The sequence below is a fragment of the Zonotrichia leucophrys genome, chromosome 1A (assembly GCF_028769735.1).
Source record: "Zonotrichia leucophrys gambelii isolate GWCS_2022_RI chromosome 1A, RI_Zleu_2.0, whole genome shotgun sequence".
NCBI classification, from domain to species: Eukaryota; Metazoa; Chordata; class Aves; order Passeriformes; family Passerellidae; genus Zonotrichia; species Zonotrichia leucophrys.
In genome coordinates this window covers 20,766,429-21,229,205 of record NC_088170.1, presented here as the reverse complement: position 1 = coordinate 21,229,205, position 462,777 = coordinate 20,766,429, and the positions used below count along the sequence as shown (strand labels likewise).

Sequence of the window (462,777 nt, the reverse complement as noted above, 5' to 3'; positions counted from 1 at the left end):
GGCAGTGGGTTGCCAGCAAGAGAATGAGAGCTGGGCATGTACCTACTCATTATATTTTGAAATATTGCATTGCAGCACAAGTGGTTCTCCTGCTTCCTGTTCCACCTCATGCTTAGTAGAAGAGCACTGAAAACATCTGTTCTAGTGCTACTGTGGTTTTAAAATGCTGCACCTGCCCCTTGTGTTATCCACTGAGCACAGTGGAGAGTGCAGAGAGCGGCAATGTGTTACTTTCTCTCACTCTTGCTTCACTACTCTTCCCTTAAGTCCTACAGTTTATTACTGCAGTCCGACCTCAGTGTCAAGTTTAAAATTGCTGTGCAAATAAAACTTCAGCACGGCTTTGCCTGGCATGCTGGTGTCAGCTGAATAATAAGTGCTGGTAGCATGCAGTGACAGGGAACTGTTGCACACCAACTGAACCTAAAGGACCTTATTCCACATCATTCTTTTGCATTTCCAACGCCATAAATTCTATAAGCTTGTAGATCAAGTAAGGCTTCTTATTTTAATTTTTTTTAGGTGATTCACACAACTCTTAAAATTTGGACATCGGTTTCCATAATTTATGTAGGCAATAAGTCAAGTGCTTTGCCAAATAATCCATTCATGTATTCTACTGAATGTTCCCAGTTAACTAAAGTGACATAAGGGAACAATCCCACTAATTTATTGCATTTTGTACAGTTTCTGTAAAACCAGTTTCTTCTTAATGTATCCTGATAGAGCAATGTACTTTCACAGAAAGTTGACTTCTTTATGCTTTTACACAGTGGCTTTTACTGATTTTGGACTTTCTCTCATGCTTTCCAGGAAGGCTTATATCAGTCAAGGTTTTTTCACATCCTGTTCTTGTTAAGAGGAAGGATGAAGTTTGTTTTAAAAAATCCTCCATTTTGCAAAACAAAGGATGCCATAACTTTTTGGGGATGTTAAAACAATTTCAGGGGAAATGGTGCTTTGAGGGTGAGATTGTTACAAAGGAGTTTGATGGAGGTAGACAAAATGTGTCTACAGGTAGATAAAGACACGTTAGTTGGACACTCTTAATAATTTAAGAATAATTAATCATAAATTTGAAGCTGTAGCAATAGTCCACTACGCTCTGTCACAAAATGTTAAGGGAAGAGGGAGGTGGCTGTAGCAGAAGAAATAATTAGATATTTACTGTAGCTAATTTAAGACTGATTACTTAGATGTGTAGATAGATAAGTTCTCTCAACCTTCATTAATTTGAGGCCATCCAATACTAGAATTATGTTCTTATGTGTTTTAGTGCATAATTTCTTGGGCTGTAAAGAGTCAAAGTATCCCTCATCTTGACCACAAGATTTATTCCCTCAAGCGACAGGAATCAGTCCCTCACAGTGTTCCTCTGTGAAGATGGCACCCAGCAGCTGCAATAGTGTTTTCTGGTGTTTTCTGTGAGCTTCTCAGTCATCCCTGGATTTACAAGTCTGTTGGTTCTGCTTGCCTGTGGTAATTCAAGGACTCTCTCAACAGACTGGACTCCAGCAGAGCATCTTCTGGGTTTATTTATGCTATGGGGTGGTATTTTTCTTTCCTTTACTCTCCTTACTGTGCCCCTCTTAGATTTAAAATATTTTGGAGTAGTTGACTGCTGTTTGAGATGAGCCACTGAGTCCCTGGCCATCCAGCTCCTCCCACCACTTGCTTCCTGCAGGTGCTGACAGCGAGAGCATCACCAGCAATGCAGGAATGCTGCTGCCTAAAGGGAAGACTCATAGAAGGGGAAATGGTTTCTTCATTATTCTAATATTGCTCATTACCTCTAAATTAGTGCTTACATGCCTATAATATTTTAATTTTCCAGTTTGAAAGGGGAAACTTTAATGGTCTTTTAAGTTGGTTTTAGAAGGCTCAACTTTTTGACCATTGTTACCCCAGTTCTTTGGCTCAGTTATTCTCCAGGAAAACTACTCCTCCTTGGCAAATGAAGGGCTGTCTGGAAAATCCAAAGGCTGTCATGCAAGCTCAGGTACAGCATTTAGCTTCTCATATGACAGTCATTGTGCATTTCTGTAATTGCTACAACTTTCTGGGGACTAAGCAAAGAAACCTGAAATTTTGCTATTTTTGCTTTAAAAGGGTAAGACTTAAGAATATGGAAAGTCTTCAAGATATCCATGAGTAAAACTACAAGGAAAGATCCTGCTTTCCCATGAGGGTTACTGTGGAAGACAAATGGCTAGGCAGTCACCTTATGAAATAGCACAAATTGTTCCTAAACAGAGACCATTTCTCTGCCCAGCATAATATTCAATAAAGCTCAAGGATGTAAAAGCAGCTGACAGCCCTGCAGTCATTTCAGTCTGTTCAGAATTTAGACTGACCCTGCCCATCCAGATCTCTTAAATGTGTATTAGTTTAATTTTTATTCCTGCAGCCCTTTGTGGCAGATGTGGGCTGAGGCAGCTGTTTGCAGTATCACAGCACATTCTGGGATGGGCAAGGGGAGACAGGGAGAAGCCAAACCCAGCTGCAATTACCCAGGATCTAGAAGCAGACAGATCAGTTATTTAAAGAGGGAATTGCCAAGGAATGTACAAAGAGCAGGGGATTCCTGGAGCCATGAGCTGTTTAGCTGAAAAATCCTCTTGTCCCCATGTTGTGCCTGTTTACTTTCATTCCTGGGTTGGTACCACAGCTAATTGCACCAAATGTCTTATTCCTTAACATCCGCCAGCTCTCCCTAGAGCTTTGTCTGCCAAATGCCAACTGCATCTCATCTAGCTGGGATCAAGGTACTCCATGAACAAGCTCCTAATACAAAATTCTTATGCTGTATTTTCTGAGGATTGTGTTCACTATGCTCCCAATTAAAAAAATAAATTTACTTTTTTGGTCTTTGCACCCTCTTTTAGACAGGACTCATGCAATTGAATTTTACATCTGGGAATTTCAAATATGTTAAAGGATCTGGAACATCATTCTTACCCCTTCTCTGCTTGAGCACCAGCATAAAGCAGTTTAAATGAACCACACAAGAATCAAAACACAACCTTCAAACTCAGTCTCATATCCAGACATATAAGTATTCTGTGAATGGGAAAAATATAAATCACAATGCTGAGATGGTAAATCCTACTGTGGTTACATTTTTTAAGAAGGGTGCTTTAGGGAACACTTGTTTAGTGCCAAAAAAAAAAACCCAAAAAAAAACCCAAAAAAAGGGAAAAAAGAAAAATATTTATTGTCATAAAAAATTTCCCAGTCATTCTTTTCTGCTACTGCTCCTGCAAGGTTTCCCTGGTGCTGGCTTCATTAGGAAAGCTGGTAGCCGAGGACTTGGGTACTCAGTCAGTAAGAAAATGGGAAAAAAACATCCAACAAACCTGGAGTCCTGAGCTATATGCCACAGACAGAATTCTAATAAATAAGCTTTTGTAGAATATAAAAAACTGAACATACATAATTATATATATGTAGTTATACCTATACACATACATATATGTACATATATGTATATGGAAATACAGGAAAAATCAATAACTAACTTTAAGCAGCAGCTAATAAGACACCCACTTCTCCAGGCACCTCACACTCAATGGAGACAAAACTGAGTTTTAAAAATTGAACAACTCAATTTTGTTTGTTCTTTGGAGGATTCCACAGCTATCTTGTACTGAAAAGCTGCATCTCTCCACACGTACTGGGAGTGCAGCAGACAATGGCTGTCAGACAGCTTGGGCCAGTGAAGAACCTGCACTGGACAACCAGCAGGCTTCTGGTAATTTATTGTATTTTGTACAGTTTTTGTAAAACCAAGGCCTGAAATTTTGTCTTCTTAATGTATCCTGGTAGAGCGAGCCTACTGGGTGATGAGTTGAGCCTATACCTCATGAGGATCTGCAAGGCTGAGCAATGGCTAAAGAGCAGATAAACACCTAAGGAAAGGGATAAATATCTCAGGCTATAACCTCCTTTCTTTTTTTTTTCCTTTTCCTTTCCTTTTCCTCTTCCTCTTCCTCTTCCTTTTCCTTTTCCTTTTCCTTTTTTTTTCGCTTTTCCTTTTTCCCTTTTCCCTTTTTTTTCTTTTCTTTTTCTGTTGAGCTAGGAAATGAATGCTTCCATTTGCACACCACCTAAAACAAGGCTCAAGAGCATGAACACCAACCCTTGTAAACCTCTCAGCAGAGTCACTGCTCCTCCACTCAGGAAAATGGAAAATAGAAGGATTCATCTCTCTTTCTGCGTTGGAAACAGGCAAAGAGACAAAAGCATGGTTTTACCTGCAGTCAAGAACTAGCACAGCTTCTGCTCTTCAGGTCAGGGTCTGCCTCACAAATAGAGCTTGGAAGAGAGACTCGAAGTTTTGAGGGTCTCCTCTTTGTTGTACTGGGCTATAGTTGGCACTTAACAATATTGCTTGTTGTCTTGCAACAGCTGAGGTGGATTGTGTTGCTATTCACCAATTGGGTGTTGCTCTTAAAAGCAAATGTGCTGAGGTTTCTGGAGAAATAGTTGTTTTTTTTTTTTAAAATGCATCTAGGGCCATAGTGTGACGATTGCCTGCCAGCCTTCCCCAGACACTCTCCCCTTGCTGCTGTGTGCAAAGAGCTGCTTGCTCCCAAGGAGGTGATTCATTTCCAGGAGGCATATTTGTAGGAGAAAAATGCTTTGAGGGTGTTGCTGTGGCTCTGTGTGACCTGCATTGGGGATGAAGTAGAAACCTCAACATTGCAGACACACCCAGGGTCATGTTCACAGGGGTAGCAGTGGGGGAAGGATGTGAGCAGAGCATGAGCAGCTCTGTTGCTTCATGTGAAAATAAACTCTAATAGCAATTAAGAGAAAGGAGTAGGACATTAATAAGGCAGTAAAGATTTTTCAAAATTGGTCACAAACCATTGGTTTATCCCTTGAAAAGCTTAGTTGACAAGGATACTCTCATCCCTTTGTCCCCCTATCTCTTTCAATAATCATCCTTCTTCATGCAAATATAGATGGAAAGGGGGGAACAGTGAAAGGTTAAAATGGAAGCAGGCTATCTTTCATCGACATGGTAATTTCCCTGCTTGGCTCAGTGCCAAGCGCTTACTGCAGCCACTAGCTGCCATTCCAACATGAGTGAAAGGATCTTTAATAAGAGTGTAAATAAAAGCCAGGCTGAGAAATGAGTTTTCCATCCCAGCAATCACTGGCCTAACCTCGGCTGTAAATAGTCTCTCAGAACAGCACAGATGGAGTACCAGCACCTGGGGATCAAGGCAATCTCTGCACAGTGCAATTTAAACAGCTGGGTACAATTGAAACACGAATTAGCAGGATAGACGGAGGGATTCCATTTTGTGTGCTAGGTAAAAACAAATAATTCAGTCCTTTTTCCCCTTTTAAAAAAAGGTGGTGTATGGGGGGAGAACTTTTGACATGATCTTGTGGGAGGTGCTCATTGCTGCAGCTGTTAGATTAATTTAACCATGAGAATTTCCCACAAGGTGCTGTAAAAACAGAGCCCTAATTTATGATCATTGATTTAACAGCTCGAAAGTGATTTATCTGACCTCAGTAAAGATAGTGAGGACACCAGAAGAATGATCGGTCATTCTGGGCTTTGTGTGGCTGTGATTGGCTTTATTAATTTAGAGCAGAAGGTCTGTTTCAATGTCTTATTGAGACAGTCAAAGGCAGTAGGCAACTGAACAATTTTAAAGACTTTTTTTTTAAGCATTACTAATGCTGCTAAGAACTAAGGATTTATTCCACATGGAAAAGATTCTCATTAGTTAAGAAATGGTAAGGCTTCATTTAGAACTGTGCAGAAACAGACGCCTGGTCCTGCATTTGCAAGTTGTTTTTTCTTAAGTAATTTTTTTTTCTGTTGTTGGGAATCTAAAGCACACTGTGAAATGGAATTGTTAAGCATAACAGTAAATGAGAAATAGCTTTGCAAGAGATAAAAGAGGTTGGCACAAGGGATTGCTAGCTCTTGCTCTTTTTAAGGGCAGATTTCAGAAACACCTCAACGCTTCATATATTTTATTATTTTTATAAATCAGTCCTCTTTATGGAAGTTATAGAGCATATCTGTTGACAAGTATATACATCTAGGTTTTATTTCAGAAGAATTTGCTTTCGGTTAAAATGGGTGTAGCATCCACTACTGAAATGTCACAACTGAGTGATAGAATTTCCTCATACAAATAAGAGGAGAAAGGATGAAAGGCAAAGGGAAAGGTGACTACTGTCTCTCCAGAAATAACAACTGTTTTAAAGAGGAGCATGAAAAGAAATTCAAGTGCTTTAAAAGTTTACCTGAACTAGAACATTTGAATACAGAATAAAGTGTGTTTGCACTAGTGTGTGCACCTGCACAGAGATCACACAGGAGGTGTGTGATTAGGAGTGCTAACCAGGAAAATGGGCTGGAAACAGTTCTAACCAATTTCTCTTGCCACCTGGACTGACGTGTGATGGGGTTAAATGTCACTGATTTATAGGGCTCTGCATTTCACTCACCACTGGATTATGCCTAGCTTTAAAGCCCATCTACAGAGATCTCAGTAATCATCTTTCCAAGGTGAGACAGAAATGCTTCAGGTTGGGATTTCATCCATGGGGGATAAATGCTTATAGTAATTTTGCTGTCCCAGGGACATGCTATCTGACCGGAAACTAAGTCCACTTAATCTCCATACAACAGGGGAAAAACCAGAAAACAATATTTCAGACCTTCAAAATATAAAATAACAGTAATTTTAAGAAGTGAAAAGACTTGGACAATAGAATAAATTATGATCTATGTAAAGCTTCCACAAAAATCTTATACATATTGTCAAGAGATGATTAAGAATGCATGCACAAACAGCTATAAATCTCACTAAAAGGTTTGAGGGACCAATGGTACCCATACAGCCAACCCTCAAATCCCATACAAATAAAACAAAGCCGAAGCCCATGATTGAAGAATACAGAAGGTTTTATGTCAGCTTGAGCATCTTCTTCCCATCTTGCATTGCCATCAATCTTGTGTTGTTCCCTATAGCACACTATAAATACTTCAGGAGAATTTTATAAATTATGTGCAGTATTACTTTACCTAAATTCAAATCTACAGGGGAAAAAAATTAATCAATGAGTAGCACAGTAAAATGTTTCCTCACACTGTTTTTACCCATGACAAAAGTCTCCTGAAAAATAAAATAAACCTCCTGAGTACTGACCTGCATCTTTGTCATCCCAAAATAATGTTATGTATTTCTTCCCACTTAAATCCCATTCTGGGTGAGTTCAAATTTTCTTCTGGAAAATTACAAATAACTATTCTCAACAGCACAGATGTCACAAACATTTTGGAAGAAAGGACTGCTTCTTAGCAAACAGTTTGTCTTCATTTTCCTATCCCTTAATTTACCACGGACTTATTCCAATCCTTGACACAATGGCACAAAAATGTAAATCAATGCTACAGGTTAGTTTAAAAGCACAATTATTTTTCATCACAAAAACAACAACCTAAAAGATATTCTCTCTTAGGGGCTAGAGTCCACATGATATTCTGGAGTACTGTTCATCACAGACTTGTCTTGTTTAAGGAAGGCTTAATTGGCATCTCAGGATCAAAACTATGATGTGACTTGTTTACTGCTGAAGCACTAGCAGCCCAGGACTAGAATCTAGAATATACAGATTCACTGGGGCTGTTGGATTTCTTGGTTAAGAAAAAATTTCAGTTACCACATTCACAAAAATACTTCTGCTTAACAAGAGACAGACAATGTGAGAGGACAGAACCTTTGGAAAAAATGCTAATAACTGATGAGCCCTACAAGGTGCTCTTTTACACATTGTCCTCCTTCATTTCTTTGAACTTTTAAGAACTGTTTTCATGAAAAGGTGTCTTTAATTACTGCAAGAGCGATCTGCAGACAAATGTGCTCAAGTGCCAATGTGTTTACCATTAAGACACTGAAAGAGACATTCCCTTCCTTTGATGCTACTTGACCTCCCCAGCTCTGGATCAACCCACTCCCACTCCTGCTTGTGATCCCAACAACAAAGACCAGAAGCAGACTTCTCTTGGAAATCACTAGAAGGAAATCTCTGACTGCCCAAGGCTGTGATTCAAGGCACTCTTATATAGTTGCAAACGACAACAAAAACTGCTGCTGCAAGTCTCTTGCAGGTACCCACAGGTTAAGGAAGGACACAGCGTGGGGTTTGCTGGGCTCAGATTATGTGGCATGACCAGGAAAAGCCTGGTTCTGCCTAAGGGGTGCACAGCATAAACAGGGTGGATTTCAGGGGCACCTCTCTGCAATGCTCCAGTCAAAACACCGCACACCTTACAGCCAAGTACTCTGCCCACAGAAATGCATAACCTACACGTGAGAATTAAAGTCATGAGCTAAGAGCACAGCACTGCATGTGGTGATGTGTGCAGGACCATGGGCACGAGGAAGGTTTAGGGCAAGGAAGCGTGTGCACGCTTGGTGACACCCTCACTGTGGGGACATGGGCCTGGCGTGAGCCCAGCCAACACTGCAGGGACACAGGCACGGGCAAATGCCACTGTGGGGCACCTGCCACCACCACAGCAGGCAGAGCACTGGCAGCAGAGGAGCCACAGAAACCCAAATCCAACCTGCCTGGGACAGCAGGCTGGAGTTGTGCTGCTCTGCGTACGAAGGGCTAGAGCTAACTCTGGCACCTGAAGTGAGCATTGTGTTCATACGTCCTTCCATGCTAAGAACATTGCTGGAAAGAAGCTCATGGAACTGAGTTAGGACAGCGGTGGTGTGGGGGGTTGTTTACCTGTGCAGAAGTTTTAACATGATTTGAGATCTCCTGGAGAAAGGATCAGGCCCAGAAATTTCCATCCTGATTTGGTCTTCGGAAAAAAAAAGCTGTTAATTATCAGTCAGGTGTACAGTATATTGCTTATAAATGCAGAGGTAAGAGAAAGCCTCCAAGTAGAGTTTTAAAGCTCCAGGACCGTAAGGAAAATCCTTTGTAAAGCTCCATTTTTACTCCCACACTGGCACCTTTGTTGCCATCCATAGACCTATGACAGGAGGGGCCACCAGGAGTTTTGCTAGGGAGAATACAAATCATCAGTTGCTTGTGTGCAAATGCATGATGCTGCAGTACACAACCGGCTGGGGATTAGCAAATGAGGGTTTGTGAGATCAAAGATGTATGATCACCCTTGCTTACCTTTAGGCTAAAGGTGCTGACTCCACCTCATATTCAAAGAACTATCTGTTGGATTACAGCTATTACTGACAGGTGTAAAAGTGGTATAGAATATATGTGGAGTTATGCATAAAAACAGTCTTGTAGATGAGGAGAAGGAAATGGAATGTATTTGTGTAACAGAAAAATGCTGAATGCTGTATTTCCTGCTTTCAGCTGCTTTCCAATGGAAAGGAACTAAATTGCTCATTATCATCAATGGTAAATACAGTCAGAGTTATTTAACTTGAATCTCAGCCTTTAGTGGAAACATGTTTCATCTGTACTGTTACTATTGCTACCATCATTGCATCCATAGGCATTTCTTGTGGCTGGTGTTGCATCACATTCTGTCATCTGCACTGATGGGCACAGGTAGACAAGCAGGCTTTCAAGAAATTACTCTGCAGAATAAAATTTGCAAAGTCATAACTTCAAAGTAATTACCCTATGTTCTTAAAAATTGTACTTCATAAAAGAACCGCCATGAAACAGTCTTGTTCTCAATACATTCTGTTTTCTCCTAACAGCAGAATTTTTATTTTTAAAAGAGCCTGTTTGAATATATGTTGATCCTGTGCCACTGCTGAGAAACCCTATGCTAGTTTTTAGCACACTTTCTGCAGATACTTAGCTGGGGATGATCAGTAGTCCTGGGACCAAGAATGATTCATGTGTGTAAGCCACTAGTTTTACAAAGTTCTAAAAGTCCTAGAGTTTCCTGTGTTTTTCTTACACTGCCATTTACTCTGGAGTTGGGCCTATAGGATGATTTCCTCATGTGGATTTTAATGTAACTGATGAGACTGAGCTCTTACAGCCTCCACTAGCAGGCTCTCTTCCTTATGAAGTTGTTTAGCTAAAGACATAATTTTATCAGAAACTTAACATTTCTAGTTTTTCTTCCTGTTGGTGAAATTTGGATAAAATAGGCCAATGAATTCAAGGTTCCTAAGGAGAGATTAGTGGATATTAGCACAGTCAGGTTAGAAGTGTTCAGCCATAGCACAGCAATTTGTAAAAAAAGCAAGTGAAATTACATTATAAAGCAGAACAAGCTTTTCAGTAAGAAAGAACAACAGAGGAGCATGTGGCTATGGATTTATTTTGCCCTTCTGTTTCAAGTGACATGGAGATTCTATTAGAACCCATTCCTACAACACACTTCTCTATGTAGTCTTTAATAACTGGGGGTTGGTGTAGGGAAAATGAGATTTTTACCAGCATTATTTGAAACATAAGAGAGTAAAAGTCTACTCACTATAGATTCATTACCATGTTGATAAAAAATCACAGAATTATCCAGGTTGGAAGAGACCTATAACATCATCACATCCAACCTTTGACAGATTACCATCCTGCCAATTAAAGCATAGCACTAAGTGCCATGTCCAGCCATTCCTTGAACACTCCAGGTGTGGTGACTCAGTCAGAGCTGGGCACACGCTGGTTCATGTTCAGGTGCTGCTGACCAGCAGCACCCCAAGGTTCTTTTCCACTGAGCAGCTTTCCAGCCACTCTGCCCCCAGCCTGTAGCACTGCCTGGGCTCATCTTTACAAAAGAAGTCACCATAAATAAACAAAACATCAGGGGATGTGAAGTCTTCTGATAGGAAGAAGTAAACAAATTCAGAAAAGGAGGAAGGGGTTAAATTATAAGAACATTGAATCAGCAGATACGTTTTATGTTCATTCCATGGTAAGGTTATATACTGTTCCAACAAAAATAAACACCATAAATTTTATGCAAGACAAATGAGGTCATTAGTTTATGTTTGAAACTGGTTTGATTTCAGTCACCTGCCTAGGATTCTCTCTAGTACAGTGTATTTTTGGGAAAAGCTAATGAAAATGGTCACATGGGAATGGTCAAAATAATTTTAAAAAAAAAGGAAAATAAGGTCTGTCAGGCAAAGGTGTGAAAAAGTGCCTCAATAGATGCATTCATTTTAAGAAAATTATTTTCCATGTGTATGTAAAGATCTGTCCTTTTTTCCAAACTGCTAAATCACTTGAGGGAGAATGGAAGTTTATTTTTAAATGCAGAAAGAAAAAACCAGCTAAAATGGAAACTCAATAAAGTGCAGTTATTGCTGGAGAAAATATCATACTTTCATCTTAAATTTGTGCAGCTCTTAAGGACCTGCTTATTTACACACTTCTTGATAAAAAAACATGTTCTTATGAAGCAGCAGTCACATCAAGGCAAAGAGTGTAAGAACTCCAGTTTCTTTCCATCATTTGCAAATATTGACATAAATACAATAATTCACCCATCCTGCAGTTTGTCAAATTCAGGTTAGAGTAGATAAAAAAAGGGAGGTGAGAGTGGGAGAAAATATAAATACATGTGTTGCTTTTCAAGCAGTTCCTTCTTTTCTTTTGTAGATACCACGAACAGACGTTTCTGATAACCTCAGCATGACAGTGAGATAGAGAAGATTGTTTGCTCCTTCACCTTTTTCCTGTAGCTTTTAAGACAAGCTGAGCTTTGCAGGCTCTTACTAGAAATAAAAAGATAGCTGAAAATGTTGTATTACACAGCAACACACCTGAACCACAAACAGGAAATTATGTTTTGGGTCAGGTTCAATACCAGGTTTCAGAATACCACCTAACAATGCAGTGAATGTGCCAGTCTGGGGTTTAGGTGACAATACCACAGCAGGTGGCTGCAGACTCCTCCTATGAGTACATCCAGGTTTCACAGAAAAGGTTAGTCATTTTTGGCATAGCTTCAGACTACTTCAAAAACATCAGACCCATTTCTGTAGCACTGTGTTTGAGTCCCTGTTCTCTCACTGCTTCAAGTTCACTTTGGGCAGCTGAAAAAATCTCAGTCTGTTTCCTGAAAAAATCTTTAAATGGCTCCTTTCAAGTATTGAAAAAGGCTGGGATTAGGTTTAGCTGGTTATCCTGTAGCAGAACACATAAGAGTGTCCTTGGAGAGGAAGAGCAATCTCAGCACTAGCTTAAGAGAAAAATCTGTTGGCACAAACACAGACACTTAAAATTAAATGTATCATTCCTGTAGAATCTAAGGAAATTAGCTTTTATCACAGATTTTCTGATTTTTTTTATTGACAAACAGACCATAATGTAGATTGATCTAATGGCCCACATTAAGTGATGGTTTCTTGCTGCAACAACTGCTCAGATGCTTCCATAAATAGAGCATAGGACCTGTATTAGTTCAAAGGAATACTGACCATACCAGCAGCGGATCCATCAGTTCCCCTGTTGCCTCCTATAGCAAAAAAGACTTAAGTGGAAGATCCACTGCTGAATGAAGATCTATATTTAATAATATAGAAAACAAAACCTGATTGAATTAAGATGAGACCAAAGAAAAGGGAAGTGTTTGAGAAGACTAATATTCCCGAAGCAGAGAACTTGAGTTTGTTTGAGGGGGGTTTTTTGCAGCTTTTGAATAAGCACCCCAAGAGAAGCAATGTCTATTCAGAACCAGCGCCAATGATGAGAGGAAAGGAAGAGAAGCTCCGGTGAAAGCAAAGGAAGCATTCTGTTACAGCCACACCAAGACACTAAAATGATTGTTGCCTGCTTGCCAACGCCCACTGACAACCTTTATCTCATAGCATAGAAATTCTCCATTTATAAGCGGCATTTTAAAATTGTAACCCCAGCAAGTATTTACTAGGTATTTGCCACTGATTGCTAAAGACCCCTCTCCCAAAAAACAAACAACCAAAAATCTCCAAATAACAACAAAACCAACCAACCAAACCAACAAAATCAACAACAAGAAGTTTCCTCCTACAGTGAAATCAGCAGTGCAGACTGTGACTTGTGGAGATTTTCTGATTAGCCCTTTTCATTTCAAGTGACAGCATAACACTTCCTGAGTCTGTTCACACTCCACATCTAACCTCCCACCCCTCCAACGCCCCCAGGAGGAAAAGAGAAAGGAAATCACTGACTTTGAATATTCAATTAATAGCCATAGGCATTCTGCAGATTTTTATACTGCAGGAAGAAGAGAAGAACCATTACCATAGTCATTGTCTCTTTTGGACTCAATGGAGCTGAGGACCTAAAGAACAGTAAGGATGGCAGGATTACTATCTCCTAAAAAAGAGAAGGCAGTCCGGGGCCCAGACTGCCAGGGTAAAAGGAGCTGACTGTTTTAAAGACCAGATTTAAAATCATTGAGAAGCTTATCTATTAAGTAGACATGGAGTCTGATGCTGCAGACAGTCCCAGGTGATGTTTTGGCCTAGCAGTACCACTGCTGTCACTTGCTCCATACAACAGCCATATGACTTTCTCAAATGTCAAACACCGAACATGGGCCAGTGTGTGTTGATTAAAGACACAGTTGTTAAGAGCTCTAGCATGCTTCAGTTCCACCACTTTTCCCAGTCAACTGTTCAAAGGTTTAAGCACTCCTACAATTCAAACTGTAGAAATTAATGGCATAAGATACATCTGCATCTTCTGTGACTACATATTACTAAAAGCTGCCCACAGTCTTTGGCATATGTAAGTGCTATATTACTTTCCATCCCATTATTTGATCTGCTGACTACATATATTGCATGTATCTTGACAGCTTTCCCCAAACACTTAATTTTTTGAATTCTCTCCAATAGATCCATTTTCTTTCTGAATTAAGAGGATCAGTTTATCAATATACAATAATCAAGTGTTGCATACTGGGAAGATCACTTTGTTCAGCTTAATAGCGTTCTTTCTATACAGGGACACTGTGTTATGTAAGTCCACTTCAAGAGGACCATGCCAGCCTCTTTCCTAAATCTTTGCCTAATGAGATACAACCCAGTGGTGACTACCTTGGTCATTGTATAGTGCCAAAATCAGTGCAAAGGAGTTAACAAAATGCTGCCTTGCCTTGTATGAAATGTCAAAGTTATGCACTCAGCACTTTCATCCTGCTTACTTCCATTGCAGACAACCATACTAGAAATATGCAGGCACTTTATAAAGAATGTGAGGGAGGCAGTACTAGTCCTACCCAGTTAAAGTATTTGAAGGGTAACCTAAATCTTCAGTTGTATCCCTTAGATATACAAAATATAGAACAGAAATAACACTCCTGTTTTCACAGTCTTGACAAACCAAAATGTTGGTAATAGTGCTCATGGTATTTTTAGGGATGGGAAACCAAATTGAAATAGCTTAGAGACTCACAGCATGAAGCCAAAAGGGATGTATAAACACAACTAGAGAGAGAGGGAGGAAAAAACCCTCAATACTAAAAAAGTAAGAAAGTGCCATTTGGTCTTACAAGGTTCTCCCATACCAGCCACTACTAATGAAAAGGTGTCACCTTGGTACCTCATCATAAGGTTGCAGAAGGCAAGTTTTTGGCTAATTAAATGAAACTTAATTAACATAAAGGAAAAAAATCAGAAGACTAGAAAAGAAAGAGGGAGAAACAAATGCACTAAAGAGGCAAAATGAGTGAAGTCTTTGGTATTTTGAAAAATGGTTGGGACTAGCTCAGTCAGTAAAGATGGTAAAATCACCTCAGTCCTTGCTACCTAGGCTTAGTCTGAGAACTTTGGGATTTCAAATATCATGATTGAACCCTGAAGTGTGGTAACCCACACTTGTGTTTACTTTGAAGGTAACTCTTCTTACCCAATCAACAAATTCGAAAGGAGATGAAGAGCGGGGAAGCCCTCCTCTTCTGCCATTCAGGCTTAATTTCAAAACACTGGGTCCACTGCAATAATTTTCCTGTCAAACACTCCTATTATCCATCAGATATAATCTCAATATGTTCTTTAAACCTGCAGGAATTTTTGACTGAATTAATTCTATTTTTATCTTTTTCCTGACGTTTACAAATAATTTTATATAACAGACCGAGAGTTGCCATCTGTTACCTTAAACTACTTTTAGGTCTCTGTACAGCACATCCTGCAAATGTAGCCTACTTTTTTTGCTAGTGTATATGGTACTTCATGGTTGACAGTGTTAAATATGTTGGACTGTGACTAAAGAAACAATTGGGATTGCTTTGTAACAGTAAATGCTCGACGTGTACAGTCCCATCAATCACTCTGTCATCTGCAGCTGTCATTATGGATGGTATTTTGCCTTCCTGAGCATTGGTAACTGGAATGAACAATACTGGCATCATATAGAGAAGTGCAAATTTTAGCCTTGAGTAAGCTGTGCCAGACTACGAGTGCCAGAGTAGAGGGGCCTTGGGAAGCAGCCTGTGCACAGCTCAGCTCCAGCAGTTTGGTCTCTGATGGGTGCTGACAATGGGTTGTGCTGCTCCACAGCTGCCTACAACCCCTCCTGCCACTCCACTCAGTAGGGGGCTGTGGGGGTACCACAAAGACCTCAGAATTACCATAAAGGATTTTCTGGGCAAATGCCAAGTCATCCTTGGCATGAGCTGACCACAGCCATCTGGGCAGCATTACACGTGATCATCACAACCAGCTGAGCCACCTGCATTAAGGATTTCTGACACCTAAGTCCTAATGGCACCTGAACTGTTCACACACCATCTCCAGATTCAGCTTCAGCTAGCTGCAGCTCATGTGGTGGCTGCTGGAAGTTGTCAGGAGCCATAAGATATCCTAAGAACTCGATCATCGTGCTGCTACAACAGCAGGGCCATAGGTAGTACAAGACTGGGAAAGGGAGAGGAGAACTTATTGCATAAATATTTCAGCAGCTCTGCTCCCACTAGACTTGGCACTGATAATTTTGTGCCTTGATTACCATCACTACTATTTATCTACTTTCTTTAAGTTCTGCACTTGTGTTATTAGAGCATTTTTACTTTTCAACTGCTAGAAAGGATTGGTAAACTTAAGCACTTGCTTCCTCTGCCACCTTTCCCCATTTTCTTTTCTACTCTAGCCTATAACCATGTACTAATGCAGCAAAGGCAGCAGCTGGGTACTGGATGCATGGCAGATCATGTATGACATCAGGGACTAACATGATCAGAAAGCAGTATTTCAGGTGCTGGAAAGAAGAAAGACTTTCATGAGGCTGGGGAGTAGTGGAAAAGTCAGTCACAAGAGAGGGAAGAAACCTGAGGGACCTGAAAAATACTGGCCTCTTAGCTGGAAGACTGGCACACCTATAAACACTTAATGTGTATATCACTGCTAGCTCTCACTTGATACCAGCTCAGACCCACCTTCCTCTAGGCATTCTAGCCAAACCTACATGAGATTACACAAGAGTAACCTACTGCATCCTTGCTGACAGAAGCATTTTTGAGTTCATATGCAGGCTTTGCAGCATGAAAGGCCACCAAGACACTGATGGCACCAGCAATGGGCCTAGCTCAAATGATTACTATTTCAACATTATACTGTATCTCTAGGCTGTCAAATTTCAGCACAACTGAAATCACTGCATAAATCAGACAGGATTATGGGAGACACAGAGCAGCAAAGACAAATCTGGACTGTGACAATGCATGTGTGCATCCTCATAGCACTTACAATTATCACCTTGGGAAAGAAGACCCCAGAAAGCACAGACACCTCATATTCAGTACAGCCCACTGTCAGTAGATACTGGCTCCTAATGAAGTAAGCAGGTGGGTAAGTCGAGGTAAGGAAGTGATTTATTTTCTACTTAGCCTGAGAACTGTAGAGAAAACATCATGCAGTAGGTTTTTGTATCATCATCCCAGTAGCAGACGAGGCATCAGATATACCCATTCTAAAGTAATTATTCACTCCACCAGCTGACCAGAACTGGGTGCAGCAAGGCTCACAGAATCATACAATATCTCGAGGTGGAAGGAGCCTATTAGGATCACTGAACCCAATTCCTGGGCCTGCACAGGACACCTCAAGAATGGCACCATGTGCCCGAGAGCATTGTCCAAATGCTTCTTGAGCTCTGTCAGGCTGGTGCTGTGACCACTGCCCTGGGGAGCCTGGTCCAGTGCCCAACCACCCTCTGGGGGAAGAACCTTTTACTGATCCCCAACCTAAATCTCCACACAATGCATGTCAGGTATCATTTTTCTCGACAAGACTGCTACAGCTTTCACTTATACCTACCTAAGGAAAAAAGGCACCACTTCATATTTCAAATACTGAAATGTAATTCACTATCATGAGAAAAGCTTGTAGTTATTAAAACTTAGTATTTTAAGCTTTGTTTTAATCTGGCACAAGCTTCATTCTGGAAACTTAATTGGACCAACCTCACCTTTAAGAACATGGTGCAGAAACCCTGGGGGTGAACAAGAAAAGTTTTTAGACTGAAAAGTTTTTAGACTGAAAACTAAATTTCAGCCTGAAACACAACACCTCAGCAAAAACCACACATACACAAACCATACTGATTTTTACCAGATAAACTAAAAACCAGATTTAAAAAAAAAAAAAAAAAGGTAGATTTCAAAGCAGCTGAAAATCTGTGCCATTTTTTTTTTAACTTTCCTTCACACCTCCTATTTCTCTTTGCAGGTGGCACACAACAGATGCTCTTGCCTTTCTGGTCAAAAGCCTTGGCACCACAGTAATGTTCTTTCTAGGAACATACACCTCAGGTAATACAAGGTCACTGGGATTTCACTTGGAGAGTTCCTCCCAATGTGGTACTTCAAAAGTTAACAGCAAAACTATCCCCTCTCCTCTTCCAATACACACCACCCTCCACAGAGAAGACAGGATAAACAGGACCTTGTCTCATTCAATGCTAGAATTTTCATACCAATTCCTTCTCGTTTTTGTGGAACAAGGCTGGTTAATTTTAAGTTAAAATCCTCTCTTCTTGCAAAGGGTGAATTGGGTGGTAAAGCATCCTTCAGAATGGGATGAGGCATACTCCAAATTCTCCTCATGGGAAAGGAGGAATTTGGCTATATCACACTAATTTAACAAGATGTTTAAACCTATTTTCTGTGAAGTCAGACGTACATAATTGTCTTTTAAAAAATCAACCTTCATTCAAGTGACTGAAAAGAGTTGTAGTTACTGTGGAGAGGGTAGTAAATAGGGATAAAGTGATCAGGGATCAGGAAGGGAACTGATAACCAGGTGCCATGGATGCTATCTTCTTAGCTGGCCTAGAATAAGAGACTTCCAGCATTTATGAAAGAATGTGCAAGACTAGATCTCTTTGCCACGTGTGTACTGACACATTGGCATCACTAAGTTCTGGATGTAGATAATCTCATGCATCAACACAGTTCTTTTTGCAGCCACTGCAAACCTTCGCCAAAAGGCTAAAACAGGCAGGCAAACTTCAAATGCTATTACCTGAGAAAATGCAGGCAGTTTTGCTTGGGTTGCAGAGACAAGCAGGCTAGACAAACTGGCAAAGCAATGGCAAGAACTTTAGGTACAAAGAAAACAGAATAACAGCAGAAATAACCAGACTTGGTAAGAGAAACCAAGCCCAAGTAAGAGAACCTTTTCTGCTTGTGAAGTCTTGGACAAGGAAAAGAAAGAGAAGCTCACTTTCAGTCTTCTGGCTTGCTTCTCACAGCAAACATGGCAGCTTTCACTGTGATGCAGCCCTTTCCTTGTCCAAGGAAACACTCCTGCCCCTTTCCATTAAATGCAAGCCTTTCACTTTCAGGGATTCGAGTAGATCTCCAGTGCAGATAACTTTTGCTGTTATATTTCTCCTCATGCCTAACACCTTCATCGGTAGGACGTGTTCATTTTGGGCAGAAGTTCACAAAGCCTATACATTAATGTAGCTGAGAGGCTAAAAGACTCAGATGAAAAGGCTGACTACTTTCTTAAAAATAAATGTATACATTTTAAAAATAGACCCAAAATGTATTAGAAGACCAATATTCAAGACGTTCCAGAGAAATGTAATGCATATGTAAGACCAGTTTTCCAAACATTCACACTTCTTTAGAGTGACACTTCCACTTCTGCTACAGAATCTCTCTAGAAGCACATACCATGTGTGGATATGTATATGTGGGTATATATACATACATACATATATATATATATATGTATGTGTATATATATAACAGATAATAAAACCTCCTCCAGAAGCAATGTTCTAGAACTAATTTCTCTGATTTCACTGAGTAATACTCAGGCACAGGATAGTGGAAGATGCACATAAACTATTTAAACACAAAGAATGTGGTCCACTTTCATTTGTGATTACTAGAGTAAACATATCCTTATGTTAATTTAGTACTCATTCTTATGGGGAAGTATCAAATGAAAAGCCACATATAATTTATCTAATGCACTGAAGCATTTTAAGTAAGTACTTAGGTATTTAGAGGTGTAATTCTCTAGAAACTGGCATTTCCTCTTGCTGTCTCAAGCTGTTGCCCAGTATAAAGCAGGAGGTCTCAGTCATTATTATGTGCATGGTCCAGGACCTAATAAAGTAAAAGGCCCAAGCCAGCCCCCAGTGAAGTCAAGTTCTCAAATATCAATTTTGCCAGCATGGGAACACAGCACTCTCCTTGGTGACAGAGAGGGCAACTGCACCCTGCAGGGAAGCAACTATCTTGGATCTAAGATTTTAGGTTGATGCATGCCAGTATCTTTAGAAGCAGAATTGACAGACAGTAGCTGGAGGGGCGAGCAGCTGGTGACTGCTCTCCACAAAATAGGTAAGACAATAGCACAAAAAGACATCAAACCGGGGAATAAGAGCATCCAAAGCTTAATTGACTATGCCGTGAATCTCTGCATTTTTATTATTCCACGAGTCAAAAGAAGTGCTCAGAAAAGCTACAGACGAACATTTCTTGCAGTGCTTTCTCACCCAGCACAGCAAACAATACACAATAGGGACACTATAAACTAAATAACTTTGCAGAGAAATTCCATCAAGTCAGCTATGTGCCTATTTTAATGTTTCTATAAAAAATTCATACAAAAAGTTTGACTGAGTGAAATCTCTGAAGAATAAAGGGGGAAAAGTCACAGAAAGAAACGATGCCACGACAATAATGTGCCAGCAGTACTGCTTTTTAATTGGCATGATGGAATTTTTCTCTCCAAACTAATTCATCTAATCACAATAAAGAATTACTAAATTTACAAGACACGAGCTACTCCTGCCATTTCAGGTTTTCACAGTATTTTTAGAGCCTTTACTTTTGCAACATCTCTAAGGTAAGGCTCTCCATTCCACCAAGAATTAATCTTTTTGCCTCAAAGCTTTATGCTGCAACCTTCATCATACAAGTACATTAGGGAAGGCAGACAGTTAAACAGTGGCTAAGACTATGACAAAACTAAGGATGAAATCTGACTGGATTAACTTCTGTATTTTGAATGCTACATCAAGTAGTGCTCTGAACCAAGAAATGTATGGAGAGCCCTAAAGCAAAGCTAAGCATCTTGTACGCAACTCCTCAAAGAAACAATTCACATGTACTTACCTAAAACCTGCTGAGGAATACACAACCAAGACCCATGTGGACATGGGGACAAAGCCCCTCATGCATTACAGAACATCTCAGTAGACCACTGCATGCATTATTTCAGTAGTATTGTCTCATTTTAGTACAGGTTCTTAACATTGTCCTTAAGCCATCCACAGTACAAAACCCTACCAGTTCAGGTGGCAAGTGAAGTTGAAGGGAGATACTTTACACAAGAGATAAAACAACTAAGTGCTTATTGGCAGCATGGTCAAGCATATTTTCTCTCATTGATTCTTTCCCTCAAACCCAAAAATCTACAACGGGAGCCAAGACCCATCCTACCCAAGTTGCCTGAGCATAAGGCAAAGCAACAGGGAGGACAATTTCACACAACCCACCTACAGGCACTTAGATCAGCTGAAGCACCTTCACCTCCTTTACAATCAACATACAGCGACAAGCTCCATGAAACGCTAATTCAGATCAACTAACACTAAGGCACTTGCCAGCATGGTTTGTATCAGGGATATTTCTCTGCCTTTTCCATTGAGGAGAAAGGGACTGGTGGATTAGCCAGGATGACTAAAGGTAGATGGGGAAAATATCACCCTAACTTCCAGATCAGACAAGCTCTGCTTAGTATGCGCTGTTTGTTAGGAGGTGAAAAGCAGACAGCTACAGCATCCTTTTTGACCCTTCAACTATGTAAGGAAAAAAACCCAAGGGTGTTTTAAATTTGGAAACAGTCAACAGCTAGGGCTGCTATTTTACTTCAGAGAAAAGCTACTAGTAACAACACTTATTGTGTTGGTTTATTAGTTTTTGAAAAGTTTAGTTCATTACAAAGGTTGAATTAGAGAATAATGCAGTGCACAGGGTCAAAATGAAGTACCTATCATCAGATTAAACTTTTTCTTTGTGACACGACATTTTACATTCAGCAGAGGTGCAAGAGCAACCTCTGCATGTCTTCTAAACACATAATGAGTTCAAACAATTCAAAAAGAGAGGCTGAGTTAAATATCTGCAAGTTTCTTCTCAATATTATAACACATTACAACTATGAACCAGAAGCACTACTAAGGCTTCGTCTTAATTTCAAGTGTTTAGCTACAGCTTTGATTTTCACTATAAAGTTAATAGACTCATAGTTAGGTCTTACAAAAATTCTGACTGAAAAATAAATTAATTTTTAAAAACATGAGACAGTTATGCATATTTATTGTAAAGGTTTTAATATGTAACAAGTTTAAGCCATTGTAATAAGCAATCAACACACTAAAATTTGTATCCAAAAGATACTCTTAGCCATCACTATAAATATACCAACGATTTTAATTAATTCACAACAGCAAATTCATGACTTTGCTTTTCACAATAAGTTAAAATACACAGGAAAGATATCTCAGAAGTTCACCTAAAATTGTGAGCACCAAGCAGTACAACTGGTCAACTATACTGTAAAAAGACTCTCTTATCTATATAAAGTGGTAATTACATATTTTTGCTTTTGTTAGAGAAATACTCAAGATTTTTTACCATTCAGACAAAAGCACTTAATAGTACACATACAAGTTTTGCATATTCAGAACACACAAAATACAAGTCTGTCACTGATCTCCATCTTCACAAAATAGAAAATCCACCTCTTTCAAGGACGCCAGGTGAATAATAAGGTCTAAGCAGAGAAGAAATGCAGGCACTTGCTCTTCAGCCCAAATTCAGGTACCCTCCGAGCAGCATGAAACTAGGGATTTTTCGTCCAGCTCTGCGAAAGAAGGAGCATCCTACTGATGGGGTCGAAGCCCACTACTTGTCTCGGTGGCCAAGGCTAGATTCCTCCTGCAGAACTAGGAGGAGAAGGAATTGTTGCCACCTCAGCAGCATGCAATCCCGGGAATACAAAGGGGATTCCCATTGTCATTGTCTTCATCTGCAGCTGATCATCACCAGCACTAGCAAGGCAGTAGCTTGCGCAGTTATCTCCACAGCGGGCAATGTCACAACCCGACCAACAGCACAAACTACTACCTCAGCCAGGGCCCTGGTGCTCCCGACCCCCTCTCCAGGGGGAAACAAGCAGGCAGACAACACAGCAGCGACAAATGAAATTAGAGGGAAAAACAGAAGAAAGATAAAAGGGTTCTGAGGTCTTTTGATGATCCTCGTCTCCTTTATCTGCTGCAGACATCAACCAGACTCCTCTCGCCTGACTGTGAAAAGCAAAGGGAAACCCCGCCCAGCTCCCTCCCCAGATTTGCCCTTTTCCTTGCATGACCTGAAACCGACGGGAAGAGCTTCATTTATCAGATACATTACAGACCCCAGCTGGTACAGTAAAGATCACGTTTAATTTCAAACAGCCACAGTTCCGCAAGCCTGTAACAGATGGGGCGGGGAGGGGAAGCAGGGAGGGAGGAAGAAAGGCGAGGAGCCGGGGGGGCAGAAGGGGGGAGAGAAACACAGTCGAAAGACAACCCCCCCCCCCCCCCTTCCAGCCGCCCTCCTTTCCCCCCCGCTGAACGGCGGCGGCACGGGACCTGCCCGCCGCCCCTCCCGGCAGCGCGGCCGCCCGCCGGCCCCGGGCAGCCCGCCGAGGAACGGGGTGCGGGGCGGAGAGGCGGCCGCCAGCCCGCCCTGACCTCCCGCCACCCCCGCCGGGCCTGCCCGCCCGCTCCCCGGAGAGGCGGCGATGGGCCGGGGCGCTCCGCACCCAGCCCCGCTCGCCCGAGGACGCGCCGTGTGGCCGGCCGGGGCGAAGGGGCCGCAGAAGGATCCCCGCCCCGGCCGCCCCAGCAGGGAGCCCCCGTCGCCTCTGCCGGCGGGAAGGAGGAAGCCGAGCCCTCTGGCGAGGGCGCCGGAGGGCCGGGGAGGGGAAAGCGCTCGCCTTGCCGAGGCCGCAGACAAAGGAGGCGCCGTGCGGGCGCCGCGGCTCCGTCCGCCCGGCCGTCCCTCGCCGCCGCCGCCCGTGTGTCCGGCTGAGCCATAGAGACCGCGCGGCGCGGGGGGAGCGCGGGGCGATCCGCGCCACGTGACCGGGCATGTCACTCACCCCGCCGCCGCCATCTTGCGGAGGGAGGGGGAGCGCTGCCCCCGACGAGCGCCCAAGATGGCGCGGGCGGCGCGGGGCGCGGCTCGCAGAGGAGGGCGCTGCGCTCGGCCGGGGTCCCGGGCACGGCCGCATCTCCCCCTCCCCACACGGGGCCCACGGGAGGGGCGGGCGGGAGCAGCAGATTCGGCCACGTCCCGGAGCGGCGCGCTACCGGCAGCGGCCGGCGGGGCAGCGGCCGCGCCTCCGGGCTGTCACCGCACGGGCCGCTCCGGGGCGGGATTTTCAGCGCCTCAGCCCGAGAGGCACAGCGGGCACCGGCTTTCAGGGTACACAGTACCTTCCTTGGCTCTGGACTTCTAATCTGGAAGCTCTTTTCTTTCTAAATGTAAACAGACTCTATGACGATTATTCCACAGAAACTGACCTCAAAGAAACCCACTGTGCACCTCATTACAGATTCACGAAAGTTATAAATACTAACACTCTTATTCTATCTGTCCTTCACCAGCAACACATCTATGAACAAATCTATTGAAAAAACAGCTACCGGCACACCAGAGGGATTAGACTGGAAGAGTTAAAAAATTAAAATGTGTTATTGTGTTTACAAAAACTGTATTAACACCAGAGGTGCAGAATATGGAAATAGGAATACGGACAATAGTCTTAAAGTTTCTAATGCAAACCTCTATCTACAACATGAGTTAAGAAGGAAATGCAATGCCTTTTATGACAACTTGCAACAAATTTGCAGTTGAGAAAGTCGCACTGGAAATGAGCCAAAACATTGCCACCTTAGAGACAAAGATAAAATACCTTACAATTAGGTAGTTCCCCCTTTTTGAAGTTGCTACACACATGAAGCATCAGGCACAATCAGATCACTAATCACTTGTTTAAAACACATTTAACCCACCGACATTCTGTGGGAGAAAACATGCTAAGAGATTGTGCATGATGAGGTGATCCTGAAGTTCATCGGTTTTGATAGAACGTGGCACATTAAAGAACATTCTACAGCTGAGAAAACAGAAGCATCCAGTAACTCTGAGTCCTTTACTTGTGGTTCTGACAGGTTTGATCTCCTCCAGACTGCTTTCTCTCAATTCCTGTTTTCCTCTGTAAATCCATATTTCTCACAGAGACAGTGAGACTTAACTGTTGTATTCTTTGAGGTCAGTTAAGGAGAGGCAAAGCATTACAAGTATGGATGCACTAGGGAAATGTATGCTCCGTTCCTACTCAGTTAAGTTGGTGTATACATAAAAACTCAGTTCTGAAAAAGAAATACAATTTAAAATTGGGACATTTAAGTGTTTATTAAAAAGCAAAAGTTAGATATTTTAATACTATTTTTCCTATTAAATAAGCAGATTTATTTTAAAGTATATTACAAAATATATTAGCAGTGGAAAAAATCCTGAAAACTTAGAATATTAAAGTTTTTATTTAATTCTGGGTTAATTTTTACCTTTAATGTGCTCCTTTCTATTCTAAGGCCACCTCAACTATATTGTAAAGCAACTTTTACACAAGACTATTAGTATTTCACATCTCAATGACTTAGTTTCCTGAATTAAGGTATCTTTTATATTTGTTCATTAACAGACTGAAATTCATCTTAATATCATCAGACTATTCAGAAAGTTTCTTAGATAAGGAGTTAGCAATTTTTATTTGAAGAAAATCAGCATTTCAAGGTGAATGTAAAATGTAAATTCAAACTACATCATTTGGATAAGTTCATTATAAGAAGGGGAGATAACTGCAGAATATTGTTTCTTTTTGGAGTTTGGTAAGTTAAATAATTGAAATATTTATCATGTCTAAACAGAAATTGTTTTTAAAATTGTAATTGGATATCAGTACAAACTACTGGCAGATACTCAGCATACATCACAGTTTATTATATGGCAAATCAAAAGACCTACCCATCTTTTTTGACTTGCATTTATCTAAAAAGTCCAAGATCTATTACAGTAGATTCTGGAAAGCAATGAAAAATTACCTAGGAAATATGCAAGGCTGCACCAATCCGCAAGCTTTCAATCCCTAATGTTTGTTGGAACCACCCACCTTGCTGCTTCATGCCATAATACAAAGCTCTGAAAGATTTTGAGGATGGGAGCCCTAGTTACTTTCAGTAATTCAAGTTTTGTTTACCAAGAGTGTAAATGTGCAGGGACTTTCAAAGAACTCATGTTTACTGCCAAGTATTTTCTCATTTTCCTAAGAGATGAGAAATTCAAATGCCAAAAATAAGAATTCAGGCACCCAAGTGGACGGTATGAAGTAACTGTAACCTTGCTGATCTGAAACACTTATGAAAAAAGCAGCAGTTAAATGTAATATGTAAAACAATCAGAAAAATTATCTGACGAGTGTACAAAAGTGTAGCAGTAATGGAAATGGTCACTTCTGTTTACTGAGCAGCAACATCATGCACTCACCCAAATTGGGAAACCAATGGAAAAGCAAGATGGATCAGTAGTGGGGAGAATTTAAGGCTCAAAAGAGCTCAGCTTTGTACACCAACAGTAACTGCAGATCTCTTAGCTCTTCATGTAATTATTTAGACTAATGCCATGACTACAAGGAATCACAGCATGTTGTCCCTTGCAGACACAGGGTACAACAGATAAATATTTGAACATTATCTTCACCCATGGAAAAAACAGACAAGCCTTAGAGCAAGCCCTTACAAAGGATATGTAAAAACCCAAAAGGCAAACAACCAAAAGCCACAAAGAAGATGCTCTTAGGGGAACTCAAAAAAACTGTAGCACCGTTGACACATTGCAACAGCAAAGTGAACTGCTTTTACTGTGGCTCTCTCATCTTCTCCATTTTGAGATGTCTAAAGTAAACTAAAAAAACACCATGAAACACCAGATGCCTAAGCCTAAGGAAGTTGTCCTATGCTCTGGTAGGAAGAACTGCCACTTTCACATAGCAAAGATGATCTTTTAGGATCATCTTCGGAATGACTTTACCTATTTTGGCTGCCTATTTTGTCCTCCCTGACTGCAAATGATAGCCAGGTTAGTTAATCTTGTGGTAGACCTCAAAATTTTAGTTACCTGAATCTCAGAAGAGAAATCTAACTTGTGCATCTCAAAGCAGAAATTCCATACTGCCTCTCCTAAGTTTATTATAGGAGGAATGATTTCTGTCAAAAGTAGCTTCTATTTAATAATGACTTAAATAAACAAGAAACGACATTTTAAGCCTGATTTTGCACCTACATACATCTCCTCTAAAATATTTTTATTTCATTAGCAATTACTTAAATGTTTGTTTGCAACTAAATATAGTCCCACTAAGTCTGGTAACTTTTTAAAACTAGGGAATTAATTTTACATGGCTAAGATTACATCGCTTGTTAGATGCTAAATGGTTACATTTTATTTGAAAACATATGAGTACATTTTTTGGTAATTTAACACTTCATTGGTTTGACAAGAGCTCTGTTTGGATTCAAAGTACAATATGAAAACTGGCATTCAAAATCATCCTTAGATTGATCTCTTTTAAAAGTACTGAATACATCCATGAAATACTTTTGTTAACAAAGAGCACAGAACTAATTGTTTCTGGTTGTCACTGCCTTCAGCTTTTACAGAAAGCAGATTTTTGTTTCACAGGTCTATCCTGTGTATGGAAGAGGGAAAAAAAGGCAGAAATTGTTTGAGTTCCTAACCCATTTCCAAGTTTGACCTAGTTGTTTGAATTAAAGTGGTTGAAGTGGTTAAAGTGATACTAAACTGCAAGAAGGAGCTACTACTATTAGACTGTAGTACTTCAAAAGTTTGCTTCCCACTCTATAAAAAGGGAAGGCTCATGCTACTCCATCAGTTCAGTGCATTCTCTTTGAGACTGTAACAACAAAAGTGCTTAAAATTTTAACAGTATAGTGCATATAGCTGTAACAGATATTATTAATTTTGTATTTTGAGAGGAAATATTTAATTTAAGTAAGTGTTCTAAGATAAATGTTTATCTTTCCTCATTTGTTCTAGGGCAGTGCTTTGTGTAGACTCTGGAGCTCATTTTAGTGGTGAGGTATATAATGCTTAACCAAGCATCCACCAGTGCTTCACCATATAATGCTTCACCAAGCCCAGAGGCATGAACAGGTGTTCAGTAAGTAGATCTGCAAGTAATGGTTGTGATGTACTCCAGAAACCCGTTCTTTGTACGTGTACATCCCAGCAGCACGATGCACTTAATAATTCTGTCCCTTTCCATGTTTTCTCATGACAGAGGTTGATCAAAACCAGACTGCTTTCTGTGCTCTCTCTGAATTGGTGGCAATCCAGTTTTGGCTGCCATTTTTCTATGGAGCCTCTCAGCCCCACCCCTCACAACCAGGCACTGGTCTTCGATGTGATGCGGGACAGAAGTGTGAGTCTTCTGGCAAAGAAGCCAGAAATGTAAGCAATTCCTTGGCAACTTTAATTGTTCTAAGTAAGAAATAGTTACCATTAAAAATATCAGACTGAGTGATATCAGGCTTCAAGTTTCCAGCCACCACAGCCTCATGAACTTCTGCAGTCTTCAAGCAGCTTCAGCTTCGGAGATACCACTGGAGACTGGTGTCAAGTCTTAGGCAGATATTTTGTGCACAGAGGGCAGCAGGAATGACTCCAGTTTGAAGATCAGGGTCTTCAGTAACAAAACTGTGAAGATGCCAGATACCTGACTTCCAAGGGCTTGCCCTTCTTACTTAAGTATTGATAATCTCTTCTGAAAACAAAACAGACAAAGGGGCCGATGCCTTCGAGTATGTTTCAACATCACAATATTTTTGATGCAAGAAAAATATGGTAGCTGTACTTAACTGATTCTTTCCATAAGGAATATATTTTAGGTGAAAAGAGAACTACACTGCTGATAAATGAGATTATTTATGAAGTAAGTTCTTAAGGCAGGCATCTGGATCACCAGTGGAAATAAATGTGTTAACACGGAGAAAAAAAAGCTTATCAAGCTGATCATAAAAATAAGCTTATCCGAGAGTTCCTCTAAACATAGATAATAAAGTAAATTCAAGCAATGAATAGTTTCATCTCTTGCTAGTGAAATCCTGTAGTTAGCACAGTAAACACAGAGGTAAATCTTACCCTTCTTATCAGTTGTTTCATAGTCAAGGCATAAATTCTTAAATAAGGAGCTTAGAAAAAGAGGGATCAATTTTTAGCATGTTACTCCCTGACAGACACAAGGACACCACAAAGATGATCTTAAAAATGCTGAGGTTACTCAGATTAGTTCTTTAAATCCCAGGAAGAAATTCTTCAGGCTCAGTCAATTTAACAATATGTCACCATTTTCTCTCCTGTTTCTCTTTTTCTAGGCAAGTAACGAAGGTAGTCTTTGTTACTCATATCAATTGCACAAACAATAGACTGGCAGTACATTTCTGATGTTTTTGATTAGCCATCACCATAACAAACCAAAAATTTCAATGCACAAATTGCATACAGAAACTGAGTAGCTAGCTGCAAATGTGAGGTGAAGAGCTAGTGAAGACACACAGAAATGAGCTGTACAGAAACAGATGAGTAGAAAATGTGCAAAATGTGCTTTCCTCCACCCTCCCCACAAGAACACTCATATCTTGAGCTTCTAAATGAGTTTCTGCAAAATACACTGATGACTAGTACTTGTGTTTGCCATTGTGAGGAAAAGAAAGGCGTTAGCCTCACTAAAAGTATCTTGCCTGAAGAGTTCAAGGCCGGCTATGAGAAGATTTGCTTTTTGGCAAGAAGAAACAACTCAACCTGGGGAAAAAAAAGAACTCCATCTGCAGAGTACAATGATAAACTACTCAAGTTTCACACACATATTCTTATTTGCTCATGTAATTAAATAAGTGACCATGTGTTTCATGTGGTTTAACGTCCAGTAACATTCCACAGTTCACCAATAAAGCAGGTGGAGAAGCAGGCTCATGTACAAGGGAACAAAACAGATGTCCACTTAGATAACCATCTCTGGTGATAAGCAAATAACTACTGTAGGTTACATCTGGGAATAAGACTTTCTGTAAGAACTTCCCAGCTTAAGATATCTGTTCTTTTTACATAACCAGTTACTATGCAGTCTTAAATCCTTATGTACATTAAAGCAGTGGTCACAGCACTGAGACATACAAGTTTCCCCAAGTAACGCAAAATCTTGATATGAACGTGCTAATAATCTTATTAAAAATTTTCTCTTTGGATTCCCATCCACATCTTTTTTTAAAGTTGTGAACAAGAAGGAAAAAGGTGAATATTGTGGTTACATTTAATAAGCAATTAATTCTTATTTTCTAACTTTCAGCTGACACATTTCTATACAGTCAGCTGTAGCACTTTTCTAGCTGACTTCAGCCACACACTGCAGACCCCATCCTCAAAATGTCCACAGATTTTAATTCTCATGACTAAGCAACCCTGCAGACTTGAAATGAACTTGGACACGGGCTTACTCAACAGGTAATGTTAAATTAATTCAATTTCTTCTGGAACAAGATTTATCTTGCTAGAAACATGTAAAAATGTGAAATTTAAATATTAAAAATGCTGCTTGCCTCAAAGAAGCCCTAAGAATGCTTAGCAAAAAGTACAAATAGAAAAAAGACATTGATATTTCAAGCTGGAAGAAATATTTGAGTGTGGGACAAGAAGGCACAGTAAAAGGAATAATTTTTGTTTACAAACAATATTAGTAAAAACATTTTCTAAGCTAAGGAGCTTTGTTTTTAGTTTTCAAACTATTTATACAAAATACAAAAAACCAATAATACGGTCAACCTCAGATTGCATGTCCAAAACATGCTTCAAATAGCACAGATATTATTCATTTTGTAATTAAGAGGAAAGGATGGTAAGTTAGCTGATTGGTAGTTTATTTCAAAATCTTTTGAAGATCAATTTTCATAGGTGTAAAGTAGTCTAAGGTCTAGAGTCAAGAAAGACTCATGCATCCCTTTTTGAATTACAGATAAAGATGAAGATTTGCCTCAATGAAAAATCACTGAAAAATCCATTCAAAACTAATTAGAAACAAATTCACCCATAGCTTGGATTGCACACCTAGATATTGTAAAACAAATTAATTTCCTTCTTTCCTGGCCTACGGTTTGTTTCTTTAATGATCTCAACTTATCTTCCACTAATTAGGAGAGCAGTTGCCAGGTTTTCACTTTCAGAGTATGGATGATGTCGCTACTTTTATATAAGATCCAGTTCTGCAATATCCTGGAACTGCTCCTCCAGAGAAGGTATTTTGACATAAATTCTATTAACAAGAAACATTTGTTTCCTTCATGTAAACTGTGTATTCTCTTACAACTATTCAGGTTTGACAATTATATCCCATACAACTTTGGTCACAGAAATGTGCAAGGTCTTGAAGCCTCTTTAATATTTACCATACTTTGAAACAGAAAGCTTTTAAAAAGGACCATAAACTGGAGACTTATGGGAGCAAGCTGTATAAAGAACTGCCTGGAGAACATTATTAGTGCAGGGTAACCCTGACCAGTTCGTCACACCTTCAGCTTGAAGCTTCTACAGCTTTTACACCTATTCACGTGTACCAATCAGTGTTCATTGAGCGAGGAAAGTGCAAAGCAAACAGATGTAATACCATTTCTTATGCATGACAATTTTTTAATATCTACAAAAGACTTGAAGAAATAAAATCCTAAAGGTAAGCTCAGAAATCCATAGAAAGGCACCTGTCTTTTTTTTTTTTTCACATTTGGCCTTTGTGCTTTCACATCACAGATTAAAAATGTGAATACAGGTGGGACATTATTAAAATCAAAATTCAATAAATAAGAGTTTAAATGCTAGATCACAAACTTTAAAAACAATACCATTAAAGGTGGTTTGCTTCAATTGTGTATTATGTTAAAATGAAACAAATTCACATTTATTTAACAGCAAATTTTACTGCATTTCTAACTGAGTTTCTATCTTCAAAAATACACTTCTCATGGTTTTTATCAGACACAGTTTATAATTAAAAGATTAGAACAATTTTTTTGGGTTGAAAAGACACTTAAAATTATTGAACAAAATATCATAGCCAAGTATTTTAGGTATTTGAACTTGCCTTTTCTGGGTCATGATTCAAAGACTGATACTTGCCAAGAAGGTCAAACAAGGCTAACAACCCTCAAATATGTTTGTTTTATTTTTAAAGCAAGGCTGTAACTGCAAAAATGGATAGAGTTAAGTAGAAGAAAAATCTTGAAACAAATTTATTATGAAGTGAGGTATGGTAGTGTTGAAGTGCTACAGTGGATTTGTGCATATTCAAACTTATTTCAGGTCAACTACTCTGAAGTTTGAGATCAGCAGACTGTGACTGCTTGCTTCAATCTTTTGTTATATGACCCTTTGCAGATGTCCAATGGCCACAAAGAAGATACATTCAATTAAGCAAAAACTAACATGATCAGATATGAATGAGCATATCTGGCAATTTAGAAGGCAAACTGTAAGTAAAAATGCAAGCATACAACTTATTCATAATAAATACATTTTCAAGCATTTGACATTATCAATATTTTTAAAAGAATTTAAATAATAAATGCAACTATTTTATACATAACTGTACCATTTATTATACACACAAGTATATCAGTTCCCTTTGTTTACAAAGGCTGGTTACAGATATATGGAATGTTACAGTACCATCTTGCATAAAATTTTAGTACAATTCGTACTTCAAAAAAGGGTGCAAAACACCAGCCTAATAAATCTGACTGAATTGAAATATTTTTAATTACATCATTAACACATACACAACAAGCTGTACATAAGCCCACTTTTCAATCACCACTTCAAGATACTGTAGCAAGTACATTAGATTATAAATGATTCCAACTAGTCAATTAAATTTATTAAAGGTTTGCACTGCTACTCACTCTGGAACCTTTGAGATAAAGCCTGTATTCACGACTTACTGAGCTCTTGTTAGTACAGTTAAGAGGCAGTCAGCACTGGTTGCCAAAGTACTAGTCACAAGAGATTTCCTCAGAGAAACTTCACCCAGGAGCAAACATTTTTGGATATTCCCTTCAAGAATAAAAAAGAAGTTTTATGGGGTCAAGACTCTCCATTCTGTACCTTGGCTGCTGGTGGATGCATGAAGTCCTTAAAGGGAACCAGTGCCTCCTTCAAAGCAGAGCACACTTCTGAGGATGAGCAGGTGATACATTCTACTAAAGTCGGGTACAAGGCAATAACTTGTGCCCATGTGCTAGAATCAACTGCAGGGAAGAAAGAACAGATTGAGTCACTTACCACTGTCCAAATACTGACAACAGATTTTTTCCAATACCTTCTAGGAAATGGCAGATTCACAGCGTGCCTAAACATAGGTACTTAATGCTATACTATGGCATCCACGCAGGGCACTCAGACATGGACCAGGATTTCTGCAGGAAAATGTTTCTTTTTTCAGCTGCAGCCAGAGGCCATTTGGGATAATATCCTTAAAGTAGTGCTACACACCTGTGTTTCTACACATGAGTCCTTCAGTGTGTCTTTGGGATGAAGAACTGACAAATTTAAGATAATACTTCAATCTGTAATACACGTGTTTTCTGCCTACTTTTCTCAGCTATTGACAGAAAATTGAACTGGATGCAGATTTCACTTTTGGAAAATTGTCAGCAGTGAGACTTTCTATTGACTTCAGATAATTTCAGAACACAAGAGCTACAGAAAGCAAAGGTAAAAACACTGAACAAAGACAAAAAATATCCATGGTAAAGTTTTGTTTGTCCAACAAGTAAAATTAAACATTGTAGTATGATTCTTATTATAATGTCACTTCCTTGGTTATTTCTGTTTTAGCTCTGCTTTCAAAAGAGAACAAACCCCAAATCAGACATTAATAATTATCTTAAATAAATAAAATTATTAAAAGGTAGAAGTGAGACTGAAGTGATTCTGCAATTTGTCCAGTAATTCTCTTTCTTAGAAAGTGTGGGAGGTTTGGCAAGCACTACTGCATATGGACCAGGGGAAGAATGTCTCTCATTGCAGGAAGAGAGATGTGGGGAACAGTCCAGCTGATTCAGCTTCTCTGCTTCTCTAAGAGGAAGACCCACCAGAGCAGCACTTCAGTGCTTCAGGGTTAGCCAAAAGGCTTTATGCATCCTGGCTTAGTTCTACCTGCACACTTTGGCCATGAAACCTTGGAAACCACATCATCATAACTCTGGCTGCTCAGTGATTATACAAATGAGGCACTGCCTCTTTCCAGAAACCCACCTGCCTGTGTTTTTCTGGAAAGGCTGGTTTGATTTGTTTGTTTGGGAATTATAAAGGTTGGGATTTTTCTGTTCCTCCTAATATCAAAAGCAGGGAGGTAGAGGGAAATGTTGTATACACAATTCTGTCAGAATTTGAGAGTCCAATACAATGGACTTAACCAAGACTCATGATTAAGTTTCCTTCCAAGAACTCTACACTAATACCACAGGTGCAGCTTACAGGAGGAACAGGATAGGTAATTATAAATTAAGTCTTTCATTTGACTCAGCCCTTTAAATAAATTTGTCAAACATTTACTCAGGCATCCATACCTAAGCTCAGTCCAGGAGACAGAAAATAATAGTGCAGGAAGAGAGGGAAAAGCAAGACCATGAGTGTAAGTATCTACCAGCCTGTCCATGCATTTAACTTGTATACCCCTTTAACTGCAGAGTGCACCTATATGTACATGATCCATAACAACCTAAAAAGGTATCATGAGAAGGAAAAAAGGATCTAGCCAGGCTTCATATTTTTAAGAATTCCATTAATATTTTATGGAACGGGTTTTTTTCTTTGTTTTCAGAAGACACTGAACTTTATCTAATAAAGGACACCATAAATTGATGCTTTCTCTTTTACTGAACATATACTTTTATGTCCTTATACTTTTAGTCATACTGGAAAAACTTTGTGGGGTTTCTTGCCATCTACCTGTCTCCTACATATACAAAGAATTACAGAATACTGACTCTTACAGAGTACACTTTTTTTTTCAAATTTCTGTGAACACTACTAAAAGAAATAATAAATCCATCTTTGGGGCAGATATAATGTTACCTTGTTTGGAACAATGTTATTTAACAATAACTTACCATTTTCAGGTTGAGTCTTTTTAAGTGAATCTATGAGAGTACTGACAGCTTTTAAAACAAATATGATTTCTGTTACTTGCTGCCTACAAATGAAAAAAATGCAAACAGTCAACTACTCATTTTTGTTTCAAGAATGTACATTTTATAGAAAAAGTTTCCCACTATCATTGCTGTTGTGTCATCTAGGACAGCTTTAACTTCGATACTGGAAACAGTAACACCATACAAATCTCGATCTGAAAATACTTGTTGGAATCCTGGATGCTGAGAATTTTAAAGTTTCTGTGCTTAAAGGCACAGACCCACAAGAGAACACTGCATTTGACCTGAGGCTGTGAAGAAGGCTTCCAGAATTGATTGACAGTACTAGGATTACGGGTATGTAGTTGATAAGAAGCATGTAATACCACAAGGTGGAAAATTTAAGAGTTTGGTATTTTAGAATATAGAAATAAATATGAAGCAAGATGGAAGGTTTTAGGGTGGAAGCAGGTTAATCTTCTTTACCTTCTTCTTCTTCTTCATGGGTTTGGGTGTAATTGGACAGAAAAGTCTGTATTGTGGGCTTCCAGGGATCAGTTATTGGGTTAAAAGGGAAAATAATCTAGATGTCAGTTCTTAATTGGATAGTTTAGCTTTAAAAGACCTTGCAACAAGAGATAGTTAGCAATTTTGTGCCTTGCTAATGAAACACTGCTCAATTCATGGTTGTGAGAGTGTTTCACTGACAAGAAATAATAAACACTTGAGTCTGAATGTGAACTACCGTCTCAAGTGCCTTCAATCCAGACCCAGAGAAATCAATAGACTCCTATCAAAATACATAAGGCTAACAAAGATAATCAATTTCCACACTCATGATCAAAACCTTCAGAAGTGAAGTGAATTTCAAGTAAATTCCCATTTTAAAGCATTTCCTAGTTTTCTGATCTAATTTTTCTATTTCAAGAACAATTACTTGAGTAATGATTCTCAATATTGTTGTTTGGATATTTCATTTTTGAGGAGATTCTACTCACCTCTTAATTCAGAAACTACATATAGCTCTAATGGGAATAAAAGGAAATCAGATTTCAGAAATATAATGCTAGAGATATCAGAAATATTGTTTCAGTAACTGAAACCCGTTTAACAGCACAGAATATGGCCATTGTTACTTGGTTTTTTTTTAAAAAAAACGGGGTACCAGCATCTTTTTTGAGATATCTTCCCCTAAACATTTCCCTGCCTTTTAAATTTTATTCTCTCCTCACCCCCTCATTTGTTTCATGACTAAGTGATATTTGAATGCAAATTTCTCCTCATAAAGTCCTGGTAATACCTTTATTTTCTAAAGACAATGCACATACCGTGGAAGAGGACATTTCCCACTCAATCTCTCATCTTCTATGTAGCGATGCAATACATCCTGTGACCTTTTCAAGAGCACAGAAAGTGCCATTCTAGAGATGTAGCCTTCTTGAGGAGTTGTGACTTTATTACTGAATGAAAACTGGAGCAGTGTTTCAAAACACACCTTAGAAAACTCTTCTCTCATTCGAATATCTATTTCGGCTTCTGTCAAAGTAAAATGATGCATTTCAATTGTGCACTGTGCATGATGCTGCATTTCAATCTGCTTATTACATGCTGAGATAAGGTTATCACACTCTAGTATTAAAAAATATTAACAGTGATAAGAACAAATATTAAGAATATATTCTAAGAAAAAAATGACTGTGCAAAAATCACAACAGTTCTGAACATAAGAGATGAATTATGATAAATTCTCAGTAACATATCACATACTTGACATTAATTAAAAATACATTAAATAATTTAAAAACAGCAAACAATCCTACATCATAAATACTTACATTTGGAACTGTACAATTTAAGTATTTTTCTATGTAATGGCTTATGTTCACTTTTTTCATCTTTCCAAAAACCCCTACAAATGTTTTTTTCTTAAAGGCAGAAAAGGTATCTGGCTAGGTACACCATATCGTTACACTGGGGTCATTTAGGTTTTAAGAACAGGACATCTGTCTTATAATTGTCTGAAATTATTATTCAAACTGGCACAAAGGAAAATAAACTATGTAGAAAGTAACACAATTTCAATATGATACTGTCCAAGCTGTAAGGAAGCAATTTTTTAAACACTGCAAGAAAAGCTTGGCAACTTCCACAAAATATAATTTATTTAAGAAGGTGGATATCAAACAGTCTGTACTGAATACATGCCAGGGAACTTCAAGTCTTTATCATAAGCACACTGAACATTTTAATTATTTTCTAATAGCTTTAAACGCTGTAATTTTGATTAATGGTCATTGAGGTACCATACCTGTAAAGGAGGATGACTGAGAATGTATTGAGCCTTTATTGAGCATAGTCATTATCTGACCAACAAATTCCTTAGGAATAAAATTAGCATATGGCAGTATCTCTGTGCTGATAAGCTGCACCACCTAAAATAAATTACATATATTTATATAGGTTTTCTAAATACTGTAAATCTAGTATGAAGAAACAGTTAACAGGAGAGAAAGGCCTAATTAGACTTCACAAAATGTTCTATTGCTAGCATTTAAAATTTGCAGATATGTCCTAAAGTGTGGTCTTGCATGGGACATTAAACTTGAAATAAAAGCCTTTCCCCTGCCACTTTGGCCAAAGTTTCTGATCAGATTTCAAATGACATTTGAAGTACATTCTTCAAGTCAAATGTATGGTTTTGAAAAGAGAAGATTTAACATTAGGAATCTCTCTCCCTCCACCCCACTTCAATATCCTCTCTATGACATTAACACACATACCCATCCCTGATAACGTGATATCTGCAAAGCAGAACAAGTGTGTTAATTATCTAAACCAGCTTAAGGCAGTACATGTGAACAGAAATGCTCTCTATCCTTGTCTTGGTGCTCCCATTCAGGAACAAAATAGGTTTAGATCTCCATAAATTAATGCATTAGATTTGAGAGTTCTGCTCACTGCAAGCAGAACCACTCTCACTTTTCATCCATATATTTTTGTGTCCCAGCCACCCCTCCGGAAAGATGATGGGTGATGAAACCACAGATACTGCCGTGTCTTCTCTGCAGCTCCTTTTGCTTTGTATCCCTAATCTCTGTTCTGCCACATATTTTGTCCTGGAGTGAAAGGAGAGAAATCCTTCCTAACTTCAGGTATCATCTTCTCCTAATTTTCTTCAGCCTTATACAACCAAACATACAGCAATCTCTGTGCTGTACAAACTACACGCAGCTTCTTCATTTATGCCAAAGGTTCTCAGTATAGAGAACACAATGTCTAAGAAAAAATGGCTTTTTGCTGACCACCCCCTCAACACAGAAGGCATTCATTTCAGGTTTAATTCTCAGCTTTCTCTGTGGTCTACAATTACCAGCATAAATGCTCAGCAATAACATAATAAATAAGGATACATAATAAGCTAGAGTCAGAAATGCATTTTGGTTTAGCCAGTCTATACTGTTTTGAAGTTGAGATGACAAATACTTTTTGGCATCCCACTTCCTACTTTTTGCATCACCCTGAAGCAGCTGAATTCTGGACCTATGAATTTCCTGTCTTGTTTTCAAAAATGAAAACAGTATCACAGGAAAAGTAATGAAATGGTAACTTTTCAAGAAATTATTTCAGAACAAAATGCAACTTGTAAATGTCACAAATTTGTTAATCTTAACAGTATTATTTGTTTTAGGCTCCTTACCTCAACATCAATACTCTCATTCTTCTGAAATTCTTGAATTGAGAGGTTATCAGGAGGTGTACTAAAAATAAACATACTACGTTACACTTTAAATTTACAACATAAGGAGATAAGTATGAGAAAGTGCATTACATTTACAGTTATTACATGCATCAAGTTGGTACTATTGTATGGTAATGATTAATGATCACAAGGTCAGGTTGGATGGGGGCTTTAAGCAACCTAGTCTTTTCACTCACTATGCCAAAAATACATTTGAGTTCCAATGGTACATCTTAAATTTTTTTAAAATTTTATATTTTCTTCTATATTAATGAAACATTTTTCATTAATGGGGTATTACCATGTCCTTTTCCTCTGCTAACTGAAATGATGCATTTGTTCTCATTTTAATGAATTTTATTAAAAGAAAAATCCATTTTATAAACAATTGTTTTGAAGAAATTTAGAACTTTTTTGAGTTCTTCCATTATATATATATATATATATGAATTTATTTTCAGATGAAATACCCAGAAGTGATTCAACAGACCCCTGTGATGAGTAGTTCAGAGCTAAGCAGAGGCCTCACAGGCAGGGCAGCTGCCCAGGATAGGACTGTGGACCTGTGAAAATCTTGTCCTCATAAGGGTATTCATCTGGGCCTGTCTCCTCTGTCCCACTGCCAATTTTAATGAAAGTTTAAGAACCCTGAAGGTTTTGAAATCTCAAAAATTCAAATCTGATTAGTTTTGCTGACAGATGTTTTGTTTTGCGTGATTTTTTCTACCAGTGCCCCTGTGCGTTGCTGACAAAGACAAAGAAGATTTTTCTAAGATAGGCTTTTTCCCCATCTTCTGAATACTCTGCATAACACACTGAAGATCAGTCTTCACATTTACAGCTGAATTTCAGTTTTGACAATTAGGAATGTTTTATCTATGCACCAATGTTTCTGCTTAAAAAATAAATATATCTCTGCTCTTCAAAGAGATTTTACGCAGATAAAGTCTAGATCACTTTATCTATGAAACGGACATGTGTTACATGTATGAATAAAAGAATAAAATATTAAATTATTGTATTTATTACTGGGTTGTGTATTAGGGAGTCAGGAAGTTTGGAATTTTATGTTGAAAACATAGAATAGAATAAAATATTAAGTAGCTGTACAATCAGTACCTTTTCTAATACACAAAGCCGTTAAGTATGCAAAACCTTTTGATAATAATTTAAGTTATTACAATGCATAGAAATGCAGGTCATGTTGAAATACATGGGAAGATTTCAGACTGACACTTTCCAATTTATGACTCATTCTCTGAGCTGAGGTTTACTTAAAGAGGTGTTCAGGCTTTTCTGCCCAGTCATCCATACCTGATCTACCTTACCTACTAAAGATTATGGTACATATTTGTTCATGTAGCAAATTATTTCCAAGTAAATAGATTTTTGTCTATGTGGATACACCTATTTGGGGGCCAAATGCTTTGCTGTTCTGGTGCAACATATCCAAACCATACTGGAGGGTCAGGAGCCAGAAAAGATATGAGTGTGATGCAGCAACTTTCCTCAGAGAGGAAAGAGCTCCCCGCCCCTCCCCACTGAACAGGGAGGGCTTCAGAGCCAAGAGCAAAGACCTAACAAGCACCCAGAGCCCTGCTGTGCACAGCACTCTGCTCAGAAGCATCTTTTGGGAAAGTATTGATTTAATTCCCTCATGTGAGCATAGACTTCTGCTCTAATAAATTATATATACACACACACACACATATTTGGTGAATTTTATTGTATATAATGGCATGGCATGCCTCTATGAAAGCCTCTGAGAAAAAAGAACAATATGAAGTAATAAACATACCAGCTTCTTACTGAAAGATAATTTTGTGTAAATTAAGTTACATGAAATGTATTAATTTTAAATGTCGTCTTGATTTATGACAAAAATCAAGATTATTGAGTCACCTCAGCTGTAGTTTGCTGTAATTTTTTTTTAAAAATTGAAACTTCTGGCTTAGAAAGCACTAATGCTGTGACAGTGACATTTTCCTTTTTCATTTACCTGGGCTGTCCTGGCTATATTTGAAATTTCTTGTTGTACAAAGCTGCAGAGAGAATTTCTGCTGTGCTTTGTACTTTTTAAACATCATTGAGTATCACCTCTCATTTAAGCTCCATAGCTGGCTTGAAATTCTGTTCCTATCCAAAAGAAAGAGGTGGGACACTATTTTAAATACAGCTATTCACAGAGCTTTAGGGGTTTAAGGGTTCAAACTACAGTGGCCTCTTGTCTAATCAATGCCAACTCAGTTTCAATGCCAGAAACAATATTAGGCTATCTACACATATGATTTCTAGGACCACAGTGACTAGATGAGTTACAAGTTGGATCAGAAAAATGTTTCAAATATTGGTCAAAAATTTAGAACATCAGTGAAATAATTTCATTTTCCTACCCAATGCTCAGCCAGGTAGAAACTTGGAGAACATGCATACAAAAATAAGGCAATGTGCACTGGCATATTTTAATGTAAGCTAAAGGAAAAAAACCTAATCAAATCTGTTATGCAGTGTTGCTAGGAAGACTGACTGCATTAAGGCTTTTGTGAGTCTTACAGAGATGCAGATGTTTCGTATTTAGAACCATCCCAGCAGTTCTAAGTCAGGCCTGGAGAATAAAGATTTAAAGATGAGGTACAAAAGGAAGCCATCTACCTAGCTTTGCATATAGCCTGGACAGACAACAGCACAGAACATCTAGAACATTTAATAGCGGAAAATGTGGAGTATGAAAATGTATCAAGACTGAAGGAAGAAAAGGAAGGGGGATTTTGTGACATAACATTCCAGTTTCATTGAAACAAAGAGCCTAGGAAAAATTACAGAATGCCAGCATATGAAAGTGGATTTTCAGTTCCAACCATATTCAGGTCTAACTGCATATATCTAACTATTCCTGTCACAAGGGGTGACATGTTAGAGGATGCTAAAAATCCAGATAATGCAGTAATGGGGTTACTCTGTCTCGCTGTCAGCCTCTTGGGGGGTCAACTGAACTTCATTTCCCAAATTCTTTGTGCTTTGCAACCTTTTCAATCCATGCTGGTCTTAGTGAGATTTGTACACTCCTGCACCTAACTTAATAACCTTTCTGTCCTGTGTGACACATTTGAAAGTTGGAAAGCCACCAGAGATGACCTGACTCACAGCTGCAGTAAAGCCATTTGACAGGTTCAGCATGGTTACTAAAACAAATTCAAATTTACAAGTCACAAATCTAACTAAAACTACTCTCCTCTTCTCAGCTGTGGCTCGATTAATTGGTGTTATGGACAAAAATCCAAGTAGTTCCAGAATAATAAAAAACACAACTCACTGTTAATATAAATAAATCAGGGAACACACCAAAACCAGTTCTATACCACCTAGCTGTCCTTAAACGAAGGATTAATATGGATAGTTGGAAAGTACATTCTCACTGCCTTCCCCTACAACCTGAAGGATGACATGCATATCAACTCAGCAATAGATTTTAGCTGTTATTTTCAAAACAGTGAATAGATTCTCTCAAATTACCCTGGAATAAGGCACCACTATGACTAGCGTATGTTTTCTATTAGAATTATCAAAAAAAAAAAAAAAAAGAAAAAGAAAGCATGCACTAAATTTGAAAATTCTGAATTCAATTTCCTTACAAGTGGAACAACTACAAATTTAAGAGACTAAGTAAACTGTATTTATAAAGCACTAGAAGACACAATTTAGCAAATTTCAAACCAAAAAGGACAGGTTCCTTACTTGCCAAGGGTAGTCTCATAGCATCTTGCACAGAGTGCAGAAAGATTTTAGCAGAGGAAATCAGAGGAGAATTACCTCAATGTGGGGAACTTCCACAGCTATCTCTAGAGCCCTCCTTGCATCACAGTGAGAGAGATATGCTTCAGTAGCAATATGGGGAGGAGGAGGAGAACGAGGAGGATGAAGAAAAGGAAAAATGACTGCTATTACTAATTGTCCTGACCAGTGGCATGAGGAAGATGTATTCCCTTTTCAGCTTTTATGTTTTTTAGGAGCACAAGGCTCAGGCTGATAGAAAGAACAGAAAATCTATCTATCTATCCTAAAGATACCAAGGGACAAGGCTCTAACTGCATGCAGGACAACCATACACTTGGAAGGTAAACCGCTGTTTAGAAAAAGATGAGCATTAGGGAGGTAAAAAAAAACCAACCCCAGACATTCAGTAGCCACATAAAATACAACTACATAAGCAAAATTAACCTACTCACAAGAAGCCTGGAAAGCATAATAATAGTGGCTATTAATTACACTAACAGGTCAAACTATCTTGCTGTAGCTATGTGGTTCTACAATATACCAGCCTATTTTTTAGTGCTTTAAATTAATTTAAACTTTAAAGTTTTTAAGTGAAAAAAAAAGTTTCCTACACTTTCCTAAAGACACCTTTAATTAGGATGAAAAAATTTTCTCTAAAACACATTTTGTGTTTTAAATTATAGTATACACTCTGGTTGCTAAAGAGGCAAAACCAGACTTAAGTCAAGACAGACATCATAAGGCATCATAAATATTAACACAAGTACTATTTTTTCTTCTAACTCCAGAGAGTATTTGTCCATACATGATAAATGACAAAAGGTATTAGAATTAACATAAAGAGTAATAGTTTCTAGCAAGCAACACATTAAGATGAAATTTCTACATTTGAAATAATATTCAACTAAAGTATAAATCGCTCACTGTAAATTAAACATATTTGTTATAGACAAACAGATTTGGCCAAAAAGTCATGCAGATGATCGTGGATTATCCTGAATTACACTAAAGAGCTGGAATAACTTTGCTTCCCTGAATTTATGACCAATTAATACCAGGAAGCTGTAGCAGTACTAGTCTTGTTCAGCTAAGAATATGCAAAACAGAAATGTTGAATTTGCTTTGCAAATATTTAGGAATAATTAAATTACAACAAATAGTAATATATATTTCCAAAGCAACTTTTAAGTGAACATATGCTCTTCTACAATAATGTGAAAAACCTTCATTTGAATTCTGATCACCCAACAGTGATATAGATTATAGAGTGTTAACTGATGTGGACTGCCTGTCTCAGAATGGAAGCAAGAATACTAACTGCAGCTGAAAAGAAAACCAAGCAAGATACTGCAAGGATTATTTTACATTAAAGAAGCAGTGAAGCATAAAATAAAAACTTGGATGATTGAAGTGCCTTTTATGCCATCATGGATGACCTTTTCTATTTTAAGGTCCTCCTACTTAATAGAATTTTTTTCAAGGAAATGCAAAAACAATAGGAAGGTTTTTCACCTGATTGCCTTCCTATTGATGGTAATCCTATTGATGATATTCCAAACACATTCATTATTATGCATTTCCACTAGCAACGCATGTGTCTCTAAAATAAATTTTCATTGGTATTTTTTTTGTTTGCTTGTTTGTTTTGGGCAAGCTGATATTTATCCATCATTAGTAAATACAGCTGTGTTTGGTTGCTGACTTTTGTGTGTTTCAAAACTAAACACATAGCATATCAGTGTAAGGCACTGAAGAACTGTACTGTTTTCTGTTCAAAAGAAAGATTTATTTGTTACTGAAAATATTTTTCATGTTCCACTTTGTTCTTTATTCTAAAACACTATTAGATATACTTAAACTACTCCTAAAAGATGCTTGTCCACGGATGTTTACAGAAGATGGAAATTCCATACCACTCCTAAGCAATTATCTAAAATACCTAACCTTCCTTAGAGTAAAAGATTTTCTTAGTGTCTAACCTAGAAAATCTTTGCCATACTGAAACAAGTTTTTACCCATTGCCAAAGGACAAAAAATTATTCTCTGAAGCAAGCTTTTATTATATTCTGAAAATTTACAATGTTTTGCTAATGTTGTAGTCTTTTATTTGAACAAATAGATCAAAGGCCAGGCTGGATGGGGATCTGAGCAACCTGGTCTAGTGGAGGGTGTCCTGCCCGTGGCAGGCTGTCTGGAACTAGATGATCTTTAAGAGCCTTTCCAACTCAAACCATTCTATGATTCTGTGATTAAACTGTCTGTCTCTGATCATTACTATTTTCACCTCTGGACTTTCTCAGCCTGCCCATTGTAGATTGAGACTGTGTTTCATTTTTGAGAGGAATCTGTCCATCTTTATAATCTTAAATATGACTATTTAACTACACTTTTCAAAGAGTATCATAAATAAAGTGTGGTTAACTATTAAGGTGCAGTCAATTTATCTTAGGTAGAAACAAATATAACTATGAGCTTCTAAGTGAACAGCAGTGTACTAAATAATTTTCAAAAATTCACAGTAAGTGGAGTATTTCAAGATGGAACTCAGGACAAATACATATAGTTAATGCTGTTAATTAGAAAAAAATACCATTGCAACTCTGTTCAAAGTGAAGAAAGGAACAAATTGTGTACATATCAGCAACTCTTTATCAAATCTAGAATAAACATCCTTGGAGTCCATACAGAGCTCCCTGTCCTGTTCAGAAAGACTATGCCATATATTGAGAGTTCAGCTGAGCTCTTTCTTGCTCTTAAACTTCACCTTTTGACTGAAGCTTTTTGTACTACTTTCTAAAAGTAGAGCTTTTTAAAGTAGAAAGATTGGTTACCTCTTCTTCATCATTCATTAAAATAATTTTCATATATCAAATAGCTCTACTGACATGTATAGTGAACAAATTACTTATGAGTATTTTCCTTTAAAAATAAAAAAGGAAGTTGTGTTTACCTTTTTGTAAATAAAAAGTCTTCAAAAGTATTTGCTAGCTCTGGCCACATACTGTCAAATTTTCCAGAAGATGCATGCTGCCTTGCAACAGGCAGTCCAATGGAGAGAACTTTGAGAAGAGAGGACACAGCTAGCTTCCATGTGCTTTCAGAAGGACATGAGTACTTCAGACTAAGAGGTATTCTAAGGGTCTGCAAAATGAAAGTCAAAACAAAATTTATAGTTGCTCAGACAAATCTGAGATTACAGCAAGTTTCTGCACAAGATCTTGGAGGACACTGTCATAGATGGCAATACACAATCCCTACCTTTTCTGCTAGTATATGAGATGGCCCTTTACAAATGCAATTCTGAAGATAATTTATCATATTTCTCATATATATGCTGGCTAAAGCACAGGTCTGTAGCCAAGTACAAGGTGAGAAGTCAGAATTGATCCATTATCATTTACACTACAAAATCACATACTGATTTTCTTTTTCTGTATTGCCATCCACCATTTCTGCTAAGTCTGACAAATGGGCTTTCCTAACACATAAGAGACTGCAGGCAGTCTGTTATCACAAATGTATTCTGGAGAATTCAGTCCCTACAAAGCCATCCCAAGTGCTTCCACAGTAAAGAAAAGGAGCCTCATTGCATTTAAATTTTTCCTAGTAAAGCTGAACTTTAAATACTGGAACATAAACACTGGAAGAAATCTGGTCACTATTGACTGTTAAACCACATGAAATTTGAAAGTAAGAACAGTTAGTGAAATTCTAAGATAAAGGCTACAGTACAACTCAAATGTACAGCAGATGAAAGTACAGCAAATTTTAAGTCTTTTAGACAGAAAGTCATCTTCAGTATCTATAAAACAAAGTCATTAATAATTTTTTTCAATTAGGCATATGAACTATTTACATGTATATGCATTCTTTTTTGTATTGTTAGTCAAACTTTAGAACCTGATAGTAAGTTTTTGGTTTTCTTGGAAAACCAATTATTTACTTGACACTTCAAATATGCAGTGACTAAATTCAGGTACTGTATGTATGCCCCCCATGCCTTCAGTGCAGTCTCCGAGTTGAGGAAAGCAAAAGGAGGAAATATTCACTCTGAGTCTCACAAGGGAGACAATTACAATTAACTCTCTATGGCAAAAAATGAGTCTATGACAGCTAGACTCTAACCCCAGAGATAAACAGAACTTTTTTTTTCTGCTGCTTTTCGTCATATGTGTCAAATCTAATTCCAAAATCAACATGGGCTTTAGAAACATGAAAAATAAATTTAAAGCATTTTCATATATCCCAATAGACCCTATTGTTATCAACTGCAAATGTTATAAAAAAGTGGTATTTCTATCAGTTCCACCAATCCCATTAAAACAGAAGTGGAAAACAACTATTTAACTTTGAAATACAAATATTTCATTCAAAACAGATTTCAAATAATATCACCTGTTTTAAACACATTCAGGTTTCTAAATTTCTATACAGGAAAATCCTGATGTCAGCCACGTCATTGCAAACAGGCCAGGTCAGACACATTCTTATTTTCCAGACTTCTGGAAAATATTACTTCTATTATTTACTAAAATTTTTTGCTGAAATTGAATGGTCAAAAAAAGTGAAGCATTTGACAATTTCACTTCAAAGGTATATTAGCTACATTTATTATGTATTATAAGGTGTATATAGGTATATGTAAGGTATATGTATTATTAGGTAACATTTCAGAGATGCATTGACACATGAAGTCACTCAAAGCAAATTGAAAGTAACAGAGCATACATCCCAAAGTTTTTATGCCAGTCTACAGAAACTGGGCTTTGGTCTTCAATGCCATATTTACTAAGGCACCTACTTACCACACTCAGGTGCATAACACTTTCAAAGATGAACATTTTGGGGCCTAACAAGTTTGTTAATTTTTATCATAATATTGAAATACTGATGCTGACATTAACCAGCTAAGAACAGTACAAATAGACTAATAAATAGCCTTTCAGCTTCAAAAGAAATTATTCCCTGCTGATCATCTTCATAAAATATCAATCTGTTTACTACAGCTTGAAGCTTCCCAGGAAGTGTTTGTCGACACTAGCTTGTGTAAACTAAAACTTGTGATTTTCAGTATAAGCTCATTAAATTCAGAGCACATGCAGGTAAAACTTTTACCTTAATAATGTTCTGAAGAACCTTCTCTGTTACCACAGCTTTGTGGCAAGCTGTCTTTTGGTATAAGTCCACCACAACTTCCAATGATCTCTCTGCAAATGGTACGTAATTCAATGCCACCCACTCCGCCTAGGAAAAGGAATTAGTAAATTATGTGTGAAAACATATTAATTAAGGAACAGAAAGTGTATGTTTTGCACTGAACTCTCCGTTTAATGCATGCAAGGTTTGCTAAGAATATGGTCCAAGCCACAGAACTGCAAATACAACATAGTCTGGCTATGAAAATGTACTCTACATTGAAGTAAAGTACATTTAAATAGGAGAAACGTTGCAGTCTAAGAAAGACAACTACATTAGGACAATCTTTAAGGAAATTTAACTCACCGGTGCAAATAGTTGTATCTAGTGTGATTCCATTGTGTTGCAGGACAAACAGAATAAGAAGAATTAATACATACATAATAGTTACCTCTTTGATTACACTGAATCAGATGCTCATGCTTAGTGAACAGCAGTGTACACATAATAAGAATTACTGAACACGTTCCATTTCTTTACAGCACGTGCAATTCAAAAATCTGAAGCTTGAGGGAATTTTCTCCATTCAAAATTATCATGCCTCTGTGTTAAATTTAGTATCTCTTGTAGGACAAATTATTTTAGATTAATTCATGTACAAATTCAGACACATTTGTCTGGTGTCCAAGCCAGACCTTTCCTACATGAAGGAATATGAAGTACAAAAGCAAAGAAAAATGCAAAGGGAGTAAAAGAAGATAACAAAAGCATTTAAAAAAAACTTATTACACAACATGCAGTTAAATTTTTACAGATTGAACAAATGCATCTTGCTGGACAACCTATATCTGAAGCTGAATTGGATTAACCAGCCAAGTGAAAAGAGTGGGATTTCTAATTAATTACCTGATTATACTTTGCATTTGCAATGTGCTTTGTTTCCAACTGTCCATACTGGGGAGGCTTGCAGGAAAATTCTACAAAGGCCAGTAGTTGGTCAAAGATTGCAGGATACATTATCTGCATACCTTCTGAGCCCACACATATAGCCTTTATCAAAAGAAAATAAAAGAAGTTTAATATATATTTCTTGAGTTTTTCTCTAACACGTGCATGAGGAACTCCTACAGAAAACTGCCCATATAAGACTATGCAAGAGTCATGCTGTATGAAAGACTGTGTGTAGTTCCAATTGTTCAAGGAAATTAAATTTTGTTACTTTACTGAAATAAAGTTGCAAGACACCTTGGCATATAAAGTTCAGTAAATACAGCTATCTCATCCAATAAAAGATAACTTTTCTTCACTCTGCTTTGATTTGTCAGTAAAATAAACTCTTATATAAGTCTTGTATCAGCCACATCTTCTTTAAGTTCTACTTCAACAAACATTTAAATCTCAGAAGTAAATGATAGAAGGCTTCAAAAAGTAGTTAAAAGAGTGTCTTATAGAGAGGAATAGAAACAAAATGAGAATTATATGGTTTGGCATAGCTAAAACTCATAATCTTGCTTTGAAATGGAAAACATTTCAGGAACAGTGTACTTACACTACCAAAAAACCTCAAACCCCCCTATACTACAGCAGTAAAAGACTAGAAGAAAAGTTCTAATGAGAAATAAAAAGAACAAAGAACAAACCAAAGGGTGTAAAATGGGCTCAGCATATGGAAGCCTGAAAAGAGATGCAAAGCTCCCTTCCATTCCCACGTTCTTGAGTTGCAATAGTGTCCTGTCCTTTGTTAGTGGAATAACATTATACAATATATTTATTAAACTAGTCAGAGTTCAGTCTGACAAATGTTAGGTTTTTTTCATGCTATTCAAACTGCAAAGGCGTTCCACAACTTCAGGAAAAATCAGAAGTAACCCAAGTTTTCCTGTATCAGCAAAGAACCTGATCCTACACACAAAAACAGAGAAAAGTTTTGTTTTAAAGATTGCAAATATTTACTTCTTTAATGCTTTCTGTGTGTGCTCCTGAGAGTATCAATTGATTTCAAGAGAGGAAGAAGGTACTGTGGCCTAAAGCAAAACCATCTGACTCATGGTCTTTGCTTCACATCAGCACGGGCTGGCTGCCCTGCCATGTGAACTGTACTGTGTTTATACAGCCAAGAGGAGCAATCACACAACTTCACAGAACTTACTGATATCAAAAAACACATTACTGTTTCTAGGAACTTCAGTGCTGTTGTGTTAGTAACATAACTATAGGTGGGAGAGGAGGTTTGAGGTAACATCTTATGGAAGTCTGTATTTGCAAAGGTTTGTTGTAACTGCCATGGTAACCCATGGAAACTGGGAGTGGGAAAGGGGAGATGTCTCACTTTCTCATGTAGAGTTATGGCTTTGGTTACTGTTTAGAAACCTTCAGCTAAAATATCTTGACAAGAACAAGAGTATAATTATGTGCAGTTTTTCCCCATGTTAAAAACTTTGGTAACCCCTTCTTTGAAAAGCCCTAATGCCTGCAGTCTTTGGAACCTAAGATCATCTGGATATGAACATTAAAAACCAGAAAAATCTGAAATAAATAAATGGACTGATCAAATGGGAAAAACTGGATTTGGGTTAGACTGACTTGCTGGAAAAGTGAGGGTAAAGGGGACTGACTGGAAAAGGCTGAAAATGTAGACATGACTGGTTTTAAAACTTCATGTTATTTACACACCCACATACAAAACTGAGATTCAATACCAACTTCTATCCAAGCAAACTGAATTGAAATTTAAACAAAATAATTCACTCCATAGCATTTTCATGGCAGGGATGGTTGGAACTATATGATTTTTAAGGTTCCTTCCAAGCCAAGCCTTTTCATGATGCTATTGTTATACCTCTGTTTTCAAAATACATGAACGAATATTTGTTAAAACCATCAGCTAAAGGGATGGCTGCAAGGTAATTATTCTACCTTGCTTGCATATGTTTGAGATTAATCACCTCACACTAAGCAAAAGAGAAAACAAAACACTAAATTGCTGCTCATTTTTCAGCCACCGTGTGTTTCATGTGCTAAATGGGGCAGGATCCTGACAGCAGCCAGGGGGATACATGGCCACATAGTTAAGCAAAGTAACATGAAATTCCAAAGGGAATGAAGTCAGTTCATGTGGACATTTTAATTCTGGCACTTCCCAAGTAAGTTTGTGGGGGCTCTTTTTTTTTGGGGGGGCGGGGAGGGGTGTTTATTTAAAGTAGTGCTTAATATAAATGCATTATTTAATTCATTATCAACTCTGCTTCTTTTGAATAAATAAGTTTTGTGAATGAGCACTGAATTTTGCAAGGAGATATGTTACAACTGCAAAAAGAAAGAAACAAGCAGCATTATTTTCTTTTTTTTTTTGGCTTTCAGAGAAAGAGCACCCTCATTTGTTGTTTATAGATTTACTTGCATGAAGGGTGCTTTTTGAGCATGAGTTCTATAGTAAGAATTTCTTAAGCAGAGATGCAGCATTTTCCTTAAATATCTAAATATCTGATTATTAAGAGTCCAGAATGTAGGTAATCTGCCAGAGAACCTTCTATATTTTATGCTTTGTGTAAACTGTAAGTTCTCATAATTGCTGTTCTTTCTAGCCTGTTCATGGCAGCACCTGGACATCACGTGGAAGGAACACTGTTTGTGGGACTGCTCCTCCATCTCCATGTACAGACCTTCAGTATCAACAGTACTTCAATGTTAGATGGACACATAAATGGCTACAAACACAGTACAACACTTAAGGTACTTCTGCAATCAAGCAAAAGCACATTTCATAAAGATTACACCATTCCTTTCAATGCAGAGCATCTATTCTGCAGCAGGAATGGAGATCTGACTGTTAAAATACAACACACTGTGCAATTATAAATAATTTTTTAAATCATGTTTAAATCACCCCACTATAGTTCTACAGAGTAGAAGTAGCACACACTGTAGTTTACCTTTCACACACTAGAAGTTGCATTATTACCTTTTGTAAAACATCTAAAGCTGTAAGCACTGCTTCCTGTAAACTTGTCAGAACTGCTTCAGTGTAAGATGGAAGGATGAAAGGGGAAGCATCTGAACTGATTGGAACTGAAACAGCGCCATGCAAAATGACACCGAGCTTTTGGAGATCATCCATGCTGAAACCAGTTTTGATGTGTTGGTAAAGAGCTGGGAATATTTGAATTAAAGCTGTAAGAAAAGGCTGGCTGGGAATGAAAGTCAATTTATCACAAGTAATTGGAGGCCTTGTACTTTCTGATCCAATCCTATACCAGCTGTTCCAGGCTGCCCACCAAAGATTCAAATCTTCAATCTCATCTGTTATTACAGGAGGTTCAGATCCATTATATCTTCCTATTCTTTCTCCTATGGAGTCAGTTCTCATGAATGATCTGCCAAGACTAGTGGCAGTAGTTGTCCCAACCACCAAAGGTACAGAAACATTGATGGCAGGTGGTGTCTCAGGCTTCTCAGAGTCTCGAACAGGAGAAACAATTTGCAGGATTTCCTGGAAGCTTTTCAGAGCAGCCAAGGAAACTTCATTATTTTTGCTAAGTGCTGCTGACTGGATGTGATCAAGAAGAACATCCCAGGCTTGGGAAAAGTCTCCTATTTAAAAAAAGAGAGAGGATGGAAAAAATCAATTTGGAACTTGCTTCCTATTCCCATTCCCACCCACCCTGCCCCTCTAAAAGGCTGCTCATGTACATGTTAGTCCAATACACAGAAATTTCAAGAGATTAGGTGGCCACTTGAATGACTTTTATACCAGTTCAACCATAAGCTGAAAGAATGAATGTGACAGAGAAACATATAAATATGAAGAATGAAACAATATACCTATGTTCATGCTAAATTTGCTAGCAAAAAATCACATACCACATCCCATACCAGTAAAATACATTTTATTCATTCAGTATAGTAAGCCAGATTTATTCTTAAATATACCAGATGCCTGTTGATTTCAAGAAGGGTTAAACCCACACAAGGAATTTAGGGTCAAATTAATGCAATTACTCATGCAATGCATTTATAAAGAATTGATTTTAAAATGCTCAAATAATTGTACTGTGGAAAGATTTCATTTGAGGCATTTGAGTTTTTCATTAAATTTAGCCTTAATCTTCAATTTTCTATATTACTAATTACAGGGTTTGAATAATTAAAGCAGTTCTAAATTTTTTTTATTCAGTTTTAGCTCAAGTTTAATATAGCCTAAATTCTACCACATTTCTGCAAATGACTGATACATTTACTAGCTATTAATATGTGGATACCTGTATCATAAATGACCAAAATGAAATACAACTTAAATCCATTTAATATACATTAACTGCATGCTATAGGATGCTGAAGGTAGAATAATCTAATGAGAACTTTTCTTTATAAGCTATACAGTCTCTATTCCTTTTGCACTTTTTCCTTGGAGAAATTACCAAGCTATTGTAAAATATTACTACATACAGCTGAACAATGAAAATGTTCAATACTCCACTGACTTTACAGGTAACTTCTCTTTATGTTCTCAGAGTACTGTTAAATTTGACACACTGATACCACAGAAGAGATCCAGGCAAGTGTTGCATTCCCTTAGACAGATAAAAGGAAAAGCATGTTCTGACAAGAACAAAGAAAAGACAAAGTATTACTGTTACCAGTCTACTATAATTTAAAGCTATTTAGCGCCCAGAACTGGGACTGAATTGTGACTACTGAGATTTAATCTCAAGTACCATGATACAGAAGAGGAAATCTGTAGTGACAATTTTTGGCTCTATGAAGCATGAATTAATAACTCCATAATTTTCATAACTTTTGAGGTGACACAGCAAAAAATATTTTTGAGCTAAGATTGAGCTAAGCACCTTGCCCAGTACATTAACTGAAAACAACATACAAAAGAAGAAAGTTTATCATTGTGTCTTTTAATATCTATAAATTTTACCTAGAGGCTGCAGTAAGTATCTCCTAGTGTTAAATATCCTTGCAACTCCAGCCAGTGTTAACACCCATGTCTCAGCCCACTGTTTCTCAGCTGTATCCCTTGAATGATGAATGAGAATGTTGCCTCCTCCTGATTCAATCTTCTCTTTGTCAGCTGTCGTAGAAGATTCTCGAACCCTATCCAACAGGTGAAATAAAACCTGTAACAGCCAGAAAAAAAGAGGAAAAATACAGCTTTTCAAATAACATGGCTGCATTCATAGTAAACCAAAAATTTCTTTCATTATCCTTTCTGTCACTATGTCACCCTGAAAATTCCCTTGTTCTAAATAGTCTCCACAGCAGTCAAGATTAACAATCAGTCGACTGACTTGAGAAAGGCTGGAAATAGGACACTCAAACCCACCAAGAACAGTGTCAGCACCAGGAGAACGCTAAAACCAGTGGATCTCAGATGCTTCACAAGTACAACAGGCAGGTTCAAATATAGCCCAAAGTTTCCATAAAGCACAACAAACACGACCATTACTTAGAACACAGCATTCTGATAGATCCAAACCAGAACGCAAAGCAAGGCTCTATCCAATACCGGATCAGCCCTGTCACATGACCTTCAAACATCTCCATTTTCACACAAAAGATAAGTCATTCTTGTAGGAAGGACACCATCTTTTTATCAAACTCCTGAGTAAAAAATAAATTATTAGGATATTAAAACTGTATTTTAGAAGAGGCTTTAAAGGCCAGAGAAGATAAAGTATAAAAAACATTCCCAAAACCCAAGAGATTAGATTTCTGCCATCTTATGTTATCTTTTAAAAGTCTTAAATTATCTAAATGATGCGGTTATTAAATGGTAAATAGTTATTGGTTAATAAAATGTAAATGCTCTTTACAAAACCTTCAGAGGAAGCTTACACATCATACCTTCCATATTACTGTGTGCCACGTGGAATGTTGCAGCAAAGTTCCATGAGCCCCAATGGTAGAAAACAACGTCTGCCCAGCGCTCTTTCTAACTGCAGGTCGGGGATCCACACACAGCTCTCCAAGTTTGGCATACAGGCATAACCAAAGACAGTCAAATGGTGAGGCAGGATGGAAAGGTCTGTTCAGCAACACCCCCTTTTCTTCTGCCTGTTTCTGCAACACTGCTTCTTCTTTGTTTAGCTCCTTTTCAATGATTTCACCTCTTTGGAAAAAATAATCTGAAATATTCCACTACAAAATAAATAAGACATAGGGTGTTGTACAATAAAAATAGGGTAATGCTTTAATGTTCATGAAATAAATTGTCTCTTATTTTTACAAAGTATTTTGCAAAGTACATCAAGATATTAACTTCCCTACACTGGTGAAATAAGATCAACAAATAAATTTTGCAAGGTCCAAAAATTACTCTTCTTTCTCAGCTTTTACGTTCCTGTTATGAAAAATGAACTCATCATTTTAATACATATTTTGTAAAAAAATGTATTAAAAATAAGATACTGATGAACATGCTTACAATGCAATGTTATTTCTTTTAGTAAGGCAGAAATCATGGAGATTAAAGGTAAGATGTGCTCACTCAATTTACCTACAATGACAGAATGGGAGTTCAGTAAGAACCCAAAAAGCTACTTTATGGTTTTCATTTGTATAACTGGCTACAGAAAAGCTTTCATTACAAAGGAAAGCAAAAATGAAAGCCTGAAGCAGCATCACTGTAGGTTAATAAAAAACTCACCAGTAAACCAATTGAAGTTAAGCTAATATTTAGCTCTTGATTGTGAAGTCCAAAGCTTCCTGCAACTTCAACAACTATCTGCAGACAAGTACATGGCATGGTAGGAAGGAAGTCGGTCACAACCAGCTGAAGACACTGGAATGCAGTCCGTATTAAGGACTCTCTTAAAAAAACAAAATGAAAACAAAGCACACACACATACTCATTTCACATTTCTTCAACAGCATGGAAATATTTTGAATACAATACCTCAGGAGACAGCATTATTAAATACAAAAAGAAAAAAATGAAACTAATGTTTTTGAGAAGAATTTGCACCACTTTAAATGGGGTTTTTGAGATATAATTTTAAGTTGAAGCTTAAAATTCTGATGAAGTAGTTTAGTCCACGTTAACTACCTAGTGCAGTTGGAAGTTTAGACTTTCCAGTGGTCCTTAGCTAACTTTACATAGTGAAGTCCCCTTCTCTGTTTTAGAGTTTTAAGGCTTGTTAGTTCAAATGTGTTAGCCAGAATATTAGAAAAAAGCCACAATGGACCAAAAAAAAAAAAAAAAGACAAGCTTAATTTAAGCATGATAATCTTCCAAAGAGTAAGCACAAATTACTTCAAGTATACCAAACAGGTGGGCAAAATTTGTTTTTATTTATTAGGAAAGATGCATACTAATATAATCATAGTCTTACTTGCTTCAATACCACATTATATCAGAAAAAAACTTTTCAAAATATCTACCCTTAAATAGATCCTTAATAATTACTTTGCCTTCAGAATTTGATTCTGAATACAAACATAAAAATATAGTACAGAAAAGGTTTGCAAGAAGGAGTTCTCAGAAGAGCAAGGCCATCTGCAACTAAAATCAGTGAGAGACAAAATGAAGGCATCAAAAGGAGTGGTGGAGTGTAGGTAACACAAATAGGGAAGCTGCATTTAAATTTCACTGCAGGGTTTTTTCAATGTTTAATGTAAAACAGAAATAACTTCAAAGCTTTGTAATACAGAAACTTGGTGTCCTTCAGGATATACATCCTGGGAAAAAATTTCAGACTATTGACATGTCAGTTACCTATTCCAAAATTACAAATGAATTTTTTTTATTAATCCTAAATCAAAATCAGATGTGGGTCATTTCCACTGTATTGTAACAGCCAACACGATATAGAAACCAGAGGAATATACAAGAAACTTCACATGGACAGTAATGGTTTAACTAATAGTTCTCTAATATGATGAATACTGCAGAGAAACATCCATCCTACCATGTAAGATCAAAGTATTTATCATTGCTATACTGATGGAGAATAGACTCACACAATACTTTCCCCCATACTCATTAGAGGAGTCTATAAAGTGAAACAGACCCAAAACTGCTGCAGTTCCCCCTGCAGTACACAGTTTCAGAGGTATGTGACCCTCAAGGACTATAAGAGAAAAGAGAAGGAGGCAGGAAATCAAAGTATAGTTCCACTACTCATTCTGAAGTACTGAGCTAATGCAAAAGTAACCTGTCTTTCTAAACTTCAAATGCAAGCCTACAAGAACAAATTCAGAACAGTTTTTCCAAATTAAGGTCCCACACTGCTATGTGCTTGAAGAAAGGTTTTAAAGTCTCTCATGCAAGTAGTAACAGTGATACAAGTCTTCAAATTGTGGAACTGTCCTTGGTGTTACAGGTGACCACGAAAAGGTAACTATAAATAGAAGAAACTTAAGCTCAGAGAGAAATCTTAAGATTGTGTAGGGCTTTATCTATGCTTAAAATAAACAGAGGCTTTCCACTGAAAGAGACTTCACAGACAGGCTTCCTTTTGTTTGGCAGGATATTACTGTACAATCCAGAAATGACCAAAGTATGGTTTTTGGTTATCAAAACAGAATTTTCTGTTTTTATAAAAGCCTGGAAAGCAGTTCTCCAGGAAGGTAAATGGACTCTGTCCTGGAATCCAGGATGTTCACTGATCAGAGAGAAGACAGTTGTGAATAAAGTCTTGTGCTCAGTAAGTTAATATTAAAAGTACAATCATAGCATCTGCATCTAGTACTCACAGCTGTAACTTAGGTAAGAAATTAAGTTTTTTTCCTCTCAAGGAAAAGAAGGCATGCTTTTTTTTCCCCCTACTCTATTTAATATGATGGGGACAAACAGTGCTATGTAGGTGAAGTAGATTATTCCATATACTTTGTGGAGGAGACTAAGATATAACACAAGATGTTAGTAATAGTAACATCTTGAGATATCAGCCAGTGAGATATGGGTTTGAGATTTAATGGGATCTGAAGACTGTCTTGAGAAGGAATTTGTGGTGGTTCTCATCCATCACTAAAACAGTGAAAATCAAAAGGCATGCAGGAACAGATTGCACCAAGTGTGGAAACAACAACTACCAAATGAAGCTTAATTACAAAAAAGAGGATGTTCACAATGAAGAATGCCAAAATCCTTGGGAATTTTGGTAGGTACTACTGACAACGCAAACAATACTGGTCCAAGAGCAAAATCCTTCAAGCATTTGAAGGGGCTTTAGGCTTTTATATGACTAGAAGACTAAAGCTAAGGTGAGACAAAAGGAGAGCTATGCCAAGGAGAATTCTACTGACACTAGAATTATGTGATGACCTATCCTGCTGCTAGTCTTGACTAGCACCTAAAAAACCAAGGTGGATTGGGTGTGTGGGTATAATTCTTGGTGCTTACAGTCACAAAGGCAGATGTTCAATTCATTGCTCATTTCAAAAATACTCATTGCAACTTCATCTCTCACTTTGCCTTGTGAGCAGAGAACCAAGTCCATCTCTGCTGGCAACAGAGTCAATTGTCTAAGTCAAGGGATTCGCCCACAGCCAGTAAATAATCTTCCATCCTTCTGCTACCAGCAACCATTTAGGTAGGAAGGCTTCAAGAAAAAGAGAGCGCTATCAGAAAAAAACACACACTAGAGACTACTAGAAGATTTAAGAAGAAAAAGAAACAATAGATTAACTGAGCAAGAGCTGATTCACACAGAAGTATCGGCAAGCATCAGAGAGATGTGTCCCCCAGATGGTCAAGATCAAATGAAATGGCACACCGAGTATATACTGCATGCTGACTACAGGAGAAGGTAGAGTGGAATAATATTCTGGTCATTTGGAAGATTAATTCAGTAAAATAAACAGTGCTTCAAGAAGAATTAAAAAGTGTACTTTTGTTGAGCAAATTTTTTCACAAGCCGAAAATCACATTGAAACTATGATTATTGAAGTGGCTATTAAAGTACAAAAATACAAGCAGAATTTTTTCTACTGTTCTTACCTTACATGAGTTTAAAATTTTATTTCCACCACTTACCCCTGATCACTTTGGATTGCCCCCATGACTCCAAGCACCAATGGCCAACCAGGTCCTAGGCTGTCACCCTGACTCTGTAAAATCTGTAGCACACACTCCAACTGCTTGATCCTGATATCAGGATGACTAATGTTTGACAGCTCCTTTAGTGGATTCAATAAAAGCAACTGCAGTCTCTAAAAGTAAACAGTAAAGCATATTAAGGATGCTAACATTTAACTGATTCTTAAGTATTTTTATGTATGAGTGAAAATCTCCAGTACAAATTAAAGATTCATTGAAATAACTCAGTAGCTCACTCACTAAATGCTCAAATTCAGACCATAAAGGGTCTTTGCAGAAAATCTACCTTCCTGACTCCTGTTCTCCAGGTTCCTCAGGAAGCAGCTACAGATGCTACTACAGTTGCATAAAAAGTGTCATGCAATTTTATGTTTACTCAGCAGGGCTACACTCAGCTTCCTCAAGAGACCATGGAAAAACATCCAATGACTATCAGTAAAAATATTAGAATATTTCATTAATCATGGATTGAACTGCTGTAATTGAGAAGGTTAGGCAAAACACACTTTCTACCTGCCACAGAATCACATATATACTACTAAACATTTTGTAATTGCTTTGCACTCATGGGGGTGACCCACAATTTGTTCTAAGAAATGGACATAATATACAAGCATCACTCTTAGGTATTTGAAAAATGAAAGAGAATAGTTCATTAGAATGCATGTGGTGGTCCACAATAGTTACATCTGAGTGTTACAGTCAATGACTTTATATACTCAATAGCAAAGCTGCTTTAAGAATGAAGGGGGAAAGCATCTGCTTTTAAACTTACTTTACCTGGTTTTGAGATAATGGAGGATCATGTCTGAATGTCAGTCCTGCTTTAATGAGAGAAGTTAAAGCCTCTGCTCCCCATTCTCTCATTCTGGAGTTGGGATGCTGACAGACCTGAAAACACACCAATGTTTTGTTTAAAGACACTTTATTTAACCAACATATATAATACATTAAAAACTGGTATTTTAATTATATTAGAATGTACATACAATAGTATAAGAATAATACAATAGATCTCTAAATGGTAAAATTTGGCTTCAGAGTAAAAAAAGAAATTTATCTTTTGGATAGACATACCTTCTGAATAAGGAAGCAATAGGAAGCAGTGAAAGACACAGAAGGAAACATAATGAAAATTACATATATAATTCAAGTAAATAAATTTTCCAAAATGAATAAACTAACTGCTAATTCTGATAATGATTCATTAAAAAGCACCAAACAACCCTTCAACAAATGCCTAAGAATCTCAGGTTTAACGTAACATAAAGCTACAAAATAGGAATTTTCACACACTGCTTAACATAATCAAGTGAGGAACATGACAGTAGCCAACAAAGAAAGAGTCTTCCATATTCTCAAATACAAAAAGTAACTACATATTGAAGATAAAATAAACCTCACACTCGCTTTATTTTAAAAACTTGACAAAGCAATAGTGAGCATCTTTAAACTTGAGTTTCAAATGCGTATTTTCATTTCTCTTTTTCTCTAAGTTCTCTAAACCTAAAAACTTTTCTAATTGCTTTTTTTGAATATAAAAATTACAAACATTGTGCATATTCATTTCTTAGATAGCTTGTATGAACTGTGCTGTATCTAATACATTACCCTCACACTAATATGGGAAGTGTACAGTTTCATTGACCACTCCATAATCATTCCCATCCCCCCTTCCAGCCCTAGCTCTGATGGTGTGAGAACCCAGTCAAGTCCAAGGCAGTCTCATAAAGAAGGCTGGTGCCTTTTATTGGTGGACCATTCTCCTCTCAACCACTAGCCAAACTGAAAAGATGAACAATGTAAAAGAGACAGCTTAACATTTAAAAATGTGGACAAGAAATAACCACTCTACTGATTAAATTATATTTTAAAAATTTTATATAAAATAAAAAGAGTAAATTAGAAGTACTTCATGCTCTGATTCTGTCCAGATGACCAGTTTCAGAACCAGGGAACAAGCTATTCCCTCAGGTTGTGTTTAATTGAATCATAGCTGATGTTTCCTCCTTCCTTACTGTACCTCAACAACTTAGGTTTAAAAGGAAATAAGGCAGTACACTTTGAAAGAAAATGGAAGACTCTGTATTTCCTACAGAACAGTGGCAGATTATCTGCACTGCAAAGGTAACAGACTGAAACAGACTGCTCCCTAGATGAAGAGAGTCTCAAGATGTGGATGGTGAACCTTATTGTTTTGCAGGGCAAAAAATAACCAAGAGAAAGAGATGCCTGTGCTTTAAGTCTTTAAACCCAGAAGTATCTATTTTTTTTCTTCTAGATAAAGCAAAACGTGGCTTCCATAAAAAGATATGGCCAATCCTTGATACTGGTTGAAACAATGCACTGGTGCTAAGGAAGTATCTGATACATTCTGAATTACAAGGAAGAAAAGCCTTCTCCTTTACCCACTCTAAAACAAACCCTTTTCTTACATTTCATTCTCCTATGTACTTGTGTGGAGAATTAAAACTACAGTTACATTCAATCACCTATTTTGAGTTTTCAATTCAAAATGTAAGGTTTTTTTCCTTCATAAAGTATATTTTTCATGTTGAAATTAAAATACTAAAAAAATTGCAACAGGATTGTGATATTTTTATACTTGAACAGTATTCTCTTAAAGAACACAATCAGAAGTTAGCTTAAATATTAAAAAAACAAACAAATAAACAACCCTTTCGAAATAAATCTCCTGGCTTCAATTCTAGGAAAATTCTGTCTCAGAATCATCCTAAATATTTGTAATGTGTGAAATAGTAAATTTGCGCTAAATAGTAAATTTGTGCTACCTTAATTAGAACAAATATGTGAAGTATAATTACTTGATCTTTTTAGACACTGCTGTGTCAAAAACATATAAAGAGCGACAGCACCATAAAGAGAAAGTTACCAAGAGATATAAAATATTGTAATTTAAATATAATAAATTCACTTTTAAATCCAAACCATAATGCATTCAAGTTGCAATAATAAAGTGCCTGAAGTAAAATATATAATTATAATTTAGATTTTTTTTTTTAAATTACACATTAACAACATATTTCCACGAGATTTTCATTAATACAAACTAAATTCTCGTACAAGTGATAAAAGCCATTAGTTACCTCCAGAAGATGACCGGTCAGAGGTCTCCAAAGAATCTCAATCCTGCGCATGTTAACCAGTCCCGTTTCCAGTAATTTAGCAACAGCAAAAAGTGATGGTTCCTTAACGAAAGGGAATGGGAGCAGGTGACTGAGGCAGCTGCCATAAGGCGTTTTGCTGGGCTCATTTCTAAGGCGCGGTGCCGCAGGGCGGCCACACGGGGGCAGCAGGCTGACAAAAACCAGCACGGACGCTCCCTACGGGCTCGCCTCGCACAGCCCGCCCTCCCTCCGGCCTTGTAACGTGACTGCCCAGCGCAACAGCCTCTCCCCATGCAACTCTTAAATTATATATATGTGAAAAAATCTGGAATATTTCATTTCATAATACCCTAATTATTTATCTTTCATTTGCTCTATAAATTCTTTGCAGGAGTATGATAAATTTCCCATTCATTAAACCTATCTGCAAATACTTGTCATAAGCTTCATTCAATTTTACTTTTTTTAAAGATCAACATATAGTCAAAATGACTGTTGCACTGAAATCATTATCTCTTCCCATTTCTGCTGATTTTTTACTCTAATTTTCAACTGCTTTTAAACACAAAGTTTGCTTATTAAATTAATTCTTTGTTGCTGTAATAGCAAAATATTATAAAACATGTTCTCTGCCTTAAATATCTCTAGTGTAACAGATAAAGGACAAGCTTTCAGAAACTCTCCTCTGGGATAAGATTATGATTAGGAGAATATATATTCAATCTTACCCAACCACAGGGTCTTCAACCTTTCTGGGATAAAGGTTGTTTACTGAAGCCGACATGATTACTAACTATGATTTCCCAAATAAATACGACTTATCAGGTTTTAAAATACCTAACTGTCAGGCTTTCTCTGAAGTACATTGTAAGAGAAAATTGAAATGAAAATGAGCATCTCACAGAACATACTGTGCTACTTAGCATCCCTAACCTCTGAAATTACATGGGCTTTTAAAAGTTTCATCCACCCACAACCTTATTAATGGAAACACATGACATTCCTTAAAAAGCACAGGAACGCAGTGAGGATGTTCAGAGAATGTAGTAATTGTATGAACCATTAAAAACAAGACTTCTCTGGTTCATATTTTATTTTTTAATCCAGAGTATCAAAGGTATTACTGGTTTTAGTATTAGGAATACGTAATTAAAGAATAAATGCAAGTCTTCTGCCTGTTTCATAAAAACATCTAAAAAAAATAAACAACTTTTTTATACCTTATTGTTTCCATAGGCCATATCCATGGCTTCCAGGGACAAGGAGCAAAGGGCATTTATTAAGTGATGTAAAGACACATCGTCAAGGTACCTGAAAAATAACTGCTATCAAAACACTGTCAAGTTTGATATACACATATTATTTTAATTACAAGATAAGGTTTCTTACTGTGAGTTTTCAAAAAGCTTTGAAATCATACTGGATATAGATGGCAGATCAGTCATAACCGCTGTAGTCAGAACCTTGAATAAAAGCCAGAAATATGTCTTACAGATTGCAACAGAAATATATATATATATATTATATATATATATATTATATATACATAATATATAATCATTAACTGCAAAACAAACAATCATGCTTACTGTGCTTGGCCCTTCCACAGCTCTCCCAGGTTTTAATGCACCCCCAACACTAGGCTTCAGTCCCAGAATCCACACAAGATGCTGAAAAATACAAAAGGATCATTTTTCAGGCAGAGAAGAAATTAGCATTGTACTCAAGCTAGCCACCAAAAAGAACTCAAGAGAAATGCTACAGTACTTATTCAAGGCAATTCACAGAACACCATGAGAAGACTGAAAGCTTCTTCTATTGCTCACTGAGCAATCGAAAACCAAATTACAGCAAAACACCAAGGCATAACAGCAAGGCATAAATATTTCCTCACAGGAAATATTACCTGAAGGGTAGCCAGGACAAGTTGCCATGATGTACCAAGAACAGCTCCATGGAAGTGAGCTAGGTTGAGTAATGTCCTCATACACTGGATATTTTTTGATGTCAGCTAAAAAAAAAAAAAAACAACCAAACAGCCATCCAATTTTTATTATTCATAATGATAGTGTTTCTAGCAAACTTCCAATTTTTACTGAAGTGCTTTAAAATTACATTTTGTTTGCACTACTGAAATATATTTTTTTAGAGAAGTAGTTCAGTATTTCTCCTTCTTCTCCCAGCCTTATCTTGGTGAAGCTGAACATGAGCACTTGAGTGCAGCATTCAGCTCTGCAGTCCCCAACACTGGAAGGACATTGATCTGTTGGAGGCCCACCAAGATGTTCAGAGGGGTAAAACACCCCTCCTGTGAGGAAAGGCTGGGAGAATCAGGATTGTTCAGCCTGGAGAAGAGAAGGCTTAGGGATGACCTAATTGCAGCCTTCCAGTACCTGAAAGAAACTTCCAGGAAAAACAGGACAAGACTATTTACAAGAGCATGTAGTGACAGGACAAGAGGGAATGGCTTCAAATTGAAAGAGAACAGGTTTCAGTATCAGGAAAGAAATCTCTGCTTTGAGGCTGGTGAGTCACTGGAACAGGTTGCCCAGGGAAATATTCGATTCCCCATCCCTGGCAGTGTTCAAGACCAGGCTGGATGGGGCTTTGAGCAAGCTGGTCTAGTGGAAGGTGTCCCTGCACATGGCAAGTGGGTCGGAACGAGATGATCTTTAAGATCCTTTCCATCCCAAACCATCCTGTGACTCTCTGATTTGATCACTGCCCTCTCCTCCCAGTTTCACATTGTTATCAGACACAAGTTCAAGTACTCCAGCTTAATTGCATCAACTCCACAAAAATCAGTCTATCTTAAATGAACTTTCACACACAGGCACATAAAATAGCTGAGATTAGAGTTTTCCAAGTGGAATGGATAAGAACTTCAGAGCTAGAAGTCAGAAAAAAACAAGAATAAGAATTCTTTGCAATTAGATAACTTTACTGCCCAGGACTGTTCCAAATGAAAGCATTAGGACAATAGACCAGCTCACCATTATTTGTAAGAATGCTGTGCATCTGTAGCCGGGTTTTGAGACACACTGAGATGCAGAAAGAAGTAGTTAAGCAAAGTAAGATCACTTACAAGTTGTACTTACCATAACTGTTCCCTGTGGCTGAAGAGCTAAGGGTTGCCCTACTGCTACAACTTGCTGGTGAGACTCACTTGAGGGACTAATCATTTGAACATTCTGTCCCTGAATGGAATATGCTGGAGGGAAATTGAAAAGAGAAGGAAAAAAAACCCCTAAATTTAAAATCCAGTATTTACTTGTAGTAAGAACTACCTTCTGGCAAACAGACTCCACAAAATTTCTTTACAGTGTTAGCTTTAGCATACCTCACTTTGAGACGTTTGGTTGTATTTAGATTACAGTGTCATTGCCCTAGAGATTTAAAGATCTTGCAATTACTCCCTGTTTCTAACTATTAGACATTGTTTGTGATACATTCATACATTTTATGTCAAGACTGAAATATTTATGCTTAAGATATGAGCATTAGACTGTCTCAACTCAGTTTTTTATGGTAATTGTGTGTAAATGGTATCACTGTGTGCTACCACTGTACCAGTACACTCAGAAAATGACATTGATGCTGTATCATGATATTTTTTCAATATGGGACTCCAGGCCACCCATTTTATAACTCAATTGTAAAAAGAAGAGCAACCTACACAAAATAACTGAGGTTTCCTTCTTTGTTTTTATAGGTATCCGCGTAGTTCAGTCACGTGTTCTTAAGTTCTTAACAGACTTACAACCTAATAATACACTTAGCTGGTACACTGGACTGAAGTAAAGGTGCTGGTCCTTGTTCCCAGTGTAAGATATTTTTGTTTTATTTTAGGAGCTCTAATGTTAGATGCATCTGTATATTTTTCAGGTAGTTGCTTTTCTCAGTAAGTAGTAATTCACTTTCAAAGTTAGAAACAGAGTACATCCTAAACCAGCATATATTATGAATTACAACATTCTCTCAAGATGTGGGATGCATCAATTCAGCTTTTTGTAGGCTATAGAGAGCCCAGAACTTAGATCTTCCATTTATGCATAAGCATTACCATCACCAGACAATTGTAGATAAGACTGTAGTACATCACAAATGCAGGATGTTCTAGCCAAAGCTTTAGAATCCAAGTTGCCCAGAGACCTCTTCAGATTTTGAATGCCTTAATTACACATCCTAGCAGATCTTTACAATGGTAGACAGATCTCAGAATTTGAACTTTTGACATATGTGAATCTTTCAAGAAATTTTAGGTTGATCAGAATGAGAGTAAGCAAATGCTGCAAAACTAACCAGTTCTGGAAAGCAGGTGATCTAGGTGCTGTCTGAGGATTCTAACTTACTTTAATATAGTCAAATACTACAGTTGCATATCTTTGGAACCACATCCCAAAAAAAATTTGGTTTAGAGGACAAAACAAAGAAACAGAATTAAGGAAAATGTATATATTTACATTTGCTGGACAAAGCTGCAGTTGTGCTGTTTAATACAGTAAGGGCATAGTGAGGAGGCAAAGATCCTTTGCAAATGGCAGTGATAAAGGCATCTCTTGATGTTACAAGGCCCAGTCTTCCACAAAGTGCAGCCATGGTCAATTCTGCTTTTAGAATATTTTCAGTGGCAGCTTCATCAGTGCTGAAAGAGTACACATTGTTCAGCAAGAATTAATACAGAACACAGAGGCAGGCAGCTAACCAAAACTGAAAGCCATAAGAACATATACTTTAAACCCATTAACAGTATAAATATTGAAGAACGAGCATAACCAATCAACAAAGGTCTTCAGAACCACTTCCTACAAAATTGAACTTTACTTTTCAGTGACTTGGTAATGATATTATGAGAAGATATTTTAAACTAATTTCAGAAAATGGTGTTTGATTACAAAAGGCCCTTTGAAAGAGTCAATTAATTTACCACAGTCATTTCCTGGTAAAAAGCTTTTCCACTTTAAAGATAAGATAGTACTAACAAGTACCAAGACATTACTTAGTCTCTTACTTGCAGTAATCAGGACCTGGAATCACTTCAACATGCAAGCAAAGTAAAAAGAAATAAAGATAATTGAAATAGTTTAAATGCAACGCTTTGAAAATGCAGTTAACTGTTCTGTATTGAAATACATTAAAGGTTTATGTTGGACTTCTGTGTCATTTAGCCACTCAGTCTAAGCCACAAACCTGACTGCTCAGATGCCATGAACAGCACTTATGCTCACAATTGTCAATTTGTCTAGTATCAAAAGTCAGTTCAAAATATAACTTGGAATATCAACTTAGAAAAATCAAGAGAAATGAAAGACCAGATACCTTGCATCAAGTAGAAGGGATAGAGCAGCCAGAAGACCACACCAACAAGCGTTCACCATTTCTTCCCAGACAGCTCTGCTGACTTAAAAGAAATATATAAACTTTTTAATAGCAGAAACACAGTGGTTTCCTTAATAACTTTCAACTGTATCATAAACAAAATGCTTACTACGGCTTTTTTTGAAGTATGTTTCTGTATGCATGTTTACACAGCCACATATATGTGCACACAGAAACACACTTACACCAGTATTATTCAAACAGCTTGCATTTAAGGTAACATTTCTGAGGTAAAAAAAAAAATCACCTGGTAATGCCTCTTCTAAATAGCATTAAAAACCCCATCAAAATCCAACTTACTATGGTATATATAACCATTTTCGATCTTTTTCTGTAAAAATAAACATTCAGAAATGCAAAATTATGGGATAAGAAACTCACTGAAATTTTGCAGTGAAGTAAAAATCCTCTCCCGTGGTATCTATAATTCTCCGTAACTTTTTTGTTTCTTTTATTTAAGAGGGAAAAAGGTACTGGCCCAGCCAAGGGGCAGCTGCCCAGCCCTGTGCACCTCCCTCCCTGCCCCACAGCACCACGGAGAGCGCCCCTCTCCCGAGGCAGTGCCTGGGATGAAACCCTCTGCTTCCCCCTGTGCATTTGGCACCCCCAGTGCCTTGGCTCACACTTCAGCTGTACTGCCTTGGCTTCCCGGGGCAAAACTCACTGCTCAAACACAAGTCTTTCTGTACATAGAGACACCCCTGTACAGACAATCCACACTTCACACCAGTTCTGCTTCTAAAGACGCCCTTCTCTATATAATGCATTCTTACTAAAAGTTTATCCATTAAAACATTCCTTTTATCTTGCTACTAGAAATATATTTTTCTTTCAACGTGGTCATAACTCCATTTCTGTCTCTTGTGACCTTAGATCTTGGTGTTCTGCTTTTGGCTTAATGCTAAGTCAAGTATTGTTTTAAATGGAATTGCTGTTCCATTAAAAAAAAAAAAATCACACTTCACAGAAAGTTTCTATATGTAAATAAGAAGCAATAAATTTAAGCAAAAAGCATTACATTTTAAAATCTGCTTTCGGTAAAACTGTTGCATTTCACATAGTGCTTGCATTTTCAAATACCTAGTTCTTTCTCTGATTGGTCAGAAACAGACTGCAAATCTTGCTCTGAAGACTGTGCTGGTAATGAAGCTGCCTCTGTTGTGGCTTGAATGACAGTTTCTGCCTCTCCCAACTCTCCTTCGATCATGGTAGTGATACCACGGACAAGATCCAGCAAACAGTGAAATGCCACTGACATTGCATAGCCCTCAGGAATTGTAGGTGGCTCAACTTTGTCCAGCATCTCCAAACTAAAAAAAATTGAAAACATGACAAGTGTGTAGCAATACCACTATTACTGTTTTTAAAAACACTAATAAAAAACAAGATTCCAAATGAATGCTAAGTACAAACAGGCCCCAAATACAATCATCCTTCAAGATTTGTTGCAACTCAAGAAAAAAAATCTTTAAACCTTTAAGTCATGAAGTAAAAGAGTAAATGAATAACTAAATAAGACAGCAACCAAAAGAGTACAAACACTTAGTACAGATCTACAAAAATTATTTCTAAAATTACACTAACACATATGAGCAAGCATCATGAATAATTCTACTTGTATTATTATTTTACTTAAAGCAACTGCAACAGAACTTATTCAGAAGAATATAAGTATCTAGGAACAACAGAGGAAATACATCAGGAAATCATGACAGTGTGAGCATAGTTATAACAATCTGAGGACAAGCCAGACATTCTATTATCATTATCTTTGAGTCCACATGACTAGAAAAGCCTGTCCATAGCTAGGTATTACATGGCCAAATACTCATCACCTACATGCACAGGTACACAATGGAAGTTATTTGTACAAAGAGGATATGTCTACATGATTCACTGCTGTAAAGCATGCAATTAAAACGTCACTGTGCTGGAACAGCAGTCTCATTGCCACTCCAGGTTTGGAAGTGCTTGCCCTTCGATGGTCATTACTGACATGAAAAAAAATTGCACTATGTAAAAAAGTAACGTAGTATTTGCAGCTTTAAACTGAGAACACCATCTCCATTGCACAAAGTCATGACAAAATAATTTGCCATTCTAAGGAGCATTCAGAATCTAGCCTTGGTATATAGGTCAATATATTGTTTGAAATGACAAGCAGACCAGTATCTACCACAATATCCTGCTCAATTAAAACTGTAAATACAGTAAAGCTGGTGTGAGAAAGACACTTTTCACTCCCACTGATGTCCTGTTTGCTTAATGCCCCTCACGTTTGCCACTAGAAAATGCAGCAACAGGTTTTCCAAAATTGTTCTATACTACAGGGAAGCCTAAAAGTGAAGAGTTAGTACAGGTAATATGGTAGGAAAACAAAATCCAACTGATGCTAAAACCATAGGGGACATTCCAATGAGAATCCAGGGCATGCAGAAAAAAACAGCAAAAAGACCAGAACACCTCATGGCACCAACAAAGAGAAAATTCCTAATAGACTTCAACACCAGTGAAACAAAAACCTCAATATTCACTAGTAAAAATCCTTACATCAAATTCAAAATAACCATACTTGTTACATACATTTTCAAAAAGCTAGAGGTACTCACTATGTAGCTTTGGCACTGCCTTGTACTGTTACATTCAGGATGGGTATCCAAGTGCCTCTGTACTCAAAGGCAGGTAATACAGTCGCACCTCCACCCATTCCAAGCACTCCTGGGTTTGTTTGTGCTGAGCCAGTATTCCCTGATGCATTGCTTCCTGTCACAAAAACAATGTGAGAAAATCAACCAATTTGTTGTGATCAACAAACATCCTTTTCCTTTTTCTACATTTAATTTTTGAGACACGAGGATTAATCTGAAGACACCCAGTTCAATAACAAAAATCTACAATAACATAAAAAACTATTTCTGAGCTCCCTCTGCTGTCTAAAACATAATCTTTTGTGCAGTTCATTGATGCCAACTGCCTAATGTCCAGTCAGAATGTAATGTTTCTGTGAAAGGTACAGAAACATTAATAACATTCTGGGAATGAATCAAACTTACACAGTCTTGATGAAACAATGTATTGTTTTAGTGAAGAGTTAGACAGATACTTGAAAGTTAAGGATTATTTACATAGTTGTATCAAGAACTCAGTAGCTAGAAAGTTTAATCATTTTAATAACAAGCTTCCAAGATTTCAGAAATGCAAAAACCACAAGAAGAAAATCTAAGAGAACGGCAACATTTGAATCTGTTCCATGCCAAGGCAAAATAAAACAAACCCCATCAGGGAAGAGGACACAATGTGCCAACCAACAGCTAGGAAGGGACAAATTTTGATTCCAGCTGAGGAAGCCAAAAAAAAAAGTAGCTAAAAGAACAAGGAAGTCTGTATATATACACTTCCTTCATAGAGAAGGACATCTCTACTTACTAAGAATAGGTCCCACAAGTTCAGATTCTCTCTGAAGAGACAACGGGGAGAGAGAGCAGAGTCCCCAGGACGGCAACTCACAGTGTAACTCACTGCCATTTTGGTGGGCTTGCTTTTAATATGTGAACAGAAAGCTACTAATTTAGGCAGCAAACTCCTAACTTAGGCAATATGAATACACAGAAGCTTATGTACACAGTAACTCTTAACAGACTGAAACAAAAAAATCATGCTGCTAAACACATGGTTAACCAAACACAGTTACACAGGTGTCATTTTCTATGATTCCATTGTGTAGTCAGACATATGCAACTATTTTTTTATTAATCTAAGTCATTAAAGTGGGTGGTAAACATTGCCCAGTATAATAAAAGTGACACAGAACTTCAGCAGATGCAGCTTCCAACTCCTATGAAACAGGTAGCCTGTTGCAAGACTGAGGCTCAAAAATCAAGTGTATAAGGAGTGTAAATGTCCAAAGCCAGGTTGGATAAGGCTTCGAACAACTTAGTCTGTTGGAAGGTATCCCTGCACATGGACAGGGGACTGGAACTAGATAACCCTGAAGGTCTCTTCCAACACAAGCTATTCTACGATTCCAAAACACAGCCTTCTATGAGAGGACTGTTGTTATAATCAAGAGACTCAGTTTGAGAATTACATTGCATTGATCTGCTCTTTGCATGTCAGATATGGCCACAGGAGGAAAAAAGGTAGAAAAAGAAATGAATGAGCAAGTGACATGAGAAGCATTCAGACAGAAAGAAGAAGTGAAAAAGAAAAGAGAAAACAAACTGGAAATAATTATCCTGAGAAATAGCAACAGCACTAGAGGCATGACCCTACTGCACTGCTGCTTCACTTGAGGCAAAATTCAGGTTTTCAGAATGAGTATTACAGAATGGCTTCTCATATCTGCATGTTACATGGTGAAAAGTGTTCCTCTGATTTACTTTAAGACAATTAAGCTAACCTAGAAATAATACTAATAGAAATACTCTATCAGCTGCTATATAGACAGCTACTGAACAATAGACACTGACACAAATTTTCTCATGCTATCACTGCTCCCTCCAGCATGGGATTCCAATTTCATGAGTGAACACTAAAAGGTGTGAGTCTAAACCCAAACTTTTCCAGTAGTAGTAGTAGATATGATAGACAATAATTACATTTATTATCTGGCTTTTATCTCTTTTAAGAAGGCATATCAAAAGACACCCTGACGAAATTTTTTTATGTTGCTTGTGGGTGAGGACTGCTTCCAAAACAACAAGAAGAAGCAAAGAGCCTTAACTTGGGACATAAACGCTTGCAAGGGCATTAACAGGATAATCATTTCTTCTTATTAAAATACAAATATACCTAGTGAAATGCCAAAAGCCTGACTGCAAGAAAAGACAATCAAGTCTTTTCAACATGTGTATGATTACAGCTTACAAAAAAGACAGAGATCATTTGTAAAATACACATCTTTCATGGTGCCTCTTGGCTCCCTCAACTCCAGTTCTGGCCTTGCACATCCAGAAGAATTAGTGATTGCCTCCCACACACACCTTCTTACTACTTAAATTGTGCACTGCCATAAATGACATCCCCACACAAGGAGACTGAAAGCAGACACATTTTTTACAGTCAGAAATCAGAACTAACTTCTTCGGAATCTCCCTCTGAAAAGTTGTGAAACAAGAAGCTGGGTCACTGCGGAAACAGGAATCAAGGCAGGAGCACTGCTCTGCTGACTGGGGTCTCTGCCTTCCCCACAAACCCCCCAGGTAGATAAAATCCTCTGTTGTACCAGAGCTGAGAACACTAGTTCATCTCAAGCTAGCTTTTCACAAAAATAAACACAGAAGTACAGAGCTGTACCAGAGCTGAATCAAAACAGAATTCATTATTACAAGAAAATGATGGGACAATAATGAAGTGACAATAAAGATTTACCAGTTTGGTTCGGTGTTGCTGATGTGTTCCCTGTGCTTGGTACAAGAAACAGAGACTGGATAAAGGACCCCAGTGCATTCACAATATCACGGAAAACTTTAGTGGAATGTTGCTTCATATCATACGACTGACAAAAAGACCTAGAAGGTATTTTACAAAACAGAAAGCATTTGACAAATCGGGGACTAAAATAATATTTTAACAGCAACTATTTAGGTAAACAATAATATTTTTTTTTAGGTAAATGCTCCTTTGACACTGCTAAGACACAGACATACTCAAATATGTCTGTGTAATTCAGCCCTTTCTGGATAATAAGCATTGCCTAATGCATTACACAAAATTATCATGAAAAGCTTATTGCATTTAAGTTTCTATACATTTGCAATGTTTTAGGAAGCATTTTCCATTAGAGAAAAATAATAAAAATATATCTTAAACTTTGTGTAAAAGCAAAAGCCAATATATTTAATACCTTAATAGCTGAGGCTGCACACAAAGCCTGTGAATAGATTCTACTGCAACAGCTCGTAGCCACTGTGGTTTGTCTGCATCCAGAAATTTAACCAGCAATGACAGAAAGATTTCACACTCTGTTACCTAAAATATATAAATTTATAATAATCAATAAAAATAAAAAGCTCCTACAAAATATTTTCTCAAAAGAACTTCCATCTCAGGAATCCTATCACAGCAAGTTTTGTACAGAACCTAAAAAAATCCCTGGAATGAGTATTTACTCAGAATTATATAAAAATATAACATTTTTGACAAGGTAAAATCACATATGCAATTGTACTGAAGGAGCTAAATTCCTCACAGACATTGCAATAAAGGTCATACATTTGCTACAGTAGACAAATGAAAAATATCTTTTTTAGCAAATACCCAAAACTCAGGATGTAAGAACAACTGAACATGTGTTTTTATCCACATTCTGTCAACAGCTTTAGCAACTCAAGTCAAAAGCCTCTTAGAAAGAATTAACAAGGCACAGTAATCATCATTATCTAAAGTGAGGCAGAACAATCGAAAGGTCCCCAGAACCTGAAAGGCAGTTAAATAGAGAAAAGATGACAAGTAATCCACTATGAAATTCATACAAGTCCATGTTTAACAAAAATGTACATTTAGAATGTACAGTTTACATGTAAAAATAAATAAACGTATGAGGAAAAGAGTATTTCGCCTTTTCTTCCCTCAGTAGACATCAACAGTTCCCAAGAACTAATCAATACTACTACTGATCACAGCACTGGTATATACATAGAAAAACAGAATTGCATGAAGAAAATTTGAGCATATTCTTACCAGCAAGCTGTAAAACTGTTTAATCAAAACAGAAACTACTCGCAGCAAACGCATACAGATGGGAAAGTATGGTTTTTCCACTGGTGCTGGGGAAGATGAGGTGGTGGAACCTTGCCTGAATTTGATATTTGGGGAGAAGAGCTTTATAACAAGAGGGCATACCCTCTCTTTAAGAAGAAAACTGAATTCCTGATGCTGAAAAAGAAAATAGAAAAAGTTATATGCAGATATTCCTTAATTGCTACCAGCAGCTCTGATTATGCATCTTATTTACATTTGTAGTTATGATCAAGCAGTCTGAAATCATGCAAATCTTGGTACAAACTACAATCAGGAAAAGAAAAGGCAGAACTGCAGACATCATTGTAAAGCTACAAAAACCCATGAAATGACAAGGTTCATGCCATGCACCCTTCTTGTATTTTGCGGGTTGAAATAGGCTGCTAATATATCACTTACAAATAGATAAATTTCTTTAATCTACCTATTGTCAGCTAGTAAAACACATTACTGCAGGATCATGGTGCATTTATATTCAGTAGATAGATGCAATTCACAGTCTTGACTCTTACTTTACAAGTGGAGTGAGGTTAATGTTTTTGTAGAAATAACAATTCCACAAATTTAGTTACAGAGCTGTCATAAATCAGGCAAGATAAGAAAATGCATTTTCAGAGGAGATATAAACAGCAAAACCAAAAGTGAAACAGAGTAAAACAAGCAGCATTACAAAATGAATAAACATAGATAAAGTGTTTGGGAATAGAAAAACATTCATAAAGCACAGGGAATTTTTCTGTTAATCCCCCCCCACACCAATATGTAAAAGCTACAAGTCCTTCAAGAAAACAATATTCTTGTTAAATTAAAGAGGATTTAATGAAGTGTATATTTTACTACCTATGTGAGTAAAAGTCTTCCTGTTTTCTGTCCAAAAACTACTCACTTGTAAAAACACTTGTGGAAAGTCGTTGAGGACCGACTCCAGAAGTTCAAGGCCAAATGTCCGTGTCATTTCTGTCATACCCACGAGCCAGTAGGGAGCATCAGCATTAACTAACTGACACAGATCCTTAGAAAGAAGCACAGTAACATTAACATTCTCTGTACAGTACTGTACCAAGAAAGTTTCCCCTTCATAATGGAACCTACATGCTCTCCTCTTCTGCAGGTAATTTTCTGATTTCAACATAATTTTTCTTTAAATACTTTTTTAACATAAATTATAAAGCATAGAAAAGACATTTCAAACTTTGCTGGTATCCTTGCAGTATATGTGTTCATTCCTACCCTCAAAAATATCCCAAGACGAGTGATTTTGCTAAGTCAAGAAGATTTTTATTGTTGTGATGAATGCAACTACTCCTTTTCATTACACACTTGCCTTCAATGTCCAATACCAACCACAAGACACAGGACTGAACTACAGTTACAGCATTTTGCTCTGTATTGGGTCTGGCTGAGAGGGAGTTAATTTTCTTCACAGCAGCCCTTACAGTGCAGAGCTTTGCATTGGTAGCTAGAAAGGTGCTGCTAACACCACTGCTTCAGCTACATCTGAATAGCAATGGCACAGCCTCAGTGCTGCCTCTCAAGATTTCCGCCCGCTACCACTAAGGGGCTGAGCAAGATCCTGTGAGAAGACAAAAAATGTCACCCCAAATTAACCGAAAAGATATTTCATACCTCAGTTATAGAACCTAAGAAATGGGAGAGAAAGGGAGGCAATCATTACAATGTTTGCCTTTTGGAGCAGCCACCATATATTCTGAAGCTCCCAGGAAGTGGCTGAACATTGCTTGCTTTGCTCATACACATGCAAACTTTTGCTTTTGCCTTAACAAACTTCCTTATCTCAACCTATTGTTTTCCATCTTATTTTCTCTCCCCATCCAGCTGGGACAGGGAGTGGTAGAGTAGCTTGGTGGGCATTTGAGAGTCCAGTCAGGGTAAACCCACCACAGGCTCAGAGAAATAAGAATCTTGAATTTAAGGCAGACATGTATGCTTAGCTATTGTTTAAGACTTATAGTAGAACATTTTCCAAGGCCACTTGGAATCATTTTTCCATCATTCCCCTGTGATAGAGCATATCATCACCAATTAGAATAAATAGCATAAGAAAGCCCAAGGCCCTGGTTAAGGACATTGTCAATATGCAAATCTGCAAAAACAGCAAATTCTTGAAATTTTTTAAAGAGACGTAGAAGTACCCAATCTTAACTGCAAATACATAAATATACTCCCCAACTACCTGGAAAAGCATATATGCATCCTTAGCACATGGCTTCAGTGTACTGACAGATCTTCTATTACTATTTCCTTGAACTGCAGCTGGCTGGTCAACAGCATCTGTGAAAAAAAAAAAAAAAACAAAAACAAAACAAAACAAAGTTTTGTGAACAAAGGAGCTGTTAAAAACCAAGAAGTATGCATTAAGTGTTCCTACAGGAATATCCTATAAGAATGGCCAGGCAATTCTTCTCCAACTTATCATGTCTATAGAAACAAACATTAGATTGACTACCAAAGATCATCAATACCAAGCACTGCTTTCTAATGCTCTCTTCAAAACTACTACTGCCATATATTTCCCACTCAGTAATCTATGGTACCTACACCATAAATGATGTCCTCACCTCAAATCCCTTTACAGTACTAACCTGAAGACCAGTTCTCACAGCTTGAAAAAAAAAAATCTAGGTTTTATATATTGCTGCACTGAATTGGACTGACAAATTGGTAAAAGATTTCATCTCCTTTAAATACAAATAAGTGTATAAAAGACAGTTAAAATTAATGATGTCTGTGACTTTTTCATAGCATCTATAGACATTTTATTACTTTGTTATCTGAAAGAGAAACATCTGATATGTGTCAAAAAAGCAGGTAAATAACAGCAAGCTGAGTAAGCAGCATGCCCACCTCTGTATCGCTCATCTTCAGCAACCACTCTCTCAAACACGACAGTCACCACCTGCCGCACTGTAGCTGCTGCAGTGTTATTTGTGATATTATCTTTTGTGAAGTGCAATCGAAAGCAAAGTACAATAGCCTGAAAGGAAAAAAAACAACAGAAACAACATCATGTTACAATAATACATTTCATCTTTCAGCTAAGAGTCAAGGCTGATGGATTGTGGAAGGCTTTCTGCTATAGTTTGTCAAAAGGTCGTCCAAAAAAAAAAAAAAAAAGAAAAAAATTAAACTTGAAGAACCAGAATACATTTTATGGATTACTCTAGCCAAAAAACTCTTTAGTAATCCTCCCCAAAGGCAATCAAAAAGTGGCATTTAACTGAACACATTACAATGTACCAATAAAATTGCTGTAATCATACAGAGAATACATAGTAATCATCACACAGAACAACTTGTATGAATATTATGTCAAAAGAACATTAGGATTGTAAGGTTAATCACAGAAAGGTCAGTCAAATCCAAAGCTAAAATGTCATTCCTCCTCCCACACTGAATCACAACACTTTCATAATCTTGTTGCCTTGACTGCTATTATTCCTAAGATGTGCAGTTCAACGTGTCATTGTGCTGGCAATGACCTGAATACCTTTTCCCACTGGATTTTGTAATTACCTCCAACTCATAGCTTAATACTTACCTGTTTTATAATGAATTTTGAAAATTAACATCTGCATATGTAGTGAAACCTGTGTTTCTTGTTCTTCTGTCCATATACTGTGTTCCGGCACTTTCAAGAACCTCAACCCTGCTGTAGTATTACATGCTGTGAGCCATACCAGATTCAGAATTTTCTTTTGCCTCTTCTTCATGTCTCTGATTTGTGGGCTCCACTCTGATGGTATCACCACATTAGTTTAAAATGTCAAGTTTACAGCAACTTGACTGAAACATGAATGTGCAAGAAGTGTCTGGCTGAAACAAATTTTGTACAATGTAATCTAGAAGAGAAACTTACAAAGAAGTTTCACAATTCACTGATGGTAAACAATGTTGCATCTTCAAAGAGAAGTATCTTAACATTTAAATTAAATGGACTGAGGCCTTATTTTTTGTCCTAATTGAGACCTAATATCCAAAATGTTTCATGTTTAAAACTATGACCTTAAGTTGGCAAAAAAAGAGCAATAACTGAACAGTTTTCAAGAGATTTAAGGCAGAGTGGAAAGTAGCTTCTTTTAACATTTTCTCTATTAGTGAGAGCGTACACTGTGCTATGTGCTCTGATTCCAATTCAAAACTACAACAAATTTAACACATGAGAAGGATAGGCATTAGCTCAGTGTTTTTATTTCAAATTTCAATCAAGTCCAAAATGCATTATTGTGGAGGAATTACAAAACACATGGAAAAGGAAGCTAAAAGAAATCCTGTTTTCAGAGTCTAGCCATAACGACAATAGGGACACAACAGAATCAAGGAAGTCCCCTCCTTGTTCATTGTTTTCATATGCTTCATATGTGAAAATTCTTCATCTTTCCTCTTGGATATTTCAAATTCAATAGCTGATATCACAAATTCTTACCTTGGACAGTGCTTCATCATGCACAACTGTATTGGTTGTTAAAAGTACAAGAACTGTTTGGAGTAATTTAAGTTCTTCAAGGCTGTTCTCCATCAACTGCCAAAGCATATTGATAATGTTTCCGGCTGCAGCCTACAAAGAAATATTTTTTTGTCACGTATTACAATATTCATGTACTGGTATATTGTGTACATATGTAAGAATATCACTGTCATAAAGACATATCACAACTGAATGTGCCTGTTTGTCTATACCACAGCACTAAAATGAGAATTCATTATAAAGCAAATTTCATTGTCATAAGCTTCCCAAAGTCACTTTGAAGAAGTGACAACAGAATTGTCTTAATATGTAGTACAAATTAAAACCTGTACTTAATTTTTTACTTGGAAATATGGAAGACATAGTAAAAATATATTTTAGCCTCAGAATTAACTAATGTAAAATTAGTGTAATTTTACATTATGCAAGCACAACTGAAGGTGTATTCTAACAACATTATTTTCATCAGCTTCCTAACACACTATCATGACATTTACTGCTGCAGAAAATGTGCATCCATTTTACCTTATTGTTAAAAATAAAATGTAACAAAAGCACAATAATGTTATTGCACAGAGTATATTTGTGGATGCACAAGGTTCATTACATGTTCAGTTACCGCAGTAGAACAATGTGAACTAAATGAGCTGGTTTCAATTTTCATGGATTTCCTTCTAGAGGTTACTAATATTGCCTCACCTTTTTATTTAGTAATGTAAAAGGTTTTCTTTTAAATTACTGAAAAATAGATATAAGTAAAATATTTTGTGGACTATGTTCATCATAATATAAAGAGCCTGCTAAAACAATTCATTCACCTTCCATTTGAGGTCTATATTTTTCACTCTGAAATATTTCTGGCTTTGTATAAAGATCGATCTTACCTCTGAAACAACTTCATGAGACATGAGCCTCTGTATGGCTGCTAGACACAGCTGAGTGATCTTTGGTTCTTTTGTTCCACAGCCCATCAGAAAAGGCTGAACCACCTCTGAACTGTTCTCTTTCAATGCTTTCAAAGAGAAATACGGAAGCAGTCAATGCTTAATACTTCGAAAAGTACAATGCAAAAGCTGTTAACCACACCCATTAATAAAAGCAATCTCTAGTTTCGGAAACTTGGGATTTACACATGGACCACAGGGAAAAGCCAAGTGAAGACAGACACTAGACTGACACAGCTCACTTCCACAATTACCCTGGCCAAGACTCAAATTCCAAGTACCTTCTCCCTTATACAGTCAAGTGACTTTCCAAATCCAAAACGTCCATTTAAGACCCCATGTGGTTAGCAAGAAGGTGCAAGGTTCTGCCAACCCCAGAGCTTTCCCTGGCCTTGCCCCAGGAACCAGGCCCGGGCAGGTAGCACTGTCCTTCTGCTCTGCTTCACCTCAGCACCTAAGGCAGGAGCAACCCAGTCTGGCACGGAGCAACATCCCACAGTACAGGGCAGGAAGGGGAAGGGCAAACCACCACTGACAAAACAGCAAGAGAGACACTAGGCTGTATCCTGGGTACGTTCACCTGGCTGTGAATTTGTCAAATGCTGTTTTAGTGATAAAGGGTAGCTTCTTAAAATGGACTTTTGCCAGGAGAAAACTAGTTCCCATAAACTTCTCTCTTTTCTTTTGGTTTGGTTTTTTGTTTTGTTTTGTTTTTTGTTAAGGAGAAAAAGCTTCATAATGAATACAACATTCTACACTGCATATAAAACAGGTCTTTTTTCCATAAAAGTAATTCAAGAAATCTGGCATAATAAAATTTTAGAATATGAAAATACCAAAAATATGAAAGGAAAGCATGGCTCTGACTGATGAGTGGTTTTCCATTTGCAGGTATGTTTGCTGATTCATGCAAACTTCTAAGATTTTAGCTGCTCATCACCATTTCAGATACTAAAAATTTCCTCACAGTTGAAAGTTCAATGTCTGTTCTTACACTGAATGTCATACACTGTGTTTTAGTCTATGTGTAATAAAAGAAATGTATTCATGAAAAGTTTCACACGCTTTTCAGAGGACAGCAGTTACCACAAACAAAAAATACATTCTCGCATAAAAAATGCAAACATGATCTACACTACTAAGCATCACTACAACTAATTTGGAAAAAAAATTAAACAAGTTAAAACTACAAAAAAATACTTCAGTGATATTCTCCAACTGAAACACTGACTCAGAAGTTTCTACAAAAAGGATAGGCTATTATAAATTATGGATGCCAATTTTCTATAAGATAATAGTTCTGACAGGGTGATATCAACACACAGTCCAGTTTCAACAGCCTCTTCAGAGCCAGTGCAGGCTCTATGTCCAGCTGACATTTCTGAACTACCACTAAAGTCTAACCATCAAGCAGAAAAACGCAAGCAAAAAAGATACCACAAAACATTTATCCTTAATATGAAACTTGAGATACAGCTCTGAATGGTTAAAATGGCATAAGTTAATAAATCACAAGACAAAGAACAAATTTAGTCTTTTACAATACATTCTTCTATAATCCATTAAAAGCAACAATCTCACAACAGAATCTATATAAGTATTTTTAGTTAATGAATCTGAAAAATCAATGTTTTGTAGATCTCCTTTGGTACCTATCTGGTTTTATAGCAACCAGGCAGAGTTGTTCCCCGTTCAGAGGATCTGGAGCTAAATGCTGATGATCCCTTCCAACTCAGAATATTCTGTGATCATGTGTTTCTGTGGCTGTATTAGCTTCAGTCTTAAAATGCACAATAAATTTGTTATTGTCAGGTCTGCCTCCATTTAGCTACCGATTTATGGCAGAATATATTAAAAAGAAATCTACCTTACTGAACCATAACAAATGAGAAGGTTTTGGGAAGTATAACTTACCTGTTCATTTCATCAACAAGATTATAATTCTGATTTTTTAGAAGAACTCCTAAACCATAAGTTTTTGCACATCTCAAAGCCACATGGAAATAATTTCTCAAATTTATCTCCTGTGATAAAAGGCTTTCTCCTCATCTGGAATTTCTCAAATTCTTATAAATAAATAATAAAGTATGTACACACTGCCAAGAATGAAGACTTTGAAACAGCTCAACTTAACTTCTCAAAGAGAAAGAGAGAAGTTAGATCAATGACCTCAAAGTTCTGGCAGGTTAAACATATCCCACCAAAAATAACAAAGATTTTAAGATTTTAATAAAGATTTTAAGCCTGCATCTATTTTCCTAAAAATTATAATCCTACACAATGAAATGCTTCAAGAAAGCACCAGATCAGCTTATTCAAAACAATCTGATACATTTGTTCTTATCTATGTTAGTGAAATGACAGTTTACATCAAGATATTAAAAAAATCATATCCTGATCAAAGTATTTATTTGTATTACTAGAATGTCTTGTAGATACTCCTAAATAATCTAGCAGTCAAAATGTATCCACTAGATTCCACAATTACATTGTAGCATTTTGCAGCTTTATTATTACAGAGTGATATACATAATTTTTCTTCAGAAGACTTTAAATATTAGATAGACAATCTCTTGACACTAGCTTATGTATAAGATTAGCTTTTAATTGATACCTCAAAAAACAGAAAAGTTCATAAAGAATTGAGTCTGTTTAGTGACATTAGGCTTTAACTGTGGAATGATACAATAATGTGCAGGCAAAGTACATTTTCCCAGCACAAAACTATGGAACAGAGGAAGCAAAAGTTGTTATCCTATTAGCAAAGATTAACTAATCAAAATAACTTCTAGGACCTGCTGGTTCCCAAACCTCTTAACAACAAATCTGTGCAGGTTTTTTGAATGAAATAAATACTAAGTACATTCCAGTTTGAACTTTCCAAGAGCAAATAATTTTAAAAATTTTACCAAGTAAGAGAAAGTGTTCCCTCAAAAAGATGAAAGCAAAGACTGCCCATCCATGGCTAAATTTAAAGATCTATCCTATCTCTTCCCTTTGAAAACTAAAAAACAGAGAACTTTGCAGGATTAGAAACTAGCTTTCTAAAATAAAAACTTCTTTATGCAGTAATATGTTGACAGCTTCCAAAATGGCTAAATACTGCTTTTCCTTTTTCATTTGTGTATTTTGATATAGCTGACATTACCTGGCAAACTTTTCCCACTTATGTCAGCATACATGACAGCAGTAAAAACAAAGAAAATAAACAAATAAAAAAGAGGCATTAAAGTGAAATACTGAGGAGTGGATCTGTTAATACAAATAATCCTAGAAAATGCCTCCTTAACAATACCTGATTTACATATCTCAAAAGTAGATATGGTTTTGCAGCTATTTCACTGGACTTGCCAACCAATCTAGCATTTCAAGGATTTTGACTACATCTGGGGTAGACACTCAAGTATTGATGCAGGGACACTCAAATCTGGCCAAGGGCTTTATCAGCAACTGACAAGAAGCCAACTTTATAAAGCTGAAGACAGTCAGGAGATATTGTTTAAGCACTTACAATCTGCATCTCACAAGGTATGTCCCATCTCTTAAGGCATTGGAACATCTTAAATTGAATGACCTTGTCTCAGATAAAGATGGATTTTTGCCTGCCAGTTACAAGTCCCAAAGGCTGGACTAATACATAGATGTGGATCACACTGCAGAACTCCACACAGAGCACTCAACCACAACAGCTAAAACACTGAGAATGTAGGGCCTGAGTATTTCATAGTACTTTTCTAAGTGGATGATTACTTTTGTAGAGCATCAACTGAAAATGGAGCCCTTCCTCAGCATCCTAATAGCACTAACAAGAAACAAGTAGTGTTAAAAAATTTCTACACTGGAATTTTTGCTAAGTGCCCAAAAGTAAAGCATCAACAATACAGCACACACTAAAAGACATGTAGCATTATTAGACATATCCAAGACATCTTTTTAACATTTTGATCTGTAACTCAGCTTTATTCTTCCTACTGCACAGCAAATAATTACCTGCCAAAATATCTGTGTTTCGTGCAGCTATTGTTTTCACTTTTATTATTCCTGATTCAGCAGCCTGGAAGAAAAGAAAACAAGTAGTTTAGATGCTATATCATTCATCAATATCTGTAAAGAAATAAAAAAATATTGTAGATAAATAAAAAGGTATAGTCTCAGATAAAGAAATGCATTTGCAGTGGTTTCTGCCAGCAGAGTTAATGCAGAAGTCAAATTTTTGTAGTTGCTGGAATTCCTTTCTAGAATTCCACAGGAAGGGTTATATTCAGAATTTTTAGGAATCATGATTCTCATTGTATTACTTTCCAGCCTTATGAATGAAAAAAAAAATCACTAGTAAGCATAAACACTGTTACAGTCTCTAGACAGTTTCAAATTACAAGTATAAAAATGAAACCCATCTTCCCCCTGGATTTTGGCTCCCAAACGTCCTATACAAATGACCCCGTGGCAATGCCGCAAAGGTGACTTTCTAACAACACTTTCTGCTCTTCCCAGCATGCCACACAGAGCACAGCACCAGCTCCTCTCTCCCTTTCCCCCAAGTATGACTTGGCAGAGCAGCAGCATCATCCTCTCGCTCTCCCACTCCGCCAGCAGGGCCAGGGCTGCCCAGCCCAGCCCAGCCCAGCCCGGGCATCACCCACGGCCCAAGGGAACAGCAACTCCCGCTCCAGAGCCCACAAACACTCCCCTGCAGAAATCACTCACGCCGTGCTCCCTAACAGAAATCAAGCCAAACTGGAAACACTGAACCTTTGCATTTCAAGACCATGACTTCTGAAAGCTTTGTGTACAAAACAAGAAAGATATATTATACATTGTGCTTTTCCAGTTTTTAAATTTCATTAATACACTATAAGACTCCAGAAAGAATTAAACAAATAAAAATAAATGCAACAGGTTTTCCCAAATGACTGGATGCAAATTGCTGGAAAATACTGTTCTGCAAATTTGAAAGCATACTTCCCCTTTTATTTTAGCTTTGCATTTCTGTGCACTTTCCACACTACACATTACTATTTTTCCTCTGATACTACTATTTAAAGATGCGTGCTGTCACCTCATAAAACAGATTAGAGAAGCAAAGAAACAGTGTCATCGGAAATATGAAAATGATAGTACATGAAGTTTTACCAAGTGTTAATATTCCCTCTCCATCAAAACATTATTCCAACAAGGTTTCACAGAAAGTCAGGCTAAGGTGACTGGATAAATTCACAATTAAATATTTAAATTAAGATTTGACATACATATTTCTCAAAATAGCTAAATGAGAAATGCAAAGCTGAGGGGTTTTCGTTTGGTTGTTTTTTTAAAAAATTTGATTTCCCAAAACAATATAGGAAGACTAAACACCTACCTGGAGTGTTCTGGAGATTTATTTAGATTTTTCTGAACACAGTTTTCTACTTTAAAAATGAAGTCAATAATATTCACAGTGCCTGATTAACAATACAACATGCTCAAATAAACACAAAGTAACATGAACATATATATTTTGCATAACTAAAATAAGGCATGTCAAATGCAGCTCTTATTTATTTTAATGATATTAACTAATGTGTTGAACTTCTTGTCATAACACTTTGTTTCTACTAATTAATATGAAGGATTTGTCACAGTCCAAATTCAATCATCTTTAAATGAAAACTAATCACAATTACTAATGGCAATTGATTTCTGTCTTGCGAGGAGTGACAAACTCATTCTGATTCCAAGAAATATTAAGCCTGCTCATAGTAGTGGCGTTCACAAACACCATGCACTTCGCACAAAAATTTTCCAATATAATGGCTCTCAGTTTTTTCCGTGCTGGCTTTATATAAAATACTATATATTTTAAAAAAAAGTAAAACAAAGAAACTGCTGAATATAAGCATTCTTCTCCATGAGATACAGAAATTTGTATGATCGTCTGCATGATGCTATGGTTTCTATTCTGAATCTCAGTTAAAAATATTTACAGTTAAAAACCAATTACACCACATGTACCCTACAAAATACTGTATTATATGTGTAAAAGAGACAACATATTAACACTATAAAAATATCCCTCAGTTGATCACAAATAGCCAATAGAAAACATGATAACTACAAACAGTTCTAATCTGTATACATTAATGCAAAAGTGTGCTGGGATTGCATCAGTTTATGTGGCAAATTAAAAGATATATTCATAGCTTTTAAAGTTTACAAATTTACATCAATTTCTATAGCAGTTTGCAGGACACTGTCACATAAGAACAGGATCTTATAAAGCACTAATCAAGGAGAGAGCATTATACTGTGTGTATTTATGGGTACAAATACGATTATTTACTTTCACATAAATATAAGACACAATGTTTTTAAATCAATACCAATTTTAGCTGTAACATTACCAGCTTCCCTTAGCACCACATTCATAGTAGCCTAACAAGCAAGTCAGTTCTCTCTTTATTTTGAACAGAAGAAAATATACATGAAATTCCTGAAACTTAACAAAGCTTAAATGTATTTAAAACCTTCAGCCAATTAGATTTCCAATTCTGCTGCTTTAATAATTGTGAAATGAAGTGATATAAAATGTCTCAAACACACACGTGCCATTATTGAGTTTTGGTTCATGTTTCTCCTGAAGCAACTGCAGCACCCAGTCTGGGAAGGTGAAATATTGACAAAGAAGAGAAATTGACTCTCAGGGATAGCACATATTCAAGTCAATCTCTTCCAGCACTTTGGTCTGGCTTTAATCAAACAGTCAATAACCCCCAGTAAAATTCAACAAGACCCTCTACACTCAAACACTTGCCCCATCATCTTTCTGCTTCCATGGAAATTACCAAGTATTTGCTAATTACATGGAAATCACCCTTCACAGAAATCAAAGTAAGGCAAAGAGACAACCTATGTGCAAGAAAAAAAAATTAACAAGATCAGGAGAGTGCAGTTTCAAGCAGACTGAAAAGGAGTCTATGCATAACATCTATGTTCTGGCCTCAAAGTTCCTCTCTGAATGCACAATCTGAAAACAACATTCACAGCTGCCTTACAGACAGAGGTTCTCTGCATGTGAGAGACCACAATGTGGAGATGCAGAGAGACTTCCAAACACAGCTTCAGCAGCTTCTCAGATCCAAAACTCTTACTCTCCTAACAGCCTTCTCAGTCTGCAGCTGAAACAGGGAAAACTTTCAGCCTTCCTGTCACAGATATGCTGTGAGCATCTTCCCAATTTTTGAAAACTTTTACTTTGTTTAGGATCTAAAGCACTTATTGTGTAACAGAGGCAGATAATATCCCCTCAGGCAACCAGGAAGGAAAGATTTAACACATCCTCAAGCAAAACCAACATTTACCAACATCCAGGTAACATTCATGAGCTAAATTTTTCCACATTACACATATTTAAAGATGTAACTCATAAATCACATATGAAGGTATTAGGATAACTGGGATATTCAATTCTACATGAATTCAACAGGACGTAAAGGCAAGCAATCCACACCATGAGTGGTAAGTGGATCTAGAAAGCAGCAGTTCTTCAAATCTGTCTTCTGGGACATTGTGGAAGCTCCTAAATCCAGCTGCAGTAGGCAATCTGCATTAACTAAAGATACCACTTGAGCTAACTCCATGATCACCATATCATTACCCTGCAGCCCAAGAACAGGACTTGTCTTGGCAGTACAAAGAATAATGGCATGGCATATGCTTGAACATTTAACATTAATGGAGGTACATCTTGGGCCTCTACTGCAATGCATACAGACAGACAAGTAAAGGACCAGAGGCATCAGCTGGGATGTGATCTGACAGTATATCAGGTGCTCTGCAGTAATCTCTATGGACTTGTCATTCTTTACTCTGGGGTAAACATGAAAGCACTACCCTTCTTTTACTGAAAAATAATAACATAGTTAAAAACTTTTCCTAAGGGAAAGATGACACAAAATTTGAATCTAAAGTGAGAAAAAGTAATTGTTGTCTCTGCCATAGCAATTGTTTCTTTAAAAGTTTCAAACGATTTTTAAAAAAAAGTTTAAAAAGGATAAACATGCTGATCTTCAAAGGAATTTGTATCTAATTAGGAACAAAGTCAACACCTTTTTGACTTTATTAACCAAAAAATATATATTCCCATAAGGATATTTAATGCAACAATCAAACATGTACTAATTTATACTAAGAACTGATCTAACATCAAGAATCTTTTTGTATGAATTTCTAAATGTGATAGCATTGTTACCAAAAGTTAATAAAACCAAGAATTTTCACTGCTAGTGCTTTTGAATGACCATTTGTGTTTTCATTGTACATTGGAGCAAGTTGCTGTCTCCAGAGACACTAAAATTGTTTTAACGTTTGAAGTCCTTACCACACAAGTCACTGATTTCTCTATTCTCAAAAGAAAAGCATTCAGAAAGAATAATTTTTATTGGTACTTACATTACATTGTTTGCCAACCTTTTATTAAGACTGGATGAGAGTAATATGTTATTTATAGTCACTTCCATATCTATTACATGAAATAAAAAGAGCAATTTTTTTTCTATCCATGACTGTCTGCCTTTCCAACTGGGACACTAACCCTATATCCAACAGTTGAAATAAGAGGTCCTCCTGTCCAAAGCAGAGTTTCACTTTATTGTTATTCTGGCTTGCTGTGCAAAAGCACATTTTGGACCATTACTATACTGCTAAGCTATTGCTTAAAAAGAACACACAAAAAACTCCTCACTAAATCAGTCTCATGAAAGCACTCAAGTGTACCACATTTGTGTGAAAAATCCCTGTACCTGCCTCCTGTATTTTTATCTTCCTCCCCCTGAGTACAACCCCTACTTTGACACTTCTCTTTTATGTATACTCATTTTACATGTAATTTAAACTGGCAAAATGCCAGTCTTGATCTGACATTGCTGTGCACTCACAGGGGTTTATTACACTGAACAATTTATCATTTTGTTACAAAATTATCATAAATTCGGAAAAAAAAAAGCTTTAACAGATTTTACCATACACTTTCTTCTCCAGCTGAAGATTTAAGATATTGCAGTTTATATTTTTTAAAAACACACAACCTTGTTCATTTCCAGCTTTAGTGCACCTATATTAGTTGCTCTCATATTCAGAGTGCTCATTCACACTTAACAGGAATGACTACTCCTCTGGCCAATTAATCTTCTGAAACTGTCAGTTTGCAGTACCAGTAGCCAATTCAGAATGCTGAAGGTTAACCATCAGTAATGCCAGGAGAATTGCCAGAGTTATCTGAAGTCTTCAGAGCTGCTGCCTCTGGAGCTGCCTCACTTGATTGACCACAGAGATATTCAAATACAAATACATACTACCACAAGTTTTCATTTGACGGTCAAAATACTACACCTCAGCTGGAAAGAGCATCACATACAAATTAACAGATCCAAACACAAGGCATAACATAAAACAACTCATTACCAAACTGCACTAATGTAGACAGAAAGGCAAAAAAGCTAACACCTGAAAGAGAAGAAACACAAGCCACATAGCAACAAATTTCTAAGTTCTTCTCTCTTCAACAGAGAGAGCAAGGATGTACCTCATATGTTGTACTGTATTCTGTATAAATTATATGGATACCTAAATAGTATGTATAATACATTATACATGGTATCTCTCAGGATAAGGATATCTCTTAGGATACCCTTACACTACATAGGTACCTAATGTATATAACACCTTATATACATGTATATATCTAATGCATATAATATATTAGATACCTATGTAGCATGAGGATGTTCTGAGAGAGCCCGTGTCCAGCATTAAGAGATTTCTGAGTGATCCATTCAAGTACCACACCACTGATTTTAAACCACTGAAACAGAGCACTTGCACTTGAAATGTAGTTACATACTTTTGATACAACAATTATCATTCTATGTTAAAAATAAAACAACACCCTGTTTCAGAGCTTCAGGAGACATACACTTGAAGTTCAAACTAATGTTGCCTTCAGCTTCTCGAGCACAACAGACAGGACCAGGCAACTTTTGAGGATTTGCCACAAGTACTATATTCAGTCAGCAATGTCCATTTGCCAGACACCTGGTAAAGGGAAACAACAGTTCACAGTTTAGGTGCTAGTTGAGAACTGGAGTCACCAAGGATTTCCAACTTCTGCTGCAAGTTTCCTGTCTAATATACAAAAAGCCATGGGAGGCAGATGAGAATTAAATCAGAGATTAGGATGCACAAATTTAAATATTTAGACTCCTGTTACAATGGAGATTGTCTCTCCTGAATGCCCCTTAATTCTTAAAGCCTCTCCTTAAGCTAATTCAGCTGACCCACTAGCAGGGGCTCAATGCAGAGGTCTAAGCTCAGGCCTCTGTATCCAAGACAACTACACGCAGACACCAGAAGACCCAAGCCCTTCTGGACCAGAGGCTGGAAGTCAAGGAGGAAACATTATTGAATCTCAAGTGGCAATGTAGAACACCCAGTGTGTAGGTGTTCTGCACAATCAGTGAAGCTCAGACACCCAACATCAGGCAACTTCATCTGCACTGAAAAGTGTAACTTGGAAAGCAGAAAGACAGACCAATATAGTGAAAGTTTTACCAATTTTCTTCATTCATTACATTTCAAGGCAGTACATGATGAAGAAACTTGACCTGTGTGCCTTACGTGAATCACTTCAGAACATGTGACATTTCTATTCACAGACTAAAATGATCACATGAAACTTATGATTTACAATTGACCACGAAGCTTAGAACACTTCTGAATAGATGTTTTCCCCTGTAAGACTTTACTTTTAAAAACATAATTTTGAAAAAATACTACTGTATAAAGGTCAATATTAAATAAAAATCACTGCAAAATTAATGGACTCCAAACATGAAGCTAGCAGATGCAGCAAATGGTAAAGACCAGAAATTATAAAAAAAACTAAAAGATATTAGGGATTACTGGTTTCAAGTTACCAGCTCAGCTGTGGGCTGGCAACTCAAGAATGCTACAGAGTAATCTCCAGTCACATGCACAAAACACATGCTTTAGTGCAAGCTGCCTAAGTATGACAACATACATTTTACAGAGCATTGTTTCTCTATTTTGAAAAAACCATTAAAACACAGTCAAGTGAATACCCACTAAAAAAACCAACAAACAAACAAAATCCTCTAGTTTTCATCCTTTTAATGTTGTGAAGACCTGAAAATAAACCTGGAAAGTTCAGACCTGAAAATAAACCTGGAAAGTTCAGTGTAGGTTGAATTCCCTGTGGGCTATAATGTCAGAATTACTTAAACCATTTTATTCAAAAAATAAAGCAGGAAACCCAAAAACTTGGTTACTCCCACAGAAAATGGTTTATGTCTTCTCTCCTAGGATCATTTGGCTCATCCTTTTACCACTAAAGTAGCATGAATGCAGAGCACTCAGAAACTATTCAATGCTAGAAGTACATCAAGTGACTCAGATGCACATATCACAAGACAGCTCAGCATGTAATTTCTTTCTTAGCCTTCTGCAGTATGTCTACTGCCCTATATTCAACAAAATTTCTGAAATATTATTACCATTACAGAACAAACAGCTAACAAATATTCACACGTTTTAACTGTTCCTTCCAGTTGCATTAGGAATCCTAATGATCACTTTGACACTATACACTAAATTAACTGATCTGTATCTTTTTAATGATTGTTTACCTTTTGCAATACATCCTCATGTTTAGTTTCACACAGCTACCCAATGACATCAGAGGTTCTCTAAAAAGAACAAGCTTCCCAATTACATTAGCTTTAAAATGTGTTTGGCATATCATTCCTAAACAAGAATGATGTAACCCAGGGGACTGAACTGTCATGTATGTCACTCAATGCAAACAAGACTGGACTCTAAAGGAAGAAATGTAGAATAATGCTCGTCTTCACACAACACAACATACAGCCTCTCAGTAAGGGCAAATCCTATCTCTTGCCTCAGGCTAGTCCACACCACATCTACTGTAATTAAATAATTTAAAGTTTGCTTTGTCCAGAAGTCACTCAAATCCTCCCTTTTTAACTTTTACCCTATGAGCTTTGTAAGGCTACTTGCCTGCAAGAAGAGTTACTTATAAAGGAAGAAAAAATAAGTCTGCAAAATTGGATTCTATTCTTTTTCCCAGATACAGCAAATTACAATACCGTTTCAAAAAGATATCTATGTGCCAAAGGTGCACAACTCAGTAAGTAGCTAAGTAAAAGCAATACTGCTCCTTCAAACAAGGATTGGGTAAAGAAACAGCACAGAGAGGCTACCAAAAGCTTTCTTCCAAGAGACTTAAGAGAGCACTTCTACTGATCAAAATATTCAAAGCTAATTCTGTGATGCCCTTCCAGTGGAGGCAAGTTAAACACAACCTCTTTCCCAGCCCCATTACAGCAACAAACACCTTAAAACATACAGGCACCTGCAACCCATTACACAACTGCCAAGAAAAGGGCATGCCCTGGCCCAGGCCAAGCTGATCCTGCAGTAGTCCCTGTCTGCCCCAGCACTGCCAGCCCTCTGCCTTCCCCTCTCCTACCAGCAGAGATGTGCCTGAAACTGTGCAGGGAGCTGGATAAGAGTTACTTTTGTTTGTTTGGTTGGTTGGGTTTTTTTGGTGGTATTTTTTAAACTCACTTTGCTTTTGCTGCTATTTAAAAGTCAAGAAAAGACCTGAGACAACACAGAGAATACAAGCCTCAAGAAAGTTGCAACTGCTTGATTGTATCTGTGTAAACAACAAGGATTTACATACCACTGGAATTCAGGCTGCAAGAAACTTCTGGGTATACTTATTTCTCATTTTAACTCCATTACTTCTGCCAATTATAAGTATTTTAAGTTTTTAATGCAGTAGAATTATCTAACCAAATCATATGCAGTTTACTGAGCAGTATTTTCATTGTGTAATAAGAAACAGCAGATAAACCTATTTAGGACAGTAAACCATCTTCAATTTGGTGATAAGAGAAAATTCTTACTCCAGTTCACTAAGGAGAGGACCACAAGCTTTCCCCAAATGCAGCACACAATAGCAAAACTCCAGTCACTAGCAGGTCAAAACAGTTTATAAAGCTCTGTGTGTGCAGCATGCAATTCAGCACAGCATAAGCAGCACTGCAATACTCTCTAGGACAGAGCAAATCTCAGAGCCCACTGTATTAAAAATTATGTGTTAAAGATGAAGTAGTATTGTTTTCCAGGAGAAACACCAGATTATTTGAGATAACATCAACAGGACTGATGCCTCTACCAAAGACTGTTTCACCCTCTGTAATTTCAATCTCCAAAAGACAGTGTTTTATTTGCATTTTCCCTGAGAGCTTCTATCCCATCCATGGCTGGCATCTACTTTTCTAATTGGGCAACAGAAATACATGATGAAAATACAAACATATTTTCCAGCAATGTCATTATTTGCATGTCTGCCAGTATAAACAGGTTTGGCATATCAGAGACATAGTCACCATATCCCTTCTTGGTCACAGTGTATAGCATTCATGCCTAGTACACTTCTGTAGTCACTGCTGATCTGAGGAAGTATCAAACATAAAAAACATCCAGCAACAAAGAGAAATGGACTTCAACTGTAATAGTAGCTGGTATTCTCCACACCCTTTAGAAAAATAAGTCTGTTATGTTATTTAAACCCCAAACTTTGTCAGCAATACAATTTCAGGTTCTTTCTCCAGCTCCTATTTATAAAGCCTTAAATGACATAACCTAGGAAAATCCTACTTTGGTATTATTTGTTAACATAGAGCACAGACAACATATGGATACTTTGGAGCCAACATCCTGTTATTTCTCAGTTAAAAGCTCTAAGGGGAAGGAAGTTGGCCATATTTGTGTCCAAGTTTAACAATGGGAGAAACTCACTAATTTCAACGTTTCTTAACAGATTATTGAAGTCAGCAAAAACCTCAGACTCTACAGCTGTAAGTTACTGGACTTACAACTACACAATTTTCACATTAACATGACCTACTAAGAAAACTTTAAAGACTCAGAGTAACAGAAAAAATGAAATTAAAGTCCTCAAAACATTGAAGAGTTCAAGTTACATTTTCAATAAGGTTTCATTAAGAACTCACTTCTGCTTTCTAACTGAGGATAAGATCTAGATCCCATGGTTCGTTGTCCCCTTCTCGTCTGCATACAAACCCCTCCCTCATCCTCCTCCTCCAAAATAACTCCACTAAACTTCTTCTGCTGTGTCATATACATGCCTGTTCAAAAAATCATTTAATATTGTTTTGGTGTCTCAGAACCTAAGAGATTCTGCACAATTTTGTAATAACATATGACTTAGAAAGGTGTTTAGAGAGTGAAAACTAAGCCCCTTTTAATAAAACAGGCTCTATTTTTCTGATCATACAACTGGTCTAAATCCTTACAGTACTGGTTAAAGAATTTACTCAGGTTAATCATTCGAGCAACAACCAGAACTGAGAAGTACATTACTACTTTTATCACAGCAAACCCATCATCTAAATTCACTTTGTAGAATTTTAACACTATTAATATAAAAATAAACCAACAAAACCAGAACAGACAATTCATTTTAGAAGTGGCTGAAGATAACAACTGTGAGCAAAATGTTTGACTATGTCAGACACTAGAAAGATGAGGAGAAACAGTTTACCTTTACAAAGTACCTATCAACTCTAACAACTTTGATATACATCTCATAACTATTAATTTGGGACTAGGAGTTTTTCAATAGTTTTATCCCAGTATGGTAAGCTTATTAAGTGACATGAAAGCATACACACCAACTGCAATACAAACTCATAAATTACAGTGCATGTGGGAGAGTTTAGTTACACTGCAAGTTAAAAAGTGAGCTGGTAAGAACCTGTTTTCAAAAGCCAGTATTTAAACATGGTTTTAAAAAGTGGTGCTGTTTCAAGTCAGTAAGAAGAATACGCCATTCCTCTGATCATTCTAGCCAAATCTAATCACGATCAGACCAAAAGCATGCAATTAAAATATCTCCTTAAGCAGCTGGGATTTGACAAAAAAAGGACACCCATTTTCTTTAAAACTAGAACAAAAAAGGGCTTCCAGAAGTGAGGAAGTAAGATCGTTTCCTGCAACTGTACCATACATCCTACTGTAAGACTGCTTTCGCCTCAGACTGTTTGTAAGAGCACACAACTCCCAGCAGAACTCCTCGCACCTCCTTATAAACATCTTCCTGTACTATTCCAATAAACCTATCCAAATCCCAAACAATTGTGGAAAAGTTTGTTAAGTGCTTTTAATGAAGAAAGCTATACAAATTGCTGTCAATTTAAAGTGAACAACACAAAGGTTGAGCTTACACAAGAATATGATAAACGTGCTGAACAAGTATGAAGTACACACAGTAGTTACTATAATATTCCACCATGGCAAACTTAATGAGGCATTACTAAAAATACTAGTTTATGAACGACACTGCCCAAGTCCTTTGGAGATCTCAAGGAAAATAAATGTTAACTCAGTGGGGAAACTTGTTCAGAGATGAAACAAGAGTCACACAGTAATACACAGAAGGGAGTGCAAGCAGCACTCCCAGCTCCCTTCAAACACACAGAAGTTTCTGTTCTACTGACTGCAGCTCTTTCTTATTTACATGTGACCACACACAATTCGTCAGGACTGATCGTAACTTTCTCTCGCTTTTCTGTGACCACACAAAATTTCACAAACGCACCAGCATTCCTCTGCCAACTAAAATAGTACACAACATTCTCTGCTACATTGTGTCACCTCATGTCTTTCAAAACAAGCACAGCCATTAGCTTCAATTCAGTTGTTAAAGTGTATATTACTTTGTACAACATTAAATGTGCTATCACTTAATTGGAACTTAAGTCACATAACACACGCAATGCCTTTCTCAGATGCTTCTGGGTCTGCATCTTAATCTGATCTAATTGTTTAATATTTTTCCTCCCGCTATTTCATAGAAAACTTTTTTAAATGGTAAGCAGCAAACTGCTGATAGGGAAAAAACTAAACTAACTGTATAAAAACAACGGAAAAACATATGGTTAAAAAGTATATTTTAAGTTAGCAAGAAAAATTCGGATTCCTCTTCAATTAAAATAATCCTGTTCACCGAGATTACTGAGGTCTCAGGCTGCACAGCATAAAGTCACGTTTCAAAACCAAAACACACAGTCCTACTGTAATGAGTATATTAAAGAGTTTCTTAAGAAGAGAGGAAAAAACAGTAACCCAAACTTCTGTGTCTCCCAAGCTTCCTCAGCTGTGCCCACACCGTTGGAAAGCCACACTGCCCCAGAACGACGCGGCAGCGATGACGAGCGACCGCCACAGCTGCCACCGGCAGTCACGGGTGTGCAATGCTGAGGAATAAGGCACCGGGCCGGGCACCACAGCCTTCCAGAGAGCGGCAAGGCACAGACCCGAGCGGAGACCTGCGGGGCCCCGGCTCCCCCGGCAGCCGCAGGGCCGGCCGGGGCTGAGCACGGCCCTCCTCGGCCGGAGCGCGCCCGGCGGGGCTCCCCGCTCGCCCGGGGCGGACAAGCCCCAGCGCCGAGCTCGCCTCCGGCGTGTTCCGCTCGCTCCGTGGCGCCGAGACAGCCGAGCCGAACTTTGGGTTTCCCCCCAGGGCGCCGAGGGGCCGCCCCCGCTTCGCCCGCCGACAGCCGGTCTGTCCGCTAGCCCCGAGGGGCACAGCCCGGCCCACGGCCCCCGCCTCGGCAGCGCACTGACAACAGCAGCCACAGAACACGCGACAGGCACGGCCACATCAGGGCACGGCCACAGCTGGACACAGCCCGCGGCGGTGGAGGTCGGAGCTCACCGGGAACGGCACCGGGCTGGGTACCAGAGCAGGGGCTCGCCGGCAGCACCGCTCCGGCCCGGCCCCGGGGCCATAGAGGCCCCTCCGGAACGACGTCCGCCGTCCGGCTCAGCCCAGCACAGCCCGGCCTGATTCGGCTCAGCGCCACTCACCTCCTTGACGGGGGGGAATTTTTTCCGGCACTCCAGGCTCAGGCCCCGCAGGTCCCCCTGCATGTTTTCCAGCAGCTTCTTCACGGCTTCGGGGCTGCTGGTCCCGGCCATGGCGCCGCCGGGCCGGCCCCGGGCCGGGCGCTGTTCCGAGCGGGCAGGGGCAGCGCCTGTCTCTCCGCGGCCCCGGCCGACACGTCTGCGCCCCGCACCGGAACCCTCCGGCCCGGCCGCGTCCCCTCCCCGCTCCGCGTCCCCCCCGCTCCCACAATCCCGGGCGCCGGCAGCTTCCGCACACACGGCCGGGGGCGGGGAGAGCGGCGGCCGCCGGCTGGGAGGGAGGAAGGCACGGAGGGAGGGACGGAGGCGGCACCCGGAGCCGTCCTGCCGGGCTGGACCGGGCGCTGCCCGGGGAACGGGGCTCTTTCCCCGGGGCCCTTTCCTCGGGGCCCTTTCCCCGGGGCCCTTTCCCCGCAGTGTCACTGGGTCGGCGTGAAGGGGCAGGAGAGGCTGTGGGACCTGGGCCGAGGGCGGGGAGCTGCCGAGGGGAGGGGACAAACTGCGGCGTTCGCGAAGGGTCACTGAGACAGGAGGTGGCGAAGCTCTCTGGGTTTCAGCAGCCGCCAGCCCCGCCGAGCTGCTTCAGGGATGTAGGGCTCAGTCCCCTCTGGCCAAGTCCGGCTCTTAGGAGCGTTTGATTTTAAAAAGCAAAAAGCGAGGTACACTGCTTTTCTTTAGAATCCTGAAGTTCTTGCTTTCTTTCCAATGCGAGTGAATGAGCTCCGAAACAGATTTCCCGGAGAGTTTGCGGAGTCTCCCTCGCTGGAGATTCAAGAACCGTCTGGATACAATTCTGTGCAATGTGCTCTGGGGTGACCCTGCTTGAGCACGGAGATCGGACGAGGTGACCCAAAGTGGTCCTTTCCAGCCTTGCCCGTCGTTCTGTGGTTCTTCAGCAGGAGTGAAGCTTTGTGCCCTCCTTGGCTCTGTGGTCTCCTCTAAGCAAAGTGAGGGTGAACCCTTCACTGAGAAGCTTTGAGATAAACACAGGCGGGGAAAAAACGAGGGCATGTGGAATGGTTGGGTCCCAGGTACCTTCCATGTCACCAGCAGTGTCCCTCGGAATTCCGTACCAGTAATTTTTAACCCATTTCTAAAGCTGGCTCCTGAACAACTCGAACACACTCTTCAGTATCTGTTACTTGTAATGCAGGGGAGCTTAGGCCTGATGGTTGCCTGGGAGCTTCCTTCTGGAGGATACCATTCATCATTCACCATAACAATGAACATTTCGCAAAGATTTTGGTCTCTGCAATAATAATTTTTCCATATTCTTGGTACTGCAAATGCTGTACTGTGCTGGCTGCCCACATGTTATGCAGCATGGTTCTGTTCTCCATCTATAAACTCAGGGAGCTGGGAAACATCCACGTGTTTTGACATGTTGTAGTTTTCCAACCTGAGAGTCTTGAAAGAAAAATTATGAAGAAGCCAAATGAAGGACAAATTTTAACTGCCATTTGATTTTAAAAAATTTAAGTAACAGCTTTTCTTTAGACTTTCCTGAAAGTCTTCAGTCTTACTCGGACAATGTTCTAATATATTGGACTTTTTGTCTTGTAATGAAAAAGTAAAAATGTTTCATTAATTTGAGCATCCCTACTTGTATGTTGAGTTCATTTACTGGGAGAACCATTGCAAATGATAGAGTAAACAGGCTCCCACTGGCACAGCATTGACTGTACCTGTATACATAAATCTTTAGGGGCGCTTTCTGAAGCAAAGAGTGCAGTCTTGTTTTCTGAGTAATTTGTTATTTTAAGATCTTTATTTTTGTATTGTTTTCAGTATACTGGCTGTTAGCTTGGCAGTACTGAATACATGGATGTGAGTTTTTAAAACTATGTGTAATGCTGCTGCAATTGAATTAGGTAGTTAAGCTTTATGTGCCTTCAGACAAGGAATTAGGGTTTCACCCCCTGTGTCCAGTAAAATCAAACATGATTCTATAACACTGTTATACTTTCAAAGTGCATTGGTTTGTTTATTCTCAAAAGCTTTGATGTTTCTATGCTTACTTAAAAAAAACCCCAGCAACTAAAGAGCAAGACTGTTGTCTTTAGTAGAATGATTTATGTCCTTAATCAATAAGCATTTTCCTAAGGATTTTCCCATCTTAATGCATCTGTTCTGGGCTTCAGGCCTGATGCAATTCACAGACCAGTCCAAATACCTTAATAAGAAACATGGATGATTAGCTAGGAGAATGAATAATTAATTATTGACTATGCACGTGTATTTCTTAGGTAAGCTTTAATGATTTACTTCCTTTTTGTTGTTCGGATTTTTCCACAGATTTACTGTATGGTAAGCCATGGACACATTGATATTCCCTGAATCTACTTGTCTGCTTGTTTGTACACTTGATATCACTTACATTGATCACACATATCTTTTCAACTACCAGCTTAGACACTCAGTCTGCTCAGCATTGCCAGCCAAATACTGCCAGATTGTTCATGAGTTTGGAAATGCATCTTACACTTTGTAGAATTCTTACAGTTGTAGAATTGAAAACTCCTCTGAATCTGCTCAATACAAGAACTGGGAACATGTGCCTGAATCTCAGACATGTCATAAGGTTATCTTTCTCACCGTTTTGATGTATGCTTTTTGTAAATGCAGAGATTTATCAGTTAATCTAAATCAGTGCAGGTAAACTGTTTAAACTAGCCAGGATCCTTTTAAGATACACTGACTTGATTGTGAATGTGACTTCTGCAGTTGCATTTCATTGCAATAGATTCTATTGCATGCAGTCCTAACCCTCAGCAGAAGTGCTTAACAGTCTTTTGTACACTGAAATACCCTGGTTACAGTTCAAGTTACTTTTGACTCAGAAGGTGGTGCAGTGTTTGTGGACATCTCTGAGGGCACATTTTTGACCAGCAAGTTAAGAATGCTCATTAGCTGTTAGGCTGACTTGATTGGGAATAGTACATTTGCCTGCATCTCAGGCTTATCTCTCAGCTTTTAAGCTAACTTTGTATTGCACTGCAATTATTATGTTGTGGTTTGCTTTGTTATTAAATTATATGTTATTTTCTGATGGGCAGTGGGTGATTGAAATAATTCCCTGTAGCTTTATGGCCCTAATTAGCAACAAAAATGCTCATGAGACTTATTGTGACTCATTAAGTTAGCTCATGTTCATTCCAAATGATGTGCATCAGTCCTTTTAATTGGATTAAACATTGGCTGTATTAATTTCAGGTGTTTAGTCCTAGTTATAGCCCATCCTGGCAGATGTATGCAGATGCAGGCTTTATATATGAGAACAGGGTTCTGTCATCATGCTGTACAGAGGCAAAATTATCAGATTTCATTCACTGTGGCAATGAATTGGTTTCATCATTATGGGAAGAGTTGTGATTTTCCTCTGAGTTCACTTTACCTACCCTCCTGTATACTTCTGTGAGTGATATGAATCTGTCAGTAGTTACAGTACTCAACTAACTTCAGGATATGAAAAAGCAATTGTGGAAAAGTAAAGGTGTTTGCAGATGTCTCTGGTGATTTTTTGTACTGCAGAGTTAAGAATCACAATGGAGAAAATTTTGTCTCAGATTGAGCATAGATACTGATATCAAAAGACAAAGTTAAATTTTAAATTAAAAGACAGTGAGAGATAGATTAATACTAAATATGTCCTGTAGCCTTTTATAAAAGCTATGCATTGTATTGGTCTGTGTAAGCATAAAGAAGGTCTTTAGTATGTGAACACTTCAGTAGCTCCTTAAATTACAGACCAAAGAAGTAGGCGAAGAGAGTACTTATTGTGACACAAATGGGTCAGAAGATGGGTTAAAAGAAGTAATAAACTTCCCCCTAGTATATAGTATTCTTCAGGGGTTTTTGTGGAATGGAAGTTAAGTCCTTGTTCCTTTAGGATGTGGCTGTGCAAAGAAGTTAGATCTACCAGCACACTGAAAAATATGTTTTCCTTTCTGCGTAGGCGTGAGCTTATGTTTACATGTTGGTACCCGTTTTGTTTGTATGTTTACAGCTAATACACATTTTATTTGGTCAATTGAAAAAGCAATCCCAGCTGCTCTCTGGAATCATCTTTTTTGCCATTAGCAAACTATTGGTAATGATGTCATGTTTTGTTTAAGGTCACTCACAGCACTGTTAAGCAACAATGCCCAAGATGTCAGACCTATGATGTGTACTAGGTACTCAGCAGTGATTTCCTGTTGAGTGCAGAACTCCAGAGCCTACACACAAATCTCTTGACCAGAGGCTTAGATGTTTCCAAGACTCTCATTTAACCAGCCAGCAAAGCTGTTTTTCCAATTTTTCCTGCTTGAATCTTGTCCAAACAGATTTTCAAAGCAGTGGAGTTTTTGTTGTTGTTCTTTTTTAATTGGCCTTTTGCATGCTGGTAATTGAATCAGCTGAACCTGGTAACACCTTTTGTGAGAAAGAACTGCTGTCCAGTGCTTGAATTAATTTATTGCTGTGTTTGAGCTGGCAATGTAACAACAGACCAATAGAGACACAATAATCACAAAATTTTATCAGCATCTCCCATGCCCTAGGACTTTCCAGCTCACACAGAAAGTATGTGGCTGGCCTGGGAAACAAGCGTTACTCTGTGCTTTAAATTGAATTTGTCTTTCATGCCCTTACACAAATAACAGAATTAATATCTGTTCATCTCTGATTTTTCCCTGTATGATGTGTAATGCAGCCCATTCATGACACAATTTTTTTCTGTCAAGTGTAGAAAAAAGAGAAATAGAGGTGGAGATGCTACTTGATTTACACAGAAAAGCCCAACACTGACCATCCTTACCACCTTAACAATCTGTCTCCTCACACCAGTGCATGGATGAGCTCTTGGCAACCTGCTGGCTAGAGCATAGGAAATTCCAGGTCTGAATACTCACTGTTCCACCTGAGAGCCAAGCCCTGGAGCTACTGAACAGGTCATTAAGTGGGATATAAAACTTGTTCAGCCAGTCTGAAACCTTATTTCCCTTTGACAGCATCGTCATCAGTAGATTCCTATGGCTGTTTATTTCTAAGGGCCTTGCTTCCCTGCTTCAGTCATAACTAACTAAACCATGCCATGATATAAGAACATTTGATAAACAACTGAATTATAAAATTAGAAGTTAATGTAGTAAGTATTGATAGATTCTTTACGTAATGGCTGTACTCCTGACACACTCAGCCACACTTTGTCATGGGTGATACAAATGTCTGGTGGGCTTGAATGTCTTAGTTTGTTGGAGGCAAGATGACAGAAAGCCAGAAACAGCCTTACCAACAGTAGAATTTCAAAGAAATTGACACTTCATTGTCCTGTGATGAGCAGCTGAGGGAGCTGGGGTTCCTTAGCCTGGAGGAGGCTCAGGGGTCACTCACTCTCTACAGCTACCTGAAAGGAAGCTTTAGCCAGGTGGGCGTCAGCCTCTTCTCCCAGCAGCTTGTGACAGGATGACAGGACATAGTCTTAAGCTGTGCCAGAGGAGGTTTAGTTGGACATCAGGAAGAATTTCTTCACAGAAAGGCTGATTAGGCATTGCAATGGGCTGCCCAAAGAGGTAATGCAGTCACTGTCCCTGATGGTGTTTAGGGAAAGACTGGACAAGGCATTTAATGCCATGATCCAGTTGATATGGTGCTGTTCAATTAGAGGTCTTTTCCAATCTAATTGAGTCTGTCATTCTTCCCCCCCCCCCCCCCCCTTCGGGACATTTCAAACCTTCCTTTATAAACTAGTCCCTAAAAATTATTAGAAACTCAGTTCCTGACCCTTATAATGTGCTGGAATCACTTCTGGACTCTTTCCTTTCTACTGTTTTACCATTATCTTTCACTAAGAAGTTAAATCCATTGCTAGAAACTGAATTTATTTTTGTTGTATCTCTGCAAGACAAACCACCACTATTGAAGATTTTAATTTCTGGTTGCCTGTTAATGACTTTTATAGTAGTTGCTTTTTTTAACCATAGGACACTGCTCCTTTTTGAAATCCTTTACCACCTCCTTACTACAGCTACTTTCTCATTACATTCCTCTTTTCTATTCATGCAGTATAGTCTTGTCCATACTCTTGGCTTGTCCTAGTGTGATTCATCATTTTTACATACACACAATTCTGCACTATTTCTTCCTCTCTGATATTACAGAAACAATGTGCATCATAAAAATGATCTTCCTAAATTACAATTTCTGACTGACAGTGACATAAACCAAAGAGAACTTCAAAGATTACACAGAGGATAACCTAATAGTTCCCATATTAAATAGTATTACAGCTGTCTTTGATTTATCTTTTAATCTGTGTTACCTTATCTCAAAAATATATAAATAGCTAAGGTGAAATTTTCTGAAGACATCTGCTAAGACATTATTTCCTATACCTAAAATCAATATGTTATTTGTATTTGCTTTTAACAGGTGTAGATGACACAGAGTCAGTAATTACTGTCTCGTGTGTTTGCAGACTTTCTTCTCAGGCAAAAGCCACAGTTATACAATACCCAGAGCATAATATGTATTTCAGAATGTTGACAGATGTTGAAAACAAGCATAGCTCATCTGAAGTCTTTCCAGACAGCATTCATTGTGTTCTGGAAAATGCCTTTATGCCTCCAGAGCTGGTTGCAGACCTCTTACCAATTGCACCATATATAGGTTTTAATTTTCATTTTTAAGGAATTACTAATTTTTCAACAGGGGCATGTCTGAATGGGTAATTGTGTTTTAACAGAAATTGTCCTGGAGAGGCAAGGATGCTCTTCCAGAATGGAAAAGAAAGAAGGAAAAGAGAGATGTATGTTTTGGTATAGGCTGTAATGGGGGGAAAGTGTTACTTGGAGGAAATGTTAATAAGTCAAAGGTCTTTTTCATGGTTTAAGCCCAGCTGGAAACTAAGCTCCACACAGGTGCTCCTCTTCCTCACCCCTCTAATGAGAGAGAAAAAAGAGATCCTGAGCTAAGAACAGCTTACTGGAAACAGCAATGAGATAAGAAAATGTATAACATCAGCAACACTATTAATTACAAAAGTATACAAAAAGGAGGGTGATTTACATACAAAAAATGTGTAACTGAGCTACCCAACTTGGTGTTGTGCAGCTCCAAGACAAAGAAAAAAATGTCCCTCCACCCCTCCTCAGGCCCCGTTTCCCCCCAGGCCCAAAACAATGGAAAACAATGGTAGAGAAATGTTCTGCTCAGGACAATTGTTACCCCACTTCTCCCTGGAAATAGGAATGCCTGCCCTGTCCCAGGAAACAAGAGCCCTCTCCCTGCCCCTGGCCATGCTGTAAGATAATATGGAATAGCACAATGACTTGGCCATGCCCACATGGCTCCAGGCTCCATCCCTCACGTCCTTGGCCAGAACCAGATCAGTCTAACAGAGAGAGTTTGGAGTGGCTTCAGGAGTTTAAGTTGGAAGCCATGGTGAAAGAAGGGAAGGAAAGTCATACCATTCGCCATGCTGAACAAGAGCATGGGTTTTATTCCCCGTTAATGAATTATAACACTAGTGAGTAAAGGCCTTCCCTCAAACCATGGTGAGCACGGAGCAAATACATATCTATTCAGACCTCCACTTAAAATTTCTAAGTGATTTTTAATGGGTACAGTTAGGTCTAAAGAGGGAGGAACATTCCTCTCAAAAGAACAGGATGTTTATGGATTCCAAGATCTCAAAGCTGGGGCAGGTGGCTCAGATGACTCAGACTAAGTTTCCATCCGGGAAGGGGAAGGGCCCTTGCACCTCTCAGCTGCCTCCCTCGGCAGCCCAGGGAAGGCATGTAGCCCAGAGTCAATAGAACAACCCACCACTTGCCTCTGCTGGTTGTTCTGCCAGTGTCTTCCTTCTCCTTTTTAAAAAGTTGCATAAAAGACTCCCACACTTACCTCTGTTTTTGGATTGTCCTGTTCCAGTTTTGAACCACTTTGAATGTTTCCCTACACTCCAAGACTCCCTGCATAGGGTTTAGTCCCCATCATAAGGTGTCCCATACAAATTGAGGCACCTAGGAGTAGCCTTTCTGAGAAAGTAACTCTTGTTCTCCCCATCTGTTAGTGCAAATGTATTTACTCTGGGGTTGTAACTTTTTTTTCTATAATGTGTCCCAGGTTACAATCCGAACTTTGAAATGTGAGTATTTTCACAGGCTCCTTACCGGAGACCCAGAAAGATTAAGCCAATTTCTCATTTCTGTTTATGTATCCAAGGACTAGTTCTTGTGCCACTGTTTCAGTGCTGAATGCTTGTTCACCAAGGCTACAGAGGATGTCGGGGTGTTTACTGCTTTCCACATGCTGTAGATATGATCTGAATATTTTGCACACTGAATAAAAACATTAAGACCAAGTGCCACCAACTTCTTCAACATCATCTCTATTCCACAATGACTTCCTAATGGAAATTATTTTGAGGTTGTTGGTAATTTCCTAAACTTTGTGTTGGATGATACTGTGTAACATTCATGTGTTGATGAGAGTATTGTGATACTTGAAGTGACAATTAAGTGCCAAGTACTATAATAATTTAGATGCATCTGTATTACCAACTATTTCAGTTACTTCCCTGACAAATAACAAAATTTACCTTTTATTAAACCACATAGACTGATATGAATTCTTTATCAATAGAGAGTCCTGTATTAACTGTTGCATAATTTGGCCCAGGATGACTGTTAACACTACCTGGCATATAGCACCTCAGTTCACTCCCTAAATAAATTTGTCACATTTAGACTATTCTGGCTTTCCATGTTATTCCAAGATGTAATTTCAGTACGACAGGTCTCTCTGCTTGCCTCAGGAGAACATGATGCCAGTAAAGCATGCAATCTTAGAACTAGACAACTGGAACTGTTTTCACAATGTTTACCCCCCAGGGAAAGAGAACTAAAAAAATCTGAAGAAAGCAATTTGCCTGCAGACTAAGAATATGCTTATTCTATCAGATATAGTTTTCCTATTGTTTCACTACATTTATGGTGATTTTGTCAAAGTAAGTAGTACTTAGAAACAATGAAAAACCATACCCTGCAACTACAACTCTGACATAAAGAAAGCAGCATAATTTTTTTAAAAAACCTAGTGGGTTTGCCAATTAATTTCTTTGTGTGCTGTACAGATTCCCCTCTAAAGATTTCAAATCTCTTGAAAAAATACACTGCACTCCATAACACAGGGCTAACTTCCTGGGAAACCTAGAAGGGGTTGTGGCCTTCCCATAGCAAGTAGCTGTAGATGCTGCAGATGTTTCCACATCATCTAACTATGGAACATCTGACAGTTTTCTCATCTCACCAGCTCCAAAGCAAGCTGCAAACTTCACCTCAGTGTGCCAGGAAGGCAGGTGGGACTTTAATTTAGGTGGACAAATCATGGAGCTATCTGTACCAAAACATGCAGAACACTGAAGCCAACTAGAACAAGAGGTCCTGGGCAGCGTTTCTTTATCTTTTCTTCCCTCCCAGCCTGGCTTTAAATGACATATTGCTGTCACAAAATCCACAGAGTAAGTGGGAATTGCAAGCTGTCTCTGGCTTCCTACTCTGTTTTGTTTCTGTGACCATCACATTAACAAAGTTAACTGAATCTTGTGATTTCAGAGTTTATGCTGATACTTACTGACAGCAAACTTTTGATGAAAAAAAGCATGGTAGATTTTTATCTGATGTGATTCTTAACAGGTGTTAGGGTTCTCTTCTCCATTTAAATGATGAGAATAACTTTTGATAAACACTGTCAAGAATAATATACTTTCTGTACTTTAAAGCATGTCCACACTGGAAGAACTGTATCTTACATGTGAATGTGTTTTATAAAATGACTGAATTCCCAGAAACCTTTGAGACACTCAAATAGAGATATTAATGATTTTTATCTCTGATTAGGAAGCTGATTTTACAAACTGTGTGTTTGTAATCTTGGAAGCTGAATTAACTAGAACAACAACAAAAAAAGAATCTGTGTACTTTTTTTCCTAATTAAATTTACTTTGATCAATATCCTTTTAAATTCTAGTTGGATGATCCAGTTATTAGTAGGTAAGTACATTCCTTCAAACATAACTTTCCATATGTGTTTATTTGCATTTTCAAAGGGAGAATGAATCTCTGAGTTATCAGATATTAAAGCTCCAATCTACAAACTCCTAAAGTACTCTGGTAAGTCAAATCAGATTCTTTGCTCTGTGTGGTTTTTCCAAACAAGTTTTAGGCTCACAAGATATGGACAAATGGGAGCATGAATATAGGGGGGCTCTTTGTATGTGTTATTCAAAGAGCTGATCACTTCTCTAGAATTGCTTCCAAAAGCCTGTATCATTTCCCCCCCACCAAACCCAGAGGTTTGTCTAATCTTAAATATATTCTCTCATTTCCCAGCCATCTCACAATTAGTATATTTGCATTTGATTATTGTTCCAGTATTACTTTCACAAACAAACAACATTATGACATTATTGTTTTTACAGTCTTATAAATGTTTGAGGGCCAATGACAAGAGAGAAACCTTTTTATATATACTATCTACTTGAAGTACTAATAATCTTGTTCTGTGTTGGTCATATTGCATAACCAGTTTGTAACTGAGAATATAAGTCTCAGACAAAGACTACCCATGACACAAACACCGTGGGAAGAGAATTTGTAACAAAATGGAACACTAAATAAGGCCTTGAATAGCTTTATTGAAATCTGTATAAATAAACATGCGCATTTCAAATGTAAACCCAAGTGAACTCAAGTGCAGACAAAATTTTAACCTCTGTCATGCAGGAGGTTAGTTTACATTTAAAAAAAAAACCTCAAAGCAGCTTTAAAATACCAGGATGAAACACCAGTTTAATATCAAGGTATAAAGCAAAGCCATGTCCAACATATCTCATTTATATCCTGGTCAAATGCAATTTTTTAAACTTTTTAATGCTAACATAAATAAATAATTTACCAAAATGTGCACTCACAGAGTGAACTTTTATTTACAATACACAATTTATAACCTATTGTATTTGATTAGTTCAAGTGAAGAACATCATACTTTTTGCTTTTTTCTTTTTTAAATTTTAAACAGTGGGACACAAAGCAATTCTCCAGGTAGTAGATATGTGACATGTGCCCCCACATTTAAGAGCCCCTCTCAAAGGCAGTATTGTATGCAAATCAACAATACATTCTTCCAACTAGATCAAAGGGAAAGCAGCAAATCAAAAAATATTTCAAACGGTCACACTTATTTTGGCATCCTGGACCCCTGAACACAGTTAACTGAAATTCAACTTGGAGTTTGTATGCCTTATATACTGTACAGGTTCTGACTTGAACATGCAAATGCCAATTCTCTTATGAGTTACCTTTTCAGATACACTGTAAGGCTATGGTGAATTCCATCCGGAACACACAAAGAAAATTAACAGCCCTACCTTTAAAGTGATTTTTGTCAATTTAAAGGCAGGTCATATTGAAAAAATTCTCAACTATGCCTGATACACAGTCATTACTATGGATACAGAATACTATTAACTCTGACTTTAATACAGAGTAGTTTGCAAGCTGTCAAACTACAAAAACTGGGGAGAGAGAACTTATAGCACAATTTAAATTTTGGACTGTTATCAGATAAAAAATTATGCATATCTTAGAAGCAAGATAACAGGAATTATGTCTGCAGAGTAGATTCCAACAAGCAACAATGGATACTTACATTTACTTGAAAACCCTTTCTCTTAATGCAGCATGAAATCTAGAACCTGTTCCACAGCAGAAGATAAACATAATACTCTGGACGTTCCACTACGTCACAAAAGGTTAAAACACCTTTTTCAAGCTATTTCTTCTATTCTGACCAAATTAAAAAAAAAAAGAATAGGGAGAAACAAAAACTTGTTGTTTCAAGAAAACTACTTTAGGTATTTATGACATTTTTACTTGTACTTTGTTGGCAGCCTAAGGAACATGTATATATTCATCCAGAAACTAGACTTGGCAGTAGTATTCTTGCAGTACTAGGAAAGTAAATGTCAGAAGTCCACAGATTTAATATTTTAGTTATTAATTCACATCCAAAACAAAAGAAAACATAATTCATCAAAACAGCAGCAGAAAACTTAAAAGGGGTTTATTTGTGATTTCCTATATATACCTTGTGAATATGAGACTGTAAATGCATTAGAGACAATTTCTGTTTAAGTTTTTATTGTTTCACTTCAAGTACTGCACATGTTAAAATGTAATAAAGATTTACATTCTATTATCTGAAACTCCCCATCTCAGATTTTTATTCTTAATTTGGTGGGCATTTTCACTCTTTCAATCCGTATCCCCAGTAAGAGAGTCTCTTTTATGGCTTCTAGTTCTTCCCATCAGTTAGTGTGCATACAATTTTCATTTTCTATATCATTATCATTTTCATTGCTGTCTTCATCACTTTCTAGTGGGATGCCTGTGGCAGCTGAAGCACCTTGTTTAGTTTCCCGGTCAAGTGGGAAAAAGCCAGTTCCACTGATTGTGTCCTGTCTCTGGTAGAAGAGCACATAGGCAGCTTTGGACTGTAAAAGAGGGCAGTACATTATGGTCATGAGGCCTCAAACAAAACATTTACAATCCAGGTTACTAACTCTTTTTCTTTGCTTCCAAGTATACAAGGTAAAATTACAAAGAAATGGAGACTGTTTATGTTAGTTATTTTTGCATGTTGTAGCAAAGCATTTTTGGTTTGTACTTGTCCTTTGAGAGAACACAAACTACTGCCTACAAATTTAACACAGGTTTCATGGTTTACTCTTCATTTTTCCAGCCCTGACACAAAAACATAAACAGTCCCAAATTTGGAAACATAAAAGATACTTGCCACTATCTGGTCCTCACTTGCAGTGGACACACTACTGTCATCAAAGTAGTACCATTTTCCATCATCCTTATTTTTTGCAAAAGCAGTATCTAGGACAGAAAAGTAAAATGTCTCAGGACTCTGTATATTCATAGATGTAATACAATCGGTTACTAGAGTGTGTTACTGTCTAACACTTAATATTTAACTAAACCCCATTATCACTATTAAATATTTTTAACACTTTATTTTTAGCAGAGTTCAATCACTAACATTTCCCTTCTAAAGACAATGAAAAGGACAGTCAAAATACAATCCCTCAGTCATTTATTCTCTCTGCTTTCAAGGAGAAGCACAATGAATAGAAGTACAGACAAGCAAGACAAAATCAGATGTAAGAGTACAACAGCTCTTATGTTTTCTCTTTTCACAATATGCATAGCTAGAAGCATAAAAGAACCTACAATTACCCTTGAAAGAGCTCATTGCATACAGATTTTTGTGTTGAAATACTTGTGAAAGCATTTCAAGGTAAAGGAAAAAAAATTGTTCCTCAAACATTAAAAAGCACCATTGATTCAAAGTGATCAGTACTTCAAAATCAACATAGAAATAAAAGCTGACATCTAGAATGATGTCACTTGAAATCAACTTACAGTGCCCTCCTCCCATTCCTCCATAGTGGTTGGAAACAGCAATCAAGTTGTAGCGGCAAGGCCCTGCATTGGGATTAATAAGGAACTCTGACATGTCCAAGTCACTGTTAAAAAACAAAACAAACCAAAATAAAGTAAAACAAGCAACAAAACCCAACCAAAATTCAGTCATGTTAACAGCATTTTTAACCACAGTTTGGTTGTCTCTGAGCCCTTTATTTCATATGTCCTAGAAAAATACACCAGACTACTCTGCCAGTGCATCTCTTTCACTCTGTGAGAAACAGAACAGGAACAAGCAATCTTTCATACTTTTACATTATAATTATTCTGCCAAGTTTATACTCTTAATCCAGAAGCATTTCGTCATTAGTTTACTGGATCCTCTCACGGAAACTGAGAACAAACCCATTTTATGTAATTGCTGTATTAAACACATGCCCTAGTCAAGATTTTATATTTCTAGCATCAAAATATTTGAATTTCTTACTTTATTGGAAAATCAACCAATGTATCCAACTTGTCCCTCATGTATCTGCTGTAGGAAAAGCGCTTCAGATGAACTACCAGTACGGGGGGCAGTGACCACAAGTCTAACTTCTTAGTAGCTTGCTGATGTTCTTTACAGTTTGGACAATACCTAAAAGGAAAAATCATAAATTTTAAGTAACTGTAGTCCATATGAATGTTAAAACACATTACCTAAGAGAAAGTCACATTCATGGGAGGAACTACATGAGCAAAAACCATACAGTCTTCATGTTCTGTTACTAATGCCATAGATATCCCTTCCAGCTTACAATGTGCAAGTGTGATCCCAGTGAAGCTCAACATCATTAACACAGAAGCAGCATCCCCCAATATTGGATTCTCATCTCCTACAACCCTTATCAGATCCCTGTATCCTTAGTTAAAAACACAGCATTCTCGTATTTTATGAAAAAGATATAAAGTGTTTAGAAACTAACCATTAAAAAAAAAAAAAAAAGCCAAAACCAACAAGCAACTGTGATTCTTTCAAGTTTCAGTTTCCAAATTCATCCATCCACCATCCTATCCCATCTGCCATCTAAAAACAGATTACAGTAATTCCTGGAACCTGGAAAAACTCATTACTAGAAATTTCCCTTCTTAGTAGGCAAGTATTAAACAGGCTGTGACTTTGAAATTTCTGTTCCCTGCAATGCATACTGGAACCGTTCAGCAACTAATGCTCAGGGAGAAAGATAGATAAGAATGAATGGAAGAAACTCTTCTTTGAAGTGGTCTATGCATATTCTAGACTTTAGCATCTAACAAGTAAAAATCTAGGGGAAAAAAAAAAGAAAAGAGATAAACTCTAATGAAAAGACTGCACAAATGTCTTTAAATAGCAACATCAGATAATGACAAAAAATTAGGAGAACTGTAAGGGCAGGCTGGAATTGAAAATCTGTTTTCCCAGTTGGTTAGAATATGCAGAATACAAACAGTGCTGGACTAAGGATGGTGAAGTCTTGTAGATTAGACTTGTGATAACCTAACAAATAAAGAAAAATGTGATTAATGACCTCCAGTGAGATGCATCTAGTAGCAGCTGCTTGACTTCTGCAGTTGTATTTAGTAGTTAAAATACTCTGCTTAAAATGTGCTGCCAAAATGGAAGTGCTGACATACCACACGTGAGTTATACAGTATCTCAAACAATTGATCCAGTTTTGTATCATCTAGCAAACCCCCCCCCAAAAAAAAAGAGAGATTTTCTAAGTTAGCTCCCTACCCTGCACAAACATAGGAGAAATTCTGGTGACAGTGTTGGGAGAGCTTCAAAACTTGTGGGTACCCACAGAAGAAAAATTAGCAGACTCTCTTTTCAAACTTAATTCTGAGCTTAAAGGTGTTGATGAAAGATTATCTCCTAGAAAATCCCTGGGAAAAAAGGATCTTATGGGAACATACTGTAATTATAAATATTCAGATGTGATTCCAAATTATAATTTGGAAGAACCATGAATAGCATAAAAGTCTCTGCCAAAAACCTAAAGGCTAGAACATGAATTTGGGGGGATTATTGACTACAGACATCCCCCATCCCATAAACCTGCTTTTTACGCACATTCCTATTTAATGTATCGATGCAAGGCAAGTTATGTATTTGCATAAAGAAAATACAGTATGCACCAACCTCTCTCATCTCAGAAAGGAGATATTTGTTTAAACCACTATATTGAATTTATCACAATATTATTCATTCACTGTCCATCGAAGTTCACAGACTAGAGCACTTGAAGTATCAACCCTTCCTCCTAACTGTGAACGCATTAAATGTCTTCCTCACAAATAAATCCTTCTTTTGGTAAAAACTTGGTACATGGTAAAATTTTTGATTAAGTAATGGACCACAACAAAAGGCATTTCGAGAATTTTCAACTATGTTTGAAATAACAATATTCAAAATGCCATTAATAAATCAGCTACTGATCTCCATGTTCTGGTGTGGTTTTGATTAATTTTGAGAAATAGATCACAGTACATAATTTTAATTTTTTGTGCTTACCATGGGTCTTCAGCACCTAGTTTTTCCTTTGTTGTGAACAGCTCAATGCAGTCTTTTAATTTCACAAAAGGCTTTTTGGGAGGCTTATATTCCACACTCTCATGTTTTTCAAAATCCTAAAGAGAAGTATTTCTTGAGTTAAGAGAACAAATGAAACAAAACTCATTTTAGTGATGTCGTCTTACTATAAACAGTAACTACAAAGCTCCTATATACGGAAAAACTGATCAGAAACCATTCAAGTAAAAAGCTTCCACAGCTTCAGATTTACTTCCCAGTTCCATAAGCCTCAGATTTGCTAATTACATGGATGCATATATGATGTTTATTTATAGCAACATATTTACTAAGAATAAAACGAGAAAAGGATATAGTTGCTGCTTCTTGCGAAGACTTACAATCTCGTATGTCACACACTGCATTTTTTATCTTTAGTTTTTATTTGTGCTGGGAAAGGGAGCAACATAAAAAGCCTACCTCTGCTGCACTATCATCAAAGTATCTCTTCTTCAATTCAGGATCCCAATCCAAAGCAAGGAAAGATCTTTCTAAGATTAAAAAAAATTGTTTTCTCTTAATATTATTTCCTGCTTTACATGAAATTGTATTAACTTTGGGCAAACACACTTCAAAATAAATTAAACAACAGTATAATGAATTAATTACAAAAAACGGAAGCATATAAAAATTATGTATTTCAAAAAGCCAACTGCAATAAAACTTTAGTTAATTATACCGAATTTACTATTTAAAAGAAAAATATATCAAACAGCACACAATGAAAATGAAACGTGACAGTCAGAAGAGAGTCTCAGAACCAAATATTGCCCACTCTGTTCCCTGTGACTTACCATCAAGCCTAGGTTGCCTGTCATCAAATCTAATATGCCTGGTATCATCTTTGATGTAGTTTATGTCAGTACTGCCTAAATTATTGAACTGGAATGTAAACAATCGCTTTTTGTGTCCCGTGAGTGGTTGACCTTTGCAAGTATCCTCAGTACACAATCCATTTTCAGAGTCATTGTCACCCCCAACTGAGTCTTCTGATTGGCTGTTTTCATTCTCTGAGGGAAGTTCCTGATCCTGGCTGGATTCATCATCTTGCTCATCTGTTTCCATTTCACCTTAAGCAATTGGAAGAATAAAGAAGAAGAAATGAGACAGAATGACAGTAATTGAAAAACACTAGAGAGTTAACTTCCATTTGAAATTCAACACCAAATACTAAATAAGTGTAGATATTCCAGTCTTACTTGGAGATCCTTCTTCATGTATTCCATTTGGGCCATTACCATTGATACCGTGGTCCTTACAGCAATGCAGGGAACCTTCAGTGTCTTCGCTTTCAGTACATGTTTTTACATACCGGCTAAATGTAACAAATGAAAGCAACAGTTAGAAGCAATGGACTGTTAAACAATTTTCATTGTTCAAACTGGTAATTAAACTGTTTTCACAAGTCCTTGCTACTGTACTGTATTTCTGCACTCCTTTCTGATTTACTCAGATTATCAGTTTTATTGCCAAATGTGTCTAGTGTTACAAGCACACAGGAAAACCTGCTCACATGTGACTGTATATTTTTGGCAGCTACTTGGTCTGAAACAGTTTGATTCTTAGTCTCACTCTCTGTTTGTCCACTATTCAGTTTTTTAAATTGCTCATTAACCATATTACAGAGAAAGTTACATCAACAGAGAAAGACGCATAAATTTAAATTAGAGGTTATATGATTTTAATTTCTTCTATATAATGACACTAATTTTAGTCTAGTTTCAGAAAGTGTCTATCATGTACTTCTACAATAAAAATTAGTGCTTGAACAGTAGCTACAGGAAGTATAACCATAGCATAATAACTGGAAAACATTTCCACTTTACCAAGACCTAACAGACAGCTAAGCATACAAGAGAATTATTTAACAATACAGACTGACTCTCTACTATTTGTCAAACTATTTGTCTTCTCAAATTCTTTTTGGATGAGGTAATGTTAACAAAAAAAAAAAGAAAATCCACATTAGTGGCTAAAATTTTATATTTAATATTCAACAGAAAGCAAATACAAGTACTGAAATCTAATCAGTATTTAGAAATGCACATGAATGTACATGCCTACTGACTCCAACTATTAGCATTATTCTTAACAACCTAATTTTTCTTTTAACAATAAACTCACCACATTCTTAGCAGCAGCATGTTATACAGTTTATCTTCAGTATTGTTTCTAGGCACTGCTATGAGAAAAGGTTGACCAAACAGTAAAGAACCACTATGGCTGTAGCTAGTGTGCCTGCACTTTTCCCTTAAACAAACAGGAATTATGACTTGTTCTGTATCTTCTGTTCTATTGATAGCAATTTCAAATCTAGAAGAAAAGCAATCAGAAATACAAAGAAAAATGGTCAAGGAAAAAGCTACAAAGGAGAAAAAGAAAAAATATCCCCTCCCAGTTTGATCTTTATCTGGTGTCTAAGTTTTAATCTTTCACAAATAACTCAAACTGCAAAGAGACATGATGTGTGTTATCTACACTTACACATAAATGTCATCACGCTCCATAATGCTACTTAGATTTTCATCCATGGCAAATATCCTGTGGAACCTGTGATTGTATATATCAGTAACAATCATCTGAAAAGAAAATGGAGTATACATTGTTAAACCAGGTTAATACACATTAAAATGCTATTTGTTGTGCTTTATTTAAGAGATCACTCTTACCTTATCTGCAGCAACACCAGACAAAGCTGACAGTGCTGTGCAAAGATCCAATATATTTCCAATTTTGGGAACAACTACTTTGTACTAAAAAGGAAAATATAATTTAAATTTATTAAGAGAACAAATATACAAATGCCCAAACAATACATGTCCAGCAAGCTTCACATATTTCTTCCATAGTTTTGAAACTTAAGGTGTAAAGTGTGCAGATCAACTAACATAAGGTGTAAAGTATGTAGATCAACTAACATAAATTCCAAAAGCTGCATAAAATATAGTAATTCTATGCACAACTTAACAAATACACATACACTGACTATAGATTCTCATTTCACATGCATAGAGAGAACTTGAATGAAGTCAAAGAAAACCTCTCTGTGGCTTCCCTTATGCAGTGCTCCTGAAGTCTGTAATAAAACTCCACTCAAAACTCTTACCTGTGATTTGCATAATAAAGATAGGATTAATTAGAAATAAGCTATTATTAACTCTGTAATTAATTGCTAAGCATTGCATGCTATATCCTTAAGTTTTATAATAATTTAGACTCACAAAAACTCTACTGAACTGGTACTCTTCCCAAACTATTAATTCCAGCTCAACCATCTCACATGAGTCACGTTCAACTACTTCAGTAGTTTTCAACTACTTTTTGTCCCCTGTGCAACTACTGTGCATCATCCCCTATTTTCACAATTAAATTTTTAGCAGGCTCATCTCCCATCAGTTAATACATCTCCCTTCACCTTCAAATTCCTCAACTCATACTGCCTTTGAGAACACTCTTTTCTCCCACTTTCCTTCTTATAGTACACATTTCAGGTGTCAGAGCCTTTTTGAATGCCTACATGACTGCCTGTGTTGTATTTTTTTCACTTATCCTCACTTACTGTATAAGGTACAGCTAGAACCATTTAATCATGACTTGGTTATGATAACCTTATGTACATTTTTTCATGACATTCTAAGGTGTATAATATCATCCCCTTCCTAAAAAACGGCAAAAGGGATATCACAAAGAAATCTCATCTGAAATGTTTTGACTGTGAGGTGAGAGACTACCCAATACATTTAGTCATGAGGGTTTTTTCCACCACTTATTACAAATATTTGCCTTTTGTGATTAAGAAACCAAGAAATTAAGTCTTACAGATTAAGTATAGATATTTTTATAAACATAAAAATTCATCACAGCAGCTCTCAAAAAATTTTGTCAGCACACATTTTAAAGATGAAGAAGCCCTATCAACACAACCATAAAGAAATTACCAATTCTTTCTTGAAACTATACAAGCTATCACAGTCTTCCTCAAGTAGGTATAGTCTTCTCCACTTTCCTAAGTGAGACTTCAGAACACATACCAGAAAAATAAAGCTTGTTGGATTTGCTTATAAATTTGCACTGTGTAAAGGAACTTGGGTTCACTGTTAATGCCTCATGAATCAAAGTGTTTGTATGTAAACTAAGCTGCTTACCTGCATAGGCTTTGCAAGTGGATCCATTCTAACTAAATAAACTTCCAAAGTACGTTCTTTTTTCATGGGTAATGGAAGTGTCAAGTAACAAAAGGGATCAAAGGTTACAGATATTTTAGCACATTCAGGACAAACTAGAGTAGATTTAAAAAGGCCATGAAATATATCTACAATGATGGAATCATTTCTCTTCAAATGGTTTTCCCAGGCTTCTTCAGCAACCACCTGTAAACAAAGCATGATCTGGGTTATGACAAAGAAGCAGAAAATGAATAGTGAGAATTATTAGTAAAAGTCCTTACAGAACATTTTCAGTAACCACCTAAACACAGAAATGTCACTCCAAAGGGCCCGTAAGGAATGTTACTACTCTCAGGTTTGCAGGTTAAAAGATGTATGCTTTTCCTAGGACAGAGATCCTGTCAGTCGTATTACACAGTCTGAGAGTGACTTTCAAGTAGCTTGGGGGAAGACAAAAAGCAGATAAACCTACAAATCCCATCTGAATTAACTCATACTCATAACAAAAGAAGAGTTTCCCTAAAGTAAGAGTACTGGAGAGAGACAGAATGCTGCATCCTGCAGGTATAAAAATAAAAGAACAACAGAAGAGGAATTGTTTTTTCAACTGAACTCAGAACTGAATTGAACAAGAACGATTATCTTAATGAAGTCTTAAAAAAGAACTTACCATCCTCCCATCCCTCCTCATTATCTTAAAAATAAATAGAAATTTACACAGTTTCTCAAGATGTCAATTTTAAAGTTCTGTCCTTTTTTCTGATATGTCTTTCAGAAAAAGCCCCACATAATCAGTTTCCCAACCTTCCAGTGCATAATCATGTAGAAGTATCTTACAGCATACAACTTTGACTAAAATGAAGATGATCAGCTCCAAAATCCCTACCTTGTCTGGTCTGCCATCTGCATCCTTTAATTGAATATAAGGCTTTTTCCTAATTCTATTCAAATCCTCATGTAAACCATCCAAGAGAAAAGCCAGTAGCTCTTGACAGTCTTGTTGCTGATAACCAGAAAATTGTGGTGCAAATCGTCCCACTTGTGTCTAAAAAAAAGAAATTCAAAACACTCCCGGTACATGAACTGTCAGAAAGAGTATATACTTCTGAGATGCTACTGCAGCACATTGAAAAGGTAAAACTTGTAGTTATAAAAGGTAAGCTTTTCAATGGAGACAGGAAGTCAAAACTATTTCTCAAAGACCAAAGCACAAGGACAGGTGATACCTACTGAAAAATACACCCAAGTGTTTTACCTTCAATGAATGAACTGCATACTGACAAACAGTACTTGAATTTTTTTTTTTTTTGCGTATTTCTCCAAGTTTTATTCATGTAAAAGTACAAAACTAAAACTGACATGTACATTTCATGTAATTTCCTTACTGACCTTAAATGCTCTTGGGGTAACATAGCTGTATTTTCCTGACCACATTTGCTTGATAAGCTCAGCATAAGATTTTGCTATTTCACCTCGCATTCCTAAAGGATTGTCAAAATTCAGCTCTTCTTGGTATTTATCATTGAGGAAGTACTCTGTAAGAGGAGGTGTGTTGCTCAGACACTGCAAAAAATAATACAGACTTTTTAGAACAGTGATTTGAATCAGTTCTACACAAACAATGTTTTAATTTTGTTAAAGCAGCCATGAATTGTAATGTCTAGTGCCTGGAAGGAAAAGAGAAAAAACCCTAAACAATCTTTTCCAGAAACAAATAATGGCTTTAATCCAACACTGGCTACAGCTGTCATTACAAGTTATGCAAAAATAATATCTATCAAGAGCTTTACCTCAAAATTTATAAAACAGAGTAGTCCAAACAACCCACAGCATGACAACATAATTTGTATCAAGATTTAAAACAAACAAAACAAGGTTTCTTGAGACATGAATGGCTTTATGAAACTTGTTGCTAGAGCTTGTAGTAGACGCACAAAGTGGAGAGTGCACACGTTCGGAAGAGAGAGGCAACAGGGCTTATTACTTCAAATTATAACATATTCAGAGCAATATCTGAAAAAAGATTTCTTTTATTATGGCAGGCGAGGGAAGGTGAGGATGCTTGGCCTTTTCCTTCTCTTTGTTCATATCAGGTTATGGATGCTGTTGGAGCCAGCAATCTGTGCTAGACTTCGAATCACAGTGCTGTAGCCCTTGCTATGTTCTTTTACATCTTGTGATGCAGTTTAGAGCTGAAATTAGTCCAAGGAAAGCAAGGACCTTGGTTTAGATTTACAGACAAACTATACCAGTTTGTCTCTTCTCTCAGCCTTTGGAGACAGCAGGATGTAATCACTGCAGTATGATTTACAATTTCACTTTCGATTTTTGTTTCTCTTCACACTCCTTTAAACAAACATTTCCATCACTCAGGAATAATCCCCATGCCATGCCTTAGCATATATTCTTAAGAGTTTGTTCATTAAATATTGTAAGCTTTTCTGCATTCTTTCCTTTATCAAAGGATTTGAGGAAAGGTCAAGTATTTCACCAGTCTCGTCTGCCTCTCTGTAAACAAGGGGAAGAGCTCCACATATGCTATTTGCGTAAGTTATAAGAATTAGACTGGAAGAATTGCAACTTTATTGAGTAGGGCAAAAAAAAAAATTCCTATGTCTGCCTATCATACCTGTGTAATATTACAAAGCAAAACCAGTCACATGCTGTAGAGAGCTGAGTTTCATGCCTATATCAAACTCCTTCCTTTCTCTTCCTCCTCACCTAAAGCTTTCAGGATCTGTCAACACTGCAAAAAAAAATTCCTGGTATTACAGACACTTTTGGACACTCGGGGTTGAAGCAATCTCATTTTTCTCTTGCTATATGGCAAAGAGTTTTTACTTCCAGTAGTGGTGATCCCAGCTCCCCCTACCTCGCTGATGTGTTGTCTTCTGGATTATTTTTGTGGTGGTTTAGGAAATGAAATCAGTTCAACTGTTCAATTTAGTGTGAGGAATGTCAAACACAAGGAACTAAATAATGAAAAAATAGTATATTTTTCTACAGGTCTTTCTGTCAAGCATTATACAATGTCCTGACAATGTAGAGTCCATTAAAAAATAATTCAACAGTTTCTAGTTTTCACCTAATAAACTGATTGTGTCACTTTCTCAGGATATTAATTAATATTTGTAGTACAAGTTAGGAAGATTACTACAGATAACTTCCTTTTTTCTTTTAACAATATTCACATTACAGCATAAGATGACACTAATGGTAGTACTGGAATGCACAAACGTCTATCTCAACACAGCAAGTTTTGAGGTACAGAGCTGATATATTTTTCTAAAATACCAGATACCAAAATTTTTAAAAGAGTAGCATCTAGAGGAGCTAATAAAGTTGGCCATATATGCATTGATCTTTTCAATAAGTGACAAAGCTAAATGATTACAAACATGTTTCCTCTTTTAAAAGGCTGTCAATGGAGAGTTATTTAAGATCATGATTAAAGTCAGAAGAAAAAAAGCATCCAGAAGCCAATTTGAAGGGAATCCCACATTCTTATTTTCTTATGTCATATGTTGTAGGTTATCAAGGAAGCCTTATGGAAAGTGTCTATTAAAACCAAGACAATCTTCTGGATAGTTAAGTTACCAGATTTATGTGTCCTGTTCAACCTAGTGATTTGGGGTTTTCTGTTTGTTTCAAAACACAGACAATAAGTAAACTAAAAGTAGACCAAAATGTGAGGAATAATAGCAGCCAAAATAGGCAAACAAATACAGTAAAACTATAGAAAACTGTCTGTGAACTAAAGAGGTAACAGAATGTCACTTTATTTCAGGTACTACTGTTTCTGCAAGTTTTCTTTAACTAACAGAATTTCTGTAAAGTTCTCTGAACCTGAACTGATCATTTGAAAAGATCATGGCAAGTATAGAACAGAAGGCAGAAACTCCAGGAGACAAACCACAGGAGAAAAGGTTAATCTTCAGCATGACAAAGGTTAACATTGAAATCATACTTCCATATTACTTATTAATAATCTGGAAAAAAGTTATTAAGATGCACAGGAAAATGAGAAAGAAATCATTATTTTTAGTGTTATGTACACATGCATATATATATACACACACACACTTCAATGCTGTAGCCTCACTGGAATACTCTGTACAATACCAGCCCATGATAATGATTCCAAGTCTACCTGTCCTATGAAACCTTCACAGAAGGGGGAAATATAATAATAAAAATAGTCAAGTCTTCTAAATCTCTGTAGTTTAAGTATGGAATAATTCTGATGTAAGAGTTTGCACAGACCTAATTGATAGAAAAGGAAAAAAAAAGAATGAAGAGGGCCACCAAGACTGAGTAGCCTAGAAGCACTTGCCCTGTGAGAAAAGAATGAAGCATCAGGGCTTGTCCAGGCTGCAGAAGAGAATGCCTGAGGGAGGCCCAAGAGCAGCCCTCCAGTATCTCTATGGAAATTTAGGGGAAGATGGAACCAGGCTCTTCACAGTGGCACATACTAGGAAGAAAAGAAACAATGGGCATCAGTTGAAATATGAGAGGTTAAGAATGTAAGGAAAAAAGTTTTCACTCTGAGAACAGTCAAGTAGTGGAACTAAGAGGCTCTACCTTCTTGGGAGGTTTTCAAGATCCAACTGGATAAAGCCCTGGGCAACCTGCTCTGACCTCAGAGCCAACCTTCCTTTGAGCAGGAGGTTGCACCAGAAACCTCCTGAAGTTCCACAAATCATTCTAGAATCCTAAGGGAACAAGGAAACATTTCTCCACATCCCATATGGAATATTGCACAAAAATAATGGTAAAAATAAACTTCCAAAACAAAGAAAACATCACTATCTATCATGTCAGTGAACTGGGGAAATGAGGAGACAGTAGAATCATTAATGGACATATTGAAAATTGAACAGTCCTCTAAGTGTCCTGGTTCTTCAGCTTCAGGTGCTACTTATCAAGAATTTTATGCAAATGACACTAAAGCTTCATGTTTCATCTTTCTAACAAAAGACTTAAGTGCTGACAGACTGAAAAGAAGATCCAAGGCACAGGAGAAAAAGTGATTTACTTTACACCTACTTGTGTTTATCCTACTTTTGTCTGTATGCTATCAAACATGGCAAAAAGCACTTAATTAATATGCTCCTTAATCCAAACTCAACATGCCTATGGCAACTGAAACAGGACTATAAAAACTTAGGAATTTCAGGTATTGGTGAAATGTGCTATCTTTTATCTAGATAAACTCACAGCCATAAGTAACTTCAGAGGGAATATTATTCAGCTTTCTGAAGAAAAAAACCTTCTGAAATATCCATTTCAAAGCTTATTCAGAAGTCAGGTGTATATAATCACACTAATGGAAAAAATGCATCAAAATAAAAATCTTGGAAAAAATGAATCTTTTTAGTGAAAATATTTTTTTCCCCTTCTCATATTTTTTAATCACAAAATGAAAATTCTGGAACTCTCATATTTTCACTGTAAAAGCAAAATAAAAAACCCAAACATTTCCACCGAGCTCTAATCTATAATATCCCATCAAAAGAGGAAAGTAATACTTGGGAAACATCCACAGGTGGCAGCACAGCAATGCTTAATGAGACTCATTTTTTCTAATTTATTTTCAGCTTAGAATATAGCTATGTACCTAAGTGAATGTGAATGAAACATCTGCTTGCCAAATATTTTTTATAATATGGGTTCAAGTAGTCATAATAATATCTATTTCATAAAATCTACACATCTTTTGTCTTTCCTGTTTTCTTTATGCAAAAATAGGTCTGCAAAGGCAGACATTTAGGCCTAATTAGAAAAAAATCCAGCCTTAGGTGTTTACACTGAAATAAAAAAAATACATGGAATACTCCCTTCAAAAGAATCTGAAAAAAACTATACAAAGATTCCAATACAACTAAAATAAGAATAACAAAATATTGCTTTTTTTAAAATTAAGGAACAGTGGTAAGAGAACAGCACTTGGAAGACAGACAATGGTATTTTAACCTTCCTGGCCTTACTCTAATTCAGCTTGCAGCTGTCTGTAATCCCACAGAGGATCTTATCTATCTCTTCATCATCTGTCCTCCAGTTGTCCTGAGCTTCTTAACATTGAAAACCCCTACTTGGAAGAGCAAAGGTCGCCACAATAATCACTTAGAGGGATGGATAAAGGGTCAAGCCTAACCCATAGGTTGAAGAACTACTAAAGAACTTGCAACAAAATTTAAGACATTGCCAGGATTTTCACATTTCTGCCTAGCATGTTTACAGGGCAAGAACCTTCAAACAAATTTGTGAGATTCAGGAGACAAAGGTGTGAAGGAACTGTTCCTCTTTGTCCAGGAACACTGATAACAGCTCTGATGCAAACTTCCTTCACTGTACATGAGACAGGAACAAAGAGAAGCTGTGTGATAAATGCAGCGGTTTTTGAAGCAGAAATGGCTCCTATGTGAACACTCAAGGGCCTCAATGTTCCCTGGAAAGCAAAGAGATCTGAGAGAAGTGGCCATCAGCTGGAAAATGGATTAACCAAACCCTGCTTTGGTTGAAGGAAGCTACACTGATCACACCCAGCATGAATGGAATGGAAGAGATCAAAGCAAAGCTTTTGGTACATTAATGGAAACAAAACCATTTCAGAGTCTAGTACTCTACATTAAACTATTTTGTTTAAAGAAAACACATTTATCCTGAAAACCAGCCCTGTGTTAGCACAATTGTGAAGGAATACACCTTAGGAGGATAGGTAAAATATAGTAGGTGACCAGAGCAGATCGGAGAATCACAGAATAGTGGAGATTAAAAGGCATCTCTGCAGATTCTCTGGTCCAACCCACTTGCTCAAAGACAGGTCACCTAGAGCAGGTTGCCTGGGACTTCAGTTAGGTTTTAAGCACCTTTAAGAATGGAGGCTTCACAGTTTCCCTGAGAACCATTTTCTACTTTTTGATAAATCCCATTTTAGAACAAAGTTTCCTATATTTAGGAATTGCATATGCTTCAGTTTGTGCCCATTGCCTCTTCTTCTTTCAGTGGGCACCACTGAGGAGAGTTTGGCTTAGTTTTCTTTACTCTTCTCCACCAAGTACTTCCAAAAAATGGTAAAATCACTCTGGAGTCTTCTCCATGCTGAATAGCCCCAGCTCTCTGTCTCTCCACACAGGTCAGATGCTGCAATCCTTGGTAACCTGTGTGGTCTCTCACCAGACTTGCTCCCTAAACTCTCTGGGGAGCCCAGAAGCGAACTCAGAACTTGGAGGGTGTCTCTCCAGTGCTTTCAACCTACTGGCAATACTCCTCTTTGTGCAGCCCAGGATGCTGTTGTCTGCCCTGGCCACAGGAGCACACTGCTGGCTTTTTGTCCAGCAGGATCCTGGGTTCTTCTCTGCCAAGCTGCCTTCCATCCAGTCGCTGACCCCTGCTGCAGTGTGTACTGGCTCCTGGGGCTGTTCTCCCCAGGCACAGGGCTCTGCATTTCCTGTGACTGAACTTCATGACGTTCCAGCCCACTGAAGTCCCTCTGAATGGCAGCACAGCCATATGATACAGCAAATCCTCATTGCAGATTTGTGTGATCTCTCATCTTGCTGAGGGTGTACACCATCACTCAGGTAAATGCCTAGAGCAGCCAAAATTCCCAAGCAGAATTCCCGGTTTTGCCATACACGTACTATTTGAGCCAATCTTTTTGTTGCTTCCAAGACTAAGACAGATCAAAACATATTCAGAGTGCTTCAGCTATGGGCCTAATAATCCAATGTTCCTTTGATAAAATATGAAATTATAGCAAATTAGCAAAGTGAAATGTATGCTTTCTGTGTAACTGAGAAAAGATGAAAGCAGTGGCAGAGAAGAGAAGACTGCAGCCTGTGACACCTCAGTGAAGAACATACACTTTCACTAAAATGCACTTCCATGGATTTCTTAGATGACATTAAACTCTGAATAGTACTTTCATTGAGACAGGCAGTAGGATGAACTGAAAGATACACTTTCTTGCTAAGAAAGCCACTAAATAATGCATTTGAAAAAACACATCTTCAAGGACATATTAAAGGTACCATGCCAAACTAAAAGCTACACTGCTCAATCAACACCTCATTTTTTTAACTAGAGCACCGTTTTGGTAATCAGCAAAGCTGTGTTTATTAATTCACACTACAGTTTCTCAGAATTATTTGAAAACTTAATTCCCTAGATGTAGCTGAAAAGCAATGAAGTCAAAGCTGATTTAATTTCTAATGGAGACCTCAGAATGAAATCTGTTTAACACAACGGGATAATGATGTGATGTGTAACAAGTCTGTTATGCTGCACAGGACTCCTGAAGGCAAAAACCCATGCTTCAGATTCTAACTTAAAGGTTACTTTTGAATGACATACATGCAAATCACATATACCAGCTCAATTAAAGTTTGAATGAGTAAATAAAATTATCCTTATTTAATCAGTATAGCTTGATGAACAAGGTAGAATCATAAAAAAAAACCTTAGCAAGAATATTCTTTGAATTCAAACCTAAAACATCATTCTGGTAGACGCACTAGACAAAACCACACGCTTTTCTTTCCAACAGCACAATGACGCAATTCAGTAATCATGAGAGGTTATGTGCAGCATCTTGAGTTAGAATGGACACTGCAAAATGTGTGTCCTTCCCCCTTTCAGTTTAGCCATCTTTCACATAGCAGGCTAAAAAATATTTAATTTCTGCACTGTTTAACTGCACTTCAAGTATCCTCATGAAAATATTTTTACAAACAAGTTTAGTTTTATGGATGCCTTGTATCAATAAGTATGGAATGAGCATGGAATTACCCTATATACCACTAACAGGTGAGGACTGACAGGCTAGAAAGCAATTTTGCATTATATGACCCAGCAGTCCTTTTCTGTGGAAATGTGATCCTGCTGTTCATCCCCATGGGGGAGGTATCCAGCTGCAAACTGGGCTGTATTAGCAACTGCAGTCAGAGGCAAAGGGGAGCAAATCTTCCCCTCCATTTGGAACTTGTGAGACTGCTGCAGGAGCACTGTCCTGTTCAGGGCTCCCCAGTGTAAGAAAGAGCAGAGAAAGGACACCAGTGTGGTCAAGGGATTGAACAACAATATACAAGGAAAGGCAGAGCTGTATGCATTAGCTCAATCTGAAGAAGACAAGACTAAGGGGAGAGCTTTTGGCTCTCTGCAGGTACCTAACAGGAAGCTACAGAAAACTAAGGCCAAATGATTCATTGATTGCCATCACAAAGAAGGGACTGAAGTATCTACACATACTATGCCAACTCTGGAACAGTGTGGATTTTCTTTTGAACAAAATTCAACAACTTCATACAAATGTACCCGAAATTCCTTTTTTTACTCCAACAGGCTAAAAAACGACTGCAACGTTTGGGTTTTATTTAATTTTATCCAAAGAAATCATAAACATAAGCCAAGAACTCTTGTAATGACCAAGGAGGAAAGGAGGATAACTATGCAGCATGCTTGGTTAAGATCCAATATGTTCATACTCAGCAGGAAAATACGTGAACAAGAACTTAAATACACAGAACAGTTTTGTGACAGAAGACTGCTCAACGACAAAAGGCGAATTCGAGAACTAAACATAATAAACAAAACTCCTAGTTCTGACTGTTAAATATTCAGCAACTGCAGCTTCCATTTAAAATTAGAACACTAAGGTTTCTTCATCTTGGTATGGGAATATTAGATATACCAGTACTTCTCTTGCATTCATAGCAAAGAACAAGCTAACACATTCCTGTAAGGTATCTCATCCATGAAATAGCTCTTCTGAGAGGAAAGGTCAAAGGAAAATATTTTCCAAGGTTCCTGCATGTTAACCTGTGCACTAAAAGTACATAATAAGTCAGAAATAAAGGCCCAGTAATCTCTCAGTCATCTACTTTTTGACACTTTTTTCAGTACAGCAATTGGTACTCAAGTGCATTTCAAAAGGAAAAGGCAGTTTTTGTAACATATAATATGAATGGCAATTACTACAAAAAGCAAAGAATCCAACTTCAAGAGTTCAACACTGGTCAAACCTCTTTCTGACACTGACCATTATGAATGCAGCTATGTAAATCAACTTTTAAAGTATACCAATAAAGATGTATTATTTCTTCACTTTTAATCTTATCCTGCTACTTATCAGATCTCTTCATATCAGTTTTGAAAATGACAAAATAAAACAAGATACTATTTTCAAGTAATAACACTAGCTGATTTTATTTTAAAGTACATACCTGAATTGCTGAATTCATGAAACATGTATTCCCCAAGTTACTGAGGCCACACAGGCCTGGCTGCTCATTGTGTCTTCCTGGCTCTGAATAATCATAATTCTTATAAGCAGTATATGATGGGAGACAATAGTTTGAATTTTTCACACTGTAAGAAAACAAGACATCTTTCACAATGTAAACATGTACTCTATAGTACTTTAAACCATACAAGTACTTTATAGACTTAAATTATTAAAAATGTTAAACTAACTTCTGCGAACAAGTAAAGATTTAAAACACTTAACTTTAATGTAATAACATTAATGTCAATATAAATGTCATCAACAACCAAAATCAAACATACTGCAGTAACTGCAATTATTACATCCCTACCCATTTTTTATAGGAGCAGCTTCACAGCTTACTCTATTCTTCATTGTTCTATCATATTTAAAACACTCAGACTTTAGACACCACCAGCAGCAATCAATCATTTACGTTCCTTTTGCATCCTGCTACTGCAAGAGTGAGGTCGGTGGGAATGGGAATGCAGAGTTACAGGTGAAAGCTGAGATTTCCAAGGCCACTGTGGCATAGCTGCCTCACTGCATCAGACAGTCTATTTATAGCTTCCCTGCTAGGACAGCACAATCCAGCATGCAAATGCAGAAAAGCCTTGAGAGGTAAAGGAATGCGCAAAATGCCTTGCAACAACTTCAGTATAAATCTATGCTGCATTTGTTTGCAGATAGAAGGAACTGCAGAGGACTGAAATAGGTAAAATGATGATATTTAAAACAATTTGTTTCCAGATGAAATACAAAAATATCGAATATAAACTAACCCTCAGAACAGTAAAGTGAGAATATCTGAGAACACTAGAAAGGCAAAGGAATCTTGTAAGGGAATGTTTTGCAATATGTTAGAAAAAACCAAGCAACCACAACCACTTTAACCATTTCAGGTGCTGATCATAATGAAAACTGTGTGACAGCAGCTTTGGCTAGAGTTCAGGAGTATTTCTGCAGCTGTTAAGCATCATTAATATTAGAACATGAACAAGAATTTGAAAGTCAGATGCTAAGAATGAAGGAAAAATATGTAGTGCAAAGAATCAATCCTAATAAAAAACTGAGATTTGTAATTAAAAAGTCTGGGGATGCAAGTGCCCAAAGGTAACTCTCCAGCCATTACTCCTGAACACAATCATGCCCTTTTACTGAATGCCAACCTTCTCCTCAGTGCACAATTACTCACTTTTCATAAATAACTATTGTTTTTTAATTAAGTTATCAAAACTTTCAAACAGACGGGGATGAAAATCTCTCCCTCTTTCAATGGTCTTAGAAATTTGTGTAGTTTATAGCTCCACTGTCCATAAAGCTGCTGTTATCACACTTTTACATCTGGTTATTTCTTTTCAATAGCTGACTTTCCCATTAGTCCTTCCTTTTTCTATAGATATGCATTTCCTCTGCTCTCTGGCTTGCCCCCAAACTAGCTAAGAGGTATTGTTTTCACTGGTCATTCTTGATGGAAAAAACCCTATGAAGTTAGTGTTCACCCACGTAATAGAGATCCCCAGGAAAAATTACCTTCAGTCTCCCAGTTGCAGCCCAGTTACTGCAGTGAACTCCAATTCCCTTAGGCTGGTAAGCCTTAGCTCCCCCAGGAATCAAAACCACAAGCCTGCCACTGGTGCCAATGCAACCCCACAATACAACCAACCCAGCAGTGCACAGCAGTAGCAGCAATGCACATGCACAGGGTACACAAGAAGCTTCTACTTTCAGCTTTGCTTCCTTCCTACTGCTGTCCTGATCTGACTTACAGATAACACTTTTCATATGCTTAACCAAAAAAACCCTCTTTGAATTTTAGATGTAGGGGTAATGAACAAATTGAATTTAATTCTTCTAGGGATTTTAATTTTCATTTCCTTCTCTGCAGCTTTCTCTCCTTCACAAATTGACAGCTTTGGAGGGACACTAGAAAGCTAAGGAAATGCAACTGGTATTTTGTGGCTGTAGCTTACTCATGTGGAAGATTTTCTCAAATTAACTGAGTACCATGACGATAATTTAGTTCAAGATAATTGCAGTGCAGATAGATGCAGTGTGTATTTACTCTAAGGGACAAACTGTCAGTTTACTTCTCAAAAGGGAAAGACATTTCGGAGCTCTTTTATCTTCTGCACTGGCCCACAGAAATATATTTGAGAGGTTAGAGATTAAGGTTACCACTCATCCTGTGAGTGAGGTCTATTAATATATTTTTATTTCATGGTTCTACGATATTTTATCAAAACACACTGCCTACTGTTTGCAGGATACTAGGAGATGTCTCTTTACAGCTCCATCAATTTGCAAACTGTTTTGTTGTGGAAAAATTATTTTTATATAAATTACATTGTTGCTTTGCTTTTCATGCTTTTAAGCTGGATGAAAAAGAAATTATTATTAACAGTCAATAATAAGTAGCTAACAATGGAAAGCAAATAAAGACGTAAGGTAAGTCTATGTTAATTTAATTCTAACAGAAATATCCTAGAAAAAGTAACTTGTGATAACTGTGTGTCCCCAAGCCTCCAGCTGCTTTTCCTGCAAAACTTTCCCAGGTTTAATGAAGGAACCATGCAGGGAAAAGCAGAGGGCTAGTATTAGGATAAGCTAGCCAAGTAAGAGCAGTAACAGAAAGAAAACACTAATAGTTCTTAGAAAAAAAAGCTTCACAAAAGTAAGGCAAGATCTGAAAACATGAAACCATCTTCAGACCCAAGAACAGAGCTCTTGAAACAGCAAAAATGGTAAAGGAGGTTTCCAAATGAGATTTTACTATCTGTAGATCTATAAATTTTGAATTTCATGTGCTAGATCTGAAATGACTTGTTTGTACCTTCTGTATGTGCCTTTAGACTTTAAAGCAGCTTTCAAACAGTGATGACAAACCCAGAGCACTGACTGTACAGCGACAGCTCTGCCAAGCATGGATGTTGAACAGAGAAGACTGGAAAAGCATCACTAGATTTGGAAAAGACATAATTTGACAGAGGAATGCCATGTACCAACAGGTACATACATAAAGGAATTTGAGTTGCAATAATGGGTACAGAAAATAAGAAGTTGGGAAGACTTACTTAGCTCTGTAATATTTCAACCATTTCAATGCACTGCCAATGTATTTTTGTGACCAGCCCCTTCAAGAAACCTATTATCAGGTTTCATCAGATTTTAGAGATACTTGAAGCAGCAGGAGAGGCCCATGTCACTACATAAAGATTACTATCTTTATTTTTTGCTCATTATCATTGTCTGGAAAGCAAAATATAACATAATATTTAAATTGTCTTTGTCATAATATTTGGTTATGTGTCAGGTACAACATGAAGAAACTGTTTTTAGACGTAATGTAATGTACTTTACACTTATACTTCTTAAAATAAGCATATTGAAATATACCAAGCATTTAAACAAAGCTGCCCTTGACAGGCTGACACCACCAAATGATGCAAACAAGTCATTTGAGGAGCCTAAAGCAATGGTTACAAATGAAGGAAACAGAACAATTTCCCACTTAATTCCCCAAGCAAAATCCCTGTTCAAGTGTTTTTAATCTCCATTCCACATAATTTAAAAAACACTGTATATGATATGTATTGCTTTATTAACAACAATAAACAGAAATTCCAGTAAGACCTAAAAGATGCATGTCTCTCCCTGCTCTTCTGAATCCATCAACACATATTATACCAATCCTCCTGAGTTATTCTTTCAGCAAGATCACCAGTAAAGGCAAAAGAACATCAATGATCAATTATTTGGAATCCTCCATTCCATCAAAGAAAAACTCACATTTACATAAATGAAGGCTTCAGACTGGATAAAATTTGCACAAGCTATTTCTGATATCTAATGTGTAACTACCTTAACACAAAATTAAGTATCTACCAATCTGAGGCTTACTCTTACATAGAACACCTGGATTAGAAAAACATTACAGAAATGTGTGCCATACAAAAAAAACATGAAACTTTCAGGTTTTTAACATAACTTGTATTCTGTAGGCGAGCTCTAGTAATTGCAAAAGCAGGCTTGCAATGACTACTATTTATGACCATTAATACACACAACCTGTTTCATTTTTTCTGCCTTATAAATCGTATTTGTCAGCTAAAACTATCTTCAAACCAAATGCTGGTATTTCCTTCAGAGTCACAGCATCTCATGCCCATATGGGGATGCCAACAGGTCCTAGAAAGCTACAAATGTATAATTTCACTAATGTACTAAGGACAATGTGCAATATAAAATAATAAGGCAGAAGCATAAAGCATGGAAATAAATTCAAGACAAAGCTGACATTAAGTAGTTAACTAAGAAAGTAACAATGATAGTATTAATTAATGAAAAAGAAGTACTTTCTTAGACAAGGAAATATTTGCAAGAAGAGTGGAACATTCTGAACTCACAATTATGTAACAGAATTAAACACAGAAATCTATCTTTCAATTTACTATTTGAAGCCAAAAATTCTTAATGCAAAAGTATGTATTTTAAAGTACAAAGTATATAATGGATATGACTTCATCACTGAACACAGACTCTGAGATAAGTGCTGCTAAAGATTCATTTGTATTACATCTTGTATTAAATTATTAATTTGTGATTGATAAAATATTTTTAAGTCATCATAATTGGATTACTGCATTGTAAGGAAAACCATATACTTCTGCACTAAATATCTGTCTCACATAATATCCAGATGTACTGTGTTTTTATATAGAAGAGAAAAATGACTGGTATTTCATAATACTACAGAGTACATGCACCTATTAACTGATTTACAAATGCTTAAGTTATAGTTAAATCACTCAAAAGGACGAATTCCTTACCAAATCTGAAACTTATATGACTTCCTTTTAAAAACATATTTCTGTTGAAAATTATAACTTGTAAAATAACAACAAACAAACACACCCCCAAACCTCAATTTTTTTTCTCAAGTTCTAAAAGCTCACATTTTGGCTCCAAAATAAACCAAGAAATAAAATTAAAATCAGGTAAATCATGTGAACAAACTATCTTTAAAAGCTGCAATATCTGGCAACAAGTTTCATAAGTGCCTCCTAAAAATAATTATATCACCAGCAAGAAGCTAACATTAAAAAAAAAAAAGAAAATAAGAAAGCCTTGATGGTTTGATTTAAAATCAAAGCTCCCTAACAAAAAGTCACTGTTAAGTGTCACGCTTGGCAATAGCACTGCCTTTTGCCTAAACACTGGGAGAAGAAGAAATTAATTCTCAGCTGGAGGCTCAGCTCTGATCAAGTAACTTTTTGCATAACCATATGTACGAAACTCTTCCTATTTACTACACATTCACACACAGAGTACAACAGACTGCAGTTAATTACACAGATTTCAACTTTCAACAGTGAGAGTTGGGGCTACTCACAATTGGTAGAGGCACAAGTGACACTTCACCCCTTAGGAAAAATCACTTCTGATAAGTGCAGTATTTAACTGGAAGATATTGTATATTTAATGTTTATGTCACCTTTTTAATATTTAACATCTTCAAATGTGATCACAAAATGCATGTTTAGAAAAATACTAAAAATTTTAATGAATTGTAAGATAAGGTTCTTCAACTTCCCCCAGCTTGCATTAAAGATGAGTGCTCTCTGGTTTCAAGCATTTCAAAGATGCTCCATTATCTGTTAAAGCGAAATAATTCCATGTTTTTCTATATTCACCAACTTTTTTTACAGTTGTGTACATAACAACAACAACAAAATTATACAAAAAGTTGGCCAATGCAATAGGAAAGCTCTTCTTTTAGAGTTTTATCACATTATTTATTTTAAAAACCTTCTAATTTGGAATATAAAGGGGAAATCATGTAAAAGTTATAAGTCTCTTACTAAGCCTTTGTTCACTGCAAAAGTCAAGTACACAGTCTGATCTCTCAAACTTCTAACACTAAGAAAGAGAAGTTAAGCTGCTGGCTACATTAGAGCTTACACAATTCAGCTGTCATGATTTGAAATCTAAGTGTAATGGTACATAGGCTGCTCTAATACCTTAGGAGCAATAAACAAGGGAAAACCTGATCATAAGGATAAATACTTTATACCTTTCTTGTTGTCCATTTAAATTCAGGCAGGATAATAATAGCATCAATGCATTTTCAGAATTATAAACTCTAAATGAAATCTATACTTTTCCTTACAACAGCCAAAATTCTTTTCAGTGTCTTCCCTGCTCAACAGTAAGAGTTACAAACATTTCTAATGTTGTTTCATTTCTTGGTGTCAGCATTACCTACACTATGAAATAGCAACCAGTAACAATTCACAAGCCAAATCTTGCAAATCAATTCAAAATCCTTAAGAGAGGAGTTATAATACATTGAACTTTGTTTATATTACATTGGGGTAATTAATTAAATAATGTTTTAAGGTATATTGCTTACTTTCTGTTGTTCATGTTGTTATAATTATTTGATAGAGATGGAGAGATCTTTGGTAAAGTTGAAAAATTGGATGCACCTGGGGACCTTTAAAAATATGAAAATGATAAATTAGACAAAAATGCTGAGATATTAAGAACTGTGAAAGAAAGATAACAAATGAATGAAGCAGATAAACAAGCATGGAAAAGAAATGCTTTTTTAAAAGTGGGCAAAGCACTAAAAATACCCAGGACATGCAGCCACCAGAATCTGCCTTTTAACACCTGAAATGTTTCACAGTACTTAAAACTTCCATAACTCGTTGCAGAAACAGAGATATTAAAAACCAAAAGAAAGCACTGGCCACTGTGCAAAAAAAAAAAAAAAAAAAAAAAAATTTTCAGCTTACAGGACAACTGTAGATATTCGGATGTTCTAGAACTTAAAATGTGAAGTTTCTAACGTGGGAATTTTATTAATTTTTAATTTCAAACTAAATGGATGTTGAGATGAGATAAGAAAATGATCAAGATAAATACTTCACATTAATTTAACAGCAGCATGGAACCATTTAGTTAAAACGGTCTCAGTAATTTTGTTAGAAAATTTCAGGATATTATGCACAACACTGGATTTTTAAAAACCTTTTTTTTTTTCCAAAAAGAGAAGCATTATCACTTATCCCCATGGTTTAGGACTACTTTAAAATAAAAGAATAGTGATTATTTTAATCACAAAGACTGCGGAATATAACAAACACAGTATTTACAACTATCCTGCAGTGTATTTTTCTTGAAGAAATCTTACAGGTGCACAAGGAAAAAACAGCATACTCAAAGGAGATCATGTAACTTCAAATGAATTGGAGTTCTGGCTGTCATTGAAAAGCTTTGAAGTACACATCGCTATATTAAGCGAAGTACTGAATGCTCAGGACTTTTTAAGCACTTGCCAAGAACTAAACTCCATAAGAAAATGAACATTTTTACACTGGGAATTTTCCCAAGTATATCTTCACATTTGTTTTCAACTTTCTGTTAAACCTTTTTGAAAAGAAAAGTTGCCAGGGAAGGGGAACCTCAATCCACATTACTCACACCAGCTGATGCCAGAGCAAGCAAGAGTTGCTGCCCAGAGCCTGGAAAGGGTCTGGAGTTTAGGAGTAATGAACCTGAAGTACAGCACAAAAGAACTCCAGCCACTGCAGCCAGCACCTCAGCTCTGTTGAGGGTCCCGCTTAAATGCCCCCATGCAAAAGCACAAGAAGAGGCAAAACACAAGAGGAGCTGGAGATGTGCATATGCCTGTGAGGGGTGTGATCCTATTGCCAGCACCAGCAAATAAATGATGGGATGGCTACTATTCCTGGTGTGCTGGAATGAAAAGATATAGACTCTTTAGGAAGGACAGGCAGAGGAACCTCTTGGGAGCTCCTCTTAGGGATCAATGACCCCTTATATGTAAGGAATAAAGAGTGGGCAGGGACAGACAACATTATAGTGGGGGTCTGCTACGGGCGATCCAACCAGGAAGACTGAGGAGGTGACTGGTGACAGCCAACATGTTGTCAACTAAGGGCAAATATTGTCAGACAAATCTGCTGGCCTTCTAAAACCAAATAGACAGGTGGTGAGGGAAGACTGACATCATCAGTCTGGACTTCTGCCAAGCATTAGACACTGTCTCTAAGCTGGGGAGACATAGATTTGACAGATGGACCACTTGATGGATAAGGAACTAGCTGGATGGTTGCACTCAAGGAGCTGTGGTCAATGACTAGGTGTCCAAGTGGAAACCAGTGGTGCTCCTCACAAATCCGTACTGGGATCAGTGCTGCTTAGCAGTGGCGTGGACAGAGGGATTGGTGCACGCTCACCAAGTTTGCTGTTGACACCAAGCTGTGTGGTGTGGTTGGGATGTTGGAGGGAATGGATGCCATCCAGAGTGACCTGGCTTGAGAGACGTGCTGATGCAAATTTCATGATTTTGACAGCAACAAATGCAAGATCCTGCACTTGGGTCAGGGCAATCCCAACCACAAGTACAGGCTGCACAAAGAATGAATCAAGATCAGCCCTAAAGAGAAAGAACTGGGTGTGCTGGTGAATAAGAAGCCCAACATAACCCAGCAATGTGAGCTCACAGCACAGAAAACCAACTATATCCTGGGCTACATCAAAAGCAGTGGGACCAGCAGGGTGAGGGAGGTGATTCTCCCCTCTGCTTTGCTCTTGTGACACCCCATGGAGTGCAGTGCTCATCTCCAGGACCACGACATAAAGACATGAACTTGCTGCAGTGAGACCAGGGCAGGGCCACAAGATGATCAGGGGTCTGGAGCACTTCTCCAATGAGGACAGATTGAGAGAGTTGGGGCTGTTCAGCCTGGGTTGGCTGAGAAGAGAAGGTTCTGGGGAAACTTCAGAGCAGCCTTTCAGTTCCTAAAGGGGGCTACGAAAGCTGGAGAGGGACTTTTTACAAGGGCATGTGATCACTGGACTAAGGAGGAGTGACTTTAAACTGAAAGAGAGTAGGTTTGGATTAGACATTAGGCAGAAATTCTTCTCAGTGAGGCTGGTAAGACTGGAACAGGCAGAGAAACTGGATGGCCCATCCCTCTAAGTATTTGAGGTCAGGTTGGATGGGGCTTTGCACAACTTGGCCCATTTGAAGGTGCCCTTACCCATGGTAGGGAGCAGAAATTAGATCAACTTTTAAGGTCCCTTCCAACCGAAATCATTCTATGAATCACCATATGAAGAACATGTTAGTTAATTTTTCAGGTATTCTGATCAACATTCACAAAGCTTTCCTGCAATTTCCTTTATTAATCTAAATCCTTCTCTTGGAATATTGTCTTCAAAGACAGACTGTCCACAAAAGATACCAAACTGAAGTCAGTTTAATCCCATTTAAATCCAGAACAGTATTTAATTATGACATGCATACATGTATTTATTTTAGAAGAAGCTATTTGATTTGAAAAATTTTGAACTGAAATTGAACTTCTCAAAACCAGTTTGAAGCTTTTATATAATTTAAACAAAATTCAAATGCAATATAGTTTTAAATTTTAAAACTCAATGTATAATTGCTGTATATAAAAACTGAAAGAAACCAGAGGAAACCAGTTAAGGTCTACTAAATCAGTAAATGGCTTGCTTCTCAAATGCAGGAGAAGAGTAAACTAAATTCTCAACATAGCTACAACAGCAGCAGAAACTAACAGGTAATTTTGAAAAGTAACTTTTTAATGATGTAACAAACAACCTCCCAAAATAATTATTATAATTTAGCATTTTAACAGCAAAAGATAGAAGATAGGTTAACAAAAACCACTTAACTGTAGTATGCCAAACACATGAGATACTCACTTTCCCACATACTTCATTAACACCATGATTAAACTGCACTAGAACTTCCCAACAGGGAGGGACCAACAGCAAGGAGATAAATATGGACATCAGCAAAACCAACTGCAGCTAGAAGTCTTTTTTCCTCTGGAGGCACCCAGACTGACTGGATCAGGATAAAGGAAGGTAGATAAGACTTTTTTGGATAAGCCATTCACAGGCCCTAGTCCTTACAGGGGACCTGCTGGTGGGACAACATAACAGGGCACAAAAATGCAGGAAAGATCTGGGATGCAATGAGGGCAACTACCTGATGCAGGTGACTGAGGAGGTAACAAGGAGAGCTTCTCAACTGTATCTGATACTTAAAACCAAGGAGGAAGAACTAGCTGGGAATGTGAGGCTGGGGCCTTGGCCAAAAAGACCTTAAGACGGTGAAATTTGAGATCCTGAGGGAGAGCATGGCAGAAAACAAGACTACAGCCCTGGATTACTGCAGAGCAGACTTTAGACTTTATAGGGATCAGCTTGGACAAGTGTCATGGGATACAGCCCTGGAGAGAAGAGGGGCCCCCAAGAGAGCTGGATGATATTCACAGAATCATTTACACTGGAGAAGACCCCTAAGATCATCAAGTTCCCTACGCTCAATAATGGTCCATTCAGAGAAGTAAAAAATTAAGCAAAGGCAGCAGGAAGGTTGAATGGATGGATGAACAGGGAGCTTCTGACCCAAGGTGGATGTGAAGAGAAAGCGTCTCAGTGAAAGCAGTAGTAGATATCTTGCTTGACCAGCCTGACAGTAATCTCTTCATAGAAGGCTATCTTGGCAGATGAGGGGGAAGCAATGGGTGTGGTTTATCTCAACTTCCTCAAGTCTTTGGACAGTGTCTCCTGCAACACGCTCATAGACAAGCAGATCAAACACGGGTTATGTAAGTGCACAGTGAGATGGACTGAAAACCATTCAATCCTACCCTTGGAGGGGCAGGTGGTGAATGGAAAGCAGCTTGGCAGGGAACCACCTGGGGTCCTGCTGGACAAAAAGCTGCACACGAGCCAGCAGTGTGTCCTTGGGCCAACCACCTTAGCCCAGTGTGCCACACTGGGAAAAGCACTGTCAGCAGCTCAAGGGAGGTGATCCTTCTCCTCCACTCAGAACTGGCTACAGACACCTGGAGTGCTGGGTTCACTTCTGGGCTCCCCAGTACCATAAAGACAGGGATATTCTGGAGCAAGACTCATGAGATACCACAAAGGTGCAGCATTTTACCTATGTGAAGAAGCTGCGAGAGCTGAGACCATGCAGCCTGAAGAAGAGAAGGCTCCAGAATGATCTTACCACTTGTATAAATACCCAATGGGAGAGAACGAAGAAGATGAAGCAAGAACCTTCTCAGTGGTGCCCACCAAAAGGACAAAAGTCTATGAGTATAAAACAAAATAAATAAAATTCCATCTGAACAGGGAATATGCCTGGATATGGTCTTAAGCAACGTGCTACAGCTTCCCATGCTTTGAGTAGGGGAACTATGTGATACTTTCTCAAGAGGTCCTTCCATTACTAAGGCCTCTATTCCTTAAAGCTGTAGCTCTGATTGGGCTAGTATACAATTTTATAGCAAGCTTAAGTTAGACTATTCTCTTCTTACAAACCCTAACTAATTCAGCTAATCACACTTTGGGGAATTTGCAGTAAAAAAGGTTGATATTTTAACATTCATCAATCAATCAAAAATAATGTTAAGGACATGCATTTATTAAGAGTTTTTCAATCCTCCATTACTTTGTATTAATGAACATGTTTGTTAGACTAACTTGAAAATGTCTGTTGAACATCACCAATGTTTGGTGTTTACCCTCAGGAGTTCAGACACATGGTTATCTCAGTTACTAGTTATCAGCAAATGGCAGTCCAACTCCTGGCTGACAAACAAGCTGACAGCTCTTGCTCATACAATTTAAGACATCACAGTAAGTCCCCAGTTAGCCCTACACACCACAATTCTTTCTTACAGAACAGTCAGTAGAAATGCACATCTGTCTGCATACAACTGCTCAAGGAAAAAACCAAACACACTTTTTCCTTTGAAGATTCATGGATATATTTCCCATAAAACTTAGATAAATGGGCATTACATTATTTTAAAAAGGACTTCTAAACATGTTTGATCCTTCTGTTCCCTCCTCTTAACAGACATTATGGGGTCCAACCCAGTAAAAGAAAAGAATTGAGAAATGGCCTTTAATGCTTTTCCAAGATAAAAAGGCCTATAGTTTGAGCCAGAAAAAAAATCTGAAAAAAACTAAGAAAATGTTCATTATAACAAGGAGAAAAAGTGTTAAGCTTTGAATGTGTGCAGACTCACCTTTCTGTAGGTCAAAAAATGCCCCAACTACCAACAATATATTCCCTTTCACATATGAGAAATGTTTCAAGTTAACAACAGGCCATCAGTAAATTATACTAAGTAGCCAGCTATTAGATTAGGATTACCTATTCCACAGTGATACCTAAATGAAACAAGTATCAGAATGAAATCCATTACTTTTAAAACACACAGAGAGATACAGATTGACACGTAATTAAAAAATCTTCGTTTTTTACTATATGGAAAGCACTTTTAAAGAATAGGATGGATCAATAGATTTAAAACTTGTTTTTAAGTTTTCTAGAAAAACCCAGCTACAACACTTTTTTAAAATTAGAAGGAAATAACCTACTAGTTTACAGCTTTTTTGTATGCTTCCCTAACTTGCTTTTATATTTGCACATGAACAGGTATATAAACAACTTCTTAAGAGAAAACGAAGAGAAACCTTGTCCAGGCTATTCAGTCGGTAACCCACGGAATGTCAAAACTTGAGTTCCTCACTTCTCCTCATCTTAAGTTTTAAAATCACAGATTGGCTGAAAGGTTTTAAGTTATGTACAGTTTTTCCTGAACATAAGTAACTTGATTTTGTAGTTCAGTTCTTCAAGTAACTTGAACCACAATTTAAATTTTTTAAATTTATATTTAGTTTTTAGCTTAAAACAGCATCTTGACAATAATAAACCATTCAAACAGGATTAGCTGTTTTTTCTGCATGTGGAATAATTTCTCATATAAGGACACAGATTAAAAAAAAGAAGTCTGCACAGAGATCTCAAATCTTCATTAAATACTGGGATCAGCAAGTAAGTTACAAAAACAACTGGGATCTGTACATTTGTATAAATTTGTCATGGGTATGACACTGAGAGACAGCTACTCATAGACATGTTAGTGTAACTAAATTTTCTCAAAAAATAATCTTTACTGCTAAGTAGCACCTCTTTTGGGAGCAGGTGATGTTTTAGACATTCCAGAATAAACAGAAAGTTTCATAGAAATCGACCTCCCAGAGCCAAAAACATCCCAGTAGCTGATATGAACAACCCCTGAGAAAGCAAAAAATCCAGCTATTCCTAAACCTGACTAACCCTGTGAACATCTGAAGAATGTACACTATATTCAGATACTTTCAGACTAAAAAACCCAAGCCTCACAAATATTTTAAGCAGCATTAAAATATGACACGATAGCAAATATCATTAAATCATGCAGGGTTTTTACAGTGGATATGGCAATTACTTCCAAAATTAAGTAAATTCATAAGTTAGAAGAACAGTACACATAAAACAAATGCAAACACTGGCAAGCTTGAACACAGTGCAGAACTTAAGCTGTATAGCATGGTCTCTGCTCCTTCATTAAAAGGATCTCAAAATCACTCTTTTCTAATTTCAGAAGAAGAGACAATTATGATGATAATTAATCTTTTTTTCTTGCACAAAGTCATTATACTCTTAAGAAAAACAGAATTATAATTTTCAAAAGTGTTCTTTCCTGTACTGAACTGAGGTCCCAACCTGGCCACTTTCAAAGTAAGTATGTTCTTTTCTTGCATAAGAAAAGATGCTCACACATTTAATAGAATTCTCATGAAAAACTGACAGCAATCATCATTTGTAGTAGGAGGAATACAGAAAAATTGCCAAAAGAAGCAATATAAAAATTGCTGTTAGGCTTTTAAGAGAAAGAGGCAGGGAAACCGTGCAGAACATCTTTCCATCTTACTGTTTCTCATTTTCAATCATCACAACAAAGATTCTGCTGTCATTCTGACAGACCTCAAAAGGTTGGAAAAATGAGTAAACAGGAACTTCCTGAAGTCCAGTCAAGGGAATGCAAAGGCCTGCACCTGGGGAGGAACAATGCCAGGAACCAATACACCGGGAAGAAGTGGGTGTGTGGGCAGGTGACAAATGGAAAGCAGCTTGGCAGGGAACCACCTGGGGTCCTGCTGGACAAAAAGCTGCACACGAGCCAGCAGTGTGTCCTTGGGCCAACCACCTTGGCCCAGTGTGCCACACTGGGAAAAGCACTGTCAGCAGCTGAAGGGGGGTGATCCTTCTCCACTCAGAACTGGCTACAGACACCTGGAGTGCTGGGCTCCCCAACACCAGAGAGACAGAGATATCCTGGACCAAGTCCAGTGAGACACCACAAAGGTGATCAAGCATCTGACCTCTATGGAAAGGCTGAAAGCTGGGACAGTTCAGCCTGGAAAAGAGAAGGTTCCACAGCAATTTTATCAACATGTATAAATAACCAGTGTGAGGGAATGAAGAAGATGGAGGAAGACCCTTCTGAGTTATGTTCATTGGAAAGAGAAGAGACAACAGGTATAAAACTGAAGCACTGGCAATTCTTTGTAAATATAAAAACTTTCAAAATAGGAGTTACCAAACAGTGGAACAGGTTTTCCAGGAAGGCAGTAGAGCCTCCATCCTTGGACATGCTCAGAACCTATGTGGATAAAATCCCAAGCAACCTGCTCTAGGTGACCTGTCTTTGAGCAAATGGTTTGGACCAGAGAATCTGCAGAGATGCCTTCCAACATCAACTATTCTGGGAATACGTAGAAAAGCTTAGCTCATGTTCTGAAATTATCCTGATTTTTTAAGCTTTATCATCCTTCGTGCTTTCCAGTATCCTATATTTTGACATTTCTAAATATGGCCTTTTATACCTTGATATCAGAATTTGTTTACAATTTGTACTCTTCAAAAAGAAGCACTACAAAGAGGTAATTTCAGCACTGAGCCAGCGTGTGACCAATGTCAGGGCTGTAGGAAGGTATGTGAATATATGCTACCTGTCTTGACAAACTAATACTTCTAATGGGTCTCACACAGAAAAACTGCGAAGTGAGTTTAATATTTCTATCCCTTTAAACATATATTAGGTTGTTCATGAAGTTTTAAACAGATGTAAAAACCTGTCCCATTACCTGTCCTGGCCTGTTCATAGCTGCTATTTGAATTCACAAAATTTTGCAAACTTTCCATTATTACAGTGTATTTGAATATCAAATTCCCAACTTTCTGACAGCTGCCAGATCTCAAAACCATACTAACCTCACAGTAATACTATTCATCCTCATTTGCTGGTTTACTTACAAGCTTCTCTGACAACAGCATTCGGAATTAGCATTTCACTTGTCCCCAGATCAAACATTTTTCAGGAGATATTCTTTACTTTATATACTGCTCCTGAATGCTTTCCATGAAATGAAAAAGAAGTTTGGCAGAAGAAAAGCAGATACCATCACCAGAGTATCTTCCAACCAAAACTTCCAAAATAATCCATGACATTGAGTTATGCAAGGTCTTTTAACATTTCAAAGATGCATCTAAAATTTGACTAAGAATTTAAACTTCTACTAGATGTTTTTTGAGGTCAGAGATGAAACTTCAAGTTTTTAGCATCCCATTCTTTCTACTGCTTCACGCTCTTTAAAGCCTTATGTTACAACATCTTGATAAGCAAGATTATACTGTTAATACTAATCTTAAATTGAACTCAGACTTCATTAAACAGCTTAATAGAAAATAGTGTTCCATATATAACTGCTTGAGATAAAACACCAAAGATAAAGAAACAGTGTCCTTCAAATGATAAGCAATGATACTATAAAAATGCTTTAGAGCAGTGACTTTTAACTACATGGATACATAATCTCAAAAGGAATAAAGAGAACTTAAAAGAACTTAAACTTTTTAATGAAAGATATGATCAAGAACCAGCCAACAAAGCCAAGAAACACAGTTAACTATTTGTAAGCCTGACATCATATTAATTAAATGGTTCCAACTGTTCTTCAAAATCAAGAGAAAATTGTTTAGATACTGGAAATATCATTAAAAATAGTTAAATGAATAAAACCACACAAGCCTTTCTATTCACTTGCCATTATGAAGGTGCTGTTCATAACAGCAGTAGGAAAAACAGAAAATAAAACCAACATCATTCTGCATTAACTGGTGACAGCCCCACAAAGAATAAAAGCCATATGATGGTAATTGCAGCCACATGAAGGCTGCAATTCAAATAAACTTGGTGGGTAAATATGCTCTGGAGACAAAAGGAACAAGCTGTCCATGAAAATATTTATGTGTAAGAAAAATACTGATAAAATCTGTGTTGACCTAACAGATACACTTTGAGACAGAAATCTAAATAAAACTATGCTGTTTTACAGTTTTCTACAATGGATTTTTTTTCCATTTTTCAGCAGGATAATGTATTGGTTGAAATCAACAAAGTTAAGCAGTGTATATGCAGGAATTCATTATTATGCTATGTTCTACAACACACGACACAGCAAATGTATTCAGGTGTACTTTCAATTAAATATCTGAAGGTTGATTTTCAAAATAAAATGCCACTTTTAAAAACTTTTTTCATAAAGCAAAATAATATGCAAACTAATCATGTGACTGGAATTCATAACTTACTTCGGAGCTGAAGGACCTCTTGGCCATGTTCCATCCTCATTCTTCTGTTCTATCACCAGGACCTACCACAAAAAGCGTAGTAAGAAAATGGAAATAAAAATATCAGTAGATTACTTTCTGTTCCATCTTTTTGGTGGATTTGCTGCCATGTCATTGAGGAAAGACTGATATTTAAGGTACTATTCACTGACATTCAAGAATATGCCATTACACTCTGTATTGCATCCATTGCACTGGTCCTTCCTCTCTACTTTTTTCACACCCATCATCTAAATTTGGGCAAGTCACTTAACAGTTCTATTCCTCTACAATCCATGGATGGCGAGCCACTTATCTCTCAAAGAGGGCAGAAAATGACCTGCAATGTTTAAGCAGCGCCTGTGAATCTACAGAAACCACATGTCTATACAACAGCCCTGTTAAGGAAGGGATAATTCCTGAAGGAATTCTGCCTTACACAGATGGATAAGAAAAAACCCAAAACACCCAAACAAAACTATTTTCTGCCTCAATAGCCTTAAAACCATATACCTGTATGGTTACTCCTGTATATTTTACCAAAGCATTTATCTAATATTATTTTTTCAACAGGACAGTTGGCTAATGAAATTAATTTCATTCTATTTGTTATTGGTAGGGAAAGCAGGACAGAACACTCAGTCCCAAACACAGGCATCAGGTGTCATCTGAAATTCCTTTGGGTATTTGAGATAGCTCCCCTACGCTGGCAGATATGACACAGGACCTACAAACAGCTCATGCCTTTTTCTGGATTGACAGCTGAGATAGCTGGATCCTTTGAAATGGCAACTAGACTCCAATGCTTAAACTGAATCCAACTCCCCACTTCCAATGCAACTAATTCTGCACAACTCTACACTGATGTTTCAGGACACTAATTAAACTACCATGCTGTGCCTGTATGCATCTACACTGTGACATAAATTCAGTTAAGTACTAATGCTCAAAACCTTGTGCATAAGCCACTTGGAAGGTACAGTCACATTTTCAGTCTGAACACACTTGAGCATGAGACTGAAAACAAGCCTTCTATCATGACCAGCTTTCTCTCAGGAACAGACTAGTCTGCTATCCTTGGTCATTGATGCTGAAAGACTGATTTTGCCATACTTCCTGGACTTACTCAGAGCTTACTAAATAGAAAGTAGATTTAGACTGAAGAGTTGAATGGAATCCCTAGAAGTGTACTTCACAAATCAACTGATAAATTCAAAGCATTACTTTACTCAATTGTGTACACTCTTATAACTATTAGGTTAGACAGACTGTAATAGTCAGAGTAACTATTATTAGATTAGGAAACTCAGCAAGAAAAATGTCAGCAAGTGGAACTGACCAAACACATATGGCCTACCACGACATTTCGCGTTTTTGGAAACAATGCTTAAACTCTGTTTTAAACAGTATTCATTTTGCTCTAAGTACAGATGTCACCTAGAGATCTTGTCATGGCTTTATTAGACTACGATTGCTTCATAGTTAATGTTTCACTGGGATAGAGATTAATTTGCAAGTTATATCTTTGATGTGATTCATTTATGGGAGATGTGATCTCTTCCAGTAGGACTTCTGCATTGTTAAAATTACCTGTGTGAGGGTTTAAGTGCATGCAGCATGAAGCTACAGGACACAATAGTTCAAGCAGCAATTCTGGTGCACTGATTACCTACCTTCCATGCCATTAAAAAACCTGAAAGCCTAAATACTGCGGGTAAGTAGGTAATAGTCAAATATTTCAAAGCAAAAGGAAATAATTTAAAATAATCTCGCCTAAAGTTACTGCCATCAAATTGCATCCATCCGCATTTATAACGTGACTGCATGAACTACAGCTGTTGAAAAAACATTCAACTCTATTTGAAGACTAAAGAATCAGTGTAATACTCTGAAGAATTATTCTACCAATGCAATTGCACAATCTGTTTACATTTCTATTTTGCAGTTTAACGTTCAATGCTTGTTCTTTGCATTCATCTGGAAAGGTAAAAAAGTTATCTTGCGAGGAATTCCTCTGTAAAGGAAGATTTTGAAGTGATGACATTGCCTGTCTCTGTTGTTCTTAGTAAAGTATTTTTACATTTTATTGTTATTTTGTTTGTGAAATCTAGACAGTGGAATCTGAGTAGAAGACATTATTCTTTTAGAATACCTAAAAAGTTCTTCAAATTTTGGGTTTCATTATAGGAACATATCCAAGATTCTAGGAATGATTATTTACTTCAGATTTTACCAAATTCATGTCAGCAATTTCATGATATTTAGTAAACATAAAATTAAAAATTTAGACATATATTAAAATTTTTAATTCATCAGAAGAGTTAAATCCTCTCTTTCATCTCTCTTTTCAATCTTTAATCCTGAAAATACACACAAAGACTACTTTAATTTCAACAAATTTGTTCACAAAATCTTATATCCCTAACAATCTACTGGAAAGTGATTTTCATTTAAAAAAAAGCAAAAATCATTGAGTACAGCTACATTTTTATGAGCAAAAAGAAAAAGAAAGAAAAGAAATAATATTTCACTGTACCTGTCCCTGGTATAAACCAGCATCTTGAATGGTACTGTCTGGTTTATTCAAAGGTTCAAAAGTATTACTCATGTACTTGTTCCACAATCTGGTCTCTTTTTCACCTGGAATATTGAAGATTTTTCTTATCTCCTTTTCAATTGTGTCTGTTTTGTGAAGGAAAGAAAACAAATTTAACATTTCAATACGCAAACAGTGTACAGTCAAATAAAGCACCAGAATTCATCTCCTCATATTCAAAATATGAATGAAATTGTATAAATTGCCATGCAACGACATCATTTTGTAGGACAAGCAGGAAGTTGCTAGCTAGCCTTCCTTTAAAATGGAAACAGTCAGATGACTGAATCCCTTAGCAAGGCATACCAATTAAAGAGAAGCTGATAAGTAACAGATGACAGGAGCCATCTACTAATTTCTGAGCATGATAATAGAAGAGTGTGGGGAGGTAGCAAATTATCAGAAGTGAGACTGATAGCAAAATCAAGTGCAGGAAGTCATTTTGTTCCCTAAATCAACCTTTTTTGGGTTTTACGCTTCTGCCCATATCTGAGTGCAATTGGCACTAACAACAGCATATAATATGTGTGCAAAGTTTAATCCACATGTCCACAGGGAAAAAATTACTTCTCTGTAAAACTGAAGCATATAAATTTATTGTAAAAGGAAAGTGAAAGATTTTATATCCCTGAAAGATTCAAAGAAGAAAGGTCTACCAGCTCCTAATTCACCTAACAGAAATATAACCAGTCTTACATAATTTTAAGGCAGCATAGCTTATTGTGAACAGAAATTTAAGTGAAGTTTTTAATTAACACTATTCTTCTTACACAAAAGTAGTTTACTAAAGATTTGGGTTTTTACACTACTATGTACAGTGCTGTATCATAGCAATCCCACTTAGCTGCATTTTTTAATTGGTGGATTCACAAAGGCCCATGGAAGCTATGTCTCATAACAGCTAACAGAACACAAAACAGGAGCAAAAAACATACACTTTATCCCTGATGATCACTGAAAGCACAATTATAAAAATGGGCTCTGCAAGCTCTTTGAAAGACATTCCTCCAAAGTCTATGGAGAAAACACTAGTGTGTCAGCTTCTCTTGCTCCCTTTTACTCAAGATTTTTTCCTCTTCCACTAGTTTAAACAGGAAAAGCTAAACTGAGACCCAAAACTTAAAAGTCCCTTGCAAATGTCCAGACATTGGCTTGTGAAATGTATGACAGCAGGCCAATATAATATTTGCAGATACTGTAGGCAACTGAATACAGTTTGTTTCTATACTACTTATCACACATTTCAGTCTCAAAGAAAGTGTTAGACTGGATCATCTGTTTTTGTAACAGAGATGATATATAGGCAAGGTAGGTGATATCAACAAAGCAAGACTTATTTGATTTGTTGGGTTTAAAAAAAACCCATCTACTGTCTGAATCAATTCTCAATCAGTGAATTCAAATAATTATATCTGAATAGAAGTATAAAACTAGTCAGCAACAGTCTTGAAAAAAAGTAGAAAATCTAGATTTTTCAGTGGCTTTCACTAAAAGAAGAATTTACAAAATATAATTTTTCATTCTATTAATACCATGGCAATTAATTATCTGAGCATTGCAGGTTGTTTTCTCCACAAGCACTAAGCTAACATTTATTAAGTTCCAGCTTTGCTAACAGAACTATTACAACACAGGAAGAATGAATCCCATTGCATGACTACACATTATGTCCAAGACTCTGGGAAGAGCATGTTCCACTTGACTACTATGCCAATTCTGAGACTGTGAAAATAAAGATTCTTTTATGTACTTCCATGAACATATAACCAATGCTCACTTTATAATCCTTCCTCCCATCACCAACTATTACTGGAGTGCTGGCTTATGAAGTAAAGTGGAAGTGCCTCTTCCAGCATAAATGAAAACTTATCAGATATTGTCTGAATCACATTGTGTATGGGGCTCTCCCCTAGCAGAATCATAGACTCATTCAAGTTGGAAATGACATTCAAGATGAGAGTCCAACTTTTCACCAAACACCAGCATACCAACTAAATCACAGCACTAAGGGTCACATGCAGTCAGTTCTAAAACACTTCCAGGGATGGTGACTCCAACACATCCCTGGGGAGTTTTAGTTATATACATCCAATGTAGGACATGACCAGTACTAGCATGATGTCTAAAAGGGACAGGAAGAACTGCCATTTAAAGATGCCTCTCACTCCATCAGCTGTATACCCACAATTTGAAAAAGTTCCATTTGAGAGTTAATAGTTACAGCTCCCATACAGATAATAGCCTACACTGTTAAATATCATACAGCTTATTCATAAAAACTGCATGCTTGAAGTACTATTTTGAAAGACTACCTGGAACAATCTTGATGAGATGCTGAAAAAGTTCAGGGAATCCTAATACAAACACATCCTGGCTCCTAAAGCTAGTGCAATCTCAAATGCTGGCTACAGGAAACTCTCAGAAGTTAGGCTAATGTTAAGATGTCAGTCTGAACTGACTTTGTACTAATTTATTGACACAGCTTAGCTTAGCTTCTATTTGAGTGGAAAAGCAAAGATATTCCAGGAATAACAAGTATCTGAAGACTGATCATACTTAGGATATTTCTCTGATTTTTTGAATTAAGAAAGGTCTTGTACTTACTTTTTGAGTGCAGTAAATAATATAATCAATGATGGTGGACAGAAAAATTAAAATTTCTTGAAAAGACCATATTACCCTGGGTCTACTTAGTTCCTTGGGGCTGTTACTGACTGTTTTGTACTACAAGTCTTCTGCAACTATAATAGAAATGCATCTCTTACTGGAATATACAAGAATAAGCAAAAAATAATCAAGATTCTGAAAGATCCTTCTTGCATATTATTTATTGATATAATAAGTATTTCTACTGTGTATTTGATGAATTCCAGAACTACCTTAAATATACTCAAGGTAATAAACAGGGAGAAAAAACCCACAATCTTAGAAATAAGAGGGATCAGTAACTATTTCACTCTTAAAGTGGGTTGTATTTTTCTAGCTCTTCTTCTAAGGTACAAACTCTTCTGGATGCCTTGCAAGGATGGCTCTGCTTTGTACTCTGCACAAGAAGCTTCAGCTTCAGGAAGGGCATGTTTTTAAAGGCTTCCAGGAGCATATCATGCACATTTCAGGAAAGCAAACAAGGCCAGGGTCTGGAAAGGGATTGTCAGTGAATTCTGACTGCTTCTCATTTTACAACAATTTATTCAAAATTTTAATTCTCTCTTTGCTAAGAAAAAATTAAATTACTTCAAGTAACTGTCATTCCAAAATGCCCTGCTTCTGATCAGAGAAAGAAAATTCATCCATTACCTATAATTTCAGTGATACAATTAAATTCAGTATAGCTGCAAAATAGCTTGCATTTGGTCCTATGGGAAGGACAATGTTAAATTGCCTTTTTCGAGTTTCTGGTTTCCTCAGAAGATAATGAAGTATAACTTCCCAAGTCAAAACAAATCTCAAAAAGCAAATTAACAACAAACCTTGTTTTAAGAAGAATTTTCAAAATTTTAAAGTTTTCGTTCTAGTACAAGAGGTGATGTGTTTTCTAACTTAAAATACTGAAATTTAACAAAGTAAAATAACTACTTCTAAAGCAAGTAATCTGCAAAGAATTAAAGGCTGGTAAGTATAAGTCATGTGAAGAGAAGAAAAAGTTAAAAAACATACACTGCTGTCAACAAATGTAAACAAAGTGATGGCTGGACATACATGCCAAGGGCATAAAGTACAATTCTGCATGAAGTAAAAAACTGCACAAATATAGACAACTGAAAGACTCTTATCTCAGATACACATGCACAAATACACCAAAAAATGAGAAGCAATATCTTTGAAAATGTTCTGATTGTTATTTTCAAAGTCAAATATCTTATCAAAATACTGTTTCAAACAATGATAGAATGCTCAATGAGGAGTCAAAATAAATACATATAAAGGTAACTTAAAGGCTTAATAGACAATTCAATTACTGTAAAAGATTGTGCCTGGCCTGCCACTTCACAACATGAAGAACATGTACCTAAAAGACCTACCGCCTTTGTAGGTCACCTTTAGGCATTAATTTATTAATTACATTCTGTTTTGTAATACATCTCTTTGTATATATGATTAGAATGTGTTGGTTAATGAAATATATAAAAAATACACTTCTTACACATCAAAAGCCAAGAAAAAGTACCATGAAATCCAATAAACAACATCACACTATTCACTTTCTTAAAAGCTCAAACCTCTAAAGTTAATGCAGATGCTTAGATAATAAAACATGCAATTTTATTGTTACAGTTGTATTAAACCGCCTCAACATTCCAATTTGTTAACTTTTAACTTTGACCCAAACAAAACTACTCCCATTTTTTTTAATGGTCAAAATAGCCATCTATCATTTTATCTAGACATTTATTCAGAACTTGCTACCATATACAATCACATATTTTTAGAAAATAATTGGGCATACCTATTGTATCAGCTTTACTAAATCTTCGTGTGACAACATTGTTCATATTTCCATTTTCACACAGTTTTAATTCTGTTAGATATACTTCTACTTTGCAGTGCTTTACAAACATACCCTGTTCAACGACCTGAAAAACAGAAGGAGATCACATATCAGTCTAATATGTTCTCATATACACACACAAGATATTTTTGAGAACTGTTCAAGAAACTGAAGTTCATGTAATATAAGACACCTAATAAATGCAAAAAATAAAATGAGACCTAAAATTCTCCTATAGCTTTTTAGAAATACAGTAAGCTAGAAAGTACATTTTTCCACAATGATGACTGTCTTACCTGTGTATAACATGGTGACTTTCAAAGTGTAGAAAGCAGAAATCACAAATATGCAACCTTAATCCAAAGATACGGGACCAAAAGGTAAAAACACCCAAAAGGTACTTTTATTTCCAAATACATTCATTGTATATCCATTCCTCAGAACATCGAGAACTAGTTTCCACAGTTAAAGAGTACTTATCAAAAATATAATACACACTAATAAAATCTGGATATCACATTTTTAAACAAAACCTACAAATATTTCACTTACCTTCTGATAATGAATATATTCATTTGGAATTTTAACTACTCATTACAGTTCTTTATTCTATATTCATTTTATAAACACAGATTATGGAATAGTTAAATATACAGGATTTGTTTTTTAATAAAAGTAAAATGTAGAAAAAATATTCAGGGTCACCTCTTAGAAGTTTTTCCTTTTGATCTTCCAAAGTGTAACTGCATAGTCATGTAGACTGCTCCAAAAATAACCATCAGCCTGATATGTGATCCATCTGACAAATACGGTTAAAATAAAGCCACCAGCTAACTGCTAGGAGAGATCTGCTATCTGCTGTACAAATATAACTTACATGTATGTGCCATAGGAAAAGAATGAAGAAATTAGTGAATTACTTAATTTCTTGCCATAGCTTTAATGACTGTCAATCATGGCATTTAAGCAAAAATGCATCTTAATTTGAGCAGCTTAATAGTTTGCAGCTACTAGAGTCACAACAAAATAGTGCCAGTAAACAAAACTATGCAGTGTGACTAACACATTTGTAAGAATAAAAACCAACACTCTAGTGGTAGGTACAACCTATTACAAGAAGTCTTACCATTATTTGATGTAGATTGAATACAAAATTTTATCAATTTCAAATTTGGATCCACATTTCAAAAATAGCTGATGTAACACAGGGAATGAAATAAAGTATAATACCATGTTTGTGAAGAAAAAAAAAAAAAGCACCTCATAATGGCAGACAGGAAAAATAACGATGAATGACAAAAGCATCAGAAACAAAAATGCTGAACTGGAATATGCTTTGCAGAGGATAACTGCTGTTCATACTGGCAGAAAATAACAAAGCTATGCCAGTTTACCTGGCCACTCATTATACTCCATGTATTTATTTTTCCAGTTAGCTACTCTGAAGTGGAATGGAAGTTACTCTAATTTCACTGCTCTCTCATTCCATTTTCCAAACTGAAAAAATTAGACTTTTTACTTTAACGTGATGATGGAAGATTATGCAGTTTACTGAAACCCATCCTCAGAAGAAACAATACCAAGTTGATAACAGATGTATTTTTAAAGAAAGAGAGTTATTCTAATGGATTTCAGCACTAACAGAACTAGACAAAATGACAGACATTTCAGGGATGTCTCTTTAAAACAAGACCAAAAACCAAACAACTACTTTATCATATTAGAGAAAACATAAAACCCTTTAACAAACTTCTGTTACTGACCAAATTTATTTTGAAGACCCAGAACTTCTTCTACAGCTATATCTACCATTTATTTTAAAAGTGGACTTTTAAGTAAGCAGCCAGTATACATGCAGTTAGACCATACTTATGTCATAAGAAGGAAACAAAAGTTGTATTGCACTAGAAATCATAAAACTAAATTCTAAGCCTAATATTTTTTTAGCAATTTAAAAAGAATTAAAATAAAGATCCCTGTAACTGAAAAAATGCAACCCAGTAGCCAATACAAAAAGAATAAATATACCAAAATATACTTTAAAAACTAAGTAATTCAGTCCAGCAAGGATACAACTGAAATCACTAATTCGAAAATCTTAGGAAACAAAAGAAGATTGTATGATCAGCAAACTGGTGAAATGTCCTCTCACCTTTAATAATAAGGGGATTATGAGATTTGAGCAAACAAAAAAAATTTAAAGATGTTAATTTTTCAGTATCTCACATTGATGGAGGGCCACATTATCCACCATACCATGGCCTACTACTTGTGTTGAGGTAAGCCTTTTGCTTAAAGAAATAATTCCCTTGGCAAGCAGCTGAGCAGAGTGTTTATCAGCAATTACTCCACCAATGTTAACATTATTAGAGCTAGACTTTTCACTAACATAGTCAATACAGTTTTAGAGTTATTTACCTAATTACAAAATCATTTGCATTAATAGCCATCCAAGCTTCTAAAGCAAAATCTTCTTGAGGTATTTGTTAAGACAACTTACTTCCAAAAAAAAGAAAGTATTATGTCCTTTGCATCCCCCTGCCTCAATATTACACATTTAAGCCTCAAAAGTTTGAATAAAAATTAGGTATCACTAAGCAACTAAAGCAGGAGTTCTTTATATGATTATCATAGGCCAGGAGTTAGAAGTCTGCTAATAAATTCCTGTGCAACTCCTGTGTACTTGCAGGAGTACATGTGAATCATACTAATCCCAGTAGGCAGTTAAAGAGTACCTTGCGTGCAATTGGCTCTTGACCTTCCATCAGTGTGTACCAGCTCACTAGCCTATTCCAGCCTTCAGTTGGCAAAAGGATGTAGTCCAGCTCATCAATGAGATGTTCCTTGAGAGACTGAGAATCACCATCTATAAGAGAAAGATTATTTTCATTTCAATACTGTAATTCTGTACTTGAGTTTTTAATATAACATTTTTCACAAACAGCAGACAAAATATTTTGAGTCACAATTATGTTACCAGTATTATGGTGTTCAAAGCAGGTCTTCTGAAACCATGTAGGCAAACTATCCAGTTTATGCTTAGCACACCTATTACAGGTGATATTCTTTACTGTATGAGTGACAACTTTATATTCCCATGCAATTATAAGCACCTAGTTTGTTATCATACACCATCCTAGCTTTCAGAGAAAGCAATTCATTTCTCCCACTCACTTCACACATATTCCCACATCATCATGGATACTTCCACAGCTGAAAACAAGAATGAGTAGTTAACTGTAGATTCAAGACAAAGTCTGAAGTAATTCTAAGTCAGACTAGGAAAGTGGCATAGTACAACCTCCTATTTCAAGGATCCTATGTGCTCTGTTAAGTCACTACAAAATTCTTTGCAGAGAAGGGGAGATGCTGCACTTGAGTAAAGCACAACTTGGAATCTCTTAAGGTAAGCAGCATGCTTTTGTCTTTCATTCAATCCTTATTACTAGCAGCTACCTTTTAGGTCTAAGAGGTGATTCCAGATGTGAGCTACTGTGAGCTTCAAACATTCAGGGCAGCTGTCCCTCTGTCTGGGAGCATCGCATTGCAGCTGGGAGCATAGTGAGGGGAGAAATCCACAAGCACTTCTTCAGGTCTACATAACTCTTCACAAGATTCACACTGTATTTCTGCACTGATCTTCTATGCTGAGAAGGCGTAATTTGGATTCTATTATCTCCTACAAATACCAACATTTCTTCTAATATAATTTTTTCCAGAACCATTACATAGATACCGTGATTCTGGCAATTCAGTCCCTCACATACAGCACTGTTTGCTATGATGAACAATCAGCTACTCTAAATACCTACTTCCTCGTGCCCGCTTTGGCGATGTATCTCTTCCTTTGAACATGACACGTGCATTACATCATATTCGATCATTTTTGCACATGTTGAGATTAACTGAAATCTCTACCTGTTACTTTTCATTGCTCTCACTTCATCCAAATGTTCTGGAAACAAGGGAGAAGCATTTAAATAATATAAGCACAATATACTGCTTCAGTTTCCTGGAATTAGTCTTTTGTGAATTCAATTACAGTTTTCCTTATCATTGCATTACACTGCAGAATATCTGAGAAAGCATGCCCATTTTAGATTATTTTATTCTTTATATCAGATGCACATTTTTAAAGAGAGCAGCATGACAGCAACTAGAGCATACTATGTGCCAAAGACAAGATTAAAACCCAAGCATTTTCAGGGCCAGTTTATGCTACATCTAAAACCTAGTACAGAAGATCGTTGCTTTGCAGAGGGTGAAAGAGAAAACTATTATTTGCTGGGCATTAATGCCCTTAATTTTAAAACTACCTTTACACAGGAACAGTAGATGTCACAAGGTAACTGGATGCATGGAATCATTGCCAATGTGGAGTGATTCCATTCCATGAATGAGCAACAAGTGAGTTCACAACCCCTGATGTTGTTTATTTTGAAAAGGGCACTGGTAGTGTCAAAACAACAGAATACAGGTTTTCAGAAGCTTTTAGGAAAATGGCTAACATGACTTCTAGTTTGGACCACTAACCCTACATTAGACTTTATAACAACAGTAATTTTAAGCTGAACAGGTATGCAGATTAAGTTATAAATGGTAGAGATGAACTAACAGTCTTTGACACAACTAGAAATCACCTATTTTTTTAAGGGGAAGACACAAAGCGAGAACAAGCTGACGCTACCTCAGCGAGGATAAAAAGATGTTGCTACATCTGATGTCAGCTGAGATGTATCACCTGAACATCCCTGCCTAAAGGCAAGATTTCCTACAAGAATGCACAAAACATCTAAATCCTCACATTTCAGAAAACAAAACACAACACTCACCTGAAGCAAAAACACCTTAAAGTTGCTGGATGGAAGAGAACATATAGATGTGTATGACAATACAGCACCTTCTACAAAGGCACTGGTCAGTGTCAGACATACTCATTCACACTGACAATTAGTAGAACATGGTACAACAAGTTTTATAAAAGGTGCAATCATCTGTAACATTCAATTTGTAAAATAATGAGATACTAATTACAGAAGTTTTGAATTAAGAAAGTCAAGAGTTCTTCATAAACCATGTGAAGTTGGCAAAACTGGTATTACTCTACGTGAACAAGCAGTATTATTACATTACCTGTAACTGCAAACAAGAAAACCAATTATCTGCTCAATTTTGTATCTGCTAGATTAAATATTAACATCTTTAATGGATATTAAATACAAAATTTGATGTGAAAATTAAAATATGTGGAAAAGTATTCTGAGACCTGTGTTCACAAATCAGCAGAAGTCAGTCGGACCTGAGTAATCACAGCAGTGACAGAGTTCAACATCCTTACAAGACCATAAAGAAAATAGGAAATGATCCTCTATCCTTTCACATAACTTAAGTCACTGAACTGAATAACAGCAGTTTTTCAATTGTTCTGGAACTCAAGTAAGGGTCTGGGCCTTATTTACAGAAGTAAGTTTTAGAGTTCAACTTAAAAATCTTATTTAAAATCAACCAATTTGGTTAAGCTACCAAAAAAAAGGGAAATCATAGCAAACTCAAGCCACCTTTTTGTCAACTTGACTCATTTTGAGTTCTCAAAACAGCCCAAAATCTCATCATAAACTAAGAATTTCTACATTGCCACATATTTTGTTACAATTACAAAGAATTCCAATAACTGTATATATAAAATTGTGATTTATTAGGGAAATCTATTCCAGTTCCCTTGTCAGAAAAGAAACCAAAATTTTTACCTTGATGTATGCTGAGGTTCATTTACACTGCCAACTTCAAAACATGCACAATTGCACACTTAATGTACTATAGGCTTATTTCACAGTGAGAGGCAGTTACCTTTGAGCAGTCCAGAGTTGTCAATAGGACCAGGGTACACATTCTGATCTCCCATCTGGTATTTGTCCCAGCTGTCAAAACCAACATATTTTTTCCACTGTTTGAACCAGCGACTATCCACTAGATACCTTAAAAGGAAGAAGACATACATATTAATTACTGGCATTCTACTACTTCCTACCTCACTCTTGATAATGCATCAGCATTCACCAGCCTTGTGAAACAACAATTCTTTTCTCTCTGTTCTGCTCACCATTATCAGCATCTGCTCCCAGTGAGGACTTTAACTGGGGTCAATTAAAGATCACACTGAAAGTGCCAGGTACAGTTTTGCAAAACTGCCAATAACCTGGATCAGAGGCTGAAAAATGGCAAGTTGAAAAAAACTATTTTCCTTTTTAGCATGAACGATTCTCATCTACAATTTATCTTCTTAATTTTCAAATTCAGGAGATTCAAGTTAAATCTCTATAATTAGACAGCCCTTTTAAAAAGTGAGAGAGAACTTTCAGTAAAGAATTGTCTACTGATGGAGTTTTATTTATAACATTCAAGTGCAACTTAAAAAACTTCAGGACTTTGATGCCTTGCCAAGAACCAGAGAGTGTGTTTTCTTCCTCTGAGTTAACATCAACACAAACAGTAAATGCCCTGCTTTTGACAGAGGACTAGATGTTCCTCCTACAAATTATTATCAACATCACACTTCATATAAAGAGATTATATCTCGAATCTCAGCTCTACAGTATTTTTATCCAGATTAAACTGTTGTCACAGTCTGGCTTCTACAAAGTCCAGTGATATCTACATTTTATACCTTTTTGTCCAGATTTCTTCAAGATCAAGATACCAAATTTTATCAGTGATACTCAGATTTGTATTTATTTTTTTAAGCTACCATATGCATTATTTCTCCTTCCTAAAAGTATTCATAATCTGCTGTCTTTCTGTTCCAAATCTTTTGCTACTATGGTAAGGTGAAACTGAATTTGAATAATCTGACATGCCCTTGCCTTTATACACTATGTTTTCATTCTCATGAATGTACTTAAGGCCAACAGCATTCTCCCTTTCTCTTCTGCTGTGGCCATCCAGCTCTATTCCATAAGAGCTATAACTGGTGTGGTTATGAATGCAGTCACCACCAAACCTGCCAGCCTTGTCCCATTGGTCTCTACTTTCTTGACCTAAATTTGAATGAACTATGAGTCTTAAGAAGCAAAGATATAATTTTTCACAGAAGAGAAACTATCATACAGGCAAACTGCCTTTAATCAATGCTTAAGAAATTATTGGTCCTGGAGAATCATTTTACTTTTCAAATGTTCTGTGTTAAAATGTTTTATCACACCCCAGTAACAGAGTGATTAATACAAATTTTTGATACTAAAATTTAACAGTGTGAGAAAGCTTGGGGTCCACTGTTCTAGATTTTAAATATTCAACCTTATCTATTTCAACACTTCATCAGCTTTCTTCTTCCATATCCAATTAATTTTGCCATCAACCAAAATTTGCTGTGCAGCATCTCTTTAGGGTCCTCCCTAACAGAGATGTTGCAACGTTGTTGTTTCCTAACACGAAGTGCAAAAAAATCTTTCATCACTTCCCTTCACGTTCAGGAATTTTGCATTTAGCAATCTTTTCAGGCTCAAATAAGAGCTTAATATTTCTTGTATAAAGAAAGCTGAAAGGCCATTTATAAACCATGCAACTCTAAGTATGATAAGAACTAAACAGTACAGTCAAGTTCCTTTATCACAAAGTAGAGGTAACATGCATTACATGGAAAAGTTCAGTAAATTTATTTTGCCAAGAAAAAAAAATTGCATGTAGGTATTTCAAAAAATGCTAGCAGACACTATAGATGTGGATTCTTATAGCAAATTACTGGCTACAGGCATGTATGTGCATGTTGCATGTATATCTATATTTTATACATATTAGGTGTTTTAATGAACATTCTGCTACTTCTGCTTCAATTGGAATCTGGTACAGGTGAGAAAAGCTATTCTGAGTTACTGTTGAACACAGCCACAGTAGCTGTAATCTTCTCCCTTATCCTGGTTTAAGAATGGTACTCCCCAGTTTAGCACTCTGAATTAAAAACCCCAAAACCATAAACTGCTCCCCTTCCCTCATCCCACAAAAAGCAGAGATCACAGGCTGAGATAATAATAATTTACTGGAAACATAAATGAGATAAGAAGCAGTAACAGCAACAATATGAATAACAGAATTGTAAAAAGAGGATGATCTACAAGGAAAATGCTCATCCTGGGGGACAATGACCAGTGGTGGATGGGTTTCCCCTCCTGCCATGCTTTTCCTCATGCTGAAGCCACACCTCTGTTCACCCAGGCAGGAGCCCTTGACTCCCCCCCTGGGGGTGGTAGAGCATAATAACCTGGACATGCCCAGGGCTGCCTTCCAGGCTCCATTCCCTCACTGTGGAAAAATTAACTCTATCCTGGCCAAAACCAGAACACCCCATTACAAGAACTTGTCCTTAATCAAGACATGAAATACTACTTTTCCAGTAGATTAGAGAAACCAGAAATTTGCATTCAAATGCCATACACTACCCTCATTTTATGCAAGAAGGATATGCCACATTAAAGATTATGCCGGGGAAGGGGGAAAAAAAAAAGCGCACAACTACACCATGCTCAGTTTAAGGCAAATCAATCAACCTGCTAAAGCACTTCTGTAGCTAAAATCCAGACTTCTTAGCATTAATGGGAAAAGTAATAATCAGAGATTTATAACTTACAGCTTTTGGCTCTAAAAGCACATTCAATATAGCATTCTCATCAAGATCAACAAGACTACTCATCTGCACAAGAGAAGGGAAACCACTAGAAGGCAACTTATCTTTTCATCAAACTTTATCTTTTCATCAGCGTTTTAAAATCCATGACACAATCAACCACCTGAAAACTAAGTATTACCCATGAGGGACATCCAGTAATTTAAGAGGAAGCTCAAGTAATCAGAACTACATCTGCTAAATCCTCATTTGTTAAATGATATTTGATCCCCTTTGAAGAAAAAAAATATTAAAAACTTGGGGTAAGCACTTGGACCAGATACATTACCCTGTAATGTGTGTTGTCCCAGACACAAAAATAGAATACCATGCATTGCTAAAATACAGACAAAAATATATGTATATTAAGCTTGGTATAATGTTTTGCCTTTATTTTTGTTACTATTACCTAATGCAGCAAGGAGTTCCAAATGAGTCTAATGCTGCAGTAGTTTTTTGAACTGTGGACCTGACCAAGAAGGAAACCCCAGAACTCCGCATCAAAGTTAAAATGTGTGGCCTATCTGTTTTTTAGAATTATGATTAAGAAATGTTTGTTATCTGATGGAACCAAGATTTCAGGAGACACAAATTTTGCTCTCTGGCATGTCATCAGTTTAGCTAGTGAGCAGGATAACCAACCCATCTTCTGAGGTAAAAGAAATCTGGAGGATTTGAATAAAGATTAAACTCAAGAACAGTCTCAAATTTCTAGATATTCTGCTTTGGGGGGCAAACCTTAAAAACTAAGACAACTGCACAGCCAAATAAACTGGTTAACTCTAAACCAGCAGATACCTGACATTTACAGGTAAGTATTTCAAATAAATCAGTAATTGTTTGAAGAAAATAGTACAATCAAGTCACTTAGAGCCAACCGGTCGATAACACAGAACACTGGAATAGACCCAAACCTTTACCTAAAAGTAAGCAAAAACTTGCATATACCACTTGCTGAAAATTACACTCAAATATTGAATTTTCAGCATTAACAATACTGGAAATATCTGTACAGTTTGTTTAACTTTATGAGGTTTTTCTTGGTTATATATGTATACTTAAAATTTTCTTTGAGCAAGTAGAATAAAAAACCACAGAACATGTGAATATGTTCTCAGGTCCAGTCTGGCCTACTTCATTACCCAGTATTTACTTCTGAGCACAGCTCCAGATTGCTTTATAAAATCTATCTGCTCTCTTCTATAAAATGTTTCTTGCCTGTCTGAAGTGGATTATCATATACAAGGGACAATTTACACTCCAGAGTCCTCTGGAATACCAGACAGTGGAATAAAGCATGAGGAAATGGAATGAAGATGCAACAGGGGAAGTTGGTACTCCTCATCATGAAAGGCCTGAGAGGGCACCTGGTCACCGGAACAGGCTCCCGAGGGAAGTGGTCACAGCACCAAGCTGCTCAGTTCAAGGATCACCTGGAAAACTCTCTCAGCCATATGGTTTAGCTTTAGGCAGCCCTGCAAAGAGCAGCAAGTTGGATTCAAAGTCCCTTCTGGGTCCCCTTCAAATTGGGCTATTGGCCTTGGCCAGTGGTCAGTCCATCTGGAGCCGGCTGGCACTGGCTCTGTAAGGGCTCTCTAAGGCACAGGGGAAGCTTCTGGCAGCTTCTCCTAAAAGCCACCCCTGGAGCAACCCTGCTACCAACACTGGCCATTCAAACCCAATAAAACTGGGTCACCCAATTAAATTTACCAGAAAACACCATATCCTTATGTATCACCAAATGATCAACTGTCGAGACTCAAGGCAGCTCAAAATAGGATTACCTTCAGTCTCTGCACATTAATTTACAAGTACAAAAATGTGAAGTTACTACAACACTTGAAATACACCTTTATTTCTTAAATAAAAACTCAACAAATAATAAAAATAAATTTTAAGTTTATGGAAGTTTTAAAATTTGCAGCTGCATGACTACACGGACATTGCTCACTGAATAAAAGAAAGTACTAGCAGGAAACTTACTAACTGATTTCTAAAATTCTCCCATGGTTTGAAACTTTGAATGTAATTCAAGTTCACAGGTGATTTACTGCATATTTTGACTTAATAAACCTAACTGACATAATAGAAACATTACACATCTACAACAGCTTTCATTCTTTACCTCAACATCCAAGTTGATAGAAAAATATCTCAACAGTATGACTAAGATCTTGGTATTTCCCACTGCTGTCAAAAGCTTCTGAATTCTTGTGACCATTATATATAGACAGAATTAAACAATGTGTAACCTAGATTTATTTATAATGACTTCAATGTTTTGAATCCAAAATTAAACCAGAAAACTTTAATATGCAATAAAGACATCTCACAGAGAGACACTCATTCTGCACTGTGTACTGCTGGGACATCATCTCTTCTGAACAAAAGCTATTTCACTTTTAACAGCAAAACTGTGCAAATTGTCCAGAGAGATAGGTGAAGATTTTTTTTTTACTCTCCTCACTGTGCATGAGTACAGATTAAGCAATAGAGAGGACAAAGTGGAACAACTGTTTTGCAGAAAGCAAATTAGGACTCCGGCTTAAAGGCATAACATCTGATTTTTGTTCTTGCACAACTGCAACTATAAAAATAAGAAATGGCTTGTATCTGTATTTCTACTTGATTAAAGTGACAAAAATTGCTTGACCAAATACATTCAAAATTAATAGATGCCTTTAAATTCAATTTTCTTCCAGAATTAACAAGTTTTTAAAGTTCAAAATGGTGATAATTATTCTACTCTATCAGACAAACCATACCATCTTTTTATTCAAAATGTAGGTAAATCCACAAGAAAAAAGTGCAGGGGTCAAGGACAAAATAAGATATAGTTTACCTCCCATTTTTAAGAAATCTGTCCAAGTATTCCAGATTCCTCTTCAGAAATAAGTGTTTAGCTCAACAAAATGCACCAAGATTTCAAATCAGCAAATAAAATTCTCACTACAGCTCATGATATGCCCCACTGCCATGATGTGCTACAGTAGCCCAAGAGGCACCTTCTTCATCCATAGACCAAAAGAGGCCTCTTCAACCAAGAGGTGAACCAAAAAGTACCTTTCAGCCAATATTAGTGGAGAGCAATTTCATGTTAAAATTTCAGTGTGAACATTATATTAACAACAATACAAGTGTTTTGTATACCTTTAGAAATTTTTCATTTAAGTAAAGACTTTTCATTAAAAAATAATCTAACAAATCAATTTTCAGGCAAAAGCCTGGAACAAACATGATTTTAACACGCTCTCACCTCATCTAATCAATTTAAAGAAGAAAAATACATCTACTCATCTCCACTGTAAGCATTGTCCAGAAAAATTAAAATCTTTGTAAACTACTGGTCACATGCAGCACCACTCCTTATGCAGTGAGAGAAACCTAACACCAAACTTCAACCACAAGGTTTAAAAGTCAAAATCAGCAACTTAAACCTCATTTGAAAATAAAACCCCATCCAAATCTTAATCTATCCTTGGGACCCTGACATGGTGTTCCTTGTTTCTCATTTTATGAAGTTATCAAATTAATTTAGAATGTAATTGCAAATATTATTGAAGTGCAGGTCCATAACATTTCATCATGCCCTCAGTGAAATCCAGTAAAACCTTCCATTAACATTCAGCCCAGGCTCTGTTCATGCACAAGACAATGATGGATGATGCAATGTGGAGAACACTGAGAGGACAGCACTGAGAAGAAGGTCCAGGGCCTGACTCCTGGGGATGTCCTGTGCAGGGCTGAGCTGGACTTGATCATCTTTGTGGGTCCCTTCCAGCTCAGCATGTGCTTTGAAGTCCACAGTGTAAAATGCTGTTAAAGCAAAGCACTGCAGCATCAAGGCTATCATCAATGATGGCACAGGATTATTAAGCACAGCTACAGATGGAGCCCTGTTCATCAAGCTTCATGAGTTTTTACTGCAGCCAGAATCAAAATGCTTTTATGTTCAGCAGGGAAATTCACTTCTGGAGGAAAAAATCCCTTAAGGTTGAACTTAGCATATCTACTGATCACTCACTGGGAAGGATTTTCACCCCACTTCTTTTTACCTACTCTCTTCAGTAACCAAGTATTACAATTGGAAAGGCAATGAAATTCCCACAGGTGAAGAAAAGAATATTTTTTTCACCATCCAAGAAATGTTCTGCATGGATAACAACAGTACACTACCTAGACTCAGCAGAATTTCAGAAGTGATGTGTATCAGACACATCTGAAAACTAAAAATACTTCGCTTCTGAGGTTTTACTAATTTGCACGCCTTAAAAGCCAAGAAGAGATGAAGAATCTTTCTCATCACTCTTGTGAAGTGATGACTGGCACCAAAATTCACTGGCTAACAGAGCTCAAAATCAGCATCTTCCTTCTGGCCTAAACCTGACTAGCTTCAGTGTACATAGTGTCTTAAATCTTTATCTGCTTGTCTAAAAATTCTTATCCTAGAAGACACCTTCCTCTTATGTAACTATTTCACAACTCAAAATTCAAGCAAAACAGACAAAGGTTCTCCAAGCACTTCTCTGAAAGACAAGGCTTCTGCTTTCCCTATTAGATTTTGAGATGTCTGAACTCATTCTAAATGAACACCTTCTGTCACATGTGGACACAAGAACTGGACAGTAGACTGGTTTCACTATTATATTCTGTATACAGTACATATTTGTACTGCTACTTGGTATTCCATATTCAAACATCCAATGATTGCATTTGTTCCCTTAGCCACTAAATAAACTCCATGTGATAGTTTTTGTCCACTGTAACTGCATAATTCTTATCCAAGTAACTTCTATATTCTCATCAGCTCACAACTTGCTATGGCAAGCAATAGATGAAAGAACAGCAGGGAAACTCTGGAAGGAAGAGAGAGAAAAAGTAGTAAAACTGATTGCTGAGCTGTTGGCTATTTTTAAGTCACTATCATGCACTTTTAGCAAAACATTCATTGGCAGGTGATACCTAAAGGTGAGAAAGGTGGTTAAATATCCTAGACCATGGAGGCACAATACACACAAGAGTGTGAAAGCATTTGTAATGTCATATCCAAGCCACTGTGACATTTCTGACTAAGCCACAAAAGAACAGGAACTACAGGGAAGCAAGGGCAGAAGGTGGTTTTAAAGGTAAACCCAAGAAATCACACTTTAACATGGGGAAAAAATTACAGAGAAATCACTCACGAAGTCACATACAAAAACTGACAGTCTCCCCCTCTATGACAAAATTGCTCCAAGATCAATAACTTTCAGTATTGAAAACTCTACTTCCGTGATATTGTAAAAACAGAAAAACTTGGCAAGGTTCTCAAGAATATCACTGCAGCTACAAAGACATTAAATTACATCATCAGACCAGTTGGTCACACAAATTATACTCTGCCTAAAATCTGATGAACATCAACAGCTCTTCAATTTGAGAGTAGAAGACACCGAGTGAGTTCAGATTTGCCTGCAGCTGTAACAACCAATAATTTTTGTCATTCTAAATGAGATGGTAAAATCTCCTCATACAATAAATTCTCATTATCAAGCACCAGTAGAATTTCAGAATACTGAGATGTAATTGTATCAGATACTAGAACTATGAGACATTCAATGAAATGCAGCATTTTTTCTTCTCCTATAGAGATAAGAACCACAGAACCTGAACATCCTTTGGACAATACTGCAAGAAGTAAAATTTTTATTAATTCAGGTTCTGTGGAACCAAAGTGTAGTTTTTATACTGACCTTACTAACAAAAGTAGATAACACGACTCAAAAGAACTGATGAACAAAGAAAGTTCATTCTTGGAAAAATCTCATTTTTATTTAACGCATGTCTGGAAAATTACGATAAATGGAGAAACAGAAGAATCCTCAATCTCTCAGAGTTTAATAATTTATTAACTGGTCATTAAGAATGCAAAAAAGACCACTGGGACAAACTAGCCCAAAATCTTGTCCCTGCAGCTGAAGCAGTTAAAAGACACTAACCTTGTCTGTCCACTGAAGCAAAACAGCCTCATGCATGCAATTCCCAAGCTATCCTTAAAAACATCTAATGGAACAAACTCTACAGCTTACTAAACCACCTGTTCAACCAGTCTCCAGTTCTAGCAATTCTTCTTCCAATACCTAACTCTAAAAATGCTGCATTTCAAGTCAATTTTATTTCTTTCTCTCTGCAGTGTACATGATGAACAAAGAAATTCATCAGCCACTTCATAGGTGCTTTTAAGACTTGCCTCTCTTTGCCCTACTCTTTAGTTGCTTTTTTCTTAGAGAAAACCCCCAAAGCTTTATACTTTCCATATGTAGCTTCTTGTTCTCTCCATTCTAAATTCTGAAGAGCACGGAAAAGACTTTTGATGTACAAGCCAGTATTTTTTAAAGGACTGCATTTGAGTGTTTGAAAGCTCACACAGAACAGGCTGGTATGGCACTCCTGAAACTTTTTTCAGCAGTATTTACTATTGAATCAATGCAATTTTGAATCATGGCTTACAGCACCTTAAGTGTTGTTTCCTTACTAATGTCCCAAAAGACCTAAAAGCCATTTACAAAATACCTCTACAAAAGCACTTGGACTAAACGTACCGTTCAATTTGTGAAGACAGCTGCACAGTCAAAACATAAATCCTATGAATGCACAAGCATACACATTTATGTAGCTCGATTTAACAGCTCACGAGTAAAACTTAATGGGACTTTGCTGTAGCTGATTCAGTTTTAAAACACTTGACTTATATCAGTATCAGCCACAGCTAGATATATTCTCACAGAACATTTAGAAGCTTTTCCCACATAACTGATTCTTCTGTATTAAAATATCGAGCGTACTAAAAAAAGGAAACAGCACAGTAAACTTACTGTTTCGGTCACGCCGTCAACTAGTCATAAAAGCACTATCACTTTGAACAATATTAACTGCCTGAAACATTGTTTTAGTAACTGGGAATTACCCAGCAAAACCATAAAAAAAATAGTCATGAAAGACATCTATCCTGAGCACGCTTTTACTACTGCTGGTCATTTTCAACACTAGCATGTGAATTATTTTTCTTTTTCTAGTTTCTTACACTTTTCCAGTTTCAAGAGCAGTCTGTTCGTATGCCAAAACGGAACATATACTCAGCAGTATTTGAATAATGCATCAGAATGTATGCTTCTGACACATGCTGCAGTATCAACACTGTTAAATATAGTCTTTTATAGAACTGGAACAGTGAGTGATGACAGCTGAAATGAGGTGGGCTAGTTCTACTTCTGTGTATTCATAGTTAATTTTCTGTAAGTTAATGCTTCAGCCTTTGTCTTTGGGTGACAGTTTCACACAGGAAGAGATGAAGAGGTTGAGTCGTGGAAAAAGTGTCAGTTCCTTATTTTTTCCCCTCCTAAAAAAAGGTCCCATTTCCTAGCCTCATAGCACTACAACTATAAAACCTCAATTACCAAATACACGCCAAAAAGAGGTGCTTATTAAACCGTGGATTATTCTGTTGGCAATTTGTATGACATACTAAGGAATATTTTACGACTGACCAGAAAAACATAATTATCAAACGTGTCATAAGGGTCCGTTCGCACCTTCAAGGACTCTTTCTTAGGAAACCAACACGTTTACGGTCACAATAAAATTTAAACTCGAGGCTTGTCACAGCCACGGACGGGTCTCAGGGCACCTAGGCCAGAGTAGAGATATCAATACTGATAACGCGAAGGTGACGCCGGGGCCATTTCAGCCTGGATAATGGAAGACACGCCAGCTAGCAGAGCTCTTCTTCCCCACCTCAACACTCGTCGCTCAGCCAAAACAAGCCCGGTGCGGGCTCCGGGCCCGCCATCCGGGGCTGCGGCCCGGCAGCGCGCCCCGGCAGCCGCGCCGCTCGCTCCGTGCCCTCCCCTCAGGGCGCTGACCTCGCTGCCTCCCCGCTCGCCGCCCGGGCCAGGCCGAGGCCCCGCCGCGCCCAGGCGGCCGCTCCCCGCCTGGCAGCAGCTGCGGGAACCGAGCGGCGGGCAGCGCGCGGAACAGCCCTGCCTCCCTGCCCGTGTCACCCGCCTCCACCTTCGCGGCAGCGGGAGAGACGTCGAGCCGCCCCCGGGAGCGGGTGGTGGGGGGGGCGAGGGGAAGGAGGTCGGTCCCTCCGGCAGCCAAGCGACCCCGGGGGCGGGAGGACGCCGCCCGCGCCGGTCCACCCGAGCCCCCCCCGCTCCTCCCTCACCAGGTGTCGCCCTTGCGGAGGGCGGTTTTGAGCAGCGCCGCGACGTCCGTGCGCTGGGTCTCCAGATCCGCCGCGCCTCCCTCCGCCATCTTCTCCGCCCGGCAGCGGCAGCGGCGGCAGGGGCAGGAGCGCGCCGCGCTGCATGCTGGGAGTGACGCCTGCAGGGGGCGGCAGCGGCCCCGCCCTTCCCACAAGCCGCGGGGCGGGGGCCGGAGCGGGGCCGGGCGGGGCAGCGCCCCCTCGCGGCCCGGAGGTCCCGTCCCCCGGTCCCGTCCCGTCCCGTTCCGCCCCCACAGCCGGGAGGGACGGGCGGGCGACATTTCCCTCGGTGCCTTAATTGGAGAGCGTGCGTAATTAGAGCCCTTACGCCTCGCTGCCGGATGAGTGGTTAGGATTACCATAATTGCTATGATGATACCCTCTGTGTTGTTGTGCAAATACCGTGGCGGGTTCAGATAGTCGGTGTGACTCGCATTAGCTTTTGCAGACCTTCGCAGAAACCAGCGGATGATTGGTTGAGTTTGTTTCAGTTGCTCTTGCCTAAACCTTGTACAAACAGTGCAACCTGTTGCTTGGCATGTCACACACACAAAGAAAAGAAAAAAAAAAAAAAAAGAAGGCCACATATCTACATATTACATTACATAACCAGGTTTCTCTTTGTCTTCACGTCTGTACAGAGATTTCAAAGAATCAGAATGGTTTGGGAATTTAGGGCTGGGGTGCTGGTTGCAAACACTTGAAAACAAGAGTTTGTTCTTGTGGATCTAGCTGGTGCTAGATCTGTAATGCCTGCAATTGTTCCCTCAGCCCCTTCCTGTGCCCAAGTCATTCCACCCGGCCCCATGGTGTGACTGACACCCGCAGTGCATCTCAGGCTGCCAGTTAGGTATTATAAGCTATTAGGCATTATTAGCTAATTAGCACTTAGAGTCTACTAGCATGTAGCTGTTACAAACAGCACTAAAAAGTGCTATTTAGATATGTGAACTGCAAAAAAAAAAAAAAAAAGAATGGAAGGAAGGCTGTTATGCAGACATGGTAGTACAAAGTATTTTGTCAGGCGCTGTCAGGATTTGTCAGTGAGGATGATGACATTGAAATAAAGGCAAAATTATGATACAAAAATAATATAGAGTATGTAAGAACACTCAAGAGCTCAGAGTGGCATGATGACATTCATGGCTTCTCTAGGAGCTGGAATGTGAAATTCCAGGAAGTAAAACATAAATGTTAGAGAGAGCTACATGGGTCTAATGGCTGCATTTAATGAGAGAAAACTTAACAACAAGAAGGTTTCCAGCCACTTCAGGAATAAATTTCTTCGTTAGGATCTCCAAGTTTCGAAAGAACTTTGACAAGTTCCCAGTCCACACACACCAGGGCTTAACAGATAAGAATAGTGTTTTACACTCTGAAAGTTATCTCTGTTCCAAAATTAAATTTATACAGAAGTTATATTTTCATGGAAATTTTGGGGAAAATATTTCTCAATCTGCAGTGCTGGAAAACTGCATTCACTGCTTATCAGGCTGGAGCAGGACCATCAACATCTAACTTTGCCAGAAGGTTCACCTGGAGCCACCCATGCCTCTGTGCTTTGGGTTGCATAACTGCAGTTACTCACTGAAAGATCTCCTATTCCTGGGTTCAGTCTATTTGTGGTACAGAAACGGATATTAGACAGGTATTAGGTGCTACAAGTAGAGACAGCAAAGCATACAATGTGCCATTTGAAGCAAAGCTTTAAGAATTTCCAATGAGAGACAAGAGTAAGACTCTAGAACTACCAGTGCCTCACATGAAACAGTTTTTCATAATGGAACAGTATCTGAAACTTAATTCACATTTTTGGAAAATGCATAGTGTTAAATCTGGGTTTTTTTCCCCACGCTTTATCAGTGGGCAAGGAATTATTTCCAAGTTCTAGAGAGTGCCTGAGAATCTTTACTTTTTAAATCCCTTGGTAAACAGAAACAGCACTGGAGGTAGTGATGAATGACCTACCTTCTCTAATAAACCCCAGGCATTTGTAATACAAATGTGATATGAGTGAATGCAAGATACTGTAAAGCTAGCCGAGGTGGCACACGTTCAGCTATCAGTGGGCCTTCAACCTTGCCTGATTTCATTGCTAATGGATGAATTTTTGTAAACATGTTTTTTGCTGATCTTAAAGAAGGATGCAATTAATAGAGTGTATAGCAGTACAGATTCAGCAAGGGGGCTGCAGATAAACAGTGTAAACTGATGATTCTATTGATTCCCAATACTACATAAAGTTTAAGCTCTCAGTTCTTGTTTTCAAGTCAATTAGTGGACTTGGCTAACAAATTTTAAAATACAACTTGTTTTTTTGGGATGTGAGAAGCTCTGCATCTCAGTAGTAGAAACTTCTGTATACAATAAATTCTGTAAAAATAACAGTTGCAAGTCTCACTCACAGGTAATACAGAATAATTCACCACTTTTTATTTTCTTTCAAGACCACTGCCACAGTTGAAGAGTGGTACTTCCAAATTTAGTGCTCCCACTGACACTCCAAACCACATGCTGCTCTCTTGCTCTCTTTTCCACACCCCATCTCTCCTGCAGCATGGCTGGTGAGAAGAATTGGAAGACCAAAAGGTGAAGATCAAGGTTGAGATAAGAACAATTTACTGGAAACAACAATGAGCTAGGGAAATGGACAGTGTCAGCAACAGTGTTAATAACAAGTGTTCAAACAGAGAGAGCGATTCACAGCAAAACTGCTCACCCATGAGCTCCTACTGGCCACAGCCGCACCACTGCTCAGCTCCACTCCCTCCAGCTCAGCACCAGGGCCACACCACTGCTCCCTCTGCCTCCCAAAGCTGGCCAGGAGGCACTCATTGTCCCAGGAGGAGGCTCCCCTTCCCCCAGCACTGGCAAGGATGTGCGGTGGCGCAGGACATGTCCTGCCCATGCCCCTTCCCAGCTACTGTAGGTTAACCCCATCCTGGTCGGAACCGGGAAAACCACCTACACCACATTTGGGAATTTGTGGAGGGGGAAAAGAGGGCACCAGATTCCCCTCCCCAGTGGTCAGTGGTGAGCTCACAGCCACTGGTGGCTGTGTGAGTTTCCTTTTCAGTATGAAGCTGCGTCAGACACAGAGTTTGACATACTAGAATGGATACGATGAGTGCATTTTCTATGTAGTGCTCACATATACTGTTAGGAAAACATAGATAATTTCACTTTTGGTTGAGAAATCTGATGGAAACCCTCATTTAATTAATTGAATTAGCTAATATTAGCTAACCCTAATTTAACTAGCTGGATATGTTTTCTGTGAATTCAAAGTGGAGCAAAATGTTAATTACTAGTGCCACCGCTGCTGGTTTTGTTCCCTATCCTTTTTTTTTACTGTATGGAAGTTGGTAATTTTTAAATAGTGATGGAATTTCAAGCCTCTTTTAAACAGTTTAGAAAGAGACCCAAGAAAGAAGAATTAATGTAGACTAATGTTAAACAAGACAAAGCAGGGCTTCTGTAGGGTAAACATGAGGGAAAGATACAGGAACGAAACTTCAGTAAAATTGGGGGAACCCAAGAAAGCATGAGTTGAATGATGGACAGAAGCAGATAAGAATATGAATTCTTTTAAAGAGAGAAAGAAAATGCAGGATAGATTTTACAGACTGAGAGACAGAGAAATAGTTTGTAATTAAGATACTCATTTCTGTCCCAGACATAAAACTATGACTGCACTGTAGATTTGAATCCTGTTCTGAATCCCGTCTGTGCCTCACCTACCTCATTCACAGAGGCTGAACATAGCCATGTTAAACTCTTGTTTCAGCTAGATGGAATTGACATTACTAGCTGCTATTGCAATAACACAATTTTGTTGGGATAAGAAAAAAGCCAACACTTAAAAATGTGTTTGTTTTCTATTCAGTCGATTTAATCAGATTGTTACATTTTTTCTACAATTTTAGCAATTAATGTTACCAAAATTGTCTTTCATATGAGAGAAAAAGACTTGAAAAAGGAATGGATAGTTTTTCAATATGTATAAAGCTACATGCACAGTTCTTCTTTTACCTTCTCTCCTTCATGGACTATGTCCAGGATCAGCCATCCTGGACAGATTATGTCAAAAAGATGATAGATGTAAATATAGGGAAATGATGATAAAAAAAGTTCAATGAAATTAACAAAGGGTGTCCCAGAAGTATTCCTAATTTAATGACAATGGAAGAAAAGCCAGTGTCTTCCATTTTCTCCAATTTTGAATTTTTAAAATATTGGAGAGCATTCCTTTTTGTTTTTAATTTTCTGAGGAATGACTTTGAATAACAAATGAAAGAATTAAATGAAATGTATTCTAAATAGAATATATTTAGAGTATTTATATAAAAATATTCTAATATTTATATAGGAATATTAAAATAATGTTTTACATTAACAAGTATAGTTAAAAATTGTATTCCTATTGATTAATCATGTGTTTAACATATGCTTAAAAATATGTTAAATTCTAATGGCGTAGGACTTGAAATAAGAATGTCTGAAAAATAAGTTTTTTAATGATCTGATCAGATACTAATGTAAGCAATAATTACCCATTTTTCACAAGATAAAATTACTTTCCTTTTCCTTAATTCAGTGCTTTTTCTACACAAAACCCCATCCTAGTTTAGATTGCTGTGAATTAGTTAGCATTTGTATGTGTGTTCAAAGATGTTCTTCCTTTAGGAATTTTAAACACAGAAACTAATTTCAAAGGTATGATGGTTTTAGCCATGGTTGTCTGATACGTCAAAACTGTTCCCAATTCCTGTATTTGATTTGCACATCAGAATGAATCCAGATTTTCTCCTGTGTGGTTGCAAAATGAGCTGGTTGGTTTTGAAGGCAGAGATAAAATTAAGTGCATTAATTGTGCCCAAAGCATATCAACAATGCAATTCAAGAGCCATGGTTTTAAAAGGATGATTCACAATATAGGCTTTAAGCACTAGATGTTGGAGATACATGAAATCTAAACACAATGTAGAAGTTAGGTTTTGTGAGATTTGCACATTGTGTGCTAAAAATAGACTGCTATTCAAGGAAAATAATTGGTGCTTAAGTGGAAGGAGATAATGGTGAAATTTATAGCAGGACCTAGTACAGCCAACTGACAAGTTGCAGAACTAAATGTTGTTGGCACAAGTAAAATTGTTTCAGCATATTTTTACTGTTTGGCTATCTAAACTATGAATAAATTCACATTCAATTCATTAACTAAGTATCACTGAAATCCAGAAGAAAATGCAGCAATATGCCAAATGCCTTAGAATAACTTCACATTTTACATGCACAAACATGTACATGTTGGAAGGACAACCATTAAGGGAATATCTCATTGAAGGTGTATTTTTTAAATACATGGCACACAGAATTACATACAGGTATATTTTATTACTGTACATTTAGATATGTGGTTTCTGCTTTCCTTTTCTAAATCTCCTTTAGAATAAAACATTTCTGTTACTATGGAATCTGGTTAGACTTATTGTAACCTGAAAATATATTCACACAATCTTGTAAAGCAAAGAAATTTCAAAGTAGAGTGTCAGTGCATTTGTAAAATGAAAAATAAAACATTTTGACTGAGAAATAAATATTTTGATCAAAATATCTCAGACACAGAGAAGTTTTAGAAATTGAAAAATTCTTGAGTTGCTGCTCTTGCATTCCATCAGAAGCTGTGGGAGCTTTTGGTGATTAGAGAATTTTTCACAGAATAAAAAAAAGTACATTTGTTTTTATGAATGTCAATGTTGTCCCTTGCTGTGTGCATGCAGGACTATAGTGAGAGGAAACAATGGCAAATTGTGGTACCTACATACAATCCAGTCATACTGGAACCTGTTGCACAAAGAGCCTCTTTCACCTTCTGCAATGGAACCAAAGTGCCTCTTGTGATAGTACATGGGAAAGTGATTTCCACTGAAGTACTTCAGGGGATGATCAGTCAGTATAGGTCAGACTCATGGCTCGTTCAGATATTGAAAAAATTATTTTACTGTTGACATTTGGAATAACCTTCAACCTATAATGTAATAAAAAAACATCACTGATTGACAGTCAACCCTGTAAAATGAAATTATTTCCTTTTGAATTTGCAAGGATCTCCAAACAAATACATAAAGCATCTTGTACGTTTTGTTCTTTTTCTCTTTTTTCCTGAGGTGATGACGAAGCAGAAGTGGTTTCAAAGAACTCTGGGTCAGAGCTGCCACGTGCCCCAGGCCCTGGTGTTGTCCCATGCCTCCCTGTCCTGGAGCACAGCTGCTGGAGAGGCCTGGCCTTTGCACCAGCAGCACGACCTGGTCTTGGAAGTGGACCAAAGTCAGAGTCACAACACACTGTTATCACTGTCCTGCAGCTTTTGTGCTCAAGCTTATGTTTTTGATTTTGCAGTTAGTATTTGCATATGAAGGGACACAGTTTTTTGCTTTTTAGAGAACTTCCCTTGATTGCATTGCAGTGCAGGGAGTTCTTTGTCTGAAGGGGTTGGCTGTGCACAAGGAAGGTGTGCTGTTCTTGCAGACTACAGGACCCACCAGTGTGAAAAAGGAGAGAGACCACTATGGTAAAATTTTCCTGCGTACATTTTTACCTTTTGAGATGTTATTTTTAGTGCATTATCCTTGTAGGCCTCACAGAAACTCTCCTAATCCTTTCTATTTGGGGTGAATATATAGGAAAATATATTCATAAATATAAAAAATATATCTGGTGTGAAAAGGTGCTTGAGGCTGGAAGCAATTAAACTGAGGATGAGGCTGTGTTTTCTTTAAAATAAATGTGTTCAGCCTTTTGTCATCCACACTTCTGCATCCTGGTCCTTTTGGTAGGATCCTGTATGACACCTGAGAAGATGGTGAATTTCCATCTCCCCAGCCATTTGCATATTTTATTGATTCAAGCAGGATTACTGGAGTACGATCCTCCATGATCTGCCCAGGATACATACACAAACTTCAATTAGATTCACCTGGATCCAACAGCCTATTACAGTAATTTGTTTGGCATAACTCAGTGTTGCTTTTATTCAAGAAAATGTCTGAAGGTCTGGATTTCCATACACTAGAAAACCACTGTACTTGTGTACTTTCAGTTTGGACTGGATGCGATAGCTTAACTTATTACACTCCTAGGAGCAAAACCATTTTTATTGACCATTTGCTCTTCCCTCCTGATCTGTGACAGCCCAAGAGTCTTCAGCTTCAGTTTGTTCTGGAAAGCCTCTTTTCATCATTTCTTGTCCACCTCTTTGTCTCTTTGAGGGCCTCTTTGAGGGCAACTGGGAAAGCTGCTTTTACACTCTAGAGACAATTCAAGTAAGCTGGTTTGAGTTTACCTTAGAATAAGCAGGATGTGCATTTGAAGACTAGTGTAAGTACTTTAAAAATATTGTCTCATGGTAAAACTATGACATTAAAATTTCATATATTCTGTCAGCGGTTCTGTTGATTCAGATATCTAAGTAAATGGACTCATTGGTTTAAAAAAGTGTGATGAGAGTATGTGTTGCCCTTGATCATACAGGGGAGGAGCAAAAATGAAGAGCAAGCTTACCATAACAGACAGAACTTGAACTGGGACAGGGATGTCAGAGTGGAGGTGAGCTGAGTAAGCATAAGCTGTGGAAAGGGGTGAAGAGAAGGCTTGTACTGTGTTGATATTGAATGATTTTTAAAAAGTCACTGAAACGCACAACCAACACACCCAAAACTAACTCTGGAAAATTAATAAGGTGTATGGACTTTGGTTTTGAGCAATTGTCATCATCATTCTCAAACTTGTTTATACTAAGGGTAGATTGGCTTGCACTTTCCTATATGTGCAATTTCCAGGTGTACCATTAAGGAATTTTGCTTGCTATAACTGCCACAACTGCATTAGTAATTGTACAATAATTGTACAGTTGTGTTACCAGACACTGAAATGGCTCTTAATCTATCTGCTGAGCATGATATTTTAAATGTGAGAATGATAAAACTTAACTTTTCAGTCTTGTCCAAGTGTGTTTAGCTACATCTTAAATTTTCATGGAACTCACCCATTTCTGTAAAAGTAGTTTAAAAGGGATCTTTATTATAGATGAACATAGATGAGTCCACATGACTATTATTCATGCTTCATAAAAACACTGTTTAATTTTTAAAATCTGATGCTGTATGTTTATGATGCTATATAATCTCAGGTCAGGAAGGATAAGTAACCATTATAATGCAACAAAAACCAACTTCACAAAACAAGGGTGTTTTGTGAATTTAAGGGTGTTAACTTCAACAATAGCTAATAAAATCAAACTAATTTTATGTACGTATTAAGAGGTAGACTAATCAAAGCTTAAAAATAGCATTCAAAACAAAGTTCATTGATTTGGCATTGTAAAAACACATATAATCAAAAGAGTTGGAATAAGCACAGGCTTTTGTTAAAAGTGCCAAGCATTTATTCTTGCTGAGATCATTATAGAAACTCAGAGTAATTTCAGCTGGAAGTCATAGGACACCAGTAGAAGGCAAATCTGCTCTCTCACTGTTATCAATGATGCCTGCTTGGATGTGCTGGAGGGACGTGGGAATGATGTAGAGGATGGCATTTCATGCTACCTACTCTCTGTTCTGGAAAGAAGGGAGAAACAAGGGAGAAGAGGTAACGTTCTAATGTGCAGTCACAGGAACAGGGTTTTAAAGCAAAGATTGATGACCAATCAGACACATTTATGTATATTCCATAAATTCATAATCTGGTAGGAAAATGAGGAATCATCAGAATACTTAATGGAACGTTTAAATTGTCAGTGAAATTTTAGGCATTTAAGTAATTCTAGCAGAGTTATACTATGAAATAAATGGCCTCATTAATCTGAGTCTGTAACAGATGAAGTTGTCCTTGCATTTTCTTTTGCTAGGTTTCCTATAGACAAAAGCCTTGTGCATTTTGGAGCCCCATGTGATTTCAACAAAATTTGAGAGATGGGTAGTAGTCTTAAATTTATTCAATTCCATTAGGAAAGGATGCCTGGGAGGAAACTAAAAAAGCCACAGAAAGATGCTTCAGCATCTCTCTGAAAATCTGTCCCTTGGGATCACCATTACACAAAAAAGCAAAGATTTGAAGTTTCACAGCATAGGAAAAACTTCAATAAACCATGAGATAAAATCCATAAAAAACAAGACTTCATTAGTTCCAGAGCTCACAGAACTTGTTATCATTCAGCTTGTTTAGCAACTTCAAATTTTAGACAACTTTTTTCCTTGTGTATGTGACATGAAGCTTAACAGGGTATTGAATCTTATGTATCTGTGCAGGGCTCCAATGAAAACAAAAAAAAAACCCAATAAAAAAAAAAAAAGTCAGTGTTCCCTTAATGATTTTTTTTCTGTATGGTTATGCATGTATGTGCCAGGCGAGAAGGACTGGAGAAGGCAGGCAAGGGAAGCATAAGAAGACCGAAATGTCATTTTGAGGATTTGGTGAGGCAGTGTGTTATCTACGTTCTGCCTTCTGACATCTGCTGGCAAAACCTCTCCACTGCAATTCTTGCTCTGAATTTTTCAGAAATCCCTCTCCCAGAACTCTATGGGCTTCTCAAACATTTTCGGGTGTTTGATGGCAGTGAAAACCAGGGCACTTATGGATAAGGATGTAACTCTGGTGGCTGTCAGGAGCAACAGATATGCCATGAAGCTTAAAGTGGGAGGAAAACAAAGAAGATTTATGTAGTGGGTTTATCGCCCTAGCAGCTGCATCTCTGCATCTTGGGCTATCCCTTCTGTGTAGAGCAGACATTTGAGTGTCTCTGAACTGCTTGGACAAACAAATGTTTCCACACCGAGCTCTAAGCACTGAACTTGCTTCTGGCTGCCAAGTGCCAGCACACCTGCCTGACACTGCAGCTACTATGGAACTCTCTGTCCCCCAACCACAAGTAAAAATGCTAATTATGCTTGTTGTGAATCCTGAATTTCAGGACCACAGTGCATACAGAAATGACTGGTCTGAAAACAAGTTTTTAGAAGAAAACTATACATGATTAATCATTGGTCAGAACGAAAATGTCAAAATTATTTTCATGACCATACAAGATATATGCCCAAGGATCTAGAACTCCCTAACTGCTTATCATCCTTACATTATATTTGGGCTGTGTTTTGGAAAATGAGAATTACACACATCCAAGATCAATCCAAGATGCTTATGCTATGTTTACCATGTTCTGTGGGTGAGAAAGAAATGGAAATTTGAACTGACTTGCTATGTGAGACAATCTGGCAGGTGGTGGAGTTCTGCAACTTGGCCAGAAGCGAGGCACTCAGTCTCTAGGGTAAATGTTTTGGCAGGATGATGAATGCCAGGCAGGGCATGCACGAGTCAGGTGGTGTCATTTATGCCCATCCACAAGTGACTGTTTAGCATGGGTAACAAGAAACTAATTTCACTTTGGTCAGGTGAGGGTGGAATTAATTCTAGCACTGGAGAGAGGCACACATGAAGACTTCTGAGCACCACCACAGCATCACAGTGCTCTGCTCTCATGTAGTCTAAGTTCTAAAAAGGCTGCCTACTACTTTTTCAAAGGAATCTGTCAATGAGAGCCATAAAAGCAGGAAAATTCAAAGGCACACATCCTTTAGCTTTTCCTGCCATGTATGTGATGAAGGAGGAAAGGCTTGAGAGAGAAGGCAAAACTCAGTCAGCCTGACCTCCTAATCCTGCACATCCTAAGATCTAAGAAGCCTTAATTCTCTTTAGGTATATATAATTTTCTGCCGTATTTACACAAGATAAATTACTTATATGCAGACTATTAACTATATAATCCATTAGCTCCACATTTGAAATCTGATTGAAAGGTATAGTAATTCTAAATAGATAATGTAATCTTTTATTTATGTGGACTGGGTGTATTTGATTCTGTATTAATCAGAGGCATTTTTTTTCATGCTGAATTGATAGTTGATTATCTTCAGTCAAGCTGAAATGCTCTTTAGTTCTCTCTCTCAAAAAAAGAAGTGCTTCCTTTTGGTCATGCATTTGAAAATATCTTGAAATCTGCAATTCAGAGCATTTAAAAATGATCGCTTTCTATTCATGTTTTGGTCCCATCCTGTTCTCCACTGCCCACTTCCCCCTCTCAGAGCAAGGCTGTTTTGGAATAAATATGGTAATATTCTAAATAATACTACTTCTTCTGCTCTTGACTTTTGAAAAGCTCCACATATCCTGTACTCAGTATGCAGAAAGATGATATAAAAATACATCTGCTTGCCTTACTATTAAAACATCATAAAATGCAAAGTCTTCAACAACCTTTAGGCCATCTTGTAAGGTTTTTTAATGCACATACACAAACCTGAGTGCATTTTTCCCCTCTTCCTTTATTAAAACATAGGTTAAAACTTAGAGAAAAAAAGATTTTAAATCAGAAAGAAATACTGGGGAACACTACAACTTATTCCTATTTAATTATTCAACATACTTTACCTTTCACTAAACTTACTTCCTGAAATATGGATGATACTGTAACTATTAAACAGGGGAAAAATAATCAGGGTGACCTCTTGTTTTTCAGCAAACAATCTGACCATGCCTTAATTTATCTCTAGCCTGGAAGGAACTGAGTTACTGGGCTAGTAAGTTTTGATACCTCTTTTACCAGAAAGTGCAATGCCTGTTTTTAAAACAACACTGTGCAGATTAAAAAATGCTGCATTATGAGATAAATAAATGGCACTATGAATGTTTACAGTGAAGCCTAATCCTTTTTGTAGATGAATTCACAAGTCTGCCAACACATGTTGCCCTTGGTAAAGACGTTTCAGACAAAAATAAGTATGATTTGTTTTGTTAAATCACATTGATCTTACTTACCTACTTACATTGGTCTGTCTAATCTTCTGTTTTCACAAGGTAACCTTGATGAAAATATATGCAATACATGTTTTTGAAAATAATTATATTTATTTCAAAATTGAATTTTGAAAATCATTAGGTAAGAAGGTCTGCTTTGTTTCCTATTTTGTCTATAATGTAATCTTTAATGTAAAATTGTAACAAAATCTACTTATAACCAAGGATAAAACATTGATTAATTTTGGAGTTCTTTGTAGCATAACTGCAAGAGTTGGTGCTTTTTGATACACAGGAAAATAGGAACTCTCATATGGTATCAAATTAAGAAAAATGTATGCACTAATGACCTCTGTAATAGAGTAACCCAAATTTAGAACACTTTTGGTACTGATTTCATTCTTTTACTTGTTTCTTTTTCTTTCTCTGGATGCCTGATTTAGTGATTGTTTCTATTTCCTGTTTCCAGTCCCACAGATGCAGGTGGAGGGATGTTTTAGAAGAAAACTTGTTGGTATCTAAAGAAAAAAGGAGGGAAAATGGCTGATATTGCCCTCTGGAATAGTTTGAGGCTTTTCCTAAACATGTGAATAATACTTACTCTATCTCAAATAAGAAGATGGTACTACACTTAATATTCTTGTCATTTACAACTTTGCTGTGCAATAAAGCCCCATAGGCACCCCCAAGTGTTTGGCCCATGGAGTCCTCCTTTAGATGTAAAAAAGCTCAGACCTGTTACTTATGAAATATATAATACAGCTAAGTCAATAACAGGTTAAAAAGAAAATTTAAGACTAAATGCAAAAGGTGAAGAGGCCAAATATTGTTCTACTTTTGAACTGAACTCTTCTGGTGTTTTTTTTTTTTTCCCTGCTTTTCACAGGGATTACAGTCTAGATTCCAAAAGAAATGTAGAAGCCATGGCATAAAATACTGCAACACCTAACATTTTTGTATGTGCTTCACCCAGAGCAAGATTCAGAAGCTATGCCTGGCAGCACAGGGTCTCAAATGCATAGAGAAAGTAAGGTGCCTCATGATGATAAAAGATCTAAAAAGCTCAGCAGTGACTTGTCAGGAGGTAGCAAATGAGAAATGAGGAGAGCAGGTTTTTAATTCTTTCCTCTTTAGGGAGCTTAGGTGCTTTAGTATAAGAAAGTATAAGGAAGAAGTATAAGTATAAAAGTATAAGGAAGAAGCACATTTATATTTCAAAATAGCTACAGTTCTCAGAGTCTGGGGGATTTTACTCTTTTTGATGAAATAGCATCAGACCTGATCATGTGATATTCCATGGGGTAAATCAGACAAACAGCATTCATCTGAGGGTTTCTTTGTGCGTTTGGGGGAGTAAAGCATTGCTCCTGATAGGCGATGATCAGTAGGCACCATCTAAGCAAAGCAGACAGACTGTGGGACTGTCTGTGGCACCAGGGGTGTCCAAATGCCCCAAGGGAGTGGGCTGATGTCATTATGAGACCACTCTCTAACATCTGCAAATGATCATGGTGACAAGAGAAGATCCCAAATAATTGGAAAAATAGTAAATATGTCCAATTTCAATAAGTCAAGATGGAGGATGTGGGAACCACAGGTTATTTTGCAGGAAGTTTATAGAGAAAATTCTCCTGGAAGTAATTTCCACATGCATGAAGGGCAAGGAGGTGATTTGGAATAGCCAGTGTGGATTTAGTAGAGGCAAATTCTGCCTGACCAATACAATTGCCTTCTACAAGGAAATGGCTGTCTGTCTGGGGAAGAGCAGTGGGTGTTTACCCTGACCAGTTAGGCTTTTGGCATTGCATACCACAACATCCTTATAGCCAAACTGGGCAGACCTAGGCTGGGTGGGTAGTTTAAAAAATGGGTGGAGATTGATGGAACTGCAAGGCTTGAAGAGCAGTGGCTGGTCACCAGTGGTATTTCCCCAAGAGCAGGACTGGAGCTGAACTGCTGACAGTCCTCACCAGCAACTTGGGTGACAGTGGCAAACTCTCCCAGCAGGTGATACTGAGATGCTGGGAGCTGTCAATACACTGGAGGACAAGGCTGCTGCTCAGAAGACTGAAAACAGGCTGGAGAATTGAGCTCAAAGAAACCTCATCATGTTGAAAGACAAATGCAAGTCCAGCACCTGGGACAGAATAACCCCAGGCAACAGTACAAGCCTCTAGCACTATCCAGCAAACATTCTTGCAGAAAAATGCCTGGAGATGCTGGTGAACAAGATGATCAGGTGTCCTAGCAGTGGTGAAGGCATGACATATGAGAAAACCGGTAGCTGTGTTTGCTCAGGCCCTTTAAAGAAGGAAAAGGAGAAATAAGTGCTGTACTCAACAGCATGTGGATGGTGACAGGGAAAATGGAGCCAGAGGCTTCTTGGAAGTGCATAGAAAGGGCTGAGGAAACTGACACAAAAGGCAAAAAGAGAAATTCAGAGAAATTTGTTTGGATGTAAGGAAGGAAAACCTTTCCAGTAAGGGAGGTCAAAGGCTGGAAAAGGGACAAAGAGAGTAGCAGCCACAATTCCTCCTTGGAGGTATCTGATACCATTGGACACAGCCCTAAGCAACCTGATTTAACTTTGAAGTTGGCCCATGCATGACTGAGCTGGAAAGACTTCCAGAAATCCCTTTCAACCCATTTTCTCCCTGATTCCCAGCATTCTCTCCTCTTGAATGAAAGCAATGAAGTCTTGCTCCCCAAATTACTTTGAATATACATGTATCTGTGGGTCGTTTTTCTTTCCTTTTTCTTTGTTATTGTTATTGTTTTTATTTTTCCCCATCCTGGAAGTTGTCATTACTCTGCAGCATTTATATTGGCATGCACAAGCAGCATTTATGTTAGCATGAACAAGCATACATGTGATTTATATCTTAGAAGAATTGTTTTAAATGGTACAAAACCCCCACAACATAGTGTTTATCTGTATAACTTAAATGTTGTAGAAAGAAAAAGACTGGTTACTTTCTGTAATTGTTTTGCAGTCAGGTTTTCCATTTTATGTGGAAGCTTTGAAAGATCAATGATCATTCCAGCATGCTAGTTAAAAACCTTTTTTTCTTCAAAATGCAATTCCCAGCATGATTTTAGTAAATGCCTATGGGAGACTTATTAGGGAACCCCAGAATAACTTTGCTCCATCATCTTTTCATTTCCATCAGCTTTTCAGGAGTCAATTACTTTTATTTTTGTATGTGAACATCTGGAATGTTGCAGAGCTTATAAAGAACTTAAATCTAGCGGAGCAGATTCTCACCTGTGATAAAAACATGGTTGTGTGTTTGGGTATCTGTACACACATTGTAAAGGGGACTTGTAGGCACTGTTGGACTGCCTCAGCTCACACAGTGTCAGGATGATAACCACAAATAGTTTACTGCAGCTGACATTGGAGATCCTTGCTTCCCCTTCCCCAGCTTTATGGGATGGCAATAAAGGAATACTGTAGGATGCTGCTGTACATCAGGCTCTACATCACTGTATATCTCCTTACACTGAGGCATTCCTGGTGAGCACTGTGGTCTGAGCTGCTAAAATGAAAAGCAGTGCCAAAACTGGCACTTTTAGCTAGTTTAGATTAGTAGCATGGTGAGTGGTGGGAGGGGAGGAGTGTCTTCAGAAAGATAAAGGAGCAAAACTATATAATTAACAGTACTGACAGTACTGACATTGGTGTAAATTCTTAGAGACTAATCTACATGTGGCTATCAAATATAGATTTCCCATTTTTTCTACTTAGCAGCTCAGAACATGCATGTTTCTGAGTAAAATTAGTGTTTAAAAGATATACACACCAGATCCACACATAACTAGTCAGAAACAAGTTTTTACTTTCCTGATTTTTATGCTGTGCTATTGACCTTGAAATGGAAATGCTGAAGTTGTTCCAAATACTACACCTGTTGCAAATGCCAGTGCCCATTTTCATATATTATGCTTGCCTTTTAGCATGTGGAAGACACCTACACATTGATGAAAAGTAAGAAAGTGACACTAACTCAAAAATGAAACTAGCTGAAGGAATAAAAAGAGAACATTCATGTAATAATTGTGTTCATAACTACATTGTGCCACAGTATTCAGCTGGGGATTTTTCAATCTGAAAAATATAAATACAGGCTGTGTAAGACAAAGAGTGCCAATCTGGTGTTTCCATAACATGGTGAATTTATCATATTGTGAATGTGCAGCGTGTACAAAGGCACCTTTGGAGATGAGTCAGGCTTACCAAGTAAGCATCTGTAAAACCAGCTGCACTCTGTAGGTGCAACAGATCGTTTCAGTTCTTCCCAGGAGTGTTGACCATACCATGAAAGCAAGCGGAGAAGCTTTCTGAAAGCATGTCTTTCAGGACATGCTTTCATCTGCATGGTGTCACACAAGCTGTGTGTGAGTACTGCAGATTTGTCCAGATATTCAGATGTTCTGCGAGGAGATTTGGAACTGCTCATGTGCAGCAGCATCATGACATAAACAAAACCCACATTTTTCAATACTTTCACTGACAAAATTCTTGGGTTTTAAACAGGTCAGCTTACTGCTTTGTCTGCTACTTCTTCTTTGGTTGTTTGCATAGGACTTGTTTGTTTCAACATGGTGATAAGAGTTCTGTGTCTACAGATGTATTTACCAGTTTTCTGCAACAGCAGGACACCAACATGAAACCACCAAGTTGCTCTGGTCTTACAACATGCAGTCAGCTTGAGTGTAATGGTACATGCAGGTAAAATAGACATATGTGCTCCTAAAGCAACAGGGTGTTCGCCACATCTCCACTGCACAGCTGCTGTAGTTGCATTTTTGCTGCTCTAGTTGTATTTTTGGTGTGCTTTCACTGCATTTCATGGAGTAGCAATACCTATGGTCCTACACTGAGGCAGGGAGCTGGAAAGATTACCCTTTCCACTATGTATTCAGGACCCCTGGTCATTTGGAATTGGTGGGGCATGAGCATCCAGTCCCTGTGGATCGACTTGAGTTTAGATCTATCTCTTATCCTGAAATTGTGGTGCCGATAGCAGCACAATCTTGGCTTTTTCCAGTTCCATCTAAATTATTTTTTAGCTGTCTGCAAATCTAGAAACATGGTTACCAAACAGGGAAATTCTAAAGTTATTGTATCAGCTTCCAATGAATGAGACAAGATCATATTTGCCTTTACAACCAGCAGCCTTTTAATTCAGCTGCAGTCAGCATCCGGCATGTGTGTGTACTGCAGTGCTTTCTGCAACTGTGCTTGTGACAGTCACATACCAGGCTACTTTTAACTTGCCCTTTCAATACCAGCCTCTTTGTATTTCATCCTACAGCTGCATCACTGCATGCAGAGTAGTCCACTTTAAGTCTTCATTTTGCCCCCCCACCTTTTTTTGTTTTTTTGACTGTATGGATCTTTAGGTCTGCTTTCGAAAAAAAAAATTCAAACAGTCTACAGATGCTTGCTTGCATGGAAGAACTCTAGCGTGGACAATAACAAGAAGAGAACCCTTCCCTCGTCTGTTTCTGACAGTTGATTTTGAACATCAGGTAAGATGTGGTAACAAAGGTAAAGGTTCTTTTCTGAAAACTGGCCATTACACTAGCTTGTAGAATTGCAAAAAAACCCCAACAGATGATCAGATATATCAGTACTTCTCAATGCTGCATGCATTCATCCCCATTTAATCTAGGAGTAGACCGGAATTACAGGACAAAACTGAGGACTGGACTGATGTCACTGTAACAAACAAGGTTTCTTTCTCACCTCTTTTAGCTCTCTCCTCCACTTCTCTGCACCACCTTTTGAACGGCAGAGAACACAGCAAAATAAACTGTAATACTCTGCTTTTAATTATCCTTGCTCAGCAAATTTCCCCTTATTATTCAATAGTCGTGGCAGACAACCACGACCCGCCACCCGTCTTTAAAGCTGTCTTAAGAGAAATAAGAGGTCTTTGGCACCTGGCCGTGTTACCTTTACTCACTACCTCTGGAGCGCAGGTACAGGGGCCAAGCTCGGCACCCCAGCGCCCAGGGAAGCGGGGCCCGGCCGAGTCCTCGGCTTTCCCGCCGCCGGAGCTGCCGTGCGTGTCTCCCTTCTCCCTCTGGAGGGAGACACAGTCCAGTTTTTGGCTGCCGCCGGCGCCGCCGCGTCCCTCCTGCCCCTGCTCCGGCGGCCGCGGTCCCCCTTCCCCGGGGCAGCTGCCCTGCCCGGCCCGGCCCCTCTGCTCCCTCCCGGCCCGCTGCCCCAGCCTCGCACCGCAGGGCCAGAGGGGTCCCGGGGAGCGCGGCGGGGCCGCCCCGGGTCCGCGGGGATCTCCCCGGCCACACGCGCCTGGGCGTCAACTTCGCACCCCCGCCCCGCCGCTCGGAGCGGAGCGGAGAGAAGGGAGGGCAGGGGAGGGGAAGGGAGAGCTGCGCTGCGGAGCGGAGCGGGCGGCGGAGGGAGGCGGCCCAAGCCCAAGCCCCAGCGTGCGGGGGCGGAGAGCGCTGCTCGGTCAGACAGAGCGGCGGCCGCTGGGACCCGCTCCCTCGCAAGGGCTGGGGAGGAGAGCCCCGAGTGGCCGGATAAATACGGGGGAGGAGAAGGGCGTCTCTCTCTCTCCCTCTCCCCACCTCCCTCCACCTCCTCCCTCCCCCCCGCCGCGGAGGGCGCGCTTGGAACTGCCTCTGTGTGTCCGGGCGCCCGGGGCGTCTCCGCGCCCTTCCGCGGTGCGGTGCGGTGCGCGCAGGCTGGGCGCGGGAGGCTGCTGCTGCTGCTGCTGAAGGTGAAGCTCTCGCTCTCCAATTACTTTTCCCAAGAGAGAGAAGGAGGCAGCTGGAGGGGGAAGTCGTGCTGTGTGTGGAAGGCACACCAATCAGAGATGCTCTAACGGAGGGACTGCTGCAGGACGCGCCGGCTTCTCCTCCTTCCTCTGCCGGCGGGGCTGAATCGGGACCACTCGCAGCTGGCGTAGGGGCCGGAGCCGTACTGGGCTGCAGGACTTACCCATCTCCGCTTTTCCATTAGCTCAACCATACTTCGTCCTCTCTATTTTTTTCTTTTTTTAATACTCTGAAATCGTGCACAAGAAGCACCCCAAGTCTCCTCTCCATTCCCAGTTACTTTACCGTTCCTCTAGCGTCTCTTAGCCGGATTCCTGGTGTATTCCCAGAGAGGCGGGGTGAGCGAGCCGGGCCCCGCGGACGGCTGCTGCCCCAGCCGAGCCGAGCGGAGCCGAGCGGAGCGCGGCGCCGCTCCATGCCCCGAGCGCTGGCGGGGCGCGGGGCGTGTGCCGGCGATGCCCGGGCGGTAAGGCTGGAGCTCCCCCCGGACGGGAGGCGGCCGATCGCTAGGCATTTCTAGCGAGAATCGGGACTGCAGGTAGGTGAGCGGAGCGCTTCTGGGTCGTGTGTCTGTCTGGGCGCTGGTGGGGCGATACCTGCGCGGCCGGCGGGGCCAGGTGTGGGGTGTGCGGGGCGGCTGCCGCGGGCTGCGCCCTCCCGCTGCCCTGAAGTCGGACGAAGCCGCATGTGGAGAAGAGCTGCTTTGCCGTCCTTCTGCTGGGCACCTGGAGCAGCCGGCTACAGCTTTTCGCTGGGTGATTCTCAAGGCTTTTGTTTTCCCTTTTATTTTTCTTTGATTTTACTTAAAATATTAGTTCAGCAGAGCGGAGAGGGGAGCAGGGGAATCCACCTGGTTTTCAACTTTTATGGAACGGGTGGTCGCTAACTCTCAGGACCTTCGGGCACTTGGGGGTTTCTGTGCCCGGACGCTTTATCAGCCGCCTGCAAGAGAACGGCTAGAAGAGCCGGTAGTTGCTTTATGCGTCCTCTAAAAACAAAACAAACAAGCAAAAAACGCGTTAAAGGGAAGATTCGTGGCTCCGTTTCTTTCTTTGGGTAGTGCTCTTCAAATTGTGCATATATAGTATGAGACATACCTTGTCTATCCACGTTGCTTTTGCAGAGAAAGTTTTAAAATAACCTGCTTTATTCCTGTGGAGCTGTAGGATCGGACACCAATGTATCAATGCAAAGAATAAAGAGCAAGAGCTTGCACTGCCCTGTTAGGGGTTGCCACGCGTGGCTTTTCTGTGTTTCGTTCCTATGGGAGTTAAAATGCTTAAAGCATCTTAAATTATATGTGTAGCTACAGTTCTCTCTTTCCAGCTTTTGCTTGGAGCTTATCAGTTGTTTTTTTTTTTTTTTAAGTACCTCAGTTCTACCACCCTGCTCCCAGCAGACACTGGCTCAGCATTTAAAGAAGCGTGCTTTGACTCCTGCAGAACTGTCAATTTAAATAATAAACATACTCAACTCCTTTCTCTAAAACCCCATAAAGGACTCCAGGTCATAGGGTCTTTGCACCACAGTGGATACATTTAAATTACTATTGACTAAATGATAATTGTTATCTGGTTTCTCTGTCTTACCAACTAGTTTCAGACTTTAGTGTTCAGCCTACCATATGTTTAACACTTTAAAGCTACTTTATGGGCTAATTTAAGTCAAATTGAGAAATTAAGATTCTTTCCTGTAGTGCTGGGTACACACTTGAAACATAGTTCAGTGATGCTAAGAGGATAGCTTAGCTGAAGTTGGAAAAGAGCACATACTCAGATATTTTTAACTGAGGTGGCAAAGGTGCAAGTTTCATTATACTTTTTCACATTAATTGGGCTGTCGTCTCATACTGATGCCTAAATTGTTTTGTGAATGTATAATTAACAGTAGTAAAGTAATTCTTATAAATTTCACTGTTAATATTTTATTTCAGAGAGCTGATGCTGCTGAGGCAGTATTGAAAACCATGTGGGTTTTGTTTCACATAGTCCCAATTTCCAGTAGTTGTTCTTATAAATGTAAACTATCTCAGTACTGTAATTTCAGTGGAAAGCTTTGCTCAGTTGATACAGCAAATCAGATTTACTACTCACTGGTTCTGTGTATCTTTTGGTATATAGAAGATCCCTCAAAAATGTGGTATTAGCTTTAGATACACTGATGGTAGTGGGTGACTGAGATAAAATCTTGATTCAGTCTTGCTGTTTTAATCAGAGAATGATGACTAAGCTGCCAGGACTTTTAATCACACTGGACACAGGGTAACTTTTTTACCTGCCTCATGATCTGAGGGATCTCAGCTTTACGTGTAGATGCCTGTAGTGCACTTGATTATTCTGGTGGGGAATGCATGAAAAACTTGTTCTGAATGAAAGTAAATAGATGTGTGTACAGATGGATATTGGAGATTGTTTTACCGGCAGGTTGCAAAGTGATGATTCATTGAGCCCTATCAGATTTACATAAAGCAAATAATACTTTATACTGAATTGTTATGGCAGAGAAAAATGTAGCAGCCAAGAAGTTTCATGATTTCATCAGAAGTGATGACAGACTTGATAAAGGACATCTTTACAAATACAGGCAGTATGTTTTTGGTAAGCAAAATATAACCATGAAGTTTTTCAGATCTGAGCATTTTCACACCAAGATCTATTGCTGTCTGTGTTGCTACTTACCAACCAGTGTAAAACCTAAATAATGTACTAGAAAGATGTTACATTTGTTATGTTGTATGTTTTGCTTACTATAAATAAGTAATGCTACAATGCTAACTAGTTATCTCACCAAAGGAAATCACTGACTTGGAAGACTGAAAATTACAATACCTAATACTCATCTACACAGAAATGTGATCACCATCTTGAAAAATTATTCTGAATGATACAACTATCAGTGAGCAAGTGGTTCTGTGCCTCTGTTTTATCTTCTGCAGGATTTTATTAGAAATGCTTCATTAAGTCACATTATTCTGCAGCTGTTTGCTCACTGAAAATTAAAATAAAAATCAGGAAATTTATCCAGCAGAGCAGTAATATTTCCTTTGTTAAGTACTGAAACTTCAAATAAAACAAAATCTTTTAGCTTCAGTGTGCCAGAAGCAGTGAGTACATCCTATTTTTGTGATGTATGGATGGCATTTACAGATGCAATTCATCAATGTATTTATTAGTCAAATGTCATCAAACAAAGAAGATAAATGGCAGTAAACAAAGACTGCATGGTAATACAGAGGCTAAAGCAACAGAAGACCCTACAATCTAATTAATTAATGTTCAGTTTCATATTTCCAGTCTGTATTTAAACATCTCCTTTAAATATCTTTCATAATTTTTCTATTGCATGTCCAAGTAATTCAGGTAGCAATAGCTTTTTATTAGAAAATATATTTTTCATTTACCTTTTGAAATGCTGAATTTTGAAGACATTGATCCAAAATTTGTGTAAGGACGAGTGTAACAGAAGGGTCCTTTGCCAGCAGAACTGAATATTGACCTGTCCCTGTTCATGACCATTTTTGTGTTGAGGGTTATTCCCAGCTGATGTAGACTTTCACTGCTCCCTTGGAGTAGTTGCAGCTCTGACATTTTAAACCAGCTGGAGTATTTGCTCCATTTTCCTTAGATCACTGAATTCAAGTGAATTACTTAGAAGGATTTTGTTTGTCCTTTGTTTTACTATTATTTTTTTTAGCATGGTAAAACAATTACATAGTATACTCAGCTTCAGAGAGTCCATTGTAAGCACACACTTTGACATTTGAAATATTTTTTAAAAACAGAAGTTCACTCTTAGGGCTATTTCAACAGGAAATTTGGCTCATTGATTTGGTTTTATAAACTGTTAATATTTACTTTGAAACACTTCTTCTCATGACTGAGTTCAGATATATAACATTCACCAGACATAGGAATGAATGTGGAAACATCAACAGTAATGTTGTTCATTTTTCCTGGTGACAGCTACAGAGCTATCTCCTTTTTCTCTTGTGGAACTTGGGAAAATAGTGAGGTTTATACTTTGTTTCTTTATATACCCAAGCCAGCCACTCTTGTTTACCATATGTAGTGAGCTATTTATCAAAAGATAACAAAACAATAATGGCCAACTAACGTACCTTTTCATATTACTGGTGCAGAACAGTCACATTTTTAAGATAAACAATTCAAGGCATGTTCATATAGCTTCTTTCATGTCATGTGTTTTGAAAAACAGTGGAGATAGAAAAGAGAAAGTAAAGACCTTGTGCTTTACTAGTTAAAGTAGTTAACATAACTACCAGGTATGGCACTATGTAGTTAGATAAAATGGGATGAAGTCACTGAAAAAAGCTTTCTTAGCTTTTTCTTCTGTCTGAATACATTGGTACAGTGATCTGTAGAATACTCTTCAAGCTGTTGTTTGAAGTAGCACTGGAAAATGCTTTTTATGGATTTGATCCTTAGTCCTTAACTAAACACTTATAGGAGAAGCTCCTATATGTTTTGTGGGCTGGAAGAATCATTTATTTATATAATTGCATGTGTAAAAGGTTAGAAAATGCTTTCCCCCTCATCTTTGAAGTTTATCAAACCCCCTAATCTGTGTTATGTTCATATCTTGCATTTTCTAGTTGCCTCACTTCACATCTTGCTGATCTTGTAATAGGAAACTTGAACACAGGTCTCTTGGCATCAGGACAGTGTTGTATACAGCCGCCTCAGCTGTGAGCATCCCTTTAACAATGCCAAGGGGACAGCCACGGTACAGGCTGGCATTCAGCTGAAAGAACACCTAGCTTTTTTTGGCTCCTGGGTGTTTGGTAATCTTCTATGCCTGTATCACAAATCAAAGCTAATGTGGCAGAAGGTGCTTTACACTGGCAAACTTCACAGGTAAATAACAAACAATCACAGTTCAACAAACCTAGTGGGTTGTATAAATAGCAAAATATTAATAAATGAGTCAGTAAATATCAAACACTTTTAAAATAGATAAATTTTTGGTCTTGGTTGTATGCTGGCCTCTCTCTCTGGGGAATATTCCTTGCCTCCTCTGCTGCTATATTAAGGTCCAGTACTTGAAGATGAGGTACTGGACTAGATGGACCACTGTCTTGATTCAATAAAGCGATTTCTTTCTTGGAATGCAAGGAGGCAGTATTGCAGTACTGCATATTTATTTTACTTACAAGAACCAAACTGCAATTGCTTAGTGTACTGCTTTTGCTTTTTTTCACTTTTAAAAGCAGGATATAAAACATTTCTAAAATAAATCTGTCAGTGACATGCAGTCTCACACCAGCTCTTTTAGAGACAGGAGCACAGACCTGACTAGTCTCTCACATTTGCAGTGATACTCTCGTATATTGGATTTCTTCTACTCCCTCACTGCATTTTCTGCATCACATATTGATAAGGCCGAGCTGTGGCCTCTGATCCATCCTGCCACAAAGCCATCAGTATGTAGCAGGTGTTCTCCCTCATCCCTGTCTGACAGGTTGTGTCATGGGCAGGGTACAGGGTGTGGCTCAGCCCCTGGGTTACCCAGTGGATTTTCATGCTCATCTGAGTGTCTTCATACAGAACAGTCTTCCTGGTTACAGGCTGTCCCTGCCTCACCCCTCAGCATGTGGAACTGTGTGTGAGAGAGCCTGTACCATGCAGTCAGGCACTCTTAGGGTGGGTGCTGCCTTTGGCCTTGTGACCCTGCGTTTGGGAGAGCTGTGAGCGCTACATCCAAACCATGTACTCTAGATCCCCTTTCAGCTGAGACTTTCAGTGTTTGTTCCCATTTAAGGCACCTGTTTGGCCTTTCACGTTCTAGGCTCAATGATATTTTCTCACTGGATATTGTATTACTGCATTTAATGACGCTGCAAAGTAACATAGAAAGGCTTGATGGCTCTCAGGAAAGCTAATGTCTTTCTGTGCTATTTGTATGTTGTAAAGTGTTTGAAATGTGGATCTTTTCCAGTAAGGGATGAAAGTGGGTACCATCTGAAGCTTGTCTCATGGTTTATCTAAGATGAATTAGTAGTCTTAGTTCTGTTTGACCTGTAGAATTGTCCAAGTCCCAAAAGTCATCTGGGAAAAATTAGGATGTGCAGAGAGGCAAAGCTTGAGGTCTTATCATGTGAGATATTTCAGCTGGTGTAGCTTCAGTGGGACCAATCAAATTAATTATGTGATTTAAGTCTTTTCTGAAGTGAGCCTAGATAAATATTTCTAACTGCTTAGGCTCATCTGTGCTGAAGGCATGTAGGTGGGGTGCTGTTTTGATAACTGTGTTTGTGTCTGTATCATGGCTATAAATTTAAGACTTGAGCTTTATTTCAGTGGTTTACCACTGAAACAAACACCTTTTATGAGGCTTCAATTCCATTATATTCAGAAGAGACACTATAGAACAGCAAGTCAAATTCAGAAAGTTTCTGCAGGTGTATGGGTACTCTGCATTATGAAGTTAGAGGCTACTATTACAATAATGTAAGTTTTCAAATATGGTATTGCTGGTGTGGCAACAAAGTAAAATAGCACTTTCTGACTAAGCATATCAGGCTCTGGTATTTGTGCAGAAAATTAGATCAGGTTTAGAGCCTAATTGCAGAAAAAATATCTATTTCAGCACCATTAAAAGTGAAGAATACCCTTACTGGGGTGTATTCTCTCTTCAGACTCTGTTACCTGTGTGAATTTTGGGAAAAAAAATCAATCTATGCATTGCAACAAATAAGCTATTATTAAAGAAGATGGGAAGTTTTATCTTAAGATCTGGTAACAGCAGCAAATACAGAGAGACAACTTCAGTTCTGTGGGCTTACTGGAATCAAGACACAAGAAATATTGTATTTATATGCAAACATAACATGCCATAAATTTAGATATGGTATTATCAGCCAGTACACTGACATTTCTCATTATTATGATCCTGCTTCTTTCTGTTCAGTCTAGATTCACAAGGGATAAACCTTGCATTGGAATTAAGGTAATATTTAAAATGCATTACTGCCAAAGTGTCCAAACCTTCATAAGGAAGGCCTTATGCTGGTATTTGTGCCAAGGATGTTCAAATAAAGAAGTGGCTGTGAATCCTGATTGAGCTTCTGATTGAGATTCTGAAATGTTGGGGTTTTTTTTCCCTAATGCAGATTCATTTTTCCTTTATGGCAGTGAGATTTTATTATTCTGGTTATGAACATTGTCATTGTGATTGTTCTGGTTTAACCCCAGTAGGCAGCTCAGCCCACTCAGCCACTTGCTCTCTCCCTCACAGTGAGATGGGGAAGAGAATTGGAACAGTAACAGTGAGAAAACTTGTGGGTTAAGGCAGTTTAATAGGTAAAGCAAAACCTGCACACACAAGCAAAGCAAAACAAGGAATTAATTCAGCACTTTGTGCTGGCAGGCAGGGTTGCAGCCATCTCCAGGGAAGCAGGGCTCCCTCACATGTAGCCGTGACTTGTTAAATGTGTGCAATTCCTGCTTCTTCCCTTCCTTGGCTTTGAGCATGACCTCATATGATAGGAAATATCACTTTGGCTATTTGGGGTCAGCAGTCCTGCACCTCCAATCTTTTCACTGGTGGAGCAATGTGAAGAAGAGACAAAAGGCCTTGATGCTGTTTAAGCATTGTGTAGCAGTAACTAAACATCTCTTTTATCAGCATTGTTTTGGTCACAAATCTAAACCAGCAACGTAAAAGCTACTATAAGAATATTAACTCTTTTCCAGCCAAACCCAGTACAATCTCTACCACTTATTCTTACAATTTGCATCACACTTCAGTCCCATATTGTCCAATATCCTCTTATTAACTACCCCTTTTCCCTTCTCACTCCCTAATATATGCTGGTATTATTCCTTTAGTCTGTGGCCCACCAGTGTATACTCCATAAAATACCAATTGAGTTCATCTAGTCCTTAACTTGGACTCTGTTATGGTGGTCACTCAGGAGAGGTGGTTGTTTTATGGAGTTGCTGAGCACAAAAGCCAGCTCAGGTTGGGTCACTACTGCACTTGCACTGGTTGCTGTAAGGCTTATCCTGAACTGGTTTGGGTGGTTCTTGCTGTAGAACTTACTGTAACATGCTACATAAGGGCTTATGGCAATTCAAATGTAAATCTATTGCAGTCTGCATTCCTGGTCCCTTTGGACCAGGCCATAGGGTTTTACATTGCAGTGAACTTCTCTGATTGCCACTGCTGCAGCACGGGTCTATCCATAGACCACAGCCTGTTCAGGGGTGTATCTGCTGCAGTGTGGAATAATCCACGTGGATTACCAATGTGGTCACTCTTGGGTGTGCTCCACTGCTCTGGTGTGGCCTTGTCCTCAGACCACAGCCCCTTCAGGGGGCGCTTGCTCTGATGTGGCCCTACCCATGGCTGGGTCACAAATCTGAAACACAATGAGCTTCTATTAAGAAAGGTAGCTCTATTCCAGCTAAAACCAGTATATTGTTAGAAGTATTTTTGGTGATCCTAGTCCAGATTTTGTTTTACCACATAGATCAGTTTGTAACCAAAGCCTAACAACACAAAAGAATGTAACTCTGAGTAACTTTCTTCCTTGTACACTGCTTTTGTATCAGATGTGATTCTGAGCCCTCAGCTTGCAGCTCTTTGTGCATTGCCTTGGGCCTTTAGATGACTCCGAGAGGTTTTAGGCAGCTTTAGCCCTCTTGTTTGCGCAGGCTGGCATGGCACAGCATGAACCTGTTGGTGTACACGAAAGTGCGTAGCTGCCTTCTCCCATTCTGCTGATCTCTGCATCCCCTTGTGTAATTGTTGGGGTCACTGCTTATGGAAAATGTACTAGGAGAAAGTTTAAGCCTAAATCAGCTGTTCTGTGCTTCTCTCCCTTTGAGGCTGTGTTATAATTCTTTAAGTTTAAGGATTTTTTGGCAGCTTAATTATTCTGGAGTATTTCGAGAAGTCTTTGGACTCGCTTTGTTTTGTTGCATTATTATGAAGATATATTTTACACTGAGTAAATACACACACTTGGTATGTTTTTTCATTGGAAGAAAAATGAAAAATTGCTAATTATTCCTCAAATAAACTTTTCATAAAACACATCTGTAAGAAAAATGTTGACTCAGCTATTGCTATAGCTGCTTGAATACTCAAAATCTCTTTAATATGACACCTTGTTCCCATTTCCAACATTTTCAGCTTGAAAAATTGAACACCCGGTAATGACACTCATATTCTCTCTTTCCTCATCATGTCTCAGCTGCTCATAACCTAAGTTTTTCTCCTCTAGTTCTCCTTGCCCTTCTTTTTCTCTTCACTGTTCACCTCATCTGCATTGGTGTCATATGATCTTTCCGAATGTCAAGTAAATGCAGACTGCAGTCAGCATTACCAAATTGCTTTCCTGCCAGAAAAGTCTCTTTTCATGTGCATGACCCATCATCTCACAGTTAGCTGCAAGTCATTCTGATTCCCAAATTTACAATGTATTTTCTCTTTAATGAGCTATTAGACATTATGCACTTTTTAACTTCATTTTTTCTAACTGCTTTCCCCCTGATAATTATAGCTTTTGAAAGAAACAATTAATTTGAAACCAATTCTGCAACAGAAGTGGCATTATTTAGATAGCATTCCTCCATCTACATGCACTAGGGATTATCTCATTAGGATTCATTTATATTTGGAAACTCCTGGAGACCACTATATCAGTCCAATAGCCACCATGGTGTCATCAATAACATAGACAAGGCTACTGCATATGCTGTTTTAATAAAACATAAAATGAAGGTGGATACATGGCTGGCTGGGTAGTTGGCTTTTGCTTTGTCTAAATGAAAAAAATTAGTTTATACACTTTCTTCACCCATGAGAATGCTTTGAGTAAACCTGAGCACAGACACAAATAATATTCCATGTGTATTGCAAAGATTTGGACATTTTTGAATTGGTATGTTATTCTCATATATTCTTTTGGTAAGGATAATATTCTGTTTGTTAGGATAATTCTTCAAATTAAGTGGTTGTCTAATAACCAGCTGGCAAAAATTGAAGCTGATTCAGTTACTATGAATGAGTGAGTTCAACATTTGTGGCTCATATGTAAGGTTCCTTTACATCCGTGTATTTATTAACTCTAATAATATGTACAAATGCAGGCTATATAATCCTGGTTTTGTCATTATGGTTGATTATACCTAGTTAATAGATACAAACTAAATGTATATGCAACCTGCCAAAGGATCACCTTGTGGTAAATCCTAATAATCTTTCCACAAATGCTAATATTTTTCTTTTGGCTACTTTGAGTTCCAGCTAAGCAAAATATGGAAATGATTAATGGAAGGAAAACTTATCCATCACTCTGCCATGGAAGTTGGTAGAAATGTCCCAAATGCTACTGTAAAACAGTCTCTGATAGACTCCCTTCATTGGTTGCATACTGGAGCTCATACCTTGTTCCCACAGTTACTTTGTGGGAGCAATATTGAAAATGTTCCTGCAAGAAAATTTCCTTTCTCTGAATCTGCACATGTAAAATGCAGATTCAAAATGAATACAAGATACATATAATTGAAAAATATGGTGAAAGTGTAGTATTATGTAGAATCCTTGTAACCTTTGTAGCTGAAGGGGATGTTGTTTATTCTCTTCTGTCTTGGATATGGTAGGATCACAATTTACCTGTGCCTTATGCACCTTTGCTCCCCTGTTTGAGAAAATAGCTTAGTGTAAAAGTGAGTAATTAGTCAAGCAGATAGCTTTATGTCTCCCCTCATTTCTCTGGAACTTTTTGGTTCAGCACTGCTTCAGTTCAGTTGCAATCTTTTCTGGTTTCTTATCATGACAGGCCTAGTTCTGTCAGCTGAAATAATAAAATATTTCTCACTAGTGAATGATTCAGGTGATTCAAAGCCAGATTTTTAAAGCAAAATGGTTTTTAGTCTCCCAAACTTCCTACCCATTAAACAAAGAGATAAAATAGTCTGCACATACCAAATCCTTCCAAGCTTTACTGTTTTACAGGAAAAGGTAAGAAGCTCTGATTTTGTGCTTTGTCCACAGCTACTCTGTGAGCTGCAGATTTCAGTCTCTGTGTCTTTTCAGTGTCCTAAGCAATTGTTGATATTTCATGGCTTCCTTCCTGGAGAGACAATTTATAGCTGTCTGATTCTTCTAATTTCTGTGTGTGTTCTGGTCTTGACCAGAAGATCTGTATAATTTTTATCTAATACCTGAAAATAACATTTTTCCATTTACTGACCTGGCCATTATGACTTTAAATTATTGCCCCTCCATAGATATAATTATTTTTCTTTTTATTTGCAGCATGCAGTTGCCTTTGCATGTAAAATATATCTACAACCCTGTAAGCATAACAGTCCTTAAAACATTATGCACTGACCATGTATGAATAGCTGTGTGACAGTCTAAATTATCAACTGAAGCCATAAGACAAACATACATGGTTTTGCTGTATATGCAATATGTTCCTAGATCAGGAGTGGGCTGTGGAGTTCAGACTCACAGTGATGATCATAATAGCTATGTGACATTGCAAAGATTTAAAGGTACAGCTTTCTCTGTTCTTCCACTTTTGGGGTTGTTCTTTGTTGGCTAATTAACCTTTTTTAAATTGGGCTTTGCCAAAGAGTGAATCAGACCTACTGTAATGTTTTAGATATTGGGCTACAGGTAGTTTTGGAGGCAGAGGGAAATGGATGATGGAGCTGTCTATATAATGATAAGTGGGTTCCCACAATATGGCTGTTTCTGGTAGAAGTTATTGTTTGAAAATCATCATTTGCTTTAGTTTCTCCTTTCCCCTCAGATCAGGAGAATTCTTGAACTTAATTCATTGTCATGAAATAAGTGATTGGAGCCCACTGGAAAAGGAAATAGAATAGTGGACAAACAATTTCTCTGCTTTGTTTTTATCAGCTGTTGCTGAAGTTCTCCAGTGAGTCTGATCTTAGTAAAGATTTTCAGTTTTAATCCATTAGATCTCTTTTGTGAAGGAGAAGAAAATTCTCTGTTAAGGTACTTCAGTAATGGCCAGAGTCAGAGAATGAGTGAGACTACAATCTAACAAAAGAAGGAACTGAGAAAGTAAGAAAAGTACTTCTTTGTACTTTGATGAATACTTTGTCAAATTCTTTCTGCTGGTCAGTGGCAGAGAGTGTTTCACATAGCACTGTTACAGGACAAATGCAAATATGTCCAGGCACTGAGTAGCTGTTTCCACTTTGGAGGAAAGAAACTGTACCTGGACTCTGCCTTCTGTTCTATTTTTGTTTTATGCTCTTTTCATATTTTTGGAAGACATTTCATTAGAGTTCCCCAGAAATGTCTAACCATGCATTGTAGAAAAGAATGTCTACCGATGATTTTCTATGGAACCTTGGTTTGTAAGGCCTTTCATTTCAACTATTGTAAATGCTTTTTAGCATTGAAGAAAACAAAATCATAATTGGGGAACAGGACGATGTCCATGTCCTTTCTTTTTTAAATTTAAACATTTTTAAACTTAGAACTTAGGCTTCTGCGCAAGAAATACTTCCTTTGAAAAATGAACCTGAATTTATTGTTCTACTACATTTTTTGGTATTTTTTTTCTTTTTTTAAAGAATTGTTATTGAATGAAATAGTGTCTTTGATTAGTAGCAACATACTAATAATTAGAAACTTTTATTTACCTATAAATACATTCTTCTACAAAAATTTGATCTCTAAGTTAAATACCCCTCACTCCAATGAATGAGTGCCAATTACATTAAGTAGAGGTGTAATAAAGGAGCACAGCTTCTTGGTTTTGTTTTTATCAGCATAATAAATTATAGTAGTAATTTTCTGTGAGAATTTTAATTTTCTGGTATAATATGCAGTGAACTTGTAATGTTTCCTGAAGAAGGACTATTTTTTTCCGTTTCTTTGCCATTTGAGGGCACTTCCTCATACCTTTGAATGCCTTCAAACCTCTAGTCCTTTATCTGTCTTTGAGCACAGCTAACATTTTGCCATTCCACTGACTTTCAACACCAGGCTACCTTGGTGAGTCAAACTGATTTGTGGTCAGGGTTCAATAAAACAGACAGAAACATTTTAAATCCAAAGTTATTTTTAATATTAAAAATCAAATATAAAGTGGATTTTAAAATACAGTCTGTTCTTTTTTATCTTATGCTTCAGCTTACCTCTTCCATTTGGTACCCTGAATTGGTTTGACTTCTGCAGTTGCTCAGAGACCTGTGTAACACAGTAGCTTTTTCAGAAAAAGCTAGAGACAGCAACAGACACTGCAATCATTAAAACTGGTTTTTAAAATAGCATCATATAGGGATATGGTTAGCTTCATGTGTTCAGTTTCTCTGCTAGCCTACGATACTATAAAGCTTTCAGACTGAGTACTGCATACCTCCTTTTAAATTTCAGTCTCAGAGGTGACGAAGAAGGTTTAAAACCTGCTCAGATGGCCTAGATCTGTCAGAGAAAAGAGAGTCGAGCCCTTCACATAACCACTGCAGATACTCTGAAATTCACTCTGAGAATCTCATATAACAAAAGCTCTTTGGGTGGCTGATTTTGACTGAAAGGGTGAAGGTGAAGCCACCTCTCTGCATTTTCAGCACTAATAAAAGTTGTGGTTGGAATTTACCTTTTCACTGATATTATCATATCCAGAAGCTGGATAACAGCTACAATTGTGTTTTACCACCCCCTTGTGTTACTTGATTGGCCTGAATATCTTTTTCCAGCAATTAAATTTTGTGACTTGGAATGATACAGATAGATGCAGCAGTCTCACAGGTCTCATAGTATTATGTTTCCTTGCCTGTTCAAACATATGGTAGTAATTTTATTTTTTTGAAGTTATTCTTTTTAATCTTGAAGCCTCTGCTCAAAAATGTATTAAACCTCCTGGTATTTGGAGAAGAGTAATAATGGTGCATCATCAAATAAAATTCCTGAGCCAGCATACAGGACCTGAAAAGAACACCTTTTTAGACATCTCCCTCTCTTTTTCAAAGACCCCCAAACACCACAAGCTACGCAAAATTAAAAGTAAATACACCTTTAATTGTGATTTATTTTGTTGTCAGATAATGAACCTTTGCAAAGCTACATTTGAAATGACAGTATCTTATTTTAATGGTAAAATAAACTCCTTTAGAAACTTCGGTGTTCTGCAAAATTGAAATGCTATGTATGTCACCTTGTTACTGCTTTGTGAAGTTTAAAGAAGTGCTGCTTGGCTTTAGGTGTTGGAAATTTGGTCATAACCTACCAAAAAAGGGTATTAAAGGCAGGATTCAGCTTGAGACTGACACCTAAAATAGGTGACCAATTGCAATGGGAGATGGGTGCTTTAGCTTCCTTCCTAGTCAAGGGAGATCCAGGGTAGGATTCAGGTTTATAACATAATTTAAAACTCTCTAAAACTTCTTGTCTGGCCTCCAAGTGCTGCTTCAGATGGTTGCAGGACCTGTCTGGATCAGATGCAGAATGGCTTGCATCACATCTGCTGATCCCTTCTCTTGGGCATTTCAGATGGCTCTAGATGGTTATGTTTGGGCACTTCATTCCTGTTGCTTATCAATGGACCTAGAAAGTTGTGGAGGGATAGAATGTAAGAAAATAAAGATAGTGCAGAAGGTGTCTCACCCCTGAGGAGTTGCAGCTGCACTAATCACCAAGGATTAGGAACAGGCCTGCCCTTAACAGGCCACAGCTGTGTCCAAAAAGAAGACGAGTGCTACAAAAGAGTGGGTTAGCTGGTTGGGACCAGAGCTGGAGTTTGTTGGCTGTGCTGTGAAGAAGATGTAGTCAGTGCTGTGATTGCTGCTCATGAGACATCACCAAGAAGGTATGGAACTTTGCTGTAAGATGGCAACAGAGAGTGATTCGGCTTGCTTTAAAATGCCTATCTACTTTGGGTCAACTAAAATGTACTTCAAATCACAGCAAGTTGATTGAGTTGAATAGCTTGCCTTAAAGGTAGCATTTTAGCAATTGTAGTGAACATTTTAAACATGGCAAAATATTTAAGATATTTGGATGGACTCTGTAGTAATGTACCAGATCAATAAGATGTCAATTATGTTTCCCCCTGCACTCATCACTGGTGGAGCTGCACCTTGAGGACTGTGTTCTGGGCCCCTCCCAACAAGAAGTGTGTTGGTGTGATGGGCAATGAAACTGGGGAAGGTCTGAGCACAAGTTGTATGAGGAATAGCTGAGGGAGCTGGAGGTGTGTACCTTGGAGATGAGGAAGTTCTCAGGGGAGACCTTATCACTCTTTACAACTGCCTGACAGGAGCCTGTACCTTGGTGGGGCCCAGCTTCTTTTCACAGGCACCTTGTGACAGGACAAGAGGACAGAGCCTCAAGCTGTTTCAGGGGAGGTTTAGGTTGGACATCAGGAAAAACTTTTTCATGGAAAGGGTGGTTAAGCATTTGAACAGGCTGCCCAGTAAGGTGGTGAAATTGCCACCTCTGGAGGTGTTCAAGGAATGACTGGCCATAGCACTAAGTGCTGTGGTTTAGTGGACAAGGGGATGATCAGGCCAAGGTTGGACTTGATCTGGCGGGTCTTTTCAAAGCTGTGATTTAGTTAGCTGAACTGAGAACTTACATTTCAATGCCTAAATGTAGGTCCCGTAATCCTGAACATATCTATGTTCAGTACCTATGTTATTGATAGATAACAGAAAGAATAGTAGCATCATATACAAGAACAATAAAACTAATTAACATTGGAGGCTATTTTGCTAAAAATGTATTTTTTTTTTTTTCTGGTCTGTTGTTTAATGATGTAGTCGAATACAAAATTCTGATGTGTGAAAAAATCCTCTGCTGCCCCATGGAATATTAAGCTGAGGTCTGAAATACATCCCAAGTTATGAGCCTGTTAATCAAGCTCTTTAAGCTAGATTTAATGTTTCTGATAATTTGAAAAGAAATAAATAATCAGAGATTTTTAATAATAAAAATAATATATAATATGTTACATATATGTGTTAATAAGAAAGAAATAATCATCTTTTAAATGTAGGTCTGGAAAGGGTGCTTCCAGCTTTCCTTCTAGTTTATAAGGAGCATGACTTTAACTAAATTTTATTTCTCAGATCGGGTTTTGTTGCTGAGACCCTGATCCGGAAGGATAGTTAATTTCAGAACAAGCACTTATTGGACTGTGATGTAACGGAGAAATGCGAGAAGAAGTTTCCAGAAGAATGAATGACCATATATTGAGTGAATGTAGAAATGTGCTTAGGGAGTTTCAGAGCAACAAACCAAATGCAAAGTCCTGAAAGAGGCATATTTTAGTGAAGTGTTTTTGTGACAGTGACACTTAGCATGACCTTTCAGGACTGTGGTGCTGAACAATGATAAAAACCCCAATTTTTCTGTCCTTTGCAAGACTGATGCCCACAAGAGAATCTTTCAATCCTTAGTCCTCACTGCATCTGCCTGTCATTAAGCATACAGCTCTAAGTCATAACATTGTCATAGCTGTGGCAGCAGTCCCTGTGTCCTGGCCTTTGAGGAGTGGGAAGTATATAATTGCTGTAATCTACTAGTGTTTTATCAAAATACTGAGGATGTTATGAGAATTTCTTCTGGGGGTTTGATTCTCTAATGAGCAACTTGACTGTGATTAATTAAGCTCCTCTAGTTCTGGCTCTTTGTAGAATATAGGTCTACTGGCATCAGTCCCGAAATTCCCACTCTGCTCATTGGCACTGGACGGCATCCATCTATGGAACTGGAAAAAATGACCATCGTAAAACAAAGCAGCTCACCTTCTTTTGTCTAATGGGAGTGAGTAATTTAAGAAACACACCTGCTTTGCTACTTCTTAGATTCTTAAATTCTATACTACAGAATTACAGAGAATTTTAAACAGAAGTGCTTTTGCTTCTCATTTGTGTGGTAAAGTGAGTCTTAGTGTAGACAGCAGTAGTTGAATTCACTTAGTAAATAAAATGCTTGGGTCCCAATTCTGACATGATTAGCCCATGTACCCCCTCTCCCCATATTGCCCTTTTTTTGTCTTCCCCAGAATTACTCGTTTCTCAGGAAATGCAAAGTAACTTTTGACTGTATTTTTATTTGCTGAGGGTCGTCACGGCTCTTATGAAGAACTTGCCTTGATTCTTCCAATAGCTGTATTTGAGAAGTATTTTTCTGCAGGACACTTCTATTAACAGAACATCAATATCTGACTAATTAGAGATGGAATATCCAAGCAGTATTTAGTAATGCAGTTTTCTGACTTTTTAATTAATTGCAAAACAGGAGAAAATGTTAATTGTCGTTGGAAAGATCCTAAATACCATTTTGCCAATTTTTACAATTTAATTGCAAGAAATTATGCAAATAACCAAATATATTACATTTGAAAAAAAAAAAAAGGTTTCTCATGCTACTTGTAATACAGTCATAAAATGTTTTATGGTAGGTCAAATTTTAAGCTCCTGAAGGAATTTGAGGATTAGAGTTCTCAGTGAATAAACATTATCTTTCTTCTGTACTTAGTGGCCATTCTTTATAAATATCCCCTTCAAAAAAAGTTTTTTACAATTTTTCTTTAGAATGCTTATACAAATGAAAAAATTGATATATTATTTGTGGTATTGTATGACAACTGTAATTGCAAGCTTCAAAACCAAGGACCTAATCTATCTTAAAATGTTAGAGTGCATAGATGCACATATATTGATGGATGCAGTTTAAAACCCTAGGGCCTGTCTATAATGGAAAGAATTAGCATCAGCATTTTGTGCAGCTGAACTGATGGTGAGTGCTGCTTGGGTAAAAATGAATGAGGCATGAACTTTTGGACCAGGTTTTGACTGAGCCATGAGCCTGCATATGGCTATAATTCCCATGAGCTGTGTGAGAACAGCTTTAAAACAAGATATCTGAGGGTTAGCCTATTTTTAGGCTATCTGCATGGTGGCTTTTGTAGGACCCACATTAATGAGGGTATGTATATGTTGTATTTGTAGTGAATATCTGTCAAGAGTCAGTAAGTTCTTTCTCCATAATAAGCAGACTGCATTATTAAGTTTGGGTCACTATTTATTACTAAATTGTAATCTTTACCATGGTTAGCTTTGGGCAGGTTTTATTTTGGTTGCTATATAGATGTCCTTAAATCAGTCTCCATTCCTATAATAAAATAGGTAGGAGATAACAGAACTTTGCAAGTTCTTCTGAATACTTTCACCTTTCATTTCCTCACAAGTCTCCCCAAATGAGTACATCAGCTTAGTTTCCCGGAAGACATTTTTCTACCGTTACTTAATTCTATATACAATTTTATTTCCTTTTCACAGCAGCACAGAAGAGACTATCAGAAAAACTCACATAAAATCTTGACTTTCATCCTACTTTTACTCTAAATGTAGACCAGGAAGTCTGTTTTCTGGGAAGCTCACTTGTTTTTTGGTGGTGTCCATCTGACCTGCTGGGCTACCTCAGCAGCATTCTTAGAGTTCATGGGAATGACACTTCAACATGGGGAGACTTTACTCAGATTTTACTTTGGGTGATGCAGGTGTCTTTCTCAGAGGCAATAAATCAAATAATCCCCAGTCAAAACACTTTTTGGACAGCAGGTCCAGCATTTTCAGCTGGTGCCTGTCCATGGTACTTTATATGGGATATCAAGTTCTTAGAGCTTCCATTGACCTCAGTTATAATTTGCAGTTCTGCAACTCCATGTGGGAACTTTCTGTGAGCACAAATTAAGATTGCATGTGCAAACTGTGAGACAGCCTGCATAACTTACTGTCATTTGCACATGTAAAACGATTATGTGCATACAATTCAGGCCATATGCTGAAAAAACAACACTGTATTTTAATCACATCCCTTAGTTAAATCAAATTTAAACTACTTGCTAATCTGTCTGCCCAGAAGAGTCCTGTCTCAGATGAGTATGAAATTCTTTTCTACACTGAGCAGGTCAAAATTTCAAAGTTTTCTGGACGTACAGCTTGCTTTAAAGACTGTCATGAAATCCTGGGAAAAGGAGATGAACATTAGTAAGGTTTGTAATCAAGTAGTCTGCTCAGAGAAGCTAATCGCTATCTTCAAACAGTCTTTGCCTAAATAATATTTTTGCACAGTGTCCTGGTTTAAAGGGAAGTGAGTTTTTTGGGAGTTTGTGGTCAAACCAATCAGTGCTGAAATTTGAATATTGGCGCCTGGTGTGGCCGCTGAGGACATGGATATGCCTCTGGGAACACAGGGGGTTAAAAGCAGAGAACTCCCAGGGGGAAGCTCTCTTTGTTCCAGTGGATGTACTGTACTGATAGCTGCAGTGGGTTTTTTTCCCTAAGACTTGTGCAAAACATTTCCAAGAGAGAGAAAATTGCAGATTGCTAGTAGTGTGTATAATTTTTTTTTTCCCATTTCATTCAATTGAATTTTGTGGCTTCTAGCCAAATGTGATTTAAAACATTTTTAGGTCTCGACCACTAAACAAATTGTTGTAAGAACTACATCCTCGCTGCACAGAAGATGGGTTGGCATTTCTAGTTCAGCCTATTTAGTTCAGTGACTGTAGCTGTTATGCAGCACAGGTGACAAGAAGGTCCTTTGCCTTTGTGCATTAGTTAGAAAGCTTAGCTGGGGGATGCTGTTGTGTCAGCTACAAGGTTAGAATTGCTGTGGACTTCTGATGCTTGAGAGAGCTGTTACAGCCTTGAGATGAAGAGATGTGACTCCTAAGTGTAAGGACTGCAATTCAATGCATTTTGAGTTGTGACATTCACTGTTTCAATCCCTAGTGAAACAACCTTGAAGCAATATTCACCTTTGCTAATCCAAGCAGAGTCTGAATCACTTTTCCTGCTTGTGGGAGACAAGGCTATCAGGATAGCTGCATGTTACCCTGAGGACCAAATCTGAGTTTTCTGCAGGTGTTTTTTATTAGTTCAGGAATATATCTGAACTTGGCCTGCAAACAGAAAAAAATCAGCTGATCAAATGTCTTAGTTTAGGAATGGCACTCCCCACTTTAGTGCTCCCACTGAGACTCTCCAAACCATGCGCTGGTCATTTGCTTCTCTCTCCTGCTCCAGTGGTGGGATGGAGAGTAGAACTGGGGGCAAAAAAATGTGAAGGTTATGCATTGAGATAAGAATATTTACTGGAAACAGCAGTGAAATAAGAAAACAAGCAGCAACAGTAACAATGCTAATGGAAGCAGGGGTGGGTGGGTTGGGTGGTACAAGAAATATATGATTTACACAGAAACTCCTGGACAAAATGCAATACCTGGCTGCTTCCTTTGTGCCAGCCCTGAAGGTAGCACTTCCCTGTCCCTTCCCCCACTCCCTCCCAAAAAGTATGTGAGGTGGTATGAAGTAATCTTTAGGTCCTAGCCATGCCCTTTCCTGGCTATTGCAAAAATTTGCCCAGTCTTGGAACCAGATTATCAAACTCTGGGATTTTTCTGTGGTTCAGGACTGACAGATTTTGATCCATCCTTCATATGTGTTGAATTTTTTTAAAATTCAACAGAGGAATGCTTTTGTGACCTTGCTTGTAATTATTGAAAGTGCTGTATTTTGACATTATAGTTTGCAGAGCAACTTTCAAAGTTATGGAAAATGAGAATTTGCATAGCCACACAGTTTTCTATGGTGACCTGGACAATTTGTGTTGACCTGCTTTAATTTTAAGGGAAAAAGTATCTCCCTTTAGAAATCTTTTCTTTAGCTGAATTTGTACACTGTTACACATTCTGTTTGATCTTATCACCTAGCTGTATTGTTGATGCCTCTGTATATTGGAAATTTACTGTCCTCTTTTGGGGATATATACTGTGTTTCTCAACTCAGGTGCTGTAGAGCATTAATGAGTGCCAGTGATGACTTATGCAAATTGGAACTCCTCATCTGGTAGGCAGATGATTTACAAATCAGGCTTTGTATTTTTTATAAGTCTGGACTGAAGGTACTGATTTTCAACCCTTCAGTTTGGAGGACTGAAATTTCTCCAGAAACCGGGAAATTGGGTATGAAATGTGTTCTTTGACATGGTACTAATAAAGGTTGAAGAAAAACATACTCCATGGGTGACAACATCCCTCATTTGGAATCTGTTTGGAGGTAGCCAGCTCTTGGAAAAAGACTTTGAAGTCTTAGTAAACACCTAACACTGATGAGTAGTCCAGCACAGTGTGCAACTCTTGTGCTCTGCCTGAAGCCGAGTAATTGCTTTCAGAATCTTTATATAGTCAGTAAGATTACCCACTTCAGTTATGATATGTCCTTCAAAGGACTTGGAGGGATGGTGTTCATGGGAGGGCAGTTCTGTGGTGCAAGGTCATCCTCGTATTATCAGAAAGTGTTTTATAGTAAGCATAAAGGCCAAGCAGTTGAACTTGTGCATCTTCAAAGAGTGCCAAATAGAGGAATGTGACAACATTTAAAAACCCCAACAAACAAACATAATCAAACCACATTGTTTTTCAGTACAGAGCTCAAGATTTATTTTTAGAAAAAATCTGCTCTCTGTGGTTAACTTGAAATACAAAACAAAGTCCTGGTAATTATAGGCCAGTTAGCCTGACCTCAGTACGAGGTAGGGTAATGGAACAGTTTATACTGAGTATCATCACGCAGCACTTGCAGGATGCCCAGGGTATCAGACCCAGCCAGCCGGAGGGTAGGTCATGTTTGACCAGCCTGGTCTCCTTTTATGACCAGGTGACCTGCCTGGTGGATGCAGGAAAGGCTGTGGATGTTGTGTACCTGGACTTCAGCAAGGCCTTTGACGCTGTCTCCCATAGCACACTCCTGGAAAAGCTGGAGCCCATGGCTTGGACAGGAGCACTCTGTGCTGGGTTAGGAACTGGCTGGATGGCTGGGCCCAGACAGGGGTGGTGAATGGTGCTGCATCCAGCTGGTGGCCTGTCACCAGGGGTGTCCCTCAGAGGTCTGTGCTGGGGCCAGTTCTGTTCAATATCTTTACTGATGACATGGATGAGGGGATTGAGTCTTTCATTCGTAAATTTGAAGACGACACTAAGCTGGGAGTGTGTGTTGATGTGTTGGAAAGTAGGAGGGCTCTGCAGAGAGACCTGGAATGGTTGGATGGATGGGCAGAGTCCAGTAAGATACAGTTTAATAAGGTCAAGCACCGAGTCCTGCATTTTGGCCACAGTAACCCTCTGCAATACTCTGGGCTGGGGATGGTGTGGCTGGACAGTGCCCAGGCAGAAAGGGACCTGGGGGTGCTGGTGACAGCCCACTGGACATGAGCCAGCAGTGTGCCCTGGTGGCCAAGAAGGCCAGTGGCATCCTGGCCTGGATCAGGAACAGTGTGGCCAGCAGGAGCAGGGAGGTCACCCTTCCCCTGTACTCAGCACTGGTGAGGCCACACCGTGAGTGCTGTGCCCAGTTCTGGCCCCTCAGGTTGGGAAGGACATTGAGAGCTTGAGCCCGTCCAGAGGAGGCAGCGAGGCTGGTGAGGGGCTGGGAACACAAACCCTGTGAGGAGCGACTGAGGGAGCTGGGGGTGTTTAGCCTGGAGAAAAGGAGACTCAGGGTGACCTTAGCACTCTCTACAACTCCCTGAAAGGCGGCTGTGGTCAGCTGGGGTTGGTCTCTTTCACCAGACAGCAGCTGACAGAACCAGAGGACACAGTCTCAAGCTGCGTCAAGGGAAATATAGGTTGGATACTAGGAAAGAGTTTTTTATGGAAGGAATGATAATGTACTGGAATGGACTGTCTGGGGAGGTGGTGGAGCCACCATCCTTGCATATGTTTAAAAAAAGACTGGATGTGGCACTCAGTGCCATGGTTTAGTTGAGGTGTTAGGGCTGGGTTGGACTTGATGATCTTAAAGGTCTCTTCCAACCTTGTGATTCTGTGAAAATGTTAAGGATGCCCTTCTTCTTTTGACCTTTCCCACTTCTCAGCATAATGTTGTTTACAATGTAAATACATTTAAGTATTTTAGGAAAAAGAAGCAAGACCTCAACTTCTGGAAAGAGCAGAAAAATGATATTGGCTGCCCAAATGAAGTTTTGGCTGCCCTTCAAAAACTTTAAATCCACAAAATCTTAGATCGATGAGTTTACCTCATCTAGACTTCTGAGAGGAAGTGGTGTGTGTATGGATCTGTGGTCTAAGCATAGATGTTTTCTGAACCATATCTGTGCAAATACTAGATTTCATAATCTGCTTTTCTTTAATTGTCACTGAAGAATGTTCATTAAAAAAAAAGTTTTGTTTTCAAACTATATGGACTGTGATTACGAGGGAGATTATTGAAATTGAGATTTTTTTTGTAATGTTCTTGCAGAAGATTAAAGATACAGTAGGGTGGGTTTTTTTGTGGTTTTTTTGTGCCTTTTTTTGGGTTTGGCTATTTTGAGGACTTTTAAATGTAACTGTCAAAAGAAAAGTAGCTTGCTGATATGATCAATAAGAAGCTAATGTTGATTAGTTTTTTTTCTTGCTTATTACTGTGACTCACCGCTCTGATGTTGTGGAAGGGGGAAAAGTCAGCTTCTCTTTTGAGTGTTCTTAGAATATTTATTTACAATTCAGTCTCTATCCAAAATTGTAATTTTAGGGTGTGGGAAAAGTGATTTCCAAAGTGATGGATGTCATTTGTGCATGAAGCCAAACAGATTTCAAGTCCTTTTCATTGCCACATTGAGAACTCAGTGAGAGCTGTTGCAAGGGCAGCATGACAGAAGCAGCTCTGGCACAGTGAGGGCTGCTGGTGGTGTCCAAATTCAGCTGCTGCTGCCTGGGATGCCCAGGACTAATGGTTTGTGTAGGCAGTGCCAGCAGCTGGAAGGAACACAAAAATTTTCAAAAGAGGGAACCAGAAGGCTACAGGTAGAGTCCAGCACAACAGTAGATTTTGCTTGGAAATGTGTTCTGAGGACAATAAAATTTACTAATAAATTGGCTGGAAAGAGGTGGCAAAAGACCCAGCTTCTGTTTTCAGTACTTTTGATCCTAAACATATAAATAAGCAAAAATTTTACTGATATGTAAAAAGAAAAATAGTCTAAAGTCATAACTGGCTGTAGAATTTGTTGGAAATTAGATGTGTGGAGACAGAGGTGTGTGTGGCTGTTCCTTTCTCCCTCCCATGGACCACTCACGTCAGTGTTACCTGCTTTGCTTGCTCCCCACACAGAGCTGACCTTGTTCTGGCTGGCCTTGTACTTTCTCGTTTCTTTGTCTGTGTTAAAGCCAGCTGGTTCTCTCTATGGAAATTCACAGCCAGGACCCTTTCAGCAGATGTCTACATGGCTTCTGCAGCTCTTCTCCGCTGCCCTTCTGTGGCTTTATTAGACTTTTACCCTCGCATTACAAAGCAAAAGCTGGGTTACTCAACTTTCTTGAAGTGTGTAGCAATTTGAAGGCTATTTATAGTTGAACTTCAGAGCATATGGACTGAGTATAGCCAGAATACTTATGACCTCCAGATTGCTGGCCTTTCTTCACTCAAACCCCAGATTTACGTAAGACATTGTAGCCTTTTATTTTTGAACCAGTATCTGTCCTGGTGCATTGTACAAGAAGGTTTTCTCCTGGAAACTGCGGATAAGTTAGGCTGCTTTCCCGCAGCATAACTTTATAGAAGTTTTCACACAGTTTATAACAAGATGATAACTGTGAGAAGGATAATGTTTGTTTAATGTGTAAGGGAGACTGAAGTCAGGTTTGAGATGGTATCACCCACAAGACATGTTGAGAAGTCAAATAATAGCGTTGTCAAAAGAGTGCAGCAAACAATATCTCTATCTCTAGGAGCTTTGGTAAAAACGTTTGAGACCATATACTTGCTACACTTGTTATTGCATGAGACTTCTTGCTGCTTTAGCAGAAGATTTATACTTTTTACAGCTCAGATTTTAAAACTGCTTTCTGGAGACTTGGGATAGTCTAAAAGACCTCAGACCTATGTTTGAATACTCAGGGTTCAAAACATCAATAAAAGTATTTCTAAATGTGCTGCTTGCAGAAGTGACAAAACGTGGAGTTCTTTGTACAAATACAAAGCTGGGCCAATGTTGCTTATACCTGTTTTTATTTTCAAATAAAATTTTTCCTTAATGTTTTTAGAGTTAGCAAGGATCTTGACAAAACCTCATATAAACATCTTTCTCTGCTTACTTGCAGTAATCTGAGGAAAAAAAAAAATCTTTGTAAATGGACAGTAAACAAAACTGCTTTTCTTGGATGAGCATATGATTTTGATGGGCATTTTGAGTATCTCATTTAGTGCATACCAGAAGATATCTTTGTGAAGGAATTACCTGTACTCAGGACTTCTCAGGCAATCTTGTTTCCCCTGTGTAGGGACACATTCTTGAGAATATTTTTCAAACAGAAAAAGACAAATTGTCCATTGTAGGTAGGAGACAGATTCCTCTGTGATATAAATTGACTGAGATTCCCAATGAAAGTTAAAAGTGGAAAAAAGAAATTAACTGCTACCACGGAGTATCAACTCTACTTCATTTTCATGCTTTTGGAAAATGTCATTATTCTGATAGGCAACTGAATAGAAACATTTTCCTTTGAGTTTTTCCCCAAAGTCAGAAATCTGTTTTGGAGTTCAACCTGATGTTTTTGAGAGAACAGGTGTGGTGACTAAGGTGGACTTCTGGTTGTGGCAAGTACTTAGTTTTGGGTTCAAGTGTAAGCAGTTACTCTGGAATGGGAGGCTGCGTAATATTGTCAAAAAGGCATTGTAGGAGAGCTTCTACGTTCCCTGGCTAGTTCCTTGCCATCTGTCTGCAGTGTTGTGACCATCTCTAGTTAATTATTCCTTCAGGCTCTCAACAGATCCTGTACCTTCCAAGGTGATGCCCTGTGGAGGTTATGGTTTTCTTCAGGCACTTGGCAGAGCATGTTCTCTTAGCTGGGGACCTCACTCAAACTGTATAATTGAAAATAATGTCACGACTCCTAGGTGTTTGTCTCATGTGCTTAGCAATGTGGGTTGAAAGGAATATATTACAACGTGCTTCCAGGATTCTGTAGATTTTTGGGAGTGTAATTGAGAACCAATTTTGATTCAAGGTGGTGCTATTGTTTATCTGAGCTTGCATCTTAACTATCTAGGAAACTAGTGTGACAAGAGGTGGACCAGACTGTAAATATTCAACTCAAATAAGGTGGCATGTTTAGTCACATAACAAAACTAGATAACAAGAATATTAAAGAAAAAGATTGGAGGTCTCTCTTGGGAAGAGCCCTGTAATTTTCTTGGTCTCAAGATAAGTATGACAAGCAAGGGGCGTATGTAGTTCGTAATGTTTGGAGGGTTCAAATTTTGTAGTAGATCAGCTGTCATCAATACAGGAGTGATCAGCTGGGGATTGGGAAATTTTCAAGTGCCTTAGGTTGGACAGAGTGATGGAAGAATATGAAAGAAACACTAAAGTATGTATGGATGGAGGAGAAAGAGGAGAACAATGATGGATCTTGTAGACAGGCAGAGGGTGCTCTTGGCATGGTTTGTGGTGGAGGTGCAGAACTGCTTGCTGCAGATTGTTGTGGACTCTAAAAGTGTACTTGACTCCAGGAATGGTCACTTCCATAAAGAAATTTCCACAAAGTTCTTACAAAAAATAAAATTGCCATCTCTGCCTCAAAAATTAACTGAGATGCAAATTGCTAGAATTTGTGAGCATGGGGAAATGATCACTGCATATTTACCCTCTTACAAGCTCTGTATAAACTTCTTACAAGGCTGAAGTTTATGATGAAGTCATCATCCTGCTTTTGATGACTGTTAAAAACTATTTCTGGGGGGAGATGTACTTTCACTTTCATCCTGTACAACTGTTCTCATGAGCAGGCAGATGGATTTTGAGAGTGAAACACCTGTGACGAGTAGACTGTCCTCTGGTAGGGGAAAGGACTCTCTTGTGTCTGCTTTCTGTGAATCATGAAGTAAAGTAAAATTCCTCAGAAAATATTTGAATTCTTCAGGAACTCTTATTAAAGGAGTCGTAAGCTTGCTGTTTGGGAAAATACTAGGATAAAAAGCGTTATACCACTGTACTGTTTTTACAATTGATGATTTTCTCTTCTAGTAGAAGTTAATTTTGAATTATTTTAAGAGAATCATAACAAATGTTTCTATAATATGCTGGATTTTAATCACAATTTAAGATACTCATTTACACTGACAAAACCTTGCTGCTTCTTAACTCCAAATGTGATTAATGTTATTTACAATATTTTTCAAGACTTTGCATTGATCTATTTTTCATGGTAACTGAGGCGAAAGCCAACTGAAAATAGAAAGCATCAGTGACAATGGTGGGAAAATCTCAATTCTTGACAGCAGTCCCACTTAAAAATACAAGGAAGAAACCATTTTTTAACAGTTTGGATAATAAAAGGTTATCAGTGTCAAAAAAGGCCTTACAAGCTTACACTTAAGCCCCTGTTTTGCTCAGTCAAACATGGATAGCACCAACTTTTCAAAGTGCTTACTCTTAGTGAGTAGGGTTTTAAACTTTGGAATTAGTTTTCCTCCTTTTTTTTTTTTTTTTCATTATGTCAAAAGCTCTTACCTTTGCATTGCATATAGTTTGTCTAAGTACAGATCTAAGATTTCATTTTGCCTAATGAGACTCAAAAGTAAGCAGTCTTTAAATACTCTGAATGGATACATGAGATTTTTATTGTTGTCTCTGGGATTTGCCATATAGCTCTTATGGAAATTTTCCAAGGGACTTTGGAAATCAATACCTCAGGAGTGACCACAGCATCAAGGTGTGCCTTATATGCCTTTTTTATTTCTACATACTATGACAGTCTCACTGGGGTGGAACAACTTCTTCCCATCTCAGTCTGCCAACTGTGAGTTCCCTTCAGAGCTGCATTAGGCTGAGAGTTTTGTTCAGTCTTCTCTCATGGTTTTCGAATTTCAAACTTCAGTTTACCAGTGAGGTTCCTCTGTAGATGTCATCGCAAGAGCTCGACTTACATGTGAGCATTTTGCTGATCTTTTATTAAACTTGTTTTGACTTCCTCTCTGTATAATTATTGCAAAAGAGAACAATACTATTGTGTAATGTTTGCATCACTTCTTCTACAGCCTTTTCATACAGTCCTTTGGAAAGGGAATGATAGAAAAGATCACTGAACAACAGTATGAAATAATGTAGCATCAACATTTGGAGATTGTAATTTACACAGGGTAACCTTTTTATTTTAAATATTCTGAGATAGATTCTTACTTGATTTACAGGTTTGGTGATGTGGTAAGGAGAGATTGAAATATGAAATGGGTTGAAATCTGGGAAACAGATTTGGCTGGAGATAAAAAGGGATTTTTGAAAACATAAAAATGTTCTTAGGTTTTAAGGGAAACATTCATGTATTCAAGCCTACACAATGTTATAGAAGTGAAATTACTTGAAATTTACTTTAAAATGATATTTTTATTTTGAAGTAACCTGAATTATAAAATGATTGACAAGTGTGACACCAAAACCATAAAAAATGCCCTTTTGAGTCTGACAAAACTTAAAATTTTAACTAGTTTTTGTAATTCTTGTTTGCTGAAGAGAAACCCACTTTCTGTTTTATTCTATTTTCCCCCCTCTTTATTGCCTCACCTAAGAACTCCAATATTTGTACAGATCTACTGAAGGTAAATTATGTGGGGCCTTGACTTTTTATACTAATTTAAGTGGATACAATGGGGTTCTTTTCCCACATATGTGAAAATCATGAAAAATTATTTTTTTGTACTTGTTGGTAGTGATGCAGTTGCTTGGGATCTAGCTTGTATACCCTGGTGTTACTTTCTATATGAGCTCTCTTCCCAAAGAACTGAGGGGTGAAAAAAGGGGTTTGAGGAGCTTTCCTCCTTGTTCTTTTTCACTCACTTTGCAGATGGGTTTGTCATATGTAGGACCTTACAGTGCTCACTACAGCATTTCCATCAATGTCCCATTCAACAGTTATTAAAAGTGAATATATGTCATGACACTGTCCCATGCTGCACACCTATGCTCAATCAATCAATCAATCATCTTACCTACTAAATTCTTTAAAGTTACTCATAATGTAAGAGTAATGTGAATAGTTCAACCCTGATACTTGAAGTTCTATTAAAAGTACCCCTAATTCAAATAAGTCAGACTTACCAAATCAAATCACTTTGTAGAATCTAGATTTTTCTTAACATTGTTTTGGATTAAGAAGTGTTCTGAAAATCTCATGAAAAATAATTTTATATGGTGATATTTTTACCTGGGATCAGTAGTATCTGTGATTCCATTAGAAACAGCACCATTGAGAGGAATTATTTTAAAAATAATTTCAGATGTGCTAAATTTTTTTTGTGTAATGTATTTTCATTGGTATTTCAGACAGTGCTGCGTCTAACGCCTCACAGATCGTGTTGAGTTGTAAGGAATCCATCAGGATGATCAAGTCCAACTCCTGGCTTTGTGAAGGACACCCCAAGAATCCTATGATCCCAGGCTGAGCACTTTGTGGAAATGCTTACTGAAGTCAGACAGGCCCTGTGCTGATAGATGTTGGATATGTAACTTACTTATAGGGTGTTACATCATCTGAATTTGAAAATATTCACCTTCTGAGAATATAAGTCTAATCCATATGAAATTTAGTATTAGGTTATTTAATGAGATTGAAGACTTGGTCCAATATCTCTAAATTGCTTCCAAGCAGACACCTTACCATGGAAGCTAATGAGTCCTGTAGATATTGTATATTTTATGCAGAGTACTGGAGACACCACAGATCTTTTACTTTTCTATGTGCATTCCTTCAGCCCAACTCATTCCAACTTAATATGAAATGGCATAATGTACTGAAAAACTGTTATTATTTTTGGTGAGTGGCATGCTAATTTTAAACACGGCTGTAGGCGGGAGTATTTCATATGGTTGCATTGGCCAACCTGTGTTGCATGTTCCTGTCATCTGCCTGTTTTAGCAAGTGTCTCACCTAAGACTGCTTTGAGCCTGGAAAATTTTATGTCAGACTCCTAATTTTGTTGGTATATTGACATCCCCTGGCTTTAAGCTGAGCTGCCACTAATTATGGGTTGCTCTTGTAATCTGTTTACAGAGAAGATGGTCAGGGAACACTTCTAAATCATACCTTTTTAAAAGTCAGTATTTAAGTTACTTCAGTGCATAGAGCTTCCTGTACAATTATTTTCAGACATACTCGTGAGTGTATTTGTGAATAGATTTAGAAAAGGCTTCCGCTTGGATACTTATATTTACTGAATGACAGAATGAGATGGCTTTGTAGATGAGAGGGGAAACCAGATATATTCCTCTGCAAATTATTCAAGCTGACAGAAGGATCACTGAAGAGACAAAACTTGTCACATCCTATATGATTTAGGCTGATATCTATTTGACCCATCTACACCCATATCTGTATTAAATGGTTCATAATACTTATAGGCATTCTGTTTCTAACTAATCTGTCTTCAAAGCTTTCTAGTTCCTTGTTATCTAAACTTGAGAAATTCTCTGAATTTGCCTGACATAATCCTAGACATTTTGAAGAGTATAAAGCTGTTGATTACAGAAGCTGGATTCCACTGCTCCTTTTGTCTACGTTTATATTGAGGCATTGCTGCCAAACCCTGAAGAAATATGTTTGTGTTCAGTACAATAGATGAAAACTATCTGTAGACTAATGTTTTTCAGTGATAGTTATGATATTGTTGTGTCAGCATTGCTATTCTAGCATGAAAGATAACCTCATCTTTCCTGAAACTTCCCACGTATTAGTAAAAGCAAATCAAGACAAAGGAAAACTTATTTACCTTCCAAAAGGCTCTCTACTTCTTTTAAGTTCAGTTAAATTTATGAGACAGTTTACAAATAAAATACAGTACACATCAGTATAGACCAGTCAGAGAGTTTTCAAAGAGTATTCTTATTTAAAATAGCTCTGCATAGTCTGTGTTCCATTGTTAATGTAACTGACTGTAGCTTTCCGTGGGGGGCACAGTGATTGTTAAGAACTTAACATCTGAAGTGACATTTTTTTTATTTAGGGTGTGTTGTTAAGATATTTATTTTTCTCTGTCAGGTTATTTTTTCATCTTTCTCTCTCCTAAATTTTTCTGGTTTAGAATGTGGATTTGCTGCATAATCTCATGTTTCACAAGAGCGTGGAAAGCAATTAAGAATACTTTTGGACTGGTTTGGCTCAGAAAAGCCTTCCCCTGAGATAATTTCATGCTGAAAGCAAACTCTGATTCTTGGCAGCAGAAAGAATTGAACCTTTTAAAAAGCAGACTCCCAGTAAGCACAATTAAGTTATTCGACCAAGCGAAGGTTGAATTTAGCCTCTCAAATAAACAATTCTGCCAGCTGCATCAGTACTGCACTAGTCCCAAATTCCCACTTCTTTGATCTGGCATGGCAAATTCATGGAGAGGAAAAGGCAAGATTCTGCATTTATTTGATAATCTGTCAGATGGAGTACAGGCTGAGGCCAGCCTCCACAGTTTGCTGTAGTGCCAGGGGGACTCGTGAAGGTCGTGGGGAGAATGAAGAATTTGTCCCTAAATTCATTTGTATGTATTGCCACTTGGACTCTGCATCTTGTGAGTCTTCCTGCCTTGTGCTTGCTTTCCTCTGTGCTAAGACTCCCATTTTGCACACTTTTGGTGTTGTTTCTACACCTTTTTTCTGGATTAGCTTGTGGAAGTATTACAGGCTGTGCCTGTGTGACACTTCAGAGGGAGCAGTGAGATTGTCCCTGTCACTGAGTCATGGTTACAGCTTGTGTGCAGACTCAGGAAGCCCAAGCTGATGTGATGTACATGCTTCTGCCAGTGTTTTTTTATTGTAGGCTCAGAGGAACAGGAACCTGGGTGACAGTGTCCCTCAGAGCACCCTGAAACACCAAAAGCAGGCAGAAAATATGCACTGCTATGTTGAACTATCTCACTCCAGATTTTAAGGTTTCTAATAATACTGTGAGCAATCTTTGTGTGGTATCCATAGCCAAAGAATAGCTATGAAATAAGCAGTTTGTGCATTTAATATTTCTCCTGATGGTAAATTCTCCCAAATGATCCTCACACGTATTATCATGTCCAAGTGCAGAAGCATTAAGCAGTGCTGAGGCCTGCAAGGCTGTAGAGGAGAGTCTTGGTTCTTTTCCCCCTCTATGAGCAGGTCTCATCTTGGACAAGAAGCCCCATTTTAATTTCAGCTAAACTATGAAAAGGAGAGATAGAGGGTAGCTAAGCAGATGAGGAAAACAAATCTTTATTCTGAAATATAATCTTAATAATATTTAGTAACTTTAGTGATTTTGTGATTTGGTTCTGTGCCTGGTTCCCAAAAAAGTTGCTTATTTTTCTTAGGCACTGCATAATGATAAAGCCAGGTCTGAGTGAGCTTTTCACAAAGGAGGCTATGGCAGATCTAAGCTCCTGTGAGCTGAAGCACCTCTAAATATGTTGTGCTTCTAAAGTGCTCCTTGAGAGGAACAATGTGGAGGGATGGAATGTAAGAAAATAAAGAGTGCAGAAGGCAATCTCACCCCTGAGGAGTTGCAGCTGCACTAATCACCAAAGATTAGGAACAGGCCTGCCCTTAACACGCCACAGCTGTGTCCAATAAGAAGACAAGTGCTATAAAAGAGTGGGTTAGCTGGGTGAGGAGAGAGCTGGAGTTTGTTAGTTGTGATGTGGAGAAAGTTGGAGTTTGTTGTCTGTACTGAGAAGAAGGAGGAGTCAGTGAAGGAGTGCTGTGAAGAGCTGCCCATGAGAAATCACCGAGAAGGTATGGGACTTTTGAAATAAGATGACAGCAGAACAAAACTTCAGTGGTGCATTGAAGTTACTCAGAACCACAATGAGAGAGTATGTCAGTGCAGCAGACAATGAATTGTTACTGACTACTTCAGAAATCCAAATGTCTTAAAACATTTTAATACTATTCTTTTGCTCTGGGCAGCTGTCACAGTCCTCCTATGGCTTTTCCTATGTCAGTAAGGACCATGAGACACATCCAGAGGATGTGCAGTTCAGAGCATCCACCTTAGGTCCTTTGAGACATCCTGCAGATGATCTGTACCTTTTCCTTGTTAGTCTTCAAAAACAAATCTTTCCATTAAAGGGTTCTGCTGAGAATGTCTTAAGATTTGAAGAGGATTTTTTTGTGTCAGGTTTGTGACACTCTTCCATAAAGATCACTTCTCTCTCTAGGAGAACAACACATGCTCTGTGCTTCATTTTTCTTTTGCACAAGTAAGAGGAAATCTGAATCAAATAGTCAAATTTCTGCAGAAAAACTCCAAACACTATAACTGTGGATTCAGTGTTTTTCTGTAATTCTATTTTAGAATCAACCTAACTTTGTATTAAATAATAAAATAAACTCTATTTTTTGACCTTTGTGGTTGAGGTTTTAAAAATACATCCAATTGAAGCATCTCTTTGTATCCTTGTAAGATGTACAAGTTGCAAGCAGAGAATAGAAGTTATGATGGCAGCTTTGTATTTCACATTTATCTTGTTAGAACTCGGTATTACACCAGGTGTCTGGGGCTTGTTTTTTGTTTTGTTTTTGTTTTACTTTGGTTTTGCTTTTGTTTTTTTTTACACTTTCTACTTAGCTAGTATTTATTTTAATTCTGTAAAAAGAAAAGGTTTGTCACATGTAGCAATTTGTAAGCTTTATTTCAAGTATTCTGTGAATGTTTAGTACAGGATGGAATACAACAGGCCATCTTCTTCTAATGGGACATGGAAATTCATATTTAGTGGCCTTAAGAGAGCCACTGGTATTTTCATTTGATTTCTGCAACCCATAAAATGAAGCTGACCTTGTTCCCTGTTCATCTTCATGGCAGTGTCTATCTTGTGCTCTGAACTGCTGAAATGACTGTTACAGGGATATTTCAAGGGCACAGGGTAGAACAAGAGAGAGAGATTGGATACTCTTTCACTAAGGACAAGGATTAGGTGAGAATTTCAGCAAAAAGAGAATTGAAGTATAAGATCTCTCAGATCCTATGATTAGGTTAATGGCCCTTGCTAGCAACTTAAGAAAGACTAAGAGAAATATTATAAATAATCACTTTCTCATATGGGACCTCTTCATGGCAGCATCAGAGCAGTCCTATGTACTTGATTTGAAGCATCAACAGCTCTCTTTTACCTGTAACCTGTTCAGGAATGTGAGAGGACCTCAGATTTAAACAGCATACCATGATGAGGGAAATGGAAAAAGATGAGGTTTGAACTGTAATCCTGTATGATTCACCTAAAAGTACTTCAAGTTGGATTATGTTTGTACTTACGTATTTTATGTCCAAACATAATTTTATTATTTGCATTTGTTATGGGGATAAATGCTACACAGAGAAAACTACCTTTAGTCTATAGACTTAGACACAAGATTTCAAAGGTAACAGAGCAAGTATGCTGTAATATTGAGTTGAACATTATAACAATTACTTGGTTAAATTTATTTCCAGGTTGTGATTGTGATGGTGATTGTGGCCTGTGTTAAAATGTCAGGGTGCTCCAGAGAGTGAGAATAAGATTGGAGGTTTCCAGGATGAGTGAATTTTTTTTCTCCAGGAATTAGTGAAGATTGCCATAAAGCTTACTGCAGTTTATGTAGAAGCAGTTTCTTAATTGCTCATATATAAGATGTGCAGTGGGGCATATAATGCTAACATGTGTTCCAAGAATTCTTGAAATTTTTGGTTGCCAATAAATGTCATAATAAGGAAAAGCTCAAGATGATTAATGAAGTAAAATCTGTGGTGACTAATCTTTATGTAAATAATTAAAGTGTAGTTTTGGTCTGATCTTGGAGCGGAACAGATGTGCACCTTGGCAGTGCAAATTTCCATGTGTGTTCTTCCTCTTCTCTTAGCTGAGAAAATAACTAATGTCAGCAGAAAAGGGCATCAGTTTCTTTGTGGTCAATGAATCCTCAAACTCTGAAATATCCAGATGGTTTTGAGAGTTATTATTACTGTAGAGCTGAAAAGAGAATAATCCATTACCTGCAAGATTGTTTTAAAAACAGCAGCAAAATTTCACAAGGAATATTTGGCAATGCATAAATTGCTAAAATGGAAGTATTTGAACATTGGCAGTAAAACCTTATTTGTATTTATTAATGCTGGTTTTAACATGGAGAGACATCACTCTGCTTTCAAACAAATGGAATCTATTTGCTTCTAGTTAATTTACCAGCATGTATGCTGCATCCTATAGCAAGATAAGAAAGAGATAGGTTATCACTTAGTCTTAGGGCCATAAGATTACAGGATAATTCAGGAGAAGCGACCTCGAAGTCCACTTCTGCTCAAAACGTGGTCAGATCTCAAGTCAGACTGAATTGTACAGAGCTTTATCTAGTATTGTCTTGAAAACATCCAAGAGGAAGTGCTGCACAGTCTCTCTGAGCAACCTGCTCCCCTGCCTGACTGCCCTTAAGGGTGAAATTTTTTATCCTTAAATCCTTTCTGAACCTTTTGTTTCAGGTTACATCCATTGTCTTTTGTCTTCATCCCATGAAGATCTTGGCTCCATCTTCTTGTTAGCCACCCTGTAGGCATTGGCAGGCTGCTGTTAAATATCCCCAAAATTTTTTTAGTTTAACCTATCCCTGGCTCTCTCAGTCTCTCATTGTGGGGAAAGTGCTTTAGCCTCAGGCATCATGGGGGCTCTCTGCTGAACTCCCTCCAGTTTGTTAATGATTTTCTACTATTGGACACAGTTAGATGAAGTCTAGTGAGTGCCGAGTGGGGGATTAAGGGAGGATGAGTTCATCTCTTGATCTGCTACTAACAGAGCCCAGGAGGCTCCTAGCCTCTGGCTAGGGCGCAGATCTGGCCCATGCTCAGCTGCCCACCAAGGCAGTTTCTGCAGAACTTCTGCCCAGTTTATCCCTCCCCATCCCAGGCTGCAGCGGGGGGGCTTCCTTTTGCAGGGCAGCACTTGGCTTTTCTCCTCTCTGAATTGCTCACAATTCTTTTCAGCACGTTTCTCTAGCCTGCCTTCACCTCTCTGGAAGACAGCTCTGCCTTCTAGCATATCAACTGGCCCCTCTCTCTTAGGTGTTAATCTGCAAACTAGATGAGCGTGGACTCCACTGTCTCCTCTGAGCTGGTGACAAAAACATTGAGCAGGAAAGGCCCCAGGCTAGAACTCTGCAGTTCTCTGTGGTCACCAATTGTTGTGGTGTTGTTGAGGGTCCCCAGGACAAGGTGAGAGATGAGAATTGACTCCAAGTTCTCAGAAGGCTGATTTATTATTTTATGATATTATATTTTAATAAAAGAAAATTATATACTAAAACTATACCAAAGAAAGAGAAAGGAGACATCAGAAGGCTAGACAAGAATGAATAATAAAAACCTGTGACAGACTTAGAGTCTGATGCAGCTGGCTGTGATTGGCCATTAATTAAAAACAATTCACATGCTGGGTAAACAATTCTCCAAATGACATTCCAGAGCAGCACAACATGGAGAATATGAAGCTTCTCATCTTGCCAGGAGAAGAAGCCTTGGCAAAGGGATTTTTCATAAAATATCACAGTGACAGTTTTGTATTTCTTACTTGCCAGAATCTTGCACCCCACTATGGCACAGTCAGTACGGCCACGGCTGCCACCCACCATCCCACCTCAGGTAGCTCTGCCCTGTCAGTGACCAGCGGATGCTGGCAGGCATTGCCCTGCCTGGCTCACACACAGGGCCACCTCTAGCACAGAGCTCTTCCTGACACCTTCAAAGAACTTACCTGCTGGTGTCCTGCCATGGTGCCCTTGCGGCGCACATCAGGGAACCTTGGCAACTGTGTAATGAAAATTTTCAATCATGTCTCTTGAACTACTAAAACATTCTAGGAAGTTCATTTATCAGTTTTTAAGACAGGAAGATATTAAGGAGTTAAATGAAATTTTATTTATAATTCTGTAATCGATCTCTGAAGAGATTAATATTTTCCTATTCAATATTTGATTTTGTATGCTGTTTGATGATCAACCCCCTGAAATTTTTGTCTTAAAAATCATGAAAGTGGAAATGATGGAAAATTGCTTTCCATGAATGCTACTATTAGTTCTTCTACAAATGCCAAAAGTTTTTTTAATAATATGACTATAGCAATTATGACAGTCTGATGTTCTATGTAAAGAAATTTACTTCATAAGTGGCTAATTTAAATGCAAGTAACAGCAAGGAATAGCAAATAATTTATAAATGTAACTTTTCTATGAAAGTGTAAAATGAAAAGGAATTTCAATCCATTGTATAGTTTAGTTCTGAAGTGCTGCTTTTAGATTTTTATTTCATTGAATGAAATTATGTTAGTCCATAGTCATTACTGACATGTTGAAATTCTGTAGAGACCTGGGTATGGATTTTTGGTATGACAAGCAGAGTGCAGGTGGACTGAGCAGAGCAGTTGTGCTGCTTCAGGAATCTCGTTCCAGCGAGTATTTTAGCTTGAGATCCTAATTCACTCCATTTTTGAAACCTTGGAGAATAGAATGCATCAATTCCTGCCTCAAATTTAGCAGTGAAACTAATGTTTATCCTGTGTAAACAGTCTTGATAAATTACAGATACTAACCAAATATTGATTCTGTAAAGAATTAATTTCAAATTAATTTTAGTTGTCCGTAAGAAGAGCTTTATGAAAAGATTTAAGAATCCAAAATGTTTTAGAGCTGATAACTAACATTTAAAGCAATTGATTGAAGCTTGTGATAATGTAATTGTATATTTGAGGGTGGCAGTAATATACATTGGAGAGAAATGGTATGATCCCAATGACATTTCTGTTCAGTCTCTTAAAACACAGTATTAGCCATCATTTGTTATTTGAGGTTGTCACTATACTCTCTTGTTAACATCTTAACTCTTAATAACATTCTGAATAACTGTTGGATTCACTGCTCATGCAAGTTTTAATAGGAAGTTGTTATTGCTGGCTAATAAATGTTTTGTGTTTGGAAATCTGCTTTTTCTGCTGATCTTTTCATTTAGTGAAAGGCTGCTTAAAGGAGGTTCTGAAGAGCATCAGTTTTTCATGGGGTGATAGTTACATTATTAGTCTTGCTGAATTAGATAATTAAGGGGACAAGCATTTAAATAGTTTAAGATTCTTGGGTGAATATATTGCAGGAAAACAGCTGCAGCTAAAGGTTGTAGAAGATTTCTGGACCATCACATTTCTTGAAAGCAATTGACTTAATTTTATAAGAACATATTTCAAACAATAAAGTGGTTTTTGTAATATCTTCTGTTTCAGTATAAGCAGAACTTTGTAGCTTGCCACGAATTAATCTCTGTGTAAGTTGATAGGGTGCAAGTTTAATGTTTGGTTTTTTTCCTGGATATGAGGGTGCTTTGGCTTTTGGGCTTTTGCTCTTTCTTCAGAGAGAAACATTTAAGAAGTCAAGCTGATAACAAGCCAGACTTGTGCATGACACTGCTTTATGAGCTAAATTATTCCTACAAGTTGAATATTGACTAAATTTGCCCTTCACAAATATGCACTCTTTGTTAATATGCTGTTTACAATGTGCTAATGTTCCCACAAAGCCCAGTGAAGTAGAGCAAATTTTCCCACTGCATTAGTACAGGATTCTGTGTTTGAATAATTTTATTTCAAGTCAAATAGCTTTTTAGCTCTACAGCATTAATATAACTAGTATTTATTGTTTTGCAAAACAAGTTGTTGCTGTTTCCCATTAGTCATCTTTCTGCCTTGCTGACTCACTCCAGCTTTTTTTCTGCTCTCAAACCACTGACATTCTACTAAAGATTTTGCAAGTGAATGTAACAATTTGCCTTTATGTTCAGTTTTCACTCTCTTTTTGCTATCATGGATAAGTGGAATCATACAGGGGAAGCTGGTTCAGGATGACAGCTGAATACAATTTCTGCCTTTATGTAGAAAGGAGCAAGCACTTTTTTTCCCTCTATTTACTCTGCTCAGAGCAGGAGAAATTTCTATTTCTTATATTGTTACGTGTCACAGAGGGGCTGTAGACACAGAAATGTTGTTCCACACGTGCGCCCAGCACACTTGTAACAGGTAGTGCTGTGCCTTGCAATGACTCCTGGCCTGGTTTGGTGTCTTTGCTCCTTAGGTGATGGTTTGTTGATAAATTAATATCCTTTGGAGGAGTACAAGCTCATCTGATCTACATAGAGCAATGTGCTTAAAGCTAAGAATGTGTTTCGATGAAATGAGTAATTATTAATTTGTTTAGGTGCTGGGCAGAGTTATTTGTGTATAGAGATATTTTCTGCTCTTGTGTCTGTCTCGGGGTGCTGTAGGAGAATACGAGATTCCCAGTGTAATGAATGTATCTTACCACTAGATGGTATTGTTATATGAGATTAAGTATTTGCTTTGTGCCAGGGGATGCTGAAGGCGAGAGGACTTTTAATGGCTGTTAGTCATGTGGGAGGGTACCAGTGGTGGCTTCTGAGTGAAGGGCAGATGGCCCCAGGAATATGGCTTAGCAGTTAATTAAACTAGAATTTAGGATTCCTTTCCCACTCTCTAGCTGGTAGGCTTCTTTGAATAATGAAAGTCGTTGTGAGTAAGCTCAATGAGTATGCTGACAGAACACTGGAAATTGGAGAATGTCTTCAGTTGCTTTCATAGTTTTCCATGTTTTTTTACATCTTGTCTCCACTAAGGATTTGATTTTCATTACACATATATCTGCTTGACAAAGAGTGGTTTTTTTTTTCAGGAAATACTGAAAAGGAAGGGGGAAATACCTATATGATCAGGAACATGAGGAGTCACAATTTGTAGCCTGAGTGAGGCAGTGATACTCATGTGCTTACACATCATGTGCTTTTAACTTCTTAAAAATCCAGGGAGGAAGTAATGTGAGATGTATTCAATCACTTAGCCAAGTTATTATGCATCTTATTTCTTAAATAAAAAGATAACAAGAATTAGCAGCTGCTAATTGTTTGTGTTCTTAGGATGCTTTGTTCTGTGAAGTACCAAGAAAGTCTGCATGAGCTCTTTTATCTTGCTGTTGTGTGAAAGGTATTATTCATTTAACTCTGGATAGGGAAGCAGCTCTGAAGCAGGGAAGCAGGCTACTGCTTTCATTTGAAAACTTGACATAAAAACAGAGAAACGTTTTGTATTTTTTTAGACTGGTTTTTAGACTTCCTTACAGCTTTGTTTTCTTAAAATTTTTGAGAGAAAGTATTTTATACTTCAGCTGATTTGGAGTTTAAATTGCTTTTTCGCAGCAGGCTTTGTTTGAGAATCTGCTGATTTCCTGTTTGAATCACAGGCAGATGTATTGCAGGATCTCAGTGCTGTGACTGACATTTACACTGTTCTCGTGTGGTTGCTGTGGCAGTGCTACGCTGCTGCAGTCTTAGATCAAACCCTATTTTCTTGGGAATTGTATGAATCCACAACAAAATAAGGTACCTGCCCCAGAGTTCATATTAATTCATGTATTTAGTAGTAGCATTCTATACAGAAAAGTGGCAGTGAAGTGCATATTTTTCAGTCATGCTGAGCTTTCCCAGAGTCCTGCCCAGTCCCCAGCAGTTCACACTAATCTTCAGGGAGACACAAGCACAGAATTCAGTGGTGCATGGATAAGGTGCAGCTCCTGGTGCTTGCATCTCCCTGACTCTCTGTTCTTATTAGGCTTGAAGGTGTAGCGTGTTTGCAGCGTATGCCAAGCCAGAGCCTGGCTGTTGTGGTGCCTGGCAGCAGGCTGGGGAGCAGCCATCTGCAGCAGGTCTGTCTGCCTTGCTGGCACACGGTGCTGCCTTGAAGGCGCTCTGTGCAGCGAGCAGCTGCCACCAGGGCAGCACCAAGCCCCGGGCGCTGTCCGTGTCACGCCAGCTCTGCTGACGGCACACTGCAGGCCTGCCCTGCTCGACAGCCAGGGCTGCTCTGCACAAGGGCCTCCAGTGTGCCCAGGGATGCACAATCACCTCATGTGTTACGAGCAGAGTAAACAGGGATTTAAATGACTGGGTTCCCAGCAGGTATACACCGCTCCAGCTCTTATCCCACTGGAAGGCCTGGCAGAAGAAATTTCATAGCAAACTCAGAGTGATTACTAGGCTAAGATGGCCTGCAGACAGCAAAGTCCAAAACAGAAATGTTGCATCGTGCAATGTTGCCAACCAACCTTTAGCAGAGAAATGTATTTCATATTAAAAGTCATAAATATTTTAAAAGAACATGAAAGCTACTGGGCTTTTAAAATGTCATCATTATAATTTCCTATATTAATTTCTTCTTGCATTTTCTTGCTTGTACAGTCTTTCATTGAATGGATGTTGCTTCTTCTTTTTCCCTGGATTTCATTTTCCTTTTTGTTTCAATTATCTTCATGATGCTGTTTAAAAATATTTGAGAGGAAAAATGAAATCTAGATTTTTTTTTTTCTTCTGTGTTTTGCCAACTTCTGAAATTAGCTGCTGTGTGTGTTCTGTTACAGTTTTCTTGTACGAGCATTTGGAAACTAGTGAAGAAGTTTCTTTTTCAGTGAGGAAATCCACTATCAGAGATTTTCTTCTACTGATGGTATCAGAGGTAGACTGTATTTGGGGAGGAGTGCTTGATCAAAGCCTGCAGCTCTTTATGAATATGTATTTGTTTAAATTTCTTTAAATGAATGACTTTTGGATTGACTTTTTTAAAAAAAATTAACTTAATCCCTGATAAGAAATATAAACAATTTTAATAAAAATAACAGCTAATATAGTAAGTGGTCTCACTTGTCATAAATATGTTACTATTCAGTTCTGTGGAAAGACTTTTAGGAATACAGTTATTTTCTTTATATTGCCAAAAGACCACAAACAAAACACAATTTAAAAAACCCCTCTTGGACAAATCTTTCATTTCCCCTTCTAAGTTAAGTTAGTGTCCTGATTTTGAGCAAGGACAGGGTTAATTTTTTGAAGTAGCTACAAGGGAACCTGAAGCCATGTGGGCATGGCCAAGACCCTGTTGTTATTCAATACCATCTCACTCAGGTCATTGCCAGGGGTAGGGGGAAAGGGACTCTGACTTATGAGAAGAAGGGGGTTCCATTGGTGTTTCCAGTAAATTAGGCAACAGGGTAACTTGCATATCAGCAATATTATTTTTAAGAGATATATCCCAGTCATTTGCAGTTCTGGTAATAATTAATTAGACCTTCAGTGACCTGTAGGGAGTCTAACAAAGGCAAGAAGTGAAAATCCAGCAATTTCAGTGACTTTCTGGTTGCCCTTATTAGATAAGGGTAGAAAGCACATTGTAACTGAAGAGAAAGAAAGCATCTCTTCCTTATTTTTCAATACGTGTTGGCAAATGATGGAGAAAAATATCAAGAAGAACAGCAATTGTTACAAAAGATACCATTTTGTGGAAGGGAAAACTCACTTGTAGCCAGTCTGTCCGACAGAAGCAGTTATAGACTCAGAGTTCTTGGGTATTCTCAATATCAGATTTCTGCACAATCACTCTCTGATGGTGGTGGTAAGGTGCGCATCTCCTGGATTTAAATTAAAACTATTAATAATGATTGAAATAATCTTTCATTTAAAAAAATCAGATTGACTGATGGAAGGACCACAGATGCCTCCTCTGACTACTAGCTCGATTCAAACCTTTACATTTGCTGCTAGTATTTCATAGCTCTTTTGCTCAGCCTGTCAAGAAGGAGGTTGTATTTTCCTCTAGTGCATATACACTGAAGGTGTGCTATGTATATCCTCTGTAAGTTTAGCTACTGTGTCATTATAGTGATATCAACAGCCTTGATTTATATTCCTTTAGCAATACTACCTAACTTCTTGTTTACTTTCTTTACTACAATGGGATACTTGGCTAAAGGCTTTAAAGGATTTTTCTGTAATAACTTCAATCTCTTTTTATGCTGCAGAATCTTTTAGCTGATAGTCTGCCAGTTTGGTTCTTTGTTTCAGGGCTTGTCAGTCTGCATTCATCTACATTTGCTTTGGCAAGACCAGGGTCTTTAATGATAGAAATCTTTTCCTCTTCAATTGCAGTTTCCATATGATATGTTGTGGCTCCTCATGTAATAACACTTACAGACTTTGAAATCTTCCCCTTTAACACTCCAGTTTAGGTCTTTTAGCAGGAGAAAAAGGCAAAAAAAACTCAAGGCAGGAGAGAATAAGGCATTCAAGGACACATCTCTGATGTTTGCAGCATCTTTTTGCTATATTCTTGTCAACCTGTTTATGTCGAAAATTTGACCAAAACCCTTAAAACTAATAGAACCTTCTGGATGTAAATGGGCACTTTGTCCAGTAGATTATCCAAGTCTTGTCTTGAGGAAAGCACATCTCAGATGTAAGTCTGATCCTAATTCAACATAAGGTGTGAGCCCCTTCCTAAAGGATTAAAATTCTGAAAAATGTTTAACATTTCTTCAATTCTGAGGAGTGAATGGACTTGGTAAAAAACCTGAACATTTGCTGGGGGGGTTTTTTGATGCATCATTTGAAGCATGTTTAGTTTCCTGGCAGAGAGATGCTGTGACTGCTCCAGCTGCGAGACTCCGGATTCTCTGGTCCTTGCAAAATCCTCTCAAGGACAACACTCATGTCCCTGTGCTGTGCCCTGGATCTCTCCCACTTGTGGGGACACCTGGCCCACGCTTAGGCAGAGGTCTTTGACTCCATCAGCCTTGGCATCACTCCTCTTCTGCCAAACAATGATGTTTTGGGGGTATTATAGCAGAGTGGGAGGCAGAAGCCAATAGATTAGGGAGCTGAACATATCTGATTGTCTGAGGAGACATCAGTGCTTGCTAGGGTGCTCTAAAGCTTGTTTTGTGGATGCAGTTCTTACTGTCAGAGCCAGGCTAATCAGAAATGCAAAAAATGAAGGTTAATTTCTCACTGTTTGGAAGTGTTGTCTTTCTTAACATAAGCTTAAAAAAGTTTATGAAATGACATGTCCAACATTAAGAGTGAGACAATAATTAACCCTAGTTTCTGGGAAGGTACTTTAAACACTCAAGAACAAGAATGGGTAGAAACTATGAAAGGTCTCTTGCTAAAAGATATTTCCACTTGAATCTTTTACAGCCCTTCTGATTTCTGCCCTTTGGCCTCCTTCCAGTTCAGCGCATTTCCTAGTCCAGTACCAGGGAAAGCTTCACACTGTTCCATCAAACTTTTGTCAAATGATTCTCCAGATAAAATGTAACTGACATTTTTTTTCTCAGCCTCTTTTTTCACCCTGTCAGAACAGTCAGAGCAGAGATCAAACCATCCAGCCAGTGGTGTGGAAACACGCCATGCTGGTATTTTTGGCGTGGCCTAGAACATCCTTTTCTAGGCAGACACGTGGAAGGGTGTAGTGAGTTGACCCTGGCTGGATGCCAGACCAAAGACTAAAGCCTCTCTATCACTCCCCTCTGCTGCTGGACTAGGGAGAGAAAATATAATAAAGGGCTTGAGAGTCAAAATAAGGACACAGAGAGACCACTCACCAAATACAGTCAGAGGCAAAACAGGCTGAAATTGGAGAAATTAATTGAATTTATTACTAACAATATTGGAGCAGGATAATGAGAAGTAAAATAAGAGCTTAAAAACACCTTTTCCCTTCCCTTCCCTTCTTTTCAGCTCCAGGAGCATAGGGAGAGAGGGAATGGGGTTTATGGTCAGTTCATTACAGTTGTTTCTCCTATTGCTCAGGCAAAGGAGTTGTTCCTCTGCTCTGCTGTGGGCTTCTCCCACGGGAGACAGGTCTCCATGGGCTGCTTCAATGTAAGCCCATGCAGTGGGCTGCAGTCCTCCACAAACTGCTCCAGTAAGGGTCACTTTTTCATGGGGTGCAGTCCTTCAAGCACAGCCTGTTCCAGCATGGGTCCCCCATGGGGTCACAGGTCCTACCAGAAAACTGCTCCAGAGTGGGCTCTTCTCTCCATGGGTCTGCAGGTCCCTGCTCCAGCCCATGGGGTCACAGCCTCCTCTCAGGCATCCCTTTGCTCTGGTGTGGGGCTCCTCCACAGGATGCAGGTGGATCTCTGCCTCCCCATGGATTTCCATGGGCTGCAGGGGCACAGCTCCATCATGGTGGGCTGAACCACAGTCTGCAGGACAATCTCAGCTCCAGCACCTGGAGTACCTCCTGCCCCTCCTTCTCCACTGACCTTGGTGTCTTCAGAACTGTTCATCTCATGTATTCTCACCCCACTCTGCTCTGGCTGCAATTGTGTGTGCAATTCTTTTCTCAAAATTCTTAAATCTGTAGTCACAGAGGCATTAGCTCTATTTCTAAATGGCCCAGCCTTGGCTGGTGGCCCTTCCATCTTGGAGCTGCCCAAGATTGCCTCTGCTGGACATGGAAGAAACTTCTGGCAGCTTCTCACAGAATCCACCCCTGTAGCTCCCCACTAGAAAAACCTGACCATGGCAACCTACAAAGGTGGAGAATACTGCACATCCCTTCCCAGGGAGATGGCAAGGACATTGAAGGGAGCTGCCTGCAAATTGGATCTCATGTTTCCAGCATGGAAGGCCAGCCACAGGCTGGGCCCCTTTGCCATGCTTATATTCTCCCACCATGGACTTCATTGTGCACTTTAGATCATCTGCCAGATCACCCCTTGGGGAGAGCTGCTTTCATCAATCCTCAGTGGGAGTGTTGAGCAGAGCGTGGGCAGTGCCCAGTGCCACATTACTGAAATTCAATGTTTCCAGTTTGTGCTGGGCATCAGATAGGCACTGTCCATTCTGTTTATTGTTCCACTGCCCATTTTAATCCCCTGTGTGTCACTCTCTGGTGTCATAGGACCACATGGACAGGACTCCAGGGATTATGGAGGTAGACATGCCAGCAAATCTATGATGAATTCTGGGTTTTTTTGGCTCATGTCAACATTAATTCAGCATTAGCATGTTTTCCGCTGAATGACTTTCCTTTGTCATAAAAAGATGCCTGCTTCAACTCTCTCTTGCACGTGCAGAGCATAAACTTTATTTTTAAACTACATTGAAGATACTGTGTTATATGGCGGAAAGGCAAGGGGAGAAGGCAGTTGATAAACATTTCAACAAACAAAAGAATCCAGGCAGAGAGGTTTTTCTCAAGGTCTCTTGAGTCATGTTACCTATCCTGGCCTGGGATATGATTAATTGAGCCTAAAGAGTCCTGGACCATGCTTGTACAGCCTCTTTGTTCACAGAAACTTGCACTATTTGGGCTGGGAATCTTTCTTAGGGTTTCCCTAGCCTCTACTATAGAAAATGTTCCTCAGGCTAAAAAAACGGGGAAGGCAAACAGCAGGGTGGCATTGGGTAGTTTAGGAGGAATCTGAAACTTTCAGTTAAGGGATTAGTACTGAGTTACTGGCTTGATTGAAAAATGATCCTTTTATTATGAATAGAAGCCCAGAGGAGCCCTGGTCATGGCTGTGGTTAAATCAGCATGAGAGTGTCTGGGTTGTAGCAGTTGGAAAAGCAGAGGCATTCCCCTGGTTCCTGCATGCTGTGGCCCTGCAAAGCACATTGGGGATGAAGCACCTCAGTGTGGTCCCTGACATAACATGGCACTGCTACCACTCCAACCCATTCAGGTGGTGGTGTAGAGCTTGCTCTTTCCCTGTGCACCTGCCCTTCTTTCCCACCAGCCCCAGTTTTAGAAAATTTAAAAGATATAGCTGTGTTATGCCACCTTCCTCTTGCCCCTCTGTCTGCTCTGCTTCTCTAGGTGTGTTGTGGGGGGCAGTGGGGTCCTATAGCACAGCAAGTGAGGGATGCCCACCTTTCCTTGAAGTGACAGTGGTGTCTGTGTCTCCAAAGCTGTTAGCTGGATGAGGAAGTCCCAGGAAGTGTTATACAGATTTATGCTGCAGTAAGTTGTTGAATATTTCAGGAAGGCAGTAGCTGGAGGATGAGGGTGAACAAGCTCTTCTCTTGTAGTCTCTGTTGTCAGTAAATTTTTTGTAGTGTTGAGATTTATTCTAGTGTCAGCCTTGTTTGGCTCTGTATAGTGGGGGCAAAATGGAATAGCCTGTTTAAGTAAAACTTTTGGCAGTATGTAAAGTCACCCTTCTTTTTTTAATCCTTAATGAATGTTTTGTCACTTCATACTACTCTTTCATTGTTAGCCCCTTACATGCTGTTCTTTATTACAGCAGTCCTGTGCATGTTAATTTTTAATAGAGGGAGACAGTGGGAGACAAATATTTAGGCGGAACTCTTTGTTTGGGAATGTACAGAACCAATGTGTCAGTTAAGAGAGAGAAACATTTTAACTACCAGTTCCTTGCTAGGCTTTTTTTTTTTTTTTTTTTTTTTAGGTATAGTCTTTGCTAGCAGATTTTTTTTTTTTCTTTTTTTCCCCCAGAAGGCAGCTAGAGAAAAGCCCACTCAGCCATTAGGGTGCTTGACACGTTCCTTGGCACATGTGGTGGCATCCTCCCCCTCCACCCGACAGCCTGGACTGGAGGCAGCATCAGGGGCTGCTGGGGAGGCAGGCAGAGCAAAATGTTAATGTGACATTGTGACATTCCCTGGCCACCAAGGAATAGTGTGTGGGTCCTTCTCACCAACAACATGAGGCTGTGCAGGGAGTTTCTGCAAATTGTAGAAGTGGCTTCTTGCAGTGTGCAGCCCTTCTGCTGGTGTACAAGAGATGAGTCAAAACAAGATGCTTAAAAGTTACAGCAAGGCACAGTGCAACAGAGAGCGTTCCTTAGCACTTGAAATAATACAGAAATGCAAAAAGCAGACAGAACTGTCTGACTGGAAAGTCCTCAAACAAGGAGGGATGTTTGTACATAATGAAGTCAATCTGCAATGTCAAATTCAACCCGAGATTTTGAGAGGTGTTGTAATGTACTAAGTAAAAATCTGAGATTTTGAAATATTTTCAGTCTAAAGTAGAACTGTATAAGAGTAGACATACTTTGTTTCTCAAGAGACTTGAAAATTATGGCAGTTCTTTATGTTTATTTCATATTCTCTGCAGAGAACTGCTGTGACAGAAGGTAATACATAGTCAACATAAAGTGGAATTTAGTAAGAAAACTAAAAAACATTGGAAGTAGATGGGCTTGGTATTTTAGTTAGAAAATCTAAGTACAATACTACCAGAGGCAGATATGATTTCCCTAGAAGAAAAATTTGTTTTTTAAAATGTAAAAGAGAAAATAATATTAAAATCAGTATTGTGCAAGGCAGAATTACAAACAAAAAACTGATGGGAAATATCCTGATCTATTGAAATCAGGAAGGGAAAATCATTAGCATAACTGGCATTACAGTGATCTTTTATATTATCTATAGGCTTCCATAAACTGAATTATCAGGCCTGATATTAATAAGAAAAATTGGCAAGCTCTGATTAAACTGTTGGTGCTTTCTCCCAGCCCCACTTCCAGAAAATAATCTAGTAGTGGTGTTAGAAGGCATCCTCAGCAAATGCAACCAATTTGTTTCCTTGTTTGTGTGAACAGAGGATAAGGTCTCATAATACATGTGTGTGCAGTGTTTGTGTGCATATATAAAATAACCATTCCTTTTATATAACATTGATTTTTCTCACAGTTTTATAATGATCACAGCTGTTATCCCTGGCAAAACCCAGTCTGCCTTGCAGAGTCAGACAGAATAACTGTGTCAAATAAGATTTATTTCAAGGAAAATAAATGCCACTGCCTTTACTCACACAAAATTAAAGGCTTAAAAAAAAGAAAAGCTTTTGCAAACTCCTTGCTTGCTTTGCTTTCTTGCTTGACCAGCTCCAAGCCAGTGAAAGACTCTCAGTGATTGAAGATTGAAGCAGTTGCAGAGGCTGAATGAAGTTTTTAGGTGAACATTTTAAATTGAAGCTGGCTAGGAGGTTCATGAAGTAATTTGAACACTCAGTGTGTGCATGTATAGAACACAGGTAAAAGTATTTTCCCCATTATCAGCCAGAGTCTGTCTATGAGCCAGGGTCGATACAGGGGTATACCTGTTGTGACACAGACTTACCCACAGCCACAACCACTTTGAGGTGCATCTTGTTCCAGTGTGGCCTTGTACATGGGCTACAATCCCTTCAGAAATAAACTGCTCCAACATGACTGACCCATAGCTGCAATCCCTCCAGGCCTGTGCCTGCTCTGTCATGGGCTTGTCTATAGCCACACACTTTGGTGTACTCCAGCATGTCATCACGCACAGCCACAGATGCTTCAAGGTGTGTGTTCTCCAGCATGGATTCACCCTTGGGCCACAGTCCCTTTGGAGGACCCCTGCTGTGGCACAGGCACAGACATGGGTGCAGACGCCCCAAGAGGTACTACCTGATATGGGCTTGTCCACAGCCACACTCTTTGAGACATCCTACTCCCATGTGGGCTTAGCTCCCTTCAGCTCCAGCTCTCACTGGAGTTTCAGCCTGTCCAGTACAGCAGTACAGAAACAGCAGTGGTGCCTTCATGATCTGTCAGTGCATGGGCAAGGCTAGGGTGGAAATGTTCCCAGGCACCATACAGTAAGGTCAGAAGCAGTACAGCACTACAAAAAAAGCAGCCACTAACAAGCACTAGACTCTAATTTACAGTGAAGCAAACAAGCGCAGGACTCTGCCAATTAATAGATAAACAGCGATAAATTCAATCTGGCACATTCCAATCAAGTCTGTTGTATTCTTGAACCTTCTGAGCCCCATGTTGGGTGCCAAAAAAGGACTGTTGTGGTGTAACCCCAGCTGGCAGCACAGCATTACCCAGCTGCTTGCTTCATCCCATGGTGGGATAAAGGAGAGAATCAGAAGGGTAGAAGTGAGGAAATCTGTGGGTTGAGGTAAAGACAGTTTAATAGGTAAAGAAAAAGCCACACAGGCACGCAAAGCAAAACAAGGAATTCATCCACCATTTCCCATGGGCAGGCAGGTGTTCAGCCATCTCCAGGACAGCAGGGCTTTATCAAGCATTACAGTCACTTGGAATGATAAATTCCAACCCTCCAAATGTCCTTCAGCTTCCTCCTTCTTGCCCCAGCTTTTATTGCTGAACAGGGCACCATTCAGTATGGGATATCCCTTGAGGCATTTTGGGTCAGTTGTCCCAGCTGTGTCCCCTAACAATGACTTGTGCACCCCCAGCCACCTTGCTGACAGGAAGCAGGAGAGGCCCAAAGATTTGATGCTGTGTCAGCACTGCTCAGCAGCACCTAAAACATCTCTATGGTGCAACACTCTTTTCAGCACAAATCCAAAACACAGACCTGTACCAGCTACTGTGGGGAAATGTAACTCTATCCCAGCCAAATCCAGCCCACATGTGTATGACTGGATTTTTTCAGCTTTATTCTCTAGAAATTTTGGCACATTTTGAATTCTTTATAAATGTGCCTGGCATTTAGGGATACCTGATAAACATAGTGCAGGTGCCCTGCTCCAGCTGCTGCACATCAGCATTTCATAGTAGTCTCATCTGGGACTCTGGACATAGGAATGATCTTACTTGAAGCTTCTGAATGTGTGTGCTGTGTGTAAAGCCATGCATTATAAGTGTGACACTTCTGAAAGGTCCGTTGTGTCTCTACTCTCCGTGCTGTTTATGCGTGTACAGGGATTCTGATTGCCCTGTGCACAAGAGCATGTGCTTTACAGTGCACGCGCTTTTCAGCCTGGTGAATTCTGTAAGTGGAGGTTGGTTGGGTTCCCATGGAGACCTCAGACTTTGTTGACAAGTTCGAGGGTCATATTCAAGGAATAAAACCATGATTTTTTTCAGTTTTGTCTTTAACTTAGAGGGGCATAGCAATCCTGCTAGCTGGGCACTCTGGTGAACAATGGAGTTTTCAAATGAGTTGTATTCAACATAGCTTGTACATTTATGTCTGTAGCTGAATCATTCTTTCTGGTCAGCACCTTTCAGACACTTGATCCCCTTTCATGACATAAAACAAACCTTTCTTTGATGGTAATAAAAAGCATTATCTTTTCCCTTCTTAGCCTGCCCTAAGTGACCTGTGATTTTCTTAACCTAGAAAGGAAATACTGAAATGAAAATATAATTCTATAAAGAGTTAATGTGCTGTATATTCATTACTATTTTTGTAGAAGTAATTCTCACTTCATTAGCTTGCTCTCGCCTTACATCCATTTTTATAAGAATTACTATGACGCCAGAATTTGATTAGTCTTACCTTTGTCAATTCAAGTTATTAATGATTAGTTAATTCTCTCAAGGAATCTATTTTTACTGTGTCAGTATTCATTTTAAGCCATTGAATCTCATGTTTAAACATTTTTAGTACATACTTTTTAATTATGTAGTTACAGTAGAGTAAAAAAAAAAATATTAAATACCTCCTTACAGGTGACTTGTGAAGCAGAAATGATTTATGTCTGATTTTCACAGCTCCAAATATATTGCCTAATATTATACAGTGTATATGATGCAACTCACGAGCAAAATTATTCTTCTATTCTAGTTTTAGCTTTGAATATCACTTCTGTACAGGAACAGAAACAAGTGACTTCTTACTTAAAAAGAAGCTCATTATTTCTTCACTAGTAAGGGGTGTGAAAAGCTATTAAGGTGATTTTCTTGTTGATAATCTAAGTCTTGTCAACATTTTCTCAGCTCTTCATAGTGTTTGAAGAAACCTTTTCCTTCCAAAATTTGCAGATAAGACTACCAATTGTATGCATAGAATGACTTGACCTGGTAGATAAAAATAAATGTACTATTCTAAAAATGACTGGAAATGTAAATATAAAGCCATGAGTACGTGATGTAGGACAAAGAAAATGGGATGCTTGCTGCTTGGGTTGTCTTTTTCTTACATTCTTGTGAAACTGCAGTAAGCTAGAATAAGCAAGTAGTGTGTGCTTTTTGGAAGTTTTAGGCTGCCCTATTTGCACTTTTTATGCTGTACGTGGATGTTGGGAAGAGAGAAAAATAGAGTTTCCTACAGAATGTGCATGAGGATGTGCGTCAGGTCTCCAGGGAGTGTTTGCACGGCTGTACGAACAAACTGCATATTCTGCAGAGGGACTGTGACTCATGTCTGAGGGGGATATTTTCTTACTAAGCCTTTTCAGTGCAGCACAGAAATTCCAGGAGTGTCTCATGAGGATACTGTGCAGATGAGAGCAGTTGGAAGTGCCTGTGCTTGGCCCATTAGAGTAGCCATCTGCCGGCCCTTTGCGAGAAGGTACAGTTGCATAGGAAGTGTAATGAGGTCTGCAGAAGAGCCACTACCTCTTAGGCAGCCTGACTGAGTAAAAGAGACAGAGCTCCTGATGCCCCAGAAGCACCATCTTCTGCCCTTTCTCTTGTGGCTTTGAAATCTCACCAGAGCTGAAAGCTCCAACTAGGACTTTCTGGAGACATTGTTTAAGAGCGCACAGCTCTCGAGCTCCCTCAGTTGGCTCTGTGTCTTTTTTTAAAAATCTCACACAGACAAATTAAATAAGTAATTGAAGGCATACTTTTAGTTGCTGACTTGCAGGATCAGACCATGAAAGGTTGCATGTTGTTTTAGGAGATTGTCTACTTGCTGGTATTGTTAAAAAGACATGTTTTCCACCAGTTTTTCAGGGCTTCTTACATCCCTTCCAGAAGGTGGATGCTCACAATTCCACCTCAAAATTTTTTAGGAATTAATATATGTAAAGATTATATTGCAGGGAAGATTTGCTCATCTGGAGAGGAGTGACTTTGTAAGTGTTTGTTGGAATCCCTAAAGGTAGAGAGTTTTTAGGAAATGGTTAAAAAGCATACAGCCTTTGTTTAGAGTTTGTTAGCATCTACAAATGCAGCAGAAAAGTTTCCCAAGCAGCATACGTGACAAATAACAATAGGCCTCTGTAGATTTGGCTTTAAGATAGCAACAAGTTTATTTAATGTATATCTTCAGAAAGTTACCATGAATAGAGCTCTGTTCTTTGTCTTTTATGAAATTGTTTTAACTACCAAACTACCATGTTTTATAAGATTAGATAGAAGGCTTGCCAATATGTCTTGTTTTTTGTATGATTGGCTGAAATCTAAACTGAGATGATTTTATGTCCTTCCATATTACCCCACCTTCTGAGACATTTCCCTGTAGACCAGCGAACTGTTAACATGCTGTCTCCATTGTAACTATGTTCTGAGACTGATGTGCCAACAATAAAAAAAGCTCTTCCCTAGTCTAGATTTGTCCAGTGTTGTCCCTATTTAGACTTTTTGCCGCAGCAAGTAGGTTCGTCTCTTAAGACGTAAGTTCCTGACACCATTAGATCTCTAGCTACCTTTTACCCCAATAAGTGTTCTCCAGACACGGAGAGCATCATTACTCCTTGGGCTCAGAGGCTGCTAATATTTCCACTGCTTATGGACTGTTGATGTCGGATTTTTGTATATACTAGCCAAATTAACACAATTCCCTTCTTGCCACAGTGGCACTCCAAGTTCTTAGCTAGATTTCTGTACCTAGTTTTCTGCACGTTTTTTCGCTATTCACATGCATTGTATCTAGTATGACATTTCTTCCATTTTGTCATATTAAACACTAGTTTGTTATCCTGCTAGATTCCCTGTACAAAGTAGTACTTTTGTTGGAATATTTGTTATAGATTAGTGGTGAGGTGTTTTAAAATTTTTGGTGGTATTTTTGTAAATCCATTAACTACATCTAGGCAAACTTACATTGTGTTGCCACTTTTTGACAGCATGGTGCTAAAACCACTGAAACTGGATTGACTGTTTCTGAAGAGTGGTTCCATTACTTAACTGGGCTCTGGAGATTAGATATACTGAATGGCAAATTCTCTTTCTTTTCTTTCTTAATTAATTTCTGTTTCATGGTTAAATAGACTATGTGCTATTGAATGAATTCAGATTGTCTAAGTATTCCCAATATGCTTTTTATCAATAGCCATGCTCTATAAAGTTATCACTGCTTTTTAACTGCTTCATCACTTTCTTCCTGGTTATTAGTTTGAATAAAGTTTTTCCATGTTCAGGATTTTTCTTGATTTTGTCTCCTTTGTAGTGGTCTTTGTTTTTCTCCCCTAATCATATTTAAAAAAAAATCCCCTTTCTTAAGGATTAAATAATTTGATTGTAATTCTCTCTGTTAATTTCTTTTGTGGCTGTTTCACAACTGTGCAAAACATTGTATATAAATCACTAGTTCCCATTTTAGGCAAGGTTTTTTTTAATCCACAAACCTGCAATCAATCTCTCTGAAGCCAAACTGGCCTTCTTGAACTCTTATAGAATAAAAACTTGCCCCAGTAGAATTCAGTGGGAGTTTTGTCATTCATGTCAATTACTTCAATGCTTCACTCACAGTTAACAAACATTAGGTTTTAATTATAATGCCTTTTAGGCACCTCCAGCCTTCTTTCTGCTTTATGGCTTTTAATTACTTCCCAGTGAGCACACTATTTACTCCTCCTAATTCCAGTCAGCTTGGGTTTTTTGTTTTTGAAGCATTTTTTTTCCTCATTGCTTGTCAGTGCACAGGAGAAGGATGACACCTTTGAAAAATAGAAATATAGCCAAAAGGGAATTAAGGTAAATGTTAAGCATTAATCATTTTCTAAAGGCAAAAACCTATTAATTTTGATGGGCTTCATAGGAAACATGGACTTCTGCATGCCATCCAGTGAAGGAAAGCAGTCTTGCAGTACACAATTATCACATCTCAAGCACAAAGTGGTAATGTGTTTAAGAGTAAGGGAAGGAAAAAACCCCAATTGCCTGTGGCACACCTTGTGGTCCTGTGATAAGGAATTTGTAAGATTTTTTGCCTGAGAGATTACACAGAAACAAAAATTATTGACAGTGATTGCATATCAGAGAAAGATGTACTGAATTTATGGTCATCTGCTGTTCATCAATTTATTGATAACAATATCATGTTTACTGAAGTACTGTGCTTTCTAGTCTTTATTGGCTTGCTTCTTTTTTACCTTTTGAATAGCAATTTTGCTAGCTGCATTTGTATAAAAGTGTCCCATGTCCAAGGAATTAATGATCACACAGACTGTTAATGAAATAAACCTGAATCACTCTGTTTGTGAATTTTCTCATGGCTGGTCTACAGATCTGAAGTTGCAGATTTATTAAGCTACTAAGATAAGCAATGATGATTTTCTGTGTTTATCTGTGCGTCTCATGATCGTATATGGCTTTGTTCTTACATGGGATGATGTCTGCTGTTTGCTTCAGTTTTGTAACACCTCGATGAATAACGGCTGATCCCACTCATTTCTGTATGCTCTGGCCTTCAAAGTTGCTCCTTTGTTACATGAGACAGTATGCTATTGGGTCCTGAAAAGGACAGTAGTAATGGTGCCAAATTCCTTTGAGCAAGGTGTTCTACAAAGAAAGAGAACTACTGGAAAACACAACGTGGTACCATTACTTACTGGTTTTATGGTATGCCTTGGAAAATGTAACTGATAAATAGCATCTGGGGAGGAGCTCTGTGTGCATCTGCAGGCTGCTGAAAGGGAAAGGCTCTTACTGGTCTACATAGGTGCACGAGTTTCTTTCATGGTGGCAGCACATGAAGTGAAATACTGCATCATCGATCAAATGCTGAACATGTGAGACTTAGTGTCAGTGTGTTTCTTCAGGAGTAGTATTAAATAAAATTCCTAAGAGCAGAGGAGGAGAATATGGTGCCTGTAAATGTCTAAGCAGGAGTAAATGGTATTATCTTGTAGTCAGATAAGAAGTCAAGTAGTCCAGTGGGGTGATGTTCTTGTTAGAGAACTGATCCCTTTCAAAAGGTTTTGTCAGGATCAATCCCAAAGAATTGAGGTGCTATCTACATTCAGCATATATTTTTCAGACTTCTGAATACAGCAAAGTAATTATTGAAAAAAGAGTTCTTGTATAATAGTGAAAACAACTATCCTCTTTTGGAATTATTTTATCTCTCAGAAGTATTGCTGATGACTAGAATCCCACTGTGTGCAGCCATCCTATTGCCATGTCTACCCTTTCCCTGTTCTGACTGCACAGTAGAAGTAGATAAGAAATACTCTGGTCATTCAGTCTAAAAATAGTTTTGACAACTATTTCACCTCACAAGAAGGAGGTGAAGATAGCCAGCTTAGTAGTGGGGAGGGCAAGAGGCATTCACATTTGTTTCTTACCAAGACTGGTACTCCCATGGTAATTAATTTTTTCAAGCAAAAAAAACCAACTCTTTTGTTTACAGAATTTTGACTTTGAGAGTCTTGAGCCATCCATCAATCACTTTGCCTCTTAAGTACTAAAACATCAATATCGATATTCTGAACTTTCTGCTTTCTCTTTGATGTCTTTTCTGATTGGTAACACTATCTGAATCCTCTCAGTTGAAGTCATTCAGCAGTAAAATACAGAATTAGGTCATTGAAGAATTTGTAGACAGTGAAATAGTGTAGATAGAATTTGTAGATTTTCTGAAAATTAAATAACATTATTTCTTATTTACCATAGTATTGGTAACAACAACTTAACCTCTTCATCCCTCTTTTCAAAATGTAGGAAAGATGGTCCTATTTTGCTTGAGGCCAGTTTCCTGGAACTGAGACTGCTCAGAAGTTTGAGCAAAATATAATAGCAAAGAGATGTATATTAAATATAACAGCAATGTTAGCATTGTGGGAACTGATGCTGCTCTTTGAGAGAGGTCCAAACCTTTTCTGATGGCAGAACAGGCTGCTACTAGCACTGGCTCTTTCATTGTAGTTGTAGTGACATTGGAGGTGGATTTAGAGTAGAGACTTCTTTTGGTAACGCATTTTATTGAGCAGTTGCCTTATCCCTGCCTCTTACATTCTGTCTGGATTTTTTTGCCATCCACACAAGAAGAGTAATCAAGAGGAGCTTGGACTGTGCTGCTGTGACAGGAACTTACTGCTGCTCTATGTTCTTTTGTGGAAAGGATCTTTTTTTCCATCATGGTGCCAGCACGGAGAGTGGCACCAAATCCCAAAAAGTCTTGTTTGCTTTGAATGCGATGTTTTTTTCTGAAGTGTTTCTCTACAGCTTCTCTGTAACGGGAAAAAATATCTTGTAAAGAAAAGAACCCCCCCCCCCCCCCCCGAAAAAGCCACTAATGCAGCAAAACTCTATCCTGACTGAAAATAGTAATGTACTTCCTATGTACTTAGCTATAGCTTGTGCTGACTGCTTTGGGAAAACAGTTGTGAGGCTTTGAAATTCCTATGTTTGCTTCTTCTGTGATCTTTCAGTTATCTGCCTTGCTGTAAGGCAAGCTGCAGATCCACTGTTCTGAAAAGATGTGTTTGGGCTTGCGAGAAATGGGAGAAATCTTAGAGCCTCTGGATATTCTTTGCTTTAAAGAAGTCATCTGATCCTCCATCACCACGTGGTGGGGGCTGTGTTCTGCATAGAAAAAGCAAGGGGAAGATTCTAGAGCAGTAATTTGTTACTCACAGGTTTTGAATGCACTTTTAGAGTATAGGCTAACTGACTTTTTTTCCTTCTCAGTCCTGAGGATTTCAGAATACGTTCTAATTAAAGAATTGGTTAGAAATAGTTTTTAAGAGTGAAGGAAAAATATTTATCGGTTGTAAAGAAGGAATTTGTTATACAGACATGAGATAGGGCAGGTATAAACTAACACTGTCATTAAGTCTAATCCCCTGTAATCACTGTGAATTATTACAATTATTACAACAGATGTCTTTTTCAGGGGTTCACACAAGAGCTGCCTCATAGAATCTGATGTTTAGAGAACATCTGCTGCACAGATAGTCACACATCCATAACAAAGTGATTCCTACTGCTCTGTGACAAATGCTAAGACAAGACAAAAGTAGTGAAAGGCCAAAAAGAGACAACTACAATGTCACAGTAAAGCAAATAAGAGAGATTGAGAGACATGGGCATGTCCTATATCTTTGAGATGTCAAGGATTTATCCAGCTACAACTCAATCTCAAGAGGCAATCAAAAGTCCAGTGATCCCCACTGGATTTGATTCTTCTGAAGGAGAAGTTGAAGTTCATTCTGATGTGAAACTGGAGAGTCATTTGAAGTTCCCGTGTGACAGCAGCATCCATGATACTGGATCCTGTCTTTCTTGCTTTACCAGTAATGGGGTAAATTCCAATGCTTCAGAGAAAACCAACGTAAATTAAGCTATGTGTTAAAAGGAATTGGAAGCCTAAGTCACACAAGAGAAGGACCCAGCTCCTGTGATGTGCAGGATTTTAACTTACCAGCATCTCTCTGCTAATATAGCATCCATCTTCATTAGTGTGAGCTATCTGTGGTTGAAAGCTGTCAGAATTACCTAGCAGCACAATTTCATTTGAGAAATTACTAGTATCAACTCTTCATACTGTTGTTCCAAGTCTACATCTTTGTTAATGAAATGAGAAAACTTGTTGGTAAGGTCAGCACTTCAGTTTGCTTATAAATAGTTTGCATTTTTTCCCCGAAGCTTGTGAAACTATATGCACTAAATTCTGCTTGTAGAAATTTATTTTCAAGAAATTACCTAGAAGAATATTTGGAAAGAAAGACTCCCATCTATCCTCGTTTCTTGGCCTGATGAGATGGGGCACCACTGCCAACATGTAATTCCATATATTGCATGTAATTTGACATAATTCTTGGTTCAGTATCCAATTTTTCTTTTGCATGGTGTCATAGTTTAGCAATGGTATTCTCCATTTTGGTGCTCTCACTGAGGCTCTCCAAAACATGTCCTTCCTGTTGCTCCCCCTCTCCCTTTTGCTGTTGGGCTGGAGAGGAGAGTTGGAGGCACTGAAGATGAACATCAGGTGTTGGGGTAAGAACAACTTACTGAAAACAACAATGAGGTAAAAAACCAAGCAGCAACAGCAACAGTCATAATGACGAGAAGGTACAAGAAAGAGCTGAACAATTCACACAGAAACCCCCCCAGGAACAGACAATAGCTGACTGCGCCCTCTGCCACGCTATGTGGACCCAAAAGAGCCCTTCTCCATGGAAGAGAATTCCTTCCTCCTACCACTGACAAAGTGGTCTAGAATAACTGCTGGGTCCTACCCATACCCCCTTCTGGCTACTGCAAAAGTTAACTCATTCCTGGCCAGAACCAGGATACTTGGAAGGAAAATAATATATTAAAAGGATCCTATTTTGTTAAGATCCTGATAAATTAAATAAATGGAGAATGATTTCTTGTAAAGCATATACTGTAGAGCATATTTAAAATTAAAATAGGCAGTTCTGTGACCAGATGCAGGCCTCTGTACAATTCTGTTATCTTAATAAATCCTAAACATGTATTCAGAATCTAGGATTTATTTCTGTTTGTCAAGTTAGTGAAAGAAAGTTTCCACGATGACAGAAAATCATAGAACCATAGGATAGAATCATTAAGGTTGGAAAAAACTCCCAGGATTGAGTCCAGCTTTGCACCATCACCACCCTGCCAAATAGATTATCGCACCAAGTGCCATGTCCAGTCATTTCTTCAGCACTACCAGGGACAGTGAGTCCAGGACCTCCTGGAGCAGTCCATTCCAATGCTTGACAATTGGAATTTCTCCATTCCATGAAGAAATTCTTCCCAATGTCCAATCTGAACGTCCCCTGAGGGCATTTCCTCCTGTCCCATCGCTAGCTGCCTGGGAGAAAAGGCCCAGCCCCACCTCGCTACCACCTCTTTTAAGGTACTTGTCAAAAGCAATAAGGTCTCCCCTGAACCTCCCTTTTCCCAAGATAAACAATCCCAGTCACTTCTCACCAGACTCGCTCTCTAGACTCTTCACCAGCCTTGCTGCCTTCTTTGAACACGCTCCAGCACCTCAATGTCTTTTGTGAAGTGAGGAGTCCAGAACTGGGTGCAGCACTTGAGGTGTGGCCTCACCCATGCCAATGAGGGGGGATCATGCTGCGGTGAGGTGGCAACTTCTTCCTGTGCTGTACCTAGAAATGACAGCTGAGATGGTTAAAAATTAAAGGCAAGTGTTTGTTCAGGTCCTCAGATGATATTCTGGTATAAGAATAGGAGTTACACTGATGTAAGGTCTCTTATAGGATTTAGGAATAGCTGTAATTAGTAAGACTAATTAATTATCTGTTCGGTTCCTTTTTCAGTAATGGGAGCTAATCAGGTGTTTTGTGTGTGTTTTTTAGTGTTTGTGATCTCGTTTCTTGTCATATTAATGCCACTCTTTAGTAGGAAGCAAACATTAATTAGTGCATAATTTAAAGTAGGAGAAGCGGAGGCTTGGGTGGTTAATCAATTTTTAGCAGAGGATTTTATCTAGAGCTGTTTATGGGATTTCCCAGTTGTGAATCTTTATGTAGTATATTTTTACTCTCATCTCAGTTGATGCTATATTTAAAGTGTCCATGAAGAATTATTCTGATGTATTTAGAAGTCTGACCAAGGGTGCATGGGAGTGCACAGAAGCTTTAAGGACAGTTAATGCTGAATTTACAGAGCATTACTTACTTACTATTGTCCATTACTTACTTATTACTTACTTACTCTTGTCCAGCTTCAGAGGGAGTCATACCCCTCAGTGATTTTATGGTCCCCAAAGAAATAGTGTTGCCTAGCCTACTAAAAAATTACTTAGGAAAATGTTTCCTCACAGATTTTTAGGAAGGGGGGGATTTTCCTTGTCTTTCCTTCTTAAAGCATGATTCCACAACTAACCCATCAGTCATACTGACAAGGCTGTTGCAGGAAAGATGGCCCCTGGTGTCACTGTTTCATCTGTCAGCATGAGAGAGAAGTGCTCCTGGTTCCTGTTTGTGTGATGAGTTTGTGCATCCTGGGGCCCTGGTGGGCAGGTAGGCATGGGGTAGCCATGTGTCCTGTGAGCTGTGCTAGCAGGGGTACAGCCAGCACATTAAGGGAAGGGGTTATCTGCCTCTTTTCAGCATCTAGATACTGCATTTGGTTTTGGGCCCCCCAGAGGGAGAAGACATCAGTGAACTTCACTGAGCTCACCTGAGAGAAGATGGGGGAGCTGGGAAAGGATGTTCAGCCTGGAAAAAAGATGACTTCAAGGGGACTTCACAGAAGTCCCCCCACCCCACACCTAGGGGGATGTCAGCTTGAGACAGGCATTTCACAGTGTGGGAGGAAAAGGAAAAGTTACAACATGAGGTGTTCACATTGGATTTAAGGAAAGGCTGTTGCTGTGAGAACCATCAGGCAGTGAAGCAGGTTGCTTGGACAGCCTCTGTGGTATCCATCCTTCTTTGCTCCCAACAAAGTCACTGAAAAGCAGTCTGTGGTTTGTTTTTTCACCTGTCAAACACTGCCAATGGCTTCACTCCCTGAGAAATCCATAGGGCTGTTTCTTTTCCTTGGGGAACTGAATGTCACCATTTAACGAGAAGAAGTGCAAGGTGGAAATGGTTTCATTAGAGGGTGTTAAATTTTATAGTTCCTTCATCACATGTGTCACATTAATAGGAAGAAAGTGGTTTAAATGGTTGACTTTAATTAGGAGAATGGAGAAGTCTGCCAACAACAATAATCCATTTTTGGTGACCAAGTGTTTAAGTAATTTAGATGTTATTCCATTTATTCTTAATTATGTTTTCATTTATAGAAGTGTAATCTATTCAGAAAAATACCAGTGCTAATGCTTCACAGAGCACAAATTATGTTGCAGAATATTCAAAACAATTTTTTCGTCTAGTATTTCCTTTTTGCTATTACAATCTGTAATGCTTTTAGCATTTGATTTATTTAGATTTGATACATCTGGTCATAAAGTGTCACCTTGCTGTTAGTTTTACCATTTGGTAAGTATTTGCATCTGGTTCAAAGGCTCCTTTTTGCAGTCTCTATATTACTGCCAAGCTGAGACCTTGATCAGCATAAAGCTACAGAAATGCCAATTAATGCTTTTGTCATCTCAAGGGCTGATTATTGTAATTCACTCTTTTAGGGACTTTCAGCCCATACTGTTAGGAAATTGCAGCTGACTCATTATGCTGCCATGAGGATTCTCTTCAAAATGAGATTATATGAATGTATTATTAAATTTAAAAAATACTGTTTGTAGAAAAATTCATATTAATTATTATATTACATTGCACCAGGCTGCCCAGGGAAGTGTGTGAGTCACCATTCCTAGAGGCATTTAAAAGATGTAGATGGGGCACTTAGGGATGTAGTTTAGTGGTGGAGTTGGCAGTATTGGGTTAATGGTTGGATATAATGATCTTAAAGGTCTTTTCCAATCTAAATGAATCTATGGTTCTATGTATTTATGAGATTTTTAAGCTGTTATTATTATAAGCCTGTCATGTGAGTAATCATTTTATAGTTTCTATATATCATCCAATTTACTGAGCTGTCTTGAGGAAGTCTATTAATATTTGTGCATCATCAAGACAGTAAATTATCCATGGATATTCCCCAAGCTGAACTTGTGTTGTTTTTCAATCAACATGGAAATGCATTGTGTTTACTTGAACATCTGAATTACAGGTTTTTCTACTCTCATTTTTAATTGACAAGTGTATAACACAGGCTTGGATGAGTATTCTTGAAAGCTAATTACTCACAGATATTGAAACTGACCAAATGACAGTCCAGATTTCATGATAGATTTGATATTAGCACATAGAAGATGTAAAAATGTTGTTTTTACTATTTTTCATAGCTATTTTAAATTTTGACAGAAAAAAAGGAAATAATTCTCTTTCTATTTAGCAGATCTTTTTTCAGTATTATATAGGTGGAAAAAAACCCGGTTTTTAACTTTTCTAAGCAGAATAATCAGAGTGATTTTATCAATATGGGTAATAGTGCTAATATGTTTATGCATGCCAGTCAGTTCTGTCTCATTAGCAACCTTATGTTAGTAAAGTCTTTTTCCCTCTAAGAGGAAGCCTGAACATCTAAAAAGTAATTTTGAAAGGTTGGTTTCAAAGGAAAAGCAGCTTATGCCTTATATTACAAAGCCAAAATGAAAGCTTTCCATTCTGATAGACTCTTGGGTACCTATTTTTTGGTCTACAGCAACATACAGGCTTTGGAAAGGCTCAAAAAATTCACTCCAGTGAATCCATGGGATCAAACATATTTCTGAGAGTTCTGATTTTAGCCTGGGATATAGTATTTCATTTCAGTCTACAATGCCTCCAGAAAGCATTTTTCCAATGCATTCTTTGCTATTTGAAACATGTGATGTTCTTGAACAAAGAAAATAATGCACAGGCAGATGGTCTCCAGAACATGGGAGCTGAGACTTGGTTTGTGTTGAATAACTATTATCTAGCCTTTTATTCACCAGCCCCAGACTGCATAAAATGAGGAACTAACAGAAAATGTTAGTTGTTTTTCAAGTCCGTTTTCTGCCGTAGAGAGAAGGAATAATGTAGGAGCTGGTGTGTCATAAAATGAGACCTAGAGAAAGGGGTCAGATCCTCGCTCAGGTGAATGTGCTGTACAGGTTTCTCTCTGGGTTAAAGCTCTGAGACCAGCTAAAGGATTTTCTGCATGAGATGCCAAAGTAGCCAAGAAGGACTCTAGAATGTTTCCTTTTTGTAGTCTGATTTCTAACCTTGTAGTGAATTGCCTTGTTAAAATAAACATGTTCTATTTTGCAGTAAGAGTCTTTGTTAGGCTGGTGAGATGGGATATATTCCCTCTTCAGGAGTAATTACTATAAGTGAGCAGAATATATAGGCTGTTTCCTCTGGATGTATGCTGCAGGGAGCTTGGGGCTGGGAAGCATCCCCTTGCTGAGTGAGCTGGGGTAGCTGAGCCTGGCTGCAGGGCACAGCTCTGTTGCTGTTTGTCCTGTGAGAAGCTGGCAGCAGAGACAAACCCTGAAACACTGCAGTGAGAAAGTCAGAATAACTTACTTCAAACCAGATAATCCTCCCAACACAATAGAAGGATTTTCTTCTTTTTCTGTGTGATTTATATAAAACTTACTGCAGAAAGCAAAAAGGCTCCTTGGAGGGCCCTCTGCCTAGGTGTTTGATACTTCAGTGATAGCCTGCATTTATATTTCTGGGCTGTAAATTCTTTAGGGTGGACATCAAATTATTTACATTTAGTTGAGTGCTGTGTGCTTTTCCTGGAGTTTAATCATATTTGTAAGAAATCATCTCTTCACTAGGGAAACAACCTATCTTTCAGCCAAGTTAATGTGGAGTTTGGCCTATATAAGAATGGTGGGATTTGAACTGGGGATGTCATATTTTGGTGAATGTCAAGATTCATTATCATGGATTTATGATATGACTTATTGATTTCAGATCCACCTTTGTCATTAGCTCCTTTGGGAGGTTAGTGCCTTTTAATGTGCTTGTTTTATATTTTCTAATTTAACAGCATTAGAAATCATGAGAGTTGAAATAAAGAAATTCCTACTTGCCAGCATCTTGGAACACCCCCCCCCTTTTTTTTTCCATTTAAGCAACTGCTAAAAAGGGCAGAATTGAAATTAAAGGAGTTTCTACACAATATTTTGCTTATAAGGTTGGGAAGAAACAGCTTCAAGTCTTCAGTAAACCTATCAGATTTTAAATAGTTTATATTGCTGAAATTGGTTAATGTTCTATGAAAAATTAGGAAAAATTGATATTATTCCAAATATCTGATATATTTTATTTATTACTAAATATTTCTTAATTTTCTTCCTTTATTTTTTAAATGTGATGCAAGAAAGGTAACTTTTTAGCTGGAGTACTGTGGTGATTCTTTGTGAGAAGGTTTGTGGAATTTCCCCCACATGAAAAGTTTAGGCACTTTAGGATAATAAATTGCTTTATGGATATAAACAAGACAATAATTGTAGAACTAGTTGAGACTTGTCTCCTTAAACTGACAATTTGAAGGTCTGTTGAATAAACTCTCCTTTCAAGTGATATTTCTCTCTACTGGCTGACTTGCTAAGCTTCTTAAGCTGCACTTCAGTTCATTAGGCAGCGCTGTGTGTTTGCAGTGCCAAAAGCTGCGGTGTGACTCCTGCTGACAGCGGTGGTGGATCAGGACGTGAGGCAGCCACAGGGGACTGAGGCCTGCACCATTCTGGAGCAGATCTAACCCTGTACTCTTCAGTCCTGGTAGAGCTCCTGTGCTGCAGCTTATAGTGTGGAATGGAGGAGGTGGGACTTTGCTTTGATATGCTGAATCTCACTGCTCTAAACATTGGAAAAAATAGGTAGGGAATTACAGTGACAAAAGAGATATGCGTGCAACTGCATAACTTCAACAAAATCCCTCTTCAGTTTCCACAGCATCAGTGATGCTGAGAAGTCAGTTTTGTACTGATAAAGATGATGTTTCCCAGTGGGAAAAAGGGTTAGTATAGTAGATAATGTGTAACTGCCCCTTGTGGAGAATCCAGTTTATGAGGATTGGTTTCTCTAAGCTGAGGGAGCTAGTGTGGCCTGTTTTCTTTTCCACAGTCCTCTGTCTCACTAAGAGATTGTTCTTTCATCCTCTTAATACAGAATAATTATTTTATTTTTTATTGTGTAGTCATTGGTGCTGTTGTAGATCTGATAGGAGTCTGTTGTGTTTCACTCACACTGTTGTGTTTAAATTAATTTAGAACGTATTCAGCCATCTAGAAAGGTGTAGCATGCAGCAGTGGGCTTCTTAAACAGAGGCACTTCCAGCAGATGTTATATGAGACTGACAATATTTAGCTATTACTTCTCAGTGTCAGACAGCATTTTATTCTAAAATAATTGGTTTTTAATCTTTGTGAAAAAGTAGGTCACTTCTCAGGGACTGGCAAAAGCAGACAAGCTGGATCTCTCATTGTTCCAGTGCTGAAACACCACTGTTCAAGGAAGGGGTCTGATGTGTTCCACTTCACTTGAAGCTGTTGAATTTTGGGGTATGCAGGTAATATAGCTGCTTTTGCAGGTATATTAAGGGTAGAGCATGACAGGAGCAATCCATCTTTCTATGACAGCATGGTTAATTTTATTTATTTTGCCTTGAATTTGGGATAATAGTGCTGTACTATTCTGTTTATTTTAATATTTTAGTTGATATAAAGCACCTTTTTTATAGTAAATAAAGTCATTGTTCCTCTGATGCTCTTCAAATATTCCTGTATCAAGAATATACAGCTTTGAAAGATCTTCAAAGTTAAACATAACATTTCATTGCCATTGAAGTATGAAATAAAAGCTCCTAAAGTGTTGAAACATTGTAGTGTTTTCTACTAGACAAAACTATCATTTGTACATCAGTGTCCTTGAAGCAATGCATTTTTGCATCTGTTTGTTATAAACTAGGATCTGCAGCTGAGCCATGGCAGCCCAAGGGCTATGAATGTTGCTGGACACTATACATGAGGCAATGGGGGGAGGCAGTCTGGAACTTTAATGGGATTTAATTTTTTTTTTGCGGTACAAAATCCCCCACATTGACATGTAAGAATAGGATTGTGATGAAGAGCTAATAATGAAAATTAACATAAAATATTCCTACTGCTAAAGTCCTGGTGCTACATGACATGGCTGTATGATGGCTCTTCTAGGACCAGAGCTTCAAAATTTCTCACATACCTTTTCTAAGATGATCCCAGTGCGATCAGATCTGTATTTGTCTATTTTAAGGTTTATTTTAGAAGATGTAGACAGGAGTATCTCTGAGAGTGTTTCTGGAGAAAATTATAAGCTAATTACAAGTTAATAAGCTAATTATAAGCTAATAATTATAAGTGAATATTTTGGGGTGTAGATCAGACATAATGTCAGAACCTCCTGCCAGGTTTTCTTTCTGGTAAAGGCTTTGATGAATACTTGTGTCTTTGTTTGTCTACAACAAAGCATTCAGGAACACAGGAGGGTTAATTCTATCCGTTTTCTTGGATTCACTAGTACTTTGTTTTTATAATAAGCACTTCTAAAAAGTGACTTGTACATCGACTCTTCTAACTGCTCAGTAATTCATTGATTAGTCATATGAGATCTATCAAAACTGCAATGTGGGAAATATTAGGAAGGCAGAGTTTCTGAGTTATTTGTCCATTATTAGCAGTTGTACAATAATTTGTGATGATGTTTCTATAAATACCTTAAAAATGAATGAAGAGAATCCAAAGAAACAGGTTTGAAACAGAGCAATATAGCATACTGCTGTTTGAACAGAGGAAAATTCCAAGACAAGGAAGACAGATAAGCCTTACCACAAACTTAATAAGACTTTAGATCAAACTCAATGAGAGCTCTGAAGTTGTTATTGTAGAAATCACTCTAAATCATATTGTGAGTGTGAAATCACTCCCAGCTTTTCATTGACTCTCCTGGGACCAGCAGCATCCAGGGATTTTATTTTGTTTGAAATATTTTTGGGACTGCGGCTATAACTTTTGTATGATTCTTAAATCTTACATCATGAAATATCTAATGCCTCATAAAAGTCTAGAGATCTAATGATTAGAAAAATTCTGCTATCAAAACAAAAAACACCTGTTCAAAATATTTGTTTGGAAGAGTCCATGAAAATTTTTATCTTCTAAGTACTTTCTGCACTTTGTGTAGCAAATACCTGTAATCCAATGGCTAAAATAAATTTTCCAAGCATATACTAAAACATGCATGAAATATGCATGGTATGAGAAAATTTCAGGATTATATTTTTTATTTGTGATTTTACTTTCTGAGGAACTCATGCACTACTCATTTGGAAATCTGAATCCTATGTTTGGAGTCTTATCTTTGTAACCCATGAAATCTTTCATTTGCCTTATCTTTCTGTGCAAGTATGAGGCTCATGTAGAAGAAGTTCTGACTTAGTAGCAAAGTTGTCATCGAGCCGAGGGTATAGGAATGGTCACAGTGTGTTGGTGGTATTTACTAAGTGGTTAGCTTATATTTAGCTTTCTTGTATAGAATAATTGTGTTCCAAATACAGTTCTGACTGATTTTTAGTAATTTAGACTCTTAACTCTTGTCTTGGAACACTTAAATCTTTGGCCAAATATATCCTTAAAATTGGGCTGTCTTAAGGGGAATGGCTGATTTCCCTGTTCTTTGACTACTCAACTGTAAAGCAGGAACATTTTCCTTCCGTATCAGAAGAAGGGATGTGAGAGCACATCATTATTAATTACAGCATAATGCTTAACAAACAAGTGATATAATCACACTGATCAGCAAATTAGTAAGACCTGTTCATTAAAGCTAAGTTCAAACATTTCAAATGCATAATCCCATGTGTGACTGTCACGGCTCTGCTCTCTGTGCCTTGTACTGAGCTACTGGATTTGGGCAGTTAGTTAAAATTCATCCATGAGCATTGCTTCATATAAATCAGCTGCACTGGGTCAGTTCAGCCTGGCTTTCCTTGGAGAATGGAAACCTGTGGAACTGCAGAAACAGGACAGAAAGGTCCTGCCTGCTTGGTAACACTCTTCCATGTCCTCTGCATCAGGGAAACTTTTGAATCAGAGGTTGTATCTTTGTGTTGGATAGACAGTGATAATTTTCTTGCAGGAGCTCATCTAACTGAACCCATATAAAGTTTAGATACCAATGTATCCTGTGACAGTGATTGCTATATTATCTGTCCAAACATTTCTATTTGTATTTCTTTCTAACTTTGTCTGATTTCACCTTATACTTAGTATAAGTAGCATTCATTATTTATTATGAAAAAACAATGAATAACGATTTCCTTTTCACTTTTCCATGCTACTGCAAGCCCATCATTTTTATATTCTCACGGTTATTTTTCACAAAATAATGCATTTAATTCCCATTTTCAGTTTCTCTGGAGAGAACAGAATGTTCAGGAACTATAGAATACTGTCCTGTTAAGCTGCACAACTTTTTGACAGAACAGAGGAAAATACAATTTTAATATTTCAGTAGCTGAAAGGAGGTAGTTCAAAGAGTGTAGGCAAACAATGATGAGAATGTGTTGACAGTGCATGAAATCTTTGATGTGGATTCCTTTATAAAATAAAATGACTTTTTGGGGCTGCAAGGATGGCTGCTAAAAACTCCAGTTATAAGCCCTCATGAGAAAATAAGAAAGTCCTTCTGGTTTTAGCATTTCTCCTCAGCTGAAAGTATGATTGATGATTTTTAAAGAACATCTTGTAGAGCAAAGTACCATAACAGAGGCTATCTAACAGATGCTGGTAATCAGTACTGTGTTTTTATATTCATTTATTCACTCTTTGTAGGAAATTAAAATAGATTAATGGGAGGGTTTTTTTTTCTTAGAAGGAGGGAGTAGAATTCAGGAAACAGAACTGTCAAAATTTATACTTACATGATGTGGTTGTGTAATGTTTGTCAAAGAAGAGAAAAGTGCTACAACCTTTTTCTGTGCCCCACTATAGAACATTTATGGACTTCTTATTTGTTACACACACCTGAGGCACAAAGAAGGAATGAAAGGGTTCAGCTGGATTCCATCTTATAGACACAGCTCTGGCTCAGGTTTAATCGTTCTGTGTGCTGTAAGAACATGAGAAAATAGCCTGCCTTGAAAAACTTGAGGCAAAGTACTCTGCAATTCATGAGAGAGGAACAGAGGCACTGAAATCTGCTGCTCACTGAGGCCCTGGATGTGGTCTGCCTTGCTGGCCTGCATAGAACCTTCCTAGTAGGCTCTGAAGGGACACTCAAGTGGCTTCCTGTCTTCCCAGCTACTCGTGCTGAGAAGACATGCTTTATTGTGAAGAGCAATAAAGCTGTTTTCTATAAATAATCTTAAAAATCCTCTCGTCATTTTGCTGGTGGTCATGATAAAGAGGGAATCAATCCCCATCCCAATCAGATTGTTTCTGACACTCAACTGTCCCCATCCCAATCAGATTGTTTCTGGCACTTAACAGCTGATGGATGTTTGTTTTTCCTTTCACAGACAGTGAAGTGCTCAAATGATGAGCTCTTCTTTACTAAAATAAATAGGTCAGATACTTGAAAGTTCTTTTATGAAAAAGAAACACTTGTTAATAAAATATCTGGGAGATGATTACGGTCTTTGATTTGAGGTTATATTTATATTTATTCTCTAGGTGGAGAACTATGCTGAATGACTTCCTAATCCTCTGGGAACAGTAGAAACAAAAGTAAGATGTGGGGATGGAGAGATCTCTTTAAAGCATCTGACATTCTGTATGGAACTTGGGAGAAGCATCCTTGAAATATGGTCACACACAAGATTTCACAACCTAGCAGCCAACAAATTCATGCCCTACCACTTCCAACTCCAAATAAGAAATAACTGCCTGAGAAATAATCATGAGTGATCAAAGAATGTGCTCTTGAGAAAATAGCACAGGTTTTGTTTTGCCTGCAGGAGATACCCACCAGGAGTGTGTAAGCATGGTACTACAAGCTTAAGTGTGACATTTGAGTGATAGTCTCTTTTAAATAGTACAAGGACTTGTTCACCTCAAGTTTTGTTAAAACCTCTATAATTTAATTAAGATGCCATGTCCTTTACATAATCATTATTTTGTTGGCACCTGCTTGGTTTTTGCCCCTAAATGTTACTTAACATCTCTAGGATATGATAAAAATGCTTAGAAATGTTTGTACAGTGTCAAGCATTTGTATCATAACACAATTGGAAGATTAGGTATTGATGGTAGATATATGATCTACCTTTGTTAACATTATATTTGAGTGTTTAAACATCTTACTTTATACTGTAAGGTGATTACTGGTCTTACTATGCCTACCAGTTTTTATGGATGGTGTCTCTGTATAGGAAGACTGACTGGGTCCCCTAAGATCCTTTAGGAAACCTGTGGAAGTTTAGAGAATGGAGGCAGACTCTTCTAGTCCATTCACTGGACTCCCATTTCTTACTGTCTGACATCTTTGATGTTCAAGACAAAGGAAACATAGCTGTTCCAGACTACTCTGCTGTACTGAAATTAACTTAAAGGGAAGGATTCATAATATGTGACACAAAGATTTCTGCATCTCTTGTTCACAAGGATGCAAATAGTTTTGCTTTTGATTAAAAAATTTCAGAGACACAAATACAGATCTGCTTCTTTTCAAGCATGCAAACTAGTATCAGGTATCCAGTACTTCTGAAAATTTAAATAGTGAATTATCTGCAGGACAAGGACATCTCCATAAGCTGAGAATCCAGATAACTGGAACTGGATTTCAGAAATCTCTTGCTGAAGGGGTACTGAACAATCCTTGGATAGACGAAATGGAAATTCTTTGAAAGATCTGTATTTCTGTGACGACTGGTGTTTAGAAGGGGGTAGTACCCTTCAGGTAATGTTTTCACAGCAAAGATGGAAAGGCTGAGAAAAGTGTGTGTGCAGTAATGTGCGACAGAGAGAGACAGATTGTTAGGTGCAGAGTACACTTAAAAAAACATCACAGCTGTTCTGTCGGATATGACAAAATTATATAATTCTTATTTTGAAGAAAGTTTATGGCTCTTAGGATCATAGTGTTATAGGTAATTCAGGTTGGAAGAGTCCTTAGGTCGTCAGCCTCCCCATCCTGGGTGGCTGCAAGGGTTCTTCTTTCCCAGGAAAAGTGCTTTGCATTTCTCCTCTTTGGATGTGAAGATCCTTGACTCACCTGTCAGCCAATTTCTCCAGCCCACCTGGGTCTCACTGGATGGCAGGCCTACCCTCAGCATATCAGCTGGCCCTGCACCTTGGTGGCACCTGCAGACCCAAAGAGAGTGCATGCCAGTACATCCTCCAAGTCCCTATAAAGGGGGTCAGCAGGACAGGTCCTCAATCACTTCCTACTGGCCTGCAGACAAAGCGTGACCCATTGGCCATTACTGTCAGAGGGCTATCATCTCAGCAATCCTTTACACCTCTGTATGTCCACCCCTCCAGAGTGTAAAGTCCTAATATTTGTAAAGGAACACCGTGGTAAACAACGTTGAAGGCCTTCCTAAAGTTGCGGTGAATGACATTCACTGGTCTACCAGCGAATATTTTTCTTTAGTTATATTTTCTTCATTTTTAATGGAATTTTAATTGGAAAACAAAGTTATGATGGAGTTATTATGCACGGCTGGGCAGAGAGAGGCCAGAAGGAGAGAGAACACAGCGAAGGGCAGCTCCTTTTGCCAACAGTTCAGTGAGTTCTGTTGTCTGTCTGCTTCAGTTCAGTTGGAGAAACCACCTGTGCATAACAGCACACAGCACTTCCATATGTACTTAACCATTGTGCAGATGTTAAAAATATAAGCCTAAGGGTTGTGCAAATATTAACTCATTCTAATGTGTCTTGTTACCCTGTTGAATCTAACATTAATGTTAGGAATGGCCAAGGAATCTGTTCAGTGCATGTATGTGCAGAAGACCCAGGAGTAGCATTGCTACCTTTTAAAGCTGTAAACTGGATTGTAAAACTGCTGAAGTTGTGGTAGAATAGAGAGAACACACACTTAGGAGACTGATTTGCTTCAAGACTACAGGGATCATCATAGAACAGACATAACCTGCAGCTGAGGAATTGAGTAGCTTGTCTATAGATGGTGTGATTTTTTAGTAGCAACTGATACCAAATCAATTCTCTTGGCATATGCTTGAGGAGATAACCTGCAAGAGTTACCCCAACTTTCAAAAAAGTTGTTATATTAAAACCAAGTAAAATAATATTTTTCCTGGATTATTGCACTTCTATAAAATAACATACCGAAATTTTAAATAGAACATGGATTTATTTTAAATAAAAAATTAGTCATGTAGCACTGTCTATGCCACAGTCTATTGGGATTTCAAGGATGGCTTTTGTTCTGTACCAAGAATTTTCTTACCAGAAAAAGTGAACCATTGAACACTTCCCCAAAGATTAAATCCTTCCAAAACAGGATCTATTCAAAATGCAATAATCTGACTCCAAATTACATGATATTTAACCTATGCAGACTCTTAAAATAACATGAAAGGTAATAATCTGAAGGAAGGGATTGTGGCTGATGATTCATATGATGACCTAGGTTGTGCTGAAAGAAGTAAGGAGTGATTTCTCTTTTTACCCTTCTATTAGAGAATGAAAATGGATGATACTTACAAGAACTGGAACAAGATAAGAAGAGAAAAGTGACTTGGTGAAAGGGGTTTGGTTTATAGCATTGGAACTTGGAGATCTCTGCTTAGTGAACAGCAGCGCTACCTCAGTGTCAGTATACATCACTTTGTGCTACATTGGGAAAATATTTGAGATTTCCTCAAAGTTGTGTGCAGTCCTCCATTATTATAATTTTTATTTTTCTCTGTGCTGTTTTTGTCACATGATGCTGATTTCCTGGTTTAAGATGAGTTTTCCATACAAAATGTTAGTTTTTATGTATAAGTGCTCTCCCAAAGTGGTGTGAGGTGGTTGCTGAAGAGCAGTGACTTTGCTGGGAGAATGTGGTCTTTGCCACACTTTGCTAAATCCTTGGTTCTTGTGTTACTCTTCACAGATGACTGTGCATTGTTACATGTAATGATATCTTAATTTTATCACAGGCAATGTGGTTTGAAAGGCAAAATGAAATAAAAAGTTATGCTCCTGTGTAGTTAGCTTGCTGTGAAATCCTGGCTCTCTGGGGTGGAGACATGTTAAGAGTGGGATTAAAATGCATATCCCCTGGGTAATGTGATAGTGGCATTTGGAAACTGGTGTGCTGGAAGGGTTAGTGATTTTTAACTGGAAATATTCTGTATGTCTGTATTGCTGAAAGGAAAAATGCTGAAGTAGTGGGTAGATTTCTTTTCATTGTGACTGAAATAAAGAACATGAAAAAAAATTTGATGTCGTTTAATGTATGTGTAGAAAATTGTCTTGGTGGTGTGCAGGCAGTACTTTACAGTAATTGTAGTACAACTAGGAGAATATTAATGCATGCTGCTTTGACCTGCTATCAGTCATTGTGATTTGAATATAATTTGCATAATACTTTGCATATTAGTAACATACTACTCATTAGATTTTATACTGCTAGGACAGTGGATTAACAAAATGATTGTAGTAGCATTATTCCAACAAAAGGGATCCACTTCTATGTTTCTCTTTTTTCTTACTATTTTCCAAAGTAATTTATAACAATGTTTTTAGAATATTAAGATTTTTTTTATCAGGATTAGTAATAAATCCTGGATGCACCACTTTAATACTACCTACCAGTTCCCTGTTAGCTTCTCATTTGTATTTACACTACTTTATTTAAGTAGTGTAAATACAAATGAGAAGCATTTGTATATAGTAGTAGAATTCCATGACAGTTTAATTTGTGATAAAAGCTGTGTACTTTCACTATGACTTTTAAAATGTTTAGCATATTTAACTGCGACAACAGATAGCTTAAATACAGTGGTTGAAACCTAAAGCTGAACATAAAAGCTACTGATTTGATATAAATAGTTAAAATTATTAGAAAAATGTTTCACTACAGGTGTATTAAAAATATTATGAAAACTTGTGACTTGGTTGGCAGCCATCATTGCTAGCAGAGAAGGCTTCCAGGATAAAAAGTTTGTTTAATGTGTGTCTACAGTGATTCAAACTTGGACCACAGGCAAAACCAGGCAGAGAACTTGTCAAATAATGTGGGTTATTTTTGGCTAGGAAGAAAACTTGTCTGTTTGTATGCATTTCCCAGACAAGTTATTGCAGTTCCAGTGCATTATTGGAACATGTTGATTATTCCCTGTCTAATACTTTGATTTGACCTCAGGCATTTAGGTCTTTTAGAGATATGATAGAGGGAGACACTGCATAAAAATCCAAAATGGCTACTAATCTCTTTCACCCTCAGTGTCAATGATCCCTAGCAGAGTTTCTTTCTTCCTAACTGACTTATATGATATTTAACGTATGAAAATGAATTTAATGTACAATAAATGTGAATTCCACTGGCCCATAGTAAAATTGCTGGTGGTGCCAGGAAACTGTATCAAGTTCATAGAACATATATGCTATGTGCTCTATGCTCTGAATTACGTTTTTTTTTTTCAGTTTAAAGGTTACATGCATTTGCATTGATATGTAATGGTTTCGGTTAATGTAAGTCCTGCTGTAATGTCAGTAGTCTTTTCTTTCCTCTATTTATTTATAGCTTTCAAAGGAACTTTTACAATTCTCAGTAGAGCTGTCTCCTAAAGTTCCAGTGACATGCAAACTGTTTTGTTGTTAATCAACCTCCCTCATAGCCAAGCATCATGAGAATTCCCAAAGAGCCTTTTTTGCTTTCAATGGAAGATGCACATTTATTTTTCAAACATTGACTTTTTAAACTAAAGTTTTCATTGCTGTTTAAAGAAATAATTTTTCACATATCCCAAAAGACTTATCCTTAGACAATATCTCTGTGTATTTCTTTGGGTTCTTGAAAAAGAGTTCTAATGTAGAATTTGCTTTGCACTACTTGATAACAGAAATTTTACAGTGTAGCCAGCTATTTTTTATGCCTGGTAATAAAGGCACTGTTAGGAGGCCGCATGTGTACTACTACTGCCTTTACCTTAACTGCTCCCAGTTATTTGAGAACTTGTCAACCTCTCACCTGTTCCACACTTTCCATAACTATTATTGATATAAAAAATCTGTGGGGAAAACCAGTGGATTGAATCCCAATGTATGCGTATGAACTGAATTAGAATTGTATGTAGAATTATATGAATTCAAATAGCCACTGGCTAAACACAACTTGCACAAGTATTGAATGGTAAAATATTTACCAGATGGATTTAATTTAGATTGCAAATTCCCAGTGAAGTTATGTTATGTATTTTTATAGAACATTTGCTCTTTGAATGGTGGTTCATCTCAGAAGCTTTAGTATAATTAAGGACTTGTATATGTAAATCATAGAAATTAAAGATTGAATTTCAGTGTAAATTCTAAAATCCTGAGAATTTTAAGGGAAAACCTATCTTGGACCCTGGTTAATATATCTTCCCATATGGATATGCCACATGTGTGAAAATTAGTTGAAAAGAAGTATCTTTCATTGCTTTCAAACCTCTGGAAAGAATGTACTCTGGATATTTTAATTTTCAGGTATGTATGGGAGGGGTGGATCAAAAATACTTCTCACCAAATGTTTGGTCCTTCCAGATACCAACTTGTATTTCTGGTGTTACAGCTGTTACTGTTAGGCAGGAAGGGACTTCTGCGAAGGGACACAAGATCTAGTCTTGTGTCTAGTCTAGTCTAGTCTTGTCTCGAGTCTAGTCACAGTGGATGTGACACTTGTGCATTCAGAGAATACCAGAATAGTATTTTTTAGTAGTACATAAAAAATTTTATGTCTTACAACATAACTGGACAAAAGTCTCCAGTCTGCTCCCAAAGGACTCATTCCTAAATCTTAGCAAAATTTTGTGCTATTTTGAAATATTAGAAATACTACAGGATCTTTGCTTTACAAATTCAGAAGATGGATAAATACAAGAAAAGAAAAATTACATAGCATGTGATCTTAGACATAATCATGCTTTTTAAAATCAAAAATTTAAAAGGAATCAGTCTATATTTGTGTAAAGATGTATTTTTAATTCAAACATTGATAAACAGTTTTTAAATAGAATTCTGAATGCTGTAGTTGAAGAGATTAGGGAAATATAAAAGTGCAATTTTTAATGTAGAATTTTACAGAATTCATACTATGGATTTGCAGAGCTCTACTTTATTGACATAATTAGCTGTAATTCAGAGTCAGTATTAATTGAACCAAACGTTATTAACAACACTTTAGAATATAAATGCTAATTTAATAAAGAATGACGAATTCATTTAACTCAGCATGGTCATCCTCTTTGCTGAATTTTATCATTTGCTTTCAGTGTGTAGAGTCTCATGGCACAAATCAAGAATAGGTCATGCATGGTTGCTTAGTGGTTTCTTAATTAGTATTATAACCCATTTGCTTTGTTAATAGCTTTGCATTTGCAAATATCATATCCCCTTTTTGCTGGGGAATCGTCAGTGTAGTAGAGTAGGCCTGTTAAGGAAGCAGTAGAAATCAAATCCTGTATAATCCTGCAAAACATGTTTGTCGTGTTCTGTGATCCAAGTGACTGTTCTTTGTTGTAGCTTTCTTTTATACCCTTCTGTGAAAACCTGGGCTGACACATGACCTGACTGCAAGATTGTATCTTTAAGGGTGGTGCTGTCATTCACTGTGATTTCAGCTATCTATGTTAAATGCAAAAGTTCTTGATACATGTAGGTCAAATATGTAGTCTCTGCTGGCTTGGGTTTTTTTTCCCCATTTCTACTAAAAAGGGAAATGGTTTTATCAGAAAGGAAACATCTGTAGAGTGGAGATATGGCTGCATTGCTTACTGTTTAAAAGCTTCCTTAAACCCTTGCACTGCGTTGCTGAGCAGCGCAGCTCTTGGTCTCTAATGACAAACCGAAGCTGTGATGTGCCAGGTCCCACATCCTGCGGGCAGACGTTTACTGCAGCTCTGTGGTGTGCCATGGGGCTGGAGAGCTGGGGTGAGAGGCACTGCAGAGCTGAGCTTGGTGCCAAGGAAAGAAAGTTCTGAGAGTCCCCTTGGCTGCTGCTCCTGGGCACTGGTGCAGCTCACAGCCCCACACTATGGCTGCAGCTCTGCTGCATGCAAACCCAGCACAATGGTGATAACTATCTGCTTCTGAAAACGACAGCCAGCTACACAGAGGGCACAGTAACAAGGGCTTTGGTGTGCCTAGGATGAAATCTTATTTTTACATTAAAAAATACCAGCATTTTTAAATAGGAAAAAAATTGATTTTCTCATTTCCTACAACAGAGTCATGTTGTGTGATTTGAGCTAATGTTGGTCTTGTTTAATGATTATTCACTAGCTCATGAAAGAGGCTACAGAGTATAACAAAACCAGAATAAGCTCGCTCAGCACATGGTTGGAGGTTTATTTGCAGTTCATGCACAGATGGGTAATAGTTTGAAAGTGCAGATGGAATTTAAGGAACAGCAAGTTCAGTGGGGAAACTGCTGTATTGAAAAGAGGAAGAGAACTGAATGAATCAACAGCTTGAGAGAAAAATATTGAGATCCAGCTGGTTATTACACAAATTATTTCAGCATCTCCTAATGTATAAACTGTGAGGACAAACAGCAAATATTTTACAGGAATTGGCTGCTTCCCCATTATTCTCTTATACAAGAAGTACCTCTCAAACCTAGTTAAAATAGAAGGGTTTTTTTTTCATTGAATGGTGTTGTATGGGGAGTTAGTGAAGGAAAGATGCAATGATCTATCTAAACAGCAAGACAAAGCTAGAGAAAATGAATAGGGCAAAGTGGCTGGAGGTTTTAACCCCAGGGTTTGTTAATCCAAAGAGAGAGATTAAAAAGCCCCTTTGGTAAGAAGGGCAACCTGCCAGGCTCACCAGTCTGCAGGTCCTGCTAGTGCTGTGCCTGCCTCTCGGCAGGACCTGGTTCCAAGTCCTTCAACAGCATTTTCATTGTGCATCATCTTCAGAAAGGGCGGGCACAAAGAAAGCCTCACTACTCCTCTGAAAAGAGTAAAGGGAAGAATACTCCCAGCAAGGTTTCACCCACCTGCTTCTGTCCCTGAGCTGTGTCCACTTGTCACACCCTTTGGATTTACCTGCTTCCCACCAATGCCACAATTAAGTTGTGTCTGCACCGATTTAACCTAATGCCAGTGTGTTATAGACTTCAGCTCTTGAGTGATTTTATTATCTGGGGATCTGTTTACTCGAAGCTTTTCCGTTCTAGCTCAATTGAGTCTTTCATCATAATAAAGCAACTGGGCTACTCTATACTTTCAGATTTTCACATCAGAGATTTTTGGAAAAGTTTCATTCAATAAATAAGATCTGATAAGAAAAAATGAAAAAATATGATGAAAAGTCATTTTTGCAGAACATTTACATATTTTGTATTATTCTCTCAGTTCTCCAATTTTCTAATATTTCAGTAATAAGTATGAGGCAGATATTTTTAGCCAAGTTATAAAACAAAGGAAATTATTTTTGAAGTACTAAATTACGTATATATGTAATTCCAAGAATAATGCAGAATCCATCATTCAGAACAGGAGAAGCCTCAGCAATAAATTCATTCCTTCAAGCACTGATTTAAAAAGAGGGAGAAAGAGAAGAATAAAATTATATAATCAGATGAATTAAGACTATAATTTACTGCTGTGCCCTGATTTATCTCCTGCTGTTAGAGATTGTCTCATAAGTGAAGCCAGAATGGCTGAGCATTTAAATTCAAATTTTTTTAAAACTGACTCTTCTTTTTCTCAAAGTTGTATGTTTCCAAATATTTAAATTCTAGCTTATTGAAAAAAAAAAACAAAACAACCTTACCCTGAGAGCTTGCAAGGTTATTTGCTGTTTAAAACTAATTTTGTAAAAAGAGATATTGTAAAGAATTGTAAAAGCCCCAAATAAGTAATTTTGCATCATAGTGTGGTAATGATCGATTTAAAATAAACCACCCTCATGACAATTTTTCTGTAGAGTTCTGCTGTAGGAGCTGAGAGTCTTTCATCATGAGAAGAAATACCTAGGAAGTTATTAATGGTTTTTGTTGTGTTTATTTGATTAAAGGAAAAAAAATACATTTATTTTTTCTTTCTTTCCATTTACTGGCCTGTTTCTTCCAGAAGCCCATTGAGGACAAACTCTTCTAGTTTGTAATTCTTTTGTTTCTTAAACTTTATAAATGGTGTTGGTTGTTTTTTTTTCAATATTGAAGTCATACCATTTTTGTGGGTAACATCAGTGTCCTGATTGATATTTGATTAAAAAGAAATTAAATGTCAATTTTAAACACTTCTGAAAAGGAGCCTTTCTTTCTTTTTCTGGTCTATGGAAATTTTTTTTTTCATGGAGCTTCTATGTTCTGTCAGAAGATAAAGAAAGTGAAGGTTTGGCTTGTTTTTGAGGGAAGCATTGATGCTGACAGAAACAGAGAGGTTTCTGTTTGAAGGAATCACAGCATGGGTTTGTATCTTCCAGCTAAGAGTTTATGATTGAAAACAACTGGAGGGGACCTTGCAAGGTCATCTTGAAGGATTTAATAGGGGAAGATCTCAGCATTTATATTGAGGATCTGTTGATTCATTTTCTGGATATAAGATAAATAGTGGTGTTTTCAACCCTCATGTACAAAGAGTCTTCTGAAACTCAAAGGGACTGAAAATGGGAAAAAAGTGTTAGCACTGTTCAGAGAAAAAATACTAATTCTCCAAGCTAGCAAGTTGTAAAGACATGTCTGTAAAGGTGATCCCTGCCCAAGAGGTGCCAGCAGACACACAGTGAGTGCATTTCACTGCCCATCCAGCCAACTTTACTGAAAAATTGAGTTTGGCTAATCATGGAGTACTGTGCCAAGGGGGTTATGTCCCTTCTAGTAACTAGGCTAGTTTTGTCCACACTGATCTGAGCATCTCTACATGAAACTGCTCGCATCTGCAGAGATGTGTTCGGTTAGTAGAGACAGCTTCCTTGGATGCAGAGAGACATTAGAACTGTCTGGAGCTAAAACCTGTACAGCATTAAACCCCACTGCCTCCTACTCCCTCTATGTGTGTCTGTGGAAAATTTCCTTCCAGCAATGGTCCAGGCTGGACTCACTGGAGTTTCAGTGGTTTTGGTTGCACCTCAAAGAAAAAAGATGCTAGATTGTATTATGGGGGTTCTGATGGCTCAAGGAAAGAAGTGATTTTGTGTAAAACATTATTCCTTGCAGAGCATGTATGGAGATACTGCAGCGGGAAATTACATCAGCCTGGCTTTTAATGAACAGACTCACAAATAACATTCCTTAGCAGAAACTGACTGATGTATTCTCGTTAGTGTCAATAGGTAGTATAATAAATTACCATTTATCAATTTTGGTCATTGGCTCATAAGGAAATACAAAGAAATTTCTAGCAGTGAGACAGTGACTGACTGTTCACACTTTGACTGGAACAGCAGCTTTATAAATGGAGTAACCAGTCTGCATAGCCCTCTGCTGTGTCCTGCAGAAATAGCCTTTGTACCTGACTGTACGAAGGAGATTGAGTTGAATGAGGTTAAAAAGTAATGCATTTATGTTGCTGTCCTTTTGACATGTCAGGCTCCATGTGCAGAGGGTGAGCAGAGTTGAGCAGTTTATGAGGTGAGTGGAAAGCATCGATGCTGGCAGCAATCAGGCTTCATCCCTTGGTGCCACGGACTACAAGGAGCCAACAACTAATTTTGGTTACAAAACTCTGTTAAGGAGTACAGGAGCCTCATGAAGGATGGCATGGATGGACACAGCTGTTCCTGTCCTGCCTGCTATGAACACAGTAGCGCTTTGCTCTGTAGGAATGTTGGTCAACCAGCTATGGTCAGTGGTTCTTTCTGCAAACCACACAGCCTCCCTTACTTGTGTGGTTATTTATGAATTTTATCTCTTTGTTATGAAAAGGAAAATAATACTGAGCAGTTTCTATCCTATTTCTGGATTTTCACTTCAGATTTTAAATATCCTCTTATAGTTTTCACAGTCTTTAGTAATAATGGAAGACTGACAAAAGAAAAACGGATATGCATGAAATACAGAGATACATTCTTTGACCATGTCCCCTCAATGGTACTATATATCCTAGTTTAATTTCTGAATTCTATCTTTTTCCTTGCTCTCTCAGTCCACAGACAGAAATTAATTGTTGCTTTCAACACAGGTTTGAGGTGCCCTCAAGTTCTATTAGTGTAGAGAAGCTCAATTAAAAAAGGCATAATTTGTATTAATTTCTTTAAGCATCCAAAGAAAAGGCTCAACTTGAATGAGCTAACAGTAAGCAGGGCATGTGAGAAGCCTAGATGTTGGCTTGTCCTTGTCCTGTCAGCCTAAGGAGCAGCTCCTAACACTCCATTCTGTTCAGGCCTGGGGCTGTGAAGGGGAGAGGCCCTCAGTGGAGGACACAGCTGGACTCCTGGTTTTGAGGCCCTTTGCAAACAGTGTTGAAATGCTGTCACTGCAGAGGTTTTGGCTTTGGTCATGTTCCCCCTGAGCAACAAGTTTTTTGGGAGAGGACTTCTCTCTAGGTTGTTAGATTTTTGCCCTCTCCCTCTATATTCTCCAAAAGAATATCAAGGAAATACTGTGTATCTTTGGTTAAAACTGTTTTTTATGATTTAGTCTGAATAGTTCAGAACTTTCACTATTTTAATCATTCTTTGATTTCTCTTTCTTACAAAGAAGTAAGTGCACACCAAGTAAGTGGATCCACTTGAGCCATGCAGTGTCAAGCTTCTGTCAAGTCACAGAGAAAAAGATTAAAAATAAAAGGGCCAACTTTTTGTCTTCATCTCTCTGATGCAAGTGCCAACCTTTTCCTCAGTCAAATTTTTTTAATTAAGTGTTTTAAAAAGAAGAATATGCTTTGAAGTTGTTGGATAAATCAAGGAGGATGGGGATTCAATGGGTTTTAAGCATAGGCTTTGAGTAAATCATTAGGGATTTTATGAGGGTAGTGTTAGTAGAGTGCAAACAGTAGATGGTGAATTTGAAAGAGGTTATACAAGGATATCTATATACTGGATCTCTCTGGAAATAAGATTTAAAAAATATATTGGAGATAAAGTGATAAAATGTGAAAAATCATAGCAAAGGATAAAGTACTTTAATAAGATCACCATTGATAATTATATGTAAAAAAAGTAAAATGTGTTAAAAGGCAGGTTACTTGTTATTTTAGGTCTAAACTCAAGTCAACCCTTTACTTTTAGCAATGGAAATTCATTCTCCTGCCTGAATTTATGGTGTCCCTAGGGTAGTGCTGTTGTCTTATTGAAATGCTTGAAGTTTCTATAATATTCTGTTCAACAGATTGCATAAAGAATTTTAGAAATAATTTTAGTTTTGTTTGATTTTTCCAAGGAGCAATAGGTAGATGACTCTAGTGCATTCTGCTTTCTTTCTTTAAAAAAAAATTACCATGTAAATATTTTTGCCACCAAAGCTACAAAGGTTTTAAGATATTCTTTCTTATTTTGTTGACCTTTATGATGTTTCTGAACCTCAAATAATTATAGTGCTTATTGACATCATGTCATTTAAGTTCTCTTGTCTGCAGGGACTTTGATGAAACAGTGGTAAATCCTTAGTAAATTCCTTCTTTCTATAATACTAGAGATAATTTGGAGACTGATGGGAGAGAGCTCAGCTTTTTACTTTTTATGGCTGAAAGTTTTGGTCCCTTCAAAACGAACCTCACTAATGATATGGTAGACATGTCATAGCTAGAAGTATTGCACCATCCAGCTTCCCTGAAGAAAAATATGGGCTAAGTAGTGTTTGAGCAATTGATGCCACTATTCTGTTATGGTTTGCTGTTCTTTGATAATCCCAGAACTATACAAAATGAAATGTACAACATAATTGATAAACTTAACACTGTTATGACATTTATTTATATGATGGCTCTGCTAGGTTCTGATAAGCCATAGCAAAGACCAGATTCAAGGGATTGTTAAAGCTTTGGACTGCCTTCCTCTCAGTGCAATGCACTGTATCTATGCTGAGACCCAGGAAAACTCCGTTAGGTGCCAAATGCTTCCCTAGATACCAAATTAAACAGGCTTGTACAACTAGTGTTGTCCTAGAGTTTTCCCTCTATTTCCTAGAGGGAAAAACGAAATTAACTAATGCTGCCTTGTGAACCTCCAAAGGATAAAGTGAATCCTCCACTAAGGAATATGCAAAAGTTCTGCCCCATCCTCCTCTGTAGTGGGGTGGCTGCTGCCTTGCTGAGCAAGCATCTCCCTGTTCTGCAGTCCTGGGCTTGGGAGAGTGCAGCTTTTGGTTTTTAAAGCATGCTAAGCTAGTAATCCCAGCCAACCTTTAGTCAGTGGCGAAACTGACAACAGGCATCTCCAGAGAATTATTAGTCATCTGGCCATTTTCTAAAAGTATTTTTTCTCCTGACTTGGCTATTTTTCTCCATGAAGTGGATTAGTTGGTGGTATTTTGATTACATCTGCTGTCCATTACCTTTTCTCTTTTTACATCTTCTATCCATTACCTTTTTCTCTCTCTAGTCTTTTAGGTATTTTATATGATCTAAGTCTTCTTTTCCAGGGACAAGAATTCAGCGAGTAGCCCAGTAATGAAGACCACCTGATTAGAGGCAAGGTACTGTCAGATCCAGTCCACTAATAAAGTTTACACACACAACTACTGCTGAATGATAGACACTGGAAGCTGAAACTGGAACATGGAATTTTTACTTGCTGATTATTTGTTCATTAAGGGCTGGGTAGGAGTTTGGATGTAGGGATCTTGTAAGTAGCCCATTTTTTCTAAGTTGATTAAATGGTGCCTAAGTCCTGTTGTTGTCGTGGCTACCAGCCTTGCTGGGAGAATCAAACAGGTATTTTCTGCAAGCTGTCTGCATTTGTAGGTGATTAATCTTCTCAAAATCTTGTCTAACAATTCATAAGGAATTAGTATGTGATACAGCTTTTTCTGTTCCAGTTGTGGATGTATATTCAGAAGACATTTTCTAAGACAAGATTAAGCTACATGTACCTATTTTTCTACAAATACTTTCTGACTGGTACAATAAAAGTTGCAACTCCATCCTCTAATCATTGACTTGGACTTATAACAGGACTGTGTGTCCAGACATGGCATCTCAAGGTCAGCCAGCCTGCATTTCTGGAAATAAATTAAATGGTGCTTACTTTTAAAAATATTCTGGTTGTCTTTCAAAGTACCCAGGGCACCTTTATACTTGTTGAGGTCAGTATTGTAACTCCTAACACCAAAGGAAAAACATATTTATCTTCACTCAAAATTGAATTCTGTTACTCCATCTTTTAGCTGTTCATCCTTATGAACTTTTCTGGAGTTGTTGTTTATAAAGTACTGTAAATAAGATTAATTTTTTTAAAACCACAACTGAGTAAAACATGTCAAAAGAATTTCTGAGAACATTAGTATTTTGTAAAAATGAAGAAAATAATTTTTCTGTAGATTCATTTATTTATAGTCAGAAACAGTTTTGCCAAATCTAAAAGCAGTTTTACTTCTGATTGCTTTTTAAGTGTTTTTATGACATGCAAAATATGTTAAAGGAGATAATGAACTATCTGGTCTCCTAATTTTATGGCACAAGGAAACTAGTCAGAAATGAAAAGGACGTAACCTAACAGCTGGAGACATGAGAAATCCAATTTGTATTCAGATTTCTTTCTGCAACCAAAAGAAAATGGCCATGTTTCTCACACTAGGTTTGAAATACTACAAATTCTAAATGTTTTGTAAACTCTGTGAGCTGATAGCAGCCTAGCTTTTACTGATGAATATAAACCATCTCCCACATTTCTGAGTTACTTATTCATTTTATGCCATGAAAAAATAATTATAGCAGAAGCTGTTCCTAAAAAATATTTTTACTGTTGTTGTAAGACAATGTAGGACTTTTTTCAGCATCTTGAAATTACTTTGACAGGACATTACGGATGACTTAAGAGATCTAAAACATGATGACTTGTGCTATGCACATGTAAAATTTATATGACCGGAATACTTTGAAGACCCTTAGTAAGGGTAGTTTTTTATCAGTAAAATGGGTAATTCTTGCATGTTAATAATGCCTTCCTACACATTTTGAAGCTGTGTCAGGGGCAATTTAGATTGGATATTGGGAAGCAATTCTTCCCCCAGAGGATGGTTGGGCACTGGAACAGCACTAAGCCTGACAGAGTTCAAGAAGCATGTGAACAAGGGCTGTGCAGGGCCAGGGATTTGGACTTGATGATCCTTGTGGGTCCTTTCCAGCTCAGCACATTCTGTGATTTGAGAGCAGTTCTCAGAGCAGTTAATTGTTTCTCTCATTCTTCTGGAGGTGTAGTAGCCACAGCTGGCAACTTGGTATCTTGTCATCCCACTGAGCAAACTTTAAAAAAACATGTGCTGGTAGAAGAGTGGGATTAATGCTTTGGTCTGCTGAAAAATAATTGCTCAGAAGCAGTAATTATGCAGAGTGCATAATTATACAGTGTATAATTATGCATTAAACACTGCATGTCTTGAGTTGTTTATTTCTGTTTATTTTTATTACACAGAAGCAAATTCAAGTTAGAATTCCTTCAAAATATCAAATATCTAACAAAAGAGTTTTTAATCATTGCTGAAGTCTGACTCAGGTACAGATATATCCTAATCCATTTGGTGAATATGCAGTGTAATTTGATATTCAGTATTTCTTCTACTTAACTCTGCACCGTGACCTCTGTGTCAATATGACTGTCTTTTGTCTCTGGAGGTTGCTAGACACTTTTGCAGCACTGTATATGCTTTTGTACCCCAGTTGCTGGAATCACCTTTTCCAGAACAAAACTGGGAAAGGAGGCATCTGACAAATCTTTCCCCTAGAAAGGTTAGAAACCTCTATTTGTTCAATTTTCTTAGCATGCCTTGTTCTGACTGGATTGTGCAAATGGTTCTTACCAACTCCAGGGTGCCAGAGTGACAAAACAATATACCTAGAGTTAATCTTTTTTCTTATTATGGAACAGTTATAGCTATTGTACAGTTAAGGTTGAAGTTCACTTCCATTACAAGCCTGATCTACAACTCCCATCAACCACTTATCCCCAAAACAAGCCATTACCTGTGCAATTTCACATCATATCTCATGCAGAGTTGTATATTTCTATGAAGGCTAAAGAAAGAATACAGAAAGGGCTCTTAAAGTTCCAAAGCTTGATTCTCTGCTGCCATGAACTAGTTTTAGTCATCATAAACAATGAATGTGTCATACAATGTGTATGTGTATATTTTATTAAAGGTATTACTACCTTGCTTATTGTCAGAATCCCTAATAAGTCCTGTCATAGGACTATTTTCACTTTCTTATTGCTTTGATGAATGTTTACTGTCTTGAGATTTCATTTCAGCTTGATGTTTGCGTTTATGCATGAAGGTATGTGTAAAATATCAGGCAGCTCAATGCAGTTATTGAGAAGCAAGACAATTGCACAACATATCACTCCTTTCTTTATGTAAACACTATGTTGTAGCTTATGAAAAGAAATATCAAAAGCCTAAAAAATTCCAAAATGAGATATCAGTTACTGGTTCAGCACAGGACAAAAAATTTCTGGATAACACCCTGCCAGTTGGCACTGGCAGACAGTAAACCTTATATTCCACTTGGTGAAGCTGGCATTAGATTTAAAATGTACCAAATACTTACCTGAAATTAAACTAGCTTCAAAAAATATCCAAATTATTCAAAACTTTTTAGTAGTTTTCTGTTTAATCTCACAGTTTTGTGGTATGATAATAAGTGGCAGAAAAATATATGTGCTGCTCCCTCTCTCCCTACAGTATACACAAGCATTGTTAAACTACATTTTCCTATTATTTGATCAAATAATTATTTTAATTTGGTTAGGAACCAGTTGTGCTAATTTAAAAATGTAGTCCAATGTAAAAAATAATGGTCCTTGAAACGCTTGTGTTTTCTTATCAGACAATTTGCTTTTGAAGAATAATCAAGACTTCTATCTTGAACTAAAAAAAATCAATATCCATGTTAATAAGCTTTGCTTTTTTGTATTGACAGGATCTAAATATAGAAGGGACAGAACCATATTAATTCTTGTCACATTTTAAAAGGAATATGTAAAAAGTGTTAGACCTGTTCATTTGATCCTAGGTGCCTTACAACATTTTTTTACATCCTTTTGTAACTCATTAGACAGACCCTGTGGTATTTGAGAGGTGTTTTTTTGTATAGGAGTTTCACCATGTAACTGACAGTTTTTCCCTGGAATAACCTTCTTTTATTTCACTAAGATATATCTGTAGAACTGGCTATCAGTTGTGACAAATTGATGTTTTCTTCTGGAGCTCACCGACTTCCTTTGGATTAGGTGTATGAGAACAGTAAATCTCATTTCCAGTCCTGACTTAAACTCAGTGCCAAAGAGCTTTTGCACTTAACCCTCTGTGTCACCTATCTTCTCATGAACAAAGTGAACATATGAATAAAACTCCCAGTTTTGTTCTTGAAAATCTATTCCATGTTGAATTAGCAGAGATACCAACTTTTAGCTATTTAAGGAAGATGAAATATCTATAATCACCATATTTTAGTGGCACACGTAGTTATTTTGTACTGGAGACTGAAATAAATTGCATGTTATCTTGTAGTACTAATGAAAACAAATAGAAGAAGTTACATCTTCTATTGTGCTTGCTATGGATTTGTCATGAAAATTATCACAAACAAGTCACAATGCACACCAAACAGGGTTTTTTATACAAGTCAATATATGGTTTTGCTGCAGAAATCTAATTAATGTGATTGATAATAGTCACCATTTATTGCATAGAACTGCTCTAAAATGTCTAGTGCTTGAATTTTGGTTGGTCATATTAATTATTAAATAGACTCCTTACTGATTCCTTTGCGCAGTTCTATTTGAAAATTGATGGTGTGAAAGGAGATGGTCTTATCTGAACTGAGATAAAATTGAGGGTCATAACTTTTTTTAAAACCATAAGGTGTAACAGACTGTGATCAACTTGGGATGAGACCTCTCTCAAATAAATGTCAAACTGTAGTTCCTTGCCTAATTAAGAAAATTAAGGAAAATTAAGAAGCTTGACTTTTTCTTCATTAACATTAGTATTCATGTGCATTAGAGTAGAGTGGTATGTCTTTAATTTTTTATTTTAAAATCTTAAGTCTTTACATTCATTTAAGTTATATCTTAAGAAATGTTTTACCTGAAAATTTCTTATTCCACTATTAAGCTGAATTGCAAGGATATAATTAAAGATGCGTGGGAGTATGGATCTTGGTTTCTTTCAGTGCATTCAGAGATCAATGTGTCTTTCTCTAGTTTTAAACATTTAGATTAATTCAGTATTTTCTTATAAATTGTAATTTTGGATAATTTACTGTCCTGCATTTTTGTTGCTATTTGTAGCAGATAGTCCAAGTAAAGCAGATTGATGTCTGACATGGACATGTAAAAATCCAACAATAGCCTTAATTTATTTGACAGCATCTTCAGATAATCTATACATTTCCTTTCACAATATGCAGAATTTTAATGGTAGGGCTGTGAAAGGCTTTTGGGCAAAGGATTAATTTGCAACACAGGAACAAAAAACCTCCTCTGTCTGTGTGTCTGTGTGTGTGTGTGTGTGTGTGTGTCAAGGCTATGCAGCTCTTTTGTTAACTGGGAAATTTTTACTGCAGTGTCTGTCTGCAGCAGTATACTTGCAGATGCATTCTGCAGTGAAGGTGCAGTCCTCTCCTTAGACCACAGATCTGAAGGATTTGAAAGATTTTTTTCAGACTCTCCAGGAGGTGATAAAGAGAAGTTTTTAAAATATCTTTCTAAAACAGAACTCAGGGCGTTTATTTTTCACGGTTTGGGGGATCTCTCATGGTCTTTGGTAAGACATTTTATCAAAGGGAGGCTGAAAAAGAAGGGGCTGATGTAGAGCCATAGAAGAATGACATAAATTCAGCTGGTTCCCTCTTTGGGAAGGGAAAACATATAGTAACTTTCTATTCTGGTCTTTTCTGTGAAAAATTGAACATTTCCCAGTGGGTTCTGGGTCAAGATTTGTGTTTGTAATGCTTGAGGTTTTGACTTCTTTGGTGTTTAGACAAGAATATTTCAGCAGTGTTTTGGAAAGGAAAAATAAAAACAAGGCTGTCATTGATTTTGGTTTAGAGAAAGCTGTAGTCACTGACTTGAGAGCTATCCAAATGAATCATCTTGATGGGTCTACACAGGAAAGCAGTTTAAAGGGTAAAGAATAAATTAAAGGATATTCCTTTACATTTAGGGTTTTTTCCCCATATCTATAAAGCTGGAAACAACATATGAACTGCCCTAATTTTAACTGATTCTTAAGCTTCTGAAGGCATAAATTAGAGAGACTATATAGGCATATATACATTGGTATATATTTATAGACATGTTTGAATATCTGTGATTATCTACTAATGTTAGCATTTCAGGTTTTTTTAGGTAAACCACTCCTTTTTCTATGATTCTATTTTATTGCAGCTTTTATTTAAGTTTTTCATACCCATCTAACAAAAAGTACTGTTAAATTAATTCATTCAGCAGAGTTCAGCTACTCGGTGCCAGAGGAGATTGGTCCCAAAACATGATCCCAAAATAATGAGGGCTAGATTTAGCTGCCCTTTTGCTGCTTTTTCTCTTTTCTCCCATGTAAAAGAAGAAATGCTAATGCTGACTTAGTTTTTCCACACTTAAAAAAGAGAAGATGACTTCTATTAGTTCATAATGCCATGCCCAAGAATGCACTAGAGATGGCTGCTTGATCCATCCCTGGGACTGTCATGCCAATGGAACATGCAAGATGAAGAGGAACATAGTGCCACAGATGGATTGAAAAGATCCAAAATCTCCTGATCTTTGGCTCCTCAAATGTTTTTGTTTGTCAAAACCAGTGACAAGAAAACCTCCCCAGCTGGGACAAGTCAACTGACAGCAGTATACAGAGCCGTAGTAACAAATTGTGAGGACTATGAGGAACACAAATTATGAGGAACACAATTAGAATTTTTATACATATCTAGTTAAAATACTTGGAAAAGCATTATGCTAGAAACATAATGAGCTTGTATGACTGTCATGGTTTGACCAGGAAGGAGTGGGAATTCTGGGAAGCTGTGGTCAAACCAATGAAGGTTTTGGGTTTGAGACTGGCGTCCAGTGTGGCCAGTGGGGTTTGGACACACCTCCGAGAATACACAGGGGTTAAAAGCAAGGCACTGCCCTGGCACTTCCTCTTTTGGACATCGTCGGGCGAAGAGGTCAGATCTCTCCCCCCGCCCGGCCCGCTGCTGCTGGGCGGGGGAGGGGCCAGCCACGCGGTAGGCCTGGGGCCTGGACAGAGATGGTGTTGAGGGGGCTTCGGGGGGGGGCTTCGAGGATGGAAGGGTGGAAGGTCCCAGAGAGTCAGCCCTCGGGCAGCCAGCCCCCCCCCCCTCCCCCCAGGAGAGCAGCCAGCCAGGAGGAGAAGGAGGGAGACTGCCCGGCCGCAGCGGCAGCGTGTGGGCAGCGTGCGTGGGAGTCGTTCCGGGACCGACAGACAGAGACTGAAAACTTTTAACCCTTTCTTGCATGATTGGGGCCTTACAAAAATGCTAATCCTCCTCGAAGCTGAATAAGAAGGGAGATGAGAGATGAGATGACTTGGCCCGGAGATTGTGGAGATGATTGGATGGGGAGAGATGATTTGGAGTGGCCTTTTGGCTGGACTTTTTCTTGTAGCCATGGACTCAGTTGTTCCTGTGACACAGACTGCATTTAGGGGGAGGCAGTGCCTCAAAACCAGGAGGGTTCATTTGTGAGGACCCCCCGGCCCCAGGGGGTTGGAAAAATATGGGGGGGACAGTTGTCCCAAAAGCAGAGACTGTGCCTTTTTGGAGTGAGACAAGGCATCCTTGAAAGACCACCCTAAAAGCAGCTCTGATCCATGTCTCGGTGGTGAGAGCACTGGGCATGGAAGGAACATGTCACAAGCGGCAAAAGGACTTTTTTTTCCCCCGGGCGGTGCCGAAGTGACAAGGAAGCATCCGGGATTTCAGTGTGTTTCCAGGAGAAGCCTATGGAACAAGAAGGACTCCTTTCCTCTTCATGAACTGCAGTTTGAGTATACTAAAGTGTCGTGCTGGGCTGGGCAGTTGGTGTTTTTTGAGAGAATGTATTGGATTGGGAAAGTCAGGGAGTGGGGAGGAGGAAAAGTGGTTTTTGTAAGGTTTTCAATTTTTTTCCTTTTCCTTATAGTCTTTCCCTATTTTTCCTGTAGTTTTAGGTAATAAAGTGTTATTTATGTTTAAGTTGGAGCCTGTTTTGCTTATTCCTGGTCACATCTCACAGCAGACACCAGGGTGAGGCATTTTCATGGGGGCACTGGCTCTGTGCCAGGCTCAAACCATGACAATGACTTAGAAAAGATAACATCAGGGATGAGATTACTGCAGAAGCATAGTTACCTAGTAATGTTATTTTCATGTAATTTTCCCAAATCCCTGTCATCTGTGCTGCTTAATAAGGGTTTTCAATGGATGTCAAAATGAAGTATTTGGAAAAAAAAATATCCAAGGTAGTACAACTATTTTTTTCCCTGTTGTTTGAAAATATTTGGGTGGTATTAATCTAGGGGAAAAAAAGTGTGGAAATCGCCTGTTTTGTGATAAAATTCTAAGTGAAGTAAGAGTTTTTCACATCTGAGCTTCATATCTAAAACCAGGGAATTTTTAATGTTCTTTTGTTGTGTCTGCATTCTGTTGTTAAAAATACCTATATCACATTTCAAACTGATCAAGGGAAATCCATTTGTTGCTAAAAAATTTTCTCTATTCACAATATAATGTGATAACAGTAGTATCACATTCACAAGCATACATAGATGCCACTGAAATTCACTTGTTTTCCCTGGGGCTTCTTCATCCTCCCTTTTAAAATGGTATCAATTTATGCTAATATGTATCCTATCCTATCTATCTTAATGTCTTCCAGGACATTATCCTAATAAATATCTCCCAAATATTCAAGGCAGTTATTTATATATAAAAGCCATTTATTTATATGTAAATTTTGATTAACTGGTTTGAGGATGCTGATATCTCTCCAAGCAGTGTTAAAAGCTGTGGAGCAAAGTTGCCAAGTGCAGCTCCTGAGAGCGCAGTGGTGGCACCGTGAGCAGCAGCACTTGCTGCATAGGCTCTTACTGCACAGCTGTGACACATTCAATTTGGTATGACATTCTAGTTCTGGAATGATTTTGCAATATTTTAACATTTATTTTTTAAAAAATTAACTAATAATAATAGTTTAAAATATTCCACGTAGACTGTAAAGAGAAAGAATAACTTGAAATTTTTTTTACAAGGCATACACATTATTCAGTGTTCCCTGCCTTTGGTTGGATGGCTTTGGTTCCTTGAGCTTATCAAAGCAGAAAGCTTTTACCAAAAAGTAAAGAGGTGGTACCTAATTTGTACTATGCAGAGAATGGGAAATTGCTTGCACAAGGTGTGTTCTTGATTGTCCAGGGCTACTGAAAACATAAAATGTGTTGAAGATGTGGGTTGTAACTAAAAATTAGAAACTATTGTATTTTGAATCAAAAGTAAATACTTTTGAATGTTTTAAACTTCAGATGATTTTTGAATCAAAATAGTCCTAAAAATTAGGTTTTGAAGCAGATATTTATTTAAAATATTTTGATTTATTCAAGTTGAATTAATTTATTGGTTGTGGTTTTGCTTACTGATTTCTCTGCAAAAACCCCTGAACAATGTTCCTGTAAAGTTTCATGGAGCAGCAGCTCGGCTACAACACATTTTTTATCCTGTGTACAGCACATATAGCTGTCACATTCCAAAGCTCATAGTAAGGATAGACCCAGTCTAAATAAAGTGATGAGGTTTTATAGCTGCCATTAATTTTTGTGAACTCTTTTTGCAGTTGAATGGCCAAATATTTATTTCTGTCTCGACACGTGCAGACAATCTTAATAAGCTGACCAGTACAGGATACTAAAGGATGTGTGAAAATGTGTTCTTCAGTCTGACTTGTGTTATTGCCTTGGTTTATACAACTCCCCAGGGTCCTTAAGGTGGGAGAATAGATTGTTTAGTAACACACTAACAGGATTTGAAGTGTTTCACCTCTAGGACATTGATTTATGTCCCAGGCTAGGTTGGCACTGAGTGTAGTTGTCACCTGAGAGCTTTTGTTTGGCCTATGTGAAATGAAAAGCTTAAATTCATAGTGGACAGATCCAAATCACGAAATTACCCTCTTGTTTTGTGCTAATTATGGCCTTTCACGTTTCAACAAAGAGACAAGGATTAAATAGACATTAAAACTTCCCTCATATCCCTGGTGAGTAATCTTTGTTAAGGCACTTTGTCAGGTTATCCTTGACAGTCAGGTGCTGCTGTCACCATGCCAAATACCCATTTAATCAGTAATGAAAAAACCTTCAAGAACAGAAAATCTCCAACACTATCTTAAAAAAGCCACAGAAAATGTTCAGGATGAGAATTTCTACTGTTTAGAAAACTGTTATTCCTCTAAGATTTGGAGTCTAGCAATCTCAAACTCTGTAATCTGAAATGGTTGATTATCATGTGTCTAATTTCAGTGAAGAAACAGGGAAAAGCTGCATGCATGAATCACATTTCTATTTTTATATCTACTGCACTACAGATGCAGAATAGTGTGTTCACTGAATAGAAGCAATTCATGCTGAAATATGGGGAAAGTTCTAATCCTAATTGACCAAGCATGATATTAAATACAAGAATAGAACCTGCCTGCTGAAGAAAGTGTGTGAGTCCTATGCTACCTAGGTCGTAACTTAGTGAAAGTAATATTAAAACTTTATTCTGGATTTGGTGTGGATGAACACAGGTTGGGGAGAAATTTGACTTAGACAGGAGATTTTATTTTGTTGTATTTTTTGCCGCAGAAGTATGGTCGAACAGTCCAACAGGTATGTGAGCAATGGGTGATTTCAAATGTCAGGGCATCCCCAAACAAAAGGATAGTGATCCTTAAAGCCCAGCTGCTACAAGAGTAGGAAGCACCCAGGTCCCCAGGATGTGCAGTTTGAGGGTACCCAAAAGGGAATATCTCCATAGGAAAAAATAGCTCAGATCTTGTGTCTGAGGGCTTGGGAATGACTAACATATCTTCCAGGAACAAGAAGATCCTTTGAAATACATTAAATCAGAGACGAGACTCCTTGACTTTGGATTTCTAAAGCATCATCTAACAAATCCAGAATACTTTAGATAATTAAAAGCTAATAAATTTATTTTTTGTTATTTTATGTTGTTTTATTCTTAAAGACTAGAGCATGGCTGCTGTAGTCCTTCCTTAATACTTTCTGGTAAATTAGATGCCAGCCTGCAGCCATGTAACTGCACAGTCCCCTTCTCTGTTAGTGGAAATTTGCTAAGACTCGGTGTGAGATCCCATGGAAGAAGAAAATGGCTTTACTCCAAACAATGATTTAGTTCAAAGAGTCACAGAATGTTTTGAGTTAGAAGGGATCTTCAATATATTATTTCAGTCCAGGGCACATCCATTTTGTCAGGCAAGAAGGCAAAATAGAGGAAAAGATTGGAAAATGTAGAGTTTTGATAGGACTAACTTGAAATTTTATATGAGCCTGTTGTATGTGGAGAGGAATTCTTACACTATGAATAGTGAGCATTTACTGAGTACTTGTCTGGGTCAAAAAACTTAGCACTTTGCAAGGTGAATTGATTGCATATTTGGGACTTGACAGGCTTTCAGTACACATTACTGACATTTTGTCACTAGAATGGGAACAGAAGAACAACAATATTTTGCATTAAAGCAGTAAGGAGACCTTCTCCATAAACCTACAAAATCTTGGATTTTTTACAGTCATTTCTCTAGTTGACTCATTCTACCAATTAAATCAAATTTCCAGATGCAGCTACACAATATTTGTCACCATCTCTTTTTATTATGTAAGCTACTAAACTCATGATGGGTTCTTTGAAAGCAATTGTTTATTACCTCGTTTGTGTACTTTTTCTTCATGTTTTTAATTTGCCAAGTCAACCAATTGCCTCATTTTTATGAAAGCCAGCTTTTAGCATAGACTGGTTTGTTGGTATCATTAAATAAAAGACATTAAATGATTACTGCAGTTGCAGGGAGTCATGTAGTGTAGTTTAAACCTTTAGTGAGTAAAACTTACACGTATGCAAAATTTTTCTACTGAAATCTGTTACTAGCTTTGTCAGCTGGCACAGCAATATATAGAAAGAAAATAAACTAATTCTTTTGGAATAGGGCAGGGATAAAGTACATGGCATTATCTTCTGGGGAAAAAAAATCTGAAAGGGGAATGTCCTGTGGTTTGTGTTGCTCTTGGTTTTCTTTTCCTTTCTGGTTTCTTCCAGCTTCAATGTGGAATGTTCAAGTGGCTGTTCATTGAAAAATGTCTTTATGATCTTTTTGGCTGTACAGTTTGTATAGATCTAAATGGATTTCCCCCCCACAGATTTCCTTTTCTGTAGGAGCTTTTCTCTTCCCATTCTCCCCTACCAAGAAATCTCTTTTTAGAGCCAATGGAGGAGGTGTCAAGGCCAAGTGGGGCCAGAAAGAATGGTTGCTGCAGCAACAAAATAAATTTGTCCAGGCATGTGGAGCTGCTGTGAATTGTGTTTCAGAAGCAGCTGGGCTGGGTGAGCTCCCCAGGGCCCTGGTTTGCAGAGGTGGGAGGCAGCTCCTTGGGCTCAGTGCTGCTGCCACTCCTGTGCAGGTGCCTCCTTATGGGGCTGTGTCCTTCTTCCATCCACAGTCTGGGCTGCCCTGGAGTGTGCTGGGAGGGAGCAGTGGGGAAAGGGAAGGTTCAGGGCTGCAGACCTATGGCTGAATGAAAGCTGCCTATCTGCTGCCTATCTGCTGCCTATCTGCTGCTTGCTGAGCAGACATGAGCTGCTCTGTGTGGGCATGTGAAGGTTGTAACACTAGATCTGAACCAGCATGTTCATTTCTTCATAGGGCAAGTTAGGAGATTTATCACTAGAACAACTCCAGCCACAGCTTCTGGCTGCAGAGCCAATGTAGAGCATGAGCAGGGACAGCTCTTGCCTCTTAGCAAAACAGGTATTTACTGAGTTTTTTGAAGGGAGACTTACCTATTTTTCAGGCAGAAAAAAGACCTTAATCTCCTTCTGGAGTTGTTGTCAGAGCATTTCCTGATTACACAGGGGTACCTCAGAATAACTGTTAATCATGTTCAGCTCTCAGGATGGGCTCTGTGCTGCTTTTGTCAGATTAAGGGCTAACAAGAAGATTGCTTTTTCCCTGAGCAGCTCATTGGACTTTGTTCATTGAGACTGTGACTGGTGCTTCATTTGATATCCTTAAGCAAGCCTTTGAGTTACTGTTTGCAGTCATCTCTGGTTTCCTGGGCCAGCAGGCGTAGGGGTGGCAACTGGACCTGATTCTGTGGCACTGTTGTTATGCCTGCAGCAGAGCCAGTGATGCTCTGACAGGCACAGTGGCTGCTCTGGCCCTGCTCAGTATGGAAATGAGTGGTTTTGTTGAGCAGACAATTGCTGTAAGAGCTTCAGTTCCTTCTCTTGCTGGTAGTCTCAGTTATCCATTTCAGTAAAGTGTTTGGACGTGCATTAATTCAAGGAGAAGAAATGCCATGGGTGGCCCTAGAAGGGAAGTCCCCTGCAGCAGCCCTGGCTGTGGGATTGTTGCTGGCTCGGGAGCAGCTCTCTTGGGACTCTGGTGGGCAGCTGAGCATGGGCAGCCCTGTGCCCTGGCCCCAAGGATGGCCAGTGGGCTTCTGGGCTGCACAAACAGAGGCACAAATAGTGGTAGATTGAAAGAAGGGATCATTGTCCCTTGCTCAGCAGTCATTACTGCTTGTCTCACTGAGCTCCGTTTTGGTCCCACAAAAGAAAGACACGAACTGGAGCATGTGCAGCAGAGGGCTCAAGATTCGAGCATTTGCCCTATAGGGGGAGTCTGAAGGACTTACTGCCTCCTGAGGTCCTAACTGCAGCTTATTGATGCTTATGCTGTGGTTAATGAGGAGATGTAGACATGTTCTTTGGGAGACTGAGCAAAAATAAGTGTAAGCTGGAAGAGGAGAGGTACAGACTGAACAGAAGGAAAACTTTTTTTATTTTTTTTTTTAACCCTAAGACTGTCCAGGACAGTTGTACTCTCTGTTCTTGGGGGTTTATAAGACTCAACAGGATAAAGCTCTGAGCAGTCTGGTCAGAGCTCAAAGGTGACTCTGCTTGAGCAGGTGGCTGCAGTAGAGACCTCCTGCCTCCTGATGTTGCTTCCAGCCTTGCCTGACTAAAATAACCTTTCCTTTGCTGGTAGAAAAGAAGTGAACAAAGGAGACAAAGAGAGAAATTGTCCTTGTATATCCCATTTTTTTTGTGGAGACCACCAAGTATGGCTTTGACATAGTATTGCTATTGCTTCTGGCTTGTCCTATTCTGCAGTCTGCCAGACCAATGCATTCCTGAGGGATTAACCCTGTGGCTGGTTTTGTGAAAGTCCATTTCACAGAGGATTACTGGCAGTCCAGAGGAAACCAGGCACTAATGGACTAATATAAAACATGATGTGTTTTTTTTTTTCTTGTACCTTTATCAGTGTGTGTTGCAACACTCAGGTCAAAGAACATGTCTGGCAGAGGCTGGCTGTTCTCATGCCTGAGACTGACAGTCTCTGCAGCTTTGAAACCACCAATGAATGTGGTGGCTTTTCTGTGCAAGAATTCACCTCCTACTCAGACTAAGCTTTTGTTTTGTCATTGAAAGGAGAACCTGAATCTGTTGTATTTTATTAATAATAAGAAACATTTTTGTTCTCCAGTATGTTCTTTTGCATGCCTTGTTTTACCTGATCAAATACTTCTTAGCAGTTCCTTTAATGCTTATGTGTCATGGAACATTAGGCACCAAATAAGGGCTGTATCTAATAGTGCAGAATGAATGGTCCTCCTGCTGCAAGGCCTCACTTATCACTGTCATAAAAGAAGGAAAACAATGTAGCACGGTGGGCACTGGTGTTTTCTGCTTAGAGACATCAGTAGGGCACTTGAGGATATCCTTGCAGCTGTGTCACAGGTGTTGTGGACAACTATGTGAACAACTGCAGCTCTTTCTGCAGGGAAATGTAAGTACAAGGCTTTGGCACCTGTATCCTTATGAAACTTCAGCTGCTGTTGCTAAAGGCCAGGATGAAAATCAAGAGGCTTGGAAAGGAGGTGGCTTTATTTTTTATTACATAGAATTTGTCTGTTCAGGAGTCTTTTGGTTTTAATAAAAGGAAATCTCATCACATGTAGATTGCAGTTCTGAAATTCAGAAAACAAAGTAATAGGTTAAATTTATTTGGGGGGGTTTTAATGTAGTAATGTTTTTCAACAATCTTAGGAAACAGGTTATGCTGTCACATGGATTTGCACTAGAGGATACTGAGTTTATTTGCTCATGTTCCAGATGTCTAGCCTGTAGATTCTCTAATTTTAACACTCAACATACAGAGCAGAGGACTAAACCAGTTAAAATGGTAAGCTTGCATCGCAGTGTTCACTGAACCTAGTGTAGAGACTGATGCAATTTTTTACTGATCAATTGACTGGATTAACTCATAAGCAACCAGCAATGTCTAGCTATGTACTGTAGCTGTATTTCCTTCACATTGCTTTCATACTGTTTGAAATTAACTTAATTTGAAAAATGTTTTGTCAATAGACATCAAGTTAAGTGCGAGTGATTCTGCATACTTAACATTTTTTACTGAATTTAAGTAAATTTTATTTATATTAAAGGTTGCATAATTTTGTAAATATTTATTATGGCAAATTTTTAATCTCTCCCTTCAATTAAAGATAAACTAGCCTGTTCTTAATGTGAGAAAACCTAGGATTCATTATCTAAATCAACAGCCATATTCCCTTATCTCAGGAAAAATGCTATTTTTAATTAAATGAAATTTCAGCAATGAAAGGGTTTGTTGGAATTGCTGCTTGCTTAGTCAGAAAGATTTTCACATGTTCACACATACACAGTTTATATATTCTGTCAGACTCTCTTTGAAAGATTTTGCAATCTGAAGATGTGATATGGAATGGTCCTGTCTTTCTGAATTGTCTGTATTTGCAGTTGATCCCTTTGTAGGATTGGATTTTCAGAATAACAGAGGTTAAAAAGCTACATTTTAATTTATGCCTCAGTTCTCCAAAGTACCAGTGTTAACCTGTCAAGCTTTCGCCAAACTTGGGATGTGAACTATAATAAAGAATGAATCTACTCTTTCTCAGAATTTTAAGTATAGAGCTCACAGTTTTATGTAAGAGGTAAGGTTTGAAAATGTTGGAGCTATTTGAACATCACCTGATCTTGGTGGAATTATGCAATCAGAAACCTAATATGAGATCCATATTGTTTAGTAATGCATTTAATATGAAGTTTTAATAAATAATAATAATAATAATAATTTAATAAATAAATAATAAATAACAAAGTTTTTAGAACAACCAAACTAAAGAAAAATACTTAGGAAAAATTAATTATAAATACAACATCAATAATGTACAAGATAGAGTAGATCAAAGTAACTTTTGATTAAACTATTTTTAGTTGGAACACATTGCCAGAACTAAACTTGAACTGCTTCTGAGAGATCCTTTTTGATTAGTTTCCTGGCTTAAATTAGTTTTGAAAAGGTTTTAAAGTTGTGGAAACAATACCCTTTGCCATTTTCCAAAGAAGATTTTAGTTTTTCTCAATTGAAAGAATTGTTTTGAAACATGTATTGGTTTTATGGTAACGTCAGCAATGGAATAGGAATTTGAAACTAAATATCTTCTGTAGATAGCATTCACAAGTTGCAAAAGTTTGGCAAATTTGACTTTTGTTTTCCTCTCAATGGGAAGGAGAAGTGGTTGAATATGTTTGTGTGCTGGGAAGTTACTGTCCTGTTGAGATCAGTTCCAGCACATGGAAAGGGATAGGATGTACCTACCCTAAGGAATCTGCTGAGGACACAAGAGTAGAGCTAGAAGAATATCCATCAAGGGAGACGGCCTTCCCACCCTGCTTAAGCCTTCCTAGTTTATCTCTTGAGCAAGCATGAAATGTATGGTCAACTGATGATGGGTAACCACCAAGGGAAAGAAAAAGAAAAATAAAAAGAAAGGTTCAGAGGGTCAAGGGCTCAAAAATGGTGAGTGAGTTCAGGAAAAAGGCATGGAGCAGAGCATGTCTGAGAGAGGCCACTGCTTTCAGATACACCTGCTGGTGATTTGCTCAGAGGAGTGTGCCAGTAAAGGATCCTCACCATTATTTTCTTCCTTCTGCTGGTCCTGGCCCTCCAGGAAGCCAGGGCCAGTAGGACAAAGTGGTGTAATGAGATTGTAGGGCTTCTGAGAGAAAACATATAGAAGAGGTGAGGAGAACTTTGTATCCAGAGTATCAGCGAGAGAACCTGGAGGACTTGAAAAGGGGATGGTGACCTGGAGCTCTTGGGGCACACATGTTCCTTTCACTAGTGAAGGCACATGAATCAGGGATCGATGAACTGTTTCACAAATAACATGTCTCTGTCCACTGCCTTCAGAAGATTTGCCAATGATGACCTGGCATGCTGTGGGAAGTGGCTTGACCACAGGCTAGCCTTTCTAGGGAATAACAAGTACTCTGATAGTAGAGAGGAAAACAAAATATGAACCTGTGATTAATCAATGTAGTTAAGGAGACAGGAAGGGACAGAAATGCAGAAAGTTAGGAATCACCAAGTGAAGTAAGCTAGAGGATATGCCAGGAGACAAATGTGTTGCATATAAAAGTAAGGAACATAGGGAAGGTGAGGACACTGTAGTTGTGAAGAGCGATGAGAAATACAGGTATTGGAGGTAGGGCAGAGGCCTCTACTTACTTAAGTATAGAATAACTGAAAATAAGAACCAAAAGAAGCCTACTAATCCAAACCCCAGCTCCAGTGTAAGGTCGCTACTTAACCATGCATACTTGAATAATTTACTCTATTTCTGGTAGGTTTTCATGAGAATCATTTTGCATTATTTTAACAAGTATGCTATTGCCTCAGGGATATTATCCTTGGGGAAGCACAAAAAACTACCTTCAGACACTGGCTTTTGCTTGTCTTGCCGCAGCCTCCTAAATTATCTCTCCAAGTGAAAGTGAAATTAAATCAAAGAGATATCAAATTCCTTTACTGAAAATCTTGAGAAAAAACCACTTGTTCAATATAGTACCTGGAAAATTTGAGCTGTGTAAGTGGTCTGAGTGAATAACTGAGAGAGCAAAGAGGATTATAACATCACAACGGGAGTGTAAGCGCCTAAACTGTTTAGAATGGTTTCTGCTCAGGCAGAATATTACTGTCTGTTGCAAGAGAAAAACTTTTTCTTCTTTCTGCTTTTTATTTCCTTTTGAGTTTTTTGGCTTTCTAGTTTTGATCTTTGTCAAATGAATTATTATTGGCTTTATAAAGAAATAGGAAGTATGAAGTTGCATTGTTATATATGCCAGAGAGATGGATCAATGGTTATTACAATTTCCAGATTTATTTGTATGCTTCCACTGACTTGGTCTTTGGAAGAACAGCAGATTAGCCCTTGATTACTGGGGGGTGAACAATTCACAGTGAATAATTTATTTGGCAAATGACTTATGACTTAGAATAATTTATTTCACTAAATGAATTCATTTGATGTTGCACAGGCTTTTTAGGTGAGCAGCTTTCATTCTATAGATTATTCATAATTGGTTATGCAATTTCCATAATTACATAAGTTTGTATATTGAAAACAAGATAACAGGTCTCAGTCTCTTTACCCTGACACAGATGCCCTGCTATGGTAGAGGCTTAGCAAAACTGGAAATCTGCAAGGATCTGTAAGAGTTCTGCAGTTTGAGGCTAAATGATGCATTTTTCATTGACTTCTTGCTATTCCAGGTATGTATTTTTGCTAGCAAACATTCTTTATATCTGTTCAGCATGGAAAAATGGCTATTGAAACTCTGCAACTATCTGTGTGATGCATTTGCTGCTCATCTGCAGATGCTTCAAGTAACAACGTCTACTGCCAGTATTGAACAGATTTTCCAGTTGTTTTGGCAGCTGTTTGTAGTGAGTGAAGCAACAGGAGAGTGTTGGGGAGCATGGACAGCATGAGGAAGTGGAGCACACAGAACAATATCTGAAATACTGTCTGTTACATAACTTTTATTCAAGACAAAAATATATGGAGGCAAGCCCAGACTGGTGATTGACAATAATGGTCTAGATCTGGAATGATTAGCAGTCTACAAAGTCTACTCTGAGGTTTATGGTTCTCGTCATGAAGTGAGATTCCACTAGGAGTGTCCTTAAACTACTTAGCAGTATGTGCTAACACTGTCCAGAATTGCTACCATCTCGAGGCAGCAGCTAAAGCACAGGTAGAGAGACTTTAAGTTCCTGGAATGGATATATGTATACTGAGAGAGAACCTAGTAATCAGCCTCTGGCTCAGGAATTTGGAGATCTGATAATGTGGGAGTGCAGAATTAAGATGCTGATAAAATTAATACTTATTTTTGCTTCTGCCCTTGACATTTGAGTCTGTTAACACAAAGAAATAATTTTCCATTGGACTACAAAGTCCAACTGATTGCAGCAGAATGGTCTGGGTTTTTTTTCCTTCGTTGTTTATTTTATCTTTTTTTTTTTTTTCTTGTTTTGTTTTTTAAGGAATTCAGTGCTTTGCTTTGTGGATATTGAAGTTGTGTGATTATTGGTGCTGTCCTGGGAAACTCAGTTGATCCTTCACTATCTTAATGAGTGGCTTTATTTTTACGCAGTTGGTTGAGGCAGAGTCGTGTAGCTGTTACCTCATTGGGGGCAGCTGTACACTTTGGAGACTGCAAGGGAAATGATGCTGTCTCTTGACAAAGAAGGGATTTACTGAACAATATTTCTGGGAACTATGGCTGTCTGATGTTTGCTGAAAGCAAACAGTTTGCAGAGAAAGCCTTACTACACTTTGAAAAATTGTATTTGGAGACTTTCCAAGATTTACAATGGCCAATAATCCAAAATTACAGTCTCCAGGGATATCTCATCAGACATTTTATGTGTTCTTATTTTGGAAAAAAATAAGGTACTTAAAAAATTAAGTAAAATTTATTTCATTTATATTTCAAATTATTCAGAAATTAATGAATGAGTTCATGAGGGCTTCCTGGACTACATCATAAGCTTCTAATACACATAAATAGATGCAGTTGTCTTATGCAATCACTAGATGCCATTCCTTGATGTCAACCAAATATGATTGCAGTGTGCTACAAAGCTGAATTTTTCTTTTCTTTTATTGACTATCACTTTTAGTTGCAATATTAATACAGTGAAGACTTTGTCATAAATAAAATAGAGTCTGCAGGGAAGGGTTGCAACAACATTAACAGTGAAAATCATTACTATTTTTAAAATTACATCTTGAAATCAACTGAAGAAAATATTTTGGAATTTGATAGATATAAAGCTGTGTTAAGTATTTGTGTGTGCTTTAGGGCAAAATAAACCCACAAAATTCTTAAGGAAAACTCAAAATAACTTTTTTTCCTTCATAAAGGGGAATTCAAAGCTTCTTCTGCTGTTATGCACAATGTGATGATTTAAAGCCTAAAGGATTTTCTCCCTAAATCACCTATTCAAATTTGTAGGATGGAAACATATTTAAATATAAAATTTTTCATCTTGTTTTTAATTTGAACTTTTGAATACTTTTTCAGGAAAGGAAGTGTCTCATTAATCCTTTTCGCCATTCCACCATACTGATCTGCAAGTAGATGAGAATCATCACCTTACCTTTCTTTTTTAAAAAAACCTAATTATATCTACTTAGTTTTTAAACCCAATATACATCTAGTCTCATTGAGTCTTAACACTTTTAAAATGTTATACAATAATTCCCTCCTCATCATGCATATTGGAATTTGTCCATTCTGTGGCTGGAGTCTGTGATGCTAAATGTCTTTTCCAACATAAAGGATGCTATGATTTTTTGAAAATGTTCCATTTTCAGTGAAATATTTAAGTTATAGCACAATGATAGAATGGGAGATGGCATAGTTGATCCTTGGCTGTATTCATACAATTCTCTTTACCCTTTACAGGAGTTGAGAAAGAGCCAAAGATGATCATGCCATGTTTCACAGTTTGGCATAAGAGATCATCTTCCTACTTGAAGCTCTGCCTTATTTTTAGAATTTTTTGTATAATTTTCTTACTTTAATAATGAATATTAAATGAAAATAAACAAGGGAGATTTCACATACCCTTAAATAATTTAAAATGAAAATTATTTTATGTGGGATTTTATTTTCTTTCCTGGGGATTTTTTATGGCACTTTTTATAGATTTTTTGAAAGCTTTACTACGTTTTTATTCTTTAAATTAAGATTTAAACCAAAGGCAAAAATGAAAATATTTTATTGCCTTAGAAACCTATGAAAATGTGCTGCCTTAGAATAGCAAGAAAAAAAAAGTGACAAGAATTACTGCTTAAAAAAGAAAATACCTACTAAAAAAAGAAAATACCTACTAAAAAGTTTGAGATTAGCACTCAGACACTCAGAGGCAGAAGTGAATGCACAGGGCTGAAGACTTTCAGCTCACAGCACAGTGCTGTCATATGCTCCATGCATGACTGCCCCTGGAGAAACAGAATATCCAAAATACATTTGAGATGTTGCTTATGGTGGGGCGTGCTGCTTGGAGGGGTCTGCGCAGGTTACTGAGTATGTTTTGGAAAGTTCCCTGCATTGGGCAGTGCAGGATCTGAAAGCAGTACAGGGACAAAGCAGAACATTCAAATACAGTCATACAGTTTCCTTCAATCCATGACAAAACGATGAATTTTCCTTGCTGCATTACCTGCTTTTGCTTCCTCATCCCTGAGACCCTGTCCCCCCACGCTTGCCTCTCTGTGCTTCAGTGTAGTCTAGCCTTGTTTATCTGAGTGTTTGAGGAGTACTCCTATTTTCATTCCTTATTTTTCTCTTTCTTTCCTAAAATTGGCCAGACACTGGGAGTTCTGGCTAACTTTGCTGCAGTACTTGTGGCAAAAAAAGAGAAACAGAAAGGAAACAAGTCTCCTCCCTGTTCTGTTCCATGTCATAAAAAATACTTTCCCTTCTCTTTTTTTGAGTGTATGCCCTCAGTCTCCACTGTCCACACAATTTTGGATGTAGCTCATGAGAGTTACTACTATTTCTTTCTGAACAAAAGTACCCTGAGGTGCATATTTCATTTTTATATTGAGAAAATGGAACAGTCAAGGTAATTGCTGGTTTGAAGGGTTTGGTTTGTGTTTTGGACAATGTGTAGCTCCTGTGGTCTGAAAGCAGCAAAGAAGGTGCAACTGTAGGAAGGCAGAAGGAAGCTTGGACATTGATGCTGTTAAACAGAACAGTTCTTGCAGATTCCCTTTTTAGTTGGGAAGACTATTTGTCCTGGACTGAGTGACAAGGTTAGTTTGCCCTGTAGTTGTTGGAGCACTACAGAATAATTTCTATTGCTAAAACTCCTGAATTTACTATGAAGGAACAGTCGTGTAGGAAGTGCTGAAGTGGGATATTTGCCTCATGAAGAGGGCAAGAGAGCAAGCTGACTGAGCTCAATTTGTTTATTGATTAGGATTATAAAGGCAGAGATATAAAGTTGTACTTCCAGTTTATCTTTCTGCTGCTTCAGTGACTGAAACAGAGAAATCTCTGCATCTCCTTTTACAAATAATATTGATACCTTGTTAATAAAATGTAGCACTACAATTTCCAGTCTTCTTCAGCAGCTTATCTGAAAAGTAAAACCACAAAGTATAACATTCACAGATCATCCATGTTTGGTATCTGCTTGGCATTTTTGAGGTGGCTAATATAAAAGCACAAGATGTAGGAATCATCTGAGTAGTTCAAAATGGAAAAATGAAACAATTTTGAAAAACTCTAGAAGAATAATTGTCATAGAAAGTTCAGCTAAATCTCTTTATATAAATTCTTTAGTGTTGTGGCATCCTTGTTCATATTGTGCCAGCACATTCATATAAAAATTACACTGAATAAAGTTAAATCAACATAGAACACCCTGAAGATAAGTCTCAGAAACTAATATTAACCGTGCTTCGGATTGTTTTAGCAGATTACTAAACTGATTTCTTTAAGCAGATTTCTTGCATTTCAGAAACAATTTATCTATTTTTAAGGTTTACTTCAGCTCATTTCAAACAAGAAGAAAAAAATTGAGTACCACTGCTTTGAGAATCTGAAATGTTAATATAGGCAGTAAATAGTGTTTTGGGTGGGTATTGAAGATGATGTTAATCTCATTATGGAGAGTTAATTTGGAAACTGACTGCTAGCGCCTTGATAACATCCTAAATGTCTAACACAGAAGTACACATGACATTTTGGGGCAGAGAAGAGAGATCTATAAATTGTGTGTTTTGAAGAGCGAAGTGACCCATAAGCCAATAATAGTTAATGACAGATATCCTGTGTAGCAAAATTGCCATTTTTACAAGATAATAGGTACATGTAAATTTTCCCAAGCTTGACTTCTAGCAACATCCACCATGCGTAAAGAGCCAGAGTTGTCATGGTAGGAGTCCAGATGGGAATAACTGCTGTCTGTGTCTCTTTTTCAGAGCTGCTGTGGTCTATGCATATGTCATCCTTTTACATGTCCAGCATTTTCTTGGATCCTCATGCAGTGAAGGTGCCTCGCTTTCTTTGTGATATCTTTTGATTTTTTTGATTCCAGCTGGTATTGGAATCCTGTGACCCTCTACTGGCTTGGCACTTTCTCCAGTAAACTCTAGCCTGCAGCAGAATCCTGGGGAAAAAATCCTGATGTGCTTCCTGTTATAGAGGCCAGTGCCATGAACATTGCTGGTTTTAGAACTTAGCTAACTTAGCTAAAGGTAAAGCTTGTACGTGGCTTTGCATTCTTTGGTCCTAAATTGGTACTTCTAGATATCCTGGAATTTGACCATGACATGTATTATGTATTTTTCTTTGGGTAAAGTTTAAAAGGCCTTCTGAACTATGATCTAACACCTCACCATATAAGTAAATAACTTATAAAAAATGATACTGTGTAGACTGGGATTATTTCAGTGTGTAGACACTGAAAGCAGTTCAGTTGAGAACTTCTACCCACTGCCACATAAGCAAACCTCTTCTTTTGATTTTAATTACCACAATCACAGCTTGTCCTGATTTATAAAAAATTCATTCTTGTGAAGTACTTTTTGAAGCTCTTAACTGAATAGAGCCACTTATATAAAGTTAAGGTCCTTGCCAAATGAAGACTGCTGTTCCACAATGCACAGAACTGTAACAGAAAATCATTCTGAGGCGGCAAAAAAAAAAAAAGAAAGTGGAAATAAAAATTATTAAAAACATATTTAATCGACAACATATGTATTTTTATAGAAAATTAGTTTGGTCAAAAATCAGAAAATTATAAATGCATAAGTCTGTTTTCATCAAAATAATAGTAAACATTTGCAAATTATTTTTCACTTGTACTCTGAAGAGAGGTTTCTAAGAAGATTTTTCATCAAAACTAGTGACAAATAAAGCTGAAATGAGGCATGAGAGAAGTTCTTCTCTTAGACTAATAAATAGTTACATGTTAGAAGAAAATATCATAATTCTTTTTCTTTTCAGTAGAAAAAGATTGGTGGAGTCCAGAAGAAACTGCTACACCTATCTGTTCAAGATGTTCATAAATGATCTAGAAAAAGAGGTGAATGGGGAGATGAAAAAGTGTGCTGATGCTATCTTTTCAGTGAAGTAAAAATGCAAAGTAACTGAAGTAACTGATGAGATTTGCAAAGGATTTCAAAATACAAGGGGTTGGTGTGAGAAAGTGCCAGATGAAATTCAGTGTTTATAGTGATGCACATTGGGAAGAAAAGCTAACTTTGCATTCCTAATGATGGATTTTGAATGATTATTTCCACTCAAGGAAGAAATCTTGGAATTATAATAGATTGTTCTATGAGAAAGTCAGCTCAGTGCATAGAAATAGCCACTGATTCAACAGTGCACAAAAATGGCAAATAAAATGGAAAGAAGTGCTGGAAAGGTATAGAGAACAAAGCAGACAAGATCATTATGGCATTGTAGAAATCTCTGGCCTGTCTTCATCCTTGAGAACTGGCACACTTCTAGGGTTCTAGTCCTGAAAACCATATAGCTTATATGGTAGAATTAGACGAGATAAAGAGATGTGACTCTTGAAAGGTGTGTAATGGCTTCCTTAAATGAAGAGTGACTTTCTGTACTTCAACCTGAAAAAGAGGCTTTGACCAGCTCTGTCTTGCAGTCTATGGTCCAAGCAGAGTTTATATTGGCATTGCCATGATGTGCTTTATTTCATATTGTTCATTAGGTGTCATTTTTTACTATTGCCAAGGACAGGATGTTGAGTTATGCAAATGTTTGGTCTGACATCCTGCTTATCCTTTTGTTCTGCCTTTTTCCTATGGAGACAAAGAAGAAGAAATATTTTCTTGTGATTTCACATTCACTTTTTAACTAATAGTAGACTAGAATTTTGGGACTGAAGAAAGGTTCTAAGCCTTTCTGTCTGTCATGTCTGCACAAGAATGACACGGTAATATCACATACTAGGAACTGAAAGCCAATGAAGTGCGTAGATAATTTTATATTTTACTCAACTTCTGGGAGACATTTTGAAATGTTTAAGTTGGAAAAGACTTCTAAGATCACCAATCTCACATTAACCCAGCACTACTAAGTGCTCCACTCAACCATATCCCTAAGTGCCACATCTGCCCTTCCATTTTATTTGCCTCCATTTCACTGTTTTATATTATTAGTTTTGGTTTGGCCACTTCACTCTTATCATTGCAATTTGCATTTCAGATTTCCATTCAATTGGAAGATTAAAAATAAAATATTATTGTAGAATTTGACTTGGGAAGAGAAGTCAGACTTAATTTTTTGAAAGCACCCAGCAGTCTATGTTAGTGTTGGTAGAGAGTCTTATGACATGAACAACATTGTGTTTATTTTGTATAAATTTTTAGAGAAAAGTAAGACCACCTGTCACTGAATACAACTTAGGAAAATGAACAATTTAGTTCATGAGAGATTTCTGATAAGGTGTTTGCAGTAGAGTCCTCTGATTAATGTTATTTATACATACACACACTTTTGGAAATAAACTGTTTTGTAATAAGTCTTTCTTGTTTTAAAATGAGAAGATCCACACATGGAATTAATATGACATAGTTAGTATCTTGTAAATAAACATATTTTCCTAGTAAATGTTTGTTTCTAGCTGTTGGAGTAACTGTTAAGTAATCCTGCACTTAACTTGATCAGTGGTGTTCCATATAACTCCTTGTGTATGTCTTCCATGTCCAGCTCCATCTCAGCATTTTAAGTCTAGACCCCAAATTTAGAAATGAAAATGGCTAGCTTTAAATTTTATTGGTATAAAAGGCATCTCTGGAATAATATGGAGAGAAAATAAGGGAGACATGCATTGGGAGAATGGAAAGTAAATAGAAATGACATGGTAAGACAAAATGGAGATTGGTAGGAGTATTAATTCTTATATGGTATCTGTTAAAATAAATCACAGATTTTTATGCAGGTTGTCATGGCATGCCTAAATAGGGAAATATTTATTATACGGTTTTGTTGAACACCTAGCCTAAATCTGACAATTAATTCCATAGTCTGAAGAAGCACTGGATGAAAAGTGTCCTTTCCATTGCTTGTTGTCAATTTTCTGTTTTAAAATTTCACATAGATATCTGTTATTCCTTTACTGAAAGAGATAGTAAATGAAGATTCCCCAGATGGATAATCAGAGACAAAAGCAGAAAACACATAGTGTTTAGATATTTCCAATGCCTATAAATATGTTTTAGAAAAGAAATCTAAAATGCTCCATTGTACCTTTTGACACTCAAAAAGTGGATTGTGAGAAAGATGAAGCCTAAAGAAACTAATTGATGGAAGCAGCAACATGGATAAAAATACTTGCAGGTAAATTTGATACATTTAAATAAACTATAAACTTAAGGGCTAATTGTACAATACTTTCAAAATAATGTTAAATAAGGATCAGAGAGAAACTGTTAGAAATCATAGACTAGCATTCAAAGGAGGAAATAAATCTAAACTTGGCAACTCAAACGTAAAATTGCAATGAAATGAGACAAAACTGTTTTGAGGGACAACTTGGTAAGGGAAACCTACAATTAAAAGACCCCTCCTCTCCCCCCCCCCCCAAGAGAAATGGGACATTTGCAAGAAAATGCTAAAAATAGGGAGATAATCAAAGCCATTGACTATAATAAGGCCATTCTGCAGGAAATCTGATTAGTTGTGCGCATTTATGTATTACACAGAGAATACTACGAAAATACCTTCTTCAAAGTCCTTGTTTATGGATGATATATTTGAGGAACTTTCTCAAAATAATGTGTCAATAAAAGACATTTTCTTACAGGTCAATAAAATTAATAGTAACAGTTCACCATTATCTGATGGTTTTCATCCAAATGTTCTAAGGAATTTAAATATAAAACTGGTGGCCTGCTAATAGTAATAAGCAACCTACAATTTTGAATGAGTAGGAGATGGAAAATATGATACTAGTATTTGAAATGGGGATTCTCAGGATGAAAATTACATACCAGTAAATTTGAAGTTTGCATTAAACAATTTGATAGACATTATTATAAAGAATAAAATTGGTGGATTCATAAGTAGATGCAGTAAGCACTAACATGACTTGGAAACTAGAAGGATGTCATGAATCAAAAATCTAGAGTTCTTTGAATGTGTCAGTAAACATTGGCTAAAGATGATGTAGATGATATAATCTAGTTGGAACTGTGAAAGAGATTATATCAAAGTCCTGTAAAAAAGACCTATATTGCCACCTTATTAAAAGATAGGAATCAATGGTTTGTTTTTATAATGGAGTGTAGTTACAAAAAAATCCTGCAGAAGTCTGTGCTGAGCCTAGGCTGTTCAACATGTCCATAAATTTGAATATCACAGACTCATAAATTATTCAGAAAATGAGATGAGCATTATGGCAACAAAGTTTGCAGACAAAACAAAGTAATGCTTGGTATTTAAAACAGTCTGTGATGAGATTCTGATGGTACAATACTGGGTTACTGGGTAATAAAATGGCAAATGAAACTCAATGTCAATAAATACCAAGTGATGCATGCAGAGGAAATGGTCTTAACTGCACATACCGAATAATGACCTCAAAATTTCCATTGTTATTATAATTTAGCAGTATTAGAATCACAGCATATATTTAATACAGAATGTCACTTCAATGGTAAAGGCTGAAAAGGAGAAAGGGGTGTTGAAAATGTAAATGTAAAACTTTGAGAACAAACACTGGAACTTCATTAAACTGATACAATTCCATGCTGCAGAGTTTTTTTGAATACTACATGCAAGATTAACTCATTCTATCACAGAAAGGTGTAGAAGAACTCGGAAGGGTACAGTGAATTTAACCAGATATGAACCAGAGGCATGGAGCACCTGTGCTCTTAGAAAATACAATGCAATCTAGGACTCTTTGAAAAACAGGTGTGATGAAATGTGAAAAAATGCACAAAATCATAATGCTCATTCCTTCTGGTTACTTTATAATTAAGGAGCAGCATCTAAAGAGTCTAAGACAAAAAAATGGAAGTGCTTTTTCCTACAACTGAATAGTAAATTCTAAAATTTATCATGATAGGATATTTTGAAAGGCAAACACAGAGTTTCTGAAAGTGATGAAACCAAGTTATTGAAAATAAGGCATTCATAGTTGTTATTTCCATGGTCTTTGTACAGCATAACAGCCTTTCATCCTTACATTGCTGACTGCTGTATGAGGAGTCATGCTGTTTGAACTCTGTCCTGGGTTGGTGATTTTTAAATATAGGACAAAGGTCAGACTGAGCAGTTCTAAAGTTGACTTGTCTCAAAGTTTTCAAATGAACATGGATGACCTCATTCTAAACAGCCTTTTGCATCCTCCCCCATGCAGCCATCAGCACTTAGGCAAAGACCATCTGATATAGTGCCCCTATTCCTTGGAAATGTTTTTTTCTTTGTGCTGGAAACAGGGATGTTTTAGGTACTGCTGAGCAGCACTGTCACAGCACCAAGGCTTTGGGCCTCTCCTGCTGCTCTGTCAGCTGAGCTGGGATGCACAGGGAGCTGGGGTCAGAGAGCTGACCCCAACTGACCAAAGGGATAATGCAGACCAGGATTGTGTTCAACAATAAAAGCTGGGGGAAAGAAAGAACAAGGGGGACATTCAAAGTGAAGGCATTTGTCTTCCTATCCATCACACCATTATGTGATGGAGCTCTGCTTGCCTGAAGATGGCTGAGCACCTGCCTGACCAAGAGAATTTGTTCCTTGTTTTGATTTGCTTGAATGCATGGCTTTTCCTTTACCTATTAAACTTCTTTTTATCTCAGCCCATGAGTTTTCTCCCTTTTAGCCACCTGATTCTCTTATCCATCCTTCTGGAGGGAGAGTGACCTGGGTGGTGCTGAGCTGCTGGCTGGGGTAAAGCCATCACACGCAGTTTTACAGTATGGACACACATGTAATGATGTTTCCTAACAGCAGTCTTGTGTCCAGTTTCTTTTATGTGACAATTCATGTCATTTAAACACATTGTTCACTGTATAGGAATCCCGGCAATAATGAATACTTCTAGCATTGCGCAAATTATTTTTTAATGGTTCATTGTACTGAAGAGTGAACAAATTTATTTTAATAAAAAATATCTGACAGTATAGTATGGCTCCTGATTCAGCATGCAATTTGCAATTTTACTTCAGTGAACAGCATGTGTACAAGGCAGTGCTTTCTTGCCCATTGCAGAGATATCATGTACGTATTGTTTACATATAGGGTAATATTAATACTTAATTATGTGTGAAGCAGTGACAAAGCTGGGTAATTATGCTGAAAGGACAATGTTATTATCCAGGCTCAGCCCTCTTCTCCCTTTGAGGAAAGGAATGGAATAGAAAAATTAAAAAGTTTATAGGCTGTACTTTATCTACAAGGGATTTCCTTTGTGCTTGGACATTCTTTAAAGTTACCAAGGGACTTGGCCTTCAGTCTTCTTTGTGCCATGCTGAGGTACTTAATCTCCTGTTAAATGAACTAACTGGAGTAACAGAAACATTCCAGCTGCAGTGGCATGGAGCTGTATTTAGGCTGGCTGCTCCATTACCTACAACGTACAGGTCTATCACAAATACTGGGATTTTTACTTTCAGTTATATCAGTAAGACAGTAGGAAAGGTAATTATCTTTTCTAGAGTGCTCCTTCAGCAGTGCTGGCCTTTCACTATGTTACTTTCAAATTAGAAGAATGAAGACTGAAATACATATTTGGAGATAAATGGCATTAAAAGGGAAAGATTATGTTTAAAACCAATTGTATTTAAATGAAAGGGTTTACTTCTTTTATCCTTACATGTGTCCAAAGCATTGGTATTCTGGAGCTCTCCTGGGAGGATATCTAAATTTGCAGGAGAAATGCTTCAGGTCATCACCACTATGTGTTGTTCTGTCCATTAGAAGTCAAATATGCCGTCTGTAACTATGGGCAGATAGTTAGAATAATTTGAATATAAATTTTGTAAGAAAGATTATGTGAAAAGGACTTCCCTGAATATTATTTAGAATTACCCTTTTTGTCCTGTCACTGCATGCACTTTTTTTATGAGGGCATATAGTGATTGAACAAGAAGGAATGCCTTTAAACTGGCAGAGAATAGATTTAGATTGGATATTAGGAAGAAATTCTTTACTCTGAAGGTGATGAGACTATGGATTAGGTTGTCCAGAGAAATGCTTTTACTGCTCCTATAAGTGTTCAAGGTCAGGTTGGATGGGGCTTGGAGAAAACTGATGTATGAAGGTGTCTATGCCCAGGGCAGGGGGTTGGAACTAGATGATCTTGAAGGTTCCTTCCAACCCAAACCATTCTATGATTCTGTGGATTGTTTTTTCCTGATAATAATTTCTGAATAAATTTTTCAATTCATACACATTGGTGAAAAAATGCTTAACATCTGAAACCTAACTGAAATAAAAACTGCATCTGCATCTCTCAGGGCTACAAATGGTCATAAAATAACTGGGAACCAGGACTACTATTTTGCTTTGCTTCTGTCATGGAGTGAGAGGGAAAGTGAATTAATTGAATACTGTTCTTGAGAAAACCAGAATTGTTCATAGTAACAAATAAGCCTCTTCTAGATAATGAAACCTGATGTATTTTTAAATTATAGTGTTACCTGAACTAAAAACTGGGAAGAGTATTACAGTGCACTTTTCCTATTGGATTATGTTCAGGTATATATTCCTGGGCGGAGTGTCTCAGTCTCTAGAACTTACTGGTGGTAGCAATTTACTCCTCGTGGATTTTGTCACAGAAGAATCAGTAATATTTACTAGTTTAGGGATTAAGACTGACTATATTCTTATAGAGAAAAATATATCCCTCTTCATTATCCTGAACATATTTGCAAAATTTAAAAAGTCAGCATTTAAGAAAAGCAATCTGTAAGTCAGCAAAGTCTTCCTCTAGAAGTGTCTGGTTTGTGTCCCAAATTATATTTTCAATTGCTGTAGACAGATCTCCTTGAACTGTGAGCATTTGTATTGGGATCATTATTGTGGGAAATACGGTGTTTTGTGCCAGGTTGCCTCCATTGATAGCCATAAGTAAAAGACAAGAGTCCTGGTTGGTTTGCATATTCTCTGAGTGTCCTTCAGATGGCAGGAGAAGAGGCTGACTGTATAACTGATATAACTGCATTTCTGGGGGCACTGGATTGTGTTCCCAAAGTTTGTTGTGTGTAGAGGTTTTGACCTTCCAGGAGAGAATGGTCCAGACTAACTGAAGTGTTTGGATTTGCTGGCCAGACCTAGGACTGGTGCACATCCATTAAATTTCCATTGCGGGGTTACTGTGGTACCTAAAGAACTATACTAAAATGAGAATGCAACTTGTCTGTAAGACCAAAATACTGTCATATGAGTTCTCAGAACTGTAAACTGAAATGTCAGAACATAATGGACAAATTCCCATTTTGTGTCTCATTATGGGCAGCTTTGATTTCTGTGTAACTGAAGTCTAGGCAGAAGTTACACTTTTATTTACTTTTCAGGCTTCAAAGGTAAACATTTCACATTTTGAACTAGAGATGGTGTGTTTTGGGCCAGTATCAAACTGTATGCATTTCTTTGCACTTAATTAGTTAGGCAGTGTCTCTGATTATTTCTTTCCTGTAATTTTAATGTTGCCATTTCGCCCAGATTTCACTGAATGTGGTACTTTCCTTCTTGATACTAGTTCTTACTTTTGACTGTTTCATTCCTAAGGCAGGAGCAGTGAATTAAATTAGGTATTAAAATCAAGGATATTTGCTTTTTTGAAGTAACTGTCAAAAGTGGTTTTCTGTGAAACCTTTAATTTTTTATATCTTCTAGTTGGTTACAATTTTTGAGCCGCAAGTCCAAAGTACCATTCTAGGCACAAAGAAAGGAGCTAAGACATTCCTTTCACTAATTTGTTCTGCCTTTTTTTTATAATGGCCAAACTTTAGGCATCTGCTTATCTTTGTGCCCAAAGTATACTTTCAGTGAAGCTGCTAGGAATAAGTTATTTAAATCTATCTCATAGGTTGAAAGTTTTATGACAGTTCCTTCAAATGTAGAAGAAACCAACTTCTGGTATTGCTCCACTGAAATGCTGATGGATTTGACTTGTCACAAATGTTGCCAACCTCTACTGCCCAAATGGAGCAGGTACCACTTTGTGGAAGTTTAATAACTACTAGATGTTGATGAAGTTTGACTTTGTAGACAGTGAGCTTATACTGTCCTTGTGGTTAATAGATGGATGGAAGCACATATCGCTCCACTGGAAATCCATACGCGTTTGTCTTGAAAACTGCAAGTCTTTTTCAGGAAAATTATTTTGATATCCTATTTCCTCTGGATGTTCATATGTAAAGACATGCCATAGCTATGATGGAATTGTTCTCTGGACATAGAGGTTGTGGCCATATTCTGGCAGCCATCAGGTCTTTGGCAGGCTTATGCATGTCTGTTTGCACTTAAAGGACCTAATGTATTCTGGGCATGTAGTTGGCTGTGAGGATATTCTACATTATTTTGTATACAGCTTTCAGTTTGAAAGAATATTGCTATTGTAACTGCAAGGGAAGCTAGCCCGTAATAGCAGATGCTGTTACCAGGCAGTTAATTTGCAAAAGGCCAAGAATTAACAGTTTTGCTATTTATGTGGCACACTAATTTTTCTGCAAAAGGAAATCCGCATTGATGAATAATTTAAATCCCAGTCTCCCTTTGAGTCTATAATCACGTGCCCCACAGAGACTGGAGTACATTCTACTGTGAGCATTGTGCAAAAGATTAGTAGCTCTGTAGTGGCAGTGCTGCTATAACAGTGTGAATTGCACTTTTAATTTGTCTTCCCATCTGACAGAGCATCTCATTATACTTACAAAATCTATTTTAAATTATACTTTTTAAATTCTCAGTTGAAAGATATTTACATAAAAAAGGTGAAGATTAAATAAATTGTTTTAAGTCATATCAGCAAATCATTTTAATGAGAACATCCTTTCTTCTTGCATTTGGAAAAGAATGTGTGTTTTATTCCCACTATGTTTAGTTCCAGTCAGTCAAACCCAGCAAGGACTGGATCCAATTTTTTACATTACAGTCTAGATGTGAAATGTGTGATAAGACCTATTTTGTGTCATAAAATTATGCGGGATCTCTAATAGCTAACTTGTTAGCTATCTTGAGCTGAGAAGTATTTTATACAAAATCTTATGTAAGATGAAAACTTGTTTTTTTCCCCATAAGTAGTCCTGAGCTGAAAATTACTGCATTTTGTTAATCAGATTAAATTGTGAGGGAATATACACATAAGGTCCTTAGGCACACATTTTTAATAACAACATTACATTTCTTTCACTCCTTCTTTTTGCCCTATTTGCTCTTCCTTAACTACATTATTGAAATCTAGGAAGCATAATAGCTGATCTATTTAATGCCACATCATTATCTTCCCACAGCATAATGCATACTATTCATTCTCTCATATTATTCATTAATCCATTATATTTATTCTGTCCTAGTCTTTGTGCAACAATGCAAGGACTCAGACTTTCACTGTACAAATGAATAATATTGTGCAGCATTCAAGGATCGCAATTAATATCAGTGACCTGCTAATTTGATAGTTCACTTGTTGGTAGGATTGCATGTTAGTTGGACACTACTTGTTGTAGCTCTTGTTTATTTTTCTGGACGTTTGCTGCTGGAGTTAGTCCTGTGCTGAGCGTGGTGTGAAGGCTGTGGCCATTCATATGAGACTTCAGCATGAATAGGACTGTACTTACGTGAAAAAATTGTATTTAATACTTTCTCTTATAAAATATATGCCCCAGGTCCTTTGAGGTAAGGGGGGGTTTAGGAGGCTGTTGCAGTGCTCCTTGCTCCTGGCAATTGTTTTCCAGCAGAGTGCAGCTCCTGGGCTGTGGCTGCTGCTGTAGCTGTGGCTGAGGGCTGCAGTGACTGGCTGGGGACATGAGCACCCCTTGCTGTGGGACAGAGCTCTGAGGTCACACCGGGGCAGACAGGCTGCTCCAATTCATGTCCCTAGCTGTATTCCTGTGCTTTGTGGGGCATGGCAAGAGGTGGTTTTACTGCTATTTAGTTTCTTATTTTGTCTTTTTTTTGCACACAATTATTCTCAAATATTACAATTCTTAATGATTGGTGAGGCATGGGCATTGGGTTCAGATCCAGATTTGAACTTCAGAGGCTGCTGGGAGATATTAGGACCTACATTTCTGACTTACCTTACCTATTGTTGTTTTTTGTACTTTTTATTTGCCAAGAAGAGTTCATGTAAGCTCTTCATTTTTATACCATTTCTCTAGATCGCATTTGACTTTGCAGCACCCACAGATTTAGCTTGGAAGTTAAAGTAGAAATTAATTTAAAAATTAGTTTTTACTATATGCCTAGTTGACTTGTACAGCTGTAAATTGCCCACATTTAAAACTAATAAAAGAGTAGATATATAATGAAAAGGTAAATAATGTCCAGAATGGACAGCAGTGTTAATTAAGATCTTACGTCTCCCAGGAATTGAAGGTGTAGCCCCACCTCCACAGAAAATGGAACATGTGCTGAGTTGTAAATGCAGAAACTTTTCCCAGTGCAGAGTTCCAGGCTAGAGAGCTCAACACCTTGCATAGTTGGCCTCTAACTGCGTACGCGCTCATGAGCTGATATTGCATGTGCATACCAAAGAGCAATTACACTTCATAAAGCTATGCAAGCATTTTGGAAAACAAGTCTCACTACAGTGTTAAAATCAACTTCCACCATCTGTTTGGGAGAAACAGTGGGCTGGTTTCTTGTGAACTTGGCAATTAAATATGCTAAAATACAGTAGTGGCAGAATACAATATTTGCCATACCTATTAAGAAAAAAAGCTGAAATCCAGCTAAGTAACACCAAACCTCAGATCAAGAGTCACCATTTGGCTACCAGGTTAATCAAAACTCTTGATACTCGTCATACTCTCTCAACTGGTATACATTTTTAGTCATTAATTTTAAAGCAACAGGAGTTAAATTCTGATTAGAAAAGCAAAGTTCTTATTTCAAGGGTTTGAAAAGCTGTAAAGCATATAAGTGTGTACATTATGGGGTCTTATATTCAGATTATTTTTCTGGGTATGGTTTTTAGATTTTTAAAATTATTTTTGGAGGACCGTAAAAATGCAGAAATTTTAGCAGTTCTCTAATGCTAGAGAGATTAAGGCCAGCACAAGAACACAGTAGACCACTATTCCAGTTTTTGAAATAATGAAATCACAGCTTTTTCTGGATGAAATATAATTTCTGCTCTTTCCAGTAATAAAGCAAGCTAACAAACACAGAACACCTTTTAAGGGTATATAGGACTTCTGGTATTCTGGAAAATTATGTCAAAGAATAAACTTGTTTCTAAATCTCATTTGGGTGTTCAATTTCCAGAACCAGTGCCCTGGAGTATTCTATGAACAATAATTTAAGTGGAGAACTCCGCATGACAGAAGATTAGAGTGAACAAAATGCTCTCACACAAACACACTTTGGTACCTGGCATAAGTGTGCAATTGGCGCTGCTCCTACCAGGAGGAGATAGTTGTCATAACTGTGTGAAAAGAGGAAATTGCAGCTGTTTAATATACTCTTGCTGGATAAGTAAAAGATTTTCATTGAGTGGGTTTCAGGTCATCCATCCCTGCTTTTCAAATTATTAATTCATATATACCTACTGGCATCATTCAAGCAATAATAATACATAGCATTTTCATTTTTAATTAGTATTTGACAAATATAATACTTTGAGGAACAGGCCACAATAGAAAAAATTATGGTGAGGCTCAAAGACTTAACTTTTTTTTCCTTATACTACCTGTAGATGAGTATTTCTTAATTACAGCCATCGTGACAAATGTCCCATTTATCTTTTACCTCACGTAAAAGATTTTCATTATAGCTGAGCAAAGAATTGGTATTTGATGAGCTTAATCTGGCTGACAGTGCACTGGAAATACATAGCGGTTTATATTTATGGGAACAATACATATTGGAGAATTGCTTTCCCACTTCATTCCATTGTTTGTTCATGTAAATACTTTGCACATCTTGCAGTTAATGAGACGACAAATAGTTTGAGACGACTGCTAAACTTTGAGGTCAAAGCATACAGTTCAGGTTCATCAGCCCTATGCTAACTTAGGTGAAATACAATGGGAACATGGGATTGGAAAAGGACACTGCTCTCAGTGTGCAGGGAAGTGTCCTCTAGATACTTTCTTCCAACTGGATTTTAGTCCTCCTTTTTCTGTTGAAGAAACATAAATTGCCACCATCAAATAAAATATATTGGACTGGACATACCGCAGAAAGTCAGCCACTGGAAATACCTGAAGACAATATCTTTACACATTCATGGTACTTCTTGTTTCCAGATTTATTCCTGAGATGTGAATTCATCCTCATTCCTGCCATTCACAGGAGATTTAGCAGCATTTGGATTAGCCAGTGAAAACCAAACATGCATTGCTGTGACACCAGTAAAAAAGGAAGGTGCACATACTATTCACTACGACAAGAAACAGAAAAAAATCCAAAACAGAAGTCTTTATCAGAATTTCACTTCCATCTACCTTAGTAGCTTTTTGTTAAGTATATGCATTTCTGTGGTGATTTTCATCATTTAGGCAGCATTTTTTAAACTGCTAACACACCTTGACCTTGAAATTTCAATTTCATTTTTCTCTGAAATTTCAAAGTTTACATAAAGAAATTATGGGAAAATTCCCCTTTCCAAAATTTGTGACTTATTTTATGCAATTTTTTAATATTCCTGGTTCAACATTTATGTTAATGAAACTTGAACAATAGCAATATAAGTGAAATGATTATACTTAATATAGCTATCCAGAATAAATTTCCATACAGCATCTGTAGATAATTTTGAAAAAGAAGCATAAAATAAATGTGTGATTCCACTGATTATTTCCAGATCAAAAATTTGGCAGTACTTGCCAAATCTGATTGTCTGGAAATTTAGGTTAATCTTTTTCAAGTTCTTAAGGTTTTAATACATGAAAATGGATCCTTTTGTTTCATTGCCTTTAGAAACCCCATTTTCTGTGAAACTGCAAAGGATAATTACAACTGAAGTTCTTGTCTAATTATTGGACTTTGGGGGCTTTCAGAGAGACACTAAATATCAAAGACTCCAGAGAAGTACTGGGGAAACTGCGCTCCCTTCACTGTGCAGCTGAAATGGAGGCCCATTGTGAGCAGCTGCAACTGCAAATTATGCACGGAGCAACACAAAACCAGAGAATGTCCTCTCTTGAGCCAGTGCTGTAAGAAGAGCTTTCACCTTTAAGTAGCAAGGATTTTGGGAAGAGCGAGGCAGATAGCTGCTAAAATGAAATATAATTAACTGATGCAGGGGAAATACACTTTGGCTTAGATTGTATTTTGTTTCTCTTTAAATTTTGAAAGCTGTGGTGATTTTTCAAAATTAAAAGAATATATTATGAACTGCTGATCTCAGTATTGTACATATAGTCTCCTGCAAGTCTGGCAAACTCATAATAATTTCCTTTAATGGTGATGGCACTGCAATAGCTATATTTGTGACTGAAATGATATGGAAATATTATTATACCATTTTTTCTTAGTAAGTAATATATGAGCAGTATTATAACTGAGCTCTTGCAAAATATAACATTCCCTTATTAAAATTTAGTCATAAGTTCATTGAAACAGCATTCTAAACCTTTCTATCTCAGCATTTATCTTTAGAAGTTTTGGTATTTTTCTGACGTCTTTCATTTATGGCCATTCCTATGTCGTACTAGCTAATTCTACTTCTTACCTAAAGACTCTTTTCTGGCCTTGCACATTTAGAGAGTAATGTTCTCTTATTAATGGACTCACATAAAATGCCTTTCTAAGACAGCACTAAAAGGATCCTAGTTGACTGTACTGCTCTTCTATGTTACCAAATTTGGATTATTACTGGCAGCAAATTAGACATTACTTGGTTGAGTTCCTATACAGTTCCAATTAATTATTATAAAATGAAGAATGAAAAGAAAAAAACCAACCCACTCTTTAATCATGAATACTACTAACACTGACTGTAACCTCTTGCTTAGGAACAAGTTGCATGAAATTCTGCATATCCTTGTCTCTAACAGTGGTCCTGCTAATGTAATTCTTATGAAAGTATAATGACAGAGCTCTCTTTAATAATAATATGCAAATAAAAGTACATAATTTTTGTTTTTCCACTAAGCATGCATGAGAATGCAAATGCAGAACTTGTTAGGAACATTTAAACCTGCTGTAAATATGGTAATATCTGAGTATTTTCTGAGCCAAGTCTGAATTAGGAAGAAAAAGCTTCTTTATTGAAATTTAGTTCACTCTTATAAACTTCTAATTCAAGGACATTTCACATTGCTTGGCTGGGATAAAAGGATCTTGATCTAATTATGAATAATGGCCTTTATATTTTATTGATAAAGTCAACTGATGTGTTAATCTCTGTTCTTTACTCAAGTCTTGTCTGCCAGGGCAACATGAAGCCATTTCCTTCCCTCTGGGCTGGAAGATGGAGGTGGTGAGCAGGGCAGGTCATTGCTGGCCAGTGTCTGTCCCACTAACACTCAGTAATTTCTTAGGCTTTCCATTTTAGCATGTCATTTTCCATATGTTATTCACCTAAAAGGGTCAATCTGCTCAGCATAGTCACTCTTGGTAGCTTGGCTACCAGCTCAGGGAGAAACTGTCAGTATTCTGATGGCTGAAAATGGCAGGTATGGAGCCAGTAAAGCATCCAGTTTGGCAGTTTTACAATCATTTGTGCTTTTCCTAACAGTAGAACTGCTTGTAGATTAGGTAACACTTCCTGTGGAAAAAAAAAAAAAAAAGACAGAAAGGCCCTTGTTGTTAATTGCATTAAAAGATAAGGATTTTGCTGTTTCACAAAAGGGAACAATTCACTGGGTAATTTGAAGTAATTTATTCTGCATTCTATGCTCTAAATTAGGGGGATGTACTGCAGGTAACTGTTCCCTGACTTTGGTACACAAGCTGTCTTTTCCCTAGGCTATGGTGTCACAGTAGGAATAATGGCCCTAAAATGCAGATCAGAACTTGTCTGAGGGCCTCCTGAGTGACAGGTTCCTTTCAACATGCCATTGAGGTTTTCTGAGGATCTGAAAAGGCTTTTCAGATTAATCACAACCTAAAGGGCATCTTGTACAAGTATAAAATAATTATAATAATTATCTCCTTCCTCATGAGATTATAGGGTTGCATCTACATTAGCAAACAGTTTATCCCTGCAGAAGTGATTTTGTAGACCCAAACTCTTGTTGCTGAGGGCATGATGTCCACATTATATTAATTTAGTGGAGAAAGTTTTTTTGACAAGCCCTTGTGTCCTGAAGGGAACACCCCTAAACTGCAGGAATGCATTAGATTCACTCTTGGGCTCATTTTTTGCTTAATTTTCATCTAAAAGAGATTAATTTGCTGTGAAACATTCCAGAATCATTCCATGATATGATACAGACCATAGCAAATGGAGAAAATTTGAAAATCAAAGTCCAGCTCCAAATTGAAATGCGGATATAAGTGTCCCCTGTAAGAGTCCAAGGAAGTAGAGGAACAAAACACTATTTATTGATTTGTTTTGTCATTAATTCTCCTGTTGTGCACTACCTGCAAGTCTCAAACTACATATCATGCAGCAAGAAGCTGGCTATAGAAATTTAAGAGGGGCTGGTTATGACTGGCTACTTAGTGAGCTCCTGGCCATATTAAAATGCCATTTCAAGGCAGGCATAGTACATGCCAAAGAGAGTGCATTATTTCTTGAGGTAGACTCACTTGGATGAAAATCAGGATTGAAGCTCCATAGGACTCTTACATAGCTGCTGTTACCTTCCAAAAGAGGATATTTGAAAAGGGGGTGGGAAATAGATTTTATCTTTCAAGGAAAACTGGGTGCCATTTCAATACTTCAGCTATCATTAAGCAATGACCTAGCTTGAATTAATTCCTAGCAAACCATCACAAGAATACCCTGAATTTTCTGTTTTCAGTATGAGCTGGTATTAATAATATCTTATTGTTTTACAATATTGACAAGCAAGTAGAGACTGAGAGTCAAAATTCTCTAGCATACTGGGTGATTCTAAAGACAGCATTAATTATCATAGTCTATGCAACTGATTAGCTAAAGTGCCAAGGCAAAACCCCACTAATATTTGATAAAGCCCTGTGCAGAGAGAAAAAACCCCCATTTTTTCATTTGTATGAGTAGAAAATTCGTATTTTCTTCTATGTGGGCATACCTCTGCTGAGTACAAGACACTGTATCTGGATTACCTGCTGGACTTCATGTTCTACTTCCCAGCTGGTGGCTGAAGGTTGTTTGTGCTGCCTGGATGCCTTCCTTTAGCATCTCTCAGAGTGAAAAAAGTATTTTCCTATGCATATCCTCAGGAATAGAGATTTGCATTGTGTACCAGATCCAAATTTTGGAAAAGCCTGGTCTAACTTTGATCTCACTTTTTTTCTCTGAAGGTTGTGCCTGTGCTGGCTGTGACAAATGATCATGGGTTAGGACTTGACATTAAAAGACTGGAGGAACACATCCCAGCTGTGTTTCAACTAGGTTTACTCCCAGTTGACAACTCTCCTCTCTTCTTAGTGTGTTATGTCAACTGTTAGAACTATTTTTGGTCATTGCACAAGAAAGCTTCATATTTTTCTGTGATTTGAGCAACCTGTCATTTTTATTTACACTTGAACCCTTACTTTCAAGTGTGGCCCAAAATGTGTAGGAGTCAGGTATAAAACATGGATTAGGCTCAGACCTACAATTATTTGCCAGAAATGCTACTATGCCTATTGACAGATGTAATTGCCATGAAAATAGCAGGGTAAAGCTTAGTCAGAGTCCTGCTTCCCTGTTCATCTGCAGAGGTCTCTCATAGTGTTATCTGCCAGAAGAGTTCTTTGGGGAAAAAAAATTCAAAAAACTTTCAGTTGGATATTCATGCAATAGAATCTGAACATAAAAATTTCAGATCTGACAAGGTTGTGTAATATAATGATGGCTTTCATCCATACTCATATGCATGTAAGAATCCCAGAACTAGTCCTCCACTATTGATTGAAAGATATTATGTTTAAGACAGTAGTCACTTTAAATAGAGCTAATAACAACAGAGATTTTTAAATTTCTGCATTCAAACTTTCAAAATACGTCTAATATATATAGTATAGTTTCTTCTGTTATCTAAAAATATTTGGACTTCAAAGTACATAATTTTTAGGTTCTACATCTCTACATTTCCTACATATTTTCTACATTTTCTTTGTTTCTGCTCTTGCAGGAAAAAAGACTTCATATCTCGACAATTGCTATGCTTGCCAGTTTTGCATTTCCATGTTGTCATTGTTAAAAAAACAGGATGACAATACAACAAAGATTTTAAATTTAAAACATAAGTGATACAAAAGAGAGTGAGTTTTAAATAAAGTGAGGGAGCTTTAATTATGGAATACTCTCTCATGCTCAACAGTTTAACTCACTAAAGTTAGTAAAAAAGCAGTTTTGGTAGTGAATAATTCACCTGTATAGTACTGTGACTTTTTGGGTCACCTTAAATGTTATGACACCGAGATGGCAATTATGCCTCGAAGATGTTAAAATAATAAGAAGGAATATTTGTCTTAATCAAATCTTCATCACTGTGGTCAGTTTTTGAGTGGAGCACAATGTGGGTTTAGGAAATTAGTGAGAACACTCACAGTTTTTTTACTGTGAAATGCTGTTACTTTAGGAGTTTTTCTGAGGAGGATGAAATGACATGGAAGAAATCACTTCACTAATGAACTTGCAAAGAACTAGCTTATAGTTTTCTACATGGAAAAACTTAGTTCTTGTGTTCCTGTACTAGAGTACAAGAAAGGAATCAAGGTATTGATATAGAGACAAGACCCCAGAATCACTGAGCTGTGTCCTGATCCTGCCTGCTGACAAGATACCATCTGATGCCCTTATGGATATGGTTTTCTGCTGCAATGTGTTTATTTCCTTTTGATTTCTTTGTTTCCCTTCAGCCTTTCCTTTGCTTCACAAGCTAAGCTCTTTAAAACTCCTCCTGTGGTAGAGACATTATTCCTCTGACTGGAACACTGTCCCCATATTTTTTGTGGGTTCAGTTTCACTTTCGTAAAGATGACTGGCCAGAATTGTGTAGATAATTCTGAATGATAGTTTAAGAAACTTCATACTTATCCTTCTGTGTCTTTATTAGAAATAGATAATTTAATAATTTATAGGATTTGCCTTTTTACAGCCATCTTGTGTCATATTAATAACGATGTGCTCTTGATGATCAGCTTAAAGGAACAAATTGGTTTTACACATGTTGTTTCAGATGATAAGTTCCCAACTTGTAGCACAAATGCTATTAATCCCTGATATTCCCTTTCAGTACTACATGCTGGTACTGCACGTGGATTCAATCCACCTTTCAATTCTTGTAATCCACAGCATCTTCTGCTTAATGTACAAGTCCTGTAGTGACACTGTAGAAAACGCTCCATCTAAAACCAGACAAATTACATCTACCTCATTTCTTTGTCTGGAAAATGAGTTATCCAAAAGAACTGTCAAGTTAGTCTGGCATGAGCTACCTTTGGTAACACTGCTTCATTTTATCCTATGTTCTATTTACTTCCCCGTCTTTAATTTGTCTTTTTCTTCAAAGCTTTCAAAGCCTTTGCAAACTGAAGAGGTCAGACTAATAGGCTTACACTTGCCCAGATCATTTTTGTCCTTGCTTTTATATATGGGCACTTCAGTTCCCATTCTCACTAATATTTGATGCTTTCTTTGCCTTAGATTTGGAGGCTTATCTCTGCCGCTGCATGGCCTTTATGAAATCACAGTACACCTAGTGATTCAGATCTTAGTGAGACATTTTGTTCAAAGCTCATTGCATGGTTATCTTTTCTTTTTTTTTTCCACAGTTAAGCTTTTGATTGGTTAGTGAGATATGAATAAAGAAAATTTAAATAACCATCTGCAGGAGGATCACATGTAAGATATAAGCAAATACTGCTGCCTTGATGATTAAGTGAATAGCTCATACCTCCTGCAACTTAAAGCTCCCTTAAGCATAGAAACTGGGAGAAGAACAGTTTAAAGTGGCATGATAATATCAGAGAAAATGATGAGAACTGGAGCCTAAGTACCCTCAAATACTGAGCACTTCATGGTCAGAGATTATTTCACAAAGCTGTTGGACATCATTGGGCAGCTTAAAGATATCTTAATACTTTGGATGTTTAAATATTCCATAATGTTTTATGCTAGTACTTAAAAAGTCAGTGAATGGAACGTGCAGGTTTAAGGCTAGATTATTACTTTAAGTTTTGTGTTTTCATAAATACGTAGAAGTATAGAACCTAACCTCCCAAAAATTAATGGAATTTTCTTTCTCCATACTGAGTAATGTGTCAGCATTAACATTCGTCAGGTGAACATTGTTTTGCTGGTCCTCATGAAATGACCAAGAAAAAATTTAGCCATCTGTATTGTTTGAGTTGAAGCTGGCTAGAAAGACTGTGCATTTCTTGTTTACAATTTCTTTGCTTTCTTCATTGTTTTCAATTAGGTGTTGTATTGAAAAATTAATGAAGATGATAATTACTATCAACTGTGTGTACAGAGAACTAGGGTTAATCTGGAATCAGGGGACATTAACATTGATAGCAGTTTAGAGGGGAGACCATTATCACAACCATACATAAGCTTTTGGAAGAAATAAGTTCTTTCCCTCATCTTTCAGTGTTTCTAGCTGGGAGATGGAATGCAGCTAGGTGCCTAAAGCATTTTATACCTCTGGCAATTTGAGCATTCATGCTTATCAGATTTTGGAAACAATAATATATATGTAAATTTCTCGTCCAAGTGCTATGAGACTGTCTGCAAATGTAATTACCTGTATGTGCATCTGTCTACAGTTTCCCTCTGCTGGGAAACTAATTGAAGTATGCAAAGAAGAATATTTTTTTGTTTATTGCATGTTTTCATATATTCCATAACTTTTTCTTTTTCAGATATTTGAGATATTTTCTTTTCTTGAAATTGTCTCTTATAAAAGATCACTTGCTAATCTGTTTCTAAGAACTCATGTTGTGTACATACATTTGTGCATGTGCTTAAATTTAAGTATGTGCTTAAGTTACACTGATTTAAATAAAAGAAATAAATGAGCATACCTATCAGTCATATGCTAAAGGACTTTAATTTGCCTCAGAGTCCTAAGTTTTAGCACAGTAGCCTTTCAAAAGCCCTCTTTATGGCATTAAAGACCCAAAATCTTCAATCTGCTTCCACTGTTACACTTAACGAAGTAACAGTGACAAGACTGGCGTATCCATCTGCCTAGAGTGCTTTAACTATTTCTGAATGTTTCTTCGTAGCGGGGCTAAGCTCGCTATCACTACTTATTGTTGGGGAGGATGAAACAAGAAAGCCTTTTAAATATGACTGCCTGGCAAAAGATTTCGAGAATATAGAAACACTAAGTGAGATTGAAATGAAAGCAACCTTTGAGATACCTTAGTTGTGACCAGTTGAATGTAATCCCCCCCAGAGCAAACAATTCCCTCTGCAAGTCAGGCAGGCCTAAGCGTCAGAGCAGGCCTTGCAGCTTGGCAGATGGGGCCCAAAGAATAAGATTTAGGGTTTAACACGTAAACATAGTATGGTAATGTAGTGATTCTTATAGGTTGTGTGGAAATGTTATAAGATATGCATGCTGTAGTAGATTGGTTAATGAGAATCTGCATATTCAACACTGAAGACGATTTATTGTATTGTAACGGGATCTTCGGCCCTTCTTCGCGCTCTCTTATCTCTCTTCCCCCTTATCTCTTTGCTCCCTCTCGCGCTCCTCTTCGCGCCCTTTTCTTTCTTTGTCTCTTTGTCTTCCAGCTGCACTTCTTCACCCCCCTCCTTTCTACATGCTCTCTGCTCTTAAACCTTCGTCTTTACCTCTCTTACACTTTAAGCCTCTCTTCTCTCGGCCCTGCTCCGAGCTGCGGCTGGCAGCTCCCAGCAAGGCCCTGCAACCATGCCCTTTGTAATAAACTACAAGTTATACGACTTGGCTGCAGAGATCTCTCGTCTCCGTCCGTCCCTACCGTGTGTGACCACCCCGTCGCTCCTACACTTGTTCTGCCTATTGAAATATCCACACTGTTAAACAACTTATTTAAGGAAAAAACCCAACAAACCCAGCCCTTCTGCTTTGTGTGCACGGATTTCCCACATCTCCTGTGAGACACTAGTGTGCCTTGCTAGGCTAAATGCCTCTTCCCTTTCTTTCATTGCTCACCTGCATCAAAGAAAGTGAGAACGTGTCCGTGTCTATCCCAGCTTCCTTTTGGAATCAGAGTGCCCTTTGTGTCTGTTACAAGCTCTGTTGTATGAAGCAAAAGGAAGATTGATTTTCACAAGCTACCATGTACCTGAAGTAATGAAAGTGGCAAATTACTTGTTGCCTGAGCAAACATGACAGGAATGTCATAGAGGGAATTTATATATATGCAAATGCACAGGGGTCACATTGGTGTTATTTTTACAGAGCGACCTTATTCACCAGGGGGGCATTTTTAAATCTGCATTAGTCTACACTGGAAAGGCTGAATAAAACTGCAAATACCTGCATTGTGTGGGATGTAGCAACTAACAGAACTAATAAATAATGTACAATTCAACACAGTAGAGAAGATAATTTAAATGGCATTATTTCTGTAGAGACTTGGGGTCTCAAGTGATTTCTACTACTCATTTAGGCTTTTTCTGAAGTAGCAAATAAAATATTTGTCATAAAAACTAAACTAAGAGGATGTGGGACTAATTTTCTACCAGGTTTTTTGTCTCTTAAGCATTTTGTCAGGATTCAGTAGAAAAATAGGCTTATGTATCTTTTTGTGAACCCTTGCATTCACAGGGTCTGTGTATTTGCAAAAGGCAAATGGATCTTACTGACAGTGAAACTTCCCACATATGTAAAACAGGAATGAATGAATTTTGAACAACTTCAAAAAAACTGTGAGAGTTGTTTTGAGAACCTGTTTTATGTAAAGAAAAGAAAAACAAGGAGCAACAGAGAAGAATGTTGTTACTCGTAGGAAACATGAAAATGTTATTTGTGTATAAACTTTTAAAGGAAGAATAAAAGCTATTTTTTCCTTTTAGTTTTCACTCCACAACAATAGAGATAACATGAGTTTTTACTTCACCTAAAATCAGAAAGTAAGGCAGTTTAACACTGGTCATACAATATAAGGTAATTCCCAAGTGATTCTCCTTTAATTCTGAATTGTTGACAAGGTGGCTGAAAGCAAGTCCAGAAACAAAGAAGGAAGAAAGTACAAACACAAAAGCTTATGGATGCTACAGTTAAAATACACATGTGTGCATGGCATTTTCAGTACAGTTGAATGGTTGGAGCCCATCTGCTGTTGAAAGTGGGCTGACAGTGAGGTGGAGCAGTGACAAGGAGAGCCTGTGCAACACGAGTGTATTCACAGTTTGCTGTTGTTGAGCCACAGAGGGCAGGGGGAGGGATTTCTGCTGATGTGACAGCTTGTGAAACTCTTCTGCAGCATCATATATGGTTTCTCCCTAAGAAAAAACCTTGCAGTTTTTTGTCATTAATCACTAAAACAGTCTATTCTTGAGTTCATGATACCAAACTGGTTTTGGTCTCATGGAGTGTGCTTCAGGCAAAAGAAATCTTAGGGAGCAAAAGTGACAAATCCTATGAAGGAATCCTTGTGTTGTCGTGTCAGTGAAGAGCTGGGCACAACAGAGCCATCTCACACTCAGCCACTGCCTGTTTGGATTATGTGGATGACATCTTTTTGTTATATTTTGAATGTGTTCCTGAACCACAAAAGGAGCTATCTTTCTTTTTTCTTGCTTCAAAGCACATTGAAAAATGAACTCAAACACGGCAGACTTTCATGCCCTCTTTTGTGTGAAAGTGCAGAGAATTCCTTGGGTTTATTTCCAATATGTTAGGTTAGAAACTGAAGGAAATTCTTTGTTACACATAAAGCTCATGTGTAAAATTGATTTTCACATGTAGGTGTTTCCTATAGTATGGCTATTCTCTGTTTTGATCGGCTTTGGCTTATGTGTCATTATTGAAGGCTGGATGGATCACATTGAGGGAGAGGTTCTGAAGAAAAGAAAGTAAATAAAAGAATAAATGTTGCAAAAAGAAAACTATTCTGGTTAATATCTGTAGTTTGTCTGTGGAGCTCTGCATCACCTCTAGTAAAAGCAGACATAATTTCAGAGCTAATTTGTCCTACTTATCACAGCCAGTTTTGTTAGTGTAATGACAGTACTGAAATGGACTCAGTTTTATTTCCTGGATGCGCTTACCCGACACAGATCAGGGTTGCAAGAGGCTAATAGTTATTTCAGAGCTGAGGTCAAATGCTACCTAGTCCCAGTGTCTTCTCAGTGCCCTATCATGGGCTGTTTTGCAAATCCATAACAAGATAGCCAGCATCAGGGTTTCAGAGCCCAGGTGATAATGCATGCAGTGAGATACTGAGCATATCTCATGGACTCTCTGTCCTCTCCTTCTTTTCCAGCTCCTGACTCTGTCAATAATGTGCCTCCATTCCAATCTCAGCTTCTTGGACTATAAACCTTTCATTTTTTGTTTCTAGGGCTGTGTTGCTACAATGTGGTCCTTGTGTGTAGCAGGACTTCTCCTAGCAGAGAGCTTCACATCTTGTTTGTGCTTATGCAGCCTCTTGCCTGTCCTTGGACTGACCACTGGGAGTGACAATGCAACAATCCCAGGTCTGGGTCTAGGGTTGCATAACATAATTACTTTGAAGGTTAACATCATCTTCCAGCTTTTTCTATTTGAACAGCTCTATGTTATGAATACTTTAACTGGTTGGAGTTTTTTCTGTAGTTCTTCTGGTGCCTCTGAACTATTAGTCCCAAACTGCTCCTTGCACTGATTTTTCTGTTAATTATGTTTATTATGAAACTATTATTAGACACAGTTCAGATTTTAGTCTTCCTAAAGATGAATACCACTAATAACTAGTGCAGAAAAATGTAATAGTCTTGTGGTGCAGAAAATGATGAATAATTTTTCTCATGATTGGGAAACCTAGCAATGGCAATGAGCCCAGATTTTCTGTGTCAAAGCTGAAACTCTTCCCTGGCTTTGCAGAAAACAGTCTCACTCAGTGCTAGCTTACTCCTTTTTGTTGTGCTCAGCTGTGTGCAGGGGTTTGCACCTTCACTCTGCCATGCATTCTGAGGGCTGCTGTTCTCAGGCAGAGAGGTTGGTTTTCTCTCTTTCCCCTGCCATCACTCTTTTTCCTGAGCATTTGCATTTTCTGATGTGCATTTGCTGCCAGTCTCACAGCACAGTGAGGGAATCTGGCATCAGCAGAATACAGGAAGAAACTGTATTAGATTCAACCTTGCTTTAATGGTGCAAGTCCCACTAGGTTTTGAGAAATGTTATGTAGGTGAGGAAGAAAGATTTGATTTTAATGAGAGATGACTTGCACCAGCAGCATAACAGGTGCAGTATGAGAATCTAGAGTGAAAGAGTTAATTCATATTCTTTTCACAGAGATAGCTGTGAAAGAGCATATGCTGAATGTGCATTCTAGTCTCATTTTTTTGTTCTTATTTACAGTGACATATAATGTATTTCCCTTTAGCTTTGAGTGCTTCATAAACCTGGAGCTGATGATGAATATGCAGTTTACACTCCAAAGGCACTGGAATCAGGGCAAGAAGGAAGACCTTAGAGTGGTTCACAGCACACTGTGATCTCTGCTGTGATTATTAATCAGTCAGGCTTTCAGGGGCACATGCACCATCCTGGCTACAGCACTTGCTTACTCCTCTCTCCTTTTGCTTGATAAATGTGATATCTAAACCTCTGGGAAACTAATAAAAAATGTGTGACTTCTGTAAAGAATCCTGAATGCTGTTTGCTCTGAATTAATGTTTAAAAGGGTTTGGTGCACCCTTCAGTGGGTTGTTAGTTTCAGTCTTGTTTTCTTACACATAGCCTGCTCATCAATCTCCTGGAGAGCAAGATTGGCAGTTCTGGGGGAAGTGGTCTGCTTTCAAGTCTGGAAGATATAAGTGCAGTTGTGGGGTGTGTGTTGCCTCATCAGCGTGTGGTGTTATATGGGAAAGAAATTTACTGAAAGGAGAGCAATTGTTTTGAAGAAGTGGAAAATGATTTAGGACTTTCAATATATTACTGGTTAAATCTGTATTAGAGCAATTGGCATTTCAGAGTTCTGGTTGCTCAAGACAGCACTGTACACAGGCAGAGGAGAAGAGATGCCCTTGAATTCCTTTGGGTTTCTTAGGAATACAATAGGAGACAAATGTGCAACCATAATGAATTAATGCGGTTTTTTCTGCTCATAAAAACAATCTATTTGTAGGCATTACAATACAGCAACAATTTTGTTCAAGTGATCAAGTTTTCAACTTTTCTAGTATAAATGGTTTGAAATAGTTATCATTGTTCTACTGACCTATCAGCAGACACATGACCATGGTGTAGAGCTGTTCCATAGCCAGCTCATAGGTTTCTTCCACAGGGAAGAAGTGAGAGAAGGACTCATTACTGTACCTCTTGCCACTCTCTGCACAGCTGTAATCCTTAAGCACTAGAGCCTACACGCCTGAACTTGTCTTTTTGGCAGGTGGAGGGGTATTTTGTCTTTGGAGGAGGTTACTGAGAAATAAGTCATGTGATGTCTTGTGCGTGAACCACTCTGGTGGCTTGCTGTCACAGTGAAAACATCACTGAGAAGATGAGGGGAGCTCTGTGCAATTTCCCTTGGTGCAGTAAATCAGATCTTTTCATTACCTAGAGGTAGTGAGGGAGAGGGTAGTGAATCTGCCCTGCTCTACTTCATGTTTACAAACCCCTCAGGTCTTCCTAGCAGGATTTCTCTGCAGAAGGATTGAGACATGAACTGAAGGTCTATTCAGATCTGTTACTGCCTTAGGACTCGTTGCACAATCCACAAACAGCTACAATCCCAAAAGTTAGAAACACCACTGTATCACCAGAGACAACTGCAGGGCCATGACTGGCTGCAGAAACAGCCGTGGAACTGCTCAGTTTGTCAAGATCTGCTCAGAGATGCACAGGTTCATCCTTCTTGCCAGCTCTGGAGTCTGCTGTGGGTATGAACACTGTTTGTGCCCTGAGAGAAATTATGATGATGCTGAATTCTCCTGGTACTGACTAGGGTGGAGGAGTGCTGTCAGACCAGGGTGGGAGGTTATGTTGCTACTTTATGTACCTCATTTAGAGCTCAGCAGAATTTAAGACTTTAAGAGTTGGACACTTATAAAACATTAGTCAATTCTCCTTAAATTAAGAAAAATATGTATTTTTAAGAAATCTTAAGATAAATATTTAATTTTGTGTATTTTTATTTTCAGGATGAATAAGAGATACTTACAGAAAGCAACAAAAGGAAAACTGCTAATAATAATATTTGTTGTAACACTGTGGGGGAAATTAGCATCTGGGGCAAATCATCATAAAGGTAAGAAATTCTGTTCTGTTCTATCATATTGTGTCTGTGGCCTCCACCAACAAATTCAGAAGGGTCTGGGCTGTGCTACCTTTCCTCCTTGTGCATATTTATGTCTCCTGATACTGGTTCACTAATCAGTGAATTAGCATTTCATTAAATGCTAAAAAAGAGTAATAAAATAAGAAAAAAATAGTGAGTACATCTTGTCTCATAAAAATAGTTATCAACAGATATATATGATGCAAATGAATTCCTGGAAAGAAACAATTTTAGTAGCTTATATGATGCTTCTGCGTGCAGTTATCTACCAAGATTAACTTCATGGATAATGTGTATTGAATGGGATTGTTTCATCATAGAAAAAATACTGCCACTTTGCAGTATTGTCTGGTTTCTATGCTTTGCTCCTAACACCTGAGCAGGAACTTTTTGTGACAACGTGAGATTTGTTTCCTCTTGGTCATTCCAGCCCTTAATATGTATGTATTCCTACCAGCACAAGCTGTGATGGATTATTTAATTGTGTAAAAAGGTCTTTCTTTTGCATGTGTTTTTCTGTTAACCCTAACACAAGAAACAAGCTTTCCAGATTCATAAACAAATGTCTTCTTATAGGCTAATAGGACTTGAAATGTGATCTGCAGGATAACAGGATTTTGAACTCCATTTCTCATCATCATATAATGTCTGTTGGCTGTTTATCTGTTTATAAGAGATCAGAATAAGCTCTAACATCCGGGATAAAACAAGGGTGGGACACGAACATTACCACAAGCTAAGGAATTAAACCCAGAGGAAGGATTAAAAAAAACCCCAGTTAGTTAATTTCTCTGGTTCCATGTATATTTTATGATGTTCACTCTGATGATAGGATTTCATGAGCAAGTATTTTTATATATCAAGCCGCTAGATATTTTTCTGTTGTTGAAGATACCTTTCTTCAAAATGACCCTCTGATTAAGGACTTGAGGATGCAGAGACACTTATGCAAAGTGTTATAGAAGTTGCAATTTGACTGCAGACAATACAGAATCTGATGTGATCCAGCAGGCCACCAGGTGGGTGTCATGCCAGAGAAGAGCTGTGCTGATACCCTTTCCTCAGCCTTGTTCCCCCTCCAAACCAAAATACAGATTTCTGCTGTGGCTTCCCAGTTTAGCTGTCTATCGGAAAAGAGCCAAGATATCCTAGCCTGCATTCGGAATTCTTTTGCTTTGATTATTTCTCTTTAAACATACAAAAAGCCGATATCCAGACCATTTTGATTCCATGTGCAAGGGCTGGTCAAGCTGTGTTTGCTTCTGTGGAATTCAAACTTTGCCAAAGTATGCTTACTGTACTTTCTGGAAAACTGATGAATAAAACCTATAACCATGGATTATATAGAAACAAATTATAAACATAAGGACTATTTTGGGATTTAGTGCTTCATAATTGAGAAAAAAAAATCCACCACCAATTGTAGCTTAGCTGTGTGAGAGGAACTCCAGCAGAACTATACATTGATTATCTGGACAGTGTTTGTTGTTTAAACCTCAGCCTTAGCGCAGAGATAACTTAAGGAATATTTAATTTAATTTTTTTTAGATAAAAAAGTGCATGCCCTCCCTTAAAAATGAGATTATTAGCTGTAGGGTCTTTATATTCCTGCAAGCTAACAAAAATCTCCTTTTTCTTTCATTTGTATCTTTTCATGCCTTTAACAAAATATATGAAGTTTTGCAGGAAAAAATAATAACGAGAAGCATGACTTGAGTATTTAATTTGGAAAAGCAGCTACTTTACCTGTTCAATTTCTTTTGGAAAGAAAATATATTCAGAAATATTTTGGCTTGTGGATTTAGTAAATCAGCTGCACTTACTATACTGGGGATTTTTTAAAAAAGCAAAACTTAGAGTTATGCAGCTCAATTACCATTGATTTGTAAAGGTACTAGGAGTTTGAATTCCCATTGTGTCATAGAAAATCTTCCCCCTGCTCTCATGGCAAAAATGGAGCTAAGGTACACTGAAGGAGAACTTAATGCTGTTTCCCTTTGCATGGAGTTTCCAAATACTGAGAAACGTGATTTTTTTTCAGCCCTAATTATCCCTAGCATCATTAATCTTCATTTATAGAAGTCCTTACTAACATATTGACATGACAAACCCTTAATGACTTTGAAGGAGCCCCTACAATTCCAAAAATCAATAATCTGCATTTTAAAAAAATCTTTACTTTCCTATTGACTTACTCATATTATTCACTAGTTGCACTAACTTTCAAACCCATCTCTTTTTCAGAAAGCTATTGTTAAAGAAAAGAAAAGGTACAAGAAGAAAAAGATCATCAGTGTGTGAAAAATTGTTTAATGAGCATTCTGCTCTCCAGGCAGACTTCAGGAGGAATATTAACAGATGACTCTGACAGGCTATGAGTAGACTGGTTGTGCTTATTTCTGGGATATGGCACAAATGAAAACTCCCAAGTCAGCGGCAAGAAAAATAGAGGCCAAGGCAGGGCATGGGAAACAAGGCTCTGAGGACCAATTGAGCAACAGGGTTACAAGCTGGGATTTCAGATTACATCTTTTCAGTGTGATGTGTGTGGGTGCCAAATCCAGCCCTCTTTCTCTTGAGAAGTCTGGTTTGAAGAGACTTCTGCTCCCATTATCTTGACTGATGGGTGGAATTTCATCATTCTAGACAGTAAGTCCAAGAGCTAAGGATGTTAAACAGTGTTTGAAACAACACAAATCTTGCTCTTTTTTTTTTTTTTTTTTTTTTTACTGCACACAGGATTATGAGTCCTCCAGAGTGATTCCTGGCTGTGCAAATGCTTATATTCCATTTATCCTGTCTTCTGTAAAAAAAAACCCAGTAACTTTGCTTTTCTTTTCATTTTGCTGGAACCTGATACCATGGTGACGGGTGCCTTACCCAAGCATGTGCACCTGAGAATCAGCTTGCAGCACCAGAAGCATTTGTGCTGCAGTAGCTACATATGAGGAGAAAGGCATATCAGTCTCCAAAAGGATGTTGTCAAGTGTATGAGTCAAAAAACTGATAAGGACTAATCCTGATCCTCCTACACATTGCTAGCCCTTGGAAAACAAACAAACCTGTGCAAACATACAGTGTTTGCTGGCAGATATGGCAGGCAGGCATCAGTTCAGCATCACTGCCTTTTTGCTATTTCTGTCATAAGGGAGCATGAATTGATTTGATGACCATTGTATCACAGCCATGTTTAAGGTGTCAAGTGTTGAAATGGTCCTTTTGAGAAAAAAATGTGCTGATACCCCCTTACAAGCACTCCTTTCTGGAGAAGAGACTACTGTGGCACAAAATTTTTACTCTAAAATTAAAAAAACTTTCAAAATACATAAATCTATGAACTTTTTTATCACTAAGGGTTTTTAAAATTGATAATGTAATAAAATATTCTAATTAAATGAAGAGTGCTTTTGAATCTAAGTATAGTTTAATATTTCTCAAAATGCAAAAATATAAGTTTAACATTAGTTTTAAATCCTGGAAAAAATAAGAAGTAACTTAAAAATATGGCTAATGATGAATGCTTACATGCCAGAAGGAATTTGTTACAGAACCAGAAAACACTCTAGGTAGATAAGCAATTGAATATTTTTCGACTTATCATGAAAAGACATGATAATTTATTTATTTAAGAAGTCACTCAGAAGCTGAACTCATTAATCTGATGCCTATTATATAGATAAACGAAACTACCGTACAAGATGCAGAATTGCTGCTCCTACTTCCCTGTGAATTTGTACTAAATTAGAAATGTCTTTCTACTCACAAGGAGAAAATGAATTTTGGTTTCTCCTTGCAGAGGAGGAGCTGTTCCAAAATCCAGCTGAATGAAGGAGCCCCTAAAGCTGGTGGTTAGGGCACCCTTCCTGGATGGGTCTGCCTTGCTCAGCTGCCTTGCTGGGGCAGGAACACTGCTGGCACCAGTGCTGGGATGTAGCCTGTGCCACACGTGCCTGGAGTTTGGGAATGGGTATGACTATGGGAACCAAGAAACTACATTCCTAATGTTTTGAGACTTTCTCTAGGTAAGACTAGAGAACATACCAAATGGTTGCAGAGGAGGTCTGTGAAGCATTCAAACTCTCAGTAGAAATACCTTCATCATGAGGTTATAGTGGTTTAGTATGGGTTTACATTTGTCCTTTCTGTTGAGTATTTTACACTGTGTAGAAGACATCATTTGTAATGCAGAGGCCATTTGTATTAAAATTAAAAACAGAAAGTAGCCTCAGTGCAGAGTACAGAAACCAGATATAGACATTTCTTCTTCCACCTAAGTAACCATTAGAGAGCTGCATGCTCCCTCATTTTCCTTCGGTTGAGCTGAGTGGGCCCGATTGGAGGTGATGCCATTCTTTGGGGACATAAGATACGTGGTTTGAGCTACAGAGGGCACCAAATTCAGGTCTCCCAGTTCCACTCTGGGGGTTCTAATATAAGGGGTAAGCAGATGCAGTACTGTTTTGTCTTCAGTTTGCACTTTTTTGAAGTACCTGTACTGTAATGTTTGTTGAGGGATCTGACCCTGCTGATGAATTCACCTTCTGGTTGTGTGGACCTGTCAAAGGTCAGAAGAGTTGCTCTGCATATTCCCAGGTTTTTTACTGGAATTAGAAAATAAAATGTCCAATATTTAAATAAGGGAAGTTGCAGACATTAAGAAGAATGTGTGTGGATGCCTTGGAAGCTGCCATGTGAGACTGGAAACTGGTGGGTAGGGTCTGTCAAAATATCAGATGGACACATCCACTCATGTATTATTTTTCTGTAAGTCCTGCTTCATGCAAAAACTCTTTTGTCATATTCGCTGTCTCAAACATGGACCATCTTATCTCTTGTAGAAGTTTGGCCCAGAGATAAATTCTTTTAAATGAGAGTGCTTTGTGTGCAGCTTTCACTAATCTAATTCTAACTGTAATTAATGTTTAAATATAGAAACAAAGGAAGATAATAGTTATTTTAGCAGGCATAGGGAAGAAAGATATTAGATGTTCTTATCTAACTTGAGCCTGATTTGAAAGTTTCAGTCATCAGGATCAGAACCTAATCCAAAAATTGCCATTTCCTTGAAGATAAAATAGAACAGTCAGTCAAAAACTTTTGTATCAGTATCTGTCACTGCAATCTAAAATGTTAATGCCATATCTGTTAGAATTCAGGAGATAACATTCCTTGGCCTTTTGCCAGGATCAAAAGGGAAGAAGAATCTCTTATTGCTAAGGTGCCAGTAGGTCTGGTGGTTCACTGGGACATGGGTGCAGAAATCATTGCAATAGCAGAGTTGTGCCTATTTCTTCCCTGTGCTGTCAGGTCCATCACAGCAAGTGTCTGCCTTCCTTTTTACCCCATTCCCACCCTCACCTTGGCCCTGCAACTTGTCTGTCCTTGAAGCAGCCATGGAGGGACAAGTTCCTGCATTGCAATGATGCATCATGCATTTTGCCTTAGACTGATCACTTAAAAATATTTCTATTCATATTTGGCAAGTAGTATGGTTTCTTGAGGTTTTTCTGAGAAAAGGAAAAGGACAGGGGTTTTTTTTGGGCCTGGTCTTGTAATCCCTATGCAAATTTTTACTAACTTGCCACAAGTAAGTACACAGGGTAATTTTCTTAAATGCATTAGGAATTTGATATTGTAGAGTAAAGAAGATGATTGCAAAAAATATAATATTCTTGTAAAAGTTTTAGAGTTGATTTTACAGTTTCAAATTCCAAACTTTTTAATATTTTCATTTATAGTAATGCTATCTTCCTTTAGAAAACTATCCTACCAATCCAATGTTTCTTTAGCCAATTTCTGTTTCAGAAGATTAAACTTTCCTATACTTCTTTGTTAGGAAAATATTGTGAGATCTTAGGACTGAAAAAAACACTGATAATATGCTTATTCTTCTGTTATTTGTTCCTGTCATGAGTAAATGTTGACATTTCCCTAATACTGGAATCAGACCCACTTTTCCAGTTTTATATTCTTGCTCCTCAATTCCTCCAGAAGAGTTTTTATGTGTACTGAGTAATACATTCTTCTAGACTTCTTTATCCTTATGCCTAGGAAAACAGTGATTGCATTTGCATGCCACAGTTTCTACTAAAATCATAAAAATAGTATGAAATAAATTGTTGCACAGTATTCTCACTTGAATCTGTGGATCAGAATTTTTTTCTTAACTTTTTAAGTGCTCAATTAATGTGGCACATAGTAATGTATATTTTGTTAGCCTTTCCATATTTAAAATATTATTTTCTGGGCTTGCAGTTATATTCTTAATTTTTCATTTGCCTAAATGTATATCATGTTATAAAGAATGTCTTAAATAAAGATGTTAGATGTAGCTGTGATCAGGAAGGAAAAGAAGGACTGCTTAGTGACCTGGAGACGCCTGTCATACATCATGGAGCAGGTGCTGTGCCACAGCAGGCCATGGCATTGCTGCACTTGCCTGTGCCCCCTCTCCAGACCCTGCCCTCTTTCTGAAACCAGTTTTACTCATTGAGTGTACTGGCTGTGCTGTCTTTTAAGAGGATCCTTCCAGTACAGATATTTAATATAGGAGGTGTAAACAGGACAATTGTTACAAAATTTTAAAGGTAAATATCATATGAATTTACACAAGTATACTTTTTGAGGAAATTTTCTGTCTCTATATAAATACTTAATTCTGGTAACAAAAGTCTACTGAGTTACTCTGAGAATGTGAATACTGATGTGCAGGAAAGCTCTGCAAGTACTTATGGTTGAAGTTTCCAGCCTTGGAATTGGACGTGAGATGTAGAAAAGGCTGTGTTTGGATCTTCTGATGGCTTTAGAGCCAACGGTTGGATTATCTTGCGATATACTGGATGGGCATGACAAGTTTATATCCAAGACCCTGAAATCAGCTTTCTGTGGTAGAGAAATCAAGCAGATTTTTCTCCACTAGTGTGATAATTTAGTTTTTTCCTGTCTTTTTTCCTTGAAGAAATACATCTGGGAATATCCAACAAGAATGTAATTGAAAAGAAAATCTGATTAATTTACAGTTTCCTTTACATTATATTTGTTCAAAATTTAACATTTTAAGATCATATAATCCTTATAAATCAAATATAATGAGTCAGTATCATGTTACAATTACAGTCTGATCCTTAACAGTATGTGTGTGGAACTAGATGATCTCTAAGGTCCCTTACACCATGTGTAAAATGAGTGTAATAGCAGGATTAGAACCAATTCTATCTTCAAAGTCAACATCTGCTTTCCTGTATGGAGGACATGTATATTGTATTGCCAGTATTAAGTTTTTTGCACTGTCCCTTGGGCTTTCCAACACACATTCCATACAATCAACAATGTTCCATATGTGTGCTGGTGCCTGCTGCATACCCCATGATCCAGCTCAAAGGATTTCACATACTTAGATTGTTTGGTTTGTGCCTGAAAAAGCACATCCCATGTACAGATTATTTCTATAACATTCAGGGCATAGGTTAATCTAATTTTGATTTGTATTAATTTTCTGCTGCTGATGTATAAAGACTGTGCCCTTCTCTCTTGACGCTCTTCACTGAATTTACTCAACAACAGTGTTAGTAATTGCTTGTACAATGTCATATTTTAGAACAGCTGTTCTTTAGTCATACAGGTGCCAAGGAAACATTCAGAAGCAGTCAGCTGTTCTGGGAAGTATCCATAGAAAAATATTTTCCTTGTTTTGGTTTGCGGTTTATAAACTTTCTTTCTGAGCAAAAAATTGAGTTGTGTTCATTGTGGAGCTTAGGGAATTTACTCTTTTAAGGCTCACTGGGGCAGTCTTCCTCTGCAATAGTGAGTTAGAATCATAGAATGATAGAAGTTTTTAGGTGGGAAAAGGCCTTTGAGGTTGTGAGTCCAGCATAAAGGACTCAGTGCAAATTTGTAAAATTTGTAAAATTTTAATCATTTTAGAAGACAATGTATGTTTATATGCATATGCGTGTAAGAGTTATGAGAGACTTGGATGAAAGAGGAAAATGCAAGGTCATCAGTGCTGAAATAGCTTACGTGGACCATTTTAGTTTTTTAAGTGCTTATCATTTATTTATGGGAGTTTCACAAAATAGTGGTGATTTTCAAAACTAACTGAAAACTCAGGGAATTTTCCACAACATCTAGTTTTAGGCATCTCTTCTAGATTCTCTGGAACAGTCTTCAGAGCTCATTCCTTTCAAAAAGTGAGAGCTCAAGATTTAAGTGTAAGTGTGAGTTTTTCCCTGAATTCCTATATCAAATAATTTACAAAATGTGGGACAGCTTCTGGAACTTTTGGAAAGCCTCTTAGAAGGAGGACTTGGTTTAGATGTTGTTCCTTCATCTGCCTAAAAGCTCTTCTCCTCTATCAGGGTCATAATGTCTGCATAAAATTCTAAAGGTCTTATTTTATTTCTAATTTTCAAAAAGAGTCTCATTTTGCAGTTCAGAAGCCAGTGAAATCTGGTTTGTGACAGATTTATTTATATCTGTGTATTATTCTGCAAATGTCATTCTGTTGTTCAAAAAAAAGGTTTAGCTGTTAAACCTGGATTTTATATTTGTTTAATTTTTCCATGTTGAGCAAAAATACACAGAATCAGAGAATTGTTGATGTGGGAAGGGACCTCTGGAGATCATCCAGGTTCACCTGGAGCAGGCTACACAGGATAGTGTCCAGGCAGGTCTTGAATATCTCCAGAGAAGGAGGCTCCACAACCTCTGCACAGCCTGTTCCAATGGTCTGATTTAACTAAAAGTTTTAGAGAGATGCCTCTGCCTGAATTAAGGTGCAAATGAGATCATACCTTGAAGTCAATACTATGGATTTTATTTAACAGTAAATATGAGGTAGAGACAGAGAGATAGAAAGAAATAATAAAAGGTGGAGGGGGGAGGGGGATGGGTGGGAGACAAAAATAGTGACAGAGGGACAGATTAAGTAGAAAATGTCACCATTCCATGGTACCTGATGGTGTCATTGAGCCTCTTTGACTTTCTTGGTGGTGAGGGTTCCCTAAAACAGAGTTCATTGGATTAATACCTGTTCAGGCAAGGTGGGAACGCCCAGGTGACTCTCCTGGGGGAGACAGGTTTGCCACTGTCTCTTGCAACAGACTCTGGATCTGTTGTGCCACTTTGGTCATGTGTAGTCCCCTGGTGCAAAAAAATCCTTCATAACAATGTTTAAGCCATTAACTATAGTATTTCAGTCTCTCACACACTCACAGGAAAGCAGTGTTTCATCAGATTCACACTGAATTTCCTGCTTCAGTTTCTGTTTGTTGCCCCTTGTCCTGGCACTGGGCACCACTGAAGAGTCCGGCCTCGTTCTCCTGGCAGCAGCCCTTAAGATATTTGCGTGCATGCAGAGAAAGTCTGGAAGAACTGTTACATTTGCAAAGAAATAGTAGTGGAATTCTGACCATCCTTTGGGAGTGTGGAAGTACCATGTAACTGCAGCCAAGGAAAACCCACTTCTGTACTTAGATGGCAGCAAAACCATATCATGCTAACTGAGGGATGGGCACTTGCTTGGGGGTTCAGATGACAGAAAGCAGGAAAATCATAAAAGAGCAGTCTGCCTTGTGCAACTCTCTTTTACCAGGCTGAGCAAGAATTCTGTCTGTAATGATGACGAGGCTGAGGCAGGAGCTGCCAAATATGTCTTGTTCTTTTTCCCCCATAGATTTGTATAACTCTTGTACTCAATTTTTTCTCAAGTAAATGCAGTAGACTTAGAATTCCTTTTTGCAAAATACTTCTGGCTTCAATATCAAGTGCCCTTGAATGACTAAAGTATAAACCTGAATGTGTGTGTTATTTTGAGTGAATGCAGAGCTGCAGGAAGGATATACACAATAAAAGTATTCCGTTAAGACCAACAGAAATCTTGGGTGCATTGTGCCATTGTATTTTTAGGTGCAAGTTATTAGAATTGCTTCAGCTGAGTCTATGCTCCAGAGCTGTGCATGAGAGGAGAGCTGCCTGAATTACTGAGAAGGTCAGAATTGTTCTGGATCCAGGTTTTGAACCCAAAGCTATGGATGTGTCTGATGAATGGGGAGCAAGCATGAATCACTTCAGCCTATCTTAGTTCTATCTCAGTGAATAGAACTGATCATAGAAAAGACCAAAACCATCATTAGATTCCTTCAGTGAGCTGAAAGACTGAGGAAAAACCAAAGTTTTAAAAATCAGACAGATAGCAGAAAGTATTGTACCTGTTAAAAACATAATGAAGATATTTATTATGTAAACAACTTATTTAAAACTTTGTTCAGTTTTGTTCTATTATGTAATATGCTACTGATAGAAAAAAGATATTACTAGTGCTAAACTTTCATCTAAGATGCATTGGCATGTGTCAGATTAACTGTGGAGATTCTGTGAAATGGAGCCCAGAAGGTGTGCTAACTGCTACACACCGCAGAGTGGAAAGTAAATATATATCCAGTGAGTGAATATTGAGAAAAGAAGCATCTGGAAGAAATGGGAATTTTGGATTCTTAATTGCCTCATTCACCCCAGAACATCTGCCAGAGATATTAAGAGCAAAAATGACTACATGTGAGAGAAGATAAAAGTTTAAATAAGGAAGGAGGAAGAGTAATTTTGTGCCATCTTGTTACGCTGCTGAGCACTGTGCATATGAAAGTTGTTTAAATATCTTTTTTTTCCTGTTAGTTTTGGTTAAAAATTGTCTTAGGAGAGTTAAAATACTGTTTCCTCTGTCTGTGTTTATGTTTTAAAAACCTTTGAAAATCCAGAAAACCTCAGCAATGAAAAGTAAATGGTCCATATTTTCTCCCTTATTGTAACAAAACATTGCATGCTAGATAGGTGTGTTACAGAAGACAAAGGGCATCCTGCAAATGTTGTGCCCTGGAAACATCTGAGAAAAGAATCAACCTTTTATCCTCCTTAGGCCACTCCTGTTCATCTATTGTTTAGATGATCACCAGTCCTGGAAATGTCTCCTGGGGAATTGCAGGAATGAAGTGCACTCAGGCCTCTGCCTAATGTTGGGGAAGAAGATGGGATTGGACACAAACAGCTAAAAGTGGGGAAATAAGAGGAGCCCCATTACACAGGGCTCAGTGGTCCTAGCTCATGACTTTCATGACATTTCTGTTTTTGCCCTGCAAATTGCAAGATGCATTTTATGCAAAGAGATTTGAGGACAGAACACACATTTCCACCTTTCTGTCACAACAACACTGTCATTAGATTTTCCTGGGTTTGCTCTGAAAGACATCTCGCAAAGAGGAACATGACTGAGGAAAAGAGCATAGCCACCGGACTGGGGGGGTTGTGTATTCTCCTTCACGAGTGTGCAATAAAGTAAATTGTTCAGTACTTTTCTCCAAGTGCTATAGAAAAAAAAAAGATTTTTTTATTTTAAAATTACTGATGTAATTTTAAATTTTCTTTCAAAAAAACTCAGAAAAGCAAACTAAAAGGATCACTGTGTATTGTTGACTATAAAAATGCCATACTCTAGAACAGCTGTTTGTTGAAGAGTTGTAGAAGTATCAAAAAATGTTCAGAATCAGTCAGCTATTATTGGAAACAACAAAGCACAAAAATATTTTGATTAGTTTGGTCTAAGGCCTACCTTGATAGGATATAAACAAGTTTGGTTTGTGTTAAAGGTCTTTAGAACTGAGATGCTTCATATTTTTTTCTGAAAGTGAGAGCAAAACTCCGTTAAAATACTCTGAATGGCCTATGAAAATCATACTCTTATTTTTGCAGTACATGTGATTTATTTCATCACAGGCAACATTTTAGCCTCATTATTTTTTCATCTTTCTGAAATAAACAGTGCTAGTCTGTTTAGACAATAGGACACTATTGACAGTAATTACTGAAAGTATTTTTAAAAATAATGATTTTGCTGGAGGAAATATATTTCTCAACTGTAATTCTTGTTTCTATTTTCAAATACGAATTAGCCTAATGAACATTTTTAACCTAGATATGCAATAAATCCTGTGAAGAGCTCCCATTTAAAACTGTCATACTAAATAATGGTGTATGGGAAAAAAAAAAAAGTAAAAGGTCCCACTAATCAGATTATTTTTGCCTGCCAGAAAAGCTCTCCTAAAATCTATCTTTAGAACAGATCTGTAGGAGTGATTATAAACTAATTTGCTTTTCTGCTGGGTGCTAGGACTACAACAGTCTACACTTAAGCAGCATAATGACCCACACTAAAAATGTAGGAAAATGCCAAATTATGGCTTATCCTAATAGTCATTGTAAGAGAGAGGTGTTAAACTATAAAATATCACTCAATTTTTCATAACAATAATCATTAGGGGGTAACAATTTCAGTATTTTTAATGGAGTTTTTATGCTTTTTTGGCATTTATTTTTTACTTTATTTTATTGAAAAATCTCCTAGGTTTATGCATAGCAATTATGAATAATCAAAGGAAAGACAGATGGGAAAATGAGATTTCTTTCTTACAGACAACCTGGAGAAAAATGCAGAAATGATACTTTAGAGCTGGGATTTAGAAGGTTCAGATTTTGTGTATTTTTGTGTCCCTTTATTAACACAATGAAGAAATAAATATGTGATGTGTTTTAAATCCAGGATGTCTGAGTCCTCTAAGTTTATCTCTCTTTTTTTCTTTTTTCTTTGCTCTTTAAACAGAACTTTGAAAATCAGTCTTGATTTTCTACTATCATAACTAGTAAAGTTTTAAAAGATCCTAAAATAAAAACTAGGGGAGTATGTTTCTTCCTCTGACTCAAGTTTTGACCTGCACATGACTCCTCTGCTGTGTTCTGGCAAATGTCATAGATCTTAAAACCCAACTTTACCGAGGACAATAAATCAGTGGATGTATTTTAGCTTGGTTTAGTTATACATATATATTATGACTGTTAAAGTAGACATGGTCATTACAGAGCACTGATGTCTGCTAGGGCTGTTCCAGTATTGTGTCGATGTCAGATTCCAATGAGGGCAGTCTCACAGATGAAATGACTAATCAGGGACCAAGTAATATCTTTCCTGATGTAGCTGCTTCCCTTAAGGAGGGATCTAATCTTGCACCCTTAAGATTTGGGTGATACCTTCTGGAGGTGCTTCTTTAGCTGCATTGATCATATAGGGATGTCCAGCTTAGATTAGCCACTGTGGACATCCAGTGTGTGCTGATGGGTCTTTGGTTTTGTACAAAATAGTTGATACCCCACTCTCATTATTGTAATAATACTACAGTAAATGATGCTATAAAGATTCAGAAAGTGAATGAAAATGTCAAGATGCATTGCTATGTTAAAACATTGGATGCTTCTACCTGGAGACCCTGGTATATCCTTGATATGTGTGTTTATCTCAGTATGCTTATGTGCAGTACTTGAGAAAAAATAATCAGGGACAAAATTCCAGCAAATCTTTCCAGTCAGCAGGTTTGGACACTGCTATGCACGGCTTTTGGGACTCTGAACCATGCACGAACCGCAGAAATTTGGTTTCTGTTCTATCAGATGACAATGTATATTCATGTAATAGAAGTCGGTGTGCTGCTTGCTGGACTCTAGAAACAACTGTATGAGAAAGGAAATGTGAATGAACATGTGGCTCCCTTGGAGAGATGAGGCAGAGGATCAGAAATAACCAGATTACATCTATGTTATGCACCATGTTCATTAAAGTAAGAATCCAAGTGAAGAGCAAAACAAATATCAGAGTGGTTGTGTGTGAAATAAAAGATTCACAGTTCCCATGTTTACTTTTTTTGTTTTTCCTTAGAAATTATAGGTGCCCAGTCAACATAGAATTCCTAGACAAGGCATCACTTCCCCGTAAAGAATTAGGTGTTAAAACAAGGCGTTTCCCACTGGAGTTGGGAAATGCTGGCTCATTCTGCTGCATCTTCAGTTTCTGATTTCTTCATATTTTTATTTTGTTTTACAATGATCTGCTAACTACAGCTGCACCTGAACGATATGTGCTAGGATTATTCTGAAGATTTCCCTGACTTGTGAGCCCTGTAAAGATAAAACTCCTGCTAGATTTGTGTGTGTGATCAGACAAGGTGTCTCATGAATGGCATTTTGTCAAATCCTCTGGTGTATTCCCTTGCTGTTCAGCTTTTAAGGTGGTGATTTGAAGGGGAAGACAATTTTTTTCCGAGTTTTGTGACAGTCTTCCACGGGCTAAAGAAGATTACACTTGGCTCCCTTCACAGCATACCAGTGCTGTGGACCTGGACAGTTATTTAACAGTATGTACTTTTTCTAGTGTGCATTTTAGAACTAAAGCGGTAAAAATATTTTGTTTTGAGTCAGTGTAGATATTTGTAAGGAATTGTGGATAGTCAGTTATTTCCCCATTACAGTTTCATCTAACCTTGGAAAGAGTCACAGCTCTATGGATATTTATAAACAGTCTGCTGTCATTTCTGACACATTTTTAGACCCTGGCAGACAAATACACTGCACTACAATGTATTGTGCGTGGCATTCAGCTTTGCACTCGGGACTTTGAAAGACTCAAACCAGCCCACAGATAACAACTGCGACCCAATCTCTCAGTTGTTCCACTGAAACACACACTTCAGTGCAACGTGAGGTCTGAGGTTTTGAGGTTCTAATGTTGACCACTGTGAGGAAATTCCTACATTAAAGTAGCAAAAAGATCAAAGAATATGCACTCATAAAAATGTATGAAGCCAGTAGTGGATGCTATAATGTGCAGTAGGTAATTTGTCTGTCTTCCTTGCAAGTTCCTATTGGCAAGAGTTGCATTAAAACTCAAGCATTAATTATTTTTGTTTTAGATTTCATATCTCCCTGAGAGACAACCACTCTCCTTTCCCCCTTTTGCACTTTCACAATGGTGGGAAAGATGTGAATGCTGTGGATGCTTCTTTGGACTCTCCCTTTGGCATGACCAGTCTCTGGCACAGACATAACATCTTGGACAGGGCCTCATTCCTGGCACCTGCAGAAGCAATGCTCTGGCTCTTGTGGGAGAATGATGGATCTGGGTGTTGGGTAGCATGGCCAAGGAGGAGCTGTGGGAGCTGGACCTGTTTGGATGCTTGCCTTGAGCAGCAGTTCCTTCACCAGCCCTTTCTGCAGGAGCAGCGCAGCACCACGGGCTTCGCTCTGCTCCATGGCAGGAGACAGAGCTGCTTGGCTGGTCTGTGAGTCTCATATTCAATGCAGGAGACTTGACTTCTCTGGGGTAATAGAAAGTTAGTTTACTAATAATTTGCACTTATTTTGCTCCAGGTGTGCAGTCCCAAAAAACTCATGTCCAAGAGGTGCCCAGCAAACTCTGCTGTGCTCTGTACTTGTGTCCCAGAAGTGGTCTAGCTCCACAAGGTGCCTGGCTTATTTTGTGGATAGGCAGGAAGAAGTATCCTGAGGTGGCTTGGTATGGCCTCTTACATCCCTGTGTGCAATGTATGAGCTTCCATAAAGATACAGGATTAAGATGCCAAACATGAAACCAAATATTCATTGTCTGAAAATGTCCCTGAATAATCATGATTTTTTTGGTCCATATTGTTGTTTTAAATAGGTTTTTTTGAAGGTGTGAATTATTTCAGCTGCTTTTGTTACATATAGTTGTTAAAAACCACACTTCTGGAGTTCTGGGTTCTGTGATATTTTTGCAGCTTCTGATTTTGGGTAGCTATGAGGGTGGTGTGTATGTTTCCTATCAACAGCCTCTGTTAACAAGAGTTCCTTCAGAAACAAATGCCAGGGAGTCTGCGAGGAGCATCTTAAAAGGTATGTTTTCAACAAGAAGACATGTCTGAAAGTATTGTCTACTGGGACTCCTTGGGCAAAAATATTCTTCATAGCACTACTCTGAATGGCCCTCCTGGCAGTTTCTCCTCTTTTACGTGGCTTGTTGGAATGTGTTTTTTTTTCCTCTGTCTTGAGGAATAGTCAGCGTCTTCCCAGGCCATCCAGTTTCAATTCATAGACTCTGTCTAGATCCTTATTGATTAATCATACCCATGGTTCAGAGACTTGCTATTTATATGGAATCAACAATGCAGAGGGAAGGTTGTAGCAGGGGAGATCACTCCAAAGGAAGGCATTTCACAGTACTAGACATGTGCCTTGTTAGCAGTTTTTTTCTAAAGGCCTGGGTTAAGTTTCCCTCCTGACTCTACACTTCAAAGAGCTTGCCTGGGGCTCTAAAGAAGCAAGCTGAAACTTAAAATTAAGATCTTTCTTTCAGACAGTGAACTGTGCACTGGGACATCCCATGGAGTTTCTCTTAATGCCTATGGAGGAGTTTGAAGGACGGTTGTGAAGTCCTGGAAGGCAGGGTTGCAAAAAAGGAAAAAGATAAAAATAAAGAAGCAGTTATATAGTTGTCAGGAAGGTGAATGTGCATATATGTGCCTATGGTTTGTGGGAGGAATATTCCAAAGTGTATTTGATAATTTCCTTTAGCTGACTGATTAAGTAAAAATGCATTACAGAGCTGCAAGCTGGAATGTAATGTATTATAAAAATTCGAGAATTAAAGAAACTTTAAATTAATGCATTCTATCCAGTCATGAAAATAGATAAGGTGAAGAAAAACAAAATCAAGCCAAACAACAAACCAAAAAATTAAACACACCATCTAAAACTATGTGTAAAATAAAGAGCCAAAGAGATAGTGATCAAGGCAAGCAAGCAAGCAAAAATCTTACAGAGCTTTTAAAAGGTGGAATTTAAAAAAATAAATGCTTTTTATAGATACTATGTTAAATTTCATCACATATTTATGTGATGAATGTAAACACACATACAAGAGTTAAAAGATATTTTCAGTGCCTTGTGGTATGTTTTCACGCAAAAAGTGAGTGCAGAGCTCTAAATAAATACCTTTCTGAATAGAAGAGGGATTGTGAGCGACTCAGTATTCTGATTATCATCTTTGGAAAGATTTTGCACAATGGCAATCTTTACATTTGTAGAATTTTCAGAACTTTACCTTGACTTCACTATCTGGTTTCTATCAGGAGTGCTTCTGTTATAGCAAGTTTTATCAGATTGATAGATCCTCAGTACAGATATTAAACAAGTGATGTTCATATTTGCCATCAGGAAAAAAAAATTGGGCTGCTTAATTTGGAAATCATGGCTTTCTCTTTACTCTTCTTTATTTGGTAGGATTTATTAGATTTTCAACATAAATTTGGTGTACTCTTGCTTTTCAAAGCTTGAAAAGTCTTAGCATAGGCTGAATAAAGGGTGCTAAGCATATTTTTTTGAAAAGTGAAGTAGAACATGAATACTTTGATAATGAAATTCTTGTTGACATGTTTAAATATGAATTGACCATCTTAAAACTGAGGTCTTTTAACTACAAGAAAAGTGGAGAAGGTCTTTTTTCAAGTGAGGGATAGTTTCAAACTGAAATAGAATAGATTTAGGTTAGATATTGAGAAAATATTCTTTACCATGAGGGTGACGCACTGAGAAGCTGCGGGTGCCCCATCTGTAGAAATGTTTAAGGATTGGATGGAACTCTGAGCAACCTGCTCTAGGAGAAGGTGTCTCTGTCCACAGCAGAGAGGTTGGAACTAAATGATCTTTAAGGTCCCTTTCAACCTAGGCCATTTTAAGATTCTGTGAAAGTAGCTTCTGGACCTTAATAAATGAAGATCTTAATTGCAGAAGAAAGATCACACATAAGCAGTTAGATGTGTGTTGCAATGGAACTATAATGCAAGGACACAGCTGCGCCTTTCTTTGGGGAAATCATATTTCCCCTTCCCTGGGCTTCGGCTGCTGTCTCCGTAGAGGCACCTCTAAGTGCTTGAGATACTTTTTGATAAGGATGAAAAGGCTGCAAGCAGGCAGTTCAAAAGCACTGCTGAATACACCTCTCCACCTTGTTGCACTAATCCTGTTCCATAGAAACTACCACACACAATATTTTTCTCAAGGCACTTCTTAGAGTGAAGATATTGTGCCAGAGGGTTATGCAAATACAGGGAGGTAGAAAGCAATTTTTTTTTTCTTCCTGTATCCCTGATAACATGTTAATTTGTCATCTCTACAATGTGACAATTTAGGTCAGCTAGAAAGAAAAGAAAATCAATGATGAGAGTCATCTAGGGGAACAGGAAATATATTCCCCATAATTGTGTAAATGACCAGCTTCTGACTCTCTGAGGCTGAGGAGAAAATGTGGGGGTTTTTGGTTTCTGCCAAAGGCTGAAGGCTGTGCTGAGACATGTGCTACTGCTTCTTGCTGAGTCGAGATATTTGGCAGAAGGCCCAAAGAGAGAGTATGAGAGAATAAAAAGTCTTTGCGCCAAATGTTCTTTTGAGTGCCTGAAAGCTGGATTAGTCTTTTTTCTCTGTGAAATCATATAATTAGTAATCTCAAGCATCAGCCTGGTAATTTGCAAAATGTCTGCACGCTTTAATATATCGTTTGCTTAACATGTTTGATAACAACCTCAGAGATACTTGGGCTTTTGACTTGTAGTATTTATAAACTGCACCTCGCCCTGAGTGTTTTTCTACCAGTCCTACACAAACTTTCTCACAGATTGTGTCAGCTCCCAGCTGCTGGAGAAGAAATGTGGGAAGCATCTCATCTGCAAAAAGCAAAGTGGCTGCATTTCTGTCCCATAAAGAAACACGCAGCCTTTGCTTCTGTCATCATCCTCTCATCCACAGCCTGGCAAATGGGGTGGCTGTGGTGGAGCAGCTCCTCCCTGCACCTGCAGTGGGAGGTGGGGTAGGACACAGCAGGCAGGCTGCAGCCAGGGAGCCCATCCTGAGGTGAGGACTGACTGGGATAATGTGCAGAAGCTTTTTCTGCTCCTCTTCCAGTGGGTGGGCATGTGCAGAGCTGGGAACCCCCAAAATGATTGCTGCTTGTGATCTTGTCTCTGAATGCTTTGTGCTTTTGTGAACCTAGAGATTACCCAATTTCAAAATTAAAAAGTCGGTCCTAGGGAGGGCAGCACTCTAGGCTGAGTGGGGTCATATGGAAAAGAGGAAATTATTCTTCAGGGTACCTGAAAATTGGTTGTGTTTTGAATTCCTATTTCTTTGGCTAAAACCTTGGTATGCAGTAATAATTTGTAGCCATTGCCATAAAAAGGTACTGACTTTTCTGAAAGAGAGGAGGTAAGATTGTTTAAGACTGGCTCACTCCTGCCAGAGGACTGACTGAATACAATTAGCCTCAGAAAGGCTGGGAGATGCCTGTGGGCTATCCAGGTCCAAGAGATGCTGCATGAAGTGCTCCATCTGTAGTTTTTGTTTATGAGAACAGCTGGGACTATGCCAGCTTACTGCTTTATTCCAGTAAGTCTTTTCTTCTTGTAGTGGAGCTATCTCAGCAGTCCGTTTCAGTGCATAGATTTTGCTATGAGAATATCTGAGGCTAAATCTCACAGATTCATTAGTGAGCTCTTCTCAAGGGAATGCTTATATTGTAGTTTTTCCTTGATGTTTTTCCAAAAGGGAAGATGTCTTCCCATACAGATGGCTGTAAATGACGGCTGGCAGACAAACTGATGGATGAGATTTTTCTTTGGCACCATGCAGAAGATTATGCTTGGCAGTGTGACTGTGGCAAACCATTCATTAGTTCAGGTTTTAAAGGCTACTGGAGATGCTGTGTGCATAGCATTGTCATATGAACTCTGCTCATCCTCCTTCACCCAAGTGGACTAATTGGGTTAATTGAGGGGTAGAGGAGCTGGGCCAGCATCTGCAGAATAAACACTTATCAAGAATGACTCTTGTTATTTTAAAATTATTCTCTCAGGAGAGAAAAAATCATGTTGAATCCAAGAAGCCTGGGAGGAGCTGCTGTTAGCAGTATTTTCTCTGTGTGTGTTGCCTACAAGTGGCACTGCGAAATATTTCAAGCAATCAGCTATGGATTTTTAGTAATTCACCTGAAAACATCTCCCAAGATGCTAGAGACATCAGAGCAAAAGAGAAATGAAAAACAATGCTGTACTTTTAACCTAAAATTGATTCTCCACTGGTCCAAGTACAGTATTCTCTGTCTGGAATTTTCAGTGCCCAAAGTGAACAAGTGATTTTAAGAACTGTAGGTGAGGTACAATGCATGGGAACGTGAATACAGTAAACAGGACCTGTCATAAGGTGTGTTTGTAGGATTTTCAGAAATAATTGTATGGGAATATATAATATATACACTGATGAGGGTTGCCTCTCAGTGCCTCTTCTCAAAGCTGAACAGGTTCAGCTCCTCCAGCTTTTTCTTGCAAGAGAGATGCTCCAGTTCCTTACTCATCTTTGTATGATCCACTCCATGTCTCTCTTGCACTGAGGAGCCCAGAGCTGGGCACAGCGCTCCAGATGTGCCTCCCTGGGGTGGGGTAGAGGGTCAGGATCACCTCCCTTGGCCTGGCAATGCACCCCAGGATGCCATTGGCCTTCTTGGCCACAAGGAAACACAGCTGGCTCCTGACAGTTTGTATAGACACGATGTACATAAGTATCTGGAGCGAGGCTGCCAAAAGGACAGAGCCCCACTGTGGTCCCTTCCAACCTTACCCATTCTATGATTCTGTGATAGTGTACAATAGGATAGCAAAAAATTAGCATTTTTGTCCTGCTGTTACTATAGTACAACCCCACATGTCATCTGAAAATAAAGCAACATGAATGCCTTTCCTGAGATGCACCACAACTGTGTCATGCCTCATTGTCACCACTGAGGACACAGGAATTACTGCTGTGTCTGTAATTGATTTTTCTGTTCACTGGCCAAACAAGGAAAAAAAAACAGCAAAGAAAAAGAAGAACACCAAGTAAGTTTTTAAAAAATAAAAAAAAGCTTTGTTTTTGATAATTTTCCCAATTAAAAAAAATAATAAGATTTTCAAACAAATTAAAAATGTGCAAAATGAAATTTAAAAGAAAACGCTTGTGGATACAATTTTTTTTGATTTTGTTTTATTTAATAATCTTAATTCACCACAGTTTTCACGTCTAGACTATATATCATCATTTGTTCAATCATTGCAAGAGGTGCTGCAAATTCAATCATCAGAATAAATATCTCAGTTGCAAATCCAGATGTTACCTTTATCGGAAAAAAAATAAATTACTCTGTCATTGACATTCTGGTCCAAAAACCACCTATCAAAGCAAAAACATTGAGTTCAAAGGGTTTTGAATTTGATCTTTAGAGGTAATGTTCACTAAGATTGCTGCTGATGTACATCTACCAGTGCTGCTTTGGGAGTTAGGCATCTTTTCCCAATGTCTGTGCTGCCAGTTCTCTCTTCAGCCCATGAAATGGAGCTGAAATGGAGTTGTGCTTTGTTTTGTGTTCACAAAAGAAAGCTGAAGCTTGTGTTCCCAAAATCTTGGCTGCTTTTTTTCCCAACTGCACTAATGGCTGGTCAAATCAAAGATTTCATCCCTAACAAAAAGTGTCACATTTCTTGTGTCCTCACATCACAGAACTGCAGTAATGTCAGAACCATTGCTGGTAGAGTAGAAACAAACTACGTTCAAGGTTTTCCCTAACAGCTGTTACATGGATATTATAGAAAATATTGCAGAATGTTAAAATTAATTGAATGAAGAAATTAGATAGTGTATTTGTTTTCATATATCTTATTCTGACATTTAAAGAGCAAGTTAGATGGAAATCCTGACGTGGCAGTGGTTATATAAAATTTTGATTGCTTAGAAATGGCAGCTACCAACACTTATTAAAATATTGAAAAAATGCAACAGTATTGTGTGAGAGTGTGTGTTTTGTGTGTGTGCAGGAGATTTTGCAAGTTTATTTGTATCCTTCCTCTCTACAGTGACACATTTAGACTGATATGACATACTGAAATTGCTGAAGTGTAGCAGAAAAATAACCTACATTTGTTTTCCTTGTCAATCAGTATGAACAAAGCAAATAAACTATGTGAACAAGAAAACCCTCTTTCTTATCTCTGTTCATTTAATAGTAGGGCAGTGATCTAGAGCCCATTCTGGAATAGTGGTATATTATTACCAGTAATTTTATTTATTTTACCAATAACATCCAATCACTCATTTGTTTGAATATTGTGGTACAGAATAGTGACTAATCACTTAGGAAAATGGATGAAGTAAGTTGACAATATCCTGAAATACTGTCTATTTTTCCTTACAGATTATTATTTAAAAGATTCATTCCATAATAAGCATTAATGTGGATATGCTTTACATGAATAAAAAGTGCATATGTACCTACTTTGAAATCACATGTACGTACTTTGAAAGACCGCGTTACCGTAGCACTTCATATGGGAAATCTTCCTTATCATACCCAAGATGACAAAAAGTCTAAAGTGTATAAAACATTAGATGCAATGCAGATTGAGAATCATGGCTAACTGTAATTTCCATTTTTCTGTTTATTGTTAATGCTTCTTTTCTCGCCTATAGCATAGACTCAAACAAATAAAGTTTGCAGATTTTAAATACTCCTGTGACCTCCAAAAAATTACCTGGAATAGAATGAAATAAGATACATTTATTTCATGTAAGATTACAGAGCTGCAGTTCCTGCAAGCTGATATAGGAACTGGTTTCTGCAGGAGTTAATCAGGTATCTATGGTTGCCATCCCCTTCCTCTTCCCTTTGGCTGGAAATGCTTCTCACTGGTCTCTGCACTCTTGTTGTAGGAGCTAAACTGGTAGAGAACTAACCCTAAAAGAAGGGAAATTTTTCTTCCAGTCCAAATCCCTGGCTTACCATCTTCACTATCAAATGACAGTGTTCATGCAAGCAGGGGATGAAAGAATGCTGGACAAGACACAAGGGATCTTTTTCTTCCAGTAGCTCTTAGTCATTAGATGAATTTAACTGTATCACCCAGCTGTGCTGCTGTCTTTGCAGAGAGCATACAATAGGGCCTTTTTGATTTTTCCCTGTTATTTATATGTGCCTACTGCAATGATGGGGATCCTGAAGATAGAAACATAATAAAGCTGTGACTTTATTTTTTTAGTTCTTGGCAACATGATTTCTTCTTCTTTGTTAATGGCCAGTGTATGTGTTGATGCATGATCTGTGCAACTTGCAGGAAAGAAAAGATGCAAATGACTGAGCAGATGGGTGACAGAAATGAACATCAATGTTTAAGTGTTGAGATTAGGAAAGGTGATCATGGTGAATGCTGCTATTCAGAAGATTTTCTTGATTTAATGCAAGGTTCGCATTCCTACACTAAATACCTTATATTTATATTTTTGAGTTGAATTACAAAATAGCAATGTAGAGAGATTCCCTGGGGTAATCTTCCCACAGAAGTAGAGGAGTAAGGGTCGTAACTCAGAGTGAGATGCACTTTGCCAATGTAACTGAAATTTTATTCACCTGAAGGAAAGAAATATAAAGGTTCCTTCCTACCATGAAGGAAAAAGAAAAGTTTTATCTAAAATGAAGACTAGTAATTGTTTAGTTATATTTTTTCCAGGATCACTGAAGTTTCTAGTTCTGATTTAGGAGATAGGTATTGATGATTTCTCTACAAGAAAAAAGTCTGTAAAAGTGGCAAGTTAATTACAGCATATGCCATTAATGGGTCAGATAGGGTTATTCCTGTTTTCCAAGCTCCAATCTCATGATACACTGTTAGATCTTCTGGAACATAATTTATATTTATATTATGTTATGTACAATCATTAGGAAAACTTTGCAACCTGTACACATAAAGACCTCAGAGTCTCTTTCTTCAGTCCCTCTCCACACTGCTTGCATTAGCAGCAAGTGAAATACTTTTGCAGTGGTTTTGAATAACTAATTTCTGGGGGATTACAGAAATGACATTTGGTTCTTCAAACAATTTCTGCAAAGCAAGCAGCCTACTTTGAAATCTGTGCTAGGATGAAAAGAAACAAAACCAAAATGTGAATCACCCAAAGTATTATCCTCCTTTTGTGGAATGATCCAGTGGCTTAATGAGGTTAATTTGTTTTAGATTGTGGGGAATTCTTTATCTACTGCATAGAAGGTTTAATTTCACATGGATGTGACAGAACCTGTACTTGCTGCACTGGAACTTAATTATTTGATAGCATAAGGACCTGAAATCCCTACTTTTCCTCTCAAGGAATCTTCATGGCATTTTCTAGATGGCAAATAGAAACTAGAGGATGGTTAGCTAAGATTTCTCAATGTTTGAAATATCTTTGTATATTTTTCTAAGATGCTATGCTTTATACCCAGAAAATTTCAAAGCATCTTTATTAAAGATCCCCCAAATAGTATTGAAAGTATGTGGTTATTTTTTGTTCTCTTCCATTTTTCATATGTATTTTGACCCTTTGAAATGCTTTTCTTTATTGTACATGAATATGAATGCTTCATTTCATTGCAATCCTTTTCCAGAAGTCTTACAATGCTTATTACTACAAAGGAGGCATTCAAAATTTTTGTCTCTGTGTGAAAATTTCCCTCACAGAATTTTACAATATCTCTTTTAACTGGTTTCCATTCCTGATAGCTAATTTTGTACATGGTATTTGTTTTCCCTTAGTGGCTGTATTACGGTGTTTGTGTAGACACTCTAAAGCAGTATAAAGTTATATGATAAGAGAGTGAGGACACAAAATTTCAGGATGACTGATATACTGAATACAAATGAAAACTAATTTAGTGAAAAAAGTAAGGGGTTTTAAGTTCTTATCCTACCACTAAATTTACTTTCTTTTGTAGATTCAGTGTCTAGGGTTTTTTATGTACCTTTCATAAAATGAAATTTAGTGAATTTTTGTTAGGATAAGTGGATTTAAGATATGTAATTGCTATCAAAATTAAAGCTAATGTGAATCTGCAAAAGTGGGATATGTTTGTTCTACTATATATTATACATGCCCAATATATCCTAGGATAATTTTTTTTTTCTTATTCACAAATAAAGAACTTCACAAGCATTTTATTAAGAAAAACATGAATGTATTTATTTAAATTGCTTTATTGTCATATATACCAGTGGAATTGTTTGGAAAAGAATTAAAAGTAATTTTTAGGGCAGCCGGTGCTAGTAGCTGTAAAAATATTTGCTCAATGTCATTAAAGGTATAAAATAACAGAGATTGCAAAGTTCAGGCAGATTGTAGGAATTACTTTCCTTATCCTCTATTGAATTAAAAATTACAGTTGTAAAGTGAAGAAAATCAGTGTTTGTGTATAAAGAGATTTTTTCCTCCTAGATTTTTGATTTAAATGTAATATTTCAGCATATAAAAATATGAAGGATCATAGGTCAATTGCTTGCATTGTGTTATATAATTTCAGCTGTAGCACAGCGTGATGTGGTTGAGTATAATCAAACCTGACATGGTACAATACATTGAGTGATGACAAAGACCACAGACTGTTCACTGGAATTTGTTATACTGAAAAATGCATAATTCCCCAATGAAATGTTTAGCAGTTTATGTTTTGTTGATGAAGACCCAGAGTGTAATTGCTATCTGTGGGTTTTGCCTCTAGGAAATTCACGGGTCCGTAGCCTACATCAAGTTTTGTTCCTTCCTCAGGCCTTTTAGGAGCTGACACTGTGAAATAACAACAGGGTGAATCTAGACATCAGTGTTGGTCTCCTGTTCTTAGGGCTTTTTCCTTGTAGAAGCTCTTGTTTATTGTTTGACATCAGTGATATTAAAGTTTGCTGAAGTATTCAGTACACAAGCTTTGCATAAAGCACACAAAAAATTAAATAGCTGCAGAACTAAGGGACGCATATTGCTTCACATAATTAGTATTCCTGCCCATACACGGTTGAAGGTCAATATCAGCTAAAGTTCAGATTTTTTTGTCTCTTTCTTCTGATGGTAATGAGCTATCCTCAGGAATATCTGGCCTTGTATAAGCAACTGCTGAAAGTTCAGTTAAAACATTTTCCAAACTCCAGATCCTTTGGTAACTGGCTGCTGAACCAGAAAGGGTGTTTTGGTAGCTCTCCTCTTACCAGATTGGTCCTCTTATTGGACTCAGTTAGAGCAGCATGAATGGAAGTGATAGGTACAGATATGGAACAATGAGGATTTTCCAGTTGCCTCCTTTGTTTGAAAGATTTGGGTCCCCATGTTCCCAAACTAACTTTGCAGCGCCAGGCAGAAAAATTTAAAGTGTGATTCCTTAGTAGATTTTATTTCTGGGTTTTGTTTGAGTGTTTTCCCTGTATCCTGTTCTCTGTCTGCCTGTAGGTAGGTTCTGGAGTACCATGTCAAAGTCTCTTCTGGGCATAAAGTCTGGAGACATGGATTGAGAAAACATATGCATGTATGAGTATTTTAGCATTGATATACTTTCATTTTAAAGTTTCTGCCATAGGGAAAAAAGAAAAAATAATATTGGTATATGTACACAGCCGTTTATGGGACTCCAAAAATTAATGTAGTTTCTAGATTAGTTTTATGTTTCTGCTTCCCGCTTCATTGGTACAGGCCCATATGGAGCCTCGTCCAACTGTTCTTCTTTAGCCAGTATTTTCTGCCTGAAATAGTTATACTATTTTTTGAAAAGAGATCAACTCTCCATTCCAGTGGTAATTACATCACAACTCTCATTTCATGTGTGGCAGGTTGCCTTACAGAGCCAAGTTTAATGCATTTCTAATTTAAAAAATCCAAATGAAACAATATGATGTTACTTCTCAAAGATATCAAATTGTTCATCTTCTTATTTTCACAGCTCACCATGTTAAAACTGGGACCTGTGAAGTGGTGGCGCTTCACAGATGCTGCAATAAGAATAAGATAGAAGAAAGATCACAGACAGTGAAGTGTTCCTGCTTCCCTGGGCAGGTAGCAGGTACCACCCGGGCAGCTCCTTCTTGTGTTGATGGTGCGACTCCTTCTATTGCTTCCTTTCTTTGTGCTCCTGGGAGTTTTGCTGGCTTAAGGTCATTCATGAGACCCACTCCATTACAGTTAACTATTTAAAATAAGTAGGAAAGCTTCTGCATTTTGAAGGGAGTGTCCAAGGTGAATGGGAGAAAGATGGAAAAATTAATTATTTGCTATTGCTCTGTGGAAATGCTAAACAAAATTATTATGCCAGAGAAAGAGGCCTCTTGAGAGGCTAAATTTGATCTAACTAAAAAGAGGACTTTTGGAATTGTATGAAATTCACTTAATTAAAAGTATTTATGCAAAACCTGCATAAGCATATAATTTTCATGTACTACGGTATTACATCTTTATATATTTATCTCACTGGAAAGAAACAAGGAAGCAAACAAAGCACAGTTCTGTCTGGTTTTTAATCTTTTTAGACCGACACCGTTATTCCTATTCACAGTGCAATATTAGTGTCTTAGTAATTCTGGTATAGGCTCATATGTTTTATTTGGGAAAATACTAGATGATTTTTCACATCTCTTTCTCTGAAAGAGTGGCAGGATTCACCCTTTACATGATCTCTTTAATGTTGATATGTTGTTGGCTGTCAGAGAAGCTGTAAATATGTCATCATTGGGGAATAAATTTAATCAAGCTATGCTAGGCTATATTCTAGACCAAGCAAAAGATGAGATTCTACTTAAAACTTTGAAATCTGGCTGAGCAAGATAAAAATGAAGTTGGGAAGAAATGCTGTGAAGAGATTGACTTTGAAGCACATAGCACCTTTTGCAAATTGGAAACCTAATTTCTTCTGAAGGTTCAGAGGTGGCTGAAAATCACAGACTGGCTGTCAGTCAGCCTGTTTCTCATATTTTCCTGGAAAATAAAAGAAATGTTGCAGTGTAATGACATCTTAAAGTGTCCATTTCCACAAAATACAAATACATATGGTTTTTTTTGTAGCTTCGATAGTGGAGCAGAAATGGTGGTGCCACATGCAACCATGTCTTGAAGGGGAGGAATGTAAAGTTCTTCCAGATCGTAAGGGATGGAGCTGTTCCTCTGGGAATAAAGTGAAAACAACTAGGGTAGGTATGATACCAACCTGACATGTTACCAACAAGTAAAAAAAAGAAAGGTGCACAGGAAATTTGGTGCACAAAGAAGACCTAAGTTGAGAAGACTAAAGAACCATGGGAAGAGAGTTATACTGGGATTGGACTTCCTGGTCCCTCACTTTTCTCAGCATACTTATCAATTGTTTGAACATAGTAAGCTGTGTGCCAGACCTTCTCAGGTAAGCACTGGAGATAGTAGAGTTGATCCCTTCAACTAACAGTAATGATGAAATGCATTATAATGTAATATGTATTTCTCTCTGAAATCAGTTGCACTGTGTCTGTACACTTTTCTAACCTCTTCATTCAAAGGATATCAAACCAGCATTTTTTTTCAGTTGCATGGAATTACCACATTTCTACATAGAAAACACTGAGCATGGTAAGCATTTGAGGTGTTGTTACAGGATGATCTGGTTCTTTCCATCTTGTGTAACTGTGATTTGCTAAAAAATTTTGACAGAGTTTCAGGGAGTTCCTTTCCTCCACTTGACACTTTTTCATATTATTGGTTAAAATTTATATTAACAGAAATGTATTTAAAGGTCATATACAATGTCTGACAAAAAAGTAAACATGCTGTCAACTTTGCATTTTAGTGGGTAATAAAAACAGAAGGAAAACAAATTTTTCAGATAAGCATTAAATGAACAAACTCCCTAAAATTAGGGTATTGTATCTTGTCAGGGACAACACAATTCTTCATCAACACACAAAAATGAAAATGTACTCTGAAGACACATATGCATGTGTTTAAGTATAAACACCTTCCTCCCTGCACCCCAGGACATATACTCATGACTGATTTTTCTTTTGTGTATTTAATAGTTTGTAGTGTCAGGCCATAATATGCTAGATTGGTGTTTACGCTAAACAGGTGTTTGAGTATCTATGTAATTTTACTGAAATATTCCTTACATAGGCACTAAATTTCTGGTACACATTGGTTGTGGTGAAATACAGCAGGTACTGACTGAATTATATTTCTTCAGTTCCACAGAGAACTCTATATGTCTCAGTTTCTGTATTTATAAGTCTCCAAAACATTCTGACATTCTTTGAAGGAAGGATGCTTCCTAAATGTTTGCTTTAAAGTTCCCTTCCTGAATACACTTTTAGATGTTTTTCTTCTGAAAACAACCTTGCTGAAATGCTGCCCACACTAACTGTATAAATGCCAATGCAAATCTGATTATATGCATGTAAAATATATTTGCATATAGAATATAATAAAAAAAGGAACCAGATTGATGTTAAAGAAATATAAATATAACATATAACATATAACATATAACATATAACATATAACATATAAACATATAAACATATAAACATATAATTATATAAATACATAAATACATAAATACATAAGCATAAGCAGAAATAGAAATAGAAATAGAAATAGAAATAGAAATAGAAATAGAAATAGAAATAGAAATAGAAATAGAAATAGAAATAGAAATAGAAATATGTGTGTTCTGAAATTTTTTCTGGTTGCTACTACATGACAGTATTAGTGTTACAGAATACTTGCCATTTTATATGTATTGAGAGAGTTTAACGAATTGTAAGTGAAAATGTGGACCTGAATTTTATTTCTGCTGGAAAAAAAGAGGTCACAAAAAGGGGAAAATCAATTATGATTTCTTTGATGAGATTTCTTCTTCAAAGTTTGTCAGATTATAGGTTTCTCTGCATTGGTTGAGGTGATGAAGTTTTTCTGCTGTTAGGGACTGAAAGAAGCCCAAGGCTCCTGTCCCCAGGAGCTTATGCCTTTGTTGTTGTTAGACTTTTAGGTTTGTGTCTTTGCAGCAGCTGGAATTTTCTTGTTCTCCATGGTGGGGGCAATTCTCAGGACTCATTTCACACCTCTTCCATAATGCTGCTTTGGAAAAGCCAGTCCTTTTCCATACGTGCTATCATAAACACGGATTCAGTGTTTACGATGGCCACCATAGCCTGCTTACAGAACTAGCACCACTGAAAGGGAAATACTAGTCACCTTAAATCCCCCCTGTTTGTTCTGCCTTCCAGTTTGTCCAGATTCTCTATGTTCTCCTCCTTTTCCTGTCATTTCCCACAGAGCTGCAAGGCTATTCTGAAACAATAGCAAACTTTAATTCAAATTCTGACTGCAAGTTGACCTAAGTCATTGAAACCAGGTCAGTGACAGGTGAATGGAGGTCTCTCTTTCAGAATCAGTGATCTGTGATTTTAAGAGACATCATTCCGATGGCCAGTAAAATACATATTGCTATTGAAAATATGTGTGGTTCTTTGTGTTAACAGAGTAGCTTATTATCAAAGGGCAAGTACTTTTCCCTTACATGTAGTCACTACCATATTTTAGTAGCTCCTCTTTCTGCTCCCCAGGGTCTATATAAATAAAAGGAAAAAATTCTAAATTGCTCTTTTTTTTCAAAATTCTCCCCCTTTTCTTTTGAGAAAAATAAAAAATAACTGTACAGAGAGCCAATATTAAGAAATTATGAATAATAAGTTTCTGATTGTCAAATGAAATAACCTATATGTGATTATCATGTGTAATGTAAAAGCGTAAAGAAATAAAGGGAACTAAATAGCTTGGGTGATTTAAGTAAATTACAGAAAAATCTTCTCAAGCCTTTCCTGAAAGGCCAAAAAAAAAAAAATAAGAGTTTATCTTCACCTCCAAACATTTTCTGTAAGTTTGCCTTCTTCATGTGCCAAAATCGTGACCCAATTACCTGCTGAAGTACTGTCTTTTACCGGATACCAAATTGAAAAGTAGCACCTACATTTCCACATCATGAGTTATTTATAGCTAACCTCTATGTTAGAAATAAAAACAGTAGAGGAAGGAGGTATTCTGAATGTCCACCTCTGCTTATATAATCTCACTATTGTAAAAAATTATGATACTGACTTCCTAATAGTTATGGTATTAGTCACTAAGCAAAAAAGGCCAGATAAAAAATGGCAGAAAATGAATTGATTTTTAAAAATGTGGTCTACTTGAGGTTTTGCATTTTGTTCAGTTATATAGATCTAATAAGGTCATACAAGAATAATGAATTAAAAGTACTCAGAATTCAAATGTTAAGAAATCAAATTTGGAAATTATTTACCTTTAGAATAAAAACTTGGGTATTATTTTCCTAAACTGTTTACATATTAGAGGGAAAAGGTTGATATTAAAAATTAACCATAGAAAAGAACTGAATATGGGGGAAAATGTGTATGAATAAGATGAGTACTGACTATTTTGGGTTTATGTAGCCTGCAGGAGAGGAAGGGAGAAAAAGACACTGACAACTTAGGTAAATCAGTAAATTTTTCGACATCATATAAAGAAATATGGGCTTGTGTTCCCAGTCATAATACCACAACAAAAGAGGATTTTCAAGAATACATTAGGAGAATTATGAGAGGATTATGAGCATAGCTGCAATTTTACCAGGGACGCTTGGGCATTCTCCTCCAGGCTAAGAAACTGTTGTGAAAGGAAACTATTGCATTTTTCCCCCACATGGCAAGTCTTAATTTTTGATACATAAACATAAAAAATTTTGTCACATTGCCCTCTCTAAATGATGAGAAAAGAGTTTCAAAAACGTGAAAAATCCTTTTTTTTTTTTTTTTACATTTGCAGTACTCTTTCTTCTACAGCCTCTTTCTAATAGAATTATTCTAGTTCCAGAAGTTCTCCTTCTTGTTTCTTTCTTTTTTTTTGTGTTTCCTTTCTCTTCTTGCAATACAGGAAAGGGTTTGTATTAAAAAAAGTAATTTTCCCATCAGCTGAAAAATATACTGTTATTACATATAAAACTGACCATGACATTTTAAAAATTCTCTGATTTTATATCAAACAGACAAACTCTTTACAAAGAGTGAGAACTAACATTTTGCAGTCGGATAAAACCTGAAGAGAAAGAATTAAATATTTCTCTTAGTTATAGTGTATATTTCACATCAGAGGTCTCTCTCTGGATAGGGCTTTTCCCTGGGCAGATCTAGATGCCAGGCTTTATTTGTACTTTTAAAGAGAGTACATTGCCTGCTAGCTTTGTGATACAGGCAGGCTTTACATAAAGCGCCCCAGTGGTTGCCAGTTCTCCACCCCAGGACTATCTTGGAACATGTCATGGCTCCTGGGCAGCTCATTAAGCTGTGTGCCTTTCCTGCAGAATTTAGAGAAAAAGGACAAGGTAAAGTGATGTATCCTGGGTCTCATCTTGAGATTCTGGAAGTGGAACATGACTGGAGAAATGTGCACTTGCTCCAGGCAGTGGGAGAGTGTTCCCGGGCTGATATTTTATGAACATATAGAAAAGTATGCAATGGTATTTTTCATGAGAAAAAAAATAGAAAAAAAATAAGCTATTTCAGTTGAAAGGGACATACACTGATCATCTCATCTGGCTATCTGAACAATTCAGGGCTGATCAAATTAAAACATGTAAATCATAACATTATCTAAATGTCTCTGAAACACTACTAGGCTTGGACACCTCTCTAGGAATCCTCTTCCAATGTTTGACAATCGTCTTGGTCAAGAAAAGCTTCCTGGTGTTCAGTCCAAAGCCTCCCTGGTGCAGTGTTGAACCATTGCATAGTAATTAAATGGTACCTTGTCCTCAGTCTTTTAGTTTTATTTGGTAGAACTGCCTGTGGAATGAGGCATAGTTTAACATTAAACTGTGGGTAAATTATGTAGGCTAGAATGTACTGGACTTTACTTGGGTTAGGAGTGAGATAACTAGCCCAAGCTAGAGTGAGATAACTAGCCCAAGCTCTAGACTGTCTTTTTACTCTTAGCTAGAGCTGTTCAGTTCCAGAGGACAGTTGATTTTGTTATAAATTTGATAAATTGTCTTCTGGAGGTGCTTATGTTTCTCAAATAATCTAGAAGAAAACTACCATGAATAACTTAGCTGCTAATGTTTAGAAATTTAATGTTGAATAAGAAGCAGCTAGCTTAGATAATTTAGTCACTTTGATGTGGTCTTCAGCAAGAAGATGACCATAAAGGCCCATTCATTCTTTGTCAGTTTGGGAAGCTTTGGACTTTGACCCCTATCAAATGCAATATAATAATATAACATAACATAACATATGTTTAAAAAATGATCATATGCTGAAGGTACACAGCTATGAGCTAAATTAGTGACTCATGTTATGATGAGCATCATGTCCAGTATCTACTACCTACTAAAAATTGGCAACAGTGCCTGTTTTAGAATTGTTGGTGTAATACTACTACTAATAATATAAATTAACAACAATGGAAAAATCAGATACATAGTCGATATTGATTATTAACCCCTGAAAATTTCTAGAAATTGAAAGTGAGTAATGTTTCCCTGTAAACAAGGGAAAGAAGTATTTTCAGCCAGGTTATAAAGGACTATGGTTTGGAAATGAGCATTCAGCTTCTGGAATAGCTGAGCACCTACACTTTTAAGAAGGGCTGAAGGAACTGGAATGTGGAAGAAAGCAAACTGCAGAACAGAAAGAAATCAATACCTAGTATATTACTATGTAACTATATGCCAAACCAATAGCAGAAATAGAGTACTGCAATAAAATAAAATAAATATTACAAGGGAAGAGAGAAATAAAAGAGAAATATTACAGATCCAAAAATAAATCCATAGTGAGTATATTTATCTACATTCCAAATCTAAATCTGCATTCCAAATCAATACCAGAGACAGATGACTAGTGTGAAAAGAACAGAAATATTGCCAGGATGCTGAGAAATCCATACTCATACTGAGAGCATCTATACCTTCAAAAACATTATAGGAGAGAGCCCGAACTCAGTTATTTGAAATATTCCAATTTATCTAATTTTACATTATGGCTTCCAGAATTTAAAGGAAACTCAAAATTGAATAAGATCCTTGGGAAAATAGAAAATTTACTGTCTGAACACACCAACGGGCTTCATTTGAAGCCAACTTGTGATCAGTATATGCATCCCACTGCTCTCAATCAATGCAGTTTTGTTACTATTTACAAATACTGCTTACATTTTTACTCTGTCACCTCTTTCTCACTTGCAGATGCTGAGTTGTTTCTAAATTAATTACAGCTGATGAAAGGGGAGACAGTAATTTTATTTATGTTTCAATTTATAAAGTATGCTGCTCATAACCCTTTCAGCATGAGGACCCTTGTTTGGTACCTTTACATTTTGGTGGGCTACTCAGATTTCCACTATCAAGAGGCAGCATAAAGTGGTGACTCAACTGCTATCAGTGCTGTCATAACTGTTGCTTGAGTAAGAACTAATAATAATAATAATAATACAAGAGAACTAAAATGTGTCCCTGGATATGAAAGGATAATGGCATTTTTCTTGTAACTGAGCCTTACCTGGAGTTAGCAATGCAGCAATGTTAGTTGTTGGTCTGTAGTTCAGACAAGCAACAGATCCATAGGTTCTTTAAGTGTTATTGTTTTTTCTGCCAAAGTTAAAATGTGGTAGCTTCTACCTTCATGTCTTTGTTCCTCTTCCTACTCCAGGTTTTTCAGAAACAGCAGTAGTAATGATATGGAATTAGAAAAAGCAGAAATTCATAATCTAAATACAATGTATAGGCTATTCCAGGATGTTTCTGGTAGGCAGAATGTATGGTAGTTGTGCTCAGTGACTACTAAGAGAGCAGTGTATTTCTCACATGACATGTTTTACAGAGTAAAAATGCTGCTAACTTACATGACATAAAAAAATTTGACCACTGAGAAATGTGAAATAATTGTAGGATAGATGAATGATCTGCCATGTGTCAGGTACAGGAAGCACTTTTTCTACTATTATGTAAGGGGTTTTATCATTGAAGAAACCACCTCACTGTAAAACTACTTTGCTCCTCTGCCTCACTTCAGAGCCTCTGTATAGACTCCTCAGTTCCTACTTTAATTTAAAATGAAGATTTATTGGAATAATGTACATATATACAGTGACCAGCAATACCTGGAGGTTCATAAAAATGATGTGATTACAATATAAGTGAGTGCACAAACTGTAGCAAAATATTACCCATGGAAAAGAGTGATTGCACTTGTGACAGCCTCTTTGTTGCTATGGTATCTCTTTCCATGCCTTTGGCTAATCTGTCACTAGGAGAAATTTGCAGCTGTCTCAGCATGTTTCTCTTTGCTAACTCAGAGACCACTGCATCTAATCTGTCATTAAAATAGCAATAAGTGGTATGCACATATTTTCTAAGAATAAATACAAGTTTTAGGGGATGAATAAGCTGGTAGTGTAAATAGGATGACATTTTCTAGGGTCAAACAGGACTTTTGTATTAATCAGTAATTATTATTATTATTATTTTTGATCTAGCACCACAGTTCTTTCCTTTTGAAGCTTTGTATTTTTTGTAGGGCACCTAAACACTAATCTTTTGGGACACTTGGACATTTTGATGGAAATAGCTATCATGCCAGCCAACACATGTTAAAAGGAGTCATCAGTATTCAGGGCTATGCAATTTACTGATTTTCCTAAAAATAGCTTTTATATACCAAATTTGCTTCTTTAATGTGAAGTTGGTGTGCCTAGTTCTACCCTAAGTAAAGTTGTGAGTCTCCATTTGGCAGGAGTCTAGGCCTTGCTCATGTTCCTTTGTGGTCACAGAAATCTAGACATGTCATGGTCTTTTCTCCAGAAGCAAATGTACTCTGAAATATCGGCAAAAGAGCAATTATGGAATAAAGGATTAAAGGAAGAAGTGTTGTGGTGTGAAACGCAATGAGCAAAGTAATAGACTGAAAGGTCAGTAAAACTTGTTGGGCGAGTGAAGATAATCCAAGCATTCAAATCCCAAGACATTTTCAGTTTCAAATTTTGTTTAGTTCTGTTCTGAGTTTGAGTCCTATGGATACTGAAATGAAGAATGAAAGTGAGTAACATCAAAAGAGAGAATGGATTAAAGGCAATATTCACAGGTACAGATCTTTTGAAAAGATGGAGCCTGATTATAAATTGCCTTGCTATATCTCCCTGTGAATGCACTGAGTATGGTCTCAAGCTACTCATAGGAAGCAATATAATTTTTTTTTTTGTGTGTAGACACATTGTAGAAATAACAAAAAATGAAATGTTTTGCAATCCCTTCATCACACCCACAGCATAGTACTATATGCTGTAGTTTATGCATTTTTGTCAGGGAGTAGTTTTCCTGAAGGTAAGATTGCAGCTAGAATGCATTGTAAGGCACCATTTTAGCTTCTCCAGAACCTGAACATTGGCAGAATTTCTCTGCAATCAAAGCAAACTATTCAATATTTAAAGAAAAATGCAATTAGATTTCAACTGCATGTCATTAATTACTAACCAGTGATTTTTGCAACCATTAGTTCTTTCCATGTGCAAATTCTCCAATTAATCTGTCCAGCCAAGATGTTTTCTGCCTTTGTCCCAGAAGATTCAACTTGTGATTTACTTTTTTATTCTTCTGCTTTGTCCTTTGCTGGCATGTTTGAGATATTGACCTCATGTCTGAAAAAAATTTTCTGCCTCTGTGATGGAAAATAAGAGCAAGAACACAAGGCCGTTTGTTAATGACTGGTTTTCTTCAATTCATCCACCCCATGAATTTCCACTTTTCCAATGTCCTGACACCAAAATCAAAGATGTTTCCACTTCCATTTGCAGCTTCATTCCGCCAGTCTCTTTGCCATTCACAACTGTGCAAAAAGGGCTCTTTGAATATCTAGTAGTCCTTTTAAATTTTCTTGGTAAATTTTTGTCAGGTTCTAATATCTCAGAAATTACTGTACGAGATGATATTCAAATGCCAGTATCATGTGAGTCATGCTGGCATGCTTTAAGACTAGTGCTTCTTTCTTGTCTCGCCCTCCTTTTTAGCCTGTAGGGGCTTCTTTGGATCATTTCTGAAAGTCAGAAATGATATATTTGTGGTCAGAGACACTAGGATATTCTGAAACCTCACGTAATCTGCTGCCTAAATAGCTTCAGACAGATTTTTTTCCTCTTTCCCTGGGTATTTGGCTCAGACTTCACAAACTCTACATCACTTCTAAGTTGCAGAAATGTATGAGGCTGGCCCTCCATTGTTCAAAAGTTAATGCTTTCATTTCTTCAAAACAACATAGTTTTCTTGAGGTATTTCTTTACTCATTAGGACTAATTATAGAAAACATCAGAAACATCCCCTTGGCGCAGCTCTGCTTTTCTGCCTTCTTATAGGGAAGGAATTGAATAATAATCACTATGAAGGGGAGAATCAGACATACAGACCATTCTGAGCCTACAGAGTCACAGAGTTGGAGGAATGAACAGCTCTCAAACCAATTGAAATCAGATTACTCAGACATTATTCCATTGCACAGCAAAGTGAGCATGGTTGTAAATCTTAAATATTTCTCCCTAAGAATAATGAAGATAGTCTTATCCTTTGTGAAAACTCTTCTAAACAAAGAAAAAACTCAGGCATGGAAGACTGCTGCCTATCGCTAAATTAATAAAGAAAACAACAAATATAGAGTTAATTTCCATGAGAATTTCAAAATCACACATTTTTAATGACTTTTAGTTTACTCTTCTACCACCCTGGTGAACACCAAGTCAATTTTAGGAAAGACATTACTGCTGTAGTATAGAGGAAATACTTCAAACCACTTTTCATGTTCTATAAAATGTACTCTGAGCTTTCTTTTGCTGCATTATTAAAATATACAGATGATCCCTTCTTCGATCTTACAGTCCTGATTAGCATCCATCACCTTCCATATCTGCAATGATAAGTGCCATAGAACTCTGAAGTGCAGATTCTGGGTGAATCTACAAAATATCCCATCCACCAGGGCTTATTTGCATGACGAAACCTGTAAAATTATGTTGGCAAGACCAACCAAAGTTTGTCTCCAGTTTATGAAGAAGAATGGGTTCTCAAGGAAACAAAGCATTGTGTCAAATCAACGTGCATCTAAAAATTCAGTAGTAATAGATCTGAGAATTTTAATAGAGCTGCAGTTTTGTCTCTTTAGATTGAAGAATGTCGTAAGATAAATTACTGATGCCAGTCAGAAGAACTTGTTTCTTCATCCTGAGTTCAAACTTTGTGGCTTAGAACCATGTTCCTGCCAAAGGAAGACCAAAGGACTGTAACTCTGCTCATGCTGTTTCTAATTCAGGAAAATGCACTCCACAATCAGATTAGTTGTTCTAGAAATTTGACATCTCTCTGTCCTGATTCCTTGTCACCTTTTCAGAGTCACCTGGAAAATGTAAATTTCTCATCTTCAAGGCATCACTCCAATTCCACTTGCTAATAATTTTTATTCCTCATTCATGAAGAAGAAAAAGGGAGCAGGAGACTTTATTCTAGAATTCAACTTGACAAATTTGAAGCCTATTTCTTGGAAAGCCAATCACTTTTTCGAAGGTCAATGGGGAAATTGCCAGAATCCTTTTTCTTTCTCGCAACCTTAAAGCACATTATTGGTACTTACATTCCTGAAATTTGAAGGCAACAACCCCTTCTGAGACTTTTGGTCTTTCCTTCATTACATGAGATTTTAGAATTCCAGAGTCTAATTGCAATTAGCTACTTTGATTCATTCATACTTTGTCTTAGGTCACAATCTATTTAGATAAGATAATGAGAAAATGCATATATGAAGACAACTGGACATGTTCTATAAGCAAGACACTTAAAATTTAATTCATTTTTAGCTTTGACAGAATACTTATTTTCTGTTCACTGTGAAGTTCAAAAACAATATCCAGATGATCCTGAGTACAGAGATGTTATAAGGTGTTGTAACTTTCACCTGTATGTCTCCATAATGCTCAAGCAAGAAAACATTTACTTATTAAACTGACAGCCCTTGTTCTGTTCATCTTTGACCAAGATGACTACAACTATTGGGAATCAGAAACCATAATCTTGACTATGTCTTAGTGAAAGAGGCTTTATGTGTTGTTTTCCTGGGCAATGAGAAATCCTTCTTATTGTTCAGCCTCTGGGTGAAAACCCATGTCTTCCTTTTTCACAGTTCTACTAGGACTTGAGAAAAGATATCAAAGATTTTTCTGAAATCCTCCAGATCTGCCACCTTTCTTCTTTTTCTTGTCTTTCTTATCTGTATTGGACTAATGGCATGATGGGTACTCATACAGGAGAAGGTTAAAATTAGGATTCCTGAAATTAATTTTATATTCTCTGAAATGGTACCCACTACTCTGTCAGTACCTATTTTTTTAAGCCAAAATTTCTCCAAGCACAGAAAAGTCTTTTCTTCATGTGGAAATTCTAAATGGATGAAAAGAGAAAGGAAAATGATCAAAGGGATTCAAGTTGATGACTGATTCATTGTTTTTAAATCATTTTTCCCTCCTGGATATTGGTTCTGTTGTTTTCTAACTTGTGTTTTAGTTATCTTATATTCCCTCAGCTATGGCAGTATTCCTGGAGACAAATGTGAATGCACTTCCTCAAAATGCCAGCAGTGGAAGCTGGTAAGCAAGTGGGGAAAAATCACCAGAGAAATCTCTGAAGCTTGGGACAAAGGCAGAAAACACATCAGTACTGCACTAACAGAACAGCAGGTACTCTTATAGAGAAGATAAAATTACAGGTAAGGAAATAATTTACATTTCTATTTTGAACTTGTCCAAATGGCTTGTTACTCTCCATTCAAAATACCAGGAAAAACCCTAGAGCATAAAATTTGAAGAAGAAAAAGATCTCAAATTTGATTAATTTGGACAACCTGATTTTTTAGTGAGGATAATTGGAAGTTCTGACCTCCTTTCTAGAAAAATATATTAAAAGACGAAAATTCTTTATGCCTATTAGACAGTTTAGAACCTCAGTCTAGTTTTGAAACAAGACTGGATTTGAGTTTTCTAAATGTTTGGCTTTTTTGTATTTAGAATGTAAACACAGGAAAATGCTTGTTATAGGTTTTCCTTTCCAATAAAAAACAAGTGTAGCCTTTTCCATAGGTACATGATGTCAGATAAAGCCAAAGACAGAAGGACTCTGTCCCCATCTCTCCATTAACACTTCCTCACAGGGTAACACGACTCTTTCTTATGCTTCAGTTTCCTCATAGATTGAAAGGAAAGAGGTTATTTTTATCTCCCAGTTGGGATGATTAAGCAGGATAAGTGGTGTAGAAGAGAAAAAAATTACTTTTTTGTAATTAATTGTCTTGCAGTCTTTTATGCCGCCATGCTGCAGTCCCACTATGGAGTTGTGAGCACCATAAAAACCTCAAGAGGATATATCCTTGTCTGAATTGCTGCAGTTATTATCTGTTACAGAAAGTAAAATAAGGTTTTTGTTTAAGTCTTCTTTTAATTTAAAATTGTTGTCTGTAAATGAAACATTGTGTTACATTAAAATAATTCTACCATAAACTCTGTTCTCTACCGAGTTACAGAAACATTGAGAAAACTAGGGTATGTTCACAACAGTGGCATAACCTTTTGGAAGACAGTAATAATGAGTATATAGGAAGGACTAATGATTTGGATTTAGCCTTGATGTAACTCATATATCTTCATCAACGATTCACTATCATAATTATCCCAGTGAGATGTACCAATTAATTTTATTTTGTAAACTATCCAGTTCAAGGAAGTATGAACACAGGACCATATGAATTGATTTCATAGTATTCAAATATGTAGAGATTTTATTTAAGCAAGAAATTTTTTGAAATTTTGAGTTTAATCTTGTATATTTTCAATGATCTGCAGCATGATATTTAAGAAAATAAAAGAAGAAAACTTCAAGAAATTTTGATGATCTGATAAGATGCTGTGTATCACATCAGAAGCGATTATTATTGGCAGGTTCAAAATCTATCTCAAATTTCTAGATAAAGAACTACCTGTCTGAATTGAATATTGTCTTTTGAAATGTGTCCTCTGTTATTTTATAGTGTTTCCTGTAACCTTCTATTCTTTTTTTTTGCTTTAAACATATATGAGGAGAACACACTCAAATCTTTCATTTTGAAGGAATTGTCGTCTGACTTCATGACTCCTTTCTGTACCACAGGTCTATGTATGAACTTATTCTCAAAGAACTTTTCAAATACTGTTTTGTCATACTTAAATTTTCCTGATTACTTTCAGAAATGAGTGTAATCTATCAGTTTCTATTACTTTTTGGTTTGAATTTGAGTATGTTTGGGTATTTTAAAGACCATGCACTTTTCCTAAGAGAATTTTCTCTAATTCTGAAATATTTTAACCTGTCATTTTTTATTTATCCTTGTAAGTTAAAAAAATATTCCAACTATCCCAGTTTTGTTTTCTGTAACTAATTTCATAACAGTGTAGTACTTGACATGTGTTTGTTTCTTAGGCAAACGTGTAAAACTCTTCAAGTCCGAATGGAGAAGTAGAGAAAGGAGGTTTCTGCTGTGCCTGATGACAATTTTTGTTTTTTCCACACACAAAAAATATTCTGGCTCCACGATGGAGCACTAGTTGTGATGAATCCTAGTCTTGGTCGGATTCTAAGGAAGGGCCAGAACGTTCGTTGAGGAATAAAGAGTCAAACCACTCCAGAAAATGTGTTCCAGCCCCGGTTTATTGCTCACAGAGCAGCAGGTGTGTACAAATACAGGTTTACACAGTATTAAAAGGAATTGTTGTACCTCACTCCTCATTGCAGTTGCTTAGTTTGCTGTGGACATTGAAGACTTGTGGCTCATTTGGGCAGAGTTTCTGGAGGGTGGTTGGAGAGATTCTGACTGCTAATAAGCAACCTCAGAGCATTACTTAGATGCTTCTGGGAGCCCTAAAATATCTTCACACTCTTGACTTTCAGAGTTAGACCCAGTTGGTAAGCTTAGGTTACACTCATGGGCAACAGCAGATGCTCTGGAGAACAGCACTTGGAAGAGAAATCCATCTTAGTACATCCAGTCTGGTGTGGCATCTGTAGTTGAAAGCTCAGTATTACATGCTGAATTACTTAAATTTCATAAAAAAACCCCAAGAATTGGGTATTTCCATTTCATTCCTAAGACAGGCTAGAAGCTGTTTACCTATCTTAAAACTGTGTTAAGGCTGAAGACCTTTATCATTTACAGGAACATAGGCCATGCTCTGAGGTATTTTTCCATTACCTATTTTACTAGTCCTACCTTTCAGACTATTAGAAGTAAGTGGAAAGATCACTTGACATGGGAAAGGTTTCTAAAGACTTTTAAAAATTTTTAACACTGGCTGTTTAGATCTTCACTTTACAACCAAAAATTTCCAGCTGAAATCCTTAAGAGCAGTGGGAAATAAAGGAGTACAGCTATATTTCAAATGGCATTGCATGAAATGAGTTTTCAGAATGTTTGTCTCTCTACAATGGAAGTCCTAAGCACAAGAACTATCAAAAGTGCAGTTTGGATTAGTCACTATGCGATAAAAATATGAAAGAATTATAAGGTTTTAGAGTCTCATGGTTATCAAAGAACTGGGAGCCTTTTGAGTCATGTCCTGGGAAATGCACTTTTTAATTAATAAAATGAGCTACTCATAGCTCCTGAAGGACAAGCGTGAGGATCTGGAATTCTAAATCGCTTAACAGGCTTGGGAACATGTTTAGATTAATACTTTTCATATTGCAGTGCCTAAAATAAAACTAAAGGAAAAATTTGAAGCTGAGTCCTTAAATAAAACGTTAGGTAGGATCAAAATTTTATATACAGGAATGAAATATTTGATGACTTGAAAAAGTGTCTTCCAAAACATAACCTCCTCTGAAGGTAAGTGAATCTGTGTAGTTATTAAATATCTGTTTTCCAGACTGCTCAAAAAGTAACTCAAATTTTGCCTTTTGTCATTAGCCCAGTCAAAGGGCTCTCTGTAATACTAAAATAAGGGCCTGTGTCCTCATTAATGGTTTTCTCTTGCAGTTCCCTTGAAATGTGTTTGAGTCACCTTCATTTCTCAGGCATTTGAAATGGTTCCTCCTCCTTCCAGAAACCCAGTTATCTAGCAATAATGACCCAAATCCACATCTACCTGCTGTAAGGGGTCTATACATATATGTGCCTTATTCCAGAAAGGTCCTTAATATCTTTTTGTCCACTTTCCCCAATTCACTGGAACATAAATGACATGATTATCCATCTGTGAGGAAATTGTGAACCTGTCCTTTGTTAACATTTGCAAAGTGCTTAGGATTATCACTGGTACAAGATAGTCGTACTAGAACAGAAGCATTTTTCAAGATTACAATTTCAACTGTTTCAGTGAATGAACAAGCACAAGTGGCAATGCAAGCTGTCATTTGCTTTCACAAGCAATGTATGAATGATAGTGCATGGCAAACACACTGCATGGATTTTAAAGTTCCAGGAAATAGTGTGCTTCCATCTGTTCAAAAGATCCATTTCCAACCTCAACCTCATTCTCAGAGGGCATGAGTAGAGAAAATGCACTGGCAGATGTTTGTTTCTGGTTATATGGGCCCTGTTTCTACTCTGTAGTATTTATATTAAGTTCTTGCTGCCACAACAAAATTATTTATGTTTTAGAAAAGAACAAGACTGATATAGCCCTCCTGAGTTCATTCCTTTTTAGAAACGGTTCGCTAAAGAATCACTTTGTTCATAATTTTATTAAATTTTTGTGGTGTTTTGCATACAGTTTAAGAAAGGATACCACAATAATGACACAAAATGGACAGGAATATACTGCATACAAACAAGGGCTGTTTTGGTATGGGATCTCTGTCTTTTCTCCAGCACTTGGAGGACAATCCATTGTAGGCATTTCTTCGAGCCATTACTTACGGCTTTTGTCATTCCCTGTATTTAGCATATCTCATGTTGGTTATTAAATAAATTTGTAAGACCCCTTTTATTTTTGCTTGAAATCCCCATACCATTTTTATTTCCCAGAGGCTTTTAATAGTTTAGAGAAGAATGGAAGGGGTGCCAAGTGAACTTCATCTCATGAAATTCTGCTTAGCTTAGGGTGAGCTATTAATTGCTTTCACAAAAAAAACCCAAAAAATTCCTTTCTGTGTCTTACGTATCTCAAGAGAAAAAAGAAAAAGCCTGAGTATGCTTAGATGACATGACCTATGATCACACACAATCTTATATAGTTGATGGAACAGTTCTAATTAAAAAGAAAAAATCCTCTATGAAGTACTTTCTGCTTCTTTGGAGAAAATCCAGAACAGAGGGTCCATCCATTCCATGTGGAATCATCTGTCAAGGCAAGAAACATTGGCCTAAATATTTTACCTTTTCTGCATATGCATTGATACATAGCCCTGCCTTCCCTCCAACTCTCCTCGCACACTAAATTCACTTCTTTACTGTGCATGATGGAAAAGAGAGAGAATTAAATTGCAAGGGGAGATATAAAAAGGCAAGTTGCTACATTTCAAGTGCTTGACTTTGCAAACTTTAGTCAGTTTTCAATATGGATTCTGTGTATGGCTTATGATAAACACAGAAAAAAATTCAAAAAGCTGCCAGTAAAAAAATAGTAATGTACAAGTTGTGTTATGAAATTTTCCAGCACGCACTTAATTTCAATATACCATCTATTGTTATGTGTTTTATTCCAACATTATTATATAATAATTAATTATGTGCCTAATTTTGGATGCAGAAGCTATTTTGTAGCTAGCTAATGATTTGTGATATATTTGTTTCTGTGAAGAAACAGAAGAATTTTACTATACCTAATTGGGGTTCTGTAACTTTGATGCTTAGGTGCTTGACTTTAGGGAGAAGTGATTTACTATTCAGGGAATATTCTCTCACCATTCTTTACATCCTACAGTCTTCATGTTTCTTCCTTTCTCTTCTGAGGCAGAAGAAAGTCCTGAGTAAAAGTATCACAGTTTTTATTGAAAATCTATTCTAACAAAATAAACACTATTATCTGCTGTATTCATCCACTGTGTGGATTTCAAAAATGAGGATATTTTTCACCCATTGTCGCTGTTCAGTAATATCTCGAGGCTGGTAGCTTTTCTAATGTGATGTCATGAGATCTTTCAATCTCTGATCCATTCTGCATTATCCTGGCAAAAAGATTTTACCCAAAGACTCAGTTTGTTCTGAACATTTAATAAGCAGAATAATGTGGAAATCTTCAGGTGAATTTAATTATATGTTGTGTTAAAATAAAACAAGTGAGTCCACATACAATTACAGCCAATTTACAGCAGCCACTCACTAATTTAAATTAAAAAGTCTGCAACTGCAGAGTAATTATGCTTTAATTGCATATTTAGGACAAGAAAATGAAAAGAATCTAATGTGTTGTATTTATGATATAACCACAATGTGAGAAAATTTATTATTATAAAGAGAGTAATTGCATTCCAAGAAGGAAAAAATTAATTCAAATCAACACATAGGATGCTAAGGTTTCATGTACTTTTAAAATTTGTATTGTTAATTTTCCATACATATTTATTATTAACTGAAAACTTGATTTGCACGCTTCAGGGTGTTACTGTTCTCTACGGATTTTAAAGATCAGACATGTATTGTTATTGGTCCCTCTTTTCCTATGAAGGGCTTTGGCACAATGCCTTAATACCTTACTTCCCAGACACTTGAATCAAATAGCATTTACTATATCCAAAATTAAGCATTTCTGGGATTACCACCTCTAGGTATTAGCTAAAATTTCATTGCTTCTTTATGAAATTGCCTTTAATATCCAAGAGGTTTATTCACTCCCTGATGTGTATCGTGTATGGATATATAACTTCCATTAATGTTGATGTGCCACCTATGCTTGAAAACACAAGAAGTATTAAAATCATACATAGAGGCTAATGTGGAACACTAATATATATATATATATATATATATATATATATATACATATGTGTGTGTGTGAGTGTGAGTGTGTGTGTGCATGTAGGTGAGTGACCTGATATAGAGCAGAAATCTGAATGGCTATCTGCTCTTTTTTTTCTTATTTTTATCACCTATCTAATTTATGTGACAGTGTATGTTACTTCCATGGGGATATTTTCACCCCAGGGTTGTAGTGCTAGGTGGGAGGGGTAGATAGGCCTGCAGATTATGATTTTACTGACTTTTCTGTGATTGAAAGCATATTTGCACTTCAAAACAGCCATGTAACTGAGCATTCATGTGTGTGCAAAAATACCATTTTTGTAATCTGAAATTTAACACTTTAGCCCATGCATAGATCTGTGTGTAACAGAAATAATACGTCACACGATAGTTGAGATTGGAAGGCAACTCTGAAAGTGCCACCCCCTGGCTCAAGTAGAGACATCTAAAGCCTGTAAGGGCAAGACAGCTTTTAAATATCTTCAGTAATGGAGCCCACAGTCTCCCTGGGCAAAATGTGCTAGTACTCTGCCACCTTCACAGTAAAAAACTTTTTTTCTGAGAGGAAACTGTCTGTGTTGGCTTGTTCTCAGTTTCTTGTCCTGCTGCTGGGCACCAGTTTCTGGCTCACTTTTCTTGCCCCTCTTTCTTCATATATTTGTACACATTGATGTGTTTCCCCCGAGCCTTCTCTTTTTCAAGTTGAACAGTTCCAGCGCTCTCAATCTTTCCTCATATGAGATGCTCCTGTGTCTTATTTGCCTTAGTGGCTCTTTACTGGATAGACAGATCGGTAGAGATAGATATAGTTATCGAGAAATGTATCACAAATGAAGCCAGTAAAATTCCACCTTGCTGATAATATCAGAAGATGTGTATTTTACATTGTGTAGCTCAGTGGCACCTGGTTCTATGAGCAGAATTCCAGCTTGCTACAATAAAGCAAAAAAATAAATACAATAAGATGGTACATCAGCCTTTTGAGCTTTGGTGCAGGGCGCAGAAATATGTTGCCTGACTGTTAAATTAATTCTTTATTATTTTTTCAGGCAATCTTCCACTTTAGAAGGGACCACATGAGGCTGTTTCCAACAGCAAGACCAAAGCAAAATAAAAGCAGTGTAATAAATAAGCCTGTGTATCATAAAAATCACGAAGCACAGTTTTATTATTGCCTCAAGTGCAGTTCCTAGAAACAACTCTGCCGAAAAGGCAAACTGAAGTAATGAACTCCTTGAACAGTCTGTTTAATATTCTGTTTGTTGTACAGTTATGCTCTGCAGAGCTGACAAGAGCTGTATGCAAACAGTTTTGCTGAGGGCAAAAGAATGTTTCATCATTAAGGAGCATGACCCTTCTCTCTGTGATCAAAATGAAAAGCATATGTCCCTTGATGTCATAAAGTGTTGTGACCATTCCAATGAGTTGTTCTTCAAGCCTTGGAATGTTTCCCCCTGACACAGTTTGATATTAAAAGATTACGTGATGATTAATTGTATCTACTGACACAGCAGAAATATTCCTCAAAGTTATGTTTCTTTGATATGACAAATTTTTTCTTTTAAAGTTTAAAATCCAAGTCAGTTAGAGGGAAAGTCCAATTATTGTGAAATGCTTTGTCCCCCACTCTTTCTTTGTGGTCCTTCTGTTTCCTTCTTGTTTCATGTTAGGCTGGGTGAAACCACTCTAAATTAAATCCTCTGTAATTTTTTACTTTGTGAATAACAGGATCTCTATCTCTACTTAGTTTCTGCATGATTTCTTCCTGTTTCTCCACTAGGTGATTATTGCTTGCTAAGATACATTAAGCCTTTAAAAGGACATTGCCTTTTCCAACTTAAATGATTTTATGATGCTATGATTGCTTTGTAAAAATGCATGCAAAGAATGGAAGAATACAGCTCCAGTATCAGTTATGGTATACTCAATAGCTAACATTTAAAAAGCATAGTTACATACATAATTTTTAACAACAACAAAAAAAGAATAACAGAAAACATAAATGCCATCATGTGGGTTGGCAATTCATGATTTTATTATATTTTAAAGCATGGCCACAGTTCAATTTTTCCTTGTCAAATCCTATTCTCACTAAACACTTAAAAACACCATTTAAGTTGGGGAGCAATGCCATTTAATATCATGGGGGTTTATGCCCTTTTTAAAAACAATAGAAAGATGTTTGCTGGACAGAGATCTCACACTGCAGTCTCATTTTCCAGTACTTCAGAAACAGATTCACTATGCCCAATTTCTGATTTTCTCATTTTCTTTTTCTTTACAGGTAACCCGATAGCTAAAGACAAATCAAGCCAGTCTCAAGGCTGATAACATTAAATACAACACATAGGAATTTCATTCATCCAGGCAATCCTTGAAGTGAAATTTTATACTGCTGGGGTGTATCCTTCAGAATCAATTGTTTCAATGAGAACCTGGCTTGCAATCAGCCACGGCCTTGAGATCAAAACTACTGGAAAGTTATTTTGAACTTCTGTGTCACAAATATTTCAACTGATTGAACTGTGTACACTTGTAGAATTACACTTGCTGAGGAATTTGCAGCTGTAATCATGAGCTAATATTCTAAAGGTGCAGAAAAGCAGCAAACTTTTGGGTTCTCCGTTGCAGAACAGCGGCTTTTCATCTTGAAGTCAAACTCTGAAATGTATTGGATCCTTCACTCTGAAATGATCCTTGGTCCACTGTTCAGATTGCTGGTGGGACTGCACACGGCTTTAATTAAATTTCTGTTGCAGAAATTGTCCTCAAGCATGGCGCAGTTTTAGACATTCTTATTTGTGTTCTAATCTTGCAGCTCTCAAAGGTACATATTTCAACATCTTGAAGTTGCTTTGTTATAGGAATGGAATTATATATCCATTGTTAATAATTATTGTTGACAAGTAATAGTTATCTGAATACATCAGTCATATTAGAATGTATAGTCAGGTTGACATGTTTCCCTAAGGCTAACCAACTACTGCAGCTTAACAGTTAAAGAAAGTAGTGGTCAAAACTCAATTACCACTTCCATCATAAGGCATTTTATATATTTAATATATGCATTTCGATTTAGTTTGAAGGAAATGGGTGTTCCCAATATGTACTTTACTTTCCTAACCTTTAATTCATTTAAATTGATGGTAAGAAGTCAATTACACTATTTCATCCCTTTTTTACAAAGATAGGCAGGGATGTAAATGAGTTTTGCAGTTATGATATTGGATGGTAATAATTCCGAATTTTTGTCTTTTTATTAAAAAATAAAATCTCTTGCTTGAACCTAAATACTGATGGATGCTTATGTAGATGTCTGCTCAGTCTGTTTGCCATAAAGGAAAAAAGTCCTAGTGCTCTCCCAGTTTACACTTCATGGGTATTTTGCTTGCATACAGTCATCCAATTCAGATCTGTTTTGTTAGAAATTATTGAACTTTGAAATGTGTTATTACATGAAAAAAAAAATCCTCAATATTTGAAGGCCTTAAGCATCTTTGAGCTTTTTTCTAAGTTATTACAGAATGTATAATTTTATACTCCATTTAATGTATATTGGACCATCTGTAATGTTGATACAAAAGAATTTTGGCAATTCCTTTTAGTGACACTGCATAAACACACTGAATAGAGGGAGTTCTGACTGTATGCTTTGGTGAATTGAAATGAAAGCCACACACACCTAATGGTTGTCAAAAATACATAGAAGTAAGCTTGTTTAAGTCTGTGGTTATCAAACACAGAAAAACCCCCCAAAAAATAGAAAAAAAAATAAAAAGAAAAAAAAAAGAAAAAAAAAGGAATAGAAAGAAATGGTTTAATCATTACAAGCCATTGACATGGCTAGTTTAGTTATATATTAAGTTCTGTGATGGATGAACACCCTGGTGAGCTCTGCCTGTCGCTGTAGCCCCTGCTGTTCCAAAACCATTTCATTACCTCTGCTGTATTATTGCACAGGAGAGCTTAAATAAAATAAATGACTGTTGGGAATAAAACTGAGAAGTATATTCTATCATTTTGCTCAGAAATAATAAGAAATATGTTGTCAGAAAAAGATCTTATTTTCTGATTAAAATTTAATTAGAATAAACCGGTTGTAGTAGAAACTAAGTCTCTTGGTATTTTAGGATGGATTAGTATTATATGGATTTGTGCTTTGAGGTTCAGGATGGAAGGAACATCTTAAAGAGGTTGTCTGGGACAGTGCAAAGTGTAAATGTGCTGTTTTGTAAAATCTAAATATGACCTCTGTTTGGTCGAAAATCTACATCATGCTTCTCAATACTTGTTTTCTTTGTTTCCTTGTTCTTAAACAGCGCTGAAAATACTGTATTATATACAAGTGTAACACATGCATACCAATAAATGAAAATAAATGGATTTTCAAATATACTGAATAGATTCTCTGCAGTAGATTAATGTTGTGACTATTCATAGCAAGTGAATAAAATTGTAATATAAAATAGAGCTCCCTGTATGGATGTGTGCACTGGAGGTCTGTTTACTCATGGAACAAAATAATTTTTTGGTGAATAAGAATCTCAAAGGTTTTATTAACTTTATATTTCCTACCACTTTGAAATGGTTTTTTTTGAAAGGAACTGATACCTATGGGAAATTCTGGTGGGTGTACCATTGTTTTCAGTTCAGATTAAATAAATTTTTTCTCTTCACAAAATATGAATCCTGAAAAATTATCATTTAGATGTTTTAAGTAGCAACAAGACATGGTAGACAATCCTGAAAAAGTAATATTTCAGGTTAATATGTAGAACTGTTTAAAAGAAAAGAAAAAAGAAAGCCAGTTGCTCAGATCTGCTTGTGCACTTTGAAGCAAGCTGGGAGCCCCAGTTCAGGTGTCCATAGTGCAGGTTTAACGCTCCTTCAAAAATGGACTACAGGTGACAGGCTCAGCTATGTGCATTCATGTAAGAATATGAATTGCTTCAATAATTAATTTATTCATTTATATGATATTTTCTAGATTGTTTCATCTGACTGCAAAAATGATCAGGCATTAGGATCAGATCCATGTTACTCTTTGAATTAAATAACCATCAAGAATGCTGAACTGCAGAATATGAAGTTCTGCAGTTCCAAGTGGCAGTGCATGGAGAGAGGAAGAAAAATCACTGCTTTGTGATACCTCTCACAGTTAGATGTATTGGATCAGTTCAGCAAAGCACAAAAGGAAGTCCTGATATGAATCTCAATGAAAAAAAAATCATATCGGATCAAATCTAAAATAAAGCTTAAAAAGCATTCAAGACGAGATCTTGGTTGTATGTGGTTTATTGATCATAAAAAATGTTAACCTTTTGAAACAGCACTGCTGCAGATAACACTGTTACTACCTTTAAATACACCTATTGTGCTATATATTTTCAGTTCCTGTATTTATCCTGTATCTTTTAGATCTTGACTCCGTCAGCTCTGCCTAAAAATGTTTCTGGTGTAGCATTTCAGTACTTCACCAAACGAATGCTGTTCTGTTTTGTTAAGAGTCTATATGCTTTAGGAGTGCATCAGATGCATTATTTTGAAAATAAATAATCTGATATAAAGTATTTAAATTTGTTAGTTTTCATAAAAATATATGCAGGGATTTTTTTTGCTCATTATAATTGTACATTGGATTTTATAATTTCTAGGTAATGCATGAAAGTCTGTAACAACACTACAGAAATATGTGATTGGCATCCTTTTCTGTTGATTTACTGCCTCCTACTTCATGCCTCAAATTTTACACATCTGTTGTTAACCAATCTATTGGCAAAGAAAAGGAGCACAGTTTTGATTTGCAAGAGAACTGTTTCCCTAATTTCTAGGTTTTTTTGCCAAAAGTTGTATAACTCTGAATCAAACCTGTCACACCTGAATAATCTGATGCCATTAAATGATTTCTCATGAATTCAGTGGTCTTAAATTGAAAAATAAGAATTTCCTAATCACTTTGTCTTTATAACAAAGTTTGTATCCTGAAAAATGTTTTTTTGTGTTCTTTCACAGAATGAGTGAATGTTTCCAGATTACATCTTTGGTCTTTTTTTCTGCAAGAGCTTATTTAACTTTTGGACACTACTTCACAGACAGTAATTGCAAATATTTTAGCAAAAATATGGCTGGGGTTTTTGTACATTCTGTATTCATCTGTACTACAGAAGAGGTAGTACATGAAAAGGTTGAATTTCCCACAACTTCGCTAACAGTTGAGATTACAAGTGTTGTCAATGTCTTGTTATCCAAAACGAGATTTTGGATAACAAGACATTTAAGACCATCTGGCAGGAGGGCCACTGATGGTGACACTGGAAACTCTTGTGTAAGGGAGTGACAGTTCTTTATCAGACTGCTGTGAATAGGATGCTGGGAGAGTCAAACAACTGAAGTATGGTTTCATCACCAGAGATGTAGGGTCTGGGGAAGTGGATCCAGCCTGTGAGCACAGGGGTACAGTCAGCATCCTGGACCTGTGGCTGTGGGGGTGACAGTAGGACCTTGGACCTGTTCTCTGGGTTAATGGAAAGGTTTGACTCCTGTCTCTGGGATTTTCTCCACAGTCAGAAGACAGAAATGACTGGGCACCTGGGTAATTTCAGTGTGGTTTGTATAAGGCTGTCAGATGCAGATAATTGTTTAGCAATTTGTTTAGAAAATTCTGATCAAGCAAATTCATTAAAGTTCACATATTCATTAAATTTCACATCTCTCTCTCCATTCAGGTCAATGGTTAAAGGAACTACTCTCTATTTTCACTCTTTCCTTGAAAGTATACAGGTAGCAACTGGAAGTGAAATCCAGTTATTCCTTGATAATAGATTCTCTTGATTAAATGTTCCTAATCACATCAATATTAGCTATGACTGAAAGACTTGAAATATATCTGGATTTCAGTTCTGAAAACCAGTTTATTGCCCAACTAAATGAAATAGTTTGTGTAACAGAAATATTATTGCGTATATGTGAACCCTAACAGTACAACTTCTATATCAGCTCTTCAAATTATATTAATGTTCATTACTGTGAAATGTAAAGTTTGGTTTAGATCCTTTATCACATCAGGGAAATTCTTTTTTTCTGCTAAAACACTGGGGTAACCTAAGGACACTGCAGTTTGGGATTTATGCCTTTCACTGTTTCAACTGCGCAGCTGAGAAAACAACACGTAGAAATACTTTTGTTACTCACATTGCCAAGACATTTTTCTTGAGTGTGAGGAATATGTAAAGTTGCAAGTTTACTCCATATAAGCCTAGTGATTGAATCTCTTTAACCCTTTTCTTCTCACTGCCATAACAAACATCACAGAAATGGTGCTTGAAAACTGTACTGCAGCCTTATGTCTTAGCATTTAAATCAGAACTTGCAAAATGCACACTACTTTAGTCACTATTTCTCCATATAAAGTAGGTTTTTTAAAGTCTCTTTCTTCCTTATGATTACTTATTGATGCCTTTTCATATTTGGGCACAGAGAATACAATCCCTACTATTACTGATTTAGGGTTTGTGCATAGTTGTGTTACTTTTATTTTTCGTTGGTCATTTTCTCATGTCCTGAAATCCAGTCAGTTCTTTCAAAACTCTGGTAATGATGAGAAAAGCTTTTTTAATAAATAGTGGCCTGGAACCGAAGACAGGAGAGAAGAGAGAGAGATGACGTGTTTCTATAATTTTATCTTAGCTTCCAGTTTGAACTACTCTTTCTAAAGAGAAGCATTTTTTTCTAACTAAAAATGGACTGTTTTTCAATATGCTCCCTGATAATAAAGCTGATGAAATGGTCCTCTCTGTATGTCAGATTACCTCAGCAGAATTTACAAATGGAAGATGATGATTTTGCTAATGTCCATGGGCAGGTAGACATAATTTGGTCCCAGATGTTCTGCGGAATATTCATGGCAAAAGTGACTCAAAAACAATGCCTCCATATGCCATAATTGCTGGAATTATTTCTCAGGCATATTCCCTTGTCATCCCTCATATGTAGAACTCATTAGATTCCTAGTGGGAGAACATATGGAGAAGAGAGTTGATGGAAAACATTATAAAACAGATTGTGTATTTAAATTTATATTATAAAAGACCTCTGTGCACAGTCAAACTTAGCAGAGAAAGTTCAAACTCTTTCTTTCCACTTCATAAGGAAATTGATATTTATGAAGCTGTTAGTACATTCAAATCCACTTCTAGATGGTGGATTAAAACCTGGCTTTACAGATAACAGTGGTAATTTTGCTGCTAATTTGAAGCCAACTCTGTATTTCCTACATTTTCCCAAATATTTACTTAAACTACAATTAAGATATTTTTACTAATTGGAATGACCAGAAGTTCCACCCATACAAATCTGTTGGCAGGATCAGGCCTTTGGCTATGGGTTGTGATTTCAGTGTCAACATAATATCTTCGATTAATAACATGTTTCTATTTCACAAAAGAGTTTTAATATTTCTTTCATCCACCTCAGCTGACTAATGGATGGGGATTGTATCCAGTGCAGAGATGTTTTAAAGACTACTATTAGATAATTATTTATCCTCTACAGCAGTTAAATACACCAAAAATAAGTTAATCATACATTTATTCAAAGTATTATACACAGATGTTTGTGATGCCTTTTTTCATTACACTTAGGACTCTTTCTTGTTTTAAGGTAATTTATTTTCTGTCATTTTTTACTCAAGACTGACCATGAAACGGGTTTCAATAGGGAGCACTTGGGGTGCCATAAAGTGTCCCTCCCTGTAGTCAAGGTGGGCACTAGCAGGAGCTACCTGTCAGCCAGGTGGGGGTGGACAGACCGGTGTCTGTGACCTTGCTGCCATGGCTGGTAAAATAAGGCCTATCACCAAGAGAAAGTGTAGAAAGTGCTTCCAGAGAAACACATCTGCCCAGCTCCTAAAGGAGCAGTTCTGACATGGTGTCTCTCAGTACATGGAGCTAAATCAAATGTTATACCCAAATCAATAGAGAAGGACACATGGAAACTGTAGGGCATCTCTGGCTCTATAGTGTGGCTCTGTAGACCTTAAAAATGTTTGATATGTCCACAGGATGTCCATTTAGGTCACTGCCTCTTTAAAAGAAGATAGAACATAGCTCTTTAAATAGTATCTGCGGTGGAGTTGTGTGTGTATTTGCTGGCCAATATGCCTTCCTAAAGCCAAGATTTGTCATGTTATGAGAGACAGAAGTTCAGATCCACACCTCCTCCTTTGCTGCTGGAAATGGACTGTGTTATTATACTGTTCTTCTAAACCAGAGTCACACAGTACGCTGTTGGCAAGTGCTCTGAACCCTTCAGAGCAAAATAGTTACTCCGACAAGCCTCAGCTGGAAGCAAAATGTGCATTACCACAAATGCTTTGTCTTAATACTGACAACCTTGATTGTTCTCTATGTGTGGATTATTTCCTGACAGCTGCAGGAAAAATGTTTGTTATTAGGTAAAAATGTAAAATTGTTATTTTGCACCAGTCTGAACATCACACTTAAAAGATATATTTTGCAGTTTCTTATATATTTATCATATTATGATAAATTAATTTGTGCTATATATGTATTAGTCTCTCTGTCAGCTGCTGGTGGCACCTTTTAAAATAGTGTCATCTATTACTGACTTTTTTAATCACTGCAGAAAAATGGTCATTAGGTAGTAAAGTCTTTCATCAGCATTTTGTGGTTTTTCCATTCTCTCAGTATGTGCATGAGAAACTGGATGATGAAGTAGTGAAAGAGCCTTGAAGATGTACTGATTTAATTAATTTCAGGCAAATAAACCTTGATTAGTGAAGAAAGTTATAGCTCCTCTGTGTAAGATTGTGTTCTATCATTCAGAATATCCAGGCCTCTGCTTTGATTCAAATTTGATTATAAGAAATTGGGGCAGTAGTAATATCAATATAAAAGTTTAATAGCAACTTGAAAGATGAATCCTTAAGTATTGATGTATGTGATCAAGTATCTAGCACATTTTAAATCCTGGGCTTTACCTAATGCTCCTAATGGCTAAGGTAAATAGCAAGTATGTTCCACATATTTATGTCCTTGGAAGGAAATACAGACATAGCAGAAGACTGGCAGCAGAAGTGTACTGCTCACTGTACTTCAGTTAATGATGTGTTTATTGCTCAAGTCCATATAGCTTGGATCTTACCTCACCTTTTATTAAAGCATGTAACATAAGGACCTTAAACCAATCGATTTCTGCAATTAGCAGTTCTGAAAGGAAGCACATAAGCAAGTTCAAGGCTGTTTATGCCTGGGTTAACTCCACTGTCTTTAGTGAAGTTTTTCTCCAGTTAAATCTAATCTCAACTTTCTAGATAAATTGTTCCAAAAACTAAGCTGCAGTTAATTTGAAGATCTACATTAAAGGGCATGTGAAACTCCAAGGGCTTGGGTAAGAATAAAATAAAGATGACAGAAAATTTAGGTTTCTTTTACTGTTTCACCAGATATCACATTGTTATATAATGGTGGGAATTATGGTTCTCGTCCCACCTCCAACAGAGAAATATGTGAAATTCAGTCCTGGTCTTATTCCTGCCATTAAATACATACCAAATGCTGTTTATGAATGTCATTTGGCACAAAACATTTTTTCTCAAAACCCCAGTGTAAGGTCTCTGATCCATGCCTGTGCACCTTGCAGCCTGAAAGTAGAGCTTTCTGGGAACTTTGCTGATGACTAAATCTTCTTATGGACTTCTGCTGAGGTTTGCATTTCTTACTGACTATCTATGTGAGCTGTTCTAAAAATTGTGTCATTGGTTCATACTCCTGCATCTCCTCACTTTTTTGTTGATCAATATAGTAATAAATGCTTTACAAATAGTCTTTGAATTTGATGTATCTGATAATTTGCAGCAATTACAAAATGGTATTTCTTGCTTTATTTCAAAATTGTAAATGGTTCAAATATCACGAACAGTAATAAACTCAGTCAACTCATTCACAATAAAGAAATGTGATGCCTTAAGCTACTTTTAACCAGTCAGAATATGGTCAAGGTGACCTTTCATGCTGTTTCAATTGCATAGCCTCGCCATTATTTAACTATTAGAATGATGGAAAGCTTGCACTTTTCTATTTGAGTGGCAACATTTCTAGACATGAGGACCTGAAGGAATGGAACCGTTGAGAGGCTGTAATTAATGTGCCACATTAAGGACTTAAGGATAAGCAGCCAAAGAAAAACTAAACCTGGTGGAGCAAAGAAGCTGCAGTCTAGTCTTGATAACTAAAAATTCAATTGCCATTCTTTCTAGAATCCTAATATCTGATGCTGGTATCTCAACCATCCACTGTTGAAATGTAAATGAAAAATGCAGTTTCTTGATTGCTATTAAAACTCTTAAATTTAAATATTAATGAGATAAATACCATTTCATATTATTACCATTTCATATTATTACTTCTTTTTTTAAAAGGACAAAATTAATTTTTTTTAAAAAAAATTTACATACATATTTATACAAATAGAAGTAACTAGAAAAAAATAGTAGTAATAATAAAAATCTGTCCATTACAATGTTAAAATGTAATTGTTTCATAACTTTATCATTAGATGTATTCTGTCTACATGAAGCTTGACTCGTGTTGACAGAAAGCAAAATCATCTGAAAGATGTGGCTGTTGAGGAACCTTTTGTCTTTACAAAGCTAATGGTGGAGGATGAGCATCACAGACTGTGGGAGCTGTGTAAAAAGCAGAACAGAAGATGGTTTCTTTTTCCATCAGTGGTTAGGTGATTTATATACATGACTCTCATTAACATTAATGTAAGTTATCTGCCTCATCTTTTATGAGCCTGATGTGACGTTAATGGCAGTCTTCCCATTGTCTCTAGTGGGCTGTGGATCAACCAGTAAGTGCACAAATGGGTTTGGTTGAAATATCGGTGCTTGTAGAATGGTACTTGCTTAGAATTTCAACATGCTTCATTCACAGTTACAACAAAAAATGCTGTGTGAATGCCTAAGTGTCTGCTCTGAGGAGTGTAATGGTGCAGAGTGTGCTGATCTGCGGCACCGTGGGGCATCCACATGGCAGACTGAAGAGATGCCTGAGCCAGCTCGCTATGAGCTGGTGTGAGCAGGAGCAATAATCTGCCCAGAAGCATGAGCTGCCTCAATTTTCAGAGATTTGAACTGGAGTAGGTGTAATGGGGTTTGTGGTCCAGACTACAGGATGGGGCAATTGCAGAGTCATGCAATGCTGTACTTCTGTCAACAATACAATAATGTATAAGCTCACTTTTTTTGAAATCCAGCCTGAGATCTGCCTCTATGCTGAGTTCTCTTTTGCTTTCAATTATTTTTGTTGTGTTTTGTTTTGGGTTTTTATTTTTTTTTAACAGAGGAATCATATTTTCATTTCAGTAAACCTTTCACTGACTTATGAAGGCTTTGCAGTTTTAACAAATCTAGACTCTGCTGCTTTTTCTTCTACGACAAAGGGAAGGAGACCTGATGTTACCAGATAATTTGAAGGACATCTGTTCACATCTGTCCTGGGATAGAGTTCATTTTCTTCTTAGTAGCCGGTATAGTGCTGTGTTTTGTATTTAGTATGAGAATAAAGTGGAATATGCACTGGTATTTTGCTTGTGTATAAGTGGTTTGTAGTGAAGGACTTTTCAATGCTCCATGCTCTGCCAGTGCAGAGCTGGGAGGGAGTGTGGCCAGGACAGCCGATCTTAAGTGGCCAAAGGGTTTATTCCATACCGCAGAACATCAAGCCCAGTATACAAACTGGGGTGATTTGGTTGATGAGCACTGGCAAGTGGATGGTTAGCAACTGTATTTTGGGCCACTGATTTCTCTTGGGTTTCATTTTTCTCTCTCTTTTTTTTTTTTTTTAAATTATTATGATTGAAATTATTATCATTATTATCATTACCATAATCCATATTTGTTTCAAGTATTAAACTGTTCTTATCTTAACCCAACTTTTTTTTTGACTCTCATCCCAATTCATGGGAGAGGTAAGTGAGCAGCTGCATGGTGCTGGGGTTGAATTGCAGCAGCATGCATGTTCCTTATCATGAGCCAGTCACTACAGGGACAGGTGACCAGCCTTGCTGTCAGTGAAGAACATTTCTCACCACACACAGACAAACCAGTACATAATAGCTTTTCCATGGATTGGGAACTTCTCTTATAGTTAAGCAAGTTCATGCTAAAGTATTCCCAGCTGTACCAGGTTTCTCCTTAATACAGTATCACATTTGTGTCTACATAAAAAAACCTGGCCTCTGGAAGAACTTGCATGTTGAAGATGAGCCTCTAGTAAGAACAGGGGAAGCTGGATCCCGAAGGCTTTAACCCACAAAAGGTTTCTGCTCGCACTCTGCTAGACACGGCCCCTGATGGTCTCAATCTCAGGCGCAGGCTGTAGCAAGGCTGGGTGTGTACTTTGAAGACGTAGATGTACACACAATGCAAGCCAGACCAACACAGGTGAGGGACTGGCACTGTTATCTGGACCCTTAAGCACACACAGCTTGCATGGGGCCACGAGCTGCACGGACCACACAATCACCTCCTCTCCTCCGGCTGCTCTGGATTAAAACCTGTGCACCAATGCTGTTTGCTGCAGCTGAAATGTGCAACCAAATGCTGTTAATTTCTGCTTCACACTGAGATTCTGCTATGGTCTATTTCTCTGCATGACATCATGAAATGCAGACACATTGGATTTTCTGCAGCTCTGGGCTCCTCACAGTTTCAAAATAAGAGCTGAGAAAAGCACGGAACATGATATTGGCGATCCATCAGGTAGGGAAGAAGCAAGTACCCAAATGCGGGATTTACTAGCTACATTCACAGATTTTAGGGGATGCACAGCTGGAGTAATTGTGGGAAGATCAGAACAAATACTCCCTACTTGTTCAGCTGTGCTACAGCTCTACCATGCATAACAGAAAAGGTAGGTGTAGGGAAGAAAATAAAGATTAGTGCCATTCAATTTGCCTGTAGAATGCTTTACAATGTTATTTACACACTGTGCCTTGGTGCTTTAGTTTTAATTAACATTTTATTTTATTTTTTCTTATTTATTTTTAGATTAAGAATTGTTTGATAATTTAAAAAAAGGATGTTTGTACCTTGTTGGCAATCACAAGTTGGACTGCACTGGTCTGGAATTTTTTTATTGTATATAAATCTAAGTCTAATAAAGTTCTGCATTTTTATTAAGGACTTGTTTTCTGCTTAATTGTAAGGAAATGAGAAACCACAGCAATGCCAAAGGGTTTTATTAAACTATCAAAAATCAGCAAGCAATATACACAAGCCAATTAAATAACACTCTATGTCTCTAAAGTAGAAGGCATAGATGCTTGCACTTAAATTAATACTTTCTTTGACCAAGAAATCAACCCTTATAGAGTCAAACCCATAAAATTTATCAGATGCAATATACTAAGTGCAGATTAGCAGTCCTTTTACCACAGCAATAAAAAAAATTAAACCCACAATTCTTTAAAAACCTGATATCAATACTACAGGTTTTAAGTTATTTCCATTAAAATATATGCATTTGCAATCAATGATTGCACCATGTGCACCACAGATATCAGCGTTGGGAGAAGTGCCAGAGTTTTCTTGCCTGCATTCATGCTGGGTCTGTACTGCTTCTAGGATTCACTGTAGGGGCTGTGAATGTGCTATGGGGTACAATGAATTATGTGAAGCCCCCTCCACAAGAAAAATTGCTATCCTTGGTGATGCAGGTGCTTCTTTGGTGCCTAAGAAGAGGTGCAGATCTTCTGAAAGGTGTTTGGATATGATTAACAATGGAGCTTCCAGAAAGGTCTTCCTGCTTTGGATCCTGCTTTTCACAACAGAAACACAGAACTGATGCGTGTGGCTAGCCAACACAAAATCCCTGTCACACCAACAGGAGTCCTTCCCCACTGTGCATCAGGGAGCTATTCTTCGTACAGTTCTATGGATTGCTGGCAAATCTGAGATGGCTCTGGAGGCATTTCTGCACATGACTCTGGTGAGAATCAGGAGGGATATTTGGATGCAGGTACTCAGTGCTATGGTTTTTCAGACAAATTTATGAGGAAGCAATAGAAGCATTTTTCTCACTGTCTGTGTGCTGGATGTAGTTCCAATTAGCCTCTCCTGGGCCATAGAGCTAGTAACCAATACAAATTAGACTAATTCCTTTTAGTTTGGTGCTGAATTAGGAAGTGGTTTCCATTTCATGGGGATTTTTTCCCCCAGTGGATCTTACAAATCTGTTCAGTCTTTTGCTCATTTCTATTTGGATGACTGTTTGTATTTCAAAGTCATCATCATTGAACATGTTGTGTAGGCAGCTTTATCAAAAAGGATAAGGGTAGAGTGATCACAAGGTATTCAATCCTCACTTTCAAGATGACCCTTTATTATAGGACAGGAGTATGCAGCATAATCTGTGCATACTATTTTTCAAGTGCTTAATTTCTCTTGGCTCCTTAGTGAATTTGGAGACCTTCTTAGATTCCAGAACTGTTAATAATCAGCTGTATAAATCAAAGCATGAAGTCAGAATTGCTTAAAATGTTCAGTAAAATAAACGGACATTTTTTATGGTTACATCACCACATGGTGATGGTTAATCTCATCCTTCATGGGACCATAAGAAATGAGCTCAAAGTGGGTTCATTTGTCCCTGCAATAATCTCCTCAGTCTACAAGAGGGAATTAACCAATGTAATCTAATATATGTTAGAAATGGAAAATACTAGTAAAAGGTATTAACAATTAGTAGCACATCTGAGCCAAAAAAAAAGTCCAGAAAACAGTGCAGAAAATAGACCTGTGAACAACATCCACCTGTATTTAGCGTTCAGTCTATGTGTGTGTTCTAATATTTTAGATCTCTATTCTGTATTTGTTTTTGAAAACCAAACTGTAGTAATAGAAGATGTGTATAAATATACAATATGCTTAAAGGAAGAGAAATAAGAAACATTGGAAGAAAAACATGGGTGTTTATACCATAATAACATTCTGTACCGTAACAAGAAAATTCTTTACCACTTTAACCATCTTGCTGAGATGGCAACTAAGATTGCATGGAAGATTTTATGCAAATTTTTATATGACTTTTTAAGTAAGGTAGTATTTTTAGCTTTTCTTGGTTCACACATGTCTGCCATACAGTAAAAAATGTTTCATAGTTCTTAATTGCCATAGGCATAACTTAAATGGAAAGAACAACCTTGCTCTCAGGACAAATCTCCCACACCCATAAAACCCTGCTTAGCACTATTTCCCTTTGAACATGTTTACTCTTCAATAGTTTCCTGCCCTCACAGAGCAAGCATGACATTTGAACATCCCACCAGTTGCTGCATGCTCAGCATAGTGAGAATTTCCCCCAGTGTTATGAGTGACTGCTTCTAAAGGGCACCAGTTACTTGCCTGAATGGAAATCAAAATGTTGTTCATAGTTAAGCTTTCTTCTTGTTCACATCAACACCTTTAACACTCAATTTATGAAAGCAACATTTTTTTTCCAGTAATTGTTTTGATTTCTCCCAATTCTTGCATTATTTTGTATCTTTTGCATTCTCTTCAGTATTTACAGAAAACTTTAGGATAGAGGTGAAGGAACTTGGAATGAAAATATGAACTGCTCACAGGCAGTTAACCAAATTAAACAGGGACAGGAGGAAGAGAGCTTAAACTACATTTGAGCTTTATTCAGATGAAATGAGATGTTTAAAACTTAATTTTTGTGTTCTATTGCTGGGTTGGTTCTGTGCTTCCAAGCACATCTCCAGTTGATATTTATCAGCTGACACTATGCACTGTTTCAGAACCATAATTGTGAAATTTCCTTTCTACCCATTAAATGAAACAGGGCACCAAAAGGGGTGATAGTTCCACCTTCACATCTTTCTGCCAATGTAAACTCCTTGGCAGAGGCATAATTCTCATCAGTTATCAATTATATCCTTCATGCAGCTAGCAAAGGGGAAAGTGGGTTTTGCTGACAGAAAAATCCATCTCGGAAAGTCACAATGAATTTAAAAAAGAATAATGTGAACATCATCCTGCAGCAACTCTGTTATGGCAACCTATAAAAACCAAGCACATCAAGAGCCTGCTTAGAGACAATTGTCAAGAAAGGAGCTACTGGTACCATTCCAAGATCTGTTGTCGCATCCCTGCAGGCTAAAGAGGCTGACAGCTCCTCTGAGTGGATGACTCCTCCCTGAAAATCACCCTCTTCTTGTGTCATAGTTTGATGATATTTATACTGACAGATGTCACAAAATGACATTCTAAGATGATTTGGGTTCAAGCTCAATGGAATGTTTGGTTTCAACTCAAAAGTTTTTGAGGTAAAACCACGCCAAACTTCTATGCCATGTGTTTATATGCAGTTGAAACTGATAGCCTGCAGAAAGAGACATCTGCAGATATGACATGTTTACAAACTCATCAGAACATGCCCACTGCCTTGACTGCTTTCAGATATGCAAATGAACTTTTTGATGTACAAAGTTTCTTAGGATCCCAGAATCACAGGAAAATTCAGGCTGAAAGAAACTTCCGGAGGTTTCTAGTACAACCTCTGACACAAAGCAAGGCTGGGTTTCAGATCAGAGCAGGTTATTCAGGGCTTCATCCAGATTAATTTAAAAAATCTCCAAGGATGGAGACGGCACAATTGTTTAAATAAATCTTTCAGTCGTGTTTTCATAAGGAATCTAATTAGAAAAAAAAGGGGCATCAGTGCAGGGAAGATTAGTATTGGGAAAGTGTCTGACAAAATGGACTTGACATATTTTCCCTATTCTGTTGCTCAAAATGTCCATTTCTATTACTCCTTTCTTTTGTATGGCTTCCTCTTGTGCATTCTTTCTCTTCTATTATATACAGAATTCTGTGAAGGGCCATGGCATGAAGCATGCATATATTGGCAAACATCTGGCAGGTTTTTCTTTGCTATGAAGTGTAGGACATCTCCCCTGTTGTACCAATATCACAGCCTTTTGGTTTCTTTGCGAGGTTGAAAAATTTTATTTTACTTAAAGATGTTTTGCCAATCAAGATCAAATATGTGATAAATAAGTGACACTTACAAGCACTAGTTTGATCTTCTGCCCACTGTGTGTTTTGTCAATGTTTTATTAGATGTTTTTTAGATATGAGGATCAAAATTTTTACAATGAGGGTGGTGAGACACAGGAACAGATTTCCCAGAGAGTCTGTGGATGTTCCATCCCTGGAAGTGTTCAAGGCCTTGTTAGAATGGGCTTAGAACAATCTGGTCTACTGCTGGAACATATCTCTGTTTATGGCAGTGGAGTTGGAATTAGGTGACTTTTTAGGTCCTTTTCAACCCTAAACTTTCTTTTCTATGATTCTATAACTGTTCTCAGTGTGATACACTTTTCAGAATCCAATATTCAATTGTTCTCTTATAGTGTTATTGAAGAACCCTCTCCCACAATTTCAGGATTTGCCTGTCTTCTGTGGATTTCCCTTCTTACAATCCTGAATGGGCTGCTCTCCTGCCTAATTAACTACCTCCTTCCCATCTCTGAATGCAATATACAGTCACTGACTGCCTTGTTCTCGCTAAGCTGTGCAGTAAAAGATGGTCTGTGCAGCTGAAAGGAACGCAGAGGGTCAAAGCGCAGCAGGGTTGGCTGCAGGGGACCATGGGAGCCATGAATATCTCTCCCTGTCTCTCTCTCTCCCTCCTTCTGTCTGAGATAGAGAGGTATATGAACTCTTTGACTATTGGTATTCCATTCTGCTCAGTCAGAGGTGGGAGCAGGACGAGGCTGTTGTGCTGCTTGTGTTTGTGGGAGTGCTGTGTACGTTGCATACATTTCACAAAATGTACCACGCAGACCTGTGCTCTGTTAATGCCTGCTAAGGACCCACACCCAGTCTTGCTACTGGCTGAACCTGGCTTTGCTCATGCAGCATCCTCACAGCCCTTGATCTGCTGAATCTGGCCTGATTTCTCCTGACATACTACCTTTTACTCTGGGCTTAACTTGGGAGCAGATAATTGTGCATTTCTCAAAGATCTTTCTCTGAGATCTGATATTTCTTATACAAATATTATAGATATTCTTATAGAAATATTTCTTATAGAAATATCAGGGCTATTTCTGTAAATAGAACAAGCCCTGATATAAGGAAAGAAACAGTCTGATTTAGGAGCATTTGTAATCTCTGCCACCACTCCCGCCCCCTCCATTAGAAGCAATTACCTTACTGCTTTTCTCTCTCTATTTATCTATCCATCTATCTGTGAATCCTTAGCAAATAATTAGACCTTGTGCTGTCATGTCAGATTGCAGCCCAAAGTAAAAAAAAAAAAATAGTAGAAAAGAGGAATTCACTGCTAAAACTCCTAAGAAACATTCTAGTACTTATTAATGAGTTTTAGTGGGTCATGCTCTGTCCTAGTCAGATTTTAGGAGAGAATATAATAAAAAAAAATTTAAAAAGTAGAAATAATACTTATCTGCAATAGAAATATGCTATGAAATGTGGAAATGCTGTCTCCAGCAATGGAAAACTGAAATGGAGGAGGAAGTACAAGCTTACCCTAAAATCTCTGAAAATGAACCCTTTTATGTGACTGAACAGTCAGCTTTGCAGGTTGTCTCTGTCTGATGGGGTGTGGGCTGAAAAATTTCCAACGTTTATTTGACTCTTACCTGAAAAAGAAATTGACATTCTTTTGCCATTCTCGGCACTCGAAAGTTCATGTAGTGTGTGGCATGCAGGATGTATATATCCATATATGATGGATACACATCCATATGTGATGGATACCATTCCTCCAGCTTCATCTTCCAATGTAAACAAGGGTGTATAATCTTCCAGCTGAAATTCTCTACTTACTGAGCCAGCTGATAAAATCTAACTGTTATTGCCATCTACCTGAAGTCTTGTAAGAAACTTCACTCAACTCAAGTGCCACAGATGAGCTAAGTTTCTTCTGTGAGAATGCATCCCTTGTTTATGGTACTCTGGGAGTGAGGTAGCACTATAAAAGCAGAAATCAGCTGAGAAGTATGATTTAAACTGATATGATTTTAGAGCTGATTTAGAATAGCTTCCTGATAACAGACAGGAAATTTTTATCTGTATCTTGCATATTTTTTATCTGTATCTTGCATATTTTTTATCTGTATCTTGCATATTTTAAGGATTATGCATATTATCAAGTATCAGGTCCTAAAAGTGGCAGATTGATTTATACTCATAAATGTATCAGTGAACAAGTCATGCACTGAACTAAATCTAGTCAGTACTGTCTAGTTGTGCTTTTTCAAAGGCAGATTAATTTACATACTACAATCCCAGAATTATTAAGAATCGCTGTAAGAAATCAGGATTTAGGTGGAGAAGTAGGCTGTTTCAGTTTTAATTTCCCCAGCTATTATTTTGCTGGTATTATGAAAGAATTTAGTCTTGATTTTTTTTTAACCAACTGTCAAGGAAAAGACCTACGCAGGACGAGTCAGCTGAGGCATGAAGATTGTGACAGACCATGGAGCAGCAATGACAGATTGGATCTTGAGTTTCCTTTTGATTTTTTCAACCTAAAAATACCGTTCTTTTATTTACTTATATCTTCCTGAAAGTTTGCTACTGAAAACTGGACTCCAGTGCCTGCCACTCTAGTGCCTTGGATAGCAGGATGGTTACTTTCTATTTCTTATATGCTAAACTCTTAATAATGTAACCCTTCTTTGCAAGGACAGCACATTGTTGACTTGTTTCCAGTTTTACAGCCTTTATATATCTCAGACCCTTTTTTGCAGTGTAGCCATCTAGAAACTTGTTTGCCTTCTTCTATTGTCTGCCCATGAGTTTCCTGGTGTACTTCACAGGTGCTGCTATTGAATTTTGTTGCACTGATCTGAGCCCATTTCAACAATTTATCAAAATTATTTTGAATTCTAAACCTACACTCCAAAGTGCTTGCAGCTCCCCTCAGCTCTATTATCTACAAATATGAGGAGCTTTTCTATTATTGATATTGTTCATGAAAACACTGACTAAAATTATGTGTAGTGCAGCCTTACCTTCTTCCCACCAAATGTGATCCTACAGTGTGATGCAACCTTGTGATAATTATGTTAAAACTGGCTCTTTTACCTACAAGGCGGCTGTGTTCAGCCAGAACCAAAATACCAGACACACCATTTTCTGCTGAGAGTGACTGGGCCAAAGACATTTCCCAGTTTCATCACAGTTTGGCCTGGGCTTCTACTCTGTTTGCTGAGGGAGAGACAGCCAGGTAAAGACAAACAGGTTGGTCATTGAAAAGGTTTCGTTTCAAGAAATGGATAGTGGATGCTTAAAGCTACTTCATTGCTTTTAGGAGCTTATAAATTGATTATTTAATCATTTACTTCAGCATCATTCTGCAAAGATAAAGTTATGTTTACTGATCTTTAATTCCCCAGGTGTTTATTTTTCTTTTTCCTAAAGTTAAGATCAATATTTATCCTTCTCCATCCCTTTCAGATTTCATCTATTTGCCATGAAGTCTAGAAGATAATCACTAACAATTCAAAGATGGATTTGCTCTACAATAAATTTTCTCAAGCCTTGTGACTTGAATGTATATATAACTTTCCTGAATACCTAAATATTCTTTGATTTATTTTTATTCTATTCTAGCCTATGTTCACATCCCTTTGTTGTTAACAGCAATCTTACGAATCATCTGATCACTATTAACCTTTTCGTGAAAAAGGAAGTGAAAAACCCTGGGACATTTCTGCCTGTGATATGTTATCTGTTAATATCTCATTTCCTCCACAAGGCTCAAGATATTTTAATTCATTTTGCCATGCCCTCTACAGCTTTTATATATTGTGTCTAATTTTTTTTTTGGGCTATCATTTGCAAGTTTATTACCCATTACTGGATTTTACGCATTTACACTTATCACTCCTTGTTTTGTTTGTGTGTATGTCTGTACTGCTTTCTCAATCATCCTAAGTAATTTCCTCCCATTTATACTTTTGGACAATCTTGATTCTGAAACACATCAGAAAGCTCCCTGCAATCCCAAATTAGTCTTACCACATTTCATATGCAGAATTGTTTAACTTCAATATTGTTTGTTTTTGCATTGGTTGCAGTACCAAAATATTTTTGCTCATTATTCCTTTGCCCAGGATTTTACCAAATACTGATTTTATTAGTTTGGTTTTGTTTTAGGCTCATCAGCAATAATTTCCTACTCTTATTCTTGTCCACTCAGAAATCATGAGTTCTAAAGAAACTAAAGTTCCTGTTGCAGGAACTATGGTTTTGAAAAAGCTGGGGTATTTTTTTTCCTATCTTCCTGCTGGGGCATCATGTTGCTGAACAGGAATAATCTGCCATGGTATTTTGTGATACCAAATATAAGAGAGAAAGAGGATATTTCACAATTTGATAGTCTGCTGAAAAGTACTAATTTTGCATTATAAAGAATGGACTGGAAAGGAGCTAATAATAAAAATGGCATTTTATTTATATGTTAGGGTTTTTTGGGCATATGAATTAGAAGGAATGTTATTGCAACTCCTATTGAAATGCAACCATTCCAGTGCAGGCAGAATACAACAATACTATGTATTATAGGACTGAAAGAAGTAGAGCCATTATCAGGAAGGATGAAATACTTTTTGTGAAAAAGTGTTATTTGAAATTCTGCCTCTGATTACTATGTTTGAAACTGACCAGGAGTTCAGTTGCTCCTTCTGAAAAGGGATATTGTTTATTTATAATTCATATTAGAAAACTAGTTTTGCATTCGGATCTGCCATAATTATTATATGTTGAAAGCAGTGTCACTTCCTCTAAATATAGAGGAAGAATTCATCACTGAGTCTATAAATAGGGCATTATTGCTGGATGGGAATGTATGAGCTCCTGAAGAACTTACAGAGCTTCACTCTGGGAATGAAAGGCCCATGTACGTTATGTTAGTCTGTGTGCCTTGGCATCTGACCAGGCTTTGTGTTTCACTATGCTCAAAATTCTGTTATGAGCAAATGATGCCATATATATGGAGATAAGAATTTGTTGCCCACCCAGTCAATGTTTTAACAGGCTAACAATTCAAACTAACACAGAGCATCTTCATCAATAGTATTAACATATTTATACTAAACCTTCCTAATATTTTCCCCTTTGTTCAATGTTGTTGTCCTCACCCTTTCAATATCCCTCTGAGTCCAAGACTGACCCTTCAATACTTCAGTAGAATGGAAAAGGGAACTATAAAATGTCATCAGACTCCTGAGGTCTTTGTCAGATGGAGCATGATGTTCGTGACACGGATTTTTTCAGTCTTGCATCTGCTTGGATTTACTTTTATATATTTTCTTCACACAGACTTATATGATATAATATATAGGTTATTTTAATGGTTTTCAGATTATTCAGCTTTTCTATTTGCTTTTTCCTTTACAACTAGTGCCACACTACTCATGAGGCTGCACTTGTATAATGACCACGTGTTGGATTCTGATTGATTGACTGCATTTGCAGTCTGGTACCTCAGATAAACTTTTCAATTTTTGCTCTAGAGTTCTAGATTATTTAACCCACTTGTTGTTATAAAATAAAACTTATGGCAAAACAAACTTATGGCAATAGTTGCCTCACTTCTAGACAATTGATATCATGGCTAAGCCATGCCAAGACAATCCCTGGTAAGTACTCAGGCCCTTGCACTGTGAGGGCAATATAAAGCCTTTTGTTAATAACAGCAAAAATGTATTTTCTGGGCTGCTCTCTATCTCAACAAAGGGAGGGTGGTGTGACTATACTCCTAGCTCGACACAGATAAATGCAGCTAAATGAATTTTTGTCACCATTTCTGATTTTATGGCTTCAATGTGATTTACCATTTATGTTTTGTCTAGTAGCATTTCTATTCCTCAATTTCCTCAGTTTAAAATGCAAATAATGTTATTTCCTGGACTGTCATTTGTAAAGTAATTTAATAACCCTTTAGGATGTGTGTCTCATTAACTACTAATATTACCAAATTGTTAGTATCAGGAAAATCCTAAAAGAAGCTTGTTATTTTTGCTTTTGACAACTTAATTATTTTGTACAGTATTTAGAGGCATTAATATAACCTTTCCCTTTCCAGCAGCTATTCATGTTTAAGGTACAAAATAACTAATGGAGATCTGGGAAGAACACCATACATTGCAACTGACTGATTTTATTTGGGAGTTCTGAAACAGGTAATAATAACAGAGGAAGTCTGTTGAATCACTTTGTCGTACTGTACTAATTTATCTTGGGTAATGGAACTGCAAATTGTGTTTTGTGCTCTAATTTTTTGGCAGCTATAAAATGCATTTTATCTAAATATTCAGCAAAGAAAAGATGAGAAACCCTAAATCTTCATCTTCTGTAGAATTAGTTACTACTACTCATCTTGCCTTTGGCCATGAAAATGAGTCAAGACTCCAATGGGCACTGTTATATTGCTGCAGCATATATTTCTGATGAAATGTGTTTTATACCTTTTAAAGGTACCATATGAACAGTTATGCAGGCATGCTACTGCCAAAATAGGGATTGACAAACTGTGATGAGATCATGGAGCTCTACCTCAACATACCAGTATGAAAATCAGACTTAAAAGAAGGAAAAGGAACTCAGAAATCATTAGCAAGTGTAAAATGGGAGGGCATAGGCTGTTGGGAGAGTTTGCTGTGCCTAAGGAAGACTGTGTACAACTGTGTCTGTGGTGACTCCTTTCTTGTGAGCTCCTGCAGAGAGGAGGGGCCCTGTGACCTGATCCATGTCTTGGGTGGAACGTTTCACCAGAGAATATCACAGAATTATAGAATAATTTGGGTTTGAAGGGACCTTAAATATCATCTGGTTCTAATCCCTCTGCCATGGGCGGGGATAACTTCCACTGGACCAGTTTGTTGAAAGCCCCATCCAGCCTGGCCTTGAACACTTCCAGGGATGGCATGTCCAGAACTTCTCTGGTCAACCCATTCCAATGCCTCACCACCCTCACCTTCTTCCTAATATCTAATCTAACCTGCCCTCCTTTCATTTCAAGCTATTCCTCCTTGTCCTATCACTGCATGTCCTTGTAATAGCTAAGGGACAAGAATTTCTAAGGGAAGAGTGTTCCACTTTGTGCTTATTTCTCCATCTGTTTTTCCTTCTGATCACTGACAAACTCAGAAAGGAAGGACTTCCATGTCTATAGCTGGAAGGCTATTTCCAATGGGTAGAGGACCTTCCCAAGGCTACAGACTCATTTATGGATGATGGTAAAGCCTTTTTATACTTTTAAATCTTCAGGAGAGGAAACAGTGAGTGCCATGATACAATTTACAGTTAGTATGCAATTTGACTGGGAGAAAAAAGTGACTGATTTTGTTTATTAAAGCAATCCTATTTCCTATTCTCTGCAGAAAACAAAATGGGGTTTTGTTGGGGACTTCCAAAGGTTCCAAATTAAGAGTCTGACCTAGTGTTACAATATATATTGTTGTACATACTTACATTATTTAGTATACATATGTTTACGAGCTATACTAGTTTTTTCATTGTATCTGTAGTACTATACAGCTTCTGAATGGTTGCATGGAGTAATCCTCTCCAGTGTGGCACATACACAAATACAGTAACCTTTCTGACAGCGAACATCAACATTTTTAATAAAAGAAGCAATCTGAAAAGGGCACATGAAGACCTTTAAAAATATGCTTGAAATCAGACATGAAAAAAATACCACCTCTGTAGCAATAAATGCTGGCTGAAATATGGTGTGGTCTTGCACCACTTCCTAGCCCTCCCAGTTATGGAGGCAGTGCTACTTATTCATTAAAAGAGAAGGGCTTAGCTTTTAGTTTCGCAGTGGAAGTTTGTTAAAAGGAAGGGCTCAGTTAGTGTTCTTATAGCAGTGTATAATGAGGTGATATGTCTATAATCAGAGGAGAGAAAGGTACCAAATGTACCTGTAATGTCACGAGTGAGTTATTTGCCATTTTTAACTACAGCGTCAGTACATCAGAGCAGAATCAAGGAGATGACATGCACTTAGCAGGAGGGCATTGTGAAAAGCAATCCTGAAATATAATTAGTAATAAAAAAAAATCTATTAGTGTGCTAATATGTTAACAGGATCTTAACACTGAGTTGCTGAATGATGTAAGTAGAAGGTAATAATTAAGAAGTCAGAGGTTAGAATGTTATTAGCAGCTATATGCATGGATATGGAAACCCCCCCAAAAGTCTGACTGCTTGCCATAGACCTACGCATGCTGACTCAGGGTGAGAGGTAAATATTGTGTCATGTCATGGGCAATTTTAAAGCATATTTTCTATTTTATTCTGTACTTGCTGCAGCAATACAGCTGAAAATTTTAGCTCATCCTGCAGTTTTTCGTGGCAGCAAAATACATTTCTGAAATATTCACTAAAGAGAATATGATGAGAAACCCTGAATCCTAATTTACTGAGGAGTTTCTCATGACTTCTCATTTTGCCTTTGGCCATGAAAATCATCCAAGAATAAGATAGCTACTTTGTCGTTTCAAATTCTATATATTTCTACTATAATTCTTTTATAAATGAATTGTATCCCATGCCAGTTCATGCAAAACTCCTATCAATCAGCACAGAGTTAATAAGAAGCACTAATTGGTGTACAGTGAGTTAACTCATGAGGCTGCAATACCTTAGCAAGCTCTGTGGTATCTGTAAGTGCCAGGATGAATTCTAGCAAAAGTCAGTTACCACCATCTTTATCCATGGTAGCCTGGAGACTGAAGCAGATGGCCATAGGTGGTACTTTCACTCCTTAACAGCTGCCAGTTACACCCTGGACTACACTGAAACCAGGATCACTTGATTAAAAACAGAGCGCAGAGGAAGGGTTACTGCTGCTTTTTAAACACACCATACCCATTTTAACTGAGGGAAGAACACAGTTCTCTGTTTTCTGGGTTTCTCTTGACCTTTCCACCTCCTTTCTGGACAACATTTAGGGCAGAACTAAATGAAGCTTCACAAATGGCAGGCTGAACTTGCCCTTTTGCTACCATGGGAATCCTTCTGGTTTAACAGGTCAAAAATTAATGTCCCAGACTGGAAACAATTGTCACAATTGCAGTCAAGAACAAAAACTAGCTCTTCGCCAATGTTGCTATTTAGTGAAGATGGTTAACAAAAACAAGCACAGCAGCATTACGGGTTCCCTCAAACTACAGTTTAGAGTTCTTCTGGGACATTCTTGGTTTTTTTCAGGTTGGGACAGAAGGTTTAATTGTGGGGAACATATTGCAAAAATAATCCACTTGACTTTCGCTAAGCCACTAAAGCAGTCAGCCATAAATGAATGCTTTTTGAAATGTTGTCATATTTATAGTAACAAGCAATATATTTAAGTAGCAGAGGAGTCATAAAGGAAGCTCAGTATTAAGAGTTTTGAAGCAGATACTAAATTAGGCTTTAATAAATTATTTCTTCCCATGATTATTCCATGACTCCCCACAACTGCCTCTTTTGACCAAGAAATGCATCTCAATCTCAGGATTATATGAATTCACCTACATAATCAAAATCATCCAAAGGAAGTTCAGGAATGATACTGATCCTGTGAATACAGAAAAAATCTGAATATGTATGACCAAAAAGCTCTTTCCATGCATGAAATCCAGTTGGGGAAGGTTTGAAAGTTTAAGAGTTGCTTTCTAGGGCCAGGTGAATTTTCCTTTAGGAAAAAGAAAAGGAGGAATTGTATCTGGATGCAGACAAATTAATTCAGAAGTTACTGCTAGTGTGATCCATCATGTAATAGATTTAATTAACTCTAGAATTTTCTGCCATAGCCCGGTACTTTTTGACAGACTTTTTCTATTTTTTCTTTCCACCCTAAATTTCATCACAGTCACTTTGTACTAATTTGTTGTCCCTGTGTTCTGCTAATGCATATCATTATAAACTCTGTTGGGCTAACCAAGTCTCCTTTCCTCTCATCATCACAGTATCATGCTCTGCAACAGTTCTAGTTTGAGTGAATTTTTCTTAAGCATGACTGATTACAATTATACTGAGAATCCAGATTTCTATTTTAATTTGCTTTCCTTAATTAAAGTTTAACTGGCTCAATAGATCTAATCTTCCACAAGGTAATAATTTGGAGTCCTCCAAAATTTAGATAATGCAGCCTGAGAAAGAGATCTTAAAGATATTTTCTTCAGGAAGCTCCAAGAATTTGCTCTGTGATATCTCAAAATGGTGTCAGCTTAAGTACTCAATGGCCCTCAGTTCCTGATATCTAGATACTCCAAGTTTCTGTGTTTGTTTAAATATTTCTATAACTGATATATCTACCTCATTAATAAAGATTTTTGTTTTTATATATATTGTCTTCTGGATAAAAAAAGGGAAACCTTTCTTTTTTAGTAACATTATATAGCTTGAAACTTGGAAATAGAAAATAAAAAAAGAGGAACCACATGTTTTGGAATGGTGTTAACTTATGGTTTAATGGCTTAAATCAAAACTGTGCTTTCTATCACATCACACTCAGACTGCGAAATAAAAACATTTGACCTTTTCTGACCTAAACTAGGATGGTGTCTCTCGGTAATTGCTGAAATTTTATTGCTCCATGGTGACATAGCTGAGTGGTAAGATGAAGATGTAACTCTTTTTATAAAGAAATTTATACTCAAAACCTTGGCTGGGATGGACAATGACTGTTTAAATGAGGAAAAAGGGAGCTGGACAACTGTGTTATAGATATGATGGAGTTTGGCCCAGGAAAGTGCTTGCTCTTATGAACATTGAACTTGAGAACACTTAACAGTAGAGTCAGATGTCTCTTTCTTTCCATAATATATATGATATAGAAACACGAATATGTATATAATAATGTAAAAAAGTTCATAGGTTATTATTTAATTATTATTTATGATGTCATATGTTATGCTAATATACTTTTCTCTGTTTCCTCAGTTGGAATTTATGCTACTAGCTATTAGACAACATGTTGGATCTGGTTTTGTAACATAAAATATAACATTATCCTTTATTCCTACACTTTATACACTTTCCTCATGTATTCTGTGAATTCTGCCTTTGTACCTAGATTAGAATAGACGAGATTCTTAGTCTTGACTAATTGGGAGAGAGTTATGACAAAATCTAGATGGGGACTTTTTAGTGAAATAAGTCCCCTAGGATAAGAAGCAGCCAAGATTACTTTATTTGTTTATGGGATAAAGGTAAAGAGGGAAGACCTATGCCTCTTCTTCATATGCAATTAGTCCAATACTATCTTCCCTCTGAGCAGGTGGATTCGCAGAACATACAACTACAGTGATTATGACAACTCTGAGTCATTTAAACCAAGTAAATAAATTACTATCCTCCATTATTAGAAATCGAATATCTGTAAAGAAGATTTTTTCTGAAAAATAGGAGCAAAAAACCATTTGAAAAATTCTTGGAAAATAAGTGGTACACTGAGAAACTTGTTGACTATTACACTACCTCCCAAAGTGAGAAAACCATCCTGGGAGATATTTTTCTTTGTAATGAAATATCAAGATCTGTGTTTAGTGATTTTTGATCCTTTTGAAACAATTTTCTCTAAAAGTTGCCTCCTTAGATGTAGAAGTAGCACAGTGTATGCTTTGAAGAATTGACAAATCAATAAAAAAATAAAAGGTACCTTTGTTACATTATTTCACAATCACCAAGATTGATATTGTAGGAAAGAATGAGAAAAAGCAGAAGGATGTGTTTTGAAATAACAAGAAGTTCTCTGTGAAAAGGAGAATAGCAGAAGTTGTTATTAAGGGTGAGCTAGTGAAGCGTAATTTTCATTGTTTTAGACAAACTGACCGGAATAAATGGATTTGAAGAAAGACAGGAAGGAAAAGAAGTGGGGGGAAAGTAATTTTCCTTTCCTCCTTTTACATAGCCTCAGAATTTTCAAACTGGAAGCTGATGGTATTCCCCCTCGTGCCCACCTTGTATTTGGGCTTTGCTGGGTTGGATGTCCACCCTTGCATGTGGGTTTTGCTGGAATATTATTAATTCATAAACCAGAAATTCATTGGATATGGATGTGTGTCTTGCAGTGTGTGATCTCTATTGAACTAAGTCGTGTTCTCACTAAGTGCCTGGTGGCATGCAAGGGCACTGCGAGACAACAAATGCAGCCCTTGAACTGATGATATTGACAAAGTTTATCTGAGTCAGTCACTGACAGTGTCTTCTCTGAAAAATATACCTCCACTGGCCTCAGAATAATAGTGCCAGTGCATACATCTTTGGAAAGGAATGTGACCCACCAGCCTGTGTTGTTCCTCCCTGTGCTGAATGACTGAGTACTTCACATTTCATCATTCAGCAATGCTCATCTCTTGTCACTTCCCAGTGCAGAGGCCTTATTTCAGTGAGAAAGTAGGTAAGAAAATTTATTCCTTCTCCTTCAAAGCTCCAAGAAAGAGCCTCAGTCCTTGAAGAATTCAGACTCGTGTTTTTGCAAACTGGTAATCACTGGATAATAACTGGTGAAAGAAGCCATCTCATTAAGTTTCTTGATAAACTGTGCACATATTACCTGCTTTCTTTCATGTTTCATTGCTGTCACTAGCCTTTGTACCCAAATCACAGTCCAGGTAAAGTAATTTCTGCTGGCTTCTTCTCATGAATTAATTTTCCAGAAAGAGCCTTTCCCCTCACATTTTCTTTCCTTTTCTTGCTTTTGGAAGACTGGTTGCAGGAACAAGGCAAAGCTGTCCAAATAGACTAGAAGGTCCACATTGCCTTTTTTGAGTTTGAAAGAAATTGTGTATCACTCTGGTTTTCCTCTCAATTTTCTAAAACTGAAGAATAAAAAACAAGAAGGGATATTTAGGTTATGCAGATGCAGGTACTGTTGTTTCCTACAAGAAGAGGAAAGGGGAGACCTTGCACTGTTCAGAAATGCTGGAGGAATTATGCTTATTGCTCTCCCTGTTTTTTTCACTGCAGGTGTAACCACACGATATAGAGATAAGGATCAACACAGCTTCAGACAAATTAATTGAGTTAATTGAAGTGTGTCCTGGATTATGGCTCAAAGTGCCTACCCTCAGCTGGTCAAAACTGAAACCAAGCTTACCCAAGGAGATAATGAATGGGGTGATGTGGAACTGAAATTAACTTTTCTATCCTTTGGTGAAAATAAAGCCACATAGCTTGTCAAAAAGGTAAAATGGTAACAAATCAGCAGAGGGTTTTTCAAATTACCACGCAGCAGTGTCTCCTGAAAAGTCATCAAACTCAAAAAGGCTGTGAAAAAGCCTCTGTGTTCAACAAATGGATATAATATGGATATAGTTGGCAAAAAATCCCATGTTTAACAGGGTGAAGCTAAGTTTGCCCTGACCTTACTATTCATACTGTGCTTTTTAAAGTGACTTACCATGTTTTATAGTAAACCAGGATCAAAGATAGAAACATATTAGAGACTGTGAACCTTTTTGTTTTTTGTCCCAAAGTTGCACTGTGAAAGGTGTGGCAATTTATAAAAATTTGTGATCCAATCTGGAAGATACTGAACTGGGGCAGTGAAACAGTTACCACCATGGGAAGGGGACTAACAAAAGGAAGATGAGCTGGGCCAGGACAGGAGGGCTTCTGCTATGGAAACTTGGTTAGCCACATGTCCACCACTTGCTCCCTCAGGAGAGCAAAACAGGCGCCACTACGGCTTCAGCATTACCATCATGTAGGAAATCTTCCTGCACAAGGGACTAAGAATCTGGAAGATTGTAAGTGTAAATCCTGAAAATCTGCTGTAACATTTTTAAAAAGTGCAGTTGATTTAGAAACTGCCTTTTTATGTTCCCCCTCCCTTGTGAAACTCCAAGTACTGTTCTTTTGAGATCAGCATAAACCTGAACCCCCTCTGCTGCCTGTCTACAGCACTCTGCTGTTTTCCAGTGACTGGCATATTAATAAAATATTTAAAGTTGTTCCCCACAGGACAGTAATAAAATGATTGTTTGCTGTATACCTATCATTTTTTTGAGTATATTTCTCTGCAAATGTCAACATGTTATATTGCTTAAATAGTTACAAACTCAAATAGAAGAATTTTGTTACTTCAATTGTCATCAGACACTTTAAGGTTTTTTTGCTGCCTTTATGTGGAAAAATCATTCTTGTTTGAATGAAACTCAAACTTTGTCAGTTTGTGTAAGTGAACAGACCATATTACATGTTGCTATGCTCAAAAATGTCATGGGAAGATATGATGCTGTCATTCTCCTGCACTGTTCTAAAAATGTAAATAGAATAACTTAACTAAATTACAAGCAAGAATGAAATTCTGTAACCATTTGTTCTAAAAGAATAAAATACATTTCTATCTGAAACAGAAAACACTAATTATTAAGAGTGAGCAATTTTCTCCTTTAATATATTACCAGACAGTTTTTTCAGTCTTGCTCTTCTCTTTGAGTTTACTAAAATGAAAACAAATATTACAACTTTATAGTCTTATAAACAACTATCAATATCAGGAAAGTATAAATAAGATGCTCTTCTAGAAGGAAACAAAACTTTTACAGCCAATCTTAATACCACTTTTTCCAGACTGCTGGTTTTTCAGTTACATTCATTACTGGCCTGTTAGTTTTATGTTACCTAACATTGAATTAAGTTGTGTGATGAATCTTCCTAAGGGCTATCACAGTTCAGATGAAGAGCACGACTGGGAAAAGCAAGCACGGATTCATCAAGGGCAAATCATTCTTGATAAACATCATCTTCTAGGACAAATAACCTGCTCAGCTGATGTTGAGTGAGGATGGAAATTATCCACCTGTATTTCCCCAGGGCTTTCTATATAGGAACCGTAATCCAGGAGTGAAGCACAGATTGGGATCTACCTGACTGAGGAGCAGCTCTATACGAAGGGGCCTAGGAACCTTTGTGGACAGCAAGCTTCAAGGTATGAATGCACAGTGCGCTCTGCAGCAGAGAACACAACAGGATGCCAGACTGCATTAAATAAGGTTGTCACCAAGAGACAAAGGTGTTATCCCACTCAGCAACTATCAGGCCACACAGTGTTCAGTTTTGGTTTTTGTTATGCTAAAAAGGTGTGGACTGGCTGGAGAGGGTCCAGGCATGGGCCACATACATGATCAATGGACTAGAAATCCTGCCATATGAGGTAAGGCTGAGAAAACAGGGTTTGTTCAGCTTGAGAAAAGAAGGCTTAAGGGAGACCTTACCACCATATTACAGTGTTTAAAGGATGATTATAAAGAAAACAGAGACTCAAGTGGAGTCATATGGAAAAGAGTAATGGGTACAATTTAATGTTATCTAGAATAGGATTTTACCAAGAAAAATTGGACCAGAAAATGTTTGAGGTCCCTTCCAACCTGGGATTCTATGAATGATAATCTTCACATAATGTTTAATGAAAACATGACAACTTTAATTAGAATGTACTCTGCTATTATGCATGTAAGTTTGTTGTGGCTTTTAGCCATTTTGGTTTTATGTAGGGGGATAAATAGAACTAAATAAAGATAGTATAGGAAGTAATCTTAACCCCTAAAGAGTTGCATTGCAGCTGGGCTAATTATTAAAGATTAGGAGCAGGCCTGATGTTAACAGGCCACAGCTGTAGCCCATAAGAACAGTGTTATAAAAGAGTGGATTGGTTGGTTGAGGGGTCAGTTGTCTACTGTGAGTAGAAGAAAGAGTCAGTGCTTGGAGGAGCTGCCTACAAGAAACATCAAGGAGATATGAAACTCTAGCAAGATGGAACCTTCAGAATACAATGACAATAGAACTCTTGAAATAGAATGACAACACTTTTAGAATAATTAACTATTTTCACTTTATTTTTTGCTAAAGCAGCTCTATAAAAAACATTTTGTGCAAACTGGCCGAATGATTTATGCTTGCAAATTCTGATTTTTAAAAATAGATAGTGTTTTATATAGCTTCCAAAACTGTGAATATGGTTAGATCAATGACAAATGATGAGACTGGTGAAGTACTTTTCCAGATTGCATTAAACTAGAATTTCCTTGGACAGCCTTTTCTACTGGTTGTAATTTGTCCTGTTTCTGCTTAAGAAAGAGCAGGGATATTTCCCTCTCTTTCCATCCACAAAACATCCCCCTTTGGGATGTTTCCTTCCCCCTTTATTTCTTTTTTAAGTATCAAGCTTTCTGATCCCTAGTATAGGGAATACTACTTGTCAGACTGCACAGGCACCAGCATATGCTCATCATTTCTCAGGACAGAAAAAAAAGCTGCTGCACCTTTTAGCAGAGCTTTTCTTTGACTGGTAGCCCTGTGAGGAAATCTTCCCAAATGCTATGCAGCACCAAATCTTCTCTATTGCTCTATAAGATACAGATGCTGAGTGAAACGTTGTTGTGCTTCAGTACCAAACATGGAATATCAGTGTACAATAGGAGAATGTAAGTGTGAACAACTGCACTTATCACAGGAAGTGTGAGACTTGATATGTCTGTAACACACTCCAGAAACTAGTGCAGAAAATGTTTGTGGTGTTTGCAAATCAATACATTGGCTTCTGTGCTTATATTGTTTCCTACACCTTCCACTCTCTGAAGCATCCGGTTTTGCATGAAATAAAAGATCTTTTAGGGAGGACTTCACTTGATCTTTGTTTGTAAAAAGCTTTGACCTAATATCATCATTCTCTAATGATAAAAATTAATAATGTTAATATTAATGTAGAAATAACACAAATGTTTCTGACTGCCCTGAATTTATCTCATAATGGCTTTGCTTCCTAATTCTGTCATGCATGACCAAAACCACCATTAGCTACTGACCTCTTTCTTAGTCTAGTTGTTTGCCATCATGCTGCTTAAATAATTATCTTGAAATTCTACCATGGAAAAGTAACTAAATTTTAGTACTGCAGCAGCCTCTCCCTTGCCAGACTCCAAAAGTTTTAGCTGTAAGAAAAGCCCATGTGACTGGAGTTCCTCAGTATCTCATTCATCAACATATGGCCCTTCTTGAGTCACAAAATGTATAGCCAAGACTTCTACCCACAAGCATCAAATTAGAACAAGCACAAATTGGTAGAAAATGGTGTCACTGGAAATGCAATCATGTTGCCTGATTTAGGCAGTCACACATGGTCTCTCAAACAATGCCATTTAAAACCTTAAAATAATACATAATTTTCACTGTCTCCCTTTTTATGAGAGAATGGATACTCCCTTAAGGGTATCTGGTCAAGGATTTTTTTCAGTACAAAAAAAGTACTAAGAAAAGGAATAAACCATAAAAAAGACACAAATCTAAGAGATGAAAATAAAGGAGGCAAGGAGCAGAACACACCTCTTCAGACACATAATTGACCTTTACTAATCCTTTCTTAGCTATCTCTCTTTGTCATCTCATGCTCTACCCCTTGTGCGGCAAGGTGCATGTGGCCAGTAGGGTCAATGTCCGGCTAGCAGAGGGCAGTGGCTGACACCCAGCTGCATAAACTGCCAGCCCCCTCAGCATCTATAGGCTTCAGGCTGAGTTGGCCTGCGGACTGATCTCGCTGCCAAAGTGGACGAGAAACGAGTGACGGACTCTCTGAGGGTGAACGTCGGTTTATTGATGGAGCCACCAACCCAGCAGCACCAACCAGGGCACGGCCAGGAAAGCAGGGTGGAACAGGATTATAAAGGCGGAGGGTGTATAGAGGAGGGGTTTGCAAGGAGCCAATGGGTAAGGATGAAGGGAGGAACTTAATGTAATTGACATAAGGGGAAAACCAATAGATACAAAGTAAAGGAGGGACCCCGGGACCACAGCCAATCATAACCCCGAGTATGTGGAAGCTTCTGGCAAGTGGGGAGGAGCGGGGGTGATTGACTGGGTCCAGGGAGGAGGAAACAATATACATATATGGGTGGAGAGGGAGGAGAAATTATATAACCAAGAAAACTGACACCTCCAAGGGCGGGAGTTGCCATGGGGATAACTTAACTGGCAAGGCTAGACGGGGGGGCAGGGCAGAACCATTTACATACAACAGGGGGAAACAATTCATAAAATAGGGGAATAATACAATAAACTTAATAACACACTACAACACCCTTGTGTTCTGCAGAGTAGGTGCCAATTATTGGGGCAGTCACTGTGACCAGATTTGGTGCCAGCCAGAGCCAGACTGTGGCTGGATACCCCACAGTCTGTGGTGCCAGCTACTGTAGCAAGAGGGATCTCAGAGTCAGCTGCCTCAGAGGGTGGAGCGTCTCTGCCTCTCTCCATTATGTGTTCCAAAAAACCCACCTGCTGTGGGTCACCACTATGAATGAGGTCACTGAGGGGCTCAGTGCTGGCAGTTGGAGTGGGACAGTCCATGTGCCTCATGCCAGCTTTAGGGGGGCCTGTGTCTGCATCATCCTCAGACTGGGATGGGTGTGGTGTGACTGTGCCACTTGCCAGCAAACCTCAGGCTGGAGCAGGCAGCAGTCATGGGGGCCTGGGTTTGGGCAGGGGACCAGGCTGCTGGGGGGGTCTCTGCAGGTATTCAGGAGACCTGAAAATCTGCGTGTGTGTAACTCCAGAGAGTGCCCCGTGTGTGCCTTCATGTGTGGGTGGGTGTGTGTAGGGTACGTGCTCACCTCCACTGCCTGTTAAACCTGAAAACCTGGGTGGAACCCCTGGGTCCACAGGCATACCAGGCATGAGGTCCTGTGGTCGAGCAGGAAGAGTCCTGGTTCACAGTTGCTGGACAGAGTAGTTGCTCCTATTATTAATAATAGTAAGAACCACCAAAAAAGCTTCTAAAGAAGAGAAAAATATAGGAGCATTCCAGCTTGGAAAAGGTATATTGTGAAGGATTATAAACCCATGCATGGTTTAGAGAAGATGATTGGGAGCTGATAACTTCATCACAGAAGCAAGGAGCTTGGTGAAGACAGGTTTCTGTCTTGACTTCTTTCATATAATTAATGATGAAATTATTGTATTTGTTGTCACAAGAATCTGTGAAGGCCAGGAGTAAAAAAGGATTCAAAGACAGGCAAGATAAGCTCATGGAAGGCAGTTCCCCTGGTAGCTATTAAATGTGATGGACAGATGCAATGTCCAGCTCATGAAATCCCTAAACACACATTGCTGGAAGCTGGGAGGCTATGCTTGGATACTATTCCTGCTCTTCCTGATATAATCTTTCCCAAAACATCTATAAGCAAACTACTATTGGAAGCAGGACTGACCTAGTTTGGCAATTTCTATGCCCTTATGTTACCAAGGCCTGAGCATTAATCTTGATTTGCCCTGAGGTACTGCTATAAAATCTTCACATACAGTCCTCCAGCACTGAAAATAGATGTGTCCTCCAGGTCTTTTGTGAGGGGATAATGTTTACCTGCCTTGTGACATCCTGTGTTTAAACATCTTCCTTCACCATGTGCTGTATGTAATGTTGAATACATTGCTTTAAAGGCAGTGATTTAGGAGAAGAGAGCAAAGCTGCCTTTTTGCTTTGTCAGGTGGAGTCCTTTCAAGGCAGAAGATGTGAGCCTTTATCTGGGCAGATGGGTATGAAGGAGAGCAGAGGGAGCTGGCAGAGAGAAAGGCATAATCTGCAGGATGCTCCAGTGACAACTAGACTGGAAGGTTACTGAAAAGCAAGGTAAACTGAAGCATAGCCAAAGCTGTGATGGAAAGTAGCTTTTTTTCACATGAACCAGAGAAAGATCCTAGAATGACAGAATGTTTTGGGTTAGAATGGACCTCTAAGGGTCACCTAGTCCAAACCTCTGCAGTGAACAGAGATGTCTTCAGCTAAAACAGGTTGCTCAGAGCCCTCTCCAGCCTAGCATGTTACCAGAGATGGAGCAATGTATTGTAGAAAGTTTTTGCAAGCTGAACTGAGAACAAAAATGAGCTAGGAAGTACACAAGACTAAAGGGATTTAGTTTTTTTTTTTCCTCACTTAACAGATCAGTTTTTCTGTTTTAACTGTCAGATTTTTCTAATATGAGTTTAAGTAAAATGCATCTTTTAAGACTGAGATTTGTGAGACCTAAGTGTGTTTACTATAACATGTAGGAAATTAATCTCAAAGCTTTGCCTCCATTGGAGTCCTGTCACATGGTCCAATGTCTTTTGGATGTTATAAAAAAGATTTGCTGAAAGAAGCAGACTTAGACCACAGTGAATATGAGATTTATTAAAACTGCTGTTGTCTGATCTAATTTTCCTTTCCACTGGCTTGAGCTTCATTCACAGCACTATCTTTTTATAGTAAATCATTGTTCAAGATGCATTACTCCTAAACTATGAGTGACAGGCTCTTGGTGGTGGCATAATATCATTTAGCTCAGCTTGGTAGGTAAATTCTAACATACCATTTCTTTGGAGACAAAACCCATCTTGTTTTTGCCTTTGTAGTCTTAATTTCTAGAAAGAGTGGGAACTAGAAATAGATCTCTTGTACTTAATGGTGACTTAAAGTAGGGAAAATATCCCTAGAAGGTAGATTCTGGAAAAGGAAGATAAAGCTAATATGTTCATGCATAGGTTGAATTCTGTCTGCAATTACAGGAAATAATTCTCATACTAGTGAGTCAGTTTAGATTAGGAGACCTTTTCCTTGATTAGCCTGCATGTGCATGAAACGTGGCAACAATCAGTCAAAGGAGACTCACAGCAGAGGAGAGAGAGGTGTGAGAGAAACAGCAGCTACAAACAGAACAAGCCTGCATCAATGGAGGAATAATACTTTGGAAAAGACAGATTTCTGGACAGAAAGTCCCATATAAATTATTAAAACAATGGAAGCAAAACCCATCAATTTTCAGGACTGACCATTGGAAATGAAGGAGAGGAAAAAAGCAAGTCTTTGTGGCAGGGACAGTGCTGCTGCTGTGGGAAAGGCTGATAGCAGAGTGTGTGTATTGGAATGAGACTGGAGAGAAAGGGAGGTTACTTTGATTTTAATTTATTTTAATCTGGAACTGGGGAGTAGAATAATGAATGAATGCATTGGAGAGCTAAGCATTCAGGCATATCTAACTGCTCTGAAATCTCCTACTCTGTAATTCCCTAATTAGAAAGAGCCTCATTTGTGGAAAACTACATACAGGTATTCAGCTAAACCTGGGGAAGTTACTCCAAGGAGGTTTTTGAACTGCTCGGTGAAAGGATTAGGGCAGTGATAGCAAGAAGTGGAGATCCCTGGATCTCTTGTAAGAAACCTTGGCTTCAGAGCAGGGAAAGACTGTGATGATGTTATTACTGCAGTTTTTAATGAAAGGAACAAAGAGGAATACTATTGTCAGGATTATGGGATATAAACTCACTTTAATTTTATTCTTCCAGTATTGCAGCAACTTCATAAAGAACAGAGGAAATTGATGTAATAACTGAGACAATGGCTTGTTTTACTGGAATTCTGTAGCTGCAGGGTGACTTGACAGATCCAAAGACTCTTGAAATATTTGTGAGGCAAGACAATGTTTCTGGCCTTTATGCTGTGTTCATATGGTTCTTCATCTGCATTTTAAAAACCCTACTGAGAAGCTGAACCAGGTGGATTTGCTGACCATCCATTAACTTGGGAATATTTGCACTGAGCTCTGCTGTGTGGAGCACATACATCCTATAGCTTGCTGGGTGGTGAAAAAGTCTTTTTAGGGGAAGTAATTTAAATCTGTTCAGAAAATAAAGTACTAATTAAGGGATAGGAGCAGGAAAATAATAGAAACACAAGTGGGCTCATTTTTATTTAGTTGTAAGGATAACTTCATCTGGAATACGATGGCTTGTTTATCATGGGAAATTTTTGGTTCAAAATTCAACATCTTTCTAAAGGTAAAGGTACCAGCTGTAAAGGCACAGGAACCAGCTTGCCTGGGGCTTCTGATTTGATGCAGGAAAGGATGGGTGGAATTCAGTGACATATATTATGCAGGTCAGATTATGTTAGCCCATTAATGCCTGTTGGCTTTAATACCCTTGAATCTATAGAACTTTGTGCACTAGAGTAGCTAACAATGCTGACATTTTAAATTGTCATCTTCAGATTTCAGAGCTGGAAAAAATGGGGCAGTTCATCCGTGTGTTTGCTGTTTTCTTAGCAAGCATGAAGGTCAGAAACTTTTCTTCTCAAATATAAAATCTTTCATTGTACAGTAAAAGGTCCTTTTTCTAGGAGTGGGGAGGAATTCTTACCCTAGTATTGTTAAGTCTGATATGATGTAAGAATTCATCCCCTTTTTTTGGGTGGGAAGACTTTTATAAGACCATTGCTTGTCAGCTGTTCAAAAATCAATTAAGCCTGTAGTGACTCTGGTCTATTAGGGTTTTGTAGCAAGCTAACTCCATCCTGGAATGCTATAAGCTGTAGAATGTGGCTCCCAATTGGTAGAGGACCTGTGTAACTATGGGGCTCCTCACCAAAAAGTGCATGGCCCTGGGCAGTGGTAACTCCTTTGCCATTGACGGATCATTGGAAAGAAGTAAAGACCCCAATTGGAGATCAAATAATTCCGGCCAACCTCATTGTGAAGATATTTAATGGGGGCTTGGTAGATGGAAACAGACAGGAGCACTCCAGCACATCAGTCCATTCTGTATGGAGGGCAACAGAAACCAGAGTGCCTCGGCCAGGCCAGCAGGGTAGGCTGGGGGAGGCTGTTCTTCTCAAATGTGGCTCTTAAGCAATACAAAACAGAGGAAGATTTAATAGAATTTTATTTTAAAAGGGAATATGAACTTCTATTGATTCTGCATTGGAAAACCCCCTCATGTACTTCAGTTTAAATCAACAAAACTAAATATCTTTTCAAAATTATGGAGACTTTACATTAGCCTAAAATTACTATATGGTGTTCCTCCTCAAATTGTGCTCTCTTGTGCCTCTTTGTACAGATATGAAATCATTGTGCTTTGTACAGATATGCTCATTGTGCTGGTTTTGGAGCCCTTGTCTCCATTTGAATGTAGCTGACCATGATTGAAGGTGATTGATTGAATTAGTGTGGCTTAATGAGTCAGCTGAGCCTACGGAGCTGATGGTGAGCCTCTTGTTACAGGCACCTGCTGCGTTTGTAAATAAACCAGCTAAGTTCAGACATCTTTCTGGTGGACATGAGGGCCAGAAGAGAAAGGAAGGATTGAAATGTGCTCAAGTTTGTTTGGCTTTGGCATTTTACTGCATTTATTTTCCTTGAATATTTCCTTATTTAGAGTATGAATGTTCACTTGTTATAATATAATGAACTCCTGCTAACTTTGTTTGCATCCTAAACTGCAATGAAAATTTTGAGAGGCTCAACCATGAAGTGTAATGCTTGCAAATATCTCAACTTTACCTTGAATGTTTTCAGAAAAATGTGGTTTTGCTGGTTTCTAAACATAAAACATCTTAATTTACATTGAGCTTCAAATGCAATAATTGCACAAAGTTAATAATTCTCTTAGCAAGCATAATAAAAATGCATATTTTATAATTTTAATGTACCTAAATGGTATCTTATCTGAAGCTCTTACTTATTGCAGTAGACATGCCGTAGGTTTATTGTTCAAAGTACTATTCTTGACATAGTATGAGAAACAAAAACAATGTAACAAAAACATGTTCTGTAACTTTTAAAATTGCAAGATATTATGAAAAATTGAAAGAATTTCTGGAACTGGATAATAGGCGAACTCATGGATAATTAAAAAAAAAGAAAAAAGGTTTTTCTGCTGAACGATCAATCTTGGTGCAGCATGATGACTTTGGGATCTTTTTCTGAAGTCAGTCTGTAAGTCTGTAGTATGGGTGTCTGCACTTTGATGTGAAAGTGTTACAAAAATGTGATAAAAGAGGTGAAGCTTCACATTTAAAAAAAACCAAACCCATGCAGCTTTTTAGGATAATAATTTTCAAGATACATATAAGGAGCCAAAGAGGCCACTTAAATTGCTTTTTATAGCATGTAAGCTGAAGGCCTTTGAACTCAATGGGCATTACTAGATCTTTGCAAATCAAGTACTTTAGCTAGACATTCAGTTACTTCCACTTGTTTTCCTCAGGGTTTTTTGCTTGGCTGCCTTTCCTTGGGCTTTTTTGTTATTTGAAGGCTATGGAGAAAATGCTCAGTGTAGGTGGATTTAGATATGAGGTAAAAAGCAATTAACATCTTGGCAAAAGTAAGATGGTCTCCAACAATTTATTTTCTGAACTTCAGAGAGGGTTTCCAACAAAACCCACCTTGAAAGGTCTCATTTCTTCCAAAAATTCCTTTAAACGCTTGCAACGCAACCTGCTTATTTTGCTTAGTTTGACCTCAATAAGTTCTCAACTCATTTAACTTATTTAAGCATTTTCTCTTAATCAATCTATAGATATTTCATGCTCTAAGTATTTTCTGTTAAATTGTTCTCTCCACACACTCTTATTGCCTTCATGCTTTTGGTTCCCTCAGCTTTTCAATGTCTATTTGGCTGTGCTTAGAATTGAATACATTAGTCTAAATTCTACTAACTTTGTAGAATGGAATATTTTTCCTATAATTAAAGGTAGTTCTGTATGGGCTGCTCAAAGTCGCATTGTCCTTTATAAGCAATATGCTATTGTGAAATTCCCGCTTTACTGTACTGAAGTAGCATTGATTGTCCCGTTTCTTTTCTCATATTTTGAAAAACTACTTCATCTAGTTTCTCCATCTTCTACATATTGAGTAGAACCTGAGGAAATTCTATACTGCATTTCTGTGCCTTTGCTGTAGAAAGGTCATTTACTACACTTCCCAATTTATTATCATCTGCTAATTTAATTATTGTGCTGTTTAACCTCTTCCTGGTTGCTAATGAAGATGAATGTATGACATTTTTTTCATTTTCAATGCTGATGAAAAATGGTGTGTTAAAAGAGTACAAATGGAACACTTACAGATCTCGCAAAAACCCCTCTAGTTCATTTTACTGCTATTTATTATTATGTTGATACTTTATTGCTTGCATTTGTTCATTTGGTTTTCTAATGATGACGTGTTTATTTCCTGGATAGATTGGTTGAACATCAACAGATAGCCCAAAAATACCTGCAAAACTTTTGTAAAGTTGAAAACTGCCTCCATGTGTTTGTATTCCCATAACATACTAATTTCATCCAATATGATAGACTTTTGATAAAGCAAGAATTTATTAAGTTAAATTATTATCTGGAACACAGGCATTTTTAGGTTACCTACTTCATTTTCTCAACCTGCAGTGGAGTTTGTTAGGCAGTAACTGTTGGGTTCATGTGTATTTTTTGAACATTGGTTTTCTATTAGCTGTATCTCCAATTACACAGCACCTGCAGTTTTCTACACATGTCCACAAATACCTGCTCATAGGAAAGGGTATTCTTTTGCTAACTGGGTAACTCATGGATTTGCTAATTGACCACTTTCCTATAATCTTGTATTCCTGTTTGTAATTTGTCAATATACTTACTTTGCCGTTGTCAGCTTTCTCTTGATAAGTAAGTCAAGGAGGATGCTTAGAAGGTAGTTCAGCTTCTCTGTTCCAAAGCTCAGTTTTTGGTTGCCTCACTATGATGTGCCCTTGGAGTATTTTAGTGATGTCAGTCCATGGCACTGCAAGTTCTCTTGCAGTAACAAGCCATTGCTCTGGGGTGTTTCCTTTACATCTTCATCCTCTCTCCTGTGAAGCTTCCACTTGGGGATTTCTTTCACAAGAAAACTAGTATACTAATTATATGTTCCAAAAAAGATGAGAAACTGCTAGCCTAAGTTCTCTGTTGGACATAGAACATAAGAAATTAGAAGACTCTGTTCCTAAGCAGCCAGCTGCACACAGTGAACCTAGAGGGGAAGAATAAATGTAAAGAGTTTGCTGCCTTTCTGACAATCAGAGATAACAGAAACTGATAAAAAATGCTTCGAATGTTTTTCCAAATTCATCTGGCCCATGCTGAGATTTGAGATCATGGCCATCTCCTGCAGATACTTAACCAGTCAAGGTTCCTGAGGTGAATGCCTGTTGTTGTTTTCGTTACTGTGAAGGGATGCAGGTCATTACATATATTGTCTAGGTTTCTGTGTTTACCCAAGGCCCTTTTAGTCTTAGTACAGAAAATCAAGAAGTTTTTTCACAGTGCTATTCAAAACTGGACTGTATCTGAGATGCTGTCTTTAAAAAGCCCATTTTTTATATAATGGGCATAAAGTCTAGCAGCTATAGTAAATGCTGTATAAATTGCACTATACCTCTAGCAAACACTGGATTCTACAGTTTACCTAGACTTACAGTAAATTAATGAGATTTAAAAAATGCAATAAGATTAGCTCTCAGATTCAGTGTCATAAGCAGGTTCAGCTTATGAAAAAGTATGAGCATTAACTAGCTGTGGCAAGGATTTCAGTTAAAGTAATCCAGAGAACAGAAAATGATAGTTGAATCTACAAATGGATTCACATCAGAAACAAAGTGATTAAGTTCTTAACACTGAAAAATCCAGTAACTTCAAAGATGAAGCCCAGAAGGATTGGTTTAATCAAATGTCACATTGATGTTGGCAATAAAGATTGTTATTGAAATGCCTTACAGAGCTTCATTTATGAGGATAAAAGTCATAGAACATCAGTGGAATCAAATGTTAAAAGGGGGAATTGTGTCTGCTGCAGGTTGTTCTTGGGCATCTCTACTGTTATTAGTACACTGGCTCTGGTGAAATTTTAGATGGATTATGGGAAGTTAAACAGTGCCACTCAGTGAGAACAGTATCTGCTGTCTGAGGTTTGTGACTCATTTGGTTTTTGAAGTGAAACTTGGTCCATTAACACCCATGACACATATAAGGATAAGAGTCCTACAGATGTTTCTGCACCTAAGTGGAAAAACAGCATTCAATAGTAGGAGGATGCTGGATCATTTTCAAGTCTTGTTGCTTAATTCACCTGCAATGTTGCAGAGATTAGGGAGTAAAGTTACGGCAGCTTTAATTTTCAAAATCTCTTTAGATGATTTAGCAGAAGCACCATCTATTTTCCAAAAGCATCCTCAACATCAGCTTTTGCAAGCATAGAAGCATTTAATAGAATATGAAAAGCAGGGATTACTTGTATATTAGAGAAATGTCAATTACATTTCTGTTTGGAATAGTGGGTAAGGATTAAGAACAGATTTTTGCAAATGCTAAAGTGGGATTGAAAACGCAATCTGATAGTCAATTAAAAGAAATTAGGTCATTTTGAGGCACCATCAAGTGCCACTGCAACTACATGCCTGACTGTTCTGCTAAAGCTTCCCCTTCAAACATCTCACAGGATATGCCTTTTGAACAGACTTGGTTATGCTAATGAATATTTCAGCTTAAAAGTGTTTGTCAGCAGTTTTAAAATATTCCTAATTCAATTCATTGAAATGGCTTTCCTAAGATTTATTGGCATGCTTGGGAGGATCCATCACAAAGCTTTTCCAAAAGGGATCACATAGTGTGGTAGCTTATTCTCTATTTCAAGAGATAAAGAAATACAATAAATAATATGAGGTGGGGTGATTTCACATTCATTTCTGCTGCTTAACACTTCTTCCTACAGAAGCAGTTACTCTGGTATTCAGCAACAGAAGGCAATGGTCCAGTTCCCAGTTGCTGTAAATTGGCAAAGATTCACTGACTGCAAATTCATTCAAAGTCCAGTGTAGCTCACAGAATCCTAAAGGTGTGATGTACTAAGAGGGTCCACACAGTGAAATATAGTCAGAAGTCATTTTAAGGTTTCCCCATAGTCTTGTCCTTCACAATATCTAACCTTGCATTCACTGCTTTCAATAGGTAACCAAAGTAATACCTCAGTTTTCAAAAAGTTTTGGAATTATATGAAGATGAGATCTATAATTTAACCTTCTCTGCACACAGGTTCGGATTAAAACCTGGAATGCAATTCCCTCTTCAAAGTTTGTTCAGTCCTTTCAAATTGTAAGGAAAGAATATAAGTACTGTTAGAATAGTAAAAAAACTCATAAAAAGATAGGGACAGGAGGAAAAATATTTTTCTTCCTATCCCTTGCACTTCAGCAGGATTGTTTAGAGTGACTTTATTTGCAAATGGGGTAATGATGTTAAGAACTGTAAGGTAATTTATTTTATATTTCTAAAAGCTTTCCAATTGATCAGAGATACTCTAAAGTGAACTAGATGAATGGCAACTGAATGTGGGACCAGAAGTTGTGTACTTTAACAATCCAACATTAGAGTAAGTAAAGACTAGTTATCCTCTGCTGGGCTGAAACCTTGGAAATGGGGTGGCAGTTTGATGGTTAATGACACCCTGGTGTAGAGTAGTCTAAAAACAGAGTGTAGCTGGTGAACAGTGAAAGAAATGAGAGAGTGAAGAGCAAATCTCTCCTTTTCTGATGTGGAAGTCCTCTCTCCACACACGGGAGCATACATTTCGGTCCTTCATCTCTAATCCACACAGATAGTGCACTGTGCCTGTCTGTGATGGAGTCAAATTTCTTCATACAGTGCTGGTTTGGATTTGTGATTAAACCACCTGGTGTTTGGCTGCTGCTGAACAGTGCCTGCAGAGCACTGGAGGCTTTTCCTTTCTTCCTCTTCGTTCTCTCCTATCCCAGTGAGTAGCTGGGGGTGAGCAAGAAACTGGGAGGAGACACAGCTGGAACAGATGGTCCCAACTACTGAATAGATAGTCCTTGCCATAGGATTTCAGGCTCAGCAGTAAAATGGGTAGGAGGAAAAACCGTGGGATTTATTTTACAATTGTTGCTCAGAAACTGCCTGGACATTGATCTGCTTGTGGGTTGTCGAGAGTTACCTTTGCATCACTTGCTTTTTGTCCTCCTTTCTTCACTTATTAAACTGTCTTTGTCTCAACTAATAAGTTTTGTTGCTCTTGTCCTTCCTATTTTCTCCTAGTCTTGCTGGGGGCATGAATAGCCGAGTGCATGCTTACCTGCTACCTGGGGTCAGACCGCAACAGACAGAAAGCTGCAATAATAGTGAAAATGTTGGTCTGACTTAGTTCCCAATAAAGCTTGTATAGGAAATGGCTAAAGAAACATGCTAGGGTTCCTCCTGCCTCACCAACAGGTCTCAAACCATTCCACCTTCTCATCAGGCACTTTGTCTCTACTGTTTTTTCAGCAGAGATCTAGTTCTGAAAACTGCGATTGATTCCTTTCATTTGTCTGATCTCTGTTAAAATTAATCTGTGTAAAAATACTGATCTGGAATTTAGATATTTTCATGCAATTCCTTTGCTGTTGGTGAGAACAGAAAATCAGGCTTGTGAATGGTCCCTATTGTTCTCAGCACAGGAAAATTTGGCTTTTACTCTCCTGATGTCACTAGTCTGCATTGACCAAGTGCAACACATTTTCACCTCAGAGATCAAACATAGGGGCAAGTTCAGGACTGAAGGGTATGTTACTTTACATGGTCTAAAAAAACCCTTTTCTTGAAGCATAGGCTGGTGCCTCTGCATTGTGGGTGGGTTTTTTGCTTTGTTTTTAAAAGAACAGACATGGAGGGGACAGGTGGTAACACAGAGAGAATTGAGACTGGTCTGATAAAGATATTTAGATAGGAGCAATGATAAGGGGGTCTCATTTCAAATGGTCTAGGTCCAAAGTCATGTATGGACTCAAAGATATAACTGATTTTATTCTTAGAGCATGTAAGAGATACCTTTATAAACTCAGTTGAGCAAAAAAGGCACAGGTTGTCTCTGTTGCTCCATCAAGGTCAAAACAAGAGAATGTAATAAGCACAAAAGAAAAAAATAAATTCTCAGCTTTCTTTTATAATAGCACTTTCTGTGTTTCACAAGTAATTTGATCTCTACCAAAACAATAAGTAACTAGTATCTGCTGTTCTATAACACCAAGAGTCTTCTGTGGCTTCTTAAAAAGCCCCTTTTATTCCAGCCCATGCTACTCTTCTCTGCTAGAGTAACCCCTTGGGGGAAGCTGTGTAGTGTAAGAATGTATTTATTCAGTCTCCAAAACCAGCAAAATGCTTTGACATTTGGTCAGGTCTTTTTGGATTGATTGTCGACATTTACAGTCCTGTTTAGAACATCCACAATTTGACCTTGAGGCAAAAAGCTAATCATATGCTGCTCTCAAGACAGCATCAGTCTTGACATCAGTGATGGGCTGCTCCTGTTTTCTAGAATGGACTCCTAGGTATGTCCAGTGGGATGCAATCACATCAGCCGTGAGAAGAGCTGCAGCAGCTGCTGTGCAGGCTGCAGAGGACAACACTGGCACACCTGCCTGCATCTGCCACAAGATGCAGTGGGACACTCAGGCTGCAGGATCTAAGCTAAGTAATACCCGCTTGTGCGAGGGCTGGATCAATCTTGGGAGCAGCATGAGATCATGAGCACTAATGACTTATATAGTTGTGCCTATGTTTCAGGTTTCTTTGTGGTTCAAAATTTGTCTGGCATAGACCTTAGCTGACTGATTTGATGTATCTATGCTGGGAGCCCCTCAGAGGAAGCCAGTGTCATGGGCAAACACTGTTCCTCCAGGATCACTTACCTTTTTGGAAAGAGAGTTTAGACTTTGAGATTATTTGTTGGCCATTGGATAAGTCAGTTATTACTATCTCCTCTTGGCAATTGGATAATTGCAGTGTATGTGTCTGGTGTATTTTCCAATTTCACTATTTAAATTGTTTTAGACTTGTTTCTGGGCAGTTTTCATTGTCCTCAAATAGGAAATACTGTTTCTGTGACTATATGAAACTACAGTAGCACTTCAAATATAGAGATAACCTACAATTATTTTGCTGCTAACCTTAGATAGCTCTCTGTCTTTGCAAACTTAACAGACCAACAGCTCTAAGACACAAAAAATAAACAGTAAACCCTGAAGTCAGCAAGGTCAGACTGGGGCAGATCACTTTAATGAGTCCCACAGGTGGCTGCTGATGAAAACTGCACAGAAACTGGGTAGCCAGATCAGCCAAATGCATCTGTGAAAAAAATATTTAAGAAAAGGAAAGAAAATTTGGGTTAGTTGGGGTTATATTGCATACACATTTGTGGCCAGAGAAGAAAGGAGTGCGAATTTGTGAGAGCAACAGCTCCGCAAGCACCAAGTGAAGAAGGAGAGGAAGCAGGTGCTCCATATACTGGAGCTGAGGTTCTGTAGCCCATGGTGGGGCAGCTGTGCCTGTGCAGCCCCTTGAGGGCTGTGGGGGAGCAGATATTCACCTGCTGGCTGTGGAGGAGACCCATTCTGGAGCTGGTGTTTCCTGACAGGCATCTGTGGCACTGTGGGAAGCCCACAGTGAAGCAGGCTCCTGTGAGGGACCTGTGGAGAGAGGAGCCCACAGTGCAGCAAATTGGTTGATAGAATTTGTGACCCTGTGGAAGATCCACACTGAAGCAGCCTGTTCCTGAAGGAATGGGAAGGGACCCACTCTGAAAGAGCTGCAGCCTGTGGGGGTGACTTATGGGAGAGGTTTGTGGAGGACTGGCTCCAGTGGGAGAGGCCCCTGGAACAGAGGAAGGACTCCTCTCTCTGAAGAGAAAGCAGGAGTAGAAACAATGTGTGATGAACTAACTGCAGTGCCCATTCCATATCTCCCCTCGCTATGGGGTGAAAAAAGGTAGGGAGTTAACCTGGGAAGGAGGGAGGGGTATGGCAAAGGTGTTTTTAGGATTTGTTTTGCTTCTCACTGTCCTGCTCTGATCTTAATTGGTAATAAATTGAACCCCTGATGATAATTGGTGAATGTTCTCTCCCTGCCCCTAATTCATGAAGATGTGATATTTTCCCTCCCCTGCTCAGTTGAGGAGGGGAATGATAGAGTGGCTTTGGTGGCTACCTGGCATCCAGCCAGGGCCAAACTACCACAGGAGCTACCTGCTGTTAAAGGGAGTGTGGAAGAGGAAAAGGTAAACCAGATATACATTATTCAGGTGGGAAACTTTTTAAAGAAATCGAATTGTAAAGCACATGCCCAACTGTGATGTTACCCTGTCCAAATATGGGTCTGAAGAGTTATTTATAGACCTGTTACATGAGGGCTTTGCTTGTTTACTTTGCACTTTTAGGGATTTCCATTTAGACTTCCAAAGATGGATTTTTCATTGTGAGTGGTGCATACCAGAAAGTAAATTTTAATTTTTAAATTTAGTAGTAGTTTTCATTAGCAGAGTCACTCACATGCCCCATTAAAATGTGAATATATTATTCTTAGGTGCTTCTTGTGAGAGGATTTATTTCAGTGGTTTTGGGTACATTAGAATCAGATACAGGTGCAGGTCAAGTGCTTTCAAACATGTTATTTCTGTTTCTTTCTTTCCCTCTGTCTCTTTCTGCTCTTTCCAACCCCTGTAGCTCAAATTCTGGTTTTTTTGCTCACGTTGAACAGTGCTTGGCTCTCTATTTGATGTTTGCTGGCCTGCTCAAGGTACAGGACTTTATTGTGAGCTGTTTTCATGGTAGTTCCCTCCATGTTGCAAGAGAGATTTTATTTACTAGATTAACTAGATTGATTTACTAGACTGTGTGCCCCCCTCCCCTTTTTTTTAATAGACTAACAGGTATACTCTATATATGAAAAGTGCTAAAAATAGTATTTCTCTGCTTTCTCAGAATGAGGTTTGTGTAACAAAGTAAGTGGAACATTTGGAAGTGCTGACCTTTAATATGAAACATACTCTAGCTGTAACAGAGGACTAGTGTGCCCTTCAACATGAATCTTTGTCACCCCCACGTAGACATATATTTCTCTGAACACCAAATTGTTATGTACAAGCTCACCTTGAAATGTGCACACTGCCTTTGCTCCTGAGTTAATTCTGCAAACTGCCCTGTGGTTTCTGACATGCCACCTGAACCATAATCAGCTTTTTTCTGCTTTATGCAAACTGTTTCTAACTGACCCTGATTATTTTCATTTCCTGTAAATTTTTCCATCATAGTTAACTGAGGATGTCCAATCCACATGTTCTTAAGAGGACTGAGAAATAAATCAGGTTGTGGTCAACCTTTGGTATGGATCCTGTGGGTCCCTAATTCTAAAAGAAGTAGGAGAGACCTGCATCTACATGAAACTGGTGCTTTCAACTGGAAGAATTAGAATTGCTTCTCTGAACGGACAAGGTGTTAATCACTGGTGTGAAATTAAAATTAGATATCAAGACACTTAAAATTTTGGGTGTACAGGTCAGCGAGGTCCAAACTTCTGCCATGGCAAACAATTACCCAGTCAAGCCAACCAGTGGAGTCTGGAGAGATAATTAGGTCACCATATGCTAAGTAAGAACTTTATGATGAGCTGAAGTGTTCCACTTGTTGTATCTGTTAAAGTGGGAGTTTAGACATTAAATTTGTAGAGATTAACATGCGTGCCTTTTAATTTGGAGTTATTTCAGCATACAGATGTGTTGCCTACATATAGAGTCTGTGTCATTAGAGATGGCCCGAGGTAACCAAGGCATCTGCCAAGCTCTGTCATTGTCCCCATGCCCACTGCCTGCTACACTGCACTGTAAGTCTCTTTCCCCACACAGTTAGGCAGTGAGTGATATTTAGTTTTCAATGGGATTCTCTTTTGTTCTGTTTGTTTTGTATTCACTTTGAATTAGAGCAAATAATAAAAATTTTCAAACTCCTCCAAATCTTTGAAGTTTTCTTATCTGCTGGGAAACTGGAGTGATTATTCAGTATCAAGGCCAGTGCCATGCTGTCTTCCCAGGAAGGTTTGGTGGTCTGAGGAGCCCCTTGTGTATTCTGCATATTTTGCAATTTTTTTGATTTTTTGACAAAGTAATATAGGAGGTATTAGAGCCTTCTGGCTTGGAACAGAGCATGTATTCACTAAGCTAAAATTCTGAGGCTCTTTCTATACTGTTACTTTTTTTTTTTATTACAAGGTCAGAAAGCCACCACTTCCACACTACTTGGCCTTGTAGGACATGGATGGTGAATAGAGACAATGTTGCCTTGAAACCTTGCCTTTGGTGCATTGAAAATTTCTTGTCACTGAGGCATTTATGAAAAGAAATTTTGGGCTTCATGAACACAATATTTTTATAAAGTTATTCTCTTTTTAAGTTCCCAGACACCTCTATTTCCACAACAAGACAAATTTTCTCTATTCTTATACTCAATTGACTGTAATTTTAAGAAAAAAAAAATCTAACTTTTGGTTATTACAGTTGAAAACAGTCATTACAGTGAAAGAAAATTTTAACAGATATGTAACATCACATTTGTTTTACACTATTTTTATGTGCCTATACAGGCTTTGCAGGTGAGTGCTGCTTCTTCCTACCTGCTAGAAAAAATAGTTCTAAATAAATTTTTGTCTTTTTTTTCCCTCCTCTTGTGTAAACTTGGTATAGTTCAAGAGAGGAGACAAGAATGGAAGAGAGTGTGAGGATTTATGCGTCTCAAAGATTTTCTTGCTAGGCCAGAATAAATGATTTTCTGTGTGCTCTTAGTTTTCAAAAGCTTAGTCGACTGAGTATTTGAAACATTAATGCACAGTAAAGACTTACTGTTGTCATAATAAGGCCCATCAGATATTTGAGTCTCAGAAGCTTTCTTCAATCCAGAAAAGTGCTGTGGTGGCAGTTCACCACGTCCTTTGACTCAGCTCCTGGAATCAGTGCCACTGGTATCAAATATGCTAAACACTACAGCAGATCCCCTTGTGAATAGAAACTGCAAACAAAAAAGGTTTTAAGATAAAACCCTTGTGCCATTTTCAGATTAAAACAAATTTCTTTTGTTATTCTTTCTGCTGCTCCCAGAATCTTTGACTACCTTTGAAGAGTAATTTAAAGTCAGTGGCCTAAATTTCAGAAGTGATTAGGAAATTGATGATTTACTTTCAGGAGGACCAACTACTGCTACCCAGAACAGGGTTTATTTCTGTAAGAGTACCTTCCTTCCCTTCAGTGTGTGATACTGGCTTTCACTAGCATGGAATTCCTTTTAAACAGAACTCTTCTGGGAGCAGGAGTTTTAGTTGCCCTTTTTTTTGAGTATGTTTTCTCCCTCAGAATCATTACACAACAAAACCAGAAAACTCAGCACACAAAATCACTGATGGATGCAATTAACACAATGTTCAAGAAGTTCTCTGATGTTTATAATCCTTGGTTGTCCCTTTGCCCTTGAACCATCCCATTTAATCACTTAGAGACACAAACTATGCTGCTGATTGTTTTTCCCATATTAGCCCATTTCTGTAAGTGTGGGAATGATTTCTATGCCATTTTTGTCCTCATTCACCCCTAACAGCTGTAATGTCCCAGCATTTGAAAAGCCCCAAAATATGTAGTGCCAATCAGCAACTCACATTGTGCAGATGCCTGACTAGGAGTATGACATTGATAATTGAGTGTTTATGCCAGTTCTTCCTTAGACCCAAGGGCTGTAACTGGCACCATGCAGATGAAGGTCCTCACTGCCCAACAGTTCTGCATGGCCCCTGCTCGAGTTCTTCCTGCTCAGACCAGACTCATGGTCTGTGGAAATTCATGGCTGCAGGTGGGAGGGATGAACGAGTGGTAGTGAGAAAAGTCGCTCTGGAATTTCTGTGGGGAGATCTCAGCAGAGTGAGGAAAGAGGAGAAGGATATGGTGGTGCAAGAGATATCAGAGAAATGCAGTCAGGTAATGGAGGGCTGCAGCAATTCAAGTTGTTGGTTTAATATTTGGAGATTTCCTCCACCTGCGTAGAACTAATGTATGATTTTCATCAGGAGCAAGAAAGTGTAAATGCTTCTTTTGCAGCTAAACACAATGCTGGTAACAACATTTATAGGGCTGGTGTGGGATGCACCACAAAATGCTCGGGGCACTGGCTTCTAGAAAGGTCAGCCAAAACACTGTATGTCAGTCAGCACACACCTCAGAGCACCCAGACCACTCATCCAAAATAGAGTCACTGTGATGCAAGTGTCAGAGAAATTAAAGAAAAACACAGGCACAGGCTGTAAAAAAACAAACAAACAAAAAAATCTTGTATTTAACAAGTGCAAGAATAGAGAGTAAACAGTACAGTCCATAGTGAGTATTTCTGCTGCCTCTGACAAGGCAGCAGAACCTCTGACAAGGTTAGAAAAGAGGTTCTTTGCTGTAATTTCCAAGTCTCTAAAGCCATTTGAGAAGGCAGCCAGAGGACAGGCAGGGTGTGCTTAGCTGGTTGTAAATTATATTTTCATTTCTTTGGCAAATCTGTTAGTAAATGTGTCAGACAAAAATGCAGGAGCTGCCTAAATTCTTCTAAGATCAAAGATAATAAGCCTTTTATGCAAAATCTAATCTGTTTTCAACTGTGTTGTTTCTGACTTAACCTCTTCCTAGGTATAAAGTTGTTTTTATCTGAACACATATGATGCGTTAGCATTTGATGTCCAAAAGGAAAATATGAGAAGTTCCTTTTACCATCCTCTCTGCCTATTCATACTAGTGTGTTTTAGGGAGTATCTAGTATATTGTTTTCAAAATATTCCATTTACTTTTCAAAGTACTCAAATTAAGGACTATTACAGGCTTTTAAAACTATGGTGACAAAAAGAGAGAAGATGATTGTGTTTCCAGTTGATATCTGGCACTTTATTTGGTTTAGAAATGTTTGCTGCTATGTGCTACTTGACTGACACCACCAAGGAAGCAGTATTTTCTAATTGCCAACTGCCTGTCCTAATTTGTGCTGATGTAAACTACCACCACTAATTATCTTATTACAAGAATTTTTTTCCTCCCTCTCTCAAATCCCTCCTTAATTAAGGCCCTGTTCTTGTTAAAATCCACCCTACATAATTTATTTCTCTTGTTAGAAGCTTGCTATCCCCTCTCTTCTTCTGCAGTGCTCTTGAATACTTTTTGTTGCTGTTGACAGTATTTTAGGTTATAAACTTTTTGGAGGCAGAGAGTGTAGTTTCTGCACTTTTTTTGCCAGTATGCTGTAAAGATGGTTCTCAGGGCTGTGAGGACTTGCAAGTATGGAAGGTTTTCTCAAATATGATTCTATGAGTGACAACTATAATAAAATAATCATATACAAAAAAATCTAGTTCTGTATGAATGGATTTTATTTTTATTCCTAGTTCTCAAACATGGAAACAGTAATTTCAGGAAGATTGCAGAAAAATATATCATGTGTCTTTTATGAGTTTTAAATGAAGGCATGGCATTGGAAATTCAAGAATGATACCTATTTACATAAAGATTAAGGAGAGAATTGTGCTATCCTTATGCACAAAAAAACATTGAGATCTTCTTGGTATTGAGCAAATAATGGTTAGTACCTTGTGGTACTTTCATCACCTAAATGTGCAGTACTTGAAACAAAACTTCAGTAGGTTCTTCTGAGAGGAAGAGGATGACCCAGCCTATAGAGTACAGTACTATTTGGAAGAGTTAATGAAAATTTAAAGTTTCTGTAATTTTGTAGAGAAAACACTATTATGGCTGTCTCACGATATAGAGATGGGAAATTAAAATAACTTTTTGCCAGTCACTGAAGCATATATAATATTGACTGCAGAAAGACAATGCATTATGCTTACTTCTGTCATTCAGTCTAGGTGTTAAACAGAAGTCCAGGTGTGATGTGCTTCTACTTTCAAGCACAGAATCACAGAACAGTTTGTGTTGGAAGGGACTTTAAGGATTATCTGTTTTCAATCCTGCTGCAGTGGTCAGGGACATCTTCCACTACAATTAAGAGTCTCATCCAACTTGGCCTTGAACACTTCCACGGGCGAAGAATCCCCAGGTACTCTGGGTAGCCTGTTTCAGTGTCTCACCATCCTTACAATGAAGAATTTCTTCCAAATGGCTAATACAAACCTACCCTTTTTCAGTTTAAAGACATTCCCTCTTGTCCTATCACTACATGTCCTTGTAAAAAGGTATGTCTGTCCTCTTTGGAGTTATAGGGAACAGGTCACCATTTGAAGTCAAATTTCATCACTATTAAAATGAGTGTGTTTTGTTTATGTGGTGAACTTTGGGTAGTAGGATAGTTTTATGGGTTTTTGCCTTCTGTTGGAAGATGCTAGGAGCTGCCCCCAAGTAGGACAAAGCCAGTTATGATTGGTTCCAAAATGGACTCATTTGGCACAGGCTGAGTCCACCAGTGATGCTGGTTACATATCTGTGATAATATTTAAGAAACGGTAAAAATTACAGTTGTGCAGCAGCTGTTATAGAGGAAATGTGAGAGAAACAGCCCTGTCGGGACTAAGGTCAGGGAAAAAAGGAGGGTGTGCTGCAGGTGTCAGAGCAGAGCTTCCCCTGCAGCCCACGGAGGACCCCATTCTGCTGCAGCTATGGTACAAGCTCTTCCCAGAGCACATTAACCAGAACTTTCAAAACATAGGTAAATTTGCTTGATGGACCATTGTGTTTTGAAGAACAATCTTTTTGTTTATTTAATTTTAAGAGTCAGTAATATTGTTTAGAAGATGGAACTTTCACTGGAGTTCAAGCACCAAGAGTATTATGGTGGTAGCAATGAGAAAGTGTTTGTAACACCGCTCTGGAAAGATGAAACTTGTGTTGCAGAGCTAATGCATATATCTGGGGAATAAAAAAAAAAAATTATTTGATTAGAAGCATAATCTAGGTTTCTTCTTTTCCAGAGAAGTATCTTTTACATAGAAATGGTTTGTCAGCCATGAAACTGATGTCCTTAAACTCAAATGAGTTAAAGCCACCAGTAGCAACAGAGATACAAGACTTGGTAAGGAAGTGAATCAGAGAATCAGGATATGCTGAGCTGGAAGGGACTCACAAGGATCATAGAGACCAACTCCTGGCCCTCTGCAGAGCACACCAATACTCACATTATGTGTCTGAGAGCATTGTCAAAATGCTTCCTGAACTCTCAGGCTGTGACTGCTTCCCTGGGGAGCCTGTTCCAGAGCCCAACCACCCTCTGGGTAAAAACCTTTTTTTAGAAAAAAACCACTTTGAACTTTTCTTCTTTGGGCAAGATTTTCCAATAAAGAAACTTCAAATGAATTGTTAAACCAGTCTCATGATAGTGGGATGTTTCTTAGTAGCAATAATACTAAGCTGTCAGCAGTGCCATTCATTTTTGTTGGGGTAGGTTACTTCATTGAATAGAGGGAATATGTATCACTTCCTTGGTACAAAGATTTATTTGTACCTAATAAGAAAGAATACTGTCTGAATGGTGTGTTCATCTAATTTTTTAATGTATTGTAAAGGGTCTTCCAGAAAACTATTATAAATTTATCTTTTTCAACAGAAAGGTTAAAAGCATTTTCCCCTCATTTTTGGGCTAGGGTTACTTGATGGTAGGATGATGGTAATCTCTTTGGTCAGTTTTGAAGGTCTTGATATTTGATGCTATGTTTGGGGCTTTTTCCACATCAGCATTTTAATATTTTTTAGCCATTTTAACTCTCCAACCATCTGTAACTAATTTTCTTTTGCAAAAACCCCTGCTAATGTCTGTTTATATGCAATTGCAATTGGGCCATGTAGAACATTATCTCAAACTTAATATTTGGCTAAAAGCTTGAGAATCTGGAATGATATTAAAATTAACTTTCAATTTATTATGCTTAGACATGGGTTTAGAAAAATGTTGAGTTAAACAACATGTCTGCTAAGATACTTTTGAAGACCCATTAGTGTCATTAACTAACTTTAGACTTCTTAGACATATCTAAATATTAAAACATAGTCATACCCAACATTCATTTTTCTTATTATTATTAAAATTGTGAAAATTCTAATAATTTTTTGAAATAAAACTTAAGTGAATTGTGATTAATTTCTCCAAGAACTTAAGTATATTTTTGTAGTGTTTTAGTAATCTAGGAGAAAATCTCATAAAGGAAAATTTATGGTGAGTAAAAAACAGAACATAATTTTCTTTAGTTCTACAAAAATTTTTTACTTTGTATGCCTGGATTCCTTTTTCAAGGGAGAAAACTTTCCAAGCAGTCTGTTCTAGTGTATAGAGATTGCAAAGTGGAAGTTGCCCATGAGTTCTTACTCTCAAAAGCAACTAAACAATAGAAACAATTCCTTCTCCCTCCTCCATGCCCTCTCCCTCCCCCACCCCCCCATAATTTAAGTTTGTAACAACAATAAAAATTCTTTAGCAGTGAATTTTCACTAGAGTATTCATCTGAATTAATACTTGACGTGACTGTGTGTATTCTGTCCTACCATAAAATAGCATATGAAGTGTCAAAAAGTAATTGAAGGAAAAAGCATTTCTGACTTAAGGAAGAGGGTAGAAATAGATGCTGCTGGGGATTTTATTGCATATAAAATGTGCAATAGATTGTGACTAAGGTGTGGACATTTTTTCCAGTAACATTAGCACTTCTCTTTGCATTGGTGACAGATTGAGCCTGCTGTGAATACATGGCATGGATGCAGGTATGAGAAAATGAAGACGGCAGTGTTAGCTCAGGGGGTAGAAATTAAGTTAATTACTCCACTTTAACTTTGCCATAGTTTTGGATTTTGTAATGACCCTGCTGATTCAGCTGTTACAAATGGGTTTTGTCTCAGCTTGCAAGACAGTGATGATGCAATTCCTAATTTTTGCCTTAAATTAAAAATTTGAGTTTGAATTCAGACTATAACTACGTGAGTGGCAGCTTGTGAATTTACAGTGTGATTGAGCCAATGCAGTCATCAAAGCATACTCACTCTTGGATTAATAAATATGCCATACTAAAAAACCTGAAGAGGCCAGAGAACTCAACACAAACAAGACCTTAACTTATGTTTGAATGGAGTTCTGATGGAAGAGATAATGAGACCATTGCCCACACCTGGGGATTGTACCCAAAGCTAATGGAAGAGATCTATATGAGCTGCACTATTATGTTCCACCAAGAGCTATGCCATCCTGTGAAAGGCTCATGGGAAATGAACTACTGCTCATAAATAATAAATTACTGTTCATAATCAGTTTCCATGAGAGCTCTTCAGTGACTGGCTATAGAAAGTGACTGGACAGCTGCAGAAATGGATTTTTTTGGTGTCCTTCTTGCATAATTTTTGCTTAATATTAAAAGGCATGAATACTGTGGGATAAAGATTGGTCAGAAAGGCAAAAGATATGTTAAATGCATTTAATGAATTTCATTTTACTGTGAGTGAGACTCTTGTGAGTCACTGGAATTTGGGACCAGTGTGCATACAAGCAGTTCTGTCTTCTGCCTTGATCAGTCTCAGTCTGATCATGTTAAATAAATCTTGAATTGGAGGCTGATGGGGAGGGAAAAATTTGAGCCAGTTTCCCTAGTGAATGACACTTAACACTTAATCCCTAAAGTGCTGATAATGCTTTCTTTTTTTTTTTTTTTTTTGCGGCCTCCTTAATATGCTTAAACATAAAGCAGCTGTGTGAAAAATGCTGCCAGGTTATTCTGTCTCTCTTAGTGTCTTTGGTGCTTAAAAGACAAAATAAATATTTGAATTTACAAGTGCTGATCAGGGATTTTTGTAGTCTTGTTTTTTCAGTCTGAGAAAATTTTTACTGACATTTCAAAATCCTTTTTAAATCCATCTGAAGTTGCTATCTAGGCTCTTAAAATCTGCATGGCAATAGAATCTGAAAAATTTTGTGTTTTCTATTTAAGTACCAAATAAGATGACTGGAGATTGCCATTGGTTATTTTTTCTTGTTTTTCAGATAAGTGACTAATTTTCTGTATGAAGTGATGGCAATTATCCCCTTCCACTGTCTTTTCTTTTTCCTCTTTTCTCCTTTCACTTTTTTGTCTTTTGTATTCCTGTAGTCTATGATCATTTTTGTTAATGTTAATGGTTAATATTGAGAGTGATACAAATACTTCTTGAAGAATTCTACTCAGTGATTTTAGTAATAATCTGATGTTTTCAAACGGAAGTTTAAATCTAACCTCTAGTATTGCAGAGAACTCATCTATATTCTTGTTCATGAATCATGTTACCACCTTTCATTGATTTGTATAACATTCTGTAAGCAATTTCAAATATGGACTAATTCTAAATACACTCCTATAAAATGTGGATTACTGAGGCCCTAAAGGAGAATAGGAATGGCATTTGCTGTAATGTGGTCATAGTAGGGGAGGGAGGAGAGGAAAATAGGCATCCTTCATAGGCAGGGGCTACTGCAAAGATTCCTGTGCCAGGGTTTCTTACTCACCATTAGAGGCAAAAGAACTAGTTGACTGACCCTAGTAGGAGTGAGTACACACGTCTTAAAACACAGTGAATACAGGAGTCTTCAATGAAGGAAGGCTGATCTGAATTATGTTGCATTTGCCATAAACTAGGAGTGTGCAAGTGAGCAGTGTAATACATGATAATGTATTCAGCTACAAGACCTGAGCCCTGACACTGTGCATTCATATGAAAGGAACAAATTTTCAAGCACTCTGCACTTCTTGTGTATGTCCCTCCTTGATATTTGCTATATTACACTCATAAATATACTTGGTTTCTCAAAACCTAATATTAATGCAAATTGTCTACTTTCAAAATACACCTGGTAATACAGATACAAGGAGAGGTGGAAAGTAGCTTGCTGTACTTGTAATTGTTCTTAAAATAAGAGAATATAGAAGAAGATTGTAATTAATTTGCTCAAATCTTGTCACATCTCAGATGCACTAAAGCCTAACTGTATTTCCATCTGAAATCAGTGGAAACATATACCCTTTAAAAATGAAGTCCTGCTACATATTGAAACCATGTAATGGAGATCTGTCATTAAACTAATATTTCCATTCATCAAAATTGGTCATTCATAATATCAGCTTTTTCATGCACATCAAAAAATCACAGATTTTTGGAGAGCGTCACTGTTATGCTGATGTGCAGGCTTAATGGAAAAGGCCTTGCTGCAGTAGTACGTATTCTTGAGTACATCATTTGAGTTAAAAATCCAGGACCTGATTGTGTGCTGAGTCAGAGCCTAAGAAGTCAATAAAAGTATCCATCAGCTTCTATAAAGTGACACAGCCTTGTTCTCCACACAGTCCTTCACACTTAATTAGGCATGAATTGAATTGCAATGGTGTCTGTATGCCCATTAGCTCTGCACAGTGCTCACTGCACTCCTCGTCTCCCTGCTGCGAGCACTGTGTGGCTCTGGGTGGGGAAGAAATGCCCAGATACAGAGAACTGTGAGGAAGGTGAAGAAAAGATGGACTGTGGCTTGATGAGTTTCGTGACGAGTCAGGTTCCTTTCATACCAAGACCTGTTTGTTAATTTTTTTTAATTGGGTGGGTTGAATGGGGGTTTGACAAATCTGGCCTATGTCCCTACCCATGGCAGGGAGGGTAGGAACTAGATGATGATTAAGGTCCCTTCCAACCCTAACCATTCTCTGATTCTAGCTAAGAAAAGATTTAAAATCTTTTGAAGATCTGAAATTTTCAGTGTTTGTGTATCCTCATTTATTTCAATGTGTTCTTTACATATTAATGCCTAATTTTTAATGTTTCTGAGTACATATTAGGTATATAAAGTCACATGAAAAAAAATCAGTCTTTCTCTTTCTTGATGTAAGTGAATGTTTCCTCTCCTTGCTGTATGTGTGCTCCTTCTGATGTTTGTGAAGCCTTTTTGTCTCTGTGTTATTTATTGTAGGAAACAGATTGTTCATTAAGTCTTCCTAGGTCAATTCAAAAGCTGTTATTTAGACTCCTGATTTCATTAGTGCTTACATCAGTTAAAGTTCCTAGAAGATCATGATGAACAGTTCTCCTCAAATCTGCAGTCTTTTCTTTGACATAGTACTATGCGTAAATTCTGTTTTTCTTCTGTGATGATAATTTTAGGTAAAGGATAAAATGGATGAAAGACCTGAATCAGTGAAGATGAGATAAAATCGGCTGAATTGTACAATCCTGTGTGGGCAGGCTTTTTCAGTAACAGAAGGACCTATACTCTTACTTGATAAAGAGTGAGAGTACTATTGCTCAGAAAGGTATGATGTGGAGGCAGAATAAATGGAACTCAAACATGGTGAAAAGAATTTTGCATGTATACAAAAGTGCATTTACTTTTCAGGAATGTGGCAGGAGAAAGTAGAACACTGTGTGCTACAGAGTCAATAGAACTTGTTTCTAGTGAGCATAAACTTTTTATTTTGTTGATGCTTGAAAAAAACTGGTGTCTATATATCTAGCCAAAATACCTTCCTGATTTAAAAAATAAAAGGAATCTTTGACAGTCTAATTGCCTTTACTAGACCTGCTATTCTGCCTACTTACACTCATTTAAAAAGTCAAAAGTCCTGGAGAGTTCATCATATCTTCCGATTAGAAAGCCTTAATTAAAAAAAGAAGCCATATAATGAGATTTTGGTGAGCAGTCATAGAGTTTGAGCACTAAATTGCCCTGCTGATTTCTACTGAGCACTATGTTCAGTCGTTGTCTACTAAGTTCTGTAAACCTGTGTATTTATTGGTTTCTGCAGTTTCCATACTTGAGCTTTTTCAGGTTGACCTCTAACCCTAAAAAATGCTTTGCCTATAAGGCCTAAAAATACTTTTAAAAGTATGGCATTTTAAGATGTTATACTGAGACCATCCCCTAATGTCCTGACCAATAATATCTCATTGTTTCCTGTGATATCCCTGCTGGTTTATGTTGATATTTTTCTCTTACATTTAGTTGATGCATGGACAGTGACTGTCTTTTAGTTTCTTTTTTGCAGTGTGTAACAGAGTATGATTCTGGTTCAAGAAAAGTTCCCAGAATAAATTGTAATTGATAAGAATTAAGAATTTTCAGGGGTGAAATAGTCCATGTTTGTTTTATAATGCAACCTTTGGGAAATCTGTGAAAGGTGGGGGATTAAATTTAAAAAATTAAGGGGAAAATTGTGTTAGTTTCAGCCAACAGCTGAACTTAACTATGTATTGGTAACATCATGGTGCAGGTTACAAATTACTTCTGATAGTCATACTCCAGAGGGTTATTAAATTGTGAATGTCCTCAGAATATTTTGTTCCTGCACACATGACTGGGCTGTCCCTTCAGGTTAGTAACATCTTATGAGTGAAAACCTGGTGAGAACTCATATTGCTGCTCTGTGGGCAAGCGACAGACAGCAAATCTTTTTCTCTGAATCTTCCTTGGAATTGCACTCTGCTATGCTGCAAGATTTGCACTGGGAAAAACATATTAGATATGAAACAATTCCTAGGACCTATCCTATTGAGATGTTGCTTCTTATCATAATATTGCTTTACCTACTGGCATGAGGAAAAGCAGCATGTGATATGGAAATAGATCAATAACTGCTAATAGCACATTGCAATTACACCTGAAAACTGGAGGAACAGGAAATCTCTCTCTCTTGTATGTGTGGAGGGTGGGATTGTGAGTGGGTTTTTGGGTGGGTTTGTTTGTTTTTTGTTTGTTTGGGTTTTTTTCCACAGAAGACAAAATAGCGCTAAAAAATATCTGGAGTAAGCATTTTTGGACTCTTACTGATTCGATATTCCCAGGAGCAATACTATATTTCAATACTCTGATTTCTTTCTCACAGGAATGAATATAATTTTAAACTCTCTGGTACTGCTGCTATATAGACAGTACCTTGCCTACACAGTTTGCATACTTTTGCATTTGAATATTCTTTACTCAGCCTTTTCAGAAAATGAAATATTTAGCAGAGTCAATTCATTTTAGTTCAGACATGCCAGTCAGAAGAATGCAGATGTAATCAGCATTCCTTGTGTCTTTCTTCCTACCCTCTTCCAAAGAGGGGCAACGTAGTAGTCGGCCCTATCACATCTCACTGGGATCTGACCATCTAGAAGAATAAGAGTCTATCTTGCCTGCTCAAACCTCTCTGAGTGCTGCAATGGAACCATAATGCCACACTGCTCTTACCCTCTTTGCTGAACAACCCAGTGTGTTAACCCCATGCTACATGTTGCTATCCTACTGGAGTTTCAGTTAAGAAAATTAAATGGATATGGTAATTTAAAGATGTCTGAGGTGAGTCTATTCAGGCATGTCTTACTTTACAATGAAATACTGACAGGTTTCAGAAAATGATTCTTGTTCTATTAGAATGCAAATAAACACCATTTTCCCTAGAGCCTCCTGTCTAACTATGGAATAATAACTCTAGACAAAAGCTGTATATTGTCATATTTGACATTTTACCTTTATTCTGTGCTTAGTTTTTCCATAAATATAACATTCTTCCAATGTGATTAGATGTGCACAGTGGTGAATCAGGAATTCTTAATCAAAATTACTTTAAACAGTCACTTATGAGAACAGGTATCAGAAATATGGGAAAGGGCATAATGAAGAGACTATCTGTAGTTTAAAAGGTACCCTTTAGCAGGATGCAATTTTAAACAAGATATTGGTAAGGTAATGTAGGTGTGTGTATCAAGCACTGTGGCAGAAATTGACTTCATAATGATGTGAGCCTCAATGAGCTCTCTTAAAGGTTGAAGATGTAATAAGCCAAACTGAAAACTGAACTTCTTTTTTTGTTCTTTTTAACTGCAGTGTGAGAGAGAAGTGACGGGGAAGAAAGTGGGGAAGGAAGAAGAAGAGAGGGGTAGAGAAAGAACTAGTGAACCCAACGAAACCATACTGAATGTTTGAGATGCTTGAGTATGAAATTCCAGGTGTACTCAGTTGTAGACACAATATTCACCCATTGAGGGAGTGAAAACTGAAAGTGTGATTCCAAAGCAATACTACACTTCTGTTAGGGTATTGGTCTGGCTCTCATAGGTTGCATCACTGCTGAGCTTCAGGCTTCTATCTCCCTTATCTAATGCAGATCATTGATACTTGGAGGATGACCCTAACAGCATGGTGTCCTCAGGTCACCAGTCTGTAAGTTTTTAATTACTCTGCATCAGTATATGTGATTGCACACAATATGGTTCAGAATGCTAAAAAGAGTGATTATGGTGCCTTTTTTAAAATTAGGCATTTTGATGCAAAATTCTTTTTCATTGACTCTGTGTTCAGTGTGACAAACATTACACACTGATTGTAATTCAGTTTTGTGAGAATTTAAATTTATTTCTATTTGTCTGACATATATTCAAATAGCATTCATAGCAACCCTATTTATATCTTTGGAAAGGGGACTCTGGTTTGGTCTGTAAGGGTTTTCTGCTAAAGAAGTTTTTTACGCCTATGTCTATGCCTGTATTCTATCTAATATTGTGTTTATTTTTGTAGTGGCATATCTTGCATCTTGTATATGTGGAGCAACCAAGAGGTTGAATTGTTGACATACTGGTTAATCTGTGATTCTGGGTTCTGTCTGTCTGCTTTGCATGCACAGGCAAATCCCATTTATGAGCTAAAGCAGATAGATTAGCATTTTTGAACTTCTATTTATCCCTTGATAAGAGTTTAGTGCACATAATTTTCCAGCATTTCCTTAACAATAAATCCCGAACTCCAGCTGCAGGGACTTGTTCTCTAGTATGCATCTAAGCAGTTCAAATCCTTAGTCTTTAGCTAAGGTTTCCAAAAAGTCTAAAAATATTTTGCAGATTTGAAATGAAGAGGCTATAATCATAATTTTATATAGGCTAACCAACCCATGTGTTTTTTATGTTATTATATAAATATATAAGTTTAGCATAATATCTTAATATATCTGAAAAATTCAAATAAAATGTAACTATATTGTGGGTATGTGTGTTTGATTTTACTTGGATGAAGCTTTAGTACATATTTTCAGAATGAATAGCATTTTCTTCCCAATCTGCTACAAATTGGAACCTGTTGGTTTTGAACAGCCTTTAATGAAATTCAGTCCTGGGCTTTGGATCACTCCAGAGCCTCTGTAAGCCCTCCAGCAGCTTTTAAGTGGGGGATTGGACCCGTGTTCTTAACTCCCTTAGCAGAAGTTAGCTGAGTGCCAAATCACCCTGCAGATTTGGGAGAGCTTCTCAGTGAAAGTAGGAGTAGCTGATTAGTGGGGAAAGCAAAATATCCTTGACTGTTGCCAGAAAAACTTAATCCACTTCACTGTCAATAGCAACAATGCTGGAATGAGTCTGCTAAGGCTCTACTTAGACCTTAGGGCATGAAAATCAGGTTTTCAAGCAAAGAACTTGATCAATGTGTCCTCATTTTCATTTTGCAGAGTTTGGGTCTGTTCAACTGTCAGATAGTAAAAGGAAGCATAAATATTTCCCACTTCTCCTAACTGATTAGAAAATAAACACCCTAATGCAAAGTTTATCTGCACCTTAATGTTTATCCTGTAGTAGATGACACTGTAAAAATTGTTCAAAGCTGGTTGTTTTTGTTTAGAACAAGATTTTAATCACAGGATTAGGTATTTCGCTGTGGTCATGTTTGATTTTCTAAGTCCATGTAAATACCTCAGACAGGATCAGGCTGAGGTGTTTAAAGGGTTTTCATGGCAGCCCTTCTGTCTTCCTGGAAGACCAATAGACTTCTGCTGTCTGAGGTGTGAATGAAGTATTGATTCTGAGGGGATCAAACCTCTGCGGTACTTTGTAAATCAGGAAGACATCAATGAATCAACAAGGATTTTATGGCTGGAAGACCGAAAAAAGAAGTTACTCACTTTCCATGAGGGTGTTCTAAGAAAGTAACTGCAGTTCCAATCTTAATAAAATCTAATGACTGTAGTTGAAACTGTCTTTCACTGCCACCAGCAAAGCCAAGAGCTGACCTGTGTGACAGTCTTGATGATGACACTCACCTGTTAAGATTTGGCTCAATCTGCTCTTTGGGTTCACCACGGGCATTCATAATTACTGCTGACCTCCTTAGTAGTGTCTAATATAATTACGGTTTATTTCATTATGGTTGTCATTAGTGGTGATTCATTTGTGCTTCGTACAAAATATTGCCCAAGTTCTTTCAAACTGTGATGCAAGTCCCTTAGGAAGCTTGCACATAACACTTGAATGTCAAAGTTCAGATGTAGTAGGCTGAGAGTAACAAGGTCCATAAAGCATCTTTTTAAGGTCTGTGCAACTTGATTATTTGGCATACTTCTCTTACATCGTTCTTATAACTGTACCTTAAAATTCCAGCTACAAACTAAATATTAATTGGGATGCTGACATTTTACATACTGCCAGGCAAAAGAATGTTTAGGAGGATGTAGATGCCTCGAGTCTCCAGAACCTTAATTAACTGGTGATTTCCACTACCACCGAAGTGCTGTAAGAATAACCCTGGTGATTAAAAAAGGGTTTACAAAGAAGGCTAGAGATGAGTGTTATTTCTTCTTACACCATGAGAGGAGCTTCATTAGAAGGCAGACGCCTGCTAGGGGAGCAGAAGGATTTACTGCTCTTCCAGTGCAATGGTGAGATCTCTGTCATGAAGAAAGGATGTAAGGCTGTGGAGCGCACCTGCTTTTGCTTTAGTGTAACTTAAATACACAATTAAGCCTGGAATTCAGATTTCCTCTCAAATGGAAGTTTATTACATTTGGTGGATAATCCTTTTCAACACACCATTTACTTCAGTCCTTACATACTTGGAAATAAGAGATTACCGTTTTCTCTCCAACTGCATTCCTGGTCCAGTCCTCGTGGTCCTCTGTGCAGTCTGACCAGAGGTACACACTGTTAAATTTCTTACCAGCCATCCTGCTTAAACAAGTGCATTTGAGAGACTGATTTACTTTGAATCTAATGGCTTGTGGCTACTGAGTACGAGGGTGAGAGGCTGACTCCGTGCAGCTGATTGTAGAAAATACATGAGTACTTTAGGACAGTTTCAAGGTAATATAAAGAAGCAGACTGTGCCAACAGGAAGGAAATATTAGGGATCTGGGACTGTGAGCATGAATGTTATTATTATCAATGTATGCGTCTCTCTTTTTCTCAGTATAGATATATTACTTTCTGTTCTCATTCATTTTCAACATTGACTTTGATTTCAACTCTTCTCTGAATTTATTCACATTCACTATAACTTGTCTGCTGAAAAGCAAAAATAATCTAGACAGGAAAGAAGAATATACCAAATGACTGATATATCCAATTAAGCTTTCTCTGTGGAGATATGAGATATTCAAAATGTGATGTTGGTAATCAATCCACGGGGCAGAACATAGTTGTATGAAATATTATTTTAATAAACAAATTCATCTAGGAAACCCTTGATCTGCTGACAAACTTTTTTTTTGTCAACAGGAAATAAGTTTGAAAAACATCATTCCTACTTAATACATTCTCATACATGCTTTGTTGGTCTTGAAATAATTGCTTCTTATATTATTTCTTCTATGAACTTAATTTCCCTGTGAGTTGTTCCTTCTTTTTACTCATGCTCTGTAGCTTTTAATTTTGGTAGAAAAAGAAGTGAAGCTTCCCAGTTTCTTCATGTTCTTTTCAAGCTAGGCTTGCTCTGTCCTTGCACTGTCTGTGGAAAATGTGTTAAAGATCACAGATAATTTCTTGAGTATTCATAAGTCTTTCGTAGGTGTGTGTGTGAGGTACAGATAAATGCATGTAGTAATGCTACTGTGAAGGATGAGAGAGATACCTGTGCCTTTGGCTTGCAATTACCAATTAAAAGCTGTGGAGAGGGTGAAATTCAATTTCTGCATTGCAGGAAAATTAGACCTTGAAAAATTTTTTATTCTGATTCTTAAGGAAAATTATTCTTTTCAGCCATGAAAAAAAGACTACCATAGGCATGCATGAATCTGGGAATTATATACCTAGAAGAGCACAGTTTTAAGCCCCCAGTCCAGGATTGCTGAATCCTAGCTCTGGGTAGGATCCTGAGTCTTTGGAAGGGTGCACTCTAAGCCCAAGCCTCAGCACACAAAGCTAAGGGCTGCCATGTGTCGTGTCCCTCCTGCTGCATCAGCACTGCTGTGAGTGCTGCTAGCTCCAAGCTCAAGATGCCCAAGTTGCAGAGCTCCTATTTGTGACAAAAAACCTTAATGTCCCAGAATTCTGGAGTTCTGAGGCAATCCTCTTACTGAGATTGCAGACTGTAAGTGATTAGAATTTTGAATGCCTTTCTGGTTAATCAAGTTGAAGCTCATTTTTCAGCGCCCAAGCCACTAAGAGCAGTTCAATGCACAGGACCACACTAAAAAAAGGTCTCAAATAGAACATCCTGAAATGCCTCATTATGGACCTCAGTCCTTTACTATCCATGATGCTGATTTAGGCGATGATACAATTGAGATGTGACCCACCTGGGTTGCAAATTATATTTACATTCCTTTGGTATAAAGAATTCCTTGGTAAACTGCAGAACATCACCACTCCAAAGTACCTTTTGCAGAGTGTCAGAAGTAGAATGTTTTGATAGCCATTTTAGGGACTATTGCAGGAGTAAATGTAGCAGATACATGTCCTGAATACACAGACTACAGGGAACTGTTTATGGTGGTAGGAGGATTTGAGATTATACTTTTTGCCTTATAATGTCAGCACTATAAACACCAATCAGGTACTCTGGCTGTGTAATCTGAATCAGCAATGCCACTTTATAGACAGACACCTATAGAAAGTTTTGAGGTTTTTATCTTGTCCTTATTTTGGTTAATGTTCACCTTTCAGTTCAAAACAATATAGATTTACATCAAGGATTTAGATTATTGAAATTGATGCAGATATTTATGTAAAAAAAAGCAAACTAAACCAAAATGAAGCAAAACAACCAAAACTGAACACCAACAAAAGAATAAATGAACAAGCATGGGAAATAGAAGTGATAATATAAACTATTTTGATTTTCACCATGAATATCTTGATAGATAGATGCTATCAAGATATATCAAGATGCTATCAAGATATATGTTGTTTAGTTCCAACAACAGATTGGTTACCTCATAGAAAATGTTAAAGGCGGACAGATGTTTATTTGGCAGAAGATAGCCCCTGAAGTGGTCTGTTGATACCTGGCTGTCCTTAGTAGCCAACTCTTTAAACTTTTTCTTACATTTCTCTCATTCTTCAGCACACACAATATTTACTTATGATTCTTGCCAATATATTTTCTAATATATTTATGAAATTCCATATATATTAGACAATAGGAATAATATATATGTCTTTATTGCAATTTTATGTCTTCAAGATTGTTTCCCTGAATTGCTGTTACTCTCCTTCCCCTCTCTAGCTGTACTGTCCATCGTAATGTACTTCTCTATTTCTCCCTATCCATGCAGTTACTTACTTTAATTTAATGTGAAAAAAGAGAAATAAAAAGTGCATAAAGTTAACTGTGGCTGCCTCTGTCAATAATTCAAAATAGGATATAATGGTTAGATAATAATTCACAACTTCATTAATTTATTACAGCACTCTGACATAGAGGCTGTTGAGGAAAAATCCTTCACTCCCTCCATCACCTAACATCTTTCTTACATTTGCTGTTCAGAATATAATGGACCTAAGCTGAAAATCCTATTATCAGGTTAGTATCTGATTGCACAGCATTTTCTATTCTGAGTTAGAAATTGGTACTGTTATTGCTTGTCTGGGCAGCTCATGAATATCTATGTAGAAAACATTTAAATCTTTAAAAAAAATCTTAAGAAACTAAAAATCTTTAAAAAACCTTTATAGGGTACCTAACTGGTTTTGAGTTAGTTTGCACTTAAATATAATATATATAATAAAAAATACAGCATGTCTATAAGGTATGTGTTGATATTCCATTACTCCAAATTCTTATTTGTGAAATATATACTTGTTGCATTTTTAGGGAAACAGGAACTGGGACCTTTATTTATTTAAGGATATTTTTGTTGCAGTTCCCAAAATATGTTTGCTGATCATTATTTTTTCATCATTTGGATGTCATGTTGCTTGTCTTGTGAGAGTTGTGCTTCCTCAATTTCACTATCAGAATGCGTTTGTCTGAGAAACATTCATGCAGCACAAGGAGTTACTGGTATCCCATCTTAGCTGAGAAACTTTTAAATTGTAATATAAAGTTTACCTTCTCTTCATTGCCTCTACTGCCTCGAGGTACATAAAATTCTTGAATTCTGTACTGACAGTTAACTATCAGAAGAAATTCCTTGATACGTGCCATTGATGAAGGGCTTTATTGAAGGCAAGGAGAAACAATTCATCAAAAATAAAGCTTTCTTGTTATAAACACAAAATTTAAGGAGATAACTAAGGCTGTTTTCGGAGTTACAGCCTTTGGATGACTTTTTCATTTTTTCTGTCATTTCCCCAAAGTTCTTGTTTTCATTGTTATTTTTTTTATCCAAACTTCTATCTATACTCTCTCACAAAGTTACACTTCTCTGTCTGTTCTGTCTTCTGTATGGCAGATACGCAATTTTCTCTATTATATTGATTTGGGAGTTAAAACAATAATGTTCTCTGATTAAAAAATCACCATTGCTGAAAAATGATAAGGCAAAATGACAGCAGGTTACTTTTATGATCAGGGGAACAATTTATGAGTTATTTTATGAGCAGAAGCATCTTTCTTGAGGAAGTCCTTGACAGCTCTTCTCAGATATTGGTACTAGGATGCATTTTGGTAAAAAATAAAATGAAGATGATGTATAGAACAGCAGATGTTTGTTTTACTTTTTAATTTTTAGTGCAAGATAAAAATATAATAAATAATTATGAACATGTGAAGAAAGAAGTAAAAAGTTCTACCCAGATCTAAATTCTGTTTGTTCTACAACAATGTTGTGTTTGCACACAACTCCTCCTGCAAGATTTTAGTATGACTTTTTTGTCTAAGCTTTTCTATATTATTCCTTTTTAGCCTTATTTCTTCAATTGTCAATTTGTATTTTTAGTTTCATGTTTTCTGTTAATCATTTCCATGTTTCTTTGTTTGTAGTTTAAATTATATCTTCCTATATTTTAACATCTTTTTTCTATACACCTGTTTTTGTGTCTTACATTTACTAACGTCTCTATATTGTCCTTGGTATTCATCATATCTATTTTTATTTTGTCTTCTGTTCTACTTTTGCACAAGATAAGAAGCTGTTTTTTTATTTGCACCAATTCCTGGCATAAACTGAATATATCAATGCAATCATTTGAAAAAAAAAGAAATAAAGGGTATTTTGACTTTAATCAGAACTTTGCCTGAGCCCCCCTAATTTACTGTGAATACACTTTTGTAAAATTATTTTCTCTGGTTTTTTTTTTTTTTTTTTTCCAGAACAGCCTTTTCCTTTCCAGTAGCTATGGATAATGGCTGTTTATAATTGTAAATTAATACTTATAGGCTGGAGATCTCGGAATACAGAATAGATTTCTGAATGCATACCTGAGGTGGATATGATCTGAAAGTTTGTCAGTCTTTACTGTGGATAAGTGCAGTAGGATGTTCTGAAAAAGTGGGAAGTAAAACTTTACTCAATTTGCAAAAGTTATCAGCGGTGCATAGAAAAGGGGGGTAATGCTTCTCTTGGAGTTAAACAATGCTGAGAGCATCCTGATTCATCAATCCCAAAGTTAAAAATTCTGAGGATGTGAAGAACAGAAAGTTGCATGGGTGAGGATGTGTCAGACAAAGTTCCTCATAAAGGAACCAACAAATGATAGAACTGACAGCTTGTCTAGAGCTGCCAAACTGGGATGGCCAGCCTGGAAACATGTGAGTGATGGTCATTCATTATAAAAGCACAGTCTCACTTTTTAACAGCAGGAACTTTTAACACACCTATTCTACAAATGTGTGGAGATTCCACTCTTGAGTGGGACACCCTTCAAGGTTGCTCCTCAAACTGAGCAAAAGAGTTCTGCCCATAGTAATTGCTGTGAGTGAGTAGCATCAATCTCTGCTTAATAATTGTTTTGCTACCTCTAGCATAGTTGCTTCAATATAGCTTAAAAAATTGTGCCGTGTACTAGTAGTTATAGCTGCCTATATTGAGCAGAAATGCTTCTGATTAAGGTACTTTAGTTTAATCATTATGATAAATTCAAATAAAAAAAATTTCTATATTGGTTTACAGTCCTTTGTCCTGCAGGACAAAGTTGCCCAAAGATTCAATTGCATCTATGCAATGCTTTAGATAGAAACTGTTTACCAAATCTTGGACTCTGATTTAATGCAGTTGCACCTACACTCCTCCCTGAGACAGAGTCTAGAAAGCAAGGGGGTCCTTAATAAATCTTAAGGTTCAACAGGAGGACTCCTCTAATAAACCTTGCCTGAAGCCTCCATTCAGCCTGTGACACTGACAAAAATGCACATTATCACTGCATGAGAATAACCATGCAAATTTAGTGCCTAATGAGTCTGGGCCTTTCAGATGTTTCTCTTTACAATAAAAAAATTACTTTGATGATATGCCGTCAGACTGGTTGGCATGGTCTTCAAGAAGTAATTTTTGGTAAGCACAACTATTGCCATGTAGTGGTGTGTGCTTTCAGCTAATGCATCCAGTAGGTGCAAGGCTCCTGGCTGTTAACCTCCTGCTCCTGCATTTTTAGTGTTCATCATGGTTTCTCTAATGAAGAGATAAGCATGAAACAAGGAGCCCTGAAAAATTTTTGCATGAAAGATATGGTTTTGGGAGTGTTTCCATGGCTTTTGGTTGCCTGAGGCCTCATATGCAGAAAGGACTTGGTCAATGTCAGAAATACCTGTACAAATCCTATCCTTCAGCACCCGCTAGCAGTTTTGGAGCCTTTTGGTCTCTTAGAGCTCAATCTCATTATTGAATAGCACAATTAAAGACTATCAACTAGTTTCATCCTTTGCCTCGTCTGCGGAACAGGCACCATGGGGAGAGGAATTACATGAGTAGTGGCAACTAGAGTTCCTTCCAATTCTTGTGGAGACCACAGTGGAAGCACAGATAATGCCCTTGGAGCTCTTCACATTTACTGTCCCTGATGAGATGCAGACAGAACAGATTAAAACTGGTGGTCTTTAGACCTAGAGTGCTTACTAAATAGTCTGCCAGATTGTTTTTTAATAATTTAATCTGCAAAATATAAAATCCAATGAAGAAGCCATTTCTTCAAGTTTATGGTGGTTTTCTTCTGTTATGGAAAGAATAAGAAGTTTATTTTTCTTTCAATAAATGATGTAAATGTTACAAATGAAATCTCTATTAGAAAACTGTATTTTCTTTTTTTTTCTTATTGAACCTGAAAATACTGCTTCTCTAATTTGATATGAAAGCTGTCCTGTGGTTGGAAGCTGTACTACTCCTTCACAGCTCCTTCCTTGTGAAAGTGACCTTCCTCAATTTTTTTCCTATATAGGCTGGTGTCTCAAAAATTAACAGGATCCCCTTTGTTTAGTGTTTTACTTCAAGTCTGTGTGAATGTCAATGAGAGATCTCCAGAGAGGTGAAAGCTTTCTCATGAGATAAAATGGCCATCAACTAAGTTGATAAAAGTCTCAATACATCAAGTTTAGTTGGTTTATTAAAAAATAACATGCAATTAAAAACTAGAGTAAATAGATTATTTTAGCTCACTTGTTGAAGTAAATTTTGTTAATGACATTAAATACATGTGGTAGTAACGCTTTCTGTAACTCATTAAAAGAATTGTCTGAGATTGATATTTAACCAAATTTACCAGCCACTGGTCACTATAATTTCTGATACCATGAACACTTTGCCTTATATGATTTATGTACTGCATATAAATAGGTAGATATGATAAATTAAAAAAGAATGTAGTGTAATTGCATGAGGTGGTTTTGAGAAACAACTAGCTACTATAATTATTCATACAGGAAAAACTCTGTGAAACAAAGCAATCTATCTCTGAATTGTGTGTAAAAATTTTAAAAATTGGTCATGTGTGAATGTAAAATTTTTTTTTCTCTAAATTTTATTAATTTTTTGGATATGATCTCTCATACCCACTGAAAAGTCCCAAAAATGCAGTCCTCCCTGTTTCAATACCCTGTTCAGATTTTGCCATTGGTACTAGATCATTGTCTTGAAATAGCTATTATTATAGTTTGTGATCAGCAAAAGGGTGCCTCCTCTACTGCAGCCTTTGTGCTGTATACCTGCATAAAAGCTTCCACAGAACAGAGTAAGCCACAGGCCATGGAGCACCCAGCTTCCCATGAAAGGGTTTTAACTTCCCATGAAAAGGCCCCTGGGCACCATTTCAGAGGACTGTATTGATAAATTTCACCCTTCATGGTGTTTTTTCTTCTAGCTTCAGGGAACATTTTGTCTATATCTGCACCTTGACTTGCATCCATAATTCTCTTTGAAGCCTAGATACCCTGCACATCTCTACCACATAGAGCTCTATCCCTAAGTTATTGCCCAAGTTATTGTAATGAACTCATAATGTACAATATTGTATGTTGCTGCTTTTGTCTTGCAATCTTCTTATATCCTGGTACAGCAATTGTAAAGCCAGCAGAGGTCCTGGTGAAAGACGAAGAAATTTTCTGCATCTGGCTTTGTTGCTTGAGATCTGCATAAAAGTCAGTTAAATACATTACAGTTGATTTGTTTGACTGATTAATATAAAAAGAAAATAATATAACATTCAAAATAAACATGAGGAATTTCTTATGGGCTGTGTTAATTGCTCATATTATTAGTTACATTTAGGTAGAAAAACAATCTTACCTATTCTGTGTCATGTTCTGGAATTCTGATTCAAGAGTTCTGAGTTTTAATTTTCTGCAGGTTTTGTTTTCAGGGATAGTATTTCCAAATGGTATATTGCATCATTTATAATGACAGCTTGCTTGGATCTTTATTAGAAACATCTTAAAATAGTGTATATTATCAACAAAATCCTTCTGATTATGGTGAAATATAGAGCTTTACTTTAATATTTTAGGAGCATGAGTACTAAAATGTCCTAGTACATTCAAACTAAACTGATCCTACATTTCTCATGTTGCATCTTAACAAAAGTTTGTGCTGAGGCTCAGGTAATGTATTTGATCCAAATTTCTCAACAATCATCTCAAGCATGTGCACATTTTTCATCATTAAAAATACAGGTTGACATTGGTTGCTCTCATCTGTCTCTTTGCAGCATGGAGATCCCAGATTTGTATCTGTGTCCACAGCTAAATTATCACAAGTCATTTTAAAATAGCCATTTTGTCTCACAGCTATCTTTACTCTAATGTACTGTACAGCCCAGATTACTTTCCTATACTAGTTTACCAAGTATTGTGCTACCAGGATTGCTTCTTCTCCTGTTTAACTGAACATCTCTCTTTATTTAAATTTCTTTGTTGGCTCCCAATTTCCTTTTACATCAAGTTCAATCTCATGCTTTGCCTTCATCCTTAATATTTCACCTTTTTTTTTTTTTTTCTCAGCTTGTTTACCTGTCTCTCACCTGTAGCTCTTTCTACTGGAAATTCTAAATGCTTCTTAGGTAAGCAAGATCTGTGTAATGTGCAACCTGGGATGATTGAAGATTCTCTCATGATTTCACTGCATGTTTGCATTTTATGCTGGTACTAATGATTCTCAGTTAGAAAGTGCATTGAAATCTAAATATTAAAAAGACTGTAATACTCACCTATTATTTAATTTTAATTTTAATTGCAGATTCCTCATCAGGGCACTAGTTATAAGATCTAATATTAAGCTTGTTCTATTCAGAGTTGTATACAAAGACACCTAGAGGAGAGCTGAATCCCTTACTCTGAATTTCATTATATCTTGTATTTTCTAGTTGATTTTTTCTTTCTTGCAATGGGTAGCTGTCATAGCAAATGATCAGAGAACACTTGGATACTGAGACTACTGATGTTTTCCAAAATGAGAAAGTTCAAAAGTGAACTATACATAATCCACTATCTTTGAGTGAGGAAGTCACTCTCCATTACCTAAGTCTGACAAGAGCCTGGTTGTATAGGGGATCATGCCTCCATGAAGAAATAATCAGGAACTTAATCCAGGCTGTTGTAGATCATACTGGTCTTGTGTTATTACATTTGTTTCCCTCAAAAGACTTGGCATTCTGAATATTTGCAGTGACATTCTTACAGTAAGTGTATTCTCAACATCTATATTATGGTAACTGGGTTTTGCAATACTGTTGGGCAGTGGAGTACTGGATCACTTCAAGAAATTGGGAAATTCTGTTTATAAAGTCCAACTACCTGAATTCAATGTTGAGCATGCTTAGCTATGCAAGGAGACAGAGCCTTTCGTGTGGTCCCCTGAAATTGACACTTTACCAAGACAAAGTACACTTTTCCTCCTTTGGATAATGCAAGGTTTTATTTAATGTGGTAAATTTATGATCTGAGAGGAATGTGCATGTTTTATAAAATATGGTTAAGGGATCACTAAGCGGAAAAAACACAAAGTACATTTCCTTCTTAAAAAGCAGTGCTATTTTATGAAGATTTTTAAATGTAAAAACAATTTGGTTCTCATGTGAGCTATCTGCTGTGCTCTGCTTGCCAGTTTCTTTAGACTGGAAAGAGCTGGCACTAAAGGACATGTACAGGTCTGATCCTAAGGTCATTATATATGAGGACTAAATTAAAGGGAAGAATAAAAAAAGGAAGGATCAGGAGGAGGAAGAGCATTTGCACTGAATAATTTCATTATATAAAAGAAAATAAGACTGTTTTTTTCTTGTTTTTCTAAACTGAGAAAAATATTGCATAGCATTAACCTTTGCAATTTTCAACCGTCAATTTTAAAAAATATTTAGTGTCATTTTTCTAGTATGCAATCAATGCTGAATGCTTAAAGTTTTTATGTGTAGTTAAAATTTATTGTTTCCAGTTTCCTCTGCATATTATATATTTTACAAGTATGCTTTTCTTTAAAAGTTATTAATCTTCAGTGACTTTTTGTTGTTTTCTATACTGAAATGGCTTGACAAATTCAATACCATGCCTGGGACTTAAGTCTCCAGGGAGGTGACGTATTTCAAGTCAATATTACATGGGCTAAACATTTACACAATTGACCAAAATGATTCCTTTAGTCCCATTATGTCATCTTGAAACCCCTTCACTGCATGTCTACACAGCTGGTCAAAGCATCTCTGAAGCCAGTTTTGTTAACTGAGTCAATAAATTACTATTTCAAAAAGTCATTAAGTAAAAGCTATCTGAGCTTTTGAGGCAATTAGATTTTATGCCCTGTATGTAAGTTCTACAAGAGACTTTGAGCTGCACAATGCTTCATAATAGTTAACAGTACTGAATTGGATTTACTACCATAGAAAATGCTTGGTGCTCTGAGTAAGAATTAACCCAATCCTTGAACAAACCCAAAGATGTTTTTACCAGTGGTTAGTGTTTCATGCAATTACTGAAATGAGTGTTATAATGAGTTTTTTTACTGTCTTTGCTTAACATAAGCTGACCAATGTACATCAAGTGTAGGACATTTAATATAGATGGACATCTGGAGTTTTCTCCTTGTAAAAGATTAGAAAAATTGAGAAAGATCCAAAATTGAGATGAATGCAATTTAAAGAATTATTTCCTTGAGCTAGAATTGTTGTTTTATTATAGATTATATAATTACACTGTGAGGTCATCACTGACCTAAATATTTATTTTATAGAAGTTAGCATTGATACCAGGTTCAGAGACAGAAATTATGAAAGTTTTGAACATGCTGAACTAGTTCACAGAAATTATGGAATTTATAATATATTTGTGAACTGCATCATGGAACTTATAATCATCCATGCCCCAAGGCATATCCGTGCCCCAAGGTATACTTCTCTTATGGTTTTTCAAATATTCAGTACTTTCAAACATTAGATGAAGTCCATTCTCAATCATCTCTTTTTGAGGCTGAGCAGGTCCAGCTCTTCATCCCATCTTTGTAAGAAAGGTGCTCCAGTCCACATACCAAAAGTCAAATAATATACTGAAGCATTTTAAAATCAGTAAAAGTCCTGTCAGAATCATACCTATTGTAAAAAATCTTATTCTGAGAGTCTGTGTTTAGTTTCTGGCAATTAACCAGCACTCTCTTTATCTCCAGCACACTGATTTTTAGTGTCAGAGGTTATACTGAGGTTTCATATACTTCTGCCTGTGCATGTCTTAAAACAACTGCAAAGATGTTTCAAGTAACCAATACCAACAGATCAGCTAAAATAGGATCCTACAATAGTGAAGAATGTCTTCTAAAAGTTTACTGGTATACATGCTCATTCACTTTTTATGGTGGATTTTCATGGCTCAAAATCATGGTTGGAGCACAATTACCACTACAGCTCTTATTTCTTTTTATGCTCAAAGTTGCAGTTGATTATGTGATTGCCGTATATAGCATACCAATAGAGCTGAAATTAAAGTTTTCAAGACATTTTATCAATTAAATCACTTTATAGTTCAAGATAAAAACAAGAACTGTGCTATATTTTATGCAAATTTGGTTTAATTCACCTGACCTACTTGTTATTATTCTACTTGAAGTCGGAGACATTAAAAATGGCTGTTTGGGAAGGGGATAGTAGGAAATTAAATAGGTAGACCTTCAGTACTTTCAATGTGCATGGTAGGTCCTTAGAAAAAATCAGGGGGTGGATTAAACATGAAAGGAACCACTCTAGATTTTTTTTCCCTGTGTCCAGAGCATAGATCCTTGTCTCTTCCCATTGACAACCCCTGCAAAATTCCCAGCACACCAAACCTAGGGTGAATAAAGTTTTTGCTGTAGATGAGGAAGCTACAGGGCAGACAGCAGCTTCCCAAGGAGATGCACTGATTGCAGTAGAAGCGTGCAGCAAGTGTAGAACTGAGACAGTTTGAGTTTGTCTTAATAACTAATTGTGAAAGAGGTATAATGAGAAGTGGACAAGCCCCAGCATGTGTGTTTGGGGTTTCACCCTTTATTTGTGCATGTTTTTCCTGTTGTGTCCTCCGACATCAGATCCTGTATGCAGAATCCCAAACCACAGAGCCTCAGGAGTTCTGAGTCTCTCATCTTCTGTCCAGTTATGCCCTGCTCTGGGTGGTGCTGTGATGCCTTTCAGGCAGTAGGGCCCCCAACAGCAAGCCTTTGACCACAGTTGTGAGTGCACATATGTAATACAACAGATATCTAAGAGACCAATTTTGCATGAAGAAGAAGGACCTTTGCAATATATGGCAGTATGCATGGTACTTTTTTGGATAATCAAGATGATGCTATCAAGAGGCATATACTTAAGTGGAAAATGCTGCAAAACAGAAAGTAAATGTAATTCTTTTCTCAGGGACCTTGAAACCTTTTCCTTGATGCCCTTATACTGCTGAACACAAAAATATGATAAGTCTGAAAATCAGATTTCCTTTTTTTAGCTGGTATATTGTTTGTGCCTGTTTGAAGTAGTAGTACTCAGGAATTCAGAAATGAAATAAAATTATTTCTTAGAGACTGCACTGAAATATGCTTATGCATAATAATGGCTTTGGGCTATAATTTGTACTTAATGGAACTTCATCTTAGTTCTAGTAGATGGACCTGGGCCATTGGTTATGATTGGTCCAGAGGAATCTTTAGTTTGTAGGCTTGTGGCTCAATGCAGGGTCAAATGAGACCATGCTGAAACTGCAAAATGGAAAACAAAAGCAGATTATTATTATCGCCAGATTATTGCCCTTGACTGACATTATGCAGAGCAAAACGCTTTTGCACAGCTCCAGAGGTCCTGACCTATGAAAGACTGAATGCTTTAGTTACTGAGCTAGTACCAAAATAATAGCTCTCCTTAAGAGAAAAAATAATCTCACTGAGTTAATCCTGAATACCTATGTAAAAAAATTGGTGGCCAGTGAAGTTTCATGTCATCAAGTACTGAAACCTAAAGAAGTGCACCTAATGAATGGAAGATTTTGCATTTGTTGAGATATTCCTGTCTTCTAAACCCGTTAGAGGAGCACTAGCACAATTGTGATACCAACTTGTGATAGGTCAGGACTTCTTGAAAAACCTCAAAGTTTTGAGGCTCAAGAAACATTTCTAAAAATGAATTAAATCCTTGAAATTTAAAGTCTAACAGTTTAAGGGAAATGCTTAGTAGTTATTGACTCAGACACATGAAGAAATTACACTCTTCCATGTACAATTTAAAAGCATAATATTTGAAAGCTATCTACCATAAAGAAAAGTTTTTCTTCAAAAGCATTATTTAAAAAAAAATGGGGAAGAAATCTATATGGATGAAAATGAAACTGAGTGACAATCTCTCTTTTTCTTGTTTAGGAGTCTGAAGATAATATAATAATTAAAAAATATCAGGAAATGTTGACTTCTATTTCCAAAGAAATAAAATTAGTAAGTAAATTTCTCTTAGGCTAATACTACTGAATACGTAAACCATGAGGGTAAAGGTAAGTACAAAGATGACAGGCCAGAGGTTAAAGATGGAGGGAAGTTAGAGGCATAGGAGAAAATTACTGCTTCTGTTTTCAGTACAGCTACTGACTTTGAGCATGGGAGTGAAAACACAGCTAATGAGAATGGAGGACAGACAAAAGCAAGTAACATATGAAAAGAAAAGCTCTGAGAGCTTGACGCAAGAAAAATTGAGGCTCTGGCTCACAGTGAATCAAATTGTAGGTCAGTCAGAATTTTTTAACAATTCTATGAGCTTATGAATAACTTTTGTTAACAGTGAATCTCTAATATCACTGCATCTGCTGGAAAATGAAGCTGGAGTGACTCAGCAGCTCATTTTCAAAACAGAGTGTGTGTTTTTAAGAACTCTTTCTCAGGAAAGCAAACTGATGACATGGACATGAAAAGAAAGTGTAGTACTAGAGCATAGCTCATCAAAGACAACTCATGTCTGAATAATAGATTATCCTTCTTTGATTAAAATAAATAATTCCTTAAATAAAGGGAGGTAGTAAATGTGTTTGCCACAAAATGTTTGATCTGTGTCTTCACTGGAAAATGTTAGTCAAATTGGAATAGGAACTCAGTAAAATATATAGTAGAGAAGCAAATGCAGAACGTGCTGTGACAAAAGATGAAATTTGAGGCTTAAGAGAAGTTTCCAGGACTTTAAGGATTTGTCTATGGATCAATTTTGATCAATATTTTGACAATTGTATTAATATTTAAAGTGTTATTACTGATTTAGAAACATTTGATTCATTGTCAATATAAATCAATTTTTAACTAGAAATAGAGTTATGCTAGCAACAGGAAAAAGATAGATTACCAAGGGCCTGATATGAGTTTAAGCCAGTATTAGGGAAGTCAAGTGAAAGGTAATGTCCAAACATATAACTCTAACCTCACAGTGGGTACAATTCTAGCTGCAGAAGTGCTTTAACTACCTCATTATTTTGTAGCAGGATCTTACCATTCCCTAGGGTGCCTTCTTTTTGCTTGTGCTGAGCATCTTTTTGCACTTTGTGAAAGGAGCACCATTAATTAACCATGCAGTAATTCCTTTACTGAAACACTTGTATGTCATATGTGTTATGACCCACTGATAAAAGCAATTTACATAGATAGTAAATGGGCTTATTTATTTATTTAAATATAAAGCATAGAAACCATACAGGCAGCAGGGTCTATATTAATTTCCTGCAGAATGCCACTTTGTATCTTGTCATGTTCTTACTTTCCTTAGGTACCTGCTTTTCCCCTCTGACTGGGAGAGCTGTGAACACCTTGCTGCACAGCTCTACAGAACTGCTGGATACGGGGTTAGGCCTCATTATAGTCTTGCTATCAAGGGCACTCTCCTGGGAGGGGAGCAGTGGGTACCAGAGTTTGCTCAGCAGGAGCAGGACAATGCACCCAGCCCCTCCTCTCTTGGCTCTCAGAATAATGAGCACCATCATACACTACTCACAAAGCTGGGCTTCAGCTGACTGAATGTCATGCAGCTCTTTAGGAAAACATTACAAGCATCATATCTGGGAAGAGATTCCGGGTCAATGGTTTACAGCTGGATGACAACACCTCCCAGCACTCCTGCATGAGGACCATCAGATTTTAAAAAACACCCCTTTGCTCAGCAGTTCTTTCTCTTGTCTTGGACTTTGGATCTCATTTTAATAATTTTATCAACTCCTTGGTGTTTACTGAGGAATCTAACCACTTAACCAGGAGTTGTGGCTCACTGTAGGGTGTTTTCAGATGCCTCAGTCTTTTCTTGAATCTAGTCTTTGTAGAAGATTAACTGTAATATGGACAGATTTGGAAAATAGCAGGCAAGAAGATCTGGATGTTATTGACTGGTAAATGTGTTGAACCACTAACATGATATAAAAAAATAAATGCAGTTTTAAGTATTATTATTACATAGTATTTCTGGTAGAAAAAGTAGTACAGGAACAATAATGCATTTATGCTTTGCACTAATAATAGTGCATTCAAGGCTGGTGCAATTATCATGTTTCAAAAACTTTTAAGATGGAGCTTCACCATTAAGTGAAAATCTCTCTGTGCATGCTTATCTCTCATCCCAGGGCCTTAACAGAGAAGCTGTTTTCTACAATTCCCCAAAACACATTTCAAATGTGTGGTCAGAATAATTTATCTGCCTCACTCGCTTGGGCGAGGCAAGGATGCCCTCATTCTTAATAAAGTAATTTTGATGTTCATTGTAAGCTTGACAATTATTTGGGAAGTAAAGCTCTTCCGGGAATGGGGCTTGAACATATCCTCCTAGAACCAAAACTTCCCTGGTCCACAGGAAATGTTCTAAGAACTAGTTGACTCTGTAGTCCTGTGTGGGAACAGTGACACTTTGTCAAGTGAAAGAAAGATACTATATCACAGGTGAACTTGATGGACTTAAAGGCTGTTTCCAGCATAAGGGATTCTGTGATTCTAACTGACTCCTTGGTTCTAACACTAAAAACTGCAAAAAACACAGAGGAAAAATGAAGTTCAATATCACCATCATAAAATTCAAACTAAGCCAAAGATTTTATGTTTTTTTCTTTTTAGTTCTGAGAGTAAAAGAACAGTTTTCTAATAACATAAGGTTTTCAGTACTTGGAACACTATGGACACATTAGTGCAACTAATAGAATAAATCTAACTGAGAATTACTAAATTAGAGAAAAGTAGATGGAATTTGCTTAATTAGTATAGAAAGTTTTGAATAACATCTCCAGTGGTCCAATTATGGTTCAGGAGATATTAGAAGACATCCTTAAAATAAAACAATTAATTACTTTAAGTTGAATATCAGTTGATTCCACCAAGTAATTAGTTTTATTCCTAGTACAACAATCCAAATTAGAAACATCAAATATGTGGGAGAAGAAAGAATAGTCAAAATATTCTGAAAGCAGCTTTGAATAAAAGAAAATATCACAAATTTCTCCAGCTGGATAGAGGCACATTAAAGACTGGTAGAAAAAAATTATTTTAGGAAGATACTTACAAGAGAATAACAGTAAAGTCCACTAAATTTGGAAATGAATCAGCATGTTACCTATTCCCATGCTGAGTAGATGATGTCAATGTTTTGTAGCTACCAGAGATTTTTAAACTTTGATTTCTCAAAGCATAAGACAGTTCCAACAATGTTTCTGAACTCTGGCCTTGTGGTCAAACTCTCTTCAGTTTGCTGCTGCAGACTAAAATAACTCCAGCAGATTTATTTTGGATGTACTCTTGGGAAGGGGAGCGTTTCTAACCCTGAGTGTCAGGTAGCCTGATATGATTACTTCTTAAAAATTTTTGATCTCTCCCGCTTCTTTTCTTTTGGATGTAATGATTGTAGGTTTTGCTAATTAAATTTGTAATGAATCTATTTCATGTGATTGTAAAAATGTCTTTAGGTATGCAGTCAGTTGAAACTCAGTGAATGGAGGTTCAGCAAAACCTTCTGCATTAAATGTTTACTTCAAAATAGGCAACATCTCTGGACAACTGGACTCGTGATCCCAGCAGCCTACATATGCAAAACCTACCTGAGAATTTATATGGCAAGTCTAGGATCCTTATAGTAAAATAGTAATAGATGTTAGTAACAGAAGTAAGATAAAAGAAAAAAAAATGTTTTGGAACCGGATTCAAGTTGTTTATAAGTCTTACTATTATAACTATTGAAAATTTTATTGCTATTATGTTCCTATTTTGGATCCAGGAGGTTTACTTAAAGTTCTAGTTTTTACAATTAACTTACAGACTGGATTTTGTGCTAGTAAAGTGTCAATGAATAGAAAAGCGTCAGGAACTACAGACCAAGGAAAGCAGGGCTACAGAAGTAGGAAGTGGGCTTATTTTGAGATTAATGATTTGAAGTTACATTTTTATGTTCTGGAAGTCTTGTTAATGTTCGATTTGATGAATTCTTTCTCAAAAGAACTGAGAAATAAAACTTCATTGGAAATTAAATATTTTATAAGGTCAGGAAGATTTAAAAATATTTGTAACAAAATGAAATAGTTTTCTGGTTTTTTTTGATTTTTAATTATTTTTTCTCCATGAGAAATGAAAGTTTCTGCATTTATTTTTGAGAAACTCAGTCCTGGACAACTACAAAAAAAAAATTGGCCGTTTCTTTTAAGAGCTAATGATCCCCACACACTGAAGCATCATAGTGCTATTAAAAGGTATTAGTTTGAAGAGAATATAATCTGGGAATTAAGACAGGAGTAATTAAGAGCTTTTTGCATCAAAAATGCGGAAAAGCAAAGGCCACAGGCCAGGCTGGCCCCCCTGACCACCAACCCTGCCTGATGGCAGATGGGCTGGGGTCTCCTGCCTGGGAGGGACCCTCAGAGGGAAGCTCTCTCCAGCCTGTTCTGCTTTGTGTTCTCCTGGCTGGACCCCAGTCCTGGCTCACCCCTCTCCCTGCCTGGGATATTGTTGGATGTTAGTAGTCCCTGGTTCTCTCTCCCATGCTCAGTGCCCACGGGATGGAAAGAACTGGCAAGGGCATCAGCGCTGCTCCCAGCTCCAGGTTCCCCTGAGCCAAGGGAGTAGCTGGCCATCACAGTGTTTCTGCTTTTAACTGGTCTGTGGAAAAATCCTGGTGTCCAGGACAGAAAGTGGAATTTTTAAAAAACATGATATGCGAAAGCAGACATTCAAAAGCAAAGCATAAATGTTGGAATTTGAGCTGTGAAATGTGAAGGCTTGTGCAGCTGCCAAAGACTGAGCTGAGAGACTGAAAGGAACAGAGCAGGTTCAGCACTTGGAAAAAACATCAGCACAATGCTCACTAATCCGTTAGCTTCTTCAGAGCTGCAGAAATTTCTTTCTGGCAGGTGAAATTCTATTAGTTAAGTTAAATTCTGTTAGCTAGCAGCTGAGTTATGCTTTGCCTTGTGATAAACTATCAGCTGCTGTTGCCAAGGGTGTCAATTGAGGCCTATATATACATTTCTTGAGGGACACCTGTAGGCTTGTGAGCTCCTCTGTGGAGAGCAAAAGGCAGTGTAACTATCAGAAACCACCCAACAAAAAACACTGGAGTTTCCCATGAACAGTTAGCAGAAATCTATGCCACCAACTTCATTGCAGTAAAGACTTCTCAATATGTTAATATCTGTTCAGAAAAGATCACAGTGAAAACATTATCTGTCCAGGCAGCAGATGCACAGTCTTACACCTCCTACCATAAACCTAATTGCTTATGTAATTTTTCTATCAGAAAATTAGAATCAGATTACAAATATTTGCGTTAGCTAGTGTAGGAAGGAAGAATAAAGGCAGTATAAAAATATTTAGGACAGTTACTAGGATACTCTGATCTTTTTGTAAGTTGATTTAACAGATCTAGTATAATGTTATTTTTTAGAATTATAGAATATCTTGAGTTGGAAATGACCCACCAGGATCATCAAGTTCCTGTGCAGGAAACCCCAGGAATCACACCAAAATGATAATTCGGAATAAATTATCATAGATTAAGAAATTTCGAAATAGCTATGATAAAAGAGCATCACATGAGAATGATAACCTGCATGGTAAAGGAATGAAAGTGGGAAAAAATATTTCAGCTGAGGTCTTTTAAGATCTGCAAAGATGGTCCTGCACTTAGATTTCCATCCATGCAACACTCGTTGCAGGGTTAATGCATGTGACACACATGTGAGTTATAGCAGCTAATAGAAACTTGTGGAGTTTTCTTAGAGCTTTAAATCCAAATAGTGTAAATCTATTTTATAAATTTCTTTTAAGACACACGATAACCATCTCATAGATTTTAATTGAATCTGCTACATTCTATTAGATTAATGGAATGGCCTTGGGTATCTTTTTAAGAGGATGACATCATTAGTCAATACTTTGTTCATCAAGACGCTGCCAGTGAATGTTAAGGACACAAGATTTTGGCAAATGGAATTGTCTGAAGCTGTGCTGAAACTCAGCTGTTCCATATTAAATGTGTTTCTCAACTGGACTCTGTCAAGAGATGCAAATAATTTCTTGTCAAAGATCTACCAGAAGGCTTCCTCTGAACTTGCCAAGGAATTGACTGCACTAATGAAACATCAACATCACTAAAATATTATTATCCAAGGATTATACACTTTTCTTTTTACAATATAAAACCAATTTTAATTTCAGTACAAGTTATGCAGTACCAACCATAAAGCAGTAAACAAAGAATTAATTTGTGTTCCTTCTGCACTTATCAGTCATTGACTAATTAGTTTCTCTCTCAGGTTCTAAGTGACTCTTAGAAAGAAGAATCTCTTGAGGATACAAAGGTTAATTTTGAAGTGATTGCAAATATTCAGCTAACATTATAATTAATAGCAATATTTCAAGCACAGCAGTCATCTCCCATCCCTGTAAGGAGCATTTGCTAATTAGAGAGACTATTGGAATTTTTCAGGATATTTAATTTTTCACTCTCCAATCAAGTGAGCTCATGAATCTGGGAGAAATGTTAAACCACTTCATATTCTTAAGCATCTAAACAAATAAATCTTATGTACTTAATTTTATGCCAATAACTCCTTAAACACTTTATAAAATACTGGGCAGATTGTGCTATTACATACACATAAATCTTCCATGGATTCACAAACATTTTTTATGCTATTAACAAATAAAACCAAAATTACTTCTAGGCCTACTGATTGCAAAGAATAATTTACCCACCAGAGAAATTAATTTCTGTTCTGATTTGAGGTGGGATAAAGTTAATTTCTTCACCGTTGTTATTATGGGGCTCTGTTTTGGGTTTGTGCTGAAAACAGTGTTGATAACACAGAGATGTTTCTTACTGCTGAGCAGTGCTTCCATGGAGTCAAAGTCTTTTCCCTCATCACCTCACCAGCAAGGAGACAGGATGCACAGGGGACTGGGAGGAGACACAGCCTTGACAGCTGGCCACAGGGATATCCTAGCCCATGTGGAGTCATGCCCAACAATAAAAGCCGCAGGAAAAAGAAAGAAGGGCGTGAGAGTCAGAGTGGTGATGTCATTGCATTTGATGGAGCCTCCTGCCTACTCATGAAAAGTGGTGAAAGAAGTCCTTGGTTTTCTTCGTAGCTTTTGTTTTACCTGTTGAATTGTCTTTGTCTCAACCCATGAGGTTTCTCAGTCTTACCCTTCCGATTCTCTCGTCCATTCAACTGGAAGGGGAGTAAGTGAGTGGTGGTGCTTGGATTCTCACTGGGTTTAAACAATGAAATTTTCCTACTAGCAACAGAAATGAGTACCAAGTAAATCAAATTGTGACATTGGGCCTAGTATAACATAAAATATGCTCAATATTTCAAAATGGAAAATTTTATGTCAGATAAAATGAGTTGCAGAAATAAAGAAATTAGCTTATTTATTATACTTCATAAAATTGCTATGGGAATTTCTGACCATGGTCAGGTTAGGATACAACATATTTTATTCAAATATGGTATGGTTGTATTGAACTTAAACCACACCTAAAATGGAAAATATCTTTCTTTCTTTTTGACATGTAAATGTCTTTTGAATGAAGGCAGGTAGCCCCAAACATGAACTCTTCTCTGAGAGCTGTTAGTAACTTAGCTTTAGGTGATCAAGTCTCCGGCAAACAAAAGCATTCCAAATTTTCATTCCAAATTAGGATTCTCAAAAAAGAAAAACCTTTAACACTGACATATTTCTGGCAATTGTTAGTCGGCATTCCTTACTGAAGGGGGGCTTGTGTTGCATCTGTTTGGATTGACAGACATATAACAGTAAAGCAGAGAGCAGATGTAGCCATAATTTGTCAGTAGTTTATAAATGAGCAGCATTTTGCACAGAACTTGGTTTGTCCCCATCCACCACCCTCCCTGCAGATGATCTTTATTAAAAATACACAGTTATTTATATTTACATGCCATCATTTAAATAACTAGTTCAAACTGTTTTATTATTATTTGCTGTCTGGAAAAAATCATAAAAGGGGTGAGTGTCAAAAGTTGTTTGCAATGGTCTTTTTTGCACATTTTATATCCTTGGCAGAGTAAGAAATAGCCATGAAATGTGTGCATGCTTGACTAATACAAGTCTTATCAGAACCTTTGTGTGGAAAGGTCTTTTTCTGATTAATAGCAAATCAATTTGAAAAGGTAATAATCTTTTTTAATGTCAAATAGAAAGACAAAGCTTGAAATACATATTTTTTTGTAACATTTTAAAGTTCATCCAGAAACTCCAATAGGAGAAGGGCTGCTCAAAACATAATTTCTTACATTAATTTTTGGGGTTTTTTTTCTGGACTCATAAAATATATCTGGTCTTGTTTTTAACAAGTGGTTTTTTAAACAGTCATAAATGCTGAGAACTGAGTAAAAATTTACATAATATCAAAGCTGAATTTAAATTTGCTACTTAGAGAAAGGATGGAGTTTGTATACTAATTATTTTGAATGTTGCATGCATATGGAAGACATCTGCTGGAATCTGACCTTTTTTGTAAACCCTGTATTATATTATGCCTCTGAAACTTACAGCATTGTTTGTTAACAGTAAAAAACAAAAATAAAAAGAAATGTTATTTCCATGGGGAATTAATAGTTTGTCTCAGGAAGGAAGTATATCACTAAATTATAACTACTGAAATATCTATTTTATTAATTTGGAATTGCAATGTCTGGTACTTTTTTCCTGAACTGTGGGATCTACTCTGAAGCATGGGAAATCAATATCCTTTAATTGGGCTTTAGCTTTGAAGTAACATGAGAAAGAAACTACTATTCAGGAGAAGACCAAATATCAGACTCTTCATTGCACTGCTTTTATGGGACAGAAAATGTATTTTGTGTGTTTGTATTAGGCTTTCCTAGATAATCCTTTTTTGAATCCTTCACTAATATAAATATTTTTCTTCATATTGACTGAAACATTTAGTCTAGAACACTACTGTCCCAGTTACAAGTGTGAAGAGATTTGTGCTAATGTTTCAGGAAAAGGTAGAACCTTACCTGAGCAGAGCTGTATGGCTAGGTGGGAAAGAAATGGGTCTAAGATACTTCAAGCAGCAAGTTCAGAGCTGTGATTAAAAAATTCTGATTTAGTTGTCTCTTACACTTCTACAACACAGAATGGCTTGGGTAACCAAATGTCCAGTCAATACCTAATGCCTGGAGGTACTCAGAAAATCAACAAAGCAGGAATCACCTGCATAGATATCCTGCCCAAGAGATACCTGTGACGATGGATGGTATAATTGTTTTGTCACATGAAGAAGCAAAATTTTTCTAACTACTTCACTTTAGATTTTTTCTTTACTTGTTAATTAATTTAAATCTGGGCATATTATTTTGTCTGCTGTTGCTCAATAAACCCTGTTCTATTTTACTTTTAACGGTTTGTAGCAATTGATTTATTGAAGATCACAGAAACGAGGTAGTCAAGTTTGGCAATGTTTTTCTGAGGAGATATTATTCAGAACTCTAAGGCCAAGCTGAGATGATTTTCAGAGTGGCTGGGAAGAGAAACAGGAATTGTTTGCTTTGAAGCGAAGAAAGGGGAAAATATTCTGCTGCAGAAGTTGACATTTTGTTTATTTGGCCAAACAGCTGACATTTTGTTTATTTGGCCAGGTTGCTGTATACCTTTATGGAGCCCACAAGCAACATGAAGCACATTCCAATGAAGAATTTGGAGCAGCTAGAGTAATTATATCATATTGAATATGAAAAATAAGCAAGATGAGTTTTTCAAAATTTAACAGAATCTCAGTAGGTTCAAATGCCACACCAAAGGAATAAGAGTACAGTATTAGGCTGTATTGGGCTGACAGTAACAGTAACCATGAGATGCTAAGGGAAATTTAGAGCATGGTTAAGGCAGAAAGATATTTGTACCAGGAAACTTCACTTATTCCTCTGCTGGCTCTGTAACAAAAAATGCATGATGTAAACTGTACATTTTAGATCCCTTGAATGCTTATTTATTGGAAAAAAATCTGGTCAGTTAGTGAGCAAGAGGTGACATGAATCTTGATTTACTTTTCTGTTGTTCAAAGGACCTATGTCTAGAATGGCTTCATGCAGCTTTTGGGGTATCAGATTCTTAACACCTGAGTAGGAATGCAAAAGTACATAAAGCCAAAGCAGAAAATTTAATATGGAAATGGAGAACTACAGGAAAATGTTTATATGAATTACTTAAAAATATAAGAGAGCAAGTTAATTAGAGAGCTGAGAAGGTAAAACATTCAAAGATAGTATGAAGTTTGTTCAAAAATTCTACTTTATAGATGTGGTAAAAATGTAAAGTGATCAATAGACTCTCTGAGGACAAAAGTATTTACTGGGTTAACAGCAGAGCCAAAACATTTTGCTTCTATTGAAAAGCGCAAATCTTGATTAATTTAAAAGAGTACAAATTTTGACAGGTTAAATTTTTTTTTTTTTTTAAATCAAGACATAATTTGAGTTCCATCTAATTTTTTTAAAAAGAGTGTAAAAATAATTTTAATTATTTTAAATTATAGGGAAATTATAGCTATAAATTAAGATGCTGCTTCACTGAAATGCTTCACTCACCATTCTGTATAGAAAATGGATATCAAGAATAATATTAAATTAATCTTACATAAGAGATTTTAGAAAAAAAATCAATACAATGATTGGTAGGAAAGCACCATGAGTGAATAACATGCAATCTAAAGAGAACCAATTATAAAAATGCTGAACTACTAATTTTATGTACAACCTGCTGTCTAAATCAGCATTACCAGAATTATTGCAGATTCTTCTTTGAAAACATGAGGTCAAAATTCAGCTGTGCCTCAAAAATCTAATACAGTGTCAGGAATCATTGGGAAAATAATTAAGGAGAAAGAACAGTTCTGAAAATTGGTTTATGAGACAACGAGGCGCTCAAATGTAAAATATTGAGTGATGCATTAGTCAATCCATATCAAAATTGATTTAGTAGGCTTAGAAAAGTTAGAAAGAATGGTTCTTATCCAAAGTGAGATTACAGACTAGAACTGTGAAAATAGTGAAAAGAAAAGGAAAAGAGTTGAAGTCAAAATATTTCACTTTGAAATTTTCTGAATGGAACTATTTTCTTCCTTTGGCTTCATAATTACAATTTCTGAAACCATGCAGCAAAAAAATTGAATATTTTGGGTTTTATTTAGCCTATTTTTATTTGAGCATATAACTATGTGAGTTGTTCTAAATAGAATTTACTTATCACTTAATTTTTTTAATTAATTGGAAAAAAAAGCTTTTTTTTTAATCTAGTGTATGTCCAGTTGTTTAGGAAAACAAGATATCTTAGTGGTTATGAAATACTGTTATTGAACTTCTTTTTATCAAAACTGGGAGTGCCTGAGGTAGGAAAAATCAGAGGTTTTTTGAAATCTGTATTCTACAGATGTGCTATCGTCCTGAATTTTTCTCACCCTCAGTTTTGAATAGTTTCCCATCTGCCTGGTGCTCACAATACATTGTGAGGTGTATATTTATAAATTTTTATGTTCATCCAGATGAAAAGTTTTGTGCTTGCACAAGTCAAGTTTCATTATTTACTGTCATCCTTTGACTTTCACCAATTTTACCTGAAAATTATTTATGTGTAAGAGAAAGAAGATGAAAATGCTTATTATATCACCATACAAAAGCAGAGAAACATGGGATATTTGGCCATTCCTGAAACACTGGAAGAGACATATAAAGACAGGTCAATGGCAAAGCTGCTTGTATTTACTGCCATGCCCTGGTTGTCTTCTGCCCTCCTTTACTACTCAATTTCATATCTTTTAGACTGATGGTGGAATTTAAGTGATCTAATAAAAGAAAGTTCTCCTGTGAAAACAGGAGACAATTATTTGCTATAAGGTGCAAATTCTTAATATTACAGCAACCTCTAGACATCTGGTAGGGAGGAAAGAATAGTAGACTGCTAATGTTTTATGTGTATGACTGTAAGGTCAGCTTGTCATGTTACGGCCTGGGATTATAACAGGCTTCAGACAGCAGTGAAACAAAACCCTTTTTTCACTTGGAAATGGAGGAAGCACTTATATAATGTCAGATATGAAATTGCAATGGTAATTGGGTATTGGAGTAGTATGGAAGAGTATATTTAAGTTTCTTTACAGGAATATTATGGTGTAAAAATAGCCTGTTGGCACAGGTAAGCTTTGATATCAGTGGGAAAAATAACCCTTTAAAAATGGGAAATTCTCATCTTGAGCTAAACGGAAAATAAAATAAGACAGTTCTCAAAGGGATTTCAGAAAGTAATAAGTGTGGTAGGTAGCCTGCCAGAGCAACCACAGTGTTTATCTTTCCCCTGTTTTTCTTTTTCCTAGTTGACCAGAGGGATCAGTTTAAATGCAGGCTGCCTGTCTGAGGAATCATCACTGAAATGGCTTCTGTGAAGGTGGGCTGATATAGGTTAGACTCAGCCAATTAGGTCTATGAAAAATGCTTTGTGACTTGGGCCATTTGACATCTACTAATGTGCCAGTCTCAGAGGTAAAATACACTAAGAACATCAGCCTGAAGAAGTTATTTTGCAATGCACGTAGCAGGAAAGAACACAGGAGAGACAGAGACAGGGAAAGCAAGGGAGAGCACTTGTCTGTGTGAAGGCTGATGTGTAAAAAGCTAAAGGCAATTTCTGTGAAAAAAAAATATCAGAGAGAAACTCTCATGCTCCTTCTTGGATAAAATTCAGGCTTGAACCAGAGCTAGTTGGGAATACATCTAGGGTATACATTTACTTCATTATTTATTTGATGTGGAGAGAATATCTGTAGCATGGGCTAATGCACCATGCAATATGTGCATTTTGCTGTTTATTGAAATACCCACTATTCACCAAAATAGTTACCCATGCTAAACATAATATATGTAAAAAATACTTGAATTTTTGGTCTTTTTTATTTTGGGTCTTCCCCCAAAATATTAGTGCCTAGTTGTTTATATATTCACCTCCACTCTAGTATTCCAAACAGGTATTATCTGTTCCTCCACCTATTCTGCAATTTCATGTCTTCAGTCTTCCTGATTTTCTTTTTTTATACTCTTTAGTTTCGACTTTTCAATACTTTCATCTGTTAAAAATTTTTAATGCTGCTGAGAGGAAGACAGATAATGAACTTTGGCTTTATAGTATTGGATGATTTTTGATAGCCTTTTTTGTACACATTTCCTTCAATGCTTTTGGGAATTAAAAAACCAAATTATTCCTTAAAGTCTTTTAGAAATATTTAGGTAATTGTTATGAACTAATAAATGTATGCATTTGTAATCTATTCAGTTCTCAAAGAAGTAATCTTAGTAGGAAGAGTGGAATTATATTTTAAATAATATTAATTAGTTTTAATGAAGAGTATTTTAAACAATGAAATTTAAATTTTACTGCAAAAACCTGTGGTTTTTCTTTTGTTTGATCTAAAATTAAATACTCTGTCTTGAAAGAAGAAAGAGTATATATGGAAAAATATAGAATGATTCATATATGGATGAGTTAATTTTTCTCCATTCTATTTTTTTTATTTCCTTTGCTCTTCCTAGTAAAAAGTAGATTGCCTCTTCCTTATTCTTTCTTTCTATTCAAAAGCAAGAACATTTTTCAAATCCAGAAGAAAATAAATGCATTTTGATGATGTCTGAATGATCTACGAATGCATGCAACTAAAATTTCCTGTCACCTTAAAATGGATGTCATCATGATAAAGCATTTTGTATTTGTAAAACATTTGAAGTATTTCATGTTACAGAATATTACAACCTGCCTTTTTTTAGTTACTCAGGTCTGGGTAAAAGCAGTTTCCAATTTAAAATTTTACACTGTCTGGAAGCTTCAGCATCTTTTTTTGAGTTCTTATTGGCAGGGTGAATGTATTGCTCCATACATCATACTCTTTTGTCTGTTGCTTCAGGCAGTGTGGCAAAGGCGTCACAGACAACAAGGCAAAGGCAGAACTCAGCTCAAACACTGATGATGGACTCTTCTTGGCCCCCACAAGCACAGCCAGTGGAGATGGAAGGGGTGGCTGCTTGACAAGCAGCAGTGACCAAGAGCTAAGGAGTAGGTTGCTGAAAGAGATGCACCTTTGCTGCAGCTGGCTTTATGTAATGTAGTTACAGGAGAAGGAAGTGAAACTGAATTAAATGTTGTGCCTTTTACAGTGCCTTTTTGACAGAAAGTCCATTGCCTCTATGTTCAGAAATGTGTTTTGAATAAAGAGAAGCAGTTTAAAGTTTGTCAAATATCATGCATCTTTCAGCCAGTTTACCTAAATTAAAATGAAGGTTGAAGGTTCTATTTTGTGATTGCGCTTTAAATTACCATGACATTTGGATCAGATCTCATGGATGTGAACATCTGGGCAACACCTAGGGGAAAATTTAGATTAATACTGCAGTGAAGGCATGTTTGTAGAGACTGGTGGATTAAATAAAAATGTTCATTACAATGAAAGACCTTGCACAAAACCACGTTGTCACTCAATCATGCCAGTATAGCACAAAGAGAAGCAGACCATGAGGTGAATCAGTCCAGCCACTCGGATGGGTAAGCACTGCCTGCTTTTGTTGTTTTTAGAATATGGTTTCATCTGATCCTGAGGCTGTGATTTCAGAGGTAGCTAAGGAAATTATACTTGCTTCAATTAATAAGCAGTTTTAAGATGTTCTGAGTATTTTGTAAAGGCTTAAATCTGAGATTGAAGAATTTGAAGAGGAATATGCTACTATTCAATTTTAAACAGAAATGTCACAATATGATTGATCTAACAAATATTCTATCACTTTTTTTTTCTCAGCAACGGATTAAAACCAGCTGTAAATTATATGTAATATGAGGTTATGACAAATGAACTTCGTCAGCCAGATATCTTGGCAATATTTGCACGTCTTACAGTTATTCTTTGTTTTGGCCCAGGCCATGTTTGAATTGAGCTCCACATTTTTCCCATATCCTAAACATGACTGGATACTAGAAGAAATAACGAATTTCATCACCTCATTAATGCAAACCAGAAATCCACAATGTGCTGTCAGTCCTGTTTCAC

General features: G+C 37.6%; 3 protein-coding genes across 7 annotated transcripts; 1 reads left to right on the top strand and 2 right to left on the bottom strand.

Annotated features, from left to right (window-relative positions):
* Positions 1 to 30,654: 30,654 nt before the first annotated feature.
* Positions 30,655 to 96,365, bottom strand: MON2 (MON2 homolog, regulator of endosome-to-Golgi trafficking). 3 transcript variants are annotated; one of them, XM_064701846.1, is made up of 35 exons: positions 96,092 to 96,365; positions 83,108 to 83,171; positions 79,058 to 79,185; positions 78,132 to 78,263; positions 76,553 to 76,682; positions 75,882 to 75,979; positions 74,574 to 74,699; positions 73,628 to 73,822; positions 72,792 to 72,916; positions 72,317 to 72,456; positions 69,556 to 69,709; positions 68,027 to 68,256; positions 66,887 to 66,968; positions 66,031 to 66,212; positions 64,666 to 64,778; positions 63,474 to 63,578; positions 63,157 to 63,237; positions 62,957 to 63,030; positions 62,788 to 62,878; positions 61,547 to 61,648; positions 59,220 to 59,330; positions 58,377 to 58,552; positions 55,047 to 55,209; positions 54,245 to 54,538; positions 53,319 to 53,517; positions 51,354 to 51,982; positions 48,299 to 48,442; positions 47,759 to 47,776; positions 47,372 to 47,500; positions 45,207 to 45,397; positions 38,441 to 38,501; positions 37,052 to 37,175; positions 36,072 to 36,279; positions 34,723 to 34,805; positions 30,655 to 32,856 (listed from the first exon to the last, which is right to left on the bottom strand). In XM_064701846.1, the coding sequence occupies exons 1-35, from the start codon at positions 96,200 to 96,202 to the stop codon at positions 32,693 to 32,695; spliced, it is 5,157 nt and encodes a 1,718-aa protein (XP_064557916.1). In that variant the 5' UTR covers positions 96,203 to 96,365; the 3' UTR covers positions 30,655 to 32,692. The 3 variants fall into 3 exon arrangements, with proteins under 3 accessions (XP_064557916.1, XP_064557918.1, XP_064557917.1); XM_064701848.1 differs by lacking the exon at positions 96,092 to 96,365 and adding an exon at positions 82,266 to 82,282 and having other exon boundaries at positions 83,108 to 83,164; XM_064701847.1 differs by lacking the exon at positions 47,759 to 47,776.
* A 10,441-nt stretch (positions 96,366 to 106,806) lies between these two features.
* Positions 106,807 to 167,310, bottom strand: USP15 (ubiquitin specific peptidase 15). Of its 2 annotated transcripts, XM_064701844.1 has the most exons (22): positions 167,179 to 167,310; positions 156,164 to 156,291; positions 153,052 to 153,182; positions 150,275 to 150,401; positions 145,768 to 145,913; positions 143,214 to 143,275; positions 133,056 to 133,139; positions 126,603 to 126,747; positions 117,769 to 117,942; positions 117,266 to 117,424; positions 116,359 to 116,583; positions 114,883 to 114,966; positions 114,698 to 114,792; positions 114,338 to 114,526; positions 113,413 to 113,528; positions 113,008 to 113,283; positions 112,634 to 112,704; positions 112,157 to 112,272; positions 110,111 to 110,260; positions 109,621 to 109,724; positions 108,986 to 109,074; positions 106,807 to 108,683 (listed from the first exon to the last, which is right to left on the bottom strand). In XM_064701844.1, exons 1-22 carry the CDS (start codon positions 167,265 to 167,267, stop codon positions 108,498 to 108,500), a joined length of 2,946 nt encoding a protein of 981 aa, XP_064557914.1. In that variant the 5' UTR covers positions 167,268 to 167,310; the 3' UTR covers positions 106,807 to 108,497. The 2 variants fall into 2 exon arrangements, with proteins under 2 accessions (XP_064557914.1, XP_064557915.1); XM_064701845.1 differs by lacking the exon at positions 133,056 to 133,139.
* Positions 167,311 to 185,515: 18,205 nt separating this feature from the next.
* TAFA2 (TAFA chemokine like family member 2) lies at positions 185,516 to 370,938 on the top strand. Of its 2 annotated transcripts, XR_010438646.1 has the most exons (6): positions 185,518 to 186,415; positions 320,589 to 320,695; positions 347,382 to 347,534; positions 348,497 to 348,621; positions 361,992 to 362,239; positions 368,753 to 370,938. XR_010438646.1 is itself a non-coding variant. In XM_064701843.1 (5 exons), the coding sequence occupies exons 2-5, from the start codon at positions 320,590 to 320,592 to the stop codon at positions 368,762 to 368,764; spliced, it is 396 nt and encodes a 131-aa protein (XP_064557913.1). In that variant the 5' UTR covers positions 185,516 to 186,415; position 320,589; the 3' UTR covers positions 368,765 to 370,938. The 2 variants fall into 2 exon arrangements, 1 of the variants encoding a protein (XP_064557913.1); XM_064701843.1 differs by lacking the exon at positions 361,992 to 362,239 and having other exon boundaries at positions 185,516 to 186,415.
* Positions 370,939 to 462,777: the final 91,839 nt, after the last annotated feature.

What these genes read in the sequence shown, in the direction of transcription:
- USP15 (XM_064701844.1), bottom strand. Translation starts at nt 167,267, where the DNA reads ATGGCGGAGGGAGGCGCGGCGGATCTGGAGACCCAGCGCACGGACGTC. An exon ending in CTCCGCAAGGGCGACACCTG is followed by an intron (nt 156,292 to 167,178) that starts GTGAGGGAGGAG and finishes CTTCCTTTTAAG; the next exon opens with GTATCTAGTGGATAGTCGCT. An exon ending in AACAACATGAACAACAGAAA is followed by an intron (nt 126,748 to 133,055) that starts GTAAGCAATATA and finishes GTTTTCTTACAG; the next exon opens with TGTGAAAAATTCAAACTATT.
- TAFA2 (XM_064701843.1), top strand. Translation starts at nt 320,590, where the DNA reads ATGAATAAGAGATACTTACAGAAAGCAACAAAAGGAAAACTGCTAATA. An exon ending in TGGGGCAAATCATCATAAAG is followed by an intron (nt 320,696 to 347,381) that starts GTAAGAAATTCT and finishes TTATTTTCACAG; the next exon opens with CTCACCATGTTAAAACTGGG. An exon ending in AGCTCCTTCTTGTGTTGATG is followed by an intron (nt 347,535 to 348,496) that starts GTGCGACTCCTT and finishes TTTTTTTTGTAG; the next exon opens with CTTCGATAGTGGAGCAGAAA.
- MON2 (XM_064701846.1), bottom strand. Translation starts at nt 96,202, where the DNA reads ATGGCCGGGACCAGCAGCCCCGAAGCCGTGAAGAAGCTGCTGGAAAAC. An exon ending in AACAGTTTTACAGCTTGCTG is followed by an intron (nt 72,917 to 73,627) that starts GTAAGAATATGC and finishes TATATATTTTAG; the next exon opens with GTAACAGAGTGTGAAATCTT. An exon ending in GTGCAGCCTCAGCTATTAAG is followed by an intron (nt 72,457 to 72,791) that starts GTATTAAATATA and finishes AATACCTTCTAG; the next exon opens with GTCTTTTTGTCAGTCGTATG.